Genomic DNA, 561459 nt, shown 5'->3' on the forward strand with positions numbered 1-561459 from the left:
GGCGGCTAGCGATGCATGCGAGGTTGATGACGGTAACACCCCTTCACAACTTTATTTGTACTCAATGACTGTCTCAATAGTTCGTATTCGATTCATCAAACGGTGAGATTGTATCGATATCGATTGATTCAACTTATACCTAAACATAGCCTCAAGAGTCAATATAGAAATCTGAGGGAACGGGTCTTTTGTGATTGATTTTTCATTCTTTCGAGTACCAAATGGCCATGAAAAGTGAAACTGTCAGGAATTGTTTCATTTTCAGCTTTTCCAACTTAAATACTAAAATTTTTGTTTGAGGTCATGTTCTATTGTTTTGAACCAAACGATACATCGAACCACAATCGAATACGATCCATTAAATTGCGATAAAAAAAAGCGGACATCTCCTGAAAAATTTCAAATTCTTTGATACAACAAAAATGTCTGTGGTCTCTAACGAGTTCTCACGACAGATTAAAATCAATAGTTGCCAGTTTTATTCAATTCAAAGAGGTGTATTTCAAGGGAGATGGTCGCATGCAATGTTGTGTGTGGCTCATTATTTCTACAGAAAGAAAAATTTCAAGAAATGATTTAGGGATTCCGTATTGGAGTATATAAAGAGGCAAATTAAATTGTAAAATATGAAGAGTTACTATAAAATTATCATTTATTGCAAAGATTTTTTTTCAAATACGGCATTAAAAATAAAAATGCGTTAATGTAAAACAATTGTGCTAACTGAAAATGAGCGTAAAACTGACGAACTTAAAGCTATATTTTAAATTAAAAAAATACAAAACGCAACAAAGGCCTAGGAATAAAAGGGCAAATAAGACTCCGCCACAAGCCTAAGCACCGCGGACAGTCTATCACAGGGAAGCTGCCGATTAAAAATTCCTAGGATAACCAAAATTCAAAACCTTTCCCGGAAACCAAAATTCCTGGACATCGAATGCAAGTTGGCTCTTTTTATGATTGAATTTATGAAAATACAGAATTTCAGCAAATGTTAAAAGTCCACGTTGCCAGATATTCATTATTTTTACGTTCAGGTAAGATTCCAGTATTTAAGAGGCGTTTAAGTTACTGTTTCATCGTAAAAGAAGACGCGAATGGATACACATAAATGTGGTGTTTTGTTTATTTTCTTCGGTTTTTTAATTCGGAATGTGTTAAGTGGGACTCAATTAACCGTTGTATCAGTTATCTATCGTAAATTCATGTTATATTAGCACATTTGGATAAATAGAAGCAAATACTTAAGCGAAAATAAACCCGGGATTCCAGTGCGAGAATGAAAATAAGGCAAATTGTCAGAATTGACTTCAATAATTCTATAAATAAAACTTAAATAAATATTTATCGAATCAGCCCACTAAATTCAGTGAATTTCACTCACCAAATCGTGGCTGAATTTATCACAATTTACAAAAATACTGTTATATTTACACATTTTTCAACAAAGTGAAACCACCCTATTTGACATTCGGCGGAAACATAGGAATTAAGCAAATCAGGACGCTTGATACTTCTCAGGCTAAAAAACTTCCTTGAACAAGACTATACTGGCTCATGGGAATGAGCTTACAAAAACGATGGTCATACATTTTTATACTCATACAGCTAGTCACCGGGACTGCTTTGAATAACTATAGCTTATGACTAAGAATATTAACAACAGAAGTTCAATTTCTCTAACCGCAAAAATCACTACCTAGAGCAAATCCAAGTGTTCCTCGTGGTGGACCTCCTTCCAGAGCTGGATATACAAAAGACAGTCGAGGGAAAGTACTCCTTAAATAAGGAGAACAATCGACACTCAAACTAAGAACAAATTGTATGATTCGATATACTTCTACTTGATTTTTGAGACAATGGTATACTATTGGCACCTTTTATCCAAATCACTGTCGGCGTAATATGAGTATCGTTCACATTTGAAAACCGATTTTGCTATTTCCATTTAATTCTGTTTCGATTAATCTCTGTTGACTTTGATGAAAGTTAGGATGAAAGTTACCGTACTGCATCACTGTGTCAAAAGTAAAGTAGGAGTTTGGCAAAACCCGCCGATCTCCCTTTCTTGTGAATATTTTTTTCGCGGTGAAGGGGGGTCCAAGCCCCTTGCACTGGCTTCTAACTGGATCTCTGAACCTTGTCGTTGACTTCAACTATTGTCAATGCTGATTCTTTCAAGTTGAAAAGAATATTTTTCCTCCATTTAAACGTGTGTAAAGCAATCTATTTTAGATCAGGCATAAGATCGATATTTTTAATGGATTTAAATGGAATACAAACAGTGATGCCAACTTGAAGGCATCGCTACAGATTGTTGTCGTCTGCAGCAAAATAAACCTACAGCGAGCATCAGGTGCGTTTCAAAATTAGAAAGCTGTCCGACAAAGTTTAGTCTAACATGACACGTTTTAAGAGTGAGACAATTTCTGTTAGGGAACGAAAAGGTGTAGTAATTTCAGAGGAATCAGGCACCTCGAAGGTTGATTTAAGCACAAAACACTAGACCTGAACTCTTTCTGTAATGAGCGTTGCTTGTCCGTAAAATCGTGAAATATGTACAGTTATGCAGATATATCAAAATTACAATCAAATAAACTGGAAAGAATTACGAAGGCAAGATGTGGTTTTGCTCACTCGTTGAACGAAAGTTAGCAAAACTCACGTCAAACAGCATTGGTGATAGCACCACATCATTAACAATTGAACATACTGAACTCGCTCAACGAGGCTCTATTGAATTTTTTTGCCTTCCATTGGCAAGACTGGCAAGACTGTCAGAGTTGCGGATTCGGCCGCCCGTTTCGCCGATTTCAGATAGGCCTTGTGGTAAAAGTCTGAGAAGAGAACCAGGAATATCGAGCAGTTGGCAAACATGTAGACCGTGAGGGCTTTCGGCAGTTTGCAATCGTAGACGAGCAACCCTAGCAGATAGGTCATGATTATGACGAACTGGCCCTGAAACAAAGTAAAATCATCATTACAGTTTTTTTTTTTTTCCTGCGTATGTGTGTGTCGCACTAGGTGATTTTAAACCAAGGAACCACCCAGATCCGTAGTAATATTTTGCCTAACAACAAAAGTGCACAAGAGAAATTTGGTAGAAATTTGGAAGAGCTTTGTGAAACTAGAAAAATTATAATACTTATGTTTTTCCTTTCCTTTTTTTTCAGCTACCCAAGTAGCGCAGATTACAATAATTTGCAATGACATGGTAAAATTATTGCTATTTCATCAGAGTGTTGTTTAAGCTGCCAATCTACTGATTGGAGGAAAACCTCTCATTAAAATTTATTGCAATACAATTGAAATATGTTGTAGTTTTTCATTGCATTGTATATTGCCTACCTTTCTGACACATTGAGCTCATTATGTTGCTTGTTTAATTATTATATTATACATAAATTTATTGACCAAATGATGTAATAATATTGGAATTTCATGGTTAAAAAATTGCAATGTTACTGCAATACATCGCAATTTTATTTCAATATTTTCTTTGCAGTATGCTACCTGGGTCGTTATTTGGATTCCATCATAAAATACGATTTGCTCTAGAATGGGAGGGGACGGAGTGTATGCCTGCGTTACGTTTGCGTTACAAAGGGGATGGAGAAATCGAGGGCCAAAGTACATGACGCTGTATGCGACACGTATGACCTGTTTTTTTAGAGTTTAAAATGACTAACTGATGCGAGGTGATAATTTTTCACCAAAAATGAATCTCAAAACACCATTTTGGAGTGTCAAGCAAAGCGTTACGTAATTTGTTTTAAACATTTTAGTTCTGAATCATTGGTGCATTGCGGGGACTGAGGGAGAGATCAATATAAATCGATTTTTAGCGTCACGTATTCTATGAATGGTCCCATTGGTCAGCAATTACAGAAAAAGGAAATGCCATACACGGAAAGGGGAGGGGGGGGGGGGTTCCGAGCGGATACCTGGCTGTCAAAAGGGAAAAATCATTAAATTGAAGGATACCGCGGACATAACTTACTAAATCTCTTGATTTTTTGCTCATTTCGGCCAGTTTCGTCACTCTTGTTTTTTGTCTCGTTTTGTTGTCACACGAGGTCTGAAGAATTTTCTTTTAACGACGGTAAAAGCAGACACACGTGGGTATCTCAATCGTTAGTTTTCAGGAGATCAGAGGATGATCTATTTTTAGCATGATCCATGTGAGTAAATGACCCATGATGCTAATTCTGTGTATATCTCGGGGGCAATTACACTGTTCCGATCCCCCTCCATACTGCCGTGCTGGGGAAAAATGCCGTATGAGCATTCGAGAGTTGCCAAATTTTCCCGAATAGGTAAAACATGTTACATAGAGGAAAGTTATTCAGATTGATTAAATTTTTAGATGTTTTAGATCAAATTGTCGCGAACAAAATCGTCTGAGAATGTTAGAGAAAAATATTCAAAATTTTCCCGTTTAGTTCAGCTTTTGTCAAAGGAAATTTGGCAACGTCTAAAGGCTCATACGGCGTTTTTCCTTAGGACGGCAGCATACTAAACTTGAGCCAAGGATTCGCAGGAGAATATCGATCCAAGGCCGTTCCTCTCACAATATATCGACATATCGATGGCCGAAGTGCGGAGCACTTATCTCCAGCACGGGGTTTCAAAATTTCCGCTCCTATTTTATATCTTTGCAGAGAAAGAAATAAATTTTTTAGCTTAAATTGTATACAGAATATTCCGCTGACAGAGAAGAAAAATCAGGAGAGTTTTCATAAAATGGATTGCATTTTGCAAAAAGGAGCCACTAGCATTGCAATGATGCTAAGATTGTGCAACTTCATCCTTTGCAATAAAATTGCAGAAATTGTGAAAAACTATGAAATTTAGATGGTAATTTTTGTCTTAAATTTGCAGTTTTTAGCGAGTAAAATAGAAACTATTAAGTAATAATCGGGGTTTTCCTCCGAGACAAAAGAAGTTGCACAATCTTAGCAACATTGCAATGCTAGTGGTTCCTTTTTGCAAAATGTAATCAGAATAACGTTGTCTAATTTTCCAAAGAAAAATTTAAATCCCACAGGAAGTCTGCAACGTTGTAAACGGAGATACACAGTTTCGCACTTTGGCCATTGATGTGTGAATACGTGAGTGATACAACTTATTGAAGATCTGTATAAACTTATCAGTGCTCCAGAGCAAAAAGTTACGTATCGCATATAACTGAGAAAATCGAACTATTGGCGCTATAGCATTTTCCAAAAAAAACTCTAGGTGAAAAAAAAGTATCCCTGTGAGGCACCTTTTCCAAGCTAATGAGTCTTAAAAATCGCAATTCAAATTGGAATTTCAGACGATAACCCAAAATCGTTGATCGGAGTTTTGAACCCCTCTGCAAGTCCATTGATTGCTCCATCGAACAATAAAACAAGTGGTAACGTAATTTGTTAACGGTTCAAGTCGAAGTTTTCTAGGCAAGGGGCGAGAATTTAAGATTAAGCTACGAGTGGAGGCTAAGAGTGTATGTCGAGGTAATTACTCGTAGAGGTCGAGTGCAAAACTAGTATCTTCAATGAACCGGAAAAATCGAGCAGCGTGCCCTCCCTTGGCAAATTAATGAATTCTAACGATTGGAGGAATGAAAACTTTTCCAACTGCAATTTCCTGCGACTTCACGGAACGGGTTCATGGTCTACGTACTCGAGAACGGACTAGTTTTCGGTTGGCAGTAACCATTCCAGTTTCCCAAATCAGTTAATTTTCCTTGAGCGACAAAAGCAAGCTTCGGTGGAAATTGTGATCTAAATTATGATCTATTTTCCTGGAGGAACTGACACTTGTATGGAGGGAAGAGAAAAATAAATTTTGTATCAGCATTTTGATTGCCTACGAAGTAGTATCATGCCAGACTATCAAGGGAGTATTACATTTTTCCTCCTTGCATTAATGTTGATCAGAATTCCAATTATAACAGTTCTAGTGCAAAAAGGGAGGGGAGAGATTGAAGAATTAAAGGAATTTTTCTTGTTTCTATTAATAGTTTTTCCCATCGTGTTGTTGGAAATTTCATTGTTGTAAACAAAAAATCGTGTTTACTGGAAAGCAGCTTACATGGAAGCAGTTTTTAGAAGAAATCTCTCCTTGGCCATTCTTTTTTGAAAGTTTATTTTGAAGGTGCAAATAATATGAACGCTATAGACTGCATTTTCTGTATTAATACTTAATTGGGAGGAAACATTATATAATTTTACAATAAATTCTTCCTCTTTTATTCATAATTAGGAGCAAAACAATTAATATATAGTTCGAGTGATCCACTTTAGAAGAGCTTACACCATTAAGTAAAGACGACCGAGGTTTTATTGTAGAAATTATGCACCTCACAAAAACACAATTATATTTCATAAATTTGTTGCCCAAAATAGTGAAAAAAGAAAACATGCAGCGAGAGCGAAGTCGAAACTGTAATTTACACTTAAGATACGCAGAACTTGCACGTGAAAGTAGGAAAGCTAAGGGAGATATTTTCCATTTATCAGCATCATTTTGTTTCTTTTCAAAAGAGGCTCGTCAAACTTGCAAGTATAACTTAAAGCCTATATGAAAATTCAAATTTCATTAAAAATTTAGACTATGGTCATATTATATCGAATGGTGATTGATGTTTTGTGTTTTGCCCCCTGCCGTGATACGGTAAAACTTCGTATGAACATTTGAAAATTGCCAAATTTCTCACAAAGAGGTACTTGTTTTTCTCGGAATACATATCGAATATTTTCCCCTAAAGTTTTCAAATACTTTACCTACGTGTAACTGCCAATCAAATCTTGTAAACATTTTGAGGAGAAATATTCAAAAGTTTTTCAGAAAATTTGTCTTTTATCAAATGAAATTTTGCAACATCTCAAGGTTTATACGACGTTCTTCCTTCGCACGACAGCACAAGCATCAATGGTGTACGGCACCGAAGTGTTTTTTATACACATCGATGGCTATCTACCTATGTATTCTTTACATTACAGATTTATATTCCTGGGCAATGTATGTATGTACATTATACAAGTCTAATTTTAGGCCTCAGTGCTATTTTTGTGTTCAGAGTTATTTCAGTCTTGGTAGCAATAAAACACTGTTACCGGAACTGAAATAATTATCACCACTGAAATATAGCACTGTTATTAAAAATTCGACAAGAAAAAGTTGGACCTAAAATCAGTTATGAGAATTGTAAGAGCCATAACTGATTTCTTTTCGCACATTGGCGGATCCAGCAAATTGCCAACATTGTTTTGTCCATTTAACCCCATGTAAATGGATCGATTTTTGGAGGGACGAGATGCTCCGGAAAATAAATATCGATTATTTAGCAAAGGTTTAAATGGAGGAAACCCGGTGTTGCCAAATTGCTTGATCCGCTTCTGTTTTCGCGTAAGAGTAAGCTGATTTGGGGCGCGACGGAGGACAAGGTCTTACCCGCGAGACCGGTATTTTTCGTCGACTATGAGTGCTCGAGGAGTGGAGGGTCTTTATTCACTAACCTACCTCACCGACTCGTGCTAAAAAACCCCATCCCGGAATTTTCGATCATCAGGATTCAAATCCTACCCACTTCTCCTCCTCCATTCGCGGGTGTGATTCCATATCGGGGCAGAAACACACCTCGCAAATGGAAAACAATTTTAAAGCGCATTTGTCGGCTCGTGTTAGATTTTCTCCATTTTCCATTTAAAGTATAAGAGGCGTTTCTTTCTTAATTATTATTTCAGGAGGTGCAATTGTGCTTCAAACAATCAAACCTCTTCACCTCAGCGCTAAATCGAGGTTTGGAATTTTGATTGCGCGTTGTGTCAATAATTCTAATTGGCAACATCCGAGACCGGCTGTCCTTGCGGTAAACGAATCACTCACAACACCTCCAACGATATAATATCAATTTTTTTTATCGAAATATGATATTTAGGAGTACATTTTATATTTTCCACCCTCGCGTTGCTCAGTGTTTTGCTCAAGCATGAAGAATGTAAAAGACTGATAAACGAACATGTCCTCCCATCCATAATTTCATGTTTATTATAACTTCTTTAAAGCAGCTCATTTTGATTACATTTTGCAAAGAGGAACTACTGTCTTTGACTTACCGATGAGACACTACATGCCAGGAATTTCTTACGCAGATAAGTATGCTTTGGTGGATGAAGCTATATCAATAGTAGTCGCCCCCGGCAATTACTTTGTATTTAATTAATTTGTAATTATATGATTTATTTTGTATGTTCTATTGAATATTCGTAGAAGTTTTTCTCTGACTCATATCCATGTTTAGTGAAATTAACTTAAAAATATGCTTAACTTAAAAATAAGTTGCTTTCACAGCGCTCTCTGGTCTTCTGTCCCCTCCCACAGTCCCATATCCTCCGTAGCCTTCCTATGAGCTGAAATTCCATCATTCCCCGCTCAATTCCATGAAAAAATCTGTAAAAGTAACATTTAACACAGTAATTGAATGAAAATTTAGAGGGATTGACAAGGACTTACCAGCTGAATTTTTGTTATGTACTTCTTCCACCAAAGGTATTTTTGAACTTGCGGTCCGAGAGCAGACAAGAGATAGTAGCCATACATTACTACGTGAACTGCGGAATTTAAAAGGCCAATCAGAGCTCCCTGCTCACCTAAAAAAAAATTGAGGAAGAATTTGTTTACTCACGAGGACTAATTTTACTCTCACCGAAGTTTTGTTTGATATTAGTTTAAATTATATGGCTTTTTCATTTTACCAGGTTTGGGTATTATTACCTGTGAGTTACAGGGCCAGATTTACCTACTTGCTGCCTATGGGCCGCCTGTATTTTGCCGCCCCCTTCTCATTCGTTTTGAAACATCAATAAAAACCATCAAGTGAACGTGCCAGCGGGGTGGGGTGCATAAGACGCGTTTACTCGTGTTGAAAACATTTTTTGGGAAAGCCCTGTCAACACTACTAGCAAAAATTCACCGAACTTTGCGCGAACGTTAAGTTTCGTAAACCTATCTCTGCGTGGACAAGGCCTTCCATTCATAAGAAATGAACGAAAAAATTATGAAGGAACAAACATAAATGTGGTTTAATGATTTTAACTTCCGCCGCCGCGCCGCGCAGACCGCACCGTGTTTGACGCAATGCGTGAAGTATTCATGCAGTCTTGTAGGCGCTATGCGTTTCACGCCGCCGACCGCTGCTGACGTCACTGTGTTTGACGCAATGCGTGAAGTATTACATGTCAGTCTTGTAGGCGCACTGATGCGTTTCACGCTCGCACCGACCGCTGTGACCGCACTGTGTTTTGACGCAATGCGTGAAGTATTCGTGCAGTCTTGTAGGAATATAGGCGCTAATATGTGTTACATGCCGACCGCCGCGCCGAGGGCTTCTCCTTTTCATCTCAAGTCCTCGTCATCATTTCTCTATCAGTCGCGCCGCGCGCCGTTCCTGGCCAAATTGCGTGTTTGGTCTCTCTCTTAACTCGATTAATTAAAGGTGCTGTCTCTTGTATCACCGAAAGACGACAAAATTAGAAATTACTATACTCTCAGGAAATGAGAGATTTTGTTTGTAATTTTTTTCTAAATCCGATTTTTTTTATACCTACATTTAAAAAAAATTGCAAAATTTGCCGCCTCCTAGATTTGCCGCTATGGGCCGCGGCCCATGTGGCCACCTCCTTAATCCGGCCCTGGTGAGTTACCTTTTCCTGGTGAGAAGATAACTCACAGGCAATTAGTTTAAATGTAGTATAAGGAGAATAATGGACAAAATCTTGCAAGTTAGCGTTGTAAAACGAAAAACAATACCAGACTTATGTTGTGTGCTGGATTAGTGCTTTTTAAACAACAGTTGTATTACCAGAGAAGAATTAAAACAGAAATTTTTTTGCATTATCTTTCTTCAATTGATCTGAGTCAGCAAGTTCTAGGCTATAAGAATCATCTTCATCGCAATTTTACACTTCTAAAAATGTTAAAGTCAATACTATTTAGTTGTCAGTACTTCCAAATATAATTTCTTTTAAGAAAACTGAAGCATAACCTCTTAATACAGCTAAGTAAATCAATTCTAGAGTTAACTCAAATAGAAGGTATATAATTTTAATTTATTACTCCTCAAAACACAAGGCTCTCTTATCCTAAGGACCACAAGCACAATTTTCTCATGCCTCTGCAATGCGACTTCAATAATACGCAGCTTCTTTTACCTTTCAAGTATTTTAAGTAGGCCCACGTTGATAAGGCCATGTTCGTATGATGGTAAACGTGAAGAAGCGTGACTTGCGATTGCTTTTTACGGAGTACGAAGAACACCTGCAACAAATGGTTAAAAACGGATGAAATTTTTTAGACACATTATATAGTTTTATGACGCATCATAAATAAAAACATGTATTTTACTTTACGCTCCCAGAACTCTGTTTCATTTCACCTGTAAAATTATTATCTAATTTAAGATGTACAGAACGAAAAATAAATCCACAACAGATAGATGCTGGATACAGAGAGTGAGGAAAAGGCTATTTCTTTTTTTTTGCCCACTTTCTAGAGGCGCTGGGAAGGAAGTATTAATAAAAGTGATACTCTTAAAAAAAAAAAAAAAAAAAAAAAAAAAAAAAAAATGTACCTCCTCATCTTCTTCCCTTCGGATTTGTTGAATCTGCCCATGAAGTACATTAAATGCGGCTTTGAAAAATAGTGCAATTTCGAAGCCATCAGCGTTAAAAAAAATCTCCAGATGTTACAGTTGACTGAGGAAATTAGTCCTAGATTCTTAATACATTAGTTTAATCTAGATTAGATCTATTTTACTCTAATGAAACGAAGGTTCTTCAGCGAAGTTTCCCTTTTATGTTGTTTAGACTGATGCTCGCTCTGATAAAGATATTTTCACACCACTCAATCCTAAAAAGAAGATTGATAGCACATGTAGATTGGTCATAAAGAAAAATACGAGTAGGGATGTCCACGAGGTAAATTTCTGAAGCTGTGCTAATGAACATTCCGTAAAATGTTACATTTTATATTGGTTACAATTTTCTAATTAATGAGATTTGATTTCTTAGTTAAGACTCAGGATATCCCATCAGTGTTTGAGGCAACACTAAACAGGGTGCTTTAACTAGCTCCAGATTTGCTCTGAAATAACCCGTTGAGATGAGAGAACGTATTAAACGACACGTGTGCACGTGTCTTCTGGACATTTTTTTTGTCCGTCTAAATGAACAGAGCAAATCCACGAAGTTTGTCGCCTCTCATTTGGACCGCGTTTAGCAGAAAGGGACACAGTCCCATCAGCTATTGCCAAATTCAACTGGGCAATTTAATTTTTTAAAAGAGAGCGCTTGTGCGGATTCCTTTGGAAATTTTAAGGAACTTGCTTCGTACTATGCAGAAAATGAATTTAAATTTGCACAAAAATCCGCACATCCGTCTTCATCTAAAAAATTAAATAGCCCGATTGAATTTGGCAGTAGGTGATGTGGTTTGGTTCATTTCTATTTAACGCGGTCCAATTAAGCCACCCTACGGAGGTCTCCTCTCAACACATTTTCATTTGGTTGAGGTTCCATAAAAACTGTCGCATTTTCCAGCACTTTGACATTTAGTAAGAATTGATCATGATTCATTGATTTCCAAGTATTCTCTCTAAATTGTACAAAAAACTTGAAAAGAGAAAGAGGAACAAAAACCAAAGTGGGGTACATTCATGCTCGCTACTTCCAATAAAGAGGGTTAAACTGACAAAAAATACGATCAAATGATTCCAGAATCACACAGCATTGTTGTCGCATCCACCTCCAAATAAAATCAGACAAATTGTCACTCTGCTGCACTGGAAAAATAAAACACATTGGATCTAGAGCCCAAACTCTTAAAAAAACATTGACAAGAAAAAATACTCTTGATTCAATCAGATTTAAGCTTAAATCAAGAACCAAGTCTCTTAATTTGAGCGGATTTCCTTTTGATTTAAGCTTAAATCTGATTGAATCAAGAGTCCTTTTTCTTGTCAATGTTTTCAAGAGTCTGGACTCTAGATCCAATATGTTTTTTTTTTTTTTTCCAGTGTGACGTAGAAGCGTATCTCTGTTTTCACATGAACTCTGGAAAGCGTGTAGTTACATGAAGAACAGAGAGCACGTGGAGATAGAGATACACCATCACGCAAGAGGAGCGACGGAATCATAGCGTGCAACAAAAAAGACGTATCTTCATTTTCATCACAATCTAAAACCATGCACGTATGAAGGATACACGACTCATCTCAAAAAATAGCTAAGCTTTTCCTTAATCGTAGTGACGGAATTTAACATTGAGGAACGGTTATATAGGGTTGTCAGATCACATCATGAAATCCATAGAATCTAAGAGAATATTAGGGAATCTTAAACGCAAAAATGGGCGAGAGAAAACCAGATTCGTCGAGTCTCATCGGTGGCTGATGGTTGGGATATCCCCATCCGAGTAATTATTAGGTTCAACGCCACGGTAAAATATTCATATTTGAGGATGCTCATAATACCGCCATGCTAAGGAAAAGTGCCGCATGAACATTCGAATGTTGTCAATTCTACCCGATAAAATATTTATTTTTGCGTAAAGTCATGGATATTTTTCAGCAAGATTTATTAGGGAGTTCACATTAAATTAATAATTCTTCTTTCAGTTTCGGAAATGCGACAGCACTCTTCTCTTAATATCTATTTTCTCTTTTAATCCCAAACCCTCGATAACATACTTAAATTGGACGTATTTCTACTTTACGGAAACTGAGGCAGGTGGAAAACAAGAGGTTTGCTCGTTAGTTTTCGGGATGTAAGAATGCATGGGAATTATAAAACGCCAGTGACGTCAGCGGCGACGTGACAACGGTAACGGGGACGCACACAATCAAGAACTCATGAGCCATTTACAACGCTCTTGTGCACATGTCCTCGGCTCATGAGTCAGCATGAAGTCGGCGCTTAGTTCTATCTGATGTAAAATCTCGCTTTTCCATTTCCCTAAAAGGAATCACGCCTACCTTTATATTGTTTCTTATGCAGCACACCACGAGCACACCCCACCTTTCCCATAGTGCCGTGCTAAGGAAGAACGCCGTATGAACATTCGACAGTCGTCAAGTTTCCATTTGCTAAAACATGTATTTTTGATGAAATTCCTGCATATTTTCCCCTAAAATTTTCAGGTACTTTAAATTAAATTGGGAGTAAAATTGTCTGAAAATTTTGAAAAAAAATTACAATTTTCCCAATAAATTCGGTTTTTATCGAGGGAAATTTGGCAACGTCTGAAGGCTCCTACGGCGTTATTCCTTAGTACGACAGTATATGTCTCTAGTTTCGTTTAGCAGAAATACGTTCACTTGATATTTAATTTTCAGTACAATAGTGTAAGAGCTTCATGAGGTAGCACATTCTTCTCAGTATTCAAAAATGGAGGAAGCGCTTCATCCGTTGCGGATGTATAACATCATGCTGGAAGCCACCAGGGGAATTTTTTTTTATGATTCCCTTTGCTCACTGTGTCAGCTCATACTTTTGCTCGCTTAGTCTTTCCGCAAATTTTTTTATCGAGCGTTTCGTGGATTGAAGGTCAGTCTGAAAATAAAGACGCCAAGCGCCGTTGTGATTCTTTGCGGCGTGAAACGAAAAGCTGGATTACGCTTCGTACAATGATGCATCGATATTAAGGCTACTTTATTTTAGAGCAGCAATCTATTTTGAACCAGCAATCGCGTCAAGGCTGTCAGGGAGCCAAAATATTACTAGCCTGTTTTACAGTATACCCTTCAAATTAGGGATTTTTTGGGGGGAATATTTTTTACAACGGTCAGTTTATCGTATATTCTGTTCATTTTGCGTTTCATTCGTTTCATGACCACGGTCATAGAAGTTTTAATATTTATATTCTAGGGTCGTGCATAAGCTTAGGTTCCTTAATTTATTTTTCCAGGAATCAATGAAGTTACAAAAATTCTAAATAATTGTTTTTTAGACCTACCATAATAGATGTATTGAGATTTTGTTTTATCGCTAGGTCAATTTGAAATACTCGTAACTAATGTTAAAGATTTTTTTTTTTTTTGTTTTGTTTTTTTTTAAATTAGACTCGAATCTTTAAAAAGGATATTAAAGAAGCTATAACGTCTCATACAGCCTATAACAGCTAACAGCTCATTCTCTCGGCTTCACATCACTATGCTGGCTCTTATTTCTTGACCAACCGGTTGCTCCGTTTTAAATCATCAAATCTCTGACCAAAAAATGTCACGAGAACGGTCAGAGACTCTTGGATTGTCAAAAACGATGTGCAAAACGAGGCGTTACCAGATGCTCTTAATATTCATAATTCATAGAATAAATCATTTTTCCGTCGCAGAAACTCAAGGTTATTTCTGAGACATTTGCAAAAGGAAATGTTGTACGATACAGCTTTCTTCTTGCCTGTATTTTTCGTATGCTTCACGATTTTGTCGATTGCATAAGAAAATATGAGCGTATTTAGAAACTTTTAGAAACCTGCTGATCATGTCAATGGTCAGCGTGTTTGCATCTTTTCAATGGCAAATTTGCCCTTCTATCAGATTGGAATTTTACTTCAGATACAATTCTAGCAGCCCGTGAAGTAAGTCACTCAAGTAGGAATGGGGGAAATGGACCCGCTGATAGTATTCGATAACATATTATACATCAATCTCGGATGGAATGAGTGAATGTCCTGTGCATTAACAATTAACTGGTTTCGGAACTCAAATTGAGGGAAAACGATGAAAGATAAGCTCACTTTTAGCCATTAATTTGACTTCAGTTCTTTAGGACAACCCGATTTTCTATATTCTCGTGTTCATGTCATGGCTGGATTTACCTACTTGCCGCCCATGGGCCGCCTGTATTTTGCCGCCCTCTTCTCATTCATTTTAAAACATCAATAAAAACCATCAAGTGAACGTGCCGGAGAAAGAAGGGTGCATAAGACGCGTTCACTCGTGTTGGACACATTTTTTGCGTAAGCCCTCTCAACACTACTAGCAAAAGCTCACGGAACTTCATGCGAAAGTTCAGTTCCGTAAACCTATCTCTGTGTGGACAAGGCCTTTCATTTGTAAGAAATGAACTAAAAAATTAAGAAAGGACAAACTTAAATGTGGTTTAATAAATTTAATTTCCGCCGCCGCGCCGCGCTGACCACACTGTGTTTGGCGCAATGCGTGAAGTATTCATGTAGTCTTGTAGGCACTGTGCGTTTCACGCCGCGCCGACCGCTGTTGATCGTACTGTGTTTGACGCAATGCGTGAAGTATTAATGTAGTCTCGTAGGCGCTAATATGTGTTACATGCCGACCGCCGCGCCGAGGTCTTCTCCTTTCCATCTCAAGTCCTCGTCATCATTTCCCTCTGCGCCGCGCCGCTCCAGGTCAAATTACGTGTTTGATTTCTCTCTTAACTCAACAAATTAAGGGTGCGCAGTCTTTTGTATCACCGGAATACGACAAAATTAGAAATTAATGAACTCCCAGGAAATGAGAGATTTTGCCACCTTTTCTTGTTTGTAATTTTACTCTGAATCCGATTTTTTTGTACCTGCATTTAAAAAAATTGCAAAATTTGCCGCCCCCTAATTTTTCCGCCATGGGCCGCGGCCCATGTGGCTACCCCCTTAATCCGGCCCTGGTTCATGTGTTATTACTATTGTATTAATCGCTATCAAACTGTTCTAGCATATTCTCATTATCTTCTTATTTTATTTTTTATGTAGGGAGGGATGGGGAGGGTTATGACTGTAAACTTTCCTGATTTGAAAGCATTGCTCTTTACATTCCTCGCCAATTGTATGAATTTTTATTCATTAAATTTTTAATCTCCCCTTCTTTTCCCTGTTTTTAATGGAGTGAAGAAGGTGTTGACCGATCCTACGTCGGGGACATTCTGGCTATAATTTAACCAGTGGCGTAGCGTGCTTTGCGATTTATCGATATGTCCCCATTTGAAGCTGTGGTAAATAATCGATTATAAAGGTGTTCGCTGCGAACACCTGTTTGTCAATACTTTTCCATAGGTTTAAATGGCCGATCTATCGATAAATCGCAAAGCAAGCCACACGCCACTGGATTCAACGGCACCCGCGAGACATTTTGTCGTCTTGCCATCTCCTACTACTTTTCCCCAATTCTTCAACAACTTAATAGTGGCGAGTTGAAACTCAAACAAAGCAACATTCACGCAAAATGCAGACGGGAATGTTAGGAATTTAAATTTTGACATATTCGGATACTGTTATGTCAGATGGTGACCGGAGCTCCGAGTTTGTTGCGTCTCTTATATGCTCGAGTTTCCGCAAAGATGGGTCAAAGTTGAGTGAACTGGATTTCAGACACACCCGCTCTGTTTAAAATTTAACCGACACAAGCTGCCTCAGGTTGACCATTTATTCTTTAATTGCATCATTAACATTCCTATAATTTTCTTTTTCCTTTCGTGACAGTTAAGATCTCACATCTGGGATCGCTTTTCATTCAGTAATTTTTAAACTAGTATAGTGCATATTATTCGAGGATTGCTTTTGTCTAAATTTAAATACAATTTAAAAAGTTTCGAGTTAGTTTTCCTTAATTATGTACGTGTATATATTTCTAAAGGAAAATTTTTTCACTTACCGTGTCCAGTAAATCTATAAATTTAGAGAACATGTAGTACCAGGACACTTGATAAAGCTGAAACAGATAAATTAATTAAAATTGAATTATCACTGATCGTCATTGTTTGTGTCGGCGATGAAAGTCCGTAACAACGTATCCCGTTTCCGGGAAAAAATCAAAATCTCCGTTTCCATTTTATTTACCTAAAGGAGAAAAAATCATCATTCCTTGGAATTTTCGCAGAATTCTTTTCGCATGGAGATGAAAAATCACGGCAATTTAAGAATTGCCGTTGAGTATAGTTTTCCGTTAAAAAAAATACGAATAACAGGAAGTCTGCATCGTCGCAAACCGAGATACGTGGTTGGAGACTTTCACCGTCAATATGTAATCAATTATTTGAAAATGTAAAATACATTTAAGTTTCAAAAAATTAACTTAGTCAAACATATTTATCCAATACTATGCATCAAGAAATCGAAAAATGTGCATTTCAAATCTGGACCTTATTTTATGAGTAGAAAAACGCTGTACTTCTTTCCTGAAAAACAAAGTTTCATTTCAATTTAGCACTTAAAAAGTTGTATAAAATGTAGAGTACGAAATGAACTCTAAGAAGATAAAGCTTGCAGAAGAATGTGCGCAATGAAAGAATAATTGGGTGCTACAGATTATTGTCAAAGAACTATTTTGTAACATTTCGCTGCATTAATTGCTAAGGTGCAAAACCACCTATCTCCATTGCAGTAATGGAAAATATCTGCTCCTACTTTAATTTTTCAAAGAGAAACAGCTCAATTACATAATTTGAAATTTTTACAGGATATTTTGCCAATAGAAATGAAATATCAATGAAGTTTTCAAAAGATTAAGTTGGCTAGTTTACCAAAGAAAAAATGAAGTATGACAGGAAATCTGGAACTTTGCAAACGGAGATACGGGTTTCGCAGTTTGGCCATCGATATGCTTCTTTCCTACATTGAGTCATGAAGAGGAAACTCGTGAAAAACGAATAAATTTAGACCATGCGTTCTGCTATAGATTTAAATTCAAGTGTCCGCACGACCCACAACCCACACGTCAATCGCAGGTCGGTGAAAAGTTTATAGGGGTTTCTTACGTTCTGCTTCAGGGCTATGGAACTCACGTAATTCTACCACACCGATAAAACAGCAAGTTGTTGTAACCTAATCGAAGCAAGTTTAAGTGCAAGTTCAAAAAACCGTCTTGAACCTGCCTCAAGGTTCGCAGCATGCCCTGCAGCACTGCTGGTCCTTGAAGGTCCGATGCAAGTTATATGCGCACCATGATCCGATTCTAACATTTTGATCAGGTTTATGTTACAGCTACAGCAGTGCGTATTATTGCACTAGTAAGTACAGACTTCTAGCAGAGTATGCACCCTGGGTAGTGGGTACCCATCACCATGATCAAACATAGGTTGTGTTCTTCTCCACAAAATAGCAGAATGGCTCGCTTGAGGTGGATCCAGCAAGTTGGCAACACCGGATTCCCTCCATTTAAATCTATGCTAAATAATCGATTCTTGTTGGAGCACCTGGCCCCTCCAAGAATCGATAAATTTCCACAGGTTTAAATAAAGAGAAGACAATGTTGCCAATTTGCTGGATCCGCCCAATGTCGCTCGCAAAGTCTTTGCTTGTTTAACATATGAGACTCGTTCATAATTGGCTGTAGATGATGAATTGAACAGTCGTCAGAGAAATTATAAAATTCTCTTGAGAAAATTATGAAAAAAAGCTTGCTGCCTACTTTTGACGAAAATGCAACGTTTGATGAAAATTATACGGGTGTGGGAGAAAAGAGTATTTGTTGGTCGACTCAAAAAATTAGAGGACGTCTGTCTCTGAGCGACGAAATTTGGTTTTGTCTCCTAAAAAGCACCTCACGATTCTAGATTTAAGACTGACTAAATATGTTTTATACGTACGTAACATATACGCACGTATAGACTTACAATAAAATTGAGGGTTACGTTACAAAATCTTATAAAATCACAAAATACGTACCGTTGACGTCAAAGGATTTTTATGAGGATTTAGGGGCTCACAAGAATGATTCCACATGTAATAAATGACATTTTTTGAGGAGAAAAACTGAAACAAAACAACGGCAGAAATTAGAAAATTAGAGATGGAAAACTCAGAATAGGTGCTGAATTTTTTGTTTGTTTTAAATAAGTATGCCTAATGGCGAAGGGTTGAAGAGGCAGGTTTAAGCGAGCCTGTCTTTATGTTCCTAATTATAGGGAACTATTCCTTGAGAGGAGGGAGATCTTATTTTTTGACCATTGTGTTTCAATACACAAAAAATTAGCACATTGAGAAGAGACAAATGAAGAAATAATTAAGTAGTTCATTATCTAAAAATGAATTTTACTCGTAATTAAGGAGTTCGAATTCAATGAAAAAAATATTATAACCGAAAATGACAAAATCAAGGATTCAGTAGACACCGTGCGTTACTTCAGTAGAATAAAGATTCCAGCACGATTCCTAAAGCGCCTTCAATTCAAAGATGATGCAAATCATCATCACGCCTAGAAATCCGGCTCCTTACGTGAGTCACTGACTGAGCCAGTATAAATCGCCTTCAAGCTCACCAGTAGGCAACACATAAAGACCGTTACCTCTTATTGTATTTGAGCGAGTACGAATAGGCTATTGCGTTTTTCACGTTACCATCTGGCAATTAAAGAGTTCACAGTAATTTTAATGGGACTGTGCTATTCGATCTGCTAAGACTGTGACAATTTATTTTAATATTGGAGCAATTTGATTACATTTCTTGAAGTCATCACTTCCCACGATTTTTTTTCTTTTTTGTCTTTTCTTTTCTTTCTTTCTTTTTATTCTAGGCATAATTTTGCGCAGGAAGAAATGATTTTAGCATAAATAATTGGGTTGCTAAAAATTTAGGTTCAGTTGCTCGATCTTAGTAGGTATTGCAATGCAGAGATGCCCACTTTTTACTTATATCAATTTGTGGAGGGAAAATTCTGAAAGGGACCAAGCTATTATTAGTGGAATGCTAGTGGTTTACCTTCCTCTTTTCTCCTCTCGCTCTTTTTCAAGAAAATTTTATGATTACACAAAAACAATTTAATGCTGTCAAATAAATATATTGTCAAAAACAAATTTTGCACACATTTTATTTTGGAGAAGTTGTTGTTTACCATGATCTTTATGCAAGTTATTTGAGTTTCCAAGAGGTGAAAAGTATGATATACAAGTACTTCCCTTTATAATTTTGTGTAATTAATATCAAGGGTTAATGATCTCAAATATACTTACCACACTACACATTAAGGCATTATAAACAACTTGAGCTAAATTATAGGCAATGAGAACATATTTCAGGTTAAATGCTTTCTTATTTTCCATATACTGCGGCCCCAGTTTGAGGACAAAATATAAATAGCAGGCTATTATGATGAGGATTGGCCAAGGACTTCCCATCATGAACCACGAATCCACCGTCGGGTCTGGAACAAAAACCGAATACAAAAATTCAAAATACTAAACAACACACAAGTCTTGAAAAGCAAGTCTTAAATTCGTCAAATGAGAGGAACGGCAAAGGCTCAGGTTATACATGAGCTTTCATTCAGAAATAAAACTCTGTTTCATATTTGGATTGCATTTTGCAAAAAGAAACCACGAGTATTCCAATGTCTCTAAGATTGTGCAACTTTTTTACCCTGCAAATATAAACTGATCACCTAAACAAGTTTAATCTTTACTCCAAATAAACTATAAACTCAATTCGAGAATTACCGTAGTAGATTTAACTTTTTGCAAATTTTCAGTCATTTTACTGTAAAGAATAAACAATCATAGCAACAATGGAATGCTCTTGGTTCCTTTTTGCAAAATGCAATCCATTTCTATCAAATTAAAAAAAAAATACGAGAACGCCTGCAAAAATAATAATCATTAATACTAGAATTATCGTGGGTAAAATTATCTACAAGCACTGAAATATTTCTCCAACCTCAGGTAAAAATCTTTGGAAACTGCATAAAGCGATGCGGCACAGGTGCGATACCAAATATCTCCGTTTGCGACTGTAGTGGTAGCCAATCACCATATGAGGGAGCAGTGCGTCTTGCGCTTACCCCTCATTGGCTGTTAAATAAAGCCATAGCTGCCATTGGCTGCCGCGTAGCCAATTGGCCCCCTATGCCCCGGCGGGCCGATGAATCACGTACATTTCCGCTGAGTATACACAGCACTTTTCCAGATTAAGTAAAAGAAAAACCTACCCCCCCCCCCCTTCCCATTAAGTTTTTCGCTAATTGTAGGCCCAACACAAAAATCATCTCATTCATGATAAGAACCTTTCGGAATTCGTATTTTATGTATTAAATTGAATATTTCGCGAACCCTAAGCTCGTAATTTCACGTCATGAAAAGACGGCTCGGGCCGTATCTGAAACAATGTATATTCGTCCGTTATTTTCGCTTTTCGATCTAACTATTTTGGAAATCAGTTGAGAAGAGAGGTACCGTATACCGTATTACAGTATGCTTGTAAACACTCGATTACGTCGCGCCTTCCATAGTTCGATATACTTGCAGGCGTGCTACCGTTTTTACAGCTATCGAAATTGAAGGCGCAACAAAGTTTGATTTTTCTAATCAATTCCATCCAGCATGTTGCTCCTGGATTATTCTCTTTGGATGAATTTTTTCATGCGATTATAAGGATTTCTTAAATTAGATAGAGAAAATAAATAGTAAATGTGAAAACGTAGAAAAATTGTAAAATTTGAGATAGATATATCAATTTTAATTGATAATTAAGACGATTTGCCGAAATTTAAAGAAGGTAATAGTTGTGATAGATACATTATAGATTTGAATGAAACATACACTTTATTTTTTTTTTTTTTAGTAGATGCAGTTGAATTTTGCAAGTTATAGATTACTCAATTACTCATGTTTGATATCCTTTCGTTTCAACACTTGTAACTGCTTGAAAGTTTGTAAGCAGGGTAAGGAAACCTGTTTTTTTTTCTCCAAAATTACATGGATTTGTATGACTTTACAGGCTGTTATAGTTGTGCTCTTCTGTGAAATGTTTGACAGTGGTATTGTAACAGCAAAAATTGAGTTTTGACTCTTCATTGTTTAATTATGTTATACTCAGTTTTTTTTTTTTAAATAATAATTTTTCGAATTTTTCAACATTTCCTCCCGAAATATTCATATTATAGCTCTTCAAATGTTGACTTGACTGCTACTTTCCTCCGCATTAAAAAACAACAATTTGTGTCATTTATATAATCGAAAAGTGATAGTACAGAGTTGCTGATTCAAGCCCTCACGCTATCGAAATCATAGAAGATTGAGCATGACTTTAGAGGGAAACACATTTGTTTCATCAACATGAAGCGGGCGACGGATTAAGAGACACAAATTTTGTCAGTGGAAATACCTAAGACTTTGAGGCCGGTTTCAAATTACTCTTAAAAGTTGCAACAACAATGCGGAATTTAAACAATTGAGACTATTTATTCCGGTCACCAGGTGCTTAATAGGATACTGAAAGCTCAGCGAAATTTTACACCTGCCTATCCGTCACATTCACTAGCTAATATCTTGAAAAAAGTGTCATTCAGATTTTGCATGCTAATTTGCCATTAGACTGCATTCACCAATTATTAGGATGGTTCCGTGTTGCCAATTTTTCGCATCCGCTGCAAAATCAATGTCATGGGCTCAGAGAGCTTAGCACTAGCATAATTAGTCGGATTATTGACTCGAGTCCATTGCCCCCTTCCCCTAATTTTCATCAATAATTTAGCTTATTTGTCGTTTGAGTTTATATTTTACCAGTTTCTTTTGTTTATTTTTCTCATCTTTACACCATTCCGGAGTATACTCCCAAATGAAGAGCGTAGTGCCATCCCAACCATTTGCTTACGGAAAAAGTGTACCGTTATCTGATACGTCCGCCAATTTTCTGCTTTTCATGAAAGACCTAATTCTGATTTTTGACCCAAAGTAAACAGCGAAATCGGTGACAGAATTCTAGACGTGATTAGGATTTTCTAATTTACAACTTCTGATACGAGTTCTGAATAAACTTTGCTGGATATCTTTGCCAAGGATTACACTTTTCCTGTAAGAGGCCGTCCCTAAATTACGTATCGCATTTTTTCGGAATTTTGGTCTTCCCTCCCCTCCTAACGCTTCTGAGACTTACAAAGGTCCCTATCCTTCAATATATGACAACAAAATGGCGTAACGCACTCTTCTATCCCCCCTTTCCCCCTCGGTGTTACATAATTTAGGGGCGGCCTTTGAGTATCATTTATCTTTTCTTCGATAGTCCAAACTCCTCCTCTGCCGTGCTAAGGAAGAACACCGTATAAGCCTCCAGACGTTGCCAAGTTTCCTCGGATAAAAACCAAATTTATTGGGAATATTGTGAACATTATTTCCCAAAATGTTACGAAAATTTTATACGCAATTTGATCTAAATTATCTGAAAATATCAGGTAAAAATATGCATGGATACATATGTTTAAATATATGTTTCATCAAGGAAATTTCGGCAACTCTTGAATGTACATACGGTGCACAGTGGATTGAGTCAATTAGAGAGGTCGGACTTAAAATTTTTGACAAAAATTGCAAATTTTAATGTTTATTTCGTCACATTTTAAATTCTAAGGGGCGCTCTAGGAAGAAAATTTTACGAGGAAACCAATGGAGCCACTTTTAGAACCTCGAAGTTTTGTATAAACGGATTTACAAGCTTTTAAAGTATCCAAATGTGTCTGACCTCTCGTATTGACTCGATCCACTGTGCGGCGCACTCTTCCTTAGCACGGCAGTAAAAAGGGATTGTTTACAATGGTCCTAAAGATTCTCATAAATAGCTTAAATCTGATAGAGCCAATCGGAGTGCGGTACAGACATGTCAATACTTTTCCTCTGTAAGTTCTCTGCTCTACACTCCGACGATTTATGGCTGGTGCGTTATCTACGCTCTACAGGGTGTCTCACGAAAAACGAGCCACCTTGAATATCTGCCGAACGCGTCGGAATTTCGAAAAACGGTAAAAGACGTGTTCGTTTATATCGAGGGGGACACCTTTTGGCGTATTCGACATTTTCCCAAACCGCGGGAGGGGCGCGGGGCGGGGGTGCCCCACCCGTAAGTCGAACTTTTCAAATGGCACCCCCACTTTTTTATTTCAGAAATCAATTTTACGCAAAAAAACAAGCCACCCTGTCCAAACCGAATGTAAATCGGACAATTTTTCAGTGATTGACAGAGTTTGAAACATTTTTTTCATGCTCTTTTCAAAAATTTCCCACGCCCAATGGAATTGCTGTATCAAACCAAACTCTCCGCCAAAAAAATTCTTAAACACGGCAATTTCGATAAAAAAATAAAAAAAATCTGCTGCACTCGAAATCTGGAGCACGCGGAGCCCTTCTTTGCGACATTAAAATTCGTTATACCGAACATTTCCGGGGGGCGCTCATCGGGAGGGAGTGGTAAGTTTTAGACAAGAATTATTAATCTTTTTTCTGAAGCATAAGAAACCGTGTCCATGAAGAAGCAGTTAAGTAGAAAAACAACGCACCGCGAAAAAATAGCGTCCTCAGAAGTATCAAGGTCCGGCTCAAGTCATTGACCCCCCCCCTCCCCCCCAAAAAAGCTAATCCATTTGTTTTTCTACTTAACTGCTTCTTCATGGACACAGTTTCTTATGCTTCAGAAAAAAGATTAATAATTCTTGTCTAAAACTTACTACTCCCTCCCGATGAGCGCCCCCCGGAAATGTTCGGTATAACGAATTTTAATGTCGCAAAGAAGGGCTCCGCGTGCTCCAGATTTCGAGTGCAGCAGATTTTTTTTATTTTTTTATCGAAAGTGCCGTGTTTAAGAATTTTTTTGGCGGAGAGTTTGGTTTGATACAGCAATTCCATTGGGCGTGGGAAATTTTTGAAAGGGCATGAAAAAAATGTTTCAAACTCTGTCAATCACTGAAAAATTGTCCGATTTACATTCGGTTTGGACAGGGTGGCTTGTTTTTTTGCGTAGAATTGATTTCTGAAATAAAAAAGTGGGGGTGCCATTTGAAAAGTTCGACTTACGGGTGGGGCACCCCCCGCCCCGCGCCCCTCCCGCGGTTTGGGAAAATGTCGAATACGCCAAAAGGTGTCCCCTTCGATATAAACGAACACGTCTTTTACCGTTTTTCGAAATTCCGACGCATTCGGCAGATATTCAAGGTGGCTCGTTTTTCGTGAGACACCCTGTATAGTCACCCAAAAACACCAATGAACGACAACAACGAAATGAGCTCACGAGGAAATTCTTTGAAAAAGTATATTATCTGCGCACTCGAAAAAATGCAAATTGGGTCATTCCCTCGCATACTACGGCAACGTGCGAGCGCAAATGAAAAGAAGGTTGTAAGACATCGTTGCCAGTTCTGCCGATTTTTACCTATTTCAAAATGCAGTCCATGACAAATCTAGCGATATTCCGGAGACAGGCGATCATTTGGCGCGATTTGGACGTGTTACTGCCAAACGGAACTATCTGCATTAAGACACGAGCTCTGAGACCCATCAGAATATGTGCATAAAGGGGCTCATGTCATAACGTACATAGTTCCGTTTGGCAGAACGTCCATTTGAAGATGCTCCGCGAGCAGTATTTGTTTACTCTTGCTCGCCGCCGACCGGCAGCGATCAGCTATTACGGCCCGCGTGAGGAGCGACCGTTACCGGCGCACGGCGTTAGTGCGTTACTCTCACATGAGTTTGAGAATGATTTTGCTCGTTCTGAATCTGAATGCGACGATCATTGCCAAATGGCCACTCAATTCAACCATTCGAATTCCCACGAAGAAATCAAACACTTTTCTTTGAGCGGCCCACGATCTGAGTCAAGTCGCTGCAAACGGGTCTCTTCCACGCTAGAGATTCAGCCGCGTAAATGGAATTTTGGAGGGTAAAAAGAGGGGCTTAGAGGACAAGGCGCACAAGGGCAATTTTTGAAAAAAATTGAGATATTCGTGAACTCAATTAAAACTAGGTGGAAAGTATATTCTGTAAAAAATTCACAACTAGAATCCAACTTTAAAGCATCAAAAAGTGAGTTTAAACTTCCTTTCCGCCGTAAGGCTCCATGTAATTTTTAAATTTTAAACACGTATTTCTTGGAATACCAAAAACTACACTTGTGCGCCTTGCTCTCCAAGCCCCTCGAAGGATGTAGAATCACGAAAGTAACACTGAAAGAGTTCGAAAGTAACTCCTTAGTGCGCCATTTGTGTAGTTCGGTACACGCTTTTTCAAATTTCCCGCATCTGGTGGCAGTTTCTAGTCACCCTATCCGGAAAAAAGAAACAACATCTCGAGGCAACTTCCAGTAACTTGCATTTCAAGTAGCACAGCTCTATTTGTTCACCGAGAAGAGGTTTCGCCTAGATACGCCGCAGCCCTCATTTCCAATTCAATGTAATGAAAGTCAAAATCGATACATTTGTATTTTTTACTTTATTAAATCGATGCTTATGTTTTAATGCGTATTTTCTTTGAGAAAGGTGTCATCAGGTAGGTTGCTGAATTGACTTTGATCGTGAGAGATGTAAAATTTCACTTGGAAAAGTTAACCTACCACCTAATAATATGACACAACTTGTAGTGTCGAACGACTGAGGAAATATTCACTGCAGCATGAGAAAAATTCAACCATCGGACCAATTTTTTTCAGGGTGTAACAAGAATCATGAAACAATTCATTTTTTCTAGAAAGCTGAAAAGCCAAGAGGCTCAAAATTTACAGATATTTTAAAAAAAAACAATCCCCCTTTTTTTTAAAAAAAAGGACTTTGGCTATTTTAGGTCTTAAAATTGAGTGAGCATTTTTTGCTCCACATAAATTACCGCCACGAGCGAACCGATCGCATAACCCATCTAAACAGCTTCTTGTATGAAATGAAAACGTACCATCCAAGCAAGGCGGTGGTTTCATGGGCTGAAGGGATGCATTTTGGAGGACCATGTTTACAATGGCGAAAATATACACACTAATAGGAACTACACTTGAAGTTTATAAACTATCACGACACTTCTGGGAAACAATGATTTGGCACTTTCTATCGGTCGGAACTACATTTCGGAGGACACCTACATTTGGAAAAACCTAGTACAGAGTGATCTAATAACACACGCGGACGTGCGCATGAGCTGCGAAGCGGGAAAATCGCGGCGTCAGCTTGAAATTTCAGATTCCAGTTTATTTTTCAATCCATTGAGCAATTTGCTGATTCTCCTAAAAGGCACTAGCATCGACCTCATTTGGACCGTATTAAGCAGAAAGGAACCAAACCACATCAGCTATTGCCAAATTTAAGTGGGCACTTTAATTTTTTACATGAAAACGGTTGCGCGGATATTTGTGCGAATTTCAGTTAATTTTCTGCGAGTATACGAAGCAAATTCCTTAAAATTTTCGAAGGAATCCGCGCAAACGTTCTCTCGTAAAAAATTTAATTGCCCGGTTAAATTTGGCAGTAGCTGATGTGGCCTGGTTTTTTTCTGCTAAAGGCAGTCCATTTGTACTTTGTGGAACAATCGAACTTCATCAAAGCAAGGCATCGGATCTGTGCATCATATTTTACGGTTTATCATGCGTGAATTCTTGAGATAGTTTTCGTGATGTTTTCATGAGTTCACAGTTAGTTCCACACAGGAGTTATAGTTAGTTTCAGTAGACACGAACACTATCTATTAATTCTCAAAGATGTCGACCGCCGTCAGGGGCCGTTCATTAAACACGTAAAGCTTCAGAGAAAAGCGGTTAGAGCCTGCGTTACGGGCGTTTAACAGGGGACTAAGGCATTCAGAGTTACGTTACGTAACACAAGAATGATCATGAGCCCATCAAAATTTACGAAAACTTAACGCAAATTGACAATACTTTATTCAAAATTTATCCAAATCGCTATTTTGCGGCGGGGGGGGGGGGGGGCGAGCTGAGTGTTGCGTAATTTCTAGGGGATGGAAGAGAGGGCAAAATCTGCATTTTAGCGTTACGGATTTCATAATCGGCCCTCAGTAGTGACTATAGGGCGAAGATAGTGTATCCACGTACAGGTAACGCTGCAATAATGAGGAAAGCTAAATGGATCAGAATAATTAAGAAAGAAAGATTTGATCGACTATCGGCTAGTCAACGCAAATGACGGCAAGTATGCAGAAGAGATTTTTGTGCTCGTAAGATATAGTCTAATTGGAAATACAATCGTAAAGGTCAACCGAGACTAAACAAAGAGGATACTGGTTCTCAATAAAGGACTTTTGACCATAACTAAGCGAAATTTTCGTTTATGTCATGTATGTGACTATCTTAAGATTAGTTTAAAATTGAAAATATTTTTCCTTGGTATCCTTTTCTATCAATTTATTGAACATTTCAGACATATCAAAGAATAACATACCAAAGACTCTTTCCCGGAGTATTTTTGCATAGTTCTCGCGGACAATTCCAACGATTGGTCCGAACATGACTGTGGCTTGTAAACACGATAAAAACCTGAAAAAAAAAAAGGATTTCTAAGTTAGCAAATGGTCACACACACAGGGAGAAAAGAATTCCTTATTCTTACAATGCTCATAATGAGGTACAGGTCCTACCTACTTTTCTTGTCGTAGTTACAATATCACTTTTGTGGTAACGATTGTTTCAGTTGCGGTAAAAATGCTGACTGGGATGAAACTGTTACTGGAATCGAAACAATATTGTTCCCACAAGAGGAAAATTAGAAATACCTGGAATGCACCATGATCATTTTAAAAATATTTAATGTGTATTTTTCATGTATTTTATATGTATTTTCTCCGTAAATATTCTTATTCTATATTTGGACAGAGTTCATCAGAGAGGGACCAACCCACATTAAGTTGAAACTGAGAAGAAGAGGTTTGAAGTTTTATTCCTGCATAAGGCTCAATGTAGAATATAAACTTTAACCCCTCCATCCACAAAACAATTTCTGTTTCTCGAATTTCAGTTTTTGGCAGGAAAAAATATACGGCTAGTGGAACTCGAAAACATTCTTGACTCAATTTTTTTCGAAAATGTGGATTAGTTTCTTTTTGATAAACTCGGTTCATTTAAAGATCAACCTTGTTATCCAAAACACACTTTGCTTTATACTGTCATACGAAGGAAAAACACCGTATGAGCATTTAGGCGTTGCCACATTAACTTTGATAAAACACAAATTTCCTGGTAAACTTATGAATATTTTCCTTCCAATTTTTCAATTTTTTTTTGTTCGGAGTTTCACCTGAAGTCCCTGAAAATTTCAAGGACAAATATTCATATCTTTCCTTAAAAATAATAATTTTATCAAAGGAAATTTGGCAACACTCGAATGCTACTTAGCACGGCAGTATAGATTAGAGTACCTACACAGCGAGAGTATGGACAGATCGCTTCATAGAGGGCTTAGGGCCCAAAAGTGCAGCCACCCTTCTAACCAACTTCTAACGCACAAAATTTCACTGCCAGTCTGCAGATTCCAATTCTAACCAAGAGGGCTAAGAATGTACATAAATGAGCGTTCTCCCGCAAAAATTAGTAAATTTATGCAAAATCTAAGTCAAATAGTGCTTTATAAACGATGGTTCGTAATAATTGTAGGTACTAGTAACTCGCTCTGGATAATTGAAATTCATAGGCTGGCTGCATTTCTGAGCCCTAACTTCATTCGCAGAGGCATCGATGAAGGCCTGATGGATTTTCGGAGTTTCACATCTGTCCATACTTTCGCTATACAGGTACTCTAGTACCTATAGATCTCACGTGAAGAGGGATATTTGCTCTTTTACGTCACAGGGACGACGATACGTCTCATAGCTTCATAAGTTGTTTCAGGATATCTTTGTCATCAAGGCAAGTATATTTCCTCTGAAGTCAATGCTCAAAAGATTCAACGGAGGTGAAAGAACTTTCTTCGGACAAAAGATCTCCCAATAAAACAATTCCTCGCGACTACAAATCGATCAAAAATACTCAATCAAAGACTTCAAACCCCGCTCCAGCACTTCCAGCAGTGGCTTTCTCGGTCATGCGAATTCATTCTCCAGCGGGGGTACAGCCAGCAAGTGCATGCATAACGCTAACGCTATTCATTACTCATGAAACGAGAGACAAAACGAGGTGTCGCCGATCGAAGAGTAATTAAAATGGTACCGAAACTATAAAAGTCCGTAATGAGTGACCTCCAACCTTCACTTTCGTCGCAAGCGTCTCGCATTACGTAAGCCACCGTTAGGTGACGTCACTGTCGCGTCGTCGCTGTAAATCGAACTAACGTCGCGTTGCCATTCGCTCACAAAACTCATGCGACGGTTACGTTGAATTTTAAAAGAGTTGATTGAAAGTAGGCAACAAGCCTAAAGAGCGCGTGCGCATCTCCAAATCGTATTGGTGCCATTGTCGTCCGTTTAGGGGCTATTAGAAAGTCGGTGCTTTTATTTAAAGGTTCTTAAAAAACTGATCCGTTATACCAAGCAAACCCGGGATTCTTACAAATATATTTTCAGATATTGGCTTTTTCAACAAATTAATAAAATTTTGAGGATGATAAATGTTGCACTGGAAAAATAGGAGAGACTTTATCGCATCAAATAGATCCATGTTTTCAGCTACTTGTAATTTTCATCGAATTTTAAGATTGCATTTCTGTTGTCACGAGACTGAAAAATTCGCTTACCAAATTTGACAAACACATTCATCGCGTTATAAAGGCATAGTTTTTTAAAAGGGAAAATTTCCCATGCGAATGCCGTTTCGAAATCAATATCAAATGATATATACATACATATGAGTCGCTTTTATAGCGCTCTTTGGCGCTTTACGACGCCTAATCGCCACAAAGCTCGCTCAAATGATATATTCCTCCCCTAAAAATCTGCCTTCATTACATTGAATTTGTTTATCTTTGGTAAGTGAATGTTTTAATCTCGTGAGAATAGAAATGCGATCAAAAAATTCGATAAAAATGACAAGTAGTTGAGAACATGGAATCAATCGATACGATATATCGCATGTCGTTCTGACCCAAAAATTGACGTCCATCGAATCATCTTACAGCAAATATTTTTCTGGAAAAACCATAAACGTATTATACTTTGACGTCACAACTCCCTCTTCATCGAACCTGCACTCCGAAGACTCGACGAGCTCAAGACACCAGTCCTGTTTAGTCAATGGGTCTTGACATAAGGTCATCGAAAACTAAACACAAGCGGCGCGCGGCGGTGATGATATAGAGATGAATTAGCGGGAAATAGAAGAAGCGCCGGTGAGATGAATTACAAATATATCGTTGTTTGTACAACCTCAACGGGGTGTGTGACAGGTTTGCCGAACAATGCAACTACTCGTCACAGTGCCACTACTTGGATAATGTGCGTCCCGCAGAGTGGAATGTGATCAATTTGACAGCACAGTGAAGAAAGTTATGTCAGCGAGGTATGTTTGTGCAGGTATCTACGCAAAATGACTTATTCTCAGGAACCTCAGTCGCCAGATTTGTCGATATCCGTCGATTTTAAGCCTATTCAATTATTTTTTAAATTTGAGCTTCAGCAGCTTGTGTTTGGTCTTTGTCATGCTTCATCTGAAGCCTCGCTCATCACGTGGCCCCTGTCATAACTCATCCAATGCTGATTTTTATGTTTAATTAATTTTTCTGGGGTAAAATGATGCTTGGACGACAATGAACTGATTTTTCTCGATACCACTAATATAGAGAGCAAGGCAATGAACAGAATTGAACACTATAAAAAGTATGACATGCACTGAAAAAAAAAAAAAAAAAAAAAAACTCCGGCCGTGGGAGCCGCAATTACGGGCTACATAGGCATACCGTCCGTTCCGAGCTCAAAGGCCGAAATTCCGGCTGCTAGAGCCGTAGCTTCGATTACTCCGGGTTCAGAGGCCGAAGCCACGGCTCCAGTAGCCGGAATTTTCGGCCTATGAGCCCGGAACGAACGGTATGTCTATACTAGGGGGCTACGCCCCCTGGCCGCTACGCGGCCCAACCCCCTGAAGGCGCTCCGCGCCATCAATGGGCCGCTTCGCGGCCCTATTTTTACCCTCCTATCAGTGTTAGTTTTATCTTTCCCCTAAACAAATACGATATGAGGTATATTTTAATTTTAAACTTTACTTAAAATTACTTTAAAATTAAAAGGACGCGTTTTGGAATGACTGCTTGATGAAATATTGCAGTAAAACAATGAACAATGATAGGTAATAATACAGATTGCATGAGTCGGGGATCGAACCTATACTGTGATCTAAGCGGACGCATTTAACGTCTTAGACGACTCGGCCACCGCTCGACATGTAATCGCAGAGGTGCGAATCTTGTGTAGATAAGTGTAGAGCTGATGCGCAGGCTACCCAGCTACTGAGCAACCTCCTCGACCATTGCGCATCCTCCCGCGCATAGCGGTAGCAGTACCGGAGCATTCTGTAAAGTCACTCACTTTTATAACGTGATTTTAAAAAAACCTGGGTCCTTTTTCCAAAATCTGATTGCAGCGGGCTCATCTAGGGCCTATTACCTGTCGATTTACGCAAAAATCATGGAAATCGGCCCGGTAGAACGCTCAAACGAACTATGACAAAAAGTATAAATTTACATTGTTTAAATGGGAGAATTCGCAACTTTACCACGTAATATAAAAAAACCTGGGCCATATTTTGAAAATCTGAAAAGAGTTGGCTTATCTAAAGACAATTGCCCGTCGATAGCCGCAAAAATCATGAAAATCGGCCCGGTAGAACGCTGGAACTAAGCGTTACCAGTTTCGCAAAATTAGGAGGTCTTGGAGCTTATAGTATAGAAGATAGCCCGTAATTGCGGCTCCCACGGCCGGAGTTTTTTTTTCAGTGTGTTAAACATTTGCGTATGTGGCTTTTGGAATTATTCCTTTTTTGAGCGACCAAACTTTTACTGATTGTAAATTCTACCGGACGGATGATTGCATCCCTTATTACAGTCCACAGATCCGGATTGTTTGTTCGACGAGGAGCTTTCCCAGTGGGGTATCAGGGGTGGAAAATGATGAATATATCCGCGCTCCGACATGACATCAAGGCTGAAAAGTGTGCCGGGAATGAGTTCATGAATATTTCATGACCGTGCGAAGTGCGACGACTTCCGAAGTCTGCGAGTCTGCGAGAGTGTCAGAACCGCTCAGAACGGACCGGCTTCACTGCAGCACGGCCGGCGCCCGATGCTGGGCCAATGCACTCGTGGCTCATGGCTCATGGCTCACATGGCTCATCTCGAACGGCCGGCGTCCGCGTTGGCGGCGACGCATGGAGACGGCGGCGGGATTTCATAGACCACGGGCAAGGTTAATCGGAACAATTTCACTCTCTCCTCATGCGAGACGCACCTCGCCCGCTCCCGACGCACACTGGATCGATTCAAAAGGAGAGGTCGGACAAAATTTGGAGACTTTAAACGAGTATAACTCCGTTTAAACAAAACTTTGAGGTTCTAAAAGTGGGTCCATTGGTTTTCTCGTGAAATTTTCATCTCAAAGCACCCCTGAAAATTGAAAATGTGACGAAATAAACATCAAAATTTGCAGTTTTAGTCAAAAATTTCATGTCCGACCTCTCGAATTGACTCGATCCACTGTGCGACGCACCGATTTAGTTTCGGCTTGACCTACAGTCATCCGTGGGTGGCCGAGGAAGTGGGGGTGGGATAAGGTAACGGGTGACGCATTTCGAGTTGTGGCATGCGATTTTGAGGGTCGCGGCTACGAAAATAGGTAGCACTGAATGGGTTAGTTGGGCGTGATCCAGAATCGCCACTTCTTAGTGGGGCTGGAGTGGACCTGAATCAGAATTTAGCTCAAGCAAAAAGTAGAGCTGTTTCTTGGAGAAAATCACGCTTAAAAAATCATTGCTTTAAAATCACGATGAGCGCATCAGGAGGTCTGAAGTACACGCCTAACTTCACAAGCTGCGTAAAAAATATGCGTTTTTAAAGCTTCTCGCTTCAAAAACGATAGTACGCCACAAGTGAACATTTTGTAAGAGGAGACATCAGACTCCGAGAAAAGAAGCGATTTGAGGGGTGCCTCATATTTACTTGCAGATGAATGATGAGACGGAGGGCGGACACAGGGGTTCAGCCATGGGCGGATCCAGCAAATTGGCAACACTGTTTTTCTTCATTTAAACTTATGGAAATATATCGATTCTTAGAGGGGCCAGGTGCTCCGACAAGAATCGATTATTTAACATGGGTTTAAACGAAGGGAATTCGGTGTTGCCAGATTGCTGGATCCGCTTCTGGGTTCAGCCGCATCTTACTTTAGGCTTGAATCGGCGGAAGGCGCGGATTTTATTGGAGAAAATGCTAATCAAAAAGGGTGAGCGCCCCTAATTTTTTGTAAATAGTATGGGGGTGGGGGTTGAGTCAAGCCTGACGTAACTTTTAAAGGAGGCGGGTCCTACGCTGCCTGGCGCACATATCTGACATCGCCGAAGAGGGTGGCCAAAAAATTGAGGGGAAAAAATATCTGCCGCGTTTTCAATGGACGGTCGGCTCTCAGGGCATAGTTCCGGAAAGTTGGATACTTTAGGAAAATATTTCACAATGGAAAATTGATTAAAAATTATGTTATAATCCTTAAAATGAATTGAGGTCTTTGAATCAAACTTTTAATTTGGTGCTGTGGTCCATAGGGGCTGTAATTTTACTCTACAATTTAAAATTAAAAAATGTGTGCTATGATACTGTCTTGGTTGATCTGACAACTTATGTTTCTATGAGAAAAAAGAACCCAAATTGCCAATTTAGGGCACGAAGCACAACCCTGAACGTACTCATGAAGCCACCGTGTTCGGTCACCCATCGCGGCCTGTAAAATATTGAGTGAAGTCTATACCTTAGTAGACCGTACTCTATATTTTAAAAATTAAATTTAGACAATTCGGCAATTCTCATGATGAAAAAAAGAATGAAGCTTCCCCTCGACCTCATCGAGAACAACCCATGTCTTTTTCTACATGTTTATTTTCGATGACAATGAAATGCATTTTTAAAGAATTCGCAAATGCATAACTTTCCTGCCTTGCGTTAAAGTCTCCGTCCGCGGCAAAATAATTTTAGATTTTTGATACTGTTTATTTGATTATTGACTTTTTTTAATATTAATGTATCTCTGTTAGGTTTATTTATTCAGAAAAACTTTTGGGGGCATTGAATCGTGCTTAGTTTTTTTAAGGCTCAATTAGATACAGCTTCTTCCTAAGATGTTACTAGTGTCGTCTCAAAGAAAAATTGAATGGAATTTGAATTGCATTCTCAAGTTTAGTCCTAAACTTGCTCATGAAATATCTAAAGTTGACGGTTGTCAAGCTTTTATTTCTACATACCTACAGTATAATATGAGTAAAAAGTATATATTGGGCTCTTTCTGGGACAAACACACACCGATTATCCCTGAAACACACACTCACCGCGATGCCGCTTGTTGACATGCGCCGCTGAGCTCAAATTAGTTTAAAGACATCGATAAATCGTGGCACAAGGCCACCGTCTTCTCGCACATTAGTATCAAAACGATTGCTTCATCAGCAAACCGTCTTAAAACAAATATTCTTTAATTTATTGATGCTTGCAAAATTGCAAAGAAACCCGACTTTGCAGGAGAACTATGAGGTCTGCACGTACCAAAGCGAGAGGATGTGATATTGACCTTTAATTGTACAACAGAAACGCAGAAATATTTAAATTTATAGTCCTTATTCCGGTTTTCTCGGTTCATTTTAAGACTCAATGGGTAGGTTGACTAATTAACTTACTATAATTAACCGGAGTGCGAATTTTTTCAAACTTTTTAAGGTCGGGTTTGATCTTGCCCTAAAATCGGCAGCCCAAAAAAGTGGCACTGTCTGGCCGAGTGCCCCGAGCGGCTGATGTTGGATCGGATTTTAATGCTCAGATGAAGTGCAAAGCGGCAATCTGAATCTATTTAATAGCTTAACGAAAGCCTCTCTATGTCATGATTCGCAGATCAATTGATTCTTGATGATTTTTTTACAAAGCGCCACTACGAGTATTTACTCTAATGTGATGCTAAAAAACCGGTTTCCGTTTGGCACTTGTTGTGGCGCGTGGCCATTGACTCTTGTAAACCTTGCTATATTTCGATTTATGAATGAAAATGAATTTTTTGGACTACACTGGCACCGAGTCAGTAATTCAGCCCCCTTTTCTGAGGACTCAAGAAGGAGGTATAGGGTATTGCCTGATTAATTTTGGTGCAGTCTTTCTCCAAAATGTTCTCCTTGAACACAGGATATTACTTAAAGGTGAAATATCATAATCTGCATTGTAACACCATATTGACGGCGAATCTACATAGTACCAAGCTTCTCAATTTCAGTTTTAACTTCCACTTTTTTATCCTATTTTCTCTATTTAAGATAATATGTAATGCCAAATATTTCTTTTCTTTGCAGAAAATATACTCTCAGGGGCAAAGAAAAATTTTACAGAAGTTTGTGCGTTTATGTTTTTTAGCCTCTCTTCAAAAAATAAACTCGGTCAGCAAATCTCCGACGCAACGAATAGAGATGCGTGATTTCATTGTTCTAACTTAGATTGAAATCATCAAACAAAAACGGCAAAAATAAATATGCTAATATGGTACAGAAAATATTGTCCCGAATATAATAATTTTTGATTTTGAAAAAAAATTCTATAAAAATTATAATTCAATTTACTTTTTATTCGGACACACTGCTATGACGTAGTCTCGTCATCTTTGGTTACATATTAATTAGAGGATATCAGTAATCTCTTAGACTCATCCAAACCAAAAATTTTGGGGAAGACGCACATTACGTTTTATTCGAAAAATCAGAGAAATTTTGAAAATAATTGACGTCAGAAAGTTGCCTGTTCCTATTTTAACACTCGATTTTTAATATCATATCATTGCATCCCAAAATATGTGAAACACACAAAGGAGGAGGGAGGTTAATTATTGTTGAGGATGCGGGCTGAGACTAGAACCCGAATTAAGAATTCCAGATGCATTTTTCGTGGAATTTGCCATGCTTTTAGACCGCATTATACGATGTAGACTACACAAAGTAACAGGGCCGGTGATCATCCGGCTGACCGGAAATTTATGACGTCACCCAATTACCTAGCGTGCAGTGTCAATTTGTACCTCCAGTTGACACGTTGGTGTTAACGTAATGATCGCCATAAAAACGTCAATCCTCATCCTCTATTCGAGATTATTGGTGAGACCACTGCTTCAGATTCGCAAAACTTTATATGGTGTGTGTTTTTTGCAAAATATACCAGATTTGAAAATTTTACCAAATGTACTTTTAACCTGTGCGATTTGTATTTTGTACGAATGAAAGGAGGTAAATTTTAATACAAAACTTGGATACTTATCGTACTGAGTATACATCATGATTATGAGGAATTATTTATTGGATCATCTTCATTTGCACAGAGTTCATCAGAAAGGAATCAACTCACATTGAGTTTGAACTGAGAAAAAGAGGTTTAAAGTTTTATTCCTGCATAAAGCTTAATGTAGAAGAGGAACTTTTACTCCTCTCTAAACAAACCAAATTCTTCTTATTCGACTTTGAGTTTTTAGCAGGAGAAAAGATACAACTAGCGGAACTCAAAAGCATTCTTAACTCAATTTTTTCGAAAATGTGGGTTGGTTCCTTCCTGATTGACTCGGTCCATTTAATCCGTCCTATTTTGTGTATACCGATTTCTTCTGGTATTATTTGTAAGAACAAACAATTTCGATCAGATTATGGTTTATATTTATTTTTCAGTTAACTATATGATTGTAACTGAGCATCCCCAGCACAGCTACATTCTTGCGCGTGTGTAAAGTTCGCCGAAAGCTACAACAAGCAGTAACTCCAGCGCACACACCAGCGCGTGGTGTTAACGTTTATCAAGTGAACAGGACCCGACTTAGCATTTTGGGCTTTAATACACAACAACGCCGCTAGGGACGAATCCGTCCATGAAGTAATACGACTAGGAGGCTCCAACCACGGCATTCTTCCAAAAAAGCGCGAAAACATGTCGTTTTGAAAATTCAGATTTGAAACATTAAGTACATTTTTTTTCAATACGAGATTAAGATTTGAAACGTTAAGTACATTTTTTTCAATACGAGATTAAAGCACAGACCAGTTTTGAATTATCGACAGTATCACCATGATTCCAAAAATACACTACACAACATATCATTCGCTCACAAGAAAAAACAATGAATTAAAATAAAATCATGGCAAGGTCCACAGCCGAAAATGGCGACGATTCCCATCTACCAACGCGCGCTCTAACCAATGGTAGATGTACCATTGGTAACATCCACTGCAGAGACCGACCGGAATAGTAGCTCTAGGTGCTAGCACCAGAGCCGGTAATAGCGTTAAATTATTCAATGATTATTCAATGGTCTGAATTAAATTATTCATGATTAATGCACCAGGTTCACGGTCAGTCATGCCGAAAAAATGTCTGCGGTAGGCCCGAAAAACTGTTGCAACAATTTTGCATTCATCCATCTTAAATGCAAACGTTTTTGTGACGCTGTATACGAAAACGAATTGAATTAACTGAGGGGATGCACTCTGTGCGGAAGTAAATAAGTCGAAGGGAAGAAGCATCTGTACTTCAGTGATTACAACGGTTAAAACAATAAGGTTTTGTAAATTCCTCTTATTTTTTAAACCGGCATGTTGATACAATGTTTTACTAAAAAAATATGTATTTAAAATTTAATTTATTTTCCATTGAAGTGAAATAGAAAGTTATGTTATAGTTATGGGTAAATACTGTTTTTGATATTTGATTTTTGTTCCAAAATATGTAGTATAGGGACTTAAATCAATATTAATTGCTCACCTAACACGATTTGATGTAGATTCTGATTTGTATTTTTTGACGATGGTTGCTTCACGCGGGGTTTCTTTACCGTAGTTTAGATCAAAATTTACTCGTGTAAAAATTAAAGTAAGGTATGGCGATATTTACCAAATACTTCCACTCGACTGAATGCTCAATTGTTCAGGGATTCGACTTGAAAACCATACGCGGATGGTAAAAGGAACACCAGACAATATGTAAATTAAAGCATTATAATAGATGCTTTCTCGTCGCTTCGAAGATGACAATTATAGAAAATTTAAGTAAGCAACCCCTAACTAAGATATTCAGGTTATTCGATGCATACATTCAAACTTCTGCTAGTAAAAAAATATACGAGTTAAATCATTAGACGTTACCATATCAGCCTCTGCGGCACAAAAATGTGGTAACCTCAATCTCGGAGTTTCGGCTCAGCCGTTGCACGTTGTTTACACTTTGAAAACCGCAGGATGGCGTCAGGCACTGCTGGATTAAAAGACCTGCCAAAACCGCTGATATGCCAAATCAGATTGCTTTACGTAGATTTTGGTTTTTCATGTGAGCGGAAAATTCAAAATTTTCGCCGATAGCAATAAATAAATACGTTACTATCTGGATTCAAAGTTAATGTCGGTAAAGTTTGTTGCATGAATAATTTTTTACGCTCAAGTTTAAAGGAGCACAATATAGTGGAATACTTAGATTCGTACTTTCTCTAGTGGTCCATTGACTGCCTAAAACAACAAAAGGGAGCAGCAACAATGATTCGAGAACTGATGCTCTTTCATACGATGTTAGTAAAATTTGTGTATATACTATTACAAATTTCTATAATCTTTCCATTTGTAATACCTGAGACACGCCACCAGAAAGAGTACCACATAGTAATAGAATAGGAAAAATTTACTTCCGCAGGAGTTTATCACACGTGTATCCCATGAAGGTATACTTTTACGATGCAGTAAGACGAAAACGAAGAGGTTTAAAACCCAACTAATGATGTTTCCTCAGTGTCTGATCCGCTGTTAATGAGATATTCAGAAAAGTGACTATTAGTCGACCAACCGTTAGGTTCATTGCACACATTCTACAGGTTTACTGCGTCTCGGTACACTTTCTACACTTGAAACGAAATTTAAGTTTGATTTTTGGTCAATCTTTAACTGATCAGCCAACTTTGGGCAACTTTATGCTCTCAATGATGCTTGTATAGGTCCCACGCAATGTTTATCCGATGACTTCAATGAAGAGCCACGTTTTCTAGTTCAGCCACAAAAGCATCCATCTACATGGAAAGTCTAATGGCGCGTATGTTTTTTTCTGTAATGAGCCATAAGAAAAAGCTCGTTTTGGAGCATAACTACAAAATGTAGTTCCAGTGCGGTACATACAGTGCGGTAGCAGTGTACAACTTTCCCGATGCGGAACTTTTTATTGTTTCTACATTTCAGTGTTACGATCAACCTTTTAAAACATTTTAACCGATTCACGTATGTAAGAAAAAAGGAGAAGGGGGATGAGAGAGAAAACAACAGTAAATTATCAAAATATGATTGCATACCTTTTAAAATACTATTCGTTGCTCTGAAAAAGATGACATGATACCAAAAGATAAACATAATGTTCTACGAATATGGATAACCTTATCAGAATAATAGAAAGCTGTAAGTGAGGTAAATTATTATGCTTACCTGTAAGACTATATACGAGGGACTCGTGAAAAATCTAGCTAAGAGGAGCAATCGAAAAGGCTGGAATATTTCCTCGGCGATCCAAAATCAATAAATATGAGCAGCACTTGTGAGCGTTTCCAGTCCGCGCATCCTCATCGCGTTGCGATAAAATTTTCAAAAAAGTAAAACCAATTTCGACGGTCGATTTTCAAAAACTCGATCCGAAAAAAACCCCATGAAGGTAAAAGAATAACGTGCGAGCGAATCTAGGACCTTACAGAAAAAGGGACTGGAACTGGCGAAGCGCGACGAAAAAAGACGGAAATTTCGAAATTCGACTTCGGGGGCTGGAAAAAATGTTGAATTCGAAAAAAACGGGGCTGCTAACCGCGGATGGGAATCAGCTCGAGATGAGGCGCGCGACTGGGTCGAGATGCGTCAACGGTGGTGGGTCGGGCCGGGCCACTCCGGATGATGGATGGTGAGATACTGCTCGCGTGATTGCGACCACTCGAATAAATCCGGCCAAATCGCTCGCCCGATTTTTCTGCACATTCACTCGGGGACCCGCTTACTGGAGCACTGTACCATACGGCCAGCCTCCCTCCCTCGCCCCCGCCCCCCGGCCCCAACCCGTCCTCTCATCAGGAAACTTTACATATATTTTAAGGTTAGGTTTTCCCGGTTTCGATCGTACTTTCGGGCCTCCAGACGAGGAAACGCGCGCTTCCTTCCCCCTCTAACGATCCGAAAACCTGACTTGGTTATTTTCGCTTTCCCTCTCTCTTCGGGCGTAGTGGTGAGATTGAGATCATTATCGAATTTGAATTTGAAAGCAGGACCTTTGCCAGGGTGAAATGTCATCCACGCAAATAGCAAATTGTCACCTCCCAAGTAAACAAAATAACCAACAATATTTAGTGAGATTCCCACACTGGGAGAAAAAAAAAAAAAAAAAAAAAAAAAAAAAAAAAAAAAAAAAAACACCACATTGGATCTAGAGTCCAGACTCTTGAAAACATTGACAAGAAAAAGGACTCTTGATTCAATCAGATTTAGGCTTAAATCAAAAGGAAATCCGCTCAAATTAAGAGGCTGGGTTATTGATTTCAGCTTAAATCTGATTGAATCAAGAGTATTTTTTCTTGTCGATGTTTTTAAGAGTCTGGATTCTAGATCCAATGTGTTTTTTTTTTCCAGTAATTATAAATAATTTTTTCACGAAGTTCCAAATCAATGTTACTTACATAAAAAAACGAAGCAATGTAGCTAGGTATAGGCTAATTCTGGTGAAATCCGCGGAAAATCCAGAAAAATGGATTAGCCATGTAAGCTACGTAATTGTTAAATGATAATTGAACAATTCCGAAGCACAAGATGCTTCATTTTTTCTGGACACGAGTCTTTACAGTGAACATTAATGGACATTTGTCTAAAGAAAAATATGATGGATAACGTCATCCTCTGACGCATACGATGGATTTTCATGTTGGTCCTACCCGTGATGCACGAAGAGTCACCGGTGTATTTAATGCACCATTAATAGCTTTTTTGTATTACTTATTAATGGTATATTGATAAATAATTGTTAATGTATGACGTGAACCACGTGTTTTTCACAGAGGGATTCCGGACTCAAAAATTAAGAGCTTGTACGTATCTTGCTACCTTTACTAATTAAAGTTTTAAATATATTATGTGACGAGTGCATTCGTTCTATTCAATTAAGAAATATTTTTGAATACATTTTAACAAATGTAGTACATGAAACGTCCGCTGTAATTAGAGTATCGCCCTCTTCAATTAAGAATCATACTTCTGCAGTGTCTGTGAATATTCATGAAATGTCCGTAAACTTTATAGGAGCGGATACCACTGACAACGGAGTGAGAAACTTTGGCATCAGTGTATTAAAAAGCCTAGATTACCTAATAAGAAATACGTAAGCTATAGACAGAATTTTTATTAATTCCTGCCCAAAGTGCAACAGGTTATTAACTTCAAAAAGGATTTTCATGTTCGATATGCTTCCCCATTCAACATTCGAGCTGCTTCCCAACATCGCCTTTTAATGTTTATTTCTCAACTAGTTCCTCGAATATGTCGAACAAAGTGAGTTTTCGTAGGCGACGAATTCGATCATTAATCTTCAGATTTAAATACGAGTGCATTGCCGCTCCGTCTCGACAAAATCGTGAAAGTCCACCCAAAAACTCTAATAATCCTTTGAGAAATGTGACAAGGAAACCGAGGAAACCTGTTAATGCACACATTGTCCATAGGCCTGTTGACCTTGATCTAATTATCACATTTTTTCTATTTGTGAATAGTGAAATTAGCTGTTGAATGCTTAGTTTGATGTGAGGCTCATGATCGGAGCGGCCTTTATCACCGAAAGGTAGGGAAAGATAGCTAAGACTTTTCACAGGAAGAGATCTACAGTGCGTATCGCACATTCGCACGAAATAATCTGTGCATCATGCTCTTAACCACACTCACTACGTACAAATAATATTTGTCCGAATTTTCCAAACGCAGCTTTGAATATGCATTTATATAATTTATTTTTCCCCACAGTTTCCGGGCATCACATTTTAACATTTACATCGTTTAATTCTTTTCCAGTAATGTAATAGTTGGGGAATGACTTGGTTTTACATGAAACGTATAGACCTCTTAGCGCGTGCAGCTCAACGACGAAGCCACGAGGTCTTTATTTAATGGGAAAAAAAAGTGAAAAAGAAAATTGGTCAATTTTAAATAGAACGGAGGATGAGCAACATAATTTTTTGTTTCTTTGAAGAGAGTTGTAATACTCAGATACACCGCCACGGATGGTGGATCTTTAGCGCAATAAATGGCTTTAATTAATCTTCCGCTGATGGTATTCAATTTTGATGCAAGAAATTACCGTTTGGCGAATTTTTTCACACAGCTTGTTTCCACTAGAGTGACTCACACCAAAAAATTACTGTACGCGTGCATGATTGAAATACTCCAGAGGCAACATTTTGCAATTTCATACGAAGAGGATGCTGCGTATCAGAGAATCTTTATGCGCAGGATTACTTAGCAATTTGCAAATCTTCAGAATTTGATGGTGTCAAATAGTCGGCAAGGTCAATACTTTCGTCATTCTCACACGTGCTGTGGTATGGGGGTACAAAAATGGGTATGAAAATATCGGTACTTTAGCCTATTTGAAATCTAAAGGTACCCGGTACCTTTGAATATATTCCTGCATACGAGAATAATTTGATGATGCCGCTCATAATATCTGTGAGTTACTATTGAAAAAGGTTATCCCGGAAAAATAATACGAAAGGAAAGACTTCCTCACCGGACGTCTCATTGAATAAATTTCCGCATCCCAAAAAATTAGACGACAGTATGAAGTCCTCGAGTGATACTATTCTCCTATTTCATTCACAATTACACATCCTAAAACAGTTGGCTCGTTGGACATCCGGGACTACGATGTCGAATTATTCGTGATCAGAGCTAATTTCCGGTTCTAATTTGCAAAAGTTCTCCATTTCGTCACCGTACCTCGTCGAGCAAATAATGGCAGCGAAGTATCAACGTTATTCAAATATGAAACTCAATGGTCCAATGCATGAGCCTGCTAAGTGCATTGTTTGTGATTTTGAGAAAATTTGAAGCAAAGTTAAAATCTTATATTTTTTTACGCAGATATGTTCCCTTTTGTTTCATAAGTTATTTTTTAGCGGTCAAATGATACTTATGTGTTTTCCTTTGACCTTCTATCATACAATTATTTTACACAAAAAAACGACCTTAAATTGAATATTTTTTGAGTGTCATTTAAATGTCATTCATGCACTGGATCCCTTGATCGTAAAGACTAATAAGCTGAATGTTGTCGTCCCTAATGTAAGAATAGAATGTTCAATTTTTCAATCTAGTCTCCCTCCAAAATCTAGAAGAATTGAAGTCCATCTGGCCTTGAAAAATATTTAATTCAGAAGTACAAATGACACTTTGATATGCGTTTTTGTTGTTCATACATTAGATGGATATTCATTCCCTGCTTGCTGTGATTTTGGCAGAGTTAAATATTTAATGTAAATGAGGGTATGGGCTCAATGTTGCTTTTTATTACTCTGGTACAAACATATAACAAGCTCGTGATATGAATGTGTTTTTTGATTTCTGTGACACATGGATATTAAAACTAATGTTTTTGCCTGAGATATCATTCCATATCATTGATTTTTTGCAGATGAAAATTTTGATTAAGCTACAGCAAACATTTAATTCATCAAATAGTTCTTTGTCTCTAAAAAAATTACATCCGTAAAGAACAGAGCGGAGGATTGCGAATGTGAAGAATCCATTCCTATCTTTACAATCATGTAGCTGCATAAAGACCCTGAGGAAGTAAATATTATTGAATAAAATTAAAGCGTTTAATTCAATATCGGCAACATTGAAACGATGAGTACAACTTTCATTTGCAATGATAGGCGAAAAACAAAAAATGCCAGAAAACAAAAGTGAAAAAAGTAAACAAAAGTCGAACCGAATAGGTTATGAAAGTATTTAAGTCATGCTGGGCTACCATGCTGATACTTTCGAGGAACAATAAGCGGAGAGGCAAGTACGACGCTAATCGTAGAGCGATTACGTTTGCTCGGGATCGGAAGATGGAGAAAGGGAGAACGAAAAGCAGCACGAATCCGTCTTCTGTCGTCTCCAAATAAAATCGGTGATGGATGGCAACCAGTTACTTCATCAATTAAAATCGATCCAACGTCACCTCATAAAACCAGTAAACTTCGAACGTAAGTCGTTTCGAACTCAAGAATGTCTACCAAAAGTGGTTAGATGATGGTCGTTCTGGTTAATTTTAGCTGCGAAATGATGGTAACTTCTTGAAATTAATGGAAAGTGATTCACATCAAGTATGATTTACGTGTATTTACAAGATTGGTGTTTTTTTTTGCTTTTTTTTTTTTTTTTTTTTTTAAATTCGAACGGTTAAAAAGTAGTAGGCACCCCTTCAGAACATAACGACAAACGAATCAAGGTAGAAATACCATGTATCTAATGTTCCGGACAGTACAGAGAGTCGAAAATGTGTCAAAAATTGTGAGAAAAAATCGGCAATAAGTAATCTGTGCAAAATACTGGCTTTCAAGTAGTCAAACGTGCGCAAATTCGCAGTAAAAGATTCGACTCAAAAGAATCAGGAACTACAATTTCTGGCTCATTTGCAAAAACTTGTAAATCGATAAGGAAATGAATGGTACATACTTTGTTTTCAATCTGATACAGAAATTTCAGTTCCTAACTGCAAAATGTAATCCAATTAACTCATCTCATGCGAAGTACATTTGCATTTAAACCTCCGGCAGCCGATGTGCCGTATAGTGTCTCAAGACTTGTCTTCGGGAACGACTGACCTGCGTGGGTTGCTTTCAATTGATTTCAATTTAGGTTCATGTCACGGTCTGCAATTCCAGCATGCAGACATGTATGTTCACCACCACTGATTCAAGGTAACGTGATGCGTCAAGCTTTACGTTAGCCTATTTTTGGGCCGGGCTTCACAACTTCCGATTCGCTTCTACTTCACGTCAACGTAATTTCCGATGAATTACCTAGCATGCTAGAGGTCATTCTGAATGGAATACCGTCTGTTTGTGGCCGAGTTACCGGTCGAGAGATACGATGCGTTTAAAAATATCGTGTGCGTAAACCTTGAAGAATTTACTCTTTTTTGTTTGTTTTTCGGCGTTTGCGACTAATTTCGTCGTTTCCTGAACGAAAGAACGTAACTCCATTCCAAGGTTGCAAAATTGACTCAAAACTATCAGTTTTTTTACAAGAATGTGCCCGTGCTATTATTATCTAAAGCTTTTCCGATTTCTGTATAAAATTAGAGGAGAAATCAAGGAAATTTTCAGTTAGAACTGTCCAAGATTCTTCTTGTGAAAATGCAATTTTCGAGGTAGAATTAGCAACATCGCAATGTAGTTACGTTCTTTCGTGAGGAAAACGACGATTTGTTGAGCACAGCGTCAGCGATGGTTGCAGCGCTTTTTTTCTAGGGTGTTAGAAAGAGGGCCTATTTAAAATGAAATCTAGTCCTGTATTGACCCAACAAAACTTGATTTAAATACCAACAAACTAATGCTGAATATGCTGACTTCTGAAGTACGATCTCACTTAAATTCTGACCAAAGCTTCATAATTTGACGTATTTCTGTCAAACGGAACTAAGTGCCAATATGAGTTCCTTTTGAGGAATTTAGAATCCCGGATAGCGCGTTCTGTCAAACGGAACTAAGCGCCGTGGAAAAGCATTGCGAGTATAGGACTGAATGAGCCCGACGCCCGGCTGCGCCGCCAATCCAAGCCCCCGTCTACCTTCCTCCCCCTATGGCGCTTAGTTCCGTTTGACAGAAATACGTCCAATTGAGCTTCATTCTATCTTTGTAGATTTGTATTTATCAGACAGTAGTATGCGATTTTTTCAAGTTTGTTATTGTCGGAGTATGCAGGTGCGCGCCAAATCTCGATTGGCCAACTGTGTTTGCTCTATTTTCCGAAAGGTCTAGTTCAAAATGATGCAACCCTCTCCTTAACGATTAGATCGAGCCTTATGAGATAATCGAATGAATATTTATGTCTCCTCGAGAACTGGGGCAATCTACGCAGGGCTCAAAAGCAAACAGTTCTTTCTTCTTATGCAGTTTCAGACCACGGCGACAGATCCTGACCTATGGTGACTTGACGAAATGACCTTGGTTTTTGTCTCACAAAAATTTAAGTTGCCAAATTTCCAATGTCATTTGACGAACCGTAAACGTTATCATAACTCTGGTAACGCTCGTAAAAGCTATGAATTTTCATTCCAGTGAGCTCTAAAATCAGGACTTTTGATATATTGCTTCGTCAATATCAACTGTTCAGATTTAATCGAAATTGGCTTAACTGCGTTTTGCGTCACCCAATTTCCTCTCATGTTATATTCTTTCAACAGGGAGCAAATGCTATTTAACACTTCTCTGTTTTTTATATAAATTTATCTGAGATTGTGGCGAAATCACTCACAAATGTTCGAGTTTCACGGTTGCTGAATTTTTTGTCGAAAAGATGACGCATTAGTGAAAGTGGGGCTGAATGCACTGGAAAAAAAAAAAACACATTGGCTCTAGAGTCCAGACTCTTAAAAACATCGACTAGAAAAAGTACTCTTGATTCAACCAGATTTAAGCTTAAATCAAGAACCAAGCCTCTTAATTTAAGCGGATTTCGTTTTGATTCAAGCAAAAATCCGATTGAATCAAGATTATTTTTTCTTGTCAATGTTTTCAAGAGTCTGGACACTAGATCCAATGTGTTATTTTTTTTTCCAGTGTAGGCTAATTCCGATTGCAATCGTCCAACTTCCAATCAAAGAGATCGAGTATCCGCAAAAACGAATTAATCATAGAATGGAAGCTACTAATAAAAAAATGGATTCTCAGTTGCGTTTTTGCATATTATAACCTAGAGAAGCAATAATCCCGTGAATAAACGCAGGTAGTGAGTGAATATTATTCCACTATTTTTATTTATTTTTTTAAAAACAAAAATACTTATCGTAAGGTTGTATTTCAACATGATCTATCGTAGGGCAAGATTTCTGGACACAATGCAAGAATCCTTGAATAGATAACTATTGATAAATGGAGGATTTTCTCTGGCCTACCTCGAAAATTGAAGGCGCAGTAGCGATGCGCGTAACAGCTGTAAAACCCTCTCGTGCCGATTCTGTCTCCTCCTAATCTTCTGTCAGAAAACGCTACTACGCACTCTTCATTTGATGGAGGTCTAATTTTTCCATACCACCTCACTGTAGTGTATGATTACTTACCATTATTTTGCATTAAAAAAAAATAATAAAAAAATGAAAAAAAAGCCGAAGAAAAGATTAACTTTATCTTTAAAAAGTTTGAACTTATATTTTACTCTTATTCGTCAAACAAGTCTAAGAATGTTACACCCTATACATTTCCTAAAGTAGATATTAAGACCGATTTCTAATATACATCGCATCAAAAATCTGACGGAATTACCCTCTTCCCAATAGATGCATATCACTTTACCTGAGCGCACGCTTCGGTATTTTCTGGAATTCAATTTAACTTCAAGACTTTGACAACAAAACCAGCCGCAAACGCGAGTTTGTCACCTCTGGGAATAAAATACATACTTACCGCATCAATTGACGAAAAAATGTATTAATTCCTGCACAGTTTGAAAACGTGGATGCTAATGTGTGTCGACAATCTCAGGAAATGCATATTGAGTGCAGGCTGGAAGTGTGCGATTAATTGAAATAGATCGCGCTCGCAATCCGTCGCCCAGCACTGCACCTTAGACAATCGATATTAAATCGATAGCTCGATCTATCGCACAGCTTAAGTGCAGTGGCAGATCAGGCAAAACGCTGATCATCGATCAGAATGGAAATACGAGACTCCCAACAAAAAAACGAATAACTGCAGCGGAGTGCATTTTGTGATGTCACTCACCGAGCGGATGCACCTCATATCGTCGCACCGCTGACTTGAAGGCGCTCAACTGTATTCCTATACGAGCCTTGAGAGGCGTGAAGTTACATGGACGGCAGAACTCACTAAAAAGTATAGTTACGTGGTTACGTCAAAATGGTGTCAATTCGGCGTGTTACCCTCATGTTTGAGTTTCTCACCTAAAAGTTCTTTCAAAGAGGGTGACTGCGCGTTCATCAAGATTGGATGCTGGAAAGTCATGATGATTTTTGTAAAATATGACAACGGCCTGCATGATTGTGTGCATTCTGAAGCATCGCACGGTTGTGCTGACTTAAGCGGCTTAAGTTCGTTAATTTTGATATAGGGCTACGCACTACGTCTCTTAATGATCTAATATTTTACCACTTGTAGATGAAATCAGGCTAAGTTGAATTGTCAAGGGACCGACAGGTACATCGACTTAAGCGTCTTTTCGTCTTATCTGATTTACCGCTTAGCACAATATAAGCTCGAAAATTAGATCAAAGCGACTTCATGTGACTTTTATGTGATTTTTTAAGTAGCTTTTGCAAATTTTTCAATTCTCTATTGTAAATTTTAAAGTTTGCTTGTGAATTTTCACATGACATGCCTTAGCCTCCAACAAATCATTGAAGGACATCAAAATTCACAGATTTTGAAACTCTTACTTTCTGAGCATCCTTCAAAACTCAAAACTCTGAATTTTTTCAGAACACATCAATATTTATACAATCAATTTTCCACGTGCTGCATACATATTGATATATTCTGAAAAAGTTAAGAAACTCTTAACATTCTGAAGCATTACGGGGGGAAAAAAAAACTTACCGCTGAGCCCTAACTCTTTAGCTAAATTGCGCCAACTAAAGGCTGTAGGGCTCCTTTAGAGCTGGACCCCAAAGCTGTAGGGCTCAACACTTCTGCCTTAATTTGATCTAGTGTTAGGGCTCAGGGCTCAGTTTTTTTTCCGTGATCATTAAGTGAAGCCAAAAGTTGAATATTTAGTTGCCTTTTCACTTGAAGGCGTCTTGGCCTGTTGAATAGTCCATGGATTATGTAAAAGAATGGGAATTCGGAGGCGGCCATAAACATTGCACACTCAAAAGTGTTTTTCAATTTCATGTTTGTGCGTGGTGTCACGACCCAATCTGGCAGCGTGCGGAAAAAAAACAAGCTTGAGAGTGGTCGTGGTCCGAGTAGTCAAATGGACTTATTTCTGTCAAACGAAACTACGTGCATTAAGACATGAGCCCTGAGACCCATAAGAATATATGCATAACAGGGCTCACGCCATAATGCACATAGTTCCGTTCGGCAGAAATACGTCCAAATATGAATGGGCTCGAAAATCGATTGCAATGCGCAGACGAAACCAATTCATCGACAATAGTGCTCAGATGCCGTTAGGCCCGAAGGAGCCTCGCAGCGCCCATCCAAATCGACTGGAGAAAATGCCCACTAGCCCACTAACATAGATTGCACGTCCCGGCGTTATTTTTCGCCCGCGCGTTATGGTTTGTGCCTCTCGGATAAGAGCCATGGACCACGACACTTCTGCCAAATTGCACCCGTTGCACGCAGCCGATCATTCAATTGATTATTTGCATTGTATTGTGCTCGCTCGCTCGCCAGCTTATTGCCTGACATTGTTTCTTTAATTTTTTCTAACTTACAAATAAGAACACGATCTTTTATTTGTTTCTTTGCGTACCTCCGCGTTTTCCTCATAATGTTTTTTATTTCAATTTTAATTTTTTTTTAATTCCTCAGGGGGGGGGGGGGGGGGTTATGACTTTGTTTTTGGCGTAAAAAATACCAAACCCCGAAAATACCTCCTCACACTAGAACGACCCCGATCCCTCCAATAGAAGCGGGGGCCTGGTCATTCCCAAAAAATTGCTGTAGCTGCGCTTCTATGGGAGTTTTTTTTGTAAAAAGGTTAAAGAATTTTAGGTTTAGTAGTTACTAGGGGGCTACGCCCCCTGGCCGCTACGCGGCCCAACCCCCTGAAGGCGCTCCGCGCCATCAATGGGCCGCCTCGCGGCCCTATTTTTACCGTCCTATCAGTGTTAGTTTTATTTTTCCCCTAAAAAATTACGATATGAGTTATACTTGAATTTTAAACTTTACTTAAAATTACTTTAAAATTAAGAGGACGCGTTTTAGAATGACTGCTTGATGAAATATTGCAGTAAAACAATGGACAATGCTTGTTAGGCAGCAATGAAGTTCACATGAGTCGGGGATTGAACCCACACCGAGTTCAATGTGTTCGCTTTCGACGTCTTAGACGACTCGGCCACCGCTCAACATGAGGATTCCACGGCGAATCTTGTGTAGATAAGTGTAGAGCTGATGCGCAGGCTACACAGCTACTGCGCAACCTCCTCGACCACCGCGCATCCTCCCGCGCATAGCGGTAGCAGTCTCGGAGCATTCTGAAAATTCACTCACTTTTATAACGTGATTGTAAAAAAACCTGGGTCCTATATCCAAAATCTGAATAGAGCGGGCTCATCTAGGGCCAATTACCCGTCAATTACCGCAAAAAACTTGGAAATCGGCCCGGTAGAACGCTCAAACGAACTATGACAAAAAATATAAATTTACATTGTTTAAATGGGAGAATTCGTAACTTTACCACTTAATATAAAAAAACCTGGGCCATATTTTGAAAATCTGAAAAGAGTTGGCTTATCTAGAGAAAATTGCCCGTCGATAGCCGCAAAAATCATGAAAATTGGCCCGGTAGAACGCTGGAACTAAGCGTTACCAGTTTCGCAAAATTAGGAGGCCTCGGAGCTTATAGTATACTAGCCGTTCTGGGCGCGCTTCGCGCGCCCGTCACGCCTAGCCGGGGGCTACGCCCCCTGGACCCCCGATCACTCGCTACGCGAGTGACATTCGGCTCGCTTCGCGAGCCGATTTTGTAGTAGTTGCAAATTTTTATCACTATATTTTGAAGATTTCATAAAAAACATTATGAAATTCTCACTCCACAATTAACTTGTACAATAATAATGGCAGGGCAAGAAATAGACCATATCTTAAAATGGACGGTTCCCACTTAGTAAAAACAGCCAACACCACGTGAAGGTGAGGAACCATCGTTAGCCACTTTTTTTTTTCTTTCTTTTTTTTCTTTACTTTTCTGGAAAAAATTTACTGAAATTTTAGTTGCGTCCCCTAAAAGGAAACACGGAGAAAAAAATTTGTGCATGGAACCCGAAGCTGAGATCATATGGATCTCCGAAGTTTTCGGATCACGCATCCGAAAAGTTAAGGTCCATCTGCCGAAGTTCGGGTCAGACAATTGAAGTAGTTCGGTATATACCGAAGGTTTCAGGTCTCACAACTGAAATACTCGGTGCATACCGAAGTGCTTCAGATTTCTGACTCAGAGATTTAGGAAAAACACAGTAGAGAACCAAGGAAATCACAGTAGAACAGAGAAAAAAATACAGTCGAATAAATAAAGAAAACTATTATCGGAGAAATTCTAATTATTAGAAAGTAATTAGCTGGCGTAATCAATGCGTAGCTGCATAGGAACATGAGCGAGATTTATCATCAACTGACCGCTGGCCGCTAGGTACCTGAGTGGGCGAGCGACAATACGTAAGCGGTGGCATATGGTTCGATTGACAGAGGAGTGGGGAATGGTCAGACGTAGGGGAAAGGTTCAGGCTGAACCGTTCAGCACAGCGCAGCGTCAGTCACCGGGTGGGGAAGAGAGTCCGGGAGGGGACACTTCCCCTCGAGTGAAATAGAAAAAGGCAGAATCCTTCGAAGTTTATATTAATGAGACTAGGGGGCTACGCCCCCTGGCCGCTACGCGGCCCAACCCCCTGAAGGCGCTCCGCGCCATCAATGGGCCGCTTCGCGACCCTATTTTTACCCTCCTATCGGTGTTAGTTTTATTTTTCCCCTAAAAAATTACGAAATGAGGTATACTTTACTTTTAGAATGAAATAATTTTTGGTTTTGATGAATAAAGATACAATTTTTTTTTTTTGAAGTCTAAAGGACGCGTTTTGGAATGACTACTTGATGAAATATTGCAGTAAAACAACGAACATTGATAATCAGGTAATAACTAAGAATTTCGGGTAACGGGGATCGAACCCACACCATATTGAAAGTGGACGCTTCCGACGTCTTTGACGACTCGGCTACCGCTCGTCTTGAGGAAGTAGGGGCGAATCTTGAGTAGATAAGTGTAGAGCTGATGCGCAGGCTACCCAGCTACTGCGCAACCTCCTCGACCACTGCGCATCCTCCCGCGCATAGCGGCAGCAGTCTCGGAGCATTCTGAAAATTCACTCACTTTTATAACGTGATTGTAAAAAAACCTGGGTCCTATTTCCAAAATCTGAATAGAGCGGGCTCATCTAGGGCCAATTACCCGTCGATTACCGCAAAAAACTTGGAAATCGGCCCGGTAGAACGCTCAAACGAACTATGACAAAAAATATAAATTTACATTGTTTAAATGGGAGAATTCGCAACTTTACCACTTAATATAAAAAAACCTAGGCCATATTTTGAAAATCTGAAAACAGTTGGCTTATCTAGAGACAATTGCCCGTCGATAGCCGCATAAATCATAAAAATCGGCTTTGTAGAACGCTGGAACTAAGCGTTACCAGTTTCGTAAAATTAGGAGGCTTGAGAGCTTATAGTATAGATAGATTGTAAAAAATAATGTTGGACATTTTGTGATATTTGCCATTCTCAGAAATAGAGGAATATTACTTCACGAGCATACACACTTGAGAGTGTGACAGAGTGGTCGAATTGCGATGATTGATTTTAATTTAAGAGTATAAGCGAAAATTACTTTTGGTACTCTGTCATCAGATGAAAATTAGTCTCACATTATTTTGGTAATTATCTGCGCCAAATAAGAACCGCAACGAACATTTATTCAATTGAAATGTTACTTGCAACAGCACACGTCTAAGATTTACAAATGATTTTTGCAAATGATGGGATGGAGTATTAATGAGCTTAGCTATCGTTTATAACATGCTGCCACTATGGAAACTAGCTTCTTAACAACTTCCGTGGTTGAAGCTCCATGCTGTGATAGCGCGCGCGTTTGATAGCTTCAATGCAATAACGCGACTGAGGCAAGTCTCCATCAGCATGCATAATGAGTGACAATGATGTTACAATCGTTGACTTTTTTCAGTTTCAGTTAAGAATGATCAACCGTAAAAATGTAAATTGACGATTCTGGTTAAATTATATTTACGTTTCTTCGAACTACTAAAAAGTGTTGAATGAAAAAAGTAGAAATTAAGAAGTATGGAAACAAGATAAGGAGTAATGTACTAGTGATTTCTCTGCTTGGATTTTAAATTTGCGTTTCTACTCCTCTTGCATGCACGGTATTAGCAAACGCACTCATTAGAGCATGTAGTGAAATTAGTGACCTAAGTTGGGTTTTGTTCTGGTAGGCAACTTAATTAACTGCCCGGCAAAGCGGAGAGTATCGCCCGAATTTGAAGGCGCTTCACGCCGTGACCATGCTTTTGAAGTGTTTTGCCATGAGAACATTTACTATGTCAATGCTAATTATTGCAATTTGTCAAATTAACTCGCACGCTGACGAAATTGCAGGTGATTGCTGATTATCTGCGACACATACATTTTTATTTATATTTGTACCTCCATTTTAGGGATCATGTATGATGTGGAAAATTTAGTCCTTTTCATTTATATACCTCTCAAAATTACTTTTTGGATTTTTACTTATTTTCCGAATACCTTAATGATAAGCAAATACCTTAGTGATGAGTTTTATCAGTGTAATTATCTTTTTTTAATTTATCCGCAAATAAGGCAAAAATGCGGTTCTTTGTGTGTTATACGGAATCGCCTGAGATAATCATTAAATTCAGTTAAGTCATAAACTATTTTAATTTTTTTTTAGCAATATGATCAATCTCACAGCGGATCCACATGTAAAGTTATAAATATATAAAAGGGGCTATGAACTCATTATTTTTCTTTAAAAAGTCGACATCCTGAAACCCGTAACTGCTATGTAAATAAATGCGCAGAGACCTAGGTTATGACATGGTGGAAATTCCGGTGAAAGATTTAGGCAACTATTTTCTTGACCAGTTTTATAGAACCCGGATCAAACTTAAATCGCAATAAATTTTGTAATTCCCCTATTTTTTGCTTGCTCTCTCACCGATTTAAAAATACTCATCTTTAATTTTATGGAAAAAAAAAAATTCTTATATAAATACTAACGCGGATATGTATACTGTCGTGCTAAGGAAGAACGCCGTATGGACATTCGAGAGTTGCCAAATTTCCCTTGATAAAACATGAATTTTTGACGACATTTGCGCATATTTTTCTTTGAAATCTTTTGCTATTTTTGCTTAAATTGCGTACAAAATAGTCTGAAAATTTTGGAAAAAATATTCAAAAATTTCCCGGAAAATTCGGTTTTTATTGAAGGAAACTTGGCAACGTCTGAAGGCTCATACGGCGTTCTTCCTTAGCATGGCAGTATATAGTATTATAGTAAGAACACCGCAAGGGGCAGAGAATCGCATGGGTGCCGCAGCACTCTTGGAGCAAGCGCGTTCAACTTGAGTGAAAAATCCACCATTACGTGATCGAGGGAATGGTTTTTACACTTTCCTCATATAATGCTGATTTCCCGAAAGTCAATCATCACTGAGCGATCGGTTCATCAAATACTGAGGTGCAAAACAGGTGACGGATGAATGTTTACCATAAAAAAACTAGAAAAAAAAAGGTTCGCCATATTACGATACGCATGCATAAAAAAGTTGATAAATATTGAGAGGTGAGTTGAGGATTTTAAGAGACTACGCAGTTTGTCGATAAGGTCCATGAGTTTGCAAAGTGCATTGATCGGATCAAAAATCGAGTTCGAAAATTTTGGAATCGCGGAAATCGCGCTTGTTTTTCGTGTCATTCCCTCGTTAGATTTTCCCACTCCCGCGTTTTGACTCTCCTCTCTCACAACGCTTTTCCTCGATCAATGTAGCTTTGCAAAATTTTAATTCAATCCCATATCCGTGTTTTTTTGGATTAGCAAGTTTGTACGAGCTCATTGCCTTATATTTTTGGATGTGTTTATCATTTCCAGTCCTATCTATAAGACTTACGCGCTGTCGCACAGTGGATCGAGTCAAGCAGAGAGGTCGGACATGAGATTTTTGACTAAAACTGCAAATTTTCATGTTAATTTTGTCATTATATAAATAATGAGGGGTGCTTTCAGAAGCAAATTTCACGAGAAAACCAATGGGACCACTTTTAAAACCATAAAGTTTTGTATAAACAGAATTATGGGCTTTTAAAGTTTCCAAATTTTGTCCGACCTTCCCCATTGACTCGATCTATTGTGCGTCGTCTTGATAGGGAGGTGATAACATTTTCCAAAATTTAAACTCTTATTTTTCGAAATGACTTCGAATAAATTTGTAAAATTTTCCTCGTCTCCAGTTATTGAACTTTGATATTCAGTAACAAATCGATGCAAAATATTCTGTGTTTGGTAGAACGCGTATAATCACACCGAAAAAAATAATATGCTGTTTTAGCATCTAGGATGTCAAAAATGTGTCTGGTGATCCCAAGATGCTGCCTTTACTGCCCCCGCAGTTAATTTTACATCCTGTGAATGCAAATTCAACTGCGGGGGCAGTAAAGGCAGCATCTTGGGATCACCAGACACATTTTTGACATCCTAGATGCTAAAACAGCATATTATTTTTTTCGGTGCAGCCTAGGAGTAAACTTTTTTCCTCTTTTTTTAAAGTCTAACCTAATTTACCTCATGTCACGTAAGTTACGTCATGAAGTTCAATCGTGATTTTATGTGATTTTCCTGACCTCCGATGAACTACCTGTACATTTACCTCGCAACCTATATACGTATGTTGTTTTTCCCTCTCTGACTTTATTTTGGAATATAGATGCGTGAACACATTTTTCAGTACAAGATCTTTGCTGTTACTGATTCTATCATTTGTATATTTTCAACACTTTTCCTGTCATTACATCATTCGAATTTTGAATATCACTCGATTTTCGATCAATAACGTTCAAAGTTAGAAACCTTCTGTTTATGAAAAGTACGTTAAACAAGTTTCTCAAAGTCTTCGAACCATTGAACCTGTTCACGCCTTGACAAGTTCACTCGCTACACATCATAGCTCACCCACACACACTGATTCGTGTGACATCAATGACTGTGGCACTTGTGTGAGTCGCTGTGTGATTCGCGCGGGCATGTGCTCATCTAAGGAATACTGTCGTGCTAAGGAAAAACGTCGTATGAACCTTCAGGCGTTGCCAAATTTCCTTTCAGAAAATGCAAATTTTCTGGTAAACTTATGAATATTTCCCTCCCAATTTTTCAGATAATTTTGTTCGCAGTTTCACCTAAATATTCTGAAAATTTTAAGGAAAACATATTCATATCTTCCCTAAAAAATGAACATTTTATCGAAGTAAATTTGGCAACTCTCGAATGCTCATACGGCGTTTTTCCTTAGCACGGCAGAATAGAGGCATCTCGATCCGCAGACGGGTGATGTGCAAGTATGGAGTTAACGTGTTGCATGGGTATCACAGAATATAAAGATTTTACCTGTATGCCAGTAGCGCAATGTATATTTTGCCGAGTGCCGATCACCTATACTGAAGCAACTTCTTGAAACTATTATGAAATTCCTTTTTTTCGGATGGTCAAAGCACAAACTGCATAAATTACGGTTGGTGTTGAGGTTTTTTGATCACTATAAGTGAGACCAAACCTTGACCATTGAGACCTTCAGGCTCTTAATATTGAAATTAAAATTTCAACTTTACTCATATTAACCTATTGTTAACGTCATTGTTTGAAATTTTTACAGAATAACCTGTATAGGATGAAGTAACATCGCAAGATTTTCAGAATACAAGATCTTTTTCCATGAAGAATAATGCATGATAAGAAAGTTACAACGCCGTAAATCTGGATGTGTACAATTTGACTCTCACCGTTAATGCGCTGAGAGAAAACAACGGTTAAAATAACTACATTATAGAGGTGTTCCACGCGAACTCTTGCTTAACGGTGAGCATAACTATTAAACGTGGTATTTTTACCTTTACGTTGCGGTCCGAAATTTATTATTACAGCTATGCTTGTAATGAGTTGCGGCTTCTACTACTTAAGAGCTCACGCGGAACATCACTGACATAGGTAGTAATTTTAACTATATATTTTTCTCAAAGTGTGGAGTCGTTGAGAGCAAAAATGAAAATAAGTATGAATGCTAACACTTAATTGGTATACTTACAGAAAAACGGGAGAACTTTAGAAGTACGAAATGGGTTACGGCTTTTACCAATTAAGAGCTTACATGGAACATCACTGACGTAGATAGTAATATTAACTATAGATTTTTCTCAAAGTGTGGAGCCACCGAGAGCACAAATGATAATAGGAAAGAATTCTAACACTTACAGAAAAACGAGAGAACTTCGGAAAAACGAACGACTTTGAGTCTAGGATGAGAGTGTGGACAGTATTCATACTCCCTCCCACACAATTTAGTGAAAGGCTTAGGGAAAAACTATTTTATTATGAATATTGATTTGTGTGCATGTTTCTTCTTCTTCTTTTACTTGGTTTAGCGCTAAATCAAAAGCATCCTTAAAACGATACTAAAGTACCCTATAAGTTTAAACGATAGCAGGAATTGAGAGTTCAAGAAACGCCCCAAAACGTTGCTACGGTGTGGAGTTGCTCCTAAATTCAATCAAAATTAATGTGAGTTGGACAATAAATCGGATTTTTTGATGCGCGATTTGGGTCATCTTGGGCCATTCTTCCACAGCGAGCATCCTGCAGTTGCATAAAACTTAAGTCCCGTTTTCCTCTTTTTTGTTTGCCTATTTTTTTCATCTCGTTTTTACCCAGGGTGAACGTGCGAACTAAAAGTGCCGTTGTTCATTGATAAGGAAATACGCACCTATAAAGATTGTAGAACTATAACTCATAATTTATTTAAATTATTTTTTTCCTATCTATTTGATTTTTTTCTCAACAGCTGTTTTTCCCCCTTTGAGTAACGGGTGTCCACGTGTGTTGACTCGGTTCAAGGCACGCTAAGAAGTAAACAAGCACTGATGATGCAGATCATCGCACAAAACCTGATTGATTCTCGCTGATTGTTTGGTATAAATTGTTAAATCAGCACACAAAATTGAAGCCCAAAGTTTTTGAGAAATATGATAGGACCGGCGGCCCCGAGAGCTTTTTTCATTTTGGGTGTGACGTCATCTCTCAATTTTCACTTAAAGTTGACTTAAGCCCATACTGCCGTACGCAGGAAAACACTGGTAAAATGTATCGGGTGCTGGAAATCAGTACAAGCGCGAGTATGCTTATTTCGTGTTTTACTTACCGTATTAACCAAACTTTTGTGTTGAAATTTCTCTCTGTGTAGGATATTTTCAACCTACGTACATAGATTTGTTCTTCGTTCTTTTATTTTTTACTCTATTTACTTTTTTATACTTTATTTTTTTTTACTTCTTTTTATTTCTTTACTTACTCTATTTTTTCTTAACTTTAATACTAATTTTCTTTAATAATTTACTTATTATTTCATTACTTCATTTTTTCTTTACTTTACTTTATGTTTCACTGTATTTTATTTTTTTACCTCATTTCATTTTTCCTCTTAATTTCATCTTATTCTTCATTATATTTTTTAACTGCATCTCCGACTCCTCGACATCTCTCCGACATCGTCGACTCCTTCTCACTTTTTTACTTCAATTTAGTCCTCGGCTTCCTTTTTTTTAAACTTAGTTTTTTTTCCTTAATTTTATTTTATTACCCTTCGTTGTCTTTTATAACCTCTTTTTATCCTAGTTTTTTATATTTTAATACAGGCGAGTGGTAGGTGTAGAGGGGGAGAGAGGGGAGACAGTAGCATCAGCACGAGAGCGAGAGGGCGTCCATCTACAGGGTTATTCAAAAATCACGCACCACTAGCAATAATTTTAGTTCTAATTATAATATGTATCAACTTGCGGTTTCAGACGTTTTCCCTTATATCGAGGGGGAGAATTGTTTAGGTACTTTCTAGTTTTTTATCCCCTCGGGAGGAGGGGGCGGGGGGCAACTCGAAATTTTCAAATGACCACCCCCCTCATGGCCAATGGTGCGTGACTTTTGAATAACCCTGTATATGAATAAATCAATGCTCCTCGGCTAGAGGTTGGTTGATTTTGTTCATTTTTATGAGGAAAATACTTTAAGGGGTCCCACACATGTTTCTTATATTTACATAAAAATGCACCGAAAAGAGTCTTCAACGGCTGCCCTCAAGTTGCCTTGGCTAGACTTGACACTTAATAACATTTTCTATAATTTTTTAAAAAGAAATTAAAGGGCACGACCAAAAGTGAAATGTGTAATTGATATTATGAGATTTCAGGGCATTTTACTCTACTCGAATGGCTCAAAAGTGAGGCGCCACACTTTTGCAATTATCAGTGATTTTTCCTCCCACAACCCCCCCCCCCCCTCCTGCGTGGCCCTTCAAAGCGGTTTTCCCCATAAAAACGAACAAAATCAACCATATACTATCCGTGGAGCATTGATTTTTTGTTTTACTGTTTTCATACAAGGGAAATTTGCAACTATACTGCGCTTTGTGCGAAATTAAAGTTTACATAGCTCTCTGTGAATCATTCTGAAATGTGTCCTAATTGTTAGACCTATCATTTGGAGTATCGAATGGAATTCTAATAATAAAAATCAACAAAAGTCAATAAGCTTAAATTCAAACAAAGATGCACACACTAAAGCTTAAATTTTAACTAAAGCTGTACAACGTTTAATATGTAAAAACAAGAATAATAGTAGCTATAGTATCTCTATAAAAAAGTCACTCTAAAATTATGCTAAGGAAAAGCATCGCTAGATACTTGGTTCAGGATTGAAAAAATTGTCTCAATCGTCACTTCGATTATAGCGGATCAAATGAGATTATGTCAGAGTGAGAGGAAAATCGGTGAATTCGATTTTTTAGACTGTAATTGAGCATAAAAACATAATTTCTGGAACTTTTTTAAATATCTATCAAGTTACGAAAAACAAATATTTTAAATCTCTGAAGCTCATGCAACCTTAATTGCTGATTTATATAATCATTCAAATCTTCACCTCTGAACCGTGATGAAAATCGAAATTGAGACTATTTTCCTCTAATATTTAAGCTTAAGTACGAGAAGGTAACCTGTGCTGTACATATTTGTGAATATTTGACGAGCCCAAACAACTACTGAGTTTTTGCGGGCTCAACTTTCTTGCCGTAAGCTTTTCGGTAAAAGTCTGCGAACAGCACCAGCATGAAGGAGTACTGGGGTAGTATAATGAAACAAATCCAGAGAGGATAATTGCAGTTTGGTTGAAAGAACGGCAAACTGAAATGCAGTATCAACATGAAGAACTGAATCTGAAACAGGAGGAGAAAGTAATTTAATTAAGACATTCATTTGAAACATTCAATTTTGCTCCGCAATGTCCTTTCTTAGGTCCATTTCAACAGCCCTTCCACTTCCGAAAAAAAAATATGAAAAATATGTCATCGTTTTGTAAGTGTTTTGTGAAGTTACGATATTTTCTCACAATCAAAAGGTAACGCCTTCACATAAATTTACCGTATCACAAGAAGCACCTAAAAAGCATCTAATCCCTGGTAAAAATTGGCAGTAGAATCTGTGTTCCAAAATACCATAGACCTAAAGCCGGCTGTAAGATTTCCAATAGCTTCTGTAGCCGGCTGTACAATTTCTTGTAGCCTTTTATAGCCGATGGCGATCAAGCAACAGCCAGACGATAAATTTTATGCTAAACGTTACGAAATGGATACTTGGACTTAGTTAGTTTTTGGACTACCGCTCTCTTTTTGTGCCGTAGTATCTTGATTTATTTTGCGAGGAAAGCTCCGTACTTTTAAAGGATGCCTGTCATTCTTAATATGTTGGAGCGCCTTCAATTTCTTATGATACTGTGTAATACATCTGGTATGAAATAGTTGCTTCAGACGCCGTGGCACGCTGCGGCGCGCGGCGCGGCGGGCGGGCAGAGAGCGCAAAACGCGCATTGGCGCCTTCAAACCTAACAGGGATACTTCACGCATTGCGCAATGCGTGAAGTATCCCTGTTAGGTTTGTAGGCGCCAGTGCGTCGCCGCTCCGCTTTGTGTTAGGCTCTAATATTTAGTCTCGCGGAGTCAGCGTTTTTCAACTCATGATTTTGAAATGTTTGCACACTCTGTATGAATTATTTTCATTTTAATTGATAAATAAATAAATGTTTTAACGGAAAATATAATGGGTGTTTTGTAAATATTAAGATAGTTCCGTATCAAACTCAACTATTTCCAAAGCACACGAATTGCTACACAATTTCTTATAGCCTTTTATAGCCAATGGCGATAAAGTGCAAAGCCCGGCGATAGGAACTATAGCCCGACTGTAGACTTTTTTATAGCTTCGTATAGCCCGGCTATATGATTTGCTCCGCTTTCTACAGCCAGCTATATGATTTTCAATAGCCTTCTTTAGTCGGCTTTAAGAACTCCTATGGTATTTTGAAACGCAGCTCCTATCGCCAATTTTTACTAGGGATGCTCTTGTGATACGCGCGGTGAGTATGTAAAGGGGTTACCTTTTAGTTTAAGAAAATATAGCCCGGTGCTTTGACTCTCAGACAGTATATTACCTCCATGACCGCATCTCAGCTAAAACAACTACAGCAAAACTTCAGAGAAACCATAAAAACTTGACAAGAAATTTAGTCCCACGTTTATCTTATAATTCACTTTAATAACCAACATTTGCCTCAATACGGGCCTCTCAGGCCTCGGTTAGTCATTCTAGGGGTAGACGTGAAACAAAAATTGCTGTCTAAAAAAAATTTCCAAAAAAAATTTCAAATTTTTTTTTCTTCAAAAAATATGTTTTTAAGGGTTTCTGTAGAGCTATTTGTGACGGACGGACTTTTCGGTCAATTACAGCCAATGTGGTGCGAAAAATAAAAAACCGTCGGGCCTCGTAGACCCGGTTAGTCATCTGGGTCAAAGAACCGGTGTTATCATTGCGCAGGGTTATCATTGGCGATTTCACTGGAATATCACATTAAAGGACAAAACTGTGGATGACTCTCACAAGAGGGGCTCGATGATAAGAAAATTGCCATGATGCATTTCTGAAAAGTGACAAAGACGCTTGACGATCTGTGGGAGGGTAAGGGACAATGGATCTGTGGGAGGATAAGGGACAATGCAGATTGGGTGTCGCAGAGCACGAGGCTGCGCTGTAAAAACGGCTGTTATGTATCGTTGGTGAAATTGCAGAAATGAGTAAATTGGTTGCGGTGTTCCGAAATCTCCGCTCCTATTTTCTTTCCTCCGAGACTGCACCAAAATCGAGGTTTGAAGTTTTCACAGAATATTCTACTAAAAGAGGTGAAATATTCAACAAATGACGATTCAGTAGTTTTCCTTTAGAAAATAAAGTAAAAGTAAAATATTGCCAAATGGACCAAGATGCGTCGGAAAATGTGGTCGGAACATATCGAGAGCTTGGACGGGGAAAGGCTTGCCAAGATTTGTATGGTAGGACGACCTCATAGTCAAAGGCAACCCGGACGACCGCCCAAGAGATGGGCCACAGAGCTGCCTTTCATCTCCGGAGAATCGCCTCTCTCATCGCCATCATATGTTATTTCATATTTACATACTAATTTAGAGGCTAGACAAACAGGGTCACGGCCCTCGTCAGAAGGTAGAAGAAGAAGAAGAAAAATAAAGCAATGACAGGAAGTCTGCAACATCGCAAACTGAGAAACGCATGTCTGCAGTGTCACTATCAGTACGTACTAAGACATAACTCTCGAAGCAAAGATTAATATTTTTTAGTGTCATTTGAGGCAAAACAGTCAAGTCAGTTAATTTTCTTGTTTTCCTTGCGTGGATTAAAATTTTCGAAGGAAACGCCCATATCCGCAGAATAGGTTCAACTAAAATTCTAAGGATCATACCATTTGCAGTTGTGTGACTTTTTTCTTCATCCAATTCGACCTCTTGTATTCAGGTCTTAAGGCTGAAAGGAGGTAGTACGAGTACATGACAGCGTGTACGAAGTTGTTTAGCAGACCTAAACTCATTCCATGGCCCCCTAAAATAAAGTAAAGGCATTAGTTTCCACTATCTTAGTTAAATGTATAAAGCATTCAGGTTCTGAATATATAGAAAATAGTTCGAATGGTTGAGGAATCATCAATTGAAATTTTTACATGATTCTAGATGTTGCTGAAGAAGCTCACAGCATACAAAGGGTATTTTAGGCGACCTATCCGCCTCGTTAACAGGGAAGAAAACTCTGTGAACTTTTGTAAGCTATCTCATTATGACAGGGTAGCAGTTAGTAAATTGCAATTCTATACTATTTGTATTATTCTGGGTACAAGTTTAGCCCGGCAGGAAGGTTAACTTTCGTTTTCAAAAGTTGTCTGGTAGAGTTACCTCTCACAAACATTGAATCCTACCCTAACGTGATGGCGACGTGAGGGCAAAGATGAAGTTTTGAGAGGATGGACTCGCTATAGCGTCTGAGGAGAAAATTTCATTGAAAGAAACCTCGGTTCTTTGTCGAAGCGCCACCAATCATCCGAAAGACTCTTCGAAATCCTTTGGATGATGATGAATGAAAATCGACGCATTTTATTTCAATTACATAAAAAAGGTATAATTCATTTTCAAGTTAGGCTATAGACTTCGGCGAGACAACCGTACGTGCTATATTCTGCATGCTTTTCGTGGTTGTGTTTTTGACTCACAACAAACACATTTTCAGGTAGAAAAGGGCGGCATTTTATTTATAAGAACTATTTTCATTGCATGTCTAGAAGAATATTGCTCCTCCGTTTCGTCCGTTGCGGCCGTTCCGTATATAACTACGTCAATTTTTGCGCACTTATGGCTTCCTCACATGTCTTGTTTTTATATAAATAAGATGAAATGTGCTGCTTATCTATTTTAGTGACTTCATCCAGAAGAGATAAGACGAGTTTTGTCCCAGAAAACCCAGAGTGGGTTTGACCCAGAAAATTTTAGAATTACGGCTCTCCTTGCTATCGCAGCAACACTATCGAACACTTTCCGATAATGATGAAGTCATCAAATCTTCTATTGAACTTTTGGAGGATAAAATTCTTCTCCTTTCAAATTTATTAATGAATTTGAACCAATAGACGTTTACGCTAACCTGCTATGAAATTGGTGCCAACGTATCCGAGCCCAACCATTCCTGAGTGATGGTAAATATGAAGGAACGATGCTTGGTTGAATTTCTTCCGCAGAATAATGAAAACCTGTTCAGAAGCAAAGTATACTTAAAATGATAGCAAAAGATGCGATTCCACTTAAAAAATGGGTTTTCTTCGATATGCATATTCACTTTATCTATCACTATGTCCTCCACACCTTAATTTCATGCCTAAATTGCGTGGCTTACACAAATATTTCTTGACACACGTCCTCTCCCATCACGCTAAACGTTCAAACATTCTTTATATTACAAAAGGGCAGCACCGACAATCCCTCCCCATGTATTTAAAACCCCTTAAATCGGTCTACTTTATTTATCGCGCTTCATTTTATTGAATGTCATTTCTACGTCAAATATATATGAGAGGGTGCAAAACCCAAAATTTGTTTGCTCCAGTTTTCTTTTGTAGCATTTATTTTATAGGTTCTATTATTTTTTTCCATAAAATAATTCACGAGAAATGAACAACTCTTGGCTACTATTTTGCGAAAATTATAAGAATTGTAAAAATAATGGTCGTAAAAATTCACTCACTGTGTCCAGTAGATCCAGAATTTTAAGCATGTAATAGACCCATACCATCCGTATTATCTAAATATCAAGGACAGACAAAAATTTAGTTAATGTGATGCATGGATGGATATATAAGCCTTAAAGGGCCTTTGGCCGATTAATATATTAAGGGGCAATTTTGCATGCAGCAGGGCAGTCAAATAGCTTACGGGTTACTTCGCGCTCTCAGTCAGTTAGAATCTTGGAAATTACACTTAATACTAATGATCATTTTCGGAAAATTTCAGCTCATTGGCTGTACAGGAATAGAGTCTACTCTTTATTTCTTCGTCCAAAAGCACTTAAACAATTGCTCGTTGTGAGTTCAAAACTGCTACTATGAAAACTGCTCTTGCAGACTTGCTCGAAAGATAGTGTAGGAGCCCCTTCAAAACATTCGCATGCAATTTGCGATGCTCACTGAGAAACACCGAGCACTTGACGGTGTAAAATGCAGATCATGTATCCACTACGTGTAAAAAAGTGTTAAGAAAGGATATAAGTATTTTATTTTTCTTACCCTCCGGGTCTTCGGGTTATCACCATAATCTATAGGTTCGCACATCCAGTTGAAATCACCGCTCCATGCTATCATCTTGAACGCCTATAAATTGAAACGAAGGAAAGTTTTCTTCAGATGTCTAACTTTTTTAGTGATATTTCATGGCTATCTTCCCCCGTGAACGGGAATGATTGAAGAACCTCAAAATGCATTCGAGTTGTTGTATAAGTGAGTAGGTATATGTTTGTTTGGTTTAATTTCGGAAGATGCGACATATCTTGGCAATAATGCATTGGCTCTCAGAGAAAGGGATGAATAAAGAGTGATTTAATAAAAAGGAGTTGAAAAAGTACTTGTCATTATGAAAAGTCTAATTTCCCGTCACTATGAAAACTTGTTCATTTAAGTGTCTTGGTGTCCTGAAAAAGGCGTTGATGAAATGTTTAAAATTGTGATTAAATAATTTGATTTCATATAAATACATTCTCTAAGTGACACAGAGATTTCTTTGAGTGACATGGCATTTTTGTTTTGTTTTGTGAATTCGATATTCATTATTGACTGAAAGATGGAACAACTCCATGTGGGGTTCACTTACCTCGATTGTGACCCAACTGCAAAGCACTATTTGTATTATATTGTAAACGATCATTATCCTGTCAACGTTGAATGGCTTCCTCTTTTCCATGAATTCGGGTCCCCATTTCAGGACGAAGTAGTTGTAAAGTGAGACGATTCCTATTGGTATCCATAAGTGGCCGCAAAGAGGCCAACCTTTTAACCGAGGATCTGCAAAAAAGGTGCAATCGGTTGACTAGGTGACATTTAATCTCAGGATTTGTTTGAGCATTTTGTGAGAAAATTCGCCTCCCCCCAGCCCCCTCGCCAACATGACTTTCGGGAAATTTGAATTGGTTGCATGTTCCCGCTCTGCTCTGAGTAAAATTTCATCAGGAAACATAAGATCCATTTCAAGTATAATTGAACGGAACGTGGAATCAGCGTGAGTATATCAGGTGTCGCTTGATTTACTTTCATGTTACATTTTTTATAATATTTTAATAATATTTTAATTACTTTTTTAATAATCATACCTCTGACTTGAACAATTTTCGAATACATTCATCAGACCAGAGTTAATCTACAAAAAGTTTCAAGGCACTGCTTTGTTTGGTTCTCGAGCCCGGCAGATCACTAAAAAAAAATATGGTGGATTTTACCGTACTCTGATACGTGATACGAGTATTGTAATAAACACCCTATTCTATGGTAGCATTTACCATATTATGGTATGTATCAGCAGAGTTCTGGTGAATACTACTAAAATTCTGGTTATTTTCACTAAATAGCATCACTGTGTAAAAAATCAAGTAGACTCATGGTAGATGTCAGGGCCGGATTTACCTACTTGCCGCCCATGGGCCGCCTGTATTTTTCCGCCATCTTCTCATTTCTTTTGAAACATCAATAGATCGTATTCGACAGTGGTTCGATGTATCGTTTGGTTCAAAACAAGAACATAACCTCAAACAAACATTTTAGGATTCAATTTAGAAAAGCTGATTTAGAAATGAGAAAATCCCTGACAATTTCACTTTTCATTGCTATTTCGTACTCGAGAGAATAAAAATTCGATCACATAAGACGCGTTACCTCAGATTTCTAAATTGACTTTTGAAGCTGTGGTTACATATTGAACCAATCGATATCAATATAATCTCACCTAAGTGATCTGTCGAATACGATCTATAAAAACCATCAAGTGAACGTGCCGGTGGGGATAGGGTGTATGAGATGCGTTTACTCATGTTGGGCACATTTTTTGTGAAAGCTCTGTCAACACTAACAAGAGTTCAGTTCCGTAAACCCATCCCTGTTTCGACAAGGCCTTCCACTTATAAAAAACGAACGAAAAAATTATGAAAGAACAAACATAAATGTGGTTAAAGATTTTAACTTCCCCCGCTGCGCCGACCGCACTGTATTGGCGCAATGCGTGAAGTATTCATGCAGTCTTGTAGGCGCTATGCGTTTCACGCCGACCGCTACTGACCACACTGTTTGACGCAATGCGTGCAGTATTCATACAGTTTTGTAGGCGCTATGCGTTTTAAGCCGACCGCCGCGCCGCTCCGTTCCAGGTCAAATTGCGTTTTTACTTTCTTTCTTAAGTCGACTAATTAGGTGTTGTCTCTTGTATCACCGAAAGACGACAAAATTAGAAATTACTGTACTTTTACTCTCAGGAAATGAGAGATTTTGTCGCCTTTTCTTGTTTGTAATTTATTTTCTGAATCCGATTTTTTTCTCTCTTTTTTTGATACCTACATTCAAATAATTCCAAAATTTGCCGCCTCCTACATTTTGCCGCCATGGGCCGCGGCCCATGTGGCCATCCCCTTAATCCGGCCCTGGTAGATGTTACCATACTTTTTTGAGCATCTCGCCCACGGTGACCTATAAGATGAGGTAACCAAGCACTTTAACGGAACTTGTGCTAACAGCTTCTGGAAGAAGACACTTCCGCCGTTAGGAGAACCAATAAACCCGATCGTAGTGTGACAACATTTTGCAATGAAGAACCGCTATCTATAGATGATCCATAAAACCTTATCTGTATAGGGAAACTAATGTCAGATATGTTGTTTCTAGAATGAGCCGAAAATAGCGGTCACTTCTTGCAAAATGTTGTTCAGTAGTTCTGCTGTTTCTGTGCTATTCCTACGTCGCTTTCATTGATTGTTTGCTTGAGTCATAGAATCGTGTTTCGATGGTCAAATCAAATAGGTAGAATAGCAACGAATTGATTAAACAACCATGATAAAACCATCAAACAATGCATTTCGGTTTGTGACGTTGCGAATGACGTGTCATATTTTATTTTTAAAAAGAGGATCTGATCATTAATTTTGCAAAGAAAACGTTGCACAAAACTGGCGATTAATATTATTTTGAAAAATAAAATATGAGCCGAAGTTTCAAACTTCGCAATCGGGATCTGAGGATTGTTAGTTTCATCTGGCTCTTTTAAAACCTACAATAAACGCTTAGTAACGGATGTAAATCTTCTTTACGCCATACTCTCTGATGTCTTGAATATTCACTTTTATAATGGTCGCACCTGCAGATCTTTCGGGCTAATTTCCATGATTTGACAAGCGAAAATCTCTAAATGAGCGTCTTTAAATTTTCGAATTATGATCCAAAATCTTCATTGCTGTAAAGCGCATACTCTATGAGAGCGTGGGATGTCCGATGAGAATTCGGCTGCTAAGCTGCCATTTGGGAAAAGTTTGCATTCACAATTGGCTACTGAGAACCGGTTTGAGGAAACCACGGTAAGCATTAATGATGTTGATGATATCACTTACTTCGAAATTCAAAGGTTGCTAGTTTTGTATACGGGAAAAAAGTGTCGGTGGTGATCCCCTGAAATTGTGGTACTGCCCCATTTTTTTGCGGATGATATGGGCATTCCCAATTCATTGTAGTATTACCGCAACTCAAGTTGACGGTAGTACTGCAACAGTTGGGTTAGTATAACCTAATTTATTGAGGTACTACCATTATTTTAAGCTCCCTACATGTTGGTTTTTAACCCCTTCCTTTTTTTCCGTGATTAAAATTTGACTTACAGACTCTAACAGACTCTTGGATCTCATAATTTACTGCTCATCTGTTTGTTTTAATCAACATTAATACATACGTACATACATACATACAAAAAACAAGAACAAAACTCAATTGCGCCCTCAAAGTTCTTGACAGATTTTAACGCTCAACGCATCTCTGACAACAAACCACCATCAGAGCAGCCATGATCTACATTCGGTCCGTCATCAGTCACGCCAATGATGGGGGCCATTGCCCAGTGAGTGACTGATATTTTTTTCCACAAAATTTGACGTTGGAATTGGATTGTAATCATCTAAATTTTACTTATTTCGCTGATACTTGTGTGATCATCTCTCTCAATTACTTACGTTACCCAACAAAGCTTTATTGTGACGTGTTCAGCTGATTAATGCAAGAATGTGACACAGTGAGAAAAGACCATGGTTAAGATGACCAAATAAGTGGTTTCCAGTGTGAACTTTAATTAATAGTATTTTCACCATTAAAACTTTAATCTCTTGATTAGTGGTAGTAGTGATGGTGAAATACCATATATTTGGAAAATTTGAACATAGTTTTTGTTCTATTTAGTATTCATTGCTATCGGCAATGATAAGGACTCAACTCAGATCGGCCCCTGATGGTAGAATCGGTGATTCTTGAACTTGACTTCGCAAGTTCACCGAGGAAATACATCCATAACCTTCAAAGTAGGGAAAAAAAGAAAAAAAGAAAAAAACAATGGGCGGAATATCGTCAATGTCAATGACGTCAGCCGGAAGCACGCACTTGGTTTAAGAATCAAGCAACCTCACTCATAGCTCATCATATTCATCAAGTAACAAGATTCAATCGGTTTCCACTTTTTGATGCCGTGGACAGTCCAACATTTTGGTTAAGAATTACAATTGGACTGCATTTTGCAATTTGGAATTATAAATTTTAACTCTTCTGGAAAAACACTGATTTGCATAGGGAAACTAATGGCACATACGTTGTTTTTAAACCGGGCCAGAATTTATAGTTCCAAATTGCAAAATGTAGTCCAATTTAAATTGAATGAAACAACGGAAGGATATTTTTTTCTCGTCATAATCAGTTTGCAAACGGTAATTCACGATCTTGGTTCGTGAAGTATTAGCCTACCAGGTCTGAATAATTTGAGGAGATATGAACTTGTACACTTATTGTGAAGTCTTGGGTTATTTATTTATTGCGTTATGGAAGTTATTTTCTGATTAAAAACCATACCCACACTCGTTCTATTAGGTAAAAAAGAAGAAAAAAAAGGTTTCAGTTGAATAGGCGACATTGAATATTATTTTTAAAGTATTGAAACACATCTAGGGGCTGTCTATGTTTGTCGAGGTGGTTGTAAGGGGTAGTTAGAGTCGAGAGGAGCCTTAAATGTACCTGACAAAGGAGGAGGGGAGGATCAAGTCAAACCTGACGTCAGGTTACAAGTTAGGTACCATTAAAGTTAAAGTTGCGCTCAATGCCTACGAAGTTTAAAAAGTTAAGAATGTCACGGAGGAAAGAGGGGGACAAATTAATTTTCTCTGTTTTCAATTCATCTGTTCATCGAATCAGACACACATCATCAAATCACAACTACAAATTTCATCTTGAAAACTAACCCTGCCTAAAACGATCATGTCGGTATCCTGTTAAGATCATGCTATTACCAACTTGATTGATTCCGGACCAATTTTTGGTGAGTGAGGCATGGTACCAAGTTGACGCCAACGTGGTACCAACTTGGTCTCGATTTTGTTCCATTTTGGTACTATATATTTGTCACTGTTAGAAAATTTTGACCACTTAAGTATCATATTGATATCATGTTGGCGTCAACATGGTAACTAACATCTTTCAGTCACCAAAAGTGTCGTTCTCAGCAGGGATATTGATGTTGTTAAAAGAACAAATTCCATTGATTGCAAGTGCTTTTTTGACAGGAATAGAAATTGATGACCAATGGTCATGTCAATAGAGTGACGTACGAAAGGCTGCCAAAGAAGTTGCTTGATTGGGTTCCTCCTGGGAGGAGACGAAGGGAACGCCCAGTGAAAGGGTGGCGACAGGGGGTTTTAGAAGAAATGAGGGTTTGCCAACTCCCTGGAGGGCTTTGGGAGGATAGGGGTCTTTCGCGGCTCGGAGTCGCAGAGCGCCAGAGAGCGCTATAAAAGCGACCTTATACATACATACATACATACATAGAAATTGATAAAAATCAAAGAGAAAAGGCCCTCTAGACATTTTGACAGGTGTTAAGATCCTAGACGCCCGGAAAATTTAGACCTCCATGTCTGACACGAGCCTTTGTTCAAAGTCTCTTCCAATGCTCACGGCCATGTGGCTTCGCGAGTCAATACTTATGGAAATCGTGAAACATAGTTGTCAGATTGTGCTGAATAATGATCAATATTCCCCGTCTAAACTCATGTAAAATATCTCAATTTAATGGCACAACCTGGCAACTTCGCCGTGAAACCAATGACTCGCGAAACGCGCAATAATCGCTTATTGCCGACTCGAATCAAGTTAGTGAGGCTTTGCAAAGCAAGCGTACATTGAACTTTTTATTTCTTACTTTACAATCCGTGGAAATAGGTCTCTTGCGAGGTTTCTTAATGATACAACCACTAAAAAACGGGACAAAATCACTGCTTCTAGCTCTGCAGTCATTCTAATGTTTCTAAATTCTGAGCTAAGAATTAATAACAGGAGCGGCTTGGATTTTTAGGAAAATTGATGTATATTAAAAGAAAAGAAGAAAAAAAAGGAAAATCATTTCCAGTATAGACCAAAAACAAATCCAAAATGCGAATGAAAAAATACCGTCCGTGTCCGTCCGTATACCGTTGATATATTTTGCGACCGGTCAAAAAGTAGGATTCAGTCACGTGATTTTGGAGCCCTCTGAAAATATTCAGGATCCTACAATAAGACTTTTGATAGCAGTGGCGTGGCCGCGTGGCGTGCTTGGTGATATATCGATATTTCCTCATTTGAAGCAGTGGTCAACGATCGATTATTAAGGTGTTCGCTGTGAACACCCTGTTTATCGATACTTTTCCATAGGTTTAAATGGCCGATTGATCGATATATCGCAAAGCACGCCACGCCACTGTATGACTGGGGCGGAGGAAATTGGCGGTGGCAAGCGTTTGCTGTTTATGAATTGTCTCTTTTTTTTGAGTGACATCCACTCTTTATTTTATTTTCCCCGGGTGAATGAGCCAACTTTTGTTTTTGAATTTTTCACATCATAAATATCAGAAATTTACAGGAAAAATCACGAGGGAGTTCAAGACGTAGCATTGATTAATTTTCAGGTTAAGAAATAAAGTACATCAGGAAATCTGCATAGTTGGAAACTGAAATGAAGAAATTTCCTGGTAGAACTATCCGTGCATGTAGATCCTGTGACCTAAGGCCATTGAACTTCGTCAAAGTACGCAATTGATCTTCCAGATGAAACCTATCGTTTGTAAAACTCCTTGTGCTTTCCAGAGTCAGGTGAAAACGCAGAAACGGCTTTGAGTCATAGGAAAGAAAATATCATCACCTCTCGGCCGAAGTATATCACAAGTACCATTTGCACATCAGCAGCGGTGTTGCCAACCTTCACTGATTTGTCGGGTTTTTTTTACAGAAAACTCAGGTATAGAAACACTTGAAAATGTTACCTTATATCTCTGTTGTCAGAAGAATTAATCCCTGAAATATTCATTGAAGTAAGTGCAGAGCTTTTTCAGAAAAATTAAAACCATATTGAGATGTCTGGCAACATAGTGTCTGAGCGTAGATGACGCTTGTGACACGTTGGCCGGAAGGTGACAATAAGTGACACGTAGTGGAAAATGGCGTCAATAACACTAAGTCCGATGAAAACCATGATTCACTACCAAGAATCTTGGGTATTTTAGTTACAGCAAAAGCACACTCGAAATGAAGTAGACTTTCTGCGATAGCTCATACATTAAAAATATATACCAGTTTGGTCACCATTGAATGGATCTCTGTTCCTCTCTTAATTTCATAAGATCTGGTTCGTTGATCATTCTTTTTTCTCTCATTGCCCGTGGAGAGTTTTAATGCAAAGGTTCTGGAACCATTCCTCTTACGTTGAAACATGTCAAAAAAAGAAGAAAAACCTCAGAATTATTTTAGAGAATTACCTTCTTCGTGGGTACTTATAAATTACTTGCGGAGGGGGGGGGGTGCCTCGAGCTATTTTATGATGAATTTGCAATGAGTAGGCAACTAATACAATTACTTAATTATCCAAAGACCGAAAATGTCAACATTTTAAGTAAATTTTTACTAATACAATCCCACGTTATCAAAACTTAAAAACACAGTGTATTCCTAAACATTTTATGTTCTTCGTGCGCAAGTTTTCTTTATTCCATTACAAGGGGGGCGAGGGGTGGGTCAATCGATCCATCCCTAAAGGTTTTTTTAGATGTGGGGTGTGAAATCGTCTAAAGACGGGAAGCGGAGTTTAAAAATGGAATCAAGTGCACTTGTAATTTATGGACAGAAGACTGCTGCTTGAATGAAGGTGTTTTGGTCATGGAGGGGGGGGGGGGGTACAGACCACCTAAATCCTTCTTGCCTACACTAAGCCTTTACGGAGAACAGATTGTTGGGAAAAATTTTCAAGAAAATACCTAAAGCAATTTCGTTTCGCGATAGAGATAGTGCATTTATACCCGGATATTTATGATGCTAAAAAGTACTGCTTGCCTTCAGAAAAAGGGGGAGAAGGGGAAAGGTAAAAAGGAGGCCAAGAGTAGGCCATGAACTTGATCTTGTTTATCACGTGGTAATGTGAACTTTTTATTCAGCAAAACAGCCCAATCTTCCTCGGGCCGCGGAGCAGTCAGGGTGCACACCCCCTCAAGTAAAGAAAACAACGTACCACTCCAGTCATCATTAATCGTCCTGTATCCATCGATCAGCATTCCAATCACTGCGGCCATTTTGAGGAACTTTGAACTTCACCTTCACAAATCAAAAACTATCCAAGATCCAAGGTGCATACTAAAAGAAAACTCTGATCAGAAAAACACTCGAGAAACGCGGAAATCACTTCGGAAAAAAAATCACTTGGGATCACAAAAAACGGGGCAGGAGGAAATTTCGCGGGCGCGCTCTTGCGCAAGTCATCTTTTCAGGCGATTCAAAGGCGAGTCTTTTCTTTTCTTTCTCAAAACCATGCTTTTCCGTTGATCAGCGTTGATGATCGGTGCTGCCGTTGCCTCGATTCTCGCCCGACTCGCGTCGAACCGGACGTAGCACAAAGAGGCTAATTTTGACCCCGGGTCACCGCGATCCGCTCCACCGTCTAATTTATTCCGTTTCTTCCCGGTGTCGTCCGAAACCTGGAACCTCTGCCGCCGACCGATACCAATGAATAACTGCAGGAGGGAGCCATCGCTTTCGCTTTCCCGATGAACAATCAATCGACTATCAGATTCGATGCATTTTAATCGATTCGTCTATTCCAAAACCACCCATCTCGGGATCGACCATCAGATTTGATGCATTTTAATCGATTCGTCTATTCCAAAACCACCCATCTCGGCTAACGCTCTGCAGACCGGTGAACGCACCTCTGTTCCAATCGGACGTATTTCTGCCAAACGGAACTATGTGCATCATGACGTGAGCTCTGAGACCCATAAGAATGTATGCATAACAGGGCTCACGTCATAATGCACATAGTTCCGTTTGGCAGAATACGCCCAATTCGTCATTTTATGGATGAAGGAACGTGAATCCATTCCAAGGTTGCAAAAACGACTTAAACAACTTGATTTTTTACAAAACTTTAATTGTGAAATTGTTGTCCAAAAATTGCTGATTTCAGCATGTACTCAGAGGAGAAATAGGTGAGGTTTAAAATTAGATAATCCAAAAGTTTTTTTTTTTTTAAAAAGCAAAAATATGATTTACAAGTAGATAGCAACCTCGTAATGTAGTTACGTTGTTTCGTCTGAGGAACGACGAATTTTATGATTATTTCATTACTTTCAATCACTTAATGACGTGCATTTACTTTATGACGTCCACCTTGTAATTTTCTCCGGGAGAGCAAAATGATAAGGATTTTATAGCCCGCGTAACATTCCGGGAAATCTACGTAGAAAGATTTTTAAAAATGGCAGTATCATTTCCGTTCGGTGCCAAATGCGGAGTACCTATTTCCTGCGATTTTTATGAGCACGGATAAATTTTGAGCACGTTTGGGACTGGCATACAGTGGCGTGGCGTGCTTTGCGATATATCGATTGATATGCCATTTAAACCTAAGGAAAATAATCGATAAACAGGGTGTTCGCAGCGAACACCTTAATAATCGATTCTTCACCATAGGTTTAAATGGCATAACAATCTATGCATCGCAATTCACGTCACGCCACTGGTGGCATAGTCGATTGATTTTTGATTTAGCTAGGAGGCACGGCAATCTAAAAGTCCACATACCAATGTTGTCAGTTCTCCAATATTTTCTACGCTTGCATAGTAATATGCGTAATATGCATGATGGCAGTAGATGATCGACTTACTCTACACTTCTTGGCTTTGGCGAAACATAATAAGTCATTCTGTGCATTCGTAAAAAAAGAAAAAAGAAAAAAAAGGAAGTCATTACAGTTGGGAAACGATTTCAATCCAACAACAAGCATATTTTCTGTAAAGGCCCCATGAGAATAAGAATACCCGCCCCTCATGCAACAAATTGAAATACGATTAATTTTTACAAAAAGAAAGAAGTAATAGCTCTCACAATGCTAATGTGTGATTTCAGGCTTATCTGAATCTCTAGTTTAAGATACAATATTTAATTTTAAGGTCATAATTATTTTGGTCCCAGTAACAATGCCAGTCTTTTTTCAGAACCGAGAAATCCTTCTCATGAAAGTAATGTTGCATCGTGTAACTAAACTAAAGATCGAGGTCGACGCCTATAATTAAATAGGAGCACTATATGCTGTCGTGGTAAGGATGAACACCGTATGAACATTTATGAGTTGCCAAATTTCCTCTCGGAAAATAGGAATTTTTGAGGTAAGTTTTGAATATTTTTTCTTGAAATTCTCGGACACTTAAGATAAAACTAAGTGTACAAAAATCTCTAAGAAATCGGAAGAAAAATATTTACAAAATTTCCTGAAAATTCGTGATTTGTCAAAGGAAATTTGGCAACGTCTGGCTCATACGGCGTTTTTCCTTAGCGCGGCAATACAAGCTACTTATGCGTTTAGCAAGTATGAGCAATAATTGCATCATTCTTACTAGCTTTTAACATAAATAGATCGCTAGCAAAGGCGCTACATTGACAGGTGTCTGCTGCAAGAGCCGGGGGAGGTGACGTTTTTCCACAGTTCAATGACATTCAATTCGACACACTGGCCTAAAAATGCTGTGCATGAGTCATAGAAATGCATCAACCTTCGGACGTACCTCTGCGGCTAGACAAAAGTGGCATTTTTTTGCGCCGAGGGCAGGATTGACTCATCGAATGTCTTGAAAGCATCAGGCACAAGGCCAATTTTTTTTTTTTTTTTCCCCCTTTTTTTCAAATTTTTGGTTTTTATATTTTTCTGTCAGAATATGATGCACAAAAGAATGGTATGAGCAAACTACACAATGGGACCATGCTTTCTGGCCGTTGCGCGGTCAAAACCTAAAGTTGCGCCCTCTAAAGCTCGTTTCGTGACTCACGGGAATTATAGTCTCAATAAACCAAGCTCATCTGGAAACTATCTTCTAACGATAGCCGAAAAAATCATGAAAATCAGTCCGATCGATCTTTAGAACGAACTTTAACAAAATACGAAAATTCACGTAGTTCAAATGGGGGAATTCACAACTTTATCACAACGTATACAAAAACCCGAGTCACATTTCCCATGAATACCCATTTTGTTACCCGCAATGAATGAGGTGAGAGAAACAAATTGGGTTTGTGAATTTCCCGCACTATCGTGCAACGTTGCAATGAAGATGTTTAGAACTTTCAATCTTTCCCTCCGCTAAAATACATAAAGTAAGCAATTCCATTGAAGCTCATCACAAAATGAAACGTAACAATTCTGTAAAAACTCAAAAATTAAGGGACCAATTAAAAAAACCACGTATATCCATTCGAAACAAAATTTTTTTTTTTGGAGCGGGGCAAAATTGGTTTAAACATAAACCCCTTTGGGACCCATTGTATCAGACACTAAAGCTCAAGGAAAAATAAATTCCCCTCTTGACTTTGTTTCCCTTCATATTACAAAGTTTTTTGTTTCGCCTGAAAAATTAGGTCGGATAGGCTTGTGTGGTTTTTGGAATTGCCTATTTATTTGAGCACACGCAAAAAGGTGCACGTGACGAGGAAAAAGCGCCTTCAATTCTAGACGATACTAGACTGAGGCACGCGGATCAATTAGCTCCAGCACCACAACACCAAGACAGAGGAACACGGGCGGCTCTACTGCCATGTCAAGGAAAAACGCCGTATGAGCCTCCAGGCCTTGCCAAATTTCCTTTGATGAAAAACCAATTTTCTAGTGAACAAATGAAAATTTTCTTTCCAATTTTTCAGGTAATTTTGCTCGCAATTTCACCTAAAGTTCCTGACAATTTCGAGGAAAAATATTCATACTGTCCTGAAAAATGAACATTTTATCGAAGTAAGTTTGGCAACTCTCGAATGTTCATAGGGCGTTCTTCCTCAGCACGGCAGTCTAGACCTCCATGCTTGGGTGTGCCAAATTTCGTTGTTTCCCGGATGAAGGAACGTGACTCTATCCCAAGGTTGCAAAACTGACTCAAACAATGCAATTTTTGAAAAGTATGCACCTGTTTAAAATTCGTCCAAAATTTTCCTAATTTTTGCATTTAATCAGAGGAAAAATCAGAGAAATTATTGGTTAGAAATGCCTTAGATTCTCCCGATAGAAATGAAATTTGCGAAGGAGAATTTGGCAACTTTGATATCTAGTTATGTTCTTTCGTGAGGAAAACGGCGATTCATTCGACCTCAGGTGGTGGGGGGTTGGGAGAAAACTTTCCCAGTGAGAGGAATATTTTCAATTTTATTCTTGTCAAGAATCCAAATTTGATGCAGGAGATCACAATTCTCACAGGTAACGTGACTGCAATTCTATTCATTGGTTCTCAGTCCTCTAGGTTTGAAGCTTTGTAAAAATCTACCTTAAAACTGCTGTTGACTTTTTAAACGGTTCATTTTAAGTACCGTTAGAAGACTAAGTTCAGAATGTACGATTCTTCATTGAGAAAATAAAGTAAAAAATGAAGCCAAATTGTCTTTAAAATTGTTAATAAGTTTCACTCACGAATTTTTAGGAATGATTTTGTATTTTTATAGTACATTTTCACTCTGTACAAAATGTGTGTGGCAAATACCTCTGTTGGAATGACAGTTTTGCGGTAAAGAACAGTACAATGTTTGTAAACCATGGCGAACAGTAAGAATTCTGTCAAGAAAAACGTCTTTAACAGCCGAGCTTTTTCAGTATGAGAGTTACGCGCGTGGGCAAAATTGCTCAGTCTGCATATTAGAAGACACTTTTGCTCTGTCCTCGGACTGGCCACCCCTGTTGCCCGCAGTCCGCAAACTTATTGATGTTTTTGCCCAATCTGTGAAATGACTACCTAGCCAGTACACGGATTGGCCAGCAAAAAGTCTGAAAAGTACGGCAAGGAGGCCAGTCCGTAATTTTAATTGTAAGACTTACGCTAACCAACGAATGTTTGATACAAAAGCTAGATAGAGTTGATCACGGCGCTTTGATACAACTATTCGTGTTCCGTGGATGTGCGTGTTGCATGTTAAAAAATTGAAGGCACTCAAGCTTTACTTACCTCTTTAGAGATGCACGGGAGTATCCGTCCGTCGTAGCACTTTCATGAGAGTGCGTCTGTAGGAAAATTATTGTCATCTCTGGCATTTTACTACAAATAGTCTACTTTCCAACTTTTGAAATTAGTTTTGAGCAAATTCTGATGGATATTTTTGCTGAGTGGCTTTTTTTGTTAGTTTCATGCATCTCTTCTTTGAGAATACGAAATTCTATCGATTGGGTTTGATTCCCGCAATAACGGCTTTGTAAACGAAGCTCCTGAAATTTTTTTTAAAAAAAAAATAAAGTAAAATATATATACTGCTTATATATAAATTCATATTCATACGCTCGACTCGCTGTTGAAGATCATCACAATTCAATCGAACTTATGCTCATTGTCAGTTGCAATGAAACATAGTCGTGCTAGTAAAATTACCGTCTATTTCCGAAACATATGTGTCCCTTGCATTTTGCTGCAAGGCCATGTGCATTATGAGAATTCATTAGAATTGAATGAGAGGTAAAATTTTGATTTACACGAAGGGAGGAGGGATGTTTATACTTTTTTTTGTGCTTTTCATGATTGCAGCGTATCCCGAAATACCTAATTGTGCTATTATCTCCCGTCATCTATCTGCATTTAGTTCTTTTCAAAATTTGTAAACGGAATCTTCAACCTCTTTGACATACAGGGAGCAAGTGAGCCTCCATGTACGGCAATTAGGTCACAGGTCACCAAGAGGTTGGTTTGAACCAATGTTTTGTCAATTATAGACATCTATTTACATTATACCGCAAGATCTGACTGACAGACTCCGTAATGTTACATTTCAATGAGCAGAGTAAAAACAATTATTATCTCCATTGTGATGAAACCGCAGATTATGTTTTATATTTTTGAGAAAAACTAACGAAATTGTCATCTTGAAACTTTCTGTGACGTGTTTGAAAGAGTAAAGGAAATTAACAGAACGTTCAAAAAGAAATGTAGGTTGGATTTTTTAAGTAGAATAAATAAATGGAGCAATTAAATTTGAGGTGAGATTTGCAACGTTGCGATCGGACTTATGCATTTTTTGACTTCGGACATCAATGCTTTTAATATTTCTTGTTTATGGTTTGTTACAAAAAAATATTTCTAGTGAAAAACATTCCGATGGTTTTTTTCTGCCCCAGAATGATTGTAATGTGTTCTCCTTAGGCAGATGATTACCTACTAAATTCCATTATTCATAAGTTTATACTGTTTTTTTAAAGATTTTCTTTTCTATAAGTTAACTATGTCCATAAGTTTTTCATTATTTTTTAAAAGTTTTTTAATTAAGTGAACTTCCTAGTAAGTTTACCGTTTCCCAACTGTTTCAATTGAGAAGAAAATGCTCTGTGCCGATAACATGGTCACTTTTGATGATCGGGTCTATTGCGCATACTTCAGACCGGATGTATTATACAGTTCATTGACCGCTGCCACTGCATCCATAATGCCCCACACTGCCGTCCTCAGTAGAAACATCGTAACTCCATTCCAAATTTTTTTTCAGCTGTTTACTGACAAAATTTTTTAGTACCTACCGAAAAACCAATGACCATTTATCCCGCTTAGTTCTAAAGTAACTGTAGCACAACCATTGTAACTATTGGGATTTCAAATTTTCAAAATGAAGTATCATGTCGATCAGGTTTTTTCGTAATTGAACAGTATGTGTGGAAGAACAGTAGAGTGTCCTGATTGGAGTTACTGTGATTTTCCTGTGCACTGTATACAGGTATCTTCCCTTTAGCCTCATTACCACTAGTCACGACAGGGAAAAATACTGTGAAACAATTAACTATTTAACTGTTTCAAGCTTGACATTTCAAAAATCTACGAGCAGAATCTCACAGATCTGCGGATAAATATAAATTTACATAGAAGATATAAGCACTTTTCTAATACAAGCACTCATATATCCGTTCATTTTATAAAATCGAGCTATTTTTAATGTACAAAAAAACACACTTCAATATATTTTTTTGCATAATTTAAATTTTATTACTCTGTGAAAAATACTATTTACATCCAGTGGTCCCTAAGATAACAGCTAAAACATGTTTAACCATTCTTAATTTAAGTTTTTATCACTAAATTTTATGTTCCTTAGATTGCCGTATGATCTCATTGATGCATAAAAATAAATACAAAATATAATATCTGAGATCCAGAAACTAAATTTACTCTTCATTTAAATTCAAAATGGCATCTGTTTGAACTTGCAATCGGTATCATTCAAAAATCTCAAAACTTGAGTTTTTTGAAAACATTTTATTCTCAAATGGGCAACGTCATAAAGAAGTACATATAAATTTTGACTCAGATTTTACCAAAATATGATAAAGATACACGAAAAAAGTACAAAAATGCAAAAGTTAAAAAGTTTAGAAGAGGAACATATGTGTGTATCACAAAAGAACATATGTCCACACTGGAATATTTCTAGAGTTGCCAAGATGTTTAACCATTATGAACTCAGATTTTATGTAATAGTCATTATTTTTACCTCTGATACGAGGAGTCGATTACAGATGTTATAATCGATCAGGCAATGGTAACATTTGTCCCTTTTCATTATCACTAGCTGTCTCTTTAATTTAGTACAAAACAACAAAATTAAAAAGCAAATTATCACATCTAAGTTTGAGTTCCAAAAAAAATCGACATTCATGTTGTTCCATAATTGGCAGGTGGAAATCTGTCAAATATTAAATTCAAGCGAAGGAAAAATTGACCAAATTATGTCAAAAATTTAAAGTTTGTGGAAACTCTGCCGAATAAGATTGCCACAATAAAGGATAAGAGAAAAGGAAATAAATAGAAGAAACATCAAAAAACAGCATTAAGAAAGAGGTATAAATAAAGGAAGGAAACATTTCACTACACAGTGTGTCAAACTGAGTAAAACCCATATTCAACTCTAAAAGCTTACAGTTTTTAAGTTTTTACAGACATTTTTGTTCGTGCGGTAACTTATTCCGAAGATGATGTTTCAACACAACTGGTATTAAAATTACACACGTGTGCACCTTTTTAACCCAGTTTGAAGGTATGCGAAAAGGTTCTTATTTTCTTCACAAAACTTGTCAAGATCAGCATATACCCATCAATGACCTTTTCAACTTTCTGAATGAAGCTCCATGCGTAGGAAAAATGTATTGATACGTTTACACATATCAGACAGAAACTTCTTGTCAACTAATGCCCTATCATTTCTCTAGAATCTACCTCATATTTGAACAGCATTTTTGAGACTTATCTTATTTTCAAGCTAATTTAAAACACAAGAGATGGAACTACAAATGTGTGACTGGATCATTTGACAGTGTATGAAAAAGACGTTGCTACTTTAAATTCTTTTTGACGAATGAGCCAAAAAGTTTGAGCATAAAACACTGAGAAAAAAGCACCGATGAGAAAGCACAATCAACATTAATTGAAACTCAGAATTCGAATGAATGGTTAACACCATCGTGCATTATTTTTATTCTACGAATGTTAAAGTAGTCACTCACATGTACATTATGCGATGAGTTTTAAACTTCTCATTGGTTGCAATTTTTTTTTTTGTTTTGTTTGAAAAAGAACTACTGAGGGATTATTGCAATTTTGATATTACATTAAACAACACTGAGCCCCATTGCTCCACGATATAAAACAGTCCAAAAAAGTAGTATAGAAACGTATTGAATAAAACTTGCCAAGCGGCATGGAGGAACGTTAATTGAAAAAGTAATCAAATTCGAGTAGGCTTCAAGGTAACATTGAAAGAATATTCATTCTCAATTTGAAAGTAGTTCTAAAAGTGTAAAGTTCAGAAGGAACTTCAGTTTAAGCAACTTTACTTGGCATTTTCCCATTTTCGATGACTTTCCTTAGTGCAATATCCGGGTGAAATCCATTTTCAATTTTTTCATTCGATTTTTTATAAAATCCGTTTTCAATTTTCTCCGTTGACCCATTGCTCTTACAAAATCCGTTTTCAATTTTATTCGTTGTTCCATTCTCGGTAACTTTCCCATTTGCAACTTTTCCATTCGAAATTTTCATGTCTTCAGGTTTTTTATTCATGTACGCTTTTTTGTAGAAATCGAAGAACAGAAGGAATAAGAATCCGTTTTGCGGAATCATGACCAGGGGCACCCATCTGGGATAGTCGCACTTCGGCTGAATCAAAAGGAGGGAAGAGTGAAAGGCAATCATGAAGAATTGGACCTGGAAAAGTAAGGAAAAAGAAACATTATTATAACTGCAAATAAAAATAACTTGAGAAAGATTCATTATATCGTGGCATTACTGTAACTCTCGGGGCTGAGCCTTTAACCGTTGATCTGTACAGTTTGTCGCAGGATTAAGCACGAATATTGAAGGAGTCGATTTTTTGGGTCAAAAAAAGACGTTTTAGTGGCGTAACGTTTTTTTCCAAAAACGCTTTTCCCGGGGGTCCCGTTATCCCCCCCCCCCCCATTATCCTCTATTAGTTCCTATATCTCGAAAACGACGAGCCATAGAAAAAACGCAAGATACATTTTCTCAATATTGTTCAAGGCTAAATATAGTGGTTTCGTCAAACATCAATCAATATATAATAATAATAATTAACATTAATTTTGACCGATTTTAGATTCGATACCCCTCCCCCCCAATGAGTTTTTCCTTTTTTTGAGGTCAAAAAGAGCGCTAAAAATTACCCCGGTTACCAATTTTTACAAAAGATGGTTGATAAACATTGTCACAGTGTTAAAGAGACGATCTTCCTCCAACTTTGGGGTACCGTGCCCCCCAGGGAAAGCGTTTTTGGAAAAAAAGTTATACCTCAAACACGTCTTCTTTTTAACCCTGAGAATTGACTCCTTCAATATTCGCACTTAATCCTGGGATACCCTGTATTTTTGCTAACTGTTGTGAAACGTTTCGAAAATTTGTTTAGCAAACAAATCGATGTTTGGATAACCTATTGAACGCAATGCATCACCCGAGGCTCATCAACCAACAAGATGGTGCCGACAGCAAGATGCCTCAATGTCAATATGACTTTTGCTGTTGTACAAGTATCCATCAGGGCCGGATTAAGGGGGTGGCCACATGGGCCGCGGCCCATGGCGGCAAAATTGGGGGGCGGCAAATTTTGCAATTTTTTTAAATGCAGGTACAAAAAAAATCGGATTCAGAGTAAAATTACAAACAAGAAAAGGTTACAAAATCTCTCATTTCCTAAGAGTTCATTAATTTCTAATTCTGTCGTATTTCGGTGATACAAAAGACTGCGCACCCTTAATTTGTTGAGTTAAGAGAGAAATCAAACACGTAATTTGGCCTGGAGCGGCGCGGCGCAGAGAGAAATGATGACGAGGACTTGAGATGAAAAGGAGGAGACCTCGGCGCGGCGGTCGGCATGTAACACATATTAGCGCCTACGAGACTGCATGAATACTTCACGCATTGCGTCAAACACACTACGGTCAACATCGGTTTGCGCGGCGTGAAACGCACAGTGCCCACAAGACTACATGAACTTGACTTCACGCATTGCGTCAAACACAGTGTGGTCAGCGCGGCACGGCGGCGGAAGTTAAAATTATTAAACCACAATTATGTATGTTTTTTCTTAATTTTTTAGTTCATTTCTTACAAATGAAAGGCCTTGTCCCCATAGAGATAGGTTTACGGAACTGAATTTTCGCGCGAAGTTCCGTGAACTTTTGCTAGTGGTGTTGATAGGGCTTATGCAAAAAATGTGTCCAACATGAGTGAACGCGCCTTATGCACCCTTCTCCCTTCGGCACGTTCACTTGATGGTTTTTATTGATGTTTCAAAATGAATGAGAAGAGGGCGGCAAAATACATGGCGCGCATACCCATACACAACATACCCATGGGCGGCAAGTAGGTAAATCCGGCCATGGTATCGATACAGAAAAGTCATATCCAGAAAATTACTAAAAAGTACCTATAGCATACCAATCCTAATCATGGAAATTTTTCGATCAAACGACGCAAATTCGTCCGGTTACCAAATGAAAATCTTATCTGTTTGTTTTGCGTCTAAAGAGGGAGGAAAAAAATTATTGTACAGAACGTTCACATGGTGCCAGCCCTATGCTCATTTTCCAAAAACAGTATTGTGCAAAATGTTCACATGGGGCCAGTTCCTCAGTCCTATGCTCATTTTCTGCCAGTTCCCCGGAAAGTTGATTTTTTTAAAGGAGGAAATCTGGTAGATTCGTCGGGACTCTTGATGGCTGGAAGTGCTCCAAGTTCTTCACCCAAATAAGTGAAGGATGTTAGGGGCACAGATTCTGAATTTATTTTGATTCTCAAATTCTCAGAATCAATTGGTTGGAGATGTGAAATCAATAGGTCACCAACAAAATTGGATTTTTGAAAACCTCCTCATATGCAGCACGTGTTTTTCGTGCCAAATGATTCTTATCTGCCAGTGAAAGTAGGTTCTTCCAAAATTTAAATAAAAATAAATTCATTTTTAAGTTTTTAGTACTTATAAGACAATTTCAAAACAATCGCAGATTCTTGTATGAAAAACTATAGTTACACCGTAAACAGGAAGCTTATTTTAATTGCGCTGAGTGAAGAGATGACCCCCGTATTTTGATGGGGGTACATAGCAACTTTCCAACTCGTAATTGCAGCTTATTCAAAAGTGACCAGAATCGAGATGATTTTATAAGTTTGCAACGATGCATCAATTCTATAAATCATTTCCATACGTTGTTTTTTCTCATGCGTTTTTGTGAATATTTTCTCACTTACCATTTGCAGTTGAGTTAGATATTTCTTCCACCAGATATTGTTTTTCTGTTCAGGTTTAACGATTGTTACCAAGTAGTAAGTATACATAATAATGTGCACAATAGAATTTATAAGTCCTAGGAAAGTTTCATGGCCACCTTTAAAAAAAGAAAAGTGAGACATTTAAAAAAACGTAACAACCATCCAGAAGTATTCAATTGAATATTGATAGATTTTATTTTTTTTTTCAGAAAAACGAAACGGAGAAAGTCGAAAATCTGTGAGATCGAATATTAGAGGCAGCATTGCATTAGATAGATAGATAATTAGATAGATTAGATGGCTAGAGACATGATTGCATCATCTAGAGGATGTAGAGTTTTTATGCAATATTTGAAACGAAATATTTATTTCTTAAAATTATTTTACATCAGTGAGAATACGAATCTGTAACTCCAGTCGTGGTGTATCAGAATGGCTAAATTGAGACAATTTTAGATAGATGGCTAATCAATTGACTGAATTGAACAGAATGGACATAGTCACATTTTGGTGAAACAAAGTTTGGAGTAGTTTTGAGCCTGACATGTCACACATTTTCTCCTCTAAAATACCGAAAATCTAGAAAAAATATCTGAAAGGTGAAACTAAGCACTGACCTACATAAAAATTGAGTCTCATGGTGCAATAGAACCTCACATCTCTTTTTCTTGATTTGATCTTAATCCATGGCGAGGCGTAATTGTAAATGATCGATTTACGATTTTGCCCAATTTGAAACTATGTTAAAGAATCGATTACCCCGTTCATCGATTCTTTTCCATAGGTTTAAATGGTGGATCAATCGATACATCGCACAGCAGGCCACGCCGCTGATCTTAATGTGGCTTTGTCCCCCTGCCGCAATTCCGCTGATTCTAATTTTTCTTGGCTGCTATTATAACTAATATTCTAACTTTTATTGATTGTAATTCCGTTTGCACTGACATGTTCCCTGAATTTTACTGTGGTGCATTCTCATGGTGAAAGGCAAGATAGTGCCCGAGTCCCGTAGAATGCCCGTGCCATAACTTTTGCAAAACTATGCTCGAAAAAACACGGACGAGACCAAGACAGAAAGAAATAAGCAAGTAGAAAGTAACACATACCGGTGTCCTACGACGTATAAAATCAAAAAGTCCTCACATATTTTTTCCCGGGGTAAGATTTGCAGATTGTCAATCTTCTGAGCCGTCATGTCTAAGCATCTAACAGGTAGTTAGTGACAATATTAAGAGATGGAGGATTCCACTAAATTTGTCGCTTAGACAACCAATTCCATTTTGCATATCTTTATTTTTACACTAACTGTTCTCTTCGGTGTCTCGGCAGACAAATGATACGGTATTTTTTTAGCCTATATGAGAAAGTAGAAAACGTACCTGGAAGCCACTTCGTAGCACTCCATGTGAGCATGACCATACCGGTGTGGTGATATACATGGAGAAATGAAACTTGACCATTCTTTTTCCTTAATACGAAAAATACCTGGACAAAAAACATACAACCATCGATAAAACAAAACATTGACCTTCACTGAACGTGGAGATGTATCAAGTTCTGTTGTCACGTCTGCTTCTTCACTCTAATGCTTCTTTAGATTTTCTAGAGATTTTCTCAGATTATCTAAATGATTTTAAAGTGATACAACAACTTGAGATTTAAGCACGCTTTACGTAAAAATATCAGCGATATCGCAAATCTGCTGTGAAAATAGTCTTATCATGTACGCTTATATGGTAGCAAAAGTGAATATGGAAATATGAGGAATTGGCGCAGTTTTCCATTCGTGCTTTTTCTCAGATCGGCGCGATTTCCCGTCGACCCTCTTTTAAATCGGCGTAATTTACCAGTTTCTATTTTTTTAATGTACCTATTTGGATTTTCAATGATTGAAGGTTGGCAGCAATAAAGCTCTTGCACACGTAAAAAATTTGCGTTTTAAGTATACGTATACTCTCGTAAAATTTCGCAAGAAACACAATAATGCCACTGATTTTCTCTGAAATCGACTCTGAAGCTAAAATAAGCTCTCAAAAAGAGTCCAGGCTGCAATTTTATAATCCAGATGAATGTGATTCCGTTAATCAGTCATGATACCGTCAATTATAGCGAATATAAAGTTACCATTCATTAGTACTTCGTTGCTCATTGTCATTCACTCCTCGGGTGGGAAAAGGGAAGGCATTCGGTTATAGCATACATACATAACCGTATTTTAAAAGGCTCAAATAAAAAAATAACACCAAAAAAAAATTGAAGAGGTGCTTCCTTGATAGATTCTTTGAGATATTTTTTTTTTTACTGTGAAGAATATCACCCATCCTATTTCCCAATCCACACTCTCGTGGTGCCGATGCACCAGCCGAAATTCAGCCTCCGGTGTGAATTAGTTATTCATCTAGCCGTTGTCCAGGAAGGACAGAATTATTTCCTCTCCTTCGATTTTTGAGGCATTTCTTTCGCGATAAAAGATCTTCTCTTCCCCTTTTTTTATGAATTAGTTCTTTAAGTTTGGTAGATCCATAAAGATTTCATGGCACCGATATGCATGGAAACGTTCAATCTATTAGATCATCTACAGTTAGTCCAAAGTCTATGAGGCTCTTTTAGATAAACAAAGAAAAAATAACAGCAGAATAAACAAAGGCGCTTTATTTTGAAAGTAGGAAGTCACTCTCAAAAACACCGTAAACATACGTTTGCTCGCAGTTGGCGATCAATGTTCGATGATATGGCCTAGCACACGCTGTGAATGGATCAATTTATTTCCACTGTCTGTACGAGGATATTTGAAGACGTTATTCGCCTATTTGCAATTTTAAACTAAACTAGGTGCTTATACCGACCACTCCGCGGTCCAATCTCCCAAACCGTTTCGCGCTACAGGCGTTACGCGTTACTCATATGAATTTAAATTTACAAAATAAAATTTTAAGCGGTGACGCGGTGCACAGTGCCAAGTTTGGTGTAAAATAGGAAAAAAAAGCTCAGATTCCTCACATCGTATTAGTCCACGTTGACATGAAGTTAAATCATGGACTAAGAGGTTTCATCGATTTTTCAAAAGTAAATAAATATACTCTATAATAACTTTATAAAATCTTGAAATGCTGATATTGGTAAAACCAATATAAATTTCCTCGCCCCGTATAGATATTCGCATGCACGTTACAGACTGACATGTAGCGATAATTGGATGAGATTTTAAAGCGAGAAGCTGAGGTAGAGGGGTTACGCGTTTGAAGAGCAAGGACAAGGAAAACACGTGGGTATTGTTGTGGATGTTCTAGTGAGTAATGCCGTCAAGAATTTTAATATTTAAATTACTCTGCTTAGTCTGTGAATGTAATCTCCTCATGTTTACACTTTTGACCTTTTATAAGTGCACACTCACAGTGCAAATGAATCATGATTCATATCAAAGTAATGAAAGTGCAAGGACGAGACTTGTACCTTTTAATTAAAACTCAATTCAGGAGTAAAACAAAACAAAATTTAATAGCACACGCTGCTTGAAGGAAAATTTTGTGAGTTGTTGGGTGGTTCCACAATCATCCATTCCCTTATCGATGGCGTAAGTCGGCAATCACATAACTCGGTTTGCGACGTCGCAGACTTCCTGTCATACTTTATTTTTCAAACGGAAAACCACTTAACGGCAATTATTTAAAACTGCCGTGATTTTTCGTCTGTGCGAAGGAAATTCTGCAAAAACTTCATGGAATGATTTCAATTTGTTCTCCTTTAAAAAAATAACATAGAGGCGGAGATTTTCAGACACCGCAAACGAGATATGTGATTGCGGACTCACGCCGTCGTTATGTTTGTACATCCATTCGATTAAGTTTTTCAATGCTTCGCTCCTTCCTCTGTCCTCCAGAAAGTAGAGAGTGTGTTTACATCGTTAAATTTTAAGTTACGGATTGAAGGTTTTGTCTAAAAAGTCAATAACCATACGGTTAAGATACGAGATATAAGTTTTACAATGGCCCCCCTGTAAGTTACTTTACATAATTGTCTATTCCCAAAAAACATACGATAATTAACGATTATCAAGGCTATCAGAGTAATTTGAATTTGGTGGTCCTTACGTAAAAATTATCGATAAAGAAACCATAAATTGAACGAGCCACGGGTTTTGGTAATTTTCCTCTTCCCCCTCCCTCTCTGGCCATGATTCATTGATTAGTTGCGTGTCGAACTCATAAATTATATGATCTACTGCAGTTTTAACGAATTGCATATTCATTTTATAAATATACTTCAATGATAGTCGTTCTCCATCAACCGAAGCATAAATATAGCGAATTCATTTCTTAACGCGTCATTTAAAGGCAGTGGCGTGGCGTGCTTTGCGATATATCGATTGATCTGCCATTTAAACCTAAGGAAAAGGACCGATACACAGGGTGTTCGCAACGCACACCTTGATAATCGATTATTTACCACAACTTCAAATGGGGATAAATCGATAGTCAATCATTCACGCCTCGCCACTGTGTAAAAGATATTCTAAATCTGGTCACAGTCCAGTTTTTGCCCGTCGTGACGCCTTGACCGCCGTGGACACAAAAAATGCTACGTCTGGTTCTCTCACCTACTTCATTGCAGATCTATTACTGATTTATGTCGGGTTCATAAACGACCCATAACGTTGCGGTAGTGGCGTGGCGTTAATGATCGATTATCGATATTTTCCCATTTGAGGCTGTGGTGAAGAATCGACTATTAAAGAGGTCTTTGCGAACACCCTGTTTATCGATCCTTCCTTATAGGTTTAAATGACAGTGCAATCGATTGTTGAAAAGCACGCCACGCCACAGATTGCAAGGATAATGAAATGGGACAAAAAAAAGGACAATGACCTATCATAACTCTTGATGCCAAGGTCGCGTTAAGGCGCAATATTGCTGTTTGACGCATCCTATCAATAAACTCGTACTGCGGGTGTCAAACTCGAAACTTAAAAGCCGTGAGAAAGTGCCAATTCAGCAGAGAGTCAAACACAGTATACATATAATTACTAACCTGTTACGTGCGTTTTTTTAAAATCGTAAAACGAACTCACATTCCTGAATTATACTTCAGTAGAACCCAAAGAAAATTCTCATACCGTCTTTAGGGTAAAATGTTGTGAGCATAAGCCACAAGCATCACATCTGAGCTATGATACTCATTCATTAGACAATTTTTTCGGTATCGATTTTTTGTTTTGTTTCATCGTTAGCTCATGATTCGCTCTAGAGAAGAACGAATGTCCCGCGGGAAGCCAGTTTCAATAATTTTTTAGAGAATACTTCCGATTATGATTTATTTATTTTGAAAGTTAATTTTAATGTAATCAAGTTAAGTGTTTTAAAATTTTCATTAAATCTATCTTATTCAATCGTAAATTTTGTGGATTAGAATCCAGTTGTAGCTAACTGATTAAATGTTAGTATGTGTGTAAAGTACTTGGCTTACGATTCTCTTTGTGTTGCGTACGTTTGATGGCATCAGCGGAATAAGGGATTATAATCAAGTTTTCCTCTTAAGTAAGCGGTTTAATTTGGAAGTTCAATATTTGCTAGTTTTGGAAGATTTACAAAATAACTGACTCATTTTTCTCATTCAGAGAAGTTAAAGGAAGAGAACAGGAACGAGCTAGTTGTAGTTTAAAGTTGCTGACTTTTAATAAGGAATATATGTATTAACTTTATAAGAACGGTAGAAAGTTTCCTCTGTGAAATTTTTGTAAATTCTTTGTGATTGATATTATTTCCAGAAATTTACAAAATCAAACACTCCTTTATTCACCAATGAAGAAATAAGGTCGGATGAGAGACTTTGTATCGGAATGCAATCGAATTCCTTTAGTCCTAACTGCTCTAAATAGTGAGTACAGGATTGAATCAAGCAACCATTCGCACGTCGAAGTAAGTTTATGGTATTCAGAGAAAATGAAGGCGATTTTGAAACTAAGAAGATTTAGACTTGCTGTTCTTTCAAATGAAGAGCATCAGCATTTATGTTTTTTCATACATCCCCATCTGTTCCCGTGTGATTTCTCCTCCAGCCTCTCCTAATAATTATACAAACTCAACCGAAAATCTTTGATGACAGGACTTTGTGCCACCATTGAGATGTTTTGAGGCAAAAATTAATCAACATATTTATAAGTTCCAAAACTATATTCACTTTCCCAAAGAGCCTATGTTGTTCTTAGACGTCTTATGTCGTCGGGAAAATACATATTATACAAACGGCAATGAGAAGTTTACTTACTGTGTCTAACAAATCTGAAACTTTGAGCAAAAAGTAGCCGTACACGACTCGAGCAACCTGTAAAATAATGCAAAATTCATGAAATGTTATAGATAAAAGCTGTTTTTTTTTTTTTAAATAAAAAAAAGAAAATAACTCGTTATTATTTCTGAACATTTTTTTATTCTTATTCACCTTGTCACAGTTAATTAGTGAAAACTTTAAGCCATGATAAAAGTCAAATTTTTTATAAAAAAGGAAATATACGCGGAGATTTTCATACATTAAAACTGTATTGCGTGTTTCTAAAATCTAGCCATTGCCCTGTTTTGAGCAACACTATACGTAAATGTTTCGTAAGTTCATACAATTTTTAGTTCCAAAAATATTAACTTGTGTCAATCAGAAAAAAACTAAATAAAATAAATAAATTTAAATTTAAAAAATTATACATTCTGGAAAATTTGTAAAAAATATCACAGAAATCCATATTGAGTTATGACAAACCTCAGGGGCGAAAATATCGATACTTTGAAATTGACTGATGATGATATTAAGTATGACTGCAAAATAATTAGATATTTTTTGTGCATCTCCAACATTTATACTTGCAGTGAATGCTGAGAGTTTACGTTGAAACTTGGCAATCGTGGGGAACTTTAATATGCGCGTAATTCGCCCTCCGTAAACAACTTCTCTTCTCTACTGAATGCCGGATTTTTAAGTCAATGACAAGTAAAATTTGTACAGCATTGTTTTACATTAAGTTGAGAGTGGATCGGCAATTTATCTGATGAATCTTAATTTTTGTTTTCCTCAAGTGGCCACATTTGTGGACACGCGAATTACATCTGTTTCCTTGACGAACACATGTAAGTAAGCATTTTTGACACACATTTTAATAAATGCGTCAGTTTCGGAGGTGCATGATGCTGTTCTCTTCTTCACGCAAACCTGCCGTCAATTAAATTCACCATTTTTTTATTCATTTCCTTCTCTTTCATTTATTGAAAAATGCGCGGAAAAGTTATATTTCAATATAATATATCGTTGCAAAATTTCTTTCTACGGACAACTGGTAAATATTTTTTCTCATAAAAAAATAATGATTATTTAAAACAAAAACCTCGAAAGGCTCACCGTAATGTTCTCCGGCGTTGGGGCTCTATCAAAAGGCTCACAGATCCAGTTATACCTTCCGCCCCATCCATGTTTGAGGCACTGAAACAAAATTAATTAATTGTGAGCACATGCTGTAATTATGAAATATTGTATTCTATGATATTTCAATTGGCAATTGAAAGAAAAAATGATGGTCTTCATTGGCCCCATCAAAGCACCGAGAAGTTTTGACACCGTCCAATTCATATTATATGGGGCTGATTACCTTAAAAAATATTTATCTTTTTTCTAAGCTTTTACGTAAATTCAACAACTTGTAACAGAGCCCTTTCCGTAAGAATCAGCACCTTAATCAGGGATGGATCTAACTTTGAACTCCCTGGTGTCGATTCAGGTTAGAGTTTTACGTACCTCCTGATTTTGAGAGAATAATTTTGAAGTTTTACAAAGAACTTCAACTTTTAAATCAAGACCCCTTTTACTTCTCCAAAGGAACGTTTTACTTCTCAGCGGGCCCTGGAATGATAAAATTACGATTCCTTTCGGTCGATTTCCTGTTTAGACCCGAGGCTTTCGATCTAGTCACACCTGAAAAAACTGAGAAAGATCGTATGCGACAGATCACACAGGTGAGATTATATTGATATCGATTGGTTCAATATGTAACCACAGCCTCAAAAGTCAATTTAGAAATCTGAGGTAACGGGTCGTATGTGATCGAATTTTTATTCTCTCGAGTACCAAATGGCGATGGAAAGTGAAATTGTTGGGAATTTTATCATTTTCAGCTTTTCCAAATTAAATCCTAAAATTTTTGTCTGAGGTTATGTTCTATTGTTTTGAACCGAACGATACAGCGAACCACTGTCGAATACGATCTACTGATGTTTCAAAACGAAAGAGGAGGGGGCGGAAAAATACAGGCGGCCCATGGGCGGCAAGTAGGTAAATCCGGCCTTGGATGGAGAAGGCACAAGATATCTCATTTACATATTTTGAGGAGCCGAATAGTTGCAGGAAAAGAGTTGACGCTTGAAGTCAACATGGATGGCCAAAATTTTATTTTTAAGAGTTTCAAATTTTTGCTCTCTCTATTCTCTCTCCCACGAATAATCGTCCAGGAGAACAGGAGAAATATAGCCCCATGTAGTGGAGGAGTTCAAAAGTTTGACCTCCCGCCTCCTCCTGCCAGAAGAAAACCGAGCTCAAGAACCAAATTTCAATTTCTTATGTTGTTTTCGTTCAAAAATATTCAGTCATCCCAAATAATCTCATTAGACACTCCTGTTAGCACATAATTTCCACGGATTTAACAGAGCCCTCATAAAAATATCATCCTCGCTGTGATATTGTCTTTCGTATGCGTTAATTCCTTTCAAGACATTTCCAACAATTTTTCGATCTAATCATAAAGCTAGAAATTAAAATTCGAAAAATAATTCTTTGCTTACCTCATATAAACATAATATATTTGCTAGAATTTGTACAACGTTAAATACGATTAGAACTCCATCTAATTTAAATGGCTTCCTATCTTTCATAAGCCGTGGACCTAAGCTCTGTACAAAGTAATTGTAAAATACTAATAAGCCTAATGTTGGCCATGGAGAGCTCATCAAAGGCCAGTCTTTTGTCCTCTCATCTGTAAAGAAAAAAAAAAAAATTATCAGATTTGCAAGTGGTAATTACTGCGTATACACCCGTGCATAGTTTTAAATATATATGATACTCTTGGTACACGGAGAAAAAACTTCGTGCATGGGAATATGGATCTCTGAAGTTCTCGGATCTCGCATCCGAAAACTTGAGGTCCAGCTGCCGAGGTTTGGGTCAGACATCTGAAGTACTTAGGTACATACTGAAGGGTTTGGGTCACACATCTGAAGTATCCGGTACGTACCTAAGTAATTCAGATGTCTGACCCGAACTTCGGTAGTTGGGCCTCAAGCTTTTGGATGCGTGATCCGAAAACTTTAGAGATCTATAAGACCTTAACTTCGGGTCCCATGCACGAAGTTTTTTTCTCCGTGTATTATTAGACAAAACGCTGTAAAGTACTAGGCAGAGCAGATATCTATCTTTGGTTGCAGAATATATTCCTATTGAAAAGGTCACGTAAGATTGTGATAGGGATATTATTGATTTCAAATAGGAATTTGCTTGTGCCCGTTGTTTGAATCGGCACAATGTATGTAGTATGTCATATAAATCAATGATATTAAGAGTTTTAACCATTGACCGGAATTATCAATCTAAAGCACATTCATGAAACATATTACATACTGCAACATTATATTTTTACAATTTTATTAATTTCATTTAAATTAAATGGTTTTAGGAACAATACATTGATGGGCCGAGAAGCTGCACAGTGCGCAATAGAACACGTCGAGGCGGGTCGAGGACGTATAAATCTGACTTTAGGGCACGGCTAAGACGAACCCCATATCTTTAATTCTCCTTTAGGGTCTAATTTGCACTCATATCGGATGCTTTCAGTGCTATAGAGAGTCAAAGAAAATTGTCCTCTTTAAGAAAGTTTAAGGATGAATGAGTAGGACGGATCGTCCCATTTAGTGGCGTGGCGTGCTTTGCGATATATCGATGGATCTGTTATTCAAACCTATGAAAAAATATCGATAAACAGGGTGTTCGGAACGAACACATTAATAATCGACTCTTTACCATAGCTTCAAATGGAGAAATATCGATAATCGATCATTCACGCCACGCCACTGGTCCCATTTTCCTCGTACAATTCTTGATTGGCAAAGGTCATGTGCCTTGGTACTCACTGGCAAGTGTACATACATAGAATTTAAAACTGGATCCGTGAAAATAATAATGTGAAAAAACTATGTCCATTCGTAAGATGGAAATGTTTCTAATTTGCAATCCATGATTTCACAGAAAAATAGCCTTCATGTGATTGTAACATCTATCGCCTCAAATTCAAGCGGTCTCTCGTACGGGCCCACCTGTCCATTCCTTTTCCTCTAGATTGAAGACCCAACTATTGATGCAATCTTTTTAGAATAGAAATAAAATACGATTTATCTAAGAGACCCCATTTACTCTCAAGTGATATAGTCATAAGAAATGAAACTGCAAATTACGATATTTACCCTGGAGGTCGACATTTAGCCAGTGATAAGTTTGGTATACCCTTCCTAGGATTGCTGCCATTTTCTTTCACTACCACCAGCAGCATTTAGCCGTGAGTTGATTAAAATGAAAACAGACAGGGCGACTGGAATGAAACAAAACAACAAATGGATAAGTTTTTTATCGAAATAAGAACAATAATACAGAGTGTACAAAATAGCGTTTTAGGCCCACGTGTTTCCGCGAGACAACCCCCGTCAACCCCCCCCCCCCCTCTTGCACCACCATTATGTGTGGTTACATATAACTATCATGGTACCCTCAAGTACAAGAGTTTATAAGTATAAAGAGCTCATTACCAATTTTAGGGACCAAAGAAACAAACCCGAAACATAATTGCCATAAACCTATGAACGAGTTTTTGGCCCATCGCCTTGAAGTAATAAAAGCCAAAAGACATTGTTTCATGTATGTGTGTGGGGATGCATTACAAACTGTGGCAGTAAAATAGGAATGTGTCACTGAAACTCAATTTGCCGTTTTTGTCCGAAAACAATTACGTTCGAGATGAAAAATTAAAGAAAATTATATTCCAATTTGGCAACTGTGATTCATTATAAGTAAAACGTTGCCAATGGTTGGGGAAAACCTGCACAGAATACTAAATTTTCAGTTCACGATTGAAGAGATCTTGGATCCGGAAGGTATGGACTTTTCACGTTCGTGTCGGAAATGTCTCGAAATTTTATTGCTACTCTTTTTGTCCACCAGTCATTTCTGACTAATCAGAATCAATTAAAAGCGATAATTAGTGACCATAAGTCTAATTTGCATTATCGTTGCAAACTCATTTCGTACCGAAACGTTGTATCTCCCTGTTGTGGATTCTCTCCACTTGAATTCGAAAACAGGCAGAGCAGTGCCTGTTGCATTTTCTTATTATTTAGTTCCAGTGTTAGTAGGTGAGCAAAAATTTAATTTTATGGATTTAAGTTCATTCAGGTTACGTCAGTGTTTAAGTGTTCATGGGAGAGTTGCTGTAGTTTTTAGCTGTCATTGATTGTTCTTTTGTACTTAAGTTGAAATGATTGGACGGTCAAGTTCAGACTGTGAAACTTTACTTCGATCTGGACACCTATTGTTTAGAACACACACTATGCACATACTTGCACAATAAAGCACAAAAACTTCAGATTATTTGCGTTTAATACTAGAGCATACTGATAGGATGTTTCAGTGGAGAAATCAATGAAATGATCAAATATTGTAAAAATACACCTCATCCAATTTCAATATTTCTTACTATTTAAAATTGGTGATGAGTTTACTTAGGTCCCCTCTCGCTTTAGAAATGAGGGTATTCATTTGGTTAGAAGCCAATTGGATGGAGTTTTAATTGCAAAAATTATGAAGAAGATGCTTTTAAGAAATTATTAAGAAATGAAGCAAATTGAACAAAATTAACACCGAGATGACTCCATTTTTGATGGATTCAATTATTATATCTCTATACAGGGTGTTCGAAAAGTCCCCTCCCCTCCCTCTAACTTTTGACCTGATTGAGGTAGAAATTTGAAACTTGGAGGGTGTTCCTAGATCAAAGGAAGCTACTTTTTGACCCCCCCAAAATTTTGGGGGGGCCCCATTTTGGGGGGGTTACGGACCCTAACTTTTAATTTTCAAATGGGAAGACCCCCTTTGTGATACCTCGTTCGAAAGAGCATAAAAAAAGAACATTTTTCGCGCAAACCGGAAGTCATTATCTCAAACCGTTTCAAAATGGCGGCCGGTCAAAGTTCCAAATGGCCGAAAATTGGCACCTCTGCTATTTGCACATGGATTTGCTTGAAACTCGGTATCTGGGGGTATTTTGGCACGAGAAAAACGAATTTAACGTTAGATTTTCAAAAAAACCCTAATTTTTCAAAATGGCGACCGGTTTAGGCTCAAAAAGGCCGAAAATTTGACAAACTCGATTTTTTTGCACCTGAAATTCGGTATCTGGGGGTATTTTGACCCGAGAATAACGAATTCAACGTTAGATTTTTAAACAAACCCTAATTTTTCAAAATGGCCGCCGATTAAAGTTCAAAATGGTCAACAATTGGCAACCTCGACTTTTTGCCGATAGATTCGCCTCAAACTCGGTGAAATAACGTCGAATTCGTTTGTCTCCCACCCAGATACCCTCAAACACCGAGTTTGAGGCGAATCTATCGGCAAAAAGTCGAGGTTGCCAATTGTTGACCATTTTGAACTTTAATCGGCGGCCATTTTGAAAAATTAGGGTTTGTTTAAAAATCTAACGTTGAATTCGTTATTCTCGGGTCAAAATACCCCCAGATACCGAATTTCAGGTGCAAAAAAATCGAGTTTGTCAAATTTTCGGCCTTTTTGAGCCTAAACCGGTCGCCATTTTGATAAATTAGGGTTTTTTTGAAAATCTAACGTTAAATTCGTTTTTCTCGTGCCAAAATACCCCCAGATACCGAGTTTCAAGCAAATCCATGTGCAAATAGCAGAGGTGCCAATTTTCGGCCATTTGGAACTTTGACCGGCCGCCATTTTGAAACGGTTTGAGATAATGACTTCCGGTTTGCGCGAAAAATGTTCTTTTTTTATGCTCTTTCGAACGAGGTATCACAAAGGGGGTCTTCCCATTTGAAAATTAAAAGTTAGGGTCCGTAACCCCCCCAAAATGGGGCCCCCCCAAAATTTTGGGGGGGTCAAAAAGTAGCTTCCTTTGATATAGGAACACCCTCCAAGTTTCAAATCTCTACCTCAATTAGGTCAAAAGTTAGAGGGGGGGGAGGGGACTTTTCGAACACCCTGTATATTAATGTGATTCAACCCGTCTTAACATTGAATGAATTACCGGTGACCTACTGGTTTAAAAACCGTAATTTCAACTGCATTAAAATTGGATCTGTGCCAAGTGCGCTTTCACATTTCATGCATATGTATCCAATCCTTGAACCATTGACCTATTTCAATCCGACGAGAAAAAAAGAGAGAAATTAGGTTGCGGGCACCACAGTCCTTAAAAGCCCGGCTAAAGGGTCATTCCCCGTTAAAATATTCACATAAGTAGATCAACTGAATGATTTAAACTACTGTCTTAGCTGACTTTTGATTTACAACTCCTCATTTACCTTATTTTTACGAGGAAATAAATGAATCAAATAATTAAAATAAGTAAGTTTCATCGATGTTTTTTATCACGACTTATATTCCTTCAAAGTGCGACATCTTATTGTTTACATAAGTAGATAATTAGTTTTGCGTAAGATTGAGATTCAACTGCTACATTAGCAAGCTGGTGAAGTCTCGTGCAGGCTCTCTTCATTACACTAACAAATGAGGATAAATTCCCAACAGGTTGAATGATTCTCTAAAGACTATCCGGTCTAAAATTTAAATCTCCCGATTATCTTAGCTAAACTTTGCGGAAACTAATTCTAATGACTTTTCATCCTACCAAGGATATTGAAATAATATAAAATTTAAGAAATAAGAATTGAAGGCATCTTATAAACACGAGAGGCAAGGTTAAGTACATAAAAGATTCTGCCGACGATAATTTCCTAAAACTTCGTTTTTAGATGATTCATCCTGCCTTCAAACATAAAATAAGCACCCACTGGAAATTAATATGGTAGATTTTATCATACTGTGACTTAGTGATCCGAGTATGGTAATGAACACTAGACTCTATGATTGCATTTACCATATTATGGCAAGTATCACCACAGTTCTGGTCATATCGCTATAAATTTGAGTATATTTTCACCAAAAAGTATCACTGTGTACATATCAAGTATAGACTTTTTGTAATCTTTACCAAACTTTTTTCAGTGCAGCACAAAGGAGAGAACGGGATTAAAGTACACTTTTTCTTCTTTTTTTTTTTAAAAAAAAATTTATATTATAATCTCTCCTTAAGCACGGTCAAAAGCCATCAAATATCTACTTGAATGGGTAGAATGACTATTCGATGTTCAAATAGTCTTAAAACTAAACGGTTTTCGCTTAGCATCTCCCAAATTTTAAATTTGGCGGGCGAATCTACCTGCTGGAAGGTTCACGACACGCCCGCCAGGAGCGCCATCTCCTTACCGCGTATCCCCGTAACTCAAAGCGAAAACAATAGAGAGCGCCATCGACAAACGTCAACGAGAGACAAGTCAACAAACGTCACGTTATAACAATTATAACCTCCTTCATTAACAAGCATTAAATCAGTCATATTTGTGCCGAATTATTACATTATATTTGTGCTTAGTACCTCGTAAAAAGGAACCGCAAAAGATGGAATCTGCCGGGATTCTAAATTCATTAACAACAAACATATTAGTTTTTAATAAAGATCTAAGTGTCAGTTCTTGGCGTTAGCTTGATGATTCATAGTACCTTTGTAATGTGAGTATGTATCTAATTAGTTGTCTAATTTTGCTTTGTGATTACCTACGGAGTAATTTTGGAAATAGTATATGATGCATTATATAATGCATTTGAATTCCTAGGTTTCACCTGACTCAAAGCGTTTGCTGCTATTATCTAGAAGCGCTCCGACTCATTTATCAGAGAATTGAGCGTTTCCTATCGGCCCCTCTGCAATTATGAGATTAGTCCATGAATCCTTTAGGAACTTAAATTAATGACTCAGATGGTGCTTTTGAGCCAACTTTCAAAGAATTAAAGGCATTTTTTCAAAATCTACAGTCCATGAGCTCTCCGTGTGACCGAAGTGCTCTCCTCGCTATATGACGCGTAACCCTTCAATTTTTAGTTTAGTCCAAAGACCTCGTAGGAACTTAAATTAATGAACCAGGTGGTGCTCTGATGCCAACTTTCGAAGAATTGAAGGCATTTTATTTTATTTTTTTTCAAATTTACAGTCCTTGAAAATGAGCTGTTTCGCGGAGCAAAACCTTAAAATTTTTTATACAGAAAATAATGTAGGGACAAGACGAGGATAGTTCCCGTGTTTCTATTTTAAAGAAATACCAGGTTAAAAATATATCAGCTGACGATTAATATTGTGTGTACACCTCAATCATAACACTTCTTTCGGTCGAGCGAAAAACTGGGTCAAATAAACGTCACTAGTTGAATCACAAAGAGCGAAGTATTTAAAACGTTAGAAATTTTAGAAAATCACTTTACTAACCGATGAAAAACGTTCCATTTCCAATGTCAAAATAATCCAAAGGATGAAACACAAGACCGAACACTATGAAAACTCCTCAAATGCGTGCAAGGACGGTCTACCGCACGGACTAGCTAGAGCACATGAATGAAGCGGTCGAGGTGGGAGGTTTTATATTAATACCGCCGAATATGCCGGGCTCTTTTTACGGCTGGACCAATCGACGACTATAATTTTCCTGCTCGCTGCGGAAAAAATGAGATCCGAGGATTTCGCGCTCGGTGATCTCGGTGACTGGTTAGTGTTTGCCGAACCCGGGCGCACGTTGTTGGGGGACGAGATTTTATGGAAATCCGATTTCACTCCGAGTGTCATTATGCATCTCGCGGGTCGACCTTGGAGGTGGCCGTTTTTCGGGGATACCCCAACAGGTCGGGGATCAGACGCCACGCGCCTCACCCGCGCGATTTTACGGCCGCCTTCGACAGGTTCAAGGTGAAAAAAGCGTTCAGGTGCGGGTTTAAAAAGCCTACACCTGAGATTGGTCCAAGGGACATCCGGGCGTACCTATAAGTCATGTTAAGAGGGGCTGGCCCCCCTACCACCGGGAGGTCCGAGTGGTAAAACCTCGGGGGAGGGGGGAGGGGAGGCGGGCAAATTTTTGACATTTTAACTCTTTTTGACGCATTTTGAGGCATCCATGACGCAGATTTTCCATTAATTTCTGCGGAAAACTTATGTTTATTTTTTTACTTTCAGCGAAGAATACTCTCGAATTGTTGTAGGAAATAGATAGGGAAATTTTTTGAAATTTTAACTCTATTTGGATGCATTTTGAGGCTTCCATGATGAAAATTTTAGAAAATACGAAGTGAATGAACACGGGGTTTTCAATCTAGACTCTACACTAAGAGAGATAATCATCCTCGACGAAGGTCTTTTCCCACCATCCAGAATCTATGGAGGAGGGGGGGGGGGGGTGGCAGCGGCAGATGACATTATTTTCATTTCTAGAACTGTCGTCGTTCTGATAAAACAGATCATAAAGACAGGATGATCTCGGCTTGAAATTCCTTCAGGATTTTACTGAAAAAAAAGTATCGCAATCCAATTAATCTTGACACTGCTTCAGATCTCACAGAAAACAGTATCACAATCCCAACTATACTGGCAGATTTTGGCGGCAGATATAAGAGTAGTTGTACTAGCAAGAGTTATGGTTGATCTGACCACACTTCGGCAGACTCAACCGTACATCTGACAGGTACAACTACTCTTATTTCTGGCACCAAAATCAGCCAAGGGTATAGTTGGGATTGTGATGCTATTGTTTCCATGCGAGCTGAAGCAGTGCCAAAATTAATTGGATTGATAATCCACGAACCATATCTAAATTTAAGTTTTTTAAAAACGTTTTCCTCTTCAGAAAGGATAATTAGCAAGCAATTTCTTTTGCTGTACCTGAGAGCGCTTAAAGGTCTGATTTCACAGTTGTTTTATTAGTTTTTTCTGATATGGGAAAAAGAAGAGATATATATTTAAAAGTGAGAAAGTGCAACGCCTAATCAGGGCCGGATTAAGGGGGTGGCCACGTGGGCCGCGGCCTATGGCGGCAATTTAGGGGGCGGCAAATTTTGCATTTTTTTAAAAATGTAGGTATTACAAAATGGCCGGTTTTAGAAAAAAAATTACAAACAAGAAAAGCATCTTTTGGTGACATAAGATACAGCACCTTTAATTAGTCGAGTCAGGAGAGAAACCAAACACGCAATTTGGCATGGAGCGGCATGGCGCAGAGAGGACTCAACTGATGCAACTGATGATGAGGACTTGAGATGAAGGAGAGAAGCCCTCACCGGGCTGAACGGTGAATCGAGTCAATGAGAGAGGTCGGACAAAATTTGGAAACTTTAAACGCTTATAACTCCGTTTATAAAAGAATCTGATGTTCTGCAAGTGGTTCCATTGGTTTTCTCGTGAAATTTTCTTCCAGTATCACCCCTTGAACTTTAAAATGTGACGAAATAAACATCAACATTTGCAGTTTTTGTCAAAAATTGCATGTCCGACCTCTAATTGACTCAATCCACTGTGCGGCGGTCGGCGTGTAACACATATTAGCACCTACAAGACTGCATGAATACTTCACGCATTGCGTCAAACACATGCAGTGCGTTCAGCGGCGGTCGGCGTGAAACGCATAGCGCCTACAAGATTGTAGGAATACTTCACGCATTGCGCCAAACACAGTGCGGTCAGCGCGGCGCGGCGGCGGATGTTAAAATTATTAAACTGCATTTATGTTTGTCCTTGCCTAATTTTTACGTTCATTTCTTACAAATGGAAGGTCTTGTTCACACAGAGATAGGTTTACGGAACTTAACTTTTGCGCAAAGTTCCGTGAACTTTTGCTAGTAGTATTGGCAGGGCTTTTGCAAAAAATGTGCCCAACACGAGTAAACGCGTCTTATGCGAGAAGTAGATCCTGCCACAGTGCCACGTATTAATACCAGCCAGGTGTTCGGATGTAGTATACGCTCTGGAATGGAATGCACATCAAATGTCAAACTGAATGCCGAAGCACTCATTTTCTTGCTTTTTAACGATACATTAAGTACATGTTGCTCTTCATGGAACAAAAAAAACCTTTTCAGAATAGAAGAGGCGCGAGGAGCTCAAAGAGTAATTATTTTTAATCGCAAATAAGCGCAAAAATTCCATCTTTATTAAGTTGCTGAAAAAGTATTGGGGTGACGTACAACTTAAAGTAAAATTTGACCGCGCAAATTAGCCAGGAATAACTCAACATTTTTTATAGTTTTTTTCAAAGAAAATTAATTGAATAAGTAAAATTAATCGGAAATTTTTTTAAAGTTGGTTTGACTTTACTCATATTTTCACTTTAGCTATGTAATATACGGAAGGTGAATAAGGTTACTTCCAATTGATAAAATCAGTCAATATTACTCCTTTCATATTCATACTCTCATTCATGGTTTACTCGTGGCTTTATTAAAGGTGTCCTTTGGACCATGTGTCACATTCAAATTAAATCCAGAAAAAAAGTGCTACATACAGATTGGCACCTGGAACTGGGCATTCAATTCGTTCGCCTCTTGAACTTTAGATTGATCAATCTGTTAGTAGGTCATTTTTAAGAGACCTGGACGTGTCTCAAGGCCGCTGAAAACCTTTTGAATTCGTCACATGCGTGACAACTATAAGTGAAGAAAGAGAAAAAAAGTGTCAAGTCATATTCTGTCTGCCTGACTTAACTCCAAAACTTCCTCCCAGAAAAGGGGTTTGATTAAGTCACCCGGTGTTTGCGAAATTTCCCGTCTCGTGGCCTGGACTCTAAAATTCCTGACTGAAATTTGATAATATTACTCATTGCCAGTCGATATAAAGTGCCGCAATACATGATCTAAATGTATAGAAATAGTTAAAAAACGGCAATAAATTGAATGACAGTGAACGTTTTTACAAAAATGACATTTGCGTGAAAACTTAATTTGACCATAAATAATTTCGCACTGAAGGAAATGCATGAAAAATTATCTTTTCACGGATATAACCCGAGAAAAAAATGCTCTAGAAACCTCAATCTCTTAACTAAAATTTGTATTTATGAATGTATTGTGATAAAATCACGGTGATTAAAACATCTTTATCGGATGTGTGCATACTGATTGATAAGGTTTGCGAGGAAAATGCCAGAACATACTCCTCTGTGGGTTATTTCATGGGTTTGTTCTCAGGATCTGAATTACGTTTTTTTTTGGTCCTTATTCGCTTACAGTTTTTTAAAATTTCTGATTTTTAAAGTTTTGAATTGTATGTATATGTTTTGACGCATGACTGAATCAGTATCCGCTTTAACCTGCGTACCTCGTGTGCTGAATTTCAGAATTCAGCTTTTCTTTTTTTAAAGCAAAATCCTGTACTATAAGAATTATATACTAGTGCCTATCCCCTATTACATGAAATCCATGAAATTTTTAAAAATTCTCACAGATCTCTCATAATCTCCGAGTCACAGTGTTGTAAGATTGTGATGGTCTGCTGCTGTTTTTTCACCTGTTCATGTGTAAGATTATTTAAGCAAATCCTTCAACAAAGAGAAAATTTTGGCTTTTTTACTTACCAACAACAGTTAAAGTTTTGATCGGAATTGAGGAGCTTAAAGTAGGTACAACAGAAGATCATTGATGATGTTTTATTTTCACCAAGGGAACCTGTAATTCTGAACTCTCTGGCAAAGAAACCAATGCCATAGTCTGAACTCGGAAAATGCTTCATAACTCAATTTGAGAGTCAAATTGAATTGTGGTTGTATCCTTCATTTTCGACGTGCGTTCATTTTTCTTTCAGGTATTTACAAAATCATAAACCCTCTGGAAATTATGTATATTTTGCGGTTCCGATTTTTCTCGACAGCCAAACCAAGACGATCAGAGAAACAGGTTCGACTTTAAAACCTGCTCTCACCATGGATTCATCCATGTGTATGTTAAATGTGTACACCTTTCTTAAGAGATTATTTCCAAATTTTTCCTCGTCTGAACATTTTTCAAGCAAAAATTTTTCATACTAAAAGTCATGTATAGCGTTTGATTGACACTGTGCGTTTTGTTAGCTTCGATAGCTTCGCATGAAACTCGAATTTCCAGACGGAATATTGAGGAATGGCTATCGTGCTTGCTGTAATTGATAAACTTGCAACAGGATTAGTCATGGGTTCTATTAAAAATTACATTCCACCAGGATACTATCTAATAATTGTGTGCCAAATTACTGAATGAGCCCGCTTTTGCAACAAAGAAAAGAAACATAATAGGAGCAAAAATTAAGGTTTGCATTTTTCTCCATTAACTATTGAACGGATTGCATTCACTGTTTTAAAATCTTCATGAAGTCACAATCAAATTAAGCTACAAAATAAATACTGTTCCGTTCTTTTTCAGGTATGATTTCGGGGTCGAAAACTTGAATCCGATATAGAGATTCATGGCAGTTTGTTTTGGAGTCATAACAATGAGCCGAGAGACGACATTGTGCACCGATGCTTTGTTTTGATCACTAATCTACGAGCTACGCATCACCAAAAAGAGTGGAGGGCGTCTGCAAGGCTCAGTTCAAAATTGAATTTCCTGTTTGTTCTGCATCGAAAATTTTCCCCTCTCGTGCCCGCGCATCAAACCAGCACTTCATTCTTTATGGATGAAAATAAACCCCGACGAAATTAATTGTGCGCAAAAAAGTAAATTAAGAGGATTCTGTCGCACTGAGTTTCAATAGTTTATGTTGGTGCGAGAAAAGTACACACACTGACAATGTTCATGAAAGGAATGTGTTTATAAAACTTAATCTTTAGACGCACAACATGGGTCTAAAATGCTGCAAGCGTTAAGGCAGGACCGATGCTTTAAAGCCTATTCCTTGTAGAAACTTCTCTTTAGAGCTAATGTTTCATACGTTTGATTTTTAAGCAAAGCTTTACAGATAAGTTGATTTTTTTTTTTTTTTTTTGAAAAGCAACTCGATAGTTTTTTGACCATCGTGCTTTTTCACAACAATATCCAATATCACACCAGATTAATTACAGTGCGACGGTCCCAAAATGCCAGAAGCACTAGCTGAAGCACTTGCCAGCACTATGCCCTCACTCACTCTTCCTTGGATCATAGCCTTAGCAGTTCTTGCATTGATCTTTCCGCCAATAATTCTCCTGTACATTTTCATTCTCCTCGTTTGGGTCGTCGGCAATCTCATAGGTGCGGGAATGGGCCCTGCAATGTTGTCTTTGATGGGGTTTACCGGTATTATCCCCCCAGACCCGGCCCCTCACATCGGTTCATGAAAACTTCCAATACGAGTAAAGAATAGTTTAAAGTATTTATAAAAAGTCGGTCCGCGGTTTTTTCCTTGGAAATGTTTGCGCAGCACGCTCAATCTATTCATGAGCGAGGAAATCATATTTGAGAGCTTCGCTGAAAATTCCGCACCCAGCGTTTTTCCACCCATCTCTATTTTCGTGTAATGTAATTTCGTATATACTTTTTCGGAAATTTACAAACTTGTTCTCGAGCGCGTGAGCCCGTGCAAGCTTTAAATGCCGAAGGTGAGATCAGGTTTGAGCGCTGTTGACTTTTACAGCTCGCTTTATTGATTGATATTCAAATCTTCGGACGGAATCTTGTTTTCTGTTTGTTGCTCGCGTACCGCGCCTTTTTGGCTTTTGACACGCTGCTCTGATCATTGTAATGCATCATTGTTTTTTGATAGGGGAATTTCACCGGACACGAAAATTGCGTTCTTGGTTTTCAAAATTCGAGACTTATCTCAGGATTTTTGTTCAAAATTTGAGAAAAAGATGATTGCAAACATGTGGAAATGCGTATATTATGGTAATCCTCAAAGTAGTCTAAATAATTTCGGTGTGTTTTTTATGAACATTTTATTACCTATCCAAAGCCACTAAGTGTCTGTTTTACTTTAAGTCTGTTTAACTTTAAGCAATTAATGTTTTATTAACTAAAAGTTGACTTACATACCAAAAAATTGACTTAAAAAATAAACCATCATCTACTTTTAATCATTATTACAAACCTGAATATTTTTACATAACAAATCAGTTTGCGACGAGCAGTGCGTAACTTTTTATGTATGATGATTATTTATTAGTTTATTCGTTTAATTAATTTACAATGCGATTGGGTCAATAGTGGATAGTTCAAACCATAGCTGGATCCTCTTCAACGTTGGTTAATTATTTCTGAGATACTCGCTCAAAAAGTGAACCGGCAAAATTTTCTACGAATTTTTTTTTACCTCGACTAAAATTCATGTAACAATATACTAATGGAATACATAAAACGTATTTGGTCATTAAAACGTGCAGTTGTTATCAGTGAAACAATCTATATTTTTGTGAACCGTGTTTAGGAGTTCATTCTTCATTTTGTGGCATCGTTTTTGCAGGTAAACAAAATTTCTCTGATCATTTTGTTGCATTTTGCACATTTTCTTAATGAAAATTCAACCGACCGCTGAGAAAAAGTCCAGGATTATTTAAAAGAATACATACGGGGAATAAAAGGAACGGGAAATATTTCCTTATGCTTTCAATATGGTCATGTCAGATATTTCTGGGTATAATACAGCTGCATAAAATTCTACATGAGCCACGAAAATTGAGATCGGTTTTTAAGAAGTTTTTTCTGAGTGCCGTTTAATTTTCCAAAGGGCTGAAATATCAATCGAGAGAATTTGTTATTGGGTTAGTTGATGTGATAAAAGTCAATAGTATATCTGCTAAATGTCCATTGAAAATTAAACAATCTCTTAATTTTTTGAATAAGAAAATTGTCTGATATGATGCATCTTTTGAAACTTTGAAATTACTGCCGGGCTCCCGCTGCTGAAACCAAAGGGCGCTAACTTTGCTCCCTGTCGGAGAGCGGCGCCATCACTAATTCCTCTCTCTCTCGATAGAGAGCGCTTAAGGCTACGATTTCAATGCCCCGTGAGGGACAGGAATTAAACTCTGCGTCCTGTTTAGATCACACGGACAGCATTAACCAAGACCATTCTAACTACAATACTCGTTGCCTAGTTTCCTTTATTTTTTTATTTTTTTTACAAGAAACCTGAACAAACATATCCTGACTTTCAATTTTGAGTGCATTACCTTTATATATTTTGGTGAAAATTTACGGAAAGTTACGCAGTGTCAAATTTATTGGATTTCTTGTATAAAAGTCAAATTAAGGGAGGACATTAGACGATATGAAATGTACTTAAGCTGATTTTGGTTACATCCGGCTTTAAGGACTTAATTTGCAATGAGAAACTACCAGCTTAATTTAAAAAGAACATTTTCCATGATTATCTCTCTGTAGATAGTCGGTTTTACAAATAAGTCATAAATTAACACGGTCCTTATACGATCCTTGTTACAGAGTGTAATCCACGTGATAATTTGTCTAACTACCAAGAAAATTGGCTACTGTTCTTTCTACGATTTATAATTCACTCTGTGAAAATCAGGAGAAAGATTCATAGTTTTTTTCCACGCACATCTCAGAAATGGTACGTTCTATGATACGGTATAGGTCTGAGTCTAATGAGAAAAGCGAGAGAATCAGAAAAAAATACTTCCGCAAAGTTGAATATTTTGAACCACAGTAGGTGATACAAAAATTACAAAATGAAAGTATAGTCTCATGCCTGTTGCAAGCAATTTCCACAAACAATTTTAAAACTGTGCGCATTTTCTGTAAAGTTGCTTTCGTATTCTAATTGCGCAAGAAATAGGGACAAACTGGGCGCTCCTTCAATAGGGCGGTTATGCAATTTATGCTACTTGAGAGTTGAAATAGTTGTATCACGCATTTCATTTTCAGAGCCCCATCGTTGATTAAGAATGGTTAAGTTGCATGGATGAGTCCATGTGGTTACGCGACACAATTTTTGATAAAACAATGTGCATGATGTGTATGCGGGAATGTATTATGGATTGGAAAATTTTATTTAGTCGATTTTAATTATCCACGCAGTTTTTCTATCTATATACAAAATCGACATAATGGCACCTGAGTAACGCTTTAACTTCTATTCCGATCCTAGGATCCCTGGCCTCCTATCCACCGCTTTTAAAATTTCCACAGTTTAGTTTTTAAGTTGCTTCCTGGACAAAATCGTACTTCTTACCCATGCAAGTCCACCAGTTTAAATATTTTTAAAATCTCAAAAATTGGTGTTTCACTCCTATTTAGATCTCCAATTTTAAGTGGTCAATAAATGAGAAAGTAGTTGCCCAGTCGTATTTTACATATTCATCCTTGTTCCTTTTCTGCACGACACATTTTTTGCGAGTCTTCATGGCAGTAGTATAAGAAGCATGACAAGTTGCGGTCAATCTGCATTTAAAAATTAGTGAAAGGAACAAACGAGGGCTGTGGAGTGTAAGTTTTATCTACGTTTTACTTTATTTTGATCTTCTTTCATTTGATGAAATAGCTGCAGAGAAGCGGGCTCAACATGCAAACGTAAATGATGACGAAACACTCAAGACTTATCGCGCAAGCTACGGTCACTAGACGTGAATAATGACGTTTCAGTGGGCCTTAATTCAATATGAGATTCAACTGTTGACAAACATTTACATATTATCCTACCTTCAAAGCCACAGTTTTAAGGTCATTGACACGTGAATTTTATTCGAGTCTGGCCAGAGGCTTCAATCAAGTTTGACTTTCCATGACACAACGGATGCACCGTTGCGATTCTCGCAATTGGTAATGATGATTACTAATATTTAAATCCATTATGAGTAATCGATGGACAGATAGGTATTGTCGATATATACATCGATTAATACACATCTTTTCAAACGGACGAAAACTTGCGAGTTCCGCCGCTTTCGCATTCATAGAGCCCTGAGTCCTACATGCACGTCGTTGCCTGAAGTCGAAAAAGAGTATCTTCAAGTTGACCGCGTTAAGCAGAAAGGCACCAAGACACATTAGCTGTTGCAAAATTTAATTGGGCAATTTAATTTCTTACACGAAAACGGCTGTGCAAATTTTTGTGGAAAGTTTAATGAATTTTTTGCATACTGCGAAGCAAATCCCTTAAAATTTTGAAATAAATCCGCACAAGCGTTCTCTGATATAAAATTAAATTGTCCTGTTAAATTTGGCAATGACTAATATGACTTGGTTCCTTTCTGCAGGTCCAATTGAGACACTGCAAATCTACTCTAATTTTTTATTTTTTTTTTAAAAAAAAAAAACAGTAATGAAAAACTGTTGTTTTTTTAAAAAAAAAATATTATCTGTGATTTTTGTTCACTCATGTAAAAATACTCCCAGAACATTTCTAGGAGATGTATGGTCAGTTGAAATTAACTGTTTCCATCAGTTTTTGACAAAGTCAGGAAAAGGCTAAACTTTGGGTACACTTTACTACCTTGATCAAGCAATAAAACCAGAGAGACACGTATTTTAGCCGCAATTTTTCAAATATTTCACTTTCACTGTATTTTTCATATTGACAGTGAGACACGCTCTCGCGAAATTTTTTTAAATAATATATCCAGATGGTAAAAATAAATAAACGACAAATTTTTATAAAAAACCAGTGGCGATCGAAGCATGGCATGCTTCTAGATGGTGCATGCATATTCTAGATACTGGGCAATGGGCAGTCGATTTTTTTCCGCCTGCCTACCATCGCTTGCGGTGCAATCCATGAATAAATTAACAGAGGAGGAAGGGCAAACGCTGCGTGCCAAAATGAGGAACTAGGAAGGAGCAATCCTAGAACCGTCCCTAAATCAGGAAAAGTCGATACTCATTCAGCAGAATGATTTACTCTTGAAAAAAGCTAATGATCAAGACAAAAATCAGAAACTGGGCTAATTTGCGCTATTAATTGATCACTCACGATTCACCTGAAATTTTTTGCTATCAGGAGCTGAATTGAAATTTCCTCTATACTCTCATTTAGGTTTTAATGGTTTAAGTATTCGGTTTCAGTAAGCATGTCTAATTACATTAAACCAACTATTATAGTAGTTTTCAATATTTTTTTTTTCATCAAAGTGAGTATCTATCGATTAAAAAATGGATCTTGGAAAAATTTGCCGCCCCTCTTACTTTTTCAATAAAACCTCACCTCTCTCCTTTTCAATAGCTTCCATTTTCCGATCATAGGGAAAGCAAGTTATACTTGTATGATTCGCCATGCACGGAATTTTTGAACACACATGCCATTGTAGTAATTTTAGCAAGATTGTTCCTCAGTAACCGGTATAGTTTACCAGGCATGGTCTAAAACATTCTCCCGCATTATACGACAAAAAACGCGCTTTTTTACGACAACCACTATTCGGTCGATGGCACTAATGAATGAATAAAATTTTCCAAGATCATTTTTCACTCCAATAGACTCTTCGTCTAACACACTGATCAGCCCAGAGACTGTTGACCTTAATCGTTGACGAGGCGCACAGCCGCACAAACTAGACGTTCAATCAAATTTATGAAGTATTATTATGGCTTTCAAGCTCTAGTTTTTTAAAGGCAAGAATTACTCCAGACGATCCTAATTTGAAGATGGACGGGTTTTTTCTTCTTCTTTATATAACACGGCAAGAATTGATTTTACTGTCGTAATGTAAAACCAGATCAACTTGCCTGCAAGAGCTATCTATCAACAGACAGGGAACAATACCGCCGTGCTTAGGAAAAACGCCGTATGAACCTTCAGGCGTTACCAAATTTGCTTCGATTAAATACGAATTGATTGGGAAAGTTGCTAATATTTTTCTTTAAATTTTTCAGACAATTTTTCCGCAATTTCATCCAAATTATCTGAAAATTTTAAGGAAAAATACACTTAACTTTCCTAAAAAATATGTGGTTTATTCGCGGAAATTTGGCAACTCTTGAATGTTCATACGGCGTTCTTCCTTAGCATGGCGGAATAGATAAGCCACGAATAATATTTCTATAAGATGTGTGCTGTTTGTACCTAAAATGTTATTTGGACGTATATAAGTCAAAAAGAACACTTAAAAACCTTGACCTTCTAATTGCATTCCATTTTTCAATTTTGTGCTTCAAATATCTCATTCTTAACTTTAATATCGAACGGTTATTTTAAAGGCAATTTTATGAGTGTGGCATGCAGGTTATGCGGTATCAATTAATATCCTAGAAAGCTTTAAAAAAATCCGTTTTTTTGGCGATTTTATGACTTCAGAGTCTACGATCAACAAAGACTAACCTTCCTAAGTGGCAGGTGCCGCAATTGAATTATTTATGCGTTAAAAAAATTTACGGCTGGTGTGACTTAATGTTCGTAAATTATGTAAGTAAATTAAACTGTTAGTTGGTTCGAACCGAAAATTTATAATTCAACACTCTATATCTTTACATCATTGCACCTCAAGAATGCACGCTTACATTTGTTTTAAAAACGTAAAAACCGACTTAGTATTAGTGTAGAGATACCTCCAAACTCCCTTCACTTGATTTAATGTGAATGGCATGTATGTATTCAACAGCTCATTGAAAACTTAAAACCCAAGAATTTTTATGAATGACTTCATCTGGTGCCTTATGATTGATCAACTTCTTTATTGAATGCTCTTCTTCGAAAACTAACGTTAAAACCCCGTTCTATTGCCAAAAAAATAATCCTAGGGTCATAGGCTGAATTCCGTTTATTAATTTTTTGCGAAAAAAGCTCAACTGCAAGGTCCAAAAATTTTCCGTCTTCCACTGTTAAAGGACCCAACAAATTCAGATTCTTGGCCACAAAGCTCTTCTTAAAAACTGCTGAATGCGCCAAGAACAGTTACCGTTCACCGAAAATTTTCTGATAAATTCAGCTTTTTTCAGTGCTTGGCATCTCTTGAAACAATTCATTCAATTTCATTTAAGAGGAAAAAAATAGACTAGTATATCACTCACCATAAATATTCTGAATAAAATTCCGGCCGAAACAAACAATTTCATAACAAATCACTGATTTGAAATATTGAATAAGTAAATGATCAATTAACTAGTGAGATTCGATAGATAAAATCCCCGAACACATTGATCTCTATATGTATTGAGATGTCCGAGAGTGACGAGTGACAAGTGATGGAAACAAGATTATCGCGGAAAATGAGGATGTGAAATCTCAGATCCAACGTCCGAGGCCAGAGGCTTTTGACAACAGCGAGAGCATTGAACTTATTGTTTACGGCTCGCGCGGAAGGACTGGCTCAATTATTGCAAAATAGAATGTGAAATCGATTCGCGTCCGAAAACGTCAGCCTCCTAACACGTCATATTGTCACATGGTTAAACGTCTACTTTACTGACGACTTTATGTGTGACTTATAGTCATTTAAAAATTCGTCAGGTGCTCTTTTAATTTTCAGATGTAACGAAGCAAATTTATTTGATAACTTTCAATAATTGGGGCCCTTCCCATTGTATGTACTACTCGCAACAACATCATGCCTGCGTTTTTCCGAAACACCAATTCGCCACCTAAAACGTCTACATTACCGACTACTTCATGTGTGACGTTGAGTCATTTAAAAATTTCGGCAGGTCTCTTTTAATTTTCAGATGTAACGAAGCAAATGTAAAATTTGATAACTTTCAATAATTAGGGCCTTTTCCATTGTACTACTTGCAACAAAATCATACCTGCATTTTGCGAAACACAAATTCGCCGCAAAAAATTTCCATTTTTTTTAAAAAAAATTATCAGTAAAAAAAGGGACAAATTGATATTTTCTTTAATTCAAAACATATGTTTCCTCTCTAAAACTTAAGTGATTACCATGTTAATTACCTATACCATAAGACACCATTCAGCCTGTCTTTCTTTATATCGCAAGCACTCCAGTTAAAATTTTCTCACAATTGCACTTTTTACTATCACAGAAAATAATCAAATGGAAAGTTTGACCCGACCCTAATCCGAAATCCCTCCCACGACCTTTAACGATGAGAGCCCTCCCCGCTGAGGTGATTGAACGCACCCGGAGACAAAGACTTTTCCTGCTGAATTTTATGCACAGTGCAGCGAATTTAAACAGGAAACACCGATGGAACGTAGGTGGGCGCGTTTTTTTTGCGTCCCGCGCGGTGCGGCGATGGAATTCGGAGTTGGGATAGATCAGTGAAGCAATTTACCTTCAACGGTCGAGGTGAGAATCCGGAGGGCATTCACACACGAGCTCGGGTTGTCGGGGTAACATCACAGTCGCACAAGCGCGGAACAAGAGCGGCCGAATCCTGACCGCCGATTGCATGTTGCGATGAGCCGGCTAATTTCAATTTATAATCGGCATTTTTCGGGGCCCTTTGCCTTTTTTTTCTCGAGGCTTTCCCGGCCGAGGCGCAGTAGCGGCGACTTAATTGCGCGACCTGACCGCCTCTATTTCCGTATGCAATAGGTTCGGGCTCATTTCCGCCCCGACTCCCCCCCCCCCCCCCGCCCCCCAACCGGCCCCGGCTGACGCTGACACATCCCTGGTCAAAGATCCGCGGCTCTGTTGTCATGTTACGTTCGAAAAGTGCGTGCTGAAGCATTACACAACATTGCGTTTAGGCTGTGTGTGCGCGAATTTTTGAAGGTGTGTGGTTAGATCTAGGTCCGCATTGAGGAAGAAATGTTCGGTCATATGAGCCGTAAATGGTGCGTACGGCTAGGGCTGCCGATTCGTGGGTAATTACCCATTTCGTGGGTATTTTAAACTCCAGTGGGTAATGGGTAATTCGTGGGTAATCCAGGTAACGATGGGTAATCCATGGGTATTTTCTTCGTCACTAAAATCCAAATAAAGAACCTTAAGAAAATTCAAATTAGGCAGTAAACGGTGGGTAAAGTTGAGGCTAGTGGGTAACCGTGGGTAAAGTTGGGTGTTGTTGGTGGGTAAAAGTGGGTAAAGCTGGAGTCGGTGGGTAAAGTGTGAGTAAAATTGGAGCCGGTGGGTAATCGGTGAGGGGAAAAAAGTCCGATGAGTAATTGTGGGCACAAAAGTAGATAATCGGATCGGCAGCCCTGGTACGGTGTTCTATACCGGCCTTGCTATTCGGTTTGTGTAACCATATACCGTAATTCCGGTTCTGAGTACCGTATCCTCGGTTTCCTGCAACCAAGCTCTTCCTGCGCTGGAAATTTACGGACGATGTAGAATACCGTCCGCTCCAGGCACAAACGTCGGAAGTTTCGGGCACAGGAAGGCGATAGTTTCGGGCATAGGAAACCGAAAGTTCTGGGCCCTGCCGGGGCCGCAGCTTTTACCGCTACAGGTTCAGAGGTTAGAGCAACGGGTGCTACACCCGGAGCTTTCGACTTCTGAGCCCGAAACGGACGGTGTGTCTTTATAGCCCACGAGTAAAGCTTTCAAAGCCGGCGTTTTTTTTTAGTGTGTAGTTTTTTTGGTTGTTCGTTGCTTTTTCCTTGCTTGGAAAGCGGGGAAAAACCAGGTTCCGGAAATTATTGCTCGCATGTGCTAGGAAGTTTGGTTTAACACCTCGGTTGCATTACGGCTCTTAGAGCCAATCAGTTGCAATTCTTAATTTTTGGCAACGCCGTTTTTCTACGATTCATCAAAAATATTGACTTAAGCAGAAGGGCCGGATTTAGGCGGTGGCCACATGGGCCGCGGCCCATGGCTGCAAATTTAGGGGGCGGCAAATTTTGCAATTTTTTCAAATGTAGGTATCAAAAAAATAATAAAAAAAATAAAAAAAAAAGAAAAATCGGATTCAGAGAAAAAATTACAAACGAGAAAAGGCGACAAAATTTCTCATTTCCTGAGAGTAAAAGTATAGTAATTTCCAATTTGTTCGTCTTTCGGTGATGCAGGATACAGTACCTTTCATTAGTCTAGTTGAGAGAGAAACCAAACACGCAATTTGGTCTGGAGCGGCGTGGCGCAGAGAGCAATGATGATGAGGACTTGAGATAAGAAACTTTGATAAGAAACCCTCTGCGCGCCGGTCAGCATGGAACACATATTAGCGCCTACAAGACTCCATGAATACTTCATGCATTGCGTCAAACGTAGTGCGCTGCGGTCAGCAGCGGTTGGCGTGAAACACATAGCGCCTACAAGACTGCATGAATACTTCACGCATTGCGTCAAAAACAGTGCGGTTAGCAGCGGTCAGCGTGAAACGCATAGCGCCCACAAGACTGCATGAATACTTCATGCATTGCTTCAAACAGTGTGGTCAGCAGCGGTCGGCGTGAAACGCATAGCGCCTACTAGACTGACACTTCACACCGGATACTTCGCGCAATGCGCCAAACACAGTGCGGTCGGCGCGGTGGCGGAACTTAAACTTATTAAACCATGTTTATTTTTCCATAATTTTTTCGTTCATTTCTTATAAATGAAAGGCCTTGTCCACACAGAGATAGGTTTACGGAACTTGACTTTCGCATGACGATGCGAGTTATCCTGTCTCGTGGTCTATCAAAGATGATTAAATCGAAAACAGCACACAAGCAATATATTGCGGTAGAAGAAATTCGCGATAAAAATAACTGAAATATCAACTTGTAACTCAAAAAAGACCTAGGAAACTTCAGGTGCACCCACGCCCCAATCTGCGTCTTTTCGTCCCCACGATGATGTAAAATACGGGCACCCATCAGTTGAACTGCCTTTTGTGTACTAATGCAATAAAATTTTGCATAAATCATCGTGACGAGCAATTGGTGCATTTTTGTTTGATGAATTGACAGTGGCCTTGAAAATAAAACCGGTTCTCCTCTATATTATGCAAGGTATTGACTAGAACAGTGTATCAGTGGTTTGGTGATCTGAACGGTTACGGATAACCAAAACAGGACTCAGACCCCTTACACTGAAAATGAACGGTCAAAATAAATGTCTCATATCTCTGATTGGTTTCAAAATAATCAATACAATCAATCGGTATTTCGAATGCGACAGCTGAATTCCGATTTCAAAGTGAAATAATAAGACTCCTAAAATTGTAGAACTGCCTTTTCGATTGACAGTGATATCAAGATGCTGTTTTTAAATTTTTGATGATAAAATTCTTGAGCTCTTAAGATTTTGATCGTACTTTTTCTCATGCCAGATGATACAATTAAATCTCATATTTACAGACCTCGGTGCAAATATAGCTCGACAACTTTTCGGCTCAAGTAATTGAGCTCTTTGGTGTAGGAATCGAACTTTGATTAACCAAAGAGTTCGAGAGCTATCATGAGTCTCTTAGTTTCTTTTCAAAGATTTTGGATGGCTACTCCAAAACTTGGATTGCATGGCAGTAAGAGCTTATCAAAAAAGTGCTCCCTTTTTTCTGGAAACGCGCAAAATTCTTTCAAATCCATCCGAAGATTAAATAATATCCCTATGTAAGCTTTTGTTTAAGTTCAAAGTTCGTTTTGATGATACAGTGCTGCAAAGTTTGCACTTCTTACAGTTAAAAATGTTATTATTTTGAAGTTCCCTAGGGTTAAGAAGCAACTGAAATCCACCTTACCTTTAGATTCTGGAGCACGATTTCTAAAGTTACAACTTGTTACAACAGTTGTTACTTGAGTGTAAAAACTGTTGCATGATACAGCGTTGCAAAGTTTGTGAAGGGTGTCCCCGACCATTCATGGTAAGCTTGACTGCCACCAAAGCAAATTTGCCGCGGCGAAAAATGGTGGTATGAAGATTCAGACGTTGCCAAATTTTTCTGAAAAAACTTGATTTTTCGGAGAATCAGGAATATATTTCCTTGAATTTTTTACAATCATTACATTGAATTGGACAGTAAAACCTTTATATAATGTAAGCTCACGAGTTCTCCAGGAAATTCGTATTTAACTGGAGAAAGTTTGGCAACGTTCGAGTGTTCATACGCGGTTTTTTCTTAATGCTTCAGTATTGGAATCCGATCAAAGGGGGATGCTGTCGGTAATAACGCCTCGATGCAACTATTCGTGCTCTGTAGACATGCGTGCTGCAAACTAAAAATTGAAGGCGCTCTGGTCACTCAAGCTCATAAAGCAGTGTTCAGTGCTCGCGGCTACACGCTGTCATAACTCGGTGTGGCGGTGGAGTATACTATCCTGCTGGGTGAAAATGGTGCAAAAATATGCCTTAATGTCCTTTGACCTTATAGTTATTATCAGAAAATATTATCATCTTTCCTCATTTTTGTATACCAACAATCTGTACGTACTACAATTGAATCGGTTTCTGTTGGACGGGCTTGAGTCCAAAAACTCATGAGTCCTAGCGTTCTGCGTGCCCAACAAAAACCAAGGCTCATGAGTTTTTGAACTTACCCTCGCCTAATAGAAATCGCTTAAATTATGAATAGAAAATAAAGAGAAAAATAACACATTAAATCAATCATATTTTCCATTGGGTGCCAGGTGAGTATGTTAGTCGTAGATATTTCTTGTAATATAATATCTACCTTTACATGCATTTCTCGCGTTTCAATGCAACATTTTTGGTGAGGAATGTGTACAGAAGTTATTCACCCAAATTAAACAAACATTTACCCATGTTTCACGAAAAAGGAGAAGAAGAAGCAGGAGAACATTAAAGAGGGCGCCTCTTTCAAGACAGAAAAAAAATTAAGAGAAGCAGTAAACAGCGGAAATAATTTGACCTTGCACTGAAATCGTATGAAAAAAAAAATTGTCCTACATTTCTTTGGGGCCCCCTTTCTTAGAACCACAAGAAGGTGTGTCCCGGAGCTTTAGCAGGGAGGTGAGGGGAGTCAAAGTTTTTTTGGTTTTTTTTTCGAGCGAGCGAATAGCAATTTGAATTTGCGTCACAATGGATTAGATTCCTCAAGCAAATGTAAATGAGACCTACATGAAGCAATTTGACTCATGGTTGTCCAGCTCCACCTCCGCAAATGACCCAATAATCAGCCGGCCCGAGCGTCGACCCCGGAATCTCGACCTCATTTCCCTGAGCATTTTCTTCATTTTTCCTCAGCCGCCATTTTGCATCTCTGAGTCACTTAGCGTGGAGAGCGGGTATCAAACGTAGGGATTGATGGGCACTTACCTTACCTCTGGTGAGCATCGGCACGTGGAGGGAGCAAGAATGGGGTGCTATCGAAGATATGGTCAATCGTTGCTCTCAATGGAAGATGTAAATGGTTACTTTTGGGCCCTCACTATTTTTGCAGCCTCAAATCTCGTTTTTGATTATTTGTTTGGAACTTTATGAGCACGTATCGAAGTCAAGCACATAATAGGTAAGTCCACACTGAAGAAGCACTTCCCCTCTTTTCCTCCCCTCCCCAGAAAAAAAAAGAAATCATGTCACTAAAAGTCTGGAGATGAAATCAGAAACAAGTAGGTTTTATAAATGAGCGCTTCGGCGCACTGGAAAAAAAAACCACATTGGATCTAGAGTCCAGACTCTTAAAAACATCCACAAGAAAAAGTACTCTTGATCCAATCAGAATCTAGCTCAAATCAAGAATCAAGCCTCTTAATTTAAGCGGATTTCGTTTTGATTCAAGCAAAAATCCGATTGAATCCAGAGTATTTTTTCTTGTCAATTTTTTCAAGAATCTTGACTTCAATCCATTGTGTTCCAATCCAATGTGATATAATGTGTTTTTTTTCCAGTGCGATAAGATTCTTTTACTCTCACGACTATCCGCCTATCAACCCTTAAAACTAGCTTACTGGGAGATGAAATCCTGAAGTACTTTCAATCCCTTTCCGCACCTACCCACTCAAGCCGTCATTCATACGTGTTGCAACTTCCGCATTTATGTCGTCGAAATAGGATCATGTTTTTAAACCATAGTTCCTTAAGTTAGTGGCAGCAATACATAAATTCATAGTCAATGCAATAAAGTGGTAAGTGATAACAAATGATTCATTGCTCAGTTACTGAACTAACACATTTTAGTTAACTTTCAATTTTACTGTATTGCAGCTTTGAAAGCTCAAAAGCCTTGCATAAATTCCTATCACTCAGTTGTAAAATCCTTTCAGCTAGATGACTCACGTTCAAAATAATTTTTTTTCGTGGAAAAAAAATAATGGTAAGATGTACCATGAGCCTACTTAATTTTGGACCCATAAGTGAACAAGTCAAGAAGACGTAACGTATATTTATGACAGCCACTTAGTGAAGCTTCGCGATCTGACCCCTAGGTATATCCTCCATCAGATCATCAGCCAATTTTCATCTTCTGATCTCCTCCACTCTCTGTCACCAATCTTTTACGGGACCTACCCCCCCAATTCTTTCCGGGAGGAACCCACTCGAAAATCTACAAGTTTAGATACTTTCCTTTAACACTTTTGCACATTCTCTTCTTGTTCTCGCTCGAAATGCGTTGATCCCAGAGATGATTCCATTTAACATTGCTACACGCACCCTTCCTTCCTACCCTACAGTGTCTTTATACTTAATAAGTTGATCCACCTTATCATCCGAACTTAATATGTTGATCCATCTTTTCATCCTAACTTAATAGGTTCATCCATGTTTTCATCCTAAGTTAACCGCACTCCCATGCACTTACACCCCTCGCAGCCCACATTCGGAATGCATTTCTGAATACCTCAAATAGTCAGTTTCGTTGTTGAGGAAAAGTGACTTTCAAAGTTGTTTTTTGGTGCGTCTCTACGATTCGCGAGCGTTGAATGATCGGTGTCATCTACGTCTGGTGCAGTCACTGCCTGGATTATCAGAAAAGCACAGACTTAGCAGAGTCTCACCCAAAAAGGACATCCATCTAACCTCGTTTCTTTTTCCACTTCCTTTTAAACGTACTCAAGATACACTTTAAATCATGTTAGCGACAAGCTTCGTCCCTATGCTCTTAATCCTTGGTCCTGGAATCCTCATGAGTTTTGTTTCAGTTTTTTCTTGCGTTTATCGTATAAGTAGATTGATTTTTTTACATCGAGCAGGTTTTTCACCGTTAACTGAACATTCATTCCTCTATTTTACAGAAATATAATGATGGTTAGGTAATTCTGCAACTTACCTGGAAGCGGATCCTCATTTGAATAGCGAATCCAAAGTTAACAAGTTCCTGAACAACCTCAATCCGACGACAAAATATTTAGTTTCCTGTTAGGACGATAACTTAGTATTTAATGTAAAAAGATGATAACCGAAGAAAAAATAAGCACGTCCAGGCTGAAAAGTTGGAACTTCAGAAAAAATGAGTCTCTATGCATTTGAATAGTGAAGATACAGGAGAGTACTTTTCGAATACACGCCGAATAGAAATGTCGCGGAGTTGAATGAAAATAATTTCAACATGCACATTCGGTCGATGACCCTTGTCTGCAAGACACGACAAACAAAAGGCGAGTCACCTTCCTCTTTTGACCTATCGCCCAATAAATGCATACTTTTCGATCCATGTCCTTGTTTTTTTCCTAATTGGACTGAATCCAGTGTTGCCAGATAAAACTTGAAAATTCTAAATCTTTGACATGTGGCGTTTTTGCTACTTTTTATTAATGATAAATGTAAATCCTCACCTAGACATCATGTCTAGGTATCAAATGCTATATTGTGTTTTCTGAATTAAGATAAATTCCATAACTCAAAAGTTGTGGTCATTTTTCACTTTTGCTGTATTCGGCCAATCTTGCGGCCATACTCACACAGTCTTCTTCTTGTTTACAGAAGTTGTTAAGTTCTGATTATTTGGATATTATTTCAGAACAAAAAATCGTCAACTTGAGCCCACTTGACCCAACTTGACCGCACTTGAGCCGGTGAGCCCACTTGAGCCAGAGAGATCAAAATTGCTGCATGTCTGATTATTTCTTTCCTCGTATTTTAGTGTAATGGTGTTGTAGCTAACTATGTCAGAAAAATCGGTCTTCTCAGGCTAAAAAAGGGCTACATCTATTTGCAACTATACGATAGTAATATCTGACGCCAGATGCAGGGTGCAAACTGCTAAACATAGCGAAATATATATAGAAGGCAATAATGAGTAAATGAGTTCGCCATACAAACCTTTGTGAATGTCCATGCCAAGTAAGTTTATGCTTTTATGGAGCATCTGCATAGACACGACAGAGGATCTGCTGCCTTAATTTCAGCATTGAGATTAACTGCAAGAATCAAGATGATGGACCCTCATAAGTGCGTTAACTTATTTAGCGTGGGCATGAAACTAATGGCTAGTCATGTTTTCTGGACCTTGCGACGGATTTTTATTGAGAATTTTTAAAACGCAAACATTTTTCAAATATATCATGGCACAAATGAGGCGCACAATTTTAAAATCCCTCGCCTGATTTGCTCTGTTCACCAAGACGCCAAATCATATGTATGTACCTAAGACTTGCACATTCTACCGGATCGTCCAACGTCAACGCCTACCATGTTGCGTTCATTCGTTATGCAGGAGAATTTTCCTGACGATGTGAACGATGCGAAATTGTTTTCGAACTTTAACTTTGTGTCGGCTGCTATACGGTGGTCCGCCCGCGGTGGGATTAGCAGTAATGAGCGAGAGAAACAACTGTCGGTGAATCTCGTCACAGTGTTGCCAATTTTTGCTTTGTATTTTCTTTTCTTCTTCAATTCATTTCGTAAATTATGACCACAAGTCTGATCATAACTTGAAGTATTTGTTCTCTAGACTTCTAGTTGCCTATCTGACCCGAACCTAATTGGACCACCGTCACACACCGTTACACACCGTTTATACACCGTTTGCACCAGTTGCAATTACGCATTTAGGAAGAAAAAAGTGTCCATTTCAACTTAAGGCAAAATGATAACTTCTCTATTCTTATTGTTTTATTTCTAAATAGTATCTTCCTAAGTATTTGTCACCAGCATAGTGTCGGTGATTGCTATTTGCCTGCTTTGTATGTGTATATTACACACACACATACGCACCCCCAACTTGCGACAATTTGAAACCTCTTCATGGGAAGATGGTCGAATTACTCAATAAAGTGAAATGGAGAATCAAGATTTTTTTAATTCAATAATTTTCATTTTTTGTTCTGACCTAGAATGCGGCTTAAATACGGCGATTTAACGATTTTTTTTACCCCCTCAAGGATACCCAAAAGACAATCTCTCATCTCCTCTTTGGAATTAGTAAGATTGTCCTGGACCCTCCCCCACTCCCCTACCAATGTTCTAGAGAAAGACTGGAATAGCTTGCAAAGAAGCCGAAAAATGATTTAGATTGAAAAATTGTATTGTTTGATTGGGCTTGACCCCATTCACGTTAAGTAGCATACGTAATACTTTAACGTTCCCAGCGACAATTAAGACATTTCCCACGACAGTGCTTTCGTATAAACGTTAATTCATGTTGGACAGTTACTTTATGTTGGATTTGATCCAAAATATACGAGCTATCTGGCATCAGAGCGCCTTCGTAATCCTGACCCACCCCCATCGGTCCTTTATTGGAACTGCAGAGTAACGATGAACCCTTGGTTTTGTTGGTATCAGCACTGAACAACTTTACAGCTTCCCGGTACTAATGAAGCATCCGTTTGTGAGTTTCCGCAAAATCTGTTTTTACAACAGAAAGGATTTGTTCCTATCGGAAGATTTTTCGCCGACCAAGTTGTTTCTAATACGGACCCTTAAAAGTGACTAATGAATCGGGAACTTCGAACACGAGGCGGCACATACAACTCTACAAGGGATGATCAAATATCTATATCTGTTTCACGGATCCGCGGTTATTTGAACAACACTATGTGAACCATTCATATCTACATTGGACCTTTTTAAAAATAGCTTTTTTTGGTGGAAAAATTTGGCTAAGGAAAGTTGCATTAAGGATGGGTTTGAGGTAAATATTGAAGTGATGATCAAAGAAAGAGCATTTATTGGTTGTAGTGTCCCAGAGTCTGCGCTGACATTTCATCTACCTATTATATAAATGAAGGGAATTGTATGGGATGCGTCGAAACTTTTACTGAATTTTCCTAATGATTTTACCGTGCTGAAAACAAAAAAATTCAGAAAATTCACTGAATGGTTCCCTCTCTGAAATATAAACTAGCAGTAACGATTTTGAGACACTGCAACCAAGAAATGCCTTGCCTGCAACTCTCTTGAGACATGCCCGCGGCTCATGAGTTGGCCTATTTTGGCGCTTAGTTCCTTTTGATTCAATGTCAAATACGATTTTCCCATTTTCCCAAAAGGAATCCCGTCCCATTTTTACATTGTTTCGTATGCAGCTTTTACGAGCTCATCCCACTTATTCCATACGTCTCTAGTTCCATTTAGCACAAATACGCTCAATTTTAGCAGCACTGCAAAGCTTATACGTTGTTTCTGCAAAAAATGGCTCAATCAGTCTCTTTACGGAGTTCCTATATTAGAGACATGGTGCGCCGCCGCACAGTGGATCGAGTCAATGAGAGAGATGGGACAAAATTTGGAAACTTTAAAAGCTTATAACTCCATTTATACAAAACTTTGGGATTTTGTTAGTGGCTCTGTTGGTTTTCACGTGAAACTCTCTTCTAGAAACACCCATTGAAATTAAAAATGTGACGGAATAACCATAAAAATTGGCAGTTTCAGTCACAAAATTTTATGTCCGACCTCTCTAATTGACTCGATCCACTGTGCGCCGCGCCGCACTGTGGATCGAGTCGATTAGAAAGGTCGGATATGAAATTTTTGACTAAAACTAATAATTTTAATGTTTATTTCGTTACATTTTGTACTTTAAGGGGTGCTACTGGAAGCAAATTTCACGAGGAAACCAATGGAATCACTTTTAGAACCTCAAAGTCTTGTATAAACGGAGTTATAAGCGTGTAAAGTTTTCAAATTTTGTCCGACTCCCCCATTGACTCGATCCACTGTGCGCCGTTGGTCATACAAGCATACCACATCCTTCTCACCCGTCCGTCTCTCAATGAAGTGGTAAATGAAAACCAAGTGGGAAAACCAGAGAGCCCGTGTTCACTCCGCTCAAAAAAGAGGCCTCCTGGATTCGCACACCCGCCCGATACATTATATTCCCCCGCCCGGCGACTGCTGGGAGCAACGCTGACTGCGAAATCCCCCCAAACAAGTTGCTCAAGTCGCATAAAACTTTTATTTTACGCGGAGCCGCACGGAAAGCGTTTTAGGGGTTAGGTAAGAAAAGCGGGCGATTTATTCGGGGAGCGGAGATTTGGCGCGGCGCCAAAGGGTCTGTCAAGTTCCGTTCGGCGGAGGCGAACGACATACCTTTAAAGTCGGGTCCCATGCTATGGCACGACCCGAGAATTGGCCTCTTGAGGAATAAACGTACATATTCGAATATAGCCGCCCCGAGAAGGGCCAAGTCGCGGGGGGGGGGGGGGGGGGGCAAAGGGTGGTACCGTCGACGTCGATGCAGACTCATTTTTGTTCCCGACCCGGTGCATACGCTGTGACCCTCGGCGAAAACCGCGGATCAGCGAGAGGTTTCCGTTTGATTTACGCGGTTCTTGACGAGCATCGGAGACAGTGCCCCGCGCCGTTGAAACAATTTGCAAAACAAACCATTTTGTGATGGAGCCCTGATACTTGGCTCATGCCAACTTTCTCGTTTTCCGCGCGCCTCCAGTTCCTCGCCGGTCTAATTAACGAATTTACTCGTAAAATGCCGGCGTATGAGGAGGTTAATTATGCTCGGATGACGCTCATAAACACCCCTTTCATTTGTAAATTGCTCCTGTCCTCGGCGTTTTGCGTCCCCACATACTGCCAACCCAAGAAATGTTGCCAAAACGCTCCGCTTGGCGAGCCAGTCGAGGAGGATATCGCCAACTCCCCGATCATGAACTACATGTGAGTAACATACGCAACGGAGACTAATTTTTATTGTCTATACTTCATTCTCATTTACACTTTGAAGAGTTTCTTATCTTTTTTTTTTTTTTTCTTTCAAGAAAACGCGAGTATTGACAGCAAAGGTAATTTGAATCCAAGTAATATTCGCGGACACCATTTTATCGGAACCTCAAGAGGCTCAAAAGTGGTTGGGTGGTTGTAAAATTGTCTGAAGGGGAAAGAGAGGCAGCAGTTTTGAGAGGAATATCTCAAAATGCCTTCAAATCAAATGCCTTTGTTCCTTTTCGAAAGACATCAAATCTCCAGTGCAACGTGTCCTTCCCGTGCGGAAAAAAATAATATTTTCTCTCACAAGGCTCATAATGGATTCCTGGTCCAAGCTACTTGTCAATTTGTGGTTATAATGTTTATTTCCATAACAATTCTTTCGGTCTTGGTAACGATTCTGAACTGTTACCACATACGTTACATAGTATAATTACGACCAGAAAAGTAGTTTGGACCATCCATCTAAAGCAATGTAATAAGGGCAACGATTATTTCCCTCCGTGCTGTTGGCTCCTCTGGTGTATACAAGCAAGAGAAATTATTTGAACGCACATAATTATCACTTTACAGTGGTTCCTGGCCCCCAAACCCTTTGGTAATAGAGCGCCTTGGCATTTGCGATTTAATCTCATTCTTCGATCCTTCATTATGAGTGTTTCTTTATTTGGATGAAAATACGATTTGAGCTACTCAGAAATTAAACATTTTCGACGGTGAAACTACGAGACCACGAATCTCAATTGTGAGTTTTAAAATTCTCTCCCATTTCACTTTTTTGAAGGAGAGCAAATCAATATCATCCCTTGAAGTTTATTCAGAGCTTTCTTCACTTATGGAGAAGAAAAATCACGGAAGTTGTTGAGTACAGTTTTTCATTTAAAAAATGGAGTATGACAGGAAGTCTGCAACGTCGCAAACCGAAATATGTGGTTTGGTAGTTCCACCGTCGTATTTGGGACAGCTTGTATTATTGTACCTTCCTTTGTCACATTTTAGTTTCACGAACAATACTATTTGCTACCCCTCTTGCAAAATGTTTGAAGATTTTTCTTCACCGTACCAAACATCTTCCTGTGGAAATACTATGAAACCATGAGACTTTTATACATATATTTTAAACAAAAGTATACGACAGGCAATTTTGAGACTCATTTGATTATTTCTTTTTACCATTGGAATTTTAGATCTCCTTAAGTGGGATTTTCTGAGTCACGTCCCTTCAGCCAGCCGGGAGTTTGTACCCCCAAGAATGAAATATCGGAAACACGTTACAGTTCTAGAAAGAGTGAATTTCTCCTCAAAGCCAGGGTCAGTATCTGAAATCCATAACGCCTCTTTGAAATGCTGAAAGCGCACCAGTGCAGAATAATTACGATCAAACAGAAATCCAGTCCCTCTAATTGATTTAGGTCAGAGGAATTTGGAAAATTTTTCCTAAGAATGAATTTCATAATAGTCTGAATTCATGAATCGATGTACCGATATGTGCAGAGAAGAACCTCATTTTTTCTTTAATTTGAGAGTCTGATTTCAAATCTTTGATTTCATTTGAGGCTGCGGATAAGGCTTTTGAATATAATTTTTAGCAAGGAGTTTGCGCAGAAAAATAAAAAAAAAAAAATTCCTTCCACGGGTAGATTTTAATTAAATTTGATGTGTAGCCCTCATCTCAATCAGAAGAAGCATATTTTTGAGATCGCCACTCGCTTGTTTTCAAGCATGTTCATACGTCTATAATATATTTCGGCACACTTTCTCATAATTATTTCCCTGTTTTTCGGTTGTAGATTGGTGTGTACTTTAAGATCACAAAATGCGAAACAGAGTTAGAATTTGTAATGGAGTTTACGGCTTCCCTTTGTCAACAAATACTTTACTCAATCGTTGGAAAAAAAAACAAGCAGTTCCAACGCCAAAGCGTTGAAGGGCGCTTCTTTAACACTGCGCATGCGAGGAACGTTTTCATACCTACGGCCAACCGAGAGTATTGCGGACGGACGATGTATAACAAATTGCCTACGTGAAGGTGGTCCGGCAGCAACATACCCGCCGCTAGTCTCTGGAAAACAATAGAAAATAGTAGTTGCGTACGTTGCCAGCGAGCGCGCTGCGAGCGCATCTGTTTCAATTACCTAGCAATCGAGTCGGGCCTCTAACTTTCTATTCTCTCTGACATAACCTTAAACCTTCAACCCAGAGCCGCAAACAGCTGACGCTTGACGATGCTGCGCCGAGAAAATGAACCAATCACAAAATAGCACAGTAATACGTCACTAAAATGAAGAGATCACGTGACTGTTCGTGATTTTTTCGAATCAATCTGAAACTACAACCTCGAATATGAGGCATTTAAGCATAACGAAGCCCCAAAATAGTTTAACCAGGTAATACGTCCGTGCGAGATTGTTATGCTTAAAAGCAAAACATTTCACGAAAACTTTTACGAATACCAGATGCAGAAAAAAATCAAATTTTCCCGGGTGTACCAGAATGGCGTCATTACCCATAAGGCAAAACGGCATGTAGTATAGTACATGTTACATCGGGGGAGTCGAACGGTTGGAAAGGGCGCATCTGGTACCCAGAAGCGCCCAATAAAAATAAAAAAAAACACAATTAAATGCAAAAAAATTGAAACAAATGTAGGGAGGAGGGGAGAAAAAGTAGGCTTTTAAAAGATATCCGAAGTTTAATTTCTATATGAAACGAATGTACAACGTAATTTTAGCTCCAATTTCAGCGATTTTTCTTATCAAAAGAAAACATTTAATAATTATCAACTCATACTAAAGAGAATCATTTTTGCGTGCATTGACTTTCTTCATTACAAAATTACATGGTAAGTCAATACTCTTTACGTATGCACTCCATTATCCAACAAAAACTCGATTAGTTTTATAGAGTAACATCAAAATTGATAACATCCACTGAAGATATATTTACAAAAAAATACTATGATTCAATTGAGAAAAATACACAGTTTGAAACTGAAAAGAAAAGGTATTTGGACTTCAGCCTGTGACATGTATATGCCATGAATTAAGTGTTAATTACCTCTTGAAAACATTGTCAATCAGCAGTTATGATGCTTTGTAAACAGAGTTTCAATTTTTTAATAAAATATTGTTCTTTTTGTAGTTTTGTCAATGGAGTGAACTTCTTGAATAAAAAATTAACATACTTCTGATTCAATTTCAAAATTCCGTGAGAGGGAATCGATATTCCCGGATCGTCATTTATTTTTCTGTACATGAAACTGGTTAATTTATTTGTATTTTCTCACACTCTGAGTTGATTTGACAAACATAATATCAAACATTATCAAAGCTGCTATGATGCACATGACTAGACCCGTTGCTATTTAACTCGATCATGGCACACAGCACAATGTGTGCCTGAAATAACAAAATTATTTTCAAGAATGTGCCTCATACAATCGATATAATATCCTCATTTTCACTGACAATTCGTTTTATCTTGATTTCAGCTGTAATTTTTGAGTGTGAAAGTTTGACGCAAAGTTTTGGATTCGTGAGGACACGAGAAAGCTCTTTATTCAAACTATTTCATTTGACATATGTTAACCACTTTCACTTGCTTCATAAAGTGATTTGAGGAATGATTAAGGAACTTTGAGAAAAAGGGGAGGGGGAATATGAATTATTTCAACAGGCTCATCTAAAATGTTAATATGACCTGATTTTCATAACGTCAAAAACTGATAACATCATCTTGCCCTTTATACAACAAGGACAAAACATATTTAAAACAAATGCCACAAGATGTCTGAACATTTGCAATCTCTTCATACCTTAAGCTCCTCGTCGTAGTATATCCAAAAAGTACTTACTAAAAAATAGAACATCTTTATTTGGGTTATTCTTTTAAAGCCTCCTCCTCAACAAATTCATATACCGTTCGGAGCTCGTAGGGTATTCAATTTACAGATTTTCATCGAATGGATACTGCGTGAATTCCTGACAAAATAGGTCGCACATCCGTCCAGCTGCTCAACTCAAAGCGTATCAATGGTAAAACTAAAGAAACATATTTTAACTTTTAACGCTGTACATTAATTCCTCGAAGGTTTGTATATTTTAAATGGAGAACTAATTGATGTTTTATTTGGAAAACGGTGGTGATTTGACTTTTATGTGCAAAATTGTGCGTATGAAAGTTAGGCAGTAGGAAATAAGGCAATAGGTTTCAGGATGCTTTGTTTTAGGAATCATCTTGTATCAATAGCGTCCATGATTAATGTTTTTTAAGTTTTAACATCAATATACACTCTCTTCATCAACAATATTGTGATGTACTTGCTCTCTCGTTGCGACCTACAAAAGCAAACAGACCGATCAGCGGACTGATTATTGAAATTTATGGACAAAGCTATAGACAAAGAAGACATAAGGAGTATGAAGCGATCCTATTGGTTGAAACGGGTGGTTCCTATAGACTAAGGGGGAAAATGATGGACTATTTGTCGGGTCTCTTGTTGGTTGTCGTTAGTTAGTCTATTGCTTACCTCCTTTGTCCATTGCAACCACCTGTTTCCACCAATAAGACCCCACCATATCCTTTTTGTCTTCATTGTCTATGGAGTCTTGTTTGATAAGCCGTGCGGTGAGGACCTTCCGTAGCTAGACACGCTCCGTTATCGTAGTTTTAATCTTGATAAGCTCGATGTTCTATAGTTGACAAGTTTGTGGTGTTTTAACCTAAAAATGTAAGCAGCTCTCCAGCACCGGGTGCCGCGCCATACGCGGCCAAAGTGAACTTGGCAACATGGACGCTTCAAGTGATGGTGATAAAGACGTTCAGGCTTCTATACCTGTCACGTCTACAGACTTAACAGCTAACCTAGAAGATGAAATCAATAAAACAATCAGCACTACTGTGAGTGTTGGACAAAATCCGATCGCTATCGAAAGGATTAATGCTCTTAAAAATGTTTTATGCAAAGTGCCTAAAGTGTTAAAACTATTAGCCTCTGAAAAAACGAGAGCTGAACAGACAGTTAATGACCTTAAAGCTGAGACTTCTATCCTCAGAAATGAGCTAGACCAAGTCAAAGCTTTCATTGAAATGAACACTAATAAACAGTGCAATAATCAAAATGCAAAATCAAACGTGTTGGTGAACCAAAAAAATAATATTTTGGATAGCCAACCTAACCTAAACAAAAACAGTTTTGACCTTCTTAACGCAAACGACGCAATATCGCCAGATTTCAACGGGCCGGCCAATTCTGAAAATGAAGTTCCAGCACCACCTAAGGTAAACCTCAACACAGATACCTCTTATCTGGTTAGACCTAGAAATAGGAAAAGACCAGCGATCAATCAAAATATCATAGAGACGGAGAGGAGAACTCCACGACAACCGGCAGTTACTCAATCTCCAACTAAACAGAAGCCCAAAAATCTTAAACAATCAAAGATTTTTTCTCATTTTTCTAATTCAATAGTCAATCAAGGTTCTCAAACATCCAGCCAAAACTTAAATGCCAATACAGTTCCACAGAAAACGGGCGCTAAAACAAATAGCCAGCAGAGTCAAGGTACATCTGGTACATGCATAAATACAGACAAAATAGTAAACAATACCAATAATCCAAATAATGCTGACCAATCTGAACAGAAGAAGAAAAACGTCAGCCCACCTCCATTTAGGATTTCGGAAGTGGACAATATCAAGTCCATAATTTCTCTAATTGACGCTATCCCCGAAAAAGGCGAGAACTTCAAGTTTAGTCTCAAATCTCTCAACAACAATGTCGTTAAAGTTTTTCCAGAGAACCAGGAAACCTGGGAAAAATGCGGCAAGACATTTCAAGAAGCCAATCTCCAGTTCGTCACCTACGAAAATAAGATAACCCGCCCCATAAAAGTAGTGGTGAGAGGACTTCACCAATCAACCCCCGTCGAAGAAATAATCGATGACCTAAAGGACAAAGGATTCAAAGCGATTGGAGCAAGCAATGTGAAAATCGTGGAATGGATCGAGATTCAGCAACCTCAACCTAATCAGCAGGCCCAGGTGGACCCTTCGCAACAAGTGTATCAAAAACAGTTCAAGAAAAAATTAATAGGCCTTCCTATTTTCCATATTTTGTTTGAAAATACCCAAGATGTGGAGGAAATTTTCAGTATTAAGAGTATCCTTCACACAAGAATAGTTGTAGAACCCCTTAAAAAAGGGGATGATGTAGTTCCACAGTGCCTCCGGTGCCAAGCGTATGGGCACACCCGTAAATACTGTTTTAGGGCCCCTCGTTGTGTTCGGTGTGCAGGGGATCATTTTTCAGACAAATGTGAGTTAGGCAAATTTACAAAAGACCCCTTATGCGTAAATTGTGGGGAAAAACACCCCGCAAACTATAGAGGGTGTGCAGTAGCCAAAGCAATACAAAAACAAAGAAGAAAACCCATCGAAAAAGATGGTAAAGATAAGAAAAACAATAGGGAAGAAATTAAAACTCAAGCTCCCCCCCCAAAGCCGAACACAGGGAGAGGGTACGCTCAAGCAGTGAATGGTGCCAATAATGGTCGTAACTCACATAATACAAACCCTGAATCGCTAGATCAAAACATGTATTTAGCACTAATCTTATCTAAGTTAGATCAGCAGAGTCAAGAAATTAGTTGGCTCAAAGAGAAAATTCAAAAATTAGAACATGGCAAACGGCGCTAACAGATTTAGGAATAAAATTGACCCCCTAATTGGCTCTGATTTAGAATGTAAACCAATATTGGGTGATGATATTGATAGGATTTCCGACATGGGACGTTCGAAAATGTTAAAAATTATTACATGGAATGTTGATGGAATATTAGAAAAAAGAATGGTAGTAACTGATTTTCTTAAAGAAACAGATGCTGATATTCTGTTAGTATCAGAAACCCACCTTAAATTTGATAGTTTTCTTAAAATACCAGGTTACGCCATTTATCATACTACCCACCCAGCGGGTACAGCTAGAGGTGGAGCTGCGGTAATTATTAAGTTAAAAATTCAGCATTATCTTGATATGCCATACAAAAACAGCAAATTCCAAGTTGCGTCAATCACAGTTAAGACCTATATGGGTGACATAAGAGTTGCATCTCTTTATAGTCCCCCTAATAACAGAATTAAAAAAGACGATTACATCTCGCTATTCGAAACTCTGGGTCCCAGATTCATAATAGGCGGCGATTTTAATGCAAAACATAAATTATGGGGATCTAGGAAGACCCTCACTAAAGGTAAAGAACTAGAAAAAGCCTCAATTGATCTAAAATTAAATTTTCACTCTCAAGGATATCCCACCTCATGGCCAAAAGACAGGAGAAAAAAGCCAGATGTAATCGACTTTTTCGTGTCAAAAGGCATTTCAATTAATTGTTGTGACACCTATGCAATCGGTGATTTATCATCAGATCACATTCCAGTATTACTCATGCTCTCGTCATCCGGACTGCTAAGAATTAAAAATAGTCCTCTATTCAACGAAAAAACGGACTGGAAGCAATTCAGAGATAAGCTTAATAGTATAATAACCGAAAATGCAATTTTAAGTAATGAGCAATGTGAGAACGAAATTCAATTACTCGCTTTACAAATTCAAAACATTGTCAAATCTTGTACCCCTCCGACCAAAACAATGCTTTACAGTTTAAAGATCCCAAAAGATGTTAGGGAACTAATTAGACAAAGGAGAAAAGCCCGAGCCACTTGGCATTCCACTAGATATCCAGGTGATAAAACAATTCTCAATAAAATAAATAAAAAACTAAATAGCTTACTTTGGAATTACAAACACGAGAGCACAAAAAAATTCCTCAAAGGCTTAAATAACAAACCTGGTACAGATTATTCCCTATGGAAAGCTATTAGATATCTAAAAAACACACCAGTTCACTGTCCCCCAATTAGGAAAAAGAATGGAGATTGGGCCAAAACAGAAATAGAAAAAGCAGAGGTATTTTCTGAACATCTAGCTAGTGTGTTCGCCCCGAATGAAGACATACCCGGGTTGAATCTTGAACAGTTAGAAAAACCGAGAGAAATAGCTAAAGAAAAAATAGCTCCAATTACACATGATGAGTTGTTCAAAGAAATTAAATATAAAGTTAAGCGTAGGAAAGCCCCGGGAAGGGATCAGATTGGTGGAGAGATATTAAAACATCTACCAGGTAATGCAATAACTAAACTCTGCTCTATTTTTAACTACATGCTAGAAAAAAGTTACTTTCCAAAAGTTTGGAAAGAAGCCGAAATAATTTTAATCCCGAAGACAGGCAAAGACCATAACGAACCAAGCTCACACAGGCCAATCTCCCTTCTTTCTGTAATAAGTAAATTATGGGAACGCTTGTACCTTAAGAGATTAAAACCAATATTATTAGAAAATAATGCGATCCCAAATCACCAATTTGGATTTCGTGAAAGGCATTCTACAACTCAGCAAGTACATAGAGTAATTGACCTAATAGAAAAGACACTAGAAGAGAAAGGAGTAACAGCTGCCATATTCCTTGACATTCAAATGGCTTTCGACAGAGTTTGGCATCAAGGGCTAATCTTCAAACTGAAAAGCATTCTACCGACTAATCATTGCGATTTAATAAACTCATATCTGTCAAATAGACAATTTAGAGTAAGATATGGAAGTGCATATTCGGAATTTAAAACCATATTGGCCGGAGTTCCCCAAGGGAGTGTATTGGGGCCAATTTTGTACCTTTTATTCACTAGAGATGTGCCTGAAAGTGGTAAACTTTTAGGAACATTCGCTGATGACATTGCAGCTTTGGAGACGGGTCGAGATCTTCCTGAGGCCACTGTCAAGTTACAAAATACTGTTGACGAGGTTGTGAACTGGACCAAGGACTGGAGAGTGGCTCTCTCCAATCCAAAGTCGGTTCACACCATTTTTACTAACAAAAAAATTAATTATATCCCTATATTAATTGAAAATAAACCTGTACCATACTCGGATACAGCAAAATATCTTGGAGTCACGATTGACAGAAAATTGATTTGGAAACAACATATCAAAAATAAAAGAGAACAACTTAATGCAAAATACAGACAAATGTACTGGCTCTTGGGAAGAAACTCGGCACTCTCCATTGCCAATAAAGTTCTCTTATACAAACAAGTCCTCAGACCTGTCTGGACATATGCTTGTGAACTATGGGGCTGCACCAAACCGAGCAATAGATACCTGATTGAGTCCTTCCAGGCGAAGGTGCTGCGGTCAATGGTAGATGCCCCATGGTTCACAACTAACCAATCAATTAGAGAGGAGCTTGAAATAGAGTCCGTCTCTGATTACATCAAAAACGCTTCCTACAAGTACTACAATAAACTTGAAATTCATTCTAATCCCCTAGCCAGGGAACTCACCACAGACGTCCCGGTAAGGAGGCTAAAGAGGACCAAACCTCGTGACCTAGCCTTTGGCGTTTAACTTAAAATAGTCACTTTTGCTTATCTTAATACAACAAAGTAGATTTCCCATAATCTAGTTATCAGAGAAGCCACTGGGGACATGGATAACGCATGAAAGCAGTTGTAACTCATCTCTCTTAAGTTTTCTTATTTATCATGCTCATTTATTTTTATTATTTTTTGATTTATTTATTTTCTAAATCTATATAGCAAGTAAGAAGTATGAATGTAGTCTGGGTTTCATGCGAGTATGGGTTATGAAAGTTAAAGTTAAAAACAAAAATTAGATGCTAGTCAATTTATAAGTTATTTTATTTGTAAAGTAAAGTTAATTTACACCTAGTTAGGTGGTTGTAACATATTTTGGATGAATAAAAAAAAAAAAAAAAAAAAAAAAAAAAATTGTCTATAGCTTTGTCCATTAATTTCAATAATCGGCCCGCAGTGAAGCATGTAAGGAGTCGCACATAATAATATGGTGTTAGATAACATTGATTGAGTTTGTTTTTCAGCGATTTTAGTGGCATGTACAGAAAAAATAGAATAGCTCTCCCTCCTCGCAATGTGCATTGTAGATACCTGGTTCCATTTACTTAGATATTAAGTCTGTATTTAGTGAAAAAAACCCTCCCACATCGAGTTTTTAGAAATAATGTAACCTCACTACAAGAACAATCAAAGCAGTATTCATAGTCGTTGTTCAACAGATTCTTTCCTTAATCCCTATATGGCTCACATTGCCATTAAGGAGGTTTTTAAAATAGCATCATTGGAGAAAGCATTTTTATAAACCTCAAGTGATATCAATGAGAATAATTTTGAAAGCAGATCCTCGCAAAGATTTACAACGATTTTGACACTAAAAAAATGTGAAACAATTTATCTTCCTCACTATATTAAAAAAAAGGTGATCGCATTTTTGCGCAATCATCGCTATTCACTAATTGGTTGATGAAGTAGGCAATCAGAAGACTTCATCAGAAAAGTCATGATGACGTCATCATTGGGATTTTCCAATGACATCACCATGACCATCCGAGGATCTCATCGACGGACGTTTCCAATTAGCTCATCAATGGACATGCCAAGCATCTGTCATCAGTAACAAAAGAAAAAAAAATAACAATTATAGTCCGGGGGCATACGTAACAAAACATATGTCCCGTGTGCAGGTTTGTGAAGGCATATTGTGTGATACGTCAATCTCTTCGTTTTGATGTCTAGAAAAAGAAAATCGATGATGGCCATCTCAAATTTCATACAAACCCCCCCAAAATCAAGATGGCGGCCAAAATAGCGGTTTTGGGGTAAAAAAATTTAAAGTTTGCAAATACGTCGTGTCGGGTATCGATTCTTATGTATTTTTGATCGTAGAGTCCGAATTTTCAGTCAAAAGTTAGCTCAAAGGTCATTTTCAGGCCAAAATCCAAGATGGCGTCCAAAAATACCTCTTAAGGGTACTAATTTGCCTACTCGGGTCTACATGCATTGTGAGGTATCAATTATTAGGTTTTCAGGGTCGTAGAGTCCGAAAATGAGGTCCATTTTCCAATGCGGCTCTCAAGAAGCCCTAAAATCAAAGATGGCGCCCAAAATGGCCGCCGGTCTTGCGGATGAAACTGCCATTTAGGGCAGCTATAACAAACAATACGTTCAAAATTAAGTTTCTTGGGTCAAGAAGTTCGAATAGGAGATCAGATGTTTACTCCTACAAGAAATTAAGCCTCCAAATCGAAAATGGCTGCCGACATTGTTGCCAGTTAAAGGCGCAGACCGGTAAATGACTGAGTAAGGAATCCCGTAAATGACTGGTTGCATACCCTGCGCCGTGTTTTTTAAAACTTAGATATGCTTTATGGTTAAGGCCTGTGAGGTTAGTGCACTGATATTAACTAAAAACATTGAAAAAACATAGCTAAGTAATTGATTTTCAGCTGGGGTCAAATTGACCTCGCTCAGGCTTTCTCGTTGGTTCAGAGGCTCAGGCAGACTAGGGTTAAAATGGCATAAAAAGGGCGACTCATCTTAAACCAGAAGTAGATTCCTTGGTGGAAAATGTACGCAGCTGGTCATAACTGTCCTCCAAAAAATTAATGGATTAAAGCCTCCCCCCCCCAAAAAAAAAGGAAAACCTGTGTTGCCATATTTTATTGCCTAACATCACAGAAAACTGCGTGATTATCTCATATTTGGAGGCTGTTCTTCGTAGAGCACATTTAGCAAAGCTCAAAACCCTTGATTTTTCATACGTTACGATCGCATGATTAGTGATTATATAAATGCAATGGAGATGTTGCATGTGTGAGGAATTTGCAATTTGACTATGGATTCTTATGTAGAAGTTCGCGAGAAACACGATGGCGCCAATGGCTTTCTCTGAAATCAACTTCGAAGCTCAAAAAAAGCTCTTAAGTTGAGACCAAAATGGAGGGGATATCCCGCGCTATCCTAAGCGTCCACCTGTACATTGTTTTCTGTCGTGGAGTCCCCAAATAAAGTGGTAGCCCTGTGAATGTACTTGCTCCTTATCTTTGCATAGAGAGTATGTCTTGATTTAGAGGTGGACTCCCAGGATAGCGTGGGATATCCCCTCCATTTCGGGCTCAACTTGAGAGCTTTTTTGAGCTTGGGAGTTGAGTTCAGAGAAAACCAGTGGCACCATCGTGTTTCTCCTGAACTTTTACGTAAGAATCAACAGTCAAATGCAAATTCTTCACACATGCGAAATCTCCATTATCCATCATTATTTTGTTTATTACAAGTAAGTATCTGTAGGGACTCCCATCGTGGCGCGGCATTCGCACATATCATCGGTAAAAATCGAGAAAAATCCTAGTTGGCCGAGGATTTCAGCCACTTTCTCGGAATATCCGCATTTTGAAATAAATATGTAAGACTCGAATTACAGTATTCAGAGATGCAAGTAGATTATATTTTGTGTTAGTGATAATTGCTTTAAAATTTTGGGCTTGTAGGTGGCCCATTATCTTACGAATTTTGTACACGATATTTACAAACGAAGGTGCAACTTTGAATCATTGACCGTGATCTGAGATCCGAAAAAAAAGTAAGCCATGTGTCAGAATCACGAAGAATCACGTGCTTAATGCTGATTTTTCACCACCCTGACAATCCTTGCCCCCCGCCATTCTTATTGCCTACGATCGATCAGAATTCTGCTTCCTAAAAATAATTTGAAACCCTGGTTTCCCTCACTTCTGCCCAGCCACCTGACAGCTTCCTTATCAGTTGCTTCTTCATCAGGTTCCCAGTCTCCTGCATCAAACCTCCTGTTTGGAGCTGCCATTTCATAATTTTAGAGAAATGACGCATGCATGTTAATCTAGCAAACGCTTAGTTTTTCTGGCTCAGACTTATGTCTGTAATGAGTGAGGCACCAAATGAGAGATGCAATATGAGCTCAGCAGTTGACGACTCTATCGACCACTTTGCACAGGTAATACCACCCGGATAAGACCATGTTCTATGTCGTTTTGCCTTTTAACCAATATTACACCTTTTCTTGCAATGAATTTTTAGTTTTGGATAAGGCTAACATTCTCAGCGCGATGATAGTAGAATTCTCATTTTCGTTTCAATGTTGCATTTTTCTCGATTTTTACCGATGATATGTGGAAATGCCGCGCCACGATAAGAGTCTCTATAAATACATACATGTAATAAACAAAATAATGATGGATAATTGCATTTATATAATCACTAATCGTAACGTATGAAAAATCAAGGGTTTTGAGCTTTGCTAAATGTGCTCTACGAAGAACAGCCTCCAAATACTGAAATAATCACGCGGTTTTCTGTGATGTTAGGCAATAAAATATGGCAACACAGGTTTTCCTTTTTTTTGGGGGGGGGGAGGCTTTAATCCATTAATTTTTTGGAGGACAGTTATGACCAGCTGCGTACATTTTCCACCAAGGAATCTATTTCTGGTTTAAGATGAGTCGCCCTTTTTATGCCATTTTAAATAATGATGAAAAACAAGAAAATTCTAAGAAGATCGTTTTAACTCTGAGCGCAAGGTTTGCCATCAACGAAAATTGGGCAAAGTGACTATCTTACATCCTTAATGAACGTACTTGAAGGACAACAATCTCCTCCGATGATGGGATCGTTATGAAACAGCGTCACGTCGAATGTAAAAAAACCCGCATTTTTCGCCAAAATCGGCCTTTAGTCTCATGTTTAGGCCGGTATTAGACCCCTAAATAGACCGGAAATGACCAAATCATGATACATTCCGCAAACTTTAGACTTTAAATGAGCAAACAATCGTAAAATTGAAGAATTTCAGGGTATGGGCCCAACAACGGCCCTTATCGAAACCCCTCCTTCGGCAAATCCCTTAATATCAGTCATTTACCGGTCTGCGCCTTTAACTGGCAACAATGTCGGCAGCCATTTTCGATTCGGAGGCTTAATTTTTTGTAGGAGTAAACATCTGATCTCCTATTCGAACTTCTTGACCCAAGAAACTTAATTTTGAACGTATTGTTTGTTATAGCTGCCCTAAATGGCAGTTTCATCCGCAAGACCGGCGGCCATTTTGGGCGCCATCTTTGATTTTAGGGCTTCTTGAGAGCCGCAGTGGAAAATGGACCTCATTTTCGGACTCTACGACCCTGAAAACCTAATAATTGATACCTCACAATGCATGTAGACCCGAATAGGCAAATTAGTACCCGTAAGAGGTATTTTTGGACGCCATCTTGGATTTTGGCCTGAAAATGACCTTTGAGCTAACTTTTGACTGAAAATTCGGACTCTACGATCAAAAATACATAAGAATCGATACCCGACACGACGTATTTGCAAACTTTAAATTTTTTTACCCCAAAACCGCCATTTTGGCCGCCATCTTGATTTTGGGGGGGTTTGTATGAAATTTGAGATGGCCATCATCGATTTTCTTTTTCTAGACATCAAAACGAAGAGATTGATGTATCACACAATATGCCTTCACAAATCTGCACACGGGATCACGTATGCCCCCGGACTATTACATAATCTTGAGAAACTTTAAGGAAAGTACGAGCCCAGCCTAAAATATTTACAATAACATATATCAATTTTTTCATTTTTTATTTTACATTTTTTGTAGGGACAAATCATTGTAATCCCTCGCAAGGATGTATTTATAAAGTTTAACGGTTGAATTATTGAGGAGTCGTGACATTTACAGACCTCCTTACCCTTAATGTATATGTGTAAATCATGTGGAGTTTCCTGGGGAAAGGAGCTGCTTGAGGTGATTCCTCCAAGGAAGTGAACAAACATCGAAAAATCGAACAAATTTCGCTAAAATACGAGTTTAGCCCTTCGCTCTTTGTAAAAACAGAGAAAGCAGCAGCATAGAAGCATATCTCAGCAGTCTTTTGGTGAAAACTTCTCCCACAAACGCTTCATTAAAGTCGTATGAGACCAAACTCGAAATATTGCATCCGATCAGTCAAATCGAACTGGAAGATTCGCGTTAAGTCTCATGTTGGCTTTAATTTAGGGTTTTTGGCAGAGATTTTTCACCAATAGAATGCTGAAGTACGCTTCTATACACTGTTATATCTCTGTTTTTACAAAGAGCGCAAAGCTGGATCGTATTCGATAATAGTTCGATGTATCGTTTGGTTCAAAACAAGAGAACATAAATTCAAACCACAATTTTAGGATATTAATCAGAGAAGCTAAGAATGAGAAATATCGCAGCAATTTCACTACTCTTGGCCAATTAGCACTCATATACGAATCAAAAATCTATCACAAAAAAATCCATCCCGTCTTATCACTAAATTGACTTTTGAGGCTATGTTTATGTTTGGAATCAATCTAAATCGATACAATCTTACCCGTTTGATGTATCGAATACGATCTATTTTGGCGAAATTTTTTCGATATATCGATGCTTGTTCATTCCATGGGAGGAATCACAGAGGCGGATCCAACAATTTGGCAACAGCGGATTCCCGCCATTTAAACCTATGTTAAATAATCGATTCTTGTCGGAGCACCTGGCCCTTCCAAGAATCGATATATTTCCATAGGCTTAAATGGAGAAAAACAATGTTGCCAACTTGCTGGATCCGCCAATGAGGAATCACCGTGGACTATGAAGTCGGGCCTTGGACCGTTGAGTGCTTTTGCAAAATACTCGATGAGGATCACAGCCCCTAAATGAGGAAAATTTCGGTTAGCATAAGTCTAATTTTCCATTTCATGGATCAGACTCGCGCGCTGTGACATCGGGAATAAGCGTCAGGAAGATTTAGTGGCAGTTGAGCTATCTGAGGACGGTGCTTGTGGTTGGAAGAAGAGCAAGGAGAACGGCCGAGACGATCGCTCCGGGTGCAGCTTGGCTAGGAAGCGTCACTGAAACAGAGATAATGAATAACGGGTTAGAGAAAATTAAATTTTCAGTTGAGTTATATCACGCAAAAAAATAAGAACAAGCGTGCACGGTTGGGAAATTCCGCTCTTATGGCAGTAAGTTGTGCAGTACATTTTTGTCGCATTTTTTTTTTTGGTGTACATATTTGGAACTAGGTGCCTAGGGTTTGCGTGTGATGTAGTTCCATTTAGCATAAATATATCCAGTTTTAAATTTAATCGCATTAGGCATAGGAGCCCTTAAGGGCCGTCCATAAATCGCCTTCTCTCTGTCGAAAGGACGTAACTGTAGGACAGAGTTTCAAAATTTTCATTCGCGAATTGAATTTTTACTAGATAACTAATGAACGTTCTTAACTGAAAATTTCAGATTTTTCTTCGGACCCCTTATCAAAATCGGCAAAATTTTGTACACAAATTGCACAGTTATTTTATTTTGAAAAATTCTAATGTTTGAGTCAATTTTGCAACCTTGGAATGGAGTTACGTTCTTATGTGAAGGAAACGACGGAATGTAAGGGAGCATAACGACAATGCGGCTAAATGTGATAAAAATATCATGTTTGTGATCCTATACCTCCTTCTAAATTGTGATTAAAGCAAGAAAACCAAACGCTTATTGGCTGATTTAATCTGTGATCCACTGCAATATTGTTTTCTGAGAATCTAAAAATGGTATAAAGTCAGTTTTTAAATTGTAATTATAGAACTAATTGGAAGCGGTTAATTTTGGGCATATGCAATCAAATATACTCAATTATTATGGTAAGATAAGAATTGATTAACTGAATCTGTTCATCGTATTTGAATATTTCTGAAACTTCCATGACATTCCTTCAAAATTCAGTGTAGGCAACTTATCGGGCTCCCTGTTGGTTGAAATTGCATACCCTATAAGTTGAAGGATTTTTCATCGTTTCAAGAAAAACGTAGGATGGTTCTGCCTCGGTGTCTTCAGGTTTCAAATGAAAACATATTAAACACTTTATTGCGCTTTTGCATAACGGCAGATTGCAGTTACCTTATCACAGATATACTTCTGTTCTGACGCAGGTGCAATTTGAGCATTAATGTTAATAGAGGACTTTTTTGGACTACAAACTTATAGTCAATTTGAGTGGATATTATTTGATTTCCTTTCCCATAAAATTAAAACAAAATATGAGATTATGAAACACCGCAATTTAGATGTGACTTTTTTCCTTGATTCCATTAACATAATACTGTAGACCTTTGTGTATTCATACAAACCATTTTATAAAAAAAAAAAAAATATATTTTAAAATAACGTTCTGAGAGAGTATCGCAAAAAGTTGGCTGTGTTCTGTGCCACAAAAACAACAACTAAGCAACAGTAACCGTAATGAGGTGAAGAAGATGCAGTAAAGTGTAAAAATGGCCGGCCAGGTTGGCCTATAGTGGTCAGCGCGTCTGACTCTAGGTCAATAGGTCCCGGGTTCGAATCCCGGTGGTGGCGTCTAATTTTCACGGAATTGACGAGTAGATCTGCTGAAACAGATTCTCCTCGGCCCTAATCCCTGAAAATTAGAAAAGCCTGGAGCATGGAGCCTGATGTCTACGGACACTAAACATTGTCTAAAGTTGGCTGAAGGTGCAATAGACACGAAGCCATTAAACCAGCAGAAAAAAAAAAAAAAAAAGTGTAAAAATGCACATATTTTTGTGTATTTGTACTATATTATTTGTATGATATTTTGTATCGTAGAATAAGTTGTGTTGCGTTGGCCATTTGGCGCGCTGTCATTACCCTAATTCGGGATTCGGCTCGTTGTCTTCAATTAGAATCAGAGAATTAGATACTGGATTCTGATTGGTCCGAATTCCAACAACGGTACTATAGTCACCTATACATATAACATTAACCAAATCCAGTTGCGGTGATTCGTCTGTAGAGTCATTCATCGGTTCCTAAAATCCAGAAATGGAGATGTTGGATGTGTCAGGAATTTGCGATTTGACTGTTGATTCTTACGTAAAAGTTCGCGAGAAACACGATGGTGCCACTGGTTTTCTTTGAAATCAACTCCCAAGCTCAAAAAAGCTCTCAAGTTGAGGTCAAAATGGAGGGGATATCCCACGCTATCCTGAGAGTCCACCTCTACATCAAGACGAACTCTCCATGCATAGATAGGGAGCAAATACATTGACAGGGCTGCCACTTTATTTGGGAATTCTAAGACTGAAAACACGGCATCCCTGCTAATGTATTCGCTCCCTATCTTTGCATGGAGAGTTCGTCTTGATGTAGAGGTGGACTCTCAGGATAGCGTGGGATATCCCCTCCATTTTGACCTCAACTTGAGAGCTTTTTTTGAGCTTGGGAGCTGAAATCAGAGAAAACCAGTGGCATCATCGTGGTTCTTTCTCATTCGTGTTTCAGCACAAGAACTTTTGAGTCAAATCGCAAATTCCTCACACATGCAACATCTCCATTATCAGATGACATATCGATCATCAAATCGTTACCTCAGAAGTACTTCAAATCCACTTTAATGTGAAATGAGGTGCATAGGATAATGATAATCAGGACGTCCAACTTCGAGAGAAGCACAACTCTTTGAATGAGAGACGCCGTTGACAGCGCCGCCGGGAAAAAGTGGAACTATCGAGAGCGGAACCGAGGAATGCGTCAGCGCACCGAATTTCCTGATATTTACGAGAAGTAAACACTCTCCCAGTGATCCTGAATGGCCGCACCAATTTATGGCACCCATTACGAGAATCGGATCCATTCAAGTAAAAGCGGCACTCGCAAGTTGTAAACTCGGATTCGCCGTTGCCCGTCACTTAGCACGGCGGAAACAAACCGTATAAATTAAGCATTTACACCCGCCGACACTGAATGGCTCCTGACGGGAGCGGGCGATTGATAATAAGGGTCCTACGCGCGTATGATGGAGGATCAAAGTCCTCGTTAAAACATTGAACAGAATTTAACGTAAAATACAAGTTCGCCCAGGACGAGAAAACTTTCCCTTATGCCTTGGATAGGAACAAGGCTGCCAGACAATTTGAAATCATAGAGTATTTTTGGTCAAAGAAACAAATAATACGAAAATAATACTGAAAAAAAAGTTACGGGCTATATCGAAATACCGTCTGTTCCGGGATCGGTGGCCGAAAGTCCCGGGTGCTGAAGCAGTAGCTTCGATTCCTCCGGGTGCGACGCCCGGAACTTTAAGTCTCCGAGTCCGGAACGCGGTCGGTATACAAACATGTCTATGTAGCCCGTAAGTACGACTTCCACGGCCGGAGATTTTTTTTTTCCAGTATGATACAAATCTTTTATATTTAAAAGAATATAGTGAGAGAGAGAAAAGGGGGGGAGAGAGATAAAGAGAGACCAAATTGATGTGTTAACGTTAAAAAGAACTGTATGTATAGACATGAATCAAGTGGAACGGAACTATATAAATAAGATGCGCCTCATAATTTTTTTAATTGTATTTAATTCCTCTTCACATTGGTCTTTTCAACGGACAGAAAAATTTGAAAGATTTGACGCTAGAAACAATTTCGAACAAATAACTAAGACTGGTATACGGCAAAAGGTGTATTTTCACTTTTGATCGAAACAAGTCTCTTATTAATTTGATAGATACGGACTCCTTTCACCTTATGATAGAAGACTGCATTTCTTAGCATTTAGACCGTTAAATGGTATTATATATCAGGTTGGGACATTTTTACAGCGCAAAATGTCACACTCTGAGAGTTTAGCAAAAATTAAATTCCCACCCAAGACCCTGTTATTACGGTCATTAATAGGAAGTGCTCGGTCATTTATCACGGTAGAAAAGGGAATTTTAGACTGCGATCTGGCGGCCGGGACGGTAAGTTACGGATCGGGCTGGCGCCGGTATGCTTTTCCTCCCCCTGTCATCCTCGGTTTAAAACCCACCCCTAGAAACACGTCTTCTCATCAGCATTCGCCCGCCCCCCGAGTCTGAAAAAATCGAAGGTAATTTAGGAGCTTGTTCGACAAATGCGTAAACGCTCGCTCAGCAAGTAATCCGGATCGAATAAGTGTAAAGCTATATGTATCCATCAAAGCGTGTCTTAGACGTTCATTTTTTCGTCAGCCATTTTCACACCCGGAATAGCGCGCAAACGATACATGGTGCTTAGCCCGCCTCCGTTGAAATTTAAAACTCCGCGCAAGGAACAAAATCAATCCAACCTAAAAGTTGAAGAGAAATCTTTACTCAGTAGCATTCAGCGACGTGTATTGAACCATCTATGTTTTAAAGTTTTTCACGCAATATAGTTTTGAATAAGTAAAACAGAATAATTACGCCCGACAAAACATGTAAGAAAACAAAGTTTTGTTTTTCTGTCAACGTTAGCAAGTTTAGCACAAGTTTAGCGGGCGACATGATAACGAGAGGAGTCTTGATTGAGCTGTGCTAAACTTCTAACTGTCCTCCTCTAATGGAAAACTATCTTCCCAGAAAATTGAGAAAACCTTTGCGATTTTTTTCCTCTTCTGGTCGAGGAAACTACCCCCTTCATTAAATTCTCTTATATATTCATGCGTGTAGGTGCAAGGAGGTAATTTAAGTGCTACTTCTTTAATATCTTATACGTACAGGGATTTCTAAGTTTGGAGTTTATTCCAATTTATCAAAATTATCTTTAACTAAATGTACTCGACTAGCTATGACCCCTTTTCGATGGCGAGCACCGTTCCTCTGAATTGTTAAAGCTAATTTTAGTCCATCAGTCGTCTTTTTTTCACGGATTTTTCGTTAATTATTTAAAATATAAACAGTTGTATAGATTTCTTTAACAAAAGTTTATGTCTTTTTTTTATATTGAAAAATACATACTGCCTCTTACATCATCCAGGAAGAAAACAGTCATAGTTTCTTCCAGTGGGATCACTTAATCACAATCGAGTTAATACTTATAAATTGGGTTGCTTCATTATTCCGAGATGCTTTATCCTCTGGGAAAGTTAGCCAAAAATATGGCACTATAGAGCATCCTTTCCATAGTTGAATCATGGATTAAAAATTATGACTATGTTTTCCGTAACTCCCCCGGATTGGGCGTAGCTTATTGTTACAGGAACCTCATTGGAATTGTCACAGAAATGCACGTTCGTTGTTCTGAGAAATTCGGCCGGGGTCGGGAGGTTTGGCTTAGGCATAAAGTGAAAGAAACGAAAGTCAACAGAGGCAAAAGGCAAAGGACTCAGCCTTTGAGTTGAAAAGGTCTGAGGAATGGCCGAGTTTAAATGAGCCACTTACATTCTACCAAACGCAAGTAACGCTCCAATGGTCAGAAGTGCGAGCCCGAAAGGGATGTTTTATTTTCTTGAGGCGATTAAACGATTAAATGATTAAAATGAAGTGTACCGGCTAGCCGCGGGTCACCTCTTGACTGAGCAGTGTAGCCACTTCATCCGATTTTCTTTCGTTTTTAACTTTGTAATTTTCCAGTTATTACGGACTAAACTCCAAAAAGTAAATCCCATAAGAAACAATATGAACCAACTGTCCTCGTCCTAAAATGAATTTTGCTCCTGTAGTGGAGTACTATACTCACCGTTGGCACTTACCATAGGATCAACCTATCTCTATTGTTTTCAGATGTCGTGGCGTGAACCCAACACTATTCTACTATCCTGTTATTCAATATGTATATTTCACTGTCCATTCATAGGGAGAGTGAAGACATCTCGGTTCTAGGATGTTACGAACGGGCAGAAATATTATACAGTTAGTAACGTTTTGTGTTGTCTTTGGTAAACTCATTCGATAGTTCTTCCGCCAAGTTACTTTTCTTATTTCGATTATTTCCTGTCCTACCTTTAACCCTCTGGTCCATCCCGAGTTTGTAACCGATAAAAGTGCGTATTCGTTTCGTCTGTGCTACCATGCGAGCCTAAAATCTAGGAGCCAAAAAGACATGGATTCCACATGTCTTAACTCTTACTATAAAATAACCATCCGTACGCCCGCGCCATATCCATCCCGTAACGCTAAATTTGCGATTTTTTAAACCGCCCTACTCCCTGTAACGCTCCTTGACCCCCTGAAAAATTATGTAACGCTTACCCAGACCTCCCCATTTTGATAAAAATTATACTAAAATATCAACTTAAATTTGTGTGGAACGGATTGGCGTTTCTACTTAGTGAGGAAAAGGGAAAGTATTGCAGAAAATGCGTTCAATATTCTTCAAAACTTCTGAAGCCAACGATAAATTCTACAGAAATTCGAAATAAAATCACTTAAACTCGTTAAGTAACGCTCCGCTCTATACCGCCCACCCCCTGTAACGCCGGTGAAGACCCCTTGAGCGTTACAAAATTTAGGGACGGCCTTAAGAGGCTCTACGGCACTCTGAAAACATTTTTAATGATTTTTTCTCTGTACCATTTGGCAACAACATACGAGGAAGATCCAACTCGGAGAAGATTAAAAGCGAGGAAGCAGAGAGCAGTGCCGAAGATACAAAGATATGAGTCCGACTCAAAATTTGCTATTTTAAGGGAGCCGTCACGTGACCCTAGCCTCGTTGTCAAATTGGGCGAAATTACCCTTAGCTAACACCGCAATTTGGAAAGCAGTCCCGTCCAGTCCGGCAACATGATGCCACGGTCACCGCTCGTCCCGGCCCGCCTCCCGTCTAATAACAAAACTTTGCCGGAAACTTGCCGAAAGCTAGAGCGAACTGTTTATCTAGACTCTAATTCGCCGTCGCTGCTTGCTGTTTACCCGGAGCGAGGGGAAAAAAAGGAAAGTTTCGGTCGAATAAATCAAATATTTGGTCAAGCAACACGCTTGTAGGAAATCGAACCGAATTGGCAGCCAACCGCCCCTCCCTCCTGGACTCCTGTTAAATGACTCTTAGTCGTGTGGATGTAAATACTAGCATCGCAGGGTGGTTATCGATGATATGGAGAACTTGAGGTGATTGACCGGGATCTAATAGATAGCGCCATCAGAAATCACTGATCGTTTTGTCACGAATTTGAATCTTGGTGACAGGGTGATTTTGACAGTATTAAATGTTAGTTTGCCCATCGGACTGATTATTGAAAATGATAGACATAAGCTATGGACATAGAGGACATATAGGGAGCATGGAGCGATCCTATTGGTTGAAATGGGTGGCTCCTATAGACCAACGGAGAAAATAATGGACTTACTATAGGGTCTCTCGTGGGTTGCCGTTAGGTTGTCTATTACCTACCTCCTTTGTCCATTGCAACCACCTGCCTGCACCAATATGATCTCTCGATATCCCTTCTGTTTTCTTTGTCTATAGCTTTGTCTATCAATTTTAATAATCAGCCCGCTGCAGCGGTCTCCCCGTTCATCTATCTTGTCTCGCACAATACACTGAAAGAAAGCCTTGAGTATATAGGAACAAATTAAGAAGCCTTCAATATACACTCTTCTAGAAAATCTAGTCGGCAGTACTAGACATCTGGTAGTGTCTGTATGTAGTCATACGCGTAGTGAAACTCCTTGAAATCCGGGGGCCAATGCTACTTCTGGGTGCTGGCCATTAGATTACCCTATGAGAACATAACGCATTTTTTACGCAATTTAATCTAAAATATCTGAGAATTTCAATGAAAAATATGCATGAATGTTATGTCAAAAATATATTTTTTACCAAGGGAAATTTGACAACTCTCGAATGTTCATATACGGCGTTCTTCCTCAGCATGGCAGAGTATAGTACTCAATTGCAAAATGCAGTCAAATTATCAAAAATCATTTTAGTCGGCCCAAGATGCGTTGTGTGCAAATATTTTCATCGAGATACATAATAGAAGCTCTTTTTATGAACGTTCATTTTATGTTGTCTTAGTAATCCATTAACAATTAAAGTAAACCAACGTGCACCCGTGTAATGTGAGCTGTAAGTAGTGCTCAGGTCGGTCGACGGTTGCCATCCTAAAAGCAAACACTGAAAGGGATATGGGTTTCGGTTGTCGAGGGTGCTTAACGAACGGTGAGAGATCGATTTGCACGCTCAAGACTGAGGTTGAAGCCGGTCTATCGCCGCGCCGTTCACGCTAGAATGTTAAATTCACTTATTTCTCTCCAGCTGGCGAGTGATATAATTGAATTTATTAAGAGCCCACGCTTCAATAGCTTCAATGACTTTAATTCTACCTCTCCCAATCATGGTCTCAGGTTGAGTCAGCGAAATGCGCTCAGCGGACAGCTTTTAATTCAATTCGCTGCGATCAAGGATCAAACAGCCCCGAGCTAATTTAGAAAACACCTTTTAAACATTTACGGAATAATTGAGGATCTCAGGGGTCGTGAAAAAACGATTCGCGTGAATTGAAAGCGCTGATTTTTTAATGTTACGTGGCTATGTAGTATGTGGCACTGATTTTTGCATAAAGGGAGCAGGCGTAGATCATGCAAGATCAGTAAAGGGTTCCTTATCTTTCGCATTTGTTAGAATTATTAGAAGGGACCAACCAAATCTTAAAATTACATTATTTTGAAATGGTACATTCCTCAGGATTTCAAGTAATTTGTCATTTCTTGATCTTTGACGGGGTGTAAAAGCTTCATTCCTTAACATTTCTGTCGTGCTAAGCAAGAACGTCGAAAATCCATCCAGGTTTTTCCTCGTTTGGAATTTAACATTTTATAAAACAAAATTGTTTTAGCCATGCACCTCAAATTTTTAGGTTGAGTTCTTGATAGTATTTGCAAAATAATTCTATAATTTTCATTTTTCGCTGTGACGTAGAAAAGTACATTTTTCCGCTTGCCACCACCTTCTGTATTTTCTCTATGAATAAAATAGAGATCCCTAATGTCAGAGGAGCGACCTGTATCTATCATAAGTTATCAATACAGGCGGGGGTACAGAAAATTCTTCAGTGTACGATTTTACCACCAAATCACAATTTTTTCACGCACTATTAGTATTACGCAGTGCAGTAGGCGTGATTTCTGCTGAAAACTCTTCTATGAGGAACTATTTTTGATAAAAAATCAGCGCGGACGAAGTCACTTGAACCGAAATTATAAGCACAGTCAATGTACAAACCTGTTATCAACCAAATATTAGCGCGACTGCATAATTTATACATTTTATCAAATTGAAAGCACTGGCAGAGTTTTCGGCATAAGGAATGCGCTTTTAACAATTTTAATTCTCTGATGCGGCGAATTCATATCATTAAGTGCAATAAAAAGCGCGCCCGCGCGCACCACATATATAGCGCCTTCCACATCGCATAGATACTACATACGCTACACCTTTTTCACCATGCTGCGCCAATTGCCTATACTGCGCCTGCTGGACTGTACGCTGTGTTTTGAGGGACACACCGTCCATCTGCACTGCCGTGCTAAGGAAGAACGCCGTATGAACATTCGAGAGTTGCCAAATCTCCCCGAATAAAACATGTATTTTTGAAGAAAGTTGTTCGTATTTTTCCTTGAAATTTTCAGATATTATAGATTACGTTGCGAAAAAACTTCTCTGAAAAATCGGAAGGAAAATATTTTCAAGTTTACCAGGAAATTCGTGTTCTATAAATGGAACTTTGGCAACGCCTGAAGGATCATGCGGCGTTTTTCCTTAGCACGGCAGTACACTCCTGAATATACGGATGCATATTTTTTCCGCCCACTTTTCATTTCCGCACAGTTATAGCCGAATTCTCATTTCCGCCCACTTTTTCAAATTAATATGAGATGGGCATGAGATGCAGCAACACTGCGAAAACACTAGAACACGGGCGCAAACTCTGATTAGCTGATTATTTGTCGCGCTGTTTGTTTTGGTACCCGCCGGGTAGGTCAGCCACATTATGTGTCAAGTCAGTCTGCTTGCGGCGGTTATCGGACGTGTTAATAAAAGATCGGTGCTTCGAATCGGGCAATCGAAGCAATTGACCAAATTACAAATACTCAAACCATAATCTCTTTAAAAATAAATTCCATAAATCAAAACGAAACGTTTAAGAAAAGAAAACAGCAGTCGGATGAGGAATAAATTATAATCAGCCTAACGGATGCACTCTACACGTTCGGGTACATTACTCCGGTCCAATTTTTGCATGAGCTGGTTCAAATCAGACACCCTCCAACCGCTTCTGTGGATCCCGTATGCACAGACGAGGAAGATGACCCTGACACTCAACTTCAAGTTTCCGACCGGTGAGTACTTCAAAACGTTGATTCCTTTTTTCGTTTTTTCGGTTGCCAAGTCTCGCAAGAAAATTCAAAAATAAAAGAAAAGAGGGCGGAAATGACAATCGCGAAAAATGGGCGGAAATGATAAAATCGCGAAAAGTGGGCGGAAACGATAGCCGGCCGAATATACGGACTTGAAAAGAATTGGCAGGTGGCTGAAATCGATTTTTCATAGTAAATTTTAGCACTTGCCTCTCCATCTCCATTGCTGAAGTTCCACAAAAAAAAGATCGAACTAATAATATTCGCAACTATTTGCAGTTAAACTTTAAAGCTCTCTGAATGATATTTTTGATGAAAAAGATGAACTAAAGCTCAAAATCTGTAGGAAACAATTGTAGCACGAGTGGATCCTCGTACATCTTCTTCGTGTTGTTGATTTATTTTCTTCCATATATGAAACTTCTGAGTTTGAGACTTTTGCCATACCCTGACTTGGATATGTGACAAGGCCACTGTACAAGAATTTAAAATCTAGGGGTGTGATGTTGTTTTAAAATTTTTGTTCCAATAAAACGTTGATTTTAGTCTTTATTTAAAAAAAAAACAAAAATATGATTTTTGTACAAAATTTCGGCCCAATCCAAAAAATGTCACTAATTACCAAAAACAAAACAAAAAAACAAAAAAAAAAAACCAGGCACCCAAAAAATATGATGGCAGTACCGTTTGGATTCATCATTTAAAAGGAAATGATATCAAAACGGCCCAATTTTCTCTTCATGCCCATGCAATTACAAACACCCCAACTTTTTTCACAAAAAAAAAAAAAATAAATAAATAAATACCTATAAGGTATGATGACCTGAACACGTTTATTGGATCCATCGCTTTAAAGGAGTATGATATCAAATCGGCCCAACTTCTCTGAAATATGCCCATCTCGGATCAATAATTTTTTTGAGACCTTCCGACTCATCGCTGAGGAGACACTGATCATTACTTGACCCTTAGTATATGTCCTTGTTTAGATGTCAAAGAGTTCCTTATGAGAACTGTAATGAATTTTTTTTCTTTGAAGAGATAAAATCAAAAAATCGTCATAAAATTGAAAAAAAAATTCGAAGAAAAAAAAAGGAATGGGCCGGCCGGCCGTACATACAAGTGGTAGATAATATAGGGTGATTATCGTCTCTCTTTCACATATACATGAACAAGTATCATCGTCAAAAGGAGGATCAGTCCTTCTTGAAATCGTCATTGAAAGATAGACTGAAAGATATTCACACATGAGTGAACAACTTAACAACTTTCAAGCAATGCCATATTCTTTGTTTGTTTCTGATAGAAGGCCTTACAAACTACTGAACCTTGGCGTATTATTGCGAATATTATGTGCCTCCTACTTACAATGCTTCTTTCTTAGCAACTTCATGGATGTTGGCAAGACCGGGTCGGTCACCCATGCCAAAATGTTGGGGCTATACCAATGTATCTACATTTCCCCCTTTTTTTTGTACGTGCCGGCCGGCCCATTCCTTTTTTTTTCTTCGAATTTTTTTTTCAATTTTATGACGATTTTTTGATTTTATCTCTTCAAAGAAAAAAAATTCATTACAGTTCTCATAAGGAACTCTTTGACATCTAAACAAGGACATATACTAAGGGTCAAGTAATGATCAGTGTCTCCTCAGCGATGAGTCGGAAGGTCTCAAAAAAATTATTGATCCGAGATGGGCATATTTCAGAGAAGTTGGGCCGATTTGATATCATACTCCTTTAAAGCGATGGATCCAATAAACGTGTTCAGGTCATCATACCTTATAGGTATTTATTTATTTATTTTTTTTTTTTTGTGAAAAAAGTTGGGTGTTTGGTATATTGCATGGGCATGAAGAGAAAATTGGGCCGTTTTGATATCATTTCCTTTTATATGATGAATCCAAACGGTACTGCCATCATATTTTTTGGGTGCCTGGTTTTTTTTTTGTTTTTTTTTTGTTTTTGGTAATTAGTGACATTTTTTGGATTGGGCCGAAATTTTGTACAAAAATCATATTTTTGTTTTTTTGGAAGGATATCACGTATTTTTGGTATGACTTCTACGAAGTATCAGGCAAAGAGAGTTCCCATTTTAAATTTAAAAGTTGTTCCCGCGGGCGCGAGGCAGAGAGGAAACGACCCCCCCCCCCCCCCCCTCGAAAGCGGCCCACCTTTTTTTAAGGAATTTCGTTCAAACCGCATGTCAATAATCTGTAATCGTTCTCGAGACATCAGTAAGGAAGGATCCATATTTTTGGCACACCCTGTACGTCACAGAAAAAAAACCGCAGGTCAGTATTGAAATCGTGACAAAGTTGGGTCACTTGACGTAATGCCTAATTCTCATTGGCTACGAACGATAGAAACTACAGTAAAGCGCATTGACTTATAACGCAATCTAGGTCGCGCGGTAGGTAAGACAGCTAGCGGGGTAAATCAGGGTAAAGACGCGCCTTCCGCTTAGTGGATACATCCGGATATACGAACGAAAAGTACCCGTATCAGGCAACGGCACTGGCATGACAGGCATTTCCATTGTCTCGGTCTCGGACTTGCTGGGTGTTGCTGAGTTGCCTATCGTCCCGCCTGAAGGGACTCTAGTCTCGCCGAAATTTCCTAATGCGCAGTCTAAGCCATAGATAGTGCATAGAGAGGTTATGATAATTATGTTATTGTTTCGTTTGGAAATTTTGAATCGGGTTTGAGCAAAATAGCATTGCAATTTCAATTTCTCCTGGCTCCTGTCTCTTTTTCTATGTCATATTATTTCTGAAATTAATAACAATATAACTTCTTGAATGGTTTTCTCATTGTACGCACGAAACATTTTCAATTTTATGCTGCCCCGAGGAATAATACTTCCAAATGTGACCATTCTTGATTTTGCATGATTCCTTCTCTCTCTAGGTACCTTTTTCGTTGTGAGTGAGTTTTCTTTTATGATTCTCTGATTACTGAGGGCACAATGCTTGGGCACAATGTGCCTGAAACGAAAAGTTGCTACTTACTTGTTTACTATGTGCATTCCTATCCAGACATCATATGAAATCATCTTGGTACTTGCGTTAAATCTTTCCGTTCATAAGGAGATGGTATACAATAAACTTTAGTTGTGATGACATAAATTTTCTCAACTGCATGCTGATTATTGAAACTATGTCAGTACGACAAGGCAAGACAGCCCTATCTTAACCGTGCAATATATCGCATTTCGATCTCTTATCAGACTGCTTCAAACTTTCAATAATCGGCCTGCTGCAATGAAATCCTTTTATAGCTTTCATCATTATGATTCTCCATTTGGCCATTCTGGTCAACTAGAGTCCACAAAGACACATTGACTTTAAACGCGCAACAGGGTGAAAGGGAGAGTGCCAGTTTAACTAATAATGGGTTTATTTTCAATGATAAAATTAACCAGTCTATTTACTGTCACACCTTCAAAGTGGGTGAATGTGTCAGGCAGGGTGGCATGTAAGGTAAGAAACTTATGAAAGATTGGAAATTTCCGTGAAATATTTCATGAAATTTCACGAGCCTGTGAAATTTATGAAATTTACGAAATTTTCTAATTTTATCCTTTATAATGAAACAAAAATCAATTTATAAGTTCGTGAACGGATTCTGCATCATTCATAATCATTGTAGAGCCCCTTTGCTTCATTATTACTTTTTCTCTTATAGGGCTACAACTGCTACAAGCATGGAATGTATACCCCCCTGACCCTCCCTCTTCCAGTCTAGACTGAAAACCTAACCTCAAACTTGTTTGTTTACACTTCAATTCAGACGTTGCAAAATCATGTTTCTCACAAATTCGCTCTAAAAATAATGTACTCGAATTTATTTTATTTAAGATTCTCCAAAAAAATGAGGGACTTCAGCCCCATCCCCATACTTGGATTGCATTTTGCAAAAAGGAACCAAGAGCATTCCAATGTTGTTAAGATTGTGTATCTTATATTCATTCAATAATATTACTGAAATCATGGAAAAAATTAAATTTACAAAGGTAATTTTCGTCTTTAAGTTATAGTTTCCTGGGGGTAAAGATAAAATTAGTTTAGATAATCTGTGTTTATTTGCAAGGCAAATAAAGTTGCACAATCTTAGCAACATTGGAATGCTCTTGGTTCCTTCTTGCAAAGTGCAATCCACTTAGTGTCGGTATGCCATTGAGCCTTGCTGTCATACCCTTTCTTACTCTATGTTCTTTACCCTCTAACAGTCCTAGAGGCAGCTATGGAGTCTCCCTGTCTGCCAACGTACCCATATTAGAGCCAGAAAAAAAATTATTCCCTACATTCCAAACAAAGTGAATAAAATAGTTGTTGGTTATAAAAACAGGCATTAAGAGGCCTTCTGACTGTTTTACATCATAATGATCAATTTCGAGCGATTTTACTTCAATTTTTCATATATTTCATAAATTTCGGAAATTTCCGGAAATATTTCACGTGAAATTTCACGATTTTAAATTTCATGAAATTTTGCCACCCTGGTGTCAGGCAAGAACCCTGATAATCAACAACTTCAGAGCTGCTCTTAATATAGGACTTCTATGTAATGTTCCATCTCCTGTGTACAGTAGGCACAAAACCAGGATTTACATTAGAGGCATCACCTGTGTTAAGGGATACCTTTTATGTCTTACATTATCCAACATTTTTTTTTTTGGATTCTTGGAACTAATGATAGAATGCAAGCTAAATTCTGCAGCTCAGTGCAGGACCTCTATCATTTACGCTGCTTATACCTAGTTATGCCTGCCAGGTCCTTTGACCATTCGAATCGCAATTTCTCCGAACTCCAATTTCATCATCAGTAATAACATTGCAAACGCGTGATACCGTCTCATAAAGACAGTAAGCAAAGTAAGTATTTATCAATATTTTTAGTTTTATGAGAGATGTCTCTAAAGCTATGGCATTCTGTATCTTGAGAAATGTGACCAGTTCACTCGTTATTGGAAAAGATAAACAGTAAAAGTTGATGATTCCGCAAGCAAAAATTACAGTTACCACAACTGAAATTTCGATCTCAATAGCATGAATCTTCTGAACTGTAATGAAACAGTTTGATAACATTTCATTTTCAGGAGCCTTTATCTGCCAATGCTGGTCATACAGAGTCAACAGCGATTGAGTTTCAGTGCGTTATCAGGGTACAACAGAGAATACCACTTTAATTTTTGGTTTTCCTTTCAATAACATTTCATTTTTGAGTCTGTATCTGCCAATTCTGGTCATGCAGAGTCGGCTGCGATTGAGTTTCAACGCACTATAAGGGTAAAACGGAGAGTACAATTTTGATTCTTTGTTTTACTTTCAAGGATGGAAAAAAACAGTCCATTTTCTGTCACACCTTCAGGCATGAACTTTTCAGCTAAGGACTCAAATAAATGACAATTTAGGAGCCACTTGTCATGTATGGTTCTTCTGTATTAGTCCGTCCCTTTCATACCGTAGACCGAGAACCAAAGGTTAAAGTATAAATATCACCTATATTCAAGGCTTAATTTTATATCCTATGCTATGTGATCCCTCTCATACGATTCTATCGAACGAATGATTCTGCCGGTAAGTTAATTATGTGGAGCACCATCATATCTATGCTGGGAATTGCCAGGGAGATTCTGCAACCATCCGATTAAGGTAACTCTCACATCAATACAGTGGCAGGTAAAGTAAGCAGGTATTTATGAGAGATTTCTCAACTCGGGCATTCAATGCCCACTTTCCGTCAAAGAAGATGCTCTGTTGATATGCTGTTGCAGCCAAAAATATTTATCACAACTAATATTTTTAGTCGCCTCAGTCTCAATCGATAGCTTTCATTATTCTGCCAGTTCTGGCTATCCAAAGTCCACATCTAATGAGTTTTAACTCACTTTCAGGGTGTGCCAGAGAATTAATTCCTGTATCCATTTTCCGTGCTAAATGAACCAGCTAATTTTCTGTCGCACTCTCATAGTGGGTAAATTTGTCAGGCGAGGACTCAGATAATCTAGAGGTCAGGCGGCACTGATGTATTATGTCGAACAGCTGCTCTGTATTATCTCCCATATGTGGTAAGCAGTGACGGCAAGTTTACGTCTCCAGGTACTGCAAATTTTAGCCGATGTATAGAGAGGTTATCACCAAGGATATCCTGCATTAGTTATAGCATCTCTATTTAATCAAACCAATGAAATAGTAGCATATAGATACATACCTTCTGCACAGGTCAAAATAAAAGACCTTGATTTGAAGAATTTTGTCCAAATCCAAACACAGGCTTTGATGACTCAATCAACTTCTGACCCAGAATCAAAAAGACTTGATAGTAATCAAATTAAAGCTAATGCTTGAAGTCAAGTATCCTTGATTTTGTGACATTGAGTTGATTTCATTGAAGTGGTTTCGTTTCAGTGAAGCGTAGCTTCTTTAAGTGGACACATAACCAAGACTAACGGGTGAACGCGTTTGCGTTAACCGGTTTTCCAATATAAAGCATCACAAGTCTACGAAGACATACAGGCTTTAGGCACCAGTTACATGATACACTGAGAAAACACACATCAACTCCTGAGAAGGTAGGCTGCCCAGCTGCTAGCAAAATTTTAGTAGAAAGTGGAATAGCAGATTCATTCCCACCGATTGAGATCCCTGACACACATCATCGTTTTGAGGGAAAGGATGATTTTCTGGTGGAAAGTTGCTGAATCTGATTTACGAGAAATAGTATCTAGGACTCACTATAGTGGGATATCATCAATCATTCATGAACAATTTCTTGATTACCTGAAAAGATCACTAGATCAGGGCCGCTGGGAAGAAATGGCAGGTTGATCCGAGTACTTACTGTGGCAACTAAATTTATCAAGGGTGCGGGAATCATAAAAGGATCATATAGAAATGGATCCAGTTATCTTCGGCTTTGATAAAATAGAAACACGCATCGATTAATCTATCTTATTCTTAATGTTAAAATTTAAAATATTTTAAGTCATAATAGCAGAAATATAACCTGAAATTTAGCTTCTGGAGTCGGCGCTCACCATCCATCGCGCGGTTCTACAAGTTGTTTTCAAATTCAAATCAAATGTGTTTGAAAAATTGAAGGACTCGCTCCTTCTTTCGATTATTTCTCCTTTCGACGTCCATATATGTCCGAAAACTTTTCAAAGGTTTGATCCTTGGAGTTTACAGATTCTAATTATACCCAGTTTGATGGGTTTTATGCTACCCTTACCTCCACAGCCGTGACTACAGGTTGACTATCGAACGGCAATAAACCGACATAATTATCAATCGTTCTCCCTTATGTCTCATTTATTTCAAATTTGCAGCGATATGTATTGGGATCATTAATAGTAGTTTCAAAATATCTACAGTTTTATAGGGGTTTCTTTTACGGTTATAGCTGTAGGTCGATTGCAAAGTCTCAACGGGCACTCCGGCGTTTCGCGGGCCTCGAAACTGCCCCGAATCTGCTCTTCTGCTCAGCGATTGGTCAATTCCATAATCGTCATATTTTGGGGTCCAAAATTTGTCGTTAAAGCTTAATAACTTTTTTAATACTTAACTAAACTTAAAAAGGGTGGGCATTACGAGTAGAGCTGAGCATACTCTACCCAAATATTATAGGGTTTTTGGGGTTTACTCTACGACTTTATTAGCAGGAGAGCTAAATGGACCGCAAACCGTGCAGAATAGCCCGGTCGCGTTGTTTCGTGTATAACTAGTTAGGCAGCAGCCACCCGTCGGTTTTTTTTTTTTTTTTTTTTTTTTTTTCATTTGGTCTCGTCATTTTTTAGGGGGAGTTTTTTGGATTGGGCCGGGGTGGCTACCGCCACCTAGAATATTTAAACATGGTGACGAAAATCACTGTAACATCAATAATATAGAAGGAATTTGTTATTTCCCTCTTTTCCACTTACCTACTGCTTATTACTTCTTTAATGATGTTTTTTTTATAATTTTTAACAATGTGCTTTGTCTTTTCACATTCTGGTATGCTTCTTACTCTTCATTTGCCTTTGTATTTTGCAGTTGCTTGATATGGTATACTTTTAGCCTTGATAATCGTTAAGATTGAAGATCTTCGGCTCTTATCTAATAAATGTCTTTCATAACACCGTGGCGTTATGTGTTCACAAAACAAATTCCTTCACTTATTTAAAATGGCTTACAATTAGCTTCCTTGAACTCCGAATGAGGATATTGGGCAAGTTAGCCGAGAGTTTGTTAAGGAGATGAGGCGATTACTACATTTACGGTTCTCTGGCTGAAAGGTTTATTAAACTGAGACTCATCCTTTGAATGGAGAAAGTTTGCCGGAAAAAACAGCAACAAACGATGTTTAACCGATCGCACATCCGCATCCGGCGGGACGCTCAAACACATATTCTAGGATGTTGTTGGCTCCGACTCAGGGAAACAGCGCGAGGCACAGGAAATCAGAAAACACTTAAAATGCAAGAAAGCAAATGTCGAGCGAACTTCGTCCTCGCCAGAGCGCAAAGACGGCCAAAACGCAGCGTGACAGCATTGCCGTGTCGCGCTTTTTGGTCAAAGCTCTCGCAAAGTCGGTTTAGCATTTCACCGTGTTTTGATCCTCAAGCTCATGCCGATAAAAATGGAGAGATTTGAAGCCACAATAATCATAAAAATATAGAATATTTAACATCGAGAAACGTGGCCCGAACTGAATGTTCTTTTTTCGTTTTTTCCTTATATTTCAAAAATCCCACGAGTGACAATCTTGCGCTTTACCGTCCACGAAGTCCCACCCCCCTCCGTCCGTAATCAAACCAGCCCCGGACAACTGTTGTTTATGACCGCCAAACTCGGGTAAGCTGGCCGGGAATAGAACCCGGGACCTCTCGATCATAGAGCAAGCGCTACAACCACTACACCCACCAAAGTGGGCCGACATGTAACAAGGTGGTATGCATCTTCAAAACCAGAACATTACTGTCACCACGATCAATTAAATGCCTTCAATTTTCACGAGTAGGCAATTTCTTGACCTAGGAGCACGTTGATTTGTATCCATTTCGCCTGCAGTTAAACGGACGTTTAACAGCGAATTATGATGGTGACAAGCTCCACGTTCGAAGAAAAAAAGGACTCATTGATGTTTTCCACGAGTTGAAAATGTCTTCGAGTAAAAATTGGAACATTTTGCTTGAGATACGAGTTTTTAAATTTTCACCAGCAATATATACCGGGAGATCGATTATCAAACCTTGATCGCATAGGCGGATCCAGTAATTTGGCAACACCTGATTCTCTTCATTTAAACCTATACTAAATAATCGATTCTTGTCGGGGCACCTGGCCCCTCCAAGAATAGATACATTTCCATAGGTTTAAATGTAGAAAAACAACGTTGCCAATTTGCCGGATCCGCCAAAGTGATCGAAAAATCCATACTGTATAACAATGCTTTTTATCGATAAAGTTAATTCAACAATTCAGACTCTGCTCCGAAATGCGTGGAGGCGGAGTGGTGATTTCGACTCGCCCCAGCCCGCCCCCGCGACCGACGCGCAAGGGGGTCGGTGCGGGTGTGGGGGATGCCGGTGCCGGTGTATTTGAGAGTTTTAAACTTTTCCTTTTGAAAAATTAGGAGGAAGTTATTCCTTTTGTTTTATACTTTCCGCTTCCTGACCCCGGGTTTTTATTATCGGCACTAGTTTTTTGAATGACGAACTTGGCCGGCTCTCCGTGGCTCATTTCGCTTCAAAGTCGGCTGTCGCATCCCATCCCCCCATCCCCTCCCCCTCCCCCATCCTCCTCCCCCCCGGCTCAGCGTCACCCTGTTCCGCTCGCGTTCCGCCTATTTAATTTCCTCCTTCCTCCTACTTGTTCTCCAACTTGTTCTCCGTGTTTTTAATCCTCTTTCCGAGCGCCTCCGCCGAAACACGGAACGCGGACACACTCCGCCGACGCGACGCTACGCACCTCCCTGTCTTCCGCTGATAAGATTGAAGACCCTGATCTCCGAGGGAAGCTTCAACTTTCGACGCTTCGTCGAGGAGGCAACTTCTTCGGAGATTATGCGACCCACTTACATAATACTCGATTTACATTAAATATAGGTCGGGTTTTATTCTAATATTTCTGTAGGAATCTGAGATTTTTCATCGATTGATTATTGTTGTTGTTTTTTTTATTCTTATTACTTGCAACCGCGCATGAGAAGTAGGACCGCACAGTCGCGCTAAGGTAAAACTCCGTATGACGTGTGACGTTGCCACATTTCCTTCGATAATTACCGAATCCACTGGGAAAATTCTGAAAAATTTTCCGCCAATTTTTCAGACAATTTTGTTCGCAATTTCGTCCATATGTAGGAATCTGATATTTTTCACCTATGTTGTTATTGTTGTTGTTTTTTTATCATTATTACTTGCAACCGTGCATGGACCGCACAGTCGCGCTAAGGTAAAACTCCGTATGACGTGTGACGCTGCTATACATTTCCTTCGATAATTACCGAATTCACTGGGAAATTCTGAATATTTTTTCCCGATTTTTCAGACAATTTTGTTCGCAATTTCATCTATAATTCCTGAAAATTTCAAGGAACAATTCTTCAAAAGTAAATATTTTAACGGGGGAAATTTGGCAACGGCTAAAGGCTCATAAGGCGTTTTTCCTTAGCACAGCATCATAATACTCGGAAAAATGTAATAGAGTTTGGTCACGCCGAGGTTGGAATGGAATAGCCTTTTTTGAGGTCAGGCTCCGCCCCTATTTGACCCTCAAAAACACCATTTATTGCGAATACATTAAAGAGTAAAATCTATCTTTGAGTTTTCTAACACTCAACAACAAACTGTAGCAGAGTATTGAACAGGAATTGAATTATCTTATCCTCGTGAAGTTAAATTATACTCAAATCGATTTTGCAATCTTGGAATATGGTCACATCCCTCATCTAAGAAACGACGATTTGTGTAATACGTTCTCTATTGTCCTGAACATGCCCTATAAATCTGTGAATAAAAGCGTGCTGTAAAATCATTGCATGACTAGCTCAATTAGGTTCTACACCGGGACACTTTTCAGTCATTTATTCATTTGCAAAGACATGAATCTTTCTGGTTTGCCCCTGTCTTGATACGACTCTCCTTTCAACTTCACTCACTTCAACAACACATTTTGCATATAACTCGAGAGCAGTTTAGAGCAAGCGTGCACACAACATCTCGGTTACAAACAATGGACATGAAGGTTTTAGTCACGAAATATTTCATGGGTGGTTTTAAACATGTCAAGAAGCATGAGTCCGACGAAAAAGTGCTTCCGTATAGCGTGGAAGGTTTCGCTCTGAAATTATATCTGACGGTGATTCGACAAATACACAGGTCTCCTATCAAAAACAGGCAAGGATGTAATTTTGGAGGTTCGGCAGCCAAAAGTGCATGAGAATACATGTATGGAATGCTCATGAACTTATCCTGGTATGAAATCTTCCTCGGCCAAACACCGACAGTTACCGCTATTTACCCGCAATATGAATCTTACAAGTTTGCAGTGTGTCCAAAAAGGATGGTTTTTTTTAAATCCTAAAATGATTCCCCTGGGGGTTAAAATAACATATTTTTCTATCACCAAAGTGCCTTCTACGGTAGCTACCTTTCAAACTCATTTTTGTGGGATTTTTTCTCAAAAAAAAAAAAATCAATTTTTAAAGAATTACTTGATTATAATAGTAAAAAACAAAAAGTTGTGTCATTTGTTGCATGAGTAGCCAAAAATACATTGAATTTCCACGGTTAAAGATTTTTTTTTAAAAAAAATAGAAATAAAAAGAAATGTGAAATAGCATGCATGATACATGGTGGTCCCTTCTTATGAATTCACATATATAAAAGAGCACTCTAGCAACAAGCCTGATATAATGATGAGAGTTAATTTTATATGCATGCATCGGTATATTAGTGTCAGTTTCCCGGAGGAAAATTGGGTAGGAGTATGAAACGAACCCGAAATGCAAAGTGCTTTACAGTGATTTTAAAACAGGGAAGATTACGAGAGTGAATTTTGAGGGAGGATTTTTGTAGAAATTGTTCAGAGAACGTGAATAATGCTGCAGCATTATTTTTTATTTAAAGATTTTACTAGAATGCAATCAAATCGCTTTAACTGTAAAGAGTTAATGTCATAATTATTTGTTAACCGCGGTTGAAGACTCACGATGCTTTTAAAAAGTGGTGGATTCGTATAGTTTCCAATCATAACGGCAACTGCGTCTTAACGCCTAATGACTCCTTGAGGCAAATCCAATATTAGAAATTGCAAATACCGAGTCTGGAAATCATTAATTCTGAACTATTAAGCAAAGAAAAATTATAGCAAACGGCGAGTTAGCCATCAAATATTGTTTGCTCAGTCAGTCAACAAAAGTGTTCTCAAGAGCTGCATAATCAAAGTTGAGACTAAGCTCAATTTTCTCCTCAATATCTTACAAGTTGTAAGTTTATTAATTACGAGGACTTATGAAACTTTTATTTCTTCCGCCTCAAACCTGAGGGAGCACCGCAGTCAGCAACTTATAAAAGTGGCTCCGGCAGAAAAGCGGCCACAGTATCAAAGAAACTTGATACCGCGTTTTGAAATTAAAGTAACGGACGTAGTGGAGTATTAAACTGCCGATAATCTCGGGTTTACGAAATTGAACGTTGACTTTACTGCCTCCGGAAGCTTCTTAAAAGCTGGATTAAATCAACATATTCTTTCTCTGACTTATACTTCCTTGAAATCCTTGCTCTCTCCTCCCATCTTTAACCATAGAATTCTTGCTACCGGTCTATCCTTAGTGGAAGAATTTTGATACTACCGGTTACATTTTTTTTTTTTTTTTTTTTTTTTGGTACAAAAATTGCTATTATTTAAAATTTAGTTTTTAATTTATAGCAGCTGATAATTTCAGAACTTTTAGACTTTTCTGTAACACCGGAAAAATATTTTCCTAAAAATATAATTATCTTCCGTTACATACAGAAAATAATTAACCGCCTTTACATTCCGTTTCAATAATTCAGCTAACGGTGCACTCTTCCGGCAAAAAATCTGGAGAAGATAAGGGATTTTTTTTATATTTTGTTATTTCGAATATTTTGCTAAGCTGAGCGGTATAAGACCATTATTTTTAATGTCCATTTTCATTTTATACTTCCGTTTTTCATTAAAATGGCAAATTCAATTTTACCAAAATAAATTTATCGAATTCAACGTTGAGATTAAGGTAATATTCGAACCGATCGCACTTTGGACTGATGATCAAAATGTGAGTAAATCTTCCCGGAACACATGTTTGATCAACCTCATTCATTCGTAAGAAGGCACTCTAAAATCAGCAATTATTGCATTCAGCATTTATTACTTTCATTGAAGCGACTTTATCTCACACAGATTGAAATGCAAGGAACATCCTCAGCATACAGAAACATTCATTAATTTATCAATTATGACGTTATAAAGTTATTTTCTAATGACTTTTAAGTCACGGATTATTCCGAAAAATTTACAAAGCTATTTGTTGACATATCAATGTGATAGAATTACAGGGTATGTCTTATTGTTAGCTCTAATTCGGCTCATTATTTTTCGTGCGTACCCCTCGTAAAAAAGACATTTCAGAGATTCAAAAAGAGGTCGTGAAGTTTACAAGTAAGTATTATTGATTCACGGAGAACTCTTCAATCACAGCGCCTTCAATTCATAAGCTGACTACACGCATCACACGTCAATACAAAGCTGATTACGAAGCTATTCCTGGGCTCTTACTGATGAGATGTCACTCACCGACTCATTTTTGACAAAATCACTATATTTATAAACTACGTAGAAATTGCTCATGCTCATCTATGTTTTGTCAAGTAATCGCAAAATTTTTTGACCTTTATAGTAATGATAAGTAAACGTCTGATCTAGTCAACTTGCATGTCATGGGAAATACTGAAAAATGCATTCTTAAAAATGGCCGATAAGAATGCAACAAGCAAAAAACTTTAACCACCTGGCGAATTTGAAATCTGGTGGAATTTAATTAACACAATAGAATACATTTCTAACTGCTTGTTTTCACCTGTTTAATGTAACACGGTGCGAAATTTTTTTTTTTTTTTTTTTTTTTTTTTTTTTTTTTTTTTTTTTGTAATGGAATAAAACAAAATTATCCACCACAATTGGACAGCGTAGCAGCACAATGAGCAAATTCTATTGACAAACATCCAGAGGAGTAATCGATCGAAAACTTTGCGTTGGAAATTTCAGGGGGAAAAATAGCCAAAGGAAAAGGAAAGCAAGGAGAGCCATGCTACATTGCCAAATCTCCTTTGACTAATCACAGATTTTCGGGCAAATTATTGAAGATTCTTCTTTCGATTTTGTAGAGAATTTTGTTCGTAATTTGACCAAGAGCATCTGTAAATCTCACGGAAAAATCTTGATGACGTTCTTCAAAAATAAATACTTTCTGAGAGGCAAAAAAGCAAGGAGAGCCATACTGCCGTGCTGAGAAAGAACGCCGTATGAGCCTTCAAACATTGCCAAATTTCCTTCGTCAAATCACAGATTTTAGGGCAAACTATTGAAGATTTTCCTATCGATTTTGTAGAGAATTTTGTTCATAATTTGACCAAGAGCGTCTGTAAATCTTACGGAAAAATCTTGATAACGCTCTTCAAAAATAAATATTTTCTGAGCGGCAAAAAAGCAAGGAGAGCCATACTGCCGTGCTGAGAAAGAACGCCGTATGAGCCTTCAAACATTGCCAAATATCCTTCGAAAAATCACGGATTCTCGAGCAAATTTTTAAAACAATTTCTCCGATTTTGTAGAGAATTTTGTTTATGTGTCTGTAAATTGCAAGGAAAAATATTCAAAACGTTCTTCAAAAATAAACATTTTCTGCGAGACAATTTTGGCAACATTCGAGTGCTCATACGGCGTTTTTCTTTAGCACGGCATCATGGTGATAAGAAGGGCGAATTTCCGCTCAATTATTACCTCGCGAAAGAGACCCACTTCCCCGAAACCCGAAACACGTGCTCCTATTACACTCCGCGAAGTGCGCCACCGTTGTGGATTTCAAAAGTAACGAAGAAAGAGCATTGCGTGAATAAGAGCAGGATCTTGTGAAGAGGGGTTCACTTTTGTTCGCGGGCGTCAACCAAAATTGGACGTATTTCTATGTGAACTATGTGCATTATGACGTGAGCCCTGTTATGAATATATATAATGGGCCTCAGGGCTCATGTCTTAATGCACATAGTTCCGTTTGGCAGAAATACGTCCAATTCAGAGAGCAAGAAGGAATGAAATACACGTGGAAGATGAATCTGAAGATGGAATGGCGTGATGAAGAAAATGCAAAAGAAGAACTCGCGATTACGTTCGGTTAAGATGTACTAAGTAAAGCACATATCGGTATGACACGCGCTTGAAATGGAGAGTACAGTTAGATGAGTGCTTTTCAACTGAAGTCGGAACGCAAGTTGGCTGTGGAAAAACTACTACATGTAATTTGATCTTTTTCATCTATGCAGAAAAAATATCTATTACGTTAAAATTCGCGTGCTGTAAGTTGTAAAATTGACGATTCTACGGACAGTCATGCGCAAATTTGGCACAAACATGTGCAAACATGTGCTTCATTCCCTTGCGCGAGTGAGTAGACGGAATACAACCGTTGCAATCCAGTAACACACCCGTGTGTTTCCTGGGGAATTTTTAGGGGTAGGCAGAGGGCTGGAATGCTGTGTTGTATGTATATTTAATTTACCCACCCGCAGATTATGTTGTTCCTTCGTATTGTTGTTCATTAAGATAAATAATCTAAATAAACACACCGGTGTTCTCAGATATTTTTAACAGTGTTAATTTTCGAATGATTAGCGCCACGCTTGCATCCAAGTAGTATGTAACGCAGTCATGAGCGTCAGGCGGTTTCAGCAGGTTAGCAACGCTGGCCATCTCCCCACCTAAACATATGTTGAATAATCGATTCCTATTGGAGCATCTGGCCTAAGAATCGATACATTGCCATAGGTTTGAACGCAAAAAAAAAACAATATTGCCAAATTGCTGGATCCGCCAATGGTGCCCACCATCTGTAACGCACTCGTAACGCAGGCTAAGACCCCTTCCTCTTCTAGACTTTTACGTATTTTACGAAGTTACGGAGTTTTTGCTTTAGGTGGCATGCCAGCACTACCGTACGAAGGAAGAACGTCGTACGAAAATTCTAGAGTTGCCAAATTGCCCCCGATTAAAATATGTGTTTTTGAGAACGATTGTGCGTATGTATCCTTGAAAATTTCAGACATAATAGACAAAATTGCGAACAAAATTGTCTGCAAAAAATTGAAAAAAAAGCAATTTCCGATTTTCCCAGTAAATTAAGTTTTTATTGAAGGAAATTTGGCAACGTCTAAAGGTTCATACGGCGTTCTTCCCAAGCAAAGAAGAGCATATGTCTAACCACTTTTTTTTTTCTCGCGAAGCCCACTTTGCAACGACGATACTAAGCGAGGAAATAAGATATATCTCGAGCACTCACACGGTTTGTTCCAGGTCTCACCTTAGTCTCTAATAAATTGCTGACAAGGACAGTACATTTTTGTACAGGAGGACGATAAATTACGGGTGAGCTTCGTCGCCGCGCCGCGCCGCGCCGGCGAGATGCGGAACGGAACGCGGGAGGCGCCTCAGATTCCGCGCACACGGGAGCTCAGAGGTGCTACGGAAGAACGTCGTATGAACTTTCGAGAGTTGCCAAATTGCCTTTGAATAAAACATGTATGTTTGAGAACGATTATGCGTATGCATCCGTAAAATTTTCAGATATTTAAGACAAAATTGCGAACAAAATTGTCTGAGAAAATTTAATAATTTTTTTGTCGATTTTCTCAGTAAATTGGGTTTTTATTGAAGGAAATTTGGCAACGTTTGAAGGTTCATACGGCGTTTTTTCTTAGCGCGGCAGTACTGGATGTGCTCGTGGAGCTTTAACCCAAACCCGGGGACCGGGATCCCGGGCTCCCGTGTGCATGTCATTAATTCAAACGCCCGTTTAGGGATCCGTTATGAGTCAATCACTTCGGAAATTAGGGTGTCTCCGCACCCGTATTTGCATTTTTCGCCCACTTTTCTCGCGGCTCCGCTCGCCTTTTAGTCCCGAGCGCCGCACAGTGGATCGAGTCAATGGAGGAGGTCGGACAAAATTTAGAAACTTTCAACGCTGATAATTCCGTTTATATAAAACTTTGAGGTTCTAAAAGTGGTCTCATTGGTTTCCTCGTAAAATTTTCTTCTCAAATCACCCTTTGAAATTTAAATTGTGACGAAATAAACATAAAAATTTTCAGTTTTCGTCAAAAATTTCATGTCCGACCTCTCTGATTGACTCGATCCACTGTGCGCCGCACGAAAGGCGAACACGTGAGCCTTCGAGGTGGAGGGGAGTCTGTCCGTTGCAAAATTTACTTTCTCTCCTCATTTAGGGCGAATTGGACCGCGTTTAACAGAAAGGAACCAAGTCATATCAGCTATTGCCAACTTTAATTGGCAATTTAATTTTTTACATGAAAACGATTGTGCGGATTTTCGTGCAAATTTCAGTGGATTCTCTCCATTGTACGAAGCAAATTCCTCAAAATTTTCCAATGAATCTGCACGAACGTTCTCTCGTAAGAAATTAAATTGCCCCATTAAATTTTGCAACAGCTAATGTGGCTTGGTTCCTTTCTGTTAAACGCGGTTCAATTCAGGCTGAGATACTTTTTCTTAGGTTTATTATTCAGTATTTATAAGTTTTATTTGAATCATTTAGGAAATAAGGAAACCCCGATTGACAGGCCGTTTAGATCTCTTCGGGGTGGTTATTAAAATTGGTAGACAAAGCTATAGGAAAAGAAATATAGGAAAAACGGAGCCATCCTTTTGTTGGAAACGGGTAGCATGCAATGCATGAAGGAGGTAAGTAATTGACTAAAAAACGGCAAATCACGAAAGATCCTACAGTTGGTCATCATTTTTTCCCTTGGTCTAAAACGGTCATCTAAACTGATTACTGCACTCATCACAAGCGTTTAAGATAAGAGTGTTTTATACTCTTATCATTTTTTAGTTCGAGTTTTTATTTATTTCTTTTGTGTGGTATTTCAAAAATTTAGATATGTTTTGCCTCTTAAATCTTGATTCAATTTAATATTTTTACACGTTCAAACACTAAAATCACAAACATGGCCTTTTTTCGCTGCCACTATTGATCCCAATTTGATTTTCACTGTATACTTTTTTTGAAAATTTTAAAAAATATGATTCGGCTTTATGGCCTAATCCAGAAGGTTGTTCAACAGAAGGTCACTTCTATCTTATACTTTGAATGGTGTTTCTAATCTAGTGCCTTATCCTCGTTCGCGTATCTTATGTTGCCAGATTATACATGTGATACAGCTCCTTTTTTGTAGTGTTATGATGTAAAAAACGAGTAAGTTACTGCCCCTGAATGGCGGCTTTGAGCCTCGTTCATCACTCACACATCCTTCGCTTTTGAAAGAGGGATAAATATTTATGCAGACCCCAAGAAACTCATTTCCCAGTTAATATTTATTCTTTATTGTTTCCTCGCGGAACCTTTTTTACGTTTAAACAAACTGGAAAAGGCCGAAAATGGATCCGTCAATTTTATTTCCTCTATAAGAACACACTCAAGCTACTGGCAACATTTTCGCGTCAGTCAAAGAGTGTAAATTTTATTCTTCTCAGATACTTTCAAACCCTGTAATAGCTCCGAAAAGAGGAATAACCGTCTTGCCTCAAATTTTTCTCTAAGTTAAAACCCTTCCGAAAGAATTACAATTTTTTCTGCTCAAATTGGATTTTGAGTGAGGGTAAAGACCATTCAATCGTTGATTGAAGAAATAATTGTAAGAATTATGGGGAGCAACATCTCAGAAATCAGTATTTTGGAAATATACAGATGTGTAACCGTTCTCGAGATAAGATATCTTCAGGACCATAAAAACTTAAAATTGTATTTTTAAAACCACAGTGCATGATGCCTACATAATACTATTATTTACAAACATCGTCGAAAATGAATGATCAAACCAAAAACATATGATGCTTAGTAGTTATGGGATTACGAGTGTAATTTCGAAAGCAAATTGTAAGTTTTACAATGCCGAGGCTTAAAATTATTGCTGTCGAAATAACATAAATAACGCTAACAGTTTCCAGAGAGGTTTTTCTGACATAATGCGTGTCAATTTTTTTCGTAAATGCTTGAAAAGCGGAGGCTCCTACATGGCAATTGGTGATACAACTATATTAACTCTGGTGTGAGCGGTGAGGCATCGCGCGCAACTGAAGGCGTTTTCGACTGGTGACAACAGTTTAACGTATGTGAAAGGACACAACCCCGCATCCCTCCCGTCATTTTAAAAACTTGAGTGAAAATCCGGCATAAAACATTAGTAATAATGATAATAGTTTCCTTTAAGAGGTTTTCCGACTAAATGTGATACATGCTTGCGCAAAAGAAGAGCTCAATAGCTCGCAGTATATTTCACATGGAGCATATTTTATGTAGATAATTTGATAAGTAAACTTATGGAACTTAACTCGACAGATATATTGTTTGTATAAAAATTGTACTGGCACAAGTAAGGTTTTATTCATCGTGTCGATTGTGTGGTTTATGGTGTGGTCAGAAAGATTAGAAAGTATATGCAATCTTTTCTCACCAGTTGGACTTGTGCGCTTTTTCCGAATGGTTATTTTCAAACGGCTTTAAACTCACTTGAATGCAATTTTCCACAACTAGGCAAAAAATTCAGGCATCAAATCTATGGCTGCAAGGCACTGCAACGCAGAGAAAGCAAAGAAGAATCATACGACATGATAAGCTCCTAGAGTTGCCGCTAGCCTCGTCCTCAACAGGTTCACATCGGAGCTTACAAGAGCGAAAAAAATAGAATTAACAAAATCCGACCTCCCTTTATATCATTCTTACTCTTTCATTTTTGCATTTTTATGTCTAATTCATGGGGAATAATATTCTTTTCTGCCGACGTCGTGAGCATCATGACACTTTATGCAGGAACTGTCGTTCCCGGGCAGGAGTCTCCTTTCTACCGGTAGCAACGCTGTCTCTACACGTAGAGAACGAGCTTTTCCGAGAGGGTTTCCGCCGCGGAACCCGAATCCCTCCCATGGATTTGACAACGGAGCCTGTCAACGCCCGGGAGGTCCGCAGCCGTTTGAAAAATGATTCGCGGAATTACATTCGTTCTGCTTTAAGTTGGCCGCGTATTGTTCTCGATACGGGCATAAATGAAATTTACTTTGCCAGCGCGACAAGATTAAAAACGAAATTAAATCATTACAGCGCGGTGCATAATTGCTGTTGAAAGTTTCGGGATGTTTGGCAGGGTTTTGTCCCCTGCATTTCGGAGCAGGTCTTTGTTTGACATGCAGATCACATCCACAAACAAATTATGCTTCGCCCGCCCGCCGCCCGCCGCGCTGGTGCAGCCCCGCCCCCCCCCCCCCCGGCCCTGCTCGGCGGCGACTGGCTGATGATATTAGCGCTACCTATTCACTTTTATTTCCTCCTTGGCCCTCGGAATTGGAATCGGGGAACCCTCGAACATGTGTCGCCGATTCCGTATGCTGCGCGCGCTGTTAACAACTTTTAAACTCCTCTTGTTTCCAATTCTCCGAATTTTCGGCGAGGACCTGGGAAGATGCGGGATTTAGGTCCATTGCGCCCCGTCGAATACGATTGCGCAGCCGATGCTCATGAAAAACACAATGATTGCGGATTTTCAAAATTTTCCATTGGTCATAAGTTGAATAAGATTTTCTAGAAATGTGCGAGTTTGTTCATATTATTCTCTTGACTCCTTTTTCATTTTTGATACCCAATTTCGAATATTCTTTCCAAACGTTTCCCTAATATTTTTGTAAATTTTAAAAAGTTTACTGAGTTCTCGCTCATTTACATTCATGATTGCGATATCTTTTTTGGTTATTTCATTGAAAAAATCACGAATAATATATAAAACGAGGGGAGAGCAGAAACTGTTGTATTCCTCAATTTCCTCCGATGTCCTGTTCCTGCGATGTTAGGAATAAAAGAAAACAGGAAATACCGACATTATTAATGACAAGGACAATGATTTCCGCAAGCTTGACAAGCTTGAAACGTGAGGATATACGAAAAAAAATAATACTTAAGAGCAGTGGCGATTCTCGAATGTTTTCAACACTTTTTCCTCCATTTAAATGCACACGGAAAAAAAAATGCTGATTCAACAATTCAATTGCTAAAAACAGTGAGTACAATGTTTCAACGCAGATTTTACAACAAAAAAATGCTACTTTAACCACCCCCGTGGTTAAATTAGTTTACAATGTGGTTAAAGTAGCATTTTTTTGTTGTAAAATCTGCGTTGAAACATTGCCATGTTTTGCATGACATTTGCAAACATTGCCAACATGTTTTTAGCAATTGAATTGCTGAATCAGCAATTTTTTTCCGTGCATCTTGGCGAGGAAGCTTGCCTTACCTAAATCGATATTTTTAATGGAGTTTAATGGAGGAAAAACAGTAATGCCAATTTTCAAAATCGCCATCGCTTGAGCGGAATTCAGGCAACGTGAAACGCGATTCCGGTGAAATACGTCGAAATCATCGACTAACCCGCGAATGAAATTCTCTTTACGAAGGGTTAAAAATGATTTGTTACATTCGTCAACCCTGCCACCTCACCCACGGGGAATCAATGCCCCATTGCCCCATACCCATGACTTGCGTTGATGGAAGTGATGCAGATTTTAATGCGCAGCGACGTGCGAACGGCGATGATACGCCGGAAACGCGCAATTTATCATCATCGCAAGACGCGGAGCTCGCAACGATGTTACCAGATGACGTCTAACCACACAAGTTACCCCAAGATTCTCCGGTTTCTATGCAGAAGACCGGAACAAATAATTCGGCAGGACACCCAAGTCGCACTGATTGCATAGTCACCGAGTCGAAGGCTAAATCAGCGGATTATTCACTTGCTTCGGACCGGATCCACCATGCACCTGTATTTACACGGAAAAAAAAGAATTGCTGATTCAACAATTCATTGCTAAAAACAGTGAGTGCAATGTTTCAACGCAGATTTTACAACAAAAAAATGCTAATTTAACCACCCCCGTGGTTAAATTAGTTTACAATGTGGTTAACCCTAGTCTGCCTGAGTGGGGTCAGATTGACCCCACGGGAGTTTCAACTCTTCGCCATTTCTCGTGGTATGCACGAAATTTTTTGTCCTTCACAGATAGCCCTACAAAAACATCTAGGAATACGATTTTGAAGGGGGGGGGGGGAAATGTGCATGAGAGATCAAAAAATTTACGAGTACCCCTAGAAAGTCTGAGCGGGGTCAGATATCCTTATAACATATATTTTAACATTTAGCATCACAAAAGCTTACTTTGAGGGTGTATTCATTTTTTTTCTTTTTAATTTTTTTCAGAAACTTATAAAACAAGCAAAATTTTTCAGATTTTTTTCGTTTTCAGTATTTAGTAGCCTTATGATTTTTTTTTCTCATGCTGAGAACAACAGGGCAACATGTGTATGATGAAATGGTTGCATACCCTGCGCCGTGTTTTTTAAAACTCAGATATGCTTTATGGTTAAGGCCTGTAAGGTTAGTGCACTGATATTAACTAAAAACATGAAAAAAACATAGCTAACTAATTGATTTTCAGCTGGGGTCAAATTGACCCCGATCAGGCTTTCTCGTTGGTTCAGAGGCTCAGGCAGACTAGGGTTAAAGTAGCATTTTTTTGTTGTAAAATCTGCGTTGAAACATTGCACTCACTGTTTGTAGTAATGAATTGTTGAATCAGCAATTTTTTTTTTTCCGTGTAAATGCAATCTTACGCCAAAACAAAACTTCGAACGCTGTTTTTGGGTTTTCTAGGGCCTTAATGGTGTACTCTATCGTCTAGGAGACGCTTTCGGTTCGGGTAGGACATTTGAGATCTTTTGAATTACGTAACGCATTTTTTCGGCATTTTCGACTCCTCCTTTCCCCTCAACCTCTCGTAAAGATTTTGTGACGTAGGACCTTATCCTTTAGTACGTACGACCAAAATACCTAACGTAACGCTCTCCTCGAACGGTGGGTTACATAATTTATGAACGGTCCCTAAACGTCAGAGTCTGGGCCGGATTAAGGGGGTCGCCACATGGGCCGCGGCCCATGGCGGCAAATCTAGGGGGCGGCAAATTTTGCAATTTTTTTAAATACAGGCATTAAAAAAATCGGATTTAGAAAAAAAAATTACAAACGAGAAAAGGCTACAAAATCTCTCATTTCCTGAGAGTATAGTAATTTCTAATTTTGTCGTCTTTCGGTGATACAAGAGACAGCACCTTTAATTAGTCGAGTTAAGAGAGAAACCAAACACACAATTTGGCCTAGAACGGCGCGACTTAGGGAGAAATGATGACGAGGACTTGAGATGAAAAGGAGAAGCCCTTGGCGCGGCAATCGGCATGTAACACATATTAGCGCCTACAAGACTGCAGGAATACTTCACGCATTGCATCAAACACAGTGCGATTATTGTGGTCAGCGTGAAACGGAAAGCGCCTACAAGACTGCATGAATACTTCACGCATTGCGCCAAACACAGTGCGTTCAGCGTGAACCGCATAGCGCCTACAAGACTGCGTGAATACTTCACGCATTGCGCCAAACACGGTGCGGTCGGCGCGGCGGCGGAAGTTAAAATCATTAAACTAAATTTTGTGTTTGTTCTTTCATAATTTTTTCATTCATTTCTTATGAATGGAAGGCCTTGTCCATTAGAAATAGGTTTACGAAACTTGACTTTCGCGCAAAGATCCGTGACCTTTTGCTAGTATAGCGTTGACAGGGCTTTCCCCAAAAAATGTGTCCAGCACGAGTAAACACATCTTATGCACCCCTCCCCCGCTGGCACGTTCACTTGATTGTTTTTATTGATGTTTCAAAACGAATGAGAAGGGGCGGCAAGTAGGAAAATCCGTCTCTGGTCAGAGTGAGCACTTTCCCAAACGAGTTTTTGTAAATTAGGGTAGGATTATTGCTAAGCCAATTGGTCAATTTCATTGTTGTCAGTAATCACTAGGCGAATCTGCGGGCTGATTGTTGAAATTGTTAGACTAAGCTATAGACAAAGAAGATATAGGGAGTATGGAGCTATTCTATTGGTTGAAATGGGTGGTTCTTATAGACGAAGGGGATAAATGGTGGATTATCTATAAGGTCTCTCGTGGGTTGCTGTTAGTCAATCTATTACCTAACTCTTTTGTCCCTACCCGTTTCCACCAATAGTACTTCCTTTTGTATTCTTTGTCTCTAGCTTTGTCTATCAGTTTCAACAGCTCGCTGAGCGTTGATTTCCATAAGTTACGTAGACACTGCAAAAGGATAGCAGTTCTTGAAAATATATTGTCTCCGGAAGGGACAACTTGCTGAAAGAAAACCAGTGGATTTTCCATCAAGCTAAACAATGTTCAAGTCGGCATCCATGCGCTGCCGTCATGTAATCAAGCGCTACGGTTATCCCTCATCACGTTTGCTCTGGCGTGTCAGAAGTCTACCGATCCCGCAAATCTCGATCTCCGTTGGATGCTGCCTTGTCTATTTTCATCATGCCCTTATCACACCCGGATCTCGTTAGTTTTATTTTTCTCGGGAGGAAATAAATTTGACGTGGTTTCTTCACATTGAGAGACTAAAATCAGGTAGTGTGCTGATCACAAGTAAGCAAGGGCGCAGCTATGCACTTAGCTCATTCTCTGAAATGAGACAACTCCGACAAGATAAATGATCAACAAAAAGAGGGTTAAAAGGTTTTGAAACTTTCAGGTGACTCTGCATGAGCATATTCTTCTAGCTTTCTCACTACTTTGAAAAAAAAAATCTTCATATTTACTCATCTCCTAACCTATTTAATTGTATTTTTCTCGCCAATATGACTAGATCTGATGTATTATATTTAAATGCTAGTAAAATAATTGACTAAATAATGAAAATTTTTAAATAAACCATAAAGAAATATAATTATCATATTGTTCCAACGTTGTTTTAGCATGTATATTACTCAACAGAGAGTAAAGATGGAGAGCCGGGTATAAAGAGGGAGGATGAGAAAACAAGGGATTGGAGAAAGAAAACATCATGTATTAAAAATGTCACTCATGGGTTACCCTTCAATGACTTTTACACATTAATCAACTATATCTAAGACCGCTTGTTTTAAAAAAAAAATTAATAAATAAAAAAATATAATAGTCGGAAACCTCAGAAACCAAAATTCTTGATAGACGCAAGAAAAAATTCCCCATTGCATAGCACTGACGATTTCCTCTAATTTAAGAGTTTACTTAGTAAAAATACCATGCAAAGAGGCTAACAAATGTTTGCAAGTAGTTTTTGATTGATTTAAAAGAAGATCAGAGAATAGAATGAGATTTTGAGGAATAATTTTCGAAAGTCACAAAAGCATACGAACAGGTTTTGCTCGATAGCGCAATAGCTTCTGAAGCTTTATAACTTCACAGTAACATTCGAGCTTGGCGAGAAAAGAGGAAATGATAAAGGTTTATGGGTGCAACCCGGAATTCCTTTTTCCTCACCTTTTTACCCTTTAATATTCATAATAAACAAATTAACTGAACCCTTGCACAGGAAAAAAGGTAACGACTTTAATAGAATACAAAAGAGGATATTAAAATGAATCACCCACAACTACGCTTGTTTTTAACAACTTTTTCATTAAGAAAATTATGGGTCTCATTTTTGATGAGTTAGTCACGTTTATCCCGGCTCTCTCAAGGCCCATCTCCGGGCACTCGGCTAAGTTATGATGAAGTAAACCAACATTTTTAATGGCGGGAAGGAAAAAGACTCTTTGAAAATTAAGAGGACGAGAAAATTATCTTTTATTTCCCGTCCCCTTCCCTCGCTAACTGGAGTTCATATGGAGGTCCGCCGAATTCTCACAGAGCTGTTATTCCCGTGTTCAAAGTTCATCGCGGGTTTCTTTTCGCTGCGAGGGATCATTGTTTTTACGCGCTTTCCGCCATTTTGAAGCGAATTGCCACCACCAATATAACCTCCGACACTAATTTGAAAAGCACCTCGGACCTCCTGAAACTGTCAACCCCAGCTAATCCAACCCTGAAAAGAGCCTTCCCATTATCCTACCCCTCTCCGTTATATTAATTACCCCTTGGCCATAATGCTCCGGTCGTTTCGGGGCAGGATTAAAACCCTTAATTTAAGGACTCCTCAGCTCCGACCCGTAATCTTGTTTGAGAGGCAAATCGAATATCATAGGTATACGCACATGATTGCCCTTACCTTGAGCTCTATTTTGAGCTGTCAATTTTACCTTATGATAACGCGTAGCTGTAGGGACCACCTCTATATCTAACAACCTTGTAATGAATAAGACAGGTACTGTTTTGAAATTAAGAGTTGAGCATAAGCGTAGCTAGACTAATTTTCAAGGAGTGGCTTCATCCCCCCCCCCTCCATTTTCCCGGAAAATCAGCAAAATTGGTCGCATGCAAACCCGAGGTTTCATAGACCATAAGTTAATAGTTTTAATAGTTTTTAGGTTTTTAGTTAATAGGTTTAATACTATTTTAGATGACCTAGTATTCTCGAAAAATTCCCAAAACGTTTCATTCCTCCCAACGCACTATGCGATGAAGCTAGGGTGTATATCTGCAGTTCTGAAGATATTTTGTAATTTGCAGATTCTCTTAGGGGCCATGATGACACATATTTCAAATAAGGCGGTTAGGCCCACATCTCCTAAAATTAAACCCTGAAATAGGTTTACTTTAATTCTTAGATTGCTTTAATCTTAATTTAATTGAGAGCAATACAATGTCAAATTCTCTCCCCAGTAAGATGGGTTCAGTGATCAAACACCGAATGCTTTCACCGTGCTGCATCATTCTCGCGTTAAAAGACAATGATAGTAGGTTTAAAATATGATGCTAACAAAAGCTTATCTTCTTAGGTCTCAACACTTGTTTATTTTTATTCACACGAGTTTCACTTATTTTTCTGTTCAAAATTAAAAACAATCATTGGGTATTTGAACTAATTTAAAAGAATTAAAACAAAAAAGAAACAAAAATTAAAAACAATGCATGCACTGCAAATCACAACTGTTGTCAAACGTGAAAAATCGAACCACACATTAGTAGAAACATTACATTTATCGAAGAATCTCCTAGAGAGTCCACTTTCTAAATACCGAGCAATTATTTGGTTCAGTTTATCAAAGAAGAATGACTTTTTATCAAATGAAAGCATGAATGGGTACGTCATCAGACACTCTTTAACGAGGTGATACTCATATTGTTCCACTGTCACCGAGTGTTGCACGAATACACTTTCTCTCGGAGTAGAAGAGGTAGGCAAGTGCACAAAAAAGGCATCCGTTGTAGCTACTGAGCGTATATTATCCTCCATCTTTTCTAACATATCATCGCTGATATGAGCCCTAATTACTAAAGACCGATCTTCATATACCGCAAAAGAATTAAGGAGAGAGAAATTGCTATCCACCATGTCGGCTATCGCCATTTCAGTATAAAATTCCAGAGAGTTGACCAACTTTGCTTTCAATGCCTTAGATAAGTTTTGCCGGTCGAAGGCATTTTGAATACTCACTACGTCGACAACTGCGTTCGTTTGAATGAAAATCTCAGACTCCTCCAACATCTTTAAGGAGTCGATTTCTGCACCCGGGACTCTCTCACTAAGGAGCGTTGTCATGCCACTCAAATAAACTGTAGAGATTATGAGTGCAGAGAAACTGAAGATGAAGAATAGGACTTTACCCGTGAAGAGATACCCTAGAAGTAGAGATGCCGGACTACCACAGATGAAGTATGCATAAACAGTCAAAATAGATGAGGTGCTTTTGTAATGATCAATCTCTGCTTCTGAGTAGAAACCACGAAATATTTCGTATTGACTGTACTGGAAAATCAACTGACTCAATATAAATAGGATGATTGTGATCAAGATAAATACTCAAACCTATGGTGAGAAGCACTTGAAAATTACGAGACCCTGAGATATAAAACCGCTATGCGGGACAACTATGCACACAGCTCCGGTATCGATGCTAACAGAAAAGTCGAATTGAGAGTTATCGACCCCATCAGAATTAATTCTAGTGGGAACCATTTGTAAATCTATGTCAAATTTCAAGCCCTGTTCAAACGAATAGCATGAAGATTTGTGATACTCGAGGAGGGTAGAAAAACCTAAGTCTAGGGTGCTGTTCACAGAATGGGTGAAGATATCAATAACATGGAATAAAAATGCTGATTCTAATTCATCCTCGAGGTCATGAGAGTAGCCGAGGCCGGGGTTCTGAGGCTCGTTAACGAAAGCTATACCTTCACTTATTCTTACAGGTTTTCCATGCATATTAGACCAAGAGAAGTCAAAAAAAGTCCCCCCAGCTTCCCCTATGTTTGAAATGAGGTTTTCCAAAAATGGGTCGTATTTTTGGCAGCCCTCGGGATGACAAATCACTGTTCTTTGACCTTTAAAAAATCTCCAAAACAATTTGAAGCAAAGCATCAGACTTTCTGCCACATCCACGCGAAAATGACGATCGGCCATCTTCGTAGCCCACTGGTAATGTGGTAGTCGCGGTTCGTGCCGGGGTTGGTTGTCGCAATTTTGCTCAAAATCAGTACTCTCCAACATAAAGACTAGGTAATTTTTGGAATTCCAGACTTTATGGCCGTGGAATCCCCGGGTTGTGTTGAACACATGATCCGATAGGATTGAGCCGTCCTTGAGATCATCGGTTGTAATGTTAACCTGTTCGTCACACCTCTTCTCGCTGGATCGCAAGAGATGTTCGTTGATCTTTACGCAGTAGTGAGGTAGTGCTCCCGACAACTGTCTTTCATCGTTCTCCAGTCTTGACATCCTGGCATGGCTGGAGCCTGAAGGGTTTTCGTTCGCAATAGTGTCAAATATGAAACTTAACAACTCATCGATGTCCTCAACAATGAAAATCATATTTTTTACATGGTCACTGATGACAACCTCGTTCAGTTTGTTGTGATGAGATTTTGATATAGTCTGAATTGAGGCCTCGTGCAGCTGTCGAATGAAGTGCGTCTTGAAAGGACCTGATTTCAATTGAACCGTGTAGAATAATGATTGTGCCGATATATTGACTATTTCTTTGCACACGTTGAAGGCCACTGATACCTTAGGCTCCCAATGATCAAACGGGGGTTGCTCAAAAACAGAAGTGCTGTACCTCCCAGAAAAAAAATTCGCAAATAACGGGAGGATGATATAAAGAGACACGCACATTATTGTACTGTATTTCAATCAAAATATTTGGTTATTTCTTTTTGACACTGAATCATTCGATGACGGCTGTGGGAGGTCAGAGTACCGGCACTGTGGCGTTTCGGCGTCGCAGAGCACCAGAGAGTGCGTTTGGAGCGGCTCTGATGCATGTACCATTACTGTTCACAAACAAATTAGTAAATTAGTGGGCTCAGATTATTTTAAGCTATGCTCTAATTGTGTGCATTCATCTGTTTTATTGCTTTATTTTGTTTGACCATAACAGTTATGCCACTTAATTGCCCCGCATTTTTTCAATTCAATATATTCTGAGTGATGTCTTTTGTTTCGCTTTATTTCACTTGAAAGCATAACTTTCTGAGTGAGCAAATATCATAATCCGTCATTAATTTTTACGAGTTCATTGATAGACTCGTGTAAAATTGTCCCGTATTAATTACATTATGTATGAATATAAAATCATGCAAGGATGTTTCAGAATTTTCAATTCCGATAAGGATCTGAACTGTTAGAAACTATCATCGATGATTCTCGCAGCATAATCATCTTCAAATACTGATTTTGCGGGCCGTAGTTTTCAATGCATGGCAGCCTTTGAATACAGTTTGCAGAGCCTTTTTGACAGGCCGGAGAAGTTTGTTCCGGAGCACAATCCTAAAATTTAACCCACTTATGTTTTAATAAAAAATAGTTTATCTTACAGCTAACAACTTAAAATACCATGCAAACTGATATTAAGAGAATTTTAAGGCTACAATATTGAACTGGAACCTTTTTCTATGTTAATTTTAGAAACCCTACTCACTTCTCAGGATTAAAGATCTATATCGTATGCCATCAGTTTAGTGCTGCTTAACTACCTACATCAAAAGAAAATCATAGGACTTTCAAAGCAAATTTTTCACCAATATGAGCACTGACCTTTGTTTTGGAAAGAGTGTAAAACAAATCACAAAATAATAAGAACTAAAATTTACGTAACATCAGAACTCGGTGCGGTGGTATACTGAGAGCGTCAAACCGTGATTAAAAATGTTTTCTGCTGTTTGTGGAATATCGGATATTCTCTTATTTCAAGAGGATGACAGCAGTGCAGTAAATATTATTTGAATTTTCTCTCTGTTTATCCTGTTTTTCAATATGTTTTATAAATGTTCTTGCTGTTCTTCCTGTTTTTCGATATGTTTCAAAAATATGGGTGAATAAAGTGTTTTCGCTGCAGATTGATGTAAACACGAAGATGGCTTAAGTTCTGTAAAATGGTTTCAAAAATAATGGGTAGAGCGATCGGTGGACTACTGGGTTGAATGTAGAAACTGCGTTGCATACTTTACCTTAAAACAATTTATGTACAAAACGGCTAAGGAAATACTTAAAAATTTTCAATCGATGCTTCAAAAGTACGGCCGGGGGAGGGGGGGGGTGCTTAAATGGGCTCAATAGCGATTGAGTCGTTAGTTTTGACGTAATTGGACTATGAAATGGATTTGTTACATGGCTAGACAAAAGAGGAGGGCAGGAGCGCATTATCCTGAGTCTCATTGCTTTAAATTTTTTCTAAAAGTAGATTAATTTTCCTAATACTGAAAAATACCAACCTTTAGCTGAACGGATCTTATTATTTCAGCTAATCTAAAAGATTTAAGCATCAAAACACGATTCTATGACCAGCACAACTGACACATTGTAAGAAACGCGTCAAAAACGTGATTTCATGTCAATTGACAGAATTAGTAATTAGCCGATGACTCGTTTTCCTTTTTTCCGCTTTTTTTTTGTTCGTTAGTTACTTATTGTTAATTAGCTAGGTACTTTAATAAGACGATCGACTGCTTGTCGATAATAATGTAACCGAAGCATATACACAATATTGCAGTGAGTAGCATATATCGACGGCGTAAGTCGGCAATCACATAACTCGGTTTGCGACGTCGCGTCGTAGACTTTTTAAACGGAAAACTACTCAACGGCAATTCTTTAAAACTGCCATGATTTTTCTGCTCTGTGCGAAGAAAATTCTGAATAAACTTGAGGCAATGATGTCAATTAATTGTTCTCCTTTAAAAAAAATAATATAGAGCGAAGGTTTTCAGACACCGCGAACGAAATATGTGATTGCGGACTTACCTACGCCGTCGATATGATCCGCGAGCACACCTCTCTTTATTCCCTTTGCTTCGTTCGTCTCTGAATCGAGTCCAGGCTCAAGAGAGTTTCATTTTCCACGTTTCGTTGCTGCAGAAACTTACAGAGCCCGATCAGAGTTGCCCAGGCTTTTTGGAACAAACAACTGCCAAGGTCGGCCTAGATTTCTCCACACTCAATTCGCTTCGATGCGCGATGCTATGTTAAAAAGACTGCCTGAAAGGGAAAAATGAACTCCAAGATGCTACCGAGTTTAATTTTGAATATCGTAACTTCCAGGGATTTATTCAGTTCTGAGAGTCGCTCCCGCTTCCTCTCGGATATTTCTGCAGGAGCCGTAAATCGGGCTCGTTCTAACGACGTATGGAAACCATAGTTGCCAAATTTCAAAGAATTAGAGACGTTAATATAACCAAATAAAATCGGCTAAACATACTTTCTGCGTGTACCTAATGATTTGGGGTCATGAAGTCTCCGCCCTTCAGCCAAAAGAACGTAAGCACTTTTCAACGCTGCAAAATTTCCGTTCGCAAATTTGACTTTCACTGAGAAATTATTGGGCATTTTTATATGAAAATTTTGTTGATTTTTCCTCTGATCATACGCAAACATCAACTTTTCGGACAGAAATTTCACAATCAGATTTTTATGAAAACTCGAATCGTTTTAGGTAATGTTGCGATCAGGTTGTACGCTCTTAGGTCTAGAGAACGGCACATTTCTTATCACTAATTCGACTTTAACCTCTCGTAGCCAAAATATCGCAACGAAGAAATGCCCTTTCCGCGCTCAACACTCAATCTGGAACATTATGGGTAAAAGTGCGAGGATGAATACTTTACCTCGTTCTGGTATTGGCTCCGATATACTTGATTTGAGCTGCACTTGCGTTGTGTTTCTGTACAAAGTAGTCACTAGTGCTGTACATTTAAGCTCTAAAATTCCTCGATTGCTAAAATATTGGGGTTCTAGGACGACCTCGAGAGACAGCGAACTCCATTGCCGAGAATCTTCGGTGGAAAATACAAAGCTGTCCTCCGGCTTTCCAACCTGCAATTATAAAAATGGAAAAAATTATATAAAGTAGCAAATCTACAATTGAAACCATGATTGAAATTTCAAAGAGGAAGATGATGGTAACTTTAGCCTATAGGCGGATACGCACACTTCGAACGGGGAAGGGGGGTGGATCCGGGGGACTCCCAGAGAAAATTTTTGAAATTCTAAAGCATCTAATACACAGTTTTTTGAGTCAATTTTGTCATTCATGATTACCAAATAAAAGCGTCCTTCCTTTTCCTCTCCTCTCTTCCTTCCTCCTTTCTTCCCTTTTTCTTCCTCCTTTTTTTCGGGCGAACGGGGAGGGGGCATGTCTCCCCCTCCCCTTTATCAGCCTGTACGTAGACCTTTCTCATAATTTTCACCATTAGATTTCTACTCGAAGTCTCTTAAGAACACAACTAATGTAAATAGCGAATAACATCAATCTTCAAGAGAAAAATATTTCGACGTTCACGATCTGTTTCGGCCTAGGCTCAAATGGAGGCAGACTACGTTTTTGACGAAACCGGGCCTGCCATCAGTGTCTGCTTTCATTTTCTTAGACAAAAACAGTCTATATTCCGCGATATCGTCAAATCCTCAGAGATTATTATAGTTTTCAGTTGCTGTACGCATTTGTTCGTTAAAATGTATATAAAACAATCTATGTTTATCGAGGCACACTCAGAATCGATAGTCATGATGTATTTAAATCGCGGCAAAACGGTGCAATACACCAATTTGCAAAACTTGCCACCAGCTCAGCAGACTAGCTGCCTAGCCTACGTAAAGACTTGCCGCCCATGAGTTTAATATATTCGTAAATTTCCTTTAGCGTAATTACAGTCTCCTAGAACTCAGCGGAGATTGCTGTAACTCAGGAAATTTCAGTAATTCTTGCTGCATTCCCGCGGACCGTTAAGTGCGTCATCGTGAAAGTCGCAAAGTATACGTATATTGATTAAGGACTAGGCAGGTTTCTCTCCATCTTGGAACCATCACTTTTCCCTCCTTCTATAGAATATTCTATTTGTTAAAATTTTGAAAAGTATAACGTTTGATCCTTACAAAAAGAACGAATCCTGAACAAATGAAATAACAGCGGATATTTTAAATTATGCCACGATAGGCTGATTTAGTGGCTACGTCAGTACGTCATGGCCCAATCGTAAATAAACACATAACCTGGTCTTTGATTTGCGCCCTTCGCGTCATATGGTGGTGTAATGCGTCCAAGTGTTTCTTTCACTCTATAAATGTTTCGTGTTTAATGAGTCCTCGATCGCTTCATGCCCCGTCAAGGAAGGATTAAAGTGTAATGGATATCACAATTAACTCACTCAGAATTTAAACAAGAGGTTATATATTATTTGATTTGATTTGAACCACTGAGTTCGATAACATATATGTCGAATGATGTAGTTACTTAATCAGCCTATAGAGATACGTGTTTTACGACTCTCATCATAGATGCGTTTCTCACTTTCTTCCTCCTTTATTATTAACCCAACTAGATTTTTGGTGGAAACGGTGAACCTCCGAAACGTTGCAATCAAGTGTTCGTGATTTGCGATTCTCATTATCAAAATGCATCACTGAGATTTTTCCCTCATTTTCCGACTGGATGTTCGGTAATAACAATGAAGGCTTCCCACGTCCAGCAGTGGCGTAGCGTCAATAATCGATTATCGATATTTCCCAATTTGAAGCTATCGTAAAGAATCGATCATTAAAGTGTTCGTTGCGAACTCCCTGTCTATCGATCCTTACTCATAGCTTTAAATGGCAGATCAGTAGATAAATCGCAAAACTGATGTGTTCAGATCGCGATGAAGCAAGTTGGAACTTCGAGTTAATCCATGGACGAGAAACAATCAGGCGGCATGAAGCAGGTCGAGGGACAATTGAAAAATCACAATCCCTGACGCTAGTGCCGTATCTATTTGCCGGCAGCGGCAAGGCAGGAGCTGACGCATTTACGGTGGATATTGTTTCATCATTAATTAACAAAGAGGAGTGAAGTTAATCGTACCTAAAATAATATTGATTGTTTATTTTGAGAGGGGCCGGGGAAACTGGCTTTGAGCCACGGCTCACGGACGCCGCGCCAGTTTGTCGCCCCCCGCATCTAACTATGACACTCTTGCCAGATTGAGCGGATTAAATACTTGGAACTGCCTTAAACTGCCCAATATCCATTCAGATTGAAAATTAAATTAATAAAAATACAGATTTATAAGGATATCGAAATTTTGGCGTACAGTAATCCATAAGTTCCTCGATGTCAAGCACTGAGAGATGTATTTAATTATATCCATAGGAAAACAATCTCTCGGATCAAGAGTCTAGAATTTCAAAAAAGTTGAGGTTCTCTGATGGCTGTAAAAGTGTAGGCTCCTCTACCGGAGTAAAAGCCACTAAAATAACACGGAGAAAGAGAAATAAGAAATTGAAGGGTCTCAGGATGTGAAAGTGGTGTTGGTCTTCTAGATCCTACCCATATTTTCTTCAAAACAACCACCACAAATACTCCTAACCTACACCTAATAATTCCTGCTCCTAAAAAATTATAATAAATATCTCTAGATGGCTGTAGCCTTCTCTACTGGATTAAAAACCACTAAATTAACAAGAAGAGGAAAAAGAAGAAGAAGAAGAAGAAGAAGAAAATATTGAGATTATTGTTCTCTTTTTTTTGGGGGGGGGGGGGGGGTTTGTGGCTTCTATTCCTTTGTTCAAATTTTTTAGGAATCTACAGCCATCTATAGACAATATTGTTTTCTTCATAATCAACCAGCAAACACATCGATCTATCGAATGACGTAGTCACTAAATCAGTCTGCAGCGACTCTTCATTTGCAGTGATAACCGTGCATTTCGGCAACGTCGAGCGGAAGGAAAAATGAGGGAAATCGTGCTCGACTATAGGTCGCGAAGTCAAAAGGGCCGGTAGTGGGGGGGGGGGGGGGCTCGTCTGCACCGTGTCGTACGTCTCTGTGGTTGAAGAGCAAGCACGGTTGTACAAATGTTTCCAATGAGCCCGTATCAGTCGGCTGGTAACTTGCTGCTTGCAACACGACTCCGGGCGGGGTGCGGGACGGCCGAGCCCCCCGAGGGGGCGAGGAGGGGAGGATGTCACCCCAAATTAACCACTCGTCACGAGGAGGCCATGTCCGCTGTCCGCGTCATGCGAATCTGGCGTCACAAGCGCGAGGGAAACTGAATTATGAAGCGGCCTGGGGACCATACGAACGAATCGCCGCTGTCGCCGATCAACGGTTGATGGCAGCTTCTCGGTGTTCGATCACCTACATCTCTGCCGTGATGACGATGAGAGCCGAAAGTCCAAAAATGAAGTTTTTTTTAGAAAATGCATGGACTCTGTAGTGTCTCAGAGAAAAAATCTATTGAAAGAAGCCTCCGTCTTTTGTCATATTACCACCAATCATCGGAGACTCTCAGAAAATGATTGGGTGATTAAAATCGCCGAATTATATTTTAACTTTGTTAAAGGGGTATTTTACATTATTATGTTAGGCTAGTTTTAGGCAAGACAGCCGTAAGCGCTATCTTCTGCATGCTTTCGTGGTAGCGCTTTGGACACATAACAAACACATTCTCAGGTTAGAAATTGACAGAAAAAGGCGGCATTTTACTCAAAAGTATTGCTAGAGCATTGATTCTCTGGCGGAATAATGCTTCTTACGGCTGTTTTGTTTGAAACAGAGTCAATTTCTGCGCACTTACGGTTTCCTAATATGTCTCGTTCTCTTACAAATTGGGAAAACTTCAGATGGTAAACACCTGAGACAGCCGCCGGCGTCCGCCTGCCGCAGCGGTCGCCGCGGAGCGCCTACGAAACTGCAGGAATACTTCACGCATTGCGCTAAACAAAAGTGCGGTCGCTGGTCAAAGCGAAACGCTCATGGGCAATTCTACGGAAATAGTCCAACTTGACCTTTAAAAAACTGAAAATTCAACTTGATTATTTTGGATCGAGGGTTTTTTTTTCTAGTCAAGTATAGTAAGAGGCTTAAAAATTTTATACGGATACCTTTTTTTATTCGGCATTTCCCATTTCTTTTTACACAAAAAAAAATCATAAAAACCCTCCGTAAATACGCCTGCATCAAAATTTAAACCATATATGGCATTTACGAAATGAGCTGTGTGAGTTATAACAACGACCACGGTCTGAATTCATGCTGGATTCTGCTCAATCCATGCAACTCTTTAGTTTAATTTCTAACCGAACAAAATTATAAAATAATAAATGCAGTAATCAGCAATGATTCCGAAGTATCAGAGTTGTGAACTGTGTAGAGAAAGAGAGATGGCGATGGTAATGACGCAATTGTAGATTAACCAAGCTCGATAAATAAGGGATACATCGTGAAGGGTTTCCAATTGTGTATTTGAAAAGGGGCCGAATTGATAAAATATTTTCCCGCATAAAACTAATATTATTGAAGTTTCTACCCTCACTCTGGTTCTTTTTATCTCCGTGATAGTTCATTGTTCTGTGGGATTTACCTATCCTTCGGCACAAGCTATAACTCCCGATATACAATTAAAATTTTAGGTCCAGTATCGTTAAGAAAGATTAACTGTTTAATTAAATCAGATAAGTGTGATAATTCACTGGCTCCCTGTGTGGTGTTACAATGAGTGGACGTTTCGTCCTAGCATACGCGAGTTGTGCGATGTGCTTCATTCGTATATAAATTAAGACTCAATTTCAATGGGAGTGGCGCAAACAGAGGTACTTACATAAAATGCTTTTTATGCATGTTTGCACTACCTCCAAAATTTTTAATTTGCAGCTGAAGTTGAATGCGAGGATCGTCGTTTATTTATAAGTCTTCATATCTCTATCCATAAAACTGTAAGCAAAGGAAACTTGCAATATTTTATGAAATTCGTCCGTAGCATTTCTAGAGTTTCGACCGGTACATCCGATTAATTGTGGTAAAATCCCAATGAATTAGGTTACTGACCCAAATGTTGCGGTACTACCAGAATGAATTGGAAATGGAATTTCATATTGAAGTTGGTATAGAAAGTAAAGATTATTGGTGTGAAACAATACATGAAAATTACACTAAGAAAAAAACACTGTGGATCTAGCGTCCAGACTCTTAAAAACATCGACAAGAAAAAATACTCTTGATTCAATCGGATTTTTGCTTAAATCAAGAACCAAGCCTCTTAATTTGAGCGGATTTCCTTTTGATTAAGCTTAAATCTGATTGAATCAAGGGTCCTTTTTCTTGTCAATGTTTTCAAGAGTCTGGACTCTAGATCCAATGTGTTTTTTTTCCAGTGTAGGTGTAAAACGGACACATCTAGTAGATGCATAGTCCAATATCCATCTTGTTCACAAGCATAGAGTTCAAATTGGGGCTACCAAAAAATGAAAGCATTCAAATTTCTGCAAGTGAGATTCAGCCACGCCCCCTTCATCGCAGCCAATTTCAGCGCTGGGCCAAGCGCGCGGATTAGTATCATTGAATTAAGACAGTAAACTGTTGAAGGTAATTTTCTGATCTTATCCTGTCGGATAAATGAAATTATCACCGTGAGACCCAGTCTAGGCTTGTTCGACGGTCTCCCCGGATCCTCAAAGCTCTGCAAATGGGGAACGGCCCGGGGGCGGGGGGGAGGTGCGGGAAACAGGGTCAGACTCACGCAGCTTAACGAGGTTTCAAATAATTAATGCCGACTTTTATTAAGTCCTTAAGCTTCTCGGGTGCCGCCGCCGCCGCGGCTTACGGCCTGAAAAAAGCCCGAAAAGTTTTCGCTCGACTTTCGCGGTGAAATGCGTCCGTGTGTTCCATTCTTGAATAAAATATTGCCTCAGTGAAAGTTTTCGGTCGCCGATTTATTTAAAGGCCACGGGAAATGGGCCAAAGTCCCCTTATTGTAGGACTGGGACGCTCCTTGTGAAGTATGGCGGATCTCCGCAGTGCATTTGTCGTTTATGAAGGTTGATGAGCCGCAAAATATAATTATCTAACTAATTTTAAGGGGGAAAAACAAGGGAAGAGAAATAATGAAACCGGTACCTTACCTCACGAAGAGTTTCGGTCAAAATTACAGACACAGAAAGAGAGCGTTCAGGGGTTATCCCCTAATATTGTGGTGCTGGTGCTACTCCAATTTGTTGGAAGATATGAACATTTCCAAATAATTTTGGTGGCACCGCAACATTTGGGTTAGTAACTTAATTCATTGGGGTTTTACCACAATTAATCGGAAATGTCCAAGTTGGGACTTAACCCCTCCTCTTTTTTCCCGTGGAGCATAAATTTTAATTTTCTGCGTTCGTTACAAAAAATTTTCTTTAACATTTTTGATCAACTTACTCATTTTTTGTATGGACACTGTCATTAATTTAAGGTCGGTAAATTTTGATCGACGTGCAAACGAAAAAAAAAAAAAAAAAAAAAAAACAAAAACAAACGAAAATGCTTACGAAACGAATTTGCAAACGATATGCTAGGCTGGTGGTGCGTCACCCACACCGCTTGATCTACCTGATCCTGATAGGGTCCTGATCAATGCAATAAAGGACTTGGTCGATAAAATCATTCGCCAAAAGAGCGACATGTAATCATAATCGAACCTCTGAATACAATTATACCTACTCAGTGGATGTGCGTATTGCAGCCATAAAATTAAAGGCAATTTCCGCTCTAGCTAATTAAGAATACAGTTTGCTGATGTTAACATGTATATGCATTAAAATTTTTCAAACTAAATTGAATTGCATTTTGATATTGTTATACCGCATTATAGATGCATTTAAGTATCATAGATTAATCGAGTTACATTATACGGGGTGTCTCAGGGTTGAATGGCATTCATGCAGGAGCGTTTTTGTTGGGCAATACAATATTTTGTTGTTTTTTGAAGTTTTTTCCGGGGCTAAATCTCCTATTAGGACATTTGTGGACAGCAAGAAAGAATTTTTCTTACATTAATCCATAAAACACGCTTACTGCAGTATGGCCGTCTCACGCATACGCAGCGGCAGGGAACGCATAGGCAGTGGCGATTCTTGAAACTAGGAACTTGGAAACACTTTTTTCTCCATTTAAATGTATGTAAAACAATCGATTCCTAGTGAAGCAACTTGCCTCACCTGAAATCGATATTTTTAGTGGATTTAAATGGAGGAAAAGCAGTGTGGCCAACTTTCAAGACTCGCCATTGACCCAGGGACACCCTGCCCTGTATTGCCGTGATTTAAGAGATTAGTGAATGTAAGTTCTAAGATGCATGAGGAATTTTGTAATCGAATCCGAAGATTGAACGAGAAGCGAAAGAGGATAACGAGGCAGGAAAGGGCGCGAAAGAAACGAAAAGGAAAAATGCTCAGCCGGAAAACCTAAGCATCGCGCGCCGTTGAAGCAGAAATCAGAGGGAAAACTTTGAGTTAATTACGTTTAAAAAATAAAATAAGAGGCCGGAGCGAACCCAACTCGAGCCGAAGGAAAAAAACGCCCTTAACTACAGTCAAACGGGGAGCGGGGATCCCCTGTTTCAGATGCATTAACCTGCAGTTGGAGCCGGGAAATCTATACGGCGTTGCATAAGTGGTAGGCGCCGAATGGAACGGTCGGTGCGGCGGGATGGAAAGGTCCCTGGGGAGTCACGGACCCCATCATTTATGCTAAGCAACTTGTCGCTGACTCGCTTGACCCAGCGTCCCTTGTTCCCCTCCCCCCTTCGCCGCCCGCAGGAGAGGATTCCTTTTATTGCTCTGCAGTTATTTCCGCACCTAAGGAAACAATGAATACATCTCGACTATGCGTCACTTCCTTGCGTTTGTTTCGGCCGTGAGATTCTAATCGATTGCCTCCTGGTCGTTTGCTCTCTCGAACTTGGGTGAAGGTAAAACGAGAATTATTGGCATTATAATCAAGAATTTTTCACTCCTTTTTTCTCTCTCCACCCGACTCTCCCCCCCTCTTCTTACTTTGAATCGTAGCCGTACTATAAATATTTTCTAAATCCGTAATGGGGTTATTGCAGGGTGGTTTTTTTTAATAATTCAGTTTCTACAAGTTGAAGGTGTGTTGATTTTAAAGCTATTTTTTTTAAAAAAAATTCTGATGATCAGAACATGGAATATTGGAACATTTCTTTCATTTCGATATCATTTGTCAGGGAAACTTACACTTTCACCGGTTACTCAACGAGAATCTCGGATGAAAACAAGGCGGAGGAAACTTATGATGTTACTACCGCGGTGGATGACGTAATAACCCAATTTTTCAAAGCGCGATATCTCGGTCAATATTGAACGTAGAAAGCTGCTGTTCGGGCGGATCTTATGATTTTTAGCTGACCTACAAAAATCAAGCGTCAAAACACGATTCTTTGACTAGCGCATCTCACCCTTTAAAAATAAACCGTACAAGAGGCGGCCCCTTTTTTTCTAAAAAAAAAAAAAAAAAAAAAAAAAAAAAATTGATTCTTTCCAGTTAAACGTGATCCATAACACTGCCGTGCTAAGAAAGAACGCCGTAAGAGCAATCAGACGTTGCCAAATTTCCTCTGTTAAAACACGAATTTTCAGGTAGATCTGGGAATATTTTTCCTCCGATTTTTATGAGGATTTTGTTCGTTATTTAATCTAACTTTTCTGAAAATATGTAGGGAAAATATTCATAACTGTCCTCCAAAATAAAACTTTTATCGGAGGAAATTTGGCAACTCTCGAATGTACATACGACGTTTTTACGTAGCACGGCAGAATAGTCGTCTTCAGGTGTTTGAAAAGTAGATCCATCCAATAAAGTAGTTCAATGCCCACGTGACTGGGTTCAATCTTGAAGACGGACGGCTGGAAGTGTCGAACACCCCGACTGGGCCGACCGTGTTTATCCGGAGCAGGAAAAACATAACCGATGAGGAACAGTGGCGTATGCCATTTAAACCTATGGAAAAGAATCGATTATTAAGGTGTTCGCCGTGAACACCCTGTTTATCGATTCTTTACCATAGGTTTAAATGGTATAACAATCGATACATCGCAATTCACGCCACGCCACTGGAGGAACGCGTGAGCTCGAGACGAAAACTCCGTCGTCATCCAAAAGGAGCCGGAACTTATTGTCGGGCCATCCAACATAAAATTCAATTTTAATGCTTCCCCGTCGGCAATTAAAGTGGCGGCGAACAAACAGAGCGCGCCAGACGCACGTAGCGCCACGACGGATCCCGGATCGTATGTATCAGGAGTCGTAAATATAATTTCAAAATGGCGAAATTTTATGGTTTTCCTGTGGATAATTTTCAATTAGCAAATGAGAAAACTTGCTCCGATTCCCTGCCACTTTCCTCGAGAACGCAAGTGTTCGTATGTGGGTGCATCCTTGTGAGGGTGTGTGGATGTGTTGCAGCGTCGTGTCGCTTTTGAAGTTTGACAAGTTGTTTTCCTAATCAAATACCACTTAGGCGACGGGAGGTGTTCTACATCCTTCCCTGCATACTGCCACGCCAGGGAAGAACGCCACATGAGCCTTTAAATGTTGCCAAATTTCCTTTGATAAAATGTGGATTTCCATGGAAATCTGCGTATATTTTTCTTCCAATTTTTCAGAGATTTTATTCTCAACCAGATCTAAGTAAATTGCCTGAAAATTTTAAGAGAGTGTATGCATAACTCTCTTAAAGAACGAACATTTTATCGGAGGGAATCTGGCATCTCTCAAATGTTCATACAGTGTTCTGCCTTAGCACGGCAGAATACGACGCCATACGTCGAAATGGGGATAAGACCAGGGAAAACATGTACCTCAAGTTGCAACTTTGCTAATTTCGGGGATGTTTTATTTTGACGACGGTGCTATACGACTGGTTGAAATATTTTCGATCAGAATTTTTAACTTTCCTTCCCGTGTGTAACTGACGACAGAATAGTTATTAGACCGTTCTTTTTGGATTTGGTGTAAGAATTGTCATTATATATTTTCTTATGGTTGGAAAAATAATTGGATAATTTTAAAACATCGTAAAATATGTACACACAATTATTCCTCCCTCTTACTATCAATAAAGTCGTGAGTTTATAATACGCGAGAAAAAGTGACTAATAAATGCAAATGTAGAATGAAGGTAAGTAATTCGACAAAAAACGCAATAATATCTAGTGTGAGTATAACGCAGCATGGAAATTAATTAAGAGCAAGAAAAAGAGGATAGAGCAATTTTTTACTAACATCGATTTTTACCAGAATGTAACCAGTGTCTTCGCTAGCGTTTACTGAACTGCAAAAGATACTAAACGCGAAAAGATGAAAACCTGAGTGTACAAATAGATATATTCATAGTAAAACTGAACATAATTGACTTCGATTCAGCTAATTCATGTCGCATAACGTGAGTGATCTTAGCTAAGTACGGTTTTCAACTGGTGCAAATCGCTCTACATTAGGGATCTTTAAACGGAACGGCGCAATAAGTAAATCTTTTTACACTCTTTATTATGAGGAAAGACTTGATGGCAACTGAAAACACAGACTAAAAACACGCGCGCCAACTTGCGGTGATTTGCAACCGGAGAAAACTGGAGCGCCTTCAAATAGTCTGTATGCAACATGGACATCCAACGAGCACGAATAATTGTATCCTGTAACTAGGCGTTTTTAGCAGCATCATGTCCGTCGCGTCGAGTAAAAATAATGAAAAGCTTTGTTCTTTCTTCACTGCTTTTGTGATCGGATTCCGATTTTGACTTGAATTTTGATGGAGGGCCCTGTAGATAAACTGGTGGCTCGTAAGGGCCGCATCAAAGGCAAATTAGTGATGCGACTTCAAACAAAAGACTGCGAACAGTTTGCGGTTCAGTGCACGAATCGTTCGGACAGAGAGATAGATGGTGATTTTGCCCTTGTTCTTTTTCAATTTAGTATGAAACTGTCATGAAGATAGAAAAAACTCATTCGAGCACAGCTTCTCTCCAGGAAGATATGCTGTTTAGTGCAACAATGGTTGTGACCAATCAGGGAAAGAAACTATGGACTTATTCTGGGACTATTTGGTCCCATGATGTGCGTTTTGCATCATGAGAATATATTTTCTATCCTGAAATGTATGTTCGATGCAAACATCATCATCTTTCTGTTAAAATTAGAGACAAATTAGGGTCGAATTGTTTTTATTACCCTTACGCGGCCCACTTTTTATCGGGATGTTCCTAAAGTTTTGAAAGGATTCATAAGAGGACTAAACTTCATTTACGTTACTTGCGTATTTTTCCCCTCAATTTTTTGTACAATCGATTTCAATATTTCATTAATCTCGAATTCAAGGTTCCTTTGTGTTAAGAATCGGCGGGTATCCATTTAATAAAGCAGTGATTGCCCCCCAATGATTTAGTGCCCGATAGAAATCTTCCGCGCTCCCTCGATTTTCGCTCGTTTTTCTTCAGCCCTAAGTCGTAATTTAAGGAGAAAAACGCGCAAATATCTGACAATGAAGTGAATCGATTAGAGTCGGCTTAGAGCCCGTAAATCTTCGGGGCGTTTGCGCGGAAACAAATCGTTCGATTTAAGCGGGAATATCCGCCAGGGTGATGCATAAATTCCAGTTGATTATTTATCGTGGCGCGGTGCGCTCGTCGCTCCCGACCGGTGGCGCGGCGTATATAATAAAAACCACCGCAATACCGAGAGGGGGAAACAATTACACCAGGTTAAAAACACTCGATTTAAGCGGCCGCATCGGGCCCGCCGTGAAATCGGCGCATAGGCAAAAAGCGAAACACCAGTAAATAACAAAGAAAAAGAACCCCCGTCCGAACGGCGAGCCGAGCCCGGTGTTACATTGCCGTGCTAAGTTAGAACGCCGTATGAACATTCGAGAGTTGCCAAATTTCCTCCGATAAAATGTTTGTTTTTTAATGAAGCAATGAATATTTTCCTTGGAAATTTTCAGGAACTTTAGAACAAAATATGAACATAATTCTCTAAAAAATTGGAAGAAAAATATTCATGAGTTTACCAGGGAATTCGTGTTTAATCAAAGAAAATTTGGCAGCGCCTGGAGGTTCATACGGCGTTTTTCCTCAGCAGGGCAGTCCACTCTCATGCTGCTGATATATTCGGGTCATCGAGGAACCAACGAATATGAATATTAAACGAATACCTGTGTAGGTATATTAATATGCAGGTGTATTTATTGCGGGCGGAGATACGTAAACCGCAGAAGACAGCTCCACGCGGCGCGGGATTATTCGCCCATATTTCAGCGATAAATCAAGCTATCAACTGCGGATAAAAGGGTTAGTCGCTCGCGTCACTCCGCGGCCCCCTTCTTTCGGGCGCATTTTGAACCGTTATCAATTTGAGACTGCCAATGGAGAGTACTAAAAGCGTCATTAATTTCTCCATGCGCGCTCCGCTCCGCGCCGGGCCCGGGCTCCGTGGACGTGAGGCGGACCGCATCCAGTCGCCGCCGCCATACTTTCATCCCCCAACTCTTCACGAATCTTTTCTCCGTACGTGACGAAGCCTGGCGTTCTTGCGTCACAATTATTCGAGAGTTAGCGGAATATAAATGGTGAATTAATCGAAAATCGAAAGGAGTATTCCGCTTTACTGCCATGCTAGGGAAGAACACAGTATGAACATTGAGAGTTGCCAAATTTCCTTTAATAACCGACGAATTTACTGGGAAAATTATGAATTTTTTTTCTCCAATTTTTCAGACAGTTTTTTAACGCAATTAAATCTAAAATATCGGAAGATTTTAAGGAAAAATGCGCATGACATTCTTCAAAAATACATGTTGAATTCAGGAAAATTTGGCAACTCCCGAATGTTCATACGGCGTTCTTCCTTAGCACGCCATACCAAGGAAAAACGGCGTATGAACATTCGAGAGTTGCCAAATTTCTCTTGATGAAATAGGTATTTTTGACATCGTTCATGCATTTTTTCCCTTGGAATTTTCAGATATTTTAGATTGAATTGCGTAAAAAAGTTTCTGAAAATTTTGGAAAATAATATTCGCAATTTTCCCAGTAAATTCGGTTTTTATCGGAGGAAACTTGGCAACGTCTGAAGGCTCATACGGCGTTCTTCCTGAGCACGGCAGTATAAAAGATGGAAGGGAGTTTCCTTTGATTTCGGTATTAAACCCTGTTAAAATTGACGAGTGGGAACAAGTGAAAGGCTTTGCTGATATTAGATGGATTTCTCCTGATGCGAGTTACTTAAGTTGCACCTCCCTAATCGTTTTCTCCTAACTTACTTGGGTAGAACTTAATTTATTTTGGTGAAAAAAGGGGGAAAAATGGAAAGAACGAAAATGTAAAGTCGGAATCTTCTTTGTGATTTCGTTTTAAATCATTTTGATACAATGCCCAAGCTTTTTAGGAAAACTGTGTGTAGCTTTATAAGAAACATTGTTAAAATTGAAACAAAAGTTTCAACGAGAGGTGTGCATATCGTTAAAATCAGAGACAAATACTCTTTTTTCGCGTGCAAGCGTCGATATTTGAATTCATTCACAGCAGGCGTAACGAGATAACTATTCGACCACGGGTGTAAGCATATTGCCGCTAGCTGGATTGAAGGCGCGCCACACTTCGAGAATGACTCGATAGTGCTACCGAACCTGGATGACGCGACGCTAAACTCGTTGTATAGCTAGGACTGCGCGTCATTATTCTTGACTCTCTGCCAGGTTTTAACCATATAATTTGAGGGAAAATAATTCATTTAATTTTAAAATTTTAATTTAATGAATTAAATTGAAACTATCAGGACAGAGACGTTGAATCTGCGATATCAGATATTTTCGATACTGATTACGGCATCCAAAACATTTAAGATACAGTAAGTGATTACTTCAAAATGTTGATGTGAATCGAATGATCGATAATGATTATCGAAATGAAGATATCCTCTGATCATAAAAAGGAATTTTTTGAATTTAAAATGAAAAAGAAAAAACCCGGATGGGAATGGAATTTGTCTTCAGATATCGGTCGAATACACAGTGATGAAATTAGAACTTCTTCTGATAAATATTGGCCGAACCCATGTCATTCTCTCACCATTTAGAGCAAAGTAAAGATCTGAAATTTTGAATTTTTACACAATTCCGTTTCATCAAAATTGACAGTTGAAATTTTGGTGAGCGAGTTCTTTCATATCAATGGTGCTCATCCTCGGGGAACTTAATAACGCGCCTACACAGAAAACAACTGAGCGCCTCTCTCACGCGAACACATTAAACTTTCCCGCTTGTTATTTAGTTGTTGCACCGGGGGTCTCATTTCCGATCATAAGAACAATGACTTATTTATGTAACATGACTTATTTCCACGCTCCCCACTAACCATAAAGTTAATAGGCAAGATGGCAATTGAATCAAGCAAGTCGGAAAGTTAATCCGTGGTAGCTCGGCGAAAATAGGTTCGGGAGACGATGTTTACTTGTCGCAAATCTCACGCGACCCCTTCGCCCCTCCCCCGATCAGGGAAATAAAATCCCCAAGACTGTTTACACTTTTCAGGAATTGGAATGAGGAGCCGCACCGTTGATTTCGGTCTCGCCTCGCGTCCCTCGGCTGAGCGTTGCCAAATTGTGCATAGCAGGAAAGAAACTCCGAATGATCGGGACGTTTAGAATCAATATGACGCACTTAAATCAAAGGGAACTATATCCATTCTGATATGAGCCCTGAGATCCATAAGAATACATGCCTAACAGGGCTCATGATGGATATATTTTCTTTTGATTTAACCACGGATGAGAACCATGTGTTTCCTTCTGGGAAATTTTCTTGCTTTTAATTTCACAGTAATGCTATTATAGGTAATATCTTCCACGCTGTAGATCTTCTAGATTTTGAAAACTGTAAGCAAACCAGTCATCTATACATTGAGCTGTTTCGTAAATAGACCATCTGTTTAGGAAAAGTATTGAGGCTATACGGGTTGGATTTGAAGTTATTATAATAATGATAGTGATGCGATATATAATATAATGATATAATGATGCGAGAAGTTCTGCACAATGGAATATTACAACTTAGACTCTACGATTGCATTCAATCGATAAAAAAAATTAAGATTTTTGCGAATAGGATCGTTTTGTAAAAATATTCTCAAGCGGAAATTGCATTGGGTAAGTGCAAGGTTGATAGACCCAAGTCAGTCCGAAAGCAGCTTCAAGAATCTTTGCAAAATGGCGGTTTGGGCTGCACAAGTTACCAAAAGCGTCCCTGATTTGTCCGTGCAGCTCTACTGTTTCCCCGATCTAATTACATTGGTCTTGTGGAGATCGGAAAGATCCGGGGAACTTTGCACGGAGCAGGGCAAATCAGGGAAACGTTGGGAAAGTAGTGAAACAACAAATCGTTTGAATTCGTTGCTAGATTGGGAAGTACCAAAAAATGCCTTGTTATTGGACTAACCCGGTTCTTGTGTCCCGACCTTAAGGAGTCGAATCTACAGGAGGATTAAAAACTCGGTGGCTATAGGGCTCTGGGGCTTGTATAGGCCAAGGAGTTTTACGTGAATTCTGCCAGTGCTTGTCGTTTTCGGCTGTATAGTCCCCACAGCACCGTATGTTTATCATAGGTGTCCTGATCTAACATATGCCACCACTCCGGAACTCGCGCTTGGGTTTTTTTTTCGACTCTCGAATGTAGATATGACTAGTTTCATGGCGCTACTTATTTGTGATTTGTATGGAAACTTGGCTACTGGCGAGTTTCTGAACCGCAAATGAAAGTTATTTGAGGAAAACGGTCTGATTTCCGTTGGCGGTTTGGCTGAGTCTTGGGAGCGCAAAACATTTTTCGTCCCCGCCCAGGCGCTGGATGCAACCGGGGAAACAGACAAGCTAGGCGGACACAATGGCTCAACATGAGAGGCGCGGCGAGCGAAATGTAAATATGTTGGCAGATAAATTATTAAAAATGGCCGAAGCGGGCCTCGCGGAGGAGCACACGTCAGATGACATCTTCGAACGTTGGCAGCAATATTTTATGCGTCTCTCAAGTCCGTCGGCGGACCGCAGGAAAACAGGAAAGCGGAGAGTTTCTTTTCGGGTCCGTTTCCCGCGTCCGTTTCGGGCCCCGGCTCGCATTTATCCCTTTCAGGGAACTTTTTCGGGACGGGGCGGCGTTTCGTTTGATCTCCGTCTCGGGTCGCGATTAAGTGGGCAAACAGAACTTAACCATTTCGTGAAAAATATGAAGTCGCCGAGATTTGTATCAACCGAGCGTTTGTTTATTTGCGGTTTCGGTTAAATTCCAGCCCCGTGTCGCGTCCCCACTTTTCCGGCTCGCTTCGGCTAAAAATTCAGCTTATTAAGTTTCCAGTTCCCGGAATCTCAAGGATCCGGGCTTTTAATTTGTATCTCGGCGTCTTCTACCTGCCCGGTGAAGGGAGGACCCGCGGCGTTTCCTCGACTGAGTTACGGAGCTCCGCAAAAATGACTCCAGAGAGGAACTCCCGCGCTTTATGCACGTCGTCATTAAAATTCACAAAAACCTCGTATTTTCTATTTTGCACTTGAATAGGCACGAGCGATTCAGGGAATCTTGAGGAGAGATTCCATCAAAAGGATTCAATTAAACTCCACCTCGGTCATTTTCTTTTTCCTTGCGAAGTCATTCATGTTGATTGTTGCAGCACCGCGTTGAACCGCGCTCTATGTTTAGAAACCGGCTGAGGGAGGAGTGAACACTGAAAATTTTCTAATCCGCAGCTTAAGCTTAATGCCTCACTGGAAAAAAACACATTGAATCTAGAGTGCAGACTCTTGAAAACATTGACAAGAAAAAATATTCTTGATTCAATCAGATTTAAGCTTAAATCAAGAACCAAGCTTCTTAATTTAAGCGGATTTCCTTTTGATTTAAGCTTAAATCTGATTGAATCAAGAGATATTATTTTTGAAACATTATCCAAAAAGAGACCAGAAATGCAAAACTTAGTATATTTTCTTAAACTGGATGAAAAAATGAGAATCCGTTGTATACTTGGAATTCAACTTTTATTTTCCTCTTCCAACGAAAAATTGTGCCAAAGCTAAATTAGTATACAGAAGATACATAGAATCAAGTAGAATAGTAATAGTGACAGTCTAAAAAGAACACATTCTGAAAAACACAGTTCGGATTTTTTTGTTCGTTTGTTTTTTTTAAATGTACTTTTTAGCCGCCAAAATTGACAACTGTCTTAATTTTTTTTGAACGTTTTATTGGATCCTTTCTTCGCTCTGCTCATAGAAAAATCAGTGCCGTTTACTAGTTAAATGACGCGTAATGAATGAATAAATCGATGGTTAAATTCTGAAAACACGTAACTCGGAATCCGCATCATGAACCCTGAGACTCGTAAGGATGCTCATGTTTTGCGTGTATCCTTATGAGTCTCAGGGTTCATGAGTTAATGATGCGGATTCCGAGATACGTGTTTTCAGAATTTAGCCATCGAAATAAAAATAAAAATGAAAATAAAAATACAAACAAAAAATTGACAAAAATCTGACACTTTGAAAATTATTGTGTTAATTAAACTGGAAATAGAAACACAGTTTTACGCCATTAACAGCCTTTTTAACTCTGTTGAGGTTGCCGCGATCAAGTTGATTATTATCTCGTGATCAATAGATTTGGTCAAATCTCTTTCTACGTACAATAACATCAAGTAAGTCAGTAGTTCTTGCCCAATTTGCGATCGAATCCGCGTTTTAATAAGTTTTAGTTTCGAAAATACTCGCTCACAGGTAACTTGGGTGCATGGTAAGGTTAAAACATACCTAAAGACAAGTAATAAACCATTAAAGTGGCCAGTTTGACTTGACTGTTCAAACAAGATTTTATAGGCGCAATGGAGGCAGTTTTCGCAAGCCTTTTTGTCAATTTTGGTATAAGCATGGGGACATTTTCTTACACTCTCCTCCTCATCCTCGCAATCTACATCGGAGTTAGTCCCAAAATTGCCTTCACCTATTAATTCGTCGAGCCAATCATTTGAGTGAAAGTTAGACTTGAAGGCAGGAAACAGATCTGCGAACTGTTTAAGCTCACTAATTATCGTTGAGCGATCAACTTTTACTAGTTTTGAAAGTTTCACAAATGTTTCAGGGGGGAAATCTTCAAGTACCATTTTCGTGATGGTTTCATACTTTGCTGGTCCTAACCAAGACAGATCAGCCATCAGATCTTTATTTGAGATAACAGCCCCCATTATGGATTTCGCTAAAGGGGGGAAAAATCGCCGAAGGCCCCTACGAAATCCCTTGAGGAAGGTAGGAAAGGTTCCCTACTAGGGGCCTCCAAAGTTCAAAATTGCATAGAAATGCGCCCTCGAGGCCTCTCTGAATTAGTACCATCAAAGGGCCCCCGGCAAAAAGGACCCTTTTGTCGAATCGGCGATAAAGAGCCCGGTGCCTTGAAGGTCCTTAGAGGCGGTATAATCCTTTTTCTTGTCAATGATTTCAAGAGTCTGGACTATAGATCCAATGTGTTTTTTTTCCAGTGCTTGACGAAAAGGTGATCATTCAAAATTTTTTTTTTAAATAATAATGTAAATTCTGTCGTTTATTTATTTCAGCCCATCGTCCTTAAAATTGTACTTTGTACTCGTACTGTAGACAACATTTATGATGGAATATTTTCATAGTTTTATTGCGTAGATAGGTAGTTTCAAATGGGTAATGTCTGGCTAAATGTGAACAAGTTGGCTGAGAGCCGAACGAGACTCTTTATATTAATGCGGGAAATGTGCATAGGATTGTTGATTTATTTGACCTCTACGCCAATCAAATATTTTGAATTGTAATCTCTCAGTGGTTACTTTCTGCGTAGTGAGATACAAATTGAAATTTCCGTCAGTTGTTTTAGTTTTATAGTAGAGGAATCAGACCGCCCTCCAACTAAATAACACTCTGGCAAACACAACAAACGCTCAGTGAATTGAACGTATTTATGCTAAAAGGAACTATGTGCATTGAGTTCGCATGAGACATAGTTCCTTTTGGCATAAATACATTAAATTATAGCCCCTTGATGCAACTATTCGTGCTCAATGGATGTCCGTGTTGCATTCTCACAAAACGAAGGCGCCCTGATTATCCTAACTTCTATGGAAGCAGTAACAACACTTTTAACGTTCAGGGCTCCACTTTTCGAGCCTTGAACTCACATCATCCTTGAACTTCGGCTGCTTCGTAATGTGTCGTTTTTTTTCAGACGGTTGTTACGCGTTGATGTTTTAACACGCTCTTTTGCGCTTTTAACTCAAGTGTAAACACTTTGTTACACAAGCAACAACGCACGTCGTTACAGAGGGGCTGATGGTGGGGCACCAAGGGCGGAAAAAAATCATTTGTACCGCCGTTCTCCGAAAAAACGCTGTGTAAACTTGCAAAAGCTGCCAATTTCTTCTAATGAAGGATAGATTTTCTGAGGAACTCGTAAATAATTTTCTTCCAATATTCTCAGAAAATTTCATCCACAGTAGAGCGTAACGATGGTGAAACTGCAGAAATGCGAATCTCGGTTCGCGGCGTTGTAGATTTCCTGTCATATTTTATTTTCTACATGGAAAACCTAATCGTAATTTCTTGAAAATTCCGGTGATTTCCCCTCTCTATCTTAATCATATCTGTAAAAGTTCAAGTTACGATGTGGGTTTCATCTCCTTATAGAATCCCTTATCCCCCTTATCCCCCTTATCCCCCTTATCCCCCTTATCCCCCTTATCCCCCCTTATCCCCCCTTATCCCCCCTCATCCCCCCTCATCCCCCCTCATCCCCCCTTATCCCCCCTTATCCCCCCTTATCCCCACTTATCCACCCTTATCCACCCTTATTCCCCCCTTATCCCATATCCCTTAGATCTCCTTATTCTTGCAGTTTCATCGTCGATAAAGTATCTGAAAAATTTAAAGAAAGGTATCCATGGATTTTCACAAAACGCATATTTTAATCAAAGGTTTTTTACAACTTTGAATTCTTATACAAGGCCTCGTGGTATTGTACCGAAAAGGATAAAAAAAAGCCTCCATTTGCCTCTGGTCAATGCGGAAACTTTAACCGCGGCGGTTCGAAACGAGGAGCGGGGCATGACACAGCACTCGTAATTGGGAGTCATTTATTTCTATACGGGCGCTATGAGACAGGATGAAGAGCACCCGGAGCAATGATAATAATAACTGCACGGTTAAGGTGGATAGTCGTGAATATTTTACGAGGGCTCATGGCTTACCGGTATGTTGTTCAACAAGAAGCTGAGTGTAGCGTGCGGCCTAGATGGTGGCGAGGTGCAGTTCGCTCGCAAAGTCTCGCCGACGTCGTAGGTGTTCTTCTCTGTTATCACAGTTGGGCCTCGCTCCGGCAAATCTGTTGACAAAAAAAATGTGCACAGAGATTTTACAAAGCTTACGCAGTACTAAAAATGAGTGCAGACTAGGACGTACACTGGAAAAAAAACACTTTGGATCTAGAGTCCAGACTCTTGAAAACATTGACAAGAAAAATACTCTTGATTCAATCAGATTTAAGCTTAAATCAAAAGGAAATCCGCTCAAATTAAGAGGCTTGGTTCTTGATTTAAGCAAAAATCTGATTGAATCAAGAGTATTTTTTCTTGACGATGTTTTTAAGAGTCTGGACTCTAGATCCAATGTGTTTTTTTTCCATTGTCGCAATAGAGATAAAATGAAGAACAACTTAATCACCCAAAAACACTTAATAATATAACAACTTATTTTGGGGGAAGGCTGCGAAAGGGGATAGGGGCAAGAGATGAATATAATGATATGATTTTTTGCAAGAAATTTAATATCAACGGTGTAAGTCCGCAACCACGTATCTCGTTTTGCGACGTTATAGACTTCCTGTCATATTTTATTTTTAAATGAAAAACCATCCAACAGTAAAGAAGATAATTTGTTTACAAATTTAAGTTCTTCACGGCAAGATATACAATATATTTCCTTACTTTTCAGGTAAATTTGCCCTGGAAGCACTTTATGGAGTGCCACCGGAATGTGGGGAAAATTTTGGTCCTCGGAGTGGTGCCGTGAAAACCTTTTTCGCTGACACTTGCACTCGAATCGTCAATACCAAAATGAGGTATCTTGTAAATCAGTTGAACTCTGGTCGCATGAATCAAATACTTTTTCTTCGTCAGCTTGGCAACAAGGAGTGAAGGGATGCTCGTTGTTGGAGAGAAGCTGACAAAAGTTTGAGCCCGAACAAACTCGAGGTGGACAATGAGCGTAACAAAGCTTCCAAAGTAAGTTGAATTAGAGGGCTTTGCTTGGCCGAGTCTAAAAATTAATGCTCTTTGCGCAAAAGGTGGTTGCTGGATGTCGGGGGGGGGGGGGGATTCGTTCGGGGGCTCAACAGTTCTGCTTTAGGGGAGCTCATTCCATAGTCTGCTTCATCTCCGACGACCTGAGATTCAAATTACATTGCAATCCCTCAAGGACACGCTTCGAAATTCTTGCTTGTGATTCAGGTGACGTCAAAGAGACCCTTGACAAGCAGTGTCTTAAATAGTGTTGCCACTATGTAGGGAATCACCAATTTATCTTCATTTGAGCTGGACGGAAACTATGCAGATTTGATCAAAATTGGCAGCACATGCCTTAACTAAATCCAAAATCAGGCGGTATACTTATTGAAGAAGGACTGCGTTGCAAGATTTTACATTTTATCGAAATTAGTACAACTACATGTTAACAGTTTAGAAAAGTTAGAGGTATATTTGTAGTGTCCCGAGGAAACTATCTTATTTTCTTCAACCATTAATGAAATAAGTAATGTGTAAGCTTTGAAATCAATCGTCCATTGTAAGGAAATACGGAAAGACACCAATGTCTGATCCGCATTTAGAACTTAGGCTAGGATGTGAAGGAATGCATTTACTCTTCTTTTATTTAAAAAAAAAAATTGAGTTACGGTCAATTCACGCAGCTGAACATCATGAGATTATTTTTCTGTAAGTCCATACGTGTCTAAATGAGGTTGCACACAAAGACATAACCCATGATGCTTAATTTCAATCATGCCGTCATGTTTTCAAAACCATGGGTCTTTTCTCTACAAATAACCACGATGATTAACGTCTCTCCTTTTAAATTGTTCCTATATGTTTGATGATGAACGAAAGAGCATACAAAGTTTAGCAATGCAAGATCACTTTCACCAAAAATGAGAGGACGGAAATGACGAAGAAACAGAAACTTTTATTTTTTATTTCATTCTTCCTCTTCTGCTCGCTATTATTTTCATAATAATTCCTCTTACTCTTCTTATTCCTCTTTTCCCTCTTTTTATTTTGTATCACTGTCCCACAACCTACGGGACTAAAGAAATGTCAGATTGCCCATCTCACATTGTTAATTTAACCCCTTAATGCTTGGATCTTGCCAAATTTGCCCAATACCTGCTAGATACACGTACCCCGCTCGTTGTATGGAGCCGGTCCGTGCGAACTTCAGATGTGGGTCTACAAATACATCTTCAAAAAAGCCGAAGATGAAGGAGGCGTATTTGGGCCTCATATAACTTTTCTCCCGAATGTGAGCAACAGCTCATTGGCAACAAAGAGCGGAGCCTTGCCGGCAGCGAGTTCACGCCTCGCTACATAGCGCCTTCCATTTTTCAGACGCAACACGGACATCCATCGAGTACGAATAGTTGTATCTCTGCGCCGTCATCAACGCTCAACCTTTCTTTGCCCTATTCCATATTATTGTGTCGATCCCGTTCGTCTTATTTGTAGTGAGATGCTTCAAGAGCTGTGTCAGGAACACAGCCAAAGATAAGTTAATCCAAATGTTATTATTATTTAAGTCTTATAAAAATACCAATACGTGAAATTGAAAGTGATATAATTAGGTTTTTAGAGTATAAAAATCATGATGCTATTAATTTAATCGAGACGTATTCGGGTCTCGTGTAACTTTCCTCCCGAATGTGAGCAAGAAATAATTGGCAACATATAGCAGAGCATTGCGAGTTCTTACTTATATTTGCTCCAGCGGGACTTCATTTTTGCGTATGCAACATGGACATGCATCAAGCACGAATAATTCATTCTCTGCACCGTCATCAACGCGCATCGAGGTGTCTCGTTTGAAATTTGAGAAAGGTCAAGATAAACTCATCACTTAAAATATACTATGTGTCCAAATCAATGGGCAATAATTGAGGTATTTCTAACGCGTTACAAGGTGCATGTCTAAAATTTGCTATTTTTGTAAAACTTGTGTTGTGTCAGGGATTTTTTCCTTTTTTTGGGGGCTATTGCCCTTAGAAATCTCATGCTGGTCAAATTGAGCTGCCTCTCTCTTCTGGGGAGTTACATAGGTGGATAAGAAGGGGGGCGAGAAAGCGGCAGTATATGTGATCAAAAAGGTGAAAATTTCATAAAAATTAATTCTTACCTGCAGAAACATAGAAATAACAAAGATAATACCTTAAAAATTATTCAAATCGATGTATTTAAACACCGGTCAAATTGGGACTTCGCGTTAAACAAAGTGCCATAAAGTGAGGATCTAATCCCTGTTTGAAAGTTTCGAAGTAAGGTGCGAAACAAACTGATGGCTGAAATCCATTCCAGACTGTTGCTAACAATAGACGCCTCCACCCCGTCTTCGGGCGGAAGATTCGACCTCGCCAACCGCGCGCAAAAATCGTCGGGAGTAAATCAAAGGCACGTAGGTTCATTCGCTGAAAGATAATTACCGGAATTACTGACCGCCAGAAATGGAGGTACTAAACGCTTTGCCTTGTCTTATTAAGTGCCTCTAATGGGAGACGGACAATGGTGCCCATCTCGCTTTCCGGCGCAGTGTTGTCAGTTTGCCGACGTCTTCGAATACCGTCCGAGGTGATAAGTCAAATTTCGCGAGGAAAGTGGCATAACTTTTCCGGTGGGTCCAGCGATCAACCAAATTCTGAAATAGGGATTTCGCTCATCCATAAAGAGAAAGACGGCCGTATAATTTGACGTCCCCGCCTACCGCTATTTCTTTGCTGAAGTCAACGGGTGAAAGATGAAAGCAGGCTGGGAGAATTTTACCGAATGAGCCATTCGTTGGATTCTAAAAGTTTTACTGTGTATCTGCACGTTTAGTTTCAAGCTGTGGGGTTTTAACGTGGTTAGTCGAGGGCACATCATTTTTAACGATGATTCAGGGTGCAAAAGAGCTGTAAAAATATATGTTAGAAGGGCGGTTGTTTCCCTTGTGTTCCTTTATAGGTATTTCCAAAAGCTACATCCATAGGCATTTCTACGGGGGTGCCAATGGGTGCCGGGCACCCAAGCAAAAATTAAGCACGGTTACCGGAACCGTGAAATTACTACTTTTAAAGATTCTGTATTCGATCACACTGAGAAAAAATCCCAGCAATTAATTGAAAATGTTTTAAACAGAATTAATATTGATAGCCGTGTTTTACAAAGATTCTACAGTTTTTTCATGGTAAGATTTTAGTTTTGATGAAAAGTTTTGCTGAAAATGTTCTAAATTTAATTTATAGGTATTAAGTAAAAAGGAAGGAGAGAAAAAGAGAAAGGGGGGTAAGAAAGGGATAAAACTTGAGGGCCGAGACATAGGCCTCCCCTGAGCGACCGTACTCTTTGGGGCCGGTATCTCCGACGTTTCCGCCTATAGCTACATCCTGAGATGGTGATATTCTTAAGTTTCAAGAGAAGCTTGAGGTGATTCGTCTTTGAACAAGTATACCTCCGCTGTAGCCAATATTGTATCTTTTAAAGTAATACGCTCAAAAGGCGCCACTTACTTTGCTGGAGTTTAATTTATATCGCAGGTAATCAGCAATCGCCGGGAATTTGCGAACGATATATGTGCCGATTCGTCAAATTGCGGAAGATATACACTTTAGAAACCCATACATATAAAACTTCAGAAAAAGATCGCCGAATTTCCCTCTTTTGAGGAATCTAAAGTGAATTTCAAACGACACAAGTCTTATTTTTAAATGAAGGTAACAAAGATTAAGTTGCTTTCGTTCTTCAATAAGTATTCAATCGACAAGAAACTTGACGCTACGAGAGAAAAATATTCTCAAACTTATAATTTCAAATCTGATCTTAGCACCTTTTCCTCGAGGCAACAAATTGTATCAGTCTCTTCACAAGCTGCTATCTCGCATATCCGCGGCAAGAAACAAAAATATTATTTCCTGAAAAGAATCCTCAACGGAGAGACTCAAGTACTTTGCCCGCACTATAATCATACAATTATTAGACAACTGAAAAGGGTTCGTAATACCTGAGCATAAAACCCCTCTTCTCTACACTCCTCCTCCTACGTTGGGTCTTGGATCGACGACGAAGCTCCTTCGTTTGCTACTCTGGTTAAATATTTAATTTTCTGAACCCTATTCTAAAGAATATTTTCTGACTCATCCCTTCAGCTTCTTGCGAGTAATGTCTCTCTTTTCCTCACTGCCGGGAAAGCATGTCTGCCAATCCTATTCCATCTACAGTGATACCACTACTAGATACAAACACAGCACTATACTCAAATCAACGTCCAATTTTATTTTCTTTCTTTTTTTACTTGAGAGTTGAGAAGGTAAGGATGGAGTAAGTTACTCGCCATAGTCACAAAATGATGTTTTAATGATTATATCATAGAATTTTAACAAATTAAAAGATATGAGGATGCGAGTTTACACAAATGCCAAGTTTCCATGACCAGAACTAATAGAAATATCGCCCACCGTGACACAGAGAGATTGACGTCAACTACCGTGCTGCCATGCTTAGAAAAAACACCGTATGAACATTCAAGAGTTGCTAAATATCCCCGAATAAAATATGTATTTTTTAGGAAAGTTATGCATATTTGGTTATTTGGACGTATTTCTGTCAAACGGAAATAAGAGCCAATTTGAATTCCTTTTGAGGAATTTCAATGTCGGATAGCGCGTTCTGTCGAACGGAACTAAGCGCCATGGAAAAGCATTTGCGAGTATAGGACGGAATGAGCCCGACGCCCGGTTCCGCCGCCAATCCAAGCCCCCCTCTACCCTCTTCCCCCTATGGCGCTTAGTTCCGTTTGATTATAGAAATACGACCATTTTTCCTTGAAATCTCCGGGTTGCAACCTTGAAATCAGCGAAACAGATCGATTTTCTCGTTGCGTCACCTCCACCAATTTCACTGTGGGTCTAAAGTACTTGCGAATCCCGGTATGTGTCATGTGTCATACACGTGGAGCAATCTATTTTCAATGTTGAAAAGGGTGGATAAAGGGGTGACGGACTCATAGCGCAAGACTTAGGCGTGACCGGGGCACCTAATCACAGCGGCTCATCTTCAAAAACTGGGCAAATTAATAGCCCGCTCGGTGAGATCCTCCGATAAACGCCAATCCATGTCACGCCATCATTTATTCAAATGCGCTTTTTGTGCCATCATCGCGTTCGCTGCATCGGCAATTATATGCTCCGATTACGGATTCCTGATTAACTTTCGGCCACCTGTCATATTTCACCGTCGCCACGTCAGCTTCGTTGCCAAACATCCGTCGAATTGCAGGGTTTTTCGGTCACGTGTCACGGGAGAACGAAGACCTACCCTCTGCGATGTGTTAACAAGGCGTCTGCGACGTCACAGCTCACGTCCGAATTTTCGATTTGCGCCGCTAAGCGCATTACCGCCGAATCGTTTCGTGGATAATTGGTTCTGGAGAGCGATTTCAAGCGACGCCGTACCGCGGTTTTCGTAATTACAGTCTTTTTGGTGACGGTCAAGATCTGTTGACCGTTGCCGGATGATTGGACCGATGAAGTCTTTCCCCACCCCCATGTTTAGACCTACTTCGTAGGCATGGCAAGAGATCTACGCGATTCTAGTGTCCTAACTGGAGAGGATGAACATCGATTTATTTCATTCAAATTGAATCGGTTTATTTCTAGTGAAAAGCTTTTTGACTGCACTCATGAACAATGTTTAGCACTTAGCTAGAAATGAGGGAATCGGAACAAATTAAACCAATCAGGACTATTCCGGTAGAGAGTAACTTATTTTAATAAGCTGAACTGATGAATGACGAAATAAACTAGGCTTCAACCGGAAAAAAAATTCTAATTTGCGTAAAAATAACGTTGTATAATGATAAAAATTTACCTAGGTTTTCACCAGCATGTGCCAGTTTTTTTGGAGAAGTTCAATTGTTCTGGGGATATGTTGAGTTTGCAGAAAATTTCAACGTGTTTTGAAAACACCGTAGTCAATTTCGAACTCAGAGCTAAAAAATACATCGGCTAACATAAAAAAACTTGAATCGATTGCCCATCAATCGTCCAGAAAAGCAAACATCTCATGATTCTGAAGGCTCGTCGGGACATCTAAATTTTGACCGAATCCAAAATCTTTCTAATAATGTTTGTTTTACTTAAATCGGAACGTTTTGGCGAATGTTTCCTTCATCTTTATTTTAAAATCATCAATATTTATTAAAATAAGCCGCACCTTAGTACATTCCAATTTGAGGAGAATAGCGCCGTAAGTCCAAAAACTGTAATCACGGACCTCATGCACTTGATACCGTGCTCTATGGCCAAAAATCTGGGATCAGCGGCCGTAAGCTCAAAGTTTCAGAGGCCGTTACTCCTCCAATTGAACTCGTTGAACGCAATCGTTATGTTCATATAGCCAGCAACCATCTCAAAATCGCAGCGCTTTTTCAGTCAATAAAGAATAAGCGAGGACTGCGTGTCTCCATGAGTGAAAAAATAAAACATATAAAATTTCTCGATATCGATGGAGTCTGGATCTCTTCTTTTCCTCAACAGTTGTTGAGTGCGAGGAGTTGCGCCAGTCGGGATATTGTAACTGAAGCCACTCCAAAGAGAACCAACCTTATCGGAACTTTTTAAAAGTTTGAAGTGATACTCAAGCTGCTATTAAGTTTCCCGGTTGTTCTTGGCACCGTGATATTACATTCGTACCGAGGCTTTCGTAATCCCCTTCGATTTTTGGCTTGTTTTTGATGTCGGCTGAGGACTTTTTGTCTCGCGCGGGGGATATTAATATTTTATACATGAAAGTGATTCTCCAACTCCCATCTCGCGAGGGATAATTAATTTTCTTTGTATCCTCCACGCGCAGCCCAAAATCTGTGCAATATATTCATCATTTTTTGCTCCCTCATCGGCCTGTTATTAAAAAGCGGATACTCAACTGAGCCTCTCTCTGCCTGCTTTATTACATTTTCGTTGTCTGATCCTCTGTCCGCGAGTCGAGAATTTTTATATCCGTCAATTTGATGGCGTTCTGTTGCGCACGCTTGTCTACACTCAATAAAAAAGAAGATTATTAATCTGTAGGATAGGACAAGACCGTACAAGAAAATGTGAGTCCTCTCTCTTTGCGTGGGATTCTCGTTTTAACATAAATCCTGAGAAAGGATATGATAATACCAAGGTATTGAGGATAGCCACGGTGCGATGTAACGTCAGTACAGATGGAATTCAGCTTGAAGGTAAAGCAGTTATAGGTTCAACAGAAGTTAAAAGTGAGAAATTTACTCTAGCAGTATTAATTTCAAATTTTTTTAAAAAAATGTGATCGCATGACGCATGGAAGACACCTAAGTAGCAATGATCGCGATAAGTTGCGATTTCATTGACAAATGTATCGCATTTTTATCGACATCGATTTATTGCAATATTATTGGATGAAAATTGCGATAAATTACGATTTTATTGCATGAATTTGCAGTAAAATCGCAATTTAATCGACGGTGATTAATTGCAATATTATAATCGAACAAAAAATCGTGATATGAATTGAGATACAATTTCGATTTTATCGAATGCGATCTTATAGAGATTAAATTGCGATTAGATAAAAGATAATCGCTCAGATGTTGATGTCAATGATCCTAGCAAATTTTTCGCCAAAAAATCGTAAAATAATCGCAACTCAATTTCAGGTATCGCGATTATTTCGTCGAACAATGCTAATTTGGGGACAGTATGTCAGGCGGACTTCTTCGCGAAAAACCGCCTTCTATACGATGAGTATGCAATATGCCAACACAATTAAACTGAACTGGAAATTGTTGAACACGCACACTTGAATGGACGCTCCTTATCACGAGTTTTAACACAAAAAATAGCCTCCAGGAAGTGCAATTCAATGCATGAGAGGTAAGAGAGATCTTCAACATTATTTCAAAGATAAAAAATGTAAAAAAACAACATATTTAACGTTTGCTTTTTGGGAAGATCAAAGGGGAAAAGAGGGGGCGGAGTGAAATAATATGGTGGAGCTCGGTCACCCTCCTCTTCAAGCCAACAAGCGTTGCAAAGCATTAGCGAGCACTTTTCTTTCGTAATGAAAAATAAATAAATGAATGGAATCGCACTAAGAGATTTATTCGTTTGTTTAAGTTACGGAAAAACATTGCAAAAAAATGTGAGTTATGAGGTGGAGCTTCTAGAATTTAATAAAAACTAAAGCGGAGAGATATGTCGGGAGAACCAGGAAGGGCGGGCGGTGGCGAACGGTCGGGAGGGAAGGGTGTGCTCCTGGCTTGAGGGAAATAAAAACGTCACAATGTATAGCTTCCACTCCTCAACGGGAAAGTTATTTATGAATCTTAATGGTGGAGCCCCGAACACGTTCCGAAATTACACAAATCCGCTTAAAATTGCTCATTTTGACTCGCAATGCATTCTTGGCTTTTGACTTTAATTCCTGTGACAGCACGATTTTCCTCCCCTGAATAAATATCTTCAGACTTAAAAGCGATTTTTCCAGAGTGCGCAACGATGTTCGCATTGCAATTGAAACGAGTGCAGTAATGTAATGAACAGTACCTTCCAATCAAAGGTCTTTGATTGAATAGTGAAGAAATAAATTTATCAAAAAACAAAATTAAACTAGCTCTGTTCCAAAATCACACAAATCCGCTTAAAATTGTTCATTTTGACTGATAAGAAATTGTGCAACCCATGCAACGACATAATTGGTTTAATTAATAAATGGTTACAAATAAACGTTGAATTCGCTAGTATAATATGTATCACAAAATTGCTTACGTGCATTCCGACTTTCCTCGGTTACAACCCCATTAGGTTACAGACCCAAATGTTGCGGTACTACCACAATTAATTAGACATGTTGATAATATCTCACAAATCGGCGTAGTAGCACAATTTTAGTGGAACATCCCTCACACTTTTTTCCGCGTACGATACTAGCGGTGCATTGATCAAAAATTGAATGTAAAAAAACAAGCGACTTAAACCAAAGCCATACTTCCGTGCTAAGGAAGAACGCCGTATGAACATTGGAGAGTCGCCAAGTTTCCTTCAATAGAATATTTATTGTTGAGCAAAGTTATAAATATTTTTCCTTGTAATTTTCGGCAACTTTAGGTAAAATCGCAAACAACATTATCTGAAAATTAGGAGGAAAAATATTCATAAGTTTACCGGGAAATTCGTGTTTTATTAATGGAAATTTGGCAACGCCTGAAGGTTTATACGGCGCTCTTCCTTAGCACGGTAGCATGGGCAACCTTAATCCTCCTGTATAGTAAAGTGAGCTTACGCGATTCTATACTCATGACGATTGCGCTAAAAACTCCCGCTTCTTTTTTTCGTCCAGTATTTCCTATCATTTATTTTTGCGCAGGGAGGGCGGGGAAGCGTGGTCCGTTCGGAAAGGCACAGCCGCCTGATTTAAAGGGGTAATCCAATCCTCTTCTATGTATAATTGAAAAGCAAACAATGGTCGAATTTAAACCATCCACTTCTCCCGTGGATCCATAACGAGGGAAACTCAACGCGCGGAAATTCTGAAATTCGTTTATTTATGTTTTTCTCGCCAGCGTTCCCCGAGTCGCTTCTGGAGGTGGGAAGGGAGGTGGGCAAAAGTAACTTATCGACGGATAGCGTTTTGCCGACAATAATGCATTTAATTGGAGTAAGCGAGAAGCATCGGCGCCAAATCGGAAACGGCCCCCCTCAAATCGGCCTCATTAAAAATTTGAGCGGGCGATCCGAACACGCAATTCGGCAAATAGGATAAGCTGACTAATTAGGTAGCTTTGCAAGAAACTTTTTAATGATCATCGCGTCGAAACTCTTGAGGCTTTGAAATCGCAGAAGTTAGCCGCAGCCCTGTAGCTTTGCTAAGGTGTTTTTGGCTAAAATTATCCTTTTTTTAGAGGGAGACCGGGGGAAGAAGTGGTAGGGAAGAGAGGTAAATCAGAAAGGCACACTTTGGGCTGCTATTCTTAGCGCAAGCCTCAATTTCAAAACGGAGGGAATATCCCTTTTAGAAAATGCAGTGACACTTTTGTAGGCCGAAGATAAAAATTTAATTTTTTTTCTTTTCCGTCTACCGTAAAATTTAAGCCGACGTCAATTCACCTCATTCCATAGGCACATTTTGTGTCGAAGATACATTTCCACGAGGAATTAGAGAGAGAAAATTGCATCATAAAATTTTAAATAGTATACTTGTGCAATGTGCGAACCTCATGATTTAACAAAGTGGATACTAAAACCATTGATACGACTTTGGATGGATTCCAGTGTTTGGTATAATATGATGTCATGTTTGCAAGAAACGCACTTGTTCCAACGCAACGAGATGATCATTTCGTAATTCTTGGCAGGACGTTCTTCAGTTTTATCGTGTTCATGGCCCGCGATTTCAATTGCCTTGATTTCAAGTATTGTTTCACTCTTGTTGATTTCAAGATATTTTGTGGTATAACTTGCAAAATGAAGGTGAAATTCAAACATAAAGCACTCAGTTGTATTACAAGAGGATTTTTGTCATTGGTTAACGCAGCAATCCCAAGTTTTACTCATCAAAATTTCAGCAATATACGCAGGCAATAACTAGTGTCTATTTTTGAATATTTTTTAACGATTTACTTAAATGTTGGACACTTTGATTGAAAATCTTGAGACTTCAAAATTCAATATCACAGAAGAAAGGAAAAAAAAACTGTTTTTTTTCGAATTCTTGAGGAATTTTCTTTGCACCATTGAAGAGTGTTTCAGAGGATGTCTTACCTATGACCATCATGTGATGGGAAACTAGAGCTGAGGAAAACGCAGGTGCATCAGTCGTCACCTCACAACTTATGTTGCCAGAGAGTTTGAAACCAACTGATAGCAGGGTCACCTGGCTAGCGTTGGAATTCCTAAACTGAAACAGAAAAAAAACGAAAAAAATGAGTATCACGCCGTGAAACATTCTTGGTCTCAATACTACATTGCAGTGTAAATAAACGCTTGGAATTTTAGTAACGGTTAAACAAGTCTTACAAACGCAACATTATTGGAAAATCGCAAATGTTTCATTCCTCCCTCCCTCCGTCCCTACCATCTGAACTATATTTGCGGTTTTTGGACATTTCAGTGAATTTTCTGCATAGTACGAAGCGCGAATTCCTTACACTTTTCAAAAGAGTCCGCACAATCGTTCCTTTGTAAAATATTAAACTGCCCGGTTAAATTGGGCAACAGGTGACGTAGCTTGGTTCCTTTCTGCTGAACGCTGTACATTTAGTCTCCCTAGTAAAAGTAAGCCAGCCTGACGTCTAGGGCCGAATATTGTCGGTTTTTTTACACGGAGTGCAACAGCCATCGATGAGTTCAAACCGCACCACCGGTCAATCAGAAGCGCTAAGCCGGACTGAAGTGCAGTCGAGACCCGTCCTATAAGTATATTTAAGTACGGTGGAAGGACCAACAAGATTCGGCCCCGGGCTATGTTTCATGAACTACCTTGAGTCTGACTGTTTTAGTCTGACATCAATCTGACATCAGCCTGAATCAGTCTGACTCAGGGTAGTTTATGAAACATAGCCTGACGGCGTCTCCGTACAATGCGACTCTATTGTACTCTATAGTTAAGATGATATTGACTGCACTCAATTTTGTCGGCTCTTTTAAATGGAGGTACAAAATCCATCGATGAGTCCAAATCGCAGCACCGGCCAATCAGAAGCGCTAAAAGTGCATTCAAGACGCGTTCTAAGTTAAGTATATTTACGCACAATGGAAGGACCAACAAAATTCGGCCCCCGGAAAATTAGGTCGACATTTATCGGCTGGATCCAGTTATCATCACACACATTACCACTCCATTCGAAAAATCGAGATTAGGACCGAAAACACGAGCCCATCTCCCCGCGGAGGAGAAGAAAGGCAGAGAATGCGCCGAGAAATATTTGTCAATGCGAGGCGGAGCATACGCCCTTCAGAATTGTATGAGCCGGGCGATTTGAGATTTAGCCGCGGCGGCGGCGGCGGAATGGACCCGCTGGAAAGTTTTTTTGAAAAGAACACTCGAGGCGGGCGGAAGCGCGGGAGAGGAAAAACACATTTTGAAATGTATCATTGACCAGCGTGCCATATATCATGGCAGCGGTTGAATGCCGAATGGGAGTTGCAGGTCGGCGCCCCCCCCCCCCCTCCCAACCGCCCCCTCGACCGACGCCCTCCAACCGCGCACTTAGTGACAAACTTTTGAAAAGAGAGATTTTTTTTAATCGAGCACTACCGATGTTGAAAATTTATTCATTTCAACACAATGGAAACTTGCATTTGAGCAGTCGCGGAAAAAAAAAGTTGAACGGTGTGGTTCTTTTTTTTCTCTCTCGTTTTTTTGTCGGAGCGTCGCGTGTCGCGTCGAGCGCCGGTGCTGCCGCATTAGAAAAAACCGTCGTGCGGACATTCAAATGACGCTAGATTTCCCCCGTTGAAATGCAAATTTTCTAGAGGACTCGCAAATTTTGTCCGTTGAAATTTGCGGAGAATATTATTCGCAATTTAATCTGGTGGATCTGAAAATTTCGATGAAAAAGACCCATAAATTTTCTAGGATTTAAATATTTTATCATTCGAAATTTGGCGACATTCGAATGTTCATACGGAGTTTCTCCCGTAACACGGACGACAACCCGAAATCAGGGAAATTCTGTATTTTCCCCCTGACATCACTGCAGGACTCGATTGTGCGGTCTCGGACACCGACCACGCGGGAGCAGTGCGCCTCTCATTAAATTTTTAACACCTCCCCGTGAGGATTCGATATATCGAATGGCAACTCCTCACATCCGCAGTGTTTAGATATCGAAAAGCGATTGATCGATGAGCGAGGTGGGGGTGACTGTTGCGCCAGGCGCCGGAAATCGCGTCCGGGGAGTTGGGCTCGGTGAAACAAACATCGTTAATTCCGTTATAGTTTCGCTGCTATTTTTCCGACGGAGCCACGAAACATTCGTTGCGACACGATGGTGGCGACGCGGGCCGGGCAGCGTGAATAAAAACGGAAGGGCGCTGCTGTAAAAGCAGAGACATTTTAACGGTTATTTTGGATTTCGGAGTGGATTTATTAATGGAGTTGTTAGACTGTGTGCACACGCTACATTTTCCTTGTGAATTAGCACATAACCATGACCCGCATTCGGTTTTTACGGGCACATATGTTTGCGCTGGTGTTTCTAACGAATTGCATTATGGTTTCACCCCGATCGAATCCCCTTATTTTTATGAGATGACACGGAAACGATATCAGCAATGTCTCCTTTTTCTCTCCGCGGATGGAAGTATGCGCAAGTTCAAGGGATACGTGTAAACAGACTTGAGTGTAAAATGTTACTCTGTTTACGTGCTTTATCGGTTTGGATGAGAACATTGAAATATCCTAGATTCATTGTTGTAAATTTTTACTATGCATTATTTACAACCGAGTGTTTACCCTAAGAGAAATAAGCGAACACTTAACCTTGATAGTCTTCGATTGGCGTTAGTTTGAGGTCCCCTCGAAGTTCCTGATAAGTATTTCTTGAGAGCGTTGATGAACAAGCTCTAATTTTATGCGCGTGATATTTGCTTTACATTTTATGAATACTACAAACAAATCAGGAGTACTTAGGATACCTCTTGTAGATTAAATTTTTGATAATGATAGCGAGTCCGACATCCTCGCCACATGAATTAAATTTGATTCATTTCAAGCTAGATTGCTTGCGGAATGGGTCACTGCTACGGTATTCTTTATTTACGTTATTATAAAATGGAAGCGAATCATAATTAATACCGTCGGGTCAAATCGTCGTCAATTTGAATCAGAATTTAAGTTTTTATTTTACCTCTTAAGCAAGGAACAAAAATGTGTACCCACAATAGGTCCAAACCAAATCCCGTGATGAAAAAAATAAATAAATAAAAATAAGATAAAAAAAAACAATTTGGAAAAGAATTCACCCCAAGGAGGAAGTGGTTGCTGAAAATCGGAGAGGGGACCAGCCTCTTCTCACATATCTTACTTTATGCTATAAAATCAGTGGTTTATTGGCGTGAATTGCGATATATCGATTGTTCTGCCATTTGAACCTATGGAAAAGGATCGATAAACAGGATGTTCGCAGCGAACACCTTAATAATCGATTCTTTACCATAGGTTTGAATGGCAAAACAATCGATATATCGCAATTCACGCCACGCCATTGTATAAAATCATGTAACGCGTAACGCATAACGCCTTAGGTGCGAAGCGTTCCGTTGGATTGGACCGCGAAGCGGTCAGGGGGCGTAACTCCCTAGTTTCCTAGATTTTTATCGGCTGAATAAGTTGAAACAGATGTGCCCTTTTCATCGTATCTGTGATTCAACCTTTTGCAAATATCTCGCCCAAATTATAGTAATGGAAAACACAGGGAGACCACGGCTAACAAACCGGGCTGATGACAAGCGTGCTTCATCGAAGCCGTTTGAGGGTGCCCCGCAGGTAACACGAAGGGAGGGGACGCGCACATTTAAGTGGTGCAGCACCCACCCTTGGAGATCTAATTAATACATAAACAGTAAACACATTATTTTGAATAATATACGCGGAAGGTAGGACAAACTACTAAAGCCAGCGCAGACCCGCTAAAATATTAATTACTTGGAGCCCCATTTCGTAGCGTCCCCTGCCCCGCGACTCCCCCCTCCCCACCCGTCGCCCAGGTGCAAGCTGCACTCTGCTCATCCTCCGATGCCGCTTGCAAAACCGCGCGTAGACGTCTTTAAAATATGTAGTCTCGTGCGTTATCCACTCCGGCTAATTTCTTTGTGTTGAAATAAATCAGCGAAAGGTGGCCTGTTTCAATTAGGAGAGCACAGCCACAGTGTGTTTTGTAAGTATGTGTGTAGTAGTCGCTTTTAGGGTGCACAATGGCGCTTTGCGACATCTACCTGCCACTAGCGTCTATACAGGGAGAGACGTAATCGGGCCTCATTTTTAATCTCTTCTTCCAAATGGAGATGTTGCATGCGTGAGGAATTTGTGATTTGACTGTTGATTCTGATGTAAAAGTTCGCGAGAAACACGATGTGGCCACTGGTTTTCTCTGAAATTAACTCCCAAGTTAAAAAAAAAACTCCAGGCCAAAATGGAGGGGATATCCCACGCTATTCTGAGAGTCCACCTCTACATCAAGACGAACTCTCCATGCGAAGATAGGGAGCAAATACTTTAGCAGTGATGCCATGATTTCAGTTTAAGAGTCCCCAAATAAGGTGACAGCCCTGTCAATGTATTTGCTTCCTATCTTTTGCATGGAGAGTTTATCTTGATGTAGAGGTGGACTCTCAGGATAGCGTGGGGATGTCCCCTCCATTTTGGCCTCAGATTGAGAGCTTTTTTTGAGCTTGAGAGATGATTTAAGAGAAAACCAGTGGCACCATCGTGCTTTTCGCGAACTTTTACATAAGAATCAACGGTCAAATCGCAAATTTCTCACACATGCAACATGTCCATTTGTTCAGCGAAACTTCCCTGACAACATGGAGCGTATAGCATTGCGAGTTCATGCCTTGCGCCAGCGAGCGCGCCTTCAATTTTGCAGACGCAACACGGCCATCCATCAAGTACGAATAGTTGTATCTCTGCGCCGTCATCAACGGGCTTCCTTTTCCTTGCTCTGTTTTTATACAGTGTAGGTTCCGTTTGTCTTCTTTGAGGTAGTGCGTCAGGTAGAGTCTCTACCTGAAGCTCTACCGTAGAGGAGGGTGGACGAGGATATTGCACGGACATGTCCAAATATAGAGCTTGTTGAGCCCAAAATAGCAGCTAACCTTCTGACACAAAAAATGTCACTGTCAATTTTCAGATTTCTATATCACACCGAGATGTCCAAGAATGTTCATAAATGAACATAACATAACATGGAAACATGAACATAAGACATTTGGTTTATGGAACATAATGCGTTCTTCCGCAAAAATGAATACATTAATTCAAATCCTAAGTCAAAAGCGTGTTTTACACACTAAGAGTTGTGAGAATTGTAATTATAAATCACTCTGGATAATTGGAATTCATAGGTTGGCTGTCATTTTGGACCCTAAAAGCTCTATGACCTAACCTCAAAATTACCGACACGTCCTCACTCTTTCTATACAGGTACTCTAACCGCCACTGAAAACTTTCAAAGTAGAAATTCTTCGAAAGCTGACAACTTTGTATATTTCTTTTAGATGACATTTATTTACCTTGCAGCTGGACGCTCTCTACGCCGCTTACTTTGAGGGTGGAGGGGTCTAAAGCAAAAGCTTGGTATCAGCCATTGGCTATGCCCAGTGTTCATACCGTACCAACTGCTTGAAAGGTAAAATTATAACAAGAGATGTAGTAAAGCATGCTTATCTTAAATTATTTTATTACTATCAAATTTTTTATCCTCAATATAAACTATCATTCTAAGGGATGATTTTCTCCAAAAATTTTTGAAGCCCACTAAATTGTTTAGTTCCAGTTCATGCAGGTAGCAAGTACTTCCTTTGCAACGTAGATTTTTTAATGTACACATTTGCGTTGCGTTGAGATTCCGGGATCAAAGAATGTTTACTCATTCCGCGTCGACTAAAAGCCGTTTGAGAGAAAACAAACAAATGAGAACCTGCATTTTGAATCTTCCGACACGAAGTTTACTCAGGTAAACCTCGCGTCTTGGCGGGTAACCCGCACCGGAAGGAAGGTGGCGCGGAAGTTTCAATATTTATCAGTCGCTTTGCGTTGATAATGTGTTTTGCCACGATGATAAGTGAACAGCCCCGAACACACACACCCATACGTATCAATTTTCCTTTACGATGAAAGTCAGCCTCGATGTCAAAAATACACGATTTTTTCTCGCAAGAGTGATGGAGCAACGGTTATCTTTCATCCTTTCGGTGTAATGGGTCTCTTGCACACTGGAGATACAGCCAACTTTCAGTGAAGTTGCAAGTCGGGTCAAATCGACCTTATTTACGTACTTGCTTTTGATAGTTTTCGAAGTATTATCTGTATTGATTCTATGTTTTTGGAGGTAAGAAATTATTTTTTATTACAATTTTACCTTTTTCGTAACATACTGACGCTTTCACATCCTTCCCTCTCTTCTACTTGGAGCAACATCACAGATAAGACAAACGGAACCGACATTACATAAAAATAGAACAAGGAAAAGGACGCGCGTGGATGACGGCGCAGAGATACAACTATTCGTGCTTGATGGATGTCCGTGTTGCGTCTGCAAAATTGAAGGCGCGCTGGTGCGAGGCGTGAACTCAATGCTACGCTCTTCGCTGCCAAAGAAGTGTCGCTCATCGAATTCAGAAGAATGGTTCAAAAATGAGGCCCAAATATGTTTCTCCTTTATTCGGCCGTATCGAGACTCAAATTTTTTCTTTTTTTCAATTTAATGTTTTCTTGAAGGATATATTTTTTGACCTAAACTCACTCTTCATATTTTCTGTGAATACATTGATAGTGTAGACACTGGAAAAAAACACATTGGATCTAGAGTCCAGACTCTAAAAAACATCGACAAGAAAAAATACTCTTGATTCAATCAGATTTATGCTTAAATCAAGAACCAAACCCCTAAATTTGAGCGGATTTCCTTTTGATTTAAGCTTAAATCTGATTGAATCAAGAGTCCTTTATCTTGTCAATGTTTTCAATAGTCTGGACTCTAGATCCAATGTGTTTTTTTTCCAGTGTATAGTAAGGTGCTTAGTGCTTCTAATAGAAGATAACTAACGAACTATCTATCTAAAGCTCGTATGTACCGGTCCCGCCCGGTGATCCAGGGGGCACGTGTTTTAGCAAGCCTCGGGTTAATTCGTCGCCTACCTGACATTAGGGCGTAACTACACTCTGCAATGAACCCTGTCTTCCACACAATTCAATCCTTTTCCGGGCTCATCTCAATGTGTAGTTACGCCCTTATGTCAGTCAAGCAACGAATTTGACATGGCCTGGGCATCTCAGGATGGAACATTTTACGCAGTTGACTGTACCTCTTGATGTGTGCAACAGCCCCATTTTGCAGGTTGAAGGAGGATGGATTCTGTGTTTGCAACGCTTCACACTTGAATCAGTCTCTAAAGCGCGGGGAAAAAAGAAGGTTGAGCTTTTGCGCCGCGGCACTGAGAGCGAGATATATCTTTCAAGGCGCAGCAAATGTCTCTTACAACCCGCCGTCTGGTTTTAATTTAATAATAAACCCTCATCGCTTTCTGCGCCTGTCATCCTAATTTCTCCCCTCAGTTTTTTCATTCGCCACTATTTGGCGGAGCGCAAAAACCAATTTAATATGCAGAGTTGCAGGGAATTCCGACGCGCCCGCTAAAAGTGGCTGCGGCCGGGCGGAGGGAGCGGGGGGGTGGATTTGAGGGGGGGGATTCGGGTTAAGTTGATTTACTCGAGTTTTACAAGGGAGGATTCCTCCACGTGAGAGTTCGCCCCGTCGGGTTTCAACTCACCCCCTCTCGAAATGCGTTACCTCGAATTGGCACTCTTATCAATAGCTAGGTGTTCTAATCCGAAACCTCGCTACAGCTCTTCCCTTGTGTCTTGTTTCTCAAACTTCCACGCCCGACTGCTCCGGCATCAGGCTCTGCAAAGCGGCTTAATGTGGTGTGGAACTCGCGTCTTGAAGGCGCGAGTCTTGCACACGTTCTGTCCTATTAAGCATTGCGCCGCACAACGCTCCGGCTATGCTAAGTGGGTCTAATTATTTCTCCTTGATCGGAACTATCGGGTGTGCTCAGTCAAGAGCACTGAATCGCCGAATGCGTGTGCTTTCGCTATTCCATATTGTGAAATTATTGCGAGTGGATGTGTTTTGTGGAAGATGCTGTGCGTTAGATTGTTGATGAGTAATCGGATGCATGTTGAACCGTCATTGGATACATAGGACCATTGAAAATTGGGTTACATAAAAATAAGGTTTCGTGGAGGTCTGTGAAAAAATATGAAAATACTAAATGAGGGGCTTGGAGGACAAAGCGCCAAAGGCGGATCCAGCAATTTGGCAACACCGGATTCCCTCCATTTAAACCTATGTTAAATAATCGATTCTTGTCGGAGCACCTGGTCCCTCCAAGAATCGATACTTTTTCATAGTTTTAAATGGAGAAAAATCATGTTGTCAATTTGATAGATCCGCCAATGCATAGCGCATTAGTGCGTTTCTTGAAAAAAATTAAGATAATCATGATTTCAAGTAAAGCTAGTCTTAAGGCACATTTCGTGATAAATTTGACCCCACATTCAATTTTTAACCATGGAAAAGTCAGTTTGAACTTTCCTCCCACCATAAAGATACATGTAATTTCGAAACTTCAAACATGTATATCTCGAAATATCAAAAACTGCATCTATGCGCCTTGTTTTCCAAGGTCCTCAAATGAGGTGGAATGCAATAACGGAACCAAGAAAGTTACTATGCGTGAAGAAAATCATTAGCTTCCTACCCTGCTCACCAGTGAACATGATATAAAAAGTAGATAGCTTATTTTATCTCAATGCAAAACTTTATGCGAATTGATACACGCGACTCCAGAAAATAATTCATCATACATTTTTACGTTAAATTCTGACCCTTAGCATTTTTTAGCAGATTCATTATTTATAAAAATAATAGAGGGACTGTTCTGATGACATTATTCATCCTGATTGTTCTACATTCAATCAAAGTTTATTGCAGATTAAATATTCCACTTAAGAATCAAACAAATATTCGTCGTGAAAACCCTCCTTCACGTAAATGATAGATATTTAGCAAAAAAAGGAGCCGTATATTGTAATGCTAATATGTAGATCTTGTCCACGAACAAGTAATTAAAATTCCACAAGAGGGATTCATTTTCTCCGTCTCAACTTTGGTATCGAATCACAACTTGAAACTGGCGGGGAATCGTTTCCACCAATTCAGCCGCATACATCTGACCGTCAAGGGTTGTTTAGAGCGCTGGACTTGGCTGGAGTGTAACCGAATTACTCGGTCGCATCGCAATGTTTCGAGCCACTGACCATGAAATTTCATCACAACTATCGCGCTTTGACCAGTGTCGCGCTGTAGAGAGCATTATTGATTTGTGTAAACACCCTAACAGTAAAAAATACCTGCATATGAGACGGTTCATAGGATCTGATAAACGACAACGTAAAAAAATTGAGCCATCGACTGTATGAAGTGTTTTTTGGACTGATTTTTTCTCCCACTTTCCAACACCCGACCTCCCCCCCCCCCCAAAAAAAAAAAAATAATAATAAATGAAATTATTAAGATGATTCGTCAAGCTCAAGTAACGTGGTCGAACTGGCATACGATATATCGCATCGCTTAGGACAAAAATCTCGGCAGATTTTGAATTTTTAGCAAACAAAAGGACGATAGCCCCTGCGCATGAGCCTAAATAATCATTTTAAACCCAAAAATCGGCAAAATTCAGAGAAATGAGAGCAGAATAGTGTCAGGGAAAAAAAACTCGCATTCGATTCAGCTATCGATTTCTATATCGAAATTCGAGGTTTTTTTCCAAACACCATCCTGCTTTCATTTCTCTGAATTTTGCCAATTTTTGGGTTTAGAATGATTCTTTAGGCGCATGCGCAAGGGTAAGCTCATGCAATCTCTATCGCATTTTTTTCTGCCCATTTCAATCGATTTTTTACCAACGTTTTTGGAAAGAAATATAGATTTTGCCTCATATAGTTATAAAATCCGAACATCTCTTAATACATTTTTTCTTCAAATTTTACACTCCCCAGATTTAAATAACGGCACATTAATGTTTGTTAACTGGCTAACCCGTCGCTCAGAAATCGTGTTTTTCCAGTGCCACCGACAAAATTTCCCGCTACCTTTTACTGGTTTTGCATGAGGTTTATTTGAAGCGAATTTTGCAAAAAGAAACAAGCGCAATTAGTGTTGTAAAAATGTTGCTCCTTCATAAATATCAAAAAAATCCTCCAGAACAGCAAAAAGTTTTTTTCTTTCCGCAAAAAATTAATACATACACGCATTAAGTCGCTTTCACAGCGCCGCCTCGCGCTCTGCGACGCCCAATCGCCATTGCCCCCTATCCTCCCAGAGATCATCAGGCAATTGGCACCTTCTGATCTCCTCCTTCACCCCTTGCCGCCAACCTTTCACAGGACGTCCACGCCGTCGCTTTTCGAGAGGAGCCCAATCGAAAATAATTAAATCGAAGAATTATCGTGTACATTTTAATACTGTATACATATATTAGGTATTTTTAAAATAAAATAAAAAGTCGCGCGATTTTAAAGTTTAAACACATTGTGATCGCGCTGGTTCGGTTGTGCTGAATGCGATCCATTTATCCTTCAATCATTCACTTCAAAGGTCCAGTTACACGATCAAAAGCCATCAAATTGGGCCGCTCATTGGTCGCATCCTCACCTCAGGTCTTTTTCCACCAATCAGAGCTTCAATTTGATGTCTCAATTTGATCGTGTAACTAAACCTCAACAAGTTCTTTTGGCGAATGTCATTTAGCATTCGGCAACCATGTCGTTTCAGAGGTGATAACTGCTAACCGGAAAGTTAACAACAGCAAAAAGAGCGGACGTTTGAAAAAGTAAATTATCAGAAAAACACTACCCCTTTTTTGATCCCTCGCTCTCATCACGTCCACGAATATTAACTTGAAAATCATTTGATGTATGCTCCGTCGAGATATGGGTTTAACAACAAACCGTTCGAGCATTTTTTTACGCCCTATTCCTATTCTACCGTTTAAAAATTCTATTATTTTTCGTGATGAAACTTTCGACGAGCATTTTTTCTCTACGGTGGAGGGAAAATGTATAGATTTGTCAGTAGGTGAAACGATATCGAGGACTCATTCTGTTTGGTAAATATTATTATGTAAGATAAGTCATTTGTTGAATATTATCATGTAAGTTAATTTATTTGTTAAATATTGTTATGTAACATAAATTATTTGTTAAATATTATTATGCAAGATAAGTTATTTTATTTAAAGTTGAATGTATACGGTTTTTTAAGTTATTTTAATTTTACGGTCGTTTATCTCAGCATACGCATTTGTGAAATTCTTCAAGTCAGGTGAGAAACTAATCAAGACCATGCAAAATATACGTTATAAAACTTTTTGTGACCATAAGTATACATGATTAGTATACTCTTACGTATTATAACCATTGATTATTATTATGATGGAAATAATTTGTAAGAAAATTAAAAAGCCTACTAGGAAGAGAATCAGGAATTTTGACTCACACTTATGGTTGTATAACAAGGAATTAAAAATATTTGACCATTTAACTTGATCCACGAATCAGTTGACTCGATTTGCGTCTTCAAAAGGGGAACAGAATTGTATTGTTGTGTAATAGAAAAATATATGGTGCTATTCATTATCAAAAATTAAATAACATAAGGAAAAATAATGTAATTTTTTCAGAATTTGTGCTCCATTTAGACCGCGTTAAACAGAAAGGAACCAAGCCACACCAGATATTGCAAAAGACTGGGTAATTTAATTTTTCACAAGAAAACATTTGTGCGGATTCCTTCGAAATTTTTTTATTTTTAATGAACATTTGCTTCGCACTATTCAGAAAATTCACTGTATGCACAAAAATCCGCACATCCGTTTTATGTAAAAAATTAAATTACCTGATTGAACTTGGCAATAGCTGACGTGGCTTAGTTCCTTTCTGCTAAACGCAGTCCAATTCAAGTTGCTATGAAATAATTTTGATGAGCTCATTGCGTTTTATGTTTTACAGAATTATATTTTTTCCTCTTTTTCCTCAAGTTTCTTTGAGAAAAATACAGTCTAGAATCATATGAAGAAATTCCGAGCTGAAAGGAAGGAGCGGTGACAACAGAAGGTGAAATTCCTGGGGCGCAAAAAATTCATAATTAATGGTATTCTAGGCGGATGGCACGGCTACTGGAGGTGACAGGCCGCTTTGAGGTAATTATTGGCGCAAGGGATGGGGCGTATGAGATGGAGGATGAAGGGGGGGGGGGGCTTGATATGTGATGCAGCGTTGCCAGTTTATACGAATAAGAAAACAATATGATAAAATACAATCTTGAAATCTGCCTCGTGGAGTGAGAGTTCCTATTCTGAAGATTTTATTGAAAATTTCTGAAGTTGGTTTCATCTTCCGTACGAAGTAGAACGGTTCACTTTTTGTGTAATGACCATTACCATTAAGCTCTCACTGGAGTTCACTTTGTGTGAAATCATTTACATGAACACCTGTATTCATTCATACAAATCAATTTTTACCCGTGTCAGTAAATTCTGTTAAAATATATTTAAAACAAAATTACTCACGAGCATTCCGGCCTTTGTTCTCCAAGTTTACTGCAGACGTGTTCCGCTCAAAGGCCACTATAATTATGCTCGTGAGTAAACTGTCGCACATTTTCTATTGGCGAATTCAGCGTTAAAAGCATCTAACATCGTACAGTGCGTACGACGTACGCCTAACGTAAGCGAACATCTTCCAATTTTTTTCAAAAGCAAAAATAAAATTAATTAAATAACAGAAGGAATGAGTAACGAAAGAATACGATTATAAGAATAATAAGATATTTTTTTCAACCACTTCTGTAAAAAGTTCCTCAAAGACAGGAGGATACGATCTTGTGCACGCAACTGGGAAAAAGGTTAATTGACAATTTATCTTGTCAGGTTTGAAACATGTGCTCTTTTCACATGTGCTTTTACAAAGGTTTGAAAGTAGACCGTAACTCTGAGTGGAAATACGGAGGAAGTAAGCATAATCGGAGGACAATTTTTTTAGACACTTATCTTAAAAGCCTACATGATGGGGACCCCAACAGCGTACTGCAAAATTAAACTATTACCATTGCAATGTTGTGCAATTTCTTCGTTTACAATGAATTAACCGATGTACGATCAAATGTGGGATTTTTATGATCACAATATCATTTCAATGACATTTTTTATGTGAAGATTTAAAAAGTTCTTAGGTTTTTTTGTAACTTAAAAGGAGTTGAGCAGATTTAATTCTTCTGTTTTAACTTTTCAACTAATTTAAAGAAGCATCGAGAAGCTGGTCGTTCCTTTTTTGCAAAATACATTCACACTGATAATTGAAGCCAAGAGCTTGACATTAAGAAAGCTTTTGACATGTCTTGATATAATCTTAGATATTTTATAAAAATATTAAATTACTTTTATTCACATTCATTTTTATTAAGATTAAGTGTTGTGCCCATTTATCAGGAATTGAGTGTTATAAAATCATTCTCATTCATCTCTCTACCACTGCGGTACTTGGCACCTCTTAGTAGAATTCTATGTAAAGAGTTAGTTTTAATTATTGATATATCTTTAGTAAAAATTGACGCAGGTACAATAAAAGGTCAGTTTCATACAAACGGTAAGCGATACGAGTGCAGCGGCATTTCTCCTTAAATTTGGCAATCCGCCGGCGAAATTCTTTCTCCACGGCTGTTTTCCGCACACCCTTTCCATTCCCTGTTTTTCTTCCCATCATTCCTACGCCTCCCTTGCAGACCGTGCCCACGAACCTGACCTTTTCCGCGGAGCACGTTGAAATAACAAACTCCCTATTCAAATTACCAAAGAGTCTCTAAGGGATCAAAACCCTTTGTTAAACTGTTCATTACTTTTTCATTGATCTTAGAAAAATGCCTTGAATTACCTACCCAGTTCACAATTAATCTCGCGATTGGGACTTGATATTATGTGAGATCCGGTTAAAATTCGTCTTTAATGTCCTTTTTTTTGGATACACGACTCATACTTCTGGGAGGACTGTACCAATGGACATTTATTAGAGTATATGTAAGGCTCATTTACAACAACGTTTACAGCGATACCACTATTCGACCACGTAGGAGCCCGTTTTGCCTACACTCAAAATTGAAGGCGAACTGACATAGCGTCAATTTAACCTTTTCCCGTCCGGTAAGAATTATGTGCGTTCCGAGTTAGCGTGTCATTTCAAGATGATGCCACTGTTCGGCATTATGGGAGCACACATTTTCTACACCGAAAATTGTAGGCAAACTGCCATCGTCATACAATCAGTTCTACACATTCAGTAAAAAGATTCATTGTTTGTTCTGCGAAGGAGATAAGTTTGGATGCCATTAATTAAAGTATTTTATACTGCGCTGCTTTACTTTTGAGGTTAATTTTTTCTTCGAATTTAAAGAGTAGGGTGAAAATGTACGTGCCTAATTACGCAACCATACTCAGTATCAGTGCTCACGGCATAAATTTGTTAAACCTTACATATATTCGTTCCTAAGCCTAGTTCACTCGAACTTGACGCCAGTCTGTTTAGCTATGCTCGGTGTGGTTGCTGTTGCTTGCTGTTGCGTCACGGAGGTTTGTTTATTCGTCCCGCCACTGCCTTTGCGAACGGAACGGATTCCCTGTTTATTCGCATACGTTCGCATACGCGCGCGGATCTCCTCTTCCCGCTCGCGAAAATTCGGCGCTCATTTATTCGTGAGCGCACCCCATCCCCCACCCCCCAATCCCCATCCCTCACCCCCCAATCCCCATCCCCTATCCCCCATCACCCATCACCCCCATCCCCCTTCCCTCACCCCCACCCCACACCCCCCATCCACGTCTTAGACCGCGCCTCCACTTCAACTCGCAACGCTGCAAAATCAGGATTTCTTAATTCAAACCCTCCCCCAAGTTGCCAGACTCCAGGCGAAACCAACACTGACCCGGCTGCCGTGATAGCTAAAATAGCAGTAACTGCATTTCTGTATGAGCTATGGTTAGCACATGCTTTTATGGGCCTCGAGGTTCATCCCAGTACGCACTTACTTCTCTCTTCGCTATCACTGCAGCCGGGGTGGTTTTTACCACCGTCGAATTTTTACCACGATCCGGTAGCAGCGCGGACGGATTTTTCTCGACGGAAAAGCGCCGAGCAAATCTTCCGCGAAAACAATTAACGGCTCATGTCTCTCCCGAGGGCGGGGAGGGGGGGTGGCAGGGAGGAGAGCGCGAAATCCAGCGATCCGTGCTCTCGCGGCGCGCTGAAACGAAATCAGCCGAGCCCAAGACACGAACGTCATGCGGCGCTTAAGCATATGTTAAACACTCGCAATCACGTACGAATTGCTGTACAAACACCGGCGCCGAGGGCCGCTCGCACGCGTCAACGTCGCAGCAAACCACAACGAAGCGTGAAAACGCGCTCGCACGAACGCTGAAGTAGTAGCGCCGCGCGCCGTTGCCGGTTCGTGCGAAAAAAACCGGGGGTGATGACGGGTTTTGTGGGGTGGATATGGCAACGCTGGTGCGGTGTGACCACTCGAACAAGTTTATTCAATTCGGGGGCTCGCTCGGAGGCAGAGCGCGAATCTTGACTCTTAAGTTTCCACCTCGCCTCCGCACCAAATTTCCCGGGAAATCGGGCGTTTTCCACCGCGCTGAGGAAAAACGCCGTACGAAAATTCGAATGTTGCCAAATTTACTCCCAGAAAATAATTTTTTGGGGGCAAAATTATGAATATTTTTTGTTGAAATTTTCAGACTTTTTAGATAAAATTACCAACAAAATTCTCTGAAAATTCGGACGAAAAATATTAACACGTTTTTCCAAAATTTCGTGACTTATTTTAGGAATTTTGGCAACGTCTGGGGGATAATAAGGCGTTTTTCCAAAGCTCGACAGTTTCGAGGTGTGGATCGACGGCTAAATCGGCAAGTTGGGGTGATAATCTATCGTCGGCGCGCAACTTTCCCCGAAAGCCCGAAACTCGGCTAATTTATTAACAATCTTGTTTGAGGAGTTGTTAGTTGTTGGTGGGTAACGTGTTCATCGCGTGGGCTCGCCGGGCGTCGCATCGCCCGGCCACGAGCAAACGGTAGACACTGATATTCATATTCGCCGTGAATTATTCATGAGCCGCTCGCACGGCCCCCATGCCGATGCCGGCGGAATGCGCCCCGTCTTATTTTCGCGTCGATTTTGAGTGACGGCGCGCCTTCCAGTTGTCGCATACTTCACGCGCTGCGCCGAACCCCTAGTGCGCGGCCTATCGACTTTGCATCATGCGGCATGAGATTAAGATACTCTGTACACGGAGAAAAAACATTCCTGCGTGGGACCCGAAGTTTAGGTCATATGGATCTCTGAAGTTTTTAGATTGAGCATCTGAACACTTTAGGTCCAGCTGTCGAGGTTCGTATCACACATCTGAAACTTCAGTTCTTACAGAAGTTCTTACTTCAGATGTAAAAACTGAAGTTTCAGATGTGTGATCCAAACCCCGACAGCTATACCTGTAAAAAGTTTTTCAGATGCTCGATCTAAAAACCTCAGAGATCCATACGACCTAAACTTCGGGTCCCACGCACGAGGTTTTATTCTCCATGTAACAATCGAATATGACAAAGCCTCCTTTCTGTCTCACCTGTTTTGTCAAAAAAGTTGGTTAAGTATAACCATTTTTCTTGGTGAGCAACCTTCCTACCGAAAATTGCTACCGAGGTATGGTAATTCTACTTCCATTACCGTTAACAATTTTATCAGTGTCATATAGTTGAACAACAAAGAATATTGCCATATATCACGAGAAAAATGTCGGGAAAACCGAAAACACGGCGGAATCATCCAAAATAGTATGATTCCTAATAATTGAGAAAAACTGCATTGAGCATTAAAACGTAACCGGAAATTTCTGACCCTCACCGGAGGAAATTAAACAGTGCCGTTTTCCTTGATTGTAAAACCACATATATATTGCATAGAGAAAAAAAAAGGAGGTGTTTGCATCTCGGGCATCTTGGATTTTTTTGATGACGTAGGTCGGTACAGCGGCTTTTATCATCAATTTTCTCGGAAATGGTGTAATTTATGGAAAAAAGTCATTCCATAAAAAGTGCTTGAAATTACATCATGAGTTGATTTAAGCAAAAAAATGGGACATTATGGTTCATTTTTCATACTTCGAATTCCGGATTTCGCTGGCCAGGTTGAACCGACCTACGTCACAGGGTAAACAAACCTCAAGATGCAAACACCTCCTTTTTTTTCTCTATGCATATATTGACAGAGACAGTAATAATTCTGGAAACGCATTTTGTAAGGCCGGATGTTTCATTCCTGTGATTCAACCTCGGGAGAAATCCCATGTCCGGTAGAGACATGACCTACGAACCCCCCCCCCCCCCCCCTTTTACGCAAAACTAAATGTTTGCTGAGCCTAGATGCTGAATTCACAGGCAAAAATCAACCTTGAGGAAGATCGAAAAAGCAGTTCTTCAGTATCGAGTTTCTCATCTCTGGAAGCGCCGTGCGAGGCCGGCAGCCCGCAATGCAGTGGACGGGCGCGGCTTGGAGAGGACGCAAAAACCGAAAGCCGGGCAGCGAACGTGTCGGGTGTCGGGGCCTTAAAAGGCTAATTTTACGAACCATTTGGAAAGGCGTTCAACTGTTCGAATGAAAGCTACGTGAGGCAGCTGGACGGGGATAAACGGCCCCGCGCCGCGCCGTCGTCCGATCCGCAAACCGTTTTCTCGCCAATTTTATAAACATTGCAAAAACACCCCTCGCAGCCGCCTCCCCCCCCTCCCCCGACTCCGGCCCCGGACGCAGCCAGCCCTCTAGCTGAAAGCTCCAAGTCCCGGTGTAGACCCTGGTGCCAGAAATCTTCCGCTTTCATCGGTTTTTAAAGTTTCTCCCCGAGAGCCGAATACCCAGAGATGCAACATCCATCGATGAGTCCAAACCGCACCAACGGCCAATCAGAGGCACTTAGCCGGACTTAAGTGCAGCCACGATTCATCCTAAGTAAGTTTAAGTACCGGTGGAAGGACCGGCACAGTTCGGGCCCCTGGAGGTGGATGATTTCGACACAACGAACTCTAATCGATGCTGTGCATCAAGTTATTGGTTCTTCACCAATAATTTGGTGCACAACACCAATATCAAAGGGACGCATTTATGCTAGATGGAATTATGTGCATAGGGTTTCAGTTCCTTTTCGCATAAATACGTCCAATTTGGGTTGGCTTGGTCGAAATCATCCAACCCTCCTTTCCCAGCGTACATGTATCTATGAACATCCACGGCAAAAATGAATTGTATTGGAAAAGTAAATTAAAACTAGATAGAAAAGTCACATTTCTTTAACTGTTTTTAGTTAAGTCAATCGTGCCCCATGTGAAATTCTAATGATAAAAATATTTTTGTCCTTCCGTTACGGTTGGTAGATGTAGGAAGTGAGGCAAAAGGCAACCCTAAATATGTGTTGATTTTGTCAAATTTTATGTGGTAAAATTAGCGCAGAAAATAATGGAAAATCGGAAAAACCCATTATCAACTGCGGGTCTAGGTTACTTTGTGTTCCATTTCCCATTTTAACCAAATTCTTGTGTTATGTTTTCTCTCTGTGTAGATTTCGCAGCTTCCTATTTAACGATGTTCAGTGGTCGATTAAAGAGGAGGCGATTTCGGTCATTATATCCACATGTTGGCAACCAAGTGCTCTCTGTTTTTGTGCCTGGCAGGGCATTCTCACTGAACATTTCACGTTCCACGTTCCGCTCTAGCACTCGAATTTACTCCGAGAATTAATAAGGAAATTGGAAGCGACCACTAGTAAGAAAATTCGTTCGTGGTCTGTTTAAATAAGGCGCCAATGGGTGTGTGTTTGAACAATTCGAGGAGATACTCCCTGAATTTTCAGTTCCTGCTCCGTTTCAGCGGTGATAATTTGCGCCAGCCTTCGCCTGTACGTTCCGAGTTTAAAAGAGCTTCGTGGAAGCGTTGGACTCCCCTGCACGGTGAGCGTGTGTGCGGAAACGTATGGCATTAGCACCGGGTATCGGACCTGAATAAATTCCCACAAGTATCCTGAGAAAGGCCCCACGAGTAGGAGCCGGGAAATTTAAACAGGGATGTTTGATTGGTTTTACACGACTCCGAGTGTACAAAAGCTATTAACAGCAGTAAATAAAGAAGCCCGCAATTGAGTTAAAACGATGATGGTTTTATTGAATTTTATGCATTCACAACTGGATCCAGTTCGGCAGGAAAGCAGCCAAGTTTTCAGGGGTTTTCTCGGTGCAGAATTTCTTTCTCATTTCCGACGAGGAAAAGTGTTTACTCTAAAATTTGAAATTCATCACACTCTGGGGGGGAAGCTCTTGCATCATCTGTTTATTTCTAACCGAGAGAGTCAACTTTGCTGTAAACATTATAATTTTTGGTAGAAAAAAGAAGAAGAAGGAGAAAAAAGTATGACTTGGTCCCGTTCTACGAAATATAAAAAAAATCCGCATTATCACAAAAAGGAGCCAAGTGCACAGTTCGTTTCCTCTCAGATACCCTTTTGATTAAATCGATTTGTATGTAGAGAGGAACATGGCAGTGATGCTTACGAAATTCATCTAGGCAGTTAACAAGCACACCTCTTCGTTGCCAACAAGTTTTGGTTATTTTCTGTAAAACTCGTTCTAAATCTTATCGAAAGCAATTTTTCGAGAGACGAATTAATTTAATCAGTGACATGACATAAGCTTTATTAATCCTGATACAAAAAATCTGACACAGTTATAACGCAAATAAGATGTACTTTTTCGTACTAATATTAAGGTAATATTTAATCTTTATTTCGGTGTTTTAAATTGAATTTAAAACCCTCAGTGTAAATGTTGCGCTTTTATTTGTCACACAGTAGATTTCATTCAAGATGAAGATGAAACATTGTCCCATAAGAACTTAAAGCCATGGATTTTAGTTTTAATCTGGAATCCACGTACGGAGGGTGACTTCGACTCTCACGAAGCCTCTTTGATATTGATACGTACCACGTTAAAAAATGTTCAGCAGTCAACTTCTCAATAAGGGGTATCGAAGAATCTCGAATGGGGAGGGGGAGGGGGGTTGAGATAATTGAATCGAAGGAAGCGAAAAGAGAAGACTCAACTTTCATCGATCAATTTCTAAAGCACGAGTCTTTAACTAGGTATATTTATTATGATACACAAAAATCGCGGTTTAGAATCAATGACTCCCAAGACTATAATTTTATGAACCTTTTGACTAAAATTTCTTATGAAAAGCCTCAAACCTCAAGCGCTGTTGTTCAGTAATTTATAACTTCTCTCTTTTCTGGTAGCCCATCTAGTTGGAAATGAAATTCTCAACTTCAGAATTCAATGCTAAATCTTAAAAATTATGAAATGTCAAGAATCAATGTTTCTAGCTTCAGTTCTATTAAATTTAGGATGATATAACCTTATTCGAACAACGGGTATAAATTTAAGATTTTTTACTCACTCTACTTCCAATACAGAATATAGTTACTTAAACCCCCCCCCCCCAAAAAAAAAAAAACCAATAAAAATTAAAAACGGAATTACGATAGAGCGAGGAAAATCAGGGCGCATTTCTCAAAAGACCATCTGCGATGCATTCTCTGCCGTAAAAACGAAGCCATTTCCTCAGCCACCCTTAATTCCATCCGAGCGTTTGCACAAACATCTACACAAACCCCTAATCGAGTGAGAAATCGTACGCCGCAAACTACGCGGTCGAGTGCGAAGGCAAGTTACACAACGATGCCAAATAAGGCTACGAATCCCGGAAACCTGCCTTTTATTATTCGTAAAATTCGAAGATATGGCAACGCGGGAAGCGGGAACGACTCTCTCGATTCTCTATCAAAGGCGCTGAGCGGGAGCTAATTATTCTGCGGGAGTATTAAGAGTGACTGTGAATACATTAAGTATATTAATTAAGTTGGGAACAAGACAGTGCGAATGGGGAATCGCTTTTCGAAGCCGGATCGATAAGCTATATTCGGTCTGAGTCTACTAACGCCCGGATAAACGGTTTATTGAAGCTGCCGATCTCTCTTTTCGTCTAGCCGGAGCCGGCGAGTTCGTGAAGGACCGCGACTAGGCTACGTCACGTGATGGCCCTTTGATGGGCCCTGTACACATCAGGGTCCTCGCGCCAGCGGAGAGAGGAACTGAGAAAGCGAGGAGCTGTTCTGGCGTTAAGGGGTCCCTTATCGACCATTGTGAATTCGCCACCCTCATCAGTCTCCACGCACAAATCGGTTTCACGAAGCTTACCAGATTTTATTGTCTCGGTTGCTAACTTGGGATAAATGCTACAACCTCACGAAGTGAAAGAAAAAGCCAAAAAGGTGTGAATGCGTAGGTCGGGAGCATACCAGACAAACCTATCATTTTACGGTATTTTAAACGTTTTGATAGTTAAGTATTTTCTATGATGGTTTTTATCTTTTGTACACCAAATGCAGGAGATTAGTAACATTGCAAAATGGGCCAGTTGCGCTGGTAACGAAATGGTGTTTTGATGCTTGATTCTTGTAGATTAGCTAAAATGTGAAGATCCTTCCGAACAACAACTTTCCACGTTCAATATTAACCGAGATATCGTCCTTGGAAATTCGGGGTTTTAACGTTAATAGATTTAATCGCAGTAGTGCATAACAGGGTCTGCACGACCGCGGTGGATGACGTCATAAATCGAGTTTTTCAAGGGGCGATATCTCGGTTAATATTGAACGTAGAAAGTTGGTGTTTGGACAGATCTTATTATTTTTAGTCCATCTGCAAGAATAAAGCATCAAAACACGATTCTGTGACCAGCGCAACTGACCCATTGAGGAACTCAGTTCATGAATATGTAAAAAGTTCTACGCCGCGCCAAGTGACCGCTGCGCGGTCCAACCCCCGAGGTGCTTCGCGCCTCAGGCGTTTTATATAACGCGTTACTCTTAAGATTTTATATTTTAGTCAGATTTGCCGAGGTTAAATTCGAGTATAATTAAAAATATAATCCAACCGACGTGATTCGTCATATCGGCCTAACCACCGAGCGCAAGTGATAAAGGTTGACTCCGTTGATATCCACACAGGCCCATAATACGCACATCGGCTTTTGAGATGGGTTTACCAGATAGTGGAGACACGTCGACCGAAAAGACTCATTGCGCCATTTTAAAAAAAGCATTTCCATTACGCTCATTACGGCCTCGCAAATGGCTGAACTTCGTCAATTTTACCTCAAGCGAGAGGCTCGTTTGCCACGTCATATCATGAATAACTGGGGCAGTGTACTATCAAAAGTTTTCGCACCTGAATTTGGCAATATCGGACAGGATGGATTTGCGGCACCGGCCATAATTGACCCTATTATAAATCCTCCCGCGCATGGTGACGATATCAATTTCGGCGGTGCCGAATGTTGAGTAAAAATTCGGCTATTTTAAACCGGCACATGAGCGTAAAATTTTAAAGTTTAACGAACATATTCAACATCGAATGCACCCGAGGAGGACAGTGATGCAGAGTTGACAGATAGGGGCATATTTTATCTCCTGCATTAATGAACTCATTAATACTGCGGTTTACCATCCCACCGCAAACGCCGCATAATCAGATATGGTACGTTTCGACTCATTTTTTCTGGTACTATACTGTTAAATCGCATTTCGAATGTGTTCAAATATAGGATAGCTAGGATAATACACACCAAAACACGTAAGAGGTAAGTAATTCATTTGACCCATTTCCGTTAAGGGATGTGCCCGGTGCCGCAATCATCAGCAGTAAATAAAATGATGAAGAAACATAAAGATCGCAGGTTTTCAATAGCCTAAAAAAATTCACAAAGCATATAATGAATGGACAATATGTGGGTGCGAATACAAACAAGAAACGAATGAAAGGAAATAATACCAAATAGTAACGGCGTGGCAAAATTTTAAAAGGAGGTCAGGACTATCAACTTAAATAATTTACGGAAACATTCACGTATCATGATGCGTATTCTCCGAATTGTGTTATTCAGTGTTTTTTAGTTTTTAGGCCTCTTATCTTTAGCCACTGATTCAGGTTTACTCGCTTGCACATAACAGCAGCTCCTCCTTGACTATCCTTATTGCCATCACCCCTCCGGTTACAAAAAAAAAATAAAAAAAAAATAAATAAAATAAAAAAAATAAAAATAAAAAAAATAAATACTGATGTAATAATACAATTTTATAGTATATAAGATGTAATTATTGCATAACCGCTATCCTCACTGTTTTTCCCCATCCCTATTCCTATCATGCTGAAATAATTGGTAAATATGTAATAATACAAGTTTATAAGCTGACAACACTGTAACGTCCGCAGGAATGACATGATCACCGAGAATGCTTCGGTCAGGTAAATTAATGAAATTATAAAATGAGCTCGGTTGAGGAGAGGGGTTATGTTAATAGCGAGTGTAGGAGAAAAACTAGAGCTTGAGGGGAAAACATTATGTTTTCGAAAGCCACAGACCACATTAAACCTCGTCTGTTTTTAGGAAGGATTTGACCAATTAGTTAATGGTTTCCTGGTGCCTTCGCCGATGAGATTTAATCTTTTTGCGTGCATGTTACAAACACTTGATTAAATAAATGAATAATGTTAGACCTTAATATGTAGTGATTGCAAAATGTGTGTAAAAATTTATTCCAAGACGATGGTTTCTCAAGCAAACGGTCTTGGGAGCCAACCATTGAATAGCACAGTGTAAGACATCATGCGAAACGTTGGTGTGTGGTTTAGTTACTTTCGTCTTGGTCTTGTCAACTGGTAACAGATGGTGTATCCACTTGTACTTTGGCGTACATAATTGATATGCAACATTAATACATTAATGAGACAACCGGAATACGTATTAATGCGACGGGTGCATTCGTTTGGACGTATAATAATTATAAACAATATCTTAGTTGATATCTAATGTTAGATTACTCGTTTTGATAGTGTTTCTGTGTAATTTTGTTGTCAATATGTACTCACATTCAATTGCATTCAATTTATTTTGCTAAAATACTAAAGTCAGCTATCAAAATATGATTAATCTGCACGTCATGCACTTCTTTCCCTGTTTTCCAGCTTTGCCTACAGCCAAGAAAATTCCTGAAATGCATAGTAGCGCCTACAAGACTGCAGGAATACCGGAAGCATTGCGCCTAACACAGTGCGGTCGCTGCTCGGCGCGAAACGTATTAGCGCCTACAAGAGTGCAGGAATACTGCAAGCATTGCGCCTAACACAGTGCGGTCGCTGCTCGGCGCGAAACACACTAGCGCCTACAAGAGTGCAGGAATACTTCACGCATTGCGCCTTACGGCGTGTGGTCGCTCGTTGTTTTACAGCTCATGCTTGCAGCTGAGCAACCTAACCTACAATTTATTAATGTCCGTATATTTCAACGTTAGAGACGCGACTATGTTTCAGATATTTCAGATTTTCAGGGACTCAGATTGAGTGGACTTTATTTCAGCGGAACAACTCGTCGGACGATACCAACTCTAGATGTTCGTCTTAACGTGTTATCTACTGGTTGTACTGGTTGTACTGGTTATCTGTGGGTTGATACCTGGACCAGCCCTATGTACAGGAATAAATGCTCATCCGGTTAGGGAATGGTTTACCTACTTAAATGCAGATGCTGTTATTTGACCTACCTCTCCTGACATGAGTTCTGAAACGTTTTCTCCGTGTATTTTTGAAGTATAAAACTGTCATTACGGGGATTCAAACCCGGTAATTATTGACTCATAGAGGGAGATACATTAACAACTAGGCCAACCTATAAGCCGACAATAATTGTTAACATGGACTGATTTCTATTGCTTCGGTATTGTGGAACCACGTTATCTCCAAACTGAATTTCAGATTCTGTGCCTTGAGTTTCTCTCCCTCCTCTCGATTCGAGTCTGAAGCACGTCACGTAAATGAGACTGCCGGAGGCTCAAGGTAACCAACGATTACAAGCGTGCCGCCATTTTGCGGCCCTGCCTCAGCGCGTGTCAAAGTTCACGTGAAAAGATACGCTCCAATCTTGAGAGAAGAATCATTACTCATGTGCCGGGCCCGTTCCACGCCAGATTTTTCACGGCAGGCGAACTACCAAGATTTGATGTCTGACATCACGCTTACAACTTTGTTTCTTTCATCGAGGCACGCCAGGTCAGGTCGGGTGCCGGTTATGGAGACGTGTTTGATACGAATAAGACGTGTTCCTAGCCTCGCGGAAAAATTTCGCCGCCTGGGAAACACGGATAACATCAAACTTGAGGCCGTTTCCAGACGTGCTTATTGGGGTCGCTGTGTTTTGGCCCGTGTTTGAACGTGATCACAGAGTGCTTTTCCCACCCGCCAGACTGTGAGAAAAATTGGTTTTTTTAAACTGCAACTCGACTCTGAAAATTTGCCCTCGTCGTGAAATTTGCAATTTGTGATTTCAGGCTGAGAATAATTGACGCATTATTTGACAGAAGAGCCCCAATGTCATGCATTCTGCTAAAATTCGTCGTTCTCCTGTCATAAGGGCGTAACTGCACTTCGAGATAAACCCTGTTGTCTATAACTCACATTGGCGGATCCAGCAAATTGACAGCATCGTTCTTTCTCCATTTAAACCTGTGGAAATGTATCGATTCCTTGAAAGGGCTTTATCTGAGGGCCCTGTTTGTCCTTTCGCCCACTCAAAAATAATTTTATAACCAACCTCTTACTTTTTATCGCATTTTTAAAAATACGTTCAAAAGTACGAAAAGAGTTTAGAATCCCTAAAAAAGACTCTTGAAATTGCTCTATTGTGGCAGCATTGCATAACCTGAGGGCTTTTCGCATGTACTGCCTCAATTTATGATTATAATTACCGAATTACAGGCATTATCCATATTAACTCTGTATTATTATTGGTAGTCATAAACTCATAATACAATACATTTTCTTTCTATACTGTCAGTCGTTATAATGGGAAATTATCTCCATAACGATGAAATCGTCCACGGTCCTGTGAACTACTATTGTTGATTATTGCCGATCGTTATAACTAAAATTTTCTCTAATTTCTTAACTTTTTTATTAGCTTAAAAGAAACCTAGGTAGCATTCTACCTTAAACTTCGCAGGTCCTTTTTTCGAAAATCCAGGGGGAATTAAGGCAAAAGTTTCTAGGCATTAATGTTAACGAGAGGAACTTTGGTGAAATAAAATTTACCCAGGTTGATTTTAAATAAAAAATCCATATATACTTCGTGCATTATCTGATTTTGAATAAAAACGCATAAACTAGACAGAGAATAATCAATAAAGTAACATTTAAGTAACTTCATCTGTTTGTTTCACAACGTTGATGCCTTTACTTGAAAAACCATGTTCCATTCTTGAGTTTGACGTAAAAGTAGAAAATATAATCTCTGTGAAACAGTCGCGAAGATGGAAGAATTAGACTACTTTTTTCATAGAATACGGTAAAAATACATTGTCTCCCGGACGAAGGAACGTAACGCCATTCCTAAGTCGCTAGATTGACTCAAACAATTCATTTATTTGACCAAAATGTACGTGTCCAATTTTCATCCAAAAGTTTTCTGATTTTTGCATGAAATGTGGAGAAAAATCAGTAAAATTATCAATTGAAAATGCCCAAGATTCTCCTCTTTAGTATGCAATAAACGACGGAAAATTTGGCAACATTGAAATGAAGTTACGTTCTTTCGCGAAGGAAACGGCGAATAGAGGAAAAACAAAAAAATATAAACAACTTTCAAACAAATCAAAAACACTCTAAACATCTTCAGTCGGGGCTCCTGATGAGACATTGAACGTCTCATTTTGTCTTTTCAAAGACTACAGTTCTTTCAATAAGATTCCTCTTTATTTCCGCCGAGATCAGTTGCTGCATTATTTTACGACGCGGATGATCCTGTCGAACGCGGACTGAAGAAAGTGGTGGAATGGCACTGAATTGCTGAGGATGAAAAAAAAACGACGGAGAAACGCCCCCTCCCTCTCCTCTTGCTTTTGTTTGGTGATAGTTTGAAGCAATCAAAACGCTGTTTTAGACAGGGAGGTTCTACGAATAAAAGGTTTGCTACCCTCATCACAAAAGTCAAGGGAATCCTCGTCTTGCTTCACTGAGGTGAGTTGGGCTCTAAATTTGCGGAATTACACGAGAATCATATTATGCAGGCAATGATGCAGGAATATAATAACGTGTAACGCAATGTTTACGAATAAAATAAAATAAGATCCTATACGCAACCACTGGTAGATTTTTATGTATAATTTTTATGTTACGGTTGGCTCAGAATATTTTTATGGTGAGGAGGAGGGAGGTGGCTCATATTTCACTACCAGCTCCTCGAAAGTTCGACTCCTTATTTTTCCCAGGGAAAATTAAGACGTACTTTAGCAAGGGTTTTTTAAAGATTATTTGTTGATACAGATAAAAAAGAATCATGCGAAACTCCACATGTTGAATTGATCGAGTTCCTCTAATTAAAATGAAATGCAGGTTATAGGAAGCTTACGAAATTCTGGGCTGGGCTTGATTATTCAGTTTTATTGATACTATAATATTTCCAAGAAACCTTTTTCTAAGTTGAAAAAAATGTATTATCTGTATAGGTAACTTACAGCAAAGAAGGTCATAACTAAAATGTTTAGCAAAATCTCTTATCCATCCCTCTTAATCTTAGAAATTAAGAGCTCTGTATTAGTGAAAAATTTGAAAATGAAATCTAACGCCAGATGAGAGATGCTGAACTTCAGTTGGGACAAGTTGCTAATTACACAAGAAGCGATGGTGCCGTCACTAGTTATGTTAGATTACGACTCTGATCCTCCGAGTCACTCATGTACAGAGCTTGTCTGATTGATGAGAAACCAACTATGCTTACCCAAACCCTGTTTTGCTTCTGAGTGCACGAGTAATAAAGAAAAAATAGATGAAAGAAATGAAGGATTCTCCCTCTAATTTTTATTTTCCACGTACAGTTAAATGCCCTTTTAAGATAACTTTGAACAGTTCAATCTCTACAGGGTTATTCAAAAGTCACGCATCTGGCCATGAGGGGATGGCCATTTGAAATTTTTGAGTTTCCGCTTCCCCCCGAGGGGATCAAAAACTGGAAAGTACCTAAAAAAGTTTCCCCTTGATGTGAAGAAAAACGTCCTAAACCGCAAATCGATATCATAATTAGAACTAAAGTCATGGCCGGTGGTGCGTGACTTTTGAATAACCCTGTATATTAATACTCTCGTTCGCGAGGAGAAACTTGGCGACTGCCTCGAAAAAAACTTCTCGAAAATGCCACAACTAAAATCATAGGAAGCAATTCTGAAAACCTAATTCCTGCATAATTGAATAGTCTTTCTCCTTACAAATAGCTAATTTTGAGAGAGATTCAGTGACGATAAAATCCATGAAACGTAAACCCGCGTCCCTTTTGGCGGAGCGGTCTAACTGCTTCCTGAATTCGTGAGGCTACTCTACTCTAGAGAAACGTCGTATAAGCCATGAGATGTTGCCAAATTTCCTTCGGTTGAACATGAATTTTTAAGATAATTTGAGTATAATTGTCTTCCAATTTTTCAGAGAATTATATTCGCAATTTATTCTGAAGTATCTGAAAATTTCGAGGGAAATTTTTCATGACTTTTTTATTTTATTATAGTACTTTCTTGGGAGGAGATGTAGCAGCGATCTAATGTTCATACGGTGTTTTTCCTTAGCGTGGCAGTGGGACTCGGAAGAATGACTCTCGGCGTGATAAGAAAATAAAGCTGTTTATTTTTACGGGAGGACGTCAAAACAGATTCTTCGCCAGAAACCCTGGATGCAGAAACGGGGAGATACGTGTGGGGCTGTGGGGAAGGAAGTTCTCGCCGGAGCTCCCCGAAATTCGCGACCCCCTTCTCCCCGACCCCCACCGCCCCCTTTGACGCTCCTGCGACTTCCTGCAGCCGTCTCTTCGCATTTGACTCGACAGCGACGTTTATCTCCGAAAGGTTGCACAAAGTGTTGTCTAATGTGACTAATATTTTTAAAAGCTGTTTTCGATTGAATTACAGTGTACAATGAATGTGTAAATTTGGCAATAACGCTCCGGTTGAAATAAAAAATATCCTTACTCTAAAAGCACAACAAAAAACAAGTTTTTCAAAAAGTTTTATTTTGATCTTGAGGAAGTAACTTTTTGAGAAATGACTATAAAATGTTTCAAGCTACGTCAGAAGACAATGTTGACTTTTAGCTCTGGTAAATATTTTTCAAACGTTGAACAATGTTTTTGGTTTATGGTTTTAAAAATAAAAAATAAAGATATTGATAGAGTGTGACTAAAAAACCTTATTCTTGGTCAGGTCTCATGTGAACCTGTTGGAAATCGGCCAAGGTTTCCATGAGAATAGACAAGCAAGAACCAAGGTCCCTTTGGGAGCCTGAGAGTTCCTTTGGGTCACTCTGGCCTATCACACAGGTTATTGTGCTGCCGCGTGAAAGAAGAACGCCGTATGGACATCGAGAGTTGCCAAATTTCTTCGATAAAATGTCTATTTCTGAGAAAAAGTATAACATTTTTCCTTGAAATTTACGGGAACTTACGATGAAATTGCGAAGAAAATTATCTGAAAAATTGAAGGAATTTATCAGGATATTGGTGTTTTATCAAAGGAAATGTGGCAACTCCTGAAGGTTCATACGGCGTTTTCCCTTAGCACGGCTGTATTAGTCTTCTTGCTCTTTTCATAGGGACCCACAGGTGTACATCCCTTTCTTTGGGTTTCACATGATGTTCATTCTCTAATAGTCAAGTTTATACATTTTCGGGTTTTTGCAGCAAAGATACGCTTGCATCTCATTTATAAAACGCGCACTGTTTTCCAGGATCTTAGAGTCGCAAAATGTCACATCAATGTTATTCAATCACAAAACTGAAAAAGCACAAGCCGCTAATTGCTAGCACAGCTATTACAATCGCAGCAGTCATCATTGCACCCGTGACCGCAACACGATCGGGCAGCCAGTAACTCCAGGGGCTCCAGAGCAGGCACGAAATCCGTTGCTTGGCAGTATGTGAAAAGCCTTGTGCAGCATGTTGCTTCGTGTGGCGGGAAAATTGAAACAAAGGCCATGAAGCATATAAGAGCGACCACAAGCTTCATCGTAAGTCCTTGGAAACCGCGGGATGGGAAACGGGGAAAACGCTCACTTATTCGCACAATTTTCTAGCGGAAAAACGCTCATATTCGCACAATTCTAGCGGAAAAACTCCAGGAGCACCCTCAATACTAAAACAACCGCACTACTAAGGAGCCGAAATCAGATTGGCATGGACTAGTATTTCCAACGTGCAGCATTCGGAATATTTTGAGGAGTGGTTGCAGAGGCTCAAAAAGAACCTAATGCAAACAGGTCGATCTTTTAAAAAAACGTATGCATCAAATGAGGTTGATTCTAGATAAGTCATTTTCCAAAAACGGAGTGCTCGAATAGTTGTTTTATGGATCTGAGCTCTTAAATCTCCGGATATCGTATAATTTGTTGGTGTGACTGGCCCTGTATCATTAGCTCACAGATAGCGGTAAACGACCGACTGCCATTCTGAAATGACCTGTGAAGAATGTCGGCAAAATTTTGCGGGACGATTGATTCAAATTTAAGATTTGATTTTTTTCCGCATTCGATCAGTGACGATTTTTTAATTTGGCGACACTGTTTTTCCTCTATTTAAATCCATTAAAATTATCGATCGATTTTAGGTGAAGCAAGCTGCCTCACCACGAATCGATTGTTTTACATACGTTTAAATGGAGGAAATACAGTGTTGCCAACTTTCAAAAATCACCACTGCATTCGATAAAAGCTGCAAATCGGTTTCTAACTGAACCATACGAATTAACAGAATTTAGGAAGTCTAGATGGGAAAGAAACAAAATAATAGCCAAGTCTGTATGTATAAGTAGTTTAAAAAATGCCTGCTATCTTGGGTCAGTTTGCAGTAATTGAAGTACTAACATCACTAAATATATTTCCTGAAGGATTTTTAGTAACCACTACTTAGATGCGTTAGTTATCAGTTTAGAAATTTCAACTATTATAAGGTAGATACCGCGCCTTTTTAGCTGATGGTCACTGATTGCGACTACTTGTTCTCGCTGATTCAAACATTTTCCAAATCGAACAATATGAATAAAAATCGTTGCTTTACCTGTGAGTGTTTTGCAGTTGGTGTGTGAAATCTAAATCATCGGATTGCAATATTGTTCAAAACGGATACTCGAGGACATGATTTAAACGATATTACTCCCGTAACGAATTAACCTTCGCAAAAACGATTCAAGCATAGGAATGGTAAAAAATTGTATCACGTAAAAAGCTGTGGTGTAGAAAGAAGTTCACAGATTTTTCCGTTTGAAATTCTTTTATGCCATTAATTCCGTTGAAGAGCGTTCACCATTGCGAGACAGCTAAAATTGTTTTACAGCTTTTAAATTCCATTAAACCGAATTTATGAGAATTGCATTAAAAACTTTTTAATTTTTCCCACCCTCTCCTCCCGCCGGCCCGAACAAAGTATTTTCGTAAGGATTTTGCTATCCGCTTGCTTTTTATCAAATAATTGTCTTCCATGCAGAGTGTGTTTTCTCTGTCCGCTCCGTCACGGTAAACCCTTCAGTTGCCATTTTTGTCGACTATTTGTAAAAACGAATTTGAGACAATTCGCTGTTTCCCGGACGAATAAACGTAACTCCATTCCAAGATGCAAAATTGACTCAAACATTTAAATTTTATTCGAATTAAAAAGAATGTACCTGTGCAATTTTTGTCTAAAATTTCCCTGGTTTTACATATGAGTTTAGAAGAAGAATAAATGAAATGTGTAGTTATAAATGCCGAAGGTTCCCCAGGGAAAACTTTTGATTTGCGAGGGAAATCAGGCAAAACTAAAATGTAGTTACGTTCTTTCGTGAGGAAAACGACAAATCTACCCACAAATAGGATAAAACAGCATAAAGGCAGTCACAATTTTTTAAACTTCTACCGATGAGATATCTATTTTTGAGAAAAATTATTTCCATCAAATTTTCAAATATTTTAAATTTCACTACGAATCAAATTCACAGGAAGTATTTAAAGAATGACATGCACAAATTTTCCGAAGAATAGTATTTGATAAGAGAAAATGGCAATTTGTGGATATTCATACAGCGTTCTTCCGAGGCATAGCATAATGGAACTTTTCAAAGGAGTGGCATGCTTCGCGATTTATCGATTGATCCGCCATTTAAACCGATGGAAAAGGATCGATTAACAGGGTGTTTGCGACGAACACCCTGATAATCGATTCTTTACCACGGCTTCAAACGGGAAAATATCGATAATCGATCATTAACGCCTCGCCACTGGAACTTTAAATTCTTCTTCAGCTCGGCTCTCATTCAATTTACAACAGTCAAGAAAAATTTCTGTTCGGTTGAAATCCTTGAATTAACCTTAAGATACCAAACATCGAAACATCAACTGGAGATAAAACCTTAGCAATCGATCCCGAAGAATTTTTTATGAGCGGTTTTTTTAGGATGAAATAATAAAATTGGCAACTTTGTAGTAACAAACGCCCGTCGTGCTGGAAAAACGGCGAGCGGCTCATATTCGGTTGAGAAATGGGTTCGGGTTGGGGGAAACTCAATTATTATTTTTTCCCCGATTATCCATTCGTCAATATGGCTTCTGAATAAAGAGCCTGAGTGGCAGTCGAGCCTGACAAGGGTAAGTTTTTCTTTGCTCTCCGGGTTGCCAAATCAGCTGGTGAGCACGAAGTTTTGCGCGTCTTAGGTGGGTTAGAAAGGATCCCTCAGTTATGCTCAAGAAGTTATAGTCGTGCATCAATTTCAGTTTTTGTTTTCATTTCAGAATCAGTGTTTTTCTTAAGGTTGAAATCACTCTAAACTATTCTTTTGAGAAAATTAATATAGTTCTGATCCACTAAACACACACTAGAGAGAGAGAGAAAAAAAAAACACACACACATTGGATCTAGAGTCCAGACTCTTAAAAACATCGACTAGAAAAAGTACTCTTGATTCAATCAGTATCTAGTTTAAATCAAGAACCAAACCTCTTAATTTAAGCGGATTTCGTTTTGATTCAAGCAAAAATCCGATTGAATCGAGAGTATTTTTTCTTGTCAATGTTTTCATGAGTCTGGACTTTAGATCCAATGTGTTTTTTTTCCACTGCAGTCAATTAACGGAAAATTATTGGAGGAGCAGCAATATTAAACAAAACTGCAAAGTTTTTAGTTCACTCCGCATTGATGTCCAGGTTTTTCGGGGGAGGGGGGGGGGGGGGGGGTAATGACTTCTACTCCCGTGGGGCCTCCAGCCAAAAATGTTCCGCTCAGGGCACCGATATTTTAGCGTGTAAACTTCTAAACTGTGTCTAGTATCAGTCTTCAAACTGTGTCATCCTTAGCAGCCTAACTTTTTTAAGGCAAACGCCGACATTTATTTGGGTAGGTAATATTGAAGAATCCCTCAGGTTGCAGCCAGACATCAAATGAAGTGTAGCAAGAGAGACTATGATACAATAAAATATTTGAGGTTTTATTCTTGCTCCGTTTTTGCACTGGATTTCCTCGAGTCTGTATGACATCGCGGGCTTCAATGCAAAGAGAGATCTCTCCCGCATCAATTTTACAAATTCTTGGAATTGAGGATTGAGCGCTTGGGCAATAATTTTAATTATTTGAGGCATCCACGGATTGAACGGGCTTTGATTCAATTTGATGTACATTTTTTGCCTCCAGAATGAGTTAGCTTTCCACTCAGTTAAATTGTGTTTCATTTTTTCTGAGAACTTGGATTTAGACGTATAACAAGCAATACTCACTCTCTCCAGATTATCAAGGCATTTATCGTTACAAGGCAGCATTGAATCGGATTAGAACGGAATTGCAGAATAACGATTCTAGTTTAGGATCCTCTAATCAAACGGTACTATGCGACTGTGTTTTTATTCGATGCACCTAATTTCTGAGTACGCACATGTGATACACATTTACTTTTATCATGAGACCCGTGAGTGGGTGAATCATTCATGTCATGGCGAATTTTTTATCCTCTCTGTTTCAAAAACAGTTAAACATACGAGATCACAGAAATGCTGTTGATTCCTGTTAAAAATATGAGAATAGCTCCTCTCATAATTTTACGGGACTGAAAAATATAAAAATTACACGAAACCAAAAAATTAATTGTGTTACTACGATTATCTTCTCTGTAGTGTAAAAAAAGTTTCCGTATTGCGTTTGTTCTTTTTAGGGTTTACATTTTGTCTTATTTAATTAAAGTACGTCCTTCTATTCTCATTAGTTTTCTCAATATTTGTTTCCTTCATACATCCCAAAAACGGTATCTTTGATTGCTTTTTGAAGATTAAAGGGAATTATTTATATCTATTTTTAACAATTTTGGTGCCTGCGTCAACAATACGCTCCACAGAATAACTTTTAATGAAAATCACTAACGTTTGAAAAGTCGCATGACACATTATTAAAATCGACATACATCAGTCTTCTCCATTTTCCTCGTGAAACTTTATTTTTGACCGAATAGTATTGATTTTAGACTATTTTTAGGGATATATTTTTCATCGTCAACACAAGTTAAAAAATGGGCCTAGACAAGGAGCATCATTATTTTCATAAATTTCATGAGGTATTTGTTTTATCGTGCAGGTTCCAGAAATATGAAACACTAAACATCCAATATGGTTTCGTTAAAGCTCGGTTTCAATAGATATTGCTGCGCCGAGACTTCTAAAGTGAGTAATGCATTAAGCAACAAGTACCCTTCACCTGAATTCGATATGAAGTTCCTCATTTAACGCCGCATTCATATACTATTCCTCAAACAGATCCAATTCTTAGTGAGGTCTCATATGGTTTGCATTTCAATCAAGAGAGGTTTCAGAATGTAACGCATAAATAAAGACCATTTTTACGAAACTCGAGTGAAATTGAATAATTTAACACTGGAACCAGATCCTAACGCAGGAATTACAATGCAAAATATACACAAAAGCATACTTATATCCATGAATCCATTGATCCATTGGATTTTGTAATTTTTGAAGTCAAAAATCATTGTAATTGCTTGTGAGGATCTATTTTCAAAGCTGTTTTGTTGCACTGAAAAAAAACTCCGGCCGTGAAAGCCGCCCTTACGGGCTATGTAGGCATACCGTTCGCGTTCCGGGTTCAGAGGCCGAAAGTTCCGGGCATAGAACCCGGAGCAATCGAAGCTTCCGGCTCCAACCTATGGAACTTTCGGCCTCTGAGCCCGGAACGCGAACGGTATGCCTATATAACCCGTAAGGACGGCTCCCACGACCGGAGTTTTTTTTCATTGTGATTTTTCTTGCTTTGAGAGGCCAAATGGCTCGTAAAAATTGACCATTTTATGGAGCTACTTTACAGACCGTCTCTTTAAACTTATCTTTATCGTAATGTAAGCCGCATGGAGCTCTTGCCTCCCCTGGGAAAGGGGTTATTAGAGGAACGACTAAAAATCAGTGGCGTGGCGTGAATTGCCATATATCGATTGTTATGCCATTTAAACCTATGGAAAAAGATCGATTATCAGGGCGTTCGCAGCGAACACCTTAGTAATCAATTCTTTACTATAGCTTCAAATGGCGATATATCGATAATCGATCCTTCACGCCACGCCACTGGTAAAAATACGATCCTTAGGTTAGGAGATACAAGTGGTGAGAAACTAAGGGCGTGGGTGTCCAAAATGAGTTGAGAAGATTCCGAGCGAAAGCTCACAATCTAGCGCGTGTCAGGATGGTATGAAAGGAGAGTTTGAAATCACAAATCTCCACCCTCAGGTGACAATTATAACTCTTTGCTCGCAGCAATGATTGATCAACACATGTCATCCATAATTCAGTTTCCAATCTCAGTCCAGAGGGGGCAAGGTTTAAAGGGTATACCAGGATGTATCAACAGATGTTCTTGTTATTACACGGACCGACCCCTGTAGGTTGCCACATTTATTTACTCCACGAAGAATAATCTAACTCTTTTCTTGAAAGCTTGACCTACAGCGGACATCCCAGGAAGATGTTTCATGTCCTCTGAGTGTTATTCGATGACCTGGGGTGCTCTAAAAAAATTTTAGTCCACGAATTATACAAATTACATAAAATTTCAGTGGATTACGACGGTGTTGAGTGTATTGCCTGATGCAGATTAAGTTCTTGATGGTATGTCAACACATAAAATTTATAATGGTTTTTATAGTATTGATTGACTCTCTTTTAGTGGAGACATACACTCGCCTTGTTTAAGAACATTCTCCTTAATCAGTTAATTCTCAAGTGCGTTTCGTGAATAATTTTCAAAAACTGTATGCACTCAAAATTATGTTTATTAAAAAGTAAAATGGGATAAAATAAATACATCATTCATTTTTCCATCTCAAAGATGTCAAGTGCAAGGACTAGACTTTAACTTGGATGTTAATTTCCATTTTTTTTTTTTTTTTTTTTTTTTACCGAAAATTTGTAATGGACAATCTAAAAAAAGTACGTCTTTTAAAATTGAGTTTTAATTGTTGAATCTGGTGGAACGGCAATAAGTAATTAAACCTATCCTTGCTGTAGATGTCCACATCCAGAGAGACCAGGGACGGACTGGCCGGGGTGGCGATGGGGCGATCGCCCCACTTTCATCGGCCAAAAGGGGCCCCGGAGGGGCCCCTTTTGGCCGATTTGAAGGGCCGTATTTCGCCGTTTCGAAGAAGCGCCCGAGGGCTTTTTCGGTTCGTCCTCGAGAAAGGGCCCCGAGACTCCTGAGAGGACAGGACACTTTATGGCCGATTCGGAGAGCGCCCTGAAGGAGCTTTTTTATGCCGTATCTAAGGGCGTTGCATTTTGAGAGCCCTTTTTTCTGATTCGAATAAGTCCAAAGGGGTCCTTTTTTGTCATTTCGGAAGAGCCCTGAAGGACTCATTTATTGCCGATTCGAAGAAGACTCGATGGAGCCTTTTTTTGCTGCTTCTAAGGACCTTAAAAGAGCCCCTTTATCTGATTCGAAGGAGTCCTTTTTTGCCGTTTCCAAGGGACCATTTATTGCCGATTTGAAGAGGCCTTGATGCGGTTTTATACCGCCTCTAAGGACCTTCAAGGCAGCGGGCTCTTTATCGCCGATTCGACAAAAGGGTCCTTTTTGCCGGGGGCCCTTTGGTACTGATTCAGAGAGGCCTCGAGGGCGCATTTCTATGCAATTTTGAACTTTGGAGGCCCCTAGTAGGGAACCTTTCCTACCTTCCTCAAGGGATTTCGTAGGGGCCTTCGGCGATTTTTCCCCCCTTTAGCGAAATCCATAATGGGGGCTGTCCATATAATACGTAACGCAGTTTTTCCGATTTTTTTACCCCCATCCCCCCTCCGTAACGCGTAACGCAAGCTCGAACCATCCCCCCCCCCCTCAAAAAAAATAAATAAATACGTAACACAAGCCTCGCCCCTCCCCCCTATTTTGGTCAGTTTTTTAAATTAACAAGGAAAAAAAAGGTCTTACGGCAAAAAAGAGTAAAACCTTACCATACACCCAAGTTACCTGTGAGCGAGTATTTTCGAAACTAAAACTTATTAAAACGCGGATTCGATCGCAAATTGGGCAAGAACTACTGACTTACTTGATGTTATTGTACGTAGAAAGAGATTTGACCAAATCTATTGATCACGAGATAATAATCAACTTGATCGCGGCAACCTCAACAGAGTTAAAAAGGCTGTTAATGGCGTAAAACTGTGTTTCTATTTCCAGTTTAATTAACACAATAATTTTCAAAGTGTCAGATTTTTGTCAATTTTTTGTTCGTATTTTTATTTTCATTTTTATTTTTATTTCAAAGGCTAAATTCTGAAAACACGTATCTCGGAATCCGCATCATTAACTCATGAACCCTGAGACTCATAAGGATACACGCAAAACATGAGCATCCTTACGAGTCTCAGGGTTCATGATGCGGATTCCGAGTTACGTGTTTTCAGAATTTAACCATCGATTTATTCATTCATTACGCGTCATTTAACTAGTAAACGGCACTGATTTTTCTATGAGCAGAGCGAAGAAAGGATCCAATAAAACGTTCAAAAAAAATTAAGACAGTTGTCAATTTTGGCGGCTAAAAAGTACATTTAAAAAAACAAACGAACAAAAAAATCCGAACTGTGTTTTTCAGAATGTGTTCTTTTTAGACTGTCACTATTTCTATTCTACTTGATTCTATGTATCTTCTGTATACTAATTTAGCTTTGGCACAATTTTTCGTTGGAAGAGGAAAATAAAAGTTGAATTCCAAGTATACAACGGATTCTCATTTTTTCATCCAGTTTAAGAAAATATACTAAGTTTTGCATTTCTGGTCTCTTTTTGGATAATGTTTCAAAAATAATATTAAAGAGTAGGGTCTAAAATAGCGTAAAATTCATTCTAAAAGGGCCTAATTTTCAACATTTTCCGGGGGAGTGCCCCGGACCCCCCTTCTACTGGGGGACCCCCCCAGACGCCCCTAGGGGCCCGCCCCATACTTAATTTAGGGCCAGTCCGCCCCTGAGAGAGACTATTAAATTATTGATTTAAATAAGACCTCATGGAAACATACTAAAGTATAATTTACCGATAAAGACGCTTAGGAAAATATGATCATAGATCACTCAGACAAAAATGACTACTTCAATTTCTAAAAACAATCCAATATTGATTTTCACGCAGCGTAAAAGATTATATACTAGGATATTGCCGCGAAATAGTATGCGGACAATTTCTCCCTACCCTTACCTACTCCCAAACTAACTCTCCGACAGTTTTCTGGTTGTTTTGTGTAAACATTGAGAACTTGTAGGCTGAAACTTGGCCATAGTATTGAAATCTTTAATTAACAATTTGGCAGCGTTCTTTCGCGCTTGGGCTAAATTCCGGGAATCAACACAGTTTTTCATTAGACCCTGTATCCGTAAATCTGCGATGATTGCGTGCTCCATTTATAATTTGTTACGAGGATCTGCCAACGACTGTGCGTTTTTACCCGAGATAAATAAATCTTTTTGGCCACCGCGATGAACGGAGTTAATTCTAAAAAATTGAAAATTCGTATCCGTGGGGCTTTTCACATTCTTTTCGTGGTAAAGGAGCATGATATATTTTCATAAGGAGGTATGCTGGTATACTGTTAAGTTGAAGATCCACATGTGTAGCAGGGTACTATCTAGTGACTTGAAACAAATTATTTCAATTCGACTGCGATGGAGATGTTGCATGTGTGAAGAATTTGCGTTTTGACTATTGATTCTAATGTAAAAGTTTGCGAGAAACACGATGGTGCCACTGGTTTTCTCCAAAATCAACCCCCAAGCTCAAAAAAAGCTCTCAAGTTGAGGCCAAAATGGAGGGGATATCCCACGCTATTCTGAGAGTCCACCTCTACATCAGAACAAACTCTCCATGCGCAAAGATAGGGATCAAATAAATTGACAGGGCTGCCACTTTATTTGGGGACTCTAAAACTGAAAACACGGCATCACTCCTAAAGTATTTGCTCCCTATCTTCGCATGGAGAGTTCGTCTTGATGTAGACCCTGGTAAACATTGGCAGTAGAATCTGTGTTCCAAAATACCATAGACCTAAAGCCGGCTGTAAGATTTTCAATAGCTTCTATAGCCGGCTGCACAATTTCTTATAGCCTTTTATAGCCGATGGCGATTGAGCAACAGCCAGGCGATAATGTGTATGCTACATGTTACTAATTACGAATGCTAGGACTTAGTGAGTTTTTGGACTACCGCTCTATTTTTGGGCCGTAGTATCTTGATTTATTTTGCGCGGAAAGTTCCGTACTTTTGAAGGATGCCTGCCATTCCTAATATTTTGGAGCGCCTTCAATTTCGTATGATACTGTGCAATTACTCTGGTGTGAAATAGTTGCTTCAAGCGCCGTGGCACGCTGCAGCGCAGCGGGCGGGCAGCCAGCGCGAAAAGCGCCTTAGCGCCTACAAACCTAACAGGGATACTTCACGCATTGCGCCATGCGTGAAGTATCCCAGTTAGGTTTGTAGGCGCTGGTGCGCGCTTATCGCTGGCAGCACGCCGCTCCGCTCTGTGTTATGCTCCAATATAATCTTGCGGAGTCAGCGTTTTTTAACTCATAATTTTGAAATGTTTGCACATCCTGTATGGATTATTCTTATTTTAATTGATGAAAAAAAAAATATGTGTTAAAGGAAAATATAATGTGTGTTTTGTGAAAATTATGTTGGCTCCGTATCAAACTTAATGATTTCCAAAACACACGAATTTCTACACAATTTCATATAGCCTTTTATAGCCGATGGCGATAGAGTGTAAAGCCCGGCGATAGGAACTATAGCCCAGCTGCATACTTTTTTATCGCTTCGTATAGCCCGGCTATATGATTTGCTCCGCTTTCTACAGCCAGCTTTATGATTTTCTATTGCCTTCTTTAGCCGGCTATAAGAATTCCTATTGTATTTTGAAACGCAGCTCCTATCGCCAATTTTTACCAGGGGAGGTGGACTCTCGGGATAGCGTGGGATATCCCCTCCATTTTGGCCCCAACTTGAGAGCTTTTTTTGAGCTTGGGAGTTGATTTCAGAGAAAAACAGTGGCACCATCGTGTTTCTCGCGAACTTTTACACGAGAACCAACGTTCAAATCGCAAATTCCTCACACATGCAACATCTCAATTATGGCCGTCTACAGAGTAAAAGTAAATTCCCCCTCCATAAAATTGGCAAAGTTGATATTCGTGACACACACAGAAGACATTTTTCTCACCATCAACCACATCTAATGTTAAACATCAAACCATCCGTATGCTTAGTGCAAGAGTTTATGTTTCCGTGGTATATATTATAATTGTTACATTCTTTTTTCACGAGTTAAGGTAGTCTCATTTGGACGCATTAATGCAAAAAGGAACTGTGTCTCACGCAAACCTTATGCACATAGTTCCTTTTAGCATAAATACGTCCATTTAAGGTAGTACTGCAGCACAACGATTTGACAGTCAAAAGATTGAGTGATAATTTCTGAATTTTTGGAAATTTCTCAAGAATTTCTAAGAATCAGATCATGCAACAGTACGTCAGGAATTTGTACACAAAATTTAACGGAGATAGTATTTGAAATAACTCCAAAAACACGCCCAAAGGAATACCGCAAAGTGAAAAGACAAAATGATTTGCAATTGGGCTTATTATTTATCCTATAAGTAACTATGTTGCACACAAATTACATGTACATAGTTTCTTTTAGCATAAAAAGTCCAATTTTTACTGGAATTACTTTTATTGTACTTCACGGCGTTTTAGCGAATTTTTCCCCTCATCAACAAAAGAAAAAGGAAAAAGAAAAAAAGGGCGTTTCTTGAAAATTTTGTTTTAATCAACAGCCTGACGCAAGAAAGCGTAATATCGCTGAAATTTTTGAGTCATGTCCTAAAATTCAGAAATAATCAATTGATCGATTGACAATCAAAGCGCCTTCCAAAATAATGATCATCCTCTTTAGTCATCAGCAATGATGCATGCATTTTTTATTTATATTTTTGTAAATGATAAGAATGAATAACTCACATCGACGTTGACGCCCTCGAAGGGAAATATCTTGGCCTTAGGCGTTTCTTGAGGCGAGAATCTAAAAAATTCATGGCTCCCGCGGTACCATTTCACCGAATACAAGGGCGCGCCCTCTAGGTCGTACAGACACAGCAGAGTTGCGTTCTCGCCTCTTCTGACTGCCTCTGGCAAAATTTCCAGGTGCACGCCCCGTAGCGCCCAAGCACCTGAAAGCAAAATTCAAAGATTAAAATTCGTCCGCACATTTATGTGTTCAAAAGCAAGATTAAAGAGTCAAATGGACAATACAAATTCAATGCAATACAGTGAATGGATATTAATCTACGCGGAACACCAGTTTTACTTTCATACATAAGAGTCGCTCTCACAGCGCTCTCAGGCGCTCTGCGACGCCTAAACGCCACAAAACTCGGTCCTCCCACAGATCATTAGGGAGTTGGCACTCCCGCATCTCATCCGTAACCCCCTGTCGCCAACCTTTCACCGGGCGTCCCTTCGTCTCCTCCCAGGAGGAACCCAATCAATCATATTTTTTGGCAGCCTCTTTTCCGTCATCCTATTGACATGACCGTACCAGACAAGCTGTTCGGTCGTGACGTCGTGGCATACCACGATGCCATTTTTACTTTCGCGAATGAAAAAAGAAGAGAAGGATACAGTTGTTGTGTTTTTGGTACATGCGACGTATGCCGTACATGCATGTGATTAAGGAGATTTTGTGTAAAATATCTTCATAGTCCCACAAGTAAATGAATGTTATGCTTCGAACATGCCCAACTCAAACTGGGTAAAAAAGTCGGGTTCATTCCAGAAGAAAGGTTTTAAGTTCAAACGTATATATTTTCTTTAACTAGAGATTTTAGCGGCTCTGGTGCTTGCACTAGAGCTGCTATTCCGGACGGTCCCAGCTGGGGAGTATCATTGGACCATGTTACATTGGAGAGACCGCGCGTTGGTTAATGGGAATCGGCGCCATTTTCGGCTATGTTCCTTGTCATGACTTTATTTTATTGCATATTGTTTTATTGTTAGCCAATGCTATGTTGTGTAGTGTATTTTTGGAATCATGGTGATACAGTCAATAATTCAAAACTTGTCTGTGCTTTAATCTCGTGATGGAAAAAATGTACTTTACGTTCAAAATTTGAAAATTTGAATTTTAAAGTTTTCGCGGTTAAGGAAGCTCCAACCACTGGGTTGGAGCTTCCTAGTCATATTATCGATATCAGCTGATAGCAAACAAAGGTTACCAAGGAAACCGTAAACGTCTAACTACCGTGGCCATCGGGGCGATTATTGAAATGACATCGACTCTATGTCGCCGCTTACGACAAGACATATAGCCCTATCTTAACCGTGTAATATATCGCAATTCGATATTCAAAACCATTACCTACAATTTCAGATATAAAAATGCAAATTTTTTGCAGCCTCGCTAAACGACTTATCAACCATGCATTCCAAAGTTTCTTATCACAGGGCTGTGAAAATATACAATCTAATAAATACAAAATAACCAAATATCTAAAAAGACAAAATTTCAGTTACAGTCAGTTTCAGTCTTATTGTTGCACAAACTAGTTATTTGACAAAAAAAGAAGATGATCATTCAATTGAAAGAAATTGGCGCCCAATCACAACGACAAGTTAAAAAAAATACTGTGGGAGAAATTTTTTAGGATGCGGACCTCCAAAGAGCCTTCAAAATTAAAAGTATACAACAAGTGATAGTGCCATGCATTCTGCATATCAAGGGCCAATACACATTTATACACCGGCTACGTAAATCTGCTAAGTTACAAAACATGAATCGACAGTTGTCGGATTGTACATCAGTGACAAAATGTGTCTAGGCCCTCATTCTTGACTACAACTACTGTCGCCAGAGCCGCTCTCCGACGCGAATGCGTTGGAGCTTCCTGCTTGTTTTTTTTTCAAACCAATTTTTTTTTATTTTTTTACATTCAAGAGATGGTGTGGATTCTTTTCTTGTTTCGAAGAGTGTAGTGTCCAACTCCCAAGTTTAAACCCTATCATATCGTGCTATAAAAAAATCAAGAAGTTTCATATTTTTGGCCACGCCATTCTTTTTGAGAACTGAATATTGAGCAAAAGATATTTCCAATTAGTCAAATGTCTCCGGCTTCCGTTTTTGTATTGTTCTACCCGGGGTTGGGCACTTCCTGAAACAAATTATTCAGGTATTCGTTTAGCAGCGACGTCTGTTCCAGGTATCATAAAATCTGAGAGCGAATTTCGTTCATGCAGTCGCAGAAAATTAATAAGTTTTGCACCGAATCAATTGACGGTGTGCGGAATATCTGATGCATGATTGAAGGGGTCAGCGCTGTGTTTATTTTCAACAGAAAATGAGGGTATGCAAATAGCTCGCGGTAAAAATAGCCAAGATATTTTTCCCAGCTATATAATGATGGAGTGAATATTTGATGCTGCGCGAAGGCGAAGGAGAGGATATAACAACACACAATGCGTTTGCCTGAAGCGATCTTTTACTTCCATATCTTCTCCCTATTTAAAACCGCGATTTTTTATACAGTTTCATTTTGCCTGTATGCATTTTTGGCTCCCTTATATTTTATGATCTTGCAATGAAAACTAATGTCTGAAGAAATTTCAGATGCATTTACGAAGAGAGCGAGTCTAGCATATAAGATTCAAAAACTTTAACCAACTTATTTTGACTGTAGACCAAATAGATGCGAATTTGACCAGAATCAGCTTTACATTATCAGACGGTGCCTGATTTCCATATTTTAATTGGAAACGAGGCAGCTTCTTGATTTGCACTTTTGTAAGTATATTTATCATGATCTAACTAAAATTCATAGAAACTTTCAAAAAGTTATGCTATTTGGTTTTCTATTAGTTAAAATAAAACTTGGGATGAAATTAGGTTGCATTACTAGTCCTTTGACACGATTCCTTTTTATTTTTTTCTTGTCTATAGTGCTTTTATACTTTAGTTTTTTACGTCTCTAATACTTTCCTTTTGCTTTGCCTTCACTTACCTTACTTTTTGCATACATTGGGAAATAAAAGCAGCTTGGATCTAGAGTCCATCAGACTCTTAAAAACATTGACAAGAAAAAAAACTCTTAATTAAATCAGACTTTTTGCTTGAATCAAAAGGAAATCCGCCTAAATCGAGAGGCTTAGGCTCTTCGATTCAACGAAAAATCTGATTGAAACAAGAGTATTTTTTCTTGTCGATATTATTAATATTCTGGACTCTAGATCCAAGCGACTTCTTTTCTAGAGGTAATTTTAAATTTATTATACATATAAGTCGCCTTACAGCACTCCCTCGCGCTCAACGACCCCTAACCTCCACTGCTCTCTTTCAAACCACAAATCTTGGGGGATTGAGCACCTTAACATTTCGGCTTCAATCCCTTCCCTCCAACCTTTCATTGGGCGCCCTCTGCGTCTTCTCCCAAGAGGAACCCAGTCAAGGACCTTCTTCGGCAACCTATCTCCTGCCATTCTCTGGACATTATTATTATTCAATTTATTATTATCTGGTAATTTTGTAAAGACAGTAAAGGAGAAACAAAAAACGTGTTTGGCCAAATGAATAAAAAATGTGAATCAGTAGCGCAATTTTTCCGATGAGCCACATTGGCGCCGCACCGGGTTGAATAATTTAGTGGCGTCAACAATGATTTCACATTGAAAGCTCCCTCCTCCACTTGTCGCCCGTCGCACATCCCATCTCAAGAGTGTGAGGGAGGCAGAAACGTCACCTATAATACCCTACTTCCCGCAGAAAGGAGACATTACGAATAAGCATTCCAAGGGCTCAAACACAATTCAGACGCTACGATGCCGGATTGTGGATCATTTATGTCTTCCTCACATTGAAACATGTAAAAATTTCCGATTATCCGCCATGAAGCGGCAGCGGTGTAAGAGGGTAAATTAAAGGGAAGATGAGAAAAGGAACCGAGTGGAAACTTTTTGAAGCACACGCGATTATTTAAAGTTGTCGAGAACTTTGCCCCGTAAATATATCTCGAGTGTCAACAAGTTTTGAATTTAAAAGTGCTCATTAACGGCGGAAAGGGAAAGGTTAGCTGTCTACGACTGCGAGATAAAAAGGTGAGGTTATTTTTCATTTATCCGGCCTATACCCTACCGCCTCTTTTCTCTTGCACCTTCACGGTACTTACTTCTCCACTTGGAGAGTTTCATTTTATATGGCACTTTGCACCATAAGTACAAAGACCAGGTGAATAGCATTACACATTTATAAATGCAGTTATTTGCGCGATAGAAGTCTCACCGGAAATTCATACTTTTATACTTGGAAAATTGCTGTACTTGTAATAGAATTTCAAGCCATTGCACTGAGTACAGCTAAAGAAACTAATGGACTCGAATCATTCTTTGGGTGAATTTTGTACGGAAATAGGCATTTTTTATGAAAATGTATTCACGGCATTTTTTTAATGCTAGCATAAAAACCACTAAATTATTGAAGTCTTTCAATTATCTTTGTGTTAATTGTTCTTGTAATAAAAATTAAATGCCTCCACTCGTATTTCTGAATTGCATTTTAAAATATGCAACATGAAATACATTTTAAATGAGAATTATGATAAAAATACAAAATTGCCATAGAATATTCAATCAATTGCTAATAAAAGCAGGGTGTGTTATGGAAATTTCCGTATTTAGCACACTAGAAAATAGTACTCTTGTATTTAAAAATTTAGACCATGTGCCTTAAACGCGTCTGCAAAGGTGTTACATTTTTTTGTCTTCACAAAACTGTCACGATGATATATATCTATTTCTGCCGGTTGTGAGTCGGTATCGTAACTTCTGTAATGAAGAGGATAATAGACCCAGAAGAATAAAAAAAAAAAAACAGGAAAGTTTTTCACTTTCATTTCCTTTTCATTTGACCCCTCCTTCTCTTTGAATTAATGTACCAATATGAACCTGGTGTAATTGGTTAGTTTAAATTCGAATGGTCCATCTTTCAATAAATTAATCAGGGTGCTTAAGCTTTGGCTGAACGCAATGCCATGCATTCACTCATTTGCAAAAACGAGAGGAGGGGTTTTAGTGGCTAATTTGTCATGCGCATTTATTTGCAATGTTAGCCATGTTCCACAGCTCAAGAGCATAAAATGCGAAGGGAGTTAAAGAGGAAGAACAGAAGAGCACTTTAGTCCCGGAGACTTGGAAGGATTGAGACGCTGGGGTGAGATACTGCTCCGAGCATTCAGCGTAATTGCTGAAAATTGCGCTTTAAATTAGTCAGACCGGCGACTCGCTGAAAAAACACGCAAAAAAGGGGTTGGCAATATATTCAGATGTATGTGCAAGTGCAATCCAAAACGGTTTACAGGGCTTCGTCTCCACTCCGCCGTTGGATGTTCTTCTCGTTCCCAACTCCTGCCGCTTAAACGGCCAAGCTCTTCGCGGAGACTTACATAAAAATAAATTATGAAAAAAGAAGAAAATGAAGACGAGAATTAAATAAGTTTTGCAACTTCTTTAGCCCCGTTAAAAAGGGTTCAGGGGATTATTTTGTTTTGTACTGGATAGCTAATAAATATATCAAAATCCCCACCTCCTCCGACCAGTGCCCCTACTTTCTCCGGCGGGAGCGCGTAAAGTGTATTCTCAACATTAAGGAAATTTATGTGGACAGAGTTTCTTTCTTCATCCAGCTCGCTTTCCAAATACTGGGGAAGGTAAGCTATTCTGAAAAAGGAGGATTTATAGGAATAGTCTGGGGCTCTTTCGCCGGCACCGTGCGCCTTGCCCTTGCCCCGACCGCGAGTCACGCCTATCCGGGGATGAGAAGTGTTGCTCGACACAACAGCCCAAATTGATAGCTCACTCTCCCGCCGGATGGCCGCGGTTATTGTTAAGTTGGCAAGCATGTGTTGTTTTTTCGCCCGCCCAACTTCCTGCCGCCAGCCAGACGACCATCGCCGCTTTTTATCCCGGCCAATAGAGGAAGAGGTGGGACTGTAACTTAAAAATATGTCTTTCGTAGTCAGCGAATCATTTAGAGGTTAAGCGGGTTTATTTATTTTCATCAGACTGATACTTTATTCTCCCCATCGCTCTCCGCGAGTGGTGGTTTCCAACACCCTCACCGTCTCACCCCCTCACCCTCTCACCCCCTCACCGCGTCTCCAACCGTGGCGGTGGCCAACTCGCCAGAAGCCTTTTGCCCGTTGAATTTTATTTCACTCAAAATCAACCGGGTCGCTTCTCGGATCCTCTTCTCGCCGAGATGGGGCACGGGATGTGGGCTGTGGGCTCCGGGATCCTGTTCCTTTTTGCTTTTTGCCCGAGTTAATATGTACTGCCGCAAACTGCATTGTAAATGATATCGCGATGATTTATACAGCTCGTGTTCCCATTATTTGTGCATTGAGTTCACGTCCCAGAATTCGAGCCGCACTTCGTTGCCACGTTTGAGACGGCGATTGCCAAATCCTCCGCAAAATTTACCGTATATCCATCAACTGTTTGGAGGACTCAGCCCAAAGCGACAACTCTGTTTGGCAGTGTTACCGAACAATGTTGGATTTTCTTATTTTCCGTGAACACACGTGGAGGAATTGCTAGGATTATTTGCAAATTCGTAACGCTGGTTTTTTGGAACAATCTCTTCCTTGCCTCTTCATTTCTTGCCTTGCCCCCCGATTCCTTTCTCGCGCAACTTTGACGGTCTGATGTGTAAAAAACTCGGGCCATTTTCGGCGACAGCTGCAGCTCTTAGTCCTGATGTTCTTGCATGAGGGGAAACCTTGAGTGCGATTGAATAATGCAGAATTTCGTTAGTCCCGATTTAAACTAACTTCAGGCGTTGTCAGCTCAATCACACTGGGAAAAAAAACACATTGGATCTAGAGTCCAGACTCTTAAAAACATCGACAAGAAAAAATACTCTTGATTCAATCGGATTTTTGCTTAAAACAAGAACCTAGCCTCTTAATTTGAGCGGATGTCCTTCTGATTTAAGCTTAAATCTGATTGAATCAAGAGTATTTTTTCTTGTCAATGTTTTCAAGAGTCTGGAATCTAGATCCAATGTGTTTTTTTCCAGTGCATTGAAGAATATTAGATACAAGTTATTAATGAATTGCACAAGGACGTTATTTATCTGAAAATTTTGAGGAAGCTGTTTGATAAAAAATAGTTATAGAAATCAAGGGCGCTGCTATTTTGCGAATTCTTTTTCAAGGTATAGGTCATGAAAAAACATTCTTTGCTCTGCATTATAATTGTCTACTTGAGGATTCGGGTCTTGTGTTGTCTAGAATTCCAGAAATCTTTCTTTCCAGTAAATTATGTCCAAAGTACCAATCTTACAATTCTAATGTTAGTTCAATTTTTCTGTTCTGGTTTCTGTATTTGATGATAAATGCATAAAATATAATTTACTCTCAAACTTATTGGAAAAAGCAGTGAATTGCGGGTCCTCGTTATATGTGAAGACATTGCCATGCCCTGGAATCGCAGCATTTGCTTTGCATAATATTAATATGAAAGATTGATATTGTAAAACATATTGATGGCTAATGTCGGAAAATGCGTATCTTCCCTGCAACTTTACAAAAATCCGGTTATGTCTGATTATTTTAAAGCAGAATCAGGCAAAAAATCTCATTGAAATCGTCTTTAAATGTATTTAAACAGGTAAAAAAAAATTACAGGAATAATTTCACGAGACACAGTAAGTTTATTTTATAATTTAAAGGAATAGAGAAAAAAGATACAGAAAAATTGTAAGGAAAAAAATTATTATTTTGCACGGGGTTCCACAACTGTGCAATCGAATTAACGCATTACTTTTCACTTTTCCATCGATGTGTCATTCATCTTGTAGATTCCTCGTGGTTTCCAACATTTCGCATATCGAACGACCTGGGAACCTCCGTATAAATGCAGGTAAAATATTTAACAGAGCATCTTTTTTGTCACAACGTATTTGGCGGCATGAGATCTCGGTGGTGTCTTTGAAGTACTCCATACTCAACTTCGCTTTCATAGCTCCTCGGTTCGGTGCAACGTTTTAACTCGAAGAAGATGATTTAGTCTTTCGTTGCCGCGCGCAGACAATAAAACAATAAAGGCATTCGCGTTGCACTCGTGTTTCCGACTATTCAAGAACCGCGTATCTGCCCGCGATCTCCATTACACTTACGTGTTTTTCGCTTGCTTCGGCTGTATACGACGATAAAACCGCGGAGGGGCGAGTAATTAAGCGTGACACCAGAGCGCATTACTCACACGAGCTCGGAAAATGCAGTTTGCAATGTTGCCAATCTTCGGAAAAAAATACCCGAAATTCCCGTTGAAGACTGGTTTGGGTGATACGATTTTGAAACTTGCTCAGTTGCATGCAAACATACATTCCTCGGTATAATTCTAAATCCAGGGAAACGCAAACCATGCACCTGAAGCAGCAAGCTGCATCTCTTCTGTGCTTCATGCTCTGATGCCAAAATTGCCTAATTACTCACAAATTATTATTTGTATGTGTTTATCAAAGGTAGTAAGCACACCGTTTTCTTTGTCAAGACTTTCAAGTTATTTTACAAGGCCGATTCGAACTCAAAGGGGAGTCCGAATAAGGGTCTGATTCCCTTGGAACAGTTTTTGGAAGTTTTGTAGGATTAAATAATGTTACTATTCAAAAAATAATAGGCTATAGTTCCATGATTACCGCTGATTCATTTGTAGAATAAGGATTAGGTTATATCTGTGACTCTATAAACCAGAAAAACACTTATAAAAATACATTTCCTCAATTTCAGAAATTTTTGGCCGCTAACCCCCCCTCCCCCTTCTTCCTTTGACTAGGGTGTAAGTGGCATAATTGCCCAGCCATTATCATGTGAAGCATGCATAAAGTTATTACACAAAATACAGATATAAATCTATCCTAGATGAAAAGTCTCTTTTGAAAATTTAAATTTCTTACCTCTAGGAAATGCTAGGAATTGCTAAGATAATTGACAACTTCGCGATAAAAATCAGTAACATTTCTATTCATCTTCACAATATGCATCGCTGGAATTGAGTTACAGTTTGAGAGATACGAGCAAAGCGCCAGCAGTTAGTTGAATGCGACAAACACTGGACGAATTCATTACAACGCCTGGATGCAACTATTCGAGCTCTATGGATGTGCGTGTTGCATACACGCGGAAGAGAAGGCGTTTTGACTCTCCAAGCGCTCACAGCTTTACCCGTGGTACTGCAGCGGTCCGGTTTATTGAAATTCGTTCAGTCTTCGTTGCATTCGACACTGACTGATGACACGTAGCTTGTTTTCGCTTATTTCTTAACTTAATTTCAGGATTGCCTATTGTGCCGATGAGGTAACCTATATCACTGATTTTTGCCGCGACATTGTCAATTTTCAGAGAAATGCTTTGCTTTGTCTCAGTGTATTACAAGTTCCCGACATAAAATGTAAACTGTGGTCCCGGGTCCCCATACCCACTAACCTATAAGAACGACGAGTGTGCGGCATAGTTATGTCATGATCCAATCAGGAAATCTAAATGGATTCATCCAAAGAGGTCGTGCGAATTTTTTTTTAGCCCGATCAGCTTGGGAAGTTCCTCTTGTAAGTCGCTGATTGTAGATATGACTGTGCACTATACATGGACATTGATATCATGTGATATATATTCATTTGATTTTAATCATTGATTTACTTTATCTTTTCAAATATTAAAACGTGATTTGAAATAGACTGAATTTTGATTCTTGCACTCTGAGCCGGCAAATGATTGGGGGATATTGTAAATTAACTCAGAAATCTGATGGGTATATAAAATCTTATGTTCTCTTCATTATGTTAATCCTCAATATTATCGGTACCATGATTGTTCGAAAAAAATGGGCTCTCGGGAAGCAAACAGATCAACAAGATTTAAAGCTGCTTTGGATTTTCCCTGTATAAATCGAATCCGGTCACATACGACGCCAAGACCCTGCAATCAAGAAAGCCGTGTTCGACCGTAAATTCAGCTTCCTCTGCTCTGAGGGATCAGTTTAGTCCCGGAATTTATTCTCGCTCGCCCAATAAACTTGTAAAACAATTTCCAACGCCCGCGCAAGTTGTTCAATAAGTCTACTCCTTCTTCGGGAAACTCTTTAAGTTGAGATAATTAAGGTAACTATTTCGGGATTGAATGAACTTATGACCGCTGCACTGAGTCATGGCGGAAGCCCTCCAGATAGCTTTGAGGGAGAGGGGAGGAGACTTCCCTGACTTTTGGATGCCGGGGGAGAAATCGTAGAGGGATGCAATACAGCGTTGCCTATTTACGGGGAAATTTAAGATTTATATACCTCGCATAAAAACTACGAACCATCTGAATCCAATGCGGAACATTTGGATTACATTTTGAAATCGGGAACTACTATTTCTGACTAATTTTAGAAACAACGTATGTGCTATTGATGCTACTTTGCAGCTAACATTTTCTTCTTCCTTTCCTTCTTCTTCTTCTTCTTTTTCTTCTTCTTCTTCTTCTTCTTGATCGTCTGCTTCTTCTTATTCGTCATCTTCTAACTTTCTCCCTCTTCATTTTGCTCACCTCTATCTCATCTTCATTTTTTCCTTCACTTTCGTAATTTTCTTCTTCTTTCTCCTTCTCATATGGATTCTCTACTACTTTTCTTTTCAAACATTTTCTTTCGTTTCTTTTTCTAGATTCTCTTCTTCTCTCTCTCCCTCTCTCTCCCTTTCTTCTTTCTGCTTTCCCTTCTCCTCTCCCAACATCATTACCCATATGCAGATAGGTGCTTTTGCGGATCAACCGAAGATAGGAGGGCAAAATATAGTCCATATCGACAATGTAACTGCAGAAACGCGTACCTCAGTTCGCCGCGTTGCAGACTTTCTATCATACTATATTTTCTAAATAGAAAACTACTCAACCTCCTTTCCTGAAAACTTCGGCAATTCTTCTTCTCTATGCGGGAAATATTTTATAAAAATATGAAGCCAATACTTTTCTTTAAAAAAAAATAGAATGGGATAGGAGATTCTGAAACAGCGCAATCAAGATACGCGGTTTTTACATATTAGGCGAACTGTGGAGGGTGAACAGGCGCGACTGAGTGGATATCAATGCCCGGTCGCCGGCTGGGGATGAAGGGGGTCGGGGGCGACTGGTGCGTCGTATTTTTGCGGTAGCCGGTAAGTTCGTTTGCCGCGCGCGAAACGTGTTTTTCTCGGCGGTGGCGCGCGGTAAAAAATTAAATTACAAGTTTTCGTTCTGGAAGTGGTTCGAGTCCGGAGCGGATAGTTTATATACGCGCGAGCAGTACAATCTATGAAAGTTGGGCCCTGCCCCGCTCGGAATTGGTCGCCGCCGCCGCGCTAGTTGCTGATTTAGAGCCTTACCTCGCGGTCGCCGCCGCCTTCCCATTTCTCCTCCCGTTCGCAACACTTTTGAAATTTGTATTGTTGGCCACTGAAATTGTTGTGCCGGGTTGCCAAATCAGTACCTCCCAAAGATATGAAAACTACACTGAGAAAAATGGTATGCTGTTTTAGCACCTGGGATGTCAAAAATGTGACCGATTAATGGGGGGGGAGGAAGGAGTTGATGGGGAAGAATTTGATGTTATGAGTTTCATTTTAAACTTACTTAAAGAAGGCCAGATTTTTTAGATTGTTAAATATTTTGCTCCAAAGTCTTGTGAGAAACCATGGAAATTACAAACCAACCGACCAACTCCGTCCTAAGTTGTATTTTGCTCCGAGTGGGGTACGAAACTAATAGTCAGCAAAGCATAAGATCCACCAATCTATACACTGAAAAAAATAATATGCTGTTTCAGCACCGAAGAAGTCAAAAATTTGTCTGCATGGTGATCCCAAGATGCTGCCTTAATTGCCCACGCAATTTAATTTACATTCACAGGATGTAAAGTTAACTGCGAGGGCAGTAACGGCAACATCTTGGGATCACCATGTAGACACATTTTAGCGGCTCTGGTGCTTGCACTAGAGCTGCTATTCCGGACGGTCCCAGCTGGGGAGTATCAACGGACCATGTTACATTGGAGAGACCGCGTGTTGGTTGATGGGAATCGGCGCCATTTTCTGCTGTTAAGGGGGGACTGATTTTATTTTAATTGATATCTTTTTCCTGTGAGCGAATACTATGTTGTGTAGTGTATTTTTGGAATCATGGTGATACTGTCAATAATTCAAAACGGGTCTGTGCTTTAATCTCGCACTGGAAAAAATGTACTTTACGTTTAAAATTTGAAAATTCAAATCTATAAGTTTTCGCGCTTTTTTCGAAGAATATATGCCGTGGTTGGAGCTTCCTAGTCATACTACTCGACATCAGCTGATAGCAAACAAAGGTTACCAAGGAAACCGTAAACGCGTAACAACTACCTACCGTCGCCAGAGCCGCTTTCCGACGCGAATGCGTTGGAGCTTCCTGCTTGTTTTACTTTCTTGGTGCTAAAACAGCATATTATTTTTTTCAGTGTATAGATTGGTGGATCTTATGCTCGGAGCAAAATATAACTTAGGACGGCTCTACTGCAACTATTCCTCCTCAAGGGATGCCCGTGTTGCAGACTCACAAAATTGAAGGCGCTATGTGTTTTCTTGCGCTCGCAGTAGCGCGACGCAACGCGTGAATAAAAAGGCGCGGCGTAGAACGGAACGGAGTCAGTAGGCAAAATTTAATTACAATATGGAAACTTGCAAATATTTTATATTCATTTATACGAGACAAAGAAGTTAATGAGTAGTTCCGTTAGTTTTTCTTGTACAATTTTCCTTCGTAATGTTAAATAATAACATGCCGAAATGTGGGGCTTGGAGGACAGGGCGCATACGTGCAGTTTCTGCTATTTCGGGAAATACGTGTTTAAAATTTCGAAATTACACGGATCTTAATGGCGGAGAGAATGTTCTTACTGACTTAAAAATTGGAATATGGGGGCTAATTTTTCATTAAATATGCATTAGGTTTAGTTTTACTTGAAATCATTACTATCCCAATTTTTTTCAAAAACTGTACTTATGCGCCTTGTCCTCAAAGCCCATCAAATGAACATCAAAGATTACAGGTTTAGCCGAACATTTTATGATTTACCTCTTCTAATGAATAGCTCCGGTGTGCGTTGCACACCGATCTTTCTCACTCTCTATCGCTCCCTCCCTCCCTCCCTCCATCTTGACTAGACGGTTCCCTATCGAAGGTCGCCGTGGGCGCCCCTCTCATTACGGCGCCTTGTGCAGCCACGTGCCTCGCATACTATTCAAGGATCGGCCAAGAGACAAGGTACAATGATTAGACTACAACGCGGTACAGTTTCTCATCAAAATCTTACGAAGAAAACTAATCATCCAACGGAAAATTCGAAAATCAACTCATAAACATATGTTGGAATCATGTTTGCAGAAATCGAGTACCGCTAACTTGTTTTTTATCCGTGTATAGGCAAGATATTACTATGCACACTTTTCACGGATCAAATCGTCGCTTGGCTAACATAAGAGCGTAACTACACATTAAGATGAGCCCGGAAAAGCAATGAATTGTTAAACAGCACCATAGGAGGTGAATTCCAAACTTTCTGTGGCACGAATAATTTTCTATGTACAATTTTGAAGAGATTGTATTAACGGAGTGTTTTTTGCCATATACCTTGTCTAGTGCTACACTTCATGTGGCATTTGATCATAATGTTCTTTTTTAGAGCAGTTTTCTCAATAACGAGGGGGGATTCTAATATCTAAAATTGACCCATATCAATACAGAAGCTCTGCGATTGTGTGTTAGTGTATATATTTAAATAATTTGAAGTACTTAATATTAACCGTTTCCTCTAAAACATATTGATGGCTGAAACTGAGAAATGGGTATCTCCGATTGCGACGTTATAAATCGCCCATTATATTTTACTTCTTTAAGGAAAAACGGAACTAGAACATACTTTTTTAAAATGTTCTATGAATTTTCTGCACTTATTCAAAATAATTCACAAAACCTGTCGATGAGGCATTTTGGTTAGTACTCCTTCAGAAATGTATAATATAATCGGAGATTTTTTAACGTTGCATCAAAGACATGCATGTTTCAATTTTAGCCATCGAGCCGATATATTGTCACATTCCGGTCAAAGTATCACAAGCGAAATGCGACGTTTAAAAATTTCCGCCACCATTTTATTTTTTTACAGAGAAACTGTTGGTAATAACTTTTTGAAAATTTCACTGAATTCTGTCGGCAGCACCAAGAAAATTCAGTGAATTTTTTGGACAGCTTCTTTGAGCAATTTCTCTGTAAAAAAAATAAAATGGTGATCGAAATTTTTAAAAGTCGCATGGCGCTTGCGATACTTTGGCCCGAAGGTGACGATATACTAATAATGGTGTATGCTGGAGGAAAGTTTCGACTAAATGTATCCTCCGAATACCCTTATTACTTTGCATTTCTTCTCCTTATTTTATTCCTTACGAAATGTAAATTATTTTAAAAACAAACGCAAGCAACTTTCACAAGACTAAACTAGACTGCTGCTTTAATTTTAATTTATTTTATAAAACACGTTCAGCGGCCGGAGGAAACGAAGTTATCCTGGCGTGAAAATCGAAAGTTTCCCGGCGTAGCTTCCTTTCAATACTGCCGTGATAAGTAAGAACGCCGCATAAACTTTCAGACGTTGCCACATTTCCTTCAATAAAAACCTAATTTTTTGGAAAAATCGTAAATTTTTTTCCATCACATTTTCGGACAATTTTGTTCGCAATTTTGTCTAAAATGTCTGAAAATATCAAGAGTACATACGCATAATCGTTCTCAAAAATACGTCTTTTATTCGGGAGCAATTTGGCAACTCTCGAATGTTGATACGGCGTTCTTCCTCGGTACGGCAGAATACGCGAGGCCGCAAAAAGGGAGAACGGAGAGAAGGACAGAGAGGAAAATCAAACTTTGAGAGCGTCAAATTTTTATTTCCGCGACGCGAACATCGACTCGGGGGAGGAAACCAATCAAAGGAAGCTTAGCCGGGGAGAGAATTGACCCCACTCCCGGTTCTGTAAGCGCTCTCAGCCGGGAGCCGAGGTCGCCTCATTATTGTATAAATTGAGGTTATGAAATTGCAAAGTGCGAGTAAATCGGAATTGTCGCTAGCGCATTAGCGACACCGTGCTCAAGTCCACACTGGTCGCTTGAATTTCTCTCTCTCTCTCCCTCCCCTTTTGGTGCCATGCTGTGGGTGGAGTGGTAAATTTCTAAGCCCGCACTCCAGCACCGACCGAGAGCTCGTAAGTTTCTCGGGAGAAAATATCCAATTCCGAACTATACGTCTGAAATACGTTAGTGCAGCGCCGCGCTGCAATTTCGAGGTGTAGACAGTGGCAAAGGGAGAAAGAGAACTATACAATGTAGAAAAAAGGGGGAAATCAAATCTACCACTGGAAAAAAAGTCTCGTGGATCCAGAGGCTATAGGCTTTAAAAAAATGACAAGAAAAAATTCTCTTGATTCAATCGGATTCCTGCTTGAATCGAGAGGCAAGTCTATTAATTTAAGCGGACTTCCTTTTGATTCAAGCAAAAATCCGATGAAATCAGGAGCAGTGTGTTTTTTCAAATCAAATTGTTTAAGAGTCTGGACTCTGAATCCAAGAGACTCTTCTTCCATGCAGGGTGGAAATCTCTCTGAGGAGAAAATAACTCACATTCGTATCCTATATTGATTTTGAAAAATTCAAACAATTCAGTCATACCTAAATTGGGTCATTAAAAAATAAAAATAAAAAACCTACATGTCTAGTAAAATAGGAATTTTGGTAAAATTCAGCCGCCTATAAGCTGTGTTTGGGGTAATTCTCTACAGAAAGTCCCTCGCAGTGAAACATTAAAATTTGAATTGCCTCGGCAGTGGCTTTGAGCAGATAGAAACGATTTTTCTCTGATATTCTCTATGTGACAATATAACCGAACATGCGTTCTAGCGGATATTGCACTAAGCAAAATTGCCATAGCTATAATACAGAGGAATTAATAACGTCTAAGTTTACCTAGTGAGAATAAGTGAGTTCTCCTGAACATACTTATGTTACCAATCCAACACTACTAGACTTAGGTCTTTATTCAAAACTCTCGATGCATATAAGGCTCAATATTATTGTTTAACGATTATCATCTTTATGACTACATGACATCGATTCGGTCACAAGTTGAGAGTAGTTCTGGCAGAGAAACTGGACGGTATTAATTTAGTTCGAAACCCTGGAAAAATACCCCGGGGCTAAAGTTCATCGTAAGGGATGCTGGAATAATATTTACCGAGCCACCGGAGATGAAATCGTGTCAACAGGATATGATAAAGCTTGATTGTGGCCCTCAGCAAGAGCCAGCGGGTTGATTCATGTAACTCCACGGTTCCTTATTGCAATTAGTCTGATGACCTTGATTGACTAAGTCCTGTCTTCAAATTAATTCGACGTTGAAGGTCCTATGATACGACCGTTCAATCGTATTTCTGTACACCCGCAAAAAAATTATTGCATTCTGAAGTAAATACACCGGAAAAAAGGATGCTAATTTGACATTCTACAGGGCCGGATTAAGAAGGTGGCCATATGGGCCGCGGCCCATGACGGCAAATCTAACGGGCGGCAAATTTTGCAATTTTTTTTTAAACGCAGGTACAAAAAACAATCGGATTTAGAAAAAAAAATACAAACGAAAACAGGCTACAAAATCTCTCATTTCCTGAGAGTATAGTAATTTCTAATTTTGTCGTCTTTCAGTGATACAAGAGACAGCACCTTCAATTAGTCGAGTTAAGAGAGGAACCAAACACACAATTTGGCCTGGAACGGCGTGACTTAGGGAGAAATGATGACGAGGACTTGAGATGAAAAGGAGAAGCCCTCGGCGCGGCAATCGGCATGTAACACATATTAGCGCCTACAAAACTCGAATACTTTACGCATTACATCAAACAAAGTGCGGCCATTGTGGTCAGCGTGAAATGGAAAGCGCCTACAAGAATGCATGAATACTTCACGCATTGCGCCAAACGCAGTGCGGTCTGAGTGGCGCGGCGCAGCGGCGAAAGTTAAAATCATTAAACCAAATTTTGTGTTAGCTCTATCATAATTTTTTCGTTCATTTCTCATGAATGGAAGGCCTTGTCTATTAGAGATAGGTTTACGAAACTTGACTTTCGCGCAAAGTTCTGTGACCTTTTGCTAATAGTGTTGACACGGCTTTCCCAAAAAAGGTGTCCAACACGCGTAAACGCGTCTTATGTACCCCTCCCCCGCTGGCACGTTCACTTGATGGTTTTTATTGATGTTTCAAAACGAATGAGAAGGGGGCGGCAAAATACAGGCGGCCCACGGGCGGCAAGTAGGAAAATCCGGCCCTGCATTCTGAATGTAAAAAAAGTGTTCGACAACTCTCAAAACGCTGCATTAACTGCTACAGAAGTTATTTTAGCAATATCAAGATGTAAAATTAGCTGCTGTGGCAGTTAATTCAGCGCTTTGTGAGTTGTCACACACTTTTTTGCGTCCAGAATGCTAAATTAACATTATTTTTTTTCTCGGTGTATGAATGTCTCTATCGGCAACGTTGTGAGTATGACTTCGACGACGCTGTTGAAATTGCTCGCGAGGTTTCTCATCCGTAGAAATAGAGCTTATCAAAACGAACTTACGCGGAGATAACAAACTAGCGACTGTCGCAGCTTCTGCATCCTCGAGTTTCACAGGAGCGACGTACCTATCGATATTGTCAAGCATTGTCATAATCACAGACTCATCTCACTCGGGGTTCTCAGCCCCTGTCCCTGTTCCCCCTAATTACTTTACGAGTGCTTATCGAGTTCCTCATATCTGCATGCCGCGCAGTCGATCAAAGGACTTGCAAGTTTGATTTCACCCGCCTAAGGATGCCACCTCGTCGGAACGATTCTTGAAATCGTCCTACTTTCCGCGAATGGGCTTTTTGGCTAAGTTCAAGCACGACAATGCACAAATCGATGGCTAAGAGGGAGAATACCACGCCTACCTGCAAACAATGGGCCGATTATTGAAATTTATAGACAAAGCTGTAGACAAAGAAGACATAAGGAGTACAGAGCGATCCTATTAGTTGGAATGGGTGCTTCTTATAGACTAAGGGAGTAAACGATGAGCTAATCATCAGGTCTCTCGTGGGTTGCCGTTACTTATTACCTACGTTCTTTGTCCATTGCAATCACCCGCTTCCACCGATATCCCTTCATACCCTTTTTGTCTTCTCATTTGTCTATGGCTTTGTCTATCAATGTCAATAATCAGCCCGCCGACCATTTTGCAGGTTGAGGAGAAAACTTTGCCATTTTTGTAATTTTGAGGTTAGATTTGCAATTTGTTCATATTTTACATCCTCATTACAGCGTTTCCCTTCAGAATTGGGGAAAAAACTCAAATCATCAGCTTGCATAATTTATACTGTAGAGTGCGTCAAAGTCTATAACTCATGTTTGCCAAAATTGTCAGCTAGGTGGTATTGTTCCTTAGGCCTCAAAATCAGGGCCGGATTAAGGGGGTGGCCACATGAGCCGCGGCCCATGGCGGCAAATTTAGGGGGCGGCAAATTTTGCAATTTTTTTAAATGTAGGTATAAAAAAAATCGGATTTAGAAAAAAAATTATCAATTAGAAAAGGGGACAAAATCTCTCTTTCCTGAGAGTATAGTAATTTCTAATTTTATCGTTTTTCGGTGATAAAAGAGACAGCGTCTCTAATCAGTCGAGCTAAGAGAGGAACTAAACACGCAATTTGGCCTAAAGCTCAGCGCAGAGAGGAATGATGACGAGGACTTGAGATGAAAAGGACAAGCCCTCGGCACGGCGCGGCGGTCGACATATAACACATATTAGCGCCTACAAGACTGCATGAATACTTCACCCATCGCGTCAAACACAGTGCGGTCAGGAGCGGTTGGCGTGAAACGCGTAGCGCCTATAAGACTGCTGGAATACTTCACGCATTGCGCCAAACACAGTGCGACCAGCCCGGCTCGGCGCAGCGGCGCGGTGGACGTTAGTATTAAACCACATTTATGTTTGTTCTTTCAATTTTTTGGTTCATTTCTTATACATGGAGGACCTTGTCTACACAGAGATATGTTTACGGAACTTAACTTTCGCGCAAAGTTTCGTGAACTTTTGCTAGTAGTGTTGACAGGGCTTTCGCAAAAAATGTATGCAACCCGAGTACTTAGTTAAACGCATCTTATGCACCCCTCCCCCTCCGGCACGTTCACTTGATGGTTTTTATTGATGTCCAAAAACGAATGAGAAGGGGGCGGCAAAATACAGGCGGCCCATGGGCGGCAAGTAGGTAAATCCGGCCCTGCTCGAAATGTTTACTCACAAAAGCATGGTGAAAGTTTCTAAATTGAATCAATACCTAACGAAGAAATTCACGTTTTCCATGCCTATACTTGGATTTTTTTAAACTAAAATTAGCTTAACTCCATCTCATACGCGGTCAAATTTACTTTATAAATTTCAACAAAGAACTAAACAAAGCGAATTTTGTGTCTGAAATTTGATGAATTTCGTGATTAAGTGGAAACCACTGAGTGAACTGAACACGAGGATTGGTTCATGAATTGAACAATTATTGAAGAAGATATGACAAAATGATCTAATCTGCTAATATACGTGTGTTTAAATGGAAAATGCCGCCTAATGACGTCACTAGGCGATGCATTTTCTCACGTTTAAATCAATTTATATACTACATATCAGAAAACAGTAATTTATTTACATATCAGAAAAAAATTATAAAAAATACCTTCTGTGAATTCAGCTCTTTAAGCACTTTCAGATGAAGCAATAAAACATGTGCATGCAAATTCTCCAATCTTTGAATTTTTTGGCGAATTTTTCCTGTCGATTATAAATGATATCAGCTTACAAGCTGTTTGACCATGACATCGAATACGATGTCATTTTCGACACCCACACTGGGAAAAAAAAACACATTGGATCTAGAGTCCAGACTCTTAAGTCTCTCTCTAAGATCCCTCTCCAGACAAGAAAAAGTACTCTTAATTCAGGATTTTCGATTTAATCAAAACGAAATTCGCTTAAATTAAGAGGCTTGGTTCTTGATTTAAGCTAGATTCTGATTGAATCAAGAGTAATTTTTCCTTGTCGATGTTTTTAGGAGTCTGGACTCTAGATCCAATTTTTTTTTTTTTTTTTTTTTTTTTTTTTTTTTTTTTTTCCAGTGCACGTACTCTATCATTACGAGCCCGATCTTTTCTAGAACCTTCTACCGCGACCTCCTTCAGAAATACATCTTCGTTGCTCCCAGCATCGTAACAGCACCGTAGCATCGTTAGCTCTCAAAATCGTAAATCACAAGCGAAAAATGTCCGAAGGGAAGGTTTACGGGTTCGCGCTGACAACAGCGACGAGAGAAGCGCAGAGACGACAAAATTTGTCGGGAGCACAAGTTGGAATTTTCGAGGGGTTCCTCGGCTCGGGCTCGGGTGGGGTCATGAGAAAGTAAACACAATGAGTGCTGAGTGCATCAACGACAGAACAATTCCGATACGCATCTCTCCCGGCCGATTGCACACACGGCGCGGCGCGAGGCGCGGCGCAGCGCACACCGGGAGTGTATCTGTGTGTATCGAAAAAGATGAAGTGAACAAACCTGTTATTAACTACTCGGTGTAAATAATTCGCAACTTGCCACCCTCAAACAGAGAGCCTCGTTGCCATCCCTCGGGGAAAAAACTGAACTTCACCCCAACTATGCCTCTTCGCCGTCTTCGCTACTGATAATACGAAAATCGTCATTTCCCTCACGAAAGAACGTAACTCCATTTGGACTACATTTTGCAATTTGGAACTATAAATTTTAACCCGGTTTAAAAACAACGTATGTGCCATTAGTTTCCCTTTGCACATAAGTGTTTTTCCAGAAGAGCCAGAATTTATAGTTCCAAATTGCAAAATGCAGTCCATTTCATTGCTCCCAAATTTCCCCTCGCAAATTGCATATTAACCAGGAGAATCTTCGGCATTTCTAACTGAAAAGGCTACTGACTTTTCCTCAGATTCCATGCAATAATCAGAAAAATGAATTTGATAAAAATCGCACGTGTATAAATTTTCGCAAAATAAATCAATCGTTTACGTCAATTTGACAATTTTCGATTGGAGTTACATTCCTTCGCTCGAGAGACGACGAAATTTTTGAAGAAGCGAGCGAATAATGCACCAATGAGTTTTTCTCTTTTAAAACTCATTTCGGAATTTTTAGAAATACAAATAGGAGTAGAAATAATAAGTTCCAAAAAAGTTCTAAAAAAAATACGGACATCAAACTACGTCGATGAGTGTATGTTTTTTATAAGAATCAAGCCTTTCCCTACATTTAGTTGGATATGCAACGAGCGCTTTTAAAAGCTTGAAAATGATGGTACCTATCACGGTAAGTTCCGAGTTATTTGGTGGATCAACGTGAAGGCTCCTAAAATGCGGAAATACAACACTACTGTCCCCGTTAATTATGTTGGTATCGCAATGCAAATTCATCACAAGTTAGTATGAGATATATAAAGTTTTTGTCTTGGTCTGAGAGGTGATTTACACCTGACTCACGTTCATTGTGATCGTTGGACCCGCCTGTAAATCATTCATCGAAACCAAGCAGCAATTTAAACAGAAAACCCAACGATGCTTCAATTCGGAAGTTGCGCACCTAAACCGGTGACGAACACACCCCCGTGAAAATATTGACTGAACGGATCCGGGGTCGGGCCCTCGTTGACTGGGGGTTGATTCGCAAGCAGGAATTCGGGTGGAAATTGTGCAATGGAGCAGGGGCCCGTATTAATGCCCGACAAACGCCCTCGACGCTCCCGGCGAGGGTATTTGTTAAATTTTCGCTTACTTAAGTTTTACACCCTGATTAGTGAAAATGTAATTACGGCGACGGAGCGAAGCACAGCGGCTGCGGCTGCTGAGCTGCGCCGGGCCCATTCAAAATGATCATCATCGTGTTGCGTCCAAAGATAACGGGCTGCGAATGAATGCGGGGGGGGGGGGGAGGGGGCACGGTGTGCAGGGGGGAGGGGGAGGAGGCTCATTTGAGTGAGTGGTCCGCACTGATCCAGTCTTCGATATGATCCCTCACAGCCCTGTCAAATCGCCTCGCAAAATATGCGTATTAAGCGTATAATGTAAATGGGATAATATAAATCAGTACTTGGCATCCTCTGGCAGTCACCAATTTAAAAAGCGTATCGTGAGGGAGTGCAAATAGTGGATTGAGCACCTCTTGGAAGAAGGCAACGGGGGTGTCTAGTGAAAGGAAGGCAGCATAGGGTGTCGACGGAAAGATTTTACGATGTGAGTTATGCTCAATGACCTTTGGGATATAATAGGTGCATGTGGCGTTAGGATGTCGCAAAATGTATGAGTTCGTTTTGGCAGCGAAATATATATGCATATACATCGTGATGGATTGAAAAAATTCAAGTAAAATTTTTAAATGTTGTGTATTTTTTGCATTTTTTGATGAAGTCTAGAATTGGCAGATTCAGGGGAAGGCATTCAGTTCGGTTAGGAAAAAAAATAAAATAAAATAAAAATGGATTTGAGAGGCAGCAAAATATGTGTGATAATAGCTATTATATAATTGACAATATGCCTCGAATGAATAGCAAAACTTAATCCGACAAAAATAATTAAATTAAAATTTAATCCAGAATCGCTTAATGTCACCTCGAAACGTCTCTGTTTTTTGCGAGTGAAAGTCACCTTGCTGGTACGAATAAGATGGCTGTGAGAAGTTGTGGCGAGTTTTCAACTTTGATTAATTAAATTAAATTTTTCACCGATCATAATACGTAAAAGTATGAAATATATTCGCAAAATATGTACAAAGTGCACTCCGAGGAACCGTTTATAAAACACTTAACGCTGAATTTCTTATTTTTCGACCCTAACCCCTCTCGCCCTCTCACAACAATTCTGTAACGTAGGTCTCTCCTATAACACGTTAAAAAAAATGGCGTAATAGCGCTCTCCTTAACTCCTCTCCTCAACTCCTCTCCTCCCTCCTAGAGCGTTACATATTTTACGAACGGAAATCTGGCAACACCTCGAACGCTTAAACGACGGTTTTTCCTTAGGCGAGGAGAATACCGGAGTTTCATGTATAACTTTGCAATACTGGTCTTTGGTAATTGAATGCACCGATGCGATGGATGCTGCATCAACACAATGTGCGACATACTGCCGAATCATTGTGGCCGATGATTATCACGGGGAAGTCTATTCAATTTTCACCCCGACGACGTCACAGCCTTATCGGCCACGCTCGGATCAGGCGCCGTGAAAAGCCCCGCTACGCTGCGCCGAGCCGCCATCTACCCTGCGTCGTGCGTGGTTTTACCGTTTACGGCAGCCATGTCCTCGAATAAATGGTGGAATTCATAACGCTGTGCTGTAGAGAACCTCGTAACGCTGCTGCTTCTTTGAGTTCCACTTGGGATTAATTCCGTCTTTCTTTCAGCTACCCTTGACCTGAGGGAGGTGGTTAGACATGTACGACTCACCTTGAGTTTAGAGCATGGGCACAAGCCGATTTTAGCGCATTGAGATTTTTAGGGGTCAAATGACTTTGCCAAATAACGGCGCATTAGTGAAAAGTACTCAGATGTTTCGTAACAGAATATAGTAGCTGTGAACCAAGAAGCCAGAGAATCGTGAAGATTAGAAAAGCTTTCACTTGTGTGCTGCCAATTTCGAGTTAATACTAATATGAAATCAGAGTCTTTTTAGTGGGCAATGTTTTCAGGACCGTTGCGCAGAGCTCACTCTGAGCGCAATGTCCTATTTTTTAGCGCATGTGCGGTGGGCTATAAGTTTGGACACGATGACATGAGGATGGACTTCGGGCAGGACAGAGGTGAATTTTTTCAGGCTACGAAACGTAATTATCGACTTGCCAGAATGTCGAGGATTAAGAAACAAAACCGCTTAGATGAACATTGTGGCGAAAATGAGTTGGAGACATTGTCAGCATTCTACTGTATAAAATACGCGAGCTGATATTTATTGATATTTCCAATTTTGCAAGAGAGCGCTGGAATGTGTGTGGAATGTGCAGATCTAATCTTAAAATTTCAAAAAAGTGCGAAGTTTTCTCTACATCTTACAAAGTTGTCAGTTTGCAGATAGGTGGTATTGTTTCTCAGCATCAACATCCCTTTTCTCAACGGGGCAGGGGTGAGGAACTAGTACAAGGTTACAGTATATTTTGCATTCGTAAAATTTCGGGAAAACCATTAGTTCGTTAAAAAGTTCCAAAAAGCATTTTTAAGGTGATGAAAAGCTATTCAAAATCCGACCAATCGAAAGCCGAAAGTCGAGTTGACGTATAGCTTGAGGCTAAGTTCAGCGAATTAGCAAATCCCGTTTCTCCCACCAAGCTATGTGATCAGGGCCCGCCAAAAAGATCGTCTCAAACTGATCTTATTTTTGACATTTTCGAAACGAAAATTTCTTTGCAATCTAATGTCATATTTAAGGTCAGTTCCTGTGCAGGTATGCAGATATTACTAATTGAAAAATTCACGGATAATTTAAACAAAGCATGAAAAACAAATTACGACAGATACATTTATTAGTCTCGACTTTTTAATAAAAAATCCGTTACAAATTTGAATTTTCCAAGGATATGTCATAATGGAACACTGCAGGGAAACATTCCAACAAATAAAACTATTAATTAATCAAAATTTTCAATTTGAGCACACTAATCTTTTCTCCCAAAGACGTATTGAATCAAACGGATTCTACCAAATGTATGCATGACACATTCTCAACAATGTGTACAAGAATTTATACATAACTCTCGGAAAACATGCGGGGCGAGGGATAAAATTAAAAAAGTTTAACTTTGAAAATTATTTATTACCGCTTACGGCCTCGCAGATGAGGGAGGCTTGCATTTGTCAGGATGAACTGAGCAGTTTATCGTCTTTATTTGATTATCAGAAACATTTTCCCCGTTCAGCTTGAACGTAAAGTTGCCTACTTTCTTATCGAGGGCGCTGCGTTGAATGCTCCGCTTGATTGATAAGTGCGCGCCTTTAGAACGATGCAACGTTGCTAGATTTTATATATTAATCCCCAGTTTTTCTGCCAAGTTGTTGAGGCAATACTTTTAGATTGCGCTAGAATCAACATCATTCATGCTTTTGATGCTTTTGAAAATACCCCCTATTACAGTGTTTAGTTGTTACAAAACCTGAGACGATATAATGAGCACATTATGCACATAATTTCGTAACTTCGATATGCGTCGAACGTTGGATCAAAACGGGAGCATTCCTGCTTCTAGGAATTTCCCCTGGAGATTTTCATGGATATGCAAACACACTTCTGCGAACTGCATACAATAATACGTACAATAATCACTCACACTTTGAAGAGTAACTGAAAATTCCCTTACGCGGAAGTAGATTTCACTCGGAAATTTAGTCGTGGGTCATTAACGTTTCTCTCCCTTCATTTTATGTATTAAAAAAAAAAAATCACGTCTTACTCTTGAAATATGGATCCGTTTTTATATGATTTATATACTATATTAGCGTTACCGTCCCCTTCTAACCATATCACAATTATTTAGCCGAAAGAGATATACTGGCGTAGTTTTGATAATTTTTCGACTTTATGTATAGGAAGGCAGTAATGTCCAAATGGACCTGTTTTCTTTGGATAATTGTATGTTGATCCTCCTTTTTCCTCTCCTCCCCCCCTCTATACCCTTCTCTCCGTGGATTCGGACTTGGAGCATCGGAATGTTGTAAATAATATAAAATGGAATGATACGACTATTCAAGCTTCCGTGTGTTGCGCAGTATCATTCTGAATTGAAGGCGTTTCCTCTTTCCTGGAGTCAGACTTTCTTTCTGACCTTATTCCTCACTTCTTTCCCTCTCATTCCCTCTTCGCCAAGTTCAGGTTATAATTCCAGGAAGTTTACCAGACGTAACACATGTGGTTACATACGCACGGAAGATCCTCTAAAAAAATGAAGAGAAAAGCGACAAAATTTCAAGAATAAAGGCTGTAAAATGCAGATTTGTATTTTACTTTCTCTAGTCCAGCGCTGAATTAAAAAGGTAGTTTCAAGATTTTATTTTTGTAATCAAATGTTTATGTCGTGTGTCGGTGTGTTGTGTATTAGTGACTTTTACGGCGCACCAGAGCACTCTGCGACATCTAACCACCACTGAAATCTGTCAGGAAGAGATTTTCTAGAAGCTGGCATCTCTATCTCTTTTCGCATGCCGTCTGAGTACTTGTTAACAGAACGCTCTCTCTATAAAAGTATGTCTAAAAACGTAAAAATTGGTGATTGTATATTTCTAGCCTTATTCACTTAATATTTTATTAGTACTTTATCTTAATTCACTGATCAACAATGCGTAAAATGACCCTGAAAAACAGAAGTAGAACCATCTCAGTAAAATTACAATGCACCTGCATTTACCTCTTTGATCACGTCAGTAGAACAATTCAACGGGGTGAATTCTTTCCGCAACCCCCCCCCCAGGGGAAGCAATTGTCTCACCTCCTCCTTAAAGGAGCCATTCAATAAGGGAAATTGTTCAATTGCGCTAGACATAGAATTGTGTTCTGGCGGTTTACCGGAGTACCCAGAAAGTTGCCGTTTGGACCAATCTTAATAATATTTGCCAATCGGTGAGATTAAACCACCAAAAAACAATTCTGCGACTTGCAAAACTGACACAATAGGGGCACAACGATAGAAAAACGGTCGGGTTTATTAAGATATAACATCCTCTGGTTTTTGCGGCATTATTTGAAGTACTTGATAGCACTCGAACTTACATTAAAGCGCACTATTAAGTGTTAAGTCACACGTCTATTATGGTCATCTAAAAACTCACTTTGACCTTTTCAACACACATTCAAAGAAAGCTACTACTGCCGCTGATACAACACTTCCGTGCGCTCTGCGACACCCAACCGCCAGAGGTAGGTAGCGATCTTGTCAGACCTCCTCTGGCAAATCGCAGATCCTCATTTCCTGCCTTTTGGGTTTTAGGCACACGAAACCGTCATGAGGTTGACGGAAACGGATGAAAGTTCGGTTACTTGTAAGCAAATTTACTATCCTCATGAGACAAAAAAAAATCCTGCCTTACACCGTTAATTTACGATTTGGCAGGGCGTCCTATACGTTTTCTCCCAGGCGAGATCCAGCCAAAAACCCTAGGCAACCTATCATGTGGCATTCTTTGCACATGCCCATGCCATACAAGCTGTTTCGTGAGAATGTCATGCACTATGTTGTTTTTCGAAGAAAGCTACATATGCAAAACAATGGAAAATTTTCGCACGGTTTAGCAACAACGATTTTGAGCAAGTCCAAATGAAGCTCCGTTTAATTTCACCGATCAATTTTTTTAATCGAACTTGCTTTTAATTCCAACGAGAATGGCTGACAAATTTCCAAGTTGATCAATTTAATGAACTTTCTTGCAAGTTCAAAGGGGTCCTATTTTATTTATGTATTTTTCAATCTCCCTCCAATCCGCCCTCCCCTTTTCATCTCATCAAAGCCGTTCGGCTGCAGTTGAAGCTGCTATTCAAAGAATTTCAAACTTTGTTACGAATTAAAGCCCCTTGTCGTGGCGGAAACCGCTAGGAGGTTTAATCGAGATTAAAAAAGGACTGTTTTTAATTCAGGCGAGAACACAGTCTTGTGCCGGGGCATAGCGTCTCAAGCCCAGCTCACGGATTCCTGTTCCATGTTGTGAAATGCGGTATTTGTCGCTCGAGCACAAGTCAAAAAGGTTCAACCCCCCCCCCCCCCCCCCCCGCGACGGTTCCCTGGTTTAGGTCCCTTAAAGTTCTCCCGGGTTGTCCCCTCCTTTTCTAAACACTTTAGGTTTTCCAGTGGGAAAAATTATCGAATTCAACTGATAAATTATTGCTCCTTTGACCGGAATGTGCACAGAGAAACTTTCATGCTCACCATTCTTCCTTACTCAATTTGTTGAGGCCGTTATATTATGCGTTATTCATGTCTACTGTAGTGGGTACGCCCCCGACCGCTTTGCAGTCCAATTTCCCGAGGCGTTATGCGTAAAGCGTTACTTTTATGATATTTTATCATAGAGTAGATACGCGTTCGACGGACAAAGTCGCCTTCATCTAGTAGGGTAGGCACAATGGGCTCCTATACGAGTATGAATAGTGGTTTGTGTTGGGTTTGGTGGGATTTGCGGCTATACGGATAGAATTGTGTCCAACGGTTGAAGCAGAGGGCACAATGGGCTCTACTAATAGAACTAAAAATAGTTGAGTTACATTCCATGTAGGGTTAAGAGTTGATTTCTTACTGAATAAGAAGAGGCAGGAAGATGATTGACTTCTTTGACGGTTGGTTTTTTTCAAAGAAATGCGTATGGTTTGTGCAGTTGAGTCCACCGATTACATTAAAATCAAACTTAACAGAGACGCAAGAAAGTCGCATTGTAGTGAAGAATGAGTTGTGAGTACTTTTGAATTCAACTTGTGGTAAATTTTCTCCGGACGAAAATTTAAAGTTAGGAAAAAATATTTTGAACGTAAACATAATATTTAAACTGTGTCCTTCACACTAATCTCTTACGGAGGAATAAATCGTCAAACCTATTTTCCTCGGTTCCAACTCGAGATGACTCAGTAAATTTCTATTAAAATATTTCAATTGCTTTTATTCTAAATTTTCTATATCTTGTTGCGTTTTTTACTAAACTCTTTACATGCTAACTCCAAAAGAAGTAGTGAATGTACCCAAGACACATAAAATAATTAACTTAAAGTTGAAAAATGCTCGTGAAATCCGTACACGCTGTTTTTCTCACACGGAAACTGCATTTTTCAAGATTGCGTATGCGTATTGCCTGAATTGAAATTGTGCATTTTCGGAGTACTTCATTTTCCCCCATTTCGAATGATAATTTACTAAAGGGACAAAAGCAGGCGAGTGAATACATTTGTCCGTTCATCGGATCGGTATTATGTGCCAACGGGAAGCCATCAATCCTAGTTTTCAACGTAAATGCAGATGACTATTTACCGAGCAAACTTAGTCGGTCAGATTTTAATTAAATGATTTTATTCGATGCGCCACGGCGTAATAATATTTGCAGGCTGCAAATCAGAGCAGGGACTGCACACGAGGTCAATCTGGATCGTATACGGCCGGCACACATCAAATGCGAGGGTGTGGCTATCTTTCGCAAGGACTGACAGAACCAGGGAAGGAGTATGAAATATGAGGGGTGCGTTTGCCGCCGCGAGGTGAAAAACTCCCGTCTCACCGGGAATTTTCGGGGAAAATCAGGGATTTTCACGGTTGCACGACAACCATGAATGGGACCCCAGCGGGAAGACAATGGGTCGTATCAATCATGTATTATGAAAAATGATTAAGCTCACAACGGGACATTCATAATAAAAATCTTCCACCCCCTTGCCTCCGCCGTTGCTTCCTGGGTGTCTGCTCCTCCACCCCTCTTCGCTCATCAATCTATTCGTCAATCCCCGCGGAAGAGTTTGAAGTGGGATGTATATTCAGTTTCGCTTTTTTCCGCAAAGCGTTCGGGGAAATTTTGCAAGTTTTAAATCTTGGGTACGGGGGAAATTATCACAGGTTGCAAAATGGAATTTTATTTATTAGATAGGATTTGTATCAACTGTTTTGGGTATATGATCACAGCCTGTTTTTGCTGAACGTGAATTGGGGGGGGGGGGGGGGTATGAGTGATGGTCAATTTCGAAGCTCAGCTCGCTCAAGCTAACGGGGAAATTTGACATCGTTCAATTGCGTGTAACGTACGTAATTATGTGGTCTTGGAAAATGAACTTTGAACTTTCATTTGAACTACAGTGAGAAGACTATCCTGTTTTACACAAAATGTCAGGTTGATTTACAGCTTAGTATGAAAGATCGACGTTGATGGAGAGGAATTCTTCTTCCCAAAATGTCATTGTTTTAAGAAAATTAAAAGCTTGCTTACGGTAACATTTTACCCTGCTAAAAATTGGCAGTAGAATCTGTGTTCCAAAATACTATAAACCTACAGTCGGCTGTAAGATTTTCAATAGCTACTATAGCCGGCTACACAATTTCTTATAGCCTTTTATAGCCAAAGGCGATTAAGCAACTCACAGCCAGGCGATAAAGTGTATGCTAAACGTCACTAATTACGGATGCTAGGACTTAGTGAGTTTTTGGACCACTGCTCTCTTTTTGGGCAGTAGTATCTTGATTTATTTTGCGAGGAAAGCTCCGTACTTTTGATGGATGTCTGCCATTCCTAATATATTAGAGCACCTTCAGTTTCGTATGATACTGTGCAATACCTCTGGTGTGAAATAGTTGCTTCAAGCGCCGTGGCACGCTGCGGTGCGGCAGGCGGGCAGCCAGCGCGGAACACGCATTGGCGCCTACAAACCCAACAAGGATACTTCACGCGTTGCGCAATGCGTGAAGTATCCCTGTTAGGTTTGTAGGCGCCAGTGCGTCACCGCTCCGCTTTGTGTTAGGCTCTAATATTTAATCGTGCGGAGTCAGCGTTATTCAACTCTTGATTTTGAACCCGTCGATAGGATCTATAGCCCGGCTGCATAATTTTTTATCGCTTCGTATAGCCCGGCCGTATGATTTTCTCCGCATTCTACAGCCAGCTATATGATTTTCTGTAGCCTTCTTTAGCCGGCTATAAGAATTCCTATGGTATTTTGAATCGCAACTCTTATCGCCAGTTTTTACCAGGGTAAACCTAGGTCCCACATACATTCATATCGTGTTGTATAGGATTTTGATTTTGTATAATGTAAAATCAGTATGTATCTTCCATACAAATAACAAAATGGTAGTATAGTGTAAGTTCACACAGCTCCAGAAAAAAAAATGAAAAAATAGAGTTAAGAGATACAAAATTACTAATATTTCCAAAATTTAAAAGTATTAGAACACTCTCTCATCTTGTCTTTCACTGAAATTCATTAGAGTCATTTGAATGAATGTAATTCGAATTTTTTTTTTCTGGCTTTGCCTACCCTCAGTATAGTGTCTCAAACACAACTTTACCATCTTGTCACTTACAGTATTCAGGACATACCTCTAGTCTTTTTTCCCCCTCCGCATAAGTATTTTTAGCCAAAATCGACAAAATGCACTATAACATCTCTCCAAAACATTCGATAACTACAGACAGCAAAGTGACGTACTGGCTGACCTATTTTTCAAGAGCTAAGATATTCATCTCATCCCCAAATCTGAGACAGAATCTTCTTGATGCGGTGGACTATGTGTTCGCACAATCCCTCAACGGAGAAGTCATATGAGTAAATAAACATTGCAACTCGAATGCGAATAAAATACGATTGGCGCGGATAAGAAAGACTTTACGCTTATCATATTGGCGGAATGTCTCCTATCTCGAGATCGCTGTAACGCTGAATAAGAAAAAAAATTGAATTTCCACCCCGCGCGAGTTTACCCCGGCGCGGTTTCGCAACTTTCGCAGCAAAATAAATCGAGAAGTTTGAAAAGTTCGTATGCTTCTGAAAAAGTATAGCTTCGCTTATCTGAGGAGAATAAAGATGTTGCCACGGTTTGTGCGGGATGAAATACACCCGGGGTGGGGAGGGATTCCATCTCCTTCATGATCCAGCCACTAATTTCAGTCTGGCTCAACTTCCTCCTCCGATCCCTGCAGAGCCCTTTGACGAGTTCCTCGGGTAGATTCCAATTTCTTCGGAGGATTTCTTCCAATGGCGAATGCTCATGAAACATAAACACTGCATCCGAGAATGTTTGCCCGCGACTTTCATCTTTCCGATTCATACTCCGTTGGTGAATCTCGACTCCTTCGATGAATCTTCCATTATGATTAGAAAGCCAAAAATTTACTGTAAGTACTCTAGATTTACGCGAAAATTCTAGAGGGACTTGTACAGTGGATCCAAGAACACTTTTATCCACAGATTTCATCTCCTCTGTGCCACACTGGAAAAAAAACACATTGGATCTAGAGTCCAGACTCTTAAAAACATCGACAAGAAAAAATACTCTTGATTCAATCAGATTTAAGCTTAAATCAAGAACCAAGCCTCTTAATTTGAGCGGATTTCCTTTTGATTTAAGCTTAAATCTGATTGAATCAAGAGTCCTTTTTCTTGTCAATGTTTTCAAGAGTCTGGACTCTAGATCCAATGTGTTTTTTTTTTTGTTTTTTTTTTTTCCAGTGCAAGGTAATTGCCCGTAATATCACTAAATTGCAATTTCCATTGAAAAAACATTTTACTAACCTTCGCATGGAAAATAATTTTGAAAAATTAAATTGCAAAAGTAACAGTATGAGGTAGTTTGTAATCTATCAATGCTGAATCAAAATATCGACATGTGCGAAATTTTGCCTTCAACTGAATCGGAATGTCTTAAATTCCTGGATTCCTTTTTTTCACATCTTCAAGATTTCTGTCGCATGAATTGAAACAATCAGGATGTTCTTTGACTCAAACCAAGACTTAAGCATTAAATCGGACCCTTTTGAAAAGAAGGGCCACTGTTTCAAGCCGTTCATAAATTACGATAACCAAGTGCTCGGTAAAGTAGTTCGGCACTGAGTTACTCTATTTTTTGGGGTATTTCTCTTTGTTGGAGCACCTTTCTGATACGCTTAAAATTCACCATGTCATCCTACGCCACAAAGAGCGCGCACTCTCTCTCATTTTATTTATTTATTTATTTATTTATTTTTTGAAGGGAGAAAAAATGTTGAATCTTTTGAATTAGTGCAAATTTCTATTTTTCTCCTCGAGTTTTCAAATTACATGCAATTTAAGGCTTGTGTTTTGGTCGGACCCCTTCACCCATATCTCCTTTCTATCAGTTATGAGATACTAACAGGAACCTTCAGACTCCCTTCCTGTGCAAGTTTGACGTAATGGGCGGCTCTTTTGTGTAGGGCCCATGTGGCTTTCAAATTTGGATACGTAAGTATGTGCTTCAAGTATTTCACCATTGTCACATCACGCTCAACTCCATGAAACTTCACTCATGGACCTCGACGACCTCATTTAATCCTCGGAGTCAACTTCCATCAAATGAATGAAGCATCATTCGTTACTCCATTGAAGTAACAGAGTATCTCTATTGCGGGATGAGCCTTACTGTCCATAAAACTTCATGCATTCCAGAGTTCACAAAATATTTATGTTACGCCCCTGATGTCAGAGAGACGACGCATCAGCAAGGCACATGAGTTGATTTAATCCTCTTCGGCCTAGACTCGTTAAAAGAAATTCCGCTACGGCTCGCTCTATCATTGCGGCGCGATGGAGCTGTGTAACTATTTACAACTTGAACACACGTATAATAACGCGTAATGCGCTTAGTTTAACTCGGCGAACTTCGTTCACTTTGAGCGGCATTAGAGCATTGCCAGATCGACATGCCCTCTACCCTTCATTTGTCATTGGAGCTGAAGATCTTCAAAATTCTCTGAAAAGACTGGCCTTTATTTGGCAGCAACAGGAACGTTACCTTCAAAGCCTTAGAAATGTTATTACTTCTTGTTGTAAATGCGCTTTCAGTTTTACAGTTTCTTTCTTGGCCGTTTCATCGTTCTTTCTTCGATTACAGATGAGTATTATAAATCTCATTGTAAGTGCGTCTAACAGAGGAGATTCTTGTGCTGAGCCGAAGAAGACGAAAAAAGGAATCAAAGAAGGTTTGGACTTAGGTATCAGTATCGAAGCAAGCAAGTTTTTTTTTTTTTTTTTTTTTTTTTGTTTTTTTTTTTTCAAAATTAAACGACTTAAAACATGAATTTTAAACTTAAATCTTGGAGCTTTAAGGAGCACACCAGAAGCAATTTACATTTAGACAAGATCGTAAACAGGAGTTCTGCAATTAAATGAGTGAATCAGACTGGTTCTTCAAAAGAAGAAACAGGAAATACAAATTACAAATTTTATTTTACAAATTTGAAGTATAGAGAAATTGGCAATATTCAATTTTTTGGGGTCTAGTGGTAGATTTATCCTCCAAAATTCGCAAAATTCCTCAGCAGTATGATTTAGATAGGTATTCAAGAAAATTCACCATACCAAAAAATTAAAGTTCTTTCCAGTTCTCTAAAAGTTGGAAGTAGTGAATTATTGAATACTACAATGCTTCAAGTATGCCGATGTTTCAACATTCCGTATAGAAAAGAACATCGTGATCCTCTCACCGGGTTCCCGGAAGAGTCCCTTAATGTATGAATTCGTGTTATGGCTCATTGTGTCAGACTTCGCAACTGCGAAATAAGCCGTGTGAGAACTGGTGCTGCTGCCGCGCCCCCAGGAGCGGCGTCTTGACGACTAATTTTTGCTGGAACATGCCTGTCAGTTTGCATACGCGCGGAGCGGCGGCGCTCGCTGGGGATTATGAATGAAAAACTTCGAGAGAAGATTGCAAGAATTCTAAGAAACTCCCATCAATGTTAATGGAAGATAAACTCCTCGCTCGTCGGGGCTTTGTAGCCTGACGGTATGCACAAAGAATCCCGGAATTCTATCGGGAACAAATGAGCTGAAAGACTCACTCAGACAAATATTAATGCTTAAAGACCCACTTTTAGGTGCTAGGACTCAGATAGTCAGGATTTTAAATGTTCCCCTAGATTATGACCTTTTAAAGCTATCCAATTTTGCATGTCCTTTGACGTTCTCCTGGTTCTGTTTTCCCGGGTGCAGGCTCTTCTGATGAAAACTAATCCTCTGTTTTAATAAATTCGACGAATTTCCTAAAATAATTAAAGTTTTTTTTCCCTACCGCTCTCGGTTTTTAAAAAATATGATGTGACTTTCTGCTACTCTTACGTTTTCTATTTTGATATAAGATTGTCACAATATTAGATTCAGGCTAAATTTAGTGGAATATTTGAGTTAATAAACGGGACGACTTTCCTATAATTACTCTGTTACGAGTGAAAAAAGAACGATAAAATAGCATTTATGAAAATTTGATAAGAAGCTTTGTCCATCTAAATGTTTTTATCTGTCATTACCCTGGTAAAAATTGGCAGTAGAATCTGTGTTCCAAAATACCACAGACCTACAGCCGACTGTAAGATTTCCAATAGCTTCTATAGCCGGCAACACAATTTCTTATAGCCTTTTAAAGCCGATGGCGATTAAGCAACTCACAGCCAGGCGATAAAGTGTATACCAAACGTCACTAATTATGGATGCTAGGACTTAGTGAGTTTTTGGACCACTGCTCTCTTTTCGGGCAGTAGTATCTTGATTTGTTTTGCGAGGGAAGCTCCGTACTTTTGATGGATGCCTGCAATTACTAATATATTAGAGCGCCTTCAGTTTTGTATGATACTGTGCAATACCTCTGGTGTGAAATAGTTGCTTCAAGCGCCGTGGCACGCTGCGGTGCGGCAGGCGGGCAGCCAGCGCGAAACGCGCATTGGCGCCTACAAACCTAACAGGGATACTTCACGCGTTGCGCAATGCGTGAAGTATCCCTGTTAGGTTTGTAGGCGCCAGTGCGTCGCCGCTCCACTTTGTGTTAGGCTCTAATATTTAATCTGGCGGAGTCAGCGTTATTCAACTCATGATTTTGAAATGTTTGCGCATCCTGTATGGATTATTTTCGTTTTAATTGATGGAAAAAAATATGTATTAAAGGAAAATATAACGTTTGTTTTGTAAATATTATGGTGGTTCCGTATCAAACTTAATGATTTCCAAAGCACACGAATTTCTACACAATTTCTTATAGCCTTTTATAATCGATGGCGAAAAAGCAACAGCCAGGCGATAAAGTGTAAAGCCCGGCTATAGGAGCTATAGCCCAGCTGCATAATTTTTTATCGCTTCGTATAACCCGGCCGTATGATTTTCTCCGTCTTCTACAGCCAGCTATATGATTTTCTGTAGCCTTCTTTAGCCGGCTATAAGAATTCCTATGGTATTTTGAAACGCAGCTCTTATCGCCAATTTTTACCTGGGTATTTTTATAGTAACTAAAGATAATTTAGTTTAGACAAGATTAGGTTCAAACCTTTGGCTTTCTTCTTTAGAGTGTATGGTTTATTTTATTGTATAATTCAAATAGAATGCTCTCAAAACTTTATCATTAGTTTTTTTCATCGACCGATCGTTTTTTCGGGAGAGCAAAGCGGGGAAAAAATCGACTCAAATTCGATATTAGTTAAAAACTATTTTTTCAAAGTATCCCCGTCTCATAGAGGAACAAATAGCATTCTGTGAGACATAGAGCAGCCTATCTATAATATTTTAACAACCTAATTCTCTTTTCATCTTCTTATTATCTTCAGTGAGTTGTACTTAATAGTATAAGCTAGTCTAATCCTCATCAAAGACAGACGAGGAGAAATAACTCTTCGTCCGGAGTTTTACTCAATTTTCAAAAAAATACTTGCTTCAAGTTCTCCTTCACACTCACAATCAGCTCATTCAGCACATTCAGCTCTGAATCAAGTGATTTAGAGAAATATATTTTCTCGAACAGGCCTCTCAAAAAACGTTAAATTTGTGGACCTGATTCCTTCTATGTATCGGAAAAAGATAGAATTTTAAAATTCTACTCTGTTGATGAAAAGTGATTTGCCCCATACACCTTGAAATAATGTGTTGAGAAAAATCGAAGAATTTTAACTCAGAGTTCCGAGGCTGGCTCAAAAGTAAGCAATCCCAAAGACGTACTCACATGTTGGAGGGATAGTGCAATCCTTTTAATAAGCCCAGCTCACAAGTTTGCGAAATGGAGAGACAAAACGAAGTGAAAATTCTGGCCAAAGACCTGGATTGAAAATAGTGCGGAGCCGTGGAAAATCAGAGTGAAGATCAAAGCTCACCAAACTACACTTCAGGGAGCTCTAAAGTTTAATCCACGAAATAAAAACAACAGAGCCCCCACCGGCCCAAATTGAGCGGAGCGGCCGTTTTGATAAAACGGGCGCTAGAAAATAAGCCGCAGGTTTCGGTTTCATAAATAACCCCTTTTTGTGGACGAAAGGTGAGGAGGGGACCTTTTACTCCGGTCGACTGGACTGCCAGACGCTGGGGATTCAGGGTGCGAAACTTTCGGGGAGGGCAAGAGTCAAGCGCCGCGCGGGGGAGGGGCGGGGCGGTGCGCTGGTGGCGGGGGAATATGTGAATGGTCAAAGAGGATTCATCCATCACAGATGACCGCTACTTTATCTGGGCGTCTCGCGGTGGGCAGGGGCGGTGCGGTGAGCCTTGGTTTTCGATCTCGGTGCTTTGACGCCCCTTTAAAGCCCCCCCCCCCCCTTCTACTAGGATTCACTTTGAGCCACACATTTGTTGTGGTTCGCGGCAACACGGCGAAGGAAAAACAATTTTCACCAACCTGGGGAAGTGTTTTTACCGGGGTTCGTTCAACCTGGAAAATGGTAGCCCTTAAAAATAGTATGCAGGTAGATTCCTGCCAGATGTTAAGCTTCTCTGGCCTACCCCTTCGCCTCCACTAAAATCTACTTGGGATTTGCTAAAAATCACACGCACCAAACATTGTTGATAGTGAAAGAGTAACCTGCAAGACGAAGAAGCATAAGAAAGATGAGAAGAAGAAAAAAGAAAAAGAAATTGATTTTGAGGTATTCATTGGGCATATTCTTCTTTTTACATGGGGGGGAGAGGTTCGTAAAAGATGGCTTGTACTTACAATGAAGAAATCTCAAAATCTGAAACTGCTTTACCAAAGATTTGAAAACTCCTAATATCGCCCGTCAAGTTATTTAAACATTTTAGCCGGTGATTTCGAAAGATGAGAGCTTGAATGCAATTATTGAGCGATACAAAGCACATATTTGTTGATGGGTAATGCAAAGTGCACGAGAGGGAGAAAGAGAGAGAGAGAGAAAAAAAAGTCCGTTGCAGAAATGATGATTGAAAGCGTTCACGAAACGGCAAGTCTGAATGAGCGCAGAATTATCGCCACCGGAATTCGCACTTTGGCAGAAATGGACTTCATGGTCTCCAAGTATACCCGAAGATTTATGCACCTCCAGCGCTGTAAAATATTCCCAACGTTAAGCTGAAAGTCACGCTTAAGCGTTGGATTTGTCCAATTTGTAGGTCAGTCGAATTTTACTTACATTGCGATCACTATTTACAACAGAATTTCATTACGGCTGCGGCGGAGTAAGTTAGTTATGGTTTCCGTTAAGCTCCTTACCTCCGTTCAAAATGGGGTCACTCGGGTTGTATTCGGGTGGCGCCGCACAAAGGGACGAGAAATCGGGGTAGGTCGGATATAACATTTTTGACCATAGTGCAAATTTTTATGTTTATTTGGTCATGTTGTAAATTTTGAAGAGTGCCTACTGAAGAAAATTTTACTAGAAAGCAAAAAACGAAACGAGTTCTAATTTTTAAAGTGTCGTATTAGCCGAGATATGAGCGTTCGAGGTTTTCAAATCATTTTATCAAGTTCATTACACTGTGCGGCGAATGAAATTCGAGTTCGAGTCCGTTTACAACTTGCCGATTCCGTTCGAGGTGGATTTGCAGCGTCAATACGACCCAATTCATAAACGTCACGAATAATCATTTTCGCAGCTGACGCAAAGAGACGGAACACGACTCTGTTCACGGGTGTATAGGGGTGGAGTCGGGCAAAAAGCCCTTGAGAAGAAGACGAAAATTGTTCAGTGCAGTAAAGGAAAACAGATTCAGGGTCATAAATATAGGTTTTCAGTTTTCGATTCTGAACCTTTTCATTGGCGGAAGGACACTGGATCAAAATAGACCGATCTAGTGGCTACGTCATGCTTCATTTGTAAACAAACACACGACCTCGTCTCTGATTTGCTTTACGGTGGTAAAATTGGACTGCATTTCTGGCTCATCTGAAAAAAACTTATGTGCATAGGGAAACTAATGGCACATACGTTGTTTTTAAACCGGGCCGGAATCTATAGTTCCTAATTGCAAAATGTAGTCCAATTCGTCCAAGAATTTGTTGCACGAAATTCTTCGAGAGTTCTGAATCCTGAATTGATTTTTGACCTTTCAATGACTAAATTGTAATTAATTAGCACGATTGACTCACAAAGAATTTGTACATGAGGTCGTGTTATTTGTTCTAGTTAGTCAGTTAATTAATCAATTAATTACGACGATCAGCATACTGGTATCGGAGACTAAGGCATTACCTTCAATTTTGAGACTTACTTATTTAAAGCCACTGAGTTCGATATTACATATCGAATGACATAGTCACTATATCCGTCTATATCCAGCCGCAATTTACGCGGTATCAGTGATGTTATACATGGACGACCCCCAAGAGATTATACGGCAAGCACACAGCTTGTTTTTACCCCTAGAGGATAATTAAATGTGCTTTATTTTTTAACTCATGCAGAGTGTCTGTCGATACAAAATTCATTCTTATTTTATTTCACTTACTTCTATGCATGTCTGGTACAATGATGGGTGCATGGTCAAGTGAACTAATACCCAAATCATGGGAGGCGGAGAATAGATACTACACGTTTGAAATGAATTATTTCTAAAGCTGGCAATAATGTTCGCTATCTTTTCTATAATGTCCTTCTCAAATTTAGGGATGTTCTTCAACTTTGAAATGATCTCTGAGGGTCAAATTTTAACTTTTCATACTCCAAATGATGCAAAATGACTTAAGCTGTGGTATTTCATTTTATTTTGTTTCCACATTTAAGGCTCTCGTGTCTGATTTCATCGCACACAGTTGGTCGTGCATGATGTAAGGAGGAGCCTTCCTTTGGGCTAGAAGGGTTTACGAGGGACGTTCTCTAAAAAAAGAAATTAGATGAGGCGAAAACTGTAGCTTGATAGCACCGATACCAGCAGAAATACAGAGAGAGATGCAAGCTGTAACTGCAGCTCCTTTATTTCACAAGGTAAGCAAGCAATAATATCTGCAGCCACGATTATCTATTCAACAATATGTGTGATTCTCTCTCAAGACTATTAAAGGGCAAATTTATGCGGGTAGCGTTGTGTACGCTGCTTGCTACTATAGGATGCTAAATTTCAAACATACAAAGTTTGAAGATTTGAATATTTACTCGCGTTTTATACATTTGTATCTATCATTTTATAAATGGAATTATATGCTTGTGCCCCAATAATAAATTTCAAATACCAGTACTGACTGATTAATGACAAATATTATGCGATTGGGCGGATCTAATTCTTTCTCGCAAATCGTTGAAGCTTTAACCATCTTAATATAGTTCTTTGACGTGCACGCTGCACGCCTTACTTCATTCCTTTCCTTTTCATTTTCACTTTTTTTGGGTACATTTCGTTGTTTTTTACATGTGAAAACATAACTGCATTTCGTCGTCTTAAAATTTCCATTCGTGAATTGCATTTGTACTCAGAGATTGCCGGATGCGTTTCCAACCGAAAATTTCTTTTATTTGTCTACACATTACAGAGAAAAGGGGGGAAATGGACAAAAATTCACGGTCATCCCTCACAAAAAATAGATGAAGTCAATTTTGTATTCTCGAAAGGAAATTACGCACTGGAAAAAAAACCGCTTGGATCTAGAGTCCAGACTCTTGAAAACAATGACAAGAAAAAATACTCTTGATTCAATCGGATTTTTGCTTAAATCAAGGACCCAGCCTCTTAAATTAAGCGGATTTCCTTTTGATTCAAGTAAAAGTCCGATTGAATCAAGAGTATTTTATCTTGTCATTGTTTTCAGAGTCTGGACTCTAGATCCAAGCAGTTTTCCCCAGTGCGCCTCTGTCCAAGAAACAACGATTCCGATGCAATTTTTGATTTCAACCAGCCCTTATTAGCTGACCGTTTAATTTGACCCTCTAAAAACCGCCACGGACGCCGAGAGCCAATATCAAAGTGTTGCGAAATTGAAAAAGTTTCCCCCCGTTTTTTGCCCCCGCCCCTTCCGGCGAGCGCAGATGTGTGATCATTATTATTCTTGGCGTACCCACAATTTGGGCGTAACAGCGGCATTTGTATCGCAAACACGGGATCTCGGCACCCGGAGCCAAGCCCGCCGAGCAGAGCACGTGTTCCCCTGCCAAACGCTGCACATTTTTTGAGCGGTTTACTCCTCGCTATTACATTGTTTACGATACGAATTAGAGCTATCTTGTTACTTCCTCAACGGATGTCGAACGGGTTCTGCAACCGGGAGGGGGAAGGGGGTTTGGGGGGGGGGGGGGAGGTCATGTGGGAAAAGGATCCCCGTTGCGCTTCCAAACGGGGCAGGAAGGGGGCGTAATAGAGTCTGGTCTGTTGAGCACATCGATATCAATTTTCGCATGGAAAACGGAATCTTTTCACCGACACTCTGTCCGTACCTGCCAAAAAGAACAGCGCTGAGTTGCAAGTTTTTTTCTGGTAGAGGTTAGCGGAATTGCTTTATTCGTTGTTTTCTCCGAAAAAAGTTGGCCCGTAACCATAGAGAAACTAATCGTGTTGGTCAACTTTTTTTTTGGCCGGAAGCTTCCTGCTTACGAGACTAGAATTTCAAATTGTGAGGTGGAAAACGACACACTGAAAAAAAATTCTCGGCGTTTCTACCAAGGTCCGTTGGTACCTTTACCATCTCACTTTTTTACCAATTATTGGTAATTTTACCAAGGCAGACTGGTAAGCTTACCTAAAAACCGGTATTTTTACTGTTTTTTCAGGTAAGAATACCACTTTTTTTGGTAATCGGTTCCCGGTAACTTTGCCATTTTATCTCGGTAATTCTACCACAGTCGATAAAAAATATTGGCATTTTTACCAGGTCCAGTAGAATTACCGAGAAAATTCAATAATTTTATCGAGATGTCTCGGTAAAATTACCAATTCCATAAATGGTAATTTTACCAAGAAAAAAGTAGGATCAAATAGAACCCTGAATTCTTGGTAATTTTACCCTTTTCTTAGTAAATACACCGAGATTTTTTTTCAGTGTAGATCAATCGAAAGTTCTATCTTCAGGAGTCAAACATGGTGGTTTCGGATATCCCTAAAACAGGTTTAGTTCCAATTAGAGCAATAGTATTAGTGAGTCTCTAAAACTTTTGGGAAAAGTTTTCAAAAATTATTTTCAAAATATTCTCATTAATGTCAAACGTTATTAAATGAAGGATGAAAATATGATTCGAGACGAAATAGTCTTGAGAATCGGTGCCAGCTATTAAAGCATGTGGGCGAGCATGATAAAGTTAATAGAATCAGTTAATATCTCAATCATATTTCCGCCTGATGATGACTGATGGAAAACTTGTGGAGAGTTCTTTTGGTCGAGGAAAAACTGTTAAATGTTTGATTGAGCTGCTTGCTTGTCAAGGTTGTCAAATATTGTTTGCAAAATAAATTATTCACTTAATTACTCATCAATCATCATTTTGGTTGATTTCCGAGAGTAACTTGCTTCCTGAAGGGCATAAGGGAATTAAGGGTGGCGATTAGTATCACAGTACTCACTACCATAGGATCTGTTGGATAATTATCGTACTTATATCACTGTATCCCGAACCATACTTTCTTCAGTGTAGGAAGTGCTACTTACAGTTGTTTTGCGTGACGCGAAATGAATGAATCCCTTGAACTTTTGTTAAAAGCGACTTTTACAGATTCTCAACATTCCTCGCGGTATTCAAAAGCCAAAAGTAATCTGAAAGATTGCTGACAATCTTGTGGTAAACGCGGGATTTGTTCAACATCATTTTACATTCAAACATGGGAAACTACATTTTCCTAAAATTTCATTTCAAATTGACAGTGAAACTACCAAACCACGTATCTTGTTTGCGGCGGTAAAACATTTACACTCCTTTTTTATTTTTTTGAAAGAGAAAAAATTAACATTATCCTTTAATGTCTTTCGAAAATTTACTACGCACAGAGAGGAAACACCATAGAAGTTTTTAAGAATTGATATTGAGTAGAATTCCAATTAAATAAAAATAAAGTATGACCGGAAGTCTGCAACGTCTCAACGCGAGATACGTGGATTAGGAGTTTCACCATCGAAATGTGTCTTCTGTTTTTTTATCGTAGAATATAACATTTCATGATTTTTCGATGGGTCCGGTGGCGAGGGTTGGCAACGCGTGGTGAATTCTATTTCGAAGACGAAGAAAGACATAGCGATAGAGATAGACGGTCGATGCATGTATCACGGGCGGTATTTTATGCGTTGCACGGGGCAGGAAGTATCATGGCTCCGCGGGTATGCTGGTGGCTGGTGCCACGCGATTTTTCCCTGCACGTGATGCGATGATGCTACGCTCCGGCTGATGCGCTAACGGTGCGGTGCCATACTTTGTACATTTTATCGAATCATCTTCCGCAGGGCCCTCTTCAACCGCGAACACAGACGATACAATAAAAATCAAATGCAGCTTCCCTCGCCGAGCCGATTGTAGCCGGGCCCCGATATTTGTGGAGGTTTTGAGAGGTAATGCTCGAAATCTGATAAAAGTTTGAATAAATAAGGGCAGCTGACGTGAATGCATGAAATTGAGCGAGAATTGTTGTTCGCATCCATGTTTCATTCTTTTTCCCCTTTCTTTTATTGTTCTGCATTGATTTATTCAATTCCATTGCCATTATTCCGCCTTTCTTTTTTCTTTCTACTTTTTTTTAAAAAAAAAATAAATAAAAAATAAAAAACCAAGCGAATTTACTATACACTGAAAAAAGTCTCTTGGGCCCAGGTCCAGACTCTTAAAAAAATTGGCAAGAAAAAATACTCTTGATTCAATCGTATTTCTGCTTGTATTTGAGAGTCAAGCATCTTAATTCAAACAAAAATCTGATGGAATCAAAAGTATGTTTCCTTGTCAATTTTTTAAGAGTCTGGACTCTAATAGCTAATGTGGCTTGGTTCCTACCTACTAAACGTTTATATATGACGACCTGCATGCAATAAAGGCTACAATGAGGCATAGATTTTTTTGCAAACTCAATATAAGGTGAAACGATAAAATTTTGGAAGAAAAGACGTCTTTAATCACGTCCGAGTCCTATCAGTGTATAATCTCCATAACTTATGGACCATAGGATTGAATACTGTAATTAAGATAATATTCTTGAATTTAAATATATTATGTATAAATCGTTCTGTAAATTATAAAACCTTTAAAAGAAAAAAAAGAAGAAGAAAAAATAATCACGTCCGAGGATCCTTCAAGTGGGATTCTTCGATACGGTAGACGGATACTACGCGCACTGATGGATGGATTCAAGGTAACTCTCACTGCGAATTTCAATGGGACGTGTTTCTGTCAAACGGAACTATGTGCAGTAAGACATGAGACCTGAGACTCATCAGGAAATATGCATAATAGGGCTCACGTCCTAATGCACGTAGTTTCATTTGACAGAAGTACGTCCAATTGCCGTCGAAAAGCCGTGCGAACTAGAGTCCCTTTATACTGAGAGTCAAGACAATTCGGCTCATGGATGTCACAAACGGGAATAAAGATTACAGAAATTGAACGTTTTTCGTAATCTTTGATCGGCCCATTCTCAAATGCCTTTCTCCGTTCCTCCTCTCATTCCGTTTGTTCCTTGCCGAACCCGTAATTCCCTGGTCCATTCCAGACTATAATCTTTGCAATTGGTAAAAATGTAATCTTTATTCCCGTTTGTGACACTGTGGAGGCCTAAAATACGGGAACCAATCAGAAATGGATTCAAATTGTCTTGACTCTCAGTATAAAGGGACTCTAGTGCGAACGGTGAAGCGGCAGCGGGAGCAAAGGAAGTGATTTAGAATGCGACTTGAAAGTCAATTGTGAGTGTAAAACGGAGATTAATTTTGGGAGCAACGCTCGACGTATTAATCTTAATTAATAATTAACTTTTAACATTTATCGTATAAATTAGCGTTTAGTTACTTGTGCTAAGCGCAGAGACTTTGCATAGGGTTTCACCTGACGTGGTTGTCAAAGTGCTCCGAGAAGTGTCCAAAATAAACTCTGTGTCGAAACGATAACTACCCATTCTCAAGACAGTACTTTTCGTCAGCAATGGTCGCGCACCCACACAAGTAAGCAAAACTGGAGAAATTTACTTTTCATGTTTTTTTTAAAAATCGCTGCAACTCTGTCGACTTCTTATTAAATAAGTATGAATGAAGTATCATTTTAAGCTAAGAGTGCATACTAAAATACTCCTCAGCCCGGGTAAGGATACATTTCAAAACTTTTCATCACGTACACCGGAAAAAAAATAATACTGACTTAACATGCTAGACGTAAAAAAGTGTGCAACAACTCACAAAACACTGAATTGACCGCCATAGCAGTTAGCTTTACATCTTGACATTGCTATAGTAACTGTTGTGGGAGTTACATCAGCGTTTTGTGAGTTGTCGCACAATTTTTTACATCCAGAATGTTAAGTCAACAACCTTTTTTTCGGTGTATGTAAAGTGGATTGTTTTCCTCATGAAATGAAAGTGATACCTAACTACTCATGCAATATGTCAAAAAATGTTAGTAGTAGAACCTTTTTTCTCAGAAGTTCCAATTCTCACATTCTTACCTTATTTTTCCTCTGTTGCTCTCAATGGGCTAGCTGCGCTGGTCACAGAATCGGGGTTTGATGCTTGATTCTTGTATGGATTGGCTACAAATAATAGGATCCGTCCAAACCGTAACTTTCCACGTTCAATATTAACCGAGATTTTGCCCTTTGAAAAATCGGGTTTTTGACATCATCCACCGCGGTGGTGAGACCCTCGATTTCTTTCAACTTGCTTTCATCAGTCGGTGTAACGCTCATCAGCACCGATTATTTGACGTGAACCCGAATGATAGCAAGACGGGAGAAACCAAGGGTGTCACTGCCACGGTGGATGACGTCAAAAACCCAACTGTTCAAAAGGCGATATCTCGGTTAATATTGAACGTAGAAAGTTGGGGTTTGGACAGATCTTATTATTTTTAGCTAATCCACAAGAACCAAACATCAGAACACGATTCTGTGACCAGCGCAACTCACCTATTAACACCGAGACAAATATATGTTACTGGAAAGTATCTTACGGGAAAGTCATCCGCACCAGCCCAATCTGACACCCGACTTACTTAGGTGCTGCGGTGCGATTGCCAATTGAAAATTAGCTTCGGTGATGTATTTAAGTGTCATTTGTCTCGCGTGTGTCAGCCTGTCCGCTCGTCTTACGCCACGACAGTTCCCTCAGCCGAAAACACTTTCAATTTGAAAGGTTTATAATCAGAGCTTTTAGAGGTATTGTTCGCTCTTTGCGCTTTGGAGGTACGCGAAGTTTTACTGACAGAGCAATTGCGGTTAAAGGCGCAACGCCCGCAAATGTGAGTTTCGCCGGCTGCATGCCTCATTTGCATCATTGCGGGGTAAAATCCTCCGACCGCGTTTTAACCACAATTGGACGTATTTCTGGCAAACGGAACTATGCGCATTAAAACATGAGCCCTGAGACCCATAAGAAAATGTGCACAACAGAGCTCACATCATAATGCACATAGTTCCGTTTGATAGAAATAGGTCCAATTGGCCGCGGCAAAAATCGGGGTTTATTAGTTTGGTTTGTCAACTCCCGTAGCGATTGAATCAGCAGAGTTCATACTTCGCAATATCCGCGACGATTGCTCGAACAAAGCCGAGCTCTTCTATCCAACGGCGTCAATTCGGTTTTGTAGGGTAATGAGTTTACGAACCTAGCTTGTTGTGTGAGTGCATAGGTTCAGGATGTTCTCGATAAATATCTGCTATGGTCACCCAGATGTATCTTAAGATCGTGTCTTAATGGTTGAATCCTTGAAATCAGGAATAATCAAACTCAAACGAAACGTGTGAAATGCGCTGATCAATACTGAAATCGTGCTGCACCTGTGTGTGTATTTTATGGCTCTCATTACGTATGCATTTTTTTACGAATCAAACACAGGCCTGCTGGGACATGTTCTGTTGTAAGTGATTCTTCGATTATAAACTCGATTTATACTTTGGCGTTAATTTTGAAAAATGTCATAAAATGCCACCGTGTCGGGATATTTTGTAAATTCAAAATTTCGGTTTTATGATGGTTAAATCAGCAGGAATCAACTAGGGATGAAATATCTTGATCTCCAATTGAGATGATTGTTACGAAAAACCTTACTGCTTTTACCCTAGAACCATACCAGGATTCAAACTTTTACTGATTTTGATCATTTAAGACGATATTATTTTAAAAGCCTCAACCTGCTGAACGATACCCCAAATCAAAACTCACTTAAAAAAATTGAAGGTACACAGAATAAAAAAGGTAGAGGTTAAAACCCAACTTGGGCATTTCCGCAAATTATTGTGGAGGTACCCGATAAATTGGGTTACTACCTAAATATTGCTACCACAATTAATTAAAAATGACCATATTATCCAATATATGGGGTAGTACCACAATTTTAAGGGATTATCCTTTACATTTTTTCCGTGTAGCAGGTCTTGTGGTACCTCGAGCTACCCCTCATGACATGAGATGACCAGAAATGTACAGGTCTATGTTATTAATAAGTACTTATAAGAGGTGAAATGTTTTTTTTTAAAAAAAAAAGCTCTAGACGTTGGCAATCGATTCACATGTTTTCTTGATATACCGTCAGTTTGTCCCTGTAAGTACTACATAGAAAGTTTCGAGGCACGGAGCACTCTATGAAACGATTCTAACAAGGAGTGGTAGACTTTCCCCATTTTTGATTTTGAGGGACTGAGAGCGGCCCGAAATGGTTGCCGATATAAAATATGGATCGAAAAAGGGACGGACCGAAGCGCTGGGGCCGGGCCGGACCGTTGCTGCCTACTTTGTGGAACGACCGTATAAAAAGCTCCTAAAATCGAAAGGCGAGCGTTAACGAACTATAAACGGGCGTAAAACTTTATGGCCGCTATCTGGGCGCTGGCGAGTGTTTACCTCGATTAGTTCGCCGGAGTTAGTTTGATTGACTTTTTATTAGGCTCCAAATTACGGGCCGCCGTGGCGCAAGGGGCGGCCGCGCGGCGAGGCCGATCTGAAGCCGGGCCGCGTTTCGTCCGACTGGATATTGAGCACCAAAAGCCGGAAAGTTGGAGCAGGACATTCTGCTTCATTGAGAGTCCGCCTCAAATGTCACTTAGATTTTTAGCGTCAACTTCCAAGTATCAATTCACGAGTAGAATGTTTCCATTTTTTTCTGCGGATAGAACTGGAGGGTACTAGGTGGGTCGTGTCATTATCCTTTGAATTACCTATGCAACTGACAATTAAGCATAGCAGAATAAAGAATATGATGATCGGAATGGCTGAAAGGATCAAAAGTTGATGCAATGTTCTCTCATAAAGTGTTCAAATGGAAAATGCCGCCTAGTAGCATCTCAATGCGGTATACATTTTCTCAGTTTTAAATTTTTTTCCACAATGTGCCACATCAGCGAAAACATTTACAGCAAGTTCTTTTAGATTAAGCAATGCATATTTTTTTTTTCGCTAATCCTCCATCAGGAACTAAAATATTACGTACGATGTCGGGGGGGGGGGGGGGAGAGGCAATTTTGTCTTAAATTTCAACCTAATTGCATAATCTAGAACTGGCGCCACAAACTCCGATATCATTGTAAACTGGAAATGATGACCTCTTATTCTTAGACCACTGTTAATCGTTAGATCTATGCGCAAAATCAAAGTCAGAAATGTTTCTACGGAGCTCAAAAGGCTGTAATGATCCTTATTGGTGGAAATATTGAGTGATGGAAGAGTAAGACACCTCTGGCTAAGCGCCTTTGCCTTTTTGGAAATTCCGAAAACAAATATAAGTATTAGAATCCAGTTAATTCTGCCTGCAGTTTAACACATCCAAAACATACAGATGGGTTTTTTTTATGTTAAAAAAAATACCCACCACGCAAACCTAAGTCACTACGGTAAGTTGAGCAAATTTTTTCACCATATATTTCGCTCTTCATAATGAGATAGTTCCACAAAATCGTCGTCCCTTCCCAAGTATCACTTCTGCCTATTTGCTGATAATTCAGAAAATTATTCACTAATTTCGTGTGAAAGTTTCACTGAAATGCAACAATGCTCGCTTTTCGGTCCAACAATAATACACACAATAAACTGATGCGCATTGCACCAACATAGTTGGGATGCGCCCGTCGCCCGTGCTGCGGGCGGGCTCAACACATTTTTGAGTCAATATTTAACACCCAAATTTTCCCGTCCGCACACTCTGACCCCCCCCCCCCCCCCCCGACACCCTCCGACCCCCTCCATTCATCGGCATCCGACCCGGGAATCATTGTAAAAGCGCTTCTCGCCTGCCCTTAATTTTCTCGCGATTCATTCTCACCAAGCCCGGAGGAATGCGGATGAGGGTGAATCTCGCGAAACGGCAACGCTGTTGTTCCTTAATTTAACTACATTATAAATAATCGATTATTTCACATGCATTTAAATGGTCGAGGTCCAGTGTTGCCAAATTCCAAGTATTTTCACTGTGTGAAAGTGAAGGCGAACTGAAGTCCCCAGTTGGCGTATCGATTCTTCACTGACTTTTGCGGTCATACGCGATGTCATACAAAATATACGGAGGAAAATTATCCTGAAAATAATTTCTCCATCGGATGTCTTTTTGAGACAGCAAGATTTCTCGTCGCCCAATAAGAATTCATGTTATGGTAGCCAGAATCCTATTAGTGCAACGGAACTTTTGGATGTCTCAAACAGGTCTCTAGCAAAGGGAAAAAAACATAATAACATTTTTACTAGAAATAAGGACTCTTCATTGTTCAGAATTCGTATTTGAAAATTGCTTTATATTTATTTTGGCGATATAAAATAGCACATAATATTGTGTTACAAAGCATACAACAAGTACCTAATATTACCAAAGTAATAATATTTCGCCTCCGTAAATAATTACATGACTCAAAACTTGCGTGACTTGACAACCTTCCCCATTTTCCTAATACAACCCTTTTGTATGCTAACAAAACGCAGAATAAAGTTGCGAAGACACCCTCTCAGTCTCTAATACGTTACATAAATTGTAGACGGCCACTCAACAAAAGAACAAATGCATACCAAAATGAGTCATATTTGTAAACCATCATTGCCGTTGTTTTATATCTAAATGATCGGATATTTCATTCTTACAAAGAGTCAAGGGGATTTTTTTGACCATGCAACGCTGCCCACAACATAAACGCGCACTGACCGAAGAAAGCTCTCGAAAATCAAAAAGCGAGCCTTTAAAAGGTAATTCTTGGAATAACGCCGAGCGAGTCAATTTTCAAAGGGGCGCGGAATACCGAACAGCGCGGAGCAAAAGTATGGTCGGAGGAGGATGAAATTAATTCGAGGGTCGCGGGGAGCCGAGTCACGTGTTTTCCAATGCGCTGCGCCCCTCTTCATATTCATTTTGAGGTTTGATACGTCAGTCTGGAAATAATTACTTCTGCCCAAAACATAGTCTAAAATAAACCCATTGAGTGCATTCATCATCGTCTAATTCGAACGATGTTTTCCCGAAAAGAACCGACTTTTCCGGCTCATGAATGGAAAACCATATTCGTCTGCTACTGATTCCGTTACACGTGAGTGCTCTCGTATTAATCGTCGATCCTCTAACGTAAGGGCGTATCTCGAGTCCCACATGAGCCTTGTGCTCCGTATGACTAGATGCTTTCCGCGGCTCATGTCGGAATAGAGATACGCCCTTTCGTCAGATGAGCTAAGAAATGTGATCCTCCATGGGAGAGGGGCACTGAATCTACGGAGCAAACATTTCTGGTGGAGCGATTTTTGTCGTGTTGGGTCAAAAAATCGGACTCTGACACGGAGAAAAAAACCTCGTGCGTGGGACCCGAAGTATAGGTCCTATGGATTTCTGAAGTTTTCGGATTGAGCATCTGAACACTTTAGGTCTAGCTGTCGAGGTTCGGATCACACATCTGAAACTTCAGTTCTTACATCTGAAGTACTTCAGATGTGAGAACCGAAGGACTTCAGATGTAAGAACTAAAGTTTCGGATGTGTGATCCAAACCTCAGCAGCTGGACCCAAAGTGTTCAGATGCTCAATCCGAAAACTTCAGAGATCCATAAACATAAACTTCGAGTCCCAAGCACAAAGTTTTTTTCTCCGTGTAGGATATCAACGGTTGCCTGGACTGAGGTTCCTTCTCTCGAGGACCAACAGACAGAGGCGGATCTAGCAGTTTGGCAACACCGGATTTCCTCCATTTAAACCTATGCTAAATAATCGAATATTGTCAGAGCACCTGGCCCCTCCAAGGATCGATCATTTCCATAGGTTTCAATGGAGAAAAGACGATGCTGTCAATTTGCTGGAACAGCAAAGCGTTCAAGCCCTAAACACTCGATGTGATCCTGCGATGTTTGAAAGTCTGTCCGTGCGATTAATGATAGATAATTTTTTTTTTCAATTTTTTCATCTTGAACTTGAGATACATTCATCGGCTAAGTATGCATATCGGATTAAACTGAAACCGATTTTCAATGGGTTTTCCTCTAGATCGGAAACTAATGCCTTACCCTATTTCAATCTTCGCAACTGCAGCAGTATTGCACGTGGAATCGAAAAATTGTTGCACTTCTTAAATGGTACAAACCTGAAACAAAAAGAGAAAAGAATATTAAGATCTACTTGTCAGCGTTTTTTGAAACACCAGAGAGCGAATGTACTGCCTTAAGCAGTAACATTCTGATCGGATGAAAATTAAGATTTGATGCTAAAATGTAAAATCAAATCTATGGGTTTGCTGCAGTGATAATATGAATTTTTTGAACTCTGAATCATAATTTCCTCTAAAATTTCAATGAGTACATCAGAGAGTATTCAATCAATCAATTTTAAATCAAATCAAATGTAAAAGGGAAAATTCAAAAAAAACATAATTGTCGTGTAGACGGAGATGCTTAAAAAATATACCAAAAGCACCACGAACGTTTAAGTTTTACCAATGGGAATAACAAACCGAAGAAAGCTTGACTTTAAAACTTAAAAAATTCTCAGGTATACATATGAGAATACTGATACTGATAAAATACTGATAAGTATCCTGACTATCTTGCAAAGCAGATCATTTCTTAAAATGACCGCAAATCCACGAAAGCGAAATACTGTAAAACGATTAGTACTCACGTTGTTTTAAGATGTAACGTTTTCAAGTGCTCAATACATAAACAGGACAAATATTATAATTTCTGAATACATTATGCGGATTGCAAGGCGAAATGAGCAACTATTCAAACCTCTATGCAGCCGAATTGCATATACGACTCTTTGAAGGCGATTATTAAAAGTCGCGTACAAACAAACCTTCGTTTCCTGAACCTCACAGAAAATTTTGACAAGTTTCCTGGAATGAAAATATATTTGAGAAGAGAGTTAAATATATTTTTCCCTGAAATTTTCAGAAATTTTAGAATACACCGCGGACAAACTTGTCTAAAAAAATGGAGGAAAAATATTCAAAGTTTTTCCGGTAAATTCGTTTTTTATCGAATGAAATATGGTTACGCCTGCATGGTCATATGGCGTTCTTCCTTTGCACGGCAGAAAAGACCCCTATCTGATGACCCATTCCCTCCCTAATATCAGTCCATCACAGCTGCAAAAAAATGACCATTGACTTTCCACTCGGGGACGCAAATTTCAAGTTAACAGGATTCGCACCCTCTCTTTCGGCAACTTGTTGGTCGGGTCGGACGCTCGGACTCGTAACAGTGGTCAGTAAACGGTCAGCGATGCAGATAATCAGCCGACGACCGGAGCTAATCATCGGACGAACTAACGATATGCGGGCGAAATTAAGCCAGCGCGGCGTGGCGGCCAGGAGGCGCTCATCGGGAAACAAAACCGCACGCCTGAAAAACAACGGTGGAGAGTTCGCTGCGCCCGGTTCCATCGTTCACCGTCATCGGAACATCGGCACCAGCTTTGTCCGGCCATCACCCCCTCCGCTCGCCGCTCGACCGAATAATTAATGGAACATCAATAATTAATTGCCAACTGGCGATTATCATTTTTAGAGAGGCGTAACAGCTTCCCATGACCCCCCGCCCCGGGCCCCGCACTTCGCCGGCTATGAAAATAATTATGATTGAGAGCACTGCGCTTCCTCTCTGACTTTTGCGCCCCCCCCCCCCCCCCCCGAGCTTATTCCGTCTCGTTAGGGAAAAAAGTTTCCTTTTTATCTTTTTAATCAGGCAATTTTTGGATCGATTCCTTCGGTCTAATTGAGGACTTCCTCGAAATAAGAGCGAAAAAGCGGATCTTTCATGTTGGCAGGCCTTTTTTTTTCAGAAATTCCGCGTTTAAAGAGGAAGATTGCAATCTAGATCCAAAAACCGGAGAGTAAAACGTTATTTAAACACGATAAAAAATAAAAATGTTCTTACTAATAATCACAGCAAAATAATTATTTTGATAAAAAAAATGTAATTATTCCGGTTGACCCTAATCTAACGAACTCAGACCCGAGGTTCGCTGTAATTGGGCGGTCGTGAGTAGAAGGAAGTAAGCAATATCACCTAAATGGGGAGTTTCAAAGACAGAATCATGTGCAATAGATTAGGAATCCTCACATTTTGGTTGACTGATTGAGAGCGTCTCTGAACGCATTAGAAATCAGAGGGAATAGAATGAAGCCGAAAAGAAAAATATGAAGACCGGAAAAAGGAGGAGAGGAGAGGAAAAAGAGAGGAGAATGAATGTAAATTGGTTTTCGTTTCGCATTTGTTAGGAATCCTACGACCTGAGCCTGTAAGAAAAGTTAAACAAAACTGTGCATTTAAGAGGAAAACTTAAAGAAGGACAGATTTTCTCACTCAACCATCGTATTCTTTTTTGATTTTTGACAAGCGTTGTTTCATTAGATGTGGGCGGTCACATTTCGAGGACAACATTGGGACACATCTGTCTACACGACTGCAGGAATAATTCAAGCATTGCGCCAAACACAATTCGGTCGCCGCGCCGCGCTAGTTGGCACAAAACGCATATGAGCGCCTACAAGACGGCAAGAATACTTCATGCATTGCGCCAAGGACCGTTCGTTCGCTGGTCGACGAATCGGCGTGAAACGCGCACGGGCAATTCTGCAAAAACTGTCCAATTCGACTTTCAACAAACAAAAAACTCAACTTGATTATTTTGGATCGAGGGTTTGTTTTCCTATTCATGTATAGTATCACGCTTAAAAAAGTAATACGGGTACCTTTTTTTATAGGCATCCTCCCCCCCCTCTTCTTACACACAAAATATTCTATGCGCGGTGTGACGGTAGTGACTGCGGTGGTCGTGAAAAATCAAACAAAAACGGCGGGTATACTCAACAGCAATGAAGCATAATCTCAAAAGTCGGTACACGTACAATTGGTAGTAAAGACTTCAAATTGGCAACACAGATTTCTATGAATATCACACGCTTCAAAAGTAAAAAGCATGACAGTCGTGACTTATAAAGAGGTTCAATGGAGTAAATTTGCGTTTTAAATTTAAAAATATTCCTAATTCCGGCAGTGACTGCTGTTGTGCGATCATATTTTGATGTGAACACTTCACTCAATTGAATGGGACGTTTTGTAGCGATTTCGGATAAGTTGACCTACTTCATCTACTCGCACAGATACTGAAGCTGGTACATTCACAAGTTTGATATGTAAGTATGAAAGAATTAAATTTATCTACGATCGTATCTCGTTATAACATTCCTCGAAGTAACGTTCTTCAACGGTCGGGCAATCGTTCCTCATTAAAACATTTCTCGAAATACTTATTTTCCCGGAAACAGCGTCGAATTTTAATACTCTAAGAAACCGCTATAATGAGTTACGACTGTAAATCAGGGCTGAAAAATAGAACCATATGTATGAAAGACGCTTATCGTTTTATATGAGTGATGTTTTTAGCTTCCTGCTAAATTGTTGATTTTATTGTTTTTTAAGGTAGGAAAAAACTTGAAGTAAAAGTTAAATCTTAATATCATCTTATGAGGGATGGACAGCAAATAAAAAAGGAAAAAATTACAATTTTTTGAGGTCTATGGTTTCTAATGTACCCCCTCCCCAACAGGGATATTTGAAGTCAATTTTGACAACATGGCTAGCATAGCATAATTAGAGGTTGAACTCTGCCTCTTTTTGACTCGTATAGCTTGTTCCATTCTCGGTATATCCTTGTTTCCCCCGGGGAGGTTAATGATACGCATCAAAGATGTTTTTTCCCTTTATCCATCCGAATCTCCTCATTACTTGTTGTTACATGTTTAGGCATATGCAAAAGCATAATAACCCTGAGACTGCAAAAAACGCGTATCTCAATGTTTTACGTTGCAGACTTTCTACCGTGCTTGATTTTTTTAATGAAAAACTACTCAAACTGTTTTGGAAACTTAAATGATATACCCCCTCTATGAGAATAATATTCTATAGATATTTCAAGCATAGGTGTTGGTTTGGTCTCTTTAAAAAAATAGAATAGAAGCTGAGATTTTACAACGCCGCAATCGAGATGAGCATCCATGCGCTTTTACCGTCGATAAGCCGTTGCGAGGCATACAACGCACGTTCACGTCTACGAACCGTCTTTGACTAATAATTAGCGGATGTTTTCCGCCGAATAACAGGCATTCAGCATGAAAAAGTAAGTAGGGTAAGCATGTAAGTACGGTCATAATTGAACACCATCATTTAGAAAACAAATCCTTCATTCATCAAAGGTTATATATTTACGCAACTTGGAAGCAGTCACTAATGATTCATAGATACCCCCGGCACATTACATCGGAACACTGGAAAAAAAAAAAAAAACACATTGGATCTAGGGTCCAGACTCTTGAAAACATTGACAAGAAAAAATACTCTTGATTCAATCAGATTTAAGCTTAAATCAAAAGGATCCGCTTAAAGTAAGAGGCTTGGTTCTTGATTTAAGCTAGATTCTTTGAATCAAGAGTGCTTTTTCTTGTCGATTAAGAGTCTGTACGCTAGATCCAATGTGTTTTTTTCCAGTGAAGGCTTCATCCCTTCTTCCAAAAAAAATCGAAACCAGGAACCATCAAAACCACAGAAACCATCGAAAATAATACTTAGGCTGTGGCAGAAGGGTTGACTGCTCATACTTCTGACAATCTTAACGATGTTATATTCGGTCATAGAGAGCTTATGAGTGTTCTCCATTACGCACCGAGACACAAAATAAATGAAAATCAGCCAGTCATCAACTCTGCCTGATTGTGTCTCAGAATTTGCATAAAAATCTAGGCATACATGGTGAGTACAATGCGCTTATAATCGTAGAACATGACAACTCCGGTTTGGGAAAAACCAGCGCTACCAAATGTTGCCGAGTTACGAAGGTCAATTTAACGGAACACGGCGCCAAATTTAATAGAGGTATACCTTGATATTGATGAAATTACCTTTCTCCCGATCACTTTTTATCCGGTTTTCAGACGATAGCTATTTCGATGTTAATCATCGAAGCGCGCATAAGAACGCGTTCGCAACGGGTGCACCCACGAGTATTTTAAAAGTGTCATATAGTAAATTTTAACAATATAAGATGTGACTGTTAGTGTTTACCAAATCGAAGTCGAAGTGACAATGATGATTAACATCGAAATAGCTATCGTCTGAAAACCGGATAAAAAGTGATCGGGAGAAAGGTAATTTCATTAACATAATGCAGCCCGATAAAAGTAAGTTCAACTTTAAATTATACCTTGATACCCTACCTGGACCTATTTTGAACCGACAAATAAGAGTAAAGGGAAGTTACGGCCATTTTCAACTTTTCATTCTTGGTCATTTTGAGGGGGCGTGCCTAGGTCATCGCTGCGTAATTTTTTAGGCTATCCGACACAACTTTAAGAAGCTTTACACGGCAGAAGTGTTATAAAAAGCCGTTTAATTTTTATCGGATTTTCTATGACCATGAATTGAGCCGAATTCGCCGTTGCTTAGTAAGTGGTGAACCGAAACATAAGAGTTTGAAGTTATATTCCTCCATAAGACACAATTTCAAGGACAACCTTTTTTCACATTCAAAATAATTTTTCTTGACTTTGAAATTTTGATACGAGAAAATCAAAGAATAGTTGAACTCAAAACCACTCTCAATGCATTTTTTTCAAGATGCGGGGCTCGGCACGTTTCTTTTAAACTCGATTCGACTGATCTCTTGGAGTAGAAATACTAAACTAAACCAAAAAAATTCGTCCCACTGAAAAAAAAAAACACATTGGATCTAGAGTCCAGACTCTTAAAAACATCGACATGAAAAAATACTTTTGATTCAATCGGATTTTTGCTTAAATCAAGAACCAAGCCTCTTAATTTGAGCGGATCTCCTTTTGATTTAAGCTTAAATCTGATTGAATCAAGAGTATTTTTTCTTGTCATTGTTTTCAAGAGTCTGGACTCTAGATCCAATGTGGTTTTTTTCCAGTGCAATTCAGTAAAGCTGAAATGATTTAAAGTCAAACTGGTGAAGGCCTACTTAATGCGGAGCTCATTTTCAGTACATTATTTCCTAAAATCTGGATCTGTTTCCCGCGCCGAGCTTCATTTCGAGTTCGGTGCAATCAATTAAACGTAAAATGACGAAATTCTAATGCAACCGGCACATGAGGGAGAGCGTGACCAGAATTCTGAAAGCCTCTCACGTCCTTGCATTGTCGGGCCTAATCACTGGATTTGACGTCACTCATTCGTGCGGATCCTAGAGCGCTGCGACCTTAATTTCGGGAAAATTTTGAGGTTCTCGAAAGCCGCGTTGCCCCGGGAGCAAAAAGCTGCCTCTTTCTCCCGGTTCCAAGGGGCGGATTCACGGATTTCCCCTCTAATTGGCAGCATTTTCACCGTCCTTCCTGGGAGGCTGCGGTTTGATCTGCGATTGATCAATTAACTGCAATCGAGCCGGACGCACTTGAAAATAAAATACACCTGTGCACCGATTGGGTTGGGGATTAAGCGTTGACATCAAAGTGAGCTATGTCCAGTGGTCGTCAGCGACCGATAAGAGGCTGCGTTAGTGGTCCTCTCCGAAACATTGATTTAATTAAGACTACTGTTACCGAATCACCCGGAATTTTCAGAGTTTTGATACGTATATCAGTAACTAGCGGAAAGCCCGGGACTGAAGTCACAGGTCTAGATGCTTCACCAAAAATTATTAATTTAATAACAACAGGAACATCAAACATAACAAACACATCAAACACGACAAACACAACAAACACAACAAACACAATAAGCACATCAAACACACCAAAAATCTGTGGGCTGATGATCAAATCGTAATTCTTTTAGATACATATCGACGGTATAGGTCGGCAATCACATAACGCGGTTTGCGACGTCGCAGAACTACTTAACGGAAATTCTTTAAAACTGCCATGATTTCTCCTCTCTGTGCGACAAACTTTCTGTCATACTTTATTTTTTACAAGGAAACTTCTGATCGTCCATTTTTGGAAATTTCAGTAATTTTTCTTCTCTTTTCTGATCATATTCTAAGAAAGCTTAAAGGCATAGTGTTGGTTCGATCTCTTTTTAAGAAATAAAACACTAGATTTCGGTTTATCTGATCGTAACTGAGATACACATTTTTCCAGTTTCACCGTCGAAATATGTCACTTAAAAACTATATCCAATAATGCAATTAACGTAGAAAATTACCTTATTTATTTATTCACGAGTATTTCCATGAGAAATTGTCATGTTCTGAATGTGAAATAAGACTGCAATATTCAATCGGTACCAAAATACAAATCAAAAGTCAATCAATCAATCATTTAGAAAAAAAAGGATAAACCATTTACTGGAGATAACAGAGAAAATAATGTTTTAACAATAGCATGCCGAGTCGGTCTGTGAAACTGTCCTCAAATAAATGTTTGTCTAATTGTATGAAATGTTCCGTGCTCTCCCTCTATCTACAAGATGTATGGGGTGTAAGAAACATTTCCAAGTCCCCCCTATCCGTAAGCGTTGCTCGAGAACTACTTTTATCCATAAATTAAATCAGCTCGGAAAGAAAACTTAAATTTATTTATTCACTAAACCGAGCGACATAAGTTTCAAAGTTGGAGAATGCGCTAAATTTAAACAACCGCGAGATTATAAGTTCAAACACGCTGATCCGTGAAAGAGCAAGTTTACTAGTTGATGAACACTTTAAATTCATGAGAATGCTTGTTTACAAGGCAACGCCTTATAATTTCGAGTTCATGGAACAAATCTATCAGCTCGAAACTTTACAATATCTTTAATTAATGATTTTGCTTACAGTTTCACGTCTTTCTTATCCCTCCTTTCCGCTTTTTCTCTCTGCTCTGACTTACTTTGACCAATAATTTTTTAAATTCTTCGACTATTTAAACTATGAAGCTAATGAGGCAAAGGTTTTTCCTTCTCGCCTTTCATTCTTCAATATTGAAGGGCATGAAGGATGAAGGAAATCAGAAACACTTTTGTGAATTTAGAGAAATCGCGTTTTAAGTTGAAACATACATGGGAGGCCCATGCTTCTTGCAATCAATTCTTTTAAAGGATGACGACCACAGGTATTGCACTTTAATCTCTGATCTTTCAAAGATAGGACGGTGCCCATAAGTGCAAATATCTAAAATTACAAACCTCGAAAGTAATAAATGTATAGTCCAAAAGTTTCGGAGGAAGAGTGACCAAAATAAAGAGAGAACTTTAAATTGTCACATCTTCGATAAGATTCTCCACTTTTTCCCCCGGAAGAACAAAAAAAAAAAAAAAAAAAAAAAAAAAAAAAAACACACGCATGATATTTGTCAACCCTGTCAATATGATATAAAAACAGAAGCACAAAAGATAACAATTCATGGGTGTATGTATTTTAGTTTAAACGAAGAATTCAAGGCGCTCTGTATTTTTGAGTCCTATCAATACTACCTGCCGCCACCCGCCCGGGGATTAAGCAGTGAGTGCCTGGAGACTCAAAACGCCTACACTTCCGTGCGTATGCAATACGGACATCCGTAGTGGCCGAATAGTTGCATCCAGGAGTTAGGATGAAATTCGTTTATTGGTCTTCTTTTTCGATACCGAGGTCACTTTGCCTGTTCCTCAGCGCATTCCAGCGTTGCTTACTGTGCTGAAAATGTAACTTAGTACTGATTTTTATCGTGACACTGTCAATTTTCCGTCAAATGTTTTGATTGTTTGAATGTATTCAAAGTTGCCCTCCTGAAATGTAGGATAAGGAACCAACACGTATAAACTGACCACAGGATAACGACCCCTGGTAGCACAGCTCGGATCGGTAAGGTTTTAGAAACATTCCACTTGTGTCGAAACTGATTCATCTCGATGAAACATATTAGAAACATTTCAGAAATGTTTCAATGACGCAAATACTTTGAACATTTCATTGAAACATATCCAAAACATTTTGAAAATGTTTTCAAATTGGATACATTTAACACAACAGAAATGTTTTGAAAACCAATCCAAAACATTTTACAAAAGAAAAATTTGGAGGGGAAATGAAATGTTTTAAAAACATTTTGAAGACAAAGTTGCGAGTCATGTAAAATATTTCATCAGAGACAACATGTTTTGAACACAGTTTAAAAATATTTTCATTTCATCTTACAGAAACGTGAAAACAATGTTTTTAAAATGTGTTCAAAATGTTTTCAAATTGTTCTACTATCACTTTTTAAAAACGTTTTCAACACATCTCCAACATGTTCTCAGATACTTCTAATTTCGAAGTGTTTGGTGAAATGTTTTGGAAATATTCTGAAAATGTTTCGAATGAATCTACAGCTTGTTTCAAGCAACTTCTCAAAGTGCTGTCAGATACTTTTCCTGCACGACTCAACAACACCTCCCAGCAACCTATCTGACACATTTTAGATATGTTTTCAATTATTAATAAATATTACTGATTGGTGCGGTATATCTCCAACTCATTTTCAAAACGTTTTAATTCTCTTTCCGATCAGCATCCTCAATTCATTTCAAAACGTTTTGAATATAAATCGAACCAGTGTCGCTGAAGTTTTAGAAAAATGTTTTCAACACATCTCCAACACGTTCTCAGAAACTTCCAATTTCGAAGTGTTTGGTGAAATGTTTTCGAAATATTTTGAAAATGTTTCGAATGAATCTACAGCTTGTTTCAAGCAACTTCTCAAAGTGCTGTCAGATACTTTTCCTGCATGACTCAACAACACCTCCCAGCAACCTATCTGACACATTTTGGATTGGTTTTCAATTAAAAATAAATATAATGTCTTTGAAACCTTTTTGAATATTTTGTTCGAATTTATACGTCACTTAAAATGTTTTTGACACGTTTTAGAAATGTTTCATTGAATAACATAGAAACATTTCTAGGACCTTTCTAAAACTTTTCCTACCTAGTTCAAACTGAATCCACCAGAGGGCGTTGAAGTTTAATTTTTCAATTTTACCAAATTTCAGCTTAATTTTTCGTCTCAAGCTATACTTTTTGGACATTTAATTATGTGGAGGTTATTAACACGGTTAATTCCTTGTATGAATCGAGTTCATCTCCATAAAAGCTCATAAGTTATGGATTATCTAGAATATTGAAACCGTACATCGTGCTTTGCGTATACTTTTCTAAAGTGACGGTGTTCTATAATCCCTCTGATAGGTTCACGGAAAAAAAAGACCTGTCATTTTAACAGTCGCATTGAATGTTAAATTTGTTTGACGTTTTTCTGTTCTTTTAGTTGTCGTGACTGTTAATTGAACATTTTAAGTATGTTGAAACAAAAGTGTACAAATCTGTCAGCTCAACATCTTATTGATGCTTTTGAAATAACATTCTGTATGTTATTCCATCATCACACGACTGCTGAGTTAACGTCAGTGCGGTTCATTAAATCAACGGTTCCTGAAGCTCTTGGAATGACTGTCATTGACTTTTGATTTTACAGTACACACGTCATTTTGACATTCGTTTGGATTTTAAATTTACACTCGTGCTAGGTGTTGGTCTAATGTTTTGAAGGCCGTTAAATTCGCAGAAATAATCTGCTAAAGCAACAGCGAGGGTGTCGAAATAACAGCCTCTCATTTAACAGCGAGTTGACGGTAAAATGCTGACCGTTGCACGGAGCATCCCATCCCAGCCAGTCCCGCGCGGTCGGCGCAGCGCGCATGCGCAGTTGTATACAGTTGTCGATCGCCCCGCTGCGAGCGGTGACGCAGAAAACCTCTCCTACCCTACCCGCCACTGTCCACCCTCCTTCTCGAGGGTTGCGCGCCGACCTAACAAAGGGCCCGGTCAGGGAAATTCTCAGAACTCCAACCGCCCGGGCCTGGCGTTCGGCTGTTTCTTCCTTCGACATTGTTCGCGCATTCCAGTCTGTTCGTTGAGGCGGCCATGTCACTGTTTAAAGGGATTGCGTTTGCTCAACAGTCAGTGGTTTTGAGTCAGAGAAGTCTTGCGCTTGCGTTTCGAAATCGTGCTCAAATTGTGTTTGCGAGTGAATTTTGGCGAAGAAAGTGATTAGTTTTGATACTCAGTGCGCGATCTGCAAAATTAGTAGCTCCATAGGAAAGTAACTCTTACGATATAAGCAAATTTGGGCACACTGTAATCAGTTGCGGGCAGACGCCATTTTTTGAGGCATCATCATGAATCCGTTCCGTTCAACTCGGAATTTCTGCTGCCGTATATTTGTGTTTTTTGGTTTCAACTTCACCATTGACATTACTTTCACTCTCAACTCAATTAGGTTTGCGTCCAGTGCATCCAATTATTATTTTTAGCGTGCCTTCCATGTTTATATGCAGGCGTTCTTTTGATTTCGTTTCCTGTAGATTATACCATCAGCCCTGTCCTCTATACTTTTCGACCCAACTCCATTGTGTGACTTTTTCCTTTTCTTTTGTTCAAAGAAATTTCGACTGTTTTGAAATGAAATGAAAAGATAATTTAGCAAATCTTAATCTTGGTAGAATCTTTTGAAACCCTTTATAATACATTTTTGGTGTTTTTAACTCACAAGCACGATCTGCTGTTTGGTTCTTACGTTGTTTTTATTGATGATGCCAACGTGACATTGTCTTAATGACGTAAAGTGTTTCAATGTGTAATACAGTGTATGTGCGGTATCTGACCAGGATGCGAGTGATAAGTTGGGTTATTTGAAAAAAAGAAAATAACGGATGGAGAGGAAGGGTTTAAAACGTGCCTCACATAATTTGTTGACGACCCCTAGGCCATGATCAATTCTGCCCCACCGAGAACTGCAAAGATAAATACTTTGTGAAGTGTTTTTGTGCATTTAAACTGTTAAAATTTTTATGAAATTAACTCATTGTGAAACTGATTTAGTCTGTAAATGTTACTTTGACCGAAATATTATCTACGGTTTTTGTATCATTTACTTGAAACCAGTTAAGCAGTTATCAGCTATTTACATAAGCATGTAAGTATGACCATGATTTTTTTACAGTTGCGTGGCATTGTATCTGCTACATTAACAGCAGTGTGAATGAGAATCCAAGAGCGAATTTGCTTTTACATGAACAGCAGCGCTGCTACATCGACAGCAGTGTGGATTTAAATTCAAGAACGAACTGGCTGTCATGAGAACAGCGACGCTGCTTTTTCGACAGCAGCGGCCGCTGTTAAATCGAAGGCAGCGTGAACGTCAATCTGATGGGGAACCGGCGTTTACGCCAGCAGCTGCGCTGCCAGTGTAACATACTATTTGATGTAGGTTGAGCAGATTTTGCTGTCGTTGTTACACTCATTTACTGTCAATGTGACAGCAAAGCGCCTGTTATAATAACAGACAAAGGTAATGTTATTTTAAAAGCCAGGATGCTGTGCCGTTTTTTAACAGCCAAGGGCTGTTCCTTTAGCAGTCGCGACGATTAAAATGGCAGAACTTTTTTTTCCGTGTTGATAATGATGAAGAGTAACGATTCAGTCCTCATGCATGGTTGGTATCAAGGGATGCCTGCTGTGATGGTTCTAATTCCACAGCGACATTAGTTAGAACAAATGTCTGAAAATTTTTGATACTTATAGCCTCGGTGCCGATACCTCTCTGAGATGTGTTGAAAAGGTATGAGAAACATCTATCGGACGTATCTGTGAAACGAACTTTAGGGGTGACATAGAGTTGTTTTAGAAACCTTCTCAAAACCGTCGGGACACATGATATGTTTTCAAGATGTTTCAACAAACCACTGAAAGGTTTTGAAAACATTTTTGAAACGTTTCGACGATACAAAGGAATGTCATGCCTCTCACCGAAATGTTTCAAGAATGTGTCAGATATATTTCTGCGACGAATTTGTGGTGCCGATACCTCACTGAGATGTGTTGTAAAGGTATGAGAAACATCTATCGGACGTATCTGTGAAACAAAATTTAGGGGTGACATAGAGTTGTTTTAGAAACCTTTTCAAAACCGTCTGGACACATGATATGTTTTCAAGATGTTTCATTGAAATGTTTTAAAGAAATTTTTTCGGATCAATGACATATTTTAAAAACATCTTCAATCTGACCTGTGCTACCAGGGACGAATGGGGCATCGTCGCTTCATGGACAGATACTTCAGGGAAAATTTTCGAGCACTTGCGTATCCAAAATAACTAAATTTAACGAAACGTATTAGCCAAACCTAGATTTTGAGTAATATAATAAAGAGAGACAAAAAAAAAGTGATAAAGGAATCTGCAGAGTTTGAGGGTTTGAACGAGAATTAAAGATAAGAGAAAGAGTTGCAGATTGTCCTTGAAAATAATTATGATTTGAAAATAACAGAAGTGAAACAGAACCCTGCTCAAAATTAGATTTACCCATCATCAAACCTCGATTTTATATCGAGCCACTGGGGTTTGTCAACAAGCTTTCTGTTTGATCATCTGGGCTTACTGTCTTTCAGGATTTGAGCACAGCACCTATATACTGAGAATTCAGGCCCATTTAATGAGGTTAAAATACATTCTGTAAAGACTTACACTTAAAATCGTCGTAGAAATACGACGAAATGAGCAGCAACTTAAAAATGAGCTTTAACTGCACGGCAGCGTTCGATAGTGTTGTTACGGCGAATTCATTCGCCAACGTTCTGAGGTAGATAAAATGAGAGGGAAAACCCTAGATAAATATAAACAAGGCTTGCCGTGGAAATGAAAACTTCCCAGTTGGCGATTTCACATTTTTCTAAATTAAACGCTGATAAATATCGCAGCTTTTCCCGCACCAAATGGCAACCGCGCGGTGGCTCCGGTAGTTTAACTTCATAAAGACCGGGTTCCTCCCTTCAGGGTGATTTTTAAAAACCCCTTTCCTTCCCGCCCAAACCGCTGCCACTAGTTGTGCTTTTGCTTAATTAGTTGCCCTCTGCAAATAGTTTGTTTTTATTCACGTTTCGCATAATTTCGAACACTGTGCTAAAACTTCTGACGGAAAAGAAGTTGCTTCCTCTGGGTTAGCGCTTCATTCCTTTCAAATATATAGAATGCTGGCACATACAAATCATTTGAGAAGCTTTTTAAGGTGCTTTGAAAATGAAAGACAGAAATGAATTGAAGGTTAAAATTAGCGTCTCGTGAAAAAAGGTATTTATTTTTATTTTTTATTTTTTTATTATTATTTTTTTTTTAAAGCAATCTCGATAACAGTTCGGAGGTTTATTTTTTGTCCTCGAAAATGTATCCCTCTTATACTTCTTAGCTGACTTGGGTGCGGTTCACGATAAGAAAATATACTTCCCCTAATTGTCGTCCCCCTCTGTTCTATTCAGCATTTAAAACGGCTGCCCTCCGAGATTCTCTTCTTTAAGTAATATTACATTTTTATATTAAGGCAAAAACTTGCGTTTTTAAATACCTTCTCTTATTGTCTAAAACACAGTGGTAGTCAATTTGAGTTGAAAACTTAGCTACAACAAAGTATGGATCCCATTCAACAGAAAAGAGCCGACACGCTTTTAACCGTTTTGAGAAAATCTAGTCGAAAGAGTGAGCGCTCTCATTTCCAAGAATATAGCTGAAACAACTGAAGTTTTCCTTTTCATAAACTGAAATCCATTTTGGGGACTTTTTTAAACCGAAGTGATTGGATTTATAACTCAAAGATTTAATTTATGTCTTCATTAATAGAACGGAATAATTTCACGGAAATGAGTCAACGCGAGCTGGATGCGTTCCCAGAATTCCGGTTTCAATCAGGGAAGAGCGTGGTTCCGAGCGCGAAAATTTGCCTTCCGTTATCAGATATGCTAAACGCCCCACAGAGGAACGAGAATAGTTGTATCAGTGTTTTTATAAATACGTCGCTTGACTCTAGCTTCAAAAATATAACATTTTTCGTGTATTACCTATTGCTTAGCACCGTTGGCTCCCTTCTGAGAAATCCTAACACCCAAAGCGAATCATTTCCAATTTGAATTCAACATTTCAAATAAATGATGTTTATGAAGTTTATGTTGAAATTTAATGAATTGTTTATGAAGAAAATCATACATCAAAGCAAATAGCTGGTCTCATTAAAATCTGCACCAACTCAGATTCCATAAAAATCGTATCGGTTCTCTTCTGTGAAATTTCATCCATAGTGGGATTCAATTGCTTCACTGTGAGGATTTTTACTTAACAATAGATGGGACTGATATTAAACTCTCTATATTTCAATTCGAGTTAATGCTCGTTTTTTATGGAAAAATACCCATCCTCAATATCAGAAATTAAGGTCACCCCGCATTTCCTCCATCACTCGATCTGCATATAAAATAGTTCTCTAGTTTTAATTTCTGTACAGATAAAAGGCGATGCTTTTGAAATCACACCTCAGCAATGATTTAAACCTATGGAAAATGATCTACGTGCTAGGTGTTCGCAGCGAACATCTTAATAATCGATTCTTTACAACAGTTTCAGATAGAGAATTATCGATAATTGATCATTCACGCTTCGCCACCGATATACCTATGGATTCATTAAATATTATTGTAAAATAATCGTTTGGAAAAAGGAGACGGACAACTTAAGATATTTCCATCATTTTAACGTAACATTATCTGATATTCCAAACTTGTTAATTAAAATATCTCTTCAGAATCGTTAATTCAAGAGATACTCGTATTTCACCAAAGATGTTCATAACTCTGCGAACAATGCCCGTAATTATTTCTGCAGCTACCTGCCTTTCAATTTTGCTTTTCTTTGCCAAATCGATTGCGAAAACACGGTTTTTTCCAGCCGTGCTAAGAAATAGCGACGTATGATCATTTTGAATGTTGCAAAATTTTATCCGAAAAAATGTTTATTATTTTCCTTAAAATTTGTGAATATTTACGTTTGAATTTTTCAGACACGTCACGTTAAATCACGATCAAAAGTTTGTCCACATTTCGAAGAAAAATACACCAAAAAATACACATAAACCCGGTTTTTCATCACATTCAGAATGATCTGGATGCTCTTACGACGTTTCTACTTAGCAAAACCGCGCTCCACGGTTGGAAGAGCGAACGCGGTTTCTACTCGGAAATCTAGTTCGTCCGTGAAAAATTTGCGTCCGACAGCCTAGCGGAAGACGTTCGAAATTCTGAACTCTATTCAGGGTTGCATCCCGAGGAATGGGTGTTGCCGGGTCGCCGCGAAATGTCGCTGATCCTGCCTCGTTTCTCGCTGAGTTTCGAAAAAAAAAAATGTATAAATTCGGCAATGTGGAAGGATGCGGGACGGTCGTATTTCATAAGACCTCGAGTTCACATGAGCGCCCCATGTTATTGTATGCAAGAGGAACGTCTGTTTGTGCGGTTTTCGAGCTGAGGAGCACGCAGTGCGAATTGAATGGAACGTTGTCGGATGCAGAGAAAAGCTCTTAGAAATCGAAAGATTATTCCGATGATAGCTACAGAAACATAAGGAAAATACGGGATGAAATCTTTTCAGGAGTTTTCAATGACATCCTCACTGAAAAATATGTTGGAAAAACTCGTTTTAAGTTAAGGAAAAATTTGACTTCGAATGGAAAGGAAGTATTTTTTGCTTATACGAACCCCCCCCCCCCCTCCCAAAGGAGGGGATTTTTTTTTTATTTAAAAAGTTTTTTTTTAAGTAAAAAAAAATGTGTTTAGTTCAAATGATTTTTTTAATACACTTTATTGTATTAGAAATGAAGCAGAAATGTTAAGGTGCTCAATGCCCGAAGTGTTGTGGTCCGACAGAGGGCAGTGGAGGATAGGTGTCGTAGTACTACAAAGCGACTTATAAGTACATATGTATTAAGTTTCTTTCAACAGGAAGAAAAATCCACCTGCATGTAAATAATATATTGATCGCCAAAGTACGAAACCATGTATCTCTATTGCAGTATTTTAAAATTTCCGCACCTATTTTATTCTTTTTAAGAGAAACAAGCCAACTTTATACCATTAAATTTTTACAGAATATTCTGTTATGGAGAAGATAAACTAAAGAACTTTTCGATGAGCTACGTTGGCGAGTTTCTCAAAAGGTAACCGTGAAGTATGACAGGAAGAGGTGCAGGAGGATAGGGTTTGTACCGATCAAACATTTAGGTGACCCTATTAACCTTCCTCATTAGACATGAGCATTAAATATATGTAGTGATTCCTATGCCTCAATCGATCAAAAACTAGATTTTTTTGTCGTGATTTTTTCTTGTTCGTCGCTACCACAGTTTCCGTAGTTTTATTAGGAGCATATGGATTCATTCGAATTGTTGCGGTTTGGTGGTTATTCGCGAGAGATAGATAGCGGTCATTCGTGGAAATATTCTGCGGTTTCGTGGGCGCTCGCTGCTTCATACGTGTGTGATCACAGTATTTATTGAAAATTTTCCACTTATTTTTATTGACAGAACAATATTAAATATCAGGTACGCCATCTTCAATTATTGTCATTAAATTAATATATGGGTCTTAAAGAAAGCACTGCTTTCTCTCTTTCTACCTCTGCATTTTCTTCTTTTTCTGCATTCGACTGAAAATGTCTGTTTGTCCCACCACTACCGTATTAGGCACGTATCAAAGGATAAAATTGCTCAAATTAATGAAAAAAAGTGAAATAGTTTTGTTTTTATCATAGTAATGGACGGTCGTCAAAAATAAAAACATAAAACATACTTGTTCAAAGGCAGCTCTGTCCTCTGTGCCCAGTGACCACCTTTTAGGGGCTGATTGTTGAAATTGATGGACAAAGAAGACATGAGGAGTATTGCACGATCCCATTGGTTGCAATGAGTCGTTCTTATAGACTAAGGGAGAAAATGACGGACTAACTACAAGGTCTCCCGTGGGTTCCCGTTAGTTAGTCTGTCACATACCTGCTTTGACCATGGCTACCACCTGATTACACAAATAGGATCCCTCCGTCTACCTTTCATCCTCTTTGTCTATGGTTTTGTCTCTCGATTTCAAAAATCAGCTTGCAACACCTCTCACTCATCAAGAATAAATGCATTTTGCAGTCGGTTTTGCATAGTAAATCCGGCTACTTTTTTGAAAACCCTCATCTCCTGAGTCCAGAACTGTTACTATGCACGCTGCGTTTCCCACCCCTAAACATTTCACTTCGTATTTACCCTCTATCGAATCGTTCTTTTGTGAATAAGACTAGGAGTAGGTCTGCTATATACAATGCAATTCGATGAGTGGATATCACGTAAATACCTTTCTATCGGTCAGTGAATATTGTAGAAAGCATGATGGAAAAACTTTGGTTCGACGATTGAACTACATTTTGCAATTAGGGACTGCAATTTGTAGCCCATTCGTAAAAAAATTCATGAACATAGGGGAACTTTACATGTACATGCATGGTTTCTAACCTGAGCCAAATATTGTGGTTCCAAATCGCAAAATGCAGTCCAAATATATAGTTCTTAAAAAATTAAGTTCTTTGCAAATACGCTACTAAACTGTTGGGTTAATATTGTGATTTGATCGCAAAATTCCAAAGGCGGTTTTATAAAAATAATGCGTGAATGCATCAATTCTACACGAGATTTTCCAAGTTTCGAGGTCACCAGATTTTCCATAAATCTAGATATATTTCCTCGTAACTCTTAATTAAAATGACCAAAAATGTTCCACATACAAGCTATAGCTCTCTGTGCATAATAATACTATTCTTTATCTGATAAGAAGTCTGGAGCAGACAGAAAACACAAAATAGAAAGACTAAGAAGCAAAATATATAAGTAATCATTCCTATATGAAAGAGAATTTGCGGGTGTCTGAAATGTTGTGAATTTCATCTTTAAAATGGTACTGTTAGAATAACTGAGTACAAGTATATTCTTGGTTTTTAAATTGGACAATTATTGGAGAAAATAAGGCAAAATAACCTAATCTGTTGAATTACATGTGTTTAAATGGAAAATGCCGCTATAGATGACGTCACAAGGCGGCAAATTTTCTCACTTTGAAATCTATTTTCCTACTATTTCCCTTGTCGGAAAAAAATTATGAAAAATACTACGAACTCAGCTCATAACGCACTCTCAGATGAAATAATAAAATTTTTGTGTGCAAATCCTCTATTCTAATATACAAAATTACACAAAAAAAATCAAAGAATTATTTTTTAAAAAGGCTCATGAAAATTCCATTATTAAAAACTACGAGAGAGGTAATTTTCGAGAACCGCCAGAAAAATCCGAGATGGCTCGAGGCCCAAAACGGAGCCTGCTTGAAAAAAAAATATTTTGATATGCTGTAAAGCTTGTGGATTCCGAGGGTAATTGGACGTGTTTCTGCCAATGGAACTAAAAGCATTAGGACATGAGCCCCGAGACCCGTAAGAATATATGCATTACAGGGCTCACGTCATAATGCACTTAGTTCTGCTCGGCAGAAATACGTCCAATTGGATCGGGGCTGTTGTTGTTACGGAGAGGAAGCGGCGCAACGCTGGAGGCGCGACTTGACTCGACCCGGGTCTGAACGTTTGATGTATGGAGGAGGGAGCGTGCATGGATCCGGTCCGCCATTATCGGAGCATGTTCATCAGAACGTATGCTTGAGCTCATCAACAGCGATATTACCTAAGTTTGGAGAATGATCACGAGGGTCCTTTGCACAGCATCTGTACTCTGTAACTACAATTCTGATTTACGAGCAGATACAAAGCTACCCGCAGACTGAGAGCCGCGAGCTGTACGTGTAATTGAAATGAGCTTCCTGGAGTCATTTTAAAAATCGTGGTGGAGCAGAGACACATCAGGTCCCTCTACTCTGCCGTGCTAAGGAAAAACGCCGTATGAACCTTTAGGGGTCGCCAAATTTTCTTTGGTAAACGCTGGAAAAAAACACATTGGATCTAGAGTCCAGGCTCTTGAAAACATTGACAAGAAAAAATACTCTTGATTCAATCAGAATTAAGCTTAAATCAAGAACCAAGCCTCTTAATTTGAGCGGATTTCGTTTTGATTCAAGCTAAATTCTGATCGAATCAAGAGTATTTTTTCTTGTCGATGTTTTCAAGAGTCTGGACTCTAGATCCAATGTGTTTTTTTGTTTTTATCTAGTTGCTAAGGAAAACGCGTATGAACTTAGGAGTCGCCAATTTCTTCGGATCATAATTCTGGGAAAATTTGTAAATATTTTTCTTCCGATGTTTCAGATAATTTTATTTGCACTTTTACCTGAAGTTCTTGAAAATTTATCGGAAAAATATTCATAAATTTCCTCAAAATTAGACATTTTATCAAAGGAAATTTGGCAACTCTCGAATGTTCATACGGCGTTTTTCCTTAGCACGGCAGTGCTAGCTTCCTTGAAGAATCCTCGCTCCTCAGACGTAAGGAGTATCTCAATTTCCTTATGAGCCCCAGGAAACAAAGAGTTATATTAAGAGCAGGGCTCACGTGGTAATTGAGATATAACCTTATGGGTTTCAGGACATTTTGTCAACGATTTTTTGTCCGCGCACCTTTTTTGTCCAGTAGTTTACGCCCACACGTAAAATAAGCAACAGTGACTTGGTCCAAGCGTTATATTTCAGTCGGTATGTAAAATTATATAGACAATATGGAAATGAGAAATTAAGAGAGAAGGAGGTGTTGTTATGGTCGCTCATTTTCTAAATGAAATGTTATTACTTTCTCCTTTTGAATCATCTTTTTAAATTGTCATTGGTGAATATTTGGTTTTATTTCTATCCTTTAAATATTCGATGTACAATATACCCTATGTATGTATAGGTACTTTTTTATTTTTTTAATTTTTTCTTTACGAAATTATTACTTCATTTTGAAAACATTTATATTTTTAAAACGTGACAAATATTTGTAAAACCTTTTCCAAGCGACATTAATCTCAATGAGCCGCAGTTCTGCCGACAGAAACTGCTAAAATGAATAAAAGAGGAAAAAAAACAAAGAAGCACGCAATCTTTAGTTTTAACCCATTTGTACATCGATCTTTTAGAGTCAAATACGTCAAATACTGAGCGTTTGGTTGCGCGTACACCTCTCTGCAGCACAATAAAAGCATAAAATGTAAAAGAAAAAATTAAAGTGCTTTGGAAATCATTTTTAACACGGAACCACCAATATTTAAAAAGCACACATTATATTATTATTCTCCTTTGATAAACTGATACATATTTTTTCCCCATCAATTTAAATGAGAATAATCAATGCAGAGTGTGCAAACATTTCAAAATCATCAGTTAAAAAACGCTGACTATGCGAGTATAAATATAAAGCCTAACAGAGCGGAGCGGCGCCGGCGCGGCGGCGTGCTGCCAGCGCGAGAGGCTCACTGGCGCATACAAACCTAAGTGGATACTTCACGCATTGCACAATGCTTGAAGTATCCACTTAGGTTTGTAGGCGCCAATGAGCGTGTCGCGCTGGCCGCCTGTCCGCCGTGCGGCGGCGCCCGAAGCAACTATTTCACAACAGAGATGTTGCACAGTACTATAAGTAATAAATTGAACGTATTAAGAATGACAGGCATCCTTTAAAAGTACAGATCTTTCCTCGCAAAATAAATCAAGATACTTATCGTACACAGGAAAAATCTAAGAACCTTTAGCTGAGGCAAATATTGAGGTTCATCCGGTTCAGGTATAACAAGGTGAAAATTTCTTGAGAGATAATTAAGTCCTGTTACACCAAAGAGGCGTAGAGAATTTTAGTGAATTTTGTCTCATGGAATTGACGCTCCCCCATTTTTACCAAAACTCTCAACTATATATTATTCTCCGTTGAACCAAACGAAACAAAAAAACAAGTAAACCCTCATTCTTCCAAGACATTATACATTTTCATCCAAAAACGTCGTGAGCAATTGTCGTTTGTATTTACATGCGGCCAATTAACGTTGGGTCTCAACTGGCACGTGGACTAAAACTCCCGTTCCGAAAAAACGCGTGGACGTAAATTACTGGAAAAAACAGGTGCGCGGACAAAAAATCGTTGACGAAATGTCCTATAACCCCTTATGTCAGAGGGGCGGCGAAATATGGAAACTAGTTTGCTCCGCTCCTCACTCAACCCTTGGAATCACTTTCTTGTAGACCATTGAGCAACGTGTCCAGCAATTATTTTGGAAACTTTGCAGCTATTTGGAAAACTTGCTGGGCGCTCTGCATAGGTGTATCTGGGGGGGGGGGGGGGGTTAGGGGGCGTGCTGTCCTCCCCACCCCCCGTTCGCCAGAAAAAAAAGAGAGGGAAAATTGGTAATTATTCATGACGAAATTGACTTAAACTATATAAAATGCCTCAAAAATTCTTGCATTTTCTGGGGGAGGCCCTCAGACTCCCTTCACGCACCCTCTCCTATTCGAGGTGTCTGGATCTTCCCATGGCGCTCTGCTACCCCAAAAACTCTGAAGACGAAGATGATAAATTCGCATGGAGAAAAAAATATTTTCTCTGGCCTGGAAACTTTCTATTCCTACCTATTTTTCGTCTTTTTTTCGTCGTTTCCGATTGATAATGTTCTGAATTATCGACCAAGAAGTTTTGCACTCATATTTTAATTTTTTTAGTCTTGTTCCTCTCATCTCTAAAGCATGCACTGATATTTTATTCTTTTTCCGCACCTAGATGATCAGACATTCTTAATTAGGGCGATTCTTCCAGATAAAAATTTACTAAAGTAGAACAGTGCTGTAACTCGATATATGTCTTGAGCTGGGTTTTTATGTTTTGTGACTAGTAAATATCCATTCTTGATAGCTTATTTTTTTAAGAAAAAATGCAGTTCTCATATGCCCTCCTGAAATATTGCTGAAAGGTATTTCTGCACCACATTATTTTACTGATGAAATGAATTCTTCCAGCTGCAAACTTCGTCGTTAGGCGGCCTTGAATATAACTTTTGTCCAACCACGTGCAAGGAGAGGAGGCAAATACAGTACGTCGAGGCATGTGGGGTGTGAAGGCGCCAAGTTAGCACATATTTATCGAAGCATTTACATAGACAAACACGCTGCAATTGATATTGAACCGGTGCAAGCGCTGAGCTCTGCATAGGCACAAGGCTGCACTTGCTTGACTTTCAAATTGTCAGGAGCATTAGCCCTACTTTGAGTTTGTTTGCACACGAGCCCTCGCATACAGACTCCTTCGGTGCCGGGTTCGACAGAGACGTGTGACTTCGAAGGTAGCACGTGCAGCTATATTTAAATTCACGTGGCAACACTGCCAAGGATATCGTCCTGAATCCTATACAGCCTCATCCACAAGGTTTTCGTTCGGAGAAAAACGTTTATATACTAACATTCGATGTTGTCAATTTTCTGAATCTGCGTGTAAAACCCAATTAATTGCCGTCGAAAAGTGTAGGAGTTTCCTCGTAAATTTGCAAGTGCGCTCACTGTTGAATTATGTAATCGGGTGCCCACCTGTTAGAACACGACTGTCAGGTTGTGTCAACCTGATCATGGGTTAATATAGTCAATTCGGGTGTCCTTCGAGGCAAAAGCAAGGAACTTCCCACGTATGAAAGTATAAAGGACTGCTTACGCCCTTACGGATGAGGCTTTTATGATAAAAAAGTTCCGTAACTTCTACGCAACCTAAATCTAGGTTTGTCCCCAGCCTCTTTGTCTTTGTCTTCAAACATGCAACGCTGGAAACCTATGTAAATAACCTCGACTTTTCGCAGAAAACAGAAGTTTACAGATGAACGAATGATATTCATGAGAAAATGCAGTACGAAATGCCGTTATATACAATATTGCATGAATTTCCTTGAAATGTACTTTTATGTCCTCGTAGATTTCTGCGAAATCAATAAAACATTTTCCGTTGAGTTGGGATTTGATCATACGATCAAATGAAAACTCTCCCGCGTGATACGATCATCACAATTCTTGTTTGTGATGTCATCACATGCTCACAAAGAAGTTTCATAGTGAAGCAGGTAATAGAGCTATATTTTACATACACTCGATTATCTCTGTAAGTGTCGGTTATACTTTACAAGCAGACGATGTGCTGGTATTCTCTAGCACGTGTAAATGTCATCTCTTTTGATCCCTTCGTAAGTGACCTGTAGCTTTTCGCTTTCTCGTTGCTTTCCTCAAGTACTGCCAAAATAAAGCACTTACCATAACCATGCGAAGTGCTTCTCTGTACTCCGAATTTAATGGAGGTTTTGATCAGGAAAAACTGTCATTATTGATTTGTATTAGTTTTTAATTTGAACATTATGACTATTCGATCAGTATAGACTCAGTGTATCGAGTTACAGTTTTTCTTCATGCCTTTTGCCTTTTTGTCCTTTTTAAAATTTTAAAAATTGATGAGGAGGGGCACAAAGTTTATGCTGTGACACACACAAAGTTGGTTGATGTCAGTGTTTTATTCAGTGCAGAAGCAGACCCAAAAAGCGAGGGCGAAAATCTGATTTAACCGTTTCGTGGGATCATAAAAGGATACACATATTTTGAAAATAAACGCGGCACTCTCTAATAAACCAAGAGAGTGTTTCTGAGAGGTTCATCAAAGAATTGAAAAATGTAGACGAATCAAAAAAACCTGCGTTCCTCAGAAAGAAATAGAACTTCGATTTTAATACCACTATTCCAGCTACTGGTGACCGTTTTGCCTACTCTGTTAAATCCAGGCGAACTTGCCTTGTTTTAATCAATGGTTATAACTGTAAATACTCATATGGCAGATCATTTCACATCGAAAGAAGTTTCTTAAATTACGAAAATACATTGAGCATTGAATTGATATCTAAAAATCTTATTCATGTTAGTCTTATCAGCGCCTTATCAAAGAAATCACAGGATTGCAACTTTGCCGATCCGGTCGAAAGAGTTGATCGAATCCACTCCCGAAAATTCGCCTTGTGACACGCCCCACAGTTCTTCCTTGAATTTTATATTTAATATTATTTTTCCACTACGAAGAGTTTCTTCCTCCTCAGTGGAAGAAAAAAAACACATTGGATCTAGAGTCCAGACTCTTGAAAACATTGACAAGGAAAAGGACTCTTGATTCAATCAGATTTAAGCTTGAATCAAAAGAAAATCCGCTCAAATTAAGAGGCTTGGTTCTTGTTTTAAGCTTAAATCTAATTGAATCAAGAGTATTTTTTCTTGTCGACGTTTTTAAGAGTCTGGACTCTAGATCGAATGTGTGTTTTTTTCCAGTGCTCGAATGTTTGTGCGGGGATTTCAAACGTAAGCATCCATGTAGGAAGAGGAAAAGTGAGTAAAAGGCGTCCAAGCATGGAGGTGAAAAAGATGGAGTCAATAAGCTAGGCCATAAGTAAAGTAGTCAACGCGTGGGACGGCCGAGGAAGCGTAGCGCGGTGCAGCGCGGGGGGAGGGCGAGATGAAGCACCACTTTAATCATTGACGATACATTTAATCACATATCAAGTTTGGAGGCCCCGCTTTGACGATTTTTAAAAGTTTACCCAGCTCGGAACGAAACAAATGTGGCGTGAATGGAAAGGGCGCAGTTTTTCACCGAGTCTTTTTTTCCGCGAGCGGATACGGGGCTCTCCTTCCGACGCTGCCCTCATCAAAGATTAAACTTGCGCCCTTTTTCATCCGAGGAGAAGAATCGGGACTTCCGACCCAATAAAAGCAGCTGGAGCGCTTCCGCTATGTCTCATTGTCTTTTTCCGGTCTATCGGATATTGACGGACGGAGCACAAACGCAGTCGCCTTGCCTGATTAGCCGGCGACGGTAAATAGGTCCGCCCCCTCCTGGCTACTCCACGGTCCCTTCTCGTGTTTACCTTTGTCCTTCTGTCATCGGATTAGACCGATGCCTCTTTAATTAACGCCTAAGATCATCGCCTCAATTCCCTGTTTATTTGACTCCTCCTCCGTAACACAGAAGGCGAATAACAGCAGTGCTCACATTTCCCGGAACTAGTTCCGAATTCCGAATCTGTTGAGATTTTTCTGAATTTTTCCCGGAATTTTTGAAATTCCCGATATCTTCCGGATCTTTTGCATTTTCCGGAACTTTAAGGTGATTCGATGGACGCCATATTTTGTGTCAGAACGGCATGCGATATATCGCATCAACTGTTTCCATTTTTTCAGGTACTCGTCATTTTTATCCAATTTTGAGATCGCAATTCTGTCGTCGGGAGACTTATGCACTCACTTACCAATTTTAACAAAGAAATTCAACGTAATAAAGGCGTGTTTTTTTTAAAGAGGAAACAACGCATTCGACACTGATATCGAAACTGCACTCGAATGCGATATTTTCTCTCTAAAAAAAATCACGCCTTTATTACGTTGAATTTATTTGTTAAAATTGGTAAGTGAGTGCTTAAGTCTCCTGACAACAGAATTGCGATCTCAAAATTGGAGAAAAATGACGAGTAGCTGAAAAAATGGAACCAATTGATGCGATATATCGCATACCGTTCTGACACAAAATATGGCGTCCATCGAATTACCTTAACTCCTCCTCCGTTACACAGAAGGCAGATAACAGCAGTGCTCCCATTTCTCAGAGGTAGTTCCGAATTCCGAATCTGTTGAGATTTTTCTGAATTTTTCCCGGAATTATTGAGATTCCCGATATCTTCCGGATCTTTTGCATTTTCCGGAGCTTTCAAAAAATCCAAAAGAAATCCCGGGGCTTTTGGTGGCCATGGAGTGGTAGAAATTGGAACGAAGAAGTTCTAAATCCCAGAACTTTTGACGGATATGGAGCGGGAGCACTGGATAACAGGGTAATTTTTGTCGTTCGTTCAGGCTAATTTTTTGGACCAGACCCTTTTGTGACCTTGCTCAAAAGTTCATAACTTCACGATTCGCACCTCTGGGGGAAGGGCATAGTGTATGAAATTGATACTTGGATCATACAGAATGTATTATCATTGATCCCATACAGTAAAACTATTGGTTTGTAATAAGAAATTAAAGAAATTGCTCCAAGGTTCATATGGCACCCACAAGAAATTTTGATCATGTCATTCTTCTCAAGAAACAGTATAAACTATTTTCACGCTGACAAAAATTTTTGAAAGATCATGAACAAAACAACAATTTTCTCAGTGGCATTTGATGTTGAGACTACTAGTATCAAAGCATAAAGTAAGTATATAGCTTTTGGTTTCAATGGAACTATCGGAGAGTTGATTGAAAAACGTGAAGTAAGAAAGAATAAATCGTCTTCATTTTGAGATGTGGTCAAAATCTTTATCTTATGGTTGAAATGATCATTTTCTAAAGACGATCCTTTTCAAAGAGGTATTCCAGCATTTGCGCGCATTGAAACCAATTCACAAATGCACGATGTATCTACAGATTAACGTAAGAAACACGGCGAATCGCCATATTCTCAATACACAATATTCAAGCATTCAAAATATGAAACGAGGGAAAGTAATGAGTTCCAAAGTCGGTCAGAGCTGCTATTGAAACACGTTTTCTGTCGTGCTAAGGAAAAACGTCGTAGGAGCATTCGAGAGTTGCCAAATTGCCCCGAATAAAACATGTATATTTGAGAACGATTATTCGTATTTTTCCTTGAAATTTTCAGACATCTTAAACGAAATTGCGAACAAAATTGTCTAAAAAAATTGAAGAATACGATTCACGATTTTCCTGGTAAATTAAGGTTTTATTGAAGGAAATTTAGCAACGTCTGAAGGTTCATACGGCGTTCCTCCTTGGCACGGCAGTTTTAAAGCTGAGATATTTCGCAAACTGTAGACGCCGGCTGGAAAATAAAGGAGAGATGGGAGTAACAATTCCCAAGGCATCGGAGTGAAGGAAGGCATTATGATACAGGAGACTCAAAGGCACGTCTTGTAAAATAACCATTGGAACCATTGAATGTAGGCTGATGAAAAGGCACTAAAAAAGAGATATCTCGTAAGACGGCGGAGCAACTGAGACATGAGTTGGCTAAATTCTTCTCAGGAGCCAAGCAACGCGAGCGCGCCAAATCCTCCCCCTTTCATAAAAATTGATGTAGATTCATTCATTCCCTAATTTCGTTCACTTTGCGGCGCGCTAAGTCTTTGGCGGATTCCTGGGCTTACATGATTACCTCCTCTTTCACATTATTGCTGGAACGCTTTTGATCTTGCATTTTCCTTATTTTTATTTTATGCTCATATTTTTGCACCGCTCTCATTCCTTACGCCGAGGCTAAGCTGTTTTAAAATTAAATTTCGCCCCGACCACATACCTACTTTGCCTCCAAACGTTTCCGTTTATACCTCGAATATGGAGGCGAAGGTGAGGCTTTATTAATTAAACCCGAATAAAGAATTTCTATTATAAGAGGGAGCAACGCACCGAGCGTGCCCTTTTAATAGTTACCGCACTCTTGATGTAATTTAATTACAAAAATTGCGGCGTAAGAAAAACTGACCCGGGGGCCGAACCAACTGTGGAATAACCACACCCATCTGGAGCGATGAAAATAGAACCGTAAATCATGAGGCAGATGCTGTCAGAAGCAGGTATGATTGAACAGTCGGTGTGCCTACTTGTAATCTCGTGAACTTAAACGAAAACTAACAGAAGTTTAAATCGGCTTGAAAAAATAGGAGAGTAGGAAAGCTTTGTTTACAGCAATTTAATTATACCCCAAAAATTATTTTGATTTCTTTTAGTTTGTCTAAAACTTTGAATTTTCACTTCAAATTAAAAAAGAAATAGATCTAGTAACTCCTTCCTCGGAAAAAATCTTTCAGGCCTCCTATTTGATCAGCTATCAACAAGGCCCAATGAAATTATTAAAAATAATTTATTAGGACTTTCAGCCATTAAAATCCTACCCAACTGTACCTGATTATACCTACACGGTCATTTTTTAAATACACAGGAAAAACCTGCTACGTATTTTCCGGACTTCGTCGGTGTATAGGGCTCTTGAATAAAAAGTGATATTTAATTGATTTATGAAGAAGAGCAAAAGTGGAGGAAAAGTTCCGTTGAAGAGATGCCCCCGAGTGTTTTGTTAATAAACCCAACAAAATATAAACATGGCTTGGGAGGGTGGAAAGTTTCCTCGTTTCAAGCCCTCAGGGCAGTAGCGCTGTGATTTCCACGAGTAAAATCGACTGGGAGGGGACAAAATTATTGGGGGTTTTTTCCTCCTATACAATGGCGATTGTAGTGAAATGATCACCACGTGAAACGCAAAAATTTTCAAGATCTTGACGTGGAGAATATGCCACAAGGTACTAATTTCTCACGGGTTTGAAGACTTCAAGATAGTCCTCTTTAAATTTCATGAAGTTTTAGCAAGTGTATGGGGGTGTATACATATAAGCAGCATTATGTAACGTCAGCAAGAATCCGGGAAAATTAAAACGTTACGTAACGACTTTACAATGAAATCACTCCACAATCAAATGATATATTATTTTCTGTTCCTCAAATTAGCAACAATCCCTTAAGAACATGTCTCTTTGTAGAGAATTATGTTTACCGACCTTAAAACATAAAAACTGTATCAAAGCCGAAAAAACAGGAAAATGTATCTTCATAGAGATATTTTGAATTTTCGTGGGAGAGTTTAATCTCTCTAGGATTAAAATGTTTCACGATGGACCACTAGACAAGGTACGAATTTCAGCATTCTGTTACATGTGTCCCAACTAAAATTTCACGTAGAATACGACGCGCACAACGAAAATTACCGGAATCAACTCCTTCCAAAGATATTTAATGATTCTTGATGCGTGAATTCAAACCACCGCTCATGAAAACTCAATACTCTGCGTGATTTCACATCGTGGCGTTTAACGTCATCATGACAGTCTCTGCGATATAAAAATCTGGGCAACCTCAATCTTGACGCTTTGGCTCAGCGGTAGCAAATTTTTTAAAGTTTGAACAACACATGCATGTTGGGAAATGAGCATTACTCGATTGAGAAGCTTGTTGAAACCGTTTGTAGTGCGCGATTTGACTCACGTAGAGGTTTGAGTTTATTTCCAGCGGCAGTTTAACTTCCCGGTAACAATGTGAAATAAAAACGTTAATATTTTTGTTTGGAGTTTGTTTAATTAGTTTTCGTTGCGCAAATTGTGCTCTACTTGAAATTCTGGTTAAGAAACATGTATGAGAATGCTTAAATTCGTACCTTTGTCCTTTGTCTAGTGGTCCATTTCTTTAGACATCCAAGGGAAGTATTTTTAAGGACTAGATGGTTATTGGTTACTTCCTTTAAGACATTTAAATCAAAATGACAAAAAGATACTGGAGTCTTGAAAAATTAAGAGAGCTAAACCGCGATTCGATCGAAATGAGGGAACTTTTAGCGACCATCTGACAACGAGGAACAATCAGTCCCCCGAGGGTGAAAACGAACTAGGGCGCCGAGCGGGGTGGATATCAATTCACCATTCTTCTGTTCTGCATTTAGCGATGCTTATCACTCAAGTTTTCCCATCCGTCGAATATTTCTCCCGCGTGATTTTAGACAACCTCCACCGCTTGCTTTGCCTCACATAACCGATGCCCCGCTTTCTCCATAATTTCAACTCTCTCTTAAGCGCCGAGCTCCGAGCGCAAGGATTCAGAATCGAAGGTCGATTTAGTGCACCCTGCTGCTCAGTTTCTATATTTTTATTCCCTTTCGGTAGCAGTGTTGCCGAATGGGTCCTTCAGTGGCATGGCGTGCCTTGCGATATATCGATAGATCTGCCATTTAAACCTAGGGTAAAGGATCGATAACCAAGATGTTCGCAGCGAACACCCTAATTATCAATTCTTTACCACAGTTTCAAATGGGGAAATACCCAAAATCGATCATTCAGCCCCACCACTGGGGTCCTTTTCAGACACGAGAACAATACCCTTAAGCTTGTCAAAGTTATAACCCGGACCCCAGTGGTGAGGTATCTTCCCCCATTTTAAGCATGGGGTATAATAATCAATTATTAAGGTGTTCGTCGCAAACACCCTGTCTATCGATTTTTTCCATAGTTTTTAATGGCAAATCAATCGATTTATCGCAAACGCCACGCCATTGCCAGATCCAATAGATCGTATTCGATAATGGTTCGATGTATATCGCAACCTCAAACAAAACTAATATGATTTAATTTGAAAAAGCTGGAAATGAGAAAATTCCTAACAATTTCACTTTGCATTGGCATTTGGTACTCAAAAGAATGCATTATCTACTACAAAAGACCCGTTCCCTCGGAGTTCTGAATTGACTTTTGGGGCTATGTTTATGTTTTGAACCAATCTATATCGATACAATTTAACCCGTTTGATGTATCGAATATGATCTATACTAATATGCATACGAAACATGTCTACATACACCACAAAACTTGTTCTTCTTGTCCCGACATTATGACCATCATGATTCCTGCGTTGCAATTAGCATGGTAGTTGTAACTGAAATTTGACTTTTAACATTTTAGCGAGTTATCGCTAAGTTTATTTCATACACCTGCCTCGGCAATTTCAACCGAAAAATCATCATAGTTTTAAAAGTAAGCAGCTTTTTTAGGATCTATTTCCGAGTCAGAATGTTGATATTTTTGGAAAATTAGCTTGGGATTATTCTGCGTTAGGATTTCCAGAAAGTTCAGCAAATTTTAAGGTTTATACCATTAATGCGTCAACTCATGACTGCTAAAAATTATCATTCCTTTTGATATTTTCTTTTCTCGGTATACACCATAGAAAATCAGACGCAATGAGATGAATATTTCTCTTGATAGCAATGGGTTTTAAGGAAGTTTTCGGAAGCTGTCGCCGCACGAATATAGTCAAAGTAAAATTCCAAGGCAAAATAACTTGTATATTTTAAACTGGATACCCAGCTACACTGTAAGTTACATAACTTTGTCAGATGATGAGAAGTGCGGTCGATATCTCCCTCGATATAACGTTCACTTTTTCATGTTCTGAGAAATTTTACCATTTAATTTAACTTGCTTGACAATGCAGGTTTTTCTTTTAATTCACGCAAAAAAAAAAAAAAAAAAAAAAAATCCACGGTGACCGAAGTATTGAATTTTCATTTGAGTCATTGTAATTGTTTCTTTATTTGTTTAAGATATGCTACGAAATCACGTGAAAAACCACAACAGGTTTCAAATTAAACATTCAACAATCGGTAATCAAATTATCAAATTATGTCAATTTCGAATATTCATAGACCTCTGGAATTTACTTGCGCATGATTCCTTAAATGTAATTCAGCCTTTAAAAGCTTTTGAAGTACCTGCTGCACTCATTGTTTTAATGTGTTCTGTGTCACTGCTTACATGATCTATACGCATCATTAAGCTAACTTTTTACTTCACTTTTCACTATCATATTATTCAGAACTTCTCTTCAAAAAAAACCTCGATTGGGCTAAAAGGACGGGAATGGATATTTGGGAGACGATTTCCCAGGAATATTCAATATCCCACCCTAAATAGCTTTCTCAGAACTGCATACTTACATTAGATGCAAAATATATTTTCCCTCCATCCGTTAAATTGCGTTGGCTCAGCGCCAGAAATATTCAGCCACTATTTCGGCGGGTAACTAGCGCCACGGGCAAGCTCTATCGTCGAGATAACAAGTGCTGGACAGCGAAACTATTTCAATCATGATAGCAAAGGCTCCAAATTCAGATTCGCTTAGAACAAAAAGGGCCTAGCTCCATCCCGAAACATAGCTACTTCCTTATGATATCCATGAAAATACCCTTTATTGGATTTTTCTTTCGCCTTTTTTACTTAAAAAGTAAGAAAAAGATCACGGAGAAAAAGATTCTGCAAATGGTTTGCTCGATTGTTGAAAAAAAAAAAGTGATTCAGGTGTCTCCCCACCTTCATGACCTAAAATTCCCCCCAAAATAGGTCGTTTTCATATCCCTAGCCTGGGTTAAAAGCCACGGAAACAAAACAAAAATGTAAACAATTAAGAACTTTTGAAGAGTTATTTTACTTAACCTGATTTTCAACCGACAAAGAATATATTAATTGAAAAAGGGAAAATGAGGAGATTTAATATTCTTTTCCTGGTTGTAAATGAGGTTATAAAATATTTTGAAACTTCCGGGTTACTTTAACTTTTTTGTCTTTGTAGCCCTCCCTTCCAACTAGGTCGTTTTTTACAGTGTATTTTCTTATGCTGATTAAGTTGTTTACTACATGAGACCTCCTTGCTTCACTCTCATGCAACATGTCTAGTGAGTAACTAGACGAACCTGGTGGGACGACTAGAGTACCTATATTGAGAGAGTATGGCCACTGGTGTTACCACCTCTGATTGGCTCAGCCATCTTAGGCTGAATGGAGCCCTTAGGACCCAAAAATGGCCGACGCCCTAAGTTAATGTAATGCAAAATGACTCAAAATGTAGTTTTCTTTGCTTATCGTAACGAGAAATTTACCCAAATGCACTATTGCGACTTCTTTACATATTTTTAAGGCTAATCGTGTGCAATTTTTGAGAAAAATTATCTTAGATGCAGTAAGGTTGGCAGCAAGTGCGGTTGGTGATAACCGTCAAAAGTTGGCAATGACCCCCCCCTCCCATCCTCAAAAACCAAAACAAAGCACCGCCATTTTTGGGTCCTAAGCCTCTCCATGGGGCCCAGTGGCCATACTCTCTTAATATAGGTACTCTAGGACGAGCGATGGATACAGCAGTCCAAATAATTCACGACATTCGTCAAAATCTGGCAACGCCGATGCGTTCGGAGCTCGGTGGTGATCTTCAATCAAGCAGTCGGTCGATTAGGAGCGCCATAAAAAGTCAACAAATTAATTTGAGACCCGATCTCGTTGCAAAGTAAAATGAAAACATGCGGGGTTTCCGAGGCAAACAGTTCCTTTATTGATTTCGGGAGGCCACCGAGCTCCCGGAAAAACGCCCTCCACCGAAAGTTGAGCCGAACTTCCCCGGCTTAGAAGTATGCCCGTTAAACGCTCCGAAGTTTCCCCGCGCTGCACTCAATAATTATTTTTCGCACGCTGGCGCTTCATTAGAGAGCAACTCTTTTCTCCAGTTCGGAAATTTGTACTCAAAGTGCCAATTCAAAGTTCTTACTGAGTGTAACATCATTGAAACGGGGAGCGCTCCCTCCCCCTTTACCCCTTTTTCTTTCTCACCCCCTCCCCTACCATTCTCATACCCCTCCTCGCCGTGTCCCTGACGGTTTCTCTTTTGTGGGAGCCCAGACGAAAAGTAACTTGTTGGTTCGTTTGCTCCGGTCCCCCCCCCCCCCCCCCCCGCGTGTCCTCGCCTTCCTCCGTTTCCACGGAATCGCGAAAGAGATCTACTTATCTGAAAATTAGAACTGGTACGGGAATCAACGTGACTCAACTCCCAACTCCGGAGGTGGAGAGATGGAGGGATGAATCAAATCAGGGAGAGTTTCGGCGGACGACTGATAGGTGCAGACTTTTGCTTTTGCATGGGGCTCTGCTCCTGCGAAATGTCATTTCCAGCCAAACAATGGTTGTCTATTATGAGAAAATTTCGGAAATATCCAACTCTTGAGGATGTTACCTCGGATTCTTGGAAGCTATATTGAAGGTTACGGCAATCGGTAGTTTCCGAGTGTTGTAATTTTAGGGTGAAAGCGTGTCACAATTTTTAAAGAGGAAGTATTGACATATGAGTAAGATGAGTTGCGGGCCGAGATAAGAATTCAACATTCCCTTTGGATGAAACCGTAACTTGTCTTGAATTGAAGTATACGGCAATCGGTAGTATTTCCGAGTGTTGTATTTTTAGGATGAAAGCGTGGCAATTTTTAAAGAGGAAGTATTTACATGTGAGGAAGATGAATTGGTCGTATTTATGCTAAAAGGAACTATGTTGCACGCAAATCCTAGGTGCATAGTTAATTTTAGCATAAATACGTCCAGTTTCAGGCCGAGATAAGGCTTCAACATTCCCATGGATGAAACCGTAACCTGTCCCTCGGAATAGTCGGGAGGAAACAGAATTTTATTTCAAGTTTCTTCGATCGAATTATTTTTCATCTCTGCATTCATATTATTTGAAATTTTGAATTTCAACTCTTTAAAAGTTTTAGCCATTAATTTTTTGACTCGTTCGCAGTGACCCCTACCCCTTGGAGCACATCTCTGACCATTCAACAAACCTTTTTTTTACGTTATTCAACATTTTTCTCTTCCGTAATAATTAAATAACATACTTGTGTTCGGATTTTGTTTCATAATGAGCTTCGCATAGTTATTTTTAAATTAATTAAATCGTGTAAAATGTATACACTCACAGTCTATATACAAAAATCATTTTCAGTTGTTGATGTGCCTCTTGAAATAAATTACACCCTTGGTAAATGGAAAATATAAAAATCCGAACGAGCCTCTAGTGTGGTTTGGAGATGGATTGTGCTGAACGTGATGCCCACAACCGAATGCAACTATTCCACCTCAATGGATGTCTGTGTAGTATAAGCTAAAAATTGAAGGCGCACCCTCTTTCATAGCATTCATTACGGAAACAGGCGCAGAACGTAGAGCACTCAGTTGCTAACTGGACGTCACTTGAACATATTTTGATTTGTTTCAAATTCTCAAGTAATTGGCAATAAGTTGAATTATTTAATTAAGATGTTGCCGTTCTAACATTTTATGTCTTAGAATTACAATGTTGGAAGAAAGATACTTTTCTAGGGTATCTGGGAGGCAATAGTTCCATTAACAAGACCACAGTTGACGAACAGAATCGATTCATTATGCGGTACTTACATACCTTTATCATATTACCTCTCTTGCTTACAGAAATTTATAACTATAATTTAATTTATATTTAATTTAAATTAATGATAGTAAACGTATTTACTTATATTTTATATTTCAATTTCTTTATTTCATAGCATTTACAATTTTGTCTCCGAAATTAAAGGACACTATTTATTAATTAAATCATATTTAATTCCTGTATAATTTGTTTGATTGAAATTGGTAACCACTTTAAATATGTGACTTTCCGCAGTGGTTGCGGATTGCGAGAGGGAGTATTCTACCAAAACAAAGTTTGTATAGTTTGATTCTTCCCCCACCGAATACTCAATTGTTTCATGTAATTTGTCGGTGTCTATGATTCTTCAGACCTCGAGAGCCAAATTCTAAATGTTGTCCCTCATTTATGTGAACAGTTTGGCATGCAACCTATTTACTTTTCAAGGGCTCAAATTCCGTTTAATATTTTTTTATTTTACATGTAGATAAAATAAAGAAAAATAAAACAGCCCCAATTTATAGATACACGTTGCACGAGTCGTGGAATATACCCTTAAGGTCACGAAGCAAAAAGGTTAGGGGCGTGATCTCCTCCCCAGGCTAATATCGATTCCAGACTCGGCCGCGAACAATAGGCCAGCATCTGAGAAAAGCACTTACCTGCAAAGCTTTATGGCTCTTCTTTTATTTCTAATCATTACTTGAATTATTATCTCGGTGCCCGGGCAATTCAAGAGCAAATCCACGAGGAAATCCCGTTTTTCCATTTGTCAGGGCACGTAGCGTGGGCGGCGGGCGCGGATGGAGACGTTGCGAGGGAGATAACCGCAGTATGAGGGGCTCCAAGTTTTTATGACGTACAAGCAATCATGGCCGGTCCGCTCTGCCGTAAGGAAAAACGCCCTATAAACCTTTAGGCGTTGCCAAATTTCCATTTATAAAACACGAATTTCCTGCTAAAATTATGAATATTTTTCTATTAATTTTTCAGATATTGTTGTTCACAATTTCACCTAAAGTTCCTGAAAATTTCAAAGAAAAATATTCATAACTTTCCTAAAAAATTAACGTTTTATTGAAGGAAATTTGGCAACTCTCGAGTGTTCATACGGCGTTTTTCCTTATCACGGCAGCGTTGCGGTGCCCCGGGAAAGGCACTCGTTAAAAGCATGAAATCGTAAATGTAAATCGAAAGGTACTTGCACGTCGCCACCTTTTCGGACATTTCCGGCCCTAGTCCCCAATTCTCCCCAAAATCCTGTAATATGAAATATAGAATCAGGTGAATTATCTGTAAATTTTCAACGCCGCTTCCGGGGTATTGGACGGGTGGAGATTCCGCAGGTTCTCCTCTCCCGCGAGCGCAGAGGCTAATTACGTTTTATTGCCCCGACGCTGGGGTCGTTAAAGCCTCGATTTGCATTCCTTACAGAGCAACAATACATCTTTTTGTGGCCGACAGAGAAACAAATTATTATCTATCTGCAATCATTTTCGCTCGCTTTTATTGGTGTTTTGTTGCCGGTGGATTCTTCGCCTGACGAACGCGAACGGGGGCCCGGCATTTATCATGAGCTGTTCGCGAAACGTGCTCCTGCAACGCGAGCATTTCACTCGATAATTCAACCGTGCACATAGAGGAGAAAGTGGCCGACCGCGCTCCTCTCACCGCGATTTTTGGCGTCCTCGTTTGGTTCGATCGCGTTACCCCGTTTCTGCTCGTATCTTAGTCTCACACCGCAAAAAACTTATGATCGAAATTATCAAATTAGTGAATTTTACATGAATTTTATTCGATGTCGTGTTAACCAATGACTGAGATTAGTGGTATTTTTAATGCTCCTCAAAGTTGTAATCTATATAAAAAAAAAAAAAAAAAAAAAAAAAAAAAAAAAATAGGAAAACTATATCACACTGGAAAAAAAACACCGAAATTATCAAATTAGTGGGCTCCTACATGAATCTCATTCGATTTTGTGATGACTAATGACTGAGAATAGTGGTATTTTTAATGTTTCTCAAAGTTGGTATCTATAAAAAAAAAAAAAAAAAAAAAAAAAAAAAAAAAAAAAAAAATAGGAAAACTATATCACACTGGAAAAAAACACATTGGATCTAGAGTCCAGACTCTTAAAAACATCGACAAGAAAAAGTACTCTTGATTCAATCAGACTATAGCTTAAATCAAGAACCAAGCCTCTTACTTTAAGCGGATTTCCTTTTGATTCAAGCAAAAATCCGATTGAATCAAGAGCATTTTTTCTTGTCAATTTTTTCAAAAGTCTGGACTCTAGATCCAATGTGTTTTTTTTTCCAGGGATGATTGAGAATAGTGGTATTTTTAATGTTCCTCAACGTTTGTATCTATATAAAAAAACAGGAAAACTATATCACTTAATGGTAGACATACCGCTGTCATTGATAATGGTAACTATTAATTAAGAACTTATACATCGAAAACTACTTAGATGGAAACTTTAACAATAATTTGTGTCTTTGTATAAAAATTATAAATTAAAAACTTTAAAAAAACCGTTTTCCATCCCACGGGCTAGATGGAACCGGTACATGTGAGATTCAGATATAGGTCTACAAATACATACTAAGATAAGAATCGAACATCAAATTGAATAAAAACAAAAAATTAAAAGAAAATGAAAATTTAAAAAACAAAAAAAATAATTCAAAAAATGGAAAAATTTAGTTTCAACACAGCCGAAGATAGGAGAGAGGTATTCGAGCCTCGTGGTTTAACTTTCCTTCCGCATCTGAGCGGCTGCTCCTCGGCAGCATGGAGCGGAGCATTCCGAGTTTACGCGTCGCGCCAGCGCGCCTTCAATTTTGCAGACGCAACACGGACATCCATCAAGCACGAATAGTTGTATCTCTGCGCCGTCATCGACGCGCGTCCTTTTCCTCACTCTATTTCCATCTCGCGTTGATTCCGCCTGTCTTATTTGTAGTGGCGCTTCAAGGACTGCAACAGGGACTACAAAAAGAGCTAGCGACACACGTGAGATGTGCACGTGTTATTTACTTTTTATCAAAAAATGAGTAAAGGAAAACCAAAGATCCCGGGGGAAAATTCATGCTGAATCTCAAAATCGTTCAGCTGCGGACGACGCACTAAGTTATATGATCTGAGCAGCATCGCAAAACTCAAACATAGTTCCAATAGAGAACGAATCAATAAATATAGTAAAGTGAAATTCGGTCAGGAACGGTCAATATGCGTGCATGTAACTTTACAGGGTATAATTTTGTTCGGAATTCTTCTGCACCAAACCTAGCCCTGGCATAGGGGCCTGCAGCATTCCAGAGATATTCCCCGAGAAATCGATGGAGGACTAACTAGGTTGGAAGGTTTCCGTAACGCGACGCCAAGGAGAGGGCTGAGAAGTGAGCATTCCTGCAAGCTCCCTCAAAACAAATAAGCGGAGGAATAAACGAAACAGAACCGGTGGAGGCGAAGGAGAGAGGGGGAGAGAACGACAGAGTGCAAGGAAGTAGGAAAGAAAGGCATTTCAAGTCGAGTAACGTAATTAGACGTTTGAAATACGAACTGACTGCAGAAATTCAGAAATTTCTTGCGTCTCATCCAGGGCCAAATATTTGTAGCTCCTGTATGAGGGAGAAGGGGTGCGAGGAGAGGGGGAGAGAGGGGGGCCTATGCCTGCGCGCGCAAAATATGCCCAATTAATAATCTTGCGTTACTAATTTACGCGAACATACATCAGAGGGAGTGAGCAGCAACGGAGGATGAGCCAGGCTTCCCCGAAAGCGGGAACAGTGGGGGTCGCGAAATGGAAAACACAAAATGCGAGATGCGAAATGCGAAATGGGGGATGCATGCACTCCGGAGCTTAAAAATATGAAACAAGTTTTTAATTGTGCATCGGGGGCGGCATTAACGTCTGTTTTCGTTACGGGAAAGCTGATTACGGGGGCGCTCAAAAGAGTGCGGCGTTTGTTCTAATTGATAAAACGCGATGGCGTAATTGCAACAGCGCGGCGGCGCGGCGGTACTTTTAATTCGGCGTAATTCAATTAAAAATGTCGAAGTTGCACGGGAACATAACGCATGACTAACGTCGCGAAATAACGCGAGCGCCGCTCCACGCTGCGCCGCGCCCGACTTAGCCAATTTGCTCGCCCAAGAACGCCATTTAGATGATGTTTAAAATATTCCTCTCCTTCCCCCGTTTCCCCTGCCTTCTTCCTCTCGCCCCTTTCCTTCCTCACACGCCTTGCCACGCACAGTGGTTCGATTCAATCAGAGAGGTCGCACAGAGAAAAAAAAGAAGGTGTTCGCATCTTGAGGTTTGTTTACCCTGTGACGTAGGTCGGTACAACCTGGCCAGCGAAATCCGGAATTCGAAGTATGAAAAACGGACCATAATGTCCCATTTTTTGCGTAAATTAACTCATGATATGATTTCAAGCACTTTTTATAGAATGATTTTTTTCCATAAATTACACCATTTCCAAGAAAATCGATGATAAAAGTCGCTGTGCCGACCTACGTCATCAAAAAAATTCCAAGATGCCCGAAATACAAACACCTCCTTTTTTTCTCTATGAAGAGGTCGGACTTTGCAATTTTTAACTAAAACTGCAAATTTCGTTTTCAATTCGTCACATTTTAAATTTCAAGGGGTACATCTAAAAGAAAATTTCACGAGGAAACCAATGGACTCACTTTTATACAGCCTCGAAGTTTTTTATGAACAGAAATGTGAGCTTTCAAAGTTTCCAAATTTTGTCCGACCTCCCCCATCGGCTCAATCCACTGTGCGACGTTTATCTTTGTGTTGAGTGAGCTTTTGCCCAAGTTGTCGCACACGATTTCCGAATAAACATCTCTGGAAACTTTTGTCAGAATAATGACGCATCGTGCGCCTGTAAATCCCACACTTCCAGGAACTAATTTACAGAATGCTCTCGCGCGTAACTTCTTGATCTTTTCCCAGGACGGGAAAATATTAAGTTACTTGTGATAACCCTCAGTGAGGCAAATGACGTAAGAACCTAGGTGAGTACCGTCGTCGACACTTTAACAGCTACAAAAATCGATTTGTTCGATCGAATTGAACTTTATTTTCAAATGGACTGAAGACAAGGTATGAATTAGCTATATAGCACAACGCTATAAGCTTTTTCTTCAACATTTCTCAAGGAAAACGAATCACATCAAGGGCAGACCAAGAATCCAGTTCTGAACAAGACATGAGTATTTTCTACTTTCATTGGTTAAATGGCAAAAATACAATTGATGTAATTTAGGAGAATCAAACTTACATTAGATCTATGCTTAAAATACTTGTTAGTATCTCGTTCGGGAGTTGGATTCAAAACTTTCCATTGCGTGTGAATTGTTTTCTCTGAGTAAGATGTTGAAGAGAAAACATAAGACGGTTTCTTCTACTTTAGCCTTCGTTCAGTCTGCCGTGTAAAGCAAGAACGCCGTAAATCCATCAAGATGTTCCCTCGTTTTTCGGAACTTAACACTTTATAAAATAAAAATGTTTTACCCATGCACTTCAAATTTTCAGGTTAAGCTCTTGATAGTATTTGCGAAAGAATTCTGTAATAACATTGTTCCAAGCAGGTATTACAAGTTTTTCTGTTATGATAAATTGTTTCCAAAAAATGTAAAATGGCGTTTACGGCGTTTTTGCTTTACACGGCGTAGTGACCCATTGAACTGAAGGAGGAAATTTTGGGAAATGGGAGCAAAATGAAAACATAAAAAAAGAAACCTTTACTTGCTTGTTACTGAGAAATGTGCTCCTATCTGGGAAAAGGCTCTCAGAGTCAGTTTGACATTTTGCAAGGCTAAAGGGCAGTGTATGAATAAACGCGGGATATAAAGGAGCACGGCCCTTAGAAAAAGTTGTGTACACAAACAATTATTTGCCACAGGAGATCAGAGCGGCTCGAAGTCGGAGCGGAAAAGAAGATAGCATGAAAAGAGAATTCAAACCCGGCACTCAGAAATGTGGCAGAGCAATGACTCACCTTTTCCATAGACATTCTTCAACTTAATTATAAATGTCATTTTGCCTATATTTCAGCAAGAATTCAATTACGAGGAAAAAACTAATCTTCTCGTGGGAACGGCCTGAATCAAAATTAATTTTCTATGCTTTTACTATTTTTTGTCGCGCGGATTTGAGGGGAATTAAGATACCAGGACGAATATTCGAGAGATAGAAAGTAAATTAAATGTTACCAGATGGATGATGGATCAACAGAAAGGGTACGAAATCAAGAACCACAGTGTACATTTCCTTGTTGAAATTTTACAAAGAATGAGATGAACGAATTTTAACCGTCTGAATTCAACTCGATGGTTAGAAATGGGCTGTGCTTACGTAAATACGCCTACGTTGTGCCGACGTCTTAGAAAAACTGGAGACTACCCGAGTCAAATCGAACACTAAAGTAATTTGGTATACTCTTCGATGGAAGAATTTTCCTGCACACTAATTGTTTTTTTTTTTTGGATAAAATGAAATGGATTGCATTTTGCAAAAAGGAACCAATAGCATTCCAAAGTCGCTAAGATGGCGATACCGTTTTTATCTTGCGCACATAAACTGATCATCTAAACAAGTATTATTTTTACTCCCAATAAACTATAAATTCAAGACGAAAATCACTTTTGTAAATTTAATTTTTTGCAAGACTTCAGTAATTTTATTGCAAAGGATGCAGGTTGCTCATTCCTAGCTACATTGGAATGCTCTTGGTTTCCTCTTGCTAAATGCAATCCAAATATACCTGAGGATGAATGAAATGTGCGCGGAACCAATCTCTAGTTATTTACCAATAAATAAATTTAACTTGATTTCAATGCTTGATTTGACCTATGATTTACATGATTTTTTTATTGGCGAGAATATTGAAAAATATACAGTTCATAATGTAAACTCAGAACGTTTATTTCTCGCTTGTGAGTCAGTTTTGAAAGGTCTTTAAGGGTATAACTTTTTTTGCTTGAAATTTTGATGGGGGGAACAAATGCTGAACTTTTCACGTTGTCTAGACGTCCATTTTTGCTAAAAACCAGCAACTTATTATAAAACCGTGTAAGCGTTCGTTGAACCGAATTTTTATCTAAGGGCCCCACTCCTTTGTCGACAGCCTTTCCTGGTCGCGATTACGCCGGTGTCGCCCGAACGGAGCATGGCGAGAATGATGGACAAAGGGGATTAGGAGTATCGTCCACGTTGCCAAATTAGACGATTTAAATCTCCACGACACTTGAAATCCGCTAGAGTTTCGAGTAAATTGACAACAGGGGGCGTAATAAGCATTGTTTAGGCGACCGTGCGACTTTTGGGAGCGTCGAGGAGGCTTATGGTCGACGACTGTGAATAGGGCGCTTCGTTATCAACAAGAGCTAAGAAATTGGGAGGACACGAAGCAAGAAGTTCATTTAAGTGGCCAGGAAAGCTCGACTTTCGGAGAAAGCTCGAGTATTTACCGTTCCGACATTGTGATAACGGATTATGAGAGCTCGCCTTTCAGGTCTGCCGTGGTCCATTGTTGCGAGCTCTATCCCCGTCGCGGCTGCGGCGGACCGAAAGTTCTGGTTATCTAATTTTGGATAGAGTAAAATGAGGGACAAAACGGCGATTTGTCTATCCACGGCTCCCGGGGAACTTTGAGAGGTGGGCTTCACGGCTCTGATTTCCGGCCCGGCGCGAAAATAGTTTCAATTACTGTCGAATAAAAGTGACCGGAAATGACCTTCCGCGGAAGTTGATTGTCGATTCGTCCTGACTTTGAAATCCGAGTTGAGAACTTCGTCGCTCTAAGCTCCGCAAACCTGAGCCGCTTTAGCTGATAAAGCGTGACGGGGTAGGTCTTGCACCGGCTATACCGCCCGGCGTCGCTCTGTGACCTGAATACCCGGCTCCGCGAATGACTCGAGAAAAGAACTTTACCTCCAGCCACCGACAAATCTCTATTCCTGCGTTTTGACCCTTTGAATAACTGGCCTCTTCGGAATAGTGATTTCCTTCTGTGGAAAAAAGTGTACAAAATCTTGCTTGAGTTATGCCGCAAAAATAAATGTGTATGAGATTTGTCTATCGAAAACCAAGATGAGAAACCACGAATCTCCGTTTGCAACGCGTCGCGGATCCTTTGACATAATTGTCATGGGAACGGAGTTCCCCATGATATTAGAATCGTTCCGTTGCTTTTGCTATGAGATTCCCTATACCTCTGCGACCTTGAGCGTTTCGCCCAGTCTCCGATTTTTGGTTGATTTTCCGATGTATCAAAAACCGTTGTATTTTTTAGCCAATCATGTCTCTACGTCAAGTTGTGTTGATTTCTAAAATTCGCTTTCAGCGAGTTTTTTTCCACCTTGAGATGTCGTGTCTGACTGGTAAATCTGCGCAGAACCACGAAGTTCCGTTTTTAGGCAAATTCTTTTTTTTGGGAGGTTCTGATTGGTTATTTTTCGCCATCAGTTTTCTGTTCGTTGGTGCAAAAGATCGCCTACCTCGGTGCTCTTGAGAAGCCGCCATTATCCCACCTCAAATTTTAAACATAGATATAAAGAAATAATAACCATCGTACAAGGTGGAAAATTGCTCTGGAGGACCCGTTACGGATATATGAGCCAAAATCAGAACTCGATTGATGGATTTAATCCATGAATACAGAAATATTGCCTCAGCTTACTGCCGCGATCGCAAATCCATACTGAGATGAACCTTGTGACATATGACAGCATAGGTAAACAATGTCTCACAGAGTAATGCGCTTTAATCCGATGTCTCTTATGACGCCAGTGGCCGAACTGCCGAAATCTCAAGGTCGTCTTTTGTGAAGCCCCGCTCAGCGTCCGAGATCACTTAACTGTGCTATTTTCTCCCATTGCTCTCATACGGCGAGATGGCTCAGTCAGCAGAGACACCATTCTGACGTCGGGTAAATGTCACTTTTTGTGCGAGCGGGGGTTTGAATCTCGCAGGGGACAGTTAATTTTTACTGGTTGTATTGAATGTTTTAGACCAATCATCAAACAATAATTAATACTTGGCAACTTAGGAAGCACATAGGTCCCTTATGATGCGTATTCAGGCATATGTGTAGAGTAAAAATATCATACGTAGGGTGTCCCAAAAGTACCGGGACTGGTTCTGTAACTTCAAAAGTAAGATAGATACAGACATGATTTTGGTCTCATTTTAAAGATCAACTCAATACCTATCGATTAAAACCAAGATCAGCTCAATCGAATAAAAATTGACCGAGTTATGACAATTTGAAATTAGTGAGGAAAGTTTACCCCTACGGTTTTTAGGAAGATTTTTCGCTTACCAGGATTCAAAAAGTTAATATTCGTATCCACTTTCCTCCGAATCTTCCATAACTTCCTTTTGCTTTTCAAAGTACCGTCCATCAAACCGGATGCACTTTTTCATGCGCTCTTGCCACTTATCCAACATTGTTTTCCTGAATTCTTCCTCTGGGATGGCGTTGAAAAAGTTTTGAATTGCATTCTGGATTTCGGTCTTCGATTCGAATCTTCGTCCACGAAGCTCCTTTTTAAGTGTAGGAAACATCCAAAAATCACATGGAGCCAAGTCAGGGCTGTAAGGGGATGAGGGATTGTTTCAACTCCCTGCCGTGCTAAGGAAAAACGTCGTATGAGCCTTCAGGGGTTGCCAAATTTCCTCAGGCAAATCACTAATTTATAGGAACATTTTTGAATATTTTTCTACCAATTTCTCAGATAATTTTGTTTGTAATTTGATCTAAAGTGTCTGCAATTTTCAAAGGAAAAAATGTATAATTTTCCTCAAAAATAAACATTTTATCGAAGGAAATTTGGTAACTATCGAATGCTCATACGGCGTTCTTCCTTAGCACGGCAGAACTGGCCTCTTCGGAATAGTAATTTCCTTCTGTGGAAAAAAAGTGTACAAAATCTTGCTTGAGTTATGCCGCAAAAATAAATGTGTATGAGATTCGTCTATCGAACACCAAGATAAGAAACCACGAATCTCCGTTTGCAACGTTGCGGATCCTTTGACATACTTTGTTTTTTATTTGAAAAAATGTTTCGCATAATTTCTTGAGAACTTCCTCGATGTTTCTACTCCGTCAAAAGAATATTCTTTACAAACAAGCTAAAAAGTTAGTATTTTCTTCTGCGAAAACATAAAATACGTGCAGAAATTTTGAAACACCGCTTTGGAGATAGTTGGTTTTGTTCTTTGGCCATTGTTCCATCGGAGAGTTATAGAGTTTAAATTTACTACGATTGGAGGATTTACCGAATGTGTAACCATTCGGGCTCGAGATTGGAAAAATTGCCCACACAGTTGATTGGAGGCGAAAACTTACGCAAAAAATCGTATACCTTTACCGAGAGAGTACGTATGAATACACAAGGAAAAAGACAAAAGAAACCATCAATTAGGACAATTTTCATTGCATCCCCGCAGTTTCACACTTCTCAAAATGTGAAACTTCATTTTTTAGGATGAAGTTGTTACGGACTGGCTCTGAGCCATGACATATTATTATCAAACATTTTACCTCATTGTCAATTAGACCGTGTGTGGCAGAAAGAAACCAAGCCACATCAGCTATTGTCAAAAACTGGTTCATTTTTAACAGGAGAGCGTTCATACGGATTCTCTCGAAAATTTTAAGGAATTTGCTTCGTACTTTATAGAAATTTAACTGAAATTTGCGCATAAAAATTCGCGCAACCGTTTTCTTGTAAAAAATGAAATTGCTCGATCGAATTTGGCAACAGCTGATTTGGCTTGGTTCCTTTCTGCTTATCACAGTCAAATTCACCAACATCGTGTGATCTAAATTGAAGCAATTTGAAAAATCACAAGTGCCGCCCAAAAACGGCGCCTTTCATAAACGTAAGTGTCTCGTAATATTTCAATGGTAAAACTACCGGAGCGAGAACATAGTTTCTGATGTTTTTAAAACTCCGCTCCTGCATTTTATTTTATCAAAGTAGAGCGAATAGAGCTTGAGATTTCCACAAAATATTTTTCACATTGCGGGAAAAATTCAAAGAACCTCTTAATACTTCACGTTCTGTACCTCCCGATTTAAAAAAAATGAGGGAAACAAGACGTCTGTAATGACGCAAATCGAGTTGCACTGGAAAAAAAACACATTGGATCTAGAGTCCAGACTCTTAAAAACATCGACAAGAAAAAATACTCTTGATGCAATCGGATTTTTGCTTGAATCAAGAACAAAGCCTCTTAATTTGAGCGGATTTTCTTTTGATTTAAGCAAAAATCTGATTGAATCAAGAGTATTTTTTCTTGTCAATGTTTTCAAGAGTCTGGACTCTAGATCTAATGTGTTTTTTTTTTCTAGTGTGCGCTTTCTTGCAGTTCCACCGTCGATTTGCAGTTCCGCCAAAATGAGCCATCATCGAGCAAGACCAAAAGCCGAGAAGAAAAATAAGGAGTCTAAAAATCGGCAGAGGCGAGAGAGAAGACCAACGGTCTTTCGCGCGGGCGACCTCCGAGGGCTCGGATGTCTTGGAGATAATTTCCAAGCACTATCAAAGAGATCAAAGCTGGGAAACGTGAAAAAGCCAGCGCACACAGTATAGAATGGTCGAAAATACAGCGGCGAAATCTTGTAATTCCTTTCAGTCGCCCTAAATCACAACTCCACTCGTGGAACGTTGTCGTTTCGCAGCTGCTGATCCCACGAGGAACGGTTCCGAAGCTGCGGTTGTGACAACATCGGACTATGGTCACCGTATTAATGGATAGTTGTTTACTCTTCAGCACTCGGTCCCGCAGTCATTTCAGCATTTCAGCCATTTCAGCTGAGAACTCTTCCCAGCATCGTTTGATCCGCAATCCTCCAAACCTCTCCCTTTGGCCGGCCTTTGAACGCCGTATCTGCGAGCGTTGTTTATGCCCTCTGATAACCTCTTACCGCCCCCCTTTCCCCTTCAGCGCCCGCGACGACTGTCCGTTATTGAATGAGTCAACTTGACCGTTTTGTTTGATATTTAATTGCGATCGTTTATCTACATCTGCATGAATCACTTGGTGCCGCCGACCCGAGTGCCGAGCGTGTTTGTCGAACCGTTTTGGAAAAACTATGAAAGCTCATAATTAAAAGGGTGGACGACGGAGCTTTCACCTCGATCCGGCAAGTCGGATGAACGGCTTTCACTCAGACGAGTGTTTTTCTCCACTTGAACTTCCGAAATAGGCCGTTTGCTTGTTTGCTTGTCGAGGGATGGATGTAGAGATGTTTCCTTCGTATGGATTTAACCCTTGGCGAGACCTCATTCACTTTGAAATATAGATTCCGAGTGAGGGTGCATGAGGGACATCCACCGAAACTGAGCTTTCCGCATTTGTTTGCTTAATGATTCTAACTCGCGGAGGTTTTTGGATCAGATTACAACTTATGGAACATAGGTTACATGTATTCATTCCGATCTAATTCTTATTATGATACCAGCAGAACTTTGATAGCAAGAAGATCTACAAACAAGCTGTCATATCAGTTCCAACGTACTATCTGGTAAAAGCTCAAATTTTGAGAATGTTTTTGGATAGTGTGCATCATTTAAGAGAGTTAGAACTTAACTTTGCTAAAATTTGAACAAAGCTGTATTCCGCTCAAATTTAAGTAAAAATGATCCTTTCCTTTTTGAAATTCATATTAGTCAAAATTCTGCAGAGAAAGAGCGCAACCTAAACAAGCCTATTTTCCATCGGAAGTCTAGATTTGAAAGGATAATAAATTACGATGATGATTTGAATGATGCAAGCTTAGGGTGTACTCATATGCCTTCATCAGCTATGAGCATTACGGGGTGTACTTTTAACTCGCATACACTCACGGCTGTTGTGCTGACAATGAGCGGCACCCGATGAGCGCCTGCAATGTTCACTTTATGGAACATGGACATCCAGTAAGCACGTTTAGTTGTATCCAAGCGCCGTTATCTCTACAGCTAATCGCTGAATCCAATAGTAAATTAGGTAATGCTTTTTCGAAAGTAACAAAATAGGCCCCTTCAATTTTCATCGGATTATTGTAATAATAAGAGCACAGTGCTTTTCAAAATAATATCTACCAATGGATTTTTTAACTTCACATCCAAGAATCGTCAATTTTTAAAAATTCCCACCTCTGAGTTTATTGACAGCGTTATTGTGCAAATTCGACGATTTCGCTGGCCGCGAAGCGGACTTTGAGGGGGGGCCGCGTAACGGCCAGGGGGCGGACCCCCTAGTGTATAATTAGTATCAAGAGTTTCAAAATGCGCTCCGAGCCCTAGAAAGCGTCTTACTTGGCAGCATAGAATGATGTTTGTATAGCGAGACGGCGGCGAGAAGGGGGCGGCGGTGGAGGGGGTGGGGGTTCGACGACGGCATTTTAAACAAAGAGGAGGCCGAGGTGTGGCGGATGTTGTGAGCGGCGAGGTGTGCTCCGCGTCTAAACGCAGACGTTAAGTTTAGGGGGTTGATGAAGCAAAAATGGGTGCGGGGAACCGCGAGCGCCACCCCCGCACCACTGTCGCCCCTCGCCGCTCGCTGCTCTTCGGGCGCCCACAAAAACAGATCAATTGAATTCCTCATTCTTCGGCCCAGGTATTGCCGCCCCGGCCCCGCGCCGAGACGCGACAGCTCACAGACGCTCTTGCCTCGTAATGAGCGCCCACCCCTCCCTCCGCTACGTCGTCGCCCGTCCTCTTGCCGCCCCCGCTGACGTGAGTTTTCGCGCCATTTTCATGCGCGTTTGTTGCCACTTTGACGAGCCCGGTGATTTTGAACCTTAGAAAACAACCCTTGTCTCATTTGTTTTGACTGTTGGCCTCTTAGTCAGCGGGGATGAAATATTCAATATGTTTTACAAATTTTACAATACATCCAACAATCGTTCTGTTTCTGCAATTGTATCGATATCAATTGGTTCATTACATAAACATAACCTTAAAATTCTTCTTCTTCTTCTGTTGGTTTATTGGCTTATATTCCACACGAGGAACCTATACAGCCATAAACCTTAAAATTCCATCTAGTGATTTGTGGTGACGGATTTTTGTAATTCATTTTTGATGTTTATGAGTACCTATTACATGGCAAAGAAATGTGAAATTGTTAAGAGTTTCCTCTTTCTTAGATTTTCTTACTCAATTCCTAAAATATTGATTTTAGGTTGTATTCTATTGTTTTGAACAAATTTTTACACTGAACCAGTATCAAATACGGTTCGTTGTAAATAACAACGTAATTTAATGTGCAATGTAATTGATGAAACCTCTGATAAAAGAATGATGAGATGATGAGACACTTTTTTCGGTTATTTTCAAGAAAATTAGTTGATTGGCGGATTTAATCAGAATCAGTTCAATTGCATCAGAAGTGGCATAGCTCCCAATCATACCTATTTGATTTTTTAGGAAAAAGATAAGCAGCGTTCTGATTTGAAATTTTGTTAAAATATTGTTTATAGTTCAATTGAAATATATGTCTAGAAAATTTTATAGCTTTTGTAGTAAAGTCACCTGTTAAAATAATAAAGCATGGGAGGAAATCAGGCAATGAAAAATGCAGTTGTGCTAATTTTAACCGTCAAATTTACTTTTGATAAAGTTGATTTCGCTTCAGGAATTCTTCTTGACAACCTGAATTTCAGCATGACGAAATCAGTTTTATCGTTTTACAAATCGTATGACTCGTCGGTATATTTTACTAATTGGGTGTATAATTATAATGGTGCGTTTCAGAAGAGGAGATATCAGGACCAAACTTTCCGAAATTGCATGAGTAGAATTGCAAAAATAAGAAGGGAATGCGGAGAAACTTATCTCAGACACAAAACTTTCCCACATCATACGACGCGTACCTATACGTTCTAAACAATCTTCTCTTCCTGAAATGGAAGACAATTTTTTGTAGCAAATTGAACTAGACAGAAGACCCAGATTAAAGTCGGATTTTCCTCTCTTCACGTATTTACACGGGCGTCTTCAACATTTTCCGAACTTTCCCGAGCGCGAGCATGGCACTTGACGCTCTCTCGGTGCAAGGAAGCAGGATAAACGTGGTGACTTCCTGTCAACGTTGCCACACAGGGTTGTCAAATCGTGTAATAGTAGACGTCAAATTTGCCCTTTAATTTACGGGAATATCCGTGCAATTCATCAACTTTGCCGCTATCACGGCGGCTGTGAGTATCGCGCGAACCCTGTCTCCGTGAAACATGTGTTATTTACGTGCAATCGCGATTGGGCGTGAAAAGAGGTGAAACTAAAAGTTGAAAGAGGTTTATCATAATTCCTGTCCATCGTTGTCGGGTTTAGTGCACAAATCCGCACATTCCTACCAGAATCATCACTTTTAGGTTTATTGAAGTGAGTTCCAATTCAGAGCCTTTCAGAGCCCACCTCTATGAAATGGACGCGGAACGGAATTTACTCTTTTGAGGGGTGAACGTGAAACCCGCTTTTTTTAAGAGCGCAAAAAACTGTCTTTGCGTAGTAAACTTCGTTCTTACACAAAGGATTTCACTCTGGATTACTGAGGGCCAAGAGGTTCTGATTTTATCAGAATATTTCAAACAGTGTCTCTTAAAATAATTAAAAGTTTTATAAAAGAGTACCATTACTCTTATGGATATTAAAACGACGTATTTCATGAGATGAATAAGCATTTTTCGACATTATAAGTGAATCCTGCAACGAATTAAGCTCGATCACAGTGAAGGAATGATCCTACGCATCTTGAATGAGCAAAAAAATGCATTATAATTTACAAAAATACCAAGATTATGTCCTTATTTCCGAAAAATAATCCTAGCTAATAAACATAAATATTATACCAAGACTATACAATTAGTAAAATCTGCATTTTTAATTTGATGATAACAATTGATGCCCAGACTGGGTCAAATTGACCCGAGGCTTGCTAAAAACACATGCCCCGCGGATTTTATAGGACCGGTACATGAGAGCTTTGGATATAAGTCTTCAAATGCATCGTAGAAAAAAGAATCAAACGTCAAATTTTATACAAAAAAAAAAGAGTGTCAACACAGACGAAGATAGAAGAAACGTATTCGAGCCTCGTGGTTTTAGTTTTCTCCCAAATCTGAGTGACATTTCATTGGCAGCATAGAGCGGAGCATTGAACGTGTACGCCTCGCGCCAGCGCGCCTTCAATTTTGCAGATACTTCACGGACATCCATCGAGTACGAATAGTTGTATCTCTGCGCCGTCAACAACGCGCCTCCTTCTCCTTGCGTTATTTCCATTTGGTGTTCGTTCCCGTTTGTCTTTTTTGTGGTGGTGCTTCAAAGGCTTCGTAAACAATACAACCGAAGATAAGAGAGGTATAATCGGACCAATTTTTTAACTACTCTCCCGAATTTAAGCGACACCTCATTGGCAGCAAGTAAAAAGTTCAAAATAATAATTTGTCTTCTCATAAATAGTACCTAATCTTACCTACCTCCTGTTTCTGTAAATTTGAGTTACATGCTAATGCTGTAACCGAAAGGTTAACAATTGATCTCTTGGTTGTTTTCATTATAAGTATAATTACAATTATTATTAACAATTTTATAATTACAATACTGCTGATGCTTTTATCAAATCATGAACATAATCAACGTACATTAAATCTAATAATTAATATGAGTATAAATATTTCAATCTTGATGTTTACCAACGTAATTTTTGTTCAATTGAGTTTTAACTAACTAGAGTCCGATTTTAAATTATATTACTTGTTTAGTTTTACTTTATTAATTCCGTTAGTGATATACAAAAGACTGACGATGGTTTTGTAAACTTGGCAAGAAACTTGCGGCCTGCATTAATACGTCCTTCGCTCTCGCCAAGTTTTTCATCACCTTGAGACTGTCACGCCAACATCTTAAGAGCGGCTTTTTTTACAGAGATCCGAGCAATCGAGTGGAGAGAGGGACAGTGATTTTCAATGTTTCCTCATGGCTTTCCACTCATGTCAGCTGAGCTGGTGCGTGTCAAGAAAAAAAGTCGCCTGACTCAGCCTTTAAAGGACCGTTTTGACCTGAAATGAAGAGTGTACATGCCAGCTCCAAACGCGGTGTTTTGAAAACGGTTTCCATCGACGAGGTGGTGAGTGATTGGATGTCAAAAAATTGTGAAATTTCCTTTGCTGGTTATTACGTCCCCGTGAACTGAATTCTCAACTATTCCACAAAAAAGTTCCGATAAATAAGTCAATGTAAGGGACTAAACTTAAAAACAGGAAAACTGAAAAAAGGAATCTTGCGTATATTTGTTCTCCTAACATGATATATATTTAATTGTATACTTGAGTCCTAATGGCTGAATAGAAATGACTTATAAGTTGCGAATTGATCGGATAATTTATTTCGATTTTATCGACTTTTAAATTGCAATTTCATCGCATAAACTTGCAATAAAATTGCGATTTTATTGGCGGCGAATGATCGCAATATTATCGAACAAAAAATCGTGATACATTGAGGTGAACTTTCTATTTTGTCAAGCGCGAATTCATAGAGATAAAATTGCAACAAGATTGAGGATAGTGGCTCAGATGTTAATGATCCCAGCGATTTTATCGCCAAAAAATCATGAAAAAATGGCAGTTTGTATTCAGAATTTAGCAATTTTTCCGTAAGAAAATACTACTTGGGATGTATACCCAGCCATATTTATTATGCGAAGTTCACACGCTAAAAAATGTAGTTATCGGCACGTTGTTAAATGGTGGTTTGAATTCAAGGAGAGTGACGCAATCAGCTAACAACTAGGAATCGGAAACGCATAAATTTCAAGTCTGTTTGCGCTATTCCTATTAATTTGGTACACATTTAGATTAGGAGAAAACTTAATTTCAGGGAACTAGTAAACAGTAGTGAATGGGCAAATAGGGCTAATATCCACGTTGAAGATACAAGAAGGAGAAGAGGAACCGGTGACTCTCATTTTCAGCAGTAGCGAGGCGTGCTTTGCGATGTATCGATAGAGTTGCTGTTTAAACCTACGGAAAAGGATCGATAAACATGAGTGCTCACAACGAACACATTGATAATCGATTCTTTAATATACCCTCCAATAGGGAACAGTGGCGTGGCGTGCTTTGCGATACATCGATAGATCTGTCATTCAAACCTATGGAAAAGAATCGATAGACAGGGTGTTCGCAGCGTACACCTTAATAATCGATTCTGTACCATAGCTTCTAATGGAGAAATATCGATAATCAATCATTAACGCCACGCCACTGATAGGGAAATATCGATAATCGATCACTCGCGTTTCGCCACTGATTTTCAGCAAGTGAGCTTTGGTATAAGACGGTGCGATATCATTGACTGCCGTTCATTCAGACGTCCTCCTTAGTATGTAATATGCAAACCAAAAACACTTTCAAAACTCACAAACTGCGAGATCTCAACCCTAAAAAATATACCAAAAAACATCGTATCTGCAGATCTTCGGCGGTATATAAAAGCACACACAGCGGGGTGTGTGAACCACACGATACACGCGTGATGCTGTAACCGCATCGTTAAAGTTGGTATCAATCAATCTCATGTAAGGGGCACTCTCCCAGCTGATGAATCTGCTGAGCACGCGAAAGCGCCCTCTAGCGGAGGCGGCGGCGTAGCTCGTCTAGACGTAGCATCGTTTATTTAATGATCCTCTATTACCCGGGCGATTATCGCAGATCCACCGAGATAACCCGCATGTAACTCGTCCGCTTACTCCTCACCACTCTGACGTCATTGTCAGACTTCACGAAATTTCTAAGATTTCACGAATCCTGACCTCTAGCAGATGTCAACTAAAAGAATATTCTTTAGTTTCATCAAGTTTCATCGTTTTGACCTCTGTTTGACTGCGTATGGGTTGAAAGGTTAATTTTTTATAATATTAATAGCCAAACCTCTTAAAAGAGGGTTCTGGGATGAGTTAAAAATAAATAATGAGATCTGAATTGAGGGGCTTGGAGAGCGAGGCGCATAAGTGCAGTTTTTGCTGTTTCGAGAAAAACGTGTTTGAAGTTTCAAAATTGCATGGATTCTTATGGCGGAAAAAAGTTCAAACTGACTTTCTGATACTTAAAAATTGGAATTTGGGAGCAAATTTTTCACAGAATACGCGCGAAGACTAGTTTAACTTAAAATCATTAATATCTCAATTTTTTCAAAAACTGCACTTATGCGCCATGTCCTCCAAGCCCCTCGATTGTCAATGGATCGACCTATATATCTCCAACCACCAAGTTCTTACACTATTTTGCTTCATATTGGTGTAAATCAAATTAGCATTTCCGCTCGAGTTTGTTACCACCATGTCAAAAGTTCTTTATATTTCCTCGATATACCGTAGATTTGATCCCTCTAATATTTATTAAATAATTTTGAAGTTCTACTTTTCCGTCACAATTTTTCATAAATCAAAAAAAGGAAATTACTCTATCTCTCTTTATTCTGCCCCTTTCAAAACAAAACTTCTTTTTCGTATTGCAGCAATTAGGGAAAAATCATTGATACAATTGTTAACATGAGTTACAAGTCAACAACCCAAGATGAGTGAACTTTACTTGTGAGTGCGTCATTGAAAATTTATTAATCTTCATTGAATCACCTTGACCAATCGTGCCACATTGTATGAGAGCATTTAATTTTATACATCCATCAATTATTTAGGATAAACTATCATGCTAAGTTTAGTAATAATTATCTGGCAGATGATCTATTTACTTGTACTCTGCCAGATAAATATTTCTTGGGCTAAAATTCCATCCATTTTGGTGCATTTTTTTTTGGAATTCTCTACTCATTGAAAATTTATTCGTTCCCGATAGCGCCTATTTTGTCCATAAATGACACATAAAATAGTTGCCTAACTTATCTAACTTTTAGCTTCTTACGATATTCCTACTGATTGATTCCAGCTATTTGTTCTTAAATATGATGAACTGAACTTTTACATGAAAATATATAAAATGAAGGGAGGAGGAATGTAGGCAGTTTTCCATCATCAGATAATCGATTCATTAACGTTGATCAAAGCTTAACTTCAAAAATGAGTCAACAACCGCTAACTACTTGGGTGTGATTGTAATAAGTTCGGAGTTTCACATGTTCAAATCCTTCAAGGTAGGTTGACGTTATTTTTCAATATTCTTCAATATTTTATTATTTCGATTTATATTCTGTTACAACGACGAAAGTTTCTTCTGCGGAACTGCCGGAGTCTCAATTTCCATAGCCGCATATCATGACTATTCGCTTAACGATGTCATTCGCCATCTCCGGTTCAATATCGATTCCACGTAAATCAAACGAAGGCACTTAGAGAAAAATTTTGCCCTCGCAGCTCAGCCTTCGGTAACGCAACCCAGAACTCGCTTGTTCTCATCTTTCCCGACTAAATAGCGAGAGAAGGCTGGCGAAAATCCACGCTCCTTTTACATAATAAAAATATTTACAAGGCTATCGTAAAATTGCGCAATTTTAGATCTTTGATACCTGGAAAAATAAAAAATGTAGATCAACAGTAATTATCATACACCAATAAAATCAGTAATAACTAAAATAATCGTGGCAAGATGTTAACGCGGTCGAAAGGTAAATGAATAAAACGCAGATAAATCAATTTACAATAACCCAATTTTTCAATGTACCAAAAGTATTCTTCAGCCCAATATCTCCAAAAATTCTCGATGGTCTATTTATCCTGAAAACGCGATATACTCGTAAATCTCCTGACACTAATTTTGATCTTCGCGTTAATTGCCTATCTCAACTTTATTTCAGTACATTTCATAAATCTGACTTTGAAAAAACTTCTGTGGAAATCGAGCTTTTACATCTTTTGTAGTGTCTGATTTGAATTAAATCCTAAACTGGCATCAATGGTGCCACGTTAACGATGAGAGTGTGCGAGTGCTAACCCCTACGCTCTCCTTCAAAGCAAAATTATTTCACTCTTAAACGCGAAAAAGAAATACATGGAGATTACGAGGTAAGTTATTCTCCCCTTATAACTTTTTATGGGGTTAAATTAGGATCTATCGTTGCAGAAAATGATCTCCGTGATGTTACTGAAATATCCTCCATCTTGAAACGAAGGAGAAACTCATCTCTTGAGAAGGAAAGTAGGAATTCTGTGAATGCGTTTGTCTATTTGTGTTGACTTTAAAAATTCTATCTAAAAGGGCTTTATTGAAACCTCTACATCCATACTATTCAATTTCAATAGTTTAAATAACTTTTGGCCTGCATGTGTTTACTTCGTGGACTTATCTGTTTCTGGGGTAAAACATAACTGAAACCAGAAATGCATCCTTTACACTCTTTTAAAAACTGTTGTCTCCGTGCATGGGGGGAGCAAATTAAGGGCAATATGATACCAAAAAATTTTTATGCAGGAAATTAGAATCGATGTGTCCCGATTAAAAAAGGTTTTGAACGTTAGTATTCCATTAGACTATTGGGAGCAAGTGAGCTAGATCCTCAATAAAAAATGTGTTTGTTCTGAAAATGGTATAGTATTTGGTATAATTTCTCCAAGTGTATAGACTGGGTGAGCTATGTACCAGATCATCAAAATGAAGGATCCATTCATTGATCTCAGCTTGTTTTTGCCCCTTCACGGCAATGTACCATGTGAATTAATGTAATGCACGGAAAAAATGACTGTGCCCGGATAACCATCTTGGTTTTGTTAATTAAAAGTTGGTGCCGTATATCGACGGTGAAACTACCAAACCACGTATCTCGTTTGCGGTGTTTAAAAATCTACGCTCACATTTTATTTTTTTGAAGTAGACCAAATCAATATCATTCCTTGAAATTTTCACGGAATTTTCTTCGCACAAAGAGGAAAAATCACAGAAATTTTCAAGACTGGATGTTAAGTAGTTTTTCATTTAAAAAATAAAGTATGACAGGAAGTCTGCGACGTCGCAAACCGAGATACGTGGTTTGGTAGTTTCACCGTCGATATATGAAAAAATTGATAGAATAACCAACGGCATTGTATTGTCCACAACGTCTTTAGGGAAATCAATCATTTTCAATTAGTTGCTACTAGCTATTACAAATCTGTTCACCGAGACAAAATTGATGGTAAACTGCTCCATCAAGTTGACTCATTGCACCAAAGAGTGCGCTTGCGCTTCACCTATCTTGTTTTTGGTTGATGCTACTCGGTTAAGTGGGCTCATTGAACTACAGAATGCGTTAGTGCAAATTATAAACTTGTTGATTATGAAGGTCACCATCTCAGATAACTCAATTAAAGTATTTTGTTAGTAGTCTGCCCCGTCAATTTTTTACGCTTTACCAACATTGAGTCACCAAAGAAAGCAATCAGATATGGGCTGATTAGGGAAAGTATGTTGATAAATTTTCAAGAATTCATATTCAACCCACCTTGTGTGACTGATAAGCGTGTAATAATATGTTCGTGGAGCGTACTCCTTTTCCCGTCCCTGGCTCGGGCGACGGTAAAGTCGCCGCAAAACTATATGACTTCGCGCAATTAATTATTCTTGACTCTGCTCGGTTTTAATGATAATTAAAGGACATTTATTACAACAATTCAGAAACTCGGACGATGTTAAATTTTTCACTGATTAAAAAAAACGGATTAAAACGAACTAAAATATTTATCAAAACCAAAAATTATTTCATTCTAAAAGTAAAGTATACCTCATATCGTAATTTTCGAGGGGAAAAATAAAACTAACACTGATAGGAGGTAAGAATAGGGCGGCCCATTGATGGCGCGGAGCGCCTTCAGGGGGTTGGACCGCGTAGCGGTCAGGGGGCATAGCCCCCTAGTATTTGACTATTTGCCTAGGCATTTGACAAAATGCCTAATTTTACTATTTGCCTGCGACATATCGATTGCAGTGTTTGAAAATTTCTTTCCTCCCCCCTCCCCTTGGCACCAAGTTTTACGAAAATCCGACGAGCAGGAACCGAGATAGCGTTTTAGGCCACGCCCGCCACCTTGGTTTTTCGAATTTTCGAAATTAGACTAAAAATTCGAATTTAATCGATGGAATGGGAGCCGATGTATCAATTTAGGCTACGTCCGCCGTCTTAAATTTTCAAATTCAGAAAATTCAACTTGAAACGCATCATACCCAAAATCTAAGCTCAGATTCGGCTTCCTCGTGAAAAATCGATGCTATTTCATGTATCATATGTTACCATAGCATAAAGAAAAGAGGGTAATTGTAGGCGTAAAGATTCTATCAAAGCCGGCCGGTATGCGGAAGTAGGCACAGAATTCAAACGTTTGAGCTACGCCGCCAGGCGCCGGCGTCAAGCATTTGGTTCGTCCGTTTCCGAGAAAACAAACTTCTTCTTACTCATCAGCTGACTGACCCACTCCGAATCACCCATGTTGCCACGTCGGACTGATATGTTAGAATCTACACGCCTACGTTAATCTCTTTCCTTCATGATATGGTGACATATGATACATGAAATTGCATCGATTTTTCACGAGGAAGCCGAATCTGAGCTTAGATTTCGGAAATTATGCGTTTTAAGTCAAATTTTCTTTTATCTATTTTAAATCACTCAGGAAAATTTGCGGAAACTCATTAGAATAACAGTGTGTATTCTTTTAAAAACATTGATCAAAAATAAAACATTGACGGTATTTGAATCCATTAATCTCCGAGATAACTTGAACACGGTTGTTCTACGACTTTTTACGTATGTTGTTTTCTTCCGCATTGGTTGTCGGCAGCGTAGCGGCCAAAGGCCCCTGGTACTAATAATAGTTTTCAAAATCAATTTGTTTCTACATTCAAAATTCCAAGGATATGGCAGAAATTTATCAATTGTTACTAATGATTTAACAATGTTTCTTGTCAATTATATGCTGTCGTTAAGCTAAACATCCCAGGTTTACCAGTAGGCTAGGCATGCACTATATTTAACACCATGTCAAGGCTTCAGTACTTTAGAGGGGTAATTTTTTTATTTTCTATTCTACATAATCTCACTTGTTCAAGTAAGTAGCCTGGGCTTATTTGTCCAATGCTAGAAGCACTTTAGCCAATCATAAAAATAATCCTAGTTTGAAAATTTTGAATTGATTCTCGACATGAAAAGAAAAAAAGAAAAAATAGATAAATAAAATGCGGTTATAAATAACAACGAAGAGATATTTAATGAAGTATAAAAATTAAAATGAAGTGACTGAATTAAAGTAAAAAAATAAAAAATTGCAAGAAATAAAATAAAGTAAGTAACGGTAAAATACAGGGAAGAAATAAAGAATAAATAATCAAAGAAAAATAATATTAAGTAAAGAAAAAACAATAAAGTAAAACATTAAAATTAAGTAAAGAAACAAAGGAAAAAAATTAAAATAAAGTAAATAAATAAAAAAGAAATAATCAAAGAAAAATTATATTACGTAAAGAAAAAAAATAAAGTAAAAAATTTAAAATGAAGTAACGAAATAAAATAAAGTGAAAAACTGAAATAACGTTAAAAAATAAAATGAAATACAAAAATTAGAAAAATGAATGAACCAATCTAAGTATGTAGATTGAATATCCTGGTTTTCCGTTCAAATCGAAGCTATGTACAGGTTTTTCGGTCAAAATTCTCATTACACTGTATAGCTCAATCGTTAGGGTTTTCAGCTAGGGTTGGATAGGTCCCAGGTTCAATCCCCGCGGTAGGCAAAAAAATTTGATAGGTCGGATACGACTACAGCACCTCACAATAAGTACTGTAGTCTCATTTTACTCGATTTCGAAATTTATTTACGCGATTAACCCTTTTCCACCATCCCCTAGCTGCGAACCCCGACATTGCACACCTTTGTATTCAATTTTTTTAGCTGTACGTTTCACAAGAAAATACTCCTCTTTATGGCTAAAAACACAAAATATTAGGTTCTCCTTGCTTTCATGATTGATACACTAAACATCCGGATGGGTCAGTTTACCATCTTTGAAGGTCTATCTCAGCAACGTTGTGAGGGACGTCTACGGAGGACGGCGCGCCCGCCCAGCAGTGTTGGTGCGAATTACCATCTTTGTTGTCAACGCCTACCTGATCGCGGTTTGAGGTTTCTAACCATCATACATTTGTGCTCGTAGCAAAATTGTTCTCAGGGGTCGAATCTGGGAATCCAAGATGGTAAATGTCACCTACTATCTGGCTATAAGCACCAAAGATTTTTTTCCGTGTGAGCTAGAACCGAGTACTCATTTAGAAAGGTATGCAATTTTACTTGTGGGAGAGCTGAAACCGATTCATCGTGCTTTCTGTTCTCTTAAGGTGATTCGGTGGACACCATATTTTGTGTCAGAACGTCATGCGATATATCGCATCAATTGGTTCCATATTTTCAGCTACTCGTCATTTTTCTCCTATTTTGAGATCGCACTTCTGTTGTCAGGAGTCTAAAGCACTCACTTACAAATTTTAACAAAGAAATTCAACGTAATAAAGGCGTGGTTTTTTCAGAGAGAAAATATCGCATTCGAGTGCAGTTTCGATATCAGTATCGAATGCGATGTTTTCTCTCTGAAAGAACCACGCCTTTATTAAGTTGAATTTCTTTGTTAAAATTGGTAAGTGAGTGCTTTAGACTCCTGACAACAGAAGTGCGATCTCAAAATAGGAGAAAAATGACGAGTAGCTGAAAATATGGAACCAATTGATGCGATATATCGCATGCCGTTCTGACACAAAATATGGTGTCCATCGAATCACCTTAATGAGTAACGTCTACATTGTATAAAATATTTGTTTTTTGAGTACCTAAAAATAAAGTTTCTAAGTTTCTAAGAATAAGTCATTCAAGTTCAGGGAGGCTAATGAGGGATTAGAATGAAAATATTCACAATATCTTAAGAAAATATGTGCAAGCTCTTTTCATATCGTATGCGTCGTAGGTCATCTTGAAACATCTATACTCGCTAAGGAAAAACGCCGTATGAACATTCGAGAGTTGCCTAGTTTTCTCGGATACAATATTTATTTTTGAGGGATGTTATGAATATTTGTCCTCGAAATTTTCATGAACCCTGGGTGGAATAGCAAACAAAATTTTGTGGAAAATTGAAAGAAAAATACTCATAAGTTGACAGGGAAATTCGTTTTAATAAAACGATCGAATTTTTCACAAAATAGTAAATGCTGTTGTGTAAAAACTTTGAAATATTTAATAGGGAAAGTCGTGTGTCATCAATGGAATTTTGCCACCGCCTACAAATCCATGCAGCGTCCCTTCTTAGCACGGCATAGTATAAATTTTGATCGCCTCTTGTTTTTTTCTTTTTTTTTCTTGAGCACATAGATTTTAGTAACTCAAATAAAACCTATAATATTGGTCTTTGATAAGAACATGGTGCCTTAATAGCGGAATGGATGTCCATTACAAATGAGACAAGCTAGGAGATTGAAGAAACTTTTTCCGACCCCCTCAAAGTTCGATAGGAAAGAATAATGATAGCGGGCCATCTCTGAATGGGACGTATCACTCGAAAGTATTAATTCGATTCCTTTGAGTCCGAGCATAAATGCCGGGGTCACTCGATTGTGATCCCGATCTGGGTGTCCTCAGCCATGTTGTCAAATTATATTGTCAATTTCCGAGTTCCGAAACATTTCAGACCTTACATCATGAAATACACGATGAATTGTTTCTGAGCTGCTTCGATTTCCGAAGATCCAAGTTTAAATAAACATTTTTTATCAGAAATTCTATTTTTTCTTTTCTGGAGAAATTTTTTTTACGCTTATTATAGAGTGGACGTATTTCTACCAAACAGACCTATGTGAAGGTGAGAAATATGGGGTGTGCTCTAGAAAGCTGCATAAGAAGCAATGTAAAAGTGTGCGTGATTCCTTCTGAATAATTGGAAAAGCGGGATATTACATTCTATCAAAGAGACCTATGTGCCAACTGAATGCGGGATTCATGAGCCGCCAATATGGGACGAAAGCGTTGTGGACAGGGCTCACGAGTTGAAGCCGGCCACGAGCCGCAACGGCGACGGTTTCTTCGCCGCTGACGTCACTGGCGCTTCATTATTCTCATTCACTCTTACGGCCAGAGAACTAACGAGCATACCCCATATTTCTCACTTGCACATAGGTCTGTTTGATAGAAATACGTCCAAGTAGGGGGCTATCCCAGCTACATCCCCTGACCGCATAGTGAATCGAGAGGTCGGACTTCATTTGGAAACTTTAAAAGCTTAGAACCCCATTTATACAAAACTTTGAGGTTCTAAAAGTGGTTCTATTGGTTTCCTCGTAAAATTTTCCTCGCCAAGCACCCCTTATAATTTAAAATATGACGAAAAAAACATCAACATTTGCAGTTTTAGTCAAAAATTTCATGTCCGACCCCTCTCAGTGACTCAATCCACTGCGAACCGTTTCGCGGTCCAACCCCCTGAAGCGCTTCGCGCCTTACATGATCAATGATTTTATATTATCGAGTAAGACAAGAAACTATTAGTATATTGGAGGACGCGGTTAGATACTCCAAGATGACAATGACCTGCAACAACTTTATGAATTAATACTACCACATGCTACGAAAAAACCTCGTACGAACAGCCTATAAGCGTGACCAAATTTCTTCTAAAGATAATTATGAATGTTCTAAGAAACTCGTAGATTTTTCATAGGAGTTTTTCCAAAATTTAATCTCGTATACCTAATAATTTCATGGACACATATATTTACATGACTTCACGAAAAAAGAAACGTTTTACCGGACGAAAGTTGCAGTGGCGTGGCGTGCTTTGCGATGTATCGATTGGTCGGTCATTTAAACCTATGGAAAAGGATCGATTAACAGGGTATTCGAACGAACATCTTGATAATCGATTCTTTACCAAAGCTTCAAATAGAGAAATATCGATAATCGATCATTCACGCCTCGCCACTGGAAAGTTGGCAACATTCAAATGTTCTTACGAAATTTTTCTTCAGCGCGGCAGAATTCTAAACAAGCTTCTGCATTCTCCAGGGTGTGCGAAATTAGTAAAGTCAATAAATTACCAAAAATCGCAAGCTCTTCAATTTCTTCATAGATGTTTCGATTTCTTAAACACTCAGCAATCAGTATATTTTCCATTCAATAAATGCTTTCGCTGCCTGGACATCCCTCTTAACATGTTTCCGGAAATAAATCCAACAAAGGATTGTGATTGAAGGCACTCAATCATTTCCGGATTTTGTCCAATATTTACACGACTTTATCGACAAAAAGAGATCGTTTCTGCACTCGAGCCACACCCTGTGACTAATGGTAATCAGAATCAACTTCAATCCAATTAGGTGATGGTGCCCCATGCGAGATGGTGCTAAAAATACACTCACCCACAAGGAGCGCCAGCAATGAAAAGCCGGAGTCTATTGGTTGATGCATAATTGAAGCCCTCAACCCTATTTAGACGAATAGGTGAGCAAACACGATAGAGCACGAGTGGCTTACTATTCGCATTAGTGCATTCGGAATAATCGAAAATAGAGTAATTCCTCCGACAACGGCCCCGAACACTTGCACCGTTAATGTTTACATGGGGGAGTGAAAAACAGTCTCCGAGGGCTCTGGCGAACTCATGTTACAACACTCATGAATAACGTGAAGAGACAATTATGGAAAATATGAGCGGGAAATGTTACAACTTTCAACGGAAAATAAGTTGGCATCTGAAACGGCGGGGCCTGCTGACAGTTACGTATGACCCTCCCCTCATCCGCGTATCTGCATGTTAGTTGAGTAGTAGCCTGTGTTGTCACGCGGAATAGAAATTGTAATTAACAATTAACCTTCCTCGTCTTTCCATTCGTTTTAAAACCCGTCCACTTTTCAAGGTAGTCCCTGGTGCCATAACCTTGAAAGTAACTATTTGGATGGTTTTCAACAAAAAATCTCGAATTGCTATATGCTTAAGAAATTAAAAAATAAGCAATCATTGATTTCACGTAAATTTGTTCCAAACCCGCTTAGATAACTAGGTCCTAAAATTTAAATTAAACAAAAAGTCGTTTGTATCCAGAGTCATTTAAAAATTTAACTAAGTAAAAATTCTCTTGATTTAATCGGATGTATGCTCGCGTTAATTAGAGGAAATCTTAAATGAACGTATTTTGCAAACGAAACTATATGCATTATGACGTGAGCCCTGTTATGCATATACCCTTATGGTGATCCTACAGATGCTGCCTTGAATGCCCACGCAGTTGAATTTGCATTCATAGGATGTAAGTTTACTGCGGGCAGCAAAGGTAGCATCTTGGAATCACCAGACACATTTTTGAATCCTAGTGCTAAAAAAGCATATTATTTTTTTCAGTGCGGGGGAGGAGGGAGTCAATAGTCAAAAAATCTCTAAAAATTACAGAAAATGACAAATTTTAGGGAGAATTTATGAGACGTGGAGGGGGGTGGGGTCCAAACCTCATGGACCTCCTCTTGGCTAGTAGCTGAGCCGCAGACAAAACTAGGTACACACTGGAAAAAGTCTTTGGGTCCATAGTTCAGACTTTTAAAACTTTGACAAGTAAAATACTCTTGATTTAATTGGATTTTTGCTTGAATTATTAAAGGAAATCTCTTAAATTTCGAGGCTTCGCTCTTGATTCATGCAAAAATCAGATTGAATCGAGAATATTTGACAAACTTTTAAAGAGTTTGGACTCCCGATTCTCAAGATTACTTTTTTCCAGTGCAATAGATACATAGATACCTATTTCACTTGAAAGGAATTTCCTCTTTGCGAAAGGAGTGAACCACAGCTCAAGACAACAGGTTGGAGAGACATCCCTGAAGAATAAAGCCAATAATAACGTGATAATGGACGAGTTTGTAAGGCGGCAACTACGGATTGGTCCCTCAACACGTCGACCTCATCGAGTTGGAGAGCGCTAGTGTTACTATTCATTAGCCTAGCGCGCGACACGGAGGATGCCACTTGACACAGCTTAGCCGAGCCCACTGCGAATAAACAATCCGACGGAGAAATTAATTTTGAATCAGCATCGAGCAAGTTTAAAACTCTGCTGTCCATTGTTCTGCCACCTTTTATCAACCGCCGACGCCCCGCGCCGCGACGCGCAGTTCGATGAGGGCCGGAAAAAAGGAGCGTCGCGTCGCATCGGTCGCGTTCGTCGGGACACCTTAGGTTGCCGAATCCGCACAGAGAATTTTATTCGAAGCCTTCCGCCTACATATATATTAAAACCACTTCACCTTCATAGAGTTCTCCTTCTTCCACTAACGACTAGGGCAAAGCTCTGTTTGTCAGTCGTCTAGTTTTGAGCACGATAAACGATATAATATTAAACTCTAAAAATCACTAAAAATAAAGGACTCGTCAAATCTAGTAAAAGAAAAAACATAAGGTCAAGAATATAATTTGTGCGATCTCGTCACTTCCGTCAGAAGTATCACAAGCGCCATGCACGTTAAAAATTTTCGCCGCACTTCATTTTTTACAGAAATTTTTCGACGAAACTGTCGGAAAATCGAGTATCTCAACGATCAGACAGCTTCAACCAAAAATGTCTCTGTAAAAAAATAAAAGAAGGTTCCGCCTAAGAAGGGCGTATTAAGGCGGCGGAAACGTAAACGATCGTAACAAATGTCAATTCAATCTTTAGCGAGTAGATCTTATAAATGATCGATCACAGAATCGCCATCAATACAAGTTTACACCAGATACTTCTGTCAACCTCTTCCCAAATGCGTAGCAATGCAAGATCAAGGGATAGCAAAAAGTGCTCATCGAAAAGTTCCCACGAGGATTCATTCTACTACAGATTAATAGTTTCTTTGAAACTTATACAATCATCTCTATATGTACTTATAAATTCAAACTTTTTATTCAGGAATTTATATTCTCGAGTGATTCCATAACATTCATAATTTCCATAATCATTTATTTTTGTACAGGTAGGGGTTTTGTGTGCGTTCATTATGCTTAATAATTTATTAGGGGGCTACGCCCCCTGACCGTCTTGCGGTCCAGCCTCCCAAACGCCTCGCAACTCAGACGTTATGAGTTACGTATTACTCTAATGATTATGTACGATTATCTAATGATTAATGTAGAATAATTATGTAATATTACTTGATAATTTGCCGGTTATTTTTCATAAAGTGTTGGTTGAGTTTTTGAATGGTATTTTAGCTTATTCCCTCGTCGATAGACTGATTTGGTGGCTAGGTTATTCGGTATAATATCAAACCCCTGGTTAAAATGTAAACAAACATAGAAGTTTGTTTCTGATTCGCGCCCATTCTCACCCTTTGCACCATGGTGGTAAAATGTGTCCAAGTGTTTCGCAAAATCGAAAATTCTCGTTTCAATGAGTCTTTAATTGTTTTATGACTAGTCAATGACTAAATTTTAAAAAATTAACACAATAACTCATGAAAAATTCGCCCATGAAAGGTAATGTTAGTTTGTTTTGGTTTGAACCAAGAGTTCGATATTCTATCGGATGACGTAGTCACTAAACCAGTCTATTATCAATACTTGCTAAGAACTTGGAGGATTCAGACAGTTTTCTCGTGACTTGGCAAGCGTGGTAATGCAAATTATAGCGGAGCAGTGACAATCCTGTTTTTATCTCGGGGCCGTGCTTAGCTTGTGCTTTTGTTTCAGTCAGTTTTGCCACCTTTTGGGGGATATTCCTAGTTCCCGTTACTCCGGAAAAGTTTTCGGGCGCACAGTCGAACAACCCTGGGTCCCTGACTGGAAAGTGATTGAGGAGGACAACCCAAGAGAGGAGACACGGAAGCAATAGAGACGAAATGGATCGCGACTTCACGAGGCAGGAATAAAAAGTGTGGCCAGAAGTTGGAACGAAGGTATAAAAATGAACGTGTCAGATATTAAAACTCGGCGCTTTTTTCCGCGGGTTCGGAGCTCCGACCGTGGTCGTCTGAGAGAGGATGAAATTGCGGGGAATTCAATCCAAGATCGTTTCAAAAATGCCGGGAAATGAAGGTGAGCGTATTTTTCGCCTAATGAGGCTTGTGGTAAGGGTCCGTGTCTGAGCCTTTTTTTTTATCGAATCATGAAGCGCAAATAATGCGTTTACATTAGTCCGAGGCTCTTGGCTTCGAATCCCAGCGTTCCCGTGCCTTGATTCCCTTGATTTGGCATATTTAGCTCTTTTTTCGAACCGCATGCCATAATTCTGGGAATGAAATGACTGCAGTTTTATATGTTTACTTAAAAAATATCGTCTCGGATGATCCTTAAAGTTGGATGAAGAGGATTTTACGCTGAGCAGTTCTTATTTTATAGTTGAAGAATGATTTTATGGTTAAAGCAGCAAGTCCAGGAATTTTGGGCTCTGTGTTGGACATTGAGAGTGCTTTAAATCTGGAAAAATTTAAGAGATGAGAGGGGAAGGGGTAACCCAAATGACGGGTATATTATTAGGAGACAAAGGGGAAAAACCTCTATCAAAAAAGGGGAAGAATTAAAACATTCAGAAAAGGCAGCGGCTGTGAAAGATCGCTCCGCACAGAATATTGACGACTGAGGAGGGAAAATAAGTTTCTGTTGCTATATTCAAAAGCCACTGATAAGTTCTTTTCTTTTAACAGAAATATTTTTTTGAAATTCTTCATGAATATTTTTGAAAGAGTGAAAAACATCCAAAAATTTCAAGAGAACATGTCGGTTAGTTTTCTTCTTAAAAAAATAAATAATTGAACATGCGCGTGTTCTTGAAACGCCGCAAACGAGGTCACCCATTTTTCGTCTGTTACCTTATACGTATTAGTACTTTGTGAACAGAAGGGCCAGGGCCGGATTTAGGGGGTGGCCACATGGGTCGCAGCCCATGGCGGCAAACTTTGCAATTTTTAAAATGTAGGTATAAAAAAAATCGGATTTAGAAAAAAATTACAAACGAGAAAAGGCGACAAAATCTCTCATTTCCTGAGAGTATAGTAATTTCTAATTTTGTCGTCTTTCGGTGATACAAGAGACAACACCTTTAATTAGTCGAGTTAAGAGAGAAAACAAACACACAATTTGGCTTGGAGCGGCGCGGCGCAGGGAGCATTGAAGACGAGGACTTGAGATGAAAAAGAGAAACCCTCGGCGCAGCGGTCGGCATGTAACACATATTCGCGCCTACAAGACTGCATGAATACTTCACGCATTGCGTCAAAAACAGTGCGGTCAGCAGTGGTCAGCGTGAGACGCATAGCGCCTACAAGACTGTAGGAATACTTCACGCATTGCGCCAAACACAGCAGTCAGCGCGGCGCGGCGGCGGAGGTTAAAATTATTATACCTCATTTATGCTTGTTCTTTCATAATTTTTTCGTTCATTTTTTATGAATGGAAGGCCTTGTCACACAGAGTTAGGTTTACGGAACTTAACTTTCGCGCAAAGTTCCGTGAACTTTTGCTAGTAGTGTTGACAGGACTTTCGCAAAAAATATGTCCAACAAGAGTATACACATCTTATGCAACCCTCTCCTTCGGGCACGTTCACCTGATGGTTTTTATTGATGTTTCAAAACGAATGAGAAGGGGGCGGCAAAATACAGGCGGCCCATGGGCGGCAAGTGGGTAAATCCGGCCATGAGAGGGGCTACGTCGTATATAATCTTACGAACTTTTTGCAGCATCAATTCAGTACTCTAATTATATTTTTCATCAGAAAAAGCCTTAAAAATGGACTCGCGGAAAATGCAGTTTTCCTATAACAAAGGGAAGAGTTTTCCAAAATTCCTGGTCTTCTAGATAATGTTTCTTCATTGCTTAATGGCTTTGCATAAGTTTAATTTTACGTAGTAAAATGCACGAGGACATAGTTTTTGTAGTAGCTTAGATATTTTTAAACAAAATTTGTTTAAATAAAAATAATTGCAGCAGGTGCCAGGACACCGATTTCAAAGAACTCTATTCTTAAAAAAGAGTCCTATGAAGTAATCTCTATAATAAATCGTGTCCTACACGGAGAATGAGCTTAGCTGTGAAAAGTTGTAACAATTTACGTCGTTCAAGGAGGCATGAACATCTCCTCGGCACCGTTTTCTCGACGTGTGTAATTCCCTCTCCAATTCGAGCACACCTCGAATTCTAAACTTAGTCTTAATTAGCGAACTTTTGTTCCTTGCCTATTAAATTCAATTTACAAAACTTATTTAGCCATTAACTCAGCGGATCTCCCTCCTCTTCTTTCTTCTCAGCACGAGAACTTTTTCAGAAATCCTCTCTCGAATTAGAATCACAATTCTCAAGATCTCAACTGGAATCTCTCAATTTAGAGGTAAGAGCCGTTCTAAAAATTAAATGAAAAAGACCATGCAGTTTATGGAACTTTAACGAAAATATGTTCATTCTTGCTGCTCTGATACTCTCCACCTTTTTGTCATTCTAAGGAAGAGCGCCGTATGAGCCTTTAGGCGTTGCCATATTGCCTTTAATAAAATAATAATTTGCAGGAAAAGTTTTGAATAATATTCCTCCAATTGTTCCGGCAATTTTGTTGATAATTCAATCTGAAACATCAGGAAATTTCAAGGAAAAATATGCATAACATTCCGCAAAAATGGCCATTTTATGGAAGGAAATTTTACAACTCTCAAATTTTCATACGGCGCTCTTCCCTAGCACGGCAGCTTTAACATCCATATTTTAATATCACGCTGTTTTTGATCTCCTGAGATTGAATTACCTGACATCAGATAGCAATACAATTTCAATTCAATTCACCAAACCTATCATTCTCATCCCTAATAACCGATATATTTGTCTGTCAATTCGAAATATTTATCATGCGTTTTTTGAACCTTATTGCGTTCCGCATTAAGGTTCAGAAAATGTCTCCTATGTACTAATTAACTTTTTTTCCGTTCATACGGACATAACCAAGCAAAACAGATGTAATTATAATGTGCAATATTTCAAATAAAAATTCTGTCCTTCATCTTTTTTGCTCTTTTAACGGAAACTGCTATTTTGTATAATCTTCAGGGAATATCACAGTTGAGATTACTAAGTTGCAATAATTTTGACCGGCAGCCAGCAAAATAGACGTTTTTGAATACGATGTTTAACAGGAAACTTTTGAATGTTGCGATTCAGTCCGCGCCTCTAGCTTGCGTCAGTTCATTAAAACGATGAAAAAACGAATTTTCTTCGTCCGCTATTGCCAGAATTATGTACAAAGTATTTGAAATAACCGCCCAACGAAGTAATCTCTAAAGACGAACAACAATAAATTATGAATGCGAAATTCTGTTCGCCAATTCACAGAAAAGGAGCAAAACTCTCAGTGAAGGCTGTGACACCCTCATTCACTGGCAAGACCACAATTCGCTGATTGGACTTTAATATTTAGGGGCTCAAACGCGAGAGCCATAATGCGCCGCTCTTGGACCACAATATGAAAATGGCGAGCAAGCGGCAAACTTTATGGAAACAGGAGCAAGAACCCGCTGGTGCCAATTCTTACACAAAAATCACGATTTTTGGTGTTGTAGTCATATTTGATTCGAACTCCCTCTACTTCTCCTCCCTGATTGCAGTAGATAATTTGGCAGGACATTTCGACGGTGTAAGTCGGCAATCACATAACTCGGTTTGCGACGTCGCATACTTCCTGTCATACTTTATTTTTTAAACGGAAAACTGCTCAATGGCACTTTTTAAAATTGCCGTGATTTTTCTTCTCTGTGCGGAGAAAATGTTGCAAAAACTTCAAGTAATGATGTCAATTTGTTCTCCTTTAAAAAAATAACATATAGGCGGAGATTTTCTGACACCGTCATTAGAGAAAATCATCGGTCATTGACACCGCAATAACGAGATATGAGATTGCTGACTTACACCGTCAATTTGCAACATCGCACACCGAAGTGTGTAGTGTATCTGACTACACACAACTGAAGATTTAATGGTGAGGTGAGCAAGAGAGAAGAATACAAGAAACTGACCTTCACTCACTGCAAGAGCTGATGTTGTCAGAGTTAATGGTTGCAAATGCTGCAAGTTTAATTTCTTAGTTCTTTTTTAATTTTACATTATTTTCATGATAGTTCAAAGATTCTCGGACGTTTCACCTGAGAGGAATTTTGTCCAGGTACTTTTTGCCTTATACTTGCACCCAGAGTATTTACATAAATGTTACTAAAAATTAATTCACCTAAGAAAACATTCTCGTCTAATCATTCATCCTAAAATTGTTTTCACTCGATGCACTAAAAGAGTTTAGAACATGAAGACATTTCCTCGGGAACTGTGTCCTTTACAGCTCTACAGTTAGGAATTGTGACGAATTGTCTGTAGTCTGAGGTCTCCTTGTTTCCCTTGTAGGTCCTTAAGTGGAAAATTCAGCGAGTGATTTCTTCAGAGTTTTTCATTGGATTAAAAAAACGTTGATGAAAATATTTTTTCAATCTTTAGATGATAATTTTTTTTTTTTTTTTTTTTTTTTTTTTTTTTTTTTTTTTTTTTTTTTTTTTTTTTGAGATGAAAATTTTCAGGAGAGACATTCGAAACCTACCGGAAAGAATAGACACTTACAAAATAAAAATAGACTGTATCTTACCTGGAAATAATATCTGCAAAAGCGCCACGAGAAACAAACTGCCGACAGCCATTTGCTCCGTAACGCTTACATACGCCGCGAAATTTTCGGAACACTTTTCTCTGCACGCACTTTGAACGGCGGGGACCGACAGTAACCAATCATACTTCTCGCGAGTTTTTCCCGGCTCTTCGAGTGAGCTTCCACTTTCTGCGAAAAAAATCCGATGAACAGCTTCAAAATACTGAATTATACACCAAGGCTTCCGTTCACAATGTTTTTAAATAAGTTTTAACCTGAGCGGGCAAACAGTCTAATGTTTTATTCAACAAACCGCTTCACACGGCCACGATACTGGTTGTTCGCTGAAATCGATTCTCCTCTCCTTTTTTCGGTGCGGCTATATCATCTGGAAACAAAAGAAAAAAGGTCGGGGTCACTATAAACACTTTGTTGAATCCGAGACGCTTTTGGCCCGATCAAAATGATGGCATAGAGTATTAGTCATTCATATTCAATGAAAAACGTGGTGGTTGTTGTAATGTGGTACGGTCCACTGCGATTTTAAAAAAAATCCGGTTTAGGATTTTTTATCAACTCTAACGAAGTGATTATTCAAATTCTGTGTGTCTGTCGGACATGTCAAGACTAAGGTGGAATAAAGCTCTCTGATTGGTCGGTCACCTCATTCGTTTTCCATGCTTCGCCTTCATTGGCCCGAATAATTGACCAACCTAATACACCTCCGTATTCAACCCCTTCTCATCTACACCTTAACCGGTCGATTATCCGGTCTAAGGAAGGTACAGCAAAGAAAAAAACTCTACTTAAACGATCAAAGTGGAATGTGAAAGTGATCGGTACTCTACGGTTTTATATTTTTCAGGAAAAATATGCACTTTGATGACGGAAGAGAGGCTGCCAAAAAAGATGCTTGATTGGGTTCCTCCTGGGAGGAGGCGTAGGGGACGCCCAGTGAGAGGTTGGCGACAGGGGGTGTTAAGTGAGATGAGGGAGTGTCAACTCCCTGATAACCTAAGGGAAGACCGAGCTTTGTGGCGATTAGGTGTCGCAAAGCGCCAAAGAGCGCTCTAACAGCGACTCGTATGTATGTATGATGATAGTTGCTTTTGGAGTCGTTCATCAAAAGTTAGCGACCCGCTGACTTTTGAAGGTCAGAAGCCAAAATCTCCACCGATGCCACCTTGACGCCATACTTTGACCTAGTAAAAACGCTAATGAGCGAAACAACCAAGTAGCCGATCACCCCCATCAGTCTAGTCTTGCTCAGCAGGCAAGTGCAAAATTCAACAGAGCGAATGGCCGTTTGTCTATAATGAAGACGGACCATCGACTACGTTGCGATTAGTAATGGTTTACTTCATCAGCAAATTAGGCAACGCCGGAATTAAGTATAAATCTAAGAGAAACAGACATAGAGCCCCCGGTTAGTATATATACAGGGTTATTCAAAAGTTACGCACCACTGGCCATAACTTTAGTTCTAATTACGATATCGATTTGCGGTTTGTGGCGTCCTTCCTCATATCGAGGGGGAAACTTTTTGAGGTACTTTTCAGTTCTTCACCCCCCCAGGGGGAGGGGGGGCGGGGGGCAACTCAAAAATTTCAAATGGCAACCCCCATCATGTGATACATCGTTAGAAAGAGCATGAAAAAAGAAAATTTTTGGCGCAAACCGGAAGTCGATCTGACCCCCCTGTCAAAAGTTAGGGGGGTCCAAAGGTTATTTAGGGGGTCCCTACCTTCATTTTTTAGAGTAGCTTCGGCGGCTCTTGGACATACCGTTTCTCTTTTCAAAGAGTCCTCGAATACTCCAAGTCTGATACCGAAGTCTTCATATTGCCCCCGGGCCACCACAGCCCCCCCGTAGGGGAGGATGGGCCTGTTACAATGAAACATTGCATTAAAATGCGAAAAGTCACAGAAGAGCTTCAAACTTAGTATCAAATCCGAGTGGACCTTCTTGCCAATGTTAACGCAAACGCAGCCTGCGACTTTAAAGTGAGTTTTCAAAACTCTTAGCCCCCTGCCCCCCCCCTCATTTTTGGTTGCAGAGCGGGTAAAAACCGGGAAATTCACTACAAATAATGCCCGAAACTAATGTCCAACTTGAGGAGGACCCTTGAAACGTTGCGATCAGTCGGAGCATTGAAATACAAGGACTGCCACCCTCTTAAAGTACGGGAACATCCAAAACACCCCCGCTGCCCCCCTCATTTTTCGTTGCGGAGAGGGGAAAAACCGGGAAAATCGCCAGAAATGATGCCCCGGTTCTTACCAGCTCTGCAACGAAAAAAGAGGGGGGCAGCGGGGGTTTTATGGATGTTTCCGTCCTTAAAGTGGGCGGCAGTTCCTGTGTTGCAGTTCTCCGACTGAGCGCAACGTTTCAAGGGTTCTCGTCAAGTTCTACAGTGGTTTCGGGCATCATTTCTGGCGATTTTCCCGGTTTTTACCCGCTCCGCAACGAAAAATGAGGGGGGCAGCGGGGGTGTTTTGGATGTTCCCGTACTTTAAGAGGGTGGCAGTTCTTGTATTTCAATGCTCCGACTGATCGCGACGTTTCAAGGGTCCTCCTCAAGTTGGACATTAGTTTCGGGCATTATTTGTAGTGAATTTCCCGGTTTTTACCCGCTCTACAACCAAAAATGAGGGGGGGGGCAGGGGGCTAAGAGTTTTGAAAACTCACTTTAAAGTCGCAGGCTGCGTTTGCGTTAACATTGGCAAGAAGGTCCACTTTGATTTGATACTAAGTTTGAAGCTCTTCTGTGACTTTTCGCATTTTAATGCAATGTTTCATTGTAACAGGCCCATCCCCCCCTACGGGGGGGGCTGTGGTGGCCCGGGGGCAATATGAAGACTTCGGTATCAGACTTGGAGTATTCGAGGACTCTTTGAAAAGAGAAACGGTATGTCCAAGAGCCGCCGAAGCTACTCTAAAAAATGAAGGTAGGGACCCCCTAAATAACCTTTGGACCCCCCTAACTTTTGACAGGGGGGTCAGATTGACTTCCGGTTTGCGCCAAAAATTTTCTTTTTTCATGCTCTTTCTAACGATGTATCACATGATGGGGGTTGCCATTTGAAATTTTTGAGTTGCCCCCCGCCCCCCCTCCCCCTGGGGGGGGTGAAGAACTGAAAAGTACCTCAAAAAGTTTCCCCCTCGATATGAGGAAGGACGCCACAAACCGCAAATCGATATCGTAATTAGAACTAAAGTTATGGCCAGTGGTGCGTAACTTTTGAATAACCCTGTAGCATGCAACGAACTCGGATCAAATTTCTTTATAACCCCTGCATGCAACTATTCGAGCTCTACGGATGGCCAAGTTGCATATGCGCGATAGTGAAGGCGTTTTGAATCTTCAAGTACTCGCGCTTCATCCGCGGCGGCCTAAGCTAACTCATTTTGACGCGACTTTTGAATTTCCACTCAGAAAAGGTTGCTCCCTGGTCTAACATTGAAAAATATTCCAAAACATTCAAAATCTTATGACGTCTAATGTTGCCAACTTTGATATTAGTGGTCTTCGCGTGTTTAAATAGAAACATCGGGTTTTTTGCCGATTTTCTTCCAGAAAAAAAAAAGCATTGATTCGAGATTTAAGTCTTTTTGCAGATCAAACAAGTTATCTTGATAGTTCTTAACCTCATGTGATCCACATACTTCAAAAATTTTCACTCCTGACTTAAAGTGTTGCCAATTTTACCTGACTTGCCAGGTAACTTTATTTTTTCCTATTTATCAGCTTCTCACTACTGACGACGTCATCAAAATACACAGCTTGCTACTTTCAAAAAGTTTTGAAACGATTACTAACCCGCAAAATACCAATGCCGGTGCTCATTGCAATTCCATAATTTTTGTAAGCCCCCTGCTATCTAATTAAAAAGCCTTGTGGTTCTGTTGTGCCTCTGCATGACTGCACACTTTTTAGCAGTTTTTTGTGCGTAAAACTACATGTTCACAGAAAAAACAACTCAGTGCTGAGCCCTAACTTTTTAGATCAAATAGATCCAGCTTATATGGCAGTAGTGCTGAGACCTACAACTTTAGGATCCAGCCCCACAGATTGAAGGTATCAGCAGTATTGCCTATTAGCTGGCTTCATTTGATCTAAACAGTTAGGGCTCGGCACAAAGTTGTTTTTCCCGTGTTTGCACCGAAAAAAGTGATGTTAATTTAACATTCTGGATGTAAAAATTGTGTGCGAGAATTTACAAAATACTGAATTACCCGCCACAGCAGTTAGTTTTACATCTTTACATCGCTAAAATAACTGCTGCAGCGGTTAATTCAAAATTTGGAAAGTTCTTACACATTTTTTTTACATCCAGGATGTTAAATCAACATCACTTTTTTTCGGTGTGGTATTTCAAATCTCTCCACCCCCGAGACGCTAAAGACCAGAAGATGGGTAAACCATAACAATTGAGGAAAAATCTACGAGACACTCTGAAGACACTTGAGTATTGTGAGGTGACTGAGAATTTAAATTGAAATAGAATGGTACGCGAGTGTTGTTTCGGGGACGAAATTGATGGAATTTATCAAAAAGGTCGATGTTGGCGGTTACGAAAAGTTCATTCACTCGCGACGACTACCCGTCTGGGGTCCCTGCTGCACACGGCTGTTTGCTCACTGTCAAAACTTATAAAAGAAGTTACACGTGAATCTGGAACTTATAGAATTAGCAAGTTGCTCCAGCAAACAAGAACTCAGCGTGCCCTCAGAGTAAAGCAGGCTTATTTGGATCAGAGTTGGCTAGAATATAAAATGCTCATGCCGGGACTAAGACAACCTACTTTCCATTACCGGACAGAAAGGAACTTCAAACAAAAGGATGCCTCTCATTAGTGAAATAAGTACCTTCGGGCAGCGACTTCAACTTCCCTTTTCTACACTCTACCAGAATTACCTTTAAATCCCTTCCATATGTAAATTTTAAAGATTTATAGGGTGCAAAATTTGTATCCACTAATCTCGTTTCTGCTCCTCATCATTCAATTCACGAACTAATGTAGAACCCACTCTTGTCAGATTGCTTTAAAAAAAAAAAAAAAAAAAAAAAAAAAAAAAAAAAAAGTTCAGTCGATTGAGAAAATGTAAAGAAACATAGAAAAAAGAGAAGCGTGAGCTCTCCTCGTATTTCTTTTGATAGGCAGTCTGTTTCCTTCAAAGCAACAACACCAAGGGTTAAAACAGCTTTGCAATTTTTTAAGCCCAATTAGCTTGAAAACTTGTATACTTAGACGTAAACAAGTCCGGAACTATTTGCTTTGGCCCCTGTTCTGCCTTTACGCCATCATTATTCACATTTTCTTTGATATTATTTTATTTTCAAGAGCGAGTGAGGATTTTTGTGACTTCTCTCGTTCACGCAAGTCTTTAACAGGGACCGTAAATACGGTGGAGATTTCAAATAAGTTTTGAGCGTATTCTTAAATCGGTCGTGTTTGTGCAGGTGTACAGGATAAGAGCACCTTAGTGAAAGCTAATGAGCTGTGTATGTTCATCTGTTTGTAAATGGACAAGGAACAAATAGTAAGTTTCTCTTCAAACATATCGTGTAAACCAGTTTTTGGGGAGTTCCCTTGATCTCCGAATACTCTTTCAAGACGAGTGGCTGGACTGGACCCATATCCAACCTCTATCGCTTCACCTTACTTTATTTGCATATTTTGGGAGTTTTTTCAAGTACAATTCGTCGCTTGGCTGACATAAGGGCGTAACTACACATTGGGATGAGCCCGGTAAAGCATTGAGTTGTATGGAAGATAGGGTTCATTGCAGAGTGCAGTTACGCCCTTATGTCAGCCAAGCGACGAATTACTATTAATTGCGTATGCACGTTCCTGCAAAACTTCTATTTTATTCCAAACTTCTATACAAGTGCCCATTCCAAAATGAAACGCACTAGAGCTTGCTTATCCCTTGACGCTATTTTAAACCTCATGAAAATATGCTTACAAATATCTGGGATAAAATTACGGCGATAATGAAATGTTTTGTTTCGATTTTGGTGCAACGCGCTAAAATGTATTATCAGAGGTATAGTTTTATGATTTCAGGGAAAAATCCTGATTCCTGCATGCTATTTGGTATACTTAGGAGTGATTACTCTTTAAATTTGACAACAATGGCTTTTATTTCCGCGTCTGAATACCTTGGTGCAGGCATTTTGCCAATAAGCTCCGGAAGTTTGCAAAAAGATAAATAAAAACACGCCAATTGGAACAATTTTCCTTTATTGCATGCCTTTCGGCTCGTATGTATTCAGAAACCGACGGAATGCATGCTCTTCGTGAACGCGACGGGGAAAAAACGCCCAAGAATTTATGCACGAAGTCGGCAGAATACAAATTCCCGATGAAAGCGGGAGACACTTTCCAAGCTTCAGAAACAAAAGCAACTCAAATCCTCTCCGAATGCATTTATATGTTCTGCACATCAATAAACGGGCCATGTTGATGGGGCGTTAGCTCCTTGACCCACGTTCCACGGATTTTTACTTTATATGTCGACTATTAAAGTTATCAAATTCTCCCCAACGCTAAAATTACGAAACCACAGCACGTAACCATCGGAATTTCAGTAAACAACTTTGTGCAGCGATTAAGATATTTTTTAATGTCAATTTCTTTTATGTAAACATGTGTGTAAAAGTGAAAACAAATCATCAGAAAGAGAGGTGGTACCTATTTCTTTCTTTTAACCTGCGATCATAAGGGATGGCGAACAGGCTTGAGTGTCATGTGGTAAAATTTCGTTATAGTGATATGGGAGTATTTCCTCTTCTTAAATAGATGCAAGTAAAAAAAATGCTCTGGTAAAAAAATTGTCCATTTCAGCACCTTGAACAATTATATTAACTATTCGTAGGCAAAAGTTATACCTAGGCTATCCTGGACGTCATTAAATATGACAGATCTTAAAATGTTTGCAGATTGCACTCCTCGTAATAACTACTTTAAAAGATCTTGGGAAAAATAAATGTACTACTTTAAGACATCAAAAATGAATTAATGTTGCTCATTCCAAATATTCACAGACTTACTTTTTTTTTGGAAACTTTAGTGAGGTATACAGGATTTGATTAATGTGGTATAGTCGTCAATGATAGATTAACAAAGGAAGTTGAAAGATGCGTAGGATACATTTTGCAAGCATTATCAATAATCGTCAATTGCTATCTATAAAGTTGCTCTCAAATTTATTTAATAACCACACGATATCGCTTTTCCAAACAAGTGCAGAGAAGTCAGTAAAATCCCGCCTTAAGCAAGGAAACTTATTTTTAAAAAAGTATAATATTTGTGAAGAATATAGAGGCTTGTATGTCTATATAAATCGTGTAAAATTCAGAACATCACCTAAGATTACAAATCTCAAACATGTTTTCGAGGAATTTAAAAACACGGCCAAGCCGGTTCTCATTGGACGTCGAAAATCTAAAATCCTTTATTACACATTAAAATCCAAAGAGCCTTAAAGTAAAATAAAATCTTAAACCGAATGCCTACCTGTGCATCATTCTCTTCCTGATCTCTGACGTGACCGTTGGTCATTTTCTCGAGGACACCTAAGTTAATTACGAAAACAACACTACTATTAACGAGCTAATATTGAGGAAACCATCAGATCTCACTCTTCAGAAACATTTACTCCCGAACTAAAGTAACAAAAACTCCGAGTCACGCACTTGAAACTGGATTCTATTACGTCACAACCAGTTTCTGGTAATCCATTGGCAAAGGTGAAAAAATGTGTAATTAAAATAACACTCTCCAAAATTCGGTAATCACTAGCTGCCTTCTCACGCACAATAAGCTTTAAAGAGCAGGTTAAATCTGTGCATATTGTCAAAATGTATACTGGTATATGAAATTAAATAAATGCCAAAATTGCAAAATCCGGATCCACGAGTTCGCGCGAGAATTCGCCGGGTTCGCTCTGAAAATGCGTAACGCCCCTTCCGAGTGCCCGTCGCGAAACACACTGAAGCTGGCTCGGTCCGCGGCTCTTTTCCCTCGCAAAGGCCCCGCAAAAGCGCATTCTAGCGGCTGCCGAGGAAGCTGCGGCGCTCCCTCGCCGATTCCTATTAATTTCTAAATTTTATTTCACTCCCCGCTTTTTATTATTTATAAATAAACTTTCTGCTTTGTGTGTGTTTTGCATTTGAATAATGGGCTTTTAGCGCCTTTACGCTCGTGCCGGGAGGTGCGAAAAAACACAGTGTGTTCCATACCCCCGTGAAATCCCTTCCTCAAGTCCTCGAGGCGGGCAATATGCGGGTTCCGTGATATCTTTTTCGCCGATGTAAACACGTTCCGGCGACTGTGCGGCCTTCTGCTTTTCATCCCTCGTTACGCCCGTAAATTAACTTGATACCTCCAGTATGGCGTAAACCCTCCGGGCTGACTTTCTCTGAATGTCTCCCCTAACCGTGAAGGAAGGGCGGTTGGAAATTGACTACCCGTGGAAAAAAGAACTTTGACAGTAACTTCATAAGATTTAAGTATCAATTAAAGTATGAAATGAATTTCGGAGCAACTTTCTTGGTCAGCTCAGTGGACAGTGTTCATCGGAAGAAGACCGGATTTTCTAAGAAATGTTCTAAACCACACGGATAAATACACCTGGTGAAGGAGACTAGGCCGTCCGGCTGTAACCACTCCCCAGAAAATCCTGAAACCGGAAGCAGAATTCTTATGGTGTCGACCAATTTGTCTGGTAAATTTTCAAGGGATCTAGTTACTTACAATAAATATTTGAAACGATCAGTTTGCAAATTAATAATTTTCTTTGTTTTATAAAAGACTTCGAATTCCCTCTTTCTTCATCCTGAAATTTTTTTTCGTTTCTAGATGGAGAAGTTCTTTCAAGATATATTAAAAAAAGAGGAATAAAAAAAAACTCAGAACATACTAACTCCTCTGTGTATTTTCATTTATCGAGTGAATTATTTCGTTTGCTCTCGAAGGCACTTTCGGTATTTGTATTTATTACTCTACGTAATATTTCGTTTAATGATGTAACGAGCCAGGGAGCGATATAACTTTCAAAAGTATGTGTAAAATTTTCTCCAAGTGTCCCTTCATTTCCCTAAAAGATGGACATACACCTGGCTCTTTCTTCTGAAGATGATCTAACATTTCATTGCCATTTTTGTTTTATTGATTTGACGAGTCCTTTATATATTTTTTGTTTTTTTGTTATCAATACTAGATGGCCAGATAAACATGTCTATACTCAAAGAAGGCAAATACATGATAAAAATAAGAGTTTTCCTTCATTTTGTCATTTTGAAAAAAAAATTAAAAATGGCTAAGGCGTAAAAATGAAAGAATGAACTAAAAACTGGTTTGAACGTTTTTTAGTTTAATATTTGAAAGAAAATAGTAGATTACTGAGACTTGCAGAAGCAGTGGATTACCAGAGGAATTTTTTTTTTGAAGAATAAGAAAAAATTCATTAAAATGCGATAAAATTGAAAAGCAAAAAAGGAAAAGATACCCTCCCGAGAAAAATTAATTACAATTACAGCGTCAAGCGTTACTTTTCACGGCCCAGGACCACACCCCCCTCCTCGTAACGCACCTGTAACGGTGGCTTAGCTCCCCCCTCTCTCAGCGTCACGCATTTTATGAACGGCCCCGTGCCGAAATACAGCATCTTTCCTGTTCCTACACGTAGATCTTTCGGATAATAAAAATAGACTCCGGGGGAAAGGAATTTTTCTCGACTTGCATAGGCGCCCGTTTTGCCGAGTGCGCGCATATCTTAATTTCAGGCTAGGTTCAGGAAGGAGAATATCTCATTTTGAAGAAACTGTTTCCTGCGGGATGACATGACAGATAATTTACTTGATAAATTGACGGGAGTCTCTTCCCTTGCCGGCTCTCATTGTTCCGGTCTGAAACACCTCCGAGCAGCCGGCTCGCACCTCGCGTGCCCGCACCCACCTTCGCCCCCTCCACGCCTCCCCCACGCCCCCCCACGGCCCCCGGCTCTGATGCGTTACCCGAATTCGAACCCATCCAACCCGCGGCTCCGCGGCGCCCTGATTAACTTCGCCTTTATTCATGCGAGTGTCAAAAAATGCCCCGACCGGTAATGAATCAGCCTCCCGCACAACATATGCTGCCGCGCTAAGGAAAAACGACGTACGAACATTCGAGAGTTGCCAAATTCCCTTCGATAAAATATCGACGGTGAAACTACCAAACCACGTATCTCGGTTTGCGACGTCGCAGACTTCCTGTCATACTTTATTTTTTAAATAGAAAACTACTCAACGGCAATTCGTGAAAACTTCCGTGATTTTTCCTCTTCGTGCGGAGAAAATTCTGTGAAAATTGTAAGGAATGAAATTGATTTGATCTCCTTCAAAAAAATAAAATATGAGTGGAGATTTTTAAACACCGAAAACGAAATACGTGGTCTGGTAGTTTCACCGACGATATTTTCTTTTGAGGAAAGTTATGGATATTCTTCCTTTACATTTTCAGAATCTTTAGATGAAATTGCGAACGAACGTATCTGAAAAATTAGGAGGAAACTATTCATAAGTTTACCGATAAATTCGCGTTTTATCGAAAGAAATTTGGCAACGCCTGAAGGTTCATACGGTGCTTTTCCTTCGTACGGTAGTATGGGATAGCCTCGCCGAAACAGCGCTCGTCCCGTCTCCCGAAATTCAAAATTGACGTACGCACCTCGCGCCCGACGCGGAAACCTGAAGTGCCCGAGAATGGGGTTCCGAGTTTCCTGGGAAAATTTAGTGCTGGGATCTGGAACGGGAAAGCTCCCGGAAATCTTCCTAGCAACTGCACTGAAAAAAAAATCTCGGTGTTTTTACTAAGAAAAGGGTAAAATTACCAAGAATTCAGGGTTCTATTTGATCCCAGTTTTTTCTTGTAAAATTACCATTTACGGAATTGGTAATTTTACCGAGAAATCTCGGTAAAATTATTGAACTTTCTCGGTAATTTTACTGGGCCTTGGTAAAAACGCCAATATTTCTCATCGACTGTGGTAGAATTACCGAGTTAAAATGGCAAAGTTACCGGGAATTGATTACCAATAAAAGTGGTATTCTTACCTGAAAAAACAGTAAAAATACCGGTTTTTTGGTAAGCTTACCAGTCTGTCTTGGTAAAATTACCACTAATTAGCAAGAAAAGTGAGATGGTAAAGGTACCAACGGACCGTGGTAAAAACGCCGAGAATTTTTTTTTCAGTGTGCAAAAATTCCCGGGAACGTTCCTGTGGATCTTTAAATTGCCAGGTGAACACGCGAGGGTGTGCAATGTGCATGCATGTGTCCCTTTTTTGGCAAAACTTCGCGGAAAAATGTATTCTTAGTCAGAAATTCGCCAGAGTTTCCGTGGAGCAACTCCGTTTTCGTTCCTTCCTAGATTTTTAAGCACTCTCCCCCCTCCCGCTTGTTACAATGCACCGTCAGAAAATTAAAAATTGATAGAAATTCCAATTTATGAGACAAATGCAGCAGTTTTGCGGAGAAAATTAATGATTACCCTGGTAAAAATTGGCGATAAGAGCTGCGTTTCAAAATACCAAAGGAATTCTTATAGCCGGCTAAAGAAGTCTACAGAAAATCATATAGCTGGCTGTAGAATGCGGAGAAAATCATACGACCGGGCTATACGAAGCGATAAAAAATTATGCAGCCAGCCTATAGTTCCTATAGCCGGGCTCTACACTTTATCGCCTGGCTGTTGCTTTTTTGCCATTGATTATAAAAGGCTATAAGAAATTGTGTAGAAATTTGTGTGCTTTGGAAATCATTAAGTTTGATACGGAACCACCTTAATATTTACAAAACAAACGTTATATTTTCCTTTAATACATATTTTTTTCATCAATTAAAACGAGAATAATCCATATAGGATGTGCAAACATTTCAAAATCATGAGTTGAATAACGATGACTCCGCCAGATTAAATATTAGAGCCTAACACAAAACGGAGCGGCGACGCACTGGCACCTACAAACCTAACAGGGATACTTCACGCATTGCGCAACGCGTGAAGTATCCCTGTTAGGTTTGTAGGCGCCAATGCGCGTTTCGCGCTGGCTGCCCGCCTGTCGCACCGCAGCGTGCCACGGCGCGGCGCTTGAAGCAACTATTTCACACCAGAGATATTGCACAGTATCATACGAAACTGAAGGCGCTTTAACATATTAAGAATGGCAGGCATCCATCAAAAGTACGGAACCTTCCTCGCAAAATAAATCAAGATACTACGGCCCAAAAAGAACGCTTTGGTCCAAAAACTCACTAAGTCCTAGCATCCGTACTTGGTGACGTTTAGCATACACTTTATCGCCTGGCTGTGAGCTGCTCAATCGCCATCGGCTATAAAAGGCTATAAGAAATTGTGTAGCCGGCTATAGAAGCTATTGGAAATCTTACGTCGTTACGGTCGTAGGTCTATGGTATTTTGGAACACAGATTCTACTGCCAATTTTTACCAGGGTATCGATAGCCGATTTTACCCTCAAACAAGTTTCCGAAAATTTCAAGATACAGTGAGAAAAAAGTTCAGTGATATGAACCAGAGGACGGTGTTCTATATTTGCCGCACTATTCGGTTCATGTAACCGTGCACTCGGCAGTAGCGATTATGAAATTTGACGTTACTAGTTTTCCTCCATTTAAATCCATTTAAAATGTTGATTTTAAATGAGTCAAGCTACCTCACCACACCAAGAATAGATTGTTTTACGTTTCTAAACAAGGCGTTTAAAGCTTTTGCGCATTTCTTATAAGTGTATGAGAAACTATGAACGTATTTTTGTTGACTGATAACCTACTTTATGCAGTTAAAAAGCATGAGCTGTATCGCAGATCTGATATTATTTCACAAGCATCTGGAAAGTTTTAAAAATGGAAAGATTTCCCCCTCTCAGTCAAGCCAACGCAACGCTAAAGATCTAGTGGTGCATCAAACAGCCTTTGAGAGGTTCTAAAAGGTCTCAATAGGCTCTAGTAGACGTTATTTAGCCGTGTAGGGAAATAAAAAGCCCCATTTCAGTGAAGTTATTTCCTCAAACACCTTCTCTTCCATCGCATCACAACCGAGTAGCTTTATTGAGGCAACCGGGAGTAAACAAACAGTATACACATTAAAGCGATTTTTTGGAAGCCCTGCGGTAGCCATGATTTTTTTTTACCGCACGCAATTTTTTGTACTTTTATATCAGAAATTTAAACTTTCATATTGTACTAGTTTTCTCTTTTTATGATCTGTTCGCCGCTTAGTCCCGCAACATTGAGAGGAAATAACGCAAAGTCACACTGAATGTGAGAAATATAAAGTATCCTGAGTTTTCGATTGACACTGGGGTTTCTTAGTTTTTATTGTTTTCTGTGCTAAATTCAACGCAAAATATAACGAAATCAATACAAAGTTTGGTCTGGTTGTGAGAATACAAGTAATTTAGAAACGTCAAATCTTGAAAAACATGTCAATGAAGAGGCTGTAAACCTCTTAGATAGTACGATATTAGTGAAAAGATTAAAAAGGTGGGAGACCTTTGAACTCCCATCAAGATTTACTTCGTAACTAGTCTGTTAGGTTTGCATGAGAGTGTGAATGGATTGTGAAAGGAATAATGTGAAACAATTAAACTAAAAACCTTTATTTTTTAATATTTCTAAAAAAGAAGGCAGAGAATTTTACAGTTCATGATTTTTTAGATCATCATCGTATTATCTAACGCTACCCTGTAAAATTAATGCAATTCATTTAGTTTTAGTTTTAAACCATTTGGATAGATACAAGGAAAAACGTGTAGTAGTTACGTTATATTTAAATAAAATTCTTTAAAAAAAAAAAAAAAAAAAAAAAAAAAAAAAAAAAAAAAAAAAAAAAAAAATCAAAGATACCTTCCTATTAACTTCCGATGGATGAAAACAAGTGATGATGATATTCATTGACGTCACTCCTTACAAGTGAAGAATTTGTGAAACCGCTTTCTCACGCGACACACAAAATATTAGTGTAATCATTCTGGAGGGTGACGGGTGGTGAAAGGCAGAAATTTGGCTTCTTCGGAGAAATGAAGCCGTGTTTACACGGTGTTTCAAATATTTGATGAAGCACTTCGGCGGAGAGTTGGCGCGAACACCTTTAGTGCTGTCCACCGTCACCTTTCCCTCCCACTTTTGCCTAAATAACCCTCCACTAACCTCCTTCTCTGATTTCCCTCTCAAAGTAACCTCAAAAGGTCGTCCAGTTTTTTGACAACGCATATGAACTATCAAGTAAACGTACTTTACGAACATGCACTCAGTCTAGCATGTTCTAAAAATTGACCACTTGACAAGATTAAAATTCTAAACCATCGCAAATGCGATATTACCGTGAAAATTAGTGTCCAGGCCTCTAGAGGACACCTTGAAGATTTCTCAATTTCAGGTTTTTATTGATAAATCCACCTTTCCTGTGTCCTTCAAGTTAAGCTCCTCGTTCGCAAAGAAACCGAGGCCTATCAGTAGTATCTGTAATAACGTAAATGGTGCCGCACAAGTCATCAATTAAAATTTTTAAACACCCAAAAATTGGACAAAACTTTAACTTACTGTACATCAAACTTGGATCAATTGCGGCTGAGAAAGATGCCAAAGGTGTCGAAACGCGTCCCAAGTTTTATGTATTGTGCAAGTGAATTTTTTCGTCCAGATTATGGGTTTTTAAAATTTTAAAACAAAGTCTATCAGAGTCAATATAGACTTGTTGATTTCCGGGTATGTTTAAGGAATGGAATGCATTCATCGGAACTATTTTTACGTGCCATGTAACAAAGAAAAAAGAAAATTTTTGCTAAAGTAAATCCAAAATTTTCCTCATTTTCTCAAAGAATTCAAAATTCATTCTGAGCCGTCATCCTAGCCTGGCCTCAGCAACATCCACTACTGCTGAGAGTTACGTTATGTTGAGGTTACTCACGAAATCAAGAGAATTAAATGTACCCATTTCATTGATAAATTTTAATCCTTTTGCGATGGAAAAGTCAACCAGTGTCATGGCCGCTCGGTTCACACGGATAGAGAGGGAGGGTCAAGTGACAAATGAAGCTGAAAGGCGTGTGCAGCACAGCATCTTAAATGTAGATAAAGAAATTTTGATTGATGGCTCCGTCACGCTGTATAGAGGCAAACGATTCCCCATGTTGCCAACTTCAAATCCAGATAAACTGTTTATTTCCCCAATAAATAATTGAAAACTGAATATTCAAAACCTGGCCAGCGCATTCGGACGTTGCAAAAATTCTGGAAATTTTCTTCTCATTTCGCGGGAATCTATTGGTTCAGGGATCAAAATTCCTGTCAAACAATTAAGGTAAACATTTTGAGAGAATTTCGCAGAAAAAAGTCCGTCAAGCAAAGGCATTTGGGTTATTTCGTCGTTACCCTCGAAAATTTCACCGATTTTCCCCTGATCTCGAGGAAAAATCAGAAAAGTTTTGGACAAAAATTGCATAAGCACATTCTTGTAAAAAATTAATTGTTTGAGACAGGTTTGCTGCCTTGAAATGGAGTCACGCTCCTTCGTCTGGGAAAAGACAATTTTACAAAGAGAAGCATCATGCACAACTTTCCCTCACCTGATAAGTTTTTGAATAATCACTCTACCATTACTGGATAGGTTTGAATGTGAAAAACACACTTTTATTGTCATGGGAACGGAGTTCCCCATGATATTACAATCGTTCCGTTGCTTTCGCTATGGGATTCCCTATACCTCTGCGACCTTGAGCGTTTCGCCCAGTCTCCGATTTTTGGTTGATTTTCCGATGTATCAAAAGCCGTTGTATTTTTTAGCCAATCATGTCTCTACGTCAAGTTGTGTTGATTGCTAAAATTCGCTTTCAGCGAGTTTTTTTCCACCTTGAGATGTCGTGTCTGACTGGTAAATCTGCGCAGAACCACGAAGTTCCGTTTTTAGGCAAATTCTTTTTTTTGGGAGGTTCTGATTGGTTATTTTTCGCCATCAGTTTTCTGTTCGTTGGTGCAAAAGATCGCCTACCTCGGTGTTCTTGAGAAGCCGCCATTATCCCACCTCAAATTTGAAAAATAGAAGTAAAGAAATAATAACCATCGTACAAGGTGGAAAATTGTTCTGGAGGACTCGTTACGGATAAAGAAGTCAAAATCAGAGCTCGATTGATTGATTTAATTCATGGATACGCAAATATTGCCTTAGCTCAACTGCCGCGATCGGAATGCATGCTGGGATGAACCTCGAGACGCATTAAAACAGTGCAAACCATGGCTCCTACAGCAATGCGCTTACATATCCCAAAAGCAGTCAAGGTCTCTTGTGATAAGTCCCGCCCATTGCCCGAGTCTTTTAAATGCTATTTTTACTCACTCGCATGCCGATCCGTCATAGCCTAGTTGACTAAACCGCCTTATATTTTTGATTAGGTGCGGGCACCCGGCGATCGTGAGTTCGATACCCGACGATGGTAATTACTTTTTAATGGTTGTATTGAATGTTTTAGACTAATCATCAAAAAATAATTAATAGTAGATGATAAATGTACGAACATTTTCTCGTGAGTTAATATGTTAAACAAAAATACTGGAATATACCTCCTTCATATAATCAGCCACATGTTCCCCCAAATTAATGACGTTATTTTCTTTTTTCAATAAAGTTAATTTGCATTCAACGTTCGTAAGTTAAGCAAAAAGTACCTATTGATACAAATAGAAAGACATGAAAATAGTATGTCTAACATTTCAGTTTTTTTTTTTTTTTTATTTATTTTTTGTTTTTTTGTTTTTTCAATAAAACAAATTGACTGGGACTAGAATCATCGTATCTCTGAAGACAAAAGCTAAGTTTTTTGATACAGAAATACTAATATATTCATCCTTCATATAATCAGGGAGATGTTGACCCAAATATTGATGTATATTTTCTCTGTTCGCCCAAATTAATGATGGTATTTTCTTTTTTCAATAAAATTAATTTACATTCCACGTTCTTAAAGCAATATTTTCTCCAAAATTCAGCAAAAAATAACAATTTATACCTACGCAAAAAGTAAATAAATAAATAAAGCAATGACATGAAAGTAGTATAGGTAGTACACATCTAACATTTCGGTTACATCTATTTGAATGAATGAAAAAATGGCAACTTAGGAAGCACATAGGTCACTTATCGACGGTGAAACTACCAAACCACGTATCTCGGTTTGCGACGTCGCAGACTTTCTGTCATACTTTATTTTTTAAATGAAAAGCTACTTAACGTCCAGTCTTGAAAATTTCCGTGATTTTTCCTCTTCGTGCGGAGAAAATTCTGTGAAAATTTCAAGGAATGATATTGATTTGGTCTACTTCAAAAAAACAAAATGTGAGCGGAGATTTTTAAACACCGCAAACGAGATACGTGGTTTGGTAGTTTCACCGTCGTTATGATGCGTATTCGGGCATATGCGTAGAGTAAAAATATCATACTTTACCTACGCCGAAAAAACGAAACTGAAAGTTAAATGCGTTAACTTCCAAAAACCATACATAATCCAACGAAAATAAATAATTGGTAAATAACAGCTTTCTTGTATGCAAAGAAAAAAAATTAAAAATGTTAAAAAAGAGATGTCGACACAAAATTACATAGCCCCTTCAATTCTGAAGATACTACAAACGAACTGTACCTTAAAATTTTCATATCCCAGAAGCAAAAGTTCCCATGACGAATATTGCTATCGCTAGCGATTGCAAAAACCAACTTGTTTATTTTTTGACACATTTATTTCTTTTGACTTCCTGATTTTGGCCGGAGAAAATAAACGACTAGAGGAGTTCAAAAACATTCTAAACTCAATTTTTCCGAAAATTGGGATTGGTCCGCCTTTCTGATAAACTCGGTCCAAATTTGCAACATCACGCCACAGAGCCTAATGATTCTATTTTTTGTGAATGTATGAGCCGCTTTTACGGCGCGCTAGGGCGCTCTGCGACGCCTACTCTCCACAGGAATCTGTCATGGTAGAGATCCTCCGGAAGCTGGCAGCTCTCCATTCTCTTCATCTTTATTTTTTAAAAAACCAAAAAACCGAGTACTAAAAAATTCGAACGAAATCGTTACACCCTGCTATAGAGGGATAAGAGTTGTTCTTGATGAGTTTGGCACAGGAGCAATTTAGCGGGGACGCGCTGCAAGCTAAACCGGAAACGAGGGGGAAAAAAGGTACTTTGGTGAAAATGCAAGTCAGTCGAAATGAACTATCACCTTTTCTTCGGAGCGGAGTATTTCTTGCCACGGCGACGCGACGTAAGTGGACAGCGGATGGCGTTCAACGGACTCTCGACCCGAGGGATGCGGGTGCAGGGTGCAGGGATACGATCCATTTTAACGGCCTGCACGATGTTTGCTTCAGTGGCGTACATTAGACACCATTAAAAGAGTTGTCAATCAAAGTAGGGGTCCCGGAACACATTGATACTGAGTGCCGTTTAAAAAATCGGCATGGCCTCATAAAACACACGGAGGAGAAAACCTCGGGCAAATATTTGTGTTCTTGTGTTACTTTTGCTTTTTGTGATACGCGGCACTTTGGTCAAATGGATGAAGAGAGACTAGCGAAAATTTGTATGACAGGAAAACCCTTAGGGAAAAGACTACTTGGACGACCGTCCAAGAGATGGGCACAAAGTAGCCTCTCTTCTCCTAGGAATGTATGAGTATTTTATTGATGTTTTTATTAATTTGACAAATCATTCATTTTTAACGATTTTTGGATTTTATAATACTTAAATCTTTTAATTAACTTGATACTTGATGGCCTGACAAACAGGGATATACCCTAGTCGTTTGCAGAAGAAGGAGAAAAGTATTACTATTGGATAGTATATGGAGTGAAACATAAACGGTCCTAAATTTTGTGTTGATTTTGGTAAAGTTTGCGGTAAATTTAGCGCAGATAACAATACAGATATTGGGAAACCCCAGAGTCAACCGAAGGTTTGGGTTATTTTCTGTTTTACATCACATATTAACCAAAACTTTGTGTTGCGTTTTCTCTCTGTGTACGTGAAACCCGAAGTTCGATAAGTCTAATGTATATCTCTGACGTTTTCATTCATTTGTTCAATGTTTAATGTTTATGCAAGAAATGATCCGTAGTGTAATCTATATAAAATATGGACGTGTTTCTGCCAAACGGAACTATGTGCATTAAGACATGAGCCCTGAAACCTATTAGAATTTATGCATAACAGGGCTCACGTCATAATGCATATAGTTTCGTTTGACAGAAATACGTCCATGTTTGAAATTACTGTTTACAAGCAAAGCAGAATTAATCCAAGTTCTCACACAACTAATCTAAGACAAACAGCATAAACCATAAACCATGTCATTCATTCAACATTTCAACGTAAATTCGTTTATTGTCAATTTAAGTTGGAATTATGGACAATATTAAAAAAAATTGGATTGGGGTACATTGATATAGCACCTATTAAAAACATATCTAAATGGAGCGCCCTTCATCATAAGTTTCTTCTCTGAAATCTGCCAAAAAACTTTTTTCTTTGTTTCCTTAAAATGACAACCAGTTTTTTTCTCTTTATTTTAAAATCATATAAAGGCGTGCCCAAAGCGGTAACGTATGTGACTCATAAATCTGACTCTCAAGTTTCGGGTGATTATGCAAGTTCTTTATGTATTCTGTCAGAGAAAATAATTTCAGAAAGTAAAACCGCGTAAATTACCGCTGTTATTGCTTTTGAGAGGCGAAAAACGAAGCAGACCATGCAGGTCACTTTTACGTGCAGGCGTAAAATCAAAAGCTGTAAAAGATCAATTTAGGTGCATATTCGATGCCATCCATCTTTGCAGACGTGCTTGTTCCTCCGCATCCATGACACACTGCACAAACTTCGATAACTTGGAGGCCACTGTTGCCAAATTTGATAGAAAAGAGCCGAATGCCGTACGGGAGTTATGGTGTATGGTGAGTTATTTTCCATAAATCTGTGGCAGTGTGTGAGGGTTCGCCGTGGCGAGAGCGGAGGAGTTTGGAAAGCCCTGGGTTTTTGTTACGGGAAAGTTGCCATTCGATGGGACACGTAAAAGTAATTCCATGCATTTGTTACGCGATAAAGGTGATGTCTCTTCATGAAGACATTTATCGACACGTTTCGGGCGCCCTGATTTCTCCGTCGCCCCGTAAACATTAATCAACATAAAACGGGACTAGAGAGGCAAATAAAAAGACAGAGGATGTGAAAAGATCCGAGGAAACGCTAAATTCCCCGCTTCGATTTTAGAAACTTAAAACTCCCGTCGCCTTCAATTTGGCTTATTTATCTCGACACTTCCGAGGAAGTGACGTCAGCTACACGCTCACGCCTGCCGATCAAGGACGAATCTCCGAAAATGATCGGCAGGGACTCGGGTTGGTTGTTTTTCTGAAAGTTGTGCTTTGCTTTTCACTTGCTTGAACTCATGTCCAAGTAATTTTTATATGTTTCAAATATTTCAAATGCTCCCCTGCTTCCAGCTCATATATATGTGTCATCTATGTGTTCCAGTTGCGCGCCTTCAATTTTCAAGTATGCAACATGGACATCCATAGAGTTGGAATAGTCGCATCTATGCGCCGTATCCAAGAACTGCACGGATTGAACCCACGTCTACTTTTGTGGCCTTGTTGGATAAACTGAACTACGAGAAAACGTATCATAGATACCTGTCGCTTGGGATAGGTTAGGGTTTAGACAAACTGTTAATTTCTTTTTATGATAGATACCTATCGCTTGGGATAGGTTAGGGTTTAGACAAACTGTCAATTTCTTTTTTAGAGTGTTCACTATTTTTTAAATCAAATAATGTTTCCATTGTTGCTATTGAACAAATTGATGCGTTTTTTATGCAAATAAGACATAAACATCAAGAAAAAAAATCAGAAATTGAAATTTTGACCAATAATTGCTACGGACCATTCAAAATTACATCTTAAAGGTACAATGATTATGCCTCTCATTTTGAAGGGATGTAAAACAGCCTAGTGTAAATACGCCGTTTTTGTATACTTATGCAAGAATATGGAAGAAACCTCCTGTTACTTTTTCTTGATTCATTAATTTGGCCTTTTTCTTCCACAGTCCTGTGGATCAATTTGCACCTATGCCTTTTTTAAAAAAAAAGAAATGGCTGAATATGTTCATACTTTTATGAAATGTTATCGAGGCAGATCAGCTAAACACAGTGCATGGTTGTATATTATAGTTGTTGGGCACGACGGGTCGTGTGAAGATTCTTCACAATAATGCATGTGTTAGAATATGCAGGACCTCTTAGCCATAAGTTTCCAAAAACGTTCTGAAACTTGTAATGAAAAAATGCTTAAAGACAAAAACATCGTTTCATATGAGAGTTCCATAGGTTCTTATTGTATGAATTGAGAATAAACCATAGCGTTTAGACGATTTTAAAATACGCATGAAATAATGCAATATTTCCCAAATTCGTATACAATTTGAAAAAGGCTCGCCCCCTCATACATATGTTCTCCGCCTTAAGTTCTGATATCGATACCTTTTTTTTCAATTTAGAATGTTTCCTATAGTCCTTGCTTGGAAAATATAAACTGAAATGAAGTAAGGCAATGTCTGATGTAGTTAGACTGACACAGTAGTCGAAATATGATGAAAAAATGACGTCATCGACGACTATTATCAGTAGTTGTCCGCCACTGTTGTATGTCGCTGTTTTCCGTTGCTTCATAACTTAAAATTAACCGCTCTCCCTCTTCCTCCCAGTAATTGATAAAGGCGCAGTACTGCATCAAAAATAGTGCGGGATGAACACGCCGGATTGACAGGGATTTTTCAGTTCACTTGGCAGCCGAGTCGGCGCACTTGCTTAAGATAACACCGCAGTGTGTCCCATGTCCCCGTTCTTACACCCCCCAAATTGGGACATAAACCGTACGTCAGCAGTGGGGTCCCTGCTGGAGGGCGGGGGCGAGGGCGAGGGAATTTCGAAAACAGACGACTCGAAGACATAAAGCCCGCGTTGGTTTGACGTCGCCGCCGCCCGCCCCGCCCCCACGCCCCTCGCCACACCTTCCCCGGCCATCAAGTGGCTTAAACTACTCCGACAAGTATAATAAATGTAGTCAAGCCCGCATTCAAACTTTCAGTTAATCATTTTTATTTTAAGGGCGGAACGTCTTCGCACCGGGGATAAATCTAGCCACTTGGTATTGTTATGATCGTAACGAGCCATCACGGTCGCCGGCGTTGCCGAACTCCCCCGAAATGTCGGAAAACTGCTTCATACTAATAAAAAACGCCGTATGAAGCAATCAAACGTTGCCATATCTCCAAAAATTCGATACGATTTTTCGGGAGAAATTTCTGAATATGTGCCTCCAAATTTTTAGAAAATTTTACTCGCAATTCGATTAAAATCATCTGGAAAATTCGAGGGAAAATATTCATAAAAACCCTTAAAAATAAATGCTCTATCGAGAGAAATTTGGCAACATTCGCATGCTCAAACGACGTTTTTCCGAGCACGGTGCCGCGTATTTAATCTGGCAACGCGGCAAACGACCTCAGCGCCTGGTAACTCCATCATATTGTTTTGATGTTTCTGCCGCGGGATCGGAGTTTTTTTTATTTTCGATCAGGGCCACGGCCCCAGCCCTTTATTTATCGGCCAATTGTAAAGTGTCGTAGCGGTGCCCCCCCCCCCTCCCACCTCCCCCCCGCTCACCGTAGCGGCCGCGCCCGGTGCGATAAAATCTCCGTCCGTGATAAATATTTTAAGTTTTCGTCCCTCGCATGTAAATCCGGGCCCTCCCGGTTGCGGATTGAATTCAGTGGCGTGGCGTACTTTGCGATATATCGATTGTTATGTCATTTAAACCTATGGAAAAGGATCGATAGTTAGGGTGTTCGCAGCGAACACCTTGGTAATCGATTCTTTACCCTAGGTTTAAATGGTAGAACAGCGATGTATCGCAAAGCACGCCACGCCACTGATTGAATTTCGCTTGATTCATCGCTGCAGCCCCGATCGCGATCGCTTTTCGGTGATAATGGCCGCCAAGTGGCTCATCGTCGTTCGATTCGATGTATTTCAGCGGTTGTTATCACGCGCAGCGCGCGAGCCGGCCGTCCATTGAAGACCGGCAGAAAATGTCGAAGCTAGTTGGAAAATCGATGGTGTGCGTGACGTCATGGATTAATCGAGCAGCAGCATCGATGGATCGCGCTTTTGCATATGCCGACCGCTGCCTGGCGGGTTATTTATCGACTTGGTGTGGTGTTTAATGGTATTTAGTGATAATAATGGCCGTTCGATGAAGCAATTGCCTTGTTCCCAGCCGCAGATGTTGTGTAAATCTGAGGGGTGTGAAACATTTAAGTGATTTGAAGGTGGATATTGTATCGTTTCCTCGTTTCAAAGCATGTCGTTAAGGGTTGAAAGGTGATAACAATCCAGTTGAATTTGAATTTGGCCCTTCTAAAAAGAACCTATCTATTCAGCAAATGAATTGGAGGGTTTAATCGAATGGAGGCTAAGGATGTAATTATTCTTTACAGCAGCAGCGGTAAACTTTTCAACCCTTGTGACCCTTCGGTCCTACCCTGACGGCTCTTGGCCCCCCTTTGCAAACTTCACTGAAAATAATTTGAAATACAGATGATTTGAAACAAACCTACAAGACTAGTAATTTTTGATCCGGGTAAATCAGGATTTACGTTACTAAGGCGGCATTTTTCCTTTTCGAGTTGCCATGTTTCCCTGCTTACGATTCATTGATTGTTATCATTTTTCCCCCACAGGCGGATCCAGCAATTTGGCAACACCGGATTCCCTCCATTTAAATCTATGTTAAGTAATCGATTCTTGTCGGAGCTCCTAGCCCCTCTAAGAATCGAAACATGTTTATAGGTTTAAATGGAAAAAAACAATGTTGCCGATTTTCTGGATCCACCAATGTTAACCCTTATTGAAATTCAGTTTTGTCTAGCGGCCGCTTTGAGGTCCATAGATTGAGAATCGTTGCTTTACAGCAAGCTTTGCACCATTAGTGGTGATTGTTTGAAATAATCATTCCACGGGTGCACAGTGCACACATCATTATCACACTGGAAAAAAACACATCGTATCTAGAGTCCAGACTCTTAAAAACATCGACAAGAAAAAGTGCTCTTGATTCAATCAGATTTAAGCTTAAATCAAGAACCAAGCCTCTTAATTTGAGCGGCTTTCCTTTTGATTTAAGCTTAAATGTGATTGAATCAAGAGTATATTTTCTTGTCAATGTTTTCAAGAGTCTGGACTGCTCTAGATCCAATGTGTTTCTTTTTCCAGTGGCAACTGAATTGCAGCTAAAAGGTGTGACCTCCTCCTTTCAGTAACTAACTAATGCATTAAACTTTTGAGCATTTTGAGCCCTGAAACTCAAGATTTTCAGTCCTGAAGGACATCTTCTTTCCAATGTCCTTGCGTTACTCCGTCTTGCAATAACAGAATATGGTGAAGCCGAGTGTATCTTAACCATTAAACATTATTACGGATGAAGGAAACTGGAGGTTTTCCGGAGGCAAAACGTAGCATGAAGGATGTACTCGGGCAAGGAGTTAAATTAATTGTTGCAAAGCGGCTATGATGGTCTCGGCCACCGCAGGGAGAAGTTAAGCAATTTAGAATTTCTGAAATCCCTGGCCAGTTGCCTCGCGACACGACACGACACAAAACGTGACTCCAGCTGGGATACAAAACACTATACCGAGTGTTCCGTTCAGGAATTTACAGTCATCTGTTCACTATCACCACGCTTGAAGAAAATTGCTTCGGAATTAAGGTCACACAAGCGTCTCGGATTACGATTTATGACCCTTTTAATTGCACTATCAGCATACAAAGTGACTGTCTAGAATCAATTTTAGTCGTGCGAATCTAACAGTTTTCCATCTTAAAAAAATATACCAGAAATCAGGGGCCAAGAAGTCGATTTCAAGAGCTGAATTTCGTCTTGTATCTTCTTGTATAAGATGCGCTTTACATCCCTCAACTTATAAACCGATGGATCGATTTCGAATCATAAAGGTAAAGTTTGACAAATCAAAATAGTTGTGCTATGGGGTAGCCAATGGTCATTGGGTTAAAAAATGAAAATGAACTTATATTACATGTATTTATTTAAAGTTGTCTAAGCTTTTCGGCCTCGGCCATCATCAGGACTTTTTCACAGAGAATAAAAATCTAATATTATACATGAATATGAATTAAAGTAAGATTACTATGAAAGAAGCTTGATCTTTATCTTCACTTCTTAATCTACAGTGTAGTATCCAAAGATTCACTTTTTAATGCAATGGATTAAAAAATGAAGATGAAAATCAAGCTTCTTTCATACTGATGTTACTTCAATTCAAATCCATGGATAATGTTAGATTGTTATATCCTGTGAACAAGTCGTGACGATATTCAAGGCCGAAAAGCTTCGACAGCTCCAAATAAATAACTTTATTGTAAGTACATCTTCATTTTTTGATCCATAGGGCTGGCTACTCCATAACACAATTACACGTAAAGTGCTCTACTACCAAAAAAATATTGTACATCAACACATCCAAAAATTAAAATACGGCGTGTCCTTACTAAGGTGCTCTTCAAAAAGGTGTCTAATTTTAATATCCAATCTGGTAATCTAATGTTAACACCTGATTTGTGCGAGTTGTGCGGGAAACAGTTTAACTGCGGATTTGCACACCGCGAATCGTGGGAGGGGAAATTGAACGAGACCATACCGTCAAATATCCGGTGGACAATGGGATCTCCGGATATAATCTAGACCTCTGATTGCCTTTATTTTCAGGTTGCCAAATTACCAACCCGGCACTCTCCGTGTTCTCGTCATAATTGGAAGTATTTATGCTAAAAGGAACTATGTGCATAGAGTCTACGTGCATCATAGTTCCTTTTAGCATAAATATACGTCCAATTTAGACGCTGGGTGCACTCCTCGGTTGCAATGTTTCGGAATCTCCTCCGATAATTTATATTTTAGAGAGGAGACACGTTGATTAATTTTCTAAAATGTTTTGTTCGTTGCATTTTAAAATCATACAGAATTATTCGTAAAAGTGGCAAAAAATTCCATACATTTACTTTCATCATAACAGATGGAATTTTAGCGGATAATCTGGGCATCTGGGCAGTGGCGTGGCATGCTTTGCGATCTATCGATATTTCCCCATTTAAAACTGTGGTAAATAATCGATTGTTAAGGTTTTCGCTGCGAACACCCTGTTTATCGATACTTTTTTATAGATTTAAATGGCCGATTAATCGATATATCTCAAAGCACGCCACGCCACTGAATCTGGGGCCGCGACCGAGAAGTGCTCTTTCTGCACCCTGCGTTTCAATTGAACTATACTTTTTGCAATGAGAAACCGTACTTTCTTGCTCATTCGAAAAGCAACTATCTGCATTAGAGTTCCTTTATAGAGAAATCTGCTCAACGGCAATTCTTAAAAACTGCCGTGATTTTTCCTCTCTGTGAGAAGAAAATTCTGCAGAAACTTCAAGGAATGATGTCGATTTGTTCTCCTTTAAAAAAATAACACAGAGGCGGAGATTTCTGATTTTCAGACACTGCAAACGAGTTATGTGATTGCCGACTTACGCCGTCGATATGAAAATTAAGTAACACACTGGAAAAAAAACCACATTGGATCTAGAGTCCAGTCTCTTAAAAACATCGACAAGAAAAAATCCCCTGATTCAATCAGATTTAAGCTTAAATCCAGAACCAAGCCTCTTAATTTGAGCGGATTCCCTTTTGATTTAAGCTTAAATCTGCTTGAATCAAGAGTCCTTTTTCTTGTCAATATTTTCAAGAGTCTGGACTGCTCTAGATCCAATGTGTTTTTTTTCCAGTGAATCTGATTGAATCAAGAGTCCTTTTTCTTGTCAATGTTTTCAAGAGTCTGGACTCTAGCTCCAATGTGTTTTTTTTTCCAGTGCAGCTTGTGTTACTTCGTGTTTTACTTCCCATATAAACACAAAATTTTGGTTACTTTTTCTTATTATGTACGTTATAATTTCCGAGACTTTTCTACCCTCTTATTCCGGAAAAAAACGAGTAAAAGCTCTCCGCCTCGTGAGCGGCAACAGTGATGGAGAGACTTTCTGGTGCTCTGCAGCCCAGGCTTCATGAAATTAATCTGGACACTCCGGCGCACAGTGGATCGAGTTAATTAGAAAGGTCGAGCATGAAATTTTTGACTAAAACTGCAAATTTTGATGTTTATTAGGTCACATTTTCAATTTTAAGGGGTGATTCTTGAAGAAAATTTTACGAGAAAACCAATGAAACCACTTTTAGAACCTGAAAATTTTGTGCGAACGAAGTTATAAGCGTTTAAAGTTTTCAAATTTTGTCCAACCTCTTCTATTAACTCGACCCACCGTGCGGCGCCCCGCGTTCTGAGGCTTCTCCCTCCAACAGTGCGCCTTGTCGCCCGATGACCATTAATATTCCATCAAGAGTCCCTTGAATCCTGCCGGAGTGACAAGACAGGTGTTACTCCTCTAATTTGGCGTAGAACGTGCACTTCCAACTCTACGGCTTGGAGGGACTTAGTTGTGTGCCGGACAAACCATCGCTCAAACTTGAGAGGCAAGTCATAAACCAGGATGTAGTTCGGGGGAGACAAAGTGAAAATATCCGGGGAAAGTTTTGTAAATATTTTTCACCGAGGACGATTTTTTAGGAGGAGAATGTGAATTTGAAAGACACTTTTTGAGATTTTGTACGAACTATTGCAGTAAATGCATAATTTGAATTTGAGGATATCGTGATTGCTGTAATGTTAAATTCTATATACATCTTAAAATAATTAAAACTCATAATACTATAAAAAACTTTGACTAAATTGTAAGAAAGCTCTCTCAAATATAACGAAGGGATTATATCTGGAAAAATCCTCTCTGATGAAATTCAACGAGATGAAATTTTGTGATGTGCATATTTTGAATAAATTTCAAAAGTTTTGATACGCACAACGATCTTTGCGACGATCTTCAAACACCATTTTTCATAAACTCCTAAAAAAAACTGTTATTTGTTCGTTTGTAGAAACCCTTTTTTATATATTTTTTTAAGTAAAATTTAACGCTTGGTGAAATTTACTCAAATAAGTCTTTTAAAATAAATGACTACTCTTCATGATGACTACTTCATTTTTTCAACATGTTTTTATTCAACTATTTATGGTGTTGAGAAACTGAAGTTAATATTCTAAGAATTTTTTCAACACTCTCTTCGTTACATCTCATTTCAAAATTTTACCTCTTGTATTTTACTTTACCATAAATACCTATCTAGGGTTTCCAAAAGCAAAAATTCTAACTATTTTTGTAGAGAATTTTCCTTTTATTTTGAAAACATTTTATAACAGTCGTTGCCACAAGGGTTGCGTAAAAGTTTAATGAGGGAACATATGTTTTAAAGGTCCAGCTCATACCTTGTCTCTTGGTCCCTTCTGGAAAAAGGAAATCTGGTGTTCCAAAGGCTGCTCTGCTATCCGGGACCTTAATTTTGGGCCGGGGCCGAGACTAAGGTCGCAGCAGGCACTGCATCCAGCATCCTTGTACCCGTCAGAGCTCTCGCGAAATGCTGCGCGAAAATAAATTACTCCCGCTGAAGGGAGAGACACGGGAGCACAAGTTGCAGGAGGACAATTGTTACAGTCATTTAATAACTCCGCACTTTTAGCGGATCCCCGTAAAAAATTGCCACTTCTACTTGAACCCTCGTTGCCATATTGTAGTAAAATTATTTATCACCTACACTGAAAAAAAATCTCGGTGTATTTACTAAGAAAAGGGTAAAATTACCAAAAATTCAGGGTTCTATTTGATCCCAGTTTTTTCTCGGTAAAATTACCATTTTTGGAATTGGTAATTTTACCGAGAAATCTCGGTAAAATCATTGAACTTTCTCGGTAATTTTACTGGACCTTGGTAAAAACGCCAATATTTTTTATCAACTGTGGTAGAATTACCGAGATAAAATGGCAAAGTTACGGGGAATCGATCACCAATAAAAGTGGTATTTTTACCTGAAAAAAATCAGTAAAAATACCGGTTTTTAGGTAAGCTTACCAGTCTGTCTTGGTAAAATTACCAATAATTGGTAAAAAAGTGAGATGGTAAAGGTACCAACGGACCTTGGTAAAAACGCCGAGAATTTTTTTTCAGTGTACTCTTTTTTTGGGAAGGAATTGGATTGGTGAACAGACTTAGATCGCAAAAATGAGTTAGAGAGTTTTGTATCGTTCTCCTCAAGACACCTACTTCAACAAACCAAGTTTCGTAAAACAAGTGAACGATTTTCAAAAAGCCGGACCGATTCGCTTAAATTGAAAATATATAGTGGAGGGCGGATGCGATGAACGTGTGTAATTCGTGGCTGGTATATTCTTCTGGGTTAAGAAAAATAATAACATCTGTTGAAACACGCACTTTGAACATTTTGACCTTTGGAAAACACGTTGTGTATTCCAAAATGTGATTTGAAAGACGAATCTTTATGATTAAAAATAAATAGTGAGATCCGTCAAATTGCCGTAAAAAAACCCCACTTTCTGTATCAATCGCCTCTCAAAAATGACGGTGCATGCAGAAGGTCATTCATTTCATCACATATTTTGGTGTCTCCTTTCTATTTAATACATCAATAGTACGCAAATGGAGTACTCAGCACGAATTACAGATTGAAATGTTGAGTAAGTTTGAAAATCATGATATATAACAACCCGGCTGATGAGGTCTCTCACCTTGTCATCCTAAAAGGAAGTATGTCGGATAATATTGGACGTGGAGGTAAGACGTTTAGAATTTGGCAGATCAAAGAAATTCAACCAGTGATATTAGACGTATTTATGCTGAAAAGAACTAAGTGTAAATCAATGAAATCAAAAGGAACTATGCAGCTCAGAAACCCTATACACAAGGTTTCTTTTTATTTAATCCATTTCCATCCAGTTCACAAGGAAAAAATCGTCAGGATTTATCCTCTGAAATTGTGGTGCTATACTCCGATTTATTGGATGATATGGGCATTTTCAATAGTTAATTGTGGTAGTAGCGCAACTCAAGCCGGGGTAGTTCCGCAACGTTTGGGTTAGTAACCTAATTTATTGTAGTAATACCACAATTAATTGAAATTTCCAAGTTGGGATTCAACTCCTACCTCTTTTTTCCGTGTTCCTTTTAGATTTTTCTACGTTCATTTATGAGTGTACGACGTGCACACCGACCTTAATCTTTTGCAAATAATTCATACTGTTAGGATTGAAGACATGAAATTTGGTCAATCTGTAGCGACTCAGCAACGCCGGCCGTATGTACCTTGCCAACGTTTTTGTCGCAGTTCCCGGGCCATCTTTGCGTCGCGTCGGTCCGAAAACTCATGAATTTCGCTCACCTCTGAAGCGCTCCTTCTTCGAGGACAAATAAAATTTCCGACGTATTGTTTCCGTTTTGAGTTTTTACCGAAACCTCCATTTGTCTCGCCTAATTCCTCCCGAGAAAACCGCGCTGCAATTACTCCGAGCTTGAGCAGCGGTCCCGTATGTGCCGCGAAAAACCCTCGGCAAGAACTCGGATCGAAAGTTTTTCCATTAAGAACAAACGGTTATGCTCCGCTCATCCATATTTGATTACCGGGCCAAAGCTGCATATTTTGACGTATTTATGCTGAAAGGAACTATGCTGTGCGCAAATCCTACGCACGTAGTTCCTTTTAGCATAAATGCGTCCATTTGGAAGTGAGCGAGGCTACTTGTAACGCGAGTTTCTTGATTGCACCGAAGTTCTCGGGCTCCGGGCTTATTGATTCAAAAATGTTCGATGCTTGTGTAAACTGCGAACCTGCAAAAAGCACCCTCGCAAAAAATTGACGGTTGGCAATCTGGTCAAATTACACAGAAGTTGCATGCTGTGTTACTTAATATGGGAAGACTAAACAAGTCACTTATCGGATGATCGACCTCAGATTTAATTATACTGTCACCTTCCGGCCAAAGTATCACGGCCGCCATGTACCGAAAACGCTATGTTGTGAAATATCTCAAAATTGTTTTAATCGTTCCTGTAGAAATATGAAAAATTCAGGAATTAATCTTGATGACAAAAGAAATAGAAAGGAAAATGTTCAGGTAATTCAGCTCATTAGATTTTCCAAGAGAAATTGGACAGCTTTCAGAAGTTATGCAACTTAGTACCTAACCACAAATAGACTACATTATGCAATTTGGAACTATAAATTCTAGTCCGGTCTAAAAACAACGTATATGCCATCAGTTTCCCTATGCACATAAATGTTTTTCCAGAAGAGTCAGAATTTATAGTTCCAAATTGCAAAATGCAGTCCAAATGGCGTTTGTGATATTTTGGACGGAGGGTACAGACGGTACGCTCTTTGACGACTGAAAAGCGCTTTAGTACTCTACTGGAACGTTTGAAATTTCTTACTTGGGCGTAATAATGCTGAAAAGAAAGGCCTGCAAATGAATAATTAAGGCAAAAAAATACACGACGCACGTGAACCTCGTCTGCATAGTACTCGTTTTGTATTAATTCATTTGCATATAGCTCCTTTTAACATAAATACGTCCATCTGAACCATGGAAACTGTCAATATTTTCAGTAAAGATAGAAAAATCTGATCGTCACCGGTCTGAAATGAAGATTCTCTGGCTTGGAGAAACTTGCGCTGTGCGACTCTTGCAAAATTGTAACCTCAGGAACAAATGATTTCCCGAGTTAATGTGCATGCTGCAATATAATTAAAAGAAATTATCGAATTTCATTGAAAAATGCTCCAATCATTAGACTTAAATATACAATTTCGCTCTTGGCAACAACCTCCACTTACCAGAACCTAAATGGAGAAAGCTATCAAAAATGTTCAGCATTTTTATCTTGTCTAAAAGCTACAGGCTTTATTCTTTTTCTTTCCATATTTTCTTAGTAGATAAACATGTTTTTGTTTTCATCGAGTCTGAAGGCAAGCCGCAAGCAAAGATGTTCTTGTTCCTCTGACTCATAAAATATTGATTATAGAACGCAGACGCTGGCACACGGCGCTTTGATACAACTATTCGTGTTCGATGGACGTCCCGGTTGCATATTCAATAAATTGAAGGCGCGCTAGTTTCCATCGCACTGTCGCGTAAAACGAGCGTTGTTACAACAGGGAAAAAACGTAAAAACATTCATTTTGAAGCAATTTAATCACAACAACGAATTCAAATGAATACCAGGATTCGTCAGAGAACTCTTTAATGGTGAAAAAGAATTTGGTAAACATTTTAAAAAGAAGCGCGTCGGCAATGGTAGCAAATAATGTAAAGAAAAATTAATTTTGTCCTCTTCTATTTCTTCTCGTTTTTTTTCATACATTTTTTCCTGTCGCCTCACCTTATTCTTCTTTTATACTTCTTGCTCTTGTTCATCGTTTTCTCTTTCCTTTTCATAGTTTTCTTCCTCTTCGTCTTCCTTTCCTTCTTCGTCTTCTTCCTCATCCTCTTCGACTTCTTATTCCTCTTCCTTTTCTTCATTTCCCTCATTTTCTTCTTCATCCGTCTTCTCTTCTTCTCCATCTTCCTTTTCTTCATTTTCCTCTTCTTCTTCTTCCTCTTCTTCTTCTTCCTCTTCTTCTTCTTCCTTCTCTTCTTCTTCTTCCGCGTCATTCATGTACAAAATGCTTTAAAATTAGCTAACCAATGTTTTCAAAAATATCGCATTGGTCTCAGTAAAGGCTTAATTCTATTTACAATCAGAGACGACATGATTTTGGGGCACTGCAATTGGACTGCATTTTGCAATTTGGAACTATAAAATCTGGCTCTTCTGGAAACACACTTATGTGCAGAGGGAAACCAATGACACATACGTCGTTTTTAAACCGGGCTAGAATCGACAGGTCCAAATTGCAAAATGTAGTCCAATTGTCATGTGTGCCTTGGTGAGAAATTTTCTCTTGGAGGACTCCAGTCCAGTACAGCCGTCTAGTAACCATTCTTTCTAAGAACTCAGTCACCTATTGATTTTCAGCAACGGCTGGGATAGAAATACAACGCCGAAGAATATCGGTCTACAGGCTCCACGTCTCGAGTGAGCTCCATGCCGCCTCGGTAGGCGGGTAATTTAGCCGGAAATTTTTAAAGCTTATTTGTTTCCTTTAGTGCCGATAAATTCCCACTCGGAACAATTTTCCGGCGAGCGGCTACAAAAGCTGAATTATGGGTAAACTCTTTGTAGGTAAAACGGAATTATTCTAATCGCGCGTCTCACTCGCAGCTTTTAAATTATTGGCGCGGCGCGCGCGGCGGCGTAACTTTCAGTTTTACTCGGCTACACAGTCAACCGGGGCGCGGCTCAACAAAAGTCAGGATTTTATCGTGGCTTAACATCTTTTATCGCTCGTTGAGTTTTTAAGTTTGCAGAGCCTCCGAACGTTGCCAAGTTTCAATCATAATTCGTCGTTTCTCGGGCGAAGGAACGTACATCCATTTCAAGGTTGCCAAATGGAGATGTTACATGTGTGAGGAATTTGCGATTTGACTGTTGATTCCTGTGTAAAATTTCGCGAGAAACACGATGGTGTCACTAGTTTTCTCTGAAATTAACTCCCAAGCTCCAAAAAAGCTCTCAAGTTGAGGCCAAAATGGAGGGGATAACCCACGCTATCCTGAGAGTCCTCCTCTACATCAAAACAAACTCTCCATGCAAAGATAGGGCAAATACATTGACAGGGCTGCCACTTTATTTGGGGACTCAAAAACTGAAAACACGGCAACCCTGCTAATGTACTTGCTCCCTATCTTTGCATGGAGAGTTTGTTTTGATGTAGAGGTGGACTCTCAGGATAGCGTGAGATATCCCCTCCATTTTGGCCTCAACTTGAGAGCTTTTTTTGAGCTCGGGAGTTGATTTCAGGGAAAACCAGTGGCACTATCGTGTTTCTCGCGAACTTTTACATAAGAATCAAAAGTCAAATCGCAAATTCCTCACACATGCAACATCTCCATTATTTCTTTACAAGAAAGTACCCGCGTAATTTTTGTCCAAATTTTTTTTTGATTCTTGCATGATGTCAGAAGAAAAATCAGTGAAATTTTCAGTGAAAAATGTCCAAGATTCTAGTGGTAAAAATGCAATTTCCGACTGGAAATTTGCCGACGTTGGAATGCAGTTACGTTCTTTCGCAAGAAAAACGACGAACTGCTTCTGTTTTTCGTTAAATTAAGTTGATTTGGCGCGTGGAATTCGGAGGTCGATCTGACGACGCGGCCGGACGAGTGGCGCGCGCCGAGCGGTCTCTTTAAAATAACAAAAAGGGGTGAGTTCCGCTCAACGGGGTAACGATCTCGTGATCCACGGTAATTAATTAAAAGAAGCATACATTCAAGGCGCATTCAATTTAATTACCGCAACTCAAGGAGCCGTTTAATGTCTGCGTTACAAAATTATAACTCTGCTCTCTTCACAGCCAGTTTGAGATTGGGGATCCACAAAGAGGCCTATCTTCGAGCGTCTTAAGTGCTGTAAACAAAATTTCTCGTCTCGTTAGATCCAAATCGCATTTTTTCCCTCCGTGTTTTCCTATGATAATTTGTGGTCGACAGAGACGAGTTGAAAGACTCGCGTGCGCCGTTGTGGTTCACTTTTCCGGGAGGCAGTCCCGCTGACTTCGCTCTTGCGTTGTCTTAGTTATTAATTCCTGGAAAAAACAACTAAGTGCTGAGCCCTGACACATTATAGGTTAAATAGCTCCCACTAAAGGCAGTAATGCTCAGCCCCACAGCTTTAGAGTCCAGCCCTACACACTGAAAAAAAAAACAAGCAGGAAGCTCCAACGCATTCGCGTCGGAAAGCGGCTCTGGCGACGGTAGGTAGTTGTTACGCGTTTACGGTTTCCTTGGTAACCTTTGTTTGCTATCAGCTGATGTCGAGTAGTATGACTAGGAAGCTCCAACCACGGCATTCTTCGAAAAAAGCGCGAAAACTTATAGATTTGAATTTTCAAATTTTAAACGTAAAGTATATTTTTTCCAGTGCGAGATTAAAGCACAAACCCGTTTTGAATTATTGACAGTATCACCATGATTCCAAAAATACACTACACAACATAGCATTCGCTCACAGGAAAAAGATATCAATTAAAATAAAATCAGTCCCCCCTTAACAGCAGAAAATGGCGCCGATTCCCATCAACCAACACGCGGTCTCTCCAATGTAACATGGTCCGTTGATACTCCCCAGCTGGGACCGTCCGGAATAGCAGCGCAGCTCTAGTGCAAGCACCAGAGCCGCTAAAACTCCGGCCGTGGGAGCCGCAATTACGGGTTATATAGACATACCGTCCGTTCCGGGCTCAAAGGCCGAAAATTCCGGCTGCTGGAGCCGTTGCTTCGGCCTCTGAACCCGGAGCAATCGAAGCTACGCCTCCAGCAGCCGTAATTTTCGGCCTTTGAGCCCGGAACGAACGGTATGTCTACATAGCCCGCAATTGCGGCTCCCACGGCCGGAGTTTTTTTTTTTTTTTTTTCAGTGCAGCTAGCTTTAGTCTGGCGCTACAGGCTGTAATTGGCATTATTATACCTAAAGACCTAAAAAGTTAGGGCTTGACGATAAGTTGTTTTTCCGTGTTCCTAATACATATAATTTACTCAACTCAAACTGCACAATTTCCTCAAATTTACCATTGTCTTCTTTTCCCTTGATTCTTCTTCTTCTTCTTCTTCTGATTATTTTCCTCTCCCTCCCTCTCTTCCTCCTATTCCGTCCTCCTCCTGTCCCACCTTATTTTCCTTATCCATCTGCTCCTCCTCCTTTTTCCCCATTAATTCTCCTACCTCTTCATTCTTCTCCTCTTTTCCCCTATCCGATTTCTCTTTACCCCGCCTTCACTCCTCCTCTCTTTCGTTCTATTCTTCCTTTTCCTACAACTTATCCACCGTGTGCAGTCAAACAAGCCAGCAAGAGATCATTCAAAAATCTAGATTTAGATCTAGTGGCACCAAATCAAGCAGTAGGAGGCCAAGATAAATTTTTGGGGAACTTACTCGAAAATAGTTTTAAGGGTAACTTGTTGTGCAAGCTTCTCCATCAAAAACTTAAATCGAGGAAGATTATTTTGAGTGCAAAAATGAAGGTTAAACTTCATCTTTAGCATTGAGACCTGTGGAAGAATAAAACTTTATCTTAACGTCTTTGTCTAGCTTCAGAAAAGCTTCATTTCTTTTTCTCGACTTTCTCCAATTTATTTCGTTTCATCTCTCAATACGATACAAATAACGGTCACGATGTAATTTTCCAATCCGTATTCACTCATCTGGTTCCACTATTTAGGTAATTAAAGTGATGTGCTTTCATGGCGAGGTTTCATTGCTAGTTTACGTAACATGCTATGCAATAGTTCATTCAATGGCAGGCGAATGACTGAAAAATACTCCCAAAGGAACAAAACCAACTTGTTGCTGCCCTTTTACATTCACAACAAAACAAGATTCCCACTCGAATGGTTACGTATCTTTTACATAAACTCATTCAGAGTTTTGTGAGTAGCTCATACTTTGACAGGTCTGATGGGTATTGTTGAGGGATGCTCTCTTCGAGCAACAGTCAGAAATATCGATTGTTGTTGTTAGTTTTGAAAATAAGGCACGTTCAATCAAAGCGACTGCTGGTTTAATCAAAGAAACCCTTGCTCGCATTAAACGTTATCGCTGTTGTGCAATTTTCAAGTGGTTTTCCAATTATCTTTCCTCCTCCATCCCTGACCCGCTTTTTTATCATCATTATGGATGCTGCAATTTGTGAATGCGCTCAGTAATAGATTCTTAAAAGAGTTGCCGGCTCGAACTGACAGGCTTAGGTTTTCAAAAAATGCCTGCCAATAAATTTTAGATCATTCGCTTGCATATTGAAAGCTGTTGAAGTCGAGTCAGTTCTTTATTAAAACCTAATATTTATGAGTTCAATAAATTAGCAGACAATTTTTTGGTGTTATTTAGTTCCTGGGATTGATTTTGAAGCTACAAATTTTTCCCGTGAATTTAATTTTTATCACACATAATACGTCGTTTCATGATTGGAAACTACCAATTTAGTCAAAAAAATAGAAGGCTAAGTGTGGAAAGTGAAGTGTCTTTAAAACCTGTCAAAATAGATTCGGACTGTGAGAAGAAAATAAATTTTAGTTGTACGATAAAAATACACTTCCATCCAAGAATAATTTTCAAGACTTAAAATAGCGATATTTATTTTACTTTAGTTTTCCCAAACCGTTGTGAAACTATATCTACTCACAGATGGATTTAATTTAATTTTTAACATTTTCCTTCTAAATATAATCTTATATTAAAACATAAATTATGTATTTTGCCTTTTTTCGCCTTTAAACTAAGTATTCTATCCGCGAAGTCTATTTCATATCGATTCACACTCTTTCAGTACAACAATACGCTCGCATAACAAGCTCAATTTTCTAAATTTTAAGATGTCTGAAAAACGAACTCCGATAAATCTGGAGAGAGGAGCTTCCCCTTTAAATTTGGCTATGAGGCGCTCGACGACTCTGCCTCTCGACTGTTTATCTCTCATCTCCATTTTTTACAGCCATCTCATCTCTTACATTTTCGTCGGTCCATCCAACAATTCTATCCTTCTTCGCACAGCTTTAATCGAAATAAAGCAAAACGAAACATAACAAAAAACATAGCTCTGTAATACAAGGAGATGATGACATCCATCGCAGTACCAATATATGAAATATTGATAGATGGTGATGTTCTCTTCAGGAATATCGGTCATTTGCATAATAATTGGGAATAAACTTTAATTTTCCGTAAAAATGTACCTGCATACCAGTTTTTTTTCTTTCTTTTCTTCTTTTTCTTCTGTCCCTTCTGTTTTTTCTGTTTTTTTTTCTTTTTATTTTTTTTATTCTTTTTATTCTTTTCATTACTTTCATTATTTTCATTCTTTTTATTCATTGAGGGACTAAAGAGGTGTGTGAAAAAACGGCCAAAAATGCCTCAAGGCATTTTCGAATTTTGATCACTTCATACAAAAAATAGTGTTGCTATTTTTTTTCTTTCTTTTTTTTTTGGAAGGGGGTCTGTATTTCCCCCGATTCTTTTTAACATTCAAACTAGATCGGAAGATCACTATCGCTTAAAGTATAATGCAAAAATCTTGGTAAATTAGCAACACCACCTTCTCTTGTAAAATGAGAGCGTCGCTTTCAATATTTGTACACGTAAGAATAGTGATTAAAAGAATCCCTTTTTTAAAAGTTCTTTCTTTTAAATTTTGCCATTTCAAACCCTCCCACAACCCGCGGGAAAAAAAAGAAAAAATGAAAGAAAAAAAATAGCAACACTATTTTTTGTATGAAAAATCTCTGCAAAGAACCATATAAACGACCTAAGTGCCTCCTCAAGTTAAATAAAATCCAGAAACCTGAATGCCATTAGATAGCTCTCTTTAAGAGGAAAATTTTAAAAAAAAAGTTCATTGAAATCGGTTGAAATAATGCAGCGGAGTTATGCATTTTTAAGAGTTTTCACTTCCAAAAATGGCAACGTCGCACATCGGCAGCCGAAGGTGAAAATACGGCTCGTGTTGTACACCTTACTGTTCTGTGTAATTATTTAAACGTAAATTGAACATTAGGGACCCCTAGTTCGCGAATGACTCAGTGATAAGACGTATTCACATTGCGCAAAAGCGCATGTGACCAACTTTGAGCGGTCATATCTCGGAAACTAAACGTTTCCTCGGGATGATCTTGTGCTCGTTAGAAAGGTGAGAATCTGAACTTTCATTTAGACTGGTTTTTGTTTAGATTCCGTCGATTCCACGATCGTGGTAAAATAAAAACTAAATTTTTGTGTCTATCAAAAACTGCTAAAACCGCGTAAGTGCCACTTAAAGCCAAGTAAACCCCAGAAAACTATACATCACTAGAAAGCTCTATTTAAGGGGAACGTTTTAAAAAAAGTTCATTGAAATCGGTTGAGATGCGGCGGAGATATGAATTTTTAAAGGTTTCCACTTTAAAAAATGGCAACGTCGCAACCCGGCGCTTCTAAGCAAAACGGTGACCGGTTTTGGGCGTCTCGGAAGCTACTGTATCACCCCAAGTGATCAAAATTCGAAAATGCCTTGAGGCATTTTTGGCCGTTTTTTCACACACCTCTTTATTTTTGCTGAGAAAATCTACCTATGCGAGAAAGAGTAAACTAATAATTATGTACATACTGCTAGTCGGGACTTGGTACCTCTTGTTATCAATTATTGTGTCTACACGCGTGAATAAGGCTAAATTCGCTGGCCCTAAGAATTTTTGTAACAAAATTTGTTTACTTCATGATTCTGTTAATTTTTCTAACAATATCTTCATTTTTTCTAATTGAACTGATCTATTTACTTATAACTTTTACTTAAATTATGAGGTTGAGATTTAGAGCGGTATAATTACCCATGGATAACACATATTTTTCATAAATCTTTGATTTGCTCCCTTAGATATCATAGCGGAAAATATGCTGAAAATTTGTATCGAAAATCAAATATTTGTTTCCCCGTTTATGGAAAATATTCGTTCATATCGTTTCATTGCGGTTAAAGTTTTTGACAAAAATTCATTAATTGCAGTTCCTCTATTGAAGCCTTCTACCGAACTTATTCATTTAACAAGCTTAGCATTTTTGGCAAGCCTTTTGCTAAGTTTGCGGGCCACTGCTATATACGTATTAATTTTGAATACTTATCACGTGGTAGGTCTTTGACGTCAGTAGCCTAACAATTACCATTGAAAAGCGAAGTCCTCATTTATGAGCTCAAACTTCAATTCGAGAACTGCGTAGGCTGCAAGAATAAAACTTTATCGGTTTGTTCCCCGCCCTTACGAACGATTCTTACTCGTGTTTACCGAAGAACTTTCTGGAAATTAAGCGTGAACGATGTAAAAAATGGAGGATAAATTAAAGGAGAAGGTCAATTTCCAGTTCCTTGCGGTTGAAGTCGAAACAAGTTTGGAACGCGCGGAGGACGGTGGAAAGTTTACACTAATAAAAAAAATAAAGGGAGAAAAAAGGTAATCTCTGATCACTTGAGTCTAAAAGAAGCTCCTCGTCGCAATATTAAGAAAACGAACAAAGGAAAATATTGTCTCAGAATTCTTCAATCTCTTCGCTTAATGTCAGTTGACGAGGGATAAAGCTGCCAGCTCAAGTGTTTTAGCCAGAAGTCATTGAGAAGGACCTTGCCACTTCGTAGCGTTCTTTTATTGGTGTTCTTCTCTGAAGTAAAAAAGCTATGGGAAATATTTGAATTGCGTAAACTTTCAAACTTATCATCTTCGACTGTATTTTATTGATATCGACCGCTTATACCGATTACAAAACGAGACAGTGGGATGCGAATGACCTGATATTGCTTTGCGCGTGCTTTCATGCTTGTTTAAGCATATACATTATGATCAGGTAATTTTGAATTTAAATTCGACCATAAGCCACTGTATATGTTGGCACATGCAAAAATTAAGTATGACTCCCGTTTGAAAAGGGATACAAATTGTAAATCAGAACCCGAATCCCTCTTTCTTTCCTCCTCTCTATCTTTTCAATAAAATTTGGTCGGTCGATAAGAGAATTTACAACGTGAAGTAGACGAAAGATGAATAGAAGGGACTGAGAAGGAAACGAAGGGAGGTATAGAGGATAGGGGCATACTTAGCACATTTATTTTGAGGGTTCCCTAACAAAGAATGGCTTTTTACAACTTAGGTATAAATATTACAATTTGTTTGGATATTTATTCCTTTAAGAGATATTGTATGTGTTGATTTCTTCTATATCTTACTCCTTTCTTCTTCTTCATTCCTCGTCTTGTGCATTCTTTTTCTTCTTGTCCCTCTTATCTCCTTTTTCTGTTTGTGTATCTTTGAATTCTTTTTACGCACTGTTTGACTTTTACAAAAAGTACAGTTATTGTAATTTATTTGAAACTTTACGTACACCGCTTATTTTTTACCGAGTTTTATGTAAAATTTCGATGAGGGAACATGTATCAGGATGTTTGAATTCGCAACCTGTCTATAGTGGCCCATTATTAGCCACCTTAACCAGTTTCTAAATTCACCCGAATGGAGAATTTGCAGGTGTCTGAAATATGATGAATTTTATGTGAAAGTGGGAACTTCTGAGTGAACTGAGCACAAGGATACCCTTGGTTCATAAATTGAGTAATTTGGAAGGAGATATGACAAAATTATCTAACCTGCCAAAATACATGTGTTTAAATGAGAAATGCCGCCTAATGATGTCACTAGGCAGTGGATTTTCTCACTTTTATATCAATTTTTAGACCATTTCCCACTACAGAAAGAAATTAGAAAACATACTGCGCAATCAGTACTTTGAGTACTCTCAGATGAAGCAGTAAGCGCGTGCAAATTCATCATTTGGACTATATTATGGCGCATTTGCGTTCTTTTTGAGTCAGAATGGACCATTAGACAAAGCACGAATCTCAGCATTCTGATACACGTTTCATAACCAAAATTTCATTTAAAACACGATGCGCACAACGAAAATTACCAAAATCAACTCCTTACGAAGATATTTAATGATTCTTGATGCGTGAATTCAAACCACCCACTCATCAAAACTCAATGCTCTGCGTGATTCACATCGCGCGCTAAACGTTATTATGACAGTCTCTGCGATATAAAAATCTGACAACCTCAATCTTGACACTTTGGCTCAGCTGTAGCAAGTTGTTCATAGTTTGAACAACAAGAGGTGGGAAATGAACATTGCTCGATTGAGAAGCTCGCTGAAACCGTTGTAGTGCACGATTTGACTCACGAGAGCTTTTGAGATTCTTGTGAGCGGGCAGTTCAAATTCCTCGTAACCAATGTGAAATAAAAACGTGAGTATCTTTGTTAGGAGTTGATTTCGGTAATTTTCGTTGCGCGAATCGCGTTCTACGTGAAATTTTGGTGAAGAAACATAAATCAGAATGCTGAAATTCGTACCTTGTCTAGTGGTCCATTTGCGTCCATAGGAGGCCTTCATGACCTCTACGCTGCTCGACGGATATGACCCCAGCTTTGACTCCAATTTCAAAAGATGGGATGACCACCTCTTGCTCCGTCCCAGTTTTCCCATTACTCCCCCAGTCCCCACGCTTTGTGGGGAGCGGGGCCCGGGCAAAAAGTATCAGCGGAACAGATGCAATATCACAGATCATCCCGCAACTAGGAAATATCAAGGTATTGATTTCGTCAATTCAGTCACTCGGGCGCCGGTAAATTCCAGATATTTCTTTCTTATACCCTTCCATCCCTGGGAATGGGTCCGAGTGAATCAAACGAGTAACGAAACCGCGACGGCTGGTTAACGTGGCCTGATTGTCAGATTGTAAATGGAACTAGCTCCGACTTAGACATACGCAAGACGCTTAAGGAGTGAATGTGACAAGGAGCATGCGAGACTTCTTTTTAAATTTTAATTTATCAAGCTGTAAAGATACATACATAAACGTGCCAATAGAGCTCTTCAACTTACAATAACTATCTATGCATTATAATGTTAAAAATTAGATTAGGAGAAAATAAAAGCACAGGGAAATTTTTGTTTTATGTTTTCAAAAGGGGGAGTTTTTCGGTGGAATGATAGTTTCACGGGGGCTTCACCGTCACCAAGTGTGCGTGGGTCCTTTTTTTAATATTCCTGTACCTCATCGTGATCGGTCATATTATTCCAGAGGTGTGAATTCCTATAACTCAAGGTCAACACGTATTTCCTGTCATCATACATCCCATAAATGTGCCCTTGAATCAAACATTTGCGAATTTTAATAAACTCCTCCCCATTTTCGGCTCCTAAAAATAAACCTCAAATAATTTATTACATAGATGTTTTGATCATTTTGACTGTTTTAAAATTGTTTGAAGGAAGAGGGGGGAAAGGTTAGAGATATATATGTTAAAGAATGTGCACTGCTACATCTTTCTACACACTTAGAAATTCGTGTTTGAAAGTCAACATACGGATTCGCCAAGTGATGACTAATGATCAAAATTTCCATCAAATTAAAAAGGTTAACCTCGACATTTATCAATCAAGATTGGGTTGATGGACGAAAAATTGCTTTGATCACCAAACTGTAGTTTTTTCTAACCCAATGTAATTGCTTTAATTGTTAGTGCGTGATCTTTAAAATATGGTAGCGCTGAGGGAGGATAGAATTATTTTCCAGAACACCCTGTCGAGGAGGCAAATTCTTTCGAAGCGGCATCGCTGTTCCCGACCCGAACCGCAAAAATGATCAACAAATGGCGCAATTTGTCCATCTCCGATCGCAGCAGGCCCAGGCTGTGATTGAATCGGATAGCGATCACTCGCCGTTGCCACTTGTTGATGGAAACTCGCCCGCCTAAACGGTGGAAATCCGGGCGTTTAGTCTGCAATCTGGCTGCCTCGCCGTCGCCTCGAGGAGTTCGCAGGGGTTGGGTTGCACAGAAGAAAAATTAAGGACGGGGGGCATGAAGTTGGGGAGGGACGGGGGGGCAGCTGGACGGAGGCGAGGGGGGGGGGGCAGCTGGACGAGGGAAGGCGCGCGAAAACAAAAACTGATTGAATAGAGAAAAATCGGATCGACACCGAGGACGCTCAGCGCGATGAAATGATGATGCGACCGCTTGAGCGTCGAAAGACTACCACACTCTTCTGCGACACGGAGACAGCTTGCGGAAGCTCCCTGTTACCAACCTGATTTCAGAAAACGTCTCATCTGCCTCGGAAAAATTCAAAACATTTGTTTTCGTTTTTTATGGATCATATTTAGCAGATAATGGATCCGACGCGACTTTTACACGGAAAAACAGTGGTCCCCTAAGATTGTGGTACTACCCCAATTTGTTGACTGATACAAATTAATTGTAGTAGCACTGCAACTCAACTTGAGAGATTACCGAACAGGTGGAGTCACACGACAGTTTTCATACTTTTGGGACTCGAGACAAGCGACGTATTTGGCGGAATGGGTAATATGGATTGCATTTTGCAGAATGGAACCACTAGCATTGCAATGATGCTAAGATTGTGCAACCTCATCCTTTGCAATGAAATTGTGAAAATCGTGAAAAACTATGAAATTTATATGGTAATTTTTGTCTTAAATTCACAGTTTTTAGCGAGTAAAATAGAAACTATTAATGCATAATCGGGTTTTTCCTCCAAGACAAAAGAAGTTGCACAATCTTAGCAACATTGCAATGCTAGTGGTTCCTTTTTGCAAAATGCAATCCATATGACTGTTCGTATTCTCTTATCGGGCGTTTAGCGTAGCTGAGTAACTAAAGGCACTTTTTCGCGATTGAAAGCAACACTGAAAAAAAAGGTGCGTAGCTCAAGCACGGTGATTCTTGAATTTGCCGCCTAGCTTTCTTATTATCTTGATTTAAGCTGAATTTTTCTTGATACAAAAAAAAATAATGCTTAGGGTAAGCAAGAAAGTAGTTTAAATTAAGCAGACAAATTCTTGATGTAAGAAAAAATACTTCTTTGTGGCAAATTTAAGATTCTTTTTTTTTTTACTGAAGTCACCGCCGGGTTAAATATGCGAGGCAACTTGAAATACAGCAGTTAACAGGTTCACATACCTAAATTGGCCGGAGCAATTTACTTGAGTTGGGTTCCAACCTAAGGATACCCAACTTTGGTGTGTTGCTGAGTATCACACGCAATTGAAGGCGTTTCATATTGGCCCGACCGCGACCTACTTAGAGGGGAATCATAGGTGTTGACTTCAAGTGCTGCTAACTCCGCGTAGTTGAAAAAAAAATTCACTGGATTGATCCAGCTCGAGCTGGCTCTTATGATCTTCAAAGAAGCCAATAAGATGACCAGCTGTGAGTTGGTTCCTTTCTTTATTGGTTCCTTTCTTTTCCTTTCTTTGTTGGTTCCTTTCTTTTCCTTTCTTTGTTGGTTCCTTTCTGTGAGATAATTCCTTTGAAGTCATGAAAACATAGAATGGAACTTGTTACATTTGTACTTTTAATCAAATACTTCGAATTCTCAAATTCAATTACTTCGATTTTAGTAAGTCGATCCCCAAAACGTTTTTCAGTTGATGGGAAGCACAATTTGCGCTACGGGGAGAGAGTCATCGGTCCGAAGTCAGAAAGAAGTAATTTCAAATAAAAACTCGATGAATCCTAGGAGGAATTCTTCTCAGTAGCTCGCAGTTCATTATTTTGATGGCTAAATGTGAATTAAGTGTACCTCCATTGCAAAGTTATAAAATCTCCGATAGCGCGTTTTATTTTTTTCAAGAATAATTAATCAGACTGTTGCATTGCGATTTTGTGTGATTTTCCAGCAGATGATTTCTAGCAATGTGTGAAGAAAATAAATGAAACATTTCATTAGAAACCACTGTTTAGTATTCCTATTTAAGTAATGAAACATGAGTACGGAGATTCAAACTAATGTCAGACGATCAAACGATGCTATCAGCATATCAAGGTCAGGTGTTGTATTTGGCTTATTCGATTATTTGAACCAATTACAGTATTGGACCTTGATATATTTATGGCACGGTTTGGTCGTGTGACACCAGTTTTACAACGTCGCAATCATGAGGGACATAATTTTCGACTTTAGTCATCGGTTTGAAGTTTTGCACCAGGCAAACGGATAATTTTTAAGATAGGTACCTAAGTAAATGTGAAAAGTCGGAAAAGATATCTTACGAAGTACGAATGTAGCCTGGCAGTTAATATCCCACAGCTTCCACACTGCATGATATAAGTAAAGAACGATTGTGTTCGTAGTGAACACTCGAGAGTCGGCTTAAAATGGGCAACGTAGGCGCGACGAGTCAGGAGTGGTGAAATATTCTCGGCATTATTTCGCTGAAGGGCTAACGGATCGGCCCAAGACAACTGCGGAGTGCCGAGGGCGGGCTGTGGGTCGCAAATCGCGATGGCGGCAGCTGTACGGAATGGTAAAATCGCGTTTCGAGATCCGAGCCTCGAGTCCTTTCATAACACATCATTTCACCTCCTTTGTCGTCCCCTACTTTTATTACTCATTAATCCCCCATTGTCTTTTCCTTATCCTGCCCGGGGCCCTCGCCGCGTCCCCCACTCCCCGAGCCTGGGCGGTCCTTTTTGCCATGTTGGACCCGATTTGACTGACAATGAGCTCACACTCCTGCAAAAACCCCCTCGAAGATTCCGCAAAAACATCCAAACGCTTCTTTGCAAATACTTCCGTGTGACTAATGTTTGCCTAAATGAGTTGGTTTTTTGCCGTTAAATGCACTAGGTGATATGCCAAAAAGCGTTATCTTCACGGATGATCACTCGGAAATAGTTCCGGTAAGTTTTCATGCGTCAAAAGATAAGTTTTTTGGGGCAAAAGTACATGAAGAGCTGCGCTGCATTGATCATAATTGGACGTCTGCCAAACGGAACTATGTGCATTAAGACATGACCCCTGAGACCCATGAGGATAAATGCTTAACAGGGCTCATGTTATAATTCACATAGTTCCGTTTGATAGAAATACGTCCAATTAAAGTCAGTAGAACCGCAAAGCTACATAGAGTCGCATGCTGCCGTGAAAAGGAAGAACGCCGTATGAACATTCGAGAGTTGCCAAATTTCCTTCGATGAAATGTTTATGAATGAGGAAATTTATGAATATTTCATCTTGAAATTTGCAGGAACTTTGGTTGAAACGACAAGCAAAATAATCTGACAAGTTAGAAGAAAAATATTCATAAATTTACCAGGGAATTTGTGTTTTATAAATAGAACTTTGGCAACGCCTGAAGGTTCATACGGCGTTTTTCTTTGTACGGCAGAACAGATCCTCTGCATGATAATCTAACTCCATTTTTCCAAAACGCCTTTCTGCGTAATTTACAGCTCAATGTTGCGACCGGATTTCCACGTAAAGCATTTGAGTGCCGATATACCACCCACTTAAAGCACCTGACACTCTGCCGCTGACGAAGAGACTTGATGACCGTGATAATTTTCATTGCTAAAATTACTAAAAAATATAGCAAAAATTAATAAATTATGGATAAAAAACTTGCAACGTCGCTAGTTAAAGTGGGAATGTTTTTTACTGGCAGTCAGTGATGGAAAGCGATGGTCAGCGATGCAGCTTTACAGGCGCTGGAGTTGTGACGTGAAGGTTATTTCAATGAACAGCGTGATCACCTGCCGTGCCATCAAGTCGAAGCGATCTGTGGAAGGCGCTCTGAGCAACTACTTCGGCACAGAAGTGTTGCACAGTATCAGATGGAAATGAAGGGGCACTAACGTATATGAATTGACCGGCGCAAGGAGTCACTGATATTTATTGTAAAATTAGTTTTGGATGAGGTCTACCAAAGTCAAAATACGTACCTTAAACGGCTATCAAAGCAGACTGCGCTAAAAATAACTATTTTCAAAAATTTGCAACGCCGCTGTGCACTTATATGCAGACTAGTCCTTAACTGCCTTCCAAAAAGATTCACGAGGAAAGTATAGATCTCTGCGGCAATTCAATAGACAATTGATTGATTGAATTTCAAACATTCCAGTATCACGTTATATCCTTTATTTCGGGCATAGTTGCCATTTTTCTACCGTTGGCCCCATAATTCTGACTATATAAATATGAATCAAAGTATTTTATCTCCAAACTGGCAGCACGTCGTGTTCCTCCACGTTCTCGCCTCCAGACAGCGCGGCGCAGACTTCTAGAGCTCCTCTGCTGGGTGTCGCTGATCCCATTTCTTGTCAGCGAATAAATTACACGAGACGACAGGAAAAATAATATGCGATTTTTCAGGAGTTTTAAGCGTCCTTATCCTCAGACTGCTGCCAAATCTTGCTTCGGGATAACGTGTCCGCATAGTTATTTCTGATGATAAATTCCCTTATTAAAGAGCTCTTTGTGCGGCAAATTCAGCAATTCATTCACTTTCTGCAGAACCATTTGTTCCGTATAAGTTCTTGCACGCGTGCCGTGTTTCCCTATTTTCATTCGTCGGGGAAGTTTTAAAGTTTAGATTATTTGAATCAAACTGAATATACAGTGTATGAAATTTTATACTTTTTGAAAAATGTAGAAATATTTCGACGTTTAAGAAAAAAAAAGAAAAACTATACAGTAATTAGAAATTACCAGTTTCTACATTACGTTTTGCGACCACCCTATATAATTTTGCGCCGTTCTGAAATTATTCTACAGTTGATTCGGGGTGGAAAGTTGATTCATTCGACGAAATTCGAAAATATTATGTGCACTCTTTTCAAATAGACAGTAAAGACGATTTTATGGATGTTTTTTTTTTTGTTTTGTTTATTTGCCGCACAAAACTTTAGTACAAAAAATTCTGTTCATACAATGAATGAAAACATAATTGATAATAAAAAAAAAGTAAAAACATAGGGACTGAGGCCTCAAAAGAAAAAATAGAAAAGAACAAGAGAATAGAGATAAGAGGCTAGTTTTTAAGGGCAGGACTTCCTTGAAGAGGAAGGTTTAAGATCCGTTTGCGGCCCCGGAAACTGCCGTCTGGCATACATCGGAGGGGATTTTATGGATGTACCAAATGCTGTAGTTTCTCACTGCAAAATGTGGTTCAAGTTCCCTGGATCTAATTTGGGAAAGGCGTTCAACCAAGAAAACATATACTTGACCTCACCAAGAACAGAACATTTTAATTTTAGGTCCTAACGTAACTCTCCTCTCGTGAAACATCCCATCCCTGGAAATCCTGCGCCCAGAATCTGAAACGACAATGATTAGGGGTGGTCTCACGATAACTGGAAATAGTTTTGTCGCCGTAGCAGACAAAACACTTTTCGGTCATATTTTTAGGAGTAATGATAATCACTCGAATTTTTTTTGCATTAATCTACACAAAGTTACGTGTTGTAACGCTTTTCAAAGATTTATTGCTCTACTTTTCAATTTTAATGTATAGGTGACCGAAAGTGTGAGCAGCGTAACAGACAGCACATTTTCGGAATTTACAGAATAATTGAGAAGTAGAGCAATAAATCATTAGAAAGCGTTATGATACGTAACCCGTTGAAGATGAATGCGAAAAAAATTCGAGTGATTATCATTTCTACTAAAAATATGACCGAAAAATGTGTTGTCTGTTACGGCGACAAAACTAGTTATCGTGAAACCACCCCTAATCACTGTCGTTTCAGATTCTGGGCACATGATTTCCAGGGATGGGATGTTTCACGAAAGGAGAATTACTTTAGGTCCTGAAATCAAAATGTTCTGTTCTTTATGGTATGTGTTTTCTTGGTTGAACGCCCTTCCCAAATTAGATCCAGGGAACTTGAACCACGTTTTACAGTGAGAAACTACAGCTTCTGGCTCATCCATAAAATGCGTCTTTACCGTCTATTTGAAAAAAGTGCACATAATATTTTCGAAATTTCGTCGAATGAATCAACTTTCCACCCCGAGGCAACCGTAGAATAATTTCAGAAAGGCGCAAAATTATACAGGGTGGCCGCAAAACGTAACATAGAAACTGGAAATTTGTAATTACTGTATCATTTTTCTTTATTTCTTAAACGTCAAGATATTTCTACATTTTTCAAAAAGTATAAAATTGCATACACTGTATATTCAACAAAACTATTCCGGTTATCGTGAAACCACCCTTAGGTACATGGTTCTATAGATCACGCTAAAAGTTGCATTAATATCGTGGTGTGAAGATTAACGTTTGACCTATCGCAGAGCCCTGTGTACGGCATGACGATCATGATTGAGTCGAGAGCCCCTCCTCGAGGATAAAGAATAAGAGAGTTAAACGTGAATCAGGGAAATCACTACTGCGTGTCAAATGCAGGCTAGAGAGGAAAGCTCTCCTTGAGCTGCAAGAAACAGCGTTAAGAGTAAGTGCACGCTTGGAGTAAATCGCCCTAATTAAGCTTCTCTTCATTATCGTTTGTAAACGCAACCTTTAGCTTAACAACGATGGAATTACAGCTCTCAAATCGCGCAATTGCCAAAATTGAAAACGACACGTTAATATGAGAACGCTAAGGGAATTCAAAACATCTTGAAGTAGCAGTCTTATGAGCCTCCCCGTTATATTTGCAAATAAAGAGAAAAATCACGATCGGATTCGTTGAAAGACTTAATTGAGATTGTAATAAGTGCTTACTTTTGGAGGATTAAAACTCCGCGTTGTAGAAGTGTGCGAAAAATGCTTGGTTTGAACTCGGTACAAGCGAAAGATTTCGCTGTATCGAGTACAACAAGCGAACGAAAGATCGTTTGCTTGTTGTACCCGAACCGAAAACACGTATGGTATCATAGTGACGTCCCGGCCCAAGTAGCATCTCTCAACGGAAAAATCGCTATATATTGCAATTTTATCGGCGATAAAATCGCTAGGATCATCAACGTCTGAGCGATTATCCTCGATCTTATCGAGATAAAATCGCGATTAAATCGCCCTTCAATTATCGCGATATTTTCGAAATAAGAATCGCGATAAATGGCGATTTAATCTTGATTTTATCGACGAAAATTGATCGCGATTTTATCGAATCAAAAATTGCGATGTGTAGCGGTTTAATCGCCATATATCGCAATTGTTAATGCGATAATATCTCGATATATTGCCAACGATATAATCTCGATATAATCGCGATAACCAACCGATAAAATCGCTATTTATCGCGATCACTGCTACTTGGGTGAAGATGAGCTGATCATCTCATCATCAGTTACTACTTCTGCTTCATTCATGATGTGTCCAGGCATTTTGTGATAAGTTTTACGTATTTTTAAGCAAACTGCAACGTGCTTTATAATCGCAAATTGAGACAATGCTATATTTTTTCTCAGTCTCAAAATATGCCCCCCCCCCTTCCACGTCTGGTTCTACTCTTTTGACACGCATCAGTTCAGGAATCACGTCTTTAGCGCCATTAAATAGAAAATGAGAGGAGATAAAAAAATATTTAGATGAATTTAGAAACCCCCGTAAACATAATGCTACCGATGCTAAATCTCAAACCGTCTCTCCTTCTTTCCATTACTGCCGTGCTTAAGAAGAACGCCGTATGAACATCCGAGAGTTGCCAAATTTCCCTCGATAAAGTGTGTATTTTTGATGACATTCATGCATATTTTTCCTTGAAATTTTCCGATATTTTGGAATAAATTGCGTACAAAATTATCCGAACATTTTGGGCAAAAATATTCACTATTTGCCCAGTAAATTGGGCTTTTATCAAAGGAAATTTGGCAACGCCTGAGATCTCATACGGCGTTCTTCCTTAGCACGGCAGATTACTCAACAGAACAGGCCTCTTTGAAAGTGAACTCTGGCGAGGTGAAGAAGTTGCACTTTCTGGAGAAGAGAACCACTCGCGGATATGCGACTTGAGGGTGGGGTTTGCCAAGATATAACAGTGGTTAGACCGGCAAGTGAGTGAGTGAGCTCTGGTCTGCGGCATTGTCACTCGGTGAAACTTTTTCGCGTCAATTTAGAAGTGATGTGAAATTTAATAAAAGGAGCGACGTTCGGAATTTTTAGCCATAGAGCGCCCGTAATGAAATCCCCTTACGCTCCGAGGATTCTCGTCCGGTAACTCCTCCGTCTTTTTCGCTTGTTCTCCCTCTATTCTGCTCCTCTGTAACTTTTCATATTCTGTGCGTAATTTATCGCCAATATAGAGGAGAAGGGTGGACGAGAAAGAGGCACTAAGACCATTGGCGGCAAGCAAGGTGCTCAAACGGCTGCAAAATGAGCGAAAGGCATTGCCATCATCATCCTTGTGGTACAGGTGAGCATCGGTTGAGGGGACCACTCACACTGGGGAAAAAAAAAAACACATTGGATCTAGAGTCCAGACTCTTGAAAACGTTGACAAGAAAAAGGACTCTTGATTCAATCAGATTTAAGCTTAAATCAAGAGGAAATCCGCTCAAATTAAGAGGATTGGTTCTTGATTCAAGCTTAAATCTGTTTGAATCAAGAGTATTTTTTCTTGTCGATGTTTTTAAGAGTCTCGACTCTAGATCCAATGTGATTTTTTTTTTCCAGTGCAGGTGAAGGAAAATCTTCAAAGCTAAAGTACTGATGCGCTCTTGAAAAATTGAAATATATAGCTGAATCAAGACAAAATGTTGTTTTGATCAATCCTCACGGACCTGATCACTAAAAAAGGTCCAGGATACTAGCTTGTGCTAAAATTGTGGCAAACATGTTTCAACATATTACCATATATTTTTATCACTCGTTAAATCGTTCTTGCCTTTTTTCATTTTTTTTTTTTTTTTTTTTTTTTTTACTTTAAACGCGAATGTATTTACTAGAGGCCAACATTGTGTTTGTGTTTACCTACAGGTAATAAAATGTACAAATTAGGAATGATGCATTATTTGACAGTGAATTGCGACTGAAGTAAAGGGTCCACTAATGGTATACCACTAGGTCACCGATGGTATACCACTAGGTAATTCCGGTGTGACCTCCTTCTTGGGCCCTTCATCCGCTTGAGGTTTTCGTAACATGTCGCTATGCTTGTCTTTATCAAATTGTCTCTCATCAAATCCTAACTTTGTCTTTCATTTGCTTACCTTTGTATATAATCATCTAATCCTACTATGTCTTTCTCTTCGTTTGAGGTCACAAATAAAATTAAATTAAATTAAATTAAATTAAGAAGTAAAGGGTTCGAAGCTATATTGTCATGGATTAAGTTACATTTAGCAATGAGAAACTACTATTTCCGGCTCATAATTATGAAAACAATATTTATGACAATAACTCTCCTGTAAAAAATGCAGATAGGTGTTTTTTATGAATGAGCCATGAAGGATAGTCTTTTATAGCAAAATTTAGTCAGATTATTGTAATTCAGACGTCACAATTTAGACTCTTCGTTCTATCAAAATGAACCCAAGCAATAACGATGACTTCACCTTTTTCATTGCTATATCATTGAGAATTAAGCTGTATACATATCGGCAGTGTAAGTCGGCACTCACATAACTCGTATGCGGTGTCTGAAAATCTCCGCCTGTATGTTATTTTTTTAAAGGGGAACGAATTGACATCATTCCTTGAAGTTTTTGCAGAATTTTCTTCGCACAGAGAAGAAAAATCACGGCAGTTTTAAAGAATTCCCGTTGAGTAATTTTCCGTTTAAAAAATAAAGTATGACACAGGAAGTCTGCGACGTCGCAAATCGAGTTATGTGATTGCCGACTTACACCGTCGATATGCCGCTTTTCTGTGATGCAATACTCATAGCATCTATCGATTGCAACACGGCATGTTACGTTACGTTAGATGTTACTTCTACGAGACAGTTTATTTCACGCTAGAGTTCCATGGACCCGGTCAAAAGTTCCGGGCATGAATGGAGCGAAGCATTGCAAGATAGAAGGAATAAAAGGGGCTGTAGCGAAGGAAATAATTAAAAGGAAGCGTCGGAAAGGAACAAAATATCGAAAGACTTGCAACAAAAACATTGCTTCTCGTTTCCGGGACGAAATACGAGCCGCGTCCGGTGCTGATGCAATAAACTCTCGAGTAAAAATCCATAACCTATCCGAGAATTGTTAAACAAAGGATATTAATGAGTCGAACAGTATAACTCCCCCGCATCTTTCGTCGTCATCCGGGTCTGGAGAAGAGGTGGAGGGTGCAGACGATGCCTTGTGGTGCATCGAAAAACATCGTTGTTTAAAAGCTACAACAGCGAAATTTTAAGAAAAGAATGCAGTTCTTATCTAATCTTAACCTAACCTAAGATCATAACCTAAAATCCCTAACCTAAAACCATAAGAGTCCAATCTTAACCTAAAATCATAAGAGTAACGCGTAACGCGAATTGCATAAATTTCAAACTCCTCAGAGAAACTCCTTCATTCAGTGGATAGGCAAAATACCTAACACTGCGGCTTATTCTACCGTGCTCAGGAAAAACGCCGTATGAGCCCTCAGGCGTTGCCATATTTCCTTCAATAACCAACGAGTTTACTGAGAAAATTCTGAATATTTTCCTTCTAATTTTTCAGACAGTTTTGTTCCCGATTTAATTTAAAATATCTGAAAATTTCAAGGAAAAATATGAATGACTTTCCTCGAAAGAACATGATTCATGCGGGAAAATTTGGCAACTCCCGAATGTTCATACGGCTTTCTTCCTTAGCACGGCAGTATTGTCAGTAGCAATACTTCTTTAACGGGAGATCGCGTTATTAGCAGGCCGCTAGACAAGGTATGAATTAAAGCACTGCCCAACATGTTTTCTCTTCAAAATGTCACAAGGATCACGAATCACTCAACGAGAAGAATGGAAGTCATCTACTGTACAAGTGTTTACAACTAATATTAGTTAAATGGGCAATAATCAAGGGACGTAGTTTTTATACTCTGGCTTTCATTTGATCAATGTTACAAATATTTTGGTAAATATCTAGTTCATGAGTTGATTTCTGAACTTATTTTTGGGCTCCTAATGCAACTTATCCGGCACAAGTTCTTGAGGAGATATCTCTGAAGAACCTTATCCTCGTCAGATGTTAAGATGTTAAGATATACGTCTCGAACAGTGGATCCATCAAGTTTTAGAAGCAACAATTTTTTCTCGAACGATTTAGTTAATACGTCATTCAACAGCCGAAAAGAAGTTACATTCAGAGTTCAGTAATGATGCCTTAAAATTAGAAGTCTCCACCTACCAACAAGGGCTTGACGGAGGGTCTCTTTTATATTTGGGCGAAGGTGCAAAATTTCCACGATCCTGCGATCATCGGATTGCAGGCTCGCGATGCACACTGGTCGGACTCGGTGTGCGCTGCGTAAGGTCGGACACGGTAAGGAATAATAACGAATATTCAACGATTGAAGCCCGCACTATGTCGTGCGTGCAATGCGCGAAGTATTCCTGCAGTCTAGTAGGCGCTAATATACGCTTAGCATGCACCATGGTGTAAGTGCAATGCGTGAGGTATTCTTGCAGTCTTGTAGGCGTTAATATGCGTTGTGCTCCGGCCGGCTGCACCAAGTTGGGCGCGATTATTGGAACTCGCGCAGTCAGCATTCATCTACTTCTAATTTGGAAGTCTTTGTACGCCCAGGCATGCTCTGAATAGACTATTGTCATTTGAAAAAATATTGAAAAATTACACATAATTTTCCTCTCTTGATTTACCAATTTATTAATATTCTTAAATAGAAGCATTGGTAGTGCATTACTTGTAAAAATAAAAAAAAAAAAAAAAAAAAAAAAAAAAAAAAAAAAAAAAAATACTTTACCCGCGCTTACTTTTGTTGAAAATAACAGTGATCTCGCTTCATTTAAGCGAGAATAACAGCGAGTGCTCTTATGCGCCTGTTGCAAACTTTTCATCAAGATGAAATCCTGAATTTTCACCTTATTAATTCCACCAAATTAATTTTTAATTTTTGATAATTATAATAATGATTTCAGTTGCTTTTTTTACACTATTGGAACGAAAATAATTGGTTACTCACAATCAAGCAAAGGCCCAAATAAAATTTTTATTTTAGGAATCACACAACCTATCGCAGATGCAGTAAAATTAATTACTAAGAAAATAAATATTCTCGAGATTCTATTTCTATAGGTCCTTGGAACCTAAGATGGCTGAATTAATCAAAAATAGATCCTTCAGCGACCTAATTCCCACTATTCAGGCACTGAAGATAGCCTGGTTTACGCTGTTCTGTCAAACGACGATTACACCATAATACTGGATGGAGGTGCTTGGTATTGGTAAAACAACATTTTATGACCAGTGCGTCTGAACAATTTGCTTATCGATCTATTTTCATGATAGGAAATAGACTGATTGAAACGGGCTAGAGGTAGACTTTGGGAGCACGATTTTCTCAGACAGCGGTTTCCGGTTACATTTTCAGCGGAGCATGATGCTGCGGGAAAACACCATAAACTCCAACTTTTTGCCCGCAGGTAGAGGGAGGATCCAATATTTGTTGTCTAATACGAGGCAGCTCAGGCGGAACCAGCCAACGCCACCGCGCCACCCCGTCTGACGTTGTTTTTAATGAGACAAAGCGAGAGAAGTTTCTAGTTACAAGACGTTACAGTAATAAATGACCCAAAATGAGTATCAATAATCAACGCACTGTGTCCTGCTTTGCCTTGAATTCCGCTTTATGCTACTTAAAAACAATGTTATCTGATATAAAAAAAAAAGATAGATTCTTTAGTATAATGGAGATATTGCATGTGTGAGGAATTTGCGATTTGACTGTTGATTCTTATGTAAAAGTTCGCGAGAAACACGATGGTGTCACTGGTTTTCTCTGAAATCAACTCCCAAGCTCAAAAAAAAAAAACTCTCAAGTTGAGGCCAAAATGGAGGGGATATCCCTCGCTATCCTGAGAGTCCACCTCTACATCAAGACAAACTCTCCATGCAAAGGTAGGGAGCAAATACACAGACAGGGTTGCCGTGATTTCAGTTTAAGAGTCCCTAAATAAGGTGGCAGCCCTGTCAATGTATTTGCTTTCTATCTTTGCATGGAGAGTTTGTCTTGATGTAGAGGTGGACTCTCAGATTAGCGTGAGGTATCCCCTCCATTTTGGCCTCAACTTGAGAGCTTTTTTTGAGCTTGGAAGTTGACTGCAGAGAAAATCAATGGCACCATCGTGTTTCTCGTAAACTTTTACACAAGAATCAATGGTCAAATCGCAAATCCCTTACACATGGAACATCTCCATTCTAGTGAGGAAGGCTTAGTATCAATCCCCAAAAAAATGAATCACTCCTAAGTTAGCATATATCAGTCTAGAATTACTAAAAAAAATTTCGGGTTTTCAAAAAAATTAGTTTGTGCTGTAAAATAAACAATTACTACAATCACTCTCACTAACTTCGTTGCTACGTTTTTTCAAAGCCCAAAATTTTTCCCTTTTTTTTCTTTTACTTTTTCCACTCTCTGTGAAAAATAAATAAGTGAGATCGAAGATACACCAACTCGGTAATTCGAAAATGCTTTATTTTCATCGAAGACAGTCAATTTTACTGAAAGTCATTGAAGTTAGTGCATCGGTTACAACTTGGACTTTTAAAGTGCGACCTTAAAGTATTTGTCCTCCGGCACCAAAAATATTTTTCTTAAACGAACTTCTTTGCTTACTGTGCAGTTTTGTGTGTGTTTTGATTATTTTCATTTTCTCGAGTTGGTGTGTTTTCGTTCTCACTGATTCAAATAAGACTAATACGTTAAAAGGCACTTCAATAAATATACGAAATACACGTTTTAGCTTTCCATCAATCTACAGCGGCATGGATACAAGGACTTGTGCTCAATTTTAAGGCGATTTAAGGTTAGATGTTGGCTCTAAACAAACGGGTCGTATATCTCAGTGGGCGCGAAAGGCCCCTTTGTGAAGCTTGCCTCCGGATTCCGTGGAAAGACTTAAGATTCTATTATACTGTGAGCGAATATGATAAATCGGCCCAGTGGAGGTTGGCGGATACTCCTTAGGGAACTCAACATATCTAAATTGCTCCTTCGGATAATTTATTTACCGACTACATTCCGTTTTTTCCCCCTGCCTTCCAAATCAGTGTTAGTGCCACCGGGGCTTCTGAAGCACGGGGAAAAATCGCTTTTATCGCGGTAAATCGTTGAGGGGAGTGAATGCGTTTATTTTTGCAAGACGCGTCTTCGCTCGGGACACATTTTTTCGTCGAAGTATCGTGATTTCATAGCCCACCCCTTATTTCACAATTACCAGAGGCGTGGCGTGAATTGCGATACATCGATTGTTCTGCCATTTAAACCTATGGTAAAGAATCGATTATTAAGGTGTTGCATGTGAACACCCAGTTTATCGACCCTTTTCCATAGGTTTAAACGGCATAACAATCGATATATCGCAAAGCACGCCACGCTACTGACAATTACGTGAAAGTTTTAACCATCCAGGCAGGTATGTTGTATTCAAGGCTGGTACATATCGAACCATAGTTGAACCACGTTAAGCGGAAAGGAATCAAGTCACATCATACATTGCCAAGTTTAATTTAGCAATCTAATTCGTCACATAAAAACGGTTTTGAGCATTTTTGTGCAAATTTCAGTACAATTTCTGTATGGTGCGAAGCAAATTCTCAACATTTTCAAAAGAAACCCGCACCAACGTTCTCTTGTGAGCAGTGTTCGAAACTCACTTTAAAGTTTTAGGAGCCATGTGGCCCATCAAGCTCAATTTTTAGGGGCCATTGAAGATTTATTAGGGGCCAAATTGACTTTTTGCCTATGATATCACAGCGCATTATGTAAAAAGTTAGACGCAAGATGTTTTAGTTACAGGAGTAGTAGCTGTAGCTTGTAACTTTCGAAAAATCACCAAACAAAACAATTAGGATTTCTTATTTTTTTTTGAGAGGGGAGGGGGGCGGCACTTTTTTGAGGCCACGTTGAAGCAGAGCCTTCATTTTTTAGGCGCCATGACCGAATTTTTAGGCGCATTTGGCGCGTTGGCGCCTGTGAGTTTACACACTACTTGTGAGAAATTAAATTGTCTAGTTAAATTTGGCAAATAGCTGATGTGGCTTGGTTCGAATTGTCGAACGCGGTCCAGTTGGACTAATTTTGCGATTAGGAACCAATAAGTCCGGCTCATCCACACAATTGCCTGCCTGCGCAGGGAAACTAATGTTACATATTAAAAAAAGTAAAACGCAGATTGAAATGAAAGTATTCCACTGCCCATTGAAATTTGAGCATTAATATTGAATGCAATTGAAAGCTGTCAATAGGTGCAGAGACGACGGAAACAATCAAAATGGAAACAGAGCGATTACTTCAAAAGGAATTCGAGAAAACGCCCCGAGCAAAACAAACGCAGCATTTATTTTTCCCAATTTTGTCGGAGGTTTGTGTATTTTTACCGCGTCAAACTACAACCCGCTACAAGTTTTAATCCCAACTGTGGCTGTCCGCATAAAACTGTGATTTAATTCCATAATTCTATTGTTTCGATCTAAAATGCATGAGGCGCTGGTAAAAACTAGTATAAATTATCTTATTTTAAACCTCCAATCCTAAACATAGTTCATCATCTCTCAAATTTCCGTTCAAATCATCCGGGATTCTGTATAGTATGAACTTAATCACTACTTTTTAAAATAGAAAAACGGAACCCCTAAGATTACTACTAAAGAATGAGAGATCGAAAAATTTAGTTCTGCTCTCAAAGAGACATTATTATGCTGTCTCAGATACACACTTAAAGAATTTACCGAACTACCTATCAATTTACCCTCAAATACCAGAAAATCAAACCTCTTTTGTCATATGATTATACTTCATTTATACACTTTTCCCCAAGTTATGCACAATGTAAATATATAACGTGTACCTAGCCTTAAAAAGGCTCCTGTATAAATGGATTGCATTTTGCAAAAAGGAACCACTATCATTGCAATGATGCTAGGATTGTGCAACTTCATCTTTTGCAATAAAAGTGCGGAAATCGTGAAAAACTATTAAATTTAGATGGTAATTTTTGTCTTAAATTTACAGTTTTTAGCGAGTAAAATAGAAACTATTAATGGATAATCGGGTTTTTCCTCCAAGACAAAAGAAGTTGCACAATCTTAGCAACATTGCAATGCTAATGGTTCCTTTTTGCAAAATGCAATCCAAATAAAGCCATTTCAATTCCAAAAAAAAAAAAACAGCACTTATTATTCTTGTGATCTGGATCCGGAGGCGGAAGAAAATGTTGGATGATTTTGTCTCCGCAAGAGTGTTGTCGGACTGAGCGAGCTTTCCCGGAGCTCATTTTTACTTCAATTCCGCCACGCATCGAAAACTTGTATGATTTCACTTAAGCCGTAGCTCCACTGTTGGGCGCAGATTGGGAACAGCGTGGAAATAGATTGCGTTCGCCTCCGCGATAGGAAAAGAGGAATCAAACGTAGTAATAATCGCGGGGTTGCGGCAGACGTAACGGTTGGTTTCGTGAACTTCGGCACAAAATGTTGCGGGTGAAATATGTGTGCCGATTGCGGACCCACAGTTGCACCGAAATACTCCCGGTTTTTCTAGGAAAAATCTCGCAAAATTGGAGGTTGCTATTTTGCCCTTTTGCACGACAGCCATGTCATTTATGAACAAAATCTCTGTCACACACTACACAGTGGCGTGGCGTGCTTTGCGATCTATAGATATTTCCCCATTTGAAGCTGTGGTAAATAATCGATTATTAAGGTGTTCGCAGCGAAAACCCTGTCTATCGATACTTTTTCATAGGTTTAAATGGTCGATCAATCGATATATCGCAAAGCACTCTAATGTAGGGGTGTATCTCGATTTCCCCGTGAGCCTTGTTCTCCGTATTACTCTCTGCTTTTCGCGGCTTATGTGGGAATAGAAATACGCCCTTGCGTTAGACGACGAATAGAGAGCGACGACGACTAGAGACAAAGCCAACTGAGTTGAATTTTCAAGAAAACAAATCACACCCAACTCACGTTGACCTTATCAGGGTGGTTTCACGATAACTGGAATAGTTTTGTCGCCGTAACAGACAGTAAAATTTTCGGTCATATTTTTAGTAGAAATTATAATCACTCGAATTTTTTCGCATTAATCCTCAAAGGGTTACGTATTATAACGCTTTCAATGATTTATTGCTCTACTTCTCAATTAATATTATGTAAATTCCGAAAATGTGCTGTCTGTTACGCTGCTCACATTTTCGGCCATCTATATATTAAAATTTAAAAGAAGAGCAATAAATCTTTGAAAAGTGTTACAACACGTAACTTTGTGTAGATTGTCAGAAAAGATGCTGCGTTTTCATCAGGTATGCAGATTTTCAAACTTTCTTGGATTTTCCCCTTTGTTTGACATCATGAAGTTTTGGCCGTTTTGCGAAATTGTATACATTTGAATATTTTTGTTGGCCGTTTTTGGTTTAGACGCGGCTATAGGTGATTGAATGCAAATTCTTGCAGACGTAGTCACTTTTACAATGCACAGTGTCCGATGTATCTAAATAGTTTCTTTCGGTATCTGGTGTTACATAGAAGCATGGCAACTTTGTCATGATTCACAAGTGCAGGTAGGACGAACAAAATTACCTAGGTACTAACTTTTGGTCCTGCATCGGAAACTGTGCAGCTTGTAATTTCGATCGATATCCGCTTCTTTTTAACGGCTACTTTGGGTCTACTTGTGAGCTTCCCCCAATATTTTTTTCCCACTACGTGAGCACTTAATCTCCGCCTCAAGTTCAACCACGGGAGAAAGAAAAGGAGGGACGAGGAGAATCTCGATAGGAGCCCCTTGGGTGTTTTTAACGAGATTTTTTCGATGAGGATTCGCCTCGCGGTTGCATTTTCAAGCATGCGATAAAATAGCTGAGGAACTGATAGCTTTTTTCCCCCGACTAGGATGTACCCTTTACAATTTTTAACGCAGCCTTCGTGGCGACGATTGTTAAAATGACTTTACAATTTTAAAAAGACACCTCCTAAAAAAACATTATAAATTTGTTTTTTTAGAGACCCTTTTTGGGTATTTTCAAATACGGCTTACAAGAGGTAAAATTAAGTAAAAGAAAGTGTTCAAAAACACTAAAGTTTTTCAATAGTCATGGTCATAAGACTTGAAATGTTGAGCAAATTCTGAAATAAATTCTTCGAAAAGTAGTTGGTTTTTTTAAGAACTTTTTAGGTAGGTACGTGGATTTTACCATACTGGAACACTTAAAAAATATTCAACAAATGTTTCGCTTGAACGTAATGCTTGACAAATTTTTCAAGATTTTTTAAAAAGTACCACTAAATGCGTGTTACCACAAAGGAGAATTATTGGAAGAACGGATGAAAATATACTAAGATATTATAGAATTTCATACGCTCTTAATAGCCTCTTTACAATATGAATACGAAGAAATATAATTGCCGCAAGTTTACGATTATACTATACAATAGTTTATGACATGTCAATTGTTCAATCAGACTTGACTTGCATCACATTAAGTCAACTGTATTTCACTATCGGCAATACATGTAAGCATATGCAAGTAAATATACTTGATCTAATGTAAGTCAAGTGTAATGAAAAGTGAAATCGTCATAGCTCGTGACCATTTAATAATTATATTGAAGTCTAACTATAAAACAATTCGAGCTAGTTGTACCATCTTCATGTAACGGGATAACACGGAATATCGAGGGACAATCTGTGTATTACCTTGAGGGGGTTAAATAATTTTGAGTTAGTAACATATATTTAAATGGAAATTGCGGAGTCACGTACTCGCTGCTTTGTAAAAGTGTTCACGCATGCCGTATTGCCGCCGCGCTGATGTGCGCAGTAGGCAAGTCAGCGCGCCTTCAATTTATTGCTTATGCATTTTGGGCTACCACCGAGCACGAATAGTTGTATTCAAGAGTTGGCTTCATTATGCGTCGTCGTAAGTGCGTCTATTGTGCGTTGACCTATACTGCCGTGCTGAGGAAAACGTCGTATGAGCCTTCAGGCGTTGCCAAACTTCCTTCGGCGTATTAGTAATGTCAAGAAAATTCGTGAATATTTTTCTTCCAATTTCTCTGATAATTTTGTTTGTAATTTGATCTGAAGTGTCTGAAAATTGCAAGGAAAAATATTCATAACTTTTCTCAAAAATAAACATTTTATCCGAAGAAATTTGGCACCTTCGAATGTTCATACGGCGTTCTTCCTAAGCACAGCGGTAGGGTAAGAAGCCGAGGTGAATGCGTACAGTATGCCCATGGCGAATATATTTTTAGTGGAAACTGCCTTCTCGTTAAAACTTTGAATGCACGGGAAGGACATTTTATTACGATCATGCTTGTGTTTCTGATGATCTCATCGTACAGTATTCAGTAATTGGAAAGTGAGGAACTTTTTTGGGTTCCTTTTACCATAGATACGTCCAGGTGTGCGACGTACGACGGTGCTCAAATCAATTTTTGTTTCAAAACATGAAAAGTATAAAAGAAAATATCACCGACGGAAAGAAAGACCCTGTTAATTGTGAAAGCGAGAGGGATTTTGAGATTTCTCTCGGAGACGATGTATTCAACCTAAATAAATGCAGGTACACTGTTGTCGCAGCAACCTCAATTCTTCAAAAGAGAATATACTCAGTTTGAGTTTGATTCCATAATCTGACAACCTGGCGAGACGGGAGCCGAGTAGTTTAAAAAGTTGAACAGTAAAAAACTTCTTGATAACGAATAAACTTGCATTAGACGTAGGAACAAAAAGAACAAACGAACAATAATGGAAACTTTTCGCCGTGGAATTCATGGCTACCAAGAAAAAATTGGAGCCCCGAACCAGTGGCGTGGCGTGAATTGCGATGTATCGATTGTTATGCCATTTAAACCTACGGTAAAGAATCGATTATTAAGGTGTTCGCTGCGAACACCCTGTTTATCGATCCTTTCCTATAGGTTTAAATGGTATAACAATCGATATATCGCAAAGCACGCAACGCCACTGTGAGACGTCTCGGGGGCCGGGGCTGAGATCACTCTCGTTGATAAGCAAATTCAAGAGTCGCGCCAGCATTTCTTGATTAGGAACATATTTAAAGGCTCCTCACTTAGCTTCCTACCTTATCTCGCCCCAGCGTTTGGTAAACAAGTCACGGCGAACTTTTTTGGAGGAGACTTTCAGGTAATAATTAAACAATAACCAAGCTTCCAAGCTGTAACCTCTCGTCTCACAAGATGACACATGTGGCAGTAATTGTCGAAAGAATAGTAAAACCAGTTCTCCCATTGACTCCTCCGAGTGAGATGTCCTACTGGCTTTTTTCCTGGGGACATTTGTCCTAAATTTAAAGTTGTTTTCTAATTTTAAAAAACAACATAGGTACCTCAAAAGTTAAAGTTGTGGCCATATGCCCTCAAGTAGTGGAGCTTCATCCTATTTCTTGTATTTAGGGTGCAGAAGGCTCAGATTGTGCTGTCTCCGGTTAACGCGCTCATATTCGGCTCGCTGTGGAAATTTTACACTTTCTGAAACATTTCCCTCTGTTCTACTCATGTGTACGTTTCAATTAGTATGGGATTATTGGGACATACACTCTTAGGAAAAAAGCCAGTGGGACATCTCACTCGTAGGACTTACTATCATGGGACGAAAAACGAGTAGGAAAAAATTGTTAGGAAAACCTAACGCAGGGAAAACAAATTTAGGAAGAATGACCTAGCACCCTGAATAATGACTGAAAAAATCTACTTTTTTTAAATAATATTTTTTATTAAGCCGGTAGGTCTTCTGGTAAGATTCGACTCCCTTTCCTCATACATCATACTTGAACGGCTCCCATTTTCCAGGCAGAGAATGAATTTAAATCCAAATAAAATTGTAATTTCACGTTAGGACAAAAGTGTCATATAACAGGCAATCGAAAGTATTTCATGAGCGGTGAAACTTCGGTCGAAACGAACGACGCGAGTAACAAGACATGAAAACATTGCTCGCTGATTCAAGACGGAGGGGGGGGGGGGGGGTTATATCGAGAGTCGGGGGAGGAGACTGGGTCCCTGTTGAAGTGGCGAGTGAAAATAATAATGACAAAACACAAAAAGTTTGAGGAGTTTCATCATAAGTTTCATTTCTCTCGGTAAAAAATTGCGAGCGGTGATGCTGCATGTACTGCCGTGCTAAGGAAGAACGCCGTATGAACATTCGAGAGTTGCCAAATTTCCTTCGATAAAATGCTTATTTTTGAAGATAATTACTCGTATGAATATTTTTCCTTGATATTGTTTATTGTTTTTGATTTGACGTTTTAGATCAAATTACAAACAAAATTATCTGAGAAATTGGTAGAAAAACATTTAAAAATTTTCCTGAAAATTAGTGATATATCAGGGGAAATTTGGCAACGCTTGAAGGCTCATACGGCGTTTTTCCTTACTACAGCAGTGAAGGTGTCGGTGCTGTACCGCAGTGCGACTCAGCGGTTGCGTTACCGCAGTTTAACCTCGCTTTCGGAGTGGAGAAATTATTCGGAGCCATCACGTCTGGTAAACGAAAATCGGGTGTCGAAAACACTGGGCCTCTCTAAAAGAGGCTGCCCCTTTCCTTCCGGCGTTGCTAGCAAATAAATGCGTAGTCTTATAGAGTCACGTGCTACACAAGCAAAACATATCGACGGTATGAAAGTCCGCAACCGCATATCGGCCTAGTTTTCGATGTTTCATAATATACGCACATATTTTATTTTTCAAAAAGAGAACAGATCGACATCATTATTGACATTATTCCTCGATATTTCCGTAGAATTGTTTTCGCACAGAAAGTAAAAATCGGGGCAGTTCTTAAGAATTGCCGTTGAATAAAATCCATTTGAAAAATGTGGACAGAAAGTCTTCAACGTCGCAAATTGAGACACACGGTTGGGGACTTTCATCATCGATATGTAGATACGTATATTTCAGTTTTTTTCTCAGATTTAAAATGAAATTTACCCTGTCTTGCGTCCTTCCCCTCTAGCAATTTTAATATACTGAAAAAAAAACACATTGAATCTAGAGTCCAGACTCCTGAAAACGTTGACAAGAAAAAATACTCTTGATTCAATCAGATTTTTGCTTAAATCAAAAGGAAATCCGCTCAAATTAAGAGGCTTGGTTCTTGATTTAAGCAAAAATCCGATTGAATCAAGAGTATTTTTTCTTGTCGATGTTTTTAAGAGTCTGGACTCTAGATCCAATGTGTTTTTTTTTCCAGTGTAATCTTAACCTACATGCCCTGTAAAGGGAGCTTCAAATTATCAATCTGGCCATTTGGATTACATTTTGCAATAAGGAACCACTATTTCTGGTTCTTCCATAAAAGTACCTTTCTGCGTACCGTACCTATGATTCATAAGTTGTTTCTAAAATGAGCCAAAAATACTGGTTCCTTATTGCAAAATAAGGTCCACTTATGGTCTTGGGTCACATGGATCTTTTCACTCTAAAATTGCGTATTTATATATTTACTAAATTATACACCAATGACGGGATAAACTAAATCATCTCCTTCCGAACCTCCAATATTAAGTCTAGCTTGCTTACTCATGATTTGTTGAACTCCTGTTATCGTTTTTATAGCAGTGGCGTGGCGTGCTTTGCGATATATTGATTGTTATGCCATTTAAACCTATGGTAAAGAATCGATTATTAAGGTGTTTGCTGCGAACACCCTGTTTATCGACCCTTTTCCATAGGTTTAAATGGCATAATAATCGATATATCGCAAAGCACGCCATGCCACTGTTTTATAGCTTTACGATAAGTGTATTTTCGAAGGTATTTTTATACTTTCATCTTAAAAACATAAAAACATAAAGTTTTGAAGCGTCGTTTCCAAAAAATATGATTCAAGATTCGTTAAGTCGCGTCACTAAAGGCATGTAAGATGCTGGGGAAAGCAGGATGACTTGAGGGCAGCCGTGTGAAGACAAATGGAACGCCATGAATGCGAGGGTTGCACGGTCGCAGCGGCAGAGGCGGTCTGCACGATATTTCAACCACGACATCGCTTGACCGGCCGTCCACACTAATAAAGGATATTGAAAACATAAGTGTTTCGAAAGAACTTCTCAACTTCTGCCAAGTTGGAACATGTTGTCCGCTCTGTTCCATCGTTTTACCACTTAGTTTTTCCCCACCCCATCAAACCTCCCCTAGTTGTTGGTTGTTTGCCTTTACACACACGTGCCCTGCTACTTCGCTACCCTCCTCTTCTCCTCCCACCATATTTTGACGTTTTTATTTTATTTTTTCACCGAAATATGAGCGGTGTTATTAAATCACAAGAATGATTCATACATTCTCGTTCGTTTACGTTTCCATCATTCCCCGTTATTACAATAGAGGAGCCCCCTGAAGCTTTGCTAATGTAGGGATCAGAACTTGAACGTCTCGGAAAAAACGTCCGCCAACAGTTTGCCTTCAATCAAATACTGGAATGTTCTTCATTCGGGAGCAAACAACAGATATAGTATCAGAATTTGCCACGGGCTAATTCTAAAAACAAAGAGCATAAACAAGAAAACATGCAAAAGACAAAAAATAAAGATTTAGTTATAATAGGATTATTCCATGAGGTACTGACTGCGATTTCCGCGACATTGAAGCTGGAATCTTGGGCATCGCATATATACTGCGAAATAGAAAATTTTTTTTCATTTTCTGTTTTGCGTCGTTTAAATGTAGTTGCGTCACACAATGGTCAAAAACACGGTGCAAACGAAATGCGCATTGAGTAAACAAACAGTGGCTTTAAGAGATACGGTAGTTTGGGGTCAGAATGGAGATGTTGCATGTGTGAGGAATTTGCGATTTGACTATTGATTCTTATGTAAAAGTTCGCGAGAAACACGATGGTGTCACTGGATTTTTCTGAAATCAACTCCCAAGCTCAAAAAAGCTCTCAAGTTGAGGCCAAAATGGAGGGGATATCCCAATCCCACGCTATCCTGAGAGTCCACGTCTAAATCAAGACACACTCTCCATGCAAAGATAGGGAGCAAATACATTGACAGGGCTGCCACTTTATTGGGGACTCTAAAACTGAAAACACGGCATCACTGCTAGTGTACTTGTTCCCTATCTTTTGCATGGAGAGTGCGTCTTGATGTAGAGGTGGACTCTCAGGATAGCGTGGGATATCCCCTCCATTTTGGCCTCAACTTGAGAGCTTTTTTTGAGCTTGGGAGTTGATTTCAGGGAAAACCAGTGGCACCATCGTGTTTCTCGCGAAATTTTATCTAAGAATCACTAGTCAAATCGCAAATTCCTCACACATGCAACATCTCCATTATCAAAATGGCGAAGTTTTTTCCTTCGTCATGCAAAATTTTCAATTTGCAGATAGGCGGTGATGTTCCTTCGCCAACGACGTATCATCGGTAAATAGCGCCGTCTCCACTCGTCAAAATGGCATCAAAATGGAAGCTCAAAGTGAATCGATTCCAACGATAAGTGCCTAAAAGTCGGGACTTGATGCGCTTGATGAGTGTTGCAACGCAAAATAGACCGGCGCGTCTCTTTATTGATCAACAATCGCGAACATACCGTATTTATCGATTCACTTTGAGCCTCTATTTTGACGTCATTTTGACGAGTGGACAAGGACTAAAGAGTAAAAATAATACGACCATACGGCATAATCAGGTCTCCTTATGTTATCTTTCAACCTGTTATACTATGGCATATCACCCACATCGTGCCGATCAGTATCAGTACGTGGCACACTTAAAACTAGAAACGTCACAGCTCATGAAACTATGCTCCGCTCACCTTGAGGCTGCAGAGCTGTTCCAAGAAAAGAAAAACAATCTCGGACAAATCGAGACTGAATGAACTCTTAATGAAAATCGGTAAAATACCGTTTGTCATGTCCTTAGCGATTTCTACCCTTAACTCTTAATCTGAAATGAAGGTTGAAGGAATAGTCTTCCTGGAATACTATCCAGAGGCACGAGGTTTCCTGGAAAAGCCTCACGCACATCAACACAAAGTCGCGTCACTTAAATTTATATGAGACTTAGAGTATTGGATATTGTATTTCTTCTGAACAATTCGTGCTGGCACGTGACGCCACTTATCTGCTTCCGTGCTGAGGAAAAACGCCGGATAACTCTCCGGTAAAAATAAAATTTTGTTGGAGGAAACTTGGCAACTCTCGTATGTTCATATGGCGTTCTTCCTTAGCACGGTAGTCTAGTTCTTTAACTGTTATTTCAGATTTTGAATCCGTTGTATTTTCTGCGAAGGAAAATAGTGATAAGAAGAGGTTGTTCCATCTACCCAGAACGAATTCTTCTCATCTCTTCAGGTATTAAAGGGTAGTGGGCCTGTTGCATGCAAGAGATACAGCCGCGCGAATAGACTTTTTCGAGGTTAAATGACACGAAAATTACGATGGTCACATTAAAAAAGTCTGAAATACACTCCTTACTGCGCAATTTGCGTTGTTAGGAACGCGCTTTTTCAAATTTCCCGCGTCTGGGGGCAGTTTTCTAATCACCGGAAACGAGCAAACGGCGGGCTCGGTGATTTCCGGAAGATGCCGAGTCGTTGTTGTTGTTGTTATTTTTTCCTTCAGTTTGTTTACAAACCCAACGTGATCTCCTACAGTGGTCCATATACGCTTTATGCGGTAACCAAACCGATCAACTTTTAAATATCCAACGCAATCCTTCTACATTTCATTTCACGATGTCACGAGCTCCGATTTTTAGGTTATGCTGTCAGTTTTAGTTGACCGGAAATAGCCGCGAGTTGCCGTTAATTATTCCCGTTAGAAAACTGCCCCCAGACGCGGGAAATTTGAAAAAGCGCGTTCCTAACAACACAAATTGCGCAGTAAGGAGTGTATTTCAGACTTTTTTAATGTGACCATCGTAATTTTCGTGTCATTTAACCTCTAAAAAGTCTATTCGCACGGCTGTATCTCTTGCATGCAACAGGCCCATTGGGCAACTACAATAACTCGAGGGTAACACTAGTAATAACTCGAGGGTAATTTTTTGGGATGTCCAAAAATGGACTAATTTTTTATCTGGCTCCCCTGGGGGAGGGAGGGCGGGGTGTCTCATGAAAAATACTTTTTTGCCCATGGCTTTTAACTTTTAATTTGGGGCCCCCCAAAATCAAGATGGTAGCCAAAATGGACCATCAAGTGCAAAATTGACTGTAGGCAACTTTACATGCCGAACGACATTCTGTCAATTGGATTTCTGGTTGGGAGATCTTGACTTTGAGGAAGGGCCTCTCTCAGGTCAAAGGATTTTTTCATCGCTAATTATCTTTGATTAACTTATTTGAATATTTTCCTTTGAGTTTTCCAGATCAAACCCTCGGTAGAAGTTTACGTAAAGTTTACGAAGAAAAAAGAACATTAGTTTTCCAAGAAATACGCAATTTCTTCCAGAAAATTTGACAACGTGTAGATGTAGGTAGTCCAACGCACACAAAGCGGCGTCGCATTACTGCCGTCCGAGGGAAGAACGCCATACCTATGATCTTTCAGATGCTAATAACTTTCTTTTGACAAACCACACATTCTAAAGTTTCCAAAATTTCCAAAGTGAATAAATATTTGTCAGACTTTTGTTCGTAACATTACTTTAAGTGTCTGAAAATTCCGAGGGACATTTTTTTAACTTTCTAAAATTAAAAATGTAAAAAAGAGGCCAAGGGAAAATATTTTTAACACTCTTCTGAAGTAAATATTTTTTAGAAAACATTCGGCAACATTCGAATGCTCATGCGGCTGTTTTCTTTAGCACGGCACACACTGGATCGAGTCCATAGGATAGATCGGACAAAACTTGGAAACTTTAACCGCTCGTAACTCCGTCTATGCAAAACGTTGAGGTTCTAAAGTGGTTTCATTAGTTTTCTAGTGAAATTTTCCACTAGAAGCACCCCTAAAAATTTAAAATAGAACGAAATAAACATGAAAACTCGCAGTTTTAGTAAAAAATTTCATGTCCGACCTCTTTGATTGACTCGATCCACTGTGCGGCAGTTAAAGAAATATTTTACGAGAGTGTCATTGAAAAAGAAACGGTCTCAAATGAGAATCTGCTGTCACCAATATGTATAGTTCATTCAATGGAATTTAGCGTGAAGCGACGCGACGCGACGGCAAAAAAAAACGCCTTCAATGAATAGAATAGGCACCCCGAGCTCCTAGGAGGTCGAATAGTGGTATCACGCCAAACAGCAAACTTATTTCTATTTCTCTCAAAATATCCTCATGTTTGCGTCTAAAGTTTAAATGACTAAAATAGGTTTTAAAAATGACAAAAAAATGTTCAAAAGAGTTATGCTTTATAGATTTTTAACCTCTCGGAGTATTTGAATTGATGAAGTTGATTTTAATGTATAACGGGCAGAAATCCTACAAACGCACACGTTTTATGCCCCGATTTCACTGTGCGTCCCTGATTTTCTAAATTAGAGATGCAGCAAAAAACTGCTTTTTTTCCCCCCTGCAATTTTCAAACGAAAACTTATGTTTTATTTTCGGAATAACTAAAGTGACACTCTTTATCGAGTGTTGTATCACTTAAAAGTCATTGTTTTCTATTATTTGAAGTAAACTGGCGATTCTAACTTTTCAAGTAAGATCTCCGCGGAAAACTTGCAGAACGAGTTCTGTAAGAAAGTATAACCGTATCCAATCTATGGTGCAGCACTTTGGCGTTAAGAGTTCCATTATTTCTTTGAATGATGCAATAAGATCACTTTTCATTTCATCATAAAAAAATCCAGGTATAATAATTGTCCTGTCTGACCACAACATGGTGCAGTATCACTGCCTCGCGAAAAAAGGGCAGCCAGCAGCCACTCTTGGGATGATATGAAAAGCAATAAATTCTGATTGCGAAAGAACTTTGAGTGGAGGAAACAAGAGGGGGGAAAGAAAAACGTTTCCCGACAGAGAACCTATGCAGTCTTACGTCCTTGTATAATTAAAGATAGAAAATTTATCACCTCTCATTATACGGAGGAAAGCTCCCACTGCGCAACAGAGGGGATCGTTTTTTTTTTATTTTTTTTTTTCTCTCTATTTTTCTCCTTTTAATATTAGATAAATAAAATCAGATCTAGGTTCTTTCTCCTACCCTATTTTTCAAAGGACTCGCCTTGCGCGGCGAGATTTAATTTCCCTTCTCATCCTTCATTTACCCGGCAAGGGGCGACTATGATATATATTTTCCCCTCTGTATTTTGTCGCGACTTGAAGTTGTCTTTCCAGAAGTGATTGTTTTAATTACTTAAAACTGTGCCGGAAGAACTTAATCTTCCATTCTGATGTGCCTTGAATTTCTCATTAGAATAGGGACGAAACAGTGGCGTGGCGTGCTTTGCGATATATCGATTAATCTGCCGTTTAAACCCACGGGAAAGGATCGATAAACAGGGTGTGCGCTACGAACACCTTAATAATCGATTCTTTACTAGAGCCTCAAATGGGGAAATATCGATAATCGGTCATTCACGCCTCGCCACTGGGACAAAAGTGGGACGTAGCCGGCCCCGGAAACAATCCCTTTCAGTGGCTTTTCGAGCGTATATTAGACTATCACATTCCCTTGTTTATCCTCCAGCTCTTTTTGCAAAAAGCTACTTTTGCCGTCTTATACCACATTGAACGTTTAATACATCGTGGAAATGAATAAGCACCTTTATTTGAAAATCAGCTCTATCCATTAGACTGGTAATTTTCCACAATCCTCACAATGTAAGGGCTATTTAAGAGTGAAATTTAATATTTTGAGTGAATCTAATTGCTGTGATTTTGCAGTTATTTGCTTAATTTCTACAGTTCTACATTTTCAAGTGATCGCAGTGATCAGACACTTACAAATTCTAACAATAAGTCTCTCAGGAAGAAACTTATACAAATTAGTATCATATCATGATTCACTTTAAACGTAAATGTATATTTCAGTGATTAAAACCACACAAAATAAAATTCAACTTAAAATGAAAAAATTTTCTTCTCGATGCCTAAAATCAGAAAGTTTTGTATAATAAAAATGGCATGCTCGATGTCCTCCGGCGAAAATCAATTATGTAATAGCTCCTGTAAAAGCATCGAAAATTTTCATAAAAACGTCAATAAGTGAAACGTACATAAGTATCCACAAACATATGCTAATCCCTTTAATAGACGTAGATCTAGTTTAGCTAAAAAAAAATGAAAAAAAAAAGAAAAGTTGATATAACGCTGGCAGATTCACAAATAAAAAATCACAGGATCTCAACACAAATAAGCTTTAAAAATAAGCGGCCTAAATGTGTTTTCATTGTGATTTTTCAGAACATTCTGAACTATACGTCACCTTTATAATATTTAAAACATATACATGACCCTTACTTTTTCTTTCTCTTGAAAGTATTTGATGTTTCCATTTGAGTTTATTCATACTGGCAAACAAAAGAAAACGTTATTATAAAAGATTATTTATTCATAGCTTGTAAAATCATGTAATGTTATCGTTTCATACTTAGTGTGTATGTAAGTATGTGTGATTGCTCTGAAGATGGATGAACGTCCGAAACGGCGTAAGAAAACGGAAAATAAAAAGATTATATTTTCCTCATAAATGTATGTCGCAGGCAAATAGTGAAATCGGGCATTTTGTCAAATGCCTAGGCAGATAGTCAAATTTTGACGGTCTACAAAATTTTGTGAATTTATGGTGAAGATCTATTTTTCACTATTTTTGGAAAAATAACCTATCAAACCTACGAACTCTTTTTGGCTCTTCCTCTTCAATTGCTTCTCATATTTTTAAAAGTTGAAATCCCAAAAAATCTGTATTTTACGACATGCTGAAAATGTCAAGATCAGTGTCTCTTCAGGAGCTAAAAATTGCTTAAAACACTATTTTTGTGCAAATTTTTACTGAGAATTTTTTCTTGCAGGAGTAATGAACTATTTGGTCTAAAATTAGATAAAGAATTAGAATTTCAATCTAAGTTAAAATAATTTTACAATTTGCCTGCGACATGTACATTGTTTTTGCCAAAAAATTCCCTTTGATATACATCATGGCACTGACAAATACAAAAACTCTCAATTTCAAAAGAAAAAATAGAGAAGAATGCTATACTTTTGGGATCAGAGCTAAAACAGAAGTTTTGCACCTTTATAAAAAACAGTTCGTTGACACCTTCCCTGGGACCCGTGTCTCGGACGGAACCTCTGCCTGAAAAGTGTTTAAGTAGTCGCGGAAGAAATTCGGTCTCAAGTGTCCGCCGCCCACCGCATTTGGATGTATTTCTATCAAATGGAACTATGTGTATTAAGACATGAGCCCTGAGACCCTTAAGAGAATGTGCATAGCAAGGCTCACGGCAAAATGCACATAGTTCCGTTTGGCAGAAATACGTCCATTTCAAAGACCGCCTACGGCTAACTACCGAGGGGTTAAAACTTCTTGTTTGCCCTTCCCGTTAAACTTTTGCCTCGGTTGCAATTAGCTAAGTGCAACGGTTGTAATCTCCTTAGAAAGAATGGCAGACCCCGACTGGGTCCGTAACATGGAATAGGCGAAAACAAGAGGGAGAGAGCTTACGGAGAGCTTAAATAAATCTCGGCATGAAATTAGAATTTGTTAGTGGCACCTGATGCTGAGGTTAATCCTTTTAAATCTCTCTTAATTGTATCCGGAATAACGCCGCTATGATATTCGTACAACTTTTGTTTATTAACAAATTCGCATGATGCTATGCTTTATCAGCAGCTGCATCCGATGCCAGTGCCCCCCTTTCCCCCTCGCTGTGCCAATCTCCTTCAACACCTTACTGCATCCGCTTAGGATTTTAGAACCTCCTGTCGGTATGTAATGTAACAGTGCTACTCTTCAATACTGCCGTGCAGAGGAAGAACGCCGTATGAACCTTCGAACGTTGCCAAATAACCTTTGATAAGACACGACTTTTGAAGAAAACTTGCGAATATTTTCCATCCAATTTCCCAGCGAATTTTTTTTGGAATGTGATATAAAGGTTCCAAAAATTTTAAGGAGAAATATTAATAATTTTTTTTTCCAAATATTAATTTTGCAAAAGGGGCAATTTGGTAACGTCTGGATTTTCATACGGCGTTTTACCTTAGCACGGCAGAATAGAGTTGCACGGAAAGAAATAAAAGTATGATTTGAGGTACAAGGATATGAGTATGACAATCACCAAGACTTTATGGTGGCAAATACCGTAGCTCTAAACGCGATCACCAAGTGATCACCGTGATACCGAGTTTCACCGAACTCGAACGAACAGAAACTGAGATAGCATATTAGGCCACGTCCGCCATCTTGGAATTGAGAATTTTCAAAAATTGACTAAAAATTCAAGTTTCCCGTCGAAAAATACCCTCAGACACCGAGTTTCAGAAAAATCCATCGAACAGGAGCCGACTTAGCATTTTAGGCCACGTCCGCCATTTTGGATTTGAGAATTTTCAAAAATGGACTAAAAATTCGAGTTTCCCGTCGAAAAATACCTCCTGGCACCAAATTTCAGAAAGATGCATCGAACAGGAGCCGAGATAGCGTTTTAAGCTACTTTAGTCATTTCGGATTTTCGAATTTTGAATTTTGAAAGATTTTGATTCAAAACGCGTGATATCCAAAATCAAAGCTCAGATTCGGATTCCTCGTAAAAAATCGATGTGATTTCATGTATCATACCCTGACACCGAATTTCAGGAGAATCCATTAAACAGGAGCCGAGATGGCATTTTAAGCCACTTCAGTCATTTCGGATTTTTGAAGTTGAAAAATTTTACTTAAAACGCGTGATACCCAAAATCAAAGTTCAGATTCGGATTCCTCGTAAAAAATCGATGCGATTTCATGTATCACACCCTGACACCGAATTTTAGGAAAATCCATCGAACAGGAGCCGAGATAGCATTTTAAGCCACGCCAGTCATTTCGGATTTTCGAATTTGGAAAATTTGAATTAAAACGCGTGATACCCAAAATCGAAGCTCAGATTCGGATTCCTCGTAAAAAATCGATGCGATATCATGTATCATACCCGAGCATGAAGGAAAGAGACGTAACGTAAACATACTGATTCGAGCATATGAATCCAACGTGGCAACATGGGTAGTGCTCAGTGGGTCAGCGGAGGAGGAAGAATAAGAATTTATCGTGAGAAATTCCTCGCGACGAAACCGAATGCTTAGCGCCGGCCGGCGCCTCCCCGTTCGGTTTCACTCGGGCGACCCGCGCTGCGCGGCGACGTAGTTCAAACGGACAGCATGACAGAATCTATACGCCGTCGTTAAACCTTTTTCCTTCACGCTATTCTAACATATGATACATGAAATCTCATCAATTTTTCACGAGGAAATCCGAATCTGAGCTTAGATTTGGGATATTACGCGTTTTAATCTATTTAAAATTGCAAGAGAAATTACAGAATTGTCCTTGAAAATTGATCACACGTTAGTGTTTTCTTTTTACGTCATTAAACCTCTTTCCTTCACGCTATTCTAACATATGATGCATGAAATCGCATCAATTTTTCACGAGAAATCCGAATCTGAGCTTAGATTTTGGATATTACGCGTTTTAATCTATGTAAAATCGTAGGAGAAATTAAAAAATTGTCCTTGAAAATTGCTCACGCACTAGTGTTTTCTTTTACCCCGTTTTTTCTTCTGCATTCACGTAATGAAATTAGACCAACAGTCGACTCATCGACTAGTCTAGCCTAATCCCCCAGAATCGGTCTAAAAGGCGAACGATTTTATCAGATAAGATGTGCGGTCGTAGTTTCCGGGCAATTGCGATTTGATGGAAGCTGCGATGAGGAGAAACGGAAGATATGCGAAACCCGGGCGGGTGAAAAACTAGGAAGGGGAAAGCGTTTCTTCCCGAAAAATTTGTGCTCGGGCCAACTGATGTGGTCACTGGAGCATTGTATAGGAGGTTGCGGGAAACTATTTTTTTGCAGCAACAACCAATTGGATTGCATTTTGCAAAAAGGAACTAAGAGCATTTCAATGTTACTGGGATTGTGCAACTTAGGTACATTCTTTGCAAAAAGTAAACTTTACGACGGTAATTTTCGTCTTAAATTCATAGTTTATTGGGAGTAGAGGTGAAACTAGTTTAAATGATCGATTATGTTTGCAATGATTTCTCCCGTTTGCAGTTATCAAAAAAATTTAGGAAAAAAACTGTAAGCTTAGGTCACTAACTACTTTCGAATGACACAATAAAAAAATGACTTTACTGACTCATTGGTCAAATAAAAACTGAATTCTTCATCTCTGCAAATATGAGTACCTTACCTGTTAACACATAGATAGTTCATACATAGCTGTCTTACTTTTTGCTAATTTAGGAATCAAATCCCCTTAGAGTAAAGACCTCATTTGCAAAAGCTTAAAATTTTTATTATTATTTCATTAAATTGCTCATCAACTTACAGGATGCATAGATTATTCAACGTATCAGAAAGAAAGAATTTCCTCTAGCCATCACTTAATGCCTCAATTCTCTTTTTTCCCCCTTCCCTTTTTTCGCACGACCAGTTACCTTAATTTTAATTGATTTTGTGTGATGTTCCTTTGCTATTATAACACTATTCTCTAGAGATGTGCGTACACAAATTATTGGGAGAAAGTCAGCTAAGTTAAATTTTCCTTAAAAAATGAAGTATGGGCGCAGAAATTAAAAATGCGCAGTTTGAGAATTGTGCTTTTTAGTTCTTAACTTTCATAATGGGTCATTTGCACGCTAGAATTACAGTCATGTGGAAAAATCTGAAATTCACTCTTTAGTGCCATTTTTTACGCAATTTGGGACTCTTATTCAAAATTCCCTAGTCTGGGGGCAATTTCTCGTCACCGAAACGAGCAAATGATAACTTCAGCCGCCTCCTGTGGTTGCCGTAAATGTCAGCTGGTTGTCGTTTCGTTGCTGATTTTAATTTGTTTTTGTTTTACAAGTGAAATGTGATCTTCGATAATGGGCACGCACCAGTCGCCCACGCACATCATCCTCTTCAATTGCATCGATCTCAGGTTTATGTCAATAATTTTATCTGTGTGTATAATCGTCAGTTCCCGTTTGAACCATCAAGAAGCGTTGCTCGTTGCCTGATACGGTGCGGTGGCTAGAAACGCCCTCAAACTACGGGAAATTTGAAAGTGTGTGATCAAAACAACGCAATTGCGCAAAAAGGAGTACATTTCCAGACTTTTCGATGTTGCCATCGTGGTTTTTGTACCATTATCCCCTTACTTTATCTCATTGCGTGCAATAGACCAGTTGAGCATATACCTTATATTAATGATACCCAAGAACTTAGTCATAACATTCAGTTTTATAGAAAGCACTGAAGAATTTTTTTGCCATGACATTTCTAACTTTTTAAAATAATAAGGAAACCAAGTATTCACAAGTTCTATGATAAACGCAGACAAACTTTCTGATTCCAAGTTTAAAGATGGATTAAAAACGGCAAAATTAAAGTTTCAAAAAGGAGCGAGATAGGAGAGTTCTCAAAACCGCTGTGAAGACAGAATCCATGATCATTACCATGCGCTCCCTTACCCCCTAAATCTTCATTGTCACAGTTCGTTCCACCGTTCTACCAGGGGTGGAGAGGCGATTGCCTCCTTTATACAATTTGCCGCAGAGGCCCCGAAGGGGCCCCCGCGGGCGAGTCTGCATCGGGTTTTTTCACCGTAATGTTGCAATTTTCCTATTTCCTTTACAGTTACTACACAGCCTCAGATTCTTGCAAAATTTGTCTCTATAAGAAACATACAAGGTCGCCTAAAGCTTAAAATACAGAATATATAGGATAATCTGTGTGCTCCTGAGGCCCAGCAATAATGAGAGGCGCGGCCCCCGAATAATCCTAAGAGAATGGGTTATTTTGAAGTTCAAATACTCTTGAATTTGACTCCGAAAAGGCTTACAATTGCGTTTAAAATGTGTGAAATTTTCAAAATTTACCAGGGGAGGGGCCCCCGAACGACAGGAGGGACCCCCAAATCTAAGTCGCCTCCTAGCTTTTTGACTGCCAGTCCGCCTCTGCCAGAGACAAGAGTTCCTCTACTGGCCTCTTGGCGACAGGTGGAAGCTTTTACTCTCGGATATTTAACAATTCCTTATGGACAACTATAAGGGATCAACAGTCATCACTCTCATTTCGGCTGTTTACCTACCTACATGGTGGATGATGAGCCTCGGGTGACGTCATGAATCAAACAAGTTTACCAAACTCCGGCTTGTTTGCAAAACGAAAGTGCCAACACATTTTTGAACATCAACCATGTAGGTAAGCCAACAGTAGAATGCTAAAGTCCCGAAAGTAAAAGTTTCCACCACTGCCAAGATACTAGTGGAGGGTCTCTTGTCTCTGGCTTCTGCACCTGATGTCTGATTATCTTTACACTACAGTATCACTCTGGCAAAAATCAAGTAGACTTGTGGTAGGATTACCGTACTTCTAGAAAAATTTGTCATACTTTTTCAGTGTAACTTAATAAAGAGAATGAGGACCCTAGAATGACGGCAACTTTAGTTGAGGATGATGCAACTTTTGTCCGTTACTACCTGCCGCATTTTTTGCCAATATTACTACAAAAATATTACATAGCGTACGAAGAGTTCTCTTTAGTGTTAAGTTCAAAATTAGTTTAGGAATGAATTTACAATAATCGTTATTATAATAATAATTATTGTAATATTTACAATGATAATTTTTCTTCCTTGCTGCTGATTCGCAACAAGTCAGGTAAAGTGGAGAAAAATAATTGAAAATGGAGTGGACATGATAAGTTCTTTCAAGCTGAGCCAGAAGTATATTTTGCGACACGTATGACCGAAAAAACAAGATCGACAATAGCTTAATTTGTTTAATATCCCTGACCTATTTTTTTATACTTCGCAATCAAACTGAACGCCAATTGGTGCCGAACATCGATCGTCAAGAAACCTTAAGAGGACTGTGAAAATGTCCTCGGAATAAAAGATAGACTATCCTCAAAGTCCGTCGTTTTCTCCTTGTATGCATAAGTGCAGCAGTGCGAGGCGTTAATGAGCGATTATCGATAAATCCCCATTTGAAGCAATGGTGAAAGAATCGATATTAAGGTGCGCTGCGTACACCCTGTTTATCGATCCTTTTCCATAGGTTCAAATGGCAGATCAATAGATATATCGCAAAGCACGCCACGCCACTGGAGTGCACTACGTGCTCTCTTTTTCGCTTCCTCTCTTCCACCCCATCTATCATCCTTCGACCTAGAATTGTTCGAATTCATTATTGAAGGGAAAGTAATGAATTCAATCTGTTGTGCACAAGGACCGACATGGAATTCGTCATATGCATGCTTGAGAGAGAAGTCATAGAATGCAAGGTTTTTCTTGTCTTTATGTGCATAAGTCCTATCGATTGAAAAATGTGTGTCGTCGGATTTTAAGACATTTGTTCTTTGTGGAGGAAGGGGATGGTTCCAACTATGTGAGTAGTGAAATATTTTCCTTGTATGTCATCAGATAACTCAGGCTATGAAGTTTGCATGAATAAACCACGGAACATCAAGTGAGAGTGATTAATTTCTTTAATGTTCGTTTTTCTTAGTAATCGAAGATACCATTGTTCCTCTGTATCATTTTAATGTTTTAGCCTATCTTCCTTTCTATACACCTACAACGTCCTTTATTTTGTGGTAATGGTTTCGATTTCACCTGAAAACCAGACTCAAGCGCTACAAAAGGTTATAATTTTAACTCTCGGATGCACAAGTTGACGAATTCAGAAGTCAAAAATTATAGATCGTCATTAATGTATGATCACTCCTGCTTCACATTAACTGCACATTTACACCATTTCACACTTTTAGAACATACATCGAGACAATGTCTTGCTCATCGTCACAGAAAAGAACATGTCTTTGCTTTTCATTTTGTTGCCTTTTAGTCCAAGTTTTGCCTAGCACCAACAACAAGTTAAGCTTTACTCCTGACGAAGATGAGAGCGCACCGATCAGTAATGACTTCCTCTCGAAGCGTGGTCCAACATACACATCAACTCTCCAACAAACCGTTGATATACATTTCGCACCACAACTCGAAGCATGCATCAACCGCACTGATCAACTCTCTCCATAAGAAATCGTTTCAGACAGTCATCGGATATGAACCGGCCATGCGATCTCACCAGGAATCGAAGAATATATTGTTCCTCGTGACCGAGTGTTCTGATATACTTAACGTTATTTTAAGTTCCATCGCAGGGAAGAGGTCGGGGAATATAGCCTCCACCACATCAAATGAAACGCAAATTCAGAGAAAAAACGGGAACGCCATTGGATCCTCATTACCGAACTACTGTATTGACTACATCGAAACTAAGCAAAGAGCTCATCAGCGACATGGTAAATTAGGCGTTTCGTGCGACTATCTCCTTGAAATCACGGAGACTGACCTAGAAGCGGGCTTTGTCATGTCTGATTCTCTCTTCGACCAAACTAGCGGTTTGTTTCATCATCCAGTATGGAACGCCAAAAACTACTAATTTTTGCTGTTTCGGGACCCGAAATTGCTCCTAACCGCCCAAAAGTAGCCATTTACAACAATGATTCTATTCATACCAACAGAGTGATTCATAAAAATTGCCATTTACTGTTCATATTTAAATTTATGTGGCGAATGTTTCGAGGATTCAGATCTGTCATCTGTTTTGAAGAGGAATGTATAAAGTATGATCCATTCCGAGGATCCCTGATAACGCATACCCAAGAGAGCGACACTTACTTTGACTTTCCGCTCGTGCCTCCTCGAGGACAGAATTATTTGATCAATTTGTACAATAACGAGGAACCGTTTGATGAGTATTTCGGGTTGAAAAATTGGAAAGAGCTTGCATCATTTACGTTGCTTGCGATTGCAAAGAATCTAGGAGGAGATATTAAATTCGAAATTGACAACAGAGCTGAAAATGACACTCTGGATCCAGAGAACTACAATATGGCACTTAAAACGGATGCAGATCTGGTGATTTTTGAGGGCAGTTTAGCGGACAAGGATTTTCGTAACATTGAGGTAATCCCTATGTTTGAGCCTGGGCAAATACGCTTCGTTGTACCTGATTTGGGGTTCTTGCCTTCTTACTTAGCTCCCGCTAGATGTTTCTCGTTGCTGGTTTGGTTTTTCATCTTTTTTTCATTTTCCGTTTTTGCAATCGTCCACGAAGTCTACCGCCGTACTCGCATCGCAACTGGAGCGAGAGATACTCGAATTGCCGAAAGCATCTCTACTATCTTCACAATTTACTCCTACATAATTTGCGTGAGTCAAACCAAGTTACTCCTCGGCTCTGCGACAGGTAAAATCTTCTTCATTGTCTGCAGTTTTCCTTGTGTGATTCTGTCGTCTCTCTTTTTAAGTTTAATGGTGACATTTTTCATGGAACAGGTGCGCTTCACTCCTCTCGACACCGCGGAGGAGCTGAGAGAATCCGATTTTCTATTTCAGGCAGTCAACACTACTGATGATAAAAGTCATCTGATTTTCACAGAGGACCCTAGATATGAATGGCTAAAAAATAGATCGATCGACTCCATGTATACTATGTGGAAAGAGCTACGATCATACGGAGCCAAGGTGGGATACGACGAGATTTTTGACGAAGTATACCAGCTCGAAGAAATGAATGTATCTGATTTTACAGTAAAAGAAATTTACAAGAGTCTGAGAGAGATGTTATACAGAGATGGTTTTATCTTGTTCTTTCCCGAAGCCGCTGGCCACAAAGATTTGATGACGGTCGAAGACCCACAAATAGTGAATAGATCTCACTATTATCACATTGTCAGAGAACCGATCATGTCGTGGCCATTTGACATGCGCGTTCTATCAAGTTCAGTATACTGCGAATTGTTCAAGTCCATTGTGATGCGACTTACAGAGGGAGGAATATTGACGAAGTGGTTCGAGAGATTTACTGATCCGACGTGGTATGAGCACTTTATACAGTTCGAGGATGAAAAAGGCCAGCCAAGAGCTTTCAGCATGAAGGACTTAAGATTGGGATTCATATGTTTAGTTCTTGGGTCTCTTTTCAGTTCATTTGTTTTCATGGCGGAGATTGTATATTCTGGTTGACAGCCCTGACGGTTGTTTAAATTTTGAGTATTATGTGTGTAAAATGAGGAAGACATCATGGAATACTTAATATTTAAAATTGCGTTAAAATAAAGAATGGCGAGAACAAAAATGCTTGAATGATGTGCCACAGAATTCTGGTTTTCTACCCGGAAAATCGTCATGGTTTAGGGAAAGCAAAATACGGGATGGCCCCGCTCAGTGTAAAACTTTGAATATTGACTTGGATTATCATTATTCAACTATTCACCCGATTGGTGTTTCAATAACAAAATAACATGTTTTTGTAGTCCAGAGCAAGATATAGTAAAAAAAAAAAAAAAAAAAAAAAAAAAAAAATTGAATGTCGACGAAGTACATCTAAAACAATACAATTTATAGGTTTTTGTCCGTATTTGAAGATAACTAATAGAAAATACATAATAAAATAATTTTAGTTTCAACGGTAAAAGCAATTTCTCAGCTATAATGCATAGTAAAAACTGTTTCATTGAACATTTAAAAATACACTCATTTTGCCACATCAAATTTTTAAGCCTGGATTTGGAGGGAAATCGTTCAGCTCAATATGAAACAGATAGTCGATGCTCTATTAAGTGTTGATACGTATTTTCGGGACATGCCTAGTCCATGGCCGTAAATCATTGCGGAGATGAGCAAACATCTCAACCCAAATGGGAGCAATTCTTTTTTTGGAAATTTTTTTGCCGGACTCCAGCAAAACACTTTTCAAGTTGAAATATTGCGCCTTTTAACGGGCCGTCAAGAGCCGTGGCGCGCGACACGCCGGCCTTGTTGTCATATCGTTAATTTTTTTTCGCATTTACGCGATCAAATCTATACTGGACAAACGATGAACTGAATCAGTAAGAACGAAAACACACCAACTCGGTAACTCAAAAACTATTAATTATTATTATAGAGAGTCAGTATTCATGAAGGTCACTGGAGTTAACGCATCTGTTCCAACTTGGACCTTCAAAGTATCCTCAAGTTCTTCTCTTTCGGCACCAAAAATCTTTTTCTTGTACTAACTTCTTCAACAACTGTTTAGTTTTGCCTCTATCTTTATTATTAGCGTGGTTTCCGAGTTGGTGTGTTTTCGTTCTCACTGAATCAACTGTACTTCGTATCAATAATACGATGGCTTTGCCAGCGGAAACGATAATGACGCCTGAATGCAACAATACTACGCGCTGGATATGCATGTTATGCAAATTACCGAAGGCACTAGGCTACTTCACTCAGGCCCAACAATGTGCTACCAAGACGTTGTTGCGGGAGTCTCAAGACTTCAGATTCTTAATTTCCTCTAAAATAATCCAACTGACAGACCACGTGACAGTTAAGGATTTAAGACATTTTTGGAGACAGTATAAATATTTTCAGAAAGAATCTCGGATGCGAAGTTCGATTGATGCGGATAGAGAAATGTATCTCTGATTAACTGATTTTTATGTTTCATTGATGAGGAGAAACTACTTATTCTTGAGTCTAAAAATAGCCTTGATTTTTAAGTTTGAGAGGCATAGAAGGAAATATGGACGTTATTACAAATGAGACATGTTTAAACTTAATTTGAGGAAAACACATTCAATGTAGAGCTCTAAGCAGGTATGAACGCTACACGTATGGCATGACACATCACTCATAGATCAAGCTCAGCAGTAAGAAATCAAGTCACACTTTCCAGAAAATAATATTTTGAGTCGGGTCCAACTTTTGGCTTACTTCCTCGTAAAGCCCACGCCAAATGAGACTACACTTTTTCAGAGCGTGACAGAAAATCTATCGCGTGTTCAGATTAGCTCTGAAAATAAATTTAAAAATCAAGATCCTTGGTCTCCTGGATTTTTCTTTCCTGCTAGAAAGGAAGTAAATCTGGAGTGGACTTTACTTAAAAAATTACTCAAACTACCTCGTATCCTAAACATGCACACTTGAAATTCAGTTTCTCCCATTGAATGGACCACTAGACAAGGTACAAATTTAAGCATTCTGATACATATTTCTTAACCAGAATTTCACGTAAAACACGATTCGCGCAACGAAAATTACTGAAACCAACACCTAACGGAGATATTAACCTTTTTATTTCACATTGGTTACAAGGAATTTGAACTGCCCGCTCACAAGAAACTCAAAGCTCTACGTGAGTCAAATCGCGCACTACAACGGTTTCAGCAAGTTTCTCAATCGAGCAATGTTCATTTCACACCATGTGTTTTCCAAACTACAAGTAATTTGCTATAGCTGAGCCAAAGCGTCAAGATTGAGGTTGCCAGATTTTTTTATCGCAGAGACGTTCATGATAACGTTTAGCGCGCGATGTGAATCACGTAGAGCATTGAGTTTTCATGAGCGGGCGGTTTCAATTCAAGCACCAAGAACATTAAATATCTTCGGAAGGAGTTGATTTCGGTGATTTTCGTTGTGCGCATCGTGTTTTACATGAAATTTTGGTGAAGAAAAATGTATCAGAATGCTGAAATTCGTACCTTGTCTAGTGACCCTTTTGATGAGAGAGAAAACCCTGAAATCTTATATCCTCTATTTTAAACAAATATTACATATCGACGGTGAAACTACCAAACCACGTATCTCGGTTTGCGACGTCGCAGACTTCCTGTCATACTTTATTTTTCAAATGAAAAACTACTTAACATCCAGTCTTGAAAATTTCTGTGATTTTTCCTCTTCGCGCGGAGAAAATTCTGTGAAAATTTCAAGGAATGATATTGATTTGGTCTACTTCAAACAAATAAAATGTGAGCGTAGATTTTTAAACACCGCAAACGAGATACGTGGTTTGGTAGTTTCACCGTCGATATGGTGTATATGTATCAGAATGCTAAAATTCGTACCTTGTCTAGTGGTCCATTTAATGGGAGAGAAAACCCTGAAATCTTATATCCTCTATTTTAAACAAATATTACATATGGTGTATATGTATCAGAATGCTGAAATTCGTACCTTGTCTAGTGGTCCATTTAAAGGGAGAGAAAACCCTGAAATCTTATATCCTCTATTTTAACCACATATTACATGGTTCCTCTCTTGCGCTCATCTCATACAACTTTAAAACCGCAACATCACAACATGCTCTATCATGGCAACGTTCCCAAGAGATACTTTGAGGTCGTCACATGTTGCCAGGAGCCAGATAGAAACCGATCGTAACCTTCTTTTTTCCTTCTACCTCCGCCGCACCCTCTCTACGGCTCTCGCCCTCCCAGGATAACCCCGCCCACGCCCTCAAAAGGATCATCCCTAAAGCTGGGGATCACTCCGGTCAATGAATCCCGCCCAGAACCCTGCTTCCCTTAATTACCCAAAACATTCACGGTGAACTCACCACCACATACGTATTTATCACAATAGACCACTAGACAAGGTACGAATTTAAGCAATCTGATACATGTTTCTTAACCAGAATTTCACGTAGAACACGATTCACACTACGAAAATTACCGAAATCAACTTCTAACGAAGATATTAACGTTTTTATTTCGCACTGATTACGAGGAATTTGAACTGCCCGCTCACAAGAAACTCAAAGCTCTACGTGAGTCAAATCGCGCACTACCACGGTTTCAGCAAGCCTCTCAATCGAGCAATGTTCATTTCCCACCATGTGCTGTTCAAACTATTGGTAATTTGCTATAGCTGAGCCAAAGTGTCAAGATTGAAGTTGAAGATTTTTACATTGCAGAGACTGTCATGATAAACATTTAGCGCGCGATGTGAATCACGTAGAGCATTGAGTTTTCATGAGCGGGTGGTTTGAATTCACGCATCAAGAATCATTAAATATCTTCGTCAGGAGTTGATTTTGGTAATTTTCGTTGTACGTATCGTGTTCTACGTGAAATTTTGGTTGAGAAACATGTATCAGAATGCTGAAATTCGTACCTTGTCTAGTGGTCCATTCTCCTTTGTGACGTCATCGGTTAATCTGTGAAGGAAACTGAGGAAATCGTGATTTGATCAAAATACGAGTAATTAGAGCATTGGACCTCCTGCACACCGATTTCAAAGAAGAACCCGTCCTAGGAAGGACGCACACACAAATTAAACCCTTTATTAATATACACTTTAAATTTTGATTGTAATTGTTTTTCCTACATATCTCGAGCTTAAAGAATGTGTGTTTGATAGAAACAATGTAAACATTTCACTGTTTTCTATATTTATAAGTAAAGTGTATCACTCTTTAACTTTTTCTCCGATGTTATTTAAGCCCTTGTTAATGTTTTTGTCCTCAGTTTGACATTTTATTCTCATCTCATGTAATTTTATTAAATCTCCTTTTATTTTGTGCTTTTTTGGAAAATATAATGATATGGTATTTTACGAAGAATGTAATTTTCTTATTTGAAGTCAATATATTCAATTCAATTTCGCACAGAATTTTATATCACAGTTTACGAATTGTTGTATTCTTACATGTCGATGGTGAAACTACCAAACCACGTATCTCGGTTTGCGACGTCGCAGACTTCCTGTTATACTTTACTTTTTAAATGAAAAACTACTTAATGTCCAGTCTTGAGAATTTCTGTGATTTTTTCTCTTCGTGCGAAGAAAATTCTGTAAAAATTTCAAGGAATGATATTGATTTGGTCTTTTTCAAAAAAATAAAATGTGAGCGTAGATTTTTAAACACCGCAAACGAGATACGTGGTTTGGTAATTTCACCGTCGATGTGTAATAACTAATATGTGAGCAGAAATCCCAGCTTCTTTTTCCCCACACCCAACTGTAATAATATTTTATGAATAGGCCATAATCTGCCATAGGACTAGTCCAACGTCACCTTCAAACTTTTCGAACGAGCAAACTGACTTAAAAAGAACCAATCTTAATTATCGTAATTTTATTCAATGCGTATTGACAGCCAAAGTCACAAACATATGCACTCCCATTTAACGTTTTAAAATTTCCGATTATACTTAATTTTTTAAACTTAAAAAAATTTAATTTTGAAAAAGAAAACTAGCCAAAAAAAAATTTCCTGTCATATTCTGAGAATACTACTGGGTGAGTGAAGGGAATTTACAGAAACTACAGGAAAAGCAATTAACTGGTTTTCTTCCTAAAAATATAAGACATGAGAGGACATTTGCTTAGCGTCGCGACCGGATACGCGCATTTTTTTATCTAAGCTTTTGATACTTTCCTTCAGCGCTTGAGTCAAGATACTTTTTATGAGTTTGCCCACATGACCCAGGTCAAAAATTATTTCTAAACTTCCGCCTCATCAACTGGGCACAATGGCACTGAATAGTAATATCTCCTTCTTGAAGGTGATGATAACAAAAACTTTTCATATCATACTTCATACTTTTATGATATAAAATCACAAGGGTGGCGCATAACACCTGAGGCACGAAGCACCCCGAGGAGTTGGGCCCCGAAGCGGTCAGAGGGCGTACTCCCTAGTTTAGCATAAATGTGAACTTCGAACGCAGGCATTCAAATTTCCAGTCTGAGATTCGAGGAAATAAGGCGTGGGCTGTTTCGAATTGTCGAGTACATTTTTCGTGTATCTCAAAGATTCAGATACCATTTTCGGAGTTCATACTTTCCGGGATTTCCATAAAAGTTGACGAGAGTTCAACCTCCAGGAGAAGTTGGTCAATGAAATATTCAAAATAAACCCGAGGAAAAAATAAAAGTTAGAAACTCGAGGATCCCTTCACGCAGCTGAAAACGTGACTAAATTTGGAGAGCTCGATATATTCTTCATACTTCATTGGACACTTGAATTTGAACATAAGTACATTCAAACATTTCAGACACAAGCTCATATATTTTTCAATTCAACGTATTCTTGCCCCGCCTACTTCCCTTCACCCACAGCTTACTTTCCTTTCTCCGCATCCTACGGGCTACACTGCTGTGCTGAGAAAAAACGCCGTATGGACATTAGAGTGTTGCCAAATTTCCTCCGATAAAATGATGATTTTTGAAGATAGTTATGAATATTATGCTATTAAATTTTCAGCGAATTTAGGTGAAAATGCAAAAAAAAAAAAATTATCTGAGAAATTAGATAAAAAAAATAAAAAAGTTCACCAGAAAATTCGTGCCTTATTAAAGGAAATTTGGCAACGCCTGAAGGTTCATATGGCGTTCTTCCTTAGCATGACAGTATAGGGTTGAGTCTACATTTCTTTTTCCACTCAGTTGTGTTGGAAAATACCGGGGGTGAGATCACAGCAAATAAAGTGTATTATTATTTCATATCTTAAAGCACACTTTTTAAACCAAGATTATGTGCGATACTTTGATCGCCATTTCAATACAATATACAGGATATTATCTAGACTTCATTTTCTAAACTCAACAGTAGATGTTAAAACTGGACGTATTTCTATCAAACAGAACTATGTGCAGGTGGGAAAGATGGGGTGTGCTCGTAAGTGCTTGGGCCATAGGAATGAATGGGAATGATAAAGCGCCAGTGACGTAGCCGTCGCGCCAGTACTCATTCGTCGTCTTTAACTCATTGCCAACGCGAATGGCGCACTGACGCCTACAAACCTAAGGGGCTACTTCACGCATTGCGCTATGCTTGAAGTATCCCCTTAGGTTTGTAGGCGTCAGTACGCGGTTTGAGCTGGTAGCACGCCGCGCCGCGCCGCGCGCCGCGCGCCGCAGCGTGCTATAAACTTGCCCACAATTTATAGGTCAGGGTGTTAAAATGTAGGAAATTTGACATCAAATTCGAAATTAGCGACTCACAAAACATCTGTTCCGAAATTTTCGTGATCTTTCAGTCATTATCCGACTTATTTCTTTCTATTCTTGAGTTTTGGACCACGGTTTTGGTCGGCGGCGGCTCATGAAATTCTCCCCTGCGCTCAACCGCTAAGCTCCCTAATCTACTCTTACATTTAAAAAAAACCTGGGCACTGTTTCCAAAATCTGATTACAGCAGGCTCATCTAGGGATAATTACCTATCGGTGACCGCAAATATTATGGCAATAGGCTCAGTAGAACGCTTAAACGAACTGTGACAAAAAATAAAAATTTACATTGTTTAAATGGGAGAATTCACAACTTCACCACGTAATATAAAAAATCTGGGTCATATTTTCAAAATCTGAATAAAGCGGGCTCAACTAGAGACAATTGCGTGTCGATAGCCGCAAAAATCACGAAAATCGGCCCGGTAGAACGCTGGAACTAAGCGTTACCGGATATGCAAATGTAGGAGGTCTCTGAGTTTATAGTATAGATTCCCTCCCTCCCCCCTATTTTTTAGACCCCGCTTGTGAAGTTACACACCGTTGCCTAACTTCATCACAAATCGATGGCTAAAGTCGGTGAATGGGTACCTCCGATTGGTGCGTTGCAAAGCTTTTCTCATTAAGTAGTTTTTTTCAAACAACTTACCAGTAGTTTCTTATTTTTAAGTTTTCTGGGAATTTTCTTCGCTTCAAGGAGAAAAAAAAATCTTTGCTCTTACAATGTACAAATCGGCTTGCAGGTTCCACCTACTTCATTGATAGTAATTACAACGCTACCTTTGTGGTGACAACTGCAATGTTGGTCTGGGTTTTTGATGCTGCCTATTTTTTACCAGAAACTCGAGAATTGTTATCGCAAAAGCAACACTGTGTACATGATTGGAAGAGTCAAGGGAGTCTTTAGTCTATTATGAGCTTTGTAAGAGCATTCTTCGTTTCTTCTTCGTATTGTCATTCAAAAATATCCCCAGAAGATTCAAGGAGTTATTTTGATTAGTTTTTATTCGACAGAAACGAAACACCGTCGGATTTTTTCAAAATAAGAGACAACGAGGATACGCATTTTTCGACTTAAGCCATCTAGCTTCGTTTTCTCCTTCGGCAAGATTTGCTTGATTTAGCGGAAGCGAACGAGTGCGTGCTTCGCCCTACGGTTGTAGCAAGCTCTCATTTCCACAGTGAGAAACGGATTGGCGCGAGATCGATTCGCAACTCGCTTATCCAGCCACGAGTCCGAATTCCACGTTCCCTAAATGCAATAAAATTGAAATAAAACGCACCCAATGACTGTCCCAACTCCGTGCCACTCGCCTCCCTCCCTCTCCACCCCCGTCCGTGGGGGGGGGGGGCTTCGGGCCTGGGCGTCGAGCCACCCGGACAAACCCGCGCATTTTATCACCAGATGTTCGGGCCGTTTAGTCACTGTCACACTCCAGAGAGTTACTATCAACAGGCTTGACAGATCTCAGCCGGAAATTCCCCTGTTTCCCGTCAATATTTCCGGGGAAATTGGACTAGATTTTGCAATGTAGCGAGGAAAGCAGTAAGGGCATAAATGAAGTTCTCATAAAATGGACCTAATATCGTCCGAGCGAAATGTTTTATTGAACAAATTGTCCGTTCTTCATGAAATTGTCTTCAATTCCTCGACGAGACTATTGGAAATTGTTAGATCGAATGAAGATGATCGGAAATCGACGAATTTTATAGTAAACTACCTACATTGAAAGGGCCTTTTTCAAAACAAGTCAAGCAAGACAGCAGTGCGTGCTATGTTTGAAATGCTTGCGTGGTTGCGTTTTGAACAAACTGCAAAGTAGTTTCCAGGGTCAGAAACTGGCAGAAAAAGATACCATTTCACTCAAGACAGCAATAAGTACAGCTCTCTCATTTCGGATATTAGAGGAATATCAAATAATTTATTTGGGCCAGAATTGAGAGCGATTTGCACTAACTTATAACTATACAGAAAAGCAACATTGAATGTCTTCTGAGATAATTGGATTTTTTCTAAAGAAACTTCAACTACCTTCTTAAATCTGTGTTTTTCCGCAGCGAGTTCGTTTTTCAAACTTTATGCATCATTCTTTCAGAAGCTGTTTTGAAGGTGAAAGTCTGTCATTTCAGGTATCAAAGTGCTTGGAAAAGGAGCAACAGCCCTTGCGTCCTGGCTCCTGAACTGCAATTATTTTCTTTTGTCTGCCTCGCACAGAGTACATAATAGAGTCGTAATGTAAATTGGAGAGCCGGCGCCATTTTTAGGCATTTTCCAGGTCCCGAATTCCGAAACTTCTGTGTCACGCCGGGTCACCTTTTCGATACATAATCGATTGTTTTCGATACTTGTGGACCCGGCCATCCGATGTAGTCCGATGTTAACGAAGGAGATAGGAATTATTACGTAATATACATCTCCATTTTGGATCGAAAATATATAAACATAGTGACCGGAGCTCGGCGCACACAGGGCTCAGCACTCGTCGACCAGAATATGGCGCCAGCTCTCCCATTTACATTACAACTCTATTTACTCTATGGTGCATCAAAACGTCAAAACGTCAACCTCGAAAACATCGAACACCAGCCAAATTAACATGTAACATAAGAAAAGTTTTGATACTTCTACAATCCTCTTCAAGAGAGACGTTGTGAGACATGCTCGAGCGCTATGACCGCGAAGTAAAATTTTCATTAAGGGAGGACAAAATAAAATTAGAGCCAATTTAAGTGAATCCTTACTGCTCCGAGAAACAGGGACGATGCGCTCCATTTATCGCTTCGATTTATGATGCTCTTCGGTCGTTGATAAAAGTTTTATCGGGTCGGGAGACGTTTTACCCGCGACGCGTGACAAACACCGCTTGTTATCCACTCATCACTTTCAGGAAATAAAAAATAACACATTTGCAACTTCTCCTCGTTTCTGTGTGATTTAGTATTCCCTTCCGCTCCTGCTCTTGGGTCCGACTTTAAACTTGAGCGCAGTGTGCCATAGCTCAAACTCTTTATACTTTATTTGACTTGGAGAAATCAAATATTGTGCTCAAAAATACGTAACTTCGTCACTCTTCAAAATTAATTCGAATTTTAAGTGCGAAGTTCTGCAGTTATGTGCAACGAACTGAAAGTGAGAGAACTTCTGCTTATTTTACGGTCACCTCCCCGGTCAATGTATATAAGGACGTTGCCTCTGAAACGTAGCATGAGAAAGCAGCGACGTATAAATATATACATGTGTATTTGTTAGTGTTTTTTTAGTTTTCGTTCTTCCTTTCTTTCTGAGCTTTGAGGGGTGTTTCAATTCTTCTGAGCTGGAAGGGATGGAGTTGAGTCGGGTAGAGTTTTACTAAAGGAGAAACAAGTGGGTTAAAAACATATACAAATTAAAAAGATGTCGATCCCAATTTAAGTGTTTGCTGTTTTCTTAAAATATAAGCATCGAATTTAAGACTTACGAATCGTTAAGTGACAGTTTTTAAACGAAGAGCTATTGTATATTAGTCAGCTCTTTTCCTCGTTTCGGATCTTTTTTTTACAATTATTGCATTGCTTCACAATTCATAAATATTGTAATCTGCCGTCGCATTTCTTAGGCGCAATGATACAACTATTTGAACTCTCCGGAATGCGTGAGGTATCACGCCGCATTTCAAGGCGTTTTCAAAACAGCCAAGTTTCGATACCCGGATTATCGTTTCGCATAGTTCATATTCTTTTGTTATATTCCATACCACCTGTTTATTTTTAATCCTCGTATAAAAACCACCCATTTGCTAAATACAATTATAGCTGGAGCGCACTTCAGCTATGCATTCACCACTGCAAAAATGTCAAAGGAAATCGACAAGCCCAGCGTGTATGAAGGCTATTTCAATTGTAATCTGACGTCGCATTTCTAAGGCGCAATGATACAACTATTTGAACTCTATGGAATGCGTGAGGTATCACGCCGCATTTGAAGGCGTTTTCAAGACAGCCAAGTCCCGATATCCGGATCATCGTTTTGAATAGTTCTTATTATGTTTTATTTCCTACCATTTGTTTGTTTTCAAATCTCCTATAAAAACTACTCATTTGCTGAATACACTTCTGGCTGAAGCGCATTTTAGGTATAGATGCATTCACTACTACTAAAATGACAAAGGAAATCGACAAGCCCAGCGTGTATGAAGGCTATTTCAATTGTAATCTGACGTCGCATTTCTAAGGCGCAATGATACAACTATTTGAACTCTCCGGAATGCGTGAGGTATCACGCCGCATTTGAAGGCGTTTTCAAAACAGCCAAGTTTTGATATCAGGTTTATAGTTTCGCAAGAAATTGGAGCACAAAATCAATAGAATGACTGATTTTACGAGCTAATGCAACTCAATAAATTTGTGTTTTATTTGACTAAAGCGTTAGAAAACAGTTCGGTCAGAAATTTAAATCAAACCTACGGTCCATTATATAGTTCATATTCTTTTGTTTTGTTCCGTACCACTTGTTTATTTTTAATCCTCGTATAAAAACCACCCATTTGCCAAATACAATTCTAGATGGAGGGCACTTCAGCTATGCATTCACCACTGCAAAAATGTCAAAAGAAATCGACAAGCCCAGCGTGTATGGAGGCTATTTCAATTGAGGACACCGCACCAAGAACAGCGGAAACCTCGTTTTGAGAAAAACGCATTTAAAGTTTTGTTTTTTATGTACTGCGCAGACTTTTCTATGCCTGTTCTGGTGTTTTTGGGTGACCTAACCCTTCTATTGAAGGATGCCGGGTAGATTTTGCGATACATTTTGGGTTTATACTCTCATATATTTAATTTAAAAAAGTGGTTTATAGGCCATTATTACGTCCAACAGTCATTTTGGTGGCAATATGAAGTATGAATCATTTTAATCACGCATGATTAACGCAAAATGAAAGAATATCGATAGTGAGTAAAGGAAGGGGTAACTAGCACCTTATAAGCCCGTTTATAGGTCGTTTTTGCTCCCATCGATCCAGAGGCCTGACTTAACTCGGAAAAAAAAGGTTTTTCGACCTCGAGCCTTTACCTATCTATATTCTATCGCTACCACAGCATAGTCTAGGGTACGTAGAATCCGAAAAGCAGATGGGCGTAATAACGACCTATACGCCTATAGGCTGTTCTTGGTGCGGTGTCCTCAATTCAGATTAAAAGTTTTGGCATGAATGGGTCAACAAGAGGTTTAGAGCTCTATAAGATTATTCGAAATGCCTCTGCGATGACTCGCATAACGGAACCTATGGCTATTAGCCTTTTTCAGGTCGAGTTACCATTGAGGTATCGGATGGCACAACATCGGAGGTAAATATTTTCGGGGGGGGGGGGGGGTCTGCAAATGAAAGAAGGCGATGAGGGGTGCATTGACATTAAATTTCCTGTATCTTAATGTTTACCGGCCAACTAAAAAATTAAAGGATTGATTTTTTTCGTACTGTTCAATCAGAGAGCGTGAAAGTATGCGTTTTTAAAGGATCGTAGTTATGGCCTGTATGTATTCGGAGATGATCCACCGGCTTTTCTGCAAAGTTACACATCCGAGGATGGGTGGAGGGCCGTTTGCACACCCTCGAATTTTCCCGGAGACTGCGCTCTTCCTTGAGGGAGAGGATTGGCATTTCTAATAATATGTAGATTGCGGCTACAGAGATATCTAATTTAATACTTTTTACAGACTCGACCTGGCTTAATTATGACAAGTTTTTAAAGAAATGGTTTCTACTTACAAATTGTCACTTTCATATTAATTTTATATCTTATAGTTTGAAGCAAATGGATCGTAAGCAACATTTTTAGAGAAATCGAACTGGCCACATTCTCTTACCTCATGCCTGGGAAGGGCTCTTCGTGTAAGAAAAAAAGTTAGTGATGATTTCTGAAGCTAGATCCTCATTTCTACATTTTCAATTACTTGAAAATCAGAAATCGTTTGTTTAATTCAGTTTCGTATTTATCAAGCATTATTCGGTATTATTAAGGGGGTGTTACAGGCTTTTAAACGAGCACGAATTTAATACTCATAACATATTATCGGATGTATTTACTGAATATTTTCAGTTCGATGCGCATGCAAGCGCGTTTCAACAAAAAGTCAAGGCTTAAATCACCAGAAGCCAATTAATTTTTAACGACATGCACTGACTCTACTACTTAGCATAACAATTCAATTTACTCGTTTCGGCTCAAGTTGCATTTCATCTTCCGCCTGCAATTGCGAGTGTAGACCACCACACCGCCGGACAGGGCCATCTTTATCAGCTCTGCCGTGCTAAGGAAAAACGCCGTTTGAACATTCGAGGGTTGCCAAATTTCCTTCGATAAAATGTTTATTTTTGAGGAAAGTTAAGAATATTCTTCCTTTACATTTTCAGAATCTTTAGGTGAAATTGCGAACAAAAATATCTGAAAAATCGGGAGGAAAATATTCATAAGTTTACCAGGGAATTCGCGTTTTATCAAAGGAAATTTGGCATCGCCTGAAGGTTCATACGGCGTGTTTCCTTAGCACGGCAGAGCTGAGTCCCTCCGTTTGCCCCCGAGCAATGACCCGCCTCGAGGACACTTCTAGGTAACCGAACCAATTACGTTACTTGACAGTGCGGCCAAATTTCACTTTGAAATTCAAAAGTTTGTCAAAGCGACTCGGAGGGATCTGGAGCATTGCCAACGCTGCCACTTGACTCCCCGCAGAAATCACTGCGGTCCGAGAACTTCCTTAATTTCCTACCGGCGGTCCGAAACTCTAGTTTTCCTTTTGTCGTCCAGTTCCTACGGTGCGACGCTCACTTAAACGAAGCGTGAAATTTCACAGGTTAACAATTCTAATTAAAATCACAGATAAATTTAAAACTAGGGGGCCCTGCCCCCTAACCGCTACGCGGCCCAACCCCCGGGAGGGCGCCTTGCGCCCTCAGGCCCGCTTCGCGGGCTCTATACGCATATGTATAGGCAAAAATGTTCTTCCATTTTAATACACCATTTTGTGTTCGAGCTGCATCGATTTCAAAATTTTTGACGTAACGCTCAGATTTGTGAATGATGAGGAATAGCTGGATGTACATAATTTCACAGTCCACTTACTGGAGAAATTTCTATTTATTATGTTATTTTTAAATACTTAATTTTAAAAAAAAAAATCGGACTTCGACCGTTAAGAGTTAATAATATTTGGTCCGTCCCGACGCGACGCAGCGCCTGCCTTCTCACTTTGTATCTGCTGTAAATATTCATAGAAATTCAGCAATCAAGTAAATTGACCAATGCCACAAATCGAAGCCGGAAGAATGCAGGAAAAATTGAGTTAAACCTTATACCTTGGACCTTGAACCTTGAACCCTCAGCGATGCACCGTTCCTCAACTCTTCGAATGAGGCCTTCACCAGCTTTTCCATTGTTTTATTGTTTATTCGAGTCACTCAGGTAGAATCCCACACCTTGACGTTTCTAGCGGAAACGACATATCTCTCACGCTATTAACATTGGACTTAAGTGACATGAGCTTTAAGAGCTCTATAACATTAAAAGTTCGGGGTTTCATAATTTTTTGCACATTTGCATTTACCACAGATGACATACATGTAAAGATCATCCTTATCGGTGCGGTAGTTCGTCAGAAATAGTGCTTCCAAGATTTTGCTTGTAGCTGTATAATATAGAGATAAAACTTTCATTTTAAATTGTGGTCAGAATATTAAATAGCAAATTTTCACGATCGAATATCGTTCATCATACGAATTGATGAATGTAAAGTTAATCCGATGATCGGTGAAAGCAGGAGCCAATCAGAGTTTAGATTTTTTTAAAAATTAAATTAAGAAGAAAATATGTAACACTCAAACGCAGCAAATTGCAAACACAGCAGATTTGAAATGACAAAACACAACAACAGAAAGAAATGACGAAACAAAAATTCTGGTGAAAGATGAAGTTTCTGACATAGATTGCATGAATTCGAAAATCAATGAATCAATGAATTCAAGTTCCGAGGTGGATTCGAAATTTCATATTGATGGATTTCAACGGTCTCCGGTGAGACCAACGAAGAAATCGAATATCGTTTTTAAAAAAATGCACAATCATCGAATATCATTCAACGGTGAATGATATTCGATCGCGAAAATCCGCTTAAACTGAAGGATGAAATGATAGCAATCCCAATAATGAGCAATTCCGGTGATTCTTCGGCTTGGAATAATTTCCTAATAATGTTTCAAATAAAATTCGCATTTAAAAAATGTTACTCGTGAGCGAAGACCACGGAGGTCGAAAAACTAAATTTTCCCTCTAAAGTGTTTCCCCCTTTCAAAAGTTTTATTTTTTGGCAGTTGTGTAACTCATCAAAAAATAAGAATTACCCACGTAAACTGATGTTTCCCACTTGAACTGGTGTTAGAGTCTAACATGCACCGGATCCCAACTGTGGAATCAATGAAGAAAATGCTAATAAAGTGACGTAAGATGCAAGTCTGTAAAATTACAAGTTTCCGTTTTGAAATATTCAGAAAAATTCATAAACTTTCAAAATCAATTTACAGAACGTTTCTCTGCGGAAACATGTTGTAATCGGCCACCGGGACATAATATGCGTTTCACGCCGACCAGCTACCGCGCTGTGCGTTAAGCGCAATGCGTGAAGTATTCTTACACTCTTGTAGGCGCTCTTATGCTCCTTGCGCCGAGCTGCCGCCGAGCCGCCGCGCGCCGCCGCGCCGACCGACGGCCGCACTGCGTTTGGCGCAATGCGTGAAGTATTCCTGCTCTCTTGAAGGCACTTACATTACACTTAGAAACGATGGCACAGCCTTAAATTTGAAATAAACTATAGAAACAGAGGAAAGACTAAGACTTCGAAGAGTGGCTGGGTAAAATTGCGATGAAATAGTTCATGCAGATCAGATTACAGACCAAAATATTCGAATTAAGAGTCTGTCGAAGATTAGATCGAAGATTAAATGAAAACAAGAAGCAGAAGCTAATGCAAGTAAAAATTCCTTTTTCAAGTTGGGTCGGAAATAAAATAAAAATCGGTCAAAAATTCATCTGTGAAAGTGATCATCAGTGAAAGTCATCTGTGAAAAATTCATAAAATTTCAGGTTCTTTAATTCACCTATTCAAAACTATTTTTTCATGACTAATCGTCGATTTTTACATTTGAAAACGAGATGAATTTGGACTCAAGCTTGCTGCCGTCAGGAAACCCCGAAATTATAGCATCTCCCCTTCCGCCGTTCCGGCACGGAATCCTGGGAGTTTCGAGCTATCCTCTTTGTTATTAAACGTTACTGCAAAAAGTTCAGCCAGAAATCTAACTAGTAAAACTTGTCAGCCGGATGAGGGGGGTTAAAAATCTGCACTTCCATAAAAATTAACGTCCTCCCGCGCTCGTTCAAATGTAAAAAGATTCGTATACCTAGTTACGCAGGTGAAAGCTGAGAATTATGCGAAGGCACACTGGAAAGCTCCTCTAACATTTGCTGAAACGTTGATTGTTTTAGAAACTTGAAAAATAAATTAGGAAGAGGGTTCGTGAGGGCCCGCGAAGAAAGTTCCCCGCTTCCGCTCTCCGCTGAGTTAAGTGTTGATGTTCTCAATTATCGCACCTGTGCGAACTTAGCCGTAAGCTCAGTCCTTGTGCAGCGTTGCTGCTAGATCCTCTTCAAAAATCGCTTTCCCTGGTAAAAATTGGCGATAGGAGCTGCGTTTCAAAATACCATAGGATTTCTTGTAGCCGACTAGAGAAGGCTATTGAAAATCATACAGCTGGCTGTAGAAAGCGGAGCAAATCATATATAGCCGGGCTATACGAAGCTATAAAAAAGGATACAGTCGGGCTATAGTTCATATCACCATTGGCTATAAAAGGCTATAGGAAATTGTGTAGAAATTCGTGTGCTTTTGAAATCATTAAGTTCCATACGGAACTACCTTAATAGTTACAAAACACACATTATATTTTCCTTTAAAACATATTTTTTTTCATCAATTAAAATGAGAATAATCCATACAGAGTGTGCAAACATTTCAAAATCATGAGTTGAAAAACGCTGACTCCGCGAGATTAAATATTAGAGCCTAACACAAACGGAGCGGCGACGCACTGGCGCCTACAAACCTAACAGGGATACTTCACGCATTGCGCAAACGCGCATTGACGCCTACAAACCTAACAGGGATACTTCACGCATTGTGCAATGCGTGCGCCGCCGCGCTCTCTGTCCTTAATCGACATCGGCTATGAAAGGCTATAAGAAATTGTATAGCCGGCTACAAAGGCTATTGGAAATCTTACAGCCGGCTTTAGGTCTATAGTATGTAAGATACAGTGGCGGCTCCCCTTTTCGTTGTTGGAGATCTCTATAGGCTTGACGGGGTCGCTACCGCTCCTAGTAATTTTGGAACACACATTCTACTGCCAATTTTTACCAGGGTTTACTTACCAGAGATGGACCGCCTAAAGCAGAAAGGAACCAAGCCACATCAGCTAATGCCAAATTTAATCGGGCGATTTAATTTTTTACATGAAAACGGTTGCGCGGATTTTTGTACAAATTTCCGTACATTCCCTGTGCAGTACGAAGCAAATTCCTTAAAATTTTCAAAGGAATCCCCACAAATGTCCTCTTTTAAAAAAATGTAATTGCCCAGTTAAATTTGGCAATAACTGATGTGGCTTGGTTCTTTTCTGCTAAACGCGGTCCAGATATGAGTAAATGACTGCATGTCCTCTTTGGTTAATCATGCAAAATCTAACGCTGGTTTTGAAGGATCGCATATTGCATCTATTGAAAGCTTGGAGGAGAGTGAGGTAGACCAAGTAGATGCATAGAATTACATTTTATTCAACCAGATGCATTTCGGTCTATGGGACCATCCTCAGTAGTATACATATGGGAGCATATGTTTGCTTGCTTGTATGCTGTGCTCCCATATGTATACACGGAAAAAAAATTGCTGATTCAACAATTCAATTGCTAAAAACAGTGAGTGCAATGTTTCAACGCAGATTTTACAACAAAAAAATGCTACTTTAACCACCCCCATGGTTAAATTAGTTTACAATGTGGTTAAAGTAGCATTTTTTTGTTGTAAAATCTGCGTTGAAACATTGCACTCACTGTTTTTAGCAATTGAATTGTTGAATCAGCAATTTTTTTTCCCGTGTACCACTGAAGATGGATAGGCCGAAATGCATCTGGTTGAATAAAATGTAATTCTATGCATCTACTTGGTCTACCTCACTCTCTTCCGATCGAAATTTAACGCCTCAGGTGCAATAGGAAGAAAACACGCCTCTCTAGAAATACGTTAAATTTCAAACATTGGAATATCAACGGCCAAAGTGTGAAACCACGTATGTCCGTTTGTGACGTTGTAAACTTCCTGTGAGACTTTATTTTTTCTTTAAAAGGTTAGTAGGCGAAACTTCTTGTAAACTTCCATTATTTTCATTCTTGGTTAGCTGGATATTCTGTAAAAATTACCAGCTATAAAGTTGGCTTGTTTTTCGTCGAACAAAATGGGATGGAAATTTTGAAGCACCGCGATGGGCATGTGTGTTTTTGCACTTTAGTATTCGATATGTTGATTTTTGGTCCCTTCAGCAGTTGCAGTTGCATGCCTTCCAGCAGTGCCAATATCAGTACCTATAAAAAGCTATTCTGTATACTACGAATCTCCATTGCGTTGTTTGTTTCAAAATCTTTCGATTAACTATCATACAGTTTTAAAGGCCATTGTAGATCAAACCTTGAGCACCCAACTTTGCTAAGCTTTGCTACGATTAATCATGCAACTCGTTTGCATAAGTTTTAGAAAATTACGTTCAAGCGGCGAGGCGTCAATGATCGATTATCGATGTTTCCCTATTTGAAGCAATAGCAAAGAATCGATTATTAAGGTGTTCGTTGCAAACACCCTGTTTATCGATACTTTTCCATAGGTTTAAACGGCAGATCAATCGATAAATCGCAAAGCACGCCACGCCACTGTTCCGTTCCCCCTCAGCTGCAGTAGGAACCGAACGAGCAACTATTTCAACGCTCCGGAATGCAAATTGCCTACTTGACAAAATGAAGGAAATTAGGGCGCACTGAGGCTTGGCCGCGGTGGCACCTCTTCGTTATTGCAGACTGATTCAGTGGATGTGCGATTCGATGTTTATCATTATCAGGGGGTACGCCCTCTGACTGCTCCTCGGTCCAACCCCCCTCCAAGCGCTTCGCGTCTCAGGCTTTATACGTTGCGCGTTACTCTTGGGTTTTTTAATTAGAGGAAGATACTCGACATAATTTTCCCCTACTTTACGGTTGTCAAATGTGTCAAAAATGTTGACTCATTTTGACATTTAGACTCTAATTGAATCGGCTCGTGCGAAAACAGCTTATGTCCATTTTCTCTAATTTTGAGAGAACTGCAAAAAACTGTATGAGCCTTTAAAATGCGGAATTAAAAAATGTTCGGAAGTTAATTATTACAGGAGAGGATTGTAGAAAAGGATCCGTAACAGTTTCCAGCTCCTCTTCTGTCTGGGACGGAATTATTAAAAAGAAAAGACTCTGGACATTAGCGGTTTTCGCATGATTCGTGAAAATCTCCGAGTTTAGGAACCGTTTGATACTTTCAAAATTCATTCTAAAGATATTAAAACGATAGATTATCATTCAAATAAAGTTGTAAAACTAAAATTCTTGACAATTGCGGCACTTAAAGCAAGTTTCATCACGAAACGACCAGCAATAAACTGGACATTAGCGGTTTTCGCATGATTCGTGCATGGTCGGTTCTAAATCATCGAAAACGCATATTTTTCAGTATGCCTTTCGGGTAAAGAAAGTTACCTTTCCGTATTTTGATGCGCTGAATCCGATTAGGACCTCCGTTTTTCCCCATTATCCTCAAATTTTCCGGAAAAGCCGATTTTACTAGGAAAAATGACCATTTTAGGGCATTTTCAGTGTTTTTCCGACTGTTATCCCCTGCATAATGTAGGTGAAATTTTTCGTAGCTATGAGATTCAATTGTACCGATGTCTTTTTAACTGATGAGTCCGGAAATGACCTTAATTTTTCCCGTTCACCTCTCAGTTTTCCGGGAAAGCAACTTTATCCCGGCAAAATGAGCAAATCCGACGCATATTTGTCGTGCATGCAATGTATTTTTATAAATTTTCCTGGACCCGTGGTAGCATGTTACTCATGTATTTTGAGCTGCTAAATCTGAATATGACCTCGGTTTCTTTCTATCACGCTTCAGATTTCCGGTAAAGCCGAATTTTCCGAGCCTAAAATTGTGTATTGTAAAACCTTTGCCGGATCGAAGTATATTCAAAATTCATTGCATAAATGTCTCCGATATGTGAAACATCGGTTCCTTTGTATTTTGATCTGTTGAATTCAAATATGATCTCAGATTTTCCGATCACCCATCATTTGTCCGGAAAAGTCGCTTTTCCTAGGAAAACGCTCTTTTCAGATATTTTTGCGATGATTTTTGTGCTCGTAGGAGTTTCAGAAATTCTCCGGTAGGTTATAACGAATTTCTAAGGTCATATTCGGGGTTTTCAGCCCAAATTACATGAGAATCGATGTATCACACATACGGAAAATGTTTTGAATTTCCCTAGAAGTGGGAACAGTCCGGAAAAGCTTTAGGCCCGGAAAAATCGGCCCTTCTAAAAGACAGGGGGTTTTCAAAGATGAGTGAAGGTCAAATTCAAGTTCAGTGCCTCTTAATACAGCAAGAGAGACCTGAAGAGGATCTCGGAAAATTTCTGAAACTCCCTAGAGCAGAAAAATCATTGCAAAAATATCTGAAAAGAGCGTTTTCCTAGGAAAAGCGACTTTTCCGGACAAATGATGGGTGATCGGAAAAGTCTGAGATCATATTTGAATTCAACAGATCAAAATACAAAGGAACCGATGTATCACATGTCGGAGACATTCATACAATAAATTTTGAATACACTTCGATCCGGCAAAGGTTTTACAATACACAATTTTAGGCTCGGAAAATTCGGCTTTACCGGAAATCTGAAGCGTGATAGAAAGAAACCGAGGTCATATTCAGATTTAGCAGCTCAAAATACATGAGTAACATGCTACCACGGGTCCAGGAAAATTTATAAAAATACATTGCATGCACGACAAATATGCGTCGGATTTGCTCATTTTGCCGGGATAAAGTTGCTTTCCCGGAAAACTGAGAGGTGAACGGGAAAAATTAAGGTCATTTCCGGACTCATCAGTTAAAAAGACATCGGCATAATTGAATCTCGTAGCTACGAAAAATTTTACCTACATTATGCAGGGGATAGCAGTCGGAAAAACACCGAAAATGCACCAAAATGGTAATTTTTCCGAGTAAAATCGGCTTTTCCGGAAAATTGGAGGGTGATGGAAAAAAACGGAGGTCATATTTGGATTCAGCGCCTTAAAATGCATAAAGATCACCTAATTTTGTCCACGAGACATTTTTTAGATTTTGGTTTGTTGTACAGTATAATGAGGCATATAACGAAAGATGGACATTAGCGGTTTTCGCATGATTCGGACCACGGCCCCCCCCCCTGAAAAGAGGTTCAAACCTAAGGAACAAACATTTTCACCACATTAATGAGTGTGTCTAACCTCCGAGAGTATTTTAACCCAAAAATCTCAAAATTGAAAAAAATGGACATTAGCGGTTTTCGCACGAGCCGATTCAATTGTTCCTCACAACCGAAATTTTGCTCGTTCGAGGAGTCATAAGTCAATTATGATTCATTCAGGACAGAAGTAATAATATAATAACATGTTAAATGGACGCACACTGAAAAAAATAATTTTGTTCACGGCGCTCCTGCATTCTCTTTGTCACAGCTGGAGGAGTTTTCGTTATGAGGACAGAATACTCCGCGCTCACGACCGAAGTCCTGTCCTCTCAACAGAAAAGTTCTGTGAGTACGACATAGAAAGTACAGGAGCCCTGTGAACAGAAAATTCTGTCATCAGCACCGACTATGTTTTTCCGTGTATTCATGCTAAAAAAAACTGGGAGCAAATGGATTGCACGAAAAGGAGCAACGTACATAGGGTATGCATGTACAGTAGTTCCTTTTGCAAACGTGCTTACATTTTTACATAATATCTTTCAACATAAAGTCGTCGCCAAAAATTCAACACAAACTTTTGACTTGAAAGTCATGTTTCATCGTTTAAACTTTTTTTTTTTTTTTTATTTAATTTTGTAATTACACATATTGAATTACAACTTATATTACTAGACCTTACGAGTCTTTACAAATTTTCCTTTAAGCCTAATATAATAAAAAAGAAATAAACACCGCTTTATGGATTAAATTAATGAGAATGAAAATGAAGGATGAACAAATGAGATAGAAGTAAAATCCTGTAAAAAGCGGGAGAAAAACTAACTGATATTAACTATAATTATTCCTAGAACTAGATTCTAGAGAATTTTTCTACTAACTATGCTTTCGCCCTGTCAGTCGACTAAGACTGGTAAGGGCCAGAGGCACGAGCCTAACACCGACGGAAATGAGCTGTGCTCAACTCATGTGGTTTGCGTCTTTTTAACCTCCGGGTCTCGGAGCCCCAATCCAAAAGCGCTATTGCTTCGGGATTGGGGTGACCGCCCAGTCTCTCTTCATATCTATTGTACATACGTGAGATGTACATGTCCATCTCTTCGATCCCGAGCTCATCTCTAATATCGATGTTACGCTCGTACCACCTGGCCCCTGCCATTTGTCTGAGTATTTTATTTTGAATTGTCTCAATAATTTTGAGATTGGAACTGGCGGCACACGCCCAAATCTGGCAGCCGTATACCCAGATTGGCCTTAACATTGATTTATAAAGTAAAACTTTATTTTTTAGCTTTAATTTAGATCGCTTTCCGAGAAGCCATAGCATCTGTCTGTGCTTTAAGTCAATTTGCTTTTTCTTATTTAGAATATGCTCCTTCCATTTTAACTTACAGTCCATGGTAAGGCCGAGGTAAGGAGCCTTTTGCGCATGGGGAATAGCAATTTTATTTAGGATCACAGGGACATAAACATATGGTCTTAAGGTAAAGACCACGTTAACTGATTTGGTGGCGTTAAGCGCCGTGCGATCGCGCTCAGTCCAATCCTGGATGTCGTCCAGGCACTCTTGGATGTTAGTGACTGTCTCCTCATATGTGGGCGCGGAGGACGCAACGGCCGTGTCGTCCGCAAAGATCCCAATTTTCCCTTTTTTAGGTTTTGGTACGTCAGCTGTAAAGAGACTAAAGATTAGGGGGGAGAGTACTGAACCTTGAGGTACCCCTGCTCTTATTTTCCTAAATTCAGAGTAAGAGTCTTCAAATCGAACCCTAAAAGATCTATCTGCTAAGTAGGACATTATTAATTGCACGTGGTTCCCAGGCAAGAATTTAGAAAGTTTAAATGCCACTTTAGAATGCCAGACTTTGTCAAATGCCTGGGCGACATCCAAGAAAACTACATTACAAAACTGTTTCTCCTCTAGCGCCTTTTCAATATAAGAAGAGATCCGGTGTAATTGTTCTATTGTGCTATGTTTAGCCCTGAAGCCAAACTGCTCATTAGGAAGTAACTTTTTCTTATTTACAATTGTCAGTAAACGTTTAATATATAACTTCTCGAAAAGTTTGCATATCAGGGGAAGTAAGGAGATAGGGCGGTACGAACTAGGGGCTGAAGGAGGTTTTCCGGATTTTAAAATAACAATCACCTCAGCCAATTTCCATTGACTAGGGATGTATTTCAATGACAATGCTGCATTAAAGAGTGCTTCTAATTTTTTGATTGCCGCAGGAGGAAGTTGCTTGAGGATAATTGCTGAGATAAGATCAAAACCTGGACTTTTCTTGATTTTTGTTTTATATTTAATTTCCTTGAAAATTTCGTCATATGTAATTTTGTTGATTTTTTCTGCAGGGAGAAAATTAATATTACCAACTTCTTCCTCTAGTTCGCATTCCTTCTCTGGAGATTCGCAGGGGTTAGGTTGAAATACTTTTTCAAGGTGATCGGCAATAGTATGGGCTTTTTCCTGGCTATTATTTGCCCATTCACCGTCCGGTTTTCTAATTGGGAAGCTAGCTAGGAAAGGACGTTTTAGGGATTTTGTCGCTTTCCAAAGGGTGTAATCATTAGCTTCGCTTGGGCTGAGATTAGCTACAAATTTTTCAAATTTTTCATTACGAAATTCATTAATACGTTTCTCCACTGCCTTGTTTAGTCTATTGTAGAGATTTTTATCAGATTCATGGTGAGTAATCCTTCTCCTCCTTCCCGCTTTGTTTTTACGGTCAATAAGGCTGAGTATTTCCTTTGGAAGAGTGCATTTATGATGAAAATTATTAAAAGTTCTAGCAACCGGCGTGCTTGCTTTTGCAGCCTCTTGGATGCTCGAAATTAATGACTCTGCCTCCTTATCAAGTGTGGAGCAGTCGTTTATTGAAGTTGAGTTATTAATACGGGAAGTTAATAATTCTCGAAATTTTTTCCAGTCTGTTTGAGTAGAAATTAGACAGGGTGGGCGTTTAACTAATACTGGAGTAGCAAATATAGATAAGAAAACCGGCACATGATCTTTTTTTCCCTCTAACACATTGCAAGAAGTTTTGTTATTGAGATTGAGATTATTGAAGATGAAAAAATCAATTACGTCTGGCTCTTTCAATGGATTACCTGGATAGAAGGTGGGTTTACCCGGAGAGATAAAATCACCTCCGATAAGATTGACTGCAGTTTCAAGATTATCACCTTTCGGGTTAGTTAATCTCGAACCCCATCTGACGTTTTTACAGTTGAAGTCCCCCCCGATAAGAAAGCGAGGACCCAATTTATCAAGTAGACCAGAATAGTCGTCAACTGAGCATCGATGACGTGGTGGAGCGTATAACGCGCTGACATTAAATGGCCCTAGCGATGACTCAATTTGAATAATCACCGCTTGGAAACGTTCTTCTTCTACAATTTCGAGAACAGAGTGTTTAATGTTTTCCCTGATAGCAATAGAGGCTCCCCCCCTAGCGTTATTAGAAGGATGTCGTGAATTATAAAATCTATATCCTTTCAAGTATCCTCTCGATTCCCTAGCAAAATGGGTTTCAGAGAACAATGCTATATCTACGCGTAATTTTGCCATTTTTTCACTAAATTCTAAGAGTTTAGCAGGTTTTAATCCATTCGCATTCCATGCGATAAGATTAAGAATGCTTTCATTTTTGTTGTTCATTTTATCGAGAACTCAACACTCGGCTCATAAGAGCCTGTTCGTATTTTTCCTGTCTCTTACTCATCTCCTCTAGTTGCTTCCTTAATGATTCAATGGTCATTAAGAGTTGACTTATGAGCTCTTCCTGTTGATTAGAGGGTTTCGGGCCGGATACTGCGTCGGCGAAGCTAACTCCTTGTTTAATAGCACTAGGAGGATTTTTTCCCCCTTTTTTCTTTTTATTTGGTTTATCTGGGAAGTTAGGAAAATTAGACCCATCGATCTTTCCCTTTCTCATTTTAATAGATTTTTCTCTGTCTTTTTGCATCGCTTTCGCGAAGGGGCAGCCTCTATAGCTAGCTGGGTGACCTGTTACCCCACAATTTGCACACTTAGGGTTGATAATGCGCTTCGCCCAAGGGCATTCTGTGGATAAATGTTTAGCTGCGCACTTTACACAACGTGCTTGCTTACCACAATATGCTTGGGAATGTCCGAAATTCTGACATTTTCGACACTGTATTATCTTAGTAGTACTAACTTTAATGGGTTCTACTTTTACAACCATAGAACAGATTCCAACAATCTTATAGATTTTTTCTATATCATCAGTATAGTCGAAGTCGACCTGATGGACTGGTATTTTTATCAGTTTAGTTTTACTTACATAAGCAGAGTCAGCAATAAAAAGAGGCACATTATCTTTATCTACAATTGTTTCTGAGGGGTAGGTTTCGCCTGAGGTTGTCTCATTGACGGTGGAGTTTGTTTCCATAGCCGAGACTGAATTTTGCTCAGGCACTGACTTAGGATCAGGGGTCTGTGGAGCTGAATCCACAGGTGATACTGATTTTTTCAAAGCTTTAAGTTCCGCGTCCGATAGTGGGACCCGTTTCATAAGGCAAGTCGCTTTTTTAGGTTTAAAACCTTTATTTTTTAAGTCGTCAAGAATATCTTGCTCTTCGATTGAAGGGTGAAGCCCTCTTACAATAACTTTAATATCACGCAGATTTTTATTGCAGTGAGTGTAGTACTGCACTTTATTATTAGTCTCATGTGTTTCTCTGAGGGATTCTAAAATTATTTTCGCCGTAGCGTCGTCTTTCGGATTTAGTTGCCAGACTTCATTATTAATAATTTTAGTTCTGACATCTTCCTTTTTAACTGATTTTTTTGTAATTATTTCTACAAGATTAACATAATTGTCTACACCTATAACTTTAATGGGAGGAGTGGGTAAAATTTTCTTAACACTAGATGCATTTGATACACTAGGATTAGGTATATTTACTTTAACTGGAGCGCTCTCACCCGGTTTGGTTTGTTGATCATCGGTATGGACACTTGAAGCTGAAGTACTCGCTCTCTTACGCTTCCTTCTTTGAGATTGGATAGCTTTCCGTTTGGAGTTAAATTCGGGATCCGAGTTGTAGTCGACCCATGTATCAGAAGATTCAGAGTCATCAGCATCGTGATTCGATTCCACGTCATTTTCCAGAGTGGCAAATTGGTTAGAAACAGGTGTTGTAGATGCACCTGGTTTTGGTGTAACTGGTTTCCCAGTGGCGAACTGTGTTAATTTAGATTGCCCTGAGGGCTTACGAGAGTTATTTTTAACTAACTCTTTCCCAGATTGTAGATGGGCATCTCTAGATCGAGAGCTTGCATTTGCAGAGCTAATCGCATTAATTTGTTCCTGTAGTTTCTGTATTTTTTTCGCATTTTCTGCTTCAAGGGAATTGATTCTATTCACCAGTTCATTTTTGTCACTGGACAGCGTTTTGACCATGTTTTGCGCCTTGGTCATAAAACTTTTAACTGATGCATCAATGGTAGGGGCCTGAAGAACAGGAACAATGTTGGTGTTTAGAATTTCATCAATAATTGTTTCTTTATCTTCTACCGACGCCATCGCTGTCAAGCTTGACTCCGTAGCAGTAAGAGAGAGGTTATCATCCGCCCTTGCAGACTGAGGGGGGCGGGGCGGAGACCTCGGGAGAAGAGAACTTTTCCCGAACGGATTTTCCATTTGGCTATTTGGCAACGTGTCTAGTTTAGTTCGAGGTAGGTAGGTTAGGCCGGTGAGCAATCCCCGCTTTAGACATTTTTCGCACCCGAGAAAAACGTTGTTGACGTAGCTACACTTGACACCGTGTTTACACACTACAGGCCGGTCTGCCATACGATTGTTTATTGTTTATGATGACTCTGGCACTAATATCACTCGGGACCCGGCCGCCAGAACACCGCGACGCGAGCACTTTTCTCGATTCCAGCAGAATCACATGCTGGTGATTTTCTTTCCGAAATTTTGTTGAAAAATACTGATCCGGCGTGAGATGAAGCGCGACCGTCTCGCTTCAGAGCACAACAACGAGTGTGATCGTTTAAACTGGGACCATCGAACATCGATCGATCGACGAGTTGAATATCACGATTATGACATCGCCACTAAATCAGTCCACAATCTTTTGAGCAAGTTGAACACCAGCGGCGCACAGTGGATCTAGTTATGGGAGAGGTCGGACAAAATTTGGAAACTTAGAAAGCTCATAACTCCGCTCATACACAATTTTGAGGTTTTAAATGTAGCTCCATGGGTTTTCTTGTAAAACTTCCTCCTAGAAGCATCCCTTAAAATTTAAAATTTGACGATATAAACATCAAAAATTGCAGTTTTAGTCAAAAATTGCATATACGACCTCTCTAATTGACACGATCCACTGTACTGCGATGCTTGAAAGTTGGCTACACTGTTTTTCCTCCATTTAAATATGTGCAAAACAATCGATTCTTGGTGAGGCAGCTTCCCTCATCTTCAATCAATATTTTATACGGGTATAAGTGAATGGAGTCAAAAATGTGTTACCGTCAAACGGGGCTACTTGGGACTACAGGCTAACATGGGACACTCGAGGGAATTTTCGCGTTGTTGTGTGTGGTAGCACTGTAATGTTTATTTTTGTTCTTCTGATGCCATAACCTCATTCTACATTACTCCGGCATGGCTGTTCATGACCAAGAAGAATTTTGAAACCCAAATAAGTATTTTAAAAAAAATATTTGTCTCTTTAATATTTTTTCGTCATATTTGAACACCGTTATACTTTCCTGGGGATCTCAGTACCTTTCCATCACATGCAAACTTCTTATATGTGAGTAAGTCACAAATGTGCCTCTGTTGATGGGGTCTGCTTCAGTTTTACAAAAATTTTCGTTTTCATCCCCAAAATTTCCAAAAAACCAAAAAACTAGGAATCGCTGGGTAACATGGGACACCCTATTTTCTCCTTTTTAGTGATATCGTTTCCATGTTTTCCAATTCTACCTTGCATTACAGACTAAGAGGGAGGACCTATTGGCAGTGCTTTTGAGATAAGAGATTTCCTGGGTTATATTCAGGTTTTTATCAGTTAAGTAGGTACTGATCTGTTTATGACAGGTATTTCGTAATTTTACAAGAAACATGGTCCGGACGTACAAAAGAAAACCAGGCTCTCGGGCATACAGAGACTTCTCACAGAACTCATTGAAGTAAGCTGTCAAAGCAATTCGAAAGGGTGCTTCTCTGCGTAAATGGGTAAGACGTCAACAAAATTTGGAATTCCGAAATCAACCCTTAACAGACATGTTCGCAATTTTTTGAAAGAATACTTTTCTTAATGCATACCTTTACTTACCTGCTAAAGGTTGGTGAACATCGATCGATCGACGAGTTGAATATCACGATTATGACATCGCCACTAAATCAGTCCACAATCTTTTGAGCAAGTTGAACACCAGCGGCGCACAGTGGATCTAGTTATGGGAGAGGTCGGACAAAATTTGGAAACTTAAAAGCTCATAACTCCGCTCATACACAATTTTGAGGTTTTAAATGTAGCTCCATGGGTTTTCTTGTAAAACTTCCTCCTAGAAGCATCCCTTAAAATTTAAAATTTGACGATATAAACATCAAAAATTGCAGTTTTAGTCAAAAATTGCATATACGACCTCTCTAATTGACACGATCCACTGTACTGCGATGCTTGAAAGTTGGCTACACTGTTTTTCCTCCATTTAAATATGTGCAAAACAATCGATTCTTGGTGAGGCAGCTTCCCTCATCTTCAATCAATATTTTATACGGGTATAAGTGAATGGAGTCAAAAATGTGTTACCAAATGGAGATTTTGCATGCAAATTTTTTATTGCTTCATCTGAGAGTGCCTAAAGAGCTGATTTCACAGTATTTTTTATAATTTCTTTCTAATATGGGAAATAGTATGAGAATAGATTTAAAAGTGAGAAAATGCACCGCCTAGTGACGTCATCTGGCGGCATTTCCCATTTAAACACACGTATTTTAGCAGATTAGATCATTTTGTCGTATCCACTCCAATAATTGTTCAATTCATGAACCAAGGGTATCCTCGTGTTCAGTTCACTCAGTAGTTTCCGCTTAAACACAAAATTCATCAAATTTTAGACACCTGCAAAATCTCTATCGACTCGATCCACTGTACTGCGATGCTTGAAAGTTGGCTACACTGTTTTTCCTCCATTTGAATATGTGTAAAACAATCGATTCTCGGTGAGACAGCTTCCTTCATCTAAAATCGATATTTTATACGGGTATAAACGGAGTCAAAACAGTGTTGCCAATTTCAAAATCACGAGCCCCGAAAACGGTCATTCCGTGCGACGAGAGCCAATATTCGATCGTTGACCGTTAATCCCCCGACTGACTTTTGAGCGGTCAAGGAGTCTCATGGGGTGTATGCACTGGCAGGGCAATTTAAGATGACTCGTGAACTGGCGGAAAGCTAAGCCGAGACCCCAGGGGGGGGGGGGGGGGGGCAGGGGCGGGGGCGGGAGAAAGTTTGAAACGGGAAGGGGAGGGGGTCAAGAGGAAACAGGAGCCCCGACAGTCGACAAAAGACGCCAAAGACGATCTCTGAACGTTTTCTTTCAGCATCCGGAAATGAAAGTTGGGACGGGCGATGCAAAGCCAGAATCGGAGAACAGTTTTTCCGCCGTCGGCCGCACAATGGTCCAGATAGCGGGGCCTTAAAACCCTCTATTCGTCGTCTCCATCACGAAAGAACGTAACCCCATTACATTGATGCCAAACTTCCCCTCGCAAATTGTATTTTTACTGGGAGAATCTTAAGAATTATTAACTGAAAATTTCTCTGATTTTTCTTTAGATTTCATGCAAAAATCAGACAAATTGTGAATAGAAATTGCTTAGGTACACTCTGTAAAATAAATGTATTGTTCGAGTCAATTTGGCAGCATTGGAATGGAGTTAAGTTTCTTCGTCCGGGAGACGACGTATTCTGCCACGCAAAAAAATTCGGCGCTGATGACAGAACCTTCTGTTCGCAGGGCTCCTGCACATTCTTGGTTATACTTATAGAACTTTTCTGTTGTGAGAGCAGGACTTCGATCGCGAGGACAGAGTTCTCAGTCCTCTTGACGGAAACCTCTATAGCTATAACAAAGAAAGTGCAGGAGCCCTGTGGACAGAACTATTTTTTTCAGTGTGTCGAGCTGAGGAGGAACGCCGTAAGAACACTCGAGAGTTGCCAAAATTGTTCTTGTCATACGATGTATTTGTGTTAGAATTTATGTATAATTCTCTTTGAAATTTCCAGATATTGTGGATTAAATCGCGTGCAAAATTGTTTGATAAATTTTGAGGAAAATATTCACAATTTTCCCCGTAAATTTGGTTTTCTGGAAGGAAATTCGGCAACGTTTGGGGGCTCATGGGGGGGTTTCTCCTTACCACGGCAGTATTAACGGAGAAATAGGGATTTTTGGGACGAAGTCATTGCGTGAGTGCAATTTGAGCATAATAAATTAGACCAATCTGAAGTTCAAAAGATCATCAAAACTCCACATTATCGTTTACCACGGAGAGCTCGTTTTTTTCTTCAATGAAACAGGTTGACGCTTGTGTCAAAATTTTAGTATTTAAATACGTATCATTGCCTAAGGATTATACCTACGCATGTGTAATAAATGAACCACACTTTGCAATGAGGAACTACTATGTCTGGTTCATTGTCAAAACAACATGAACGCCATTAGTTTCCCTATTCAAAGAGCTGCTTCTATATATGAGCCAATAGTCTCTTTTTGGCTCAATTATTTTAAGACAAAAATATTACTCTCCTTCTCGCCCCATTTTTTACTGGCACAATCAGCCGTCCTGTGATTTGTGCAAATTTGTGTAATCAAACAAAAATCAATGTGCAAGCAGTAATTTATGCATTATTATCAAAATCAAAGAACTGCAGAGTTTCCAGCAAAAAGGATACACTTTTAATAATTTTAACTGTTGTATTGTAGAGCCATGAACTGTTTTTACTAGACGCGTCAAGATTTTTAAACAATCTTGTTACCGCGTTTAACCTGAGGAGTTTTTAAAAATCAGGTCTGGTTGGATCTCATCTTCACGCACAACTTAACAACCAAATGAGCTGAGGCTACCTACCTACTCAAACTGCCATAGGTGCCTCTTAGTTGATAACTTTGAAACGTTTTGACCTCAATATTAGCTTTAAGTTCCTCAAGGCTGTCATGCCATTTTTGTTTCCTACTTAATTCTTTAAAAGACTTGTTCAAATTTACCAAAATTGTATTATTTTATAGATAAATGTTCAATTTACTTTTTTAAAAATTCAGTTTACTGTCCCATGTTGCCCTGAAAGAGCCTAACATGGGCCAAACACTTGATTTTCATTCGTGTCCCAAGTTACCCCGAGTATCGGGGTAACTTGGGACAGTCGAAAATCGAAAAAAAAAAATATAAGGGGGGGGCATAAATTTTTTTTTCCTTTAAAATTCGATATGCGTACCAACGAACTACCTTTAGCACAAAAAAGTTTGGCAAAATAATGTATGGTTCGTTTTGGAGAAGCTTTTTTGTGCTAAAATCGTCCCAAGTAGCCCCGTTTGACGGTACCAAATGGAGATTTTGCATGCAAATTTTTTATTGCTTCATCTGAGAGTGCCTAAAGAGCTGATTTCACAGTATTTTTTATAATTTCTTTCTAATATGGGAAATAGTATGAGAATAGATTTAAAAGTGAGAAAATGCACCGCCTAGTGACGTCATCTGGCGGCATTTCCCATTTAAACACACGTATTTTAGCAGATTAGATCATTTTGTCGTATCCACTCCAATAATTGTTCAATTCATGAACCAAGGGTATCCTCGTGTTCAGTTCACTCAGTAGTTTCCGCTTAAACACAAAATTCATCAAATTTTAGACACCTGCAAAATCTCTATCGACTCGATCCACTGTACTGCGATGCTTGAAAGTTGGCTACACTGTTTTTCCTCCATTTGAATATGTGTAAAACAATCGATTCTCGGTGAGACAGCTTCCTTCATCTAAAATCGATATTTTATACGGGTATAAACGGAGTCAAAACAGTGTTGCCAATTTCAAAATCACGAGCCCCGAAAACGGTCATTCCGTGCGACGAGAGCCAATATTCGATCGTTGACCGTTAATCCCCCGACTGACTTTTGAGCGGTCAAGGAGTCTCATGGGGTGTATGCACTGGCAGGGCAATTTAAGATGACTCGTGAACTGGCGGAAAGCTAAGCCGAGACCCCAGGGGGGGGGGGGGGGGGGGCAGGGGCGGGGGCGGGAGAAAGTTTGAAACGGGAAGGGGAGGGGGTCAAGAGGAAACAGGAGCCCCGACAGTCGACAAAAGACGCCAAAGACGATCTCTGAACGTTTTCTTTCAGCATCCGGAAATGAAAGTTGGGACGGGCGATGCAAAGCCAGAATCGGAGAACAGTTTTTCCGCCGTCGGCCGCACAATGGTCCAGATAGCGGGGCCTTAAAACCCTCTATTCGTCGTCTCCATCACGAAAGAACGTAACCCCATTACATTGATGCCAAACTTCCCCTCGCAAATTGTATTTTTACTGGGAGAATCTTAAGAATTATTAACTGAAAATTTCTCTGATTTTTCTTTAGATTTCGTGCAAAAATCAGACAAATTGTGAATAGAAATTGCTTAGGTACACTCTGTAAAATAAATGTATTGTTCGAGTCAATTTGGCAGCATTGGAATGGAGTTAAGTTTCTTCGTCCGGGAGACGACGTATTCTGCCACGCAAAAAAATTCGGCGCTGATGACAGAACCTTCTGTTCGCAGGGCTCCTGCACATTCTTGGTTATACTTTTAGAACTTTTCTGTTGTGAGAGCAGGACTTCGATCGCGAGGACAGAGTTCTCAGTCCTCTTGACGGAAACCTCTATAGCTATAACAAAGAAAGTGCAGGAGCCCTGTGGACAGAACTATTTTTTTCAGTGTGTCGAGCTGAGGAGGAACGCCGTAAGAACACTCGAGAGTTGCCAAAATTGTTCTTGTCATACGATGTATTTGTGTTAGAATTTATGTATAATTCTCTTTGAAATTTCCAGATATTGTGGATTAAATCGCGTGCAAAATTGTTTGATAAATTTTGAGGAAAATATTCACAATTTTCCCCGTAAATTTGGTTTTCTGGAAGGAAATTCGGCAACGTTTGGGGGCTCATGGGGGGGTTTCTCCTTACCACGGCAGTATTAACGGAGAAATAGGGATTTTTGGGACGAAGTCATTGCGTGAGTGCAATTTGAGCATAATAAATTAGACCAATCTGAAGTTCAAAAGATCATCAAAACTCCACATTATCGTTTACCACGGAGAGCTCGTTTTTTTCTTCAATGAAACAGGTTGACGCTTGTGTCAAAATTTTAGTATTTAAATACGTATCATTGCCTAAGGATTATACCTACGCATGTGTAATAAATGAACCACACTTTGCAATGAGGAACTACTATGTCTGGTTCATTGTCAAAACAACATGAACGCCATTAGTTTCCCTATTCAAAGAGCTGCTTCTATATATGAGCCAATGGTCTCTTTTTGGCTCAATTATTTTAAGACAAAAATATTACTCTCCTTCTCGCCCCATTTTTTACTGGCACAATCAGCCGTCCTGTGATTTGTGCAAATTTGTGTAAGTAATCAAACAAAAATCAATGTGCAAGCAGTAATTTATGCATTATTATCAAAATCAAAGAACTGCAGAGTTTCCAGCAAAAAGGATACACTTTTAATAATTTTAACTGTTGTATTGTAGAGCCATGAACTGTTTTTACTAGACGCGTCAAGATTTTTAAACAATCTTGTTACCGCGTTTAACCTGAGGAGTTTTTAAAAATCAGGTCTGGTTGGATCTCATCTTCACGCACAACTTAACAACGAAATGAGCTGAGGCTGATTATGAGATACACAACCTTCAATTTCGGAGGATAAAACTCACGAAGCCACGACCTCAGTGAGTGAGTGGAGGATTTGAATCGCCTTCAAATCACGAGAATACCAAAGAGCATATATGCATGCAAGTGGCTCATTACCCTTTGCAAAGTGTCGAAGAGCGTTGAAGAGGGTTTTTATTATAAAAACACTAAATATTTACCGGTGTGTTATTTATAACAGTCTGAATGCGATATCTAAGTTTTGATTCTCCAGCCCAAGTCTATGGCATATTTACTGTTCTTACAAGAAATGTCAAGATTTTTAAAAATTCTGTAACTATTTCTAGCCTGAGAAGTTTTTACAAAACTGCATCCGGTTGACATTTATCTTCATTAACTCCTTAAGTAATGAGCCCCGATATGGGATGACAAGGGGAACTTCCCAAGCTGCCGCCTCCGATAGAGCTGAAATTTTTTTACGGACTCTTCGAATTCATTACGACCGCGTTTTTTTTTTTTTTTTTTTTTTTTTTTTCTCCCCTAAAAAAATCCCACAGACACCCTAAATAAATACCGAAAAGTCGGGTTTTGAGCGCGCTTTAGACACCCAATCACGCTGGGCCGCGCCAAGGGCTGAGTTAGGCAAGGCAAAGCAGCGCTGGAGCCAAAATGAATTGGGTTCTCATATAGGCTTCAGCGCTGCTTTGCCTCCTATGCCTAGCTTTGGCCGGATTTATTTATAGACCGTAGAAGCCGCATGGTCGAGTCAAATGAGCTCTAAAAAAGGGCAGTCTGAGAAAATCAATTTACAAAGCGGCCACCGGGACATAATATGCGTTTCACGCCGACCAGCTACCGCACTGTGCGTTAAGCGCAATGCGTGAAGTATTCTTACACTCTTGTAGGCGCTCTTATGCTCCTTGCGCCGACCGACGGCCGCACTGCGTTTGGCGCAATGCGTGAAGTATTCCTGCTCTCTTGCAGGCACTTACATCACACTTAGAAACGATGGTACAGCCTTAAATTTGAAATAAACTATAGAAACAGAGGAAAGACAAAAACTTCGAAGAGTGGCTAGGTAAAATTGATGAAATAGTTCATGCAGATCAGATTGCAGTAAATGAAAACAAGAAGCAGAAGCTAATGCGAGTAAAAATTCATTTTTCAAGTTGGGTCGGAAATAAAATGAAAATCTGTCAGATGAAGTCAGAAATGGTCAAAGCAGTCTAATGATTTTGAAAATTCTTACAATAATGATCTCGTAAGTATGTTTTCTCTGACAATGATTAATGCGGCATAACTTGGGCCGTTGCCTACGAGAATGGAGGCATTCTCGTAGGCAACGCTTGAGCATAACTCTGCGAGGCAGTTCAACACCAACTTGGGCAGTTAGTCGCCCGTTGAACTCGAAACTCAACGCTGGACTCACCGATGCCTTCTCTGTTTTGTTTTGTTTCACACGCCATGAAATGTAAGGTTAGGTTTTACAAGTAACAAGTACTTTATTCTCAAAAAATTTCAACTTGCATTTATCTCATCTAGAAATTTTTAATTTCTTGTGGATTCCGAAAATGTAGCAATTTGTAGAAACTGATATGAACTTCAATTAACTAGCCTGTGATTATTTTCCAATGCCATGGAGGAAACTCTGAGGGAGCAGCAAGAAAACGAATTGGAAGCTCTGAAGGTAGATATTCTCTCCTATGAGATGATTCCTAATGATTGCATTTTTACTCGTGATTTCTCAAGAAATTCTTAAAGTGTACGTTGTTACGCAAGTTTACTGCAACCAAAACTACACAGCCGTACATCTTCGGGAGGAATAAAATGCATTTGAAGAATTCCTGTCAAGCTTTCGTGGCTCCAGTCTTTTACCTAGACACATCCTCACTTTATGATATCATTTTGCCATGCTCTCAGTAGACATCTTATTCTGTACATTTTCTCATTTATTTAGAACTTGTGGCTGGACGGATTTTGTTCTTAATGAAAACGCATTTGCTGTTTATGAAGAAGAGTATACCTTTTTAACAGGGAACCAGAAAGGCTCACACTCAACTGTCATTTTGAAAGAGCCCCATCACATTTTATCTACACAAGGATTTCATCTAATATTTTACATTAAATCATTCTAAGGGAAATTATTGCTGTAAAAATTATAATTATGGTAAGATCTTACATCCAGTATCCAGGGTGTCACAAATCTTAACCAAGATGGAAAGCGAAGAGATAGTGAAAAAACTTCTCAACAAGTAAATCCAAAATATAAAAGGACTAGAGTACCTGTATAGCGAGAGTATGGACAGATCGCTTCATGGAGGGCTTAGGGCCCAAAAGTGCAGCCACCCTTCTAACCAACTTCTAACGCACAAAATTTCACTGCCAGTCTGCAGATTCCAATTCTAACCATGATGGCAAAGAATGTACAGAAATGAGCGTTCTTCCGCGAAATTGAGTAAATTTATGCAAAAACTGAGTCAAACACGTGCTTAATAAACGACGGTTCGTAACTATAGTATTAGTAAATCGTTCTGGATAATTGAAATTCATAGGTTGGCTGCATTTCTGGGCCCTAACTTTATTCGCAGAAGCATCGGTGAAGGCCTGATGGATTTTCGGAGTTTCACATCTGTCCATACTCTCGCTATACAGGTACTCTAAAAAGGACAAGAAATGATACAGAGGCCAGACATAGTAGGTAAATATTTTCAAGAGAGTGTTTTGTTAAGATCAAAAGAAAATCTGATGAAATTGTGCGCAGCAATGACAACCAGCAGGTTATCCCCAAAGAAAAAATGTGTCCGAGAATCTTCAAAGATGCAAACCAAGTAAATGTTATTATGATTGCATCATCTAGTTTCTGTGCATGTATTTGTCCGTGACTGAAGTTTTTGGAATGAATACGTATGTTAAAGGCATTTCACCAAAGAAATTTGTCTCTCATTATGACAAACTGACCCGTCAATTCTTCTTGGTCACCAACTGAGAGACAACGTTTAATTATCATGTCTGAGAAATTATAAGTATCATTTATCTTATTCATGTGACCGTCATTTAAAATTCATCTCATTTTTACTTGTTGCCAGGCAATTTTTGGCGAGGCTCTGCACGACAACCATGAAGACAATCCTAGTTATGAGTGGAAGCCACTGGATGTCACTATTTCCATCACTCCTCAGCAAGACAGTAGAGGATACAATCAAGTCCATGCTAAATTTGCCCTGCATGTTGTATGCTCGGAGAAATATCCAGATGAGTAAGTTCATTCCTCTACGGGAATAGACGATTCCGTACCCTCTACTTTTTCTTCATATAACTAGCTGCTAAGTAGTAAAAGCATGGAGCTAAGCATTCTGAAAATTCAGTGAATTGAGTCAACACCAACCGATTGCGGTGAACGCACGGGTCGTAAGACGGGATGTTGGAGTTTTTTAGAGGTTTCAGCTTTATGCTGAACTTTTTACGCATGTTGGCTAAAAAACTCCAACGTTTTCATTATAAATACCTTTGAAAGAAAGAGCACTCCCTCATACCTGCAGAATAATATGTTCAACTCAATGAAGGAAATATTAGAGAGATGAAGAAAATTAAAAGTCCCCATCCCAATCGGAGAACGCAATCTAATCACTTCAGAGGCAACAGTACTTACCCTTTTTTAATTTTTTAATCATTTGTCTCTATGATTCTCACCCTGAAAAAGAAGGAAAATTGTGCTCTACTCATTCAGTATCTTAAAAAAATATATAAAATAAAAAAGAAGAAGGCTTGCTAAGGTTCTATTGATGTTCTTTACTCGCATACCTACATACATATTGTATTTTTTCCCCCTCAGAAACTAATAACAATGTTCTTTTATGTGTATTGCAGAACACCAGAGTTATATCTGGAGCAAAGTAAAGGTTTATCCAGCATTCAGTTAGCAAATCTAAGAAGAGAATTGGAAACCATTGCCAATTCTCTTTGTGGTGAAGTAGTTGTATTTGAATTAGTTCAGCATGCCCAGGTAGGTACTAATATTTTTTTCATGATGTGGTAAAGATTCCAAAAGCTTTGTATCATAATTTAACATTGATATCAGCCAGTCTTTATTCTGTGTGCTTTTTTGTGAGGTGTGTAAAATAGTATCTGCATTTGATTTGAAATATTTCCAGTAAATCCCCATTTTATTGGTTGTATTAAACTCCAGTAGCCTTTATAAACTGTTAAGACCATTTCAAGTCCCCCCTCAACAAAGTATAGGATGGATAGATAGTTCATTTTCGACCATGCGAGCATTGACATCTGTAGTAATTTTCTCCCAGCAATTTTTAATTTAGACTAATTTAAATTAAATATTTGTTCCATAATTTTTATTTATATAATATTTTCTGTTATAGAATACAATAATTTTATTGAATTGTATAATTTGTTATTGATTTTTGCTTGATCAACATTCACAAATAGTTCTTCAATTTTGAGCACTCAGTCACAGAGAGTGAGAAAAACATAAATCCAAAAATAAAAATAGTCCAGTCTTCCCTGAATGAATTCATATGATCTGAAATTTACTTTAATTAGACATCATTTTTATTATTGATACTTTTTTACATTACTGGACCAGAACGGTCAAATCTTAACACACTGATCTAGTCATGGAAGAATAGATGTTGAAGTAGGTTTTCTGATTTTTATTTGCAGAAAATACTCAGCCAGTACAATAAACCTAGTCAGTCATTTTATGAAGAAATGATCTCCCGTCAAAAGCAACGGCAAGAAAAAGAATTGCAGCTTAAAAAGACAGAAGAACGAAGGAAGGTAAGTGCAACCTCTATTCAGTCACTTTCGCAACCAACCTCTATCAACTTTTTTTCTCTCACAAATACTTACATCTTTTTTTGCCTAATGTGTGCATTTAAAATACAGATGCATGACTATGGTAGTAGCTGTGAACACTCAATGTACACCATTAAGTAATTTAATTTCTCTTAGTTGCCATTTACATTTCATCTTTTTTTGTTATTTATAAATGCGTCCAGGTAAATTGTTAACAAAATTTCATCTTTAGTACTTTTGGGCTGTTTAATTGAACCTCTTCACATTTGTGAAAGTCAGTCATTAATTCAGAATGACCATCCCTTTTTTCTTTGTCTTCTAGATTTTTTTTTTCTGGTGATATTAAATTTTGAATCAATTTCTTTAGAAATCAAAATTCTTACTATCAGTGTTTGTCCAAATTTTAAGGAAAAAGAAATGCAGTTTGAAATACAGCATAAACAGGAGATTATGAAGAGAGGGCGCAGTTTGAGACTTCAAGACTCGGATTTAGAGGATGATTCTGATGATGATAGCTTCGATAATGACAAATTACTATCCAACAGGTTTAAGGAATTTGTCTCTTTTGATGAGTAAGTTTTGTCCTTATTTTTTTATACTCTTTTGAAAGAAAGTGAAGTCTCGAATACATACATAGTATGAGCATAATCTGAATCTGACCTCATTTTAGTATTAAGTGGTTTTGAGACCAATCGATTTAGAATTTGAATTGTATAGTCTTGCATGAAATCTGAAGAAATATGTCCTAGCAAGTAAATGAAATTCTAAACTTAAAATGAAACGAACTTTCTGCAAAAACAAAACCTTATTTCCTTTTTCAAAATAGAAAAATTTGAATAGGAGCAGAGTTTTTGTGTCTTTAGCACTATAAATCTTGATTTGATTCACTAGATACCTTCGGATTTTTCAAAATTCCTGAACCATGTCACAGTAAAATTAATTGATCTAGATGGAAACAACTTTCATTACTAACTTTTTTAATTATTTGGTAAATTTTGTTACCTCTAAGCTTGCATTGATTTTTATATTTTATTTTCAGTGACAATGAGGAAGAAAGCATAGTCAGTAGAAGTCCGATAAAAAAATATAGTGTACCTGATAGACCTAAGTATTTAGTAAGTATACCTCAAAGTTTTTTTTTTCCTCATTATCTTCTTTCCTCTTTGGTTGTAGTATTTTATTTGAATTGTCTTGTAATATGAATGTAGTTTCGGAGTTCTCATACATCTTTTTATCTTGAATTTCAAACGTTTTAATATCAAGTATTCCCTTAAATAAAACTATCTAGAACACTTTCTATTTTTTTTTCTTCTTGAAACTACAAACCAAGCCCTTGCTTTTTGGGACAGTCAGCTGGTTATCCACTTGATTTAACTAGCTTTAACGTTATTTTTGTCGAATATTTTGTGTTATTTTGGGTGTTTACACATTTACCTTTATTTTCTAATGATCTCCTAATTCTAATTTTCTCCTTTTCAGGATCTTCTAGAGAATAGTAACAACTGTAAAATTCCTTTTAACTTAAACTCAATACCTCGCGGGCATGTTCGACTAGAAAATGAGTTCGAAATTTTAGACTCAATTGGTAAAGGAGCGTTTGGCATTGTTTTAAAAGTGAGTACTTTTTTAGCATTCCCTTTTTTCTGTGAATGAATTAAATCAGATTCTTTTGGCAAGATATATTGACCAATAATCGAAGATGCATATTTTCAAAACACCAATGAGAAACTCTCATTTAGTGGTATGCAGTCTGGAAGAAAAGTGACATTTTTCCCATGAAATCTGTTAACTTTTTGCTGCATGTAATTTTGAAGGGGTTGTTAGAAGTAAATGGGCCTGTTGCAAACTTTTGCTAGAGCAAAACTAAGAGTTGTTTCTTACAGATAATGCCTCAAAAATCACGATGAGCGCATCGGCAAAGTCTGAAATGCACTCATAACTTCACAATCTGCCTAAGAAATTTGCGGTTTTTTGAGCTTCCCGCTTCGAAAACGATACCACGGTACAGGTGAACATTTTGTTAGAGGAGTCGTTCCATTGGCGGCAATACTCATCATGGCCGACGCCAGTCCGCCAAAACACGTGTGATGGGACGAGATAACATCTGAACAGGATTAAACCACATAACAATGGGCGTGCTTACGTTCATATTTTCCTCGCCCGCCTTGATTGACCCTGAACTCACCTCGAATTACGCGCGGAACTGCGGAAGCGTCGGCCATGATGAACATTGCCGACGATGGAACGACTCCTCTAACAAAATGTTCACCTGTGCCGTAGTATCGTTTTCGAAGCGGGAAGCTCAAAAAAACGCAAATTTCTTACGCAGATTGTGAAGTTATGAGTGCATTTAAGACTTTGCCGATGCGCTCATCGTGATTTTTGAGGCATAATCTATAGGAAACAACTCTTCATTCTGCTCTAGCAAAAGTTTGCAACAGGCCCATTCTAATATAAGCAAGAGAGAAGTTACGGGAATACTTATGGGACCACAGGAGGAGTAGTGACATCGGTGGATAAAAATGCATTTTTGACTTACAATTAACTTCAAATTTAATCATTAACAATCCTGTAATTTTTACCTAAATTATGCTCCAGGCAAGGTTTTTTTTTCACCTCCCCTAAACTCAATTCTGAATTTTCTATTTTAGGTACGTAATAAACTAGATGATTGTCTGTATGCTATCAAGCAAATAGAGCTAGATCCAAAAAACAAGCTTCTAAATAAAAAAATTATGAGAGAAGTGAAACTGTTATCGAGGCTGAATCATGAAAACGTCGTACGATACTTCAATTCCTGGATTGAAACTGTAGAAGAAAGTGGTAGCTTAGAAGATGAGAAAAAACAGGTTTGTCATCAAATATCATTCATCCAATTTAAACTTTTAAATGGAAATTATTAATCTACTACAGTAATATTTTAATCGACTTTTGCAAAAACGTCCAATGTCCAAGACAGTGTTTCAGAATTTGAGTGGACAATTTTCTTGTAACTTAACGACACAAGATGGTTTAAGATGTAAGGAATGTAGAACAATTTTACAAATAATCCCCTAAGTGTAATTAAAGGTTTACAAAAGAGATCGATCCGATTCATCAGTGTCGCGGGACAAAAGAAACCTACCGCAATTATGAAACCCTGTATAGGACAACGGACATTTTCGCATACGTCGATTCAATTATATTACGGTGATAAAAAGTATAAATCAATTATGAACTGGCTGCACAAGAAAACTAATACAGGTTGGACTTGAAGTTAGCTTTTCCTGATCTTTCTTTCTACAGAGCAGAATTTAACCCATGAAAGAACTCTAATTAGTGAATGCACAATTCCAGCACAATCGAAAAAACAATACATGAGAAAATGGATTAATATTACTTTAGTTTCCAACCAGTATGCCATCTTTAAAATATATCAAGGAAAATTTTTGCTGATTTCTCAAAAAGCATCGCAACTTTATCTTATCAGCCGAAAAAGTCGAGCTCAACACAATAAATATTTACATTTTAGTGTCAGATTCTTTGTGAATTTTGAGTCCCTCAGATTTAAAAATGTAAACAAGTGTGGTCTAGAGCATAATTTTTTCAGAAATTGACCTGCTTAGTGAAGAGGGTATTACACAAACGATGAAACTTGAAGGAATGGACCAGTAGACAAGATACAAATTTAAGTATCCTGATACATATTTATCAGCCAAAATTTATCATAGAACTAGATTTGTGCAGCAAAATTTGCTCTGAAATCGACCCAAGCTTTTAGTTGTCACTTGTTCAGGGAATTTTAAAGTCCCCACTTACAAGAAAAACAATTGTCTTCTTGAATCAAACCATGCATTGCAAGGGTTTTAAAAGGCTTCTTGATCGATCAGGGTTCCCTTCTCGCCTTCTATTGATCAAAGTATTAAAAACATGCAACAGCTTAACCAAAGCACTGAGATTGAGGTTTCCATATTTTTATATCATTGCGATTGTGCCTGTAACGTCTAGTGCACAATATGGCTGACGTAGACTTATTTTTTCATGTCCGGAAGGTTTGAATTTAAACATCAAGAAACATTGAATATCTTAGTTAAGAGTTAATTTCAATAATTTCTGTTACACCAATCAAGTTCTATGTAAAATTTTGGTTAAGTCACTTGTATCAGAAAGCTTAATTCGTTCTTGCCTACTGATTCATCGCCTATATAAATGCAGAATGCAGTGTGATTTTTATTATCATTTATTTGTTTTTTGTGTAAATACAGGAAACCAAAGAAGTCAAAAAAGGCATAGATCTTGTTCCTATGAAAGAATTAAGTCTTGGTTGGAATTTATCTGAGCCTCGAGGAAATTGTTTGAGCTCAGATGATGAAAGTTCTAGTGATGATGACACAGGCTGGATTTCATTCATGTACGTAATTTTTATCTAAGCTTTGCCAAGTTATGCAGAGGACTCTAACTCTTTTTCGCTCAATTTTCATGGAATTTGCTTTTTGTTACTTCCTGTAGCATGTACAGGAACTTTCTGTACACTACCTACACATAGAGTCACTGCATTGAAACAGTGGATTGTAAGACAAGGTATAAATTTAAGCATTTTGATGGATGTAAGTATGTTTTCACCTCAAAATCTCATGTAGCCCACGATTTTCGCCACAAAAATTACAGAACTTACTTAAAAATTAATCTGTGGTAGTCTTTCTATGAATACATACATATTTTTCTGCTCCTGGGAGTTGACACATTTTTCCATTGATCTCTTATGATTAGAAGTAATATGTATATTAGAGCCTAGAAGGCCGCCTCATAATGAAAATCAAGGAATACCGAAGTTAGCTCATTGAACCCCACCGTTGTTATTTTAGCCCAGGGATTTTTTAGGGGAAAATAAGAAATAAGATACGTATTTGGCAAACTTTGTAATGAAACCGTTGAAACGTGACAGGGTTAGTTACATATATTTGATCAACTTATCTCCTCATTGTAACTTTTTCAAAACTAATTTCCAGACGTGGTAGCACTGACTCATCCCCACAAGACTCAGAATCAACAGCAAGTGTTCCTCGAGTATCAGAACCAGTGAAATTGGATTCAGAAGCAAACATTTTGAACAATTTGAAACAGTGCATGTACATCCAAATGGAATACTGTGAGAAAAGTACCCTCAGGTTTGTATTTGCATCTCTTAAAGTCTCTTTAAAGCAGGATCCTTGCTTTCTTTCCCTCTACTTCAAGAAAATTGGATTTCTAAATGGTCAAAATTGAATAAAAACTTTTACCTTAAGAACTTTACTCTCTGGTTATTCACCATTATTTTCAAATGCAGTACTTAGATTTAAGTTCTAAGCTCTCACTGTACATATTTATGCATTTAGATAGTTCCGCCATTCTCAACCAGTTTAGATCATAACTCGTGGTTCACCTTATCTGCTCTTATTTTCAATGCTGAGTTATTCTACGCTGAGTTTTAATAAGAAAGTTGGTGATTTTGCCCTTGTGCGTTAAAATCAGTAGAAAACTGAGATGCTCAATACAAAGTAAAAAAATTCATTCTAGCACAATTTTCCCTCGCAGAGAAATGCTGTTTAGGTAACACTAGTTTTGACCAATCAGGTAAGCAACTGCAGACGCACTTCCAATCTGATTGGATGAATCATCAGTGCAGCGTAGCCTCCTGATTTTTTGCTTCCAAGTTCAAAGAGGCTATGAAAACCAGTCAGAGCTTTAGGCCTGAGGCCTTTGGTGGCAAGCAAACCTGCTCCTGCTATTTAGTGAGCAAATCATCCAAACTGCTTTGCTGAAGCCTCAGAGAGGCCATGTTTTCTTAAAATGTTTGTAACAAAAATTAAAAGCTTTAATCCTAAAGAGTGGTTAATATTCTATCTTTTTCAGGAATGCAATTGATCAATGTTTGTACCAAGATACAAAAAGAGTATGGCGGCTCCTCAGAGAAATAGTTGAAGGGCTAATGCATATCCATCAGCAGGGCATCATTCATCGTGACTTGAAACCTGTTAATATTTTCTTGGACTCAGAAGACCACGTAAAGATTGGTGATTTTGGACTTGCGACCACAGAAATTTTACAGAAGTAATAATATTTTTCATTTTTACTTTGTTTCAAGTTTAATATCAATTCATTTGTTATACTTACGATCCATTACTGCAGCCATATTATTCGAAACATAATCAGCTTTATACAGATCAATCTTGTTCCAACTTTACCAGGTGCCATGCTGAAAGTGCGCTAAAAATGCAGGCGCTGGTTTGGAGCAAAATTGACTTGTAAGATTTTACTAGTATGTATCATCGGTTACAATCTTTGTAGCGTCTGTCCCATCCATCCCTTCGTTTAAGCACTTCTTCTTTTTTACATCCTTTCTTGCCTCGTTTTCCTCCTTTATTCTTGGTTCCTATGACTTTGTTTTCCTCTGAGTCCTCTCTTCAATAAAGTGTATGCTTAATAATGGGTGAGCCGAACATCTTAATGGTTCCGAAGGAATTATTGACGACTCCTAATTTTCCGGAGTGAAGTTGGAACACCGCGTCTACACGATTGGTCGTGAAAAGTCTTCAAAAAATTTATAATATGTCCGGAGTTAGGAAGAGAGACAAATCAAATAAAAAATTAGCTTTTAATAAGTGCAGAAGTTCAGAGTAAACTGTGCATTTGTCAAAACATTAACTAGGCATTCATAATCTTTCTTTCTCTAAGCATGAACTTTTCTGATCGATAAGTGTTTTAATAATCATTCTAATAATTTATTTTCAGGAATATGTCGTATTATGACATTTTCCTGAAAATATTTGCTACTAACTAGTAAAAATTTTAATTTCTTTATAAAAGTAATGCAATGATTCTAATTTGTGTTTTCATGTCTATTTTTCAGGCAGCCAAGTAATGGTCCCAAAGTGATATACGCCCCTCCCGCAACTGCTCCTTCTCCAGATTCATCCTATTCAGGGCCCGTCGGAACAGCTCTGTACGTTGCACCAGAGCTTAATAAACACTGCAACAAAACTACTAGTATATCATATAACCAGGTCAGTGCTACAAAGAAACGACCGTTGTGAGAAAATACCATTGCTGGAATCTTCACAAGATTGACTCATGGAAAATGAAATGTAATCCCTCCAACTCCTCCATCCTCCTCATTCTCCTGCCGATTCCCGTGTTCCGAAGTTGTATCCCATGACTGAACTCAACAAGGTACTAAGCCTATCGCTCCACACATTAAGTTCTAAAATAACCTAAGTGTGCAGAACTTGGGCACTGCAGCACCTACAAACTAGCCAATCATGAGTTTTGTCGTAAGTTTAAGCTTACTTTGAAGGTTTTTCTCAAGCTTGGATTGAATTTGTAAAAACGCTGTACACACGCGAATATAAAAATGTGTGTATCTTTACAATCGTTGTCAATGAAGTAATTCTTTCGGACAGAAACAATGCAGTCCGAGGTTATTCATAGTCTAAAAACTTTATATCGGTCAATTGGCTGTTTCTAATTTTCAAGTTGGATTCGCTGAGACCTTTCCAATATTTCTCAGTGAACTTTTTTGCAGAATATCCACTAAGAAAAACGAGTGTTGAGAATTGCATAATTTGAAAATTTATTATTCAAAGATTCAGCGATACTTCAGGCCCAAAATTAATGAATTTGTAGCTGGTCAAAGCATTCTACCAGAAAACATGTACTACAGTATTGTTATGATGGAAATGCGAAATTTGCAAACGAAGTTTTGTCGTATTTTGAGAGAATTCGAGTGCATGTTATTCCTCCAATGTTTCAATCTTCGTTTACCATATTAGCATCATATTTCCTGTGTTTTTATCTGTTTGTATATTTTTATAATTTGTGTACTTTTCTTTTTCTTTCCAGAAAGTTGATATTTTTAGTTTAGGGATAATATTTTTTGAAATGTGTTATCCTCCAATCGGTACCAATATGGAGAGGTTCAAAATATTAAGCGATCTACGCCTCAGAGACTGCTCTATTCCTGCGGATTTTGACAAACCAGAGAACTCCAGACAAATACAAATAATAAAGTAAATGACATTATGTTTTTCAACAAAATTTATTATTTTTTCAGTACTTGAAAGAAACATTGATTTTCCTCTTTTATGTATAAAAAGTTTATTCAATCAAAGATCTATTTTATATCCAACGCAATCACAACTCAGTCAAAGTAGTAAATCTCTGGGTAGATGAAAGAAGTAATACATGAAATAAGCAGAAACCAGCAGAAAAAGAGGAGAACAATATTTACTTAACAGAAAACTGGGAAAAAGTCATATAATCTAGATTATTTCTGGCTATTAAATTGACTTTCATCAATGCTCAAGAAAAAGTTGAACAACTCATTCAATGATACTCATGTGAAAATTGCAAATCACTGAATAACGCCCTAATGAGGACATTATTCAGAGAGTAAAATCAAATCAACTGAAGAATAAAAAAACTGGCGTTTCAAGTTTTAGTTTCAATTTACCACTACTCAGTCGACTAATTAACTTACGGATGTACCGTTATATTTCCAGTCTGCCATCTGTTTCAATCGATCTCTTCCCGAATATCTTCTCAAATTGATTTTTAATTTACACTCTCTATGCATCATCATTCTATCCAAAAAAATGTTTTCTATCAATTCTCTTCAAATATTTTATCGACTGTGTACCAAGCTAAACTCAGTGATGACAAAAATACATAATGGGGTAGCAGTCTTCTAAAATAAAGTTTAAAATCAGAAATATTTATTTTATACTCTTCCCAAACATGATCCCATAGTTACACCACAATCTATAATTTTAGGTGGTTTGTTTAATTTCAGATGGCTCCTAAATCATGATCCTGCGAAACGACCCACTTCTCAAGAGCTCCTTCTCAGTGAATACATTCCTCCCGTCCACCTTGCTGATGCAGAGCTGTTAGATATGTTCAATCACACTCTATCAAATCCTAAAAGCAAAAGCTACAAGTACTTAATAGCATCTTGTTTCAATCAGGTAAAATGCTTGAATATTTTTGAGTCAAAACCTTATAGTTATTAGGGCTGATGCAATATCTATAAATTGCTTTGGAAACACATGATGCCAGAATAAATTTTAGTGAAAAATCCATTTCCGAGCTTTAAAAAGCAATATAAAGAGCATTTCTCATTGGCTTAAAGCTCATGAGGTCATATGAGGTGACCAAGCATGGTTTCAACCACCTTGAAATCAATATATCATGGCCACCATACAATTGAAATCACTCGAAACGATTTCATTTGAGGGGGGGGGGGGGAGGAGAATCACTCATTTCAAACGCTGAGAGGACAATCAGGATACTTAACCTCTTGGTACCTTTCCAACCTGGAAACAAATAAACAAATGCAGGTGAAAAGATACGATATTTTTCCGTTTGAAATGGGGTTGGATTTTTGGCGACTTTGGAAGTCTTTTTCTCAGCCAAAATTTAACAAAATTAAAAATGGAAACATGCAGGTTTTCTCATTCTTCACATACTCTTCGAAAAAGTCGTGCAAAAACTTAATTATTTTTTTCACCTCAATAAGTTAAGTAAATATTAATTTGCAGGAGCACCCTGTTAGTTTGCGAATAAAAGTATGCTGAACTGTATAGTTTTTTTTAGAGTTTTCTTCTGTATTTCTGAGGATGAAATTAAAATGTTATCATCTTATTTCAACAACACTCAATGACAACAAACGGCTGATCATTCAGATAAGATATAAAACAATTGCCCAATGTATTTAACATGAACTAGGTCAGTTATTTACATCTTGCTGAGTTTCAGTGATTCTGCTCACATAATCTGACTTTAATCAAATGAGGAAAGAAGCTTAGGTAGTCTTATTCAAAATAAATGAAACATAGTTTATGTAAAAGTTTAGATTGAAGTAGAGGGAAGAAAAGATTGATTTTATCGAACAAAGTGTGTTACAAATATAGAGTGTGTATCAAATAAATCAATCTATACTTAAAGCCAACAAGTCCATTTTCTGATGAGCCTGGAGTTCTGTACAAAAGCCCATTTTCTAGGGTTCATCATTTATCAGACAAGTTCGGTTTTAACATCAACTGATTCAAATATTTTGTCACACAGTTAGTCTCATACAAACAAGTTTTCCGTCGTAACATAAAAGATCACTCCTTTCTAGAAAACACCCCTTTTCCAGAGGTCAATATATGGATTTCTAAAAATTGATTAAAACTGTTTATTTCACATAGGCACATGAGAGTGTATTGTATCCTGACAATAACTTTTTTAAATTTTCCATTCATCATGTCTATCCAATCAATAAAATAGCTGTCATTTTACTTTATAGAAATACTCACCAGCAGAAGATCTAACTTTTAATCCAACAATTCCTACATCATCAAAAAACTTCAGACAGCATTATATGTTGGAAACAGTGATTGAAAAAGTGAAAAAAGTTTTCCAGCTGCATGGAGGAATCTGTCTCCAGACGCCGTTCTTTATTCCAAACTCAGAACTGATCAGGAGTGACTCTTCCGTTCGACTGATGACGTGTTGGGGTGGGCTGGTCCATGCTCCTCATGACTTACATGTACCATTTGCCAGATATTTAGCCCACAATCCTATTATCAATATCAAACGGTATACAGTTGACAGAGTTTTCAGGGAAAGAAGAGTGTTTGGCGTGCATCCCAAAGAACTTTATGAATGTGCTTTTGATATCGTATCTGCTGCACCAGGTATTTTACCTATGATTTTAATATTTCCTTCAAGATCCAAGTGAAATTCTCTAACTAATTTCTCCACCATAGCACACATAATACGTATGAAGGACCATTCTGGAAAAGGGTGCATATGCAATTTTCGCTGCTTAAATTGTGCTGCTTTCAATTTCTTTTGTCAATCGTAAGTTTTTTTTTGTATATGTATGCCTTCTAAAATATTCTAATCTTATGAGGCAGTTTTCCTGGCAGTTTTTCCTGGAACTAAAAGCTTTCCTGCAGGGTTAGGTGAATTTTTATGGAAATAAAAGAACAGCAAATTTGCACAATCTTAGCAACCCTTTTTTCTGAATAGTTCTTTATATAACGTCAAAGAATAATTAGTCCCACTCATTTTCACAAAGGTATGAAGTACATCAGAATACTGAAGCCAATTTCTTGTAAAAACCTTCAAATCATCACATTAATGTAAATGCTTGTTACTGGAAATAAGTTATCAATAATTTTTATGCACTGATAGTATGTCTGAGTCACCAGTATTTTAATGGCTTCTTGTGGAGCATTGAGTAAGATGCTTCTTGAGAATCTCGTCATCGTTTTTCTGAGAAGTTGCATCACTGAACTTGAACGTTCCTGTAACTTCAAATGGGCTATCAATGATTTCCATGCACAAATATTTTGCCTCAGTCATCTATATTTTAATGACTTTCGGGATAACAGTTAATTAAATGCTTCTAGGGAGTACTGACATTATTTTTCAAAGAGGTGGAGTCATTAACCTTGTCAGACATAAAGGAGAAAGGAGACAAGTAACACAAACAAAACAGATTGGTCAACTTGCGACTTGCCCAGTGAAAAAAATATATTATTTTGTGGACTCGCAATGATCTTTAAAATTAGGTTCTTTTCCAACGGAAGTGTACTTTTGTCTTACTTCAACAGTATACCAGAGAATGTGAAGTATCATTTTAAACTAATGTTCAAGAAAAAGAAAACTGTGATTTTTCTGTTTTAAGCCGTAAATTTTTCTCCCATCATAGCGTTGAATAAATCTTTGATGCATTGTCACTCGATTTTATTTATTTGTATTTGATGCCAGGAAATCTATTGGATGATGCTGAACTGTTATCAATTATTTGGGAAATATTTAACATGTTTCCATCTGTATTCGCACAAAAGACTTGGTTCATAAGGCTCTCTCACACTTCATTAATTCACGCTATCTTACTTCATTGTGGCTTTGAGGAAGATAAGCATGCTTATGTCATCCGTCTCTTAAGCAGCTTAAAAGTAAGTATATGGCTAAATTTCATTTAAATACAATTTTTTTAAAGTGAAAATCATGCCTGTCAAAACAATTTCCACTACGTTTCATTCTTCAAATTCATCTCAAAACTGATTGATACAGCAACCAGACAGTCAAACTTACCTTATTTTTCAATATAAAATTTAGTACAAGGAATTGAAGAAGGCACCAAAATTTATCTAAAGTTGATGCACTCATGTCAGCGTCAGCTCATAAATAAAGTTGATTCTACTAATCTTTGGAATATGTCAATTTGATCATCAATCTACATGCATTGCCAGGTGTTTTTCCGAGTTGATCACTCTAATCACTTTTTTTTCATTAGATAATACTAACAATATGGCAGAACTAAGCAAATAGAGGGAGTGAATCCAGAAAATGGTATCAATCCATCGAAATTGGAGCAATCATTTCAAGAAAATCTTTACTAATTTTAATTTTAATAGCGAATGCATCGAGCCCAATGAAGTTAGTTATTGCTTGATTCAGTTCTTTAAGTCCAATTTTTCTTAAATTAATTTTTCTGCTTCATCAGATTGGATAGTTCAATTTTATATTTTCAGAAGGCTAATCTGAGTTTGTCGACTATAGATGCACGAAATTAAAAAAAATATGAAACCTCAAAAAAAATTAACTATTCAATACAAGGACTTATGTCTGTTCCAGCCTCACGAAAATGCAGATGAAATCGGTAAAATCAAAGGTGCGACAGAACATGGTCTCAAAACTCTGAAAGGTTTTGTCAATTCTGATCATAACCTGAAGAAACTAAAAGGAATTTGTAGCTCAATTACAAAGAAGGAAAACAGAGCAGCTCTTTTATGTCGGCAAGCAATCAAAGACTTAGAATTGGTCGTGAAGCATATTGAATCATTGGGAATTGAGGTGAATCTTTTTTTCCGTTTGTTTCATTCTTGTATTTTAATCTATGAATCAATCTTTTGGGCAAGAAGAAAGATAAATTGTGTGAAATATTTTAAATCTACAAATTTTTCTGGCAGGCAAAATTATGATCTGCAAAGCGTTGCTCTAGACTCAATTTAGATCCCTCCAAAATGTTCCTCTTGTGAAATTAACACTAGCACAGGTATTTGCAGACATTTTTCGAATCAAGAAATTAAAGAATTAGAAATTAACAATACCGTAAGTAAATTTTTATTTTCGACTGACATTAAGTTTTCATCATTGTAGATGCCAGTTCTTATTGCTCCTGGGTTGTTAACCAATGCGTCTCATTACTCTGGCCTGATGTACCAAATTGTTCGAGAGTACAAAAGCAAAGAAGGTCAAAGCGTTCGTGACATCCTCGCATCAGGAGGACGCTATGACTCATTGATTGCCAGCTTCAGGTAATCTCTTTAAGCTGTTGTTTTATATATTGTAATTTATTAAAAAATATCAAATCATTCGTCCTAAAACTGGTATCAGTTGTACTGTTGGGGACAATTATTATAAATTCCATAACATCAAGATAATGCAAAAATGTCTTCTTTTGACTAAATCAATTAATTATGTACCTGTTTTCCCTAAAAAAGTATGTTCTTGGTTGACTTGTTTTGATATTGCTTCCCCTTCCCCATATTTTTATCCTCCAAGTCTAAAGAACAGCCAGAATTGTTAAACAGTACCAATCAACAGTTGAATGATGTTCTTCTATCAAGCCTCGCGCACTGTGTTTTCTCTTAAACAAAGTTTTGTCAAATATTAAAACAATAGCAATAACTAATACACTCAAGTTTATGATCATTTCTCCTTAAGTGTGGAATATTTCAGTTAGCACCACACAGAAAAAAAAAAAAAATTGCTGATTCAACAATTCAATTGCTAAAAACAGTGAGTGCAATGTTTCAACGCAGATTTTACAACAAAAAAATGCTACTTTAACCACCCCCGTGGTTAAATTAGTTTACAATGTGGTTAAAGTAGCATTTCTTTGTTGTAAAATCTGCGTTAAAACATTGCACTCACTGTTTTTAGCAATTGAATTGTTGAATTAGCAATTTTTTTTTTTCTGTGCTGAAGACTTTTATCCAACCCATCGCATGTATGCTCTCAACGTGTGTAGCATTACTTGTCTCAGTTTACAATCATGTTATCCTAAATTTTTTCAATTGTGAAGGAGTAGTTTCATATTCTAAAGACTGCAGACTGTGGAAATTTTGATGTGCATTTAACAAGTTTGTGTCTTGAAATTCTGAATTATTCCGGTGGTTTGGGAAGTAGAAAAAAAATCTTAACCGTTGTAAACCCAAGCAAATTATTTAATTAAAATACATATCTTCACCTAGTTTATCAATTACTGTCTTTCTGATTCCAGACAGCTTGTTAGGTGTAGTACTGACATATCACTGTCAGCTGCAGGGATCAGTTTATCTCTTGATAGATTTGTTACGGCTCTGTTACCTGAATTGAAAACCTTGGCCATAACTGACGTGCTTATCTGTTCTGTTGGTCAGAACTCGATGGCACAGGAGAAGCTAAGTGTCGCAAAAGATTTATGGTCTGCTGGTGTTCGATGTTGCTCAATTTCAGAATCTGTCTCTGTTAGTATCAGTTTTCTCTCTCTTTCTAAAGACTTATTTTCTAGTCTAATTTTATTTTATCACTTTTATGCAGGCCTGATACTGTGATGGCTGGACAAACAAAGCTTATGCCCTCGTCAAAGAAGGGAGAAGGAAAAGATTTTGTTTAGCTTATGATCATAATGTCAATTCTTGTTTTAAGCATTTCCTTCTCTGACAATTTGACTTGAATTTATTTTTGTACAAATCCCCTCCTTTCCTTGGAATAATGTAGAAAAATATAGAGGAAAATATTAAGTTATTTCAAAGTAAATCATAAGAAACCAATCTTTGTCCTCATGCTATCCTTACAAATCTCAAATATGTATCCTTTATATACAGAGTGATCCAAAAGTCCTGCATAATCCTTATGAATTTTACAGTTGTTGCCTCTTTTCAAGGCGGACCCTTTGAAAGTTTGAGGGTTCCCAAAAGCCGTTTCCTCTGACTAAGGAGCGCTCCTAAAATTTCAAGTTCCTGTCTCAATTTGTTCACAAGTTACAGAGGCGATATCTGGTACTGTTGGTGCGAAGCCCTGTATATGAAGATGAAAAAGAAATAGTAAAAGATATGATCATCCACAGTATCTGTATATATTACCAATTTTTGGAGGATAGGTGACTTGCCCAGATGTGACCACCGCCTCATATATTATGATTGTCACTATCTTGTTTTCACCAGTGATGCACTTTAAGCTATCAGTCTAAATTTTATTTATCAATGATTGATAAGGAAAGTGTGCTATGTGAGATCATCTATCATAATCCTCAACAAAAGTCTTCTTTTTCTGTAAAATAAACAAGATCATTCTTCCAACGAATAATTGATTGAACTATGATTTAGAACTAACAACAAGTCCATTGGAACGCTGAACTGAAGCTTAATGGACACATTTTGATAGTTGCGTCCTATAGGTCCTCAATAAATTGCATGAGCCATCCACACACTGTAATTTCTTTGTTTCTTTTACCATCAGAGTTTAGAGGAAGTGCAGGCAAAATGCTCAGAGATGAACGTTCGACATATTGTGATGCTCAAAGAATCAGAACCCGGAAGTGTTCGGATACGAACCAGAATAAAAGACAGGTAAGAAGCCTGCTGTCCATAGCATGATAAAACTTTCTTTTGATATTACACATAATTATGTTTAGATTTTCCAAGATACAAGTAGAATACTAAATATTTATCTGTAAAAGTCATCACTTATCATAAGTTTGTGTGTATTTACCATATCTAAAACCTCTTAAAATTGTTATGAAAAAGGTATGTAATAGTAATTTCATAATATGACTGCACTAAATGCCATCAAATATTCAATTGAAATCAATTTTTTATATTTTAAAATACCATTATGATTATATTATATTTTTTTTCCTTTTTACCTTGGAAGAGGGAGCACTTCCGGCATAAGTATCTCTGACAGGCCACAGGCCAATGTCAGCAATGCACACTCACTTGCTTGAAATTATCTACTTGCAGTAAAATTAGAACACACAATGAAAAATGAAAAAACCGTTAAAAAAACTAAAAAATTGCACAAAGAAAGTAATCGATATTAAGAAACGACCCAGCATACTCAATATGTTTATAAGGACGGACTTCTGCATTGATATTATTATTATAATATTTTATAAACGGAACGGATATTAAAGTAAACAACTGCCTAACTGCCTTAAAAACCAGTTTACGATTTTCAAAACCACTAACGGTATTAATTTGTCGTCTAAATGTTTATCTCTCATAGTATCAAGTATCATGTCATTCTTTCTATTTACACAAGTGTACTTCTTGCACTTGCTGTTCTTTTAGCCCACTCTTATCTTTTTTCACGGTTTCTTGTAAACTTAATTACAAATCCAATCTTCTTTTTTTAAAAAAAATTCTCACACCAAGTTCATTTATTATATTTCATTTCCTTGTGCAGGTTTCAGGAGAAGAAAGTTAGTATTAGTGAACTGGTGGAATGTTTTAGTCGGGATAAAATTGAATCAAATACTGTCATTCGACATGAACGAGCTATGTCTACCTCAGATTCAATTCACGTCAATGTGACCTTTATATTGGAAGAAAAATTGAACACAAGCACTAGACGACGCTATGAAAATCAGGTATGTTGGCCCAGGTTGCTCATTTCAATCTTTGTATTTTCCACAAAATGAATATTGTTCACTGCATAGCCCTTATGGTGGCCCCCAAGAAACTGCCTCACACCAAGTAGAATTTTTGAACTTTCCTTGCAGGTCAAATTCCTGTAATTTTTTTCAATTTTTACATCTAAAGCTTAACTAGGGCCTTATTTTTCAAAAATTTTAAAATTTCAAGAATTCAAGGTTTTTAAAATATGCGTATGCTTTAAGACTTATGCACTCAATGATTACAAAATAAGTGTCTCGTGAATAAGAGGATTGTGAGTGACATTAAATCTTAAAGCTGTATCAATTCACCTGCAAAAATAATAATAGATGCTTAGAATATGAAGGAAGGTTCATTTTATCTCTCAACATGTTTTCCAGGAGAAAAATCACACAATGTTTGTCTTGTTACAGATACTCAACACTATATCTATCTCTCTTCAAAAATTATCGCACAAAATGAAAGTTGAAGTTTTGGCACTCAATGTTGAATTTGATGTGGTTAAGTTCCTTGTCTTTATTGACCTTGATAATGTTCAGCAAAGCTTAAATTCCATCGTTAAAAAGTAAGTTCCCTTATCCAAAAAAAATAGCCTCTTTCTACATTTCTCAATAATCAGATTTTATTTCAATTGGTCAGTGGCGTAAAATTTCTGCAGAATATCGGACAGCCCTTCTCTTTGTAAAATTTCATGAAAAACCAAGAAGTCCATTAAAATGTTTAATTAAGCACTTTAAGGGCAAGAGAGCTGATTAAAATATGACCAACCAGAGGCTGATAGTTGTGACAACGTAGCTAGACCATGGTTTCAGCTGAGCCTCAGCGAATCAGTGAATGCAGTTTCCCTCGCCTGCTTACATTACAGCAGATCACCAAATGACTCCGAATTTTGGCGACTTCAAAATTGATTTTTGCCGCCATTTCGAGTTAAAAAAAAATATTACTATGGAAGATCCCTTAATTGGACTGTGTTTAGCAGGGAGGAATCAAGCCACATCCGCTCCTGCCAAATTTAACCGGGTAATTAAAGTTTTTACAAGAGAACATTTGTGCTGATTCCTTTGAAAATTTAAAGGAATTTGTTTCGCTTTATGCAGAAAATTCACTGAAATTTTCACAAAAATCTGCACAACCGTTTTCATGTAACAAATTGAATTGCCCAATTAATTTAGCAGTAGCTGATGTGGCTTGGATCCTTTCTGCCTCCCGCAGTCCAATTGAAATTGCTCTATAAGTTCCAGAACTTAAAGCTTCCTGTGTCAATACTGGAAATGGAATACAAATCAAAACGCTTAAATTTGAAGAAATATTTTTAAACTATGTAAAAACTTGTTTGTTTTCAGATTTCCCCAGCAAAAAAAATCTCTCCTGAAACTTGGTGATCATTTAGAAGAATTTGGAACCAAATCAAACCTGATCGCTGTAATTTTTTACAGTATAGTCGATAATATGTTCCGAATGTTGTTATGACTCATGTCTGCGACCTCACGTCTCTAAATCATAATTTCGCATGAAGATGAGAATGCAGTGATAATTTTTGCGTAATAGATGTTTGTAACATTGCATCCTTTAAAGTAATCGTACTAAGATTCCTAATTTCTTTTAATTTATTTCTATTTGTGTTTAAGATTTTTTTTCTCTTTCTCTTTGGATGTACCAGTGATTTTTTAACTGCCAAAATCTTAAATTTTCCTCTCTTTTGAAAGAAAAAAAAAAAAAAAAAAAAATCAGTTATTAATTTTTTAAGTACGTTTTTCGTATACTGTTTTTCACAATCAGTTCAGCTCCTGGAGGAGCCTAAAGAAAAATATTTTGTTGCTTTTATTGTTTTTTTTTTTTTTTAATAAAAAAATTAAAATACTTCTGTACGGATTTTTCTGATTTTGAACATCATTAGTGCCTTCAAACAACAATAAGAAAAGACATGGTTTAAATCAGTACGTACCTAGGACGTACATTTTTTTATATATATATATATATTTTATTCTGTCAAACATCTTGATATTGAAAACTCTTAATTTTTCTCACTATAAAATATTGTAAGACACTGAACCACTAGTCAGCGTAAGAATTACAGAAAAAAAAACTCGAATGAAATTTAAACTAAAACAGTTTATTGAAAAAAACTCTTACATATAAAAAATAGAACAGGACAAAACAATTGGAGGTAAAAACACTTATGACTATTCAACTTACTTCTATGTGTGAAAATAAGTACATCAATATTTCCTCTTACTTCCTGTCAGATTGCTATCTCATTAATAGTTTTTTTTTTTTTTTTTTTTTTTTTTTTTTCACTTTCATCTTATAACACAGGAGGTTCATAGATAGAAGTTTTTGACTGGTTTTTCCTATTGTTTTATTGCTTTCCAGTAAAAATAAGATAGTACAAGAGACAAATTGCTTGAAAAAAAAAAAAGTAAACCGTTATTACTATTGCACAGCTGAGACTTTCTTACCTACAGAAAATTCAAAGATAATTTTTGTGAAAAATTGAAGTGACACATGCTTTTAACCGATTTTACATAATTCTCTTTCTTCTTGTCAGTGAAGTTGCAAAAATGTATATCTTCGTTGCAGTGTCCCAAAATCTCTGCTTCTATTTTATTTTATAAAAAGGGACGTAACAAACACCATAGCTTGAAATTTTCACAAAAAATTTTGCATAGAGATAAGAAAATTCATCAAAGTGTTCAATTCTTGACGTTTATTAGTATTCCGTTTTCCATTTAGAAATGACAAGAAGTCTGCAGAGGCCCAAACTAAGATACGCAAATCTGCAATTTCACAAACAACATAGGTACACATCCAAAGCATGTGCCAGGGAAGGACTGGGACTATGAAAGTAACCAGGAATACAGGCCCATTAGTGCTCAAACCGGCCCACTTTGCCACCAGCTGTTTTTTGGTCGTGTGAAGGAGACAAAATGGTCCAAAATTACATTGCAGGAAGAAATACTATGAATGGTTACCACATAAAAGTTAAAATATCAGCTCCACAGACAAGAGTGGTTGTTGTCATCAGCAACATAAGATGAAACTTAAAGGTATTAAGGTAAAAATTTCATGAATTGCACATAACAGGCAGCTGAAATTTCATTTTTAAAAGAAAAAAAAAAAACAATTGTTTGCAGAGAAGCTACATGTATGAACCTAACCAGACAGCAAGAATTAAACGCAAAAAGACATCTCATAGAAGGCTGAAAATTATTTTCACATAATACTGATTTATACTTTTACTTTCAGAGAATAAATAAAAAAAAGACTGCAGCAAAGTTAATGCTGTATAAGTATGTAAGGGATAAAAAACATCGAAGATTGTACTTCATAATATTTCAGTCGAAGTAAGCTCAAAAATATATATTCATCGAGAGCAATTTGGGACTGTGTTCCTTATTGAATAATCTGATTCCTTTGTTAAAAATAGGAACAAAAGAAAAGCAAAAGGCCAAAAATCAGCAACACAGTTTTTTCTTTTTTTTTTCAATTGGTTTCTTATTATTCATAAAGCCACATTCACAAATACATGTAATCGCATTGGTGGTTCTCATAATAACACTTAGGAGACTGAAAAGGTTAATAACTAATGTCATCTCAGCAGAAACACTCTGACACCATTATTTTATCTAATCTGAAAAAAGTCGTGTTGAGCAGGTAAATTACATTCCTTATTCATATTCTTTTTCATATGCAAGCTTACTACATACGTTCATTTGGGATTTCGTCAAATAGAGAGTTTTAATAAACCAGCTTGTTCACATCATTTTCACCATCTATCATAGCAGGAAATGAGAAATTAAAATGACACCCCACTTGGTCCTTGTGGTTTCTGTTTGGATTCCCGAATTTTGAAAAACAAGCGTTAGTGACCTTGCGCTCAAATGAAGAACTAAACTAAAATCTTCAACGATTCCCTGCTAGAGATCCCTATATTTTATTATTTCAGCAGAATTGTTTATGGTATACACAATCGCACACAGCAGTATATTGAAATACTAAGCAACACTTTGGTTAAAAAGATGGGTCTCTGCCCCCACAAGCCTCTCAAAAGAAATCCAAACTGGTAAAATAATATAATAATAAAAAACAAATGGTTCTATGTATTGGGCAGAATGTTTCCACATTACTTAAAGTCTTCTTTAACAAACATATACTTGGACTGAGTTACAGTCGACACGATTGCACCCATTTTACATTGTTAAAGGGTATTCTAACTTGTCAAAAAGAGATCTATCAATTTTTCTTTCTCTTGATCTCTTAATTGATCTCTCTAGATTGTTAGTGTCACTAACACTACACTACAAAAGAAATTTAATCTATTGAACACAGTTTCCTCTGAATCAGAAAATGAATTGGAGCCTTTCTTTGCAGGCAAAATTTTAGCACAAGGGAGATAGATAAAAAATTCACCCTCATTAAGTTTAGAAAAATAATGCTTACATTTGATAGGGCATTGGTTGGCTTGCAATCCAAAAACTTCTGAAAAATAAAAATCACATCCTTTATAGTTAAAGTAGTTAAGCCATACATAAATAGTCAAAATGAGAGGGTAGTTCTCAAAAATGACTGATCTTGTAAATAAAACAAAAACGATTTAAAGGTAAGAAATTAATAATTTCTTGATAACAATTTGAGCAAATGAGCAAAGCGTTAATAATTTTAAATTCCTTGCTTAGGCATTACTTACATTGTCCCTCTTAATTGCAGCAATAGGAAGCAAAATAAATAACTAAAAAAAATAACATTACTTTATCGGACTAACAGATAGTTACGATCAAAGATCAATCAAATTTGCAGTTTCAATGGGAGATTCTTTACGAATAACATGAGATTTGAATGATTCAGAGGGCAAATGAGCGTGCTGTGTTTCCAAAACCATGTGGGACTTAAAGGTTTCTGAAAGTATCTCTCTTTTGGTAGGAATGTCTCTGACTGAGCCTTGATTCCGAGGATACATTAACAGTGGATCCTAAAAAGAGAAAGAAACACATTACTTTGAAATTGATTCTTTCGGCTTTTTTTCATATTAGGCAATGTAAAAACACTGAGAAAAGAGGAAAAGATGTAGCCTGGTAAATGTCTAAAAAAATTGACTATGACCTGAAAACATACAGAATAGTATCAACCCTTAAAAGTGAGGCAGTGGCACAGCATTCATGCTAGAAACAGTACAAAATTGCAAGAGTCATATAGCTCAATTTGATTAAAAAACCTACATTTTTCAGTTCCCTGCTACCCTCCATATACTCTCTGTGCGTTGCAACGACACACAAATCACTCTGCTGACTTGTTTATCTAAACCCAAACCATCACTATTGACATTCATTATGGCACATGATTTTTAATTTGGCAAATTTTTAAAACTTTCCATTCTTTGAATTTTTCAGGCTAAAAAGTGTTGATTTTTCAGGAATCAGTTTGGAAATAAACTGTTTAATTGAAATAAATGCTGGCGATGAAACAAAACTAGCATCAAGACAAACAAACTGAGGAAAGTTGTTTGGCCGCACATTGCATCTATATATGATTATAAATAATAAAATAGTGAGCCAAAGATGCATATTTTTCATTTTTATTTTTTAAAGAGATAAAAAAAAATAATGAGACAAATTTTTTAAACAAATAAAAAAAAATAATGAAACAATTTAAAAGAAAAAAAAATTAAACAAATAAAAATGAAAAATATGCATCTTTGGCTCACTATTTTATTATTTCACAGCCAAACTCTTCCCTGAAGGCTTCATTTTACTAAAAATATCGAGATATGCTTCTCGTGTGCACTGTGAGTGATTAAGGTGGTTCATCAGCACTTCGGAGAGCAGTTTGATAGTTGGTCCATTAATTGGATTTTAGGACATTACTTAAAAATTTCCAAGCGTCGCATCACACTTTAGTGCATCCCACAAAAATTGCCTGCAAAATTTGTTCAAAATACGCCTTGAAGTAATTCCAAAAATACGGTCCGAGTGAATATTGCAAATCGTTTTGCCTTTCCATTGGCGATATTTACTGGGACCGTACTAATGGTGTTATTTTTAAGTGTTCCTTGGTCAAATTTTGTTTGCAAATACCTACTGCACTACAGTGAAACGTGATACTTGGAAATTCTTCAGAAATGTCCAAGCTTTTCGTATAAAGTACCTTTAATCTTGTTGAAAAAAAATATTCCACGGGGAAATTCTATCATTGTAAAATATACTGATATCAGTTTAGTGCTTCATTTGACTTGAGTAGACACTGATTTTTTTGTAAGTGGGAAGTGTGCATTAACCATTCATAAGAATCGTTATTTTCTTGCTTATGAGTAGAATTTGGAAAATTTTAGTTCGTTCTGTAGATTCTAAGTAATTTTGATGAGTAAACATAAGCATATTGCACTATGGTGGTTTTAATATTTTACCCTATTGTGTCTATTCCCCGGATCCCCATAAGATCGATATAATCAAAACAAAAGAACTGTAAAAATGAAGCAAGAAAACAAGAAAAATTTCTGGCAACGTAAGCTAAGCATACTGCAATTTAGCAAAGATCACTGCACTTAGCTCCACAATATGACTGACCTGATTTAATATGCCTTGAAAAATATATCAGTAAGGTAACTTACATTTCCAGTTAATTCGCAAATTTTTGTTTGCAAAACTATAAGTTGCGATCTCCAGTGCTCATACCTGGAATATTAAAAGATAGAATAAGAATAAGAATAAGCATGGTAATAAAATAAATGCAATGTTGGCTATGAGTGGATTTTATGGGCAAAGTTAATTATGAATAAAATACTGAAAACCTTGAAGAGGTTAAATCATTCTGATGATTTGATGATAACGTTGAGTGTGCAGTTTAACTCAAGTACATTATGACTTTTTCCTAAGCAAGAAGTGTGAATTTTTGCATCAAAAAACGTTAATATCTTAGCTAAGAGTTATTTTCAATAACATTCGTTGCACAAATGGATTGCATTTTGCAAAAAGGAACCACTAGCATTGCAATGATGCTAAGATTGTGCAACTTCATCCTTTGCAATAAAATTGCGGAAATCGTGAAAAACTATAAAATTTAGATGGTAATTTTTGTCTTAAATTCACAGTTTTTAGCGAGTAAAATAGAAACTATTAATGGATAATCGGGTTTTTCCTCCAAGACAAAAAAAGTTGCACAATCTTAGCAACATTGCAATGCTAGTGGTTCCTTTTTGCAAAATGCAATCCAAATAATGTTCTAGAAGAAGTTTTGATGAGGAAACATTTATCATAATACTTAAATTCACACCTTGGTCAGCGGTCTATTGATAAACTAATCATTTTTATAGGGGGGACATTACAAGGATTCATAATGCACATTCTCTCAAAAAAGGGCATAAACCACAATATGCCCCTTTTACCAAAAATACTTCAATTAAAAAGTTCATATTTTACTTACGCAGCTTGTCTGAGGAACATTATCCATTGAGATACATTATCTTCTGTCCTTGCGGATAGAATATGTTTCCGGTCTGAGTCATCGCGAAATGAAATGGAAAATGCAAATGGTAATCCTGCACTGGACTCAGATTGGACACGTGAATTCTCCAGGACAAATAATCCTGACGGCTGAAAGAGAAGGGAACTAAAAATAAAAAAATGAAAATGAGCAGACTAGAATTGAAATTAAAATTAGGAAGATCTGCCCCTTAGCTGCTGATAGAGCTTTTAAGCCCTGTCATCCAGGGCATATGTCGAAACTGAACATTCTTCAGTTTACAGGATGTATTCAGAATTTTAACACCCGAGCCACAAATTTTCAAAAGTTATTAAATAACAGTTTTCAGACTTTTGACCCCCCTCCGAACAAAATAATTATTACGTCTGCTGAAATACTCCTGCTAAAATGAAAAATACAGCATCATGAGTTGTCCATTATTGTTACCTGCACGTTTTCTCTTGAAGTTTTTTTTTCTCCACTTTCTCATACCGCGAAATAAAATGAGTAAGTTACGGTGCACTCTACTATTCAATTTACCTGTTTTTCAATCTGGCCAAGATCGTTGATTTTGAAGTAAAACAATAAGTTGGCTTTGAGTTTGAACCATCTTTCTTTGAAACCTGCAACAGAAAAATTAAACTTTAATGAGATAATGGCAAAAAGATAAAAAATGGGCTGGTGATCAAGAGAAAGATTCTCACAATTTTGGTAAATTGACGTGCATCAAAGATATTGACTAAAAGCATGCTTTTACTAATCAAACAATACTAATTTCAACCTGCTTAAAGGAGTGTCCGTTTATTATGTCACAATCATATTTTTTATCCTCTTCTTCTTCTCCTCTCAACTTGACCCTTCCATGTAAGAATTGTACATAGAGTACATAGAGTCGTAATGTAAATGGGAGAGCTGGCGCCATGTTCTGCTTGACGAGTTCCGAGCCCGTCGTGCGCCGAGTTCGAGTCACTTTTTCGATACATGTTCGGTCCAAAATGGCGGGGTGGAATACGTGGTGATTCCTATCTTCTTTGTTTACATCAGATGGCCAGGTACCCGTGTATCGCAAACAATCGATTATGTATCGAAAAAGTGACCTGGCGTTACACAGTAGTCTCGGAATTCAGGACCTGGAAAATGCTTGAAAGTGGCGCCAGCTCACCCACTTACATTACGACTCAATGTACTCTATGGAATTGTAGGGCTTAGCTCCGCCTGCATGTTGACTAATGCGGAATACAGATAGAGAGTATAAAAGTGTGTTGTTACTCCACTCTTGAGAGCCTCTCTAAATCTACAAAGTTAGTTCATTTGGACCCATGCAAAAAAGGCAGACCACTCAAGTTAATTTTCAGGTCATCCGGTTGATATTCCTCAAGTACTTTTTGGTTGGACAAGTGCAATCAGTGACTTGAACGCTTTCATCAGCAATTTGTAGTCTTACTTACATTTGCAACTTCAAATGATATATATGCCAATTCTCAGTAGTTGATTTTGATTACTCCAATCTTGTCTTATGGAAATCATTTTACTTGGGTAAGTTCATTATTTTAAACGAAGTTAATTTTTGAGTTGCCACAAGTGTACCTACTTCTCTTGCTGCAAACTTAATGGTAGACCCCCCCCCCCCAAGGACAGTCAAGGCGGATAAAGAATGGTGGTCGCATTTTGTACCCTCTTGGCGTCACACGACGTCGGGTACGTTCCGGGTACATCCTGGTAACATGGCAAAGCATGTACCCTCTGCGCGTCACAGCCTTTAAAATGGTGGCTCGGCTCAACTCGAAATGCGACCACCTTTCCTTGCCCGCCTTGAAGGACAGTCTGTTTCCAAAGAGTGACAGGATGTAAATTCGTGCAGCAATCGATGTAAATTCATGCGGCAAGACATCCTTAGGGTTTTTCTTTCAACTCTTCGTAATGTAATTACTCCACAGATTTAGAATAAAATCTGTGATGTCTTCTTTTGAGGAGCTTCTGATTTTACATTGAGTACGTTGTCTCCAACAATCTTACTTTCTCCCCAACAATAAAATAAACATCAACGTTTCTCATCCCGAACAAGTAAGTTAAAAAGTAGGAAAAAATTGCTCACCTTTTTGAGAGTAACTGCCTCCATTGACGATCTTTTTATAATTTAATCTTCCCTCAAAATCTGGCTGCTGAGGCTATATTCAATGAGACACTTGTCGTTCACTCTCATTATGGTTGGAGCTACTGCTTGCTACCTCAGTCAGTCAACAACCCAAGTGTCAACAGATTCAGAAGCTGAATTTTGTTAGTAAACACATGGGTAATTGTTGAGTAATTCTTGAGTTGAAGTAGATAGACGGTAGAACTAATGAAGCTATGGTTGGAATCCTCCAATACAGAAGGTATGAATGATACAAACTTTTAGGGATTTCTGCATCATTTTGACATGAGAGCAAAAGTTACTTTTAGGACAATAGAAGCTAGGTACTCTAATATAAAAATCACTCCAGAAAGAAAACACACTCTGAATGATGGAAAAAGAAATGTCTGAGCTAAGGAACACTTTTGCACGATGTTCAAGAAAAACAAAACAATCATACATAACCTAGAAAAAAGTGTGCATTTGAAAGCAGCGTTGCCATGTTTGATCAAATTATGTGGTGATCCGGTGATCACGGTTGCAGAATGTAAAAAAAATCTAGGAATTTCCTGAGAATTTCATGAAATTTCCAAATATTTGAAAGATATTAATTTAAATTCTAGATAATCAGCTACCGCCAATTGATAATCAAAACACTGCCTCAATAATTGACCAGGGACACTGTTTTACTCGCTTTTACCACACTTGTACGTTTTCCATTTGAGAAATAAAAGTAAAAATCCAGAGTTTAATGAAAAAACTGAAGATTTTGTGGATTGTTCGGTTTTTCGGCAAGACTTGCATACCCTATCCCTTACGTGAATGATTCATAGTTTTCAAAAATTTCGAAGTCTCAAGTAATTTCACGAGTTATTTCCTATTTTTTCAGATAGGTATATATGTTTCTTCGGTTTCATGCCATCCTGGTGGTGAAACTTAAGCGTAGGGATCTAGGAAAAAGATAAATCCCTGGGCAGTAGGTAGATAATGTTGGTGGTGGGTAGCCTAGTCTATTTCTTTTTTTTCATCATTAAGTATTATTTTAATTAGCATGTGACGCCCAGATTTTGATTTCTAGGCCTCAATTTTTCAATCAACAGCCATCACTCCGAAGTCTAGTCTGTTGGCTCTGTTGTGAGAAATAAGTTGGAGAAAGTAGATTTTACCCTCAAGAGGCAATGGAAGAGGACCCTTAATGATAACTCTGAGTAGGAATGTCCTTCAATTTTTTAATGGAAACTGCAGAACATCATTGCAAAGAAATTTTTACTAATTTTTGTTCGTCCTGTGCAACATATTCAAAGAAAATTTTGAACTGAAACGTTTACTGACTTGTCTGAAAAAATTAATCGACAGATTATTTACTTATGAAGGTTTTGAAAAATTGCAATCCACGATTCGCAGCTTGTACCATTATGCATGATTAATACTATGCTTCAAGTAAAATCAGGATTTCATGCCTATAGCCACATTTCTTTGCCCACGTTGGCAAATATTTGGCTTGTATTCCTGTGAAGCCAAAAGGTATTTAAAAATGTTAATATATATATATACAGGATTAGGTTCATGATAGCTTTTCTAAACCAAAATCAGGGAATTTTTTAAGAGTTCTACTCAGTAAAATCAAGTAGGTACATTCAAGATTTTACAAAATAATATTGAAGGTCTTAAATAGTTCCTTTGAATCGGAAGTTTCTTGTTCCCATACCTATGTTCTGTGCAATATCTGCTGGCAGATGTATAAAAGAGGCATACAAATGACGAGGTTCAACATTTCAACGGTCTCCATTGAAATAGACTAATGACTGGTCTTCAAACCATCATATTGACAGAGCACAGCAAAAGTGCATATCTTGGTTGCAATGTTTCAGAGTCTCTGCTTCTATTTTATTTTTTAGGAGACCAAACCAACTTAGTGGCGCGAAATTTTCACAGAATATTCTAAATATAAAGAGGAAAAATCACTGAAATTTTTTAAGAGATGTAGTATCGTGGTTTCCGATGAAGAAAATAAAGTATGACAGGAATACTGCAACATAGCAAACCGAGATACGCATTTCTGCAGTTTCATCATTTATTTACAATATCAAAGATGATGGAAATTCAAGAACTTCAAGGTCCATTTAGACAATCCTCCAAATTCGAGGGTGTTGAAAATAAAATAAAAAATTTGAAGGGAAAAATTCGAGTGCATAAAATCTTGGGCTTTAAAAGGCTTTACAGACCCTAACGCATTTAATTTACTTTGTCTGTAAGATCAATTTTAGTGGTTAACCATGGAAGAGTAAGAATTAAGAGGAATAAAAAAACCGATCAGTTGATATTTTGAACTAACACTTTTTTTTCTTTTTTTTTATTTCTAAATAAATTATGACTTAAATGCATAACTATACAACGGTTATATGGATCATATGGCTAAAAATAATTAACAAGCTAAAAAATAAAACAGACAAAATCATGATAGAGACAGTTGATGAAATTGAAGACAAGTGAGGTTCTTAAACGAGCAGTTTGTGATTCAGAGGTAATGACAAACTTTAGGATCTTGTTTGACTGTTCGAACATTTTCGCTGTAGGCTCTGTAAACTCTCAAAAAATTCACAATGGAATAAGATAAAGGACTTCGGAAAGATGAGTCAGCAGAGACTTTGAAGAAAAGAAAATGAGCATTGATTCTGATCCAGTTAGGTCTTGACATAAGGTAATGGCATGGTCGATTCTCTTGGTTTACAAAAGATCTAGTCAAATGAATTTTCTAACAATTTAGTTATATCACTCCGAATACAGCATTAACTTTCACTGGATTTAATGGTCTACTTCCATTACTTATACTTCAGTAAAAGCATTTAGAAGCATTGACCTAACTGGAGACAGCTTAATTGCGCTTTCCATGCGGAAAACACTTTTTTCTTAATTAAACAAATGAATCATTCGAACAGGAACTGATCAAAATTTCAAATTTTGTTATAAAAATTATTTAGAGTCTGATTCTTTGTGCTGAACGATATTCGAAGATTTTAGAAATCTCAAAAAATATTTCTTTGTGAATCCTTAGGGATTATATAGATTTTTGCTGGGAGACTTGAACTTTTTAAAAATTTACCGGCCAAAATTTGAAACTTCACAGATGCAAAAATTCAGAGCAAAATGTTTAGTGGCTTGCCTACTGATACAAATCTTTTGTCAGTAATAGACCATCTCGAGTGTTTCCCATTAACCAAAATAAACAACCTTCCTAGCTTTCTTCTGCTCATTTACAGTGAGTAGAGAGCATTGCTAAACTAACAAAAACTTGAGTATGCATTATAGTTGAACGAGTTCAATACTAAGTTACGTCAAAATTCTTATTACAGGGAAAGATGTACATACTCAAAAGTTTTATGGTGGACCAGCAGGAGAGGCAGAATTTTCTTGCAAGGATATATCTTCCTCGATTTGCGTTTCAGTTACAATCAAGAAAAATTTGAGCTGAGTAAGAGCTACAATTAGTTCGCCATAGATTTAAGCTAAATTCAATCACTCACTTAAAAAAAAATAAATTATAAAACAAAATTTTTAGAGAAAAACCCAAAGTAAAAGACCCAACGTGATTATTAATAAAAAAAAGGTACAAGAGTGCAGAAGTTTTAAAATGTGGAGCTCAATTGTGCTTGTCAGACTTGCATTTGTGACAGAGAACAAACCAAGAATAAGAGAAAATTAATTTAAAAAATAAAATCATTTAAATTTATAATTAAGAGCGCTCCTAAGATGATTTAATGCAAATTCCTTCAAAATCAACCACATCTACATAAATGCGCTGCCTGAGACTGATAGATAGAACACTTGCTAGTGATAGACTGCGATGACTGTGAGGAATTATTCTTAGTTGTCCATTTTTCAAATAAAACCAAGTATGAAATATGGGATGTGTTACAATTAATTGTGTAAAAACAATAGAAAAGAAATTTTCAACACTTCAGAGTTCAATGAATAGAGTATAACAACTTGAAAAACTCATTTTTGTCTTGTTTTTTGATATTTAGAGATATAGAAAATGGGAGGATGTTTTTTCAAACAACCTAATTTTTCAGAAACTTCGTAATCTCCCCTCGTTTAAGCCTTATTAAACAGATTTTAGCTTAAAATATTTATTCTTCCAGAGGGAAAGAATCCTACTTTTAGACACCTTTTCATTTCATTACTCTGTTATTAGAGGTGATAAGACGCTGAACTTTACTGGAAAATAATTACAGTGGAGCTTTAATGAAAAAATTATTTGTTGTTTATTCGATTTCTTATTCCATTATTGTTTTTCTTGGTTATGTATATTTTCCCACACAAATATCTACAGAAAAATTCCAGAAATTTCAAGAGTTCAAGTAAACAACTAATATCTACAATAATATAAACACACCCCATAAAAATATTGATTTAAAACGAGACGACTCAATTAAGGATTTAATTTCAACTCTTAAGAGTTTACCTAAAAACAAATGCAAAACTATAATTTAAAGTGTAGAGAACCCAGTAGTTGAACAAAAAAAAAAAAATTAAATTAATCGGTCATACTACATACATTTGAGAGCAATCGTCTGATTAATTAGATCCCATCTACTCAGCTTGCTCATAACATTTTAAGCTATTGGGTTAAGTATTGGATTTCAATGGATTTATAGAAATACCTCTCATTCGTTCTTGGCTGACTTCTTATTAAATGACTTTGAAATCCCTTCAGCAGTTTTGAACTGTATTTAAACTTAAGTATGAGGACAGTGTTAATAGGAGAGAACAAAAATTTAAGGACCTATTTAGATACTTATTCTTTGCCAGAAGTTGATACACAAATAAGTCTTCAGATTGTTACAACATGGTAAGTATGATAACAAGCAAAATAAAATACTATCAAAGCAGAGAGAAAAATTACTGACCTTCCGCCTTGCACAATAGCACACTACTGAAACCAACGGACTTTCACTGGCAAAGGAAGGGCCGAACCTTTAAAATCAAGAATTATTTAGTGATTTAATAACCATTACCTTGCAGATATTCCCAGTCTTTCGAAACACTTCTAAACAAAGATCTTTGGACACTCTCTGGGGTATCACTTGGGTCATGACTTATACTCCAAGATACGACCATTTGTTATTATTGCATGGTGTTACAGCACTGATGGAAGATATATAATTATGGAAACAATATCATATACAAGCTAATTCAGCGTAAAGATTTTGAAAGTAATAAATACAGAAATTTTTCATCATGGATGGAGGAATGGGAAGAATAAGCTCGGCTTCCTTTCTGTGTTCTCAACAAATACCACATTTACAACGCACAAAAAAAATGAGAATATAATATTCTCATGAAAGTCAAGGCATATTATACTAAGTTCATCTTGATCATGATACTACTGTCCACTTTTTAAGATATTGAAAGGAAACTTCACAGTTTGATTAATGATTAAAGTAGCACTTTATTTACAAGCAAATATTTACCGAGTTTTTAAATTCGTAAGAACCTTTTTTCCTGAATTAGAGATTGAAAACCAAGAAATTTTTCCTAACCTATAATTTGTGTTGCGAAGCAGTAAACAAATTTTGAAAACAATCTTGGGCTGCCAGATTGTTTTTTTCTCCTTTTTCACAGAAATTGCTGCTTTTTAGAGCACCTGGATTTGAGAAAAAGAAAAATCTAAAAGATTTCAAAGAATTGAATCTTTCAAAATTCACAGAAATCTGGTGTTTGGAAAAGAAAATTTTAACAAGAAAAAAAAAGGATAGTAAAAAAAAGAGAAAAAAGAAATCAAATATAATTATGTAGAATATATGTGAGGATTAATTGAATCTTTTAGCAAAGAAAATAAAACGTTTAAGAGATATTAGTGAGAAAACCGAGGAGAACCCTAGGAAAAATCAAGGTATCGAGTTCATTGACTGAAAAAAAAAGAGGTAGACACGATACAAGTTAAGAACTACAATTTGAGTTTGTGTCACAATCATCATAGATAAAACTTTTGATCAAAAACCAAGATTTCCAGACATTAATTACAAAAATAAAAACTTAACTTTAAAATAAAAACACACAAGGAGAAAAAAAATTGAATTAAATAACTTTGCAGGATTAAGGATCTACCTAAATTAAATCCCAGCCCCCCAAGTTTTTAATATCACAATAAAAACACAGGTTTCCTATTTACAAAAGGAAAAAGCAAATCAATCGTGAACATACAGCACAGTAACAATTCGTCAAAACGAAAACAATCCAGTTCAAATAACAATTCTACGAGTGTAATTATTGACCACATGGAAGTGGCCTGAAATATTACCCATGAAGTTTGCAGCCTAAATTTAGGAATTCCTGGAGATAATCAGGGGAAATTGGGAGGCAAAAAAGGAAACAAATTGTATGTGAATCTATACAAATAAAATAATTTGATTAATTCACCAAGAGAACATCACATATTTTTTATGAAAAAGAATTGACTGTTCATGGTTGGATCAAAATAATTCTGCCTCACTTTTCTCCTAACTTTTAATGAAAACACAGGAAGGCTTGCGATTGTTAAAAGTGTTCATACAGTCGTTAATGCTTTTCACTGCTCACAGCAACTTAATTGCTTGCAATGTTAAAAAATTTAGTTGCCATGTATCTCGTTCCTGATGTTAGATATGGGCGTCGATTTCTTAATTCCAATCACAGAGTTTTTACTAAATGGGTCAAGAATACACATAACTCAATATTTTGAAAATGTTAGATGCATGGAAAAGTTATGTTGCATTTATTTCAAAATAAAATCCCAGGATTTTAAAAATAAGCAGGAAAACTCTGGAATGTTGATATGAACACTCCAGCTGTTAATGTATCATCCACACAACAACGTAAAAAAATAAACCTTTCAACATTCCAAAGTTGTGCAGATTTTTAACATTCTGGGATGTTAGTTCACCGAATTTTTGTTTTCCATTAACAAATCTTTGAATTTAAGCCACAGATTCAAAAGAGAAATGAAAGCCATCACAAGTGCCAGTAAAAGGATATGCTAAAAAAGAGCCTTTTGCCAAATTATATCGAGAGAAATTCGAAAACATTATGATTCAGCACAAGTATTCATCCTTCCTTTGACTGGAAAGTGTAGAATTTGTCTTTTTTCCATTCATTCGCACTACAAGAAAACCTGCAAACTTGCAAGTTGGCATCACCTTGCAGGAGGACTACGTTTGAGTTTTTCCTGCTAAATCAGGCCACATCCTACATTTGTCATGCTCAAAAAAAAAAAAAAAAAAAAAGCTAAAAGATAGCTGCTTTAGATTTACAGATAATTGAAGTGTTGATAATGAGTGTTAAGAAGGTGAATTGGCAACCTAGTGGCAACTTATCCCCTACTCAGATAAGAATTCCACTGCATGAACTTCCCACAGCTCTAAGAACTTGCATGGCACTAATGATGGCCATCATCACTTACATACAATTGTTCTTTAAAGCTGCTGAGCAACTAGCTGTTCCTCAGACAACACGAAAAATGTATACAACATTCTAGCCAATCAAAAACTTAACCATCATTCAAAAGACAACAAAGGGTGTCCAAAAATAATCTGAAAAACCCAACAGAATTCAATGTACAAAGAGGATGTTCTTCCACTGCTAGACAATGAAGATTAGCAAAATAACAACAAAAGCAGACAGTAGACTTTTGTGCCATGTTCAAGGTGTGTTCAGAAAAAAGGATTTCAATTCTTATGAAATTCTTCCTAAAATCCCTAAAGACAACTAGAATAATACAGGGAGAGAGAGAGAGAGAGACAAAGAGAAAGAATATAGTATAAACTATGTAACACGAATATTTTTCCCCCCAAAAATTGATAACAGAACCACTAAAGAATACTAAGAATGCTCTACAATTGATTGATACAATTTTTCAATCAGGTATTTTTTCATCAGGTGTGCACTCTTAAGTGTCTTAATGCAACATTTAGGATATTTAAACTCAAGCATTTTCTTAAATTCAATGATGAAATATGCAGAAGTAATCTAGTAATTTCAACAGACCACACAACATTTATTTTCCAGACTTACAAAGACAGAGGATTCCAATAAAAGAGACAGATGGTGCCTCCTAAAAATCATCAGGGCATTTAAGAAAAGGCATATAAAAAATGGTTCATGCAATAAGTTCATTACTAACAGACCACTGCGTTTCAAAAAAAAAAAAAAAAATAATATAAATAAATTCACGCTCATATATACAAGTGCTAGTAAAAAAGACAATTAATTGATCCAGACAAATGGTTACCACTGGGTAATAAGTATAAATATAAAATTATTCTTTATTTCCTTTGTCTACAGAAGAAAAAAGAAAAAATAGTTCTTAATTAGTTAATATCAACTAAGCCACTGAGTTTGGGACTGATCTAACAGTTTATAGAAAAAATTAAAATTGAGGGAAAAGAAGGAAACAGAGTTCAACTCACAGACACAGAGAGTTTAAGTAAAATTGAACGATAATTGAGCGTAGAATAGCCAACTGCTACATTTTATGTAAGGCTGTTATTTTGGTATCTGTAACAAAAAAGAAAGTTAAATTTAATGCTACATTAAGTAGTAGAATATAGCTTAAAGAAAAAGGACACCGCCTATTCAAAATGGGCATTTCCTCAAGAGAATCGTGATATATTTTGGGGGCTGATAGAGGATCATCTAAGGAGCCTAAAAATGGTCAATTTTCTGCACAAAACCCCAGGAAACAGGGTCAAAGTTAAAATGTTTTGTGGCTCATAAATTTGGAGCAGTGGAGACTATTGCAATGTTTGGTCACTTTCTCCAGCTTGCAATACTTCATCACACATTTCAACTCTTGAGAAATCACTGCATCTTTCCTTTTCTATGGTGTGTGGTTGGAGGAAGAAAAAAAAACACTGTAAAAGTGATCCAATGCTGAGAGTAACACGATGGTAAAATCACGAGGGAACATCTAACATTTACTATTTGATAAGGTGCATTTGTAATAGATAATGAGCCTCAGTAGAAATTACTCGGTGAGAAAATTGCAAGTTTGACAATCGTTCTTATACCTCCGTTAAGGCAACGCTTTTTACCTGATGACTGTCATGGCAGTTCAATGCTCACCGCAACAGCGCAGCACCTTTGGCGACCGGTGAATGGAAAATTGAGCATTGTGGAGGTAAACAAAGTCACAGGACAGTAGTTAAGCCTCAATTGGACAATTGGTAACTCAGCAGGCAATTCATCAAAATAATCTCTGTTGTCTTATCACGAACGCACCTATATAAGGACTTATCTGTAACAATAGCGGATGTGAAAAATAACCTTTTCGAAACACATTCAAAAAACTGTTTTGGCATCGAGAAAATTTTGAGAAAATACTTGAGATGTGATCTTCGAGATCTGTACATTATGCCAGAGCCAAACATATTAAAGTTTTGTGTGAACAAAACAGTTTTTTAAGCATGTTTCGAAGAGGTAATTTTTCACATCCCCTATTTTTACAGGTAAGTCCTCATATACAGAACAAAATTTTTTAGAATAAACACTTACTGTTTTTAAAAATTCATCAAGGGCATTGTAAGCATCATCATCCATTTCATCTTCGTACGCTTCATCTAGTATTTCTCCCAGCTGATCGAGCCGAATACTATAACATACAAGAAATAACATTGATGAAGAGGCAGCTCCTTGCAAAGCCGAATTTGCTTAAACTAAAGTTGATGAAGTTGATAGAAAGCTTGAAAGATCCATAAAGCATAGACAAAGTTTTCACACTGTTCACAGAGTTATGGATATATTTGACCTAAAAGTGTTCTTGTGTCATAAGAGAAAATATCTCCATTTTATTGCTTATAACAGATGATTATTGAGGAAAGAAAAAAAATTACAAATTTAAAAAGTAGCAGCTAGTGATGAGGAAGCAAGCGATAGAAAGAAACAAAAGGAAAGACCATAAACAATTTTATGTAGATTTATCAAAACCTTCAATGGTGCAATGACAAAACGCTGCTTGTAATTTACAAAAAAAATAAGCGTCTCCAAATTTATCAGGACAATACCCATCTTCATCCATTCATGTATTAGCAATTTTTTTGGTCACCATGCCTTCAGTAAGAGCAACCAGGAGGGTAACAGAATACTCTTGAATGATCAACATGGAATGATCATGGAACGATAACCGCAGCGCTGTCTATCGGGCAATTGGACAAAGCCGACCGAAAGACCTGCCTATCAATCATGGAAGGTAAATAGTAACTCGACTATACGTAGCTGTCCCGGACAACGCTGATGAGTAAACTTAACTGGGGATGCAAATGGGTATATATAAAAACAATGGTGCTTGACAGGAATACTAAATAAAAAGACTGTTAAATTTACAATGAGCCCAATTTGAACCTTTATCAGCGGATACATAAATTCTCTTTACACTGAGTTATCAGCTTAAAACTTCTGTTTCTTCAATCACCTCAAATGACCCTCCTCTTGTCTTGGATAACCCACATGGCTAAAAACTTGATACCTGCAAAACTATAAATCAGAATTCAGGGTAGGAGGATAGACAGAGAGTTTCAATGGACCACAAGACAAGAGAACACGACAGGTTTTTATCCATTATTGTTTCAAAACTGCAACTGGTAGAGGTTTTGAATTAGTCAACCTCAGCAGGCAATCATGCTTGGAAGCTAGCAGCTTGCACCAGTTTTATCCTTTTTTTCATGCTCCCCAATGATGTGTCACAAGAAGAATATTACCAATTAAAATTTCAGGGATGCTTATTCACCTCTCCACCTCCTCCTCCTCAGAGGTATTGAGCTGCTACTACACCATTAGTTTCTGCCTAACCCAAACTCTGTGACTCAAACATAAAGAAAGTTTCAAGTACCTCTACCGCACCGATTTCATTACCGGTTGTTCACTTTGGATTGGGGTAGACAACCACTTGTGAAAATACACTCGGTACGATGAAGAGATTGTTTCAATTTGTCTGAGTTTACTGCAAGATGGACTAGTTGCACTGATTCTAAACTACAAAAATAATAGATAAAATGCAGATCCATAACTGAGGGTAGTAATCTAACCATCACATGAAATTCTCTTCGCCTTCAACTCTGTCCACAAAATATTACTTTTCTTGCAACATACGATCAAAGGAAAGCTTTCACTGATGTGTCGCCACTTTGAAAGCTCTACTTTGATTGTATCATGAGGGCTCAATTCTTAGGGAGGTTTACTCGTAGGTACTAGAAAATTACCCGCAGAAAATGTCAGATTACATAATCTCATGCAGACTACTCAACACCATGCTCATTTAGGTTGTCCAGTGCATCAATTTACAGGTAAGCATGATGTATATACTTTATTTGATGCATGCATCATGTCTTACAACCTCAAAACAAATCTCCGTACCATCAGTGTGGTCAAAACAAACGTTGAGAATGAAATAATATTTGACAAATTAAGAAAGTCAGAAAAGATCACAAATCTTCAGTCCAGTAACGTTTTTTTATACCAGCATCAAATACGTGCAAATTTTACTTGATAACGATGATTACCTAAGTCAGTTGGAGTAAGACATTTGCAAAAGCAAGAGTACAGAAAAGCAGTTTAACCTTCATCTAACATTCAGATCAAATAATCAAATCATCTACAAACCTGAAATGATTTGTGACGTGAATATTACTGAGGTATGCACTTAATTCATCCTCTCGACTGTTATCCAACTGAAGAGATGGAGATGGATGCACAGTCATGCTGATTATTTTTTAAAATTACTAGACAAAGGATATCAAAGGAAACTGTTGTGAAAGTTACCATTTTAGGGCAATGATGGTACCATTTAAACAAAATTAAAATTGAAATAAATCATGAAATCAGTGTCGAGAAAAACTTGCTTCTAACTTTACATTTCTTCTAGTTCCTAATTCCAACTTCAGGTGATAAAAAAGGGGGAAAAGAGACTACTTCCACAAAGGGAAAAATATGAGTGGAAATAACTTACCAATCAACTTCTTGTGACATATTATGCAAAAAATGAATCTCTTCATCGGTTAGAGCTTGCCCATCCGGTCCGCACATTGGTTGTGAGTGATTGGACGAGTACTGTGAACCACGTAAGGATGCATCAATAACAAGAGAAGTTGGAATGAGGAACTAGAAGAGGAGTGATTCACCAAAGGAGGCTATCGAAGAACTGCACATGGGAATGACTCCTCATGCACTACAATGAATACACATTACACACTACATTCCACCAACATTTCTCAAGAGTTTTTTTAGGGGTTAATTTCAAACCTTTCTTTTTTTCAACAAAAAGAAAAAAAAATCATAAGAAAAATTGAGGCCTCCACAATGGTAATACCTATACTTCTTTATAGCTAAAGTATTTTAGGCTAGAACCAATTAAATGGAACGATCAACTGAGAATAACTTGTGGAGCCAGAATGCTCAAATGAGGGGAAAAAATAAATTAGCAAGTATTTTAATGTGTCTGAGTGTATCGCTTTTTTTAATGTTCACATGTGGTTGTCCCTCAATTGAAAAGTTATTTTAAAATGTATCCTCAAAAATCCCTAACTTGAGAGAGGATTGTCATTGGGTTATACATGTCTCATGAGACCCAGCTTTCCTTAAACCAACAAGAAAGAGACCCCAGAGCAATTCACCATTTTCCTTTGAGTAAGCAGAACACAGAATATAAAGAGGCTACACAGTCACAATAAGATGCGGTTCATTGAAGGACTTAATTGGCTGAATATTCAAGTCGACAGTAAAATGAAAGAATGGATGGGGAAGTTTTGCCCAGAATCAAACTATTTTTGAAGCAACGAATGAACATTTTCAGGTCCAGACAAGGGAGATATTTAAAAGACAGCACACCCCGGGAGCAAATAGACAGTGCATTAGTGCAAGCGGTGAATAGCCCAAAAAAAAGGATGTTACAAGTTACAACATTTGCTACGTTTTCTTTGAAAAAAGTTGCGATTATTTTCATGCAAAGATGCTTCATTAGCAGAGCATCAATACAAAGTATACAATGCCAATTCAGACGGAGCACAGTTGACAATGCTTAGACGAAGTTAGTCCATGACCTCATCCCATTCATTACCTATACATTTTCATCCAGCATTTTAAGAGACACCTGAAATTGAGGCAATGTGCTCAATTTACTGTGCAGCACAAGGAAGCAAAATAGACAGCAATTCTTAAGACGAGTATGAAAAAAGTAGAGGATCCTACATTTGTGGGGGTTAAGACTCGGATGCGGTTTCTCATGTCTTATGGATGTGCTATTGGATAGAAAATTGGTCAGGGACTGTTCACAGAGTTCCTTTGAGGATCTTCAGATCGTATTTTTTTCATCAGATATCTCAGGATACCAAGTTCCTTTGAACTTTAAAATTTTCCTAGCTTTTTGAGGATGTTCGATATCATAGTATTTTCACGAGACATACTTGGTGTCAAGTTCAAGCTCTGCTGACAAAAACCGTGAGTGTGATAAGAGCCAATTAAACGTTTTAATACATTGACTGACAAGCCAGTCATAGCGACAGTTTTTTAGTTGGTCATACCAGGCCACAACAAAGTCAGTGACCAACATTTCCAACACTACTATGGAATAGCAGCACTGTCTACAAGTTAATTGCAGAACTAATTGTGCAAAACTAGTTACGTATGTGACCAATTAGAGATGCTAGCATTGTAACAATTGGAGGAAACCACGGTTCGAAGCACTCGAATTTTGCTATTGTTTTGAAATTTTTTCTGGCCCAGCAAGAGCAGTTTCGCTAGAACACATGGACACACATGGTCTCAAAAAAAACCAGAAGATTCAAGGTTTCAGGAGAGGATTTTCTGGCTTTGCCCTCAACTTTTCATGATTGAGTGAAATTTATTGACTTCCTTAGATTTCCTTGGACTTTCGAAGGACTTGTCACTGTGCAATTTTGTTTGAAAAAAAAAAAATTGAAAAAAGCTAGCCTGGCCATGGGAATCAACAGCTGAAGTCAGAGTTGCCACAGAATTTAGAAAAAGAAATTCCCTGACATTTCTCTGATTTCTCCATCACATTTCGGTAAAATTCTCTGACAATTGAGGATATGCCATATGCTTAAAAAGACATGATTTGAGATAGTTTTCAGGCAAAATTTATTGTTCGAAACATCAAACCCATTCTAGAAAGAAATAAAGGTGACTAGACAATTTTTCCCTGATTTTTTAAAATTCCCAGGCATTTCCTGGTTTTCCCTGTATTCTCCGATTGTGGCAACCCTGAGAATAGCAGCTGCTAAAAATACAATGCAAAGATGGGCCACTGGCAGATGCATCTCTGAACTGCTCTAGTTTAGTTACGAGGCCACTAGTGTCAGCTAATTTTGCATGTTTGCTGGATGCAATATGCAACGCAGTTGACAAATTGATAGAATCGAGAGATACACATCAATTCTCAGAGTTAAAGTATACAATTCGAGTATTTAACTTATTTTAAGCAGGTGATTTTTGGCATTCATTGAGGGTTGTCTTAATAGGATCGCCAGCATTGCAAGCGCGCTGATCCTCTAATTAGATACGCGACTCCAAGTGATTCTCATAAATTAAGCAACAATTCACCATCCTAACATCTCCTAATGAGTCAAACTGTAACCTGCTCATCAACCTGAAGCACAGGAGTGGACACAGATTCGGTTTCGTTTATCATTGATTTTGGTAACACAAGCCTTGTGCAGCCCTGAAAGGCTTTCGAAGGCATCTTAAGATAAGAGAGATGTTAATTCAGTCAAATACTTGAAGGTACTTCTCAAGAAGAAGGTAAAATAACTCTCACAGAAGAGAACTTACATCATATTGTGCACGGTTATCGCTAAGTTCATCATGCAATGCTTCTTCATCCTGATATTGGCGTAATAGGCAGCGGTAGTGAATCACTTGCTGAATAGAGTCCCGAACTTCGCTTTTATTTTCACTTAAATAAGATAGATACGCTACAACTTCTTGCTCAAAATATGAACTGTGCTCCCTCTCCAGTCTTCCGAGGGCAATCTGTTGAAAAAATGAAAAGAAAATGAAAAATGTACAACAAACTGGCACAATTTGAGGGTTGAAACATTTATGATAGTAACGATAGGATAAAGAGCGGATTTAATAATTAAATACGCTTCATTCACTACTAGATGATTTGGTGGCCGGACGATTTTGTTTTAAACCAAATTACAATTCAAACCATCAATAAGGCTCACGGTTATCACTTTTGTAAAACTTTTGTGTAAAGGGTGCTTCTGCACCTCTGTTTGGTGCAGAAAATGCTCGCCAGGCCAGATTGGAAGAAATGCAAAGGCACCTGAAATGGAGGGAAAATGTAAGGGCACCTGAAAAAGTATGAGAAAAAATGAGAGGGCAGAGAGCGCTCCAGAGATTGCTTTTTTGGAATTGTAATACATAGACTGTCCCAAAACAACTGGTACTAAGGCTGTCATTCGGGAACTACAATAGATATCGACATGCGGTTTGCGGTTTTTCAGAAGCAGATAATTCACTATGAACGCAATATCGAATTGCATATTGTTGCTCTTGCTTCAACTCCGCGGGTGAACTCATGACAAAACACAAAAAACGCGTTATCAGGCCGGACAATTTCACTGAACTGACTTTGCAAACAGAAGAAAACTTCTCGGCTGTGATAGAAACACATGCTGACAAGTTCAACCTTGCATCCAGACAAGTGAAAACTTGATTCATAACATCTGAACCAATAGCACAGCTTGCGGAGGCAAAGTTAACGGAATGAAAAATTACCGAAAAATCCCGTGTGGGTATTTCTTACACGTCTCGGGAAAATTAATGTAACTTTTTGAGTTTTTAACCAAACTAGCTCAACTTAGGCTCATTTAAGAGCTAAGAATATGAGCTATCACCTCCCGCAAACTGCATGTCGATATCCATTGTAGTTCCCGAATGACAGTCTTAGTGCCAGTTGTTTTGGGACACCCTATGTATTATTCATTCTTGTGAGGGAAACTGTTACACACATTATTTTTTGAGAAGGAAATTGTAGAGACCGTTATTTTTTGCAGAGAATACCATGAAAACGCTCTTCCGTGCAAAGAAACATGTAATCTTTATGAACAGCAATAACAGCTGCCTAGCCAGCAGTATCTGCCTGCCAGCTGTATCTTCATGAACAGCTGCCTTAATAAATAATGAGAAACAACTTAATCAGCCAAAATACACATAATAAAAGAACAACTTAATTTGGGGAAAAGGCTGCAAATAAAGAAAAAGGAATAAATAAAACCCGGAACGTTTCAAAATAATTACAATTTCATTTTCAACCGGAAAATAAATTAAAAACAAAAATGAGCCGTCACTAGGCTGTTATTGCGAGACCAGTCTCGGTCTCGCAATAACAGCGTAGCGACGGCTCATTTGAAAATGAAATTGTAATTATTTTGAAACGTTCCGGGTTTTGTTTATTCCTTTTTCTTTATTTGCAGCCTTTTCCCCAAATTAAGTTGTTCTTTTCTTAATAAATAATCTTGAAGTACCTCAAGCTAGTGCTTGGGTACGCAAAGCCCCCTTCTCATTACTCAGGTTTGAACTCTCCCTCATTTCTCAAGATTCAAAACTTTTCAGAAAAACCTAATCAAAAGTGGGAAAGAAAAACAAAAAGTGAAACGGCAACAAGAAAGATGCAAAAAATATACTCTATTACTTGTCAACAAATAAATAATATACATAAAAAAATCGAAGTTGGGTTTCAGATTCAAAGTTAAAAAGGCAGAAAAGGACGAAAAAGCCCCCCTCTCCCTAATCATTGAGCATCTACTCCTGTTTCCTTATGTTATTTCAGCGGGTGCATATGTCTTCCTCACCACCATAACTTGCACTGTTTTTATAGCACTTTAAAAAAAAAAAAAAAAAAAAAAAAAAAAAAAAAAAAAAAAATAATTGCAAATTAAACTTTTTAATATTAGCAAGAGAAAATGAGAAGTTTTACCTGGAGGGCACGGAGTGCAAGTTTGACTTTGGGTAAATCTTCCGTCATGAGCATTGCCATTATATCAGCGCGGAACTCTTCAGATAGCAGGGCTGACTGGCTAGCATATTTTTCTGCTAGTCCTTGATACAAATACGCCATTACTAAAATGAAATTGTTTTCTTCATCTGTATGGTTGAACTCCCTGGACATGGATTTGACTCTGTTGAATGAACAATAAAAGAGCAAAGTCAATAATCGGGAAGTATTTGCAACACATCAACATAAATAAGACTAAAAGACCTGTTCATCATTCAATTTTTTGTTTCCAACTAGTGTGGGTTCCATTTCTTCTCCATAATATTTTTTTTCCACTGGCAAGGTCTACTATGGGGCATAACTTCATTGATTGACTGCTTCGGAATGGACACAGAGCACTGAAATCATCATGCAAGAATGCTCAGATCAGACCAGAAAATTTCTTCTATAGAAGCTGTTCTAAATGATACAGCAGATTCCGCCTAATTTCACAGAAAAGCAGATTATTTCATCGTACAACTAGTATTTTCTTCTCACGCACCCAAAAGTGTGCCTTAGCCTTGGCATAACAGCTGCAGTGTCCTCATTCAATTCTTTATCACTGATGGACAGAGCCAATTACTTACGACTTGAGAGCAAATAATTGTCAACTTTTTCTCTCACTTCAATAGTAGGGATAAAATGCTAATACAACAACTGCAGTCTCCAACCCCACCAGGGACTTTAATCAGAAATAATCAAGCAGGGTCGCCAGCAGGGTGGAAGCAAGGCACGCTCTGTGTTCAGCAATGCTTGGCGAGCTTGGATACCGGCTACAAACCCCTGCACTCCTCCAAATACTGAGGACAGCAGTTCAAATGTCAATGTATCAGAAACAAATTCTAATGAAGTATTGTTGAGTCTACAGAAAAAAAAACAAAAAAAAAAAACAAAAAAAAAAAACTTTTAGTTGACAGAACTCTTGAACAACGATTATTTAAGACATTCCTTACGTTGATACAACTTGAGAAATGAAGTCACAACTACTACAGGCAGTGGCACAGGTGGTTAGAAGATTCACAAGCGTATACATAAAATCTTCATTTTCCAGTACCTGAAAACATAAAAAAGCCAGTGCTATTAACTATAACAATTTTAACAGCAACACTCAGTAAGTACAGATCATGATCAGATATACAAGAACTTGATTTAAAATGAGCAATTTTACTAGCATGGGCATTACTTCTTTCCAACAAAAAATTCAGCCCTGTTGTGACTCAAAAATTGAACTTTTAGTCTATAAAAAATAAATCATAATCCAAACAATTTCAGGGATTACTTTGAACGAATAGAACAATCATGAACTTCTGACTAGAATTTTGGAACTAACAAAATAGAGTATTCTTAAGTCACACCTCAAAACCTAGGGCAGACTCCCCTGTGTAGTGCTACAAAAAAATGATCAGCTTCTCATGATTTGATTCTGTAAATTATAAATAAATGGTTGCATGCCCATAATATACTAGGGGGCCCTGCCCCCTGACCGCTACGCGGCCCAACCCCCGAGAGGGCGCCTCGCGCCATCAGGCCTGCTTCGCGGGCCCTATACGCATATGTATAGGCAAAAATGTTCTTCCATTTTAATACACCATTTTGTGTTCGAGCTGCATCGATTTCAAAATTTTTGACGTAACACTCAGATTTGTAAATGATGAGGAATAGCTGGATGTACATAATTTCACAGTCCACTTACTGGAAAAATTTCCATTTATTATGTTATTCTTAAATACTTAATTTAAAAAAAAAAAATCGGATTTCGACCGTTAAGAGTTAATAATATTTGGTCCGTCCCGGCGCGACGCAGCGCCTGCCTTCTCACTCTGTAGCTGCTGTTTATCTGCTGTAAAAATTAATAGAAATTCAGCAATCAAGTAAATTGACCAATGCCACAAATCGAAGCCGGAAGAATGAGGAAAAATTGTGTAAAAACCTTATACCTTGGACCTTGAACCTTGAACCCTGAGCGATGCACCGTTCCTCAACTTTTCAAATGAGGAGCCCTTCACGAGCTTTTCCATTGTTTTATTGTTTATTTGAGTCACTCAGGTAGAATCCCACACCTTGACATTTCTAGCGGAAACGACATATCTCTCACGCTATTAACATTGGACTTAAGTGACATGAGCTTTAAAAGCTCTATAACATTAAAAGTTTGGGGTTTCATAATTTTTGGCACATCTACATCTACTACAGATGACATACATGTAAAGATCATCCTTATCAGTCCGGCAGTTCGTCAGAAATAGTGCTTCCAAGATTTTGCTTGTAGCTGTATTATATAGATGGCCATGATGGCCATGATACAATTGGCTAAATAAAGTATGACAGGAAAAATACTTACAATGTTTAACAAGGTCCTAATTAAAACATCAATATTTCCTGCATTTGACAAAAATGGTTTGAGGTGATTATCGACATAGTAGGCGAGATTTTGTTTGAAGAAGTTTTTCCTTTGGGTAAAATCTTCGATCAGCTTCTTGACCGCTGCTTCCACTTCACTTGGGTTGGCCACCGTTGTCTGAAACAATCATCAAATAGGATTACATGCTAATATGGTAAAAGGGTTAAAACACAGCGGAAATAAGAATGATGTCGACCACAACAACAGAGGTTTGAGTTAGGCTCTTTTTGGTTCTTTTAAGTTTTTGAATTTCCAAACCTTCCTTGATGGTAACATAGAAATCAGGACCAAAATTATCGGCAACCACATTTTTACTTCATAATGGCTGTTCAAAACCATGAAAAACCAAAAGCAGACATGTTTAGAAACTTTTTCAGACGTTCTACTTAAGTTATTGGCAAAATCAAGAACTTTCAAAAAGGTATTTGAAGGACTTTTGAGAGAGAAGAAAACATTTTTGAAGTATATTGTAGTATTTGGAGTTCTTAATATTTTGATCAAGTTTACAGCCTTTTTTCAGGACTGACAAGTCCTAAAATACTGGACTGTTATTGCTCCTGTTTCAGTGAGGTGCTAAAGCAGCACAGTAAAGTTACAGTTACAGAACAGCTACAGCGCAGAATAGTTCTAATGAAACGAGAAAATGAGAAATTGATGAGGAAAATTTGACAACTTACCTGAGAACTGACCACCCTCGGGCGACCCGGCTGAAAATCACACACGTCTGGATTCAGGCTGGACTTCCTGAGAATATCTTCAAAATTCGTAGTGGGAGCAGTGAATGATGTTTGCTGCGAATTGGTGAAAGTTAGCGAGGTGGGAAGCGAAGTTGCAGAGGGGTTAGAAGGTACGAAAGAACTGGGTACCGAAGCAACAGGGTTCACATTCTGGGTTGCTTGGGCAGAAGCAGAAGGTACGAACGTTGTAGCAGCGTTGGGTAGGCTTTGATTAGTTGAGACAACAGGGGCTGACACCTGAGCTGCTTGAAGCCGATCCTGTATTGAAGACGGAGTTGTCACAGGAGCTGGCCCTGCAGCAGGATTGACTGGAGCTGCGGGAGTGTTGGAGGTAGCTTTCAGTTTTGAAGCATAACTCATAACTGGTTTCGGGTTATTCCCTCCAGAATTACTGTTAGATCCCCCTGGCTTGCTTGTTGAACCGCTACCTTTCTCTCCAGGAGATCCTTTTTTCTTATTTTTAGCTGCTTTTGAAGCAACTTTGTCCTTTGCCTGTCAAGAACAGAGAGAAAATGCCAGGTGAGGTTAAGGAGTTTAAAGAACATCCATAAGAATCAACAATTTTAGGAGACAATACGACTTTGACTACTGTATAAGCTGTTCCCATAAGTGCTTTGCTAGCCATCTGGTCTCTGCAAGGAATTCTTAAGAATAAGAGAAAATATAGAGAGAAAAAACCAGAATAAAAGTTAAGATGGTGCTAGACGACTTCTTAAAGTTAGAATTGATTTGTAATGCATGGAGACAAAAACCTGTGCCTTGGGTTGATGCAAGGGGCTAATAAGGCGTAATAAGGTGATGCATGTTTCTCTTGTTTTCATATTCTCCTCCTCACGCATGGTAAGTTATTTTTTTAAATTTTTTCAATCTATTTTACTTTCGCTTCAGGATTCCCATCCTACCCCTCCCCCTATAATACCTTCCACAGCCCAAGGAGATCTGCAGACCACAGGTTGAGGATTACTGAAATAGAGAAAATTGATCAACCATGGAGGAAAATAAACTTAAGCTTGCATAAAAACGTCTGGGGTCAGGGTCATGTTCCAGATTCCTGGCTTGTGGTTTACCAAGCTTGCGACTTCTGGTTCTTGTTTTACTTGCACAAAGAAAAAAAATTGAAGAAGGATGTTACTCCCAAATTTCTGAACGAGTACGCAGAAAATAACATCATCTTATTTTAAGAAAAAATAAGAATTAAAAAAAAAAACTGAGATTTCTTGCACCCAATGTCATTAAGGGCTCTTAAAATTAAGGGCTTTCAATAACTTAAGAATTAAGGCCAAAAAGCGAGTTAGTACTTTCAAGGACTTCCCACAGCTAAAAATGTGCATTCAAGCTTAGTAATGCGATTACTCACATATTCAAGAATTTTGTCAGGATCAGCACTAACTGTGCTGTTTGATTTGCTTGTGAGTTTAGGGCGGAAATTTTTTCCCTGTTAACAAAGTAACAAAGAAAATGAAGAGACAAGAGTAATAGCTGATTCATGGATGCAATGATATACTTACATCAAAGGATTCAATGGCAAAATTCCACAATATATCTACTTATGGGCATTACTGTTTAATTGGATGTGATGAAACTTAAATGTCTCCCTCTTATCTTCCTGAAATAAAATCTTTCTGAAACCAAAATTGTTCTTTCCAAATTTCCAGATCTATACCGAATAAAACCTTTTTATTTATTAAAATATACGAGGTGAGTCTGTGTAATACCAGCTCCTCAGTGAATAAATTCATCTTTCCATCCTCAATTTCCAGATGATAACTTACAAACGGTTAAAATTCAATTCATCCTTTCGACATTTTCTCAGACTACATCATCACCTTCCGGCCTAAGTATCACAAGCGCCATGGTAGTTTCAAAATTTCTGTCACTATTTTATTTCTTTGCAGAGAAATTGTTCAACGAAGCTGTCCGAAAATTTCACTGAATTTTCTTTGTGCTACCAATAAATTTCAGTGAAATTTTCAAATAAATTCAACCAAAAATTTATCTGTAAAAAAATAAAATGATGGCGGAAATTTTGAAATGTTGCATGGTGCTTGTGATACTTTGGCCGGAAGGTGACTGCATGGGTTGTAAGTGTAATTGAAAAGTTACAGCATTCCTGCTGAAAAATCACCATTGAGGGTGCATAGTTACCAAAATCTGATGTTATATACATCATTAATTGAAGTTGTAATGATACAGTCTTAAGTCGGCTCATACAGGAAATGGAACATTAAATCTAAATGAAAAGATCGAAACTTACTATAGCTTGGGCATTTGCAGCATCCGTAGCTTTAGCCTCATCTTTTTTTCCATCCCCAATGCTTAGGGACTTTTCTAACTTGCCCGTAATGTTTTGAACTGAGGTATCCTTCTTATCTAAGTTCTTCTGTGCCGACATTATTCACCAATCTAAGACAAAAGAGAAGAAAGTAAGGTGTGAAACGGAGGGTAAGATGAAACAAAAATCTTCAAATAGGGACTGAGAAGAAAGAAGAGGTATTATACTTAAGAGTAAATCGAAAGCAAGTATTCAAGAAAGAGAGAGGAGCGAAAGAGTAAGAATTGACAGGCAAACTTCATTAACATGACCAGTATTTTTGCGACCAGATTTTCATTACACTATGTGGTTTGTGGCCATTTTACATGAATCAAACCTTAATTACTCCACACAACTAGCTGATAATGCCAACATTGAGTGAATTCAAACAACTATTAATTTCCCGTTTAAGTCAATTAACCTAGCAATCATTCTACTGCTTATCAGATTATTTCAGAAAATACAATTAAGGGCTTTTTTTTTCGGAGAACGCGATGGTAGCGGTTCGGGCTGGTTCAACCAGCCTGAACCAACCTCGACCTACCTTGGATGAGTGGTCCAAGCGTTCCACTGGAACACATGGAACGCACTAGAACGCGTTAGTGGAACGGGATAAAAAAGTGATGCGTTCCATTGGTTACATGCGGTCCAAAAGCGGTATGAAGTTATTGAAAATGGATCAATGGTGATTGATCGAATTGAAATCGGTGACATGCAGCTCTGTCTCTTACCGTCCTCAAGGTGCAGGATTTCAAAAATAACTTCGTCTTCCCCACTTCTAGTGCAGCTCTTAAACTGGTAATTAAGGTATACATTGAGTACTCCTTTGTCAAAGCCAAGATGTGCCCGGATATTGCAGAAATTTAATAATTTGAATAAATATAAATTGGAAATGCAGTTTCCGATCAGTCAGAAGAAATAAGTGAGGTGAGAAGAACTGAAATGCCAAGCATTACCAGTTAGAGAGATAGTATCTGTTCAACAGTGAGAATTGAACTGGAAATTAATGTTCATCCAAGACCGGGAAACTGCATCTAATCAATATCTTACAATAGAATCACTTGTGGTAGAATCGTGATATAGTAGGCATGGAGCAGAAATTCATAACGGTGCATGACAGTGAAAAGTGAGTTAAGAAGCGTAGCAGTCCACACAGGTAAAAGAGATACAAACATCAGTGCAAAAGAAAGATGACAGGACGAAACTACCGCACTGGACGAGGTTCCACGCAGCCTAGCACATGGTCTCCGGGAGGAAACTTTTCCATGGCAAGCACAATTAGGTTCTTTACATTTGATCCTCTCATAGGTGCAATAGTAAAATTAAGGAGACAAAATATTGCAAAACATTGTAGAAATGATATGATTAGGAGTTAACAACATGTGATAGGAGGAGAAAGCCAGAACCTCACACTGGGCGATTCATCAACTATTGCTGATCAACAAATCCATGCATTGTATCACAAGAGTTTAGAGCTGCAACTATATAAAGGGAGATATAGACCAAAACCGAAAGAAGAGGAGTTTGAAGTCAAGAATGAATAATTTGAATGTTAGCTCTGCAATACTATCAGTCTCCAAACATGTTTTCAAACATTGCTCCTTGGACACAAGATGGGAGAAATACAAAGAAGATGGAAATTTTAGAAGAGCGAAATACTTGCTGCGGTCACACAATGAATAATTGTTAGTAACGAAACTACTGTGAAAAACTCTTATTGAAAATATGCTTAATTATAACTGGCAAAATGATGCTTCTTTGCTCAATGAGGTTCCAGACCACATTTTCAGTCGCGAAGTGAATGAAGTCAAACAAATTCACCTGAAGTTAGTACGATCCAAAGAGAGTCACGACATGTATTGAATTGCAGCGCGTGATTAAGTTTTTGATTTAAACACTTAATTACATTAGAAACGAAAGTACAAACTCTGATTTTTCGCAGAATTGAGCTACCTGATCTGATCAAAATTGTCTCAGCTCGCCTCGCCACTTCGTCCACGTTTCTCCTTCCATATTCCTATTCGTTCCAGTTAATTCAAGCAAGCGTTCCTACGTCACTCCCCCCTGTTTCCGGTTCAAAAATTGCGTTTCCGGTTCTATCTACTGAAAGTCATACTGAAAGTGGACAGATCGCTTCTGTGGAGGGCTTAGGGCCCAAAAGTGCAGAATCAACTTATTGTGTTTTACATACTTCATATTCTTTTGTTATATTCCGTACCACTCGTTTATTTTTAATCCTCGTAGAAAAACCACCCATTTGCTAGATACAATTCTAGCTGCCGCTGGAGCGCACTCCAGCTATGCATTCACCACTGCAAAAATGTCAAAGGAAATCGACACGTCCAGCGTGGCGTGCAGGGGGGCTATTTCCATTTAAATCTTCCGTCACATTCTTACGGCGCAATGATACAAATATTTGAACTCTCCGGAATGCGTGAGGTATATCGCCGCATATGAAGGCGTTTTCAAAACAGCCAAGTTCCGTTATCGGAATAATCGTTTTGCATAGTTCAAATAATTTTGTTTCCATTTCTAACCTCTTGTTTAATTATAATCCTGCCATAAAAACCACCCATTTGCTAAATACAATTCTAGCTGAGCGCACTTGAGCGCAATCATGACTGCAAAAATGTTAACGGAAACCGAAAAGGCCGGCGTGCATGTCTCCGGAATGCGTGAGGTATCACGCCGCATTTGAAGGCGTTTTCAAAACGGCTTATTAGTTCCGATACCCGGATTATCGTTTTGCATAGTTCACATTCTTCTGTTTCATTTGTCGGAGTACCTAGAAGATAATATATTGAAAAAATCAGGATCTTTGTTGTTTCTTGGAGTAAGTGGAACGCTAACATCAATAGAAACGCCAAATCCAAGATCCATCCATATAGGTCAGTCATCCCCGAAACCCAAATGAGAATCTTCTGCGCATGACGTCAGCATTACTGCCGCGAAAACCAGAAATGTCGGAAACAATGCTTTTCTTATGGGAGAGAACAAATTTTTCTTAATGAATCATTTAAATTTCTTACTTTTAAATTTTTTGAAGCTTTCTGAGTGTCGAAAGGAACGTTTAGAAATTAGCGTCAAGGGTTTCAATTCAGCTGAATTTGCGTTTTTATATTTTTAAATGATTTTTGAAGTCAGCGATGTAACAAGCCATCTAGTGGTATAGATTCGCGTGTAAAAATGGCTGATGCAGAGTAAACTGTAAAAATGAAAGAACACAAATTCGGCAAAATCGAAACCCTGAATGCTAATGTCTAAACGTTCTTTTCGACACACAGAAAGTTTCAAAGGATTTAAAAGTAAGAAATTTAAATGATTCATTAAGAAAAATTTGCTCTCTCCCATAAGAAAAGCATTGTTTCCGACTTTTCTGGTTTTCGCGGCAGTAATGCTGACGTCACGAGCCAATGGAAAGGGGCTTACCCCGAGCGGGGAAATCTGCGCAATGACTGACCTATATGGATGGATCTTGGCCAAATCCCCAAGAAGTCAGTCGTGAACATGTTTTTCGCCGAAAAATTGACGGAATTAGAAAAGGAGATAAATACGTGAAAAAAGTTCTACGGTTTTAGGTGACTTCCCGATTTTTTTTCGATTATAATCTCTTGCTGGCTGATAGACGATATCTTCAACTACACGTTTATGCAGCTAACTCAAAACTGTCAAAAATCGAGATACGCACTTCTGCACTTTCACCATTGATATGTGGTTTCGATTTCCCATGTTATTTTCCATGAGATATGAAAAAAAGGTCGTCGGGTGTCTGATTGGCTGAAAAATAAGAGCGGGGAAATCATGGTGGTCACGCACTTTCCCTAGTCAATGCGGATTCTTATTATTGTATTCGGCATATCTTCTTCTCATTTTTTGTAAATTTTTTTGCATGAATAGAGACTAAATTAAAAAAATGTCAAGAAAATCCATCAATAGTTTGGTTTTTTTTAACCTTCTTTTTTCCTTTTTTGCTTAAAGAAAGTAAAGGATGAATAGCGATTTTTATGTTGCAGTCAGAGATAAGTAATGATAAGTTTGAATTTCTCGACTTCCACCATCGACAGCCATAGATGCCCTCCGCTCCAGGCGAAGCCAGCGAACTCAGCAAGCCTATGCTCAGACTAAGTGGCCGATCCATAATTCGAAATTAGACCAGAAAAACACCCTGATTGATGATATGGAATAATCTCCTCTGAGAGGTCTGCAGTGCGATCTTCTCACATGAAATGTAGGTACTCAGGCCGTGCCATTTTGGGTAGGAGGGGGCTTTAGATGTTTCGTTGATCAACATTAACAAACCCTCTAAAACTGATTCTATAGGTCTGGTCTAAGTCGCGTGATCATAAAGTTCGACGCGGTATTCTAAAACTGGTTGCGCCTTCAAATGCTTGATGTGCAAAATACAATACTCTTATGTAGTGAACAGTTCTCGGCGGCAGGCGCAATTTATTCCGTGTGACGAAGAAGCAGCGCGCGTCAAAGAGCATTGTAAGTGTTGTACAAACAATTAATCCACTAACTTTAAAAAATGAATAGGTAATCAAATTTAGGATACGCCATCAAAAATCGAAACGCCTCTCATGGCCATTTGTGTGAACTGCGATCGAAGTATACAGCAAAGGTTGCAATGAATCGCGATTGCATAGTTTTTCTACTGCATTTTGCGATGAGGAAATGCTGTATTTGGTTAATTTTGTAAACAGTAAATACAAGATCTATCAGTTTCCTTGTCCAGATAGATGCTTTTGTACATTTGTCAAAAATAGTCTAATAGTCCTTGCTGCTAAAAGTAGTTTAACCAATGTCACTGCGACGGAATGCTGTGTATGTTGCCCCTCTAGTCCTCTACTGATTGCAGGGGCTATTCTTTTCAAAAAATGTATTGCACTGAAATTGAAAAGAATTGCAGTTTCTTTTCATTACAGATATTTCGTCTTTTTTGAAACATGGAGCCCGTTTTATTGATCTTTATAATTGGCACTACGGACCTTCACCGAGGAGAGTAAGTCTCTTTGATCCAGAGTCCAGACTCTTAAAAATTTGACAAGAAATATACTTTTGATGCAATCGGAGTTTTGCTTACATCGATGGCCATCTGTGCACTACCTTCCCCTAAAATTTTAGGAGCCACCTTGGCCGGAAAGTCCAATTTTTGGGAGCCATCTATTATTTTTTAGGCGCCAAATTAAATTTTTGCATACCTACGGGTCATGGCGATGCTGCGAAAGGTGCGCATGGAGGGCGCTTCATCCCAACCGCTGCTTCCCGATTGCGAGTTCAATCTGTCAAATTTTTTAGGCGCCACAATGGCCCAGCCCCCCCTCCCCCCAATTTTCAGGCGCCCAGGCCCAATTTTACGGCGCATTTGGCGTATGGCGCCCAAGGAAGGCAGAACACTGATGACCATGCATCTTACCTTAAGCGGATTCCCTTTTGATTTAAGCGAAAATATCCGATTGAATCAAGAGTATTTCGTCGGCGTAAGTCCGCAATCGCATATCTCGTTTGCGATGTCTGAAAATCTCCGTCCCTATGTTATTTTTTTAAAGGAGAACACATCGAAATCATTTCTTGAAGTTTATGCGGAATTCTCTTCCCGCAGAGAAGAAAAATCACGGCAGCTTTAAAGAATTGCCGTTGAGTAGTTTTCGCCGTTTAAAAAATAAAGAACGACAGGAAGTCTGCGACGTCGCAAACCGAGTTATGTGATTGCCGACTCATACCGTCGATTTGTCAAATTTTTTAAAAGCCTGGACGCTGGATCCAAGACACTTACTCTTCCAGTTCTACGTTTGAATTTCAAGGAGAAGAAAAATTCAATTTAATCGCATTTAATCGCTGTTTCCGTTCAACGCACTGAAAAAAAAATTCTCGGCGTTTTTACCAAAGCCCGTTGGTACCTTTACCATCGCACTTTTTTTTACCAATTATTGGTAATTTTACCTAGACAGACTGGTAAGCTTACCTAAAAACCTGTATTTTTACTGTTTTTTTTTTCAGGTAAGAATACCACTTTTATTGGTAATCAATTCCCGGTAACTTTGCCATTTTATCTCGGTACCTAATTCTACCACAGTCGGTAGAAAATATTGGCGTTTTTACCTACCAAGATCCAGGAAAATTACCGAGAAAGTTCAATAATTTTACCGAGATTTCTCGGTACCAATTCCATAAATGGTAATTTTATCAAGAAAAAATTGGGATCAAATAGAACCCTGAATTCGTGGTAATTTTACCCTATTCTTAGTAAATACACCGAGATTTTTTTTTTTTCAGTGCGTTATCCTTGCTTGCGCTACTCACTACTCCGGGTCTATCAAATCTGCAAAATACCAAGACAGTTTTTCCGTCAACTTCCCACACCTTCCCACCTGCGCACCCATAATTCTGCGAGTGCCTAGCGTTCTTGCAGGTCAGTTATTACCACGCGGGGAAACTGCCCGACAGCTAATACCTCGCTGGGTGTCAATACATCGCAAATACTGTAAAATATGTTTTTCACATTCAAATTCTGAAGGGAACAAAATAACGAGGAATTCGTGGCGGGGCGGGCTGGGGACGGCTGTGGACCCCTCTCGCGCTGCGTGTGACAATGGACCATGCATGCCAAACTGTGCACTTAAAAGCCTCGTCCTCTTCAACAGGGGCAACGCCTGGGAATCCCGGAACTCTGGCAACCCTGCGTAAGTCCGGCGAAGATCCCGTCTCTCACAAAAATATACCTACCCGCTTTTATGCGATACCCCCGCACACCCCCGCTCTCGATCCGAAAGGCCATCCGATAT

The 561459-nt window shown here is 38.7% G+C and overlaps 7 protein-coding genes and 1 long non-coding RNA gene across 15 annotated transcripts; 2 read left to right on the forward strand and 6 right to left on the reverse strand.

The window, feature by feature from the left end:
* Positions 1 to 634: 634 nt before the first annotated feature.
* Positions 635 to 40774, reverse strand: LOC109033616 (very long chain fatty acid elongase AAEL008004). Of its 2 annotated transcripts, XM_019046314.2 has the most exons (8): positions 40334 to 40774; positions 28128 to 28222; positions 19945 to 20135; positions 18661 to 18747; positions 16649 to 16705; positions 10197 to 10302; positions 8500 to 8636; positions 635 to 2958 (listed from the first exon to the last, which is right to left on the reverse strand). In XM_019046314.2, exons 2-8 carry the CDS (start codon positions 28192 to 28194, stop codon positions 2734 to 2736), a joined length of 870 nt encoding a protein of 289 aa, XP_018901859.2. In that variant the 5' UTR covers positions 28195 to 28222; positions 40334 to 40774; the 3' UTR covers positions 635 to 2733. The 2 variants fall into 2 exon arrangements, with proteins under 2 accessions (XP_018901859.2, XP_018901860.2); XM_019046315.2 differs by lacking the exons at positions 28128 to 28222; positions 40334 to 40774 and adding an exon at positions 26635 to 26863.
* A 19913-nt stretch (positions 40775 to 60687) lies between these two features.
* LOC109033624 (very long chain fatty acid elongase 7) lies at positions 60688 to 75368 on the reverse strand. Its single transcript, XM_019046324.2, has 7 exons — positions 74862 to 75368; positions 66915 to 67105; positions 66335 to 66418; positions 65797 to 65853; positions 65200 to 65305; positions 63974 to 64110; positions 60688 to 61382 (listed from the first exon to the last, which is right to left on the reverse strand). The coding sequence occupies exons 1-7, from the start codon at positions 74920 to 74922 to the stop codon at positions 61206 to 61208; spliced, it is 813 nt and encodes a 270-aa protein (XP_018901869.1). The 5' UTR covers positions 74923 to 75368; the 3' UTR covers positions 60688 to 61205.
* A 6441-nt stretch (positions 75369 to 81809) lies between these two features.
* On the reverse strand, positions 81810 to 116087 carry LOC109033614 (very long chain fatty acid elongase 7). Of its 3 annotated transcripts, none has more exons than XM_019046308.2 (8): positions 115952 to 116087; positions 97117 to 97241; positions 95443 to 95633; positions 94010 to 94090; positions 92891 to 92947; positions 88006 to 88111; positions 86606 to 86742; positions 81810 to 84049 (listed from the first exon to the last, which is right to left on the reverse strand). In XM_019046308.2, the coding sequence occupies exons 2-8, from the start codon at positions 97175 to 97177 to the stop codon at positions 83666 to 83668; spliced, it is 1017 nt and encodes a 338-aa protein (XP_018901853.1). In that variant the 5' UTR covers positions 97178 to 97241; positions 115952 to 116087; the 3' UTR covers positions 81810 to 83665. The 3 variants fall into 3 exon arrangements, with proteins under 3 accessions (XP_018901853.1, XP_018901852.1, XP_018901854.1); XM_019046307.2 differs by lacking the exon at positions 115952 to 116087 and adding an exon at positions 114728 to 114930; XM_019046309.2 differs by lacking the exon at positions 115952 to 116087 and adding an exon at positions 102267 to 102411.
* LOC140224877 (uncharacterized) lies at positions 97381 to 108846 on the forward strand. The gene is made up of 2 exons (XR_011900085.1): positions 97381 to 98058; positions 107210 to 108846. It is a non-coding gene; the product is annotated as an uncharacterized lncRNA (long non-coding RNA).
* Positions 116088 to 143248: 27161 nt separating the features above from the next.
* Positions 143249 to 392051, reverse strand: LOC109033622 (uncharacterized). Its single transcript, XM_019046321.2, has 7 exons — positions 391568 to 392051; positions 384045 to 384432; positions 260117 to 260325; positions 218335 to 218470; positions 206510 to 206643; positions 186066 to 186273; positions 143249 to 143433 (listed from the first exon to the last, which is right to left on the reverse strand). The coding sequence occupies exons 2-7, from the start codon at positions 384094 to 384096 to the stop codon at positions 143345 to 143347; spliced, it is 828 nt and encodes a 275-aa protein (XP_018901866.2). The 5' UTR covers positions 384097 to 384432; positions 391568 to 392051; the 3' UTR covers positions 143249 to 143344.
* A 110509-nt stretch (positions 392052 to 502560) lies between these two features.
* Gcn2 (eukaryotic translation initiation factor 2 alpha kinase Gcn2) lies at positions 502561 to 524496 on the forward strand. Its single transcript, XM_019047627.2, has 23 exons — positions 502561 to 502827; positions 504227 to 504396; positions 505008 to 505143; positions 505818 to 505934; positions 506361 to 506524; positions 506992 to 507067; positions 507432 to 507566; positions 508604 to 508801; positions 510197 to 510342; positions 510941 to 511099; positions 511824 to 512021; positions 512821 to 512974; positions 513810 to 513976; positions 514759 to 514933; positions 516256 to 516646; positions 517728 to 517918; positions 518601 to 518819; positions 519126 to 519283; positions 520252 to 520477; positions 521472 to 521581; positions 522420 to 522603; positions 523042 to 523193; positions 523972 to 524496. Exons 1-23 carry the CDS (start codon positions 502777 to 502779, stop codon positions 524096 to 524098), a joined length of 3804 nt encoding a protein of 1267 aa, XP_018903172.2. The 5' UTR covers positions 502561 to 502776; the 3' UTR covers positions 524099 to 524496.
* Positions 524497 to 524720: 224 nt separating this feature from the next.
* LOC109034439 (uncharacterized) lies at positions 524721 to 532653 on the reverse strand. The gene is made up of 5 exons (XM_019047579.2): positions 532179 to 532653; positions 530624 to 530706; positions 530045 to 530214; positions 529233 to 529296; positions 524721 to 527597 (listed from the first exon to the last, which is right to left on the reverse strand). Exons 3-5 carry the CDS (start codon positions 530062 to 530064, stop codon positions 527403 to 527405), a joined length of 279 nt encoding a protein of 92 aa, XP_018903124.2. The 5' UTR covers positions 530065 to 530214; positions 530624 to 530706; positions 532179 to 532653; the 3' UTR covers positions 524721 to 527402.
* Positions 532654 to 534513: 1860 nt separating this feature from the next.
* Positions 534514 to 556692, reverse strand: LOC109034440 (uncharacterized). 5 transcript variants are annotated; one of them, XM_019047580.2, is made up of 11 exons: positions 556496 to 556691; positions 554618 to 554766; positions 553721 to 553798; positions 552304 to 552855; positions 551567 to 551743; positions 550179 to 550279; positions 549169 to 549370; positions 547014 to 547214; positions 544177 to 544277; positions 541728 to 541824; positions 534514 to 540731 (listed from the first exon to the last, which is right to left on the reverse strand). In XM_019047580.2, the coding sequence occupies exons 2-11, from the start codon at positions 554753 to 554755 to the stop codon at positions 540720 to 540722; spliced, it is 1659 nt and encodes a 552-aa protein (XP_018903125.2). In that variant the 5' UTR covers positions 554756 to 554766; positions 556496 to 556691; the 3' UTR covers positions 534514 to 540719. The 5 variants fall into 5 exon arrangements, 4 of the variants coding, with proteins under 4 accessions (XP_018903125.2, XP_072157731.1, XP_018903126.2 ...); XM_072301630.1 differs by having other exon boundaries at positions 556628 to 556649; XR_002009145.2 differs by lacking the exon at positions 544177 to 544277 and having other exon boundaries at positions 556496 to 556692.
* Between the last annotated feature and the right edge of the window lie 4767 nt (positions 556693 to 561459).

This window comes from Bemisia tabaci, chromosome 6 (genome assembly GCF_918797505.1).
Source record: "Bemisia tabaci chromosome 6, PGI_BMITA_v3".
Taxonomy (NCBI): Eukaryota; Metazoa; Arthropoda; class Insecta; order Hemiptera; family Aleyrodidae; genus Bemisia; species Bemisia tabaci.

Excerpts from the sequence above, each read along its gene's own strand:
- LOC109034440 (XM_019047580.2), bottom strand. The coding sequence starts at position 554,755 with ATGTCGGCACAGAAGAACTTAGATAAGAAGGATACCTCAGTTCAAAAC. Across the intron at positions 550,280-551,566 it reads TTAGGACCTTGTTAAACATT|GTACTGGAAAATGAAGATTT; the intron begins GTAAGTATTTTT and ends TTATGTTTTCAG. Across the intron at positions 549,371-550,178 it reads ATTTCTCAAGTTGTATCAAC|AGTCAAATCCATGTCCAGGG; the intron begins GTAAGGAATGTC and ends TTCATTCAACAG.
- LOC109033614 (XM_019046308.2), bottom strand. The coding sequence starts at position 97,177 with ATGGCAGCAATCCTAGGAAGGGTATACCAAACTTATCACTGGCTAAAT. Across the intron at positions 94,091-95,442 it reads ATATATTATGTTTATATGAG|TGCCTCAAACATGGATGGGG; the intron begins GTAAGCAAAGAA and ends ATTTTGTTTCAG. Across the intron at positions 84,050-86,605 it reads ATCTAACTCAACTGCAAATG|GTCCAATTCTTCATGATTGC; the intron begins GTAAGTGAGAAA and ends TTACTTTTCCAG.
- LOC109033622 (XM_019046321.2), bottom strand. The coding sequence starts at position 384,096 with ATGGCTGTCGGCAGTTTGTTTCTCGTGGCGCTTTTGCAGATATTATTT. Across the intron at positions 218,471-260,116 it reads TCGAGGGCGTCAACGTCGAT|TTTAGGAATTCCAACGCTAG; the intron begins GTGAGTTATTCA and ends TTTCTGTTTCAG. Across the intron at positions 143,434-186,065 it reads GGAGCCAATACCAGAACGAG|TGACGCTTCCTAGCCAAGCT; the intron begins GTAAAGTATTCA and ends TCTCTGTTTCAG.
- LOC109033624 (XM_019046324.2), bottom strand. The coding sequence starts at position 74,922 with ATGGCCGCAGTGATTGGAATGCTGATCGATGGATACAGGACGATTAAT. Across the intron at positions 67,106-74,861 it reads GATTAATGATGACTGGAGTG|ATCCTCGGTTAAAAGGTTGG; the intron begins GTACGTTGTTTT and ends CCTTTTTTGCAG. Across the intron at positions 65,306-65,796 it reads TTCTGGATCTACTGGACACA|GTTTTCATTATTCTGCGGAA; the intron begins GTGAGTGAATTT and ends GCTTCTGAACAG.
- LOC109033616 (XM_019046314.2), bottom strand. The coding sequence starts at position 28,194 with ATGTTCGGACCAATCGTTGGAATTGTCCGCGAGAACTATGCAAAAATA. Across the intron at positions 18,748-19,944 it reads ATGCCTTAATGTGTAGTGTG|TTTTTCTCCTCAAAAAATGT; the intron begins GTAAGTATATTT and ends GTTTTGTTTCAG. Across the intron at positions 10,303-16,648 it reads TTATAGATTTACTGGACACG|GTGTTCTTCGTACTCCGTAA; the intron begins GTAAGTGAAAAA and ends CATTTGTTGCAG.
- LOC109034439 (XM_019047579.2), bottom strand. The coding sequence starts at position 530,064 with ATGTTCCTCAGACAAGCTGC. Across the intron at positions 529,297-530,044 it reads ATGTTCCTCAGACAAGCTGC|GTATGAGCACTGGAGATCGC; the intron begins GTAAGTAAAATA and ends TTAATATTCCAG. Across the intron at positions 527,598-529,232 it reads TTTGCGAATTAACTGGAAAT|GATCCACTGTTAATGTATCC; the intron begins GTAAGTTACCTT and ends TTCTCTTTTTAG.
- Gcn2 (XM_019047627.2), top strand. The coding sequence starts at position 502,777 with ATGGAGGAAACTCTGAGGGAGCAGCAAGAAAACGAATTGGAAGCTCTG. Across the intron at positions 506,525-506,991 it reads GAATTTGTCTCTTTTGATGA|TGACAATGAGGAAGAAAGCA; the intron begins GTAAGTTTTGTC and ends TTTTATTTTCAG. Across the intron at positions 507,567-508,603 it reads CGTTTGGCATTGTTTTAAAA|GTACGTAATAAACTAGATGA; the intron begins GTGAGTACTTTT and ends TTTCTATTTTAG.